This window comes from Mauremys mutica, chromosome 2 (genome assembly GCF_020497125.1).
Source record: "Mauremys mutica isolate MM-2020 ecotype Southern chromosome 2, ASM2049712v1, whole genome shotgun sequence".
NCBI classification, from domain to species: domain Eukaryota; kingdom Metazoa; phylum Chordata; order Testudines; family Geoemydidae; genus Mauremys; species Mauremys mutica.
The window spans coordinates 234,448,364-234,926,532 of NC_059073.1; the positions used below are offsets into that span (position 1 = coordinate 234,448,364).

The 478,169-nt window shown below is 43.2% G+C and overlaps 2 protein-coding genes across 4 annotated transcripts; one reads left to right on the top strand and one right to left on the bottom strand.

Moving 5' to 3' along the window:
• Nucleotides 1–32,198: 32,198 nt before the first annotated feature.
• On the bottom strand, nt 32,199–42,476 carry IL6 (interleukin 6). Its single transcript, XM_045004136.1, has 5 exons — nt 42,408–42,476; nt 36,588–36,833; nt 35,510–35,623; nt 35,190–35,336; nt 32,199–32,574 (listed from the first exon to the last, which is right to left on the bottom strand). The coding sequence occupies exons 1-5, from the start codon at nt 42,474–42,476 to the stop codon at nt 32,383–32,385; spliced, it is 768 nt and encodes a 255-aa protein (XP_044860071.1). The 3' UTR covers nt 32,199–32,382.
• Nucleotides 42,477–186,646: 144,170 nt separating this feature from the next.
• RAPGEF5 (Rap guanine nucleotide exchange factor 5) lies at nt 186,647–418,136 on the top strand. 3 transcript variants are annotated; one of them, XM_045007954.1, is made up of 26 exons: nt 186,647–187,154; nt 236,103–236,153; nt 236,491–236,597; nt 241,036–241,157; nt 242,758–242,926; nt 253,227–253,293; nt 266,567–266,615; nt 282,333–282,409; nt 288,715–288,840; nt 332,369–332,484; nt 332,852–332,940; nt 370,162–370,240; nt 374,233–374,377; nt 377,067–377,164; nt 379,144–379,174; nt 380,078–380,156; nt 382,328–382,477; nt 385,256–385,353; nt 387,252–387,374; nt 391,386–391,564; nt 396,181–396,271; nt 398,932–398,982; nt 400,092–400,179; nt 407,831–407,895; nt 415,328–415,382; nt 417,034–418,136. In XM_045007954.1, exons 1-26 carry the CDS (start codon nt 186,966–186,968, stop codon nt 417,150–417,152), a joined length of 2,613 nt encoding a protein of 870 aa, XP_044863889.1. In that variant the 5' UTR covers nt 186,647–186,965; the 3' UTR covers nt 417,153–418,136. The 3 variants fall into 3 exon arrangements, with proteins under 3 accessions (XP_044863889.1, XP_044863890.1, XP_044863888.1); XM_045007955.1 differs by having other exon boundaries at nt 282,336–282,409; nt 332,366–332,484; XM_045007953.1 differs by having other exon boundaries at nt 186,648–187,154; nt 332,366–332,484.
• Nucleotides 418,137–478,169: the final 60,033 nt, after the last annotated feature.

The following is a 478,169-nucleotide window of genomic DNA, read 5'->3' on the forward strand; positions in this document are numbered from 1 at the left end:
TAATTTCATAGTGTAGGCATACCCTTAGTCTGTCATGAAGTCTGAGACCTATGACATGGTTATTCTTCAAATTTCATTATGAGTCTTGCATTATATGGCATTTTTCTTAAAGTTTCAGCTCCTCGAGTCAAGTGACTACATGATATTCTCAGCTTTCGTTAAAAAAAATAAAAAGGTTGGATCCATAAAGGCATTGTGATGCTAGTTTCAGAATGTCTAACTTTTAGGAGCCTTAAAAATCACTGGGCTCCACAAAGCCTGAACTAGGTGCCTACTCTCCCTATACAATGGATGGGGAAAGAGATAGGCACCTGTGAATGGGATCTACAAAAGCCAGCACCTTAGGTGGGGAATTGTCTAAACTAGTTAATGGAAAATGCCAACAAGACAGGTGGGTCTTAAGCCCCATCCCTCTCATGGAGTTCAGTGCCTAAATCCAGGCTGCAGGGAGAGACATATCTCTGCTTGCAGTACACACAGCCAGGCCAGAGGCAGATTACGGTTTTGTGGGACCCTGAGCCAAAGCAAGTGGGCCCCCCTCCCCACTCCTTCTGCCTGAAGTTCCTTTCCCCAGATGCTCCTGCTTGGGAGCGGGGTCGGGGCACAGGGAGTTGCCCTGCTCTGCCTGCCCGCCCAGCAGCAGACCGGAACAAGCTCCCCAGCAGAAGAGCCAGGTGGGCAAGTGGAGCAGGGAAAGTCCACCTACCCCGCCCCCCGGCAGGAGAGCCAGGCAGATGGAGCAGGTTGGGGCATAGGGGTGCCCATTCTACCGGGGCCCCTGGGCACAGGCCCATTAGCCTAGTGGCTAATTCGCCATTGCCAGGAACCCTCTCCTGGAGTCACATAGTTTAGGTGCTTAAGCTTTTCTCAATGAGAACAGAATACGTGTCTGCCTATCTCAACACAAAATGGCCCTACAGGTCGGGGAGGCCTCCTTTAGTCCACTGGCTAGGGTACTAACCTGGGATGTAGGAGACCCTGGCTCAGTTCCTCCCCCTACTTGATGAGGCAAAGGGGTTCCCCACATCCCAAATGAGGGCCCTAACCACCAGTTTATGGGATGTTCTGATGTGGGTCTCGCTCAATCTCTCTTGTTAAGCTGTTCCACTTTGTATTAATTAATTAAATATGAATTGGGCCATACAAAGAATGACAATGACTCTATGGCCCAGTGGTTAGGGCATACATCCAGGAGGTGAGAACCCCATGTTTAAATCCCTTCTCCTCATCAGATGGGGGAGAAACTGGATGTATGATTTAGTGACACAAAACCAGTAGACAGGGATAAGTACAAAGCAAACAACAAGATTTATTTAACAAGGACCCCCACCACAAGTATAACAAGATAAACAGTTAACTACCTGGTTGTTAACACTCAGCCACAAAGGCCCAGAAATCCTTATACACAGTGGGTGGGGAAGTAATAACAAAGGATTTAACATATCACCATATCATGTAGGTCAAGGAAACGCACACTGGAGGAGACTGTGATGTTACTGACATGAACTGTGACCATATAGATCATTGTTGCAACCAAGGTCCTATAGTTGCACCACATCTTGTACAAAGGTTCAAGTATGGTGTCTATGGAAAGGTTGTTATTTGATGGTTATGATTATGCTGTCTGTATGTGTGTATTATTTTTGTATTTGAAGTTCTAAATATTGGCTATGTACTGGTATCTCAATGTGTTTGATTCTAAGTAGCATCAGTGAAGCATTTGGTCAGCTTCTTGAGAAAGGACTATTCTGAGTAAGTGCCCAATCAAGAAATACTTAACAGACAATGGATTTTGGGAGACGCCAATCCACATCTGAGCTTTCCTGGGAATGTTCAAACTAACATGTAAACAATGGTGTCGGCCTGCAAAAAGCTGAATCATTCATGAACATGTGACTTGCCCAGGTGGCTACAAACTCCATCTTGTTGCTGTGATTTTGCATGGAAGAACAAAGGGGTTTCCGTCCACAAGAGAGAGAGAATATGAAAGGCCGTGGAAGCCTCTCCATTTTGTTTTCAGCTGGTTCAAGAGATGGCCTCTCCACCCCAAAGAGATGCTGTAGCAGGATGGTCACCCTGCTCCTGCACAGAGGGGTTAAAACCAGCCCTGGGAGAGGGCTGTGAAGGGGAAAAGCTGGGCTGATTGGGGGAAGCAGCCTCAGCTGGGGGCCACGCCCCAATCAGGATCCAGCTGGCCCTATAAAGGCCAGTGCAGCCAGTAGTTGACAGTCTCCTCTAGCTGTGGAGGGAGACAGGCTTGACTGCTGGGGAGCTAGATAAGGTACCTGGAGTGGAGCAGGGCTGGGGGAAGGTCAAGGGAGCTGGGGAGCTCTGGCCAGGAAATCCCCCAGGCTGTGGCCTAGTATAAGGCCAAATAGGTACTGAGACTGTAGGGGACAGCCCAAGGCTAGGCCAAGGCAGCAGGTCCAAACCCCTCCTTACCTGTGATAAGTGACTTATCCTGCAGTCTGCACCAGGGAGTGGGGGCTAGTTGGTGACTGGCAGTAGCCTATGACTGATGTGAGGTGGGGATAGGGGGTGGGGGCTCCCTGGGAAGGGGAGACCCAATGAGGATGTAGGGTGCTGCAGGGGACAGCACCCCAGTCTGAAAGGGGCACCAGGGTGCAAGAGGGACTTGGGACCCAGTGGGAAGCAGGACACTGGTCTGCAGAGGGTGCTCCTGGGTTGAAGAGCTAATTCCCAGGATGACCGACAGGAGGCGCTTCAGGGGTGAGTCGCTGCCCCCTTACAGATGCCTAAAGGAAACTGGAACAAAAGACTGTAACTACGAGGGTGTGAATGATTGCTGGACCCAGGCCATAAACCACGTTTAGTTTGTCTGAAAAGGATTGGGCCCAGACTAAGAAGGAGTCTAGTCTGTGAAAGGTTATTGGAACATCTCTGAGGGTGAGATTTACCTGTATTCAGTTTCCTACTGTATTAGGCTTAGACTTGTGTGTTTTGTTTTATTTTGCTTGGTAACTTACTTTGTTCTGTCTGTTATTACTTGGAACCACTTAAATCCTACTTTTTATACTTAATAAAATCACTTTTGCTTATTAATTAACCCAAAGTAAGTAATTAGTACCTTGGGGAGCAAACAGCTGTGCATATCTTTCTATCAGTGTTATAGAGGGTGGACAATTTATGAGTTTACCCTGTATAAGCTTTATACAGAGTAAAATGGATTAATTTGGGGTTTAGGGTCCCATAAAGACTGAATACTGGGTGTGGGGAAAGTCCCTGTTAACTGAGAAGCCCCTGGGCTAAGTGAACCTTAGTTTCTGTGAACTGCAAGAGGGCATGGCTCAACCTCTTGGTCTGTGCTGTATCCGACAGGTGTGTCTAGCTCAGCAAGACTGGAGTGGACGGAAGCTTTGTCTGGCAGGGGGGTTTGCTCTCAGTAGTATCAAAAAGAAATCCTACAAAAAGTGGAAATATGGACAAATTGCTATGGATAAATACAAAAGAATAGCACAAGCTTGTAGGGACAAAATCAGAAAAGCTCAGGCAGAAAATGAGTTACACCTAGCAAGGGATATAAAAGACAGTAAGAAGAGGACTTGTGAATACATTAGGAGCAAGAGAAAGATGAAAGAAAGTGTAGGTCCACTACTTAGCAGGGAAGGAGACCTAATAACAGATGACAACAATAAAGCTGAGGTGTTTAATTCTTATATTGCTTCAATCTTCATTAAAAAGGTTAATTATGACAAGAAGGCATAGACTTACTCTGCAGCATGGGAGATTTAGGTTAGGCATTAAGAACATCTTTCTAACTATAAGACTAGTTAACCTATGGAATAGGCTTCCAAAGGAGATTGTTGAATCCCCATTGTTGGAAGCAAAGATGTGTACAGGCTTGACAGAGCTTGCTTTGGTCTAATAGCATAGTATAAGTAGAACTGCATATTATGTGTAAGAAAATCCAGAGTAATCATAGAATCATAGGCTGAAAGGACCTCAACAAATCCTCAGGTCCAACTCCTTGTACTATGGTAGGACCACGTAAACCTAGACCTGACAGGTTTTTGTTGACAACCTGTTTTTTAAAACTTCCAATGATGGGGATTCCATGACCTCTTGAAAGCTTATTCCAGAACTTAACTATCCTAACAGTTAAAAAGTCTTTTCTAATATCTAAACAAAATCTCCCTTGCTGCAGATTAAGACCATTACTTCTTGTCTTACCTTCGGTGGACATGGAGAACAACTGATCACAATGTTCTTTATAACAGCTCTTAACATATCTGAAGACTGTTATCAGATCTCCGCTCAGTCTTCTGTTCTGAACACTAAACATGCCCAATTTTTGTAACCTTTCCTCATAGGTCAGGTTTTCTAAACCTTTTATCATTTTTGTTGTTCTTCTCTGAAATCTCTCCAATTTGTCCAGATCTTTCCTAAAATGTGGTGTCCACAATTGGACACAGTACTCTAGCTGAGGCCTCACCAGTGCCAAATACAGCAGGACAATTACCTCTAGGGTCTAACACACAACACTCCTGTTAAAACATCCGAGCCTTTTTTGCAGTTGCATTATATTGTTGACTCATATTCAATTTGTGTTACCCTATAATCCCCAGATACTTTTTGGCAGTTCTACCACTTTGCCAGTTATTCCCCATTTTGTAGTTGTGCATTTAATTTTTCCTTAAGTACTTTGCACTTGTCTTTATTGAATTTCATCTTGTTGAATTCAGACCAAATTCTCCAATTTGTCAAGGTTGTTTTGAATTCTAATCCTGGCCTCCAAAGGGCATGGAACTATTTCAAAACTATTGCAGTAGGAGGGTGGTGAAGCACTGGAATAGGCTACCTAGGGAGGTGGTGGAATCTCCATCCTTAGAGGTTTTAAGGCCTGGCTTGACAAAGACTTGGCTGGGATGATTTAGTTGAGGTTGGTCCTGCTTTGAGCAGAGGGTTAGACTAGATGACCTCCTGAGGTCTCTTCCAACCCTAATCTTCTATGATTCTATAAACTCATTTGCCTTTATGATTCTTCCCCCATCCCCCATGCTGGTATTATTCTTTTGTACTCCTCCTTAGCAATTTGTCCATATTTTCACTTTTTGTAGGATTCCTTTTTGAATTTCAGGTCATTAATGAACTCCTGATGGAGCCATATTGGCCTTTTACTGCTCTTCCTATCTTTCATATCAGGATAGTTTGCAGTTGTCCCTTTAATACTGTCTCCTTGAGAAACTGCCAGCTCTCTTTAACTCCTTTTTCCCTTAGATTTTTCTTCCCATGGGATCTCACCTACCAGTTCTCTAAGTTTGTTAAAATCTGCTTTTTTGAAGTGTACTGTTATTATTTTGTGGTTCTTGCTCCTTTTCTTTCCTTAGAATCATGAAACCTGTCATTTCATGATCACTTTCACCCAGATTTCCTTCTGCCTTCAGATGTTACCAATTTCTCCATTAGTCAGAATCAAGTTTAAAATTGGGATCCCCTTGGTTAGTTCCTACACTTTCTGGGGTGAAAAGTTGTCCCCAATACTTTCCAAGCACTTTCTGGAAATTTTGTGTGTTGCTTATTATTTCTCCAACAGATGTCTGGCTAGGTAAAGTCCTCCATTACTACCACGTCTGCTGTTTTGGCTATTTCTTCCTAGAAATGACTCATCCACCGCCTCATGTCTGTGGGGAAAAAGAAAAGATAAAGTAACCACAAAACTAGAAGAAACTGGTTTGAGTGAGCATAAAGCCTGTACTGACAGGAGAGGAGAGTTTATAAGAACACAAGAGACTTTAGCTGGCTACACTACTGTTTATGTCAGCAGAAACTATGTTGCTCAGGGGAGTGAATACCCCTCCCCCATCCCGAGTGACAGGAGTTACTCCGACATAAGCAGCGGTGTGGACAGCGCTATATCGGCAGCTCTGCCGCTCGTTGAGGTACTTTTATTATGCCAATGGGAGAGCTCTTTCCTGTCTGCATAGAGCCTCACCAGATGCACTACATCACTGCACATGGAGACATGCCCTAATACATATGTATAAGAAAAGATATCAAAACATTATACATAATTTGTGCAACAAAGGGAAGATGAAGCTGTGAATAGTCCAGTATTGGAAGGGAGAGACTATGGTATTGGTGAGACTGTCTTGATATGCTTCCCACTTGTAAGTAACTGATACGGTGTGGTAATATTTTGCCTTAATAGAGATGTTAGACCCATCTGCTGAGTAGTGAATTTCAATCCAACACCCATCAATGGAGGTTTTAAGAACAGGTTGAACAAACATCAGCCAGGTACGGTCCAGGTGTACTTGGCCCTGCCCCAGATGAGGGAGCTGGACTAAATGACCTCTGGAGTCCCTGCAGCCCTATGTTTCTATGCTTGCAGAGGAATGCCTGACAATGCGACCCGATGTGGGTTTGGCAGGCTTGTGGCTGGTAACGTGGATGACAGGCTCCACAGCTGGGCCCAAGAAGCAGTGACAGTAACTGCTCCCAGGGCGCTGAGGCCGAGGCCCCAGGCTGCGCAGAGGCAGCCCGCGGATGTGTTTGCGGCAGCGCGTTCAAGGGTGACTGCGAGGCCGGATCATTCCGCTACAGACAGAGGCCTAAAGGCGGGAACGAGACGCGGACACTTTCTCCTCCCGCGCGCTCGTCAACAGGGGTCCCAACGCCCCGCCCCGCGCCTTCCGAGTGTGTCCGCGCGGCCCCGCCTCCCCCGCGCAGTTCGATGTGGTGGGGCCTGAGCGGGCAGCTACGTCCCGGCAGTCCCGCGGCCGCCGCGCCTGCGCAGTTACAAGGCCTGCGGCCGCGCGCACCGCTCCCTCTCTCGCGCTGCCGGGATGCCGAAGCTGAGCAAAGAGGCCAAGCAGCGGCTGCAGCAGCTCTTCAAGGGCGGCCAGTTCGCCATCCGCTGGGGCTTCATCCCCGTCGTGCTCTATCTAGGTCAGTGCCCGGGCCGGGGGGGCGGAGCCGCGCTGTCCCCGCTCGGGGGGGCTGCGGAGGGAACGCTGCGCCCCTCCCCCCCCGCTAGCTGGGGCGCGGGCTGGAGCACGCGGGGGAGCCCCTCCCCGGGAGATTCCGGGTCACGCGGGGGCCAGTCCCGCACCCGCAGCGGTTGGTGCCGGTTGGGCGGAGGGGCTGGCGCGTTCGGGCCGGGGGCCTCGCCTGACTCCGCCCTTCTGGCGGCCGTTGGACGAGGGGGCTCGTGAGCGCGCGGAGCCTTGTTCAGCCTTTAGCCCGCGGGGGCAGAGCAGCCCCCGCGCTCCAGAACCGCCCTTCCAAGGGCTGCTGTTGCCGGGGAGACCCGCCCCTTCCAGTGGCGCTGGGAGGGAGACAAGGCCCCCATGTGCCCCGGAACTGCCTCTTCCGATAGTTGCAGGCAACAGGGTGGAGTTTGGCACTTAAGTCATCTGACTTCACCTAGACCCGTGCGCTCTTCCGTGAGGCCAGTGGGTCGCAGCCTTCCCAGACCCGTGTACCCCTTCCAGGAGTCTGATTGGTCTTGTGCCCCCCCCCCCCCCGCCCTCAACTTTCACCTCACTTAAAAACGTGCTCGCTTACAAAACCAGTCATGAAAATGCAGTTCACACGATTACTGAAAATGCAGTTTCACACGATTACTGAAAAATTGCTTGTTTTCTCATTTTGTCTGTATAAAATTTTAGTTTATACTGACGTTGCAAGTGCCTTTTATGTAGCCTGTTGTAAAACTAGGCAACTATCTAGATGAGTTGATGACCCTCCGGAAGACTTCTGTGTATCCCTGGTTGAGAACCACTGCTTTAGGCCATGGCTGTGTTGGGGAGGGGAGTGTGATTTTTATATGTTATGTTTTAGTTAGTAAAGACAAGGCCTTAGGTTCTGGCTGCCAGCTACAGGCTTAGACTAGTCTAATCTTAAAAATTAGATCGACCTAGCTATGTCACTCTTGGCTTTGAAAAATATTGCGCCCTATGCAATGTAGTTAGGCTAGTGGTTCTCAAACTTTTGTACTGGTGACCCCTTTCACATAGCAAGCCTCTGAGTGTGACCCTCCCCAGTATAAATTAAAACCACTTCTTGATATGTTTAACACTGTTATAAATGCTGGAAGCAAAGCGGAGTTTGGGGTGGAGGTTGAAAGCTTGTGACCCCCTGTGGGGTCCCAACCCCCAGTTTGAGAATCCCTGAGTGAGGCCAACCTAACCTCTCACTGTAGACGTAGCTCGGTTGATTGAAGGATTATTCTGTCAACTTAGCTGCCACCTCTGGAAGCAGATGATCTACTATGGTGATGAAAAAAACCCTTCTGTGAACATATGAAGTGTCTACACTATGGTGACATGGGTGCAGTGTCATAGCTGTGTTCCTGTCATGTAGACATGGCCATAGAGAAAAGATGCCCAGCGCAAGAGCTTTATTTGCATAGCACCAAAGTATGCTGGTCAGACTTTAAAAACATATGAGGCAAAATCTCTGCCTTAAGGAGCATAGCCTTAGGAAAAAAGTGAGTTTGTGTTGTTGTGATTGAAATATAGCATGAAAGTCTGATTAAAAGGCCTTTGTTTTCCAATTAATAAATAACTGGAAAAATTAGGTCTTCTGTGTCCCCCATGTATTCTCTAACAATTGCATATGTTAAATCTATTACAATTTTGTGGATAAAACACCTTTATGATTAGTTTAAATTTAAAAACTTAATATTCAGAATTTTATATGTAAATCACCTAAATTGACATTGAAAATCCCATCCTAGGAAATTACTCAAAATCACTCCACATTGGTCTGTCTCTGCCTTACTGCTTGTCTACACAAACAAGTTGTACTGCGTTAGCTACACCAATATACCGTCTGTACAAGGAGGAGAATAAGCTATATTGATGTAGCTGCATCCACTCCATAAGTTGTATCAGACTAATTGATTTTTACAAAAGAATCACATTTCTAACAGAAATAGTTATGCCAGTGTAAAATGCACATGTAGACCGGGCTTAAGTGACATGCCTGAGACCCCATGGGAAGTTTGTGACAGGGCTGGGAAGTGAACCCAGGGCTCCCAATTCCCATGGTAGTGCCCAAATATTTGGACTGTTGTATACATTAAATATGTCAAGAAAGCAGTGAATAAATATGTTGACAAGCAACATGCCATATTTCTGTAGCAGCTTTATCTTTTATTCTTATATATACATGTCACAATTTATTTGGCAAGTAAATTATTGAAACAGATTTCTCCCAACTCATTAATCTAAAAGTTAGGAAGGGATGGAATGGGGAGGGTATGGGGGTCCCAGGCTAGGGGTGGGGTCATGTGGGGGATGGTCAGAGGGGTTACTTCCCTGACTCCCAGCTTCTCCTGCCCCTCCCTCCAAAAATTGCCTACCAGTTGCTGTCCCGGCCCGTCAGGGTAAGCTGCTAGTGTGCCGGGACACTTTGTTTACTTAGGACGCTCGAGGTAAACAAACCATCTCAGCCCACCAACGGCTTATCCTGATGGTCCAGGAGCCAAAGATTGCTGACCTCTGAATTATAAGGTCGGCTTATGAACAGGTTATAAAAAATTTCCATTTTTACTTATCCATCTTGGAGGGGGGGGTTGGCTTATAAACGAACCGGCTTATGATCGAGTATATACAGTAATAGTTATTGTGCAATTGTTTCTTAATCACCTGTAAACTTTTGCTGAAAATGTTGAGTTCCTCTGATCAATATTAGGTGAAGAGATGGAGGATTCTCTGCAGCTTGAGGTCTTCAAACCACAATTTGAGGACTTCAGTAACTCAGACATAGGTTAGGGGTCTGTTATTGAAGTGGATGGGTGAGATTCTGTGGCCTGCATTGTCCAGGAGGTCAGACTAGATGATCATAATGGTCCCTTCTGACCTTAAAGTCTGTGAACTGTTATCCTATGGTGTGCTGGAAAATAAAAAATGCACACAACTCTCCATCTTTTGGAATCTTAGCCATCAAAATAACACACTACCTTTCATCTGGTGTGATTTTTGTTATCTTTAGCTTCACAATAACTAAAACCGTAATGTGGGAAACAGCATGTATCATATCTGAAAACAGAATATCACTAAAAGCCTACCAATGACAAGTGATTTGGTTATTCAGAAACAGAAAACAATAAATATATGCTAAACCTATTTGAAAAAATTAAGATTGTGTGGCTAAGCACTCAGGAAAAGACAAATAAGGGTGCCCTGATCACATACTTAAAAGAACAAAAAAAAGTACAATTTTTTTTCATTGGGAGCTGAGGAACAAAAAGTACAAGTAAAAGGCAGAGAGTATAAAGCTAGCATAAAACTTACTTTTGCACTTCCCTGATCTTGAGGCACTCAGTGCTGGGTAAGTGAGAGCTGCTCCAGTGGTCTCTGATGACCAAAGCTATAGGTGGGAATTAGTGCAGTTTAGGAGCATCTTGGCCATGTTCCTTTCCTCTGACCATGCTGCCTATTCTGGCAGTAGTACTAGGGATGGCTGTGTTAGTTCTGTGATGTTGGAGGATCCCTCTTGCACCAGAAAATGAAGGATTTATGATTGGAATCCTTCAACAGTGCAGTGCAAAGTGTTCACACAGCACCTGAGGATCAGAGTTTAATACTGTTTGTATTCCAGACAAACAGTGTATGGCAGTTGTTTATGCAAAAAACATAGTAAACCATGCTTGCATTTCTGTAGTGTATTTTGTATACTTGGTTTTTAGCATGTTAAAATACGACTTCTTACTTTTAAAAATTATTCTTACTTGCTGTTGTCTGATGTACATAAATGCTATATATATATGTAAGTAAAGTTAGGAAAAAATAGTATAGTGTATTTTTTTTTTTTGGCGCTAGAATGTGGTTATGTGAATAAATCAGGGGTGGGAAACTACAGCCCATGGGCCGGATCTGGCTCCTCAGGGCTTTGGATCTGGCCTGTGGCGCAGCTGGGCTAAGGCAGGCTTCCTGCCTGCCCTGGCCCTGTGCCGCTCCCAGAAGCGGCTGGCACCATGTCCCTGCAGCCCCGAGTGGGGGGAGACAGAAGGCTCTGTGCACTGCTCTTGCTGGCAGGCACTGCCCCCCGCAGCTCCCATTGGCTGGGAACTGGGAACCATGGCCAGTGGGAGCTTCAGAGGAGGTACCCGCAGGCGAGGGCAGCGCACGGAGCTTCCCACCCCAGAGGTTGCAGGGACATGGTGCCGTCCACTTCTGGGAGCGGCATGGGTCAGGGCAGGCAGGGAGCTTGTCTTAGCCCCACTTCATGCAACCGCCATCCTGGAGCCGCTCAAGGTAAGCGGTGCCAGGCTGAAGCCCACACCCCGAATCCCTCCTGCACTCTGTGGTCCAGCCCCCTGCCCCGAGCCCCTAGCCCCCTGCTGCACTCTGCACTCCTCCTGCATCCCAACTCTGTGCCCTGAGCCCCTTTCTGCACACCATACATACCCCACACTCCCTCTTGCACCTTAACCCCCTCCCCAAGCCCTACATTCATGGCCCTGCTTGCAGTTTCCCCACCCAGATGTAGCCCTTGGGTCAAAAAGTTTGCCCATCCCTGGATTAAATGATAGGAATGTATTCACAAAAAAAAGAGCACAGTTAAGATTGCATGTAACTTTGGTATGTCTTTACTTGGGAGGCCTTAATTGTGTAACCTTACTCTAGTTTCTCTGACAGAACTGCTTAGACTTTTTTTTTAAAAAGTCCATAATCTGGAATTCCTTTGCTGAAACACGAGAATGCTTTGTTCCTCGTACAGTGTGCACTCCCCTGGAGTTCTGCCTTGTAAACAACATATTGAATAAGTTATGCACATAATGAAGGAAGTCTCATGCCTCACTCTTTTCACACTTAAACTGCAGCATGTTTGAGGTGGCAGCTTTCTGCCACATACTAAGTAACTAAATTAGTTCAGTACATTTGCACATAGCCTTCCTTTGCTTCGATAATTGGTGAAAAGTATTTTTTTTTAATCATTCCACAAATACTGTGTATGCATAAAATGCACTTTTCCCCTCATTCCTGTGAACCTGTTAATTAAAAAACAGTTATCACTGGAAGGCTGGCTCCCTAGACTACTTGCACAAATTGAACTTTCTAATAAGGCAAAATCAGTGTTACAACTTATATATATATATATATATATATATAATTTTTTACAGTAGTAAACAAATGTTTTGCCCTAAAGCAGCTGAATTGTTTTGTTAAAACTGCAAAGCAAATCTTTTGTCAGGTAATGAACAGGACTAGGAAACTTCAGCATGAAAAGTGAATTTTCAAAAGTTGTAAGCTACTGAAAACAGGGTTAGAAAGGAAATGCATGTGCACCTTTACTGCAATTGTCATGTTCCTGCTATAATGTGATTGTCCTTTTGTTGCTAGAGGCATATTTTTTGTTTTAAGAAATTTAATAGACTGGTGTTAAGTTTTCTGAAGGAAATATCCTTAATGCTGTTATAAAGTATAGTAGTTCAAAATGAGAAGTTGAAGTGCAGACTTCATCTTAGAATATTAAGAACATAAGAGAGGCCGTACCGGGTCAGACCAAAGGTCCATCTAGCCCAGTATCTGTCTACCGACAGTGGCCAATGCCAGGTGCCCCAGAGGGAGTGAACCTAACAGGCAATGATCAAGTGATCTCTCTCCTGCCATCCATCTCCATCCTCTGACGAACAGAGGCTAGGGACACCATTCTTACCCATTCTGGCTAATAGCCATTTATGGACTTAGCCACCATGAATTTATCCAGTCCCCTTTTAAACATTGTTATAGTCCTAGCCTTCACAACCTCCTCAGGTAAGGAGTTCCACTAGTTGACTGTGCGCTGTGTGAAGAAGAACTTCCTTTTATTTGTTTTAAACCTGCTGCCTATTAATTTCATTTGGTGACCCCTAGTTCTTGTATTATGGGAATAAGTAAATAACTTTTCCTTATCCACTTTCTCCACATCACTCATGATTTTATATACCTCTATCATGTCCCCCCTTAGTCTTCTCTTTTCCAAGCTGAAGAGTCCTAGCCTCTTTAATCTTTCCTCATATGGGACCCTCTCTAAACCCCTAATCATTTTAGTTGCCCTTTTCTGAACCTTTTCTAGTGCTAGAATATCTTTTTTGAGGTGAGGAGACCACATCTGTACACAGTATTCGAGATGTGGGCGTACCATGGATTTATATAAGGGCAATAATATATTCTCAGTCTTATTCTCTATCCCCTTTTTAATGATTCCTAACATCCTGTTTGCTTTTTTGACCGCCTCTGCACACTGCGTGGACATCTTCAGAGAACTATCCACGATGACGCTTTTTCCTGACTCGTTGTAGCTAAATTAGCCCCCATCATGTTGTATGTATAGTTGGGGTTATTTTTTCCAATGTGCATTACTTTACATTTATCCACATTAAATTTCATTTGCCATTTTGTTGCCCAACCACTTAGTTTTGTGAGATCTTTTTGAAGTTCTTCACAATCTGCTTTGGTTTTAACTATCTTGAGCAGTTTAGTATCATCTGCAAACTTGGCCACCTCACTGTTTACCCCTTTCTCCAGATCATTTATGAATAAATTGAATAGGATTGGTCCTAGGACTGACCCTTGGGGAACACCACTAGTTACCCCTCTCCATTCTGAGAATTTACCATTAATTCCTACCCTTTGTTCCCTGTCCTTTAACCAGTTCTCAATCCATGAAAGGACCTTTCCTTTTATCCCATGACAGCTTAATTTACGTAAGAGCCTTTGGTGAGGGACCTTGTCAAAGGCTTTCTGGAAATCTAAGTACACTATGTCCACCGGATCCCCCTTGTCCACATGTTTGTTGACCCCTTCAAAGAACTCTAATAGATTAGTAAGACACGATTTCCCTTTACAGAAACCATGTTGACTATTGCTCAAGAGTTTATGTTTTTCTATGTGTCTGACAATTTTATTCTTTACTATTGTTTCAACTAATTTGCCCGGTACCGACGTTAGACTTACCGGTCTGTAATTGCCGGAATCACCCCTAGAGCCCTTTTTAAATATTGGCGTTACATTAGCTAACTTCCAGTCATTGGGTACCGAAGCCGATTTAAAGGACAGGTTACAAACCTTAGTTAATAGTTCCGCAACTTCACATTTGAGTTCTTTCAGAACTCTTGGGTGAATGCCATCTGGTCCCGGTGACTTGTTAATGTTGAGTTTATCAATTAATTCCAAAACCTCCTCTAGTGACACTTCAATCTGTGACAGTTCCTCAGATTTGTCACCTACAAAAGCCAGCTCAGGTTTGGGAATCGCCCTAACATCCTCAGCTGTGAAGACTGAAGCAAAGAATCCATTTAGTTTCTCCGCAATGACTTTATCGTCTTTAAGCGCTCCTTTTGTATTTTCATCGTCAAGGGGCCCCACTGGTTGTTTAGCAGGCTTCCTGCTTCTGATGTACTTAAAAAACATTTTGTTATTACCTTTGGAGTTTTTGGCTAGCTGTTCTTCAAACTCCTCTTTGGCTTTTCTTATTACACTCTTGCACTTAAGTTGGCAGTGTTTGTGCTCCTTTCTATTTGCCTCATTAGGATTTGACTTCCACTTTTTAAAGGAAGTCTTTTTATCTCTCACTGCTTCTTTTACATGGTTGTTAAGCCACGGTGGCTCTTTTTTAGTTCTTTTACTGTTTTTCTTAATTTGGGGTATACATTGAAGTTGGGCCTCTATTATGGTGTCTTTAAAAAGGGCCCATGCAACTTGCAGGGATTTCACTTTAGTCACTGTACCTTTTAACTTTTGTCTAACTAACCCCCTCATTTTTGTATAGTTCCCCCTTTTGAAATTAAATGCCACAGTGTTGGGCAGTTGTGTTCTTCCCACCACAGGGATGTTGAATGCTATTGTATATTGTTAAAATCCCACAAGACACAAAGGAAAATAACATCTGAATTAACATTTACATGAACCTATTATTTCTGCTTCTGATAAAATCAAGTGCAAATTAAATATTATTGCCCTGAACCAAATATAGGATCACAATGGATAAAATTAAATGATATTTTTAAATTAAAAAATTAGAGTATGTCTACACAGCCGACGTTAAAGCGCTGCCGCAGAAACGCATTAATGTGGCTGTGTAGTCATGGTTCCAGAACTGGGAGAGAACTCTCCTGGCGCTGTAATAAAATGTAATAAAACCACCTACGTGAGGGGAATAATTATCTTACTGCCACTTTACAGTGCTCAAACTTGTATCACTCGGGTGTTTTTTCACACCCATGAGCGAAGAAAGTTTCAGTGCTGTAAGTGGCAGTGTAGACAAGGCCTTAGATTTTTTTATTTAAATTGGATTTGTTTTAGATATATTTTTAAAAGAATAAACCTGTTTAAAATTTGAAACTGACAACCTTCATTAAGCCCAAACTTACTATTATCTATTATTGTCATTTGAATTGAACAAAAAATAATATTCAAGCAGTACATGTTTGCCACCAAAGTTTTAAGGAAATTAAACCACTGAATTGGTGGAAGTCGCTGGCTAACAACTAGAACTAGAATTTGTTAAAGTGCTAAACTAGTTTCTGACAGCAGTAGCCTCTGGCAGGTGTGAAGAGACTATTTTCTTCATTTCAATTTATTCAGCTTGATTATTCAGAGTTGAGAAACTTATTGGAAGTTAAAGCAGGAAAGCTTGTTTTCTTCTTTCAAACAAATAAAAAAAAGGTGTGAGATGATGAGATTTTAGTTCTAAAATCTCAAAAGACATGGTGATGGAAGGAATCAGTTCAATTCACTAACTACAACTACTTGCCTTTTAAAATAAATTATTTAGTTTTAAATGCACATGTTTGATTAAGCTATTTTCCCCTTATGTATCCAATACATTTAAGATAGCTTTAGTTAGCTAATTAAAAGCAAATTTGAAAATGTTATTTTGTACCTTTTTCTAATTGAATTCCAGTTTCTATCCAAATGCAGCTTGACACACACCATGAGTAAAAAAATTAGTAACCTAGTAAATAAAAAAATGCATCATTCACCATTTTCTGACATAAGGAAAATATGAAAATTAAAGAAACTGAATAAATGTATGTTAAGCAATACATTTGCTTTAAAAAAAGATGTATAAATAATAATGTATTTTCCTGGTTAGCAAACAGTAGCATATGTAGTGTAAAGGCTATATTTAGTTGAAAATCAACATGTTCACCAACCAGTGAGAATCAATTTTTCTCTAGAGGGGAATAAAAAGGACAAATATGAAATTAAACTAAAATAATGGGTTTTGATCAAAGTTTTCTGCTTGCTGACTTAAATGTTGTTTTAAGTTGCAGCTTGTATTGGAGAATCAGTTCTACAAGTTTTCCCTTTAATAACTGTCAGCAGTCCAAAGTGGAAAATACAGCATTTGAAAGTTAATGGGTCAGATTCTTCCTTGCATTCTCAAATCATACTTTGGCTGTTTGTTCAAGGCCTGATCTAAAGCCCACTGAAATCAGTGGAAGTCTTCCCATTGTCTTCAGTGGCCTGTGAATCACACAGGCCCTTAGTAATTATATATCAGAGGGGAAAGACCTTTCTTTATAGAAATGGTACAGGGTGTTGTGTAAAATATATTTTGAACATTGCATGTGCTTCATTTTTCCAAACTTTACTATAAATTTGTAATTTGGTCAATATATTCAGTGCCTTTGAAGCAAAAATCATGCTTTTTTGTAGCATAAGGTTACTTTAATAAATTAGAATTTTTTTGAATTCTAGTTGAAAGAGTTAATCCTCAATACAAGTTGCTTTTATTTTTAAAACTGTGCATTAGCAGATTGTCAAGTATCTTATTTTCTTGACAATCACTGTTTTGTGTAACCTTTTAAATAGCACTAGTAGTAATGTAGGATTTGAAGAGTTTATTTTTAGTGCTGGCACAATCATTTTTAATTGTTATGAATGGTGCTAACAATTTTTTTAATTCATTTAAAGTAGGGCTGTCAAGTGATTAAAAAATGAATGGCGATTAATCACGCGATTAAACAATAGTAGAATACCATTTATTTAAATATTTTTGGATATATTTTAAAATATATTTCAATTACAACACACAATACAAAGTGTACGGTGCTCACTTTATATTTTTGATTAAAAGTATTTGCATTGTAAAAAAAAAAATAGTATTTTTTTAGTTCACTTAATTCAAGTATTGTAGCACAATCTCTTTATCATGGAAGTCGAACTTACAAAAGTAGAATTATGTGCAAAAAAACTGTTTTATTTCTGCAATGTAAAATTTTAGAGCCTGGAAGTCCACTCAGTCCTACTTCTTGTTCAGCCAATCACTCAGACAAAGAAGTTTGTTTACATTTGCAGGAGATAATGCTGCCTGCTTCTTGTTTACAATGTCAACTGAAAGTGAGAACAGGTGTTCTCATGGCACTGTTGTAGCCGGCATCGCAAGAGATCTATGTACCGTATGCACTAAAGATTCATATGTCCCTTCATCTTCAACCACGATTCCAGAGGACATGGGTCCATGCTGATGATGGGTTCTGCTTGGTAACAATCCAAAGCAGTGCAGAGCGACACATGTTCATTTTAATTATCTAAGTCAGATCCCACCAGCAGAAAGTTGATTTTTCTTTTTTGGTGGTTCGGGTACTGTAGTTTCCGCTTTAAGACTTCTGAAAGCATGCTGCACCCCTCGTCCCTCTCAGATTTTGGAAGGCACTTCAGCTTCTTAAACTTTGGGTTGAGTGCTGTAGCTATCTTTAGAAATCGCACATTGGTATTTTTTTTGAATTTTGTGAAATCTGCATTGAAAGTGTTTTTTAAATGAACAACATGTGCTGGATCATCATCCGAGACTGATAACATGAAATATATGGCAGAATGCAGGTAAAACAGAGCAGGGGACATACAATTCTCCCCCAAGGAGTTCAGTCACAAATTTAATTAATCCATTATTTTTTTTTTTTAACAAATGTCATCAGCAGAGAAGCATGTCCTTTGGAATGGTGGTTGAAGCATAAAGGGGCATGTGATTGTTTAGCATATCTGGCATGTAAATACCTTGCACTGCTGGCTACAAAAATACCATGCAAATGCCTGTTCTCACTTTCAGGTGACATTGTAAATAAGAAAAGGGCAGCATTATCTCCTGTAAATGTAAACAAACTTGTTTGTCTTAGCGATTGGCTGAACAAGAAGTAGGATTGAGTGGACTTGTTGGCTCTGAAGTTTTACATTGTTTTGTTGTTAAGTGCAATTATGTAACAAAAACAATCTACATTTGTAAGTTGCACTTTCACGATAAAAAAGATTGCACTACAGTACTCGTATGAGGTGAATTGAAAAATGCTATTTCTTTTGTTTATCATTTTTACAGTGCAAATATCTATAATCAAATAATATACACTTTGGTTTCAATTACAACAGAATACAATATGTATGAAAATGTAGAAAAACATCTAAAATATTTGATAAATTTTCAGTTGGTATTCTAAAACAGTGTGATTAATTGCGATTAATTTGTTTCAGTTAATCACGTGAGTTAACTGTGATCCATTGACAGCCCTAATTTATATTCAAATATACTTTAAGTGCTACATAAATCCTGCATCTGATAAACATTGCTTGTTAAAGTACAAAGGTAATGTGTTTAAAAAATATTGTGGAAAAATATATGATGTGATTGGCTATTTGGAGAGTTGCGTAACTTGCTAAAACTGAATAAACCTGTGCATACCAATTTAAATTTTTGGAAGTACGGGGGGTGGGAAAGGAGGAGGGGAGAGAGAAAATATAGGCTTGTCTTATACTTTCCTCGTCTTGACCTACAGTTTCCTGAGTGGATTTTCTGTTCCCTCCTGTTTGCTTAAAAGATAAGAAAGGAAAATCTTGTTTCATGACATATTAATGAAAGAGTTTCAGAGGGACCTTAAATGGGTTTTCCCATTTCTTTCTTGTTTCACTTAATTAACTTTACCCATTGGTTCTGTTCCCTGCACAATTCACGTTATGATTAACAGCTGGGGATGCGTATATTAGCTGGAAGTAATCTGAGTGTCTTCCTCTAAATGTTATGTTGCTTTCTGAACAAGATAACAAAATATGTAGCTTTAGAATGGGTGATAGAGTTTAGTCACTATGAAATTTTAGAGCAAGACAGTCCATTAAAATACTGCTAACAAGATGTGCTAATCTTAAAATATTGAGAAGAATGTGAGGTTTCTATACTTGTTAGGGTATGATTTGTGTATATATAATTGTTTTTTGACAGCTTTTTTAAAATTTACTTAATTTGAGAGTGGGGAAAGAACCCCAACCTTGTTTTGGTTAGCTGTTGATATAGGTATATATTTGTTATTTCAGGTTTTAAGAGAGGTGCAGATCCTGGAATGCCTGAGCCAACTATTTTGAGGTACGTATACATCTGTAAATACACATGCAAAAATAATGCAGAAAGCTAGGAAAAAAACCAAAACTTTAGACTCAGATGTCCCGTGTCATCGTCCGTCCCCCCCATCTAGGCATTAACTGCCAGGAAATGCCATCTTCATTGATCATTGTCATCATAGTTTGAGAACTTCCTTCATTATGGGCTTCTTGTCAAAATTGAATTTTTAATTAGCTTGTTAGTCATTAAGATTGACAGTGAAAGGGAGAACTAGTAAATCATGAAAGAACGTGAAAATTATTTAAGCACCACCACTGTGCTCCAACAAGTCTGAAATGAAGTTTGTACAGTGAGAAGGCAGGATGTGCTATAGGAGGGTATTTATTTCTCTTCTGATAGGAAGGAGCCCCATATCTTGTCCTCTGCAGCCACAAATGGTGGGAGAGTGCCTCTCTATGTGCATTGCAAATGGTGGGAGAGTGTCTCTCCCCACACATGCGAAGTTCTCCAACTGAATTTTTTTTTTATACAACAGTGATTTGGGACACTTCACATTTCCCCTCTTAAACCTGTGAGTTTGCTGCTCATTTAGAGTTTTCATAGCTCCTCTGTTATTCATTCTTTTTATGCGAGCTCTTCCTCCTGCACCTCTGAACAGCTCCACTGCTTTCTATTGTAAATTAAAAAACAAAAACAAAAAAACCCACACCCAGACACATTCTGGAGTGGGGATAGTGCCATGTACTGCAAACTGGCCCATGCTTCTGAATAGATAGGCCAACTACACGAGCAGCTTTCCAAGTCCTCCATTACATACCAAGACTAGAAGACTGGGTAATTGTATATTATTAAAACTCTAGGAGAGAATCATTTATGTGAAAGTATCTTATTACTAGAACTACAAATAGTGCATTGATGTGTATTATTTGCTTCTTTTTTGGAATGAGATAAATGAGAGCCACTCTAGCAATCAGCTGGCATAACACTTTCACTACCTTTTTTTTTAATCCAAGCAGCTCTAGAATTGATATGACTGGGAGATGGTTGATACTTGGCAGGCCTTACTAGGAAGTGCCTTTGAACAGTATAATGAAAACAGTTTTTGATTGATGGAGTTACGACCTTTTGACAAATAGCGTCTTATGCACATACAGTACTTTGCAAAGCTTGTAGTTATGTAGCTGAAGAAGGTTGTGCTTCACCGCTAATTTAGGAATGAAGTTTAGTAGTGACTGAGTCAGATCTCCGTGGTATACTCTTGGTGTTATGAGGTAATATTGGCTAAGCTCCTTGAGAGAGGGATCCTTTTCAGTTCTGTTCATTTGGAATGGTGTTCTAGTGTTGTCCAAGCAAATATGTTAACTTGAGAGGGGAGCGATTCTTTCTAAAAAGTAAAATGTAAAAAATTCCATTTAAAAAGCTACATAAATAGAATTAATTTGTCAAGTTAGGCATGCAAAACTCTGGAAATGGAAGTTAAGGTTAGACCCATGTGAGTATGCATTATGATGGATTAAATTACATGAGCGCTTAAAAATGTAATGGAATATGTTTATAAAGCACGCAGGGAATGAGAAAAGGTGCCTGCCTCATTTAAGGGATATCTTGTAAGTTATATGAGGCATAATATTATATTTGAGAAACAGTAGATGATGTAAAAGATTGTATCTATGTACACAATCTTAACATTCTTTCATTCCTACCTTTGATTAATCTTAATTCAACCTTAATGTTCTCTAAATACTGTCTTTTGAGGAAATATTAATGCGTCATGTAAATATTGGGTTTTATCTGAGGATCTTCACACGGTTTAAGAAGAGTAAGCCTCACAACATCCTTGAGATAGGGACATTCTATACCTGCTTTATAGATGAGGAAACGTGTAGAGCAGAGAAGTTAAGTGATTTGATGATTTTTAGACAAATGCTTCACTGTAACTCTTTTTTGTTTATTAAAAGAGACATTCATGGAAGGAGGCCAATGCTGCTTTTTTTTAAAAAAAAAATACTGAATAAAAAGAAGTGAAAAATCTTGACAAATGTCTTTGTTGCGGTGCCAGTAACTTAGTAATAATGTACTGAAACTGATTAATATAAAGGGCAGAGCCCAGACATTCGTGCATTCCCCCCCCCTTCTTCCCAGAGCCCAGCCGTGGACCCCACAGCCCAGACATGCACCCCCTCTACCCCTCAGAGCCCAGGGATTAGGAGAAACAGCCTGATGCTCCGTCCCAGACTTGTGTGGAGTTTCCTGCATTCCGCCATCTCCTTCCCTCAGGGCATGCTGGGAACTGCAGCTGCCGGGAGCTGTCTAGCTCCCTTCCCTTGCCCCCACAGTGTCTTCTGTGTGCGAGCTGGTCTCTAAAGAGTGGGGCCAACAGCACTGCAGCCCATTTCTGTGAGAGGGGTGGGGGGAGAAATTCTGCGTACACAACATGGATTTCTGCAAAATTCTTCATTGCACAGTGTTGCAGTTTTCCCCCAAGTGTAGTAATGTGTATTGAGCCAGAGTTGTACATCCTGTCTTGTGTTTAGAAAGACCCATGTTATTTCTTTTTTACTTTAAAATATATATTACAAATCTAACTTTAATTTTCTGTCTATTTTAGTCTACTTTGGGGATGAAAGATTGGCCATACTGTACAGGAACCATTTGATGGACAGAGAAAATGAAGATGTGAACCTTCACAAGGCTAAGGAAGGAGTACATTTTATCACATTACACTAGCTGGCCTGAACAGCTTCCTGATGGCATAGATGTACATACAACAAAATGGAATTTATATTGACCTAATTTATTTGGTTTACAGTGAAATTAAATAAATACAGTTTGAATCCACGTGTATAGTCTCTAATCCTTTAAGGTTAATATAAGGGGGGAAATCTTGATTTTTTTGAGTTTAAAAAGTAATTATTTTTAAATTCAATGTCTCACTTTTTAGTGCAGTGTATTGATCCTTTTAATCTATGGTGTTGTCCTTAACACCCGGGTGTGACTTGAAGTTTCAGAATACAAGTTCACTATAAAATAAACTAATTTGACTAAATTACTGTTAGTATGTCTCTAACCTGTTACTGTCTTCTAAGGCACTTCATCATTCAACCTTTCTACTTAATTCTTGCTTATTGTGATCTTCTGAGCACAGGCTACCCTACCATCCATCACTTAAGATTAGTCCTTTGAGTATTATGAAGTGTAAAGCTGTAATTATCTTACTTTTGTAATGTAAGGCTATGTCTATACTACCATGGTAAATTGACCTACGCTATGCAACTCCAGCTATCTGAATAACGTAGCTGGAGTCGATGTACCTTAGGTTGAGTTACCGCGGGGGGGTCGATGGGAGAAAATCTCCCGTTGATTTACCTTACTCTTCTTGTTGGGGGTAGAGTACAGGGGTTGACTCGAGAGCGATCTGCTGTCAATTTGGTGGGTCTTCACTAGACCTGGTGGATCGATCTCAGAGCGTCGATCCCATCTGTAGTGTAGACCTGCCCTAAGTGTCAGAATTGTCCTCAAAATCGAGGCGTCCTTGTGGCACTTTAGAGACTAATACATTCATTAGGAAAACAGTTTAGTAGAAGAACACTTCAATCTCCCTGGTCATTCAATAACAGACTAAAAAGTGGCAGTTCTTCAACAAAAAAAACTTTAAAACCAGACTCCAATGAGAAACTGCAGAACTGGAATTAATTTGCAAACGACACAATCAAATAAGGCCTGGGAGTGGATGGGTCACTACAGAAACCAAATCAATTTGTTCGTCTCTAAGGTGCCACAAGTACTCCTCATTTGTTTTTACAAAAACTAATTTCCCCTTGCTAAATACTCACACCTTCTTGTCAACTGTTTCAAATGGGCCACCTTGTTTACATTGGCCTCATTAACACTACAAAAGTGATTTCCACTCCTCCTTGTCAACTGTTGAGAATTGCCTACTTCCAACTTAAATTGAAGGGCTTGTTAGCACTAACCCCCCCCACTTGGTAGGGCAACTCCCGTCTTTTCATATGCCGTGTATTTATACCTCCCTACTGTATGTCCTCACTCCATGGATCTGATGAAGTGGGTTTTAGCCCACAAAAGCTTATGCCCAAATAAATGTTAGGGCTTGGCTACACTTGAGAGTTGTAGCGCTGGTGGAGGCTTTCTAGCGCTGCAACTTAGTAACTGTCCACACCTGCAAGGCACATCCAGCGCTGCAACTCCCTGGCTGCAGCGCTGGCTGAACACCTGGTCTGCTTGGGGTGTAGCGAGTGCAGCGCTGGTGATCCAGCGCTGCTCATCAAGCGTGGACACACACCAGCGCTGTTATTGGCCTCCAGGGTATTAGCAGATATCCCAGAATGCTTTTAACTAAATTACTCTCTTTGTTTTGTTGTGAACTCGGAGCTCCGGTGCTCCGGGAGCTGCTTATCTAAAAAACAAACACAGCTCCTGTTTGCTGTGATCAATCTGTACCTGACTGTGAACAATCAAATGAGATAACCCCTGTGAATGAGGCAGGCAGGGAGTGAGTGTTTGCTTGACAGAGAAACAGCGGGGGCAGAGGGGAGAAAGGGAGTCCGTTGGATGCAGGCTGTTTGCAGTTAAGAGTTAAGAGTAAGGGGTCGGGAACATTTTCTGATTTTGCAAGGCAAGAAGCTAACACACAGTGTTGGCTCCAAAAATCCACACACTCTCTCTCTCTCTCTCTCTCCCCCCCCCCACTCCCTGTCACACTACATCCCACCCCACCCCCGTCTTTTGAAAAGCACGTTGCTGCCACTTGCACGCTGGGATAGCTGCCCATAATGCATCACTCCCATCAGCGCTGCAAATGTGGCCACACACCAGCGCTGGTAGCTGTGAGTGTGGCCACACACCAGCGCTGTTCCTACACAGCTGGATGACCAGCGCTGTAAACTCCCAGCACTGCAACTCTCAAGTGTAGCCAAGCCCTTAGTCTCTAAAGTGCCACAAGGACTCCTTGTTGTTTTTGCTGATAGACTAACACGGCTACCACTCTGAGAATTGTGCTCAGACTTTGAGTAGGATATCAATGAGCCTTATGTTGATAGCTCTTATTTTCTTCAAAGCTGTGTTGGCTCCATGTTAAAGAGTCTGTAACTGCTGTTTTTTCTAGTATTGTCTTCTAAGAAACCTAAGTATACTGGATATGTTTGCTAGAATTATAGCAGTAAATGATGTCTGAACTTGAAGTTAGTGAATGTAATGTAGTGAAAATTAAGACTGTTTCCGCAGGTTAGCTGAACAGTATACATCTGGATTAAAGTCTGAGCTGGAACATAAAAGCACTTTTCATATCTGCTTTGCAGAAAGTAACTTTCTAAAGATTGCTTCTTGATCATACCAACCATAAGACCTTATTTAATCTACCTTACTTAGTCCATGTATGTTATTGCCATTACTGTGAATAGATATGCAGAACATTTGGCCCATGGAAGTTTAAAAATACAAAATAATTGCTCTTTGGCAAAAAATTCCTAGATTCATTTTTCTAAATCAGATATTCCTTGAATTTCTCCATTATTTGCAAACCCCACAATGAAATTAAAGATATGAAGCATATCTGTACTGTACCTTGCACTTCACTATAAAACAAAGTATTTTTTTAGTCTTTATCCACTCTTATCAGCAAAAACCTTACTAGCTTTACAGCCAATAGTGTTTAAATTTAAAATGTTGTAAACTAAAACTGTTTAAAATACATGTTTAAGTAAATGTTTGGTCACAGCAAGTACAAGCTCTTAGTATATATTAAAATAAGAAGAGTACCTTTGTGGAAATGTATAACATACAAAATTGCATGTCTTGCATGGATGTCTTCTGTAAAAACAATGGTCTGGATGAGTGCACGAAACGTATTTGTAATGCAGTATTGTAGTTAAAACACTATTACACATTCCTTGTGACTAGGGTGCCCAGATGTCTCAATTTTATAGGGACAGTCCTGATTTGTGGGTCTTTCTTATTTACCCCCTACCCCGTCCCGATTTTTTTCACACTTGCTCTCTGGTTATGTAATCAAGCTTTGAGTAGTTTTGGAAATACCCTACTGGAGAGTTGGAACTAACTCTGTTGCTATCTTAAAAAAAAAAAAAAAAAAGTTGGAAATAAGTTCTTTTTCCCCCTCTCACCACAGGATTAAGGACCACATCCTGATAAGATGCATGACTAATTTAATTTTTACAAGTGACTAGTTAATACATTTCTAAGGGCCCTTTTGTGCTGTGCAATGGCCAGCCCTTAAATTGGTAAAGTATGAACTTGCATACATTATTTCTAGGTTCTACTTACCTTATTATAGTATTTTCCATTTAGGAGATGAATATGCAGAGCAAGAGAAGGTCATTGCTTAGAAGAACAAGGACATGTACTTTCTTTTGGGCATGAAATTAACTGTTCAAAAGGGCTTTTTTGAGTTAAAAGCTGCATTCAGCTGGTGAGCAGATGTCAAAGTCCAGACTCTAGTTCAATTTAAATCCCTGTTCTGAGAGTTGGAGTATTAAAGAAGATTCCCAAACAGGATCACACTTAACCAACTGTACTTGGTTGCAGTCTTTCCAGAAAGATACAGAGAGACGTAAATGTTCTTCCTCCTATGTCGTAAGTTTCCAAGGCCAGAAGGAACAACTGTGATCATCTAGTCTGACTTCCTGTATACCATAGTCAATGGAACTTCCCTCAAATGATTCCTCATATCTAAGGCTATGTTTTAGTCAAGGGTATTTTTAATAAAAGTCATGGACAGCTCACTAGCAGAAAACAAAAATTCACGGCCCGTGACCTGTCCATGACTTGTACTATATACACCTGACTAAATCTTGGGGTGGCCTGGGGGGATGCTGGAGTGGGAGCCATGGAAACTTGGGGGGGGGGGAAGGGGTTGGGAGGGGGGACTGGGAGACTCCCTACCTGGCTCCTTGTGGCTCCCTGGAAGCGGCGACTTGTCCCTTCCTCAGCTCCACACCCTGCACCAAACACTAGCTCCGCAGCTCCTTTTGGCCGGGAACCACGGCCAGTGGGACCTGCGGGGGCAGGACCTGCGGGCAGAGGCAGCACACGGAGCTGAGGGAGGGACATGTTGCAGCTTCCAGGGAACACCCCCCCAAGCTAAGGGCTGCCCAGAGCCCTCACCCCTCCTGTGCCCCAACCCCCAGCCCTGAACCCACCCACCCACACAAAGTTTTGCTGCTGCTGGGGCGGGCGGTAAGAGGGGAGTGTGGTGGCCTGAGACTGCCCCAGCAGCGGTCAGTGGGGCTGGCCCAGAGGCTGCCCAAGCCACGCTGGCCCCTGCAGAAGTCACGGCGGTCCCAGAAAGTCATGGAATCTGTGACCTTCATAACAAACTTGCAGCCTTACTCATATCTATTAGAAAAACTCTAATCTTGAATTAAAAGTTGCCAGTGATGGAGAATCAGCCATAACTTTTGGTACATTGTTCCAGTGGTTGAATGTCCTCACTTTTAAACTATTACACTTTATTTTCAGTCTGAATTTGTCTAGCTTCAACTTCCAGTCATTGGATCATGTTATACTTTTCTCTGATAGATTGAAGAATCCATTATCAAATATTTTCCCCCCTGTAGGTACTTAACCTTCTCTTTGTTAAACCTAATAGATTGAGCTCCTTGGCTCTGTCCCTATAAGGCAGTGATTTTCAAACTGGGGTACATGTACCCGTAGGGCTACGTGAGCCCTTGTCAGGGGGTACAGGAGAAAAATCCCGCAATGGTGAACAACTCACTTTATTTAGTAAGACTTGGCAATCTAATCATAGGTATATTATGACTCTCAGATTGGAGTATGCAGTAGGACTACATTATTTGGAAAGGGGTACACAGCTGAAAAAGTTTGAAAACCTCTGCTGTAAAGCATATTTTCAAGTCCTTTAATTATTCTCATGGTTCTCTGAACCTTATTCTATTTATCAACATCCTTTTTGAATTGGAAACACCAGTACTGGACAGTGTTCAGCTACAGTTACACCAGTGCCAAATGCAGAGATTTGAGATTCCCTTTTATACATCCAAGGATTGTATTAGCCTTGGCGTACTGGGAGTTCTCCAACTGGGAGTTCATGTCCAGCTGATTATCCACTATGACGCCAAAATCTTGGTCACCGTTTATTAAAACACATATTGTTTATTTGTGCCCATCTTACCAAGAAATCAGATCCCTCTGTATCAGTGACCTGTTTTCTTCATTATTTACCAATCCGAATTTTTGTGTCATCTGCAAACTTTATAATTGATTTTTATGTTTTCTTCCAGTTCATTGATAAAAATGTTAAAATAGCATAGGGCCAAGAACTAATCCCTGAGGACCCCAAGAAAAACACCCTCTCAAAGATGATTTCCCATTTACAATGACATTTTGAGACTTAACAGTTAATTAACTTTTAATTCATTTAATGTGTGCTGTGTTAATTTTATATCATTCTAGTTTTTTAATCAAAATGTCATTCAGTACCAAGTCAAATGTCTTACAAGAAGGCTAAGTATATTATGTCAATGCTATTACCTTTATTGACCAAACTTGTAACCTCATAAAAAATCAAGTTAGTTTGAAAGGCTCTATTTTCCATAAACCCATATTGATTGGCATTCATTATATTACCCTCCTTTCATTTTTGATTAATTAAGTCCCATATCAGCCGCTCTGATATTTTGCCCAGGATTGATGTTAGACTGACAGGCCTATAATTACCGAACTCATCCCAGCTACACTTAAAATATTGGTACAACATTAGCTTTCCTCCAGTCTTCTGGAACTTCTCCACTGTTCCAACACTTATTGAAAATCAATATTAACAATGTTCTTCATTAACATTAACAATCTGTGCTTCTCAGCCAGCAGTTTTAAAACTCTTGGATACAAGTTATCTGGACCTGCTGATTTATAAATGTCTAATTTTAGTAGCTGCTCTTTAACATCCTTCTGAGATACTAGTGGAATGGAAAGAGCATTTTCATATGATACGACTACATCATATTTTCCCCCAGAATAGGGGGAATACAGAACAAATATTTATTGAACACTTCTTCCTTTTCTTCATTATTATTATTGATAATTCTACCATTTTCATCTTGTAATGGACCGGTACTATTGTTAGGATTCTTTGTTCATAATGTACATTTAAAAAATTCCTTATTGTCATTAACTCTGCTGGTGATAGATTTTTCTTTGTGTCCCTTTGCTTCTCTTACCAATTTTATAGAATTCCTAGCTTCAGTTTTATATTAATTACTATTGACTTCCCCTTTCTTCCATTTGTTATATATTACTATTTATAGCTGCCTTCACTTGTCTAAACCAGGTCAATTTTTTAACCGGCACAGCTTTCTTTCTCAATTGTAGGATAGTGGCTTTCTGGGCATCTAGTAAAGTATTCTGAAACAATTCCCAGTCATTCACATTTTTCTGATTCAATTCTTCTATCCAGCTGATTTGGCTCATAATTGTTTTCAGTTTTGTGAAATTGGTAATTTTAAAGTACCAAGTACATACATTACTGCTTTGGACTTTATTCTGTTTGCACATTGTAAATGTGATCAAGTCATGATTACTTGTACTTAATCTACCATTGATTTTTCATTCTGTGATCAGTTCCTCTTTATTTCTCAAGATGAGATCTAAATTAGAATTTCCCTATGTGGGATGCAAAGCTTTTTCAGTTAGGAAATTGTTGTCTATAGTAAGAAATTCTGAGGATGTTTTAGGAGTGGGAGTATGAGACTTCCAGCACTGTTACTCAAATCCCTTATGATCACATAGCTTGTTTTCCTAAACATTATAGATAGGGGATTAGAGCCCCTTAAGCACCTAGTGTGATTTGGTGGTCTGTAACAGACACTAACTAATACCCCATCTTGTGCTTTCTGTTAGGGCATTGATATGTAAGCATTCAAGATCATTTTCTTTTGAGCTGTCAGCAACTCAGAAAGAGGTAATGCCATTTTTGACATTTTGCCCAGTTCATCCCTCATAACTAGGTTATAACCATTGATTTTAATAGTCCAACCATATGAATCATCCCACCAGGTTTCAGTAAAACCAACTGGATCAAATATGTGCTCATAAAGCAATGCCAACTCCTCTTGATTGTTAACTAGGTTCCCTGGCATTGGTGTAGAGGCAATTAAAGAATTTCTTCTTTTCTTGTCCTTGATTAATTTTGTTCTCTTACTATCTTGGTTTTTTGCTAAATGAGTGCTCATGTTTACTCTCTTTTTACTCTTCCCTTTTATTGTTATCCCTCCTGAATATACTAGCCAGCCTTCCTCTGAGGAGGTTGGTTCTCCTTCAGTGAGATGGATGCCATCCAAACAGTACAGCTCCCTCTCCTCATAGAAGATGGACCTATGTTGTACAAAACCCAAACCTTCCACGTTTTGCCACTTACCTAGCCTGCAGTTCACTTTCAGAAACTTCTGTGTTCCTTTGCTTGTGGAACAAGAAGGATCTCCGAGATGATTGCTTGGATATTCTCCTTTAGCATGCTTCTGAGTTCCCTGAAGTTCTCTCTTATCTGTGAGATATCCCATGACACAGCATCATTATTACCACTGAACTCTCCCCATTGGATCCTTGTCCATTGACTTCAGAAGCCTATCCAGTCAAGACTGACATCTCATGTCTTGGCTCCAGGAAGACAGAATACTGTCCCGTTGTCTGCCTGTCTTTGCAGAATGTGTTTTTGATTCTTCTGAGTACTAAATGCCCACCAAGGATCACCCATCTCCTGGGGCAGTTGGAGATCTCTTTTTGTGCCTGCTTGATTTTCTTACAGTTTGGGATGAGCTGCCATCCACAGGAGTGACCCAAACATCTCTCCAGTCTCTCAGGCCCGTTGGATTTTGAGAGAGAGCTTCCACAGTTTCCATACTGAGGACCTGGCATTGATTGGAAATGTCTAGTTCTGTGGAATTCCTCCTGGCTCTCTTCTCTCTGGTGGCCACAGCCTGCCGATCCTTGTCTGTTTCCAGTCATGTAGAATGCTGCCGTTACTTCTTGCCTCTGGTGGTTATACATTGCCAAGCCTCTTCTCTGACTTACTCTCTCTCTCTCTCTCTCTCTCTCTCTGACTCTTTGGTGGCCGTCCTTGAACCTGGGGTACTGGTGTTTCTCAAACCTGGCTGTCTAGGAACTCCTCAGCTTCTCTCATTCTCCATAGCGCTTCCACTTGACCTTCCAATCCAAGAATCTTTTCTTCCAGTGCAGCCACCAAATTGCACTTCATGCACAGGAAGTCCCTTCTGGCTTCAGGCATGAAAGAAAACATGGGACATCTGTTGCAGGCTTATTGCTGGTCACCTTGAAATTGCACATAAAGCTGAACCTGGAAGGAAAGCATCTCACATTTGCTCTCCAAATTACCTACTTTACACTGGACAATACAAATGGCAAATAAAATATTTGTACATCAAACAGATCCCTTTTTTATATATGGTACAATATATAGAGCCTTTGTTAAATATTTTTTCAGCGGCATAGATCCCTCTAGCAATCAAATGTGGACTTGCTTGAAGCCAATGGGAATTTTGGCACTGACTTTAATGGGAGCAGGATTGAGCTCTCTCTATTGCATTATCTAGGAACAATCAGGTAGAATTAAGCATGATACAGTAAATCATGTTTCCTGACTTTTTTTCCCATCTACCGTCTCAAGTCAATAAAAAAAAAAGTCTATTGATCAGCTCATTACAGATGAACACTGTGCATGGAAAAAATCCAGATACTTTCTCCTGTAAAATATTTGGTCTGTTGAAAGGGGCTTTGCTGAAGTTCAAGAAACTTTTTTGAATGCTTGCTATAAATCTAATAATCAGCCTGTAGGTTTTAGATTAAGGCTGTTACTGTGGTATCTGAGCATTTTACACAGTGAAAATCTTTTATATTACTTATAAAATAAATAAAAAATAAATTTGTAAGATGCTTTGTGTTAGATACTATCAGAACATGGGAAGAGAAATTTCCATCTGTTCCTTCTCCCCCTGGCCCCCATAGGTTTTAAGTATAGGGTTGGAAGTGCTCATTAGAATGTTTTATGTAGACTCCAGAAAAGAACTTTATCCATCAGATCTGTTACCCTGGACTGTGTTTGTCCTCCATTAGGGCAAGGGTCAAGACTCCGGTTTCCTTTATATGTGCTGCTGTAGATTGTTTGCTGGCAGGGGGATATATTTTTCTAATATCTGTATGTGGATCATTTGAGGCAAGTTGCCATAGGTGTTTTTGTTAATGGTTTTCAGCTTTAGTCTAACAATGTGGGATTACAGTAGTGGTTCTCAACCTAATTACCATTGTGGGCCACATATGCAGCTCTCTGTGTGTTATGCTGGCCACATCTACAGAATATATATACTATCTGTATGGACCTGAAGATGTCACATGGGCTGCAGGTGTGTGCTGATTGGGCTGCAAGCTGCCCGTGGGTCACAGGTTGAGAACCACTGAATTAGAGTTTGCTCCTGTTAGGCTGATTTTTATCATTCTTTTTAATAATTGACTCTTTATATAGCTGGTTTTAGAAACTTTGATCTAGTTACCCAAAAATAATATTTTTCCAGAATGGCTGTTGAATGAAGGCAATATAGAATATAAATAATTCTAGGGGTGAAGATTGGGTATATCAGAATTCCATACTTTTATTTAAATACATACAAGCTAGTCTGTTTTTTAATTTGCTTTTATTTTTCTTTAAATATAAATAGATGTTAAATACTCTCTCACATTTTCAAAGCATAAATTAGTCTGTCTTTTCATTCTACATACAACATACAACCATCTCAAGTGAATTTTTTTTCCTGAATATTAAATGAAATCAGCTTGTATTGTAAATAGTGATAATAAATACTGGTAGTGGTAGTAAATAAACTAGACTCTGTTTAAATTATCTCTAAATCCTGGAAAAATAAATAGGTAATTTTTTTAAAAAAATAAATATTTTAAAAAACAATAAATACATTTGTAAAAGGAAATCTTAATAAAATATAAACTATTCTGATTACTTCTGGTTCTTAAAATAGAACAACACTGTCATCTGCCACATGACAGATTTTGTGATTAAGGAATGTGCCTGAATTAAAACATTCAAACACTGAGATTCCTGGTGTTTTTCAGATATCGAACAGCCCTCACAGTTTTCTCCATGAATGAAGTAAAGTCCCGGAGGATGAGATGGATGCTGATTTTCTCTATCCATTTTTTATTTGACTTCAGTTTTTCAAAAAGTGTGCTCTGGGTAGCTGGGTCTGGCACGATCACTGCATCAGGATTTTTCACCTATGACAAAGAAAATGAAAATACGTTGGTTACAATACTATAAAATGCTCTTGATGGAAGGGATCTGCCTTTATGCATGTGAAAAATGCAAAAGAGGCTTACAAGAAAGCATTATTTACCCCCACTGTAATCTATGGTACTTGAGTTTCATTTGTAGCTGGTACTACTTGTGCTAGGGAATCTTTTTTGGAATCTGACTATATGGCGTTATCTACACCAAAAAATAAAATGATGTTTGAACGTAATTGTAGACAGTTGAGTTAGACATGTGATGCTGAATGGTCCAGGACAATCAATATATCCACCAACTGTGTGGTTAGCTGACAAGATTTGTCCTGATCTGTACTGACCACTAAGCCTCATGTCATCTAACTTTGCTGTTCACAGTCATGTTCAAACACAGTCAAATTCTGTAGTAGAGATAGGGTAAAATTTTCAAAAGGGGCATGTCTACACTCGGGATTTTACAGTGGAGCAGCAGCAAGCTGTCTGTGTAGCTGTACTAAGCCAATGGGAGAGAGTTCTCCGTCCTGTCAGCTTAACTACTCCAGCCCCAGTGAGTGGCAGTAGCTATGTCAGCTGGAGGAGCAATCCCACTGACAAAGTGCTGTCCTCACCGGCACTTATGTCGGTGTAACTTATGTCACTCGGGGATGGTTTATTCACATGTCAGAGGGACATTAATTATGCCAGCATAAGCTGTAGTGTAGACATAGCGTGAGCCCTGTTTTCAAAAGTACTTAGACACTTAACAGCCTAAGTCCTATTGACTTTCAATGAGACTGAAGCTCTTAAGTGCCTAAGACACATGAAAATGAGACTCCCCTTTTGAAAGTTTTACCTGAGTTCTAGGTGGTTAATAAAGTACAAATCCTTGCAGCCTTCTCTCAGGATCCAGGCTACCATCTAAGAAATGCTGAAAGCAGTGTACTGTAAGCTGGAACATCTCTTTTTAAATTTTACTTGAATTATGTAAAAAATGCATGTCCTTTTCATTAAAATAACGTGAAGGGGTGGATTCTGAGCACACACCTCTGTGGGTGCATCGCTGATTCCTTGCTGCAGAGTTGTGTGTGGAGGATCTCCGCAGAACCACAAGGGAATATGGGCATGCTGGTATGGCAATGGTTCTATGGATCTACTTTACCACAAACTAACAACAGGTGAGCAATAGGTTATGTCCCAAAGTCCCCCCATACTCAGTAGCAACTAGGGCAGTTTGGCTGTATGGGTGGCCCAGGCCTCACTTCCTAACTGGGAAGGAAGACCCTATTTCTACTCCTCAGGATCTCTCATTGTTCCCACAGACACAGGTTTTACTTGTGAGCTTTTTATTAGGCATTATGTTTAGTTCCAGCCAGTTCAATCAGTTTCTCACTTTCATGAAGGCTAAAGTCTCACTGAGTTCATCCAGTTATAGAGCAACACAGACAACTGCCACAAATCAGTGTTTGCAATATATACAGGTGAAATCAATGGTCCATTATCTTTTCACAACAGGACTATTATTCTAGATTATCACTGTGTGGAAAAAGTTCAGCTCCCGTTCATCTAAAAATGATGAAAATAAATATAATACAAAATGTATTTTATATATACAAATGGCTTTTGAAGGCATTGAAAAACACCTTGTAGGAAATAATGGCCTATAGTTTCCATAATTCTTGATCCTGCAACCCTCACTCACCTAAGTAGTTCTTCTTCACACCGTAGTTCCACTGACTACAAAGAATCTATTCACATGAAGAGCTATTAGTGCAAGTAAGAATTGCAGGAATGGAGTGAATTTGAAAGAGTTCCATTTCAAAGAATTGCAAAACATACAAGCACAGCTAGTGTGTCCTTTCAAGGTATTGCAAAACATCCAGAACAGCTATTAGAGCTGAATAGCATTTAATTTTCTGAGTCCAAAAATATTCAGGCTTTTGTAAAATGTTAAGGCATTATCAAATGTGATGCAAAAAGCAAGTGTTTCTCTGTAGGTGGCACTTGTTATTCAGCCCAAGTCATTAACCTATAGGTTGTGTTTATCAGCAATTCTATAACTTAGACGTTTGATTTTAAACTGAAAATTTTTAATCATAACATACGATCCTGCATGAAAGCTTGCTTTTATGAGATTTTAAATATTTATATTGTTTATTAAAGGTATTCTCTAGTCTTTCTCTGGGTCATTTTCACAGTATTTGTTTTTTACTTCAGTGGGAGTTTTGGGTGTGAAAGACTGCATGATTGAGTCCTAATTCTACAACTACTAGGAAAAAAATACCAGAAAGCAGATTCTCTTTGTCACCAACCCAGCATCTACTTTTTTGTTTAATTTGCAAAATAATTTGGCACATTTACTTGCTAGAGCTGGTGTGCAAATTAGAGATAACAATAAGCTGTAGAAATAACAATCTAATTGTCAGAAAATATTTGTAAAATCTGTAATTTACCATTGATATCCTTTCTGATAAATATTGAGAGCATGGATTTGTGGAGCCAGTCTGCTTCCATTGTAACCAGTGGGATCACTATGTGTCTCATGTTATTTTTCAGAGCATTATATTTCTGATTCCTTTTCAAATCAAAGTCAAAACAATTATGTATGGGTAAACATAAAAATAACTCACCATCTGCTTCACAGTATTTGCCAGATGCTTTGTACCATAACATATGGATTCCACTTTTTGCTTTTCACTAATAAATGTCTCTCGTACATATTCCAGGTATGTCTGAAATGTAAAAAGTCCACTGGAGATTCCACTCAAGCATTTTTCCTAAAATGAGAGAAGGGTAAGGAAATTAATTATTGCAGAAAAAATTATTTGATGACAATATTGTTTCCATGTAGCAGTTAACTAGCTACTGTTTATACAGTGCTTCAGCGAGCTTCCGATAAGGCCCTATGTATTGGGCTATTAATGTATTATAAAAGTTATTGATTCCTTGCCTCATTGAATCCAGAGAGTAGACATCCATCTTCCTCTGTGATCTTGGGGAGGTTCAGATTGTTTTGGGCAAGCATCTCCATACTGTTGTCACACACAGTAAATTTCTCACACATCTGGGAATGGACACAAAGAGATTTTATTACACCTTTATCACATTACCATTTTCCAGGCAAAAGGCACTGTATACCTATGTCAGTAGAAAGGCCTTGTGCATTACTGAAATCTCCACACATGTTTTTTTTTATCAGCTTTTTAAAATTATTTGGCAGAATAGTCGAATATAGGGTGACCAGACAGCAAGTGTGAAAAATCGGGACGGGGGTGAGGGATAATAGGTGCCTATGTAAGAAAAAGCTCCAAAAATCGGGACTGTCCCTATAAAATCAGGACATCTGGTCACCCTAGTCAAATATGTTGTCCTAACTAATTAGAAATCACTGTTACATTTTCTCAAGTATCAGGGGGTAGCCGTGTTAGTCTGTATCCACAAAAACAACGAGGAGCCCAGTGGCACTTAAAGACTAAGATTTATCTGGGCATAATTTGGGCATTATTTGTTACATTTTCTATGCTTTTCATAATCTCCCATCAGAAACAATTTGCTCTAGTCTGTCTGATACACAGCATGAATACACTAATGCAGATTGGTATGTTTTCTAAGATGCATGTCTCAAATATTTGCTCCTTTAGAAGGTCAGGAAGCTGCATGTCCTGTAAATAAAAATGCCCTGGGAGGCTGTGGATTGTGCCTGCCTACACGCACTCCACTTTTGACAAATCTCTTCAGGGCCCCACAAGTTTTTCAGGGCTAAAAGGAATTCACTTCCATGCTATCTTAGGCCTTGCCCATAGGAAATCAGCATAAGCCACTCTGCAGCCCAATCAGACAGAGAGGTGGCCAATTCCATTGTCAAGCTCAAGACAAATGACAACATGAGCCCAGATAAACCAGCTGGAGGCAAGGGAGGCATAAAACACCAGATAGTCCCGTTTGCTGTTAAAACCTGCCAAGTGCAGCAAAGAACCGACCAACTCAAGTTGGGAACCCAGACCCAGCTGCCTCCGTGTATTACCCACCTCGTCCTTCAGCTTGGCCGCTTTGCTGTGCAGCAGCCACGCCAGGGACTCGCAATCGGGCAGCAAGGGGCTTCTGGCAAGCGAGTCCGGGGGATCAACAAGTTCCTCTTCCCCAGAGGAATCCGGGAGGGGAACAGCTCTGGTCCCGAGGAGCAATGTCAGGGCTGCCGCTGCCAAGAAAAAGCCTGAGAAGAGGAAACAGACAAGGGAGTGGAGTGAAATCCTGCCAGTTACATTGCACACACTCTGTCAAAGAGACCGCGGGAGAGACTAGCTCACCCCGCTGCTGAGCGTCTGTGTTACTTACATCCCCGAAGATAATTCATTTCCTTCTCTTTCCCCCCCTCTTTGCTCTTTCAAAATAGTTGCTGGCCAGAGGGCTGGAGAGCAGAATGAGATGCAGGAATCCCTGATTTGGGGCATATTTATATTCATTGCCACTGGTCACTGGGAAAATCCAGTATTAGAAACATTTTTTTTCTTTTGTTGTAATGAAAAGTGTTATTTGGTTTCTAATGAAAGGGAGGTATGGGGTACTATTGTGAAACACTTCAGGAAACTGAGCTCACTATAGTAGCGAATTAAGGATGGAAAAATAGTAATAGAACAGAAACCCCCCTGCAGTATGTTCTGGACTACAGTAAATGACTCAAGCAGAAGGCTTCGACCCGGATACTCCTTTCACACCATCTTGGCATTAAATCAAGGGTGCAGCTATCCCAAGAAACAAATACATTCTTGAGAGAAAACAGACATTTAATAATTATTATGTCATGTGCAGCAGAAGCAGTCATCAGGAGAGCACTTATGAGGGAGAGGAAACATAATTTAATTCCCTAAATAATTGGGAGACCATTCAGAAAAAATTACAACTCATAAAAATATACAAATCAAAAAAAGACTGTAATTCTCAAAAGGGTGAATTGGATGGTAGATGATGGATAGCAGTGAGTATCAGTTACTGTTAATTATTTTCACAAAATCCAGTAGTGTGGTAGGCACATCAAAGTACAGTTAGGCCTTGTATAAATGAAAAAATTGTGCTAGTTTAACTAAATGGCTTGATAAATTGATTTAAGTTGGTTCAGCCTAGTGTGTGGATACTCTTATTTGGGTTAAAGAGTGCCTTATAATAAACTGATTTTAGCTAAATCAGTTTCTAAATAGATTTGTTGAAATGTATACGGTTTTTTCATGTGGACAAGACCATAAAAACATGTTTCCTTCACTAAAGACTTGCAGTCTAATTCTAGTCATGATATGACAAGATAGAGAATAGGGGAGAAGAGTATGTGGTAAGGAAGGAGCAAGGTGACAGCAGTAAGATTACATGGTTAATGAGTTTGGATGTCTGCACAGCTTGTGCAGATTATCAATTTATTATTAGTAAAATATAGGGCTGTCGATTAATCACAGTTAATTCATGCGATTAACTCAAAATAATTAATTGAGATTAAAAAAATTAATCTCAGTTAATCACACTTTTAATCGCACTGTTAAACAATAGAATACCAATTTAAATTTATTAAATATCTTTGGATGTTTTTCTACATTTTTAAATATATTGATTTCGATTACAACATAGAATACAAAGTGTACAGTGCTCACTTTATATTATTTTTGATAAACAAACGAAATAATATTTTTCAATTTATCTCATACAAGTACTGTAGTGCAATCTTTTTATTATGAAAGTGTAACTTACAAATGTAGATTTTTTTTACATAACTGCTCTCAAAAACAAAACAATGTAAATCTTTAGAGCCTACAAATCCACTGAGTCCTACTTCTTGTTCAGCCAATCGCTCAGAAAAACAAGTTTGTTTACATTTACAGGAGATAATGCTGCCCGTTTATTATTTACAATATCACCTGAAAGTGAGACCAGACATTTGCATGGCACTTTTGTAGCCGGTATTGCAATGTATTTATGTGCCAGATATGCTAAACATTCGTATGCCCCTTCATGCTTTGGCCACCATTCCAGAGGACATGCTTCCATGCTGATGATGCTCGTTAAAAAAAAATGTGTTAATTAAATTTGTAACTGAACTCCTTGGGGGAGAATTGCATGTCTCCTGCTGTTTTACCTGCATTCTGCCATATATTTCATGTTATAGCAGTCTCAGATAATGACCCTGCACACAGGGCCGGCTCCAGGGGTTTTGCCGCCCCAAGCAGCCAAAACAACAACAACAACAAAAAGCTGCGATCGTGATCTGCTGCAATTCAGCAGGAGGACCTTCTCTCTGACTGGGAGTGAGGGACCCTCCGCCGAATTTCCGCCGAATAGCTGGAAGTGGCCAGCTCCGGAGTGGCCGCCCCAAGCACCTGCTTGCTAAGCTGGTGCCTGGAGCTGGTCCTGCCTGCACATGTTTTTTGTTTTAAGAACACTTTCAATGCATATTTGACAAAACACAAAGAAGGTACCACTGTGAGATTTCCAGGGGTGAAAGTAACTGAGGACACTTACCGGTGGGGGAGTGGCTCTGGCCCCTGGAAAGAGTGGGGCCTCGGGCAGATGGGGCAGGTCTGAGGGGTCAGCATCCCCCAGACAGCCCTTGGCCCATGCTGCCCAGGGCTCCCGTGTTGATTTAAAGCCCAAGGCCCTTTTAAATCGCTGGCCCCAGGGCAGCTGCTCCCTTCCCCCCTTCCCCCGCGGCAGAACTTTAATGTGGGCTGGGTATGGGCTGGTGTGGGTTCTTACCGGTCTGTACTGGCTCACTTTCACCCCTGGAGATTTCTAAAGATAGCTATAGCACTCGACCCAAGGTTTAAGAATCTGAAGTGCCTTCCAAAATCTGAGAGGGATGAGGTGTGGAGCATGCTTTCAGAAGAGTTAAAAGAGCAACACTCCAATGCGGAAACTTCAGAACCTGAACCACCAAAAAAGAAAATCAACCTTCTGCTGGTGGCATCTGACTCAGATGATGAAAGTGAACATGCGTCAGTGTGCACTGCTTTGGATCATTAATGAGCAGAACCTGTCATCAGTATGGACGCTTGTCCTCTGGAATGGTGGTTGAAGACATATGAATCTTTAGCACATCTGGCACGTAAATATCTTGTAACGTTGGCTACAACAATGCCATACAAACGTCTGTTCTCACTTCAGGTGACATTGTAAAGAAGAGGGCAGCATTATCTCCTGTAACTGTAAACAAACTTGTTTGTCTTAGCAATTTGAACAAGAAGGAGGACTGAATGGACTGAATGGATTTGTAGGTTCTAAAGTTTTACATTGTTTTATTTTTGAGTGCAGTTATTTTTTGTACATAATTCTACATTTGTAAGTTCAACTTTCATTATAAAGATATTGCACTGCAGTACTCGTATAAGGTGAATTGAAAAATACTATTTCTTTTGTTTTGTACAGTGCAAATATTTGTAATAAAAATAATATAAAGTGAGCACTGTACACTTTGTATTCTGTGTTGTAATTGAAATCAATATATTTGAAAATGTAGACAATATCTAAAAATATTTAAATGAATGGTATTCTATTATTGTTTAACAGTGCGATTCATCATGAGATTAATCATGATTGATTTTTTTAATTGCTTGACAGCCCTAATAAAATATTAATTTATTTTCTATATGTATCATGGGAGAAATAAGTGTTAAGGAGGGACAATACTTCCCTTTTCTTCCAAACACATTCAGCTGTTCCTACAAAAAGTGCTACAATATTTAACGTGTCATACTGGCAATTTATCGGAAAGTGCATTGTAGTAATTGTACGTAATTTGCTGCACTGTGGAAATGTGGTCAACAACCCCCTTGTGACAAAGTGCAGAGACCACCAAACCCATTTTTACTTGACCATAAATCTGATCGGAGCCATTTGAACGCTGTAGATGAGAAGCCAGAGCAATGACTTTTTGTAGCACAAAGCCCTCCGCTACCCCCTTTATGCATATCAGAGCATTAATTTCATATGATCAATGCATATATTTAAATGTAACACTGACATTAGATAATCTAATCTAATGTATCAAAACATTAGAACCAGATCAGACCAATGGCCATCTAGTTTGGTATTCTCCCTCTGAGACTGGCCAAGTCAGAGGAAGGCATAAAACACACACAGCCACAGGTGTGGACAGTTATGCCTAAGAGGAAAGTTTCTTACTAATCACAGACAGTAAGTGGTTGACCTGAAGCCTGGAAGTTGAGATCCCTTATATATATATTGTGTCCTACCTAGTGAAATTGCAGGTATTCTTATTATTCATATAAAAATCTTATTTTTTTTAGAATTATTTTAAGCATTTTTCTTCATTACTATCTTACAGCAAGGAGTTTCACAGATTAATTTTGTATAACATGATCATTGTTTGCAGTGTTGTTGTAACCATGTCAGTCCCAGGTTATTGAAGAGAGACAAGATGGGTGAGGTAGTATCAGTTATTGTACCAACTTCTCTTGGTGAGCGAGACAAGTTTTAGGTCTGGGAAACTTAGGGTTTGTCTTCACGTACCATGCTACAGAAGTACAGCTTGCCACTGCAGTGCTTTAGTGAAGAGGCTACTATGGTGATGGGAGAACTTCTCATGTCAGCATAGATAATACACCTCCCCAGGAGGCGGGAGAGCTTCTCCCATCAACGTAGCGCTGTTTACATGGGGGATTAAGTTGCTATAACTACGTCGCTCAGGGGTGTGGATTTTTCATTCTCCTGAGTGACATAGTTATACCGATGTAGGTCCGTAGTGTAGACATGGCCTCAGAGTGTCACGGCTAAATACAGGGTGGAAAATATTGTTTAGTGTAAATAGTTAACACATATTTCAAGGGACCAGTCCAGGTGAAATGGAGGCCATCTGTTATCTGCACAGTAGAACATAACACCTATAGCACCTACATGTTTATATGATAAAAACTCCATAAGGGTGGGATTTTCAGAAGTACTCATTGTTGGTCTTACTCAACTCTGGTGCAATCAATGGGAGTTCTACTATTAATGTAAATGCCTGCAGAGGTAGGCCAATACTAAAAGCTTTTAAAAACCATACCCTAATTTCCCCTGCCCTTTTTAATTATTGATGTTCACAAAGGTAACTCTGAATACAAATGTTTTTTTCATAAGGATGAGGGGAAGTGTGGGTTACTCCCAAGGTTGCTACCCTCAGAGAAAATGGTAATACCACTGGAAAATTCTAAAGAATGCTGAGGTGTAGGAATCAGAGCATGTCAGCTGTCAGATGCATGCGTAGAAGAAGCTCAAACAAGGGTGGGAAAGGAAAACAATGCTAATGTCAGCAAAAGAAGGGGGTCTGCTAAATGAGTAAAATAAATGGATAAATAACTGGCATTTCTGTATAGAAAAGAAATGTTCGAATAAAGATTTGAATAACTTTTGCTAGAGCTGCTATATATTCCACTCTGCTTTATTTACATTCTTGTTTTTAAAAATCTCCAGTATTCTACAGTAATGATCCAAACCACTACAGTTTGAGATGTGCTTATTGCAGTATTTGAGACTATTACTATATGATACAATAGTACTTTTAATAAAAGTAGGAATGCTACTAAGCATGTAGTTTTGTGCTTCTATAGAGAAATCTGTTCAGAGGGTGGAAGAGAACCTCCATCATTTGTAGCCCATTAAAATTGGGAATAAAGAATGAGCAAATGGCATCTACATGACTGACCGTCTCTTGAGAAGGAATTTAAGCCAATTTCATGGACATAGTTTTGGTTTATATTCTCCGATGGTTTCCCCAGCATTTATACAGGACTCCTGTGAATATTGAATTAGGGGATCCTTACACCCTCAGCAAGGTAAACTTTTTTCTATTGAAGAGCCTTTGTGCTTACAGTCCCTGAAGTTGCAGGTCCTGTTGGTGCCCAAAGCGGATTCTCTTCCTCAGTCTTCTGAGGATCCATGGAAGCTAAATATGATAACCTCAGCCAGAATCTGCCTCCATTAAAAAAAAAAACAACCAAAACCAAAAAAACCCCGAGCTTCAAGAACTGAGAGAATTTCCACTCCCACGTATTTCCAAATAAATCTCCATTGGCTCTGTTGGGTGCTGTTGAATGAGGCTGCATTAAACCAAGGTGCCTTGTGACACAGCTGAAGTAAATAGGTCCTTTACTGTCCTGTATTACCACAGTTCATAGCTAGAGGGATTTCTTCATTTGAAAATGTACACCAAAGGATTCCTTTTCATTAAGAGAAGTCATTTTGCTGCATTGCAATTTACTTGTTGGTTATTTGCCAGCTCTCAGGGGAACTGCAGAGACATTTGGGATTTTTGCATAAAAAGCGCTGGGGAGAGGACATTTTTCTGCCCTGGTGACACATTCTTATCATTTTAAAACCACAGGCCCGGTGAAAAGCAGTCAGAAATTTACTCTCTGAGCACCTCAACCAGCTCCATTTGCAAAGAGTTCAGATTCCCTTGCCTGTCTTTGTCTGGATGGTGGTGTTATGAGAGAAGGCTTTAGTTTGGGAGAGAAGTCCTTGGTCATCTTAAAGTTTGTGCGTTGGTTTTCCAGATTTGCCTGCTTATTCAAGAGGAGAATTTGTCACTCGGTCTTCTGGACAAGCTCTATGTTCCCCATGAACCAATCCTGTTTTGAAGGCTGCTGTAGATGAAAAAAGGTCATAGAGGCAACTACTCTCAAGGAATGTTGGAATACTCAGCAATTTAAACAGACGGAGCTTTGTAATGGATGTGTCTCTCAAATCAAAGTCATCACAAAATCAGAGAGTGTGTAAGGGATGACAGATACCTTTTTGTAGACTCTCAGGCTACGAAGTGCTTTCTAGTGCCAGGCTGATCAAGTGGGAATCGGTGTGTTACAGTCATTTTCACTGTTGAACCACTTGTCACGGAGGCTAGGTCCATAGTGGGAGCAAGTATTGGCAGCAGAGTTATATCTACACTAGGGCTTTGCCCAGCACAGGTCAAGGCTTACACCTCTTTGCACACCCTGTCCGATCTAGCTATGCCAGTGCCACAGGGTCGGTGCTGGCTCTGCTTCTTTTCCACCTGCACCCTGTGTTTAGGCTGGTATAATAAAGAGACTTCCACACCTTTTCCTGGATCACCCAAGGGTCTTTTACAGTGTTTGTGCAGTTCCCCGGTCTCCCAACAACTAGCGCCCCACAGACCCTCCCCAGGGTCTCCAGCCTTTGAGGCTTCCTCCTTTGGTAAGGAGACAGCGATACTACCCTCCTGTCTCCTCCTGGTCTAGCCTTCTCTCTGAGGTTTGTTCAGGGTTTTTATAGCCCTCCCATGCCTCAGCCCAGCTGTCAGCATTCAGCTCAGCATGTTCCTCTGAGCCAGCTGGGCTCCTTGCTGAATACCTGTGTCTCTACCCTGGCCTCCTGGCCAGAGAGCAGACCGCAGCCAGCATTTTGGCAGGGTTTAAAAGGGGGTTTTACCCCTGCCCTGCCACAGCCAGCAACAATTTTTAAGGTAGACTTGGCCTGATGGTTACAATTACACATCATGCATCTATGAAGAATGCTAGAGAGACCTGAGAAAACTAAGCAATCAGGCAACATGATGGCAGAAGAAATTCAATGGGCAGATCCTTAGCTGACGCAGATAGGCATAGCTCCATTCATTAGGTAACTGGTTCAAATTCAGTCCAGGTCAGTGCTGACAGAAGCTGATAACATCCGATGGCTATTAAGTGATTTACAGTATGAAAATGAGTTAATGGTTGCTGTCTAATTCTTAGTGCTAGGTATCCACATAGTCAAAGTATATAATAATTGCTGCCCTTGATAGAGGCTAACATTGGGATGGGCAATAGAGAGAATTTAATCTCCCCACCTTTGCAGGTGGTCATTCCAGGATAATATTTGTGCACATTGGCTGAGCAGCATAGCAATCTCCAGGGCTGTCAATCTTTTTCAAGATTATGAAATTCACACACTTCTTAAATGCCTGCCTCTAAGATGCAGTATTATTATAACTCTTTTATATTTGCTATCTGGGTACCTGCTTTATACCCTAGTATTCAGTATTGATATTTTTGGCTTATTCATAATGACTATAAGATCAGGCACTGAGTCATAAGGCTTGTTTGTCAAAAGGCCCCATTTTTTGAGAATTGCGTATGAATAGTGATTTGTCTAGTTTCTATAGGAAGTAAGCCCATCATTTCCAAAGAAACAACTCCGTTTAATATACTCTGACTTCAAGTTTCACTTGTCTTTGAGAAACTTTTCAGTTTCTTCTTGGGATTGCTTTGTAAACGTAAAGTGTTCTGAAAATTTGTGACAAAGAGAAGTTGGGAGGGCAAATGTTGATATGAAAGCAAAACAAGGACAATACAATCAATATAAATGTGGGCGATACAGAAGTTCTCAGAACAATAAGCATTTTTTATTGAGAAGACAATTAGTTTTTTTTATTATGTATAGTTTATATAACACTTTACATGTAAGTGGCACTTTACAAAAGGCCAAGCTCTCTTCCCCCAAAGAGCTTACTCGAATCAAAAAGAACATAAAGAGCTTAAAAATATGTGCATTCACAGACACTTCTAAGCACTGTGATTTCACTCTTGAGCATTTTCACTGGGTCTACTGCATTCAAAGTAGCAGCTTCCCTTTGCTGCCCACACACTGATTCATTTCTATATAAAATTCATTTTTCCTAAATTCCCCAGGTGTTTAGTGCTTTATAAGCTTCAGTTTGTTTGTGCCGTCTTGATTTTGAGGCAGTCATACTTCCTTTGGGGCACCCACCTCTTACAAGTGTATGTGTATCAGTCAATATTTCTTCTTAATCTCCGTTTTTTCCCCTTAAAGGAATGCTCACCTAACTTTCCTAACCCTTCTACCTGGCTATAATTCCTATATCCATTTTACATCCTAATTACACTGTTTGCAACTTTTCCACTTACAGAATATGCTTGCTGAGTTGCCATCAAATGGCACCTGTAAGGTCTGTGTCTAGTGATGTCACCAGTTTTATTCAGATAGAGCTCAATCCTCTACCTTTGAAGTCAATGGGAGTTTTGCCACTGACTTCAAAAGTAGAAGAATCAGCTCCATAGAACGTGAGCCAAAGCTCACGGAGGTTAATTGGAGTGTTCCTATTTAATGAATGTTGCATCATCCTGCAGTGCAAGACTTTATTTCACATTCCCTTCTCTTGTTGGCTTTCATAATGTCTGTCTTATTGTTATTTCAGCCCTTTCTGGGAAAGGGAATTATTGTACAAGACATCAATAAAAGCAGGAATACATATGCACATTGCAGTACAAATTCAAGCTACAACAAAGAAAAATGATTTTTTAAATTATACTTGTAATTTTAAACCTATCGCTATATGGATTATATGTATAGCTGGATTATCCCCTCTAGTTTCTTATAAGAGAAAAGCCTTCAAATAAACTTTAGCACCTTCCTATATAAAACCACAAATATAATTAACAGACAGAAAGAGGGAGGCCAATGTCCTCATGAATTACATTCTAATTGAAAGGTCAACAGAGACCAACCAGATCTGAATAAACTATTAAAAATATTATAATACTAATTATATTATGGGCATGCATTCAAGAGTTTAATTATTGTCAATTTTTCCATATTTAAAATATCTTTAATTTTATTGAACCATTTGAGTAGTAAGGAGTTGATTCACGTAGAATGTGGACACCATTTTATTCTATTCATATACCCAATAGTTATACAAGTTTTAACAAACTGACTGCATTGGAAAACTGTGGCAGGATAATGTAATCGTGTTCCGTATATGCCCCTTTTATCCCAAGGAGACATTCCTATTCATTAGAAGTGAGTGAAATTTCCACATATTAAAAAGGGAGAAAATTGAAATTTTTTTTGCTAATTTATTTTCCCATTTTGACCAAATAAAGCTGAATGGAATTATTTGCATTTTGAAATTTGAATGGCATTTTTCATTTAAAAACACTGAGGGCATAACAGGGCAAATTTTCTGAAAAAATGGAAAGAAATGTTGTCCCTAGTTTTGAACAAGCTTCAATGGCCAGAATTTGACTAAACTGGATAAAACACTTAAGATTTTTGTTCAAGTGTTGTCCAGAGTATTTGTCATTCACTAGCCGATAGTGTTCACAACATCACCCTCCTGACGAACATTATAAAAATCAAAATGGTAATATAATGTGCTTTCATCTCTAAGGCTGATCTAACCTGTTCTGGGGGCCAAATTGGCTCCAGCTTTAAACCACTTTAGCCCCACTGCCCTGAGCTAGGCATATCTCAGCTGGACTCAAGGATCTGAGCCTTCGTTTCTACCTACATTTAACAGATGAGATCCATATCCCTGCTCTGATCCCTTTATGACAGCTAAAAGGGTCAAAGTGGCACAAGAGGACGCTAAGCTCCACGTCCAGCTTGGGAAGGATTTTTCTGGTGCTGGTACTGTGGATGACAGCTATAAGGCTGCTCTGTGAGGACCCCCCCTAACAAACCCTACTGTAGGGGAGAGTGCTGGCTGAGGGGTTGGGGTGAGAAAGATGTGGCAGTGGCAGTGCCGCAGTACTCAATGATGCAGTGATCCCAGGAAGGATGCTATAACTTAGATAATCTTCAAGCCACCTTATCTCTCCTGCATCCTTATGGGCTGCATGTTCTGTGTTGTACCTCTCCCCCAGCATATCAGAGCTCATTCTTCCTTTGAACCGGTTTAGCTAAAGGTGTGATTAAAAACAAAGGCCTGTATGAGCATTAATGTTCCCTCTCGTTTTTGACATCAATGTGTGGGATAAATTTTGTTATGTGCACCAATATGGAGGTGATATGTGGCAGGGGTGTGGCAGAGGGGTTCAGAGTGTGGGAGGGGGCTCAGGGCTGGGGCAGAGGGTTGGACTGTGTGGGGGGGGTGAGAGGTCTGGCTGGGGATACGGGCTCTGGGGTGGGGCCAGGGATGATGGGTTTGGGGTATAGGAGGGGACTCAGGGTTAGGGCAGAGAGTTGGTGTGTGTGGGGGGGGGATGATGGCTCTGGCTGGGGGTGCAGGCTCTGGGTTGTGGCAGAGGATGCAAGCTGCCTCAGAGCTGTGGTGGGGAGAGAGGACTCACCCCAGCCCTCTCTCGCCACAGAAACAGCTCCGTGCCAGGGGAGAGGCGCCTCTCCCGGCAGGGCAGCTCCAGGGCCAGGGGAGAGGTGTCGATCCCCCGACGCTGCAGCTCCGGGGCCGGGAGAGGGGCGCCTCTCCCCAGCCACGAGAGCTCCGGGGCCGGAGGAGAGGTGCCTCTTCCTGCCTGTGTGGTCCTTGATAGCTTGCTGCACAACCATGCAGCTTAGAGGAAACTTACTTAGATGGGCATTCTTCCTACAGTGTAAAAGCAGGCTTACTTCACTTTGTCTGAAGGCTATGTCTGTACTGCAAAAACGGATGTGTTTTCACATTGAGACATCTATCTGAATGTAAATCCTAGCAGAGAGAAAGCACACGTAGATTTTACTTCAGTGTAAGTAGTTGAGGTCAGCCCCAGGTGGGGAGGGGATATAGGGTTGACCTCAACTAGCTATACTGAAGTAAAAAATACCTCTGTCTTGTCTCCATTAGGATTTCATATCAAGATAGCTATCTCTATATGAAAACACATCTTTTTTTCCCTTTCCTTTGATAGCCAAATCAACTAGGAATGGGTTTAAGCTAAACTGAAATAAGCCACTCTTAAGGGAAGTAAGTGTCCATTTAGGGGTTTATGCCAGTTTAATTGAATCAGTTTAAAAACTAGTTTAAATTAAACCTGTGCAACTTACAAGATCTATGGGCTCAATTAACACAGGCAATGGCTTTATTCTTAGTCCCTGATACTGTTGGTTTTATCCCTCTACTATAGTTCCATTATGTTTTTCTCAATTAAATCCTCTTGCTCGGTTTACTGTGGTTTAGTTGTACCTTTGAGAAAGTGTTACCATCCTTTAAGCTTCCCATTTTATGAATCCTGTATTCAGAATCTCACCTAGGTCCATTTTAATTACCATTTTATTGGATATGAACTACTTTATATATATAATCTTGGTGTCGCTGGTTTTTACCAAATTCCCATTAATTAAATAACTTTCATTAGGTACTATAAGCTCCTTAACAGGTTATTCAGGTCTCTTGCAATTCAGTCTCTCTCTGTCTTTACTAATGACCAGCCTTCATAATTTCATGCCACCTGTAATGCAATGTTGTTGTAGCCATGTAGGTCCCAGGATATTAGAGTGTCAAGGTGATATCTTTTATTAGATCGCTTTCTGTTGGTGAGAGAGACAAGCTTTCTGCAATGTCATATATTGGTTAGTCCTCTTCCAGGTCATTGCTGTGTCTTGTATTTGTTTATTTGGCTTAGTTCTTCTTTTTCTGAATAGTAAGGAGAATAGAAGTTAGGATATAATGAGGGCTATTTTTATCCATCATATCCAAAATGACACAGATTCCCTTTTTCTGCATAGAAAAGATTTTGTGGATATGAAAAATGCAGAGTACCACAGAAAGCTCTCTTGTGATGTCATGTCTAACAACATTGCAGCAGTGAACATTTATCAGACTTTGTTTCTTTATCCCGTGGTGGGATGTGGGAAGATGGTAAATATCAAATTATGATGATGAAATTATTATGATAACTTCATATCATATCTCGGTAACTAGGAATGTAGACTGTCAGCCAAAAGATTTATTTTTTACATATGGTATAAAATGGTCATGCTGCTTCTTTTAAGATATGGAGCCAGGGCTGGCCTTACCATGAGGCGAACTGAGGTGGCCACCTCAGGTGCCAGACTGTAGGGGGGCGCCAGTAGTACCCAGAGTGTAGAAAATTGTGTCTGCTGCTGGTGCATATATATTCTCTGTGCTCTAGATGCACAGAGATGGTGGAGTGCTGTGCTGGAGGAAGGAGGGCACAAGAGCCATAACAGGCAGGCAGGAGAAAAGGTGAGAGGGAATAACAGAAAGCTGCAGGGAGAGAGAGGAGGAGGAAGAGCCTTTTATGTACCTTTCTAGCACCCCCAGGAGCTTGGACTGATTAACACCAGCTCCTCAGGGAGCTTCTTGTTTCCTGCTGCTTCCTTGAACGCATTTGAGGAGAACAGGCAGTCAACTGAAGTAGTAGGAGCCAGTTAGGCCCTTAAGACACTGATATCTTCCCTCACTCAGGCCCTACTACCAGCCTGCTTATTTGTCCCCTTCAATTGAGTGTTGACAGCCACTATAGCTGGCACAGAACAGCTGTCATGAGTGAAAGAAGAAAACATCCCTCTGGGGCAGCATTCAGAAAAAGAAAGAAAGCAAAGGAAGCTTTTCTATCTAAGCAGGAAGGAGCTCTCCTGAGATACATAGACACAAATGTTCACAGTGAGCCTTCCGGCCCCAGTGAGGATGTGAGTGGTGAGGAGATGCCTGATATTCCATTTAGTCAGAGTGCAGGTGACCTGGCAGCTACTGCAGCATCCATATCTCCATCTCAAATGGATGTAACCATGCACATTCCTGAAGAAAAGTGTAGATCAGAGAAGAGTGTGGTGGAGGCGCAAGAAACAGCTGCTGCTGAGTTTAGTTCCTTAAGTCTAGATGATCCAGGACTGTGGACCCACTTGAGCAGTAGAGAGAGGGACTTCCTTGTACTGCATGGGCCACAGAAAGTGAAAAACTTTATGTTCCCCAAAGACAATGAAAATAGAAGTTTCCATCCAACACATTACTGGCGTGAAATCCCCAATGGCGACAAAATGGAGAGGCTATGGCTTATGTACTCAAAAACCCAGAATTCTGCATACTATTTTTGTTGCAATCTCTTCCAGTATAATGTTTCAGCCACACTGGGTTCTACAGGAACAAAGGACTGGAAAACTCTGGCAGCAAATCACCAGAGAGCATTCTATAGGTGGAAAGAGCTTGAGATGAGACTAAGATTAAAGTCCACCATAGATGATCAGCATCAAGAGAAGACTGCATCAGAGTCTCTTTACTGGCAAAATGTTCTGAAAAGGCTCATTGCCATTGTGAGAATGCTTCCTATCCAAATCCTAGCACTGCGTGGCACTTCAGATCAACTGTACGTGCCAAACAATAGAAACGTCCTTAAAATTGTGGAGCTGATGGCTGAGTTTGATGCTGTACTCCAGGAGCATCTAAGAAGATTCACCACCCAAGAAATGTACATACACTACTATCTTGGAAAAACAATTCAAAATAAGATCATACAGTTACTGGCAACAAAAGTCAAACAGAAGATTAAGTATCAGAGGGGTAGCCGTGTTAGTCTGGATCTGTAAAAGCAGCAAAGAATCCTGTGGCACCTTATAGACTAACAGACGTTTTGCGGCATGAGCTTTCGTGGGTGAATACTCACTTCGTCGGATGCATCCCACGAAAGCTCATGCTGCAAAATGTCTGTTAGTCTATAAGGTGAAATAGAAGATTGTGGCAGATCTGAAGTCAGCAAGATATTACTCTGTTATTCTGAACTTCACACCTGACATCAGCCATATGGAACAAATGACTTTAATGGTGTGTTTTGTAACAACAACAGAACCTAGTGAAAATGTCCCAGCAATGGTGACTGTCAGAGAGCATTTTCTAGAATTTATTGACATTGATGATACTACAGGAGCTGGTGTGACAAATGTGCTTCTCAAAAAGCTGGAAGATACGGGAATTGCAATAGCTGACATGAGAGGTCAGGGCTATGATAATGGTGCCAACATCAGAGGAAAGAGCAGAGGAATGCAGACATGGATCCGAGAGTTAAACCCTCAAGCTTTTTTTGTCCCATGCAGTTCTCATTCATTGAACTTGGTGGTCAGTGATGTAGCATCAGCTTCTAGTGAGGCTGCTGAATTTTTTAATGTCATTCAAAGCATCTATGTATTTTTCTCTGCATCAACTCATCGATGGCAAATTTTGAAGCAACATCTGGGAACATCCTCTCTGACACTGAAACCACTGAGTGCCACACGATGGGAAAGTTGAGTGGAGGTGATAAGGCCTATCAAACACCAAATTGGGAAGACAGATGATGCCATTGTTGCCATTATGGAGGATAATGCTAGGACAGGAACTGTTCATGGGAGAACAGTGGCAGAGGGAAATGGAATCACCAGAAACATACATAACTTCAAATTTGTGTGTGACTTAATGTTGTGGCATGACATACTGTTTGAAATAAATGTTGTAAGCTAGAGACTCCAAGGTGTTGACTTTGATATATCTGGAGCAATGGAACAACTGGACAAAGCAAAGTCATACCTACAGTCTTACCAGTCAGATGAGGGATTTCAAAATGTTCTGAAGAGTGCACAGAACTTGGCAGAGGAACTTCACACTGAAGCCATTTTCCCACCCATTCAAGAATACAAGAGTCACCGAAGAAGACGACATTTTGATTACGAGGCACGGGATAATCCCATAAGTGACACCAAACAACAATTCGAAGTTGAATTCTTGAACCAGGTGCTCGATTGTGCAATTCAGTCAGTTGAAGAACGTTTCATGCAGCTCAAGGAACGCAGCAGTATATTTGGGATGTTGTGTGATATTCCAAAACTCATCACTATACCTGAAGAAGACCTACACCAGCAATGCAGGGCACTAGAGACAGTGTTGACACATGATGACATGTGTGATATTGATGCGAGTGACTTAGGTGATTAACTGAAAGCCCTTTCAAGATACATTTCAGCAGGATCAACTCCAAAGGCTGTTCTGGAATATGTGTGCATAAATAAGATGTCCACCCTCTTTCCAAATGCTTTTGTTGCTCTGCGCATCCTTCTAACACTTCCTGTAACAGTTGCCAGTGGAGAATGCCCCTTCTCCAAGCTGAAGTTAATAAAAAAACATCTACGCTCCACAATGACACAGGAGAGGCTGGTCGACCTTGCAACCATCTCAATAGAGCATGAGCTGGCCCATATTGTGGACCTTCAGGAAGCAGTTCAAATCTTGGCAACCAAGAAGGCACGGAAAGCACCACTTTGATTATTCAAACAGATAAAAATGCCAGTGTTTGCTATGCAGACAAGAAAAGTTACATTTGCTGTTCAGGCGTTTTAAAGTTAAGTGTTACTTAAATTTTTGAACAAGGCATTTTAAGTTGTTAGTTCTCCTTTATTGGGGTAGGTAGCAGAGAGTACTATGAGAGGAGTAGAACAGGAAGAAGGCAGAATTGAGACCTTTCAAAGTTTTGGCCAAGCAAGCGGGCATCTGGGCATCATTTGAGCTCCCCGCCTCAGGTGCCAAGATGTTGTGGGCTGGCCCTGTATAGAGCAGTAATAACCAACAGCCATGGATCAGATTCAGCCCTGGTAAAATCGGGTACAACTCCATTACATCAAGAAGAGGCACTATCTGAGTGAGCTTTAGCTATTAAAAACATAATTTTGGTAGATAATATTTTGCAGGCTGTGAATATTTATTGAGGATTTATGTTATAGTATTTTGGGGGAGAAATATTGTTTAAAAAGAACTGATATACATAATTGAAATTAAAATACAGTTTATTTGCATGATGTTTTTATTGTTGATTACATAAATCCAATGCAGTCATGATGTTATGATTGCAGAGGAGTTACTGGGGCTCTTGTCATTGCCATTGTACAATTGGCCTCCGAATGTTGCTTATGAATCATGAAATTGATTATCACTTCTCTGAGGCTGTGATGTGAGACTTATCTTTTTGTCTGTCTTCTCCATGACAGTACGTGCCTGGTACAGCCTTGCTATTCCCCTTGGGAAGTGGCTTCTTGGTTGGTTATCTCTGGCTCCAGTGGAATCACTCCTGACTTTACACCTGTGTAAGTGAAAGGAGAATCAAGCCCAGAGTTTTGCAGTCACAAAATATGGTCTGTGCTGGTTTGCAACCTAAACAGTTGAGCCCATAACTGAAAATTTGAGCCTAATTTGAAAATATGACACGGCTGCAGGGTCCTCTAAAAAACCTAAAACTTTTATAATAATGAACCATAAACTCTGGAAATTAGACCTTTAAAAATGGGCTTTAGCACATAGATGGATGATATTGCAAGAACTGTCTCCATTCTCTCACTTGCTGGGATTCATTGCAGAATCCTGAGCATCTAATTGTTAAGGGAGGAAAAAAATTGCTTTTTCTGGCATCACATGTTATAGCAGCATTAATAAGAAACAGATCAGATTGTTTTGATATATGTGTGTGTGGGAGGGAATCACTCTTCAGATTCTCTAGAATTGCTACTCTCTTAACCATCCCGTAAAACTGATTTCATACTTCTTTTTCCCATTATGTGTTTATCTGGCAAATCTGTGGGCGTTTTTAAAATGTTTTGTTGGAAATATATAATGAGAATGAATATTCTATAAACACAAGAGTGAAAGACAGTGGCAGGTGTAGCGGAATTTGATATAAAACAGGGACAATGTACTGTAAAACTAATGTAATGAGTTGATTCTTCTCCAATTGTAGTCAATGGCAAACTCCTACTGACTTCAGAATGAACCTCATGTGGTATAGGGAGTAGGTACAAAGGGAAAAAGTTGGCATAACCCCACTCTCCTCCCACACTCACCACGGTTTATTAAATCTCTACTTAACTTGAACTATTTGTCATCATGCCTATACAAAAATTTCTAAACAAGCAGTAATGCAACAAATCTTAACACATGTAACTAACTATTCATAAACATAATTATTTTGGCTACTGTACAATAAAATCGGTCCAATTATGTCAGAAAAGGATAAACTACAGATCTCAAATGATATATTAAACATCCTTGAAGAGCTCTTGCTCCCCATTCCCACTGGTCAGCTGAGCTAATGCAAGAGTGACACTGCCTGATCCTTCATCCCATCTTTGAATTAGTAGAGATTCATTGACAATTTGGCCCTTAATGTTATTTCTAAACAAGCTATAGTGTTCTTGCGGATGAATATAAATGATTATGTAAAAGCAGCAAAGAGTCCTGTGGCACCTTATAGACTAACAGACCTATAGGAGCATGAGTTTTCGTGGGTGAATACCCACTTCGTCGGATGCATGTATTCACCCACGAAAGCTCATGCTCCAATACGTCTGTTAGTCTATAAGGTGCCACAGGACTCTTTGCTGCTTTTACAGATCGAGACTAACACGGCTACCCCTCTGATACTTGACATAAATGATTATGTGGAACTGAAAGATTTAAACACCATGACCACTGCCAGTTCTTATTAATATTTATCAAACAGATTCAGTTTCCTGTGAACTAAGTATTTATGCTGTATACTGCAATGCAAGTAGAAAACCAGTAAAAGCTGGCACTACATGTTTCTGTTAGTACTGGTGCTGAGAGCCTCAGATGCCATTCACTTCCCCCATCCACCCATTCCTATACATGAATCTGTATTTTGGAGACACTTTTGGTAAGCTTTGTGTCTTGCCATAAAGCTGCTGGGGTAAAATGGCTCTGATGCATGCAAGCTGGAAGTATAGACAAGTGAACTAGAAAAATAAATATGCCAAAAAGACAGGGAGAGTTTCACAACTGGAGATGGCTTGAACCAATCTGTGGAGCTAAACATCCCTGAAACTTGAAAGTTTGGATCCAGATAGGAGACAGCCCTTGCCTAGAAGAGCTCATGATTTAATTTAAGGCATAAGCTTACATAGGTGCTGGAACTAGAGGTGCTGGGGATGCTGCCACACCCCCTGGCTTGAAGTGGTTTCTGTTCTATACAGGGTTTACAGTTTGGTTCAATGGCCACTATAAAAATTGTTCTAGCACCCCTGTAAGGTTAAGCAATGGCCATGATCCAAAGCCCATTGAATTCAATAAAAAATACTCCCTTTGGCTTCAGTGGGCTCTGGGTCAGGTCCATGGGAAAGAAAGAGGGAGGGAGGACAAGGACAACACTAATAAGAACATGTGGTTACCATATAGTTATGCCCAGAGCCAATCTACGTATCAAGTCAGAGAGGGTTTTTTTAACCTATAGGAAACATCTTCAAAAGTGCCTAAGTGTCTTAGGCTCCTAAATAACTTAAAAATAGAATGTGGACTCCTAAGTCACCTAGGTGCTTTTGAAATTTTTACTAATAGGTAGATATCTATCTACCTGGCCATGATCACTTTTCACCTTGTCACTTCTCTCCTGTGGTCCTTCAAGACAACATCTCACTAGAAGGCAAACTCTGTCCCACTAGCAGACGTCATGGCCTCCTTCTGCTTACCAGAGGATTAGCCTGACTTGACATTTTTCTTTCCAAAGGAGAATGTGCGTATCCAAAGTGGGACTCCAGGAGGAGAAAGCTAGTAGTTCACCAATGATATTTACACTTTTATCAGTGCCCTGGAAAAAAAAACATAAAATCATCACTGATAAAGTTTGCAGGTGACACAAAATGTTGAGGGTCAGGGAAAAGGCAGAGGGGAAGCTGGTAAATAATGAAAGGGACCCATCACTGATTCAGAGTAATCTAAATTGCTTGGTAAACTGGGCACAAGCAAACAATATGTGTTTTAATACGGCTAGATGAAAATGTATACAGCTAAGAACAAAGAATGTAGTCCAATGGTTCTCAAGGCCGGTCTGCCACTTGTTCAGGGAAAGCCCCTGGCAGGCCGGGCCTGTTTGTTTACCTGCCGTGTCTACAGGTTCAGCCGATCGCAGCTCCCACTGGCTGCGGTTCGCCGCTCCAGGCCAATGGGGGCTGCGGGAAGCGGCGCAGGCTGAGGGATGTACTGGCCGCCCTTCCTGCAGCCCTCATTGGCCTGGAGTGGCAAACCATGGCCAGTTGGAGCCGCGATTGGCCGAACCTGCAGAAGCAGAAGGTAAACAAACCAGCCTGGCCCGCCAGGGGCTTCCCCTGAACAAGCGGGGGACCGACTTTGAGAACCACTGCTGTAGTCCATACTTACAGGATGGTGGTCTCTATCCTGGGAAGCAGTGACTCTGAAAAAGATTTGGGGATCAGGGCCGGCTCCAGGCACCAGCGTAGCAAGCAGGTGCTTGGGGTGGCCAATGGAAAGGGGTGGCATGTCTGGTTCTTTGGCAGCAATTCGGCGGTGGGTCCCTCTTGGAGGGAAGGACATGTCACCGAGTTGCTGCCGAAGAATCAAGCGGCAGTGGTAGAATTGCCGATTGTGGCTTTCCTGCCCCCACCCCCACTGCTTGGGGCGGCAAAAATGCTGGAGCTGGCCCTGTTGGGGATCATGGTGGATAATCAGCTGAACATGAGCTCTCTATGTGATGCTGTGGCCAAAAGAGCTAATGTGATCCTGGGATGTATAAAAGGGGCAATCTCAAGTAGGAGGCTATTTTACCTCGGTATCTAGCACTGTGCAACTGTTACTGGAATACTGTGTCCGGTTCTGGTGGCCACAGTGCAAGAAGGATGTTGATAAATTGGAGAGCCACCAGAATAATTAAAGGATTAGAAAACATGCCTTATAATAATAGACTCAAGGAGCTCAATCTATTTAGCTTAACTAAGAGAACGTTAAGGGGCGCTTTTTATTACAGTCTATAAACATCTACATTGGGGAGCAAATATTTAATAATGGACTTTTCAGTCTAGGAGAGTGCGATGAAGCAGAGAAACTGCCTGCCAGCATGGCAGAGATTAAAGAGAGCCATTGGGCCAGCTAGCTGCACCCTCTTACACCTGCAGGCAATGCTGGGCCTGGAGCAGGGAGAAAAGGAAAGAACCTGGCTCAGTTCAGGGCTGACTGGTGAAGAGGCAGGAGCTAGGTGCTTTTCTTCCTGAGGGGAAGGATCACTAGCTTGCCAGCCAAGGCAGCCACCAGGGAGTAAGCACTGTATCCTGGCCAAGGGACACTGCAGAGGAGACCTAGGAGTCTCTGGTAACTGGGTGACTGAAGGGCACAGGTGCTGACTTTTGTTTTTCCCGGTGGGTGTTCCACCCTTACTCGGCCTCTTCCATTGAGGCCTTGCTCTTGCTCTGCCTCTTCCTTCCCCAGCTACATCCCCTCCCTGGAGGTCCCCCCCCGCCTGACGCTCTCTCGTCTCTGCCCCCTCCCATAGGCATAGTTTGACTGCTGTATTTGGGGAAGCAAAGCAGGGGTGTGCCATGAATGCGCACACGTGCACCCTGAAGCTGGTTCCCTTGGCTCACTGCTTCTCTCCCCCTGCTGGAGTGATACCTGGGCTGCTGGGGCTGGTGTGTGTGGGGGGACAGGCCAAGTTAACAGGGGACCCCAGCTGCTGCCTGCAGCCATTCCGGCACCGGCTGTGGCAGGGATGTCGCTGCTCTGGTGCTGCTGTGGCTGCCTCCCTGCTGGGGCTGCTGCTGCTGTCGAGCAGACACCACATGCCGGGCGCCTTCTTCCCCTGGCCCATTCCTGTGTCCCCTTCTCTTCCCCATCCCCTCCCCGTTCCTCTCCCCACAGTCCCTTGCCCCATCTACTTCTCTTCCCTCTGCCCCCTCGCCCTCTCCCTGCTCACTGTCAGTGAAAAGCATCTTTATGTTATTCCACAGTAGGCCAAGGTCACTGGGCAATCTTGCAAAAGAGATTTTAGTGTTAGTTTTAGGTCATTTATCCTCTCTTCCAAATGGGTCACACTTTGCTAACTTGGTGTGTGTTTCAGTAAAACAGAGGGAGTTAATGTAAAATAGGAAGCCCTGCTGTTCGGCTGGGAAGTGATCTAATAACAATAGGGAGACTTGCCTGTGTCCTCAAAATAGCTACAGTACAGATGGCAGCTGAAATCGCTTCTAGATGTGCTCATTTTCATCAGAAAGTGAGTTAGAGAACAGAGGTGCTGTAGTGTTTTGTTTGCAACTTGGTTGTTGTTGTAACTTGGTACAGTAACTCCTCACTTAACATTGTAGTTATATTCCTGAAAAATGCGACTTTAAGCGAAGTGATATTAAGTGAATCCAATTTCCCCATAAGAATTAATGCAAGTGAGGGGGTTAGGTTCCAGGGAAATTTTTTTTCACCAGACAAAAGACTATATTATATATACACACACACACACACACACACAGTATAAGTTTTAAACAAACAATTTAATGCTGGTACACAGTGATGATGATTGTGAAGCTTGGTTGAGGTGGAGGAGTCAGAGGGTGAGATATTTCCCTTACTGCTAAATGATGAACGAGCAATTGGCTGAGGCCTCAAGGGTTAATTCTCTCACTCTACAAGGCTGCAGGAATGGAGGGATGGGAGACATTGCAGACAGAGACACACTGTATGTGTGTGAGAGAGAGATGTGCATTTACCCTTTAAGTACACTGTCTTGTTAATTAGATCAGCTTGCTGAGACAGCTGCTGCAAGCTCCCTTCGTCCTGAGCCCTGGTGTGTACCCCCTGCTCTATAGAAGATGGAGTAAGTGGGGTGCAGGAGCAGGGGGGAGAGGGACACTCTGACAGCCCCCCTCTTCCTTCCCTCCCCCCTGCACAGCAAGCAGGAGTCTCGGGGAGCAGCTCCAAGGCAGAGGGCAGGAGCAGCATATGGCAGTGGCGGGAGGGACAGCTGAACTGCAGGCAGGTGCTGCACAGGGAACTTAGGGGAGCTGGGAGCTGATAAGGGGAGCTGATAGCGGGGCTGCTGGTCCACCCTTGTTCCAAGCCCCCACCAGCTAGCTGCAACGGCCTGCTCTTCCTGCAAGAAGTAGACAAAGCAGGCGGCTGCCAAATGTCGTTAGAAGGGAGCATTGCACAACTTTAAACGAGCATGTTCCCTAATTGTTCAGCAACGTAACAATGAAACAATGTTAACCGGGACAACTTTAAGTGAGGAGTTACTGTACCTATGAGATGGTGGATATTTTGAAGCCTGCAGTTGGCTGCATATCTATGATGGCATAAGTAATCTTGGCAATGGGATAAACTGCTCTCTGTGTCTCTTGCTTTGTCCTACCGTGAGTGACTTCCTTTCTTTTATTACACTTAGACTATGAGCTCTCTGGGGCAGGAACTGTCTTTGCTATCAGTCTGTGCAGGGCTTAGTACAATAGGGCCCCAATCCTTAATTGGGGTTCCAAGGCATCACCTCAAGTCAGATAATAATAATGACAATAATCCTGAACTGCAACTCCTGTCATCTCTAATATTGCCCTCAGTGAAAATGTTGCCCTCTCCCCAACACTCAACAAAAATGGGTGCTTCCAGAAACAACAACACAGTGTCAGTGGACATTCATTGGCTGATTCTGTAACCTCTAATCCCTCTGCCCAGCAGGAGTGAAATCAATTTGACAGCTGGTTAGTTTCATCACCTTCTCCCGCTCTCAAAGTGCTCAGATGAGCCGCTCAGATTCATTGGAGCAGGATGATGGCAATGATCATTAGCACATATGTAGCATTTTACATATTCAGAGCAAACAGGAATTAACCCTCTACCTCCTCTATGAGGTGGATAATTAATAATACCAACTCATTTTATACAGAGAGAAACTGAGATGTAGTGAGGTGCCTAGTACCGTGATTTCTAATCCTGGCTCTGAGACTGACTTGCTGAGTAGCCTTGGGCAAATCACTTACTGGACATTTAAGAAAAGAATCTGGCCTAATTTCGAGTGACTCAATTTTTGGGTGCCCAACTCAAGACACTGAGGTTTCTTGCAGTATTTTCGTTTGATTTCTCCAGCTCCTATCAAAATATAGTGATAGGTTTTAGCTTATGTTAGCCCCGTAGTTCTGCAAATACTTTTGCATGGGCTTAACTTTAAGTGTGTGAGCTGAGCATTGACCTCCTGGGGACTACTCATGTGTAAAGATGAAGTACACATGAAAGTGCAGGACTGAAGCTCTGTTATAACCAGGCTTTTTCTGGGAGCTGCCTGTCTGAAACCCATGCATTTCTCCGCTGTCATTAGCAAAAAGAACCTTTCTGCCATGCAATGAGCAGACAACAAGGACTTAGCTACTAATTCCAAGAGGCAGAATTTTGCAGAATATGTCAGGAATATGTTAAATGCTTCCTGAAAGTAATTGCGACCTCCCCAAAAGCCTGAACCCAAAAGCAACTCCAAAGAGTGCAAGGCAAAGAAGTAATCTCCTTGTGCCACTTGAGACAGTAATACTGTGGCATAAGCAATAATGGTTAGCATAAGAAATCATTTGTGATGCAAAAAAAATTAGTCTGTCTGATCCTATTACATCTAACCATTACATACGTATTGCTTATGGCCTGTGTCCTTTCCTCTCAAGTAACTTCTAAACAGGGCCAGTTCACAACATTTTGGCACCTGAGGTGGGGAGCTCAAATGACGCCCCCATTCCCCCTCGCTTGGGCCAAAACTTTGAAAGGTCTCAATTCTGCCTTCTTCCTGTTCTACTCCTTCTACTTTAAAATGCCTGAACAGCAAATGTAACTTTTCTTGTCTGCATGGTAAACACTGGCATTTTTATCTGTTTGAACAATCAAAGTGGTGCTTTCCATGCCTTCTTGGTTGCAAAGATTTGAACTGCTTCCTGAAGGTCCACAATCTGGGCCAGCTCATGCTCTGTTGAGATGGTTGCAAGGTCAACCAGCCTCTCCTGTGTCATTGTGGAGCGTAGATGTGTTTTTATTAACTTCAGCTTGGAGAAGGGACATTCTCCCCTGGTAACTGTTACAGGAAGTGTTAAAAGTATGTGCAAAGCAACAAAAGCATTTGGAAAGAGGGTGGTCCTCTTATTTGTGCACATGTATTCCAGAACAGCCTTTGGAGTTGATCCTGCTGAAATGTATCTTGAAAGGGCTTTCAGTTCATCACCTAAGCACTCGCATCAATATCGCACATGTCATCATATGTCAACATTGTCTCTAGTGCCCTGCATTGTTGGTGTAGGTCTTCTTCAGGTACAGTGAGGAGTTTGGGAATATCATACAACATCTCAAATATACTGCTGCGTTCCTTGAGCTGCATGAAACGTTCTTCAACTGACTGAATTGCACAATCTAGCACCTGGTTCAAGAATTCAACTTTGAATTGTTGTTTGAGGTCTCTTATGGGATTATCCCATGCCTCGTAATCAAAATGTCGTCTTCTTCGGTGACTCTTGTATTCTTGAATTGGTGGGAAAATAGCTTCAGTGTGACGTTCCTCTGTCAACCTCTGTGCACTCTGCAGAACATTTTGAAATCCCTCATCTGACTGGTAAGACTGTAGGTATGACTTTGCTTTGTCCAGTTGTTCCATTGCTCCAGATATATCAAAGTCAACACCTTGGAGTCTCTAGCTTACAACATTTATTTCAAACAGTATGTCATGCCACAACACTAAGCCACACACAAATTTGAAGTTATGTATGTTTCTGGTGATTCCATTTCCCTCTGCCACTGTTCTCCCATGAACAGTTCCTGTCCTAGCATTATCCTCCGTAATGGCAACTATGGCATCATCTATCTTCCCAATTTGGTGTTTGATAGGCCTTATTGCCTCCATTCGACTTTTCCATCGTATGGCACTCAGTGGTTTCAGTGTCAGAGAGGATGTTCCCAGATGTTGCTTCAAAATTTGCCATCGGTGAGTAGATGCAGAGAAAAATACATAGATGCTTTGAATGACATTAAAAAATTCAGCAGCCTCACTAGAAGCTGATGCTACATCACTGACCACCAAGTTCAATGAATGAGAACTGCATGGGACAAAAAAAGCTTGAGGGTTTAACTCTCGGATCTGTGTCTCCTCTCCTCTGGTCTTTCCTCTGATGTTGGCACCATTATCATAGCCCTGACCTCTCATGTCACCTATCGCAATTCCCGTATCTTCCAGCTTTTTGAGAAGCACATTTATCATACCAGCTCCTGTAGTATCATCAATGTCAATAAATTCTAGAAAATGCTCTCTGACAGTCACCATTGCTGGGACATTTTCACTAGGTTCTGTTGTTGTTACAAAATGTACCATTAAAGTCATTTGTTCCGTATGGCTGATGTCAGGTGTGAAGTCCAGAATAACAGAGTAATATCTTGTTGACTTCAGATCTGCCACAATCTTCTGTTTGACTTTTGTTGCCAGTAACTGTATGATCTCATTTTGAATTGTTTTTCCAAGATAGTGGTGTGTGAACATTTCTTGGGTGGTGACTCTTCTTAGATGCTCCTGGAGTACAGCATCAAACTCAGCCATCAGCTCCACAATTTTAAGGACGTTTCCATTGTTTGGCACATACAGTTGATCTGAAGTGCCACGCAGTGCTAGGTTTTGGGTGGCAAGCATTCTCACAATGGCAATGAGCCCTTTCAGAACATTTTGCCAGTAAAAAGACTCTGATGCAATCTTCTCTTGATTCTGATCATCTATGGTGGCCTTTAACTTTAGTCTCATCTCAAGCTTTTTCCACCTATGGAATGGTCTCTGGTAATTTGCTCCTTTCTCATGGTATGCCAGATTTCTAGCCAGATTTTTCCAGTCCTTTGTTCCTGTAGAACCCAATGTGGCTGGAACATTAGACTGGAAGAGTTTACAAGAAAAACAGTATGCAGCATTCTGGGCTTTTGAGTATATAAGCCATGGTCTCTCAATTTTGTTGCCATTGGGGATTTCACGCCAGTAATGTGTTGGATGGAAACTTCTATTGTCATTGTCTTTGGGGAACATGAAGTTTTTCACTTTCTGTGGCCCATGCAGTACAAGGAAGTCCCTCTGTCTACTGCTCAAGTGGGTCCACAGCCCTGGATCATCTAGACTTAAGGAACTAAACTCAGCAGCAGCTGTTTCTTGCGCCTCCACCACACTCTTCTCTGATCTACACTTTTCGTCAGGTTATGTGAATGGTTACATCCATTTGAGATGGAGATATGAATACTGCAGTAGCTGCGAGATCATCTGCACTCTGACTAACTGGAAGATCAGGCATCTCCTCACCACTCACATCCTCACTGGGGCCGGAAGGCTCACCGTGAACATTTGAGTCTATTATCGGAGGGGTAGCTGTGGTAGTCTGGATCTGTAAAAAAAGCGACAAAGAGTCCTGTGACACCTTATAGACTAACAGAAGTATTGGAGCATAAGCTTTCCTGGGTGAATACCCACTTAGTCAGATGCATGTATCTCAGGAGAGCTCCTTCTTGCTTAGATAGAAAAGCTTCCTTTGCTTTCTTTCCTTTTCTGGATGCTGCCCCAGAGGTATGTTTTCTTCTTTCACTCATGACTGCTGTTCTGTGCCAGCTATAGTGGCTCTCAACACTCACTTGCAGGGAACAAATAAGCAGGCTGGTAGCAGGGCCTGAGTGAGGGAAGATATCAGTGTCTTAAGGACTTAACTGGCTCCTATTACTTCAGTTGACTGCCTGTTCTCCTCAAGTGGGTTCAGGGAAGCAGCAGGAAACAGGAAGCTCCCTGAGAAGCTGGTGTTAATCAGTCCAGGCTCCTGGGGGTGCTAGAGAGGTACATAAGAGGCTCCTCCTCCTCTCTCTCCCTGCCGCTCCTGCCTCTTTCTGTTATTCCCTCTCACCTTTTCTCCTGCCTACCTGTTATGTCTCTTGTGCCCTCCTTCCTCCAGCACAGCACTCCACCATCTCTGTTCATGTAGAGCACAGAGAATACATATGCACCAGCAGCAGACATAATTTTCTACACTCTGGGTCCTATTGGTGCCCCCCCAAGGTCTGGCACCTGAGGCGGCCACCTCAGTTTGCCTCATGGTAAGGCCAGCCCTGTTTCTAACTCTCTGTTCCCCTGCCTTTTGTTTGTTACATCTGATCTGACCAATGATGTGGCTGAATCCCTCTTAAACAATTAATGGTATGTAGGTATTCGTTTCTTTTATGGAATACCATTGACTTCACAATCCATTTTTAAGACTAGTATATTTTATTCCAGAGCTGGAGTAGAGGGTTAGACTTCTTTTAAAAGGTGGCTTCATGAGAGATTTTGTAGGTGAAAGAGATGTGTATGGATCCTTTCTGTTGTGTAGATTTTTTTTACTGAATAAATTGTGCATTACCTGGAAGTGTACAGCATGTGCTTATCTGGTTACCTGCATACAGAAGGGTTAAGAAATGGTTGTTAAGATAACTCCAGAAGGGTTAAGAAATGGTCATTAAGATAAAATCCTATCCATGTTACAGACCAATTTTGAGTCTACTCATTGCATGTCTGGTTTAACTTGCCAGGCAGAAATTTCAAATTTCCTACTAAGGTAGATAATTATGGTAATTTAGGGTATGTCTTTAACAGAAAACATGGGAATACTATTCAAAATGGTATTTGGAACTTATAAAATGGGACTTACTAAATGTTAATAGAACTAAATCCCTGTACACCAGAGTGAAAATGTATCTGTAAAACTAATATTACACAGGGACTGATTACAGAGGGACAGACTCACTGACATCAGTGAGATCTTTGCTATTGACTTCAATAGTATCAGGATTGGGATAAAACAGTTCATCATCTCTTATCCTTTTTCCATATTTTAAAACTGCTTTAGCTACTGGTTCCATAAAAGCAGTGACAATAACAATTTGCCTGGAAAACTCAGAAAATGGGCTAATGCACCTGAGATAGACAAACATCTCTCAGGAGGGCAAGAGATTTCAAGGGAAATTTAAACCTAGGGTACTGTTGGCCAATCCAGCATCTGCATTCCCACGCTAACTGATTTTTTAAGTACAAGTTCCATAGATGAAACTGCAAAGCTATTGCAACATCAAAGAGGGAGTCACTAACTCTCATTTCTCTTAAATTTTAAGCATATAGTGCTGAATGGCACATTTCTTACTGTCTCATCACATTCCCTTTACTGTTTTTCTGCCTCCAGTCCCTGATGATCAGCAGCTAGTAGATCTGTAAATCCCTAAAGAGTTCATTGCTAATATCTGCCTGACCAAGTTAGGGCTGACCAATAAGGGTCTAGGCATCCCTGAGTTTAGCTCATTTGTAAGTATTTTGATCAAATACTTATAAATGTTTTGTTACTGTTTGGATATAGCAAATTGCTTATGATTTAGGCCCCACCCTGTTCAGAGCAATTGAACAAATATTATGTGGCCACTGGATTTAATAAAGGAATTTATGGTTAAATTAGTGTCTGTGGTAATACCTTTCATAAATAATAATAATTCCAACATTCTGGTGACAGCGATAGGACAAACACTGTTGTTCTAAACTCCCAGAGTGAATGGGTAGCAATCTATCCTCTGGGGCAGAGCACCACAGAGGTCCATTGAATGCCATTGACATTTTAAAGAGTGAGGCCTGTGGGTGGCCATGGACAAAAACAGTAATTGTAGCTAAAGAAGGAGGGCGAAAAAGCACAAAGGTAAACTCAGAGCTGCCAAAATCAGCTGATAAATGCATCATGGTGGGAGATAAGTGATTTAAGGCAAGAGAGTGAGGAGTTAAGAGTTTGGAGGGAATTAAAGAGTTCAGAGTGTGGAAATGTGAAAGCGCTAAAGAAGAGATTGCTTGGTTTGATAAGAAAACCCAGTTATGGCAGTACAACTCGGTGTAGTCATGAAACCCCTAGTAGTCAAACAAATTATGCAAAGTGGAGGTTAGGTGGTGACCAGTATCACCAGGGTCGATGCATAGGCGGGGCATGCAGAGTCAAGTGTCAGCCCCCCAATTTTTGTTTGGCCTGCAAATAGGCAGGGAGACCCTGGGGAGCTGTCTTCTCCCACTGTGCCTGCCTCCTGGCACTCTCGGCCCCTGGTAGCCATTCCGGGCCGGGAGCGGAAGGGGCGGGACCAGCCACTTCTCATGCTGGGTACTTGGTCACTGCTCTGTGCCTGAGAGAAAGCCTGGCTGGGAAGGCGGCAGCAGGCCACCCCCTGCCCAGGCCCAGCTGCTGCGGAGAGCAGCCGAACGTGCCGGGAGGCAGGCCCAGTGGGAGAAGTACAGACCCCCACCCCGCGGGTAACTCTAGGGGGGTGCAGGGCAGGGGAGTCACAGGGAAGGGGAGACGCACGGGGTGGTCACGTGTCCTTCCTTTTAGATTGTGCCCCTCCAGTATGGGGAGGTACGAATAGTCTATGGGTGCCACCACCATTTGTTTGTCCCCAGAAGCTTTTACAGCCACTCTGAAGGAAAAAGGGCCCGTTTCCCAAAGGAATGGTCTGTAAACAATCAGCTGTAAATAATTGCTGCAGGTAGAAAGCCAAAGGTCCCAGTTAATGCAGTGTTTTTTGTGATGTGGACATTTTTCCACTGAACATTAGATACACAGTACAAAATTCATTTATCGGGGCTAAATTCTCTGCTGATGTAACTCCATGGAAGTAAAAGGGATTTTACCTTTAAAACAATAAATATAACTTCAGGAGGCAGATCTACATCTGATGTAAGTTGTCAGAGCTCTATCAAAGTCAATGGAGCTCTGACAATTCATACCAGCTGAAGATCTGCTCCCCGCTATGGACCCAAAATGGTCCTGTGGATGCTGCAAATTAAGGACCTGATTTTGTCACACTTGTACATGCTGGGTGTTTACTGTACTATACAAGATATATCTCAATGATTTCAGTGTGATTACTTGCACTGTAATGTATGACCTGATGGCCCAGGTCAGGAAACCACTTAACCACGTGCTTAAGTCCATTGCTGTTCTGGACAGTAGTTAAGCATGTTCTTAAGTTTAAGCATGTTGTTAAGTCCTGTTGAAATTAGGGCCATTCTTTAAATGTTGTTGTGAATAGGAATGCTTTCCTGAATTAGGGCCATAAAGCCACAGAGTATATGCTTAATTCATTCACCATCTCTTTTATTTCTCTAGTCCATACTAAACTAGAATCATGCTCTAGTAATTTAGGGCCCCAGTTTTAAACTTCGGTACCTAAAGTTATCTATCTATTTAGGTATCTAAATAACAATTTAGGTGCCTAACTTTAGGCATCCAACTTGAAATTTGGGCTATATGTTGCCTTGCATATAGTTAAAGATCAACATGAAACATTAAGATGTAGAAGATCTGTTTACCCTCCAGCTGGTCTACATTTTTGTAAAAGCAGTAATCTACGTCAAAGTGAGCTAAGCAGAGCAATCAGCGTCGTAAATGAAAATTTCCTGTTCTTTGATATAGATTGATGCTTTTTAAAAAAATGCAGAACAGCTGTAGGCTAAATAAATTATCTAACATTTCATACTTCATGTTATTCTTTACGTATATAAAATTCAATTGAAGTATTGCAATATGACCCTCGTTTGGCAATCAAGTGGTTATATACTAGCAAATTGTGTTTATTTATCTGTTTAAAGTTTATTTTAAATGATACATTGGAATAGAGACTGCGTAAACATTAACTGGTAGCTGCTTCTGGGAATGTAAGTTTGGTTTAAGTCTACAGTGAAAACAAAACTATAATTTTAGTCCTTGATCCTACAAACATTTACTTAAGTTTTTACACATGTGTAAGTGTGCAGGATTGGGGCCTTATTTTGAAACTTTATTTTTGTTTAATTTAGAAATATGTAAATTTACAATATTTTGTGAATAATAATTAAATATAATATTTTGAAGTACTAAAGGAATGGCCTCATTTTGGCTTGGCTGCTGACACAATTTAGGACAGCAAGAAGTTCTTTTCATCAAATGAAGGCATAAGAGAGGCTAGAGATTTTCACAGCTTTTCAAAAAAATAATTATAATTTTCTAATTTTAACCTTGGTTTCAAATGAATTAAATGGAGCTATTTTCTATATCTTCTTAGAGTCATTAAAGGTAAAAAAGGAAGCTAATATACAGGACTCCTCCACATACCTCATCCTACAATTGTTACCTAGGCAAAAGTTTTCATTGCCTTTGTTTGGATTCAGTAAGAAAAAATGTACAGAAACTCCTGTATCTTGACAAGGCAGGACAGTTCAAGTGGATTAGTGGAATGTTCTCCTTACTACAGCTCCAAACTGGAATGGCATGTACTCCTTACCCCTTCTCCCCAAGGTGGCAGTAAGTGTACAAAGGCCTGGGGACCTTACCGTGAAGTCAAAGCAGGCTACTACATCCTCTTGAGATTGTAGAGCACAGTTTAGAGCTCAAGAGGGAACTAAGCTATTATTCTCCACCGCTTCTGCATGGGTGCACTATCAGGAAGAAGTTCTTCACAGTCTTTCCTCCACTCACTATCGCCTCCACACTAGATCCACCAAATTTTATCTTGTGTATTTCACCATTCTTCCAGGATCTGAAATCATAATCCAATAATCCCATTGGTTTACTCATTCTAGACCGCTACTGGCTTTGTAGTATGTATCCTGTAATGAGGCTATAACAGCAGTCTTGCCAACCGCAAACATTTAAAACTGATGAGTCAGGCTCCTCAAAAACTGAGAGACTCAAAAAAATAAATGTTGTCTTCTTTTTATTTGCCATCTGTGTTTTGAGCTTCTAGGGCAGACTCAGTTCATGTTTTCAGGCTTTCCTCCATAGCCACAGAGGCTAGAAAGGTACTTTTAATTTTTAAAAGTAAAGCTGAGATTTTCACAAAAATCACTTGACTCCAGAAGCCAGGGGCTTTAAGAAACCCCTCATCTTTCTCAAGATTTGTGATTAAAATCACAATAGCTGGCAACATTGTACAAGTTGCCATAATTCTAGGAACAGTTTGTACTGAATATTTGTTAAAAACAACAAGAAGTCTGGTGGCACCTTAAAGACTAACAGATTTATTTGGGCATAAGCTTTCGTGAGTAAAAAACCTCACTTCTTCAGATGCATGGAGTGAATGCATCTGAAGAAGTGATTTAAGGTGCCACCGGACTCCTTGTTGTTTTTGTGGATACAGACTAACATGGCTACCCCCTGATACTTGAATATTTATTGACATTCTCAAAATTAATTACACGAGACAATAAATGTTACATAACAAAGTTTTCTAGATTTTTTTCAATCACAAAATGCAGGGCAATTCATCACTACAACTAAAGTAGGCACTGGGAGTAGAGAGGAGTCTGGGATAGGAGGACAGGAACCATAAGCAGGTCGGGACACAGGGCTCAGGAGTAAGATAAACAGGAGGGTCCATAGTAGCAGCCAGCCAGAGACTCCTTTATTTGCTCAGACAACTTCCTGCATTACTTCCTGGTTTAGATAGAGCTCCTCAGCCAGTTGGTGGTAGTGGATATGAAACCAGGGATTTCCCTACATCCCCCCTGAATTTCCCCAACACCCCAGTTAGGTGAAATAGTTACATGCAGTGTTGCCAATTTAGTGATTGTTTGGAAATTTGAATTGAAATTGAAACATTAATACACAATTTAAAAGCATATAAAATGCATGATAAAATACATGTATCTGAAAAAATACAATACGTTTGTAAAGTATGAACATAGACTAGCTTCCTTATACAGCTGTTGTTTTTTGTGACAATGTCAGTTCATTCATTTTGGTGACATTGGCCAACCTAATAATTTCAAATTATGATTTGTAAGCAAAGTATAAATGAGCTCTCCCTGACAGCTGGTGATGAGCTGCGGGGAAAGGCTTCAGGACCAGATTGTATTTATATTCACATCTAAGCTACCTGGGTATCCAGCAACTACAGCTGTGTTGCCCAAGTGATAGATTTTGGCTGGGATTCAGTTACAAATCACTTGAACGCGGGGGGGAGGGGGAGATTAAATTTATTATTCTTATTGTATGAGCAAAGGGCAGTAGAACGGTACTTAGCCTGTCCTGTGTTGATTGAGGGAATCAAGAGAGAGGGTGGGGACAGATGTTTAGCTTGATGGCCTGCCTGAGTCACAAGTACTATTTGACCTGCCCCTCTCCATTGTTTAAAGACAGAGCTGATTAGGCTCCATAGATAGTCTTTTGTTTTGTTAAGTGAACACTACAGCTGAAATCACTGATAATCAGGTCCAAGTGCTTAGACCTGCTGTGGGACAGTGTTTCTGTGGAAGAAACAGCCCAGCCTGCACTAGCAGCGAGGTTCCCCCACCGAGAACTCAGCTGAAATCACTGAGAGCTGGGCGGAACCTCAAGAGACCAACTCGCAGAGGTCACAGTGGCAGGTGGCAGCAGAAGGTGATGGCACAATGAACAACAGTTGCCAGAGCAAACAGTGAGCAGCTGGAGGAACGAGCAAAATGCCTTCTTGCCCCCGACCTGGGAGGTGAACTCATGCGAAAGCACCTCTGAACTCTGAGTCTCCACTGACCAAGGACAACACTGGTGAGTGTTAATGAGGCTGTTAAGAATGCTGGAGACACAACACAATTCATGCGAACAAACATGGCTGTGGCATCATACTTTCTATTTAAGCAAGAGATACCACACATTACAAAATGGAGGCCAATGTTAAGTGCATTGTCACTTGTTCATCCTGAAGTTGAACACTGGTTCCGAACAAGACCAGCAAATGCTCACTATCTTTCTGCAAGAAACTCAACTGACTGGCTAAAGCATGGGGTGAAACAGTGAAAGACTCAACAGTTGAAAAAGTGAAGAACTTTCTCACCACATTCAAAAAATGTGCATACATGGCTGATGAATGTACCGATGCAAATGGGCATCAAGTATTAAGTCATTGTGTATGTTATCTTGATGTCAGTGGTAGGCCAATAGATGCATTTCTAGATGTTCAAGTTATAAAAGACACATTGGCTGCATCTGTGACAACCCACATCTTAGAAGAGTTAAATGCTTGTCAATTGGACACCCCGCCCCCCCGGTTACTTCCTGCACATTCTGAAACAAGAAGCTGTCTCCATATTCCAAGAACTTATTGGACATTTTGCCATATTACTTTTCCAACAGATATCTGGGTAGTTAAAGTCCCCCATTACTATTAGGTCTTGTGTTTTGGATATTTTGGTTATTTGTTCTAGAAATCCCTTATTCACCTCCTCCTGCTGATTTGATGGTCTATAGTAGATGCCTATCATGATGTCATCCCTATTTTTCCCCTTATATCTTTACCCAGAGACTTTCAACTGGTCTGCCTCTCCTTATGGATGTCAGGACAAGTGTATATATTCTTGGTGTATAATGTAACACCTCCTCCCTTTATTCCCTTCCTGTCCTTCCTGAGCAAGCTATACCCCTCTATACCAATATTTCAGTCAGGATGAGCAGGGTTGGTGTCCTTAGCCTCTGTTTGCCAGAAGCTGGGAATGGGCGATTGGGGATGGATCACTTGATGATTACCTGTTCTGTTCATTCCCTTTGGGGCACCTGGCATTGGCCACTGTCAGCAGACAGGATACTGGGCTCCATGGACCTTTGGTCTGACCCAGTATGGCTGTTCTTATGTTCAGAGTTCCACATGAGCAGTGATCCAGCAGAGGGACTTTCTTGGATTCAGGCAAGAGGGGAGGAAGTGATGACCCAGGAACCCAGGGCTCTTTTCTCTTTTCTGGACATGCTTATCAGCTACTTTTGGCTGGCAACAGAGCACCTTTCATCCCCATCATGCCTAAAAGTGGAGGGGAGGATGTGACCAAAGCACCTATAAAAATAAAATACCCATTTACAATAAATTAGCATGTGCTCACATATTTCAGCAGCTCTGTTACTTTTGTATTTGGGAGATTGAAGGGGAAATTCCACTTTGCATTTTCTTTTAAACGCTACTCTCTGAATGTGCTCATTAAACTCTGGTTACAGAAGCTGGCACTGAAGCATGCCCCATGGATTTTGAAATTCAGATTGAATAGAGCTTTACACAGAGATGTTCAAGGTTTTGTTATGACTCTTGCCCATAGTTTAAATAATGTTATGTGGGACTCTGCCGGGGGAGATTTTCAGATAAGAGTGAAGTAGAGACAAAACATATGAATAGTACAGCATTTGCATGAATGAGTCAGTCTATAGTCCTGTAGCTTGGTTTTCAGTTATTCATGAGGCTGTTTGACTAAAGTGTAAGACCATTATTGCAAATGCAGCAGGAAGATGAGATAAAATGCTTTGCTCTGGTGCTTCCTCTCACCCTGTGTTTTCTGCGTCTGATTCATGCTTTGGCAGGTACCCAGAGAACCAACTGTATACTTTGGCACTTTGATGCAGCAAGCATTTGTCAGCAGAAGTCTTGAAAAAGCCAGTGTTGCTCATATTAATTGCCTTTCAAGAGATGCCATGATGCTGAGTAATGAGCAGTGGTGGTGATAGGCATAAGCAGATGAAACAATTGCTCAGGGCCCAGAGCAGATCTGTGGGCCCCCAATTTAGTATTACCCCAAAATACCATTCATCTCATTTAACATGGACTTCAACAAGTGTATCAATATGTGTCTGTGATGCTGGTAAACCAGGTGCCAGCTCTTGCCAAGTCTGTAGGCATTAGCTGAACACTGACACATTCATAGCTGGAAACAAGACCAGCTCACCTATATATTAATATTGTTCGTTGTTGAACTTGTAAGAATGTGTGTTAATGTTTAGACTCTATGAAATGCTTGTAAGTTGCTGCATGCATTCAACTTATATGTAATGTCTGTATCCCCTGCTTTAAAGTAAGTTTTGCTTTATAATTGTAAAAATGCCTGCTCTGAACTTGTGAATCCAAGAAGGAAAAGTGGTTCCCCTGCCCACCCAGAAGAATTATCAAGACTACACGGGCCATTGCGGAACATCACAACACAAAGACTGGTTTAATGGCCCTCTTACACCCATTAGTGCTATGTGAGAGAAAGCTTGTCCGATCAGTTTGAATTATGGAAAAGGGAAATAAAGATAGCTGACATGAAGATTTGTTAGCTCTTTGCTGTTTGTGCTCTCATAAGGGCTGGAGCTAAGAAACAAAAGGCAGATATTCCCACAGTCAACCTGGGTTAGCCCTAAAAAGATATTCAGTGCTGACAGATTACCACATCTCTGTCACTTTTTGGAACAATAGACTGTAACTCATTTGTGTATATATGTTGCCTGCTTTAACCTGTAAATAACTCTCTAATTTCTTTTTCCTAGTCAATGAACCCTTAATTAGTGTACTATAGGTTTGACTACAAGCATTGTCTTTGGTGTGAGATCTGAGGTACAAATCGATCTGGAGTAAGTGACTGGTCTCTTGGGACTGGAACAACCTGAATATTTTGTGATTTTTGGTGTAAGTGATCATTTATCATTAAGACCAGCATGCCTGGATGGCAAGATAGATGCAGAACTCAAGGGGACTGTCTGTGATTCTGTGGTAAGACTGTTACAGTGATCCAGGAGTTCACATTTGTTACTGGGTAGATGAAATCTAATTACAGAACGTACAACCAGTTTGGGGGTGTCCGCCCTGCTTTTTGACAGTCTTCTCTGAGGTTGGCACTCTTGGTGATGAGCCACTCCAGACTGCGTGACAGTGTCGTATTGTTTTTTGTTTTGTTTAGTTTGCAGAAATAACTAAATTAGTATTTTGAAGGGGGTATGATGGACACGCCCCCCCCCAATATTCCAGTTTAGTATCCCCAATGGACTTCTGATAATGAGACTCCAAAGCCTCAGAGTGAGGTTGTGTAATGGAAAAAATGACTGTTAATGATGTTAATTAAAATAATATTTATGAATCTAAAATAAAATTTTCACTCTTGGTTTTACACATCGCACAATATAGAAATTCACAAAGCCATCACATTATTCTCCTTTAAAACCCCCTGTGCTGTGCTGTCTTCAGATCACCACCATCCAGCAAGAACTCATGACATTGAGACTTCTGTGATTACTAACTCATGCAACCATACTGTCGCAGTGGTCTCTGCTGTTCCCTTCTCCTTCCACGCCCTCTCCCTTTGCTTGTCTGTTTAACTGCCTGTTCCATATTGTCTAAATCCTAGACTGTGAGCTCCCTGGGGCAGGGACTCCCTTCATGTTATTTGTACAGTGCCTGCTACCGTGGGGTCCTAATCCCTGATTGTGGTCCCCAGCCTGTATTGTAACAGAAAATAATAAGAAATAAAAATGGTTCCATATGGAACCATCTACAGGGGTTAGGGAAATTTGCCACTTACTCCAGTTGGGAGCAGGATGACACCCTTAGTATTCTAACAGTGCAGCGTATCGGCACAAGTATAACTGCCGAGCTAATTGTAAACCATATGTCATCATAGCTTAACAAGAGGCACAGGCATAGTGTTTAAACATTCAGTGTGAAAGGAGTCTAGCTTCTTCTTGTGCACCATGTTTTGGCTTACTCTTGTCTCGTTAAGGCCTAGATCCCCAGCCAGGGGTCCTTTACTGTAGATGCAAATCAGTAGTTAGCAATGCAATTGCTAAAAAATAGCAGATGCACTTTTGGGGAGAGCTGCCAAAAGGAAGTCAGGCCCTGGAGAATCTGAACCTAAAAACAAAACAGGGTAATTGTGTTCCCAGGTTAACAATCAGCAATTTGCATCAATATCTCTAGGTCTGTGTACAACCATAACATAAAGGAATGCAGAGGTTGTCTCCAAGGATCCTGTTTAATCTCCCTCTCTAAGGGGCTACAGTACAAAGAAAATGAGCAATAATACATTTGGAAGCCCTTTATGAGCAAAAAAACTATCTAGAAAGTAACCCTAATGAAACCTTAAATGCTGAGGGTATGTCTGCACTACAGTAGAAGACCTGCGGCGTGGCCATGGTTGGCCTGAGTCCGCTGATTTGGACTTGCAGGATGTGGGCTGTGGGGCTCTAAAATTTCAGTATAAATGTTTGGGCTGGAGCTCTGAGTCCCTTTAGGGGGAAGGGTCCCAGAGCTGGGCTCCAGCCCAAGCCTCAGTGTCTATACTGCAACTTTATAGCCCTTCAGCCTGAGTCCTGTCAGCCCCAGTCAGGTGACCCAGGTTCTCATACGTGTTTTTTTTTAAATCTCAGTGTAGACATACCCAAGAGACCAGCCCATGTTGCTTCATTGCCTTTAATGAGTCAGCAAGGAGAGATCTATTAGTTAGATCAGACTTCCTAGCTTCACATATGGAGGGATTATTTTCATATGAATCCTTTCCACCGCATGAATGGGGACTCAGCCACCTTCATGGTTATCATCCCTCTCCTCTCTGGGCCCTACAGAAACCTCTCCCTGCGATGAGGGGAGAAGTAGTTGGGCTGGTGGCATTGGGGAAACATATCAATGACCTACTAATCTTGTGGGATTCCTGGAAATGATGAAAGAACCTGGGGAAATACTATTTCTTCTCTAGAGCATCCCCCTAAAATACCATGGACCACTGTAGCCAGGGGGAATTCTGATAGCACAGAGCCAATGGAACTGTGCTGCCTAGGAGCTGGGGGGACTGAGAGGGAGCCAGAACCGAGGTGCAGGGACAGTGTCTCGGTGCAGGTGGCCCTGATTTCCCATGTTTGGGAAAGTTTCATGACCTGTGGGATCTACTATAGGAGGGGGTGAGCTGGGCCATTATGATGATTATTTATTTCTATTGCTATAGTGCCCAGAAGCCCTTGTCTGGTTCAGGATCTCTTGGCCTAGGAACTGTACAAACATACAAGAATACAAGGTCCCTGCCCTGAGGAACTTAGAATAGTTAGAAAATCTATGATTAAATGTACTTGACAAAACAGGAACAATATACCCATTGTTTCCATTTTTACTGGGGCATCTTACCCCGTACTGACTATAGAGATCAACACTATCATTGCCTTTCTGTTTATGCTTTTGAATTGTTTCCTCTTATCACTGTGTGCTCAAAAACTTACAATAAAAAACTAAAGGCCAGGAGAAAAGCAGGCATATGAGAAAGTCTATATGTTAAATTCCAGTATTCTCTGACTCTGCTCCTGCATCCCAGTCATGTTCTCCGGGTGCATTAGCTAGTCAAACAAATAATTTTTCTGCAGACTCATAGTCCTCAAAACTCAGACTTTTTCCGCTTCATCTTTGACCCAGAGTTTAATTAGGAAAAAAGTAGCAAAGCTGCCTCTAAACTCTTTTTTGAAGGAAAAGAGTGTGTCTCCTGGTCTGGGTAAAGTAGGCCATGTCTGTGAAAATATAGATTTTTCTCCCTCTATATTACATCTCTGCCTTCTTCTTGGCTGCTATCAAAATCCCATCATATTGGATCAGGCCACTTGTCCAACTACCTTGTGACAGAGGGCAGTGCCAGATGCTTTCTGTCTAGGTTTTCTCCAGCACCCTTTGCCATAATATCCTGTTGTTGCATTTGCTGTTCCTACTGTACATTACACCAGCCTATAAACAATTTCCACATAACATATTGTCACCTTTTACATTAATGACAAACAATGACAAAAAATGCTGCATGTGTTTGTGTGTGCATGCACACATGCACACCAGGTTCACACTCCTCCACAATGGGGCTAAAAGTTTTGAGAATGGAACTCTTTGTCGATCTCATTTACATTTTGTCTTTGGGACTGAGCGGTAGAGAATTTTAAGGAGTAAGGGACTTATTGCAGCAAGCCACCGACTAAAAATAAAAAAAGAAGAACCAGCAGCAAAAACTTGAAACATCATTCAAAAAAACCACGGTTAAAAAAATGGAAATCCCTGACAATTCACCCAACTGAACATGGAATCGAGTCAAGTCATGACCCTCAGTTTCCTTAATATGTAAGAAGAAATTCTGTAGCAAGATCCTGCCACTTCATAGCCGTTTTATTTGTCCGCTTTGTTTGAAACCTTCCAGTCCTGAAAGAGTGATACGAAAAACAGCTGTCGCATTTCCACAGACTGAATTTTTAACATGGGAAGCTGGAGGGGAGTATACCTAAGAGTATAAAAGCTAATGCTTGGCTGTGGGAGAAGAAGGGGGAAAAAATCATGAATGAAATTTAGCAATTGTCATTGTGAAATTATGAAATAGCCAAAATGTGGACGGCATCAGTAATGTCTTCCAAATCTTCAATGTTTCTCACATGCCACAGTCACTGGACATAAGAGGCAACAAAATCAAAGCAATGTATAATGTAAGATGTCATTGAGAACAGGGCCAGCTTTAGGCCGATTCCCCCAAATCGGGCCCCACGCCAAAGAGGGCCCCGCACTCCGGGTCTTCGGTGGCACTTCAGCGGTGGGTCCTTCATTCGCTCCAGGTCTTCGGCGGCATTTCGGCGGTGGGCCCCGTCTAAACTATTTGAATTTGGCCCTGCACTTCCTAAAGCCAGCCCTGATTGGGAATGAATGTTGGATGACCAGAAGCTCGCTGGTCAGTATAGCATTTGCAATAGGATAAATTCTACATTATTGTGATATTCCAGAATGCCAGATAAATGTCTGAAGAGAATACATTTGCTATTCTACTCCAGTAAGCCCCTATACACAATTTGCGTGCAGTATCTAACTCACATGAGGGGAAGCTTCTCTGCTTATGGCTTCATTCTTACTTCTTTGCAGATGCCTAAGTTCCCTAAAAAGCACACTGAATAGAAAAAGTGCAGTCACACAACAAGACACTGGATGTGACCTTCTCAAAAGACCCAGGTCTGCCTGAACCAACACAGACAAGCACCAAAACCCACAGTTGGTTGAAACACTATGCACTCAACTTATTTCCAGAGGGGAGGCAGTGAGGAGACAGGGAGGCTTCAGTCAACTCAGTCTCCCTCCCTCCTGTTCTGTTTTTTGAGGGTCCTACTGCTACACTGTCTGGCCTTGGGTAATTGGGCCAGCTCTTCTGTATAGTTGAGCATGCACCCTTAATTATCGAAAGGCTTCAAGAGAGCTTTGAATAACCAAGATAGCAATATACGTAAAAGGCAGATGAACCGAGCACACCATCAGGAAGTGATTGCAAAACCCTGGTTGAATAACTCCTAGGTTTTGTGGGGCCTCTTCAGTATTCTATCTGTGTGAAATTGGCTCTGCGGTTCACTATATGACTAGTGAATCTGGTGAGTGTATAGAGGGTCCCTGGATGATTCAGCAACCACTAACTGTAGTAATATTACAATGTAGATGAATTTGTGAGCTAGTTATAAGATCAGTAACAGTCATTAGACTCTGTTCTATAGCTTATTACTTTACAGTTTCAGAACTATATACAAACATAAATCCTCACAGTCCTGTCTCAGTTAGGTACTATACTATCATCACGAGGGGAACCTGAGGCACAGAGACATTAAGTGCTTGTCCAAAGCCACATATTGAGTTAGTGCCAGAGCCAGATTTAGAATTTGGATCACCTACTCAGTGCACTAAACTACACTGCCTCTCAAGGCCAATGCTAATGTCAAATGCCTGCATGCATAGCTACACACAGCTACAAAATCCTTTTACTTCTCCTTGGTATGCACACACACAGCTGCTGATTTTTCAAGCTACGTGACCATGTACACCAAGGTGTTTGACATTATAATTAATGGTGGGACAGCTCAGTGAGGCCGTGAGGTTAATGACAAAATGCAATGAATCTGAACCCAATCTTGAATGCCCACCTGTGCTCCACAGATGATGCTTCAGTGGGCAGGATCTCCTGATGTGATAGCTGCATCTTGATGCTATTTCCACTAAATGTGAATGCATACATTTGAGTTAGGTTGTATAGGCTAGAAAACAGCCCTAGCAGAAAGTCTAGAATTCCTATTTGAACCTTCCTCAGCCTTAATCAGAACAGAGACAGAGCACATTGCTGTAAAGAAATTGTAGCATCCAGCGGTGGCTCCAGGCCCCAGTGCTCCAAGTGCGTGCCTGGGGTGGCAAGCCACGCGGGGTGCCCTGCCAGTCCCTGTGAGGGTGGCAGTCAGGCAGCCTTCGGCGGCTTGCCTGCGGGAGGTCCGCCAGTCCTGCAGCTTTGGTGTACCCGCTGCCGAATTGCTGCCGAATCTGCGGGACCGGGGACCTCCCGCAGGCAAGCCGCCGAAGGCAGCCTGCCTGCCATGCTTGGGGCAGCAAAAAAGCTAGAGCCGCCCCTGGTTGCATCAGCCATAGCTGTTAATTAGACTCATTATAACAAACCTCTTCTTAATATTCACAGCATTAAATTAGAAGTTACTGATTGGCGTTTGGCCTCTTATTACATATTCATTAGAGTTGGATGAGCTTTCTGTCGTGGAACTTAAAATTACACACAACATTCTTGATTTCAGGTATTGTTACAAACCTGAAAGTCTACTCATGGCCATTAAAAGGTAAGCTGAGCTTTGTGAATCTTTTGAATGACTTTTGACCAAGTTTCAAGAACTCTTCCACCCTCTCCGTAGCTTTAAGGGAAGGATCAAACTAAACCCATATATGGTGGGAAAGACACTGTTTCCCTGCTTTTCAGATGGCCTTGCTAGTTTCTGCAGAATGAATTTAAGCTTTAATTTAAAAAAATATTAAGTTTCTAGCCCTTATGTGTTAAAAATCTGAATGAATGGGTGCTGTCTTACGGATGTCAAAAGAGATACAGCAGGGAGGAATCTGACCCATTAGTTTAAATATGAGCTGCTTCCATTCACCTCAAGGGGTGTTCACTGTGAAGACTAACATTGTAAGGTTAGATGTCGATTTGCAATGTTAGCATTCAGGTTACGAGGAGAGTTTGGGGTTATGGGAGGAGCTTGGATGAAGCCTGGGAAAAGATTTATGGGTTCTTCTTCAAGTGCTTGTTCATGTTGATTCCAATCAGGTGTGCGTATGCTGCATGCATGGTCATCAGAAAGTTTTCCCCTTAGCAGCTCCCGTCGGGTCGACTGGGGAGCCCCCTGCAGTGGCGCCTTCATGGCGCTTAATATATGATCCTGCCAACCAACCCCCCCTTCAGTTCCTTCTTACTGTCCGTGGTGGCTGTTGGAACTGCGACTCGCTTGCTTTGCAAGTGGTCCCTTAATGTAGTTACCTAAACTAGTTCTTCTTCTTGTTTTGTAGTTGTTAGTATAGTTATAGTTAGTATAAGTGTTTGTGAGTCGGATCTTCCTTATCCCCTCACTCCTTTCTGGGTTCCAGGGCATGTCGCAAGCCCAAGGCTTTAAGTCTTGCAGTGCATGCCACAAGCCCATGCCAAATCGTGACCCCCCATGACTCTTGCCTGAGGTGTCTGTGGGAGGCGCATCAGACTGAGCGCTGCAAAATCTGCAGGGCTTTTAAACCAAGGATGAAAAAGGAGCGGGATTTCCATTTGAAGCAGCTGCTCATGGAATCTGCTCTTCATCCATTGGCTTCAGACAGCCAAGGCTTGGGCCCAGGGCCGGTGCAACCATTTAGGCGACCTAGGCGGTCGCCTAGGGCACTAGGATTTGGGGGGCGGCATTTTCTTTGGCAGCGACCGCAGTGGCCGGATCTTCGGCCGCCCCGGTCGCTGCCGGCATTTAGGCGGAGGGAGCTGGGGCAGGAGAGCGCGGGGAGGACCACCTGCAGCAAGTAAGGGTGGGGGGCGGCACGCAGGGGAACTCCCCGCCCCAGCTCACTCCTGCCCCGCCTCCTCCCTGAGCACGCCATGGCTGCTTCACTTCTCCCGCCTCCCAGGCTTGCGGCACCTAAGCTGATTGGCACCGCAAGCCTGGGAGGCGGGAGAAGTGAAGCAGCGACGGTGTGCTTGGGGAGGAGGCGAGGCAGGGGTGAGCTGGGGCAGGGGAGGTGCCTCAGGGCGGAGGATGGGGGGTGGGGAGCTGCTGCGGGGGGGGGCGCCTCAGGGCGGGGGATCGGGGAAGGGGGAGGGCGCAAGGTGGAAGTTTTGCCTAGGGCATGAAACAGCCTTGCACCGGCCCTGCTCAGGCCCGAGCACTTCAGTGCAGAGTGCTCTGGCGTCGGTTCACAACTCGGGGATGAGGAAGGACTATACTGAGAGAGACCCTTGACACCGGCAATCCCCGGCACTGCAACGGGGAGCAGCGGCCTGGCACCGCTCTACTTCCCTGGTGCCCCACAAGCAGCATAAAAAGACTGAGAGAAGGTGTCCTTCTCAGAGAGCTGCAGGACTGCCAGGGGACGCTTCACTGCACCCGAGGAAGGACCTGGCTCCCAGACAGTAAGAGTCGGTGCCATCAACTCCGGCGCCCCAGAAGGCACCGTCGAGTCTGGCATATAGTGACTTTTTGGCAGGGCAGTGCCAGGTGGAGGTGTTGGAGCCACCCTACACCCTGGACACTTTTGAAGCCGCAAGCAATCTCCTAGAGATGACTGCAGCTCAGCCCCTGGTTATTAGGGACAAGCCTCCGGTACCATTGAGACAGGTACCATCCAGAGGCAAGCCCACCATGATGCGATGCTCCCAGTTGCCAGATACAGCGATCTATCTCCCCAGCACCAAGGACGAAATGGGACTGGTCCACAATGCCTTCACAGGACCGGCACCAACAAGTGGAACCGGAGCCCAGCAGGCGATCACTGGCACCAGTCCCCATCACCAGAGCTGCTAAGGAAAAAACTTTCTGACGTCCGTGCATGCAATGCGCGCATACTTGATTGGAATGGACCTGAACAACACATCTCAAGGAACAACACTTACAAGAAGGTGTGTAACCGTTTTTTTTTGGTACAGCTTGCCATCTGCAGGAACAGACTTATTTCAGCGGCATTACAGTGAGGATGGTCAGGACTTATAAAGAATAAGTAGAATAGGTCTGTAGAGCATTGTAAATATGGTCTCACATTTAATCTTTTTTGAATGAAGCAGGTTTTACATATTGCTGCCTAGTGTAAAATCAGCTCATTTTCCAACCCTCTTACAATTCCCTCATGACTGTTAACAGTTACACAGTAGTTTCATTTTCTGGGAAATGCCTACTGTAAACACTACTAGACCACAATCAATATAAAGGATGTGCCTTAACATGTGTTCCAAGTTAGCAACAGGCTAATGATATGATGACATTTACACTGGATTAATAGGCCTTTTATGAAAAAATAAATAACAAATGCATGCATTGCCTGCTACACAGATAATTTAAATGCCACTAAACAGAATGTTTGGGATCAGGACTATGTTAAATGATACTTTGCACTGTGATACAGCAGGGTCAGAGGGCAGCAGGAGAGTGATGGATGGTGGTATCAGAGTCTTATTCCCTGTGGACTAAGGAGAGGTTACTACAGGTTAATTAGAGCACCTGGAGCCAATTAAGGCCCTGCCCAAGACCTAATAAACCCCCTGCTTTACTTAGGGCATGGCTACACTTGCACATGTAGAGTGCTGTGAGTTAAACCAGCCCTTGGAGACCACAGCAGCGAAAGTGCTGCAGTGTGTTCACACTGTCAGCTGATAGCGCACTGGTGTGGCCACATTTGCAGCACTTGCAGCAGCATTGGGAGTGGTGCATTATGGGCAGCTGTCCCACAGAGCACCTCCGCCCATTCTGGCACTGTGGCTTGTGGGAAGGGGGCGAAGGGTGCAGGGCATTCTGGGTCCTGTCCCAACACTCCGTGATGCATCTCTTCACATCTCAGCAATCCCTGTGCTTCCAGCCACATTTGGTGCCTTCTTTCAACATTTTGGAGTCATCCAGTGCTCATAGCCCCAGACTTCGATAAGGAATTCACCCTACAGATGTATGCCTCGGATGTAGGACTAGGGGTTGTCCTCTCGCAAATGGTGGGGGAGGAGGAGTGCCCGATTCTGTATCTTAGCTGGAAACTCCTCCCCAGGGAGCAGCAGTATGCCGTCGTCGAAAAGGAATGTCTGGCCATGGAGACTCTCTGATACTACTTATTGGGGTGGCGGCTCACTCTTGTGACAGACCACACTCCACTTCAGTGGATGCACAGAAACAAGGAGAACGCAAGAGTGATTAGATGGTTCCTATCCCTGCAACCCTTCCAATCCCAGGTACAGCATAGGGCCGGAAGCCAACACGACAATGCTGACGGTCTGTCTTGATAGCACTGCCTCTCATCCCAAGTAGCCCAACCCCATGGGTGTTGGATGTGGGGGGGATGTGTGATACAACAGGGCCAGGGCGGAACTGGGTCCCTTCCCCACTGACCTTCTCTCCCTCCATCCCCCTCCAGGGCACTAGCGGAGCCCAAAAATAGGGGCAGGGGTGGCACCCTGATCCACCACGGCAAGGACAAGTGCAGGACCCACCACATTAGCATTGGTTACATAGCACCTTCCAACAGCTTTTTCAAACATTACTGAATTAAGCCTTTCAGCATCCCTGTCACAGAGCTATAATCATCCACATATTGCTGATGGGAAGACTAAGACAGAGCTGGGAACAGAATACATGTCTCCAAAATACCAGATATGTGCCTTAGTCACGAAGTTGTCTTTCCTTCCAAAGGCTTTGTTCCAGTCAAATGCTATGTTAGATTGTCATGTAATTTAACATTGTACAGACTCATAGAATCATAGGACTGGAAAGGACCTCAAGAGGTCATCTAGTCCAGTCCCCTGCACTCATGGCAGGACTAGGTATTATCTAGACCATCCCTGACAGGTGTTTGTCTAACCTGCTCTTAAAAATCTCCAATGAAGTTTTTCCTAATGTCCAACCTAAACCTCCCTTGCTGCAATTGAAGCCCATTGCTTCTTGTCCTATCCTCATAGGTTAAGGAGAACAATTTTTCTCTCTCCTCCTTGTAACAACCTTTTATGTACTTGAAAACTGTTATCATGTCCCCAGAGTATGTATCAATTAGTGAACATGTGTTTTTTTGAGTACTTAACAGCTTCTAGCCATTTCTTACAAAACAGATTTTTAGGTCAGTGGTTCCCAAACTTGTTTCATTGCTTGTGCAGGGAAAGCCTCTGGCAGGCCAGGCCGGTTTCTGTACCAGCTGCGTCCGCAGGTTCGGCCGATCGCGGCTCCCAGTGGCTGTGGTTCGCTGCCCCAGGCCAATGGGAGCTGCTGGAAGCGGCGGCCAGTACGTCCCTCCGCCCATGCTGCTTCCAGTAGCTCCCATTGGCCCGAAGTAGCAAACCATGGCCACTGGGAGACGCGATCGGCTGAACCTGCAGACGCGGCAGGTACACAAACCGGCCCAGCCCAGCCTGCCAGGGGCTTTCCCTGCACAAGGGGCGGAACAAGTTTGGGAACCACTGTTTTAGATGATTCCTCCCTGCCATATAATCTTCTCTGATATTGTCCTGCTAAATACTTACTAATTTTTAGCCCATTTCAGCTTTCCTTTGTACTGTATGTATACGATCACAGTTACAAGGATTGCTTTGGGTACCTCTGAATTTTTTGAACACATAGGTTTTTCCATACTTTTCATCCTGGTCACACAATCATTTTTCCTGGGTTTTCTCACTCAACCAGGAATGCCCCTGTTTGACATGATGCCATAGAAGTGATGATCTTTCCTGCAGTGATATCAACAGAGTAAATGGTGCAGTGTTATTCCTTCGGAGAGCCTTTAGAGAAGGAAAGCTATGAAAGATTATAAGACAGAGGAACACATACCATAAGCTGATTGTTATGTTAACTTTTCCATGGTGAAAGGGGGCAGTACTATATGGGTCTTCATCTGTACTGGAATTACTTCTTCTGACTTGTGTGTATAATTCGGTTCTAATTTGTAATTTCACTGTATATCACTCTTCTGTGCATGTGATGCAGTGTTGGCAAATTTTAAGCAATAGAAGTGTTTACTATCCAAAAAGCACATAGATTTTATATCAGATTCATAGTATTAAAGAAAATAACCATAACATACTCAAGTCTAGTTTTGAAAATTTCAGTGTCTTCTACACAAATTCAGCTCTCAGAAACTACTTCCTCTAATTATTGCCTGATTACCAGTGAACTTCCAGTGTGCAGGGGCGGCTCCAGGCACCAGCGCTCCAAGTGCGTGCCTGGGGCAGCAACCCTCTGTGCTTGGGGCGGCAAAATGTCTAGAGCCGCCCCTGCCAGTGTGGATTCAGCCTTTTATAGATGCTTCCCAGCATGCAGTTTTGGCAGCCAGCTAAGATCCCTGTAAACTGCGTGGCCAGGCCATCAAGGGCTGCACAGGTGGAGAAAGGAGCCCTGCCCCCAGCCCAGCCCAGACCGGCCGGAGCTGCTGTGGCTGAGGAGAGGTGCCTCTTACCTGGCCCCTAGCTGCAGTGGTGATAGATGGCTGCGGGGAGTGCTCTCTCTCCCCGCTGCAGCCCTGAGGCAGCCTGCACCCCAAATCCCTCATCCCCACCCCACCCCCAGATCCTGCACCCCCTGCACCCTAACCTTCTGCCCCAGCCCTGAGTCCCCTCCTGCACCTTGAATCCCTCTTCCCCGGCCCCACCCCAGAGCTTTCACCCCTAGCTGGAGTCCTCACCCACTGCACCCAATCCTCTGCCCCAGCCCTGAGCTCCCTCGCACACTCCGAACCCCTCAGCCCCAGACCTGAGGCCCCCCACACACTCCAAACCCCTCAGCTCCACACCCACCATACATCACCGTCATTCTGCACATGGACATAAATTAGAGGGAACACTGTCAGCCAGTCCTTTAAATCTGGGAGATGCAGTTCTTGCATCTCAGTTTTGTGGGCCCGGGGCCAAATATATTTGTGGCCCAGGGGAGGTTGGAGGGGTGAGTCCCTGGAGCGAGAGGCTGGCCAGGGGCAATTGGGTATGTTGCAGTGGGGGTGGCCTGGCTCCATCCAGTCCAGCATGGGAGCAAGAAAGCAGCAGCGGCTAGATACACACTGGCCTGTCTGGCCTTGTGCTGCCAGTCCGCCCCTTCCCCTTGGTGGGTCTGCGCTGTGAGCCACACCGCCCCCCCAGCATCCCCCTGACCTATGCCCAGCACTCCCCCAGACCTGCTATGCCCAGTACCCCCACCCACAGACCCCACCCACTGCCCAGCACCCCTCATAGCTCCACCACCACAACCCCCTCCACTGCCCAGTGCCCCAACACATACAAACCTCCCCCACCCCCCATTGTTCAGTGCCCCCCACAGACTCCCCTATGCCCAGCACCCTAAAACACAAAATCCTCCCCCATTGCTGAGTGCCCCCTGCCCCCTGACTGCCCATGCCCCACATAGGCCCCCAGACACCCACTGTCTCGCACCCTGCCTATGCTCACCTGCCCTGGTGGGAGGTGACCATGTTCGGTGGGCTGAACCAGCAGCGGGGCTGGGGCCAGTCGTAGGCCTGGTCTACACTACGCGTTTAAGCAGCGTTAAACTGATTTAACGCCACACCCGTCCACACTAAGAAGCCCTTTATATCGATATAAAGGGCTCTTTAACCCGGTTTCTGTACTCCTCCCTAACGAGAGAAGTAGCGCTAATATCGGTATTACCATATCGGATTAGGGTTAGTGTGGCCGCAAATCGATGGTATTGGCCTCCGGGCGGTATCCCACAGTGCACCACTGTGACCGCTCTGGACAGCAATCTGAACTCGGATGCAGTGGCCAGTTAGACAGGAAAAGCCCCGCGAACTTTTGAATATCATTTCCTGTTTGCCCAGCGTGGAGCGCTGATCAGCACGGGTGGCGATGCAGTCCCAAATCCAAAAAGAGCTCCAGCATGGACCATACGGGAGATACTGGATCTGATCGCTGTATGGGGAGACAAATCTGTTCTATCAGAGCTCCGTTACAGAAGACGAAATTCCAAAGCATTTTTAAAAAATCTCCAGACAGAGGCCACAGCAGGGACTCAGCGCACTGCTGCGTGACAAGCGTAACGGAAAGCCAAAGAATCAAATGGACGCTCATGGAGGGAGGGAGGGGGGACTGAGGACTGAAGCTATCCCACAGTTCCTGCAGTCTCCGAAAAACATTTGCATTCTTGGCTGAGCTCCCAATGCCTGTAGTGTCAAACACATTGTCCGCAGTGGTTCAGGGCATAGCTCACCAGTTTACCTCACCCACCCACCCCCAGAAGTAAAAGGGAAAAAAATCCTCTCTTGACTCTTTTAAATGTCACCCTATGTGTACTGAATGCTGCTGGTAGACGCGATGCTGCAGTAGTGAACTGCAGCATCCTCGCCCCCCACTCCTTGGTGGCTGATGGTACAATATGGCTGATATCCAGCATCATCATCAGCCTTGTGGCAGATGGTGCAGTGCAGTAGGACTGGTATCCGTCCTCATCATCAGCCCGTGAGTGCTCCTGGCTGGCCTCCGGTGAGGTCGGCCCGGGGCGCCTGGGTAAAAAACTCCTGATCATTCCCAGTAGATGGTTCAGAATGGCTGGTAACCATCTTCATCATAGCAACAGGGGGCTGAGCTTCATCATCCCCCGCCCTTCATGTGTAAAAAAAATATTCTGTACTGCCTGGACTATCATAGCAGCAGGATGCTGGGCTCCTCTCCCCCACACTGCTTAATGTCCTGTCTGGACTATCATAGCAGCTGGAGGCTGCCTTCCCCTCATTTTATCTCATAACAAGTCACTGTTTCTTTTTCCTGCATTCTTTATTACTTCATCACACAAATGGGGGGACACTGCAACGGTAGCCCAGGAAGGCTGGGGGAGGAGGGAATCAACAGGTGGGGTTGTTGCAGGGGCACCCCCTGTGAATGGCATGCAGCTCATCATTTCTGCAGGATCTGACACGGAGCGGCTGTGCTCTCTGGTTCTCTGATACACTGGTTCTCTAGTACACTTGCCCCATATTCTAGGCAGGACTGATTCTATTTTTAGATACCATAAAGAAGGAATTGACTTGGGGAGTCATTCCCATTTTTGTCTTTTGCGCTCCCGGCCGATCTCAGCCAGGGGCACCTATAACAGCAGCAGATGGTACAGCACAGAAGGACTGGTAACCGTCATCTCATTGCCAATTTACAATGGCATGGTAGATGGTACAGAACGGCTGATAACCATCTCTGCTATCATGCAAAAGCAAAAAAGCAAATGAATGCTGCTGAGTAGCGCTGCTGAATCGCCTCCGTCAGCGGCATTTAGTACACATACAGTGACAGTGACAAAAGGCAAAACAGGCTCCATGGTTGCCATGCTAATGGCATCTGCCAGGGCAATCCAGGGAAAAAGGGCGCGAAATGATTGTCTGCCATTGCTTTCCCAGCGGAAGGAGTGACTGACGACATTTACCCAGAACCACCCGCGACAATGATTTTTGCCCCATCAGGCACTGGGATCTCAACCCAGAATTCCAAGGGGCGGGGGAGACTGCGGGAACTATAGGATAGCTGTGGAATAGCTACCACAGTGCAACGCTCCAGAAATCGATGCTAGCCTCGGACCGTGGACGCACACCACCGAATTAATGTGCTTAGTGTGGCCGCATGCACTCGATTTTATACAATCTGTTTTACTAAACCAGTTTATGTAAAATTGGAATAATCCTGTAGTGTAGACGTACCCCCAGTCACAGTCAGGGATCACTCCAGCCCCTCGGGAGAGGCACAATCAGCCAGGTGGAGCAGGAGCAGTGCCTGCCCAGGCACAGCTCCCTCAGGACCCACTTTCCTCGGACGGGGGGCGGCTGAGCCAACTGCACTACTCACCCCCCACTGGCCAAGTCCGGCCTGGCCTCTGCACCCATCCCAGGTGGCTTGGCCCTGGGGAGGTGGGTAGGGCCCCGCAGGTGGCGGGCAGCAGAGACCTGTTGGAGCCGGAGCCACACTGAGGAGTGGGGCACACCCCTGGGATGCAACCTCTGAGAGCCTGCCCGGCTCGACTGCACCCATTGGCCCTGCAGCCAGCAGCCCTGCCCATCCCACATGGCAGAGCCTGGCTGCTGGGTGGCAAGACTCCTACAAGCGAGTGGGTCCTGCAGGCTGGGACCTACTCACATAGCAAGGTCTGGGCGCTGGACTGCCCAAGGCAAGGAGCCGGACCCGGCTGTATGGATGGGTTAGATGGGTCCATAATGGGCCCCTTCCCAGTCTGGGCCCAGTACTGCTGATTGTTAGAGCATGTTCTGCCCTCCTTTCCACCCGGTAAGTATTTTAGGCTCCTATTATGTTTTCCATTTCTCTTATTCCGTCCTCGTAATATTAAAAGTTAGAATAATAGAATCATAGAAGATTAGGGTTGGAAGAGACCTCAGGAGGTCATCTAATCCAATCCCCTGCTCAAAGCAGGACCAACCCCAACTAAATCATCCCAGCCAGGTCTTTGTCAAGCTGGGCCTCAAAAACCTCTAAGGATGGAGATTCCACCACCTCCTTAGGTAACCCATTCCAATGCTTCACTACCCTCCTAGTGAAATAGTGTTTCCTAATATCCAACCTAGACCTCCCCCACTACAACTTGAGACCATTGCTCCTTGTTCTGTCACTGCCACCACTGAGAACAGCAGAGCATCATTCTCTTTGGAACCCCCCTTCAGGTAGTTGAAGGCTGCTATCAAATCCCCCCCTCATTCTTCTCTTCTGCAGACTAAATAATCTCAGTTCCCTCAGCCTCTCTTCGTAAGTCATGTGCCCCAACCCCCTGATCATTTTCGTTGCCCTCCGCTGGACTCTCTCCAATTTATCCACATCCTTTCTGTAGTGGGGGGCCCAAAACTGGATGCAGTACTTCAGATGTGGCCTCACCAGTGCCGAATAGAGGGGAATAATCACTTCCCTCAATGTGCTGGCAATGCTCCTACTAATGCAGCCCAATATGCTGTTAGCCTTCTTGGCAACAAGGGCACACTGCTGACTCATACGCAGCTTCTCCCTGTAATCCCCAGGTCTTTTTCTGCAGAACTGCTGCTTAGCCAGTTGGTCCCCACCCTATAGTGGTGCATAGGATTCTTCCATCCTAAGTGCAGGACTCTGTAATTATCCTTGTTGAATCTCACCCGATTTCTTTTGGCCCAATCCTCCAATTTGTCTAGGTCACTCTGAACCCTATTCCTACCCTCCAGGGTATCTACCTCTCCCTCCAACTTAGAGTCATTTGCAAACTTGCTGAGGGTGCAATTCATCCCATCATCCAGATCATTAATGAAGATGTTGAACAAAACCAGCCCCAGGACCGACCCCTGGGGCGCTCCGCTTGATACCGGCTGCCAACTAGACATCAAGCCATTGATCACTACCCATTGAGCCTGACAATCTAGCCAGCTTTCTATCCACCTTATAGTCCATTCATCCAATCCATACTTTTTAAACTTGCTGGCAAGAATACGGTGGGAGACCGTATCAAAAGCTTTGCTTAAGTCAAGATATATCATGTACACTGCTTTCCCCATATCCACAGAGCCAGTTATCTCATCATAGAAGACAATCAGGTTCGTCAGGCATGACTTGCCCTTGGTGAATCCATGCTGACTGTTCCTGATCACCTTCGTCTCCTCCAAGTGCTTCCAAATGGTTTCCCTGAGGACCTGCTCCATGATTTTCCCAGCGACTGAGGTGAGGCTGACTGGCCTGTAGTTCCCTGGATCCTCCTTCTTCCCTTTTTTAAAGATGGGCACTATATTTGCCTTTTTCCAATTGTCCAGGACCCGCTCCCATCACCACACATTTTCAAAGATAATGGCCAATGGCTCTGCAATCACATTAGCAATTCCCTCAGCACCCTCAGACACATTATATCTGGACCCATGGACTTGTGCATGTCCAGCTTTTCTAAATAGTCCTTAACCTGTTCTTTCACCAGTGAGGGCTGCTCACCTTCTCCCAGTGATGAGCTGCCAAAATCTTAACAACCGGTTCCCTATAAAAAGTTCTGATTTAAGGGGGGGAGGGGCTGGGGGGGAGATCCTCGTGGGGCCGGGGGCCCCTGCAGGGCCTGGGCCAATTGCCCACTTGCCCCCTCCCCTCGCCTCCCCTCTGGCCAGCCCTGGAGCTTGCAGCAGCCCACACACACCTTGCTGGGCCATTCAAAAAGTGGCAGCAGGACGACTCCAGAGCTCAGTTGAGCTGCCCAGCTGATGCCAGCAGCTGGCCACGCTGCAGCTGGGGGGAAGCGGGGGAAGGGCCAGGGGAGCCTCAGGCTCCCCAGCTGGGAATCCTGGGAGCAACAGGATGGTCCGGCCCACGGTCCGGAGTTCTTTGCCTACTCCCTGGCCCTTTAACAACCGGTTCTCCACGGAGGTCTAATTTTAGCAACCGGTTCTTGAGAACCTGTGGGAACCTGCTCCAGCTCACCACTGCCTTCTCCCCATACTGCATTGCCCAGGACAGCAGTGTGGGATCTGATCTTGTCTGTGAAGACCAAGGCAAAAAAAGCATTGAGTACTTCAGCTTTTTCCACATCATCTGTCACTAGGTTGCCTCCTCCATTCATTAAGGGTCTCACGCTTTCCCTGACCTTTTTCTTGTTGCTAACATACCTGTAGAAACCCTTCTTGTTACCCTTCACATCCCTTGCTATCTGCAACTCCAGTTGTATTTTGGCCTTCCTGATTACACCCCTGCATGCTCAAGCAATATTTTTATACTCCTCCCTAGTCATCTGTCCAAGTTTCCACTTCTTGTAAGCTTCCTTTTTGTGTTTAAGCTCACCGAAGATTTAACTGTTAAGCCAAGCTGGTCGCCTGCCATATTTGCTATTCTTTCTGCACATCGGGAGGTTGATCAAATTATGCTATGGTATTTTGTATCAGTTTAGCAATTATTAAAACTAGTGGCTCACTTTGGAGGACAAACAGCAAGAGAATATTATGTAGTGTCTAGGAATTGGGTAGTATCCCTTTTAATAGTTTGAGCCCTCTAGTGGCCCTCACCATCTTATTTTAAAGCTACCAGCACCCTGCCAGAGAAGCAGTGTAGGTATGTAGTTAGTCCTTACATGTTGCATATAGTTAGTGACAGAATTATTGTGACACCTCTCTGCCCATGTGACTCCTTGATATTAGTTTTGTGTGAAGAGTAAAAGACACAATTACTGAGACCGTGAAGGACGAAGCAAATGTACTAACTGGTGTTCTCCTGAACTGTGATAAACTTGACCCCTTTTGACATTGACCTTGTTGTACTGTTTGTTGGGTTCCACAATGAATCTGTAGCAATCTGGGACTCTTTTTGATTATTGAGGGCTTAAATGGGTACCAGCTACTGCCACCCACCTTTCTGGTTTAATTGGGTTTCCTGGTAGTGGTGCAGAGATGATTTTGTGTACTCTTTTGGCTGTCTCATCAAGTATTTGGCTTCTAAGCTGGTTGAATAATACAACTTGTCCTACTGTGTATTTCTCACTTTTTACTACCATTGAACACTGCTGTAACAGTGACATAATTTAGAAGAATATTCAGCTACCTTTTGCTGTTTCAGGATTCATGTGCAAGTGTCTGTTCTGATCTGTACAGTTTTGGCTGTTTCAGCTCTGAAGTCAGAAGTGAGCCATTTCCCAGGAATAGCCCAATGTACACTGTAAAAGTTCTGCACGTACTCTCTGCTTGCCAGCCCGACTCATGGATCTCTCTTGAAAAGCAAAATGTTAATCATAAAGAGGCGTGGTGGACACACGTACACACAAAAACTCTCTGGTACAAATCATTATGTTGATTGCTATGTGCTATGATTGCCAGACTTGCCATAAGAGGTGAAAATGAACGAGAATTGTTCTTGGACCTGATATAGAAGAAATAATAGCAATGGAATGAAGCATTTTTACAGAAGGGAAAAGAGTATCAGTCTAAAATCAATGTAATGTAGGCTGCTGTAGGGAGGAATTTGTCCTGCTAATTTCGCTTTACAAAGTGGTAGAATGCAATGAATTCAACCCCCAACTTGCAGGTAGGCTATGAGGCTATAAGTGAACCCTCTAAACCCACTGTTCAGCCTAAAGCCTGCATTGGGAGATCCCTCTGTATCTTCTCTGCAGAGTTTTGGGGTCACTGGATTAAAGTAAATTACTTCTAATTGATGCTGAGTACATTCACCATGTCTCTGTGTATTTGAACACATTAATATTACGATTCCACTTAAAAGTCCCAGTCAGGATGAGGGCCTTATTGTGTTATACAAACACATAAAGATGTGATCCCTCCCTATTAAGAGCCAGGGGCTGATTCTCTGTTGCTCTGCGTTGTTTGTAAAAAAAAGATTGATGCCAGTGCAAAGTGAGTGAAAAGGGCATGTACAATGCTACTAAATCAGAATGGTAGCACTGCATACCCGCTTTTCACTGGTGCAAATAATCACATGCTATGCAGCACAATGGAGAATCAGTTCCATGATATTTATTGGACCTCACAGTAAATTGTGAGGACTACCAATGTTTCGTATTGCCTCTTGTACTTAGTTATGGTGTTGCAAGAAAATTAAAGGGTTGTAGAAGTCGCTGACAATGACATTTGATGTGGTAGACTGTCAGGACAGAAGGAAGAATGACAAAAACACAAGTCTAACAGACTGTTCTCTGTGCAGTGAGCAAGCAAATGTAATCAGTAAAACCAACACTATCTTATAAAAATGGCAACAGATTTCGGCTAATAAGACTATCTTAGTTAGGATGGGGGATGGCAGACAGACCAATAGCCAATGTTAACTTATAGCCATTGTGGGTTAATGAAGATACACCAGGAATGAATTTGGCCCTCTGTTACTAGAATTGTAAAAAGATCTGCATGATCATGCGAATACATCATTTCCCCAAATGAGTTTATTTGGATTTCACAAAGGTTTTTTTTTCTTTTTTTTTGGCAGAGCAGAGATGCTCTGGAGAAAATCTATTCCAAAAACATTTGCTTCTCAGACATTCAAAAGTGTTTCTGGTTCTTAGGAATGGCTTGCTTTTCAAACTGACATAGCTGACCAGGGTGTGAAAAGATAGCAACTTGGACCCAGCGGCGGTTCCAGGCACCAGTGCTCCAAGTGCGTGCCTGGGGCGGCAAGCCGCGGTGGGCGCCCTGCCAGTCCCTGCGAGGGCAGCAGTCAGGCAGCCTTCGGTGGCTTCCCTGCGGGAGGTCCACCGGTCCCGCGGATTTGGCGGCAATTCGGCGGTGGGTATGCCGAATCCGCAGGACTGGCGAACCTCCCACAGGCAAGCCGCCGAAGGCAGCCTGACTGCCATGCTTGGGGCGGCAAAAAAGCTAGAGCCGCCCCTACTTGGACCGTACTACTTTTGTAACTGTAAAGCATTGTATTCGTGCCAAGAGAAGCTTTACTTATCTAGCTGTAAGGGACCAGGGCAAAGGTGGTCTTGTCTAATGGTCACAGCTGGGCTGAGGTCTGCCCACCATGGATGGTAGTCACCATGCAGGAGATGGAAGAATCGCAAGAGCCAGGTCCTGTAAGTAAGAGATGGGGTCAAAGTCAGGTCAGGATTGGAGACCAGAGGTAGTACCAGGCTGGAATTAGAAGACAAGAAGCAGGATCAGAGTCAGGCAGTAGTCAGTACCAGGTAAGAATCAAGAGGCAGGAATCAGGGTCAGAGTCTATCTGGGGTTGGAGACTGGAGATCAGGGGATCAACCAAAGTCTGGCACTGCAGCAGGCCAAAGTCTGTGTGGTTGCCCAGACAACTTCCTGGGGCAACCCCATGGGGTTAAATAGGGCTCTTAGCCAGTCAGTGGCTGCAGGGTACTGTCACTCTGGGTCTTTTGGGTGGTATTTCCTATGGCGCCTCCTCTCGATAGAGCTCTCTAGCTGTGCCTCTCTGTATGGCCTCCTGGTGGCACTGTCCCCTGTTCCAGGCTCTGTAGCTCTGGGTTCCAAATCCCTTGGTCCTTATGATAATATATATAAGAAGCAACTGGATAATCTGTTGATTATTTCTATCAAAAGCCACAAAATAGCTGATTTTATTTTTGCTTTTTAAGTAAAATGGGTTTACTCTAAATAAAGGGCTCATGTTTAGCTAAGAATTTCAAAACATTTTAATTTACTCTTGGACATTTCTAATCTGAAATTTGTACCTTATGTAATATTTTTGTTATTCTTTTAATTGCATGAGTTGTATTTATTTAGAAAAGTCTTCCAAAAGCATAAACGTTCTTCAGAATTCCTTTGTACTCTTTTAGCTTTGGTGAATAAGATGCATACACGCCACTTATTAGTTAATCTTCTTCATCCAAATTATTACCTGTACATTCACACTCTACCAAAAAAAATACAAAAAAATAATTCAGTGTTTTGTAGAACCTTCATTTTCTCTCATATTGAAACAGCCACAAAAATCTAATAATTACACTACAATGCAATACCCATGATCACGAGGAATACAACACATTGTGAATATAGAAGAGAGGCGGGATAATTTATGTACATATTGTTTCATAAGGGCACTTTTCAACCTTTGATCTGAAAAAGGTCTGTCTGTGCTTATTACGGTTGGTTTAAAAGCCTCTTAAAAAGACATTTGGGGAATATATTCTAAATCGCTGGTCCGATTCTTTTTAGAGTAAATCATGCTTTCTGCTTAGTAACTCCAGATAATACTAAAACTCCAATATGTGTGGGTTAATGTACGTTTTTACAACCTGGTCATTTAATCAGCATGAATGCTTCTGGGAAGTGTTCTGGGTGAAACTCACATTGTCATATTCCCAGTGTTTTGGCAAAGAAAGCACAAATGTCCATTGACTAGATTAGAGAAAGGTAGCTGAGTTACAGAAATTGACACGCAGTAGGCAGTTGCTTCCTACTTTTAGCTGGTTTCCTGGGGGGAGTGAGAGGAGGGAGGGATGGGGGAGAGGAGTGACAGCACTGAAGCTTTTCAGATTGTAAATTGAGGCATTTTTGTTACCTATCCTTTCACATTAGTGTAAACTTTGTTGCACTGACTCATCAGAATATGGAACTGATACAATGCCTTTAATTTGTTCTTTTTTTAAATGTCCTCCCTTGAAGTCCTGATTAAATCCTATTCCAGTAAATCAGCAGCATAGTATCAAGCTCCAAACAATGTTGGTTTAGTCCTTGGAAACTGAAAGTACAAGTTGGAAATAACTTCTGTTGCATAGTTGGCAGCCAGTCACGTAAAATCCCACACATACACATACGTCTGCCAAATGAAAGGAAATGAAAAGTAAAATGAGTGAGGATTATCATACCATAGAATGTGTTATTAGGAGGTGAGTCAGCAGAATGACTCTCCCTTGGTATGGTCAGTACAAGACTGCAGGGAGTCATGTACCATTAACTAGTTTTATTTCTCATTAGGCCTTTGGCCATTGCTGGAAATGAATTGTGAAAGGAAGCAGAAGATTAAGAATAAGGTCTGAGAGGAATAGTGTTTGATAACCTGCCCCCAGACTTCCAGTTTATTCACCTTCACTGAAAGCCAAGTATTCTGGGTATTAAGAACATAAGAACAGCCATACTGGGTCAGACCAATTGTCTGTCTAGCTCAGGATCCTGTCTTCTGACAGTGGCCAATACCAGACTGTCGGGGGAATGCACAGAACAGGGTGATTGGAGTGATCCACCCCTGCCTTCTTCTCCTGGCATCTGGCAGTCAGAATTTAGGGTTGCCCCAATCATGGCGTTGCATTCCTGACCATCTCTACTAATAGCCATTTATGGTCCTATCCTCCATTAACTTATATACTTCTTTTTTGACCCCATTTATACTTTTGGCCATTGCAACACCCCATAGCAGTGAGTTCCACATCTTAATTTTGCGTTGTATGAAAAAGTACTTCCTCTTATTTGTATTAAACCTGCTGCCTATTAATTTCATTGGGTGACCTCTGGTTTTTGTATTGTGGGAAAGGGAAAATAAAAGTTCTCTATTCACTTTTTCCATAGAGAACAATGGAGCCCTTTAGAGGCAAAAAGACGTCCTTTTATATTTGGAAGTCAGCTCCTAGATAGAATAAGAGGATTAGTGTCCTTCTGCAGCTCAGCTTTGGTCCTTTTAAAGAAAACTGTGTAAGGATGAGATATTTTATTTTCTATGTTACTATTTAGTTTAGCCCTGGAAGTGTTTTAAAAGTGTGGCTTAATTGAAGTATTTTATAATAAAAAATGTAAAAATTGTACACCGTACGTACATTACCTCAAAGGTTGCTCTTTACCACTAAATTAAAAACAAAGGAAGGAAATGTGTATACTGAAATTACAGCTGCAGATTCATTCCTGAATCAGGGCAGCTTTGTGCTGCTCTGAGGCTAGTTTAGCTGGTCACAGGAGGATGTCTCCAGTGCAGAGGAACCCTTCTGTGGTACAGAGCCACTGTAGTGGCTCTGAGCATGTGCACTGAAAGCCTTAGGGCAGGTCTACACTAAGGGCGGGGGTCGAACTAGGGTACGCAAGTTCAGCTACGTGAATAGCGTAGCTGAACTCGAAGTACCCTAGTTCGAACTACTTACCCGTCCAGACGCCGCGGGATCGAAGTCCGCGGCTCCAAGGTCGACTCCGCCACCGCCTTTTGCAGTGGTGGAGTACCGGAGTCGACCGCGGCGCTTCCGGAGTTCGAACTATCGCGTCTAGATCAGACGCGATAGTTCGAACTCCGAGAAGTCGAACTCACCGCGTCGACCCGGACGGTAAGTGTAGACTAGCCCTCAATTGACGGGGTTGGAGTGTTGACTCCTTTAACAAAGTCCTCTTTCTAAAAAATGGTCATGGAAGTGAAATAGATGTTTAAAAACAACAACAAAAAACCTATGAAGTTTTAACCAGCCTAACTAAAATCTTCTGAGTTGCTCAACTTTCACTCTTTACTCTCATACATTATCTAACCAGTTCTCTAATCTCCAGTCATAATGGGGTTTCCTTTGGAAGACAAGACCTGAAATTCCAATGAAAAAATCCCCCAAAATCAACCCCCCAAACTTCTTTTTAAAAATAGTTATACATCATGAAGAACAGGGGCGGCTCTAGGGATTTTGCCGCCCCAAACACGGCAGCCAGGCTGCCTCTGGCGGTTTGCCTGCGGAGGGTCTGCTGGTTGCAGGCACGCCTGCGGGAGGTCCACTGAAGCCACGGGACCAGCGGACCCTCCGCAGGCAAGCTGCGGAAGGCAGCCTGCCTGCTGCCCTCGCAGCGCCGGCAGAGCGACCCCCGCGGCTTGCCGCCCCAAGCATGCACTTGGCGTGCTGGGGCCTGGAGCCGCCCCTGATGAAGAAACATAAAGAAAAAAACAGCCTCTATTTGTTTTTCCCTTGCAAGTCACTTTGAGATAAGACACAGTTCAAGTCAGATTGAGATCTTTACAACATAGCATGTGGTATTTAACAGAGGATACCCCCACATGTGCACAGCAAGTACCTTTATGGTGGCATGTATATCTGAGTGAGAGCAGAGACTTGGGAAGATCTGGCAGCCCATTAGCCAGAAACAGTATTATATCACTGATAAAAGAAATGTTAAAATACAACATCATTTGGAGCCAATTTTTTAGTTGGTTTTCTGAAACTAAAATTTAAGACATCAAAGTAATGGGAAGCAGCAAGTAATGGAACATATTGGTCAATATTGTAGATTACCATAACATCCCTCTTTCCTGTCCTGACGCCATTCCTCACAATCTGCAATAAGAAAATGAAGTTGGCAGACTAATTTCTGTTCAGAGCAAGTTATTTTACTGTACACTTGCAAGAGAACCAAAACTAAAATATGTGAATCAGGAGCATTGCAAAAGGTAGGACATAAATTCTGAAAGATTGATATCCTGTTTTGTTTGGGAAGAGGTGAGGAATTTGCTTAGTTAAAAGAAACAGAAATTCAGGTTATTCTGTGGTTAATTCTGTGACTGCAGAAAGTTGCAACAGTGAAATGAAATCTTGATGGTGGCTTGCGAGGCAATAAGGGGATTTCTGCCTGGTTCACTGAGCCAACTTTCTCTTTATTAAAGCACACTTTTGTTATTTTTACAGAATTTTTAAAATATTAACTGTACCAAATCTTATCATCTGATTATTAGATTAATAATTTTACAGCCTTCTGTAGCAATCTCCTAACCCACTCCCATTGAAAGCTGATTCCTGGATCAACCACTCCTGCCATCCTAATCTTTAACAAGTTTTTAACTTAATGCAGAATAAGTAACATTATTGTAATATTAATATAATGGTTTGGAATATTGTTTTTAAAAATAAAAACCATTTTTTCCTCAGTGTTTGAATGATTGCATAATCAGTGGCAGCAAGCTGATTGCACAGTAATACTCCTATTTTCTGACCTGGGAAAAAGAAGACCTTCAGCTGCCACCTTGAGAAATGATTGTGAAGGATCATCATAGATCAGGCCAAAATTCTCAGTCTGTGTCAGTAATGAGGTTTGTTTTCTCAGAAACTCCCTCTGTGGCTGCAGCACAAGTCCGGCTCTGCTGGTGCTGGCACACAGCACAAACACTCGTGCTGAATAGCCTGCAGCATTTTTAACATTCTGTTTCTTGGCCATGTTCTTATCAGGTGCAGGCAATATGATGGTAAAAATACCTGCATCTGGGCTACACTACCACAATCACCTGTAAAGCTGCACTTGTGTTTGACCAACAGTGGGTAGCACTAGACTAGGAAAAAAGACTGTATATGTTTTCAAACACTAATGTAGTCAGGTTTATCACCTCTAAAAAATATGTTAGCTACTTGTGACCAGGCTGAGGCTCCACATAGGGTTGACCACAACCAGCTAACACATGCTAAGAGGTGTAAAACTCTGTCTACATTAGTGTGAAAAAACTTGTTAGCCAACATGTTTTCAAATATCATCTATTTTCCTAGTCTAGACGTGAGCAGTGGGAGAGATTCTAAAGTGTCCCAGTATAAATGAGGCATCAGACATAATATCTTTAGTGCAGAGAAATGCAGAAAACACAACCGAGTATGCAACAGAAAGAATGTGTCACTAACACTTAGACATATCAGAAGTCTTCCTGTTGTCTGGCACACTGTATCCCAAATTGGTCAGTGAGTTTGTCTCCTGGCAAACATACAGCTCTGTTTTTGTATGTTTAAAATTATTTACAATTTATATTAAAAAAACCATAAAGGAGGCCATTCCAGTGTCCAGGTGCCTTTGTATAATTTTGTTTCTTATTGACACCCCAAAACAATGGATGGCTCTCCCAGTGTAAAATAATTATACAACAACTATAATAACCCCAACCAAACAATAATCCTCTCCAGCCCTCAACTCGTCCTTTCCCCCATGATCTGACCCTGTGCCCATTGAAGTCAATGGGAGCTTTGCCATTGATTTCAATGGGTGCAGGATCAATCACCAAGTTTGGGAGGAAATGTCTCCAAATGCTTGGGAGCAAAGAGGAGCCTTGCAATGACCCCTGCTGGGCATAGGCAGTGGATGACTAGGGCCAAGGCTCAGCCCCCCAAATCTATCTCTGCATTGTCATTTTCTGAGCCACCCTACTGGCCACATGTATGCCCAGCTTGGCCATATCCTGTGGTGCCATGGCCAGCAAAGGGAGAGGTCAGGGCAGAGTATCATGGCGGGAGGGCCCTCCTGCATGCTGGATTCCTGGCATGTGGAGGTAGATTCCTCACTCCCAGGGAAGATTGAATTTTGCAAAGCATAGTTTGAGCGGGGGGGTGCTCTACTAGTTGGGGAGGCTCAGGAGCCACTTGTGGAGCAGGCTATGGGGCAAGAGGAGCGATGGTGTCTGGGGAGCCCCAGTAGGTGGGCAGGAGAGACCTCGCTGAGTGGGGATCTGGGAAGTTCCTGAGAGAAGGAGATGGGGCTCATGCAGAATGGAGAGTCAAGTGCCTGTGTTGGGGATGGAGATTGGGATGCGGTTCTCTGGGGTGGGGTAGGAGTCCCTAGGGAAAGGGCAATCCTGAGAGGGTTGGGGTGTAAAAAGGGTCCCTGAGGAGGAGACAGAGCCTGAGGGGATTGGGGGGGAGGGGAGTCCTGGGGGAAGAGGGGCTCCTGAGAGGACTGGGGGAAAGGAAGTCCTGGGCAGGAGGGGATATTGAGGGGGAAGAGAAGTCCCAGGGAAAAGAGGAGATCCTGAGAAGCATGGGGGAGGGGAGTTTTGGAAGGATCCTGAGGAGATAGGGAGTAAGGGATGTGATGCCACTTGGAACCCCCCCCAGGATGCCACTTGGAACTAGGATACCACTGAGCCTACCTGTCCTACCAGCCTGGGTTCAGTAGCGTAGCTAGGTGGGGAGCGGGGCAGTGGCCGCTCCCCCACCGAGAACAAGTGGCGCCTTTTTAATTTTACTCACCCAGGAGCGAAAAATAAAGGTGCCACCCGCTGCGGCACTTTTACTGATAGGGTGGCGCTCTGGATCTTCGGCAGCGGGCCCTTCACTAGCTCCAGGTGTCTTCAGCAGCACTGAAGCTTCATCACTGAAATGCCGCCGAAGACCCACGGAGCGCGTGAAGGTCCCACCGCTGAGGTGCCGCTGAAGACCTGGAGCGCCGCCCCGTCAGTAAAAGTGCCACAGTGGGTGGCACCTTTTTTTTTCCTGCTCCTCCTGTTCCCTCCACCTGGCTACACTACTGCCAGGGTTCCCCTTACTCTGTGCTGCTGTGACAGGCTCTCAAGCCCTGTTCTAGCACACATACAGGTAGGGACACACCCAGCTGTGGCTATATTCACACAGATGCGGAGATCAGCTCTGCATGGGACAGCTCAGCTAAGGAATTGCACAGCAGGCAAATGCACACCCCCTCTGGAGTGTAAACCCAAAATTGTATTGTCTATTGTATAAGTGAGGCAAACCGAGAAAAGGCTGTTCTCTTCACACTACACACAGGTAGTTCTCTTTGCCACAGCTACTCCCTGAGCATCCAGAAGAGGGCCATTATCTAACCCCCACACCTGCATTTTGTTTGTTTGAGGCACTCTTCTATTTCTGCAGTTGCAGACTGCTCTGTCCAGAGCCAAGTGAACTTTATCTATAAGGTAACATGAAGCTTCCTCATAGTGAGGAAAAACTTGACTCTGTAACTGTGCACCTAGGATTAAGCAAGCACCCAGAACCAGAGGTGAAAGTAAGCCAGTACGTTCCGGTACGGTGTACCGGCAAGAGCCAGTACACCGTGTCGAACCACACCGGCTTCCACGGCAGGGATTTAAAGGGCTCAGGGCACCCCACTGCAGCAGGCAGCCCAGAGCCCTTTAAATCCTGCCCATGGCTCCGGCAGCTGGAGCTGCAGTGGAGATTTAAAGGGTTCAGAGCTCCATGGTGGCAGGAGCCCCGGAGCTCTTTAATTTGCCCCTGAGCCCTGGGGGCTCCCAGCCACCTCTGCAGCTAGGAGCCCCGGGTTGATTTAAAGGCCCTGGGGCTCCTAGCCACAGCTGGTGCCCTAGGGCCTTTAAATCTTGAGAGGCACCACCTCTTCTGGTTGAGGCCACGCCCCCCTCAGGACTCTGGCAGTATGGGTAAGTCCTGTAAGTTACTTTCACCCCTGCCCAGAACAATTGACCACCCAGAATAATTCTTCTACATGTGACTTTGAAGGCCTTATGGTGGAGGTAAAGAAGCCATTCTTCAGCTCCCACAGAACCACAATATATGATCTACCAAAAAAAATCTATATTACAATTGATCTGACTCAGCCTGAGCATTTCACCACTAACAGTCTAGGCACCTCCCCTCTTGCTTCATCTGTGGCAGCTTATCGCTGAACCAGCATAACCTGGGATGGTGAAGCCACTGGAGATGATGTTTAGGGGCAACTGTATCAATGGGGGAGGATAAAATCTCATTAAAGTATGCCACTTCTGCTTTTATTATTCCATTATTGCTTTTCATTTATTATTGCTTTCCCCCGTGAAAAAGGTGTTGTCAGTCCTCATTATGGTACAAGAGAATAGATAACCTGTGACATTCTTGCAGGCTCACTCTCTTTCTCAAAAAAAAAAAAAAAAAAGGTGTTGAAGATACTCCAGCAGCCAGTCTTTTATACTAACATAAGCCTTTCAAGTGGCTGTATGCGTGTGTATATGTACATTTTTTTAGTTGTCTTCTGGTTTCATTTGTTGGTATGTCCAGCTTACTACATTTCTGATGTCCCACCCAGGAGTCTAAAACCAGTTGCTCCACAGGACTGTTAAGTGGCACATTGTCTGGAGCTGGGTTTAATGTGGGTAAGCTGAGGTACAGGGAAATAAAGAGGGGCTGCAGTGCGGGTGGGATGATGAGTTTTGGTAGAATATGCTTTGTCAGTGAAAGAGATATTTCCCCCATTCTCAGTCATGTAGCTTCTATCTTTCTGCAGTGAGTATGGCTGGAGATCAGGGTGCTAACAGAATAAGCTGAATGTAGGATGGGAAAACCTTAGAAATGGAAAGAAGATGTGGGAGGACAGATGGATCATGCTAAGATGGAGTGCGCATGTTCAATTCATTGAGCTCTGAAATAATTTTGGGTGTGGTGGTTTTGAAGGAAGGGAGCTGAGTTGGAGAGGAATTTTTCCTACTTTTTTTTTTAACCAAATGAATTTGCCCATTCCTACTTGTATCAGGGTGCTGGTACAAAAGCACCTAATTAGCCTTGCCCGGTCAGCTCTAATCAAGGGAAGCAGATTGGGGCTGATGGAACAGGCCTGATGCTGGCCTGAAGACTGGCAACACCTGCTGTCCCGACAAGCCAAGGGCTATAAAGCCTGGGAGGGAGCTAACAGCTAGGGGGCTAGTAAGGGAGAAGTGAGCTAGTGGCTGCCTAGCTGAAGGCTGACCCTGCCTGGCAATGAGGTAACTAAACCGGTAAAGTTTGCATATAGATTGTTCCACTGACAGTGTCTATCTTAAGTAAACAAAGATATGGGTGTTGTACACCCCTGAAGCATTTCTGAGCCTTATTGGGGAGAGCAAGTGGGCCCTAGGAAGAGGGGCTGGTTGTGAACCCTGTTACACTACTGTAAAACAAGGTTATTGTCCTTTCAGTGCAATTATAATGATTTTGCTGAGAGGAACAAATGGAATTCCTTTGGAGAGGCCTTGAATGGGATTATGAAGTTGTATTGCAATAATTGGAGTTAAGGGACATCACCACAAACCTTGGTGTAAATCTTTGAAAATAGAACTGAAGGAAATCATTTTACACCCAAACTTGGGGGGGTGGCAACAGACACTCCTTAATGCACTGGGAGACCTTCATAACTCCAATGAAGTTCTACCATCACAACTTCCTTTTTACCCAAAACCTTTATTTTAAAAAAAAAATCCAGTTGTGTGCTCTTTAATCCCAGCATGTGTATAGCTGGTTTAGCTAGCTCCAGAGACCCCTGGTGCATAGGGTACATGTGGTTCTGCATGTAAGGGATGTGTTGGGGATAGTGAGGGGGAATGGCCAGAGCATGCTGGACTTCAGTAGTCTCTGCCTAGCGGATGACCCCTTGGGGAGCCATAGGCATCCACAGTAGATTAGAGCAGACTGAAGGCTGCTCTAATTTATGCCTGTGCTGGTACCCACATAGAAGCAGTCTGAGGATTGTAGAGAGAAATCAGTGGATCTACTCACAGTAGTTAAGTTAAACATGTGCATAATTATTTGTGGGATCAGGGCCATAGAATTTACTTGGGAGAGCACTGGTATGCTAGTGCTATATTCACAGGGATCAGGCTTGGAGGAACTTGCCTGACCAGTGTAATTCTGTTGCTACTGCTGAATGTTACTGAAGTCATGTCTTTGCACTGCAATAGACGATGTAGGATTTTTTTTTTTTTTTAGAAGTAGCTTTTTTATTTTTGGTATTCAAATGAGTAGGAAGCACTTTTTAAAAATCTGTTTTTAGTCACAAAATTCAATGTGACTTCCCCCCAAAATCATTGTAATTACCCTGTTTGCTATTCAAAGCATTTGTCATTTCAATGTATTTTCCCTTTCACATCTTTTGGACCAGAATATAAAAGACGTCACAGCTTAAAGTAACATGCAGGGAGATCTAATTGTGGTGGGTTTTTTCTTCCTCTATTTTGCTTCCTCTAAGCGGTTACATAAGATGCTGCAATTTCTAAATCTTCAAAAACATTATAGCTCGTAAAGGAAAATATTTTTCCTTTAAGAGGTGAGAGAGATTTGCATGCGTAAGTTTATGGTGTAAAAGTTGTCCAGGTTTTGTGCTGGGTTTTCCCCAGAGCAGTTATTCCATTACATGTATTTTATTTTTAAGAACATAACAATGGCCATATTTGGTCAGACCAAAGGTCCATCTATCCCAGTATCCTGTTTTCTGATAGTGGCCAATGCCAGGTGCCCCAGAAGGAATGAACAGAACAGGAACTCAAGTGATCCATCCCCTGTCGCCCATTCCCAGCTTCTGGCAAACAGAAGCTAGAGACATCATCCCTGTCCATCCTGGCTAATAGCCACTGATGGACCTGTTCTCCATGAATTTAGATAGTGTTTTTTTTTTTGGACCCTGTTATAGTCTTGGCCTTCACAACATCCTCTGGCAAAGAGTTCCACAGGTTAACTCTGTGTTGTGTGAAGAAATACTTCCTTTTGTTTGTTTTAAACCTGCTGCCTATTAATTTCATTTGGTGACCCCTAGTTCATGTGTTCTGAAATGGAGTAAATAACACTTCCTTATTTACTTTCTCCAGACCAGTCATGATTTTATAGACCTCTATCACATCCCCCCCTTCATCTCTTTTCCAAGATGAAAAGTCCCAGTCTTTGTTTTATTTAATTAATATAGCAGCTGTTACCATAGCAATAAGGCTCTATAATTACAATGACCCCTCCATATGCATTCCACAATCACACCTAAATTGCATCCTGCCTTCAACAGATAGTGGTACTAAAACTGCTGCAATTGTATCTTTCACCAGCAAAGCTTGGGTGTTGATTCAGGACTCTGGTTTGTGTCCATTGCATATGGGCCCAAGATGAGTTCAGATTTGGAAATGGAGCTGCTCTTGCCCAAAATTCAGGATGCTGGAGAGGAATTCTGACCGAAGGTTCCAGTTTGGGCCCATCTCTACAAGTGCCACCTTAACGCTCCATTTTATTCCCACTGGACTCAGAATGCTTAAAGTGAGGGAATATTACTAAATTTCTTTTACTCCAAAGATTTTCCTGCTGAGTCTTACTCAATTTTATAAATAACCTGCTGAGCCTTAGAAGGAAAAAAACTTAGAAGTGGGATTCAGAAACTTCAGAGAAAGTGGGACTGTGCATTCTTTGAATATAATTGTACTAGGTTGTGGGACCACCCTTTCCCAGTGCTACATATTGTGTTAAATCAATAACATCCTCATGAACGCTCCCTTCCATGTGTTTTTCGCCTCGGTACTGCCAGAGGCATTGTGCCTGCCAGAAGCACACTGGGGGTCATTGTCCACTACCTTGCTCCTTGTGTTGTCATTTGCATCTCTGTAAATTGCTGCCATGCTGGCTTGGTCACATTTTGCACTGACTCTGCACATGTAGGAATGAGTGCACAGGACAGTGAAGAATCAGGCCCTCAGTCTCTTTGCAAATGCTCGTGTAGATGGATCAATAAATCAGCTATTACTTTAGAGAAAAAATAGAAACCCAAGTCCCTGATTTTATTTTATATTTTACAGGCTAATTCCACAGCAGTTTTCCAGCCTGAGAAACACAAAAATAGAAACATGGACTAGATGGAGACCTGGGCATGGAGTCAGCAAAACTCATAAGAATGTGCTTAACTTCAAAAATCTGAGTAGTTCCATGGAAGCTAACCTGAACAAGGGACTGATTAAGCCTATAGGTGCCTGGATTAATGTGATGGCATGTGTGTTCCAGAATGGGAATACTGTGCTCTAGGGTGTGTGTGTGTGTATGTATGGGATCCTTTGGAGCTTAGAGCTTGAAACTGCTCTGAATGTTGCAATGCTTAGAATGAACGGAGATGGATTTCATGCTGCATCTTGCAGATCACTGCAGACTAATTTTTAAATAGCTGGCAAGCCCTACAGCTCATCGACAATGAACTCCCCATGTCTCATTCTCACCTATCCAGTAAACCCAGGATAGGGGATCAAATGTGGAGAGCAAAATCTTGTGCTAATTAGGAAGAGACTATGTGAGTTTCTTAGCAGTTTTCCTTATAAACATATCCAAGGGTGTCCTCTTCATAAATTGATAGTTAATGGCTTGTAAATAATGTCTGACCTGAAAAGAGACATTACTGTAAATGGGCATTGAGTACATCAACCCTTCCTCCTTGTAATGCAATAATCTTTAAAGCAAACCATCCACTTCAAAGCAAACCTTTTAATGCTGAAACAAACACCTTTTATTGCTTAAAGCCACAGGAATATTGATACATGCATCCATTCCCAGCAAAAAGAAATTGGACTAAAATATAGTGGTAACAAACCTGCTGTTAGGCTTATTGATATTTTTAAAATAACATTTAATATAGTACCTTTCATCCTAAAGAACCCAAGAGAGCTTTACAAACTTCCTGGGTGCAGCTCTGTTGTCTGAGTCAGACTGCACAGTGTGGTTCTGTTGCAGAGTCTGCATTTATCCTTTGTGCTGAACGCCCATTGACTATCCACCGTACAGATCAGAGAGGAGAAATTTGGCCTTTGTTGTGCATGAAGCACTTCCCCCGCAAATGAAGTGCAGCCAGCTTCTGGGATGAAACAGGGCAGCTATTTAAAAGCTGTATCCAACAGTCATGGAAGTCAATGGACTCTGTATCAGGCCCCAAGACCTCCTGCATTACCACAAAATAATTTGTCATGAAGCAAAACAAAAAAACCAACAAAACATGTTCAAAAGAAATTGGAGTGGTTGGGTGACCTCAGACACTCTGGTGCCTTTGGGAAAATAAAAACACAATCATCCAAATTCATCTATCTGTAACTGTTCAGCAACGCTCACCCTGCTCATGACCTCTCATGGGAGCCTCCACCGGTTGTCTTACCTTGGTGGTTTTGCAACAAATTTCTCCAATGCTGTGTGCCATGGGTGGCAGAGGCTAAGGCCTGGGAAGGCTAAGCCTCCCCTAACCCAGGCTGTGGCCTCTCCCATGCTCCACCTCAAGGTCTCGCCCTTGCTTCCCCTCTTCTCTGAAGCTGGTAGGGGTTCAGCTCTAGCTGGCAGACTGGAGCTTAGGGGAGGGGTGACCATGAGCAGCTCAGGCCAGTGCTCAGGCTGGCTTGGGGGTTGGGCCAGCTGGCATGACTGGGGTAGCTTGGGCCCACTGGCACAGCTGGGGTGGGCCAGCCGGGGGGCATGGGGAGGGCTAGGTGTTCCGGGGGGGGAGAGTCTTGGGTGGAAGGAGCTGGCCTGGGGGGGCTAGCCTCCTCAAAGGGGGGATTCATCTGCCACCTATGCTGTCCCTAATCCCTTTCCGAGGCAAATTTGCACTGTCCTCTGCAACTGCTATTCCTCAGATTCCAACAGCACCTCATACCACTGAGCCAACTTCCAACTCATTGCTTTGTGCTTTGGGGTAACCGGTGCAAAGGATCCTGCAGTAAATCTGAGGAGGACTGGTTATGTTGGCAAAATGGCAGGTGACAAAAGTTGAGAAGCCTGCATCCCCCCAGTTTGCTAACACCATAGTCAAGGTGATGTATAGTGTAAGTGAGACACTCTGGACCTAGCAATTAAGCTGCTTTACATTCTGAGTTCTGTTATCAACTATGGTCATGCAGTGCTCAGCTCAGGAACTGAAGGGGGGAAAGGCACCAAAGATGGTTCTTTGTGTTTCTTCCTATTCTGAGCCAGGCCCCTGGCATAAATTAGAGCAGTCTCAGGGCTGCTGTAGTTTATAGCTTACATTCAGACAGCAGCTGAGAACACAGCTCTCTGACCACACTCTTCTGCTGGCTATTCCTGAATGTGGTCTATAAGCCAAGAACTGTGAGGGGTATGATATAGGATTTCCCTAGACTAAGATTTAAAGGCATGTTAGTTAAATGTTACCTGACATTTTCTAAGACTTTAGAAGGGTCTACACAAGAGGTGTTAACCAGTGGACCAATCTTTTGGCATTGTGACACAGCGTGGCATATGGGGGCCATATCACAATGAATAATCAAGCCTTATATAGGAGGTCTATAGTGTAGCATGGAGGGATCCTCCCCACCAGGGTAGACTGACTCACACTAGGTGGCTGAAGCCTAGGAGATGAGCTTAAGTGCCTGAGCTCCAGCCAAGCTGTAAAGTCTATTCTTAGAGCACTAACTCGAGGTCTGCTAGCATGAGTCTGGCTACCCAGGTGGGACTCTTGCTCCCAGCTGCAGTATAGACATACCTGTAGAACACATACTGTATAAGGGAGCTTAAACGGGTGTCATTTACACACAAAAGAGTTGTAAGAAGGTACACCTGACATACTGATATATAATATAAATTATACTTAACTCATGACAAACTGCCTCTCACTTTACTCCTCTATTCTGATCCCTCAGCATGTGACTGACTCCAATTTAGGCCCTGTCTACATGTAGAAGTTCTATCGATTTAACTAAATGGGTTTAGTAGGTAGGGCCTTAGCCTCTCTGTCAGTCAGATTCAATGGGGCATATTCAGAGATGGTGTGTCAGAGAGCTGAGGGTGTATGTGAGTAAATTACATGTAACTGAGGTAATGTCTACACTACAGCCTATGCAGGCATAATATGTCACTCAGGGGTATGACTAACACCCCCCCACCCCAGTGACATAAATTACACCGGCATAAGCATTTGTGTGCACAGCACTATGTTGGTGGGAGCGCTTCGCCCGCCCACCCACCCACATAGCTTCTGTCACTCGCGGAAATGGGTTTTTTATGCTGATGAGAGAACTTGTCTGCAGCTGCACTGGCACAGCTGTGCTGCTGCAGTGCTGTACATATAGACTGAGCTAAGTGACTGTAAATCTCAGGTGCAGTCTAATGACAAAACTGTTTAGTCAAAGGGATGCTTTTAAATCAGTTTAGTTAACTGGGAAAAACTCTGTATGGACACTTCTCATTTGATTTCATCCTGGCTTGTATTGATTTTGGCTCAAGTCAATTCCTTAAACTAAATCAATATAAACCAGGCTTATATTGCACAAAATGTCCACATAAAATTTTGCTCCGGTTTAAATAATTTGAGATGAAACCCGTTTTACTTAAACCAGTACAACATTTGGGTGAAGCAAGCCCTCAGTAAGACTAGAAAACAAATCTAAACTCGTGTAACATGAATGTTGGAGGGGCTGCAGAAAGGTGTGAACTGCACCACCAGCATGGACTCCCTGTACACTTGCACTTCTGAATATGGCCACTGCCCCTGTATACGGGTTCTATTAATGATGCCTCTTTCTGGTAGGGATGGGGGCACAGTTACAAATGTATCTTCCAGATGCTATATAAATCAAGAGTAGTTTCCTTTCAAGGCACGCTTGATTAATGCTGTGAGGAGTCACCCTGAAAACATCCTCCATTCCTGTCTCCTTTTTTATCTCTTCCCTTCCCCCTCCCACTTTAGAGGAATAAAAAATTATTGATTTGTAAACAAAAGCTTTATTTGCTTTTCAAACAAGAGAGGAGCATCAAAGAAGGCTGGGCAACACCCAAACCTATCTCCCCTTTCCAAAGGTTACCTCCCCTCCCACATACCCACCCTTGTACCCAGGGAAGCATGAAATAGGAGATCAGGAGTGAGCATCATAAATACCAAAAGGGGCTTTGCCTGACTTGAAGCAGATTTTCCAGTATAAAATGGAATGTCAAGTGTAGGGTGACCAGATGTCCTGATTTTATAGGGACAGTCCTGATTTTTGGGTCTTTTTCTTATATAGGCTTCTATTAGCCCCCCACCCCCATCCCAATTTTTCACATTTGCTGTCTGGTCACCCTAGTCAAGTGCTGGAATCTGTGCAGGCTTCAGCTCCAAACTGGCTTCAATGGCTTAGCCCAGATACCAATTTATAAAAAAAGAACCAACCCTCTGTGCTGTAAGAAGCAGCATAAAGTGTGAATAACCCTCTTCTATTTCTGTTTAGATAGAGACATTATTTACTTAGAATTAATTCTCTTTCGTCCTCAGAAATGAGCTGTTAGAGCAACCTCCTTGCAGGCATTCACAGCAGCTTCTACTTCTAAATAGCATTGATTGTCGCTCTCTGCTGGTAGCACATTGTAAATGTGGCCAATGCCTGATGGTAAAGTGAAACTGACAGGCTAAAATGAATATATTAAAATGTACTAGCTACATTATAATCCACATTTCTTCCCTCTGACCTGCACAGTGGACAATCAGTGGGAGTTCTGTACAGAATACAAACACAGACTCTGCTATAGAGAACCACACAGTGGATGCAGTGCAAATGAGATTAGAGAATTGTAATCATGGGCAAGGTGTATAAGAGGGTTGGGGAGGCTGAGCCTTGCCAAAATAAAAAAAGCTGGCTATACAGGGGGCAAATGCCAGATGTGGCACTGGTCACCTCCCTTTGGAGTTGCTCTGGCCCTCCACCTTTGTGTTGGCCAGGAGTGCTGGAAGCTCCCTAGAAGTAGGGGAGCCACTGGTGCTTGGACTGTGGCCCTGCCCGCACTCAGCCCAAGCTCTGTGCCGAGGTCATGCCCCTGCTTGGCCTCTTCCCACCTGCCCACCCCTGGCATGGTGCTTCAGGTCTGGCTGCTTGCAGGTGAGACTCTGGACTGGCACTGCACCCAGCCAGGCGGGGAACCCCGGGCAGGACACCAACAGGAATGTGTCAGTGCAGCTGGCAGTGCAGCCTGGGGGCCAGTGCCCAGCTCCCCTCAGAGCTGACCCAGCTGTAACTGGGCACAGGGAATGGGTCTGTGTAAGATGGCCCTGTGAATGACCCAGATGTGCCCGAAGCTGTGGGAGTGGACTGGACCAAGGAGACCTGGACCCCATGTCTAGCATCCTATTTGACTGGGGAGATGCAGTTGGCCTTTATAGCGCTAATAAACAAGCAAATGAGAGACTTTGAGTTGATAAAAGCAGTCATCCTGGATTGGATAGGGCTATCTAATGAAAAATATAGAAATTTTGAACCGCAAGATGGATTGGGGGAGTCTGGTCCCATGCTTTTGCCCAGAGGCTGATGGACTGGGCCACCCATTGGCTGAGGTTGGACATCCAGAGTGTGTGTGTGGGGGGGAGGAGCATGGGAAGATTATTGATGGTCTGATCCTTGAGAAATTTCTACAGAGCCTCTGCAAGAACAACCGAGTATGGGTCAGACAACTTCGGCCTGACACACTGGACACCGCTTTTAAACTGATGGAAGAATTCATAGGTGGGGACCTTCCCAGGAAAGAGGGCCAACCATTTAGGCAATTAGACCTGGGGAGTAAGGCAGGGGAACTTGCTATTGGAAAAGGCCAGGAGAGGGGAAAAAGGAAGAGCCCAAGAGAACTCTGCAGGGACTCGGGCCATTTCCTGCTACTAGTGTGGGTCTCAGGGACATGTAAAAAGAGACTGCCCATAGAGGGAATGTGGCTGTGATGGGTTCTGTGGCTGGGAAGGGAAAGAAAAAGAATCTGTCAACCATGCCAGTAATGGCTAAGAGGCCTGGTGGATATGGCCTCTGCCTGTTCGCTAGTCTGACGGAAGCTGGTGAAACCCACAATGATTCTAGGAGGGAGGTTAGAACTGGAACGTATATATGGGGATAAGAAGTACTGTCCTATGGCTGAGGTCCAAGGGAGGTTTTGGTGAAAATGGCTTGGTATAGTAAACAGGTTGCCCCACTCTGTTGTATTGGGCACTGATTGGAGCCCATTCCTATTTGGGAAGCAGTGTGATGCCAGGGGGGCCCAAGCAGTGGAAAATGAAAACAGGCAGGAGGAGATAAAACCTGAGAGGAAGAAAATGCTGAAACTGGGAGGAGACAGGCTGGTGAACACCAAACCTAGGACAAGCCATCAGGAAGGGAAAGAAAGCGGAGTCCCCTGAGAAACAGGGGGAGAAGAGAAGAAAAATACTTATGGAAATAGAGGCAGGAGAAACAAATATCCTGAGCTTGGTGGCTGGGGTTGAGGGGTCATCAGAACCTCCATTGTGTCTCTCTCCCTCCCCTCCCCCATCACCAGAAAGCCAAGGGAAAGAGCCCAGACACCGTTCTGAAGGGTGGGAGAGCTACGGCCTCCAAGCAGCCAGACGGAGGTGGGAGGCCACATGCCCCACCACAAAGTAAAGGAGTTGAGGATAAAGAGGCTGGTCCCCTAGGTTGCCCACATGTCCTCATATCACAGGCAGAAACAGAATTGTCAGGGGGGACCCTCTGCCTACCAAATGTTATTTCTGTGGGTGGAGAATGGGTGGGCCCCACAAGGGGACCCCAGAGGACCATCTTGGGGGCAAGGAGAGACCCAGGTGCAGTAACACCTCCAGCAAGAGAACAAGAGCCTGAGGAAAGGCACTCTAGTCACTTAAACACCAATACATTCCCCACAAAGTGAACCTGAAGTGGCCTAATTAGTGGATTAAAATTGGGTGGGGGAGGACTAATGAGCAAAGTGGCCCATTGACACAGGAGATATAAAAAGGCACAGGAAGGACCCCCAGGTGAAAGAGAGCCTGACCCTTGAGTAAGTGATTGCTGCCATCTCCGCTCCACAGAGAACTGAGTAGAAACTGAATCTGTAAGTAATTATGATTAAGGCTATGTTTTAGTCATGAGTATTTTTAGTAAAAGTCATGGACAGGTCACAGGCAGTAAACAAAAATTCATGGCATGTGACCTGTCCATGACTTGTACTATACCCTGACTAAATCTTGCAAGTGCTGTGGGGTGTTCGGGGGGTGGGGGGGATGCTGTGGTTGCTGGGGGGAGGGTGGTGTGGTCACTGGGGGGGGATGGCCTGGGGGGTGCTGTGAGTGCTTTAGGGGGGTGGAGGTACTGGGGGAGGGCAGTCTGGGGTTAGGTTGCCAAGTGTCTAGTTTTTGACTGGAATGCCCAGTTGAAAAGGGACCCTGGCACTGACCGGGCCATTAAAAGCCCAGTTGGCAGTGCAGTGGGGGCCCGGGGCTAAGGCAGGCTCCCTGCCTGCCCTAGCTCTGTGCGGCTCCTGGAATCAGCCACTAGGTCCTTGTGGCTCCAAGGCGCATGGGCAACCAGAGAGGCTCCATGTGCTACCCCTGCCCCGAGGGACGGCTTCACAGCTCCCACTGGCTGGGAATCTTGACCAATGGGAGCTGTGGGGGCTGTAGGTGGGGGGGGAACAGGGCAGTATGCGAAGCCTCCTTGGCTGCCTATGCATTTAAGGGCTACAGGGACCTGAGAGCTGCTTCCTGGGAGCCACAGTAAGTGCTACCAGGACCCCAAAACCCCTCCTGCATCCAACCCCCTGCCCCAGCCCTGAGTCCCCTCCTGCACCCCAAACCCCTCATCCCTGACCACACCCCAGATCCACACCCCCAGCTGCAGCCCTCCCCCCCACACACCCCACCCCTGTGCCCCAGCCCAGAGCCCTCTCCTGCACCCTGAACCCCTCATTGCTGTCCCTGCCTGGAGCTTGCACCCCCAGCCCAGAGCCCTTATCCCCCCATCCTATGCACCCCAACCCTCTGACCCAGCATTAAGCCCTCTCCCGCACCCCAAACCCCCATCCCTGACCACACCCCAGATCCCACATCCCCAGCTGCAGCCCTCACACCCCTTCCCTGTGCCCCAGCCCAGAGCCCCCTCCTGCACCCTAAACCCCTCACTGATGTCCCTGCCTGGAGCCTGCACCCCCAGCCCGGAGCCTGCACCCCAACCCCCTTCCCCAGCCCAATGAAAGTGAGAAAAGGTTGTGTATGAGCGAGCGACGGAAGAAGTGGGGGATGAAGCGAGCGGGGCTGGGGCCTGGGGGAAGGGGTGGGGCAGAGGCACATGGGTGTTCAGTTTTGTGCCCTTAGAAAGTTGGCAGCCCTATCCAGGGAGCGCCATTAGTGCTGGGGGGGGGGGGGGAAGGGAGGTGATACGGCTGCTCGGTAGGAGCAGTCCAGGACTCCCACTGGTGCTGGGACGGGGGGTTGGCAGGGCTGGCAGGCTCCCTACCCGGCTTCTAGGAAACAGCGACATGTCCCTCCCTAAGCTCCTAGCTCTGCACGCTGCCAGCTCCGCAGCTCCCATTGGCTGGGAACCGCAGCCAGTGGGAGCTGTGGGGGCAATGCCTGTGGGTGGAGCAGCGCGTGGCGCTAGAGCTGAGGAGAGGAACTTCTGGGGAACTCCCCCCCTCCCCCCCCAGGTAAGTGCTGCCCAGAGCCCTCACCCCCTCCCGTGCCTCAACCCTCAGCCTGGGAACCCGCCCCCCCTGCAACTCCTCCTGCTGGTGGGGGGCGGGGGAAGCTGAAACTGCCCCAGCAGTGACCTGTGTAACTGGCCCAGGGGCTGCCTGAACTGCTCAGGCAGAGCCAGCCACACCGGTCGCTGCAGAAGTCATGGAAAGTCACGGAATCTGTGACCTCTATGACAAACTCTCAGCTGTAATTATGGTGTTTGGATCATTGAAGTGGGGGGAAGAGCAAATGTCAATAAACTCCCCTGAGGTGTTTAATAACTCAAGGTGCCTGGGTCTGTGGACAGAGCAGGAGACAGTAGCAGGATGTTGCCCTGTCACACAGAGGAATTGTATTAGCACTCCCCTTCTCAAGGAGTTGGATACAATTTCCCAATAATACATACACAATTGCATTTTTAATACAATGGACCCCAAAGGTATTGAACCCAATTCAATAAGGTTTAAACTTTACTGAATGACGTTATCTTTATTCCATAAGATTTGACCAGAATAGTGTCAGTCTGTCACAGTGGAAATAGGTTAAGCATGTTGGGAAGAGATTTTGCAGAAAATCTTCACTGACTTTATTTTATGGAAATTGTTAATATAATTACAGGTAACCTGTGAACCATTATATATGTCATAAAGCAGCAATACTACAAATACACATGGGGCAACAAAGATGCAGACTAAAGATTACTTGTTCTGTATTTCATTGTAGGTTGTGGGAGTTCAGTTTCTAGGCTAGCTCCCCTGCATGTTGAGTGTCCCATTAAAATAGCAAATAGGACTAAAGTGCTGAAAGATCTCAACATGATATTCTCTCCAGTTCAGTGAGCTGTCTTGGGGTGAAAACCTTATAGGATTAATCCTATTTATCTGAAAGCATAGAAACACTGGAGAGAGAATCTTTGGAAGACAAGAGGCAGGAACTATCTACGCTCACCTACAAACAATAAACAGAGAAATTTGCAAGAAAATGAAGACCAAACAAGGGGCTGAATGGAATAGAAAAATCTCTGCGTAAAATTAAATTTTAGTGTGGCTTGTCTTGTCTTGTGTAGGAGCTTTGATCGCTATAGTCAGTGGAAGCTGTGGGTGCCCCACATAACTGAAAATAAAGCTAGAACAGGATAAAAAGGGAGCCAAATACAGGTTGGAAATCTTACTTTTTTCAGATAAAAAAAACAAGCATAAGAAACCATTTTCTTTAAAAAAAAAAAAGAGGAAAATAAAGGAGAGACAGAGGAAAATTTGAGAAGGTGTTAAAAACAAAGCAGTGTGATACTGCTAGATATTACTATAGGTCACTTTTGTTAGCCTTTTACCCTTGTCTCCAGGCCAAAAGTAGGGAGGAGGGAAAGCAGATCACTTAAGGGCTTGTCTATACAGAGAGCAGGGTGTGGCAAGCTGGAGTGTGAATACCATACAAGTTCCATAGTGAGCTTTGATCTACTACTCTCAATTTTAAGTGTACAGTAGCAGTGCGCTGCAGGCTAGAGTGCCGTAGATTTACATCCCAGTTGGCTGCGTACCAATCTCTGTCTAGTCAAGCCCTGAAAAGAGCAACCCACTGCATTCCTGTCTTCAGTCCAGGGCCACCAGGCACCCAGGCTGCAAATGGACCTGAGAGAGGGGCGAAAACATGACAGGAAGGCTGGGGATTGACAAATACAGTATATGGGTCCACAAGCCTATGGATCTTAGCCAGCCACATCTAGGGCCCCTCTGCTCCTCTTCACCTTGAGCCAGCTGTGGCAGACCAGTAACTATAATGCCATTAGATGCTGCCCTATATCTCCCACATGGCCAAGCCCCAGCCCCCTCCCCAAATCATTAAATAAATAAAAAGAGAATACTAAATGCTGGGTTCTTCTTATTTGCCTTTTGGTTTTTAAGGCTACACTCAGGTCATGTTTTCTAGCTTTTCCCTGCAACCAAGAGGGCTAGAAACTTAATTTTCATTTTCAATAAAACCTGAGATTCTCACACAACTTGAGAAGGGGATTTAATGGAAGCTCCAAATATCAAGAGACTCTTCATAAAACTGTGGGAGTTGGCAACAGTGCATCTCTGTGCCCACTCTGAGGTGTGGTCATAGAGTAAGCAAGAGGGGGCAAACTTGAAACAGCATTGGTGCATGCTTTATTGTAGATATGCAGAATTCTTCGTGAGAGGTTGCACTCCGCTCTGTGTGAATGCTGCCCAACTCTCCCCAGCCCCACACTGGTCTTTCATGGCCATTTGGCTCTGTAAATTTTTGTAGAGACTGGGAAATACGGTTATAAGAAGGAAGAGCCATCCTGCATAGCCACTTCTCCCTTCTGCAGGGAACCACTATGGTACTCTCAGCAGCTGGGTTCCCCTCCACACTGCACAGCATTCAGTATTCATGAAATCCACACTAACTTGGATCCAGCACACAGGAGACTAGCTGATGAGCTGTATTCAGCAACTAGCCTGAAGAAAACTCCTAGTTTTCTCTGTGTAATCGATGTGAGCCTTGTGCATTCTGAACACCAGATGGTGCTAGCTTGCTGGCTGTTCTCTCTAGGAAGGGGTTACAAAAGCTGAATGAAAGCAATGGAAGGCAGAAGCACAGATGTTGAAAGGCTTTTTCCAATGAAAGACAAGCCTAAGGCGGTGGCGGCTGCTGCTGTTCTGATGCCTTTGTGTCCAGCAGCCATTTTCTCTATGGCAGCTCCTCACCCACTTCTTATTCTACAAACATTTACTGCAGGATTGTACAGCAATAATATTCTGATTTACTTTGTTTTTATACCTTGGACATTTCCTTCCAGATGCTGTGGACTTGTCTGATGTTCATTTTATTAGTGCTTTGTGAGTGTATGTATTTCTCTAGCAGTGGAATCAGTTCAAATTTAAAATGAATTAATAACTTTCATGCTAAAGGCTAGAATTTAGTTAACTAGAGGATAGGTTTTGAGGTTACAGGTAGGCTTGTAAGGTGTCTGGTTTTCGACTGGAACACACGGTTGAAAAGGGACTCTAGTGGCTCTAGTCAGCACCGCCGACTGGGCTATTAAAGGTCTGGTTGGTAGTGCAAAGGGGCTAAGGCAGGCTCCTTGCCTGCCATGCCTCTGCACAGCTCCCAAAGCAGCGGCATGTCCCCCCTCCAAATCCTATGCATAGGGCAGCCAGGGGGCTCCACACACTCCTCTGCCCCAAGCACCGGCCCTGCAGCTCCCATTGGCCAGAAACCGCAGACAACGGGAGCTGCGGGGGTGGCATCTGTGGATGAGGCAGTGTGCAGAGCCACCTGGTCGTGCCTCTGCGTAGGAGCAGGAGAGGGGACATGTCGCTGCTTCCGGGAGTTGCCTACACTCCTTACCCCTACCCCTGTGCCCCAACCTCCTGCCCCAGCCCTGATCCTCCTACCCTCCAAGCCCCTCAGTCCTAGCCCAGAGCACCCTTCTGCATCCCAAACTCCTCATGTCCAGCCCCACACCAGAGCCCGCACCCCCAGCCAGAGCCCTCACCCCCTCCCCTGCACCTCAACACCCTGCACCAGCCTGGAGCCCCCTCCTGCACCCTGAATCCCTCATTTCTGGACACCCTCCCAGCCCCGAGTCCTCTCCTGCACCCCAACCCCCTAATCCAGCCCGGTGAAAATGAGCAAGTGAGGGAGGGTGGGGAGAGTGAGTGACAGAGGGAGGGGGGATGGAGTGAGCAGGGGATGGGGCCTCGGATAAGGGGCGGGGCCTTGGAGGCGGGGCAGGGGGCAGGGCAAGGGTGTTTGGGTTTTGTGCAAGTAGACAGTTGGCAACCCTAGTTACAGTAAGGAGATAGAAATCCATATATTAAAAACTCAAGTAATGTCAGTGTTTAAAACGTGGGTTCACAAGTGCCAAGATGTTCATGTGACTTTTGGCTGCCCATCTTAACAAAGTATAAAGGGACCTGATTTTCAGTGGCTTGATGCTCAGTGCTTTCTGAAAATCAGCTCCTTAAGTCCAAACACTGGGCACCCAAAATCAGTAGTCTCTACTGCACATCTCGGCCAGGGTGAGTAATAAAGGGGAGAACACCTGTCCCATGAAAGAACATTTCAGGTCAAGACAAGCTAAATACAAACACTAGGCCAAAGTTTACAGGTCATTACAGTGATAGGTTAAATGAATAAGAATTAATAGGGAGGCTGGGGGCGGGGCGGGGGGGGGGGGTTTACAAGCCCCTCTGGACTAATTCAAAAGCATTTTCTATGTATCTGCTCCAAATGGGATGAAATCGGTTGGAGACACATGATCCAGAGAAAAATCACCTGAGACAAAAATGCAAAGAAAGTGCTATTAATTGAGACAAATAGGAAGACTTAAAAGGGAAATTAAAGGAAATTGAGATAATTTTGAATTCATCATCTTTTCAGCTATGCCCATCAATCAAATGTTGAGTATTTTCTGGTCAGAGGGGCACTTAATTTTGCTGGGTACTATGTGAAATAAAACGGCTTCACCTCCAACTAGGCAAGGACACTAGAGCTGGTTAGAAAATGGAGGTTTTTTTCCCTATGGAAAATTTTGATGAAAAAATTGCTTATCAAAACTTTCTACAGAAAACCAAAAGTTGAATTTGCTAACCAAATATTTTGATTCAGAAATGCTGCTGTGGTGCCTCATGGAATTGTAGTTCAGGTGACTGATGCCCCACCCCCCCCAACCTTCTCCTCTGTGTTCCACTTCCTGACCAGACTACTTCTTCCATGGTGCACCATAGTTTCCTCTCTTGCTGACCCATCCCGTACATCATGGCAGGCTCATGGCTGCATTGCTTCATGGGAGATGTAGTCTGATTAGGGATTACCATTCATAGAGAAGAATAGTGACATGAGGCACTTCAGCAGTACTTCCAAAGAAAAATTTCAGGTTTTCAGCTGAAAAGGTTTAGGTTTTTGGGGGAGGGGTTGTCAAAAAAGTTAAAATCGGAAAGTTTTAGTGAAAAAATTTTAGTGAAAAAAATTGTTATTGAAAAACAGTTTTGATGGAAAATTTTCAACCAGTCCTAATAGATACCCTCTCTCAGCTGCCTCCTGAAGGCTCACATGAGATAAGAGGAAAACAAGGATTCATCAGATTTCTCAAATTAGATATGCCTAAACTAAAACCAAAGCCCAACATCACTCTATATTGTGTTTGGGTTTAAACCTACAGACCAGAGTAATCGGTCAATTTGGCAATAGGTCTAGGTAATTTAAAACAAAAACAAGCAAAAAGTGATTCTCCCCTCCAGCGGGTTGGGTGAGGGCAAAAACAGACAGCGAGGTGAGACAAAAGGACTAGCTGTACAATGTAATCTCCTGTCAGATATGATGAGTGATCTAGGACTGGGAACCATCACTGCCACCAAATGATGTGAAGTCCACTGCAGGCTGTGGCTGACTTACACTGCTTCAGCTGACTGACCCATTGGCTTCTGATATACCGGTATATGCCAGCTTGGACATCCATATGTTTATTTGCAAGATCTTATTCAGCCAGTCAATGTTTCAATGTGCTAGACAGAGATCTGGACAGGGTGTGGTCCTCACTAAACAAAGAGAATTCAACCTCCGTGCTTTTGTAGTTATTTTCTCCTGTTTTTAAGGAAGTCTGTAATTCTACATATGGAATCCAGCAGCCCTGGAGTTTGTACAGGCACAGGCTACTGATGTGCCAATGTTGCTGGGGCATGCAAGCTAATCAGCAAGCCAGAAAACAGAGCTGAAGGATAGGGTCAAGGAAGAAGAGAAAGAAAGTCACTGAGGCAGGTAGGGAGGTCAGAATGGGTATTCCAGGGCAGTGCTCTGCTTGGCAGTTTGTAGTGTGGAGCTTTATACGAAGGCCTATTGCTGTCATCAGCAGTGGACCTGCAAAATCTGGCTTTCATTCCAGATAGACCTCTTGGAAGCTGGGTGACGGTGTCCCAGGGCTATAAGACTGTTACAAAAATGAATATATTTCACTGCAAATGATAGTTGTACAGCACACCTCTGAGCATGACTTCTATTTCATCATCTTCTGCTTAACTCTGGCAACTTTTAATCACTTGGTCCATATAAGAGAATAATAGTTTACTACAGCTCCCAGCTAAGGGAACTCAAATGATAAAGGCTCACACATTTAGTGCTGAAGGTCCAGGGTTCAGACCCTGGTGATGGTCCAAATAGGCCACTTATATAGAAGTGCTAGATAGCAGATGTTTGCTCTTCCCAAGATACTACTTCAGCACTTCTATTCCTCCTGCTGCAGCATAGCCCATGCTCTGGCCTTGTCTACACTAAAAAGTTTTTCCAGCATACAGGTGCTGATATAGCTATTTCAGCAGAACGTATTCACATTTGACTGCCTTTACCAATACAGCATGTCCTCACAGTGCCTGGTTGTATTGGCAAAAGACATGCGGCAATTTGGGTAGGCTCCTAGCATCCCCTGAATCAGGCCCACTGCCTTGTGGGAAATGGTTGCAGCGTATTATAGGTTAGCAGCAAGCTTCTCAGAATTGTGGGAGTTTGGGGTCAAGTTCCCACAATCCCCTCGGTTCCATCCCATAATCTTCTCTTTTTCGCACCCTTTTTAAAATCGCCATAGGTCTCTCTGGTCCATCCCATAAACTATTTTTTCATCAGTTTTCAATCTCTCCACCCTCTTGCGGTCAGAAACTTGCATGCAAAATTGATCAGCAGAGATCTCTTGTCCATTTTACAAATATGGAGCCTGGTTCTTTTGTACTTGTGGAACCACAACAGCTACCACAGCCACCAACCATGCAGCAGAGACCCTGAGAATATTGAGATGGAGCGAATAACATGGATGGTGAATGAAAGGCGACAGCTGTTGCAGGCATTCACTGACCAGCTGCTCTACCACATGGTGGAGCAGCAGTTCTGTGCCCATAAAACAAGCACCGAGTAGTGCGATAAGATTGTATGCAAACCTGGGATGACCTGCAGTGGCTGCAGAACTTTTGGATGTGGAAGGCCACATTCCCGGAGTTGTGTGCTGAGATTTGCCCAGCCCCACAATGTAAAGACATCAAAATGAGAGCTGCTTTGACAGTGCAGAAATGGGTGGTGATCAGGCTCAGAAAGCTTAGATTGCTGTTGGTCAGTGGTCAATGTTTGGTGTTGGAAAATCTATGGTGGGGGGCCGTTCATCCAAACGTGGAGTCTGAGGAGCTGCATAATACCTTGATGCTCCTCTTTCCTCCTGGTCCTTCTCTCTTTCCTCCAGCATGTGTTTCCTTCATTCCCTGGCCTCACAGGCTCTGGATTCAGAACTCTAGTAGTTCTGAGCACATCCTCTCTTGTCCATGTGATTTTCCTCCTTAATCAGGTCAATCTTTCAGCAGATGTGGAGGGGATTTGCTCTCAATGCTGCCACACCAGTAGTCACTTATAAACAGACACCCATTGTTGGATTTAAGGGGGTCAGCAGACATCAAAAGATAAGTGGCAAAACTCCCTAAATTTTTTCCTATATAGATGTTTGTAAAAATATGGACAAGGTCACACTCACCACTGCTTGCTTCAGGGCCATGGAACAGCACATGGCATGGTGAGTATATGGGGGCACTTTTCAGTCCCTCTGGCTGTTAGGAGCTGGTGACCTGGGTAACTTTGGGGATAGTATAGTAAACACTGCTAAACTTATTACAGGAAGTAGGGGCCTTGCAAATAATCACTCATAAGGGTTCCAAAGGCCGAGAAAAGGCAGTCACTTGAGATGGCTCATGGCTGCCTGGGCCCATATACCATCAGCCCCATGTCCTCCCAGAGCTCATTGCGGACTGTCCTACCATGGCAGAAGCAAAAAGGCTGCTCTGCCTAGAAATGTGTGAACAAAGCTCAAAGACTACTAGCTTGAAAAGGTCAGTGAAATTATGCCAGAGAACAGGAAAGATGCAAGTGGAAGAAGGTCATGACTTCTGGCTAGCTTTATGAGCCAGTCCAAGACAAGCCCCCTAAACCAGCCTGTGATGGGGTGGAGTGACCCCACACTGGTAACACACGGGTTAACCCTTCCTTCCTAGCAGAGGAAGCCATGCGCCTGAGGCTCTGTTGGGCATGCTCCAACTGGAGAACAGGTATAAAAGCCTGCAGAGCTGCTCAGTCTGGGCTGACCCCTGGAGGGGAAGGAGGCATGATGCCAGCTCCTGAAGAGGGACAGCCTGTGCTCCAAGACCCAGAAGCCAGCCAGACTGGGATGTGCCCCTACACCTAGACAGAATACATCACAGAAGGGGGAACAGACCAGAGGACCCCCAGACATGGAGGATCTGGAGGTTATGGACCCAGGGGAACTTCAGAAGAAAATGGTGTTAGAGCTGTGCTGAGGCTCAGTGTGTTTTGGGCAGATCCCTGCTGAGCCGGTGGCAAGGAGAACTTGCTAGTACCAGAGTCCTGGCTTGGGACCTGGTGGAGAGGGTGGGCCTGGGTCCCCCTACTCCCCTGCCCCCTGGAATGGGGGGTGGCCCAGCATGTGAATCATATGGACTCTAGCTGCTAGGCCTCCCCAGCCCTCCTTTTCTATGGACTCTGGCCATTGGGCTGTACTGCCCTGATGCTGGGGCAACTTCTGTGGACTTTGGCCATAGGCATAGGTGCTGACTCCAGCCCTGGAGCACCCATGGGGGAAAAATTACTGGGTGCTCTGTGCCCACTGGCAGCCAAGCTCCCCGCCCTGTTTGGTGGTGCCAGGAGGGAGGGGGAGGAGCGGAGATGTGGTGTGCTCAGGGGAGGAGATGAAGAGGCATGGCGGGGGTGGGGACTTGGGGGAAGGGGGTGGAATGGGGGCAGGAAGGGGGTGGGGCTGGGGTGAGAAAAGATGGGGTGGGGACTTTGGGGAAGAGGTGGGGCAGGGCTGGGGCCAAGGGGGTTGAGCACCCACTGGGCAGAGGGGAAGTTGGTGCCTATGGCCATTGGGCCATACTGCCCTGACACTGGGGTGAGTTGTGTGGACTCTGGCCATTAGGCTGCACTACCCTGACTAAGAGGGTGATTGCGTGGAAAGAGGCCATTAGGCTGCACCATGCTGCCCACAGAGAGGTGAGCATGCAAACTTGGGAGTGGTGAGGTTCTGACACACCACCCCCCTCTGCCCCAAAGGGACAGTAATGTGCCAGACCTGCCACAAATTGTTCTATCTTTTTCCTGAATCTGCCCATAGCAAATAATTTGTTTTGGATTCAAATATTTTTAGTGTGGTTTTTTTCTTTTCCTGCCAAATTATGTAGTCTGAATACCCAGTTACTGGCTTGCTTGCAAATATTCTTTTGAATTCTCAATGTGTTAATTTGAATGCTCAGATGTTGGTTCATGTAGCTTTCAATCACTGGAAGCATTTCTTTTTTGTTCTGAATGCATTGAATATTAGTTGCATTTTGTAATTTTATTGGAATTATTTTGCCTGCAGAGGTATGTGCTTTGAATGCACCTAAGATATTTGCAAAAGTATATATCATTTTCTTTCTGGTTTTTTTTCTTTGTACTGACAGTGCATGCTCTTAAAATAAACTGGCTACTTTAAAACAGAATTCCTTTGCTCCCTGACTATGTGCAGTCAGCTGCCATTTTGAGAAGGGGAGGGCAGGGAAGGAAATGGGGACAAAATTTCTCAGGCTATGGAGGAAAAAAGTGCATTAATCAAGGTAATAAATCTCACCATTTGGAGCCCCTGTCCCTTTCCTCAGTGTGTTCGCTCTGGGTTCAATTTGCTCTTGAAGAGCTCCTGGTTGTCTGGTTTTGAATCCTCCATGTTCCCCTCCTGAACAAGCTCTTCTTCACTGTGCAATTCTAGGGTGCCTTATTCTGGATGTTACAAAGTATCTGCTGTCACTTACAGATGGGATCCCTGTTCAGTATGGAATCTAGCTCTGCATAGCAGAGACAGACCTGGGGGACAGCAAGCATTTTTTTTTTTTTTTGCTGCCTGGGCAGAGAGTTCAAACTTCCACCAGAGCTGCCACTGTCTCCACAACAGTGACATTGTAGGCTTGTTTCTGGAGGAATGTTTGTGCTGATGCACATAATATAGCATCCACACAGGCATTGTCCCAAATGTGTACAGTGTTGTATGACATTGTTCTTCCTTTCAATAGAACATATTCTTGCTGTCACATAAACTCCTCTCTGACATCTCCCCACCCAACCACCATTGTTCCAACTATTGTCCCCACCATTCCGATTCAACTTCTTGAGTTTCTGATAGAAACTCAAGGTGCAAGGTTATAGAACTTCTCAGAAATGTATCTTGCCTTCAGGGAGTATAAAGTCCTCACTCAGATCATTCTTGGCTTGTTTACTCCTAACTTTTGCCATTCACATCTCTTGCTTCACATATGTGATTAAACTGAAATGTTGTCTAGGTCTTATACCAGGTTGTTTCAGGAATTCAACTGTTAACATTTTTGCTTATCATATCATAAATCTTGAGCTACCCCAGATATAATAAACTTCTTAAAGATTATTTCTACTGGGTATTTCTCCTTTCCCCTACTTTCTGGATGTCTTTTCTAACTTAATTCCTAAAGGTCAGTGCTAATGAAGCATGATTAGTGTTGAGAACTCAGTCTGAGGATAAGATGGTATTAACTTTAAGAGCAGGTTCAGATTTAAGTCAGTAACATTATTGGTGGCCACTATCTAGAGTATACTGCAGAGTGAAAAATGCTTAGTGTTTCCTTTCTTAAAACTGCAGTCATGTATGACCAATATCAAGCAGTAATCAAAACCTGTTATGTAAGAAATAACTTGATAGCAGATGGAGATGCTTGTAAAGCAACCGACTACTTATGCTTACCTCTACAAATAGTTCTCTGGTGTTTGATCCTCATTTTATTCCCATTGATACAGATGAAGAAAGGAAGAACTGAAATCTCTGGTTTCCGTGGTGGGAAGGCAGTAGAGCAGTGGTTCTCAAACTGTGGGTTGGGACTGCAAAATGGGTTGCAACCACATTTGAGTGAGGTTGCCAGGGCTGGCTTAGACTTGCTGGGGCCTGAGGCTGAAGCCAAAGCCGGAGAGCTTCAGCCCTAGGTGGTGGGGTGCAGGTTACAGGCCCCCTGCTTGGGGCTGAAGCCCTTGGGCTTTGGCTTTGTCCCCCTCCTCTCCCCCCTGGTGTCAGCGGGGCTCAGGCTTTAGTCCCCCATCCTGGGGTTGTGCAGTAATTTTTGTTCTCAGAAAGGGGTTGCGGAGCAATGAAGTTCAAGAAACCCTGCAGTAGAGGATTGACATTAATCACTGGTTTTAGTCATCTTTGGTTGTCTTTTCCTCTTTCTCTTTTTGACTTTCCATGATCTCTGTGGTCACAGCATACACCTATGCAAAAAAGTTACGGGTGTGTGTGGAGTGAGGCCAGCCCTGGTCTATGGATTGCCCTAATGGGGATCTGAGTTCAGGTCCCAAACTTCATGAACGGTCAGAGGTTGGGAGGGCTGTCCAGATAGCTCATACGCTACCTAGTAGCATCATGTTGGGTTGTCCCTCTGGCTAATGGCTTGCTTGATTTCTTCTGACTTAAGTGTGAGGAATTTTGACAAGCTCTAAGAAGAATTATGTCCAGCCCCTGTTGGGTCAGCAGAGGGTGCTGTAATGCCAGTGACTTTGAGCTGTATGCTTTGAGGCAAACAAAAGGGAGGAAATTGAATGGTCCTAGTAGACACAACCCCCACAAAGAAAGTATATGGAACAAAATAAAATATTGTATATAAAAGCATGGAAAGACTACATGAACTGGAAATAGGAACCCATTAGATTATGTATCACTGGGCGATTGCTTTATTTCTTTAAATTTTTGCCTGCAGTTTCAGTTAGTATGCTATTCTCCAGTTCCTGTCCTAAACTGTTGTGTAATGCTGCTATGGGCTGCTAAGCAATTGCCACATTTCTTCCAAGCCAGAGGTGGCTGTATTTCAGTGTCCAGCAAAGGAATTGCTGCACAGTCTGCAATGCGATTCCTGCAGAAATTTCTTTATAGATCCCAACCCTGCAATGAGTTCTGTATGACCAGACCCTGAATCTGCACAGAGCCCCACTGAAATTTGTAAAATGCCCTGGAATCCTTTGGGATAGAAAGGTCAATATAAAAATATTAGAATTTTTTTCTATGTAGTTTTTCATCTTCCAACGAGCAAGCATGTGGCATCTTAAATTTCTCCTTTCAGGTTCTGCTAACACATGTAGCTATTATATTCATGTATGAACTGACAGGAATAAAAATATACAGAGCTGGCACATATGTGGTTTATAATACAGGATTCCCCTGATTTCTGGCAGAATTTTAAATCAACACTTTTCTGCCAGGGTGAACCGTTTGAGAACAAATTCTCCAGCGTGTCTTACTTTTTAGCTTTCTTTCCCTCAAACACTTTACTGCATCAAAGAGTTTTGGCTAAGTTTTTAACAAGTGACTAGTAATTTGTGGGTATATCAATTTGTGGGAAGTTCAACTTGAGACAGTTTATAAGGGCCTAATTATAATAAAGTGCTGAGCACCTGCAATCTGAAAATCTCAGTGGTCTCAACTTGAGCACCCCCCATCAGTAGGGACTTAAAAAAATCTTAACCTTCAGTGCTTGGATAGTTCTCCGTCTGACATATTGGATAATACAAACTTGTTCAGCTTTTTGAAGCGTAATAGAGCTGGGAGAGTCGAGGATTGAGAGTAACACAACTCTTGTCAGTTTGTGGAGCAACAAGTTCACGTATTAGTAGCATGGTAGCCCTACTAAGCTAGTTACTTCCTCGCCCTGTGTAGTAAAATCATAAAAAGTTGTCTGTAAAAATTAGGGTTACCAGATAGCTGTGGGGAAAAATGAGATGGGAGGGGGGTAATAGGTGCCTCTATAAAAAAAAGTCTCAAAATGGGACTGTCCCTTTAAAAATGGGACATCTGGTCATCCCAGTAAAAATAACTAGGAAATTAGCCCAAAAGCATGAAGAACAGAGGGAAGAGTGTTGGCCATACAGGAGTGATGTCTGGTCAAGTCTGACCTGCAGAGTGGAGTGACTGCTAGACATGCAGCAGCAGGGTGATCATTAGCGCTAGGGGATTAGTCTTTCTTTGATGTGGGTGTGTAATTCTTTTTCACCCTGATGGGCAAGCACTGAATGGAGAACACACCCCATCAGTGTCATGAGAAAACAAACCTTTAATGAGACATTTTAAAATCCTTTAAAATATTATGACTTTGCAACAAAGTTTATAAAACAAATCTCAGAATGATCCCTGGAAACCAAGGTGTGACTTTGATAATTAGAGTGAGATTTACTATTTCACTTTGTGTGGGGAGTATTAATTATTCATTTGAGTAATATCTTGGGCAAGCATCAAAACACCCTTCAATATAACTGCAACACTAAGGGGTTGATTCAGGCCTCAGCATAGATATGCACTCCTGTATAGTGTGAAACCCTTGACTGCATTGCATGCTGATTTCACAAGCTGTGCAGCCTATCAACTTGCATACAGTAAAAGAGGGCTGGATTGAAACCCTTGTCTTTTTATTGTTCATCTTCTCTATTTGGAATTGTGGTTTCTGGGTTAAGTTGTGGCTGGATAATTATTTATTGTAAGGTAACTCTACTTTAAAATGTGACTCATAAAGACTCAGGCATTGCTGTACTGAAACAGAGCAGTCTTCCATAAGATGCAGCAGCAGTCGTCCTGCAGTCTAGCAATTCCCAGGGTGAGATCCAAAACATGCAGTTTGCTAAATGTAACTGCCATTGACTTCAATAGCTGGAAATCATCCATTTCCACCACCACTATCATGAAGGCTCATTCTTGAATTAAATGATTCATGTGAGTCCAGAACACTAAAGTTTTCTCACATTTCATCACTGACACTTATGTGCTGATGCAAACAGGCTTGTATAAAAAGTTTCTACAAACCTATGCCATTACCATACATAGAGGCAGCAAGTTCACAATGAGAACTTTTTAGACCATAAACCTGGACTGTCTCCACTTAACCACAGAAACCAACTCTCTTGCTGCAAGGAATTATTTTACTTCACAGAGAAGATCACTTGCATCTGGGTGATCCCACAGGATATCACTACCAGCAATCTGACTAGGGCTGCTAACTTTTGAATCGCACAAAACCAAACACCCCTGCCCCACCCCCACTCACTCCATTTCTCCCCCCCCCATGACTCGCTCTCCCCCACCCTCACTCACTTTCACTGGGTGGGGGTTGGGGTGTGGGATGGGGGTGAGGGCCCTGGCTGAGGGGTGTGGGCTCTGAGGTGGGGCCAGGAATGAGGGGTTTGTGGTGTGGGAGCAGGCTCCAGGCTGGGGCTGAGGGGTTTGGAGTGCAGGAGGGGGTGATGGCTCTAGCTGAGGGTGTAGGCTCTAGGGTGGGGCCGCGGATGAGGGGTTTGGGGTGAAGGAGGGGGCTCATGGCAGGGAGTTGGCATGCGGGGGTGGGTGGGCTCTGCTTACAAACTATTGAGTGTTCTTCATGGGGTAAATCCTAGTTTCATGTTACCACCTCTTCCACCCTGACCTCCCACCACAACTACATTCCACTGAAACAATGAAACCTATTGACAAATAGGGGCAGACTGAATGCAGGTGACACAAATTCCAGTCTAGATGTGGCTCCTGTGAAACTCACTACCCAAAGAGATAAGAATACCCACAGACCTGCAATGTTCAGAACTTAATGTAAAATTCACCTTTTCCACTTAGCTTTCCCTCAATAGCTCTTCTCACTTGCAAATACTATATCCTTCCTCCTCCTGATGCCTCCCCCACATGCCCTTAAATAAATAAATTCTTACTATGCATATCTGCTGGGAAAGTGAGAGAGATGGTTGTTCATTTAACTCTTGAAGTGTTCACCTAGTTTGTCTATAGGTGCCAAAAGAGGACCTAGGTGATGTAAAAATCTGAGCCATTATTAAAGATTACTGAGATTTTTTTTCATTTTATTTTTTTAATAAAGGTGACCCCAAAAGACTGTAAATGGGAGAACTCAATAGGGCTAGAAGGTACACAAGAGAAAAACAAAAGAGCTGCTCTATGAGCTGAAATGGCCTCTTACGGACCATGGAACCCATTCAAGCAAATTTTGACTCCATCTGTTTTTTATAGGTTTGAAATTTCCTTAGACTTGGGCTTTTTTGAAAGGTTGCTCATACCCTGAAGGTAGGTCCTGTAAGCATTCATGTGTAACTTATTCCTGCACAGATGCCATTCACTGAAAGGGCAGGTGGGGCTATACATCTGAAGATGTTCAGCAACAATGGCATGACTTCATTGAGCTACATGGGAGTCCTTTTGAATGTTGTAATTATGTATAATGAGCTAAATTCTGCTCTGAGATCCACATGCATTAATTCCACTGACTAGTCACAAAAAATATTTCCTTTATGTGAACAATGTCAGAAGAAAGAAAAGCATTCTTTCAAAAGGAAGCAGAGCTCATAGCAGCACTGGGAAAGAGAAGTAAAGATCAGATTAGAGTCTGGAACAGAAATAGACTCGATACTCTGTAGGGAGAGAAGGGAGAAAGTGGCCTGAAAGTAGAAACTGAGAACTGAACATTAGAGAAAGCCAGTACTAAAGAGCTTTGCTAAGGGTTAGAACCAACTCTGGAAGCTCCATACAGCTAAGCGAGCTGTGAGTAAGATTGCATTAAATTGTAATTACATTCAGGGGCGGTGAGTTGTATGGGCCCATGGTGCCCAGGCTTCAGCAAATTCAGGGCCCAGGGAGCCTGGCTCCACCAATGCTTGGAGCTGGGTCTCTCCCCAGCCCCGTCTGCCGTCCCTGAGCGCCCCCTCCTCCGAGCATCCCTGCCCGCCCTGGGCAGCGGGCGGCTTCCCCCTGCAGCTCCGCACTGTGCTCCCTCGCCAGCCACTGCTGGCTGCAAGGGAGTGGCGCCAGGGGCAGGCTGAGCCAGCTGCTGTGCCTGCAGAGGGAGGAGGCGCATGGGAGCCCCCCCTCCGGCAGGTGACTCTGAGTGGACTTGGGAGGAGCTTATCCTGGTTGGACCTCCTGAGCAGCAGCCTGGGGGGGCTTGGGTGAGTGTCATGCTGGGGGGCCAGGGAGGGGCCCCCTCTCCCTCAGAGCTCACTGCTACTGGCAGAGAGAGGGCTGGGGGGAATTGTCCTCTCTGGCCCCTTACACCAGCCCTAGGGCAGCTTTCCTACTGCACCCCAAACTCCTCAGGCCTAGCCCAGCCCCACACCCCTTCCTGCACCCCAACCCTCTGTCCCAGCCCAGAGCCCTCACCCAGCACCCAAACCCCCCTCCCATACCCAGCACCCCAAACCCTGCCCTGCACCCCAACCCCCATCCCAGCCCAGAGCCCGCACCCCCCCGCACACCAACTCCCTCCCAGAGCCCGCATCCCTTCCTGCACCCTACCCCAGCCCAGAGCCTGCACCCCAAACCCCCTCCCAGAGCCTTAGGCAGGTGTGTGAGGGGGCAGGGCTTGGACCCGTTCTGGGCACCACCAAAAATTATACAAACCAGCTGCCCCAATTACATTTTGTGGCATAAAAGTTAAAGCTAGTTAATTGTTGAAATATATTTTCATTGCATCAATGACACATCCAGTTGTGTCCAGCTACTGTTTTTACACTATAGCATTTCTAAGAGCCAACCTTCTCTTTCTGTCCACATTACAAATGGTTTAACTATTGGCACTTGACCAGGAAGAACTAGCACTTGGTTTAAATGAGGGGGCCATCTCTCCACTGTCTTGCACCTCATGTAGTCAGTTTACAGATGTACAATGTGAATTTTAAAATGCTATCAAATCAGGAATCTCCATGCCCTGAAAACAGGGGTAGCTAGATGCATACACTGGTATAAATGAGTAAACAAGGTGCAAGGCAAAGGAGAATCAGGCCTACATTGGTTAGAAGAATGTTGAGCCTTTATTAACTGTGTTAAAGTATACTTTACAGAGTGCTTTTTGTAGTCAACAGTATTCTACAGCACAACACAGTTGTAACCAGTGGTATCTAGGGCAATTACTCAAATACGTTATGAGGGTTGTTTTTAGATTGTGTAATGTCACAACATTGTGCTTTCCACTAAGGAGAAATTGCTTCCATCTGATGTTGGTCTTTTCTGCACAGCTTGCAGTTCCCACCAGCAGAAGGAAAAGTAGTTTGACAGCTTCTCTGCTCTGACAGCAGAGCCAGAGGAGAGCAAACCAGTCGCTCATAATGGACTCAGGGCCAAGGAATCTTGCCAATTCCTCCCTTTTTTTAAACTGCTGAGGAGAGGGAGGACAGAGGAATGGGGGATGTGCTGGCCACATGTGCAGGCCAATGGGGGTGGTGGGAAGCAGCGCAGGCTGAGGGATGTGCTGGCCACCGCTTTCCGCCACCCCCATTAGCCTGGAGCGGCGAACCATGGCCAGTGGGAGCCGTGATCGCCCGAACCTGCAGACGCAGCAAGTAAACAAACCGGCCCGGCAGGGTGCTTACCCTGGCAGGCCACGTGCCAAAGGTTGCCAATCCCTGCCTTATAGCATGGGATACAGCTATTATAAGTAGGGTTAATACAGGCAGCATCCTACGAGTGTTCTATATAGTCTAAACACATTCTTATAATACTAATATCTAATTTAACTATACTACCCACAGGTAAATGCCAGGCTGGTTTCAGCTATGCATGTATCAATGATTAGTGAGGCCTGGGGCCTTAGCATGAGCTGGCACCTGATCTGCCAGCATGAAAAACCCCTAGAAGGTAAATTGGACTTGAAGATATTTTGTAAAGTTCCCTTTGTATTATCTCTTTCTTGGAATAACTAGGACAGGCTGATCCATATGTGTGTGAGGTTGGGGTTTTTTTAAAAACCACACTCAGCTATCATTCATTATTCACTTGAGACTGTATTAGAATACATTAATATTAAAATATTGAAATGTAGAACAAAGAGTTTGAAATGTTACAAAGACTGATCACCTGAGATGAGAAGTCAGAGCTCTGTTAGTTACAGAACTGCTTGCTGCTGAGTTTAGGAGCCTCTGTTTAATCCTATTAGCAACTATTTTTACCTTGAATGCTGACTGGACCATATTTCTGTTTCATTGAATGCCATTTGTTGAATGGGTGTTCATAGCTACAGCCATATCTGAATATGCGTGTTTAAATGCTGTTCATCTGCACACTGTAACATGCTAGAGTTCAGCAAAAATAACATTCAAATCGCCACTGTACTGCTTTATAGTCCTGTCTACAACCCTGTGTGTCAGTCCATGATAGTCATTTATGAGAAATATACAGTAAGGAATAATTATACTGCATAGTGAACATTAAGGGCCTTATTTGCCATTGCTTTGCACCATGTATCATAACATGTGTGTAAAGTAGGTGAAATACATTACTGTAAACTAATGTGAGTGACAGATTTGTCTATGGTTTACATCTTCTCTGTATTCACTTTGCACAGGTATAAATGACTCCTTGAAGTACATGGAAGAGTTGAGTCTGGTGCTAACTATATAAGCTAGAGATTATATTGTAGCATATTTAGGCCACCTACATTCACAGCTATATAACTGCGTTATATGGGAAAACCCCTACCCAACAGGAGTGCTCTGCTCCCACAGTTCCTCTTAGCCACCAGGAGTGTCTCACAATGGTTATGGAAAATATCCCAGAATGCATTACTTCTGGCAGCTGTACTGGGAACTAATATCCCAGAGAGTTGTATTGGTTTAGTAGGATGCTAGTGTAGATGCAGGCAGAAGTGTGAGTGATTCTTATTATGATTCAGCATAGCTACTGTAGATGCACTGAACCATTTGTCCTTCAATAGAGACCAACCAATCATATCAATTACAGCTCATTGAGCTCTCTGGTGTAGACAAAGCTTATGGTTCATCCACACTAGGAAAATTTTCATCTTGTTGAGAACAGTTGTGGATAACAGGTCTCCTTTTCTCCAGATAATAGAGGATGTTTAGCTGCTAAATAGGACAAAATCCTGATAGATCATAGAATATCAGGGTTGGTCATCTAGTCCAACCACCTGCTCAAAGTAGGACAAATCCCCTAACAGTGTTATATGGGTGGTTTTTTTTTTAACCCCAGTTCCCTAAATAAGAACATAAGAGAGGCCGTACCAGGTCAGACCAAAGGTCCATCTAGCCCAGTATCTGTCTACCGACAGTGGCCAATGCCACGTGCCCCAGAGGGAGTGAACCTAACAGGCAATGATCAAGTGATCTCTCTCCTGCCATCCATCTCCATCCTCTGACGAACAGAGGCTAGGGACACCATTCTTACCCATCCTAGCTAATAGCCATTTAATGGCCCTCTCAAGGATTGAGCTCACAATCCTGGGTTTAGTAGGCTAATGCTCAAACCACTGAGCTATCCCTCCCCCCACAGGCTTTCAGGAACTGTATTAAAAATAGATTGTGTCTCATCTAAACCATTTTCAAATATCAGTAAAAGGGAGAGCCTGTTAACAACCATAGTTGATGTGCCATTTGCCTGGGGTAGACCAACATAACAAAGTTGGCTACATCTAAGCATGGTGTAGGCAACTGATTGAAGGCCAGAAGGGGACATTGTGATCATCTGGATTGACATCCTGCATAACAAGGCTATAAAACCTTACTCAGTAATTCCTGCATCACCCATAACTTCATTATATGCTTTAGAAGTAGATTATGTCCTTAACAGAGAGATCCAATCTTGATTTAGAGACTTCATTAGACAGAGAATTCACCACTTCCCTAGGTAAATTATTCTAATAGTTAATTACCCCCACTGTTGAAAATTTGTACTTTATTACTATATACTCATGCAACCTTCCCTACCCAGCTAATGACATTCTTTTTCTTAACCCATGCTAGCTACAGCCCTTGACATTTGCCTCTTGGATACTGGAAAAAGTCCTAAACTATGGGCAGTTTTATGATGTGGACAAACAGGAACATGAAGCTGGGCTGAGACCTCAAATATTCAATTTCATGTGTGTCCTGTCTAAGTGGTGTATATGTGCAGGGCTCTAGGGGTAAAAGGTTAATACATAAATCCTTTGTCTATTCATCTACTGTCACTGGGTAAGGTTTTTATAAAATTGTCTGTGTCAGTTTGGCACCATGGGCTGCATTGCTGGGTGGTAGTGCTGTGAGTGTATATGAGCTAAGTCCTTACTCTATTCTCAAAACAGCACACACAGGTCTCCCTTCACTAGTAGTGATTTTCCTTTATTCTTAACATGAGACCCACAAATATAAATCTTAGCCTGGGCTTCTCCCGGAGTAGGCTGTTTTTAGGGGCTTTTCTCCGGAAGACTACCTGTCTCACACATGTACAAACCCTCTAGTGCTCAGGAATTGGAGCTAATGAGAGCCACCTTATCTGACTGCCAGCATGAATCAGCAGAGTAACCCTGTGTGTCAGGCAGAGGCCTAGAACCTGATAGCTTGACACAGTGGGCTCAAAACCTTGTGGAGGGTACCAAATATTGTGTGCTAGATTCAGTTTGGGTTTACATCAGCTGCTGTCAGTGTAAGCCAAAGCTCAGGACTCCAGAAATGGAAAGTCACTGGAAAATGGAGATTGAGGGAGATGTATGTAGTCACAAGTTCTCCTTCTCCTCCACCAATGGGCCCATTGGGCCACTGGCAGAATGTCCACATTGCAGTTAGGGTCAAGCCTCCCAGCCTGGGTAGACAGACTCATGCTAACAGCACTTTAGCTAAAAATAGCAGTGTGGATGTCGTAGCTCAGGCTCTCAAGTCCACCCTGCACTCCTAGACTTGAGAGCCTGAGCTGCAGCCCCACCTATAATGTCCACACTGCTATTTTTAGCATGCTAGCTCAAGCGCTGTTAGCACAAGTCTGTCTGCCCCAGACTGGGAGGTTCACTCCCAGCTGCAGAGTAAACTTATGCCAGCAGGGCTCTATACCTGACTATATAAATATAACACAAAGCTGCTCTCCCAACCACCTCCCCCAGATGAAAAACCCCAGGAGACAGAATTTAAAGCTCCCTGCCTCAGCTTCTGTGAATCTGGTCCAGTGAAAACTCTAATTCTTAATTGTATATGGCACTAAATAAATTCATATTCCTGGAGTCATTTTTAAAAAATGCAAAAATATTCTACTGACTGTTAAAGTCCATTTTGTGAGAGATTGTCTTTTTACTTACATTCTTGTTGGATCTCTCTCCTTTAAGTCCGAGAAGCTTAAGGTTTCATATTTGCAACTTTGTGTCATATTAGTGGGAAGATAACTATAAAATTAAACCAGTGGATTCAATGTGCTGGAAACTTGAATCACTGTCTTCTTGATACCTAAGCAAAATAAATATTTAAAGGGACATGGTCAGGTTTTTAACAAATGGCCCAGACGCTTCTCTTGCTTGCCTGCCCCCTCATTGGTGCCTCCTGGAATGGTTGTCATCCAAATGTTTAATATAGTTTAAAACTATATAGGTCCTTCCTTTGTTACTAAATCACTTGTGGTTGTGCAACCCTGGGCCACTGGGAATCATCTAATAGAAAAGCTCGTGACCATATTCCTTTTTGTGACAGAACTGACATAAGAGTTAATGCTTGGCATGATTAAGGTCTATATAGATCAGGGGTCGGCAACCTCTGGCACGCGGCTCGCCAGGGTAAGCACCCTGGCGGCCCAGGCAAGTTTGTTTACCTGCTGCGTCAGCAGGTTCAGCCAATTGTGGCTCTCATTGGCCACGGTTCACCGTCCCAGGCCAATGGGGGACGGCAGGAAGTGCCATGGGCCGAGGGATGTGCTGGCCGCGGCTTCCCGCCACCCCCATTGGCCTGGGACAACGAACTGCGGCCAGTGGGAGCCACGGTCTGCCGAACCTGCCGACGAGGCAGATAAACAAACTGGCCCAGCCTGCCAGGGTGCTTACCCTGGCGAGCCACGTACCACAGGTTGGCAACCCCTGATATAGATCTTATAACTGATTTGGTATTCATGGGGCATCTGGCGCACACCTATAAATATGACCCTATAGTCATGTATCACATGCTCACATGGTTCCCTGAATGTTCACATGACCCCTATGTGGTCCCTGAGGGTGCATGCAGTGTGACACTCAAGGAGTTAAAACAGTGCCCTCTCTTTATAGATAGTTTTGTTGCATTTATTTGCTTTAAATGCTCATGATGACTAACTTAATATAGTGTATGTTGCTGAGGCTTAAGAAGTAGGAAGATGCCCTTGGAAGTATCCATGTATCTGTTCTAGATGATAGTTTGATTTTTAGGAAAGCTTTTTCTAAGCTATCTTTCAGAAGGAAGTTCTCCTAGCATACAAAGCTCCTGGTTTGAAATGGAATATAGCTAGAGGTTCAGTGTTAGTTGCTAGGAAAAATACACCACTTTGATGCTGCTTCATTAGACTCTGGCTCCCAAAGTATTGAAATGCACATATTTTAAAACCAGAGCTCTAAAATATTCTGTTTTTTTTCAGGCCTTCCCCAGCCAGAGCATCTCACTCCAATCTCTGATTAAATCAATGCAGAATGATCTGTGGGATTAATGAATGAAATATGGCGGCAGAGGAAATAACATGATTTAAGAAGATACTCAGTAGCCCTTTCTCCCTGTGGATAAGTGCCCAGAGGAGACAGATTGTGTAAAATGTTTTCTCTGTTTGTTTAAAATTGAAATCTTGTACTAATAGCTCAGATATGTTGGAGTGGGCAATGGGGGCTCTGCTCCTGGTTAAAATTCTGCTGTCAAACTGAAGGGAAGGTTGTGCTGATTTCCCAGATCTACCCCCTGTCCCCAGTGTCTTCACACACATTTCCGTTCCCCTATGTGAATGATGTGCTATACTAACAATATACTCTATGCTTTGTTCCTGAAAAATAGTAGGTTTGCCCAGCTTGTTTGCACAGTATTGTTCCCTCCCTCCTTGGTTATGGATGAGGAGTTTGTTTAAATGTGAAAACAAGTGACTAGATTCCACTGTCCCTCACCCCCTCTTCTGTACAGCACATGCATCTTTGTGACATGGGATTTATCGCAGGCTAAGGGGCCACATTTTTCTGGAAGCCACATGTTAAAACTGGCAGCATGTTACTGACTAATAATCTAATTTAAAGCACAGAAACAAAGAAGTTCAAACTCGAAGCTGAGGGCCCCTGAAGGGACTGCAGGTGCTTCCCACTGGCTAACTGCTTCTCTGTTGTTTTGTTAAAGTTCAGGATAGCTGACAAGACTATGATCTATAGCAGTGGCTCTCAACAAGAGGTCCGGGGCCCCCTGGGGGGGCCGCAAGCAGGTTTCAGGGGTCTGCCAAGCATGGCTGACATTCAACTCACTAGGGCCCAGGGCAAAAAGCTGAAGCTGCAGCCTGGGGCTAAAGCCAAAGTCTGAGCAACTTAGCTTTGTGGTGTCCCCTATGGTGTAGAGTCCTGGAAATTGCCCTCCTTGCTTCCCCCTAACACCAGCCCTGGCTTTTATATGCAGTAAAATAGTTGTTGTGGCACAGCTGGGCCATGGAGTTTTTATAGTATGTTGTAGGGGTGGGGAAGGGCTTCTAAAGAAAAAGGTTGAGAACCCTTGATCTGTAGAATAAAAAATCCTGTTGGTCTGACTTCGGTTGACTGCTTCCTTTTGTATCTGCTGCTGCTTCTCATTGATTTTGTGTACTGAACTAATAGGTTCCCAGCAGGGCACTCAAGCCAAAGGAAAGAACTGCAAGGCAGGCACATGTTTGAAGAGCAAAGAGCATTCTGGGAAAGATGCACCCCAGAATTCTCTCTACCTTGCTCCAATGCAACAGCATCTCCAAGGAGCAGAACAGACATGCATGAAAGCACTTGAAAAGTTTTCTTTTAGCTTTTTAATGGTAGGGCAGATATTGCTAGTTTGAACAGATATACCACTTTTTGAGTATAGAGGATATCTGCTCAAACTAATAGTATCTTATCTTATTTAACATATTAAAAATGTACATAATATAAGGTTGGGAGGCTGAGAATTGACTTTTCCCTGTTTAAAAAAAAACAAAACTTTGTTCCAATTTAAAAAACAAACAAAAACGAAACAATCTGAATCAACAAGAAAATCTAGAAATGATTCAGGTGACTTTTTGCTGACACTGTAAGTTTGAAATCCTCCTAACTGGAATGGGTCCAGTCTCAGGCTAGCTCTATGCTACAAACATTTGCTGGTATAGCAATGTCAGTGAGGGGTGTGACTTTTTGGGTGTGTAATATTTATGAGGAAAAAACCCTAGTGTAGACTTAAGCTATATTGGCAAATGCACTTATAGGTCAATATAACTAATTCAGTTGGTGAACTGGTGTAAGCTATACCAGGAAAGCACTTTTTCTGCATTTGCACTAAGAGGGTTTTTCTGGTGTAGTTGTGCTGCTATTGCTATATTGACAATGACAACAGTTTTAAGTGTAGACTGGGACTCAGAAATCTCACCTAGTGACACAGATTGTAACTCTGTGAGACACTATCTAATATGCTGCTATTCTGACAGATCCCACTATTATTTTAGGTGCCTCGTATCCAATGGGGGATACTAAGAAGAGTATTATCTGCTCTCCATCTCAGCTTTACACTAAAGAATCTGTTTTATAGGAAGCATTTCTAAAAGAAATGTCATGTAATCTTCAGCTGAAGGAGGACAGATTTTTTTTTTCTCTAAGACTTTTCTATTGAAACGTGACTGCTTCCATTTTCCAGCAAAAAACAGAATTTTCTACCTTTCACTTCTGCTCTATTTTCTGCAAAAAGTAAATCAAGGCGGGCATGGCCATGGCCAGTTGACCACCACTAGTTTCCAGGCAGGAGAAGGGTTACTGTAGCCATGAAGGTAACACAAAATTGTAGAAAATCGCTGGAAGTCATCCTGCTCAGGAATGTCGTGTAATCCTGCAGTCACATGGAAGAATCCAGAAAATTTCAAATGGACACTTATGCTCTGATGGGGACAGCCATGTAAAATATGGTGATGGGGAGAATCTCAAAAGGTTTGGGGTTTGGTTCAGATAAGCATCCAAACTTTTTTGCTTATTTAAAGCTTATCTGACCTGTTTGGTTCTGCAAAATTTGGGCTGGAAATCTCCCTAAAACAGGTTTCCTTGTACAAATTTCAGTATTTCCTGCTGCCAGCCAGTGTGGCACCAGTGTGGCAATGGAGCTCATCAAAGAAAAATAATAGTGGAAAAAGTTAACCAGCCTTTTTTCAAAACTCCAAGAAGGTTGAAATTAGGTTTGAGTTTTGTGCAAAGACTCATATGGTTTGGGGGCTCTTATTTTAGCTGAGTCATTTTGAATATGTGGCAACACTGATTGTATTTAAAGGCTATCTAAATATCTAAAAAACATGAGTTTTTAGTATTTTTAATTAGTTTATTTATATTGCTTGTTTCATTATGGGTTGAAATTGGTGTTCCATACTCAAGAAAAACATTTGCTGACATCACTGAGGCAAAAGCCCCATTGAAGGCAATGGAGTACTCTCCACTGAATAAGGACTGAAGGATTTGGGCATACTGATATGGTATAAGGTGGGCTTTGTGATAAAGCTAAGGATATCTAAAATACAGGTGGCTTTCAGTGTAAGAGAAACATGTTTGATACTTTTAGAGATGGGTCTGAACTGGAACTGGACCCCAACACCTTTAGCCTTTGCGTAAATTCCTACCTAATCTGAATTTCTCATCTGAGGGCATCTCTGGATTCAATTTTGTCTCCATAATTACTGGTTTACCAAATTGGACAGTGATCAGCATTTGAGTCTCAGACCTATAAGAACTGATTCTGATCACACTTATGCTAATTCCATTTCATTGACATCCATGACTTGGGTGGAAGTTACTCCTGATTCTCACTGGTGAAAGTGAGATCAGAATCAGACTGTGTAGGAGAGCACTGTATCTCTGGATTCCATGTAAATTTAACAGACTGTTTTTAAGAAATGAATTACAGCTTCAATATTGTTAGTTTTTTTTAATTCCTTGAATTACTTTTCATTAAACCTCCATTGTAACTGAGAATGTCTGTGCCTCGTGCTAAACTCCAGTCAGACATAATCCAAATGAGGCTGGTCAGCTTCATTGTGCATGCTTTTTAATTAAATTAAATGTTTTAATTAAAGTTTAACTAAAACCTTTGGTAGAGCAAATAGCTCTGACATATTCAAAGATGGAAATGTGTTCTGTGACACTTTCTGTTCCAATGACACTATCTCTTTAATACCAAATAACTAGGGACATGGATGCTGTTATTTTATGGCTTGAAGGAGGATGTACTACAGAATTTCTCACTGTATCATTATTGAAATGTTGCATTTTCCTTGACTTAAAAAACAGCTTGTCAAAAGAGACCATATTAGTGACATTTTTGTCATATATAAAGAGAGTGGATTCTTATAATTTGTACCAAAAAAACTTCTTGCTAACCCACAGCCTAATCTTTATGAGAAGAGAAACTCTTATAGACAATAGCATGAGATGGTTAGATCCAAGTTAAAGGTTTCATGGAATTGGTTAGCCCTATTTGAATTTAGTACTGTAATAATTATAGGGCCAAATCCTGTAATCCTTATTTAAGGAAAACTGTAACTCTAGCTGAAGCAAATGACGATTTCTTCTGACTTTTGGATTCTATAAGGAATGCAGGATTTGATTCATGAATAATAAAACTGGGGAAATATAAAACATTTTTCCTCTTCTTGTTTTGAAGTCTGCAGTGGGCACTGGGCTTGTCTCATTTAACAATGTTTAAAAACATCTTCTTTCAAGATGTATTCCAAATATTTGAATGCCTTGTCAGTCAGAAATAGAACAGCTGCTCACAAAGTAACCTGGTGTGCTGTATGGCTACAACAGGGGACTAGAAGTTAGAGTGAAGTCCTGGCCCTATTGAAATCAGTGGGATTTTGCCATTGGCTTCAGTGGGGCCAGGATTTCACCCTGGGTTCTATTCTTGACTCTGCCAGTGACTTGCTGTTTGGCTTTTAGCAAGTCATTTAACCCTTCTGTATCTCTGCTTCTCCAGCAGTAAAATGGAGATAATATATCACTACGTGGTAGTATATTGTGAATGCATTTTATATATATATATATATATATATATGTATATATATATATATATATATATAAAAAGAAAAAAGACCTTAAGGTGAGCTACTAACAATCCACAGTGCTTTATTTTTCACTCCCCAAACATACACAGCCAATATCCTCTTAAGGATTCTGGGTAATGTAGGCCAACAGGCATTCCCTATACTAAGAATTATTATAATTAAAACCTCCACTGGAGGACATTCTAAATACTAGAGACTATATCCTAAAGTCTTCTTTGAATCCTGATTCTGGACAAAACTCCCACTGAAGCAATGGCAGTTTTGCCTGAGTGAGGACTACCTAAAGTCTGGGGGGTTGTCTACACTTGAAATGCTACAGCGGCAGAGCTGCAGCACTGTAGCGCTCCAGTGTAGACACTACCTATGCTGATGGGAGGGATTCTCCTATCAGCATAGGTAATCCGCTTCCCCAAGAGGTGATAGGTAAACGAAAGAATTCTGTCTGCACTAAGGGTTAGGTTGGTTTAACTATGCCACTCCGGAGTGTGGATATTTCACACCTCTGACTAATGTAGTTAGATGACATAATTTTCTAGTGTAGACCAGTCCTGGTTAGGGTCAAATCCTGAAATCCTTTTGTGCACATGCTACTGTGTTACTTACCTCTCAGCCCTGTTGTAGAGCTTAGCTACTGCTTGCAAAGACCTTTGAGATCCTTGGATGAGAAGTGCTACATAAGTGCAAAGTATTTACTTAAACTAAAACAAATACTTGAAGGAGGAGGCAGAATGCAGCTCCATGGTGCATCATTATAAGGTCACAAGGTTGCCCATGCTCTTCTGTTCCTACATATGACCTATTTGGCTCTCTTTGTTTAAATGTACTAAGAACACCCATAAAGGCCTCACGCCGTGTCTGGTTATTGCAGGTGTTCTGAAGCATAAACCGGAGAAAGAAGTACACACTTACGGAAAGTCCCTTCCCTCCCTCCCTTTCCTTTCCCTATTGAGGCTCTCTGCCAAAGCTGTCTGATCCTTATCTGGCCTCTGCAGAGCCCTTTGAATGAGGTCATCCAGGAAGTTTAATCAATCCTGTACAACTGTCACTGCATCCTTGGCCATTCATTGTAGCAGAGCCCAACCCACTGGCATGATGTGTCTTACGACAGCAGAACATCTGTTTAAAAACTGATTGTGAAACACAAGCACCTGAATATGACTGGTTCCCCCCCCCCCCACTCCCCATTTGATATATCCTTAATGCTCCTCAGCTAAGAACTGCAGAGCAGAGTTCGAAGAAGAAAATAGAACTTAGCTCTGTTTTTGGAACTAAACAGTGAACCAGACTGGAATTAGCTGAAAAACTCATTACTTTTCATGTCTGAATTTCAAAGCCAGAAACAGTCTCTGTGAATGCTAGCCAGAAGCTCCTTTGGTTCAGTATCTTCTAGAGCCAATTAGACTGTCCAAGATTGCAGGGCCTTACACTCAACTTAGTGGCATTTCTCTGGTTGGATTTTGGCACAAGACAACTTTTAAATGCCACATCCAATTAATTAAGGGGAAAAAATTCAGAGAATATGTGACACCGCCTCCGCTGGATGTGTTTGGAATGCATATCTAGTGCTTCCATGAGCCCTGAGGCAGCTGGCTTGAGGAATCCTTTCCTAATTTTTAATGCAGTAGAATGCCTCAGTTTTCAATACTGAAGCTGTAATTCAGTATGTTCTGGGTGAATGTTTATCTTGAGACCTTTGATGCACACTTAATAGGGAGATTTCTACAAAATGGTGTTAGGGATTTACTATAACAAATAAAAGCCTAGTTGCTGTTGCCTCTGAATCCCCAGCAGTAGTAAACCATACTCTATATTTCCTGGATGCTGCAGCCTCTTGGCTGAGTGAAGAAATCTATTTTTCAGAGAAAGCAAAACATTTGGTCTTCTCAGCAATCTGGCTGAACAGTCTTAGATACAAAACTCTTTTAAAAAGTCTTGATTTTATTTTCTCTGAGATTTTGCATAGAAATTCCACAGGTGGATACACATAGGGGTGTATCTAAGTAGCAAATAGTACTAGCTCAATGTATTAATGTATTGGCTAATACCACACCATTTATTTTACATCTTCTCCAAGGGATTGAGAGCTGCACAGACTTCTTCAGATGCAGATATAGTCATCTGTCATCTATATGGACACTCCTAGGGGTTTGGCTTTATGAATTATGTCCGTACACATTAACAGGGCCACCTACATGTATATTTTGCATGAAAGGATAATGGTAAATGATTGTCAGATTCAGGAAGTGTCTCTCTAGGTGGAGTTCATATAGTCTAAGAAGTGGTCCTACATTTTGCTGATTATTTTTTTCTCGTTTGTCTTGTGGATGAATTCTTCCAAGGATGACACGTGCATGATTGATTTTTAGCCATTTGGTATATAAAGGTATTGGCTATGATCCTAGCTAACATCAGCCATTTGCCTAAGAAATGTGGAGGAGGCCAGAATCTCAGTATAATTATTAAGGAGCCATAGGCTGGGGCTAATATTACTTGTCCAGGATGATTTACATTGGTTGATAGCTTTCTAGCCAGTATTTCACTATGTCAAGACAATCCCATATTAATGTTTACTTTTAAGCATTTAATCTATTTAAATTTTCAAAATTACAGGAAATTAGGGGGGTCAGACAAATGGGGGAGTCAGACAATAATTTAATGACAGCAGATGTTGAGATTCAAAAAGTTAAAAGATTTATCACTATTAAAACACAAATTGTCAACATTGCATGTCAAAATATACAAAGTAAATGGCTTTAAATCAAACTCTTAAGTTCTCAAGCAATATTTTTCTCATTTAGTTTATCTGTAAATTTTGAATGTTATGAACGGAAATGTTTCTGTTCGTTTGCATGTGTATGGTGAAATCAATCTTTTCCAATATTTACTGATAAAAAAATCTAATCCCTTCAAACCTACGTACAGTGAATGTGTACGTCCCTCTCTTTCTTTTTGACATCACCATAGTAATTGGTGACTCTAAATCATTTTTGTGAAGAGCCAGCAAGGAACTATGTACTTGGTTCATGAGTTGGTAGGGCAATAATTTTAATAGTATTTCTGGTTGGCCAAACCCTTATTCTGTATTAAGTTTTGCTTCACATTTCTTGTTGATGTATAAGCTCCGTTGCCTTTTGAAGAGTATTGTCTTTTATAACTTATGAGGAAATTGTAGGTAAGGGAAGTCAGCTGTTTGCAGAATATAATAACTTTAATTTGTGTATATAAAGTGGATAGATTCCTTAGTTTAGGTAACGGCTTCTCAAACGGGGGTCACTGCTTGTGCAGGGAAAGCCCCTGGCGGGCCGGGCCGGTGTGTTTACCTGCCCCGTCCGCAGGTCTGGCCGATCGCGGCTCCCACTGGCTGCGGATCGCTGCTCCGGGCCAATGGGAGCTGCTGGGAGTGGGGGCCAGTAAGTCCCTCAGCCCGCGCTGCTTCCAGCAGCTCCCATTGGCCCGGGGTAGCGATCCACAGCCAGTGGGAGCCGCGATCGGCCAGACCTGCAGACGGGGCAGGTCAGGGGCGGCTCTAGGATTTCCGCCGCCCCAAGCACGGCCGCACGCCACGGAGGGTGCTCTAGCGGTCGCCGGTCCCGCGGCTCCGGTGGACCTCCCGCAGACGTGCCTGAGGAGGGTCCGCTGGCCCCGCAGTTCCGGTGGACCTCCCGCAGGCATGCCTGCGGATGCTCCACCGGAGCCGCGGGACCAGTGGGTCTGGAGCTGGCCCTGGGGCAGGTAAACACACCGGCCCGGCCTGGCCCGGCCCGCCAGGGGCTTTCCCTGCACAAGCGGTGACCCCTGTTTGAGAAACCCTGTTTTAGGTGCTTTAGGGTAGAATTTAAAGGCAGAAAAGTGATTTAATAAGGAAGGTTAAAGGTTCAAAAAGGTTAAAGGCCAAATTCTGCCCTGACCTTTCACACACTGCAACTCCATTTAAGTACATGTTGAAGTCCATGAAGGCTGCTTGGGTCCAAAATGAATATTTATATAGCTCTATATAGATCTTTAAAATAAATAATACTCAGCACTGAAATATACAGTACTACCTTTTATTTTCAAAAATTTTAACAGACATCAAATAATTAATCCAATGCTACTTTTATTTAATGAACTCCGAGTACCAGCACACACTCAGAGGATGTCAACTGTCAGAACGGTACCTTCCAAAGAATACTGCCTTTGTTTTCAGAACTACATTCAATAGAATTTTATTGATTACTATTGATTTACATAGAAGTGTTTGCATGACATGTCAGAGAGCCAGGTTGGTACTATATGAGGCAGGATAAAGTGGTTTGTTTGTATTTGAAATTTACATTTAAATGGTATTTAAAACCTAATGAATCTCCACAGGAGTGGAAAGGAAAATAACTAAGAAAAATCATTAATCCAATGAAAAGTATCAATTTATCTTCGATTTAAATTTTTCTAGCAATGACAAACTGTATGTTGAATACAATATATCTATTGGGTGTTTACACTAGTTGCTTAGCAGTACTAAATATGTCTGGATTCAGCAGCCTGGAACAAAAGCTAGGCTGCCTCTTTTGTCCTTTCTAGGTATCATATAGGCCTGAAAGGTTTATTCTTCCATGAATTTCAGCTCTGGCTTTACACTGAAAATAATCAGCCAGCAGTGCCTGAAGCTCTTTTAGGCTTTTGTACACCACTCACTGTCCGCCTACAGTGGAAACATGAACACTTTGCTGATTACTGATATTTTAACAATTGTTGGCTCTGGTGAGAATGATACAGCTGTCTGACGGAAATGGTCTGAAGCCTATAGCGGATTGCCTGCCAGTGTGTGCCTGACCTTCAGGGCTGGTTCTCATCCTGTTCTACAGGACAGTTTTAGCTGGGTTGTAATCAAACACGCCATATACAACAGGAAAGGCAACTTGATGGCCACCCTTTTGTGGATTGTTTGTTTGCAATAAAGTCTTTATCAGCACACAGTGACAGGCCATGCAGTTGTCACCGCTATCCCCTACCTTGTTCAAATAGCTTGTGAATAAGACAGATTGTTGGACAAGTTAAATTGTGCCTCAGATTGGTTGAGATATTGCTACTTTAACAATGGATTTTTGGTTTATGAGGTTGCAGTGATATTAACACTCCTGGCTCATTGTATATTTTGCTATAGATATGTAGATTTTTAATAACATACATAACTTGAGAAAATAAAGGCAATGTGGTATTTTCTAATAAGATGCAAATCTCATCACAGTCTCTTAATTGTATACATTATTATTAGCTCTATTTCCCCTCAATCCCACTGTCATTAAATCTCTGGCAGTCACCTTCATGATGCACTATTATGTTAACTTGCCAATTGTTGTGTTTTGGCTTGAGAGAGACAAAGGGAATAGGTGAGGGAATATCTTTTACTGGACCAACTTCTGTTGGTGGAAGGTACAAAGTTTGAGCTACACAGAGCTGCTCTTTAGGTCAGTGTTCAAAGTAGAGTTTCTGAGCTAAATACAAGTTGGGACAGATTGTTAAGCAGAAGGCGTAACACATGTTGGAGGCTGTCATTTGAAATGAAGTGGGGATTAGGTTGTTATACATAAAGGTTTATGAATTTAAGTTCACCTTTTGAAGGTGTTTTGCAGGTTTCCCTGGAGGACAAATACTGAAAGATCGGATATGGAGTGATTGCTTTGTGAAAAGTGTTCACTCACAGGTGATATGATGTCTTTGTCTTTTATCATTTTTCTGTGTGAATTCACTCAGGAGCATAGTGATTGTCTGGTTTCACCCACATAGCTGTTATGGGGGCATTTGATGCACTGGATGAGGGACACCACATATTGTGATAGGCATGTGCAGGACCCATGAATCTTGAAAGGTGTGTAGTGGGGGATGTTGACCAGTGGGGAGATGTCTGCAGGTTTTGCGTCTATTGTTGTAGCAGGGTCTGGTGCCCTTTGAATTGGTGAGTCCTGCTTGGAAGGGAGCTTGTTCTTGGTGATGAGCTTGGCAAGTTTTGGCGGGAGGTTGTTTAAAGGCAGAGAGGCCATTCATCTGGTTTAAAAGCCAGACAGTCCTAGTTTTATTAATTCTGTCCCTGTCTGGCAAGGACGTAGCACCTGACACTGTTTTGCCTGGTAACTGAGAAGACAGAGGAGACTGTGGGCATGGGGATTCTAGGGGGATATGGTGGGGATGGCACCTCCATGTGGCGTGATGCAGATGGGGGCAGGCTGACTCAGGTGGGGCGGGTCCAGGCAGGCAGACTGACTCAGGCAGGGGCAGGCCTACGCAGGTGGGGATGGGGCCACACATGTGGGCCGATGCAGGTGGGGGCAGGCCAACACAGTCAGGCGAATGTGGGTGGGGGCGGTCTGATGCTGGCAGGGGTGAGATCCTGGTCACGCCACTGGGGACAGGGATGTCCTGTATTCTGGGGATGCCCTGTTTGAAAGCTAGAAGAGGGGATTCAGAAAAAATTTCTTTCAGGATATGGTCTCCCTCAAATATGGATTGTAATTGTTTGTTGATATGCCATATGGGTTCCAGGGTGGCGTGGTAGGTGACACCTAGGGGTGTGCGGTCAGTGGGTTTCTTTTTGCTGTATTGAAGGAGTTTCTCCCACGGTATGTGGGTGGCCCATTTTGGCTTGGGCATTCTTTATTTTTTTGGTGGTACACCTCTACCCTGATATAATGTGACCCGATATAACATGAAGTCGGATATAAAGCTCCGGCGAGGCTGTGCACTCCGGCGGATCAAAGCAAATTCAATATAACACAGTTTCACCTATAATGCAGTAAGATTTTTTGGCTCCCGAGGACAGCGTTATATTGGGGTAGAGGTGTAGTTGCAAGTCTCTCAGTACCTGTTTGCAGAGTGTCTCTCTTTCTCTCCCAAATCTCCATTTTTTTTTCAAATTGAATTTTGTGCTAGTGAAAGGTGGCAAATTGACAGTCCTGGTTACTATAATAATACCTGTCTCTTATACAGAGCTTTTCCTCAATAGATCTCAAAGCACTTCAATATATTCATTCTCACACCATCCCAGTGAGGTAGGGAAGTGGTGTTATCCTCCTTTGACAGATGAGGAACTGAGGCACAGAGAATCTAAGTGACTTGCCCAGTCACACAAAGGGAGGTTGTGATGGAGCAGGGAATTGAATCCCCATCTCCCAAGTCCCAGACTAGTGCCCTAACCCTGGGCTCTTCTTCCTCTGTTTATCCATCTGTTTATACACTGGCAAGGTGAGTGTAAGCTTCCCCAAACTGTCCCATTAAAGTTCAACTCCAACCAGCAGACAGCATTGTTTGAGGTAAGAGGGTATTTCAGTCTCTGTGCTCATTCAGTCCTGGGCTTCTCTTCTGAGGCTGCCCAAATGATACCAATTAGTGCTAAATGTAATGGTGGATTTTGTAATAGAAACTTCTGAATTGGCCAGAAGCCACCAACCCATTTCCCATGAATCATCAGATCAGATGGCAATGAGTGGCTTTTTCAGTACCAACCCGCACCACATTTCAGCTGGTTATCTAATCCCCTCCACCCCGGCCCCACAGCCATCCAGGCTGCCATCTATTTGGTTTTTTTTTAATATGAAATTTCTGGAGGTTTTTTGTTAAATTTGCATGTGTTAGAAATGTCCTTTCTGAAGAAATGATTAAGGAAACACCTGTGTAACTGGGGACAACACTGAGCCATTTCCTAGTGTGCCCTTGACACTGGTGATGCCCCCCCACCTTCTCAACTACATAGGGGTGTCAGTAACTGTACGCTGATGCTTCCCAGTCAAAGGGCCTGCTCTACCCTTGTCCTCCCTAGGGCCAAAGATGTCACTTTGTCACAAATGCTCAAAGTGGGAAGAAAAGGTGAGGAATCTCACACGGGTGTAGTGCAGAGCACAAGGCGGGTGATAACTATTATGGGCAACCTTAAAAGCTGTGGAGCTTCACTTTGCATAAGCCTCTGAAAGCTTTATCAGAATGTATCCAAACCAGTCAGTCTTCTCCTTTCCTCCCTCTTCTTACATCCCATTCTCCCCTCTCTCTGTCTCCTTTTATCCATTCAAATACTCTCTTCCCACAGTCCCATTCTTCTTTTAACTCCCCAATCTGATCCCCAGCCCTATGTCCAAGTACAGTCATCTCTCTAGCTGATAACCCTGATATCCATATAACAACTCCTATGCCCCTCCCCCTCAATGCTGTGTTTTCATTTCCTGACATTTACACCCCACCCTTCCTTTCTCCGGTACAAACCAATTCACCTACGTTGCCTGGTATCTTGCCTAAGTCCATCTCAGGGTCTTGACGTGTGCCAATCTTGGCTGTGACTAAGTCTGTCTGCTACTGAATTAGCTATGGTTAACTGTATCTATTTGCTGTGGGGATGAGGGATTTATCTCAATTAGAGAAATCACAGCAGGGAAAGAAGGAGCTTATGCAATATACATATACTCAGCCATAGATACATTGCTGACAGTACTCACTCTGATTTTGTCTCTTTCACTGACTGCCCAGAACTCAATGAACACCTGGATCAGAATTTCCAGTTCTTAAAACCTTCAAACCTGCTTTGACACAGGCATAGAAATGTAAGGTCTTGGTTGTACTGGATATAATCTCAGAATGGCTTTTCTCACAATGTGTTGGACATCAACTCTGAACTGAGAATGAGGAAGTTGACCTAGGTGCAAAAATGGGGAAACTAGGTGTGGGGAAATTAAATGAGGTGTGTGGTTTTTTTTGTTTTGTTTTTAAATCATGAAGAAACGTTTTTATTTGACTAATTTTCTTGTTTGTAATTGAGAGCCAATTTCAGCTTGTCCTGATTGTGTGTGAATGCTGCTAACTGGAATAAGGGCAGAGTAGTCAGAGGAGTGTACAGAGCTGGACATGGGCTGCACTGGAAACATTCATGATGCCAAGGAGCCAGCCTGAGCCTTTCTGCTTGACTCTCTCCAAGCCTTTCCTCTTGCCATAAGTCCCTCTGTCTTTACTACTGGACCTGCTTGTTGGCTCTGTCCAGAACTTCAAGAGTAAGCTCATCATGGAAATGCTTCCTCTTGCAACTGTCCATGAAGGTATGTTGGCCAAGCTTCAGCACCTTATGGGTAATCTGTGGAGGTATTGCAGCCTGTAGAGGTTGAGGGGCCTGCAACAGGACAAGACACAGAGGGTTATTGTCTCAAATAGCTCAGTGCAGGGGCATAGGAAAAAAGTGTGGAATTTCAAGGACATAAAATGTTACTTTCCCAAACTGAACTTCAGTGTATTGTGAGAGGGATGCTTCAGAGCATAGAAATTTCCTGGGCAGAGCCAGGTTAACCACAGTGAAAGAAGTGCAGAAACAATGGTAAATTTAAAAATCACAGCTGATTCCCCCCCGCCCACTCAAAAATTGCAGAATAACTTGGGGTGGGGGGAATTGGTGGTTATGTTACAGAAGATTTCTCCATAATTTCAGGCATTCCACATATAACAGTTCTTGTGGTGCCCGGCTGGCGAAGAGAGGTATTATCCCAAGCTGCTGGTGGGAAAGCAGCAGTGTATGCCACTGAAGTATTCAAACATATAGAGACTGAACAGCATACATGTGGCCCTGGAAAATACACCCTTCCCCAAAATGTCACTACCTATCTGGAGTTCCTGCTGAAGAAACAATTTGCAGGTACCCGCACCTGCAGAATTCATGAGGGAATCAACAGCATGCTGGTTAGCTTCCACATACATTAGCCTGTTATGACTATATGAAAACATACAAAACTCCACTGCCATTCCCCTTACCACACCTCCATCCACCAGCACATTTCTGGTGAACAAAATATCAAGCCCCAGTCGAATTTGGGACAAATTATTTTGTCACCTATGGACTCCATTTAACTGAAATTGACTAGATTTGTAAATGGAACACATTTCCACCATCCCCCTGCCAGTTCACTGTTTTCAGGTGGCTTGTTACACCATTGAGGGGTTAGAGCAGTGTACTTACAGGCATGTCAACGTAAGGTTATGATGTTTAACAAACAGGAATGCCCTAGCAAAAATCTGTGCCTTTCCAGTAAAAATTCACTTTTCAAGGCATTTTTTAAAGTTTGCATTTCCTGGTCGCCATTTTGAATTCCACATGGGGGAGGAGGGGGAAGGGCAGGGGGATGCCAAGGTGCTGGCATACAAGCTGCCATTAGTTGATACAAGGCCCGGCTAGCAGCATGTAATAACTTTTTTGCATTGGTTCATAGAACAGAAATCTCTCCCATTCTTACATTCATAAACATTAAAATGGAGTCAAAATTTTACCAGGCTCTGGGGTGGCTTCTGTTTCTTCCATTTCTGCTGGTGGTTCCATGGTAGGCTTTTCCTCGGGAGGAGGGGGTGGCATTAAAAATTTCCTCTGAGTATGGCCCCAGGGTATGTAATGCTGCTCCTATGGCAAAGCCTCCTGTGGGACCAGTATCAGCAGCAGAGTCACGTCGCTGGCTTCATTCAGCATCTGCTGCTAGCTCCAATCAATTCCCATGCTCGATTCTGGGGTCAGCAGGTCACCATCCCAGCTGAGATAGGTCATTGCGCACCGCCATTGGTTCCAAGCAGTACCAACCCCCCTTTTCAAACTCATCATAAAACAGGCATGATGTCAGCGAGTGTGAGTCTAGTCCCTGGTTTTCTGGTATTTGGTCTTGAGCCACTTAATCCACTCCCTACACTTGTCTCCGGTCTGGTAAATTTCCAACGCTTCCAGCTTCTTCTCTCTCTGCTGCTATGTGTGGTCATTCTTGGTACTCTTACTAAAATCCACTGTTTTGCCTGCCTTTTACCAGTGCTTAACCAAAATCTGGCTGTGCTCGTATGACCATGAAGCAGCATGCTTTGCAAAGGACTTCTTCTGGCCAGTGTCCATTGCAAACTCAGAAGGTTCTCTGAAGGTGTGTTTTGAAGCGTCGTGGTCAGAATATAATGGAAGGGTTAAACGCCAACTCGCTGAGCTGCTATGCTACAGTAAGAAGGGGTGTTGCTTCTGTTTCCCTAGAGTTGATTGGAGATTCTTGGGATAGAGAGGATGAAGGAAGTTGGCCCATGGGATTGTGATACTTTTGGTGGACTCCCAGGACCTGAGTCCAGAGTGGGGCTACATCTACACTGCAAAATGATAGGTCTTGAACCCTGCATCCTGGCTTGACTTGGGCTTGGACCCAGGGTCCTAGCACCCCATGAAGTTGGAAGGTTCAAGCCCACGTTCAAGAGATTTGTGTGTAGACAAAAGGGGGAGGGGTTGGGCTCAGGCTCAATCCTGAGTCTGAGTCAGGGCTTACATTGCAGTGTAGACATACCCAGTGTGCTTTTTTTAGACACTGAGTGCCAGATACCATAACTTACAATATGACAGCTTTCCCCCCACCCCTTACAGAGGAAAATTCCATTTGAAGTTTTAGAACATGGGCCTTCAAAGTGATATTATAACCTTCTAAATAAGGTTCCTGCAACCTATATAGCTCTGTTTCTTAAAGTGATGAATCCTCATATCAGTCCCAGGAATAAGACAAGAACAACAATAATGAAGTGTTATGCATAGTCAGTCCCAGCAGCTTTTTAGAGTACTAATGACATAAATTACAGAGAGGAGCAGTTAAAAGTTGGAAGAATATTATAACATTACTTACATTTTAAAATGAGTTCATGAATTCAAAAACTTGCAGAAATAAGCACTTAGCTTTTGATAAAGTTGTCTGCTGAAAGGCTTTTAAATCCAATGTGTCTGAATTGGCATTTAATTAGGCAGATATATGCGCCAGGGTTCTAATGTTAAACAAGGAAATGTTAACATTCGAGCTTCACAAAATACTCATGCAAATGTTCATAAATACTTATCAAGATTAGCCTCTCTGGTTGCTGGGCCAACATCCAAAGAGGCTACTCTTTGTGCTAAAGGGTAAATATTAGAGCTGTGTGAAACACTGGATCTCAAATGCACTGAAAATAAGCCCTGAATCAAGTACCATTTGCATTCACTAACAACAAGTGGCCTACAAATATTTGGAGCTGAGGAATTTTTTGTTAAAGCAGATAGGATTATTTTGATCTGTATCAATGCTGACAAACAATTTGAGCTGCTTTTTTTTGTTAATTCATTTCTAGTTTAATCCTCTCCATCTGGGCTATGTCAAATGGTGAAAGTCATGTGGTATTTCTCCTGTGTCATGTCTCTCTCCACAATTATTCTTCACTTGATTTCACCCCAAAACACACCATATTTTCCATGAAGGCTCTTATCTTGTGTCCAATTTTGTTTGAACCTGAACAACGTTGTGAATGCCTAGAACCTCAAGGAATCTATCAAGTTCAAACTCCCTAGGTAAAATTACACATGAAATGTAGCCAACAGATGATGTTGCTGATCCAATATCTATTGGGAATCTGAAGTGTTTTCACAGCTCTGATAAGTACCCTTCTAGGATAGCTGTAGAATACTGGATTAAGCATCCATAGCTGCTCCCCTTCCTAGGGGTAGTGTCTTTGACCACATGGAGCATATGGGCTCTGGGAATGGTTATACCCTGAGCAAGTCCCCAGTGTCCTAATGCGATTTCTTTCCTACTGTCTGACTGTCAGGCAAGGAGGGATTTTAGGGAGGCTGTGATTACCAGACTCCCTCTGACTGCTCTATAATGGAAATTTAAGACAGCTAAGAGGAAGAATGAGTCCATGTTGCCTGATAATTGACCTCTCTCCCATACCCCCATCCATTCTAAAATAAATAAATAAAGAGAAGAGGGACTCCCTTGCAGCTAGGGTGACCATACATCCTGTTTTGGCCGGGATGGTCCCATTTTTAAGTCCTGTCCCAGCCATCCTGACTTTTTTGTCCCACTTGCTCTTGCTGACTTGATCAGTTGGCAAGAGCAAACAGGAGAAATCCCCACTTTTGTCAAAGTGGAGTGCAGAGGAATGTGTGGGAACAGGGCTCAGTCAGGGGGTGGCAGGGCTTGAGTGAGCAGCAACCCCAGCCTTGGGGGGTGGGGCAGGCTTGAGTCAGCCCTGCAGGGGATCAGGTGGGGAGGGTGCTTGGGCCAGCCCTGTGGGGTGGGGATGGGGGCTTGGGCCAGCCTCACACAGTTTCTTGTTTTCCCTTTGGGAAATATGGTGACCCTACTTGCAGCATAACAGCGATTTGGGCCATTTCCCCAGTAACAAGTGTGTGTGGGGTGGGGAAGGGCAGAAAGCGTTTCCCACTCAGCAGCCAAAAGAAACATTTTTGAGCCTCTCTGATGGAATTCTGGGCCTGTAGCTACCTGTCTCCTCCCTCGGCAATAATTACAGGCTACATTGACCATGAGACTCCACAGTCATGGTGTGCTGGAGGCAGGGATCTTATTTATGGGTTCTGCTCCCTGTGAGCAGCTTGGGAGGAGACTAGTGTTTTTGCTGAAGAGGTAACTTTTCAGAACCAACATGAAACTGCAACCTAGGTGGTCATGCTATTTTGTGTGTGATTGACCCCTACTCAGGGGCAGCTCCAGGCTCCAACACACCAAGCACGTGCTTGGGGTGGCATGCCGTGGGGGGCGCTCTGCCGGTCGCCGGGAGGGCAGCAGGCAGCTCCGGTGGACCTCCCGCAGGCGTGCCTGTGGAGGGTCCACTGGTCCCGCAGCTTCGGTGGAGCATCCGCAGGCACGTCTGCGGGAGGTCCACCGGAGCCGCGGGACCGGCGACCGGCAGAGTGCCCCCCGCGGCATGCCGCCATGCTTGGGGCAGCGAAATAGCTAGAGCCACCCCTGCCTCTACTGTATTTTACTGAGGGGCTATACAGACACCATTGGGCGTTCTGCCGCTGCAGGAAGTCCCGAGGTGATGGAGACTCTCCCACCCTAGGAACTGGCTGACATACTTGTGTGACAAATACTACTCAGGCTCCAATACTGCCAGGGCTGGCTTTATGACCCGCGGAGCCCGACTGGAATACTCGGCGATGGTCTGGGGCTTCGGCAGCACTTCGGCGGCGGGGGGTCTGCTCCAGGTTTTCTATGGCACTGAAGGACCCCCCACTGCCAAAATGCCGCCGAAGACCCCCGGTGCGGGGCCCCCTTAGGCACGGGTGTGGGGCCTTCTTTGGTGTAGGGCCCAATTCCGGGGAATCGGGTGAATCAGCTTAAAGCCAACCTTGAATACTGCTTTGTGCTGACTGGGATCTGGGCCATGATAACTTGAGTCCACTAGAGGATTAGGATGTCTCCCTTTTTATCATGGCCCTGACTGGGCACATAGGCAGTCCCCCCTCCACCTGCTTAACATGATACCTCTGTTACACTAACTCCCTCCATGCACATACATTCCTGATGCAAGTCCTGTTCCCCACAATGGGACTGGCATGTCTACATGGGGACACTCAGGAACATTAGGGACAATGCACATAAAGTTCATTAAACCGCCATGGGGATGCTTTTCTTCAGAGAGAAGTGGTCTTAGTTTGCTGTAATTTAACAGTTGACTTTATGTGCTTTTTATTTCTGTGCATCAACTTCACACCTTTAGTTCAGTTGCCTTAACTTTCCTGGATGTCCCCATGTTGACAAGCCCGGAATGTCTCCCAGTTTGTATGGTGTATGAGAACTGAAAGGGTCAGACCCTGACTCTTGGGCCTTGCTGCTAGGCAAATGTATTAAATGATTTTCAGGGGGCTCGTGGTAAGCTTGAGCTAGACATTGTTTTACCTTATGTGACAAGAATTCTTTTGCCCATTATAAAACCATTAGCGGTTCAAGGTGTCTTGGGACAATCTGTTGAACTGTGGTGACCAAAATGAATGAATCGATTAAAGTGGTGAATGCGGTAATTATTTTGTGCACAACGAGTTTTCTCGCCCCTCCCATGTGAAGTAGTTAAACATTATTTTTGTGAAGTATTGCAAGTAATTGCCAGTTTCTACAAAGCAATGTTCTGTACCAAAGTGTGAACAGAACATAATGTAACATCAAACAATGTGTCAAGTCTGCAAAATCGAGTGTAAAAGTCCATCAGCAGTGACAGCTGTTAGTGATACTGGATTGGCTGTTAATGATACTGGGTTATTGCATAACAAACTGGCAAAAAGATCATTTTACTTCTTGATTACACTTTGCTTTTTATTTGTATTATGCTGGAAGAGAAACAACTGTGTCTTTATGGAAAATAATGAATACATCATAAGGTAAATATGTTTAATGTCGTCTTGAAGATACTTTTGGGACACTGAAGATATGTAGCATGCAGTTCTATACATCACATCAATCCAAGATTAAACTAGAATTGCAAAAATGTGGGTTACTAATATGTGCTGTATATTTTATTATAGCAACACCTGCAGTAACACCGCTATGGTTAACAGACTGCCCATATTTCTTCTCTAAGCATACCTAGTTCAGGAATTTATGTAACTACTATTGGAATTTGCTCCAGGCTGGTTGACACCTGTCAGGTCTAGAGAAATCATTCCAATCAACTTGCTTGTTTACATGTTTAGAATGTGAAAAATTAGTTTGGAGCTTTTGGGTGGGGGACAGTCATTTTACTAAAAAACATTGACAGTGAATGGTGAAATTTGGCAGCGGATTAGCCTATAATCTGAGCTGAATGCTTTTGGAAATTTGTTTTTAAAAAAATCATCCCTTGGAAAATGCCAATGTTCTAGACTTGCAGTATGTCAAATGCTTAAGGGGTGGGGTGGGGAGGAAGACGGACATACTTGTTTGCAACCTCTAAATCATGAATTGAAATATATAGTTTTAGAGGTGAATCCTGCATATTATTAAAATAGACTTTCAAAAAAAATCTTACAAATATTTTTACTATTCCTGTGTAGTGCATGTGTGGGCTATGGTACACATGTAAAATACATATTTACACAGCATAAAGTCCATAGAGTAATGTGCCTTTTTAATATTGTCTGAATTCATACTGAAGCCAGTGATGAACAAAATCTGCTCTGTGAAGCTGCCTGTGGCTGTACCTCCAGTAAAGCCCGAAGCTTATTGCAGAGAGTGCCAGGAAATAGTCACAAAGGACCAAATTCAGGTCGAGCATAAGCTGACATCAATGGTGTTTGTGTTTGCCAAGCCTGAACTTGGTTCAGCGAGCTCTAGTAAACAAAAAACCCAGTGGGGCTTATTCAATATGTAAAATAATGAGGGTAGATAGCACACGTGTTTGTATAATCTGCCAACTAATAGGCAATTATTCAAATCCATAGAAGGCATCGGTTAACAACACTAAAGGCCAAATGCTAAAGTTGAATTACAGTACCTCAGCCTTATTGAAACAGCCTTGGATCAGTAGACTTGTTCTCCAAAACTTAACCATCTCTTTTCTTTCCAAAATTAACCCAGCCTCCTCAGGAATGAGAAACAGTTGATGTTTCTCCCTATCTGAGCTCCTCTCAGAGGTGGAAGGCAGCTTGACTGACTTCCTGATTACAGAATGCCTTGAAATGGCAAGATCTGTCTCTTGTTCACAGGTGAATATGGAGAACAGCTATTCCCCAAACATTCATGCAGAAAATACCCCATTTGTGCAAATGTTCATGAATAGTGAATAAAAAGGAGCACAATCCTGGTCAAATCTGAACAGTCAGACAGAATGTCAGCTAATGTTTGTGACCCCTGGCTTTGCAATAATCAACCTGCTCTATAAGATAAACAATTGGCAGCTTTAAATACATGCATCTTTACTAGTGGTTGGAACACAGCCTGGAACAGTGACTGACACATTGGGGTCCTGATCCTTGACGGGGGCCCTTAGTGACAGAATCTCCATGTTCTGTTCCATTATACATTACTTTGTCCTGTTCTAGCATGATCTTGCTCCATGTAAAATTGATTCTTCAGAGGGCTGTCTCAACATTGATAAGTGCTTGTCCAAAACTAAATGTAAATATGCCTGTCTTCGACTTAGCTTTCCCACAATAAGTTCTTGTTCTTCACAGCCACACAAAGACACACAGCTCACCTATTCTATTCTATATTATTTTATTCTACTCTATTATTCAAGTTCTGATACCACCCTCATCACAGTACTATCTGTGCACCACTGCTCTTACACACAGATTTTAGGAAAAATAAAAATTCCACTAAGCAAGTTCCCCCTACCTATGGGAAGGGAGAGAAATATTGTTTTGCTACTATTTATTTTTTGAGATGTGCTAACTGCTTAGTTATTGGGGGCCTTGTAAATACTTTGCTTAGTGTAGATATAAATTATGTACAAATGAGAATGGAAATTGATTACTGGAGATATGGAATGTGGGTTTTTTGTTTGTTTTTTTTTGGGAAGGAACTGATAGATTTGATAAACTAGAGATTGGGAGAATAAACAACTAAATAGTAGTAGGATGCTTGCAAGTCACTGTAGATTACAAAGGTACCTTTTTTTTATTCTTGTTAATTATGACAGAAGGAAATGATCTTTCAATGATTGGTAGAAACTGACTGTACAACACTAAAATAGATTAGGGTTCTGTGTACTAGACACTAGGTCTAGTGGGGGGAATGAAAAGCAAAATATAATTCTGTATTTAACTAGGACGTGTGATTAGTGGCAACTGTTTTTGGCAAATCTACATGTGGCTGAAAATGCCATTTCTAAAGGCCTTTCCTGTCTTATCCTTTGCAGTTGCCCATAGAAAGGCAGTGCAGGTGAAAAAACAAAGGGGAGAGGCGGGGGAAATCACCATTTTCACAAACTACAAGTGAAGTCCCTGGTGAAGTTACTGAGTCCAAAACAAGTATTTCAGATTCAGCATCAGCTAGAATGCAGGAATGGAATTGGATCTTAGCTGTATACATCAGTATATCCGGTACACATCTTTACAAGAACATCAAATGCTGATGCACTGTCCCAATTGCTTCTGATAGCAGATACACAACCAGAAGGAAAATCATTGTGTAGACACTTAAAAGTACAATAGGGAAAAAGGTAGAATTCTGCAACATTATGTTGCAATAATTCTGTGCTCACATAGATTTACATCTATTTTACAGGAAACTACTGAAGAGTTATTCCTTAAACTTTATTTAAGAAATAGATTTGGCTGACCAAGACCACTTCAGTAAAAGACTTGAATGAAAAACAATACAGACTAAAGAATCTGGAACCTAGCTGTGTAACTGTCAAGATTTTGTTTTCCATATACTGTACCTTTATTTTCTAAGGAATCTGCTTGCCTGCATCAACCCTGCTTCACAAAATGGTAGCTGCTCCTCCACACAAACCTTTAGAAATGTAAAGGTACAGGAAAAAAGAAAAGTCATGTTATGCAGCACTGTACACTATAGTTGTATCCTCTCCATTTAAATTAAGCTATCGAAATATTTTTAAAGAGAACTAGAACAGTTAAAATTGATACAAATATTGACAAGCATCTTATCCTTGATATCAAGCAAGAACAAGGTACAGTCAAGAGTAAGACACTACAATATACAAAACTATTGGGGGTGAAAGATTTTAAAAGAATACCAGCTAAAGCTGGAAGTGACATGATTAAATTATGATGCCTAAAGGATATGATGATTAGAGATAGGAAAAATAAATTATAAGGAAAGGATTCCAAGCTGAAGACAGACAGTAAAGCAGGATTAGTTTGTAGAACAGTGCCAGACTAAGCTACAAGGAGATAAAACAAATATTTGGATGAAGCCTCTACAGCTTTTGCATTATTAAACGTGTATACCATGCAGAAAGGTTTCTCTCATATTCACTGGAGTATTTTATGCTTCCCAGGGAATCCAGATGAGTCTACTTCAATGCCTTTCTTGAATCTAGTTAGGGCAGATTTTCTATTGCTATCTTTCTGATAGAGCATGGGATGCTACACTGTAGCTGGGGGAAGCGTACCTTTTGCAGACTCTGTTTTTGGCTTGAGGGGGCTGCTTTGAAGGCTGGTGCTAGATATGTTTGTGAGCGGGCTCCCTTGTGAGCTGCATTGATCAGATCCCTTTCCAAGGCAGTCTTGCCTGTGTTATATGAATGTCAACAATTCATATATAAATGAAGGAATTCTTTCAACCCTCAAAAGTCCGCACAGGTGTATTCTGTAAAGGGCTCCAGAGGTACCTATGGCAGCAGAACTGGCACAGTTGCACTGAGCAAGGGGCCAGGATTTGAAGGAGCAATGCAGCGCGTGTGCACCCTCTGCATGGTACCCACTGGGATTTTCTAGTGCAGCAGAGCAACAGAGGCAGGTAGGGGTAGTGTGAGGATAGACTGGGGAAAGAGAAGGAGCAAAGTCAGAGCATCCACTGCTGCATGGATCCTCTGCTCCATGACGGAGGTGCATATGGGCATGGAAGGCTACTCTTCCCACACGTGGTGTATCTGCCCATTGTCCAGTCCAAGTACTCAGGCTGGGTGCTGCAATGAACATTTGGCCCTAATTGCAGAGTTATTCTTATCTGTCACTAAAAGGAATCTTTACTATGCACAGCAAGATCCACTGAAATGAAGTGAAGGGCCCATTCAATAAAAGATTTAGTATCTTTGCCCACTCTTTTGATTTGTACAGCAAGGAGCTAGCACTTTGGAAAATAATTTGTTTCAGATGACATGTTTTTCTATTTATTTTGTACTCAGAAGGGCAAATTTTGTTCTCTCTCTTTAGCCTTGATTTATGACCTTGTTTAAAAAGAGAGAGAGAGAATCAGCCCAGAAAGAAACACTGCTTAGGACTTCTCACAGACTAAAGTCTTCGTATCAGTCCCTAAACAACAGTTGTGTAAACTACATTTGCTGATACCAGATAAAATTAAAACCAAATAGGAGTTTCTTCCAACAGGCTCTAGACAAAATTGTTTCTTAGTCATTTAGAATAAGGGTTTGATTTTGTTTGCTGGAAAACCTAGTAATTAACAATAGCAATCTGCCATCTATTAATAAAAAGTAATCCCCTATTACAGGAGAATTCACATCAATGTGACTGTCATCACTGGAGGAAAGAGAAACATCCTGTTTGTTTGAATGTCTCTAACAAAAGAAGTTAGGCTTTTTATATTTCAAAGTCTAAACAGACAAAAGAAATCACTGATAATCATGAAAGAGAAGGAACAAACTGCATGTGACAAATGTTAGTCACGTCGCTGACTACAGTACAGGAAGGTGCTCTGATATTGTGATACTAGTAGTATAAAAACCTATATAGAATAGAATGAAATAGTTAATAATGCAAATTATAAACTAAGCATTATAAGGCACTTTTCACATTACATTGTAACTGCATTGTAAGTGATAGTATACATTTAAAAAATTGCACTTTAAGGATTGTGCTTTCATGACTTTACAAATACATGCTAAACTTTTTAAAAAATAGAAAATTTAATTTAGAATGATTCATCCTGTAACAAAGATGTAGGTTTTCTCACTCTGATTAGTCTAAGAAAATATCACAAGCTATGGAATACTTTCCACTGCAACTAATTTTTCCCATTTAACCACAAATCCACTTAATTTGCATCATTTTATAAGTGAGGAGATGCATCATTTGTAAATAGCTCTTTTGTCAGTGAGGAGTTGACATCTGCATCAACATCACTCTCACTTGTGTCATTTTAGAAAGGTTTATCAGTTCTTCCACTGCTGCTTCTGACCCATCAGGAGAGCCTTGATGCCGCAAATTCAGGACTTGCAGCGGAAAAGGAGCTCACTGAGAAGAGCAAGCTCTGATCATTCCACCTGACCTCCATATTAGGACTATGATGAGGATGGCTTTGCTTGTCAAGGAGTAATGGGAGTTTAACCTCTTCTTAACACCTTCTCAAGGCTACTACAAATCCCTTTCCCACAAGCCACTGCTTCAAGAAGCTGTGTGTAGGGCCCCAACGATGGGTCTAGAATCCAGGCGTGTAGTCTATCTGGCAGCTGTTGGCTACCCCAGTAGCTTTCTGTGTATACAGCCCATGGGAAGTTCCACCTCAATAGGGTGACCAGACAGCAAGTGAGGAAAAATCAGGATGGGGGGTAATAGGAGCCTATATAAGAAAAAGACCCAAAATCAGGACTGTCCCTATAAAATCGGGACATCTGGTCACCCTACACCTCCAAGGGTTTGACAGACAGCAGCCCCATGGCTCCGATTGGCTCCCTGCTCTATATAAACCCAAGGGGCATTACGGGAAGTATCCAGGCCACAGCATGGGTCTTCTGTAGCTGCCACAACAGTTTCGGCTCCTTGTTTTTGAATTCCTAGTTTGACCTCGGCTTGATTTGGCTTTGCCACCTGACTCGGACTCTGACCCTTGGTATCAGCCCTGGCCTGGAACCTGACTATGAACTCCTCTGCTGCTCCCAGCCTCAGGTTTGCTCCCGCTCTGATTGTTGGCCCTGACTGCCCCTTTTGGAATCCTGACACTGTCCTTGACATGAAGAGAAGATTGCCAGAGAGCAGCACCAGAGCAACACTTGATAGGTGGGTATGAGAGAGAACACGATCCCACATCTGGCACACTGTACCCAGTGCACAGTTTCTACTAGGGACTCCCCACAGCTATAGCTTTACCATCATCTATAGTAGAGCTGGTCAAAAACTTTTTTGACAAAACAGTTTTCTTTTTTTTTTTAAATAAAAAAAGCACAATTAAGACTAAATCAAAATATTGTCATTTCAATGAGGTAAAATGTTTTGATAAAGTTAAAACATTTTATTTTGATGTGATTCATTTTGTTTTGGACTTTAATATATTAAATATTTTAATGTTGCTATATATTTAATATCTGAATATAAAATAAGTCTAAATGAAATGAGTCAAAATGATAGTCAAAATGAAGTGTTTTTGCCTTATCCATATTAAACAATTCAACATTATTAAAACAAACATTTTTGATGGTCTCAAATCTACATTTTTCAGATTTCTAATGTAATTTTGGCTTTTCTTTACAATTCAGAATGAGGAAAAAATTCAAAATGTTGGAATTTCCCACAAAATGGATATTTAGGTTTCTGACTAACTCTAATCTGTAGTAACAATCATATTTTTATTTTTTTTAAATTCCTCATTCCCACAAGGGGACTCCCCACAAGAGAACTAACGTTTCAGTAACAGTGCTGCAGCACTACAAACTTCACAGTACTGTAAGGTCCATGTAGCAGCAAGTATATGGCATCTGCAGGAGGGAGTTTTCTGTACAACTCTGCTGCATGTACAAATGATCTCTTGCTTTTTGTTTGTATGATTTGGCCCACAACCTGAGGCCTAGTGTGGACTTTTAAACTATGAATACCCCCACTTCCATAGACTACCTTGTCTCGCAGTCAAGATGACTTTTTTCATACCATGTCCAAACTTCTTGTCTCAAATCTCCATCCATTGCTGAACAGTCGGCTTTGTCATTCATGCATCCTCTGAACTAGTGTATGTGTCAGGCAGCAGCGTCCTGAGAACTTCTGACATGTAACAAGGCCACAATATTGTTTATCTTTGCAAATGGAAAGTTTGTTTCATCTGCTAGTCTGCAACTGAAAAGTACCCAAATGTTTTGCCTTTTTTATTTTAAACCAGGAGATTCCATGGATAAAATAGGAAAGTTTAATTGGCATTAAAAAAACATTAGAGGGGGAAGACTGGCAGGCAACACAAATACCACATCAGACAACTAAGCACAGTGATAAAACACTTTTATGATTGCCTGAGAGTGAAATTCTGGATGGACCAAATGCCTGACTCATATTTCATTGTCTGGTGGAATCTTATTGTTCCCTCCAGTAGGAGATAGTGGAGACAGATTGTGCACCATTGCCTGAAGCAACAGTGAATAGCAGCACTTGAGCTGTGCTCCTATCTCCAGCCTTAATTTGGGGATAATGAACTTCTATTCAGCCTCCATTCACCCTTATTACCTGGCACACTATATTTGAAGTATCCCAGTTAAGCAAATATCAGTATTCAGTGTATCCCTAACAAATAGTATAGATTGTACGTTGTATAAAAATGCATTGTATCCTACTGACTAATAAGGCTTTGGCTACACTTAGCACTTCAAAGTGCTGCCGCGGTAGCGCTTTGAAGCGCTAAGTGTAGTCAAAGCGCCAGCGCTGGGAGAGAGCTCTCCCAGCGCTGTCCGTACTCCACCTCCCTGTGGGGAATAACGTACAGCGCTGGGAGCCGCGCTCCCAGTGCTGGGGCTTTGACCACACTGGCGCTTTGCAGCGCTGGAGAGGGTGTGTTTTCACACCCTGCTGCAGCGCTGCAAATTTGCAAGTGTAGCCAAGGCCTAAAGCGCTGATCACAGGGGAGAGTCTGGCTGAGGAGCAACCAGCCTGCCTGTGGTGAGAAGCATCTAAATTTGTAAGGGTATTGAAAGTGTTAAGATCAGCTCAGAATGCGTTTTGCTTTTGTTTCATTTGACCAAATCTGACTTAAATTTTAAGTGATAAGTCAAAACATATCTTTTGTAGTTAATAAAATGTTTGTTTGTTCTACCTGAAGCAGTGCATTTCGTTTGAAGTGTGTCAGAGACTCCCCTTGGGATAACAAGCCTGGTGCATGTCAATTTCTTTGTTAAATTGACAAACTTAAATAAGCTTGCAGAGTTCAGCGGGCATAACTGGACACTGCAACACGGAGGTTCCTAGGGTTGTGTCTGGGACTGGAGATATTGGCTAGTGTCATTCGGTTGCACAATCCAAGGAGCAGCTTACATGGCAGAGGCTGTGTGTGAACAGCCCAGGAGTTGGGTTCTCACAGCAGAGCAGGGTAAGGCTGGCTCGCAGAGTCAAGGATTGGAGTGACTTAGCAGATCACCAGGCAGTCCGGATAACAGCAGAGGGGAACATCACACCCATTTGCTCGTTTCTCTCCCCCCCGCTCTGTGGCCCCAAGACTGGAGAAGCTCTTTCCCTGCACCATAGCCCCAGGGCCGCAGCGCGGAGCGAGAGCTCCTCCAGTCCCAGGCCCTCAGTGGGGGTCTGGGTGCTGGGGCTTTCCCTGCCACCCCTCCCCCATGCTTCTGCAGGGGGAGCAGGATTGGGGTGCTGGGGCTTCTCTTGCCTGGCACTTCTGCTAGAGGGCCAGGCCAGGCATGGGGGCTTCCCCTGCCACCCCACAGCTTCTGCTGGGGGTGGGGGGGTGCTGGGTCTTCCCCCATCCCAGGGCTTCTGCTGAGGACAGGATGGGGGCGCTGGGGGATACCCCACCTGCCAGGAACTTCTGGGGGTGGGGGGGGGCTTCCCCTGCCACTAGGGCTTCCCCTACTGTTCAGGCTTCCCCTGCTGCCCTGCGTCGGGGTCAGGGGAGTGCTGGGGGCTGCTCCACCTCCCCAGCACTTCTGGAGACCAGAGGCGGGTGCTGCCCCTGGGGCTTCCCCTGCCACTCTGCAGTGGATTTCCACTGGAGTGCCTGTTTTTCAGGTGGCTCCCAATTGGCTGTGGCCCTGGGCATGGGCCCCATTAATAATCTGCCACTAGGTATGACACATTCTATATTTTTTTCTTCTCCTATTGAGACTCCTCTGAATGCACAATTATCGTAGAAGACCTTTCTTTCTGGCTTTTTTTATTTAAAAGCTGGATACAGTTTGACTCCTTCAAAGAAAGGAAAGTTCCCTTTTTGTTTTTTTCATTAGTGAAAGGTTGAGATGAGATGAGGGAAGTGAGAACCTGTAAAGAATTTCTAGCAGGAAAGTGCATGCAAAGGGTTTAGAAAACTCTATATCCCAAAAATTGACCACATCCTTCTGCTTGGACCAGAATAAAAATGGCAGCAGTATTCTCGCATTCCACTACTTCCCCCTTATTCACAGAAGCAAGAGAGATTCCAGGAAACTGTAGAACACTATGGACACACTCTTAAAAACCTGATGCAGAGATGTCTTATAAAGATAGACCTAGTTCCTAAAATCAACACAAGCATGGTGTGTTTTACCACACCTTCCATTCTGGAACAAATAGAAGTGCAGTCATTCAGAAAACAAAGCAGCATTGCTTTGTCAGTGAGACATAAAATTGTAACTGTTACATTGTCTTATACAGTATAAGTGAAAAACACATACAAAATATGATTGTAACTGCCAATGAAATCAATGGATAGGGGACATGTAATAGTCCTTTTTGTAATGTTGACTCATCATGTGACAGTTACCAGGAAATAAGGGATTATTATTTATTTGTGTTACTGTAGCTCCTACGATCTGTAGTCATGGACCAGAACCCCATTGTGCTAGGGGCTGTACAAACACAGAACAAGACGAATGTCCCTGCTTCAAAGAATCTTAGTTTTACTAGCATGTTTGTTTGTGCTTTCTTTATTACATGGTGTCCGACAGAAACAAATTTTGGCAAAGGTGGAGCAAATGAAGCCACTCAAATCCTTCAGGCTGGATGGTATTCTGCTAAAGAAGTGGAAAAGATGGTGGCAGAATTTCCAAATATTCCGGGAGGCAACAGATATTGTGAAGGATTCTGACACAGGCCTGGTCCACACTAGGACTTTAATTCGAATTTAGCAGCGTTAATTCGAATTAACCGTGCACCCGTCCACACCAGGAAGCCATTTAATTCGACCTAGAGGGCTCTTTAGTTCGAATTTGGTACTCCACCCCGACGAGGGGAGTAGCGCTAAATTCGACATGGCTATGTCGAATTAGGCTAGGTGTGGATGCAAATCGAACTTACTAGCTCCGGGAGCTATCCCACACTGCACCACTCTGTTGACGCTCTGGACAGCAGTCCGAGCTTGGATGCTCTGACCAGCCACACAGGAAAAGTCCTGGGAAAATTTGAATTCCTTTTCCTGTCTGGACAGTTAGAATCTCATTTCATGGTTGGACATCGGGGCGAGCTCAGCAGCACCGGCAGCGATGCAGAGCTCTCCAGCAGAGGAGTTCATGTTATCTGTGAATAGAAAGAGGGACCCAGCATAGACTGACCGGGAACTCTTGGATCTGATCGGTGTGTGGGGCGAGGAGTCTGTGCTTTCGGAGCTGCGCTCCAAAAAACGGAATGCAAAGACCTACGAGAAGGTCTCCAAAGCCATGAGAGACAGAGGATACAGCCGGGATGCAACGCAGCACCACGTGAAAATCAAGGACCCCAGACAAGGCCACCAAAAAATCAAAGCGGCAAACGGACGCTACAGAGACTGCCACCACTGCCCCACCAGTGACCATGGACTCTGACGATGGGACAGTGTCGACGGCAAGTTCCTCGGCGATGTTCGCGGACGGGGAAGATGAGGAAGGGTTTGTGGATGACGAGGCAGGCAACAGCGCTTACAACGCTGGTTTCCCCGACAGCCAGGATCTCTTCATCACCGTCACGGAGATCCCCTACCAACCGTCCCCGGCCATTAACCTGGATCCTGAATCAGGGGAAGGAGCAGTCGGTAAGTGCTTTAACCATGTAAACTTTTATTCTTAATATAACAGGAATCTGAAGTATGTGAAAAGGAGGTCTCTCTATATATGGGGATAGAACAGAAATCCTCCTGGGAGATCTCCACGAAGCTCTCCTGGAGGTAATCGAAAAGCCTCCGCAGGAGGTTCCTGGGGAGAGCTGCCTTATTGGGTGCTCCGTGGTAGCACAGTTTTCTGCGCGAGGCTTTCATGAGCTACTCAGGGAGCATTGCCTCCCCGAGCACGGCTGCATAGGGCCCTGGTTTGTGCTGGCTTTCACGCAGCATGCGCTCTCTATCTCCTTCAGTGACCGTCCTCAGGGTGATCTCGCTCGGAGACTCCTGCATCTAATTAGGGGAATTACTGTAATGTTACGCCTGGTCCAAAGTATTTGTAAAAAATCTCCGGACAGACGGCATAGCAGAGACTCAGCACGCTGCTGCGTGACGAGCGTAACGGAAAGCCAAAGATTCAAATGGACGCTCATGGAGGGAGGGGGGACTGAGGATGCAAGGTATCCCACAGTTCCTGCTGTCTCCGAAAAGCATTTGCATTCTTGGCTGAGCTCCAAATGCTTCTAGGGTCAAAAACAGTGTCCGCGGTGGGTCAGGGCATAGCTAGGCAATTTACGCAGCCCCCCACCCACCCCCAGAAGTGAAAGGGAAAACAATCCTCTCTTGACTCTTTTACATGTCACCCTATCTTTACTGAATGCTGCAGATAGACGCGATGGTGCAGCACTCAACACCAACATCCTTGCTCCCCCCACGCTATGGATGGCTGATGGTGCAATATGGCTGGTATCCGTCCTCATCATCAGCCTATTGGCACATGGGGCAGTGCAAAAGGGCTGGTAACCATGCAGACTAGCATCCGTTAGGTCGATCAAGGGTGCCTGGCCCTAATTTTTCCTGGTAGATGGTACAGTATGGCTGATAACCATCGTCATCATAGCAACAGGGGGCTGAGCTTCATCAGCCCCCACCCTTCATGTGTAAAGAAAAGATTCAATTGCCCCTGGACTAGCAGCACGATGCTGGGCTCCTCTCCTCCACACTCCTTAATGTCCTATCTGGACTATCATAGCAACTGGAGGCTGCCTTCCACTCATTTCTCACTAACAAGTCACTGTGTCTTATTCCTGCATTCTTTATTACTTCATCACACAAGCGGGGGGACAATGCTATGGTAGCCCAGGAAGGCTGGGGAAGAATGGAATGAACAGGTGGGGTTGTTGCAGGAGCACCCCCTGTGAATAGCATACAGCTCATAATCTATGCAGGATCTGACACAGAGCGGCTGTGCTCTCTGGTTCTCTGATACAGTGGTTCTCTAGTACACTTGCCCATATTCTAGGCAGGACTGATTCTATTTTTAGATACCAAAAAGGAGGGATTGACTCAGGGAGTCATTCCCAATTTTGGCTTTTGCGCCCCTGGCTAAGAGCAGCCAGGGGCACTTATGACAGCAGCAAATGGTGCAGTGCAAAAGGACTGGTAACCATGCCCATCTTATTACCAATTTATGGTATGGTAGATGGTACAATATGGCTGGTAACCATCTCTGCTATCATGCAAAAGCAAAAGCATGCTGCTGTGTAGCGCTGCTGGACCGCCTCTGTCAGCGGCATCTAGTACACATACGGTGACAGGCACAAAAGGCAAAACAGGCTCCATGGTTTCCACGCTGTGGCGTCTGCCAGGGCAATCCAGGGAAAACGGGCTTGAAATGATTGTCTGCTGTAGCTTTCCCGGAGGAAGGGATGACTGATGACATTTACCCAGAACCACCCACGAAAATGGTTTTTGCCCCATCAGGCACTGGGATCTCAACCCAGAATTCACAGAGACGAACTAGACTGTGTTCATTGTTCGCAAAAATGTATCTTTGCAAGGAATTCACTCCCTTTTTCCCATCACACAGCTTCGACTGTCTCCAGACCCGCCACAGCATCCCCCTCACAGAGGCTGGCAAAGATTAGGCGGCGAAAGAAAAAGGCAGGGGACGAGATGTTTGCTGAACTTATGGGGTGCTCCCGAGACGAGGCGGACCAGCAGAGCCAGTGGAGGGAGACCCTCTCTCTGTACCAGCGCTCACACAGCGAACGGGAGGAGAGGTGGCATGAGGAAGACAAGCAGGCGACTCAAACGCTGCTTGGACTAATGAGGGAGCAAACAGACATGCTCCTGCGCCTTGTGCATGTTATGCAGGACATCAGGCAGGAGGACAGAGCCCCCCTGCAGTGTATCTGCAACCGCCCTCCCCCGCCACAAAGTCCCATACCCCCCTCACCAAAAATAACCAGAAGGAGGGGCGCCAGAGCCCGTGTAAACTGTCACTGCACCCCAGCAGAGTGCTCAAGTACCCAAAAGCTCTCATACCCTAAATTTTGAGAAGTCCTTTCCTTCCCGTCTCACCCAAGGCCCCATCCCAGTTTCATCCCCTAACTGTCTAGTTGATAATAAAAAATACTTTTCTGTTAATTACTGTTTCCGTCATGTTCTTTTAGAGGAGACTGTGTTTGAAGGGGGGGAAGGGGGTTGGTAATTTGACAGGACAATCACCTTTACCAGGGTACAGACATGGGGGCAGGATCAGCAGCAGGTCACACACACACTGCTGTCAGTACGCACCCTGGTCGGTATGGGAGGTGGTTTGCAGGTTCTGTGTGGGTGGGGGGGTACGTGACTTTGTAGCGGGGGAGGGGGGTTACAGATCTCATGCAACGGTCCCTGTCCTGGACCACAGAGCCACGCAGCAGAGGAATCTGTATCCGTCCTCCCCCGCCAAAAGGCCACATAGCCCCCGCACACAGAGTCCCAAAAAGGAGGGATGGCAGGCTCCGTTGAAACATCCAGTCCGGCACTGCAGACCGCTCTGAGAGCAGGAGCCTGTCATTCCTCGAGTTTACAGGCGGTCTTTACATCACTGCACACCCTACCCAGCACAGTCCGTGTCCCGGTTTCAACCCTGTAACGCAAAGTCATCAATAAAGAAACCTTTGTAAAGTTACAGTGGAACATGTATTTTATTTTTAAACGTGTGTTGGAAGTTGGGGAAGCGGGGTGGGCGGGGTATGTAACTGCAGATGCTAGTCAACAGTCACTTGGTAAAGAAACAGGGGCAGGTTCAGCTTCTCTGTAAAGAAACTGAACAGTCACAGGTCACGCTGCTCGCTGCTCGCTGGTACTTGAAGAGTTCCTTGTCGCTGTGCAAGGCGCCTGCACAGAGCTTCACGAGCCAGGGCATTAGCGGGTAGGCTGGGTCCCCGACGATCACTATAGGCATCTGCACATCCCCAAGACTTATTTTGTGATCCGGGAAGAAACTACCTTCCTGCAGGCGTCTAAACAGACCACAGTTCCTGAAAACACGCACGTCATGAACTTTGCCTGGCCACTCGACGTTGATGTTGGTAAAACGTCCCCCATGGTCCACCAGTGCTCGCAGCACCATTGAAATGTACCCTATTTCTCAGCAGCTGACTGTGGAAGAGGTGGACGATAAGGTGCGAGGAGTTGAGAACGGCCATAACTGCAGCGTGATCCGTGCTCAAAGTGCTGTGGCGCCCGCGCTGTCACTGAGCAGAAAAGTGCACTAACAGATTGCCCGCAGGCGCTTTCAGGGAGGGAGGGAGGGAGGGAGGGCGTGATTGACGGTTCAATGATGACAGTTACCCAAAACCACCCTCGACACATTTTTCCCCCCAGCATGCATTGGGGGGAAATCCCAGAATTCCAATGGGCAGCGGGGAGTGCGGGAACTGTGGGATAGCTTCCCACAGTGCACCGCTTCCAAAGTCGACGCTGGCCCCGTTACTGTGGACTCGCACAGTCGAACTAGTGTATTTAGTGTGGATACACAACTTTGACTTCATAAGGTCGATTCCACAAATTCGAATTAAGTTGATTCGAAATAGTCTTGTAGTGTAGACATAACCACAGTGAGGTTCTCCACACTGTTACCTGTTGCAGGCCCAAAGCCATTACTATAATGATAGAAATTTGCTACTAGAGGCTCCACTTTAGCAAAGCATGTAAGCACATAATTTGGTCCATCCTCATTCAGCAAAACACAAGCATGTGCTGAAGTCCAAGTCTGTGACTTGGTAATAGACCCCCATCCTTTTCACTCTCACAGTGTTGGCAGGAAGCAGTGGCTTGGCCCTGGTGTTTTCATCCCCTGCTGCCAGTGCACCCTGCAACTGCACTAGGGATGCAGAAGTTGCTGTATAAAGCCTTAGCCTCACTCACTGCCCAATGGAAGCAGCTGTAATAAGAACGGAAGACAGCGATTCCTCTTTACCCTGTTCTCACGACAAGTGGCAACATCCAGAAAAGTGGGGGAGGGGAATGTGGTGATAACTCCATTGGAATACTTTCCTGATTTCTGGTGCTTGCTCAACTGCAAGGGGATTAACACAGTGGTGCGCAATTATAATTAAGGGTATGATTTAGTCACAGATTCCGTGACTTTACCAGACCTCCGTCACTTCTTCGACTTCAGCTGTCAGCGGCTGTGACCAGGGCTGGGGTTATGTGCCTCTGCATGGTTACTGCAGCCAGGGGCTGTGCCCCCACCCAACATGGGGCTTGGCCTGTCATTTCTCCCCCCATAGAGCTCCAGCTGTTATCCCCCCCACACTCTTCCCCTGTTTTTTTAGTAAAAGTAACACAGGCCATATTTCCATGAAGTTTTGTTTATTGCCTGTGACCTGTCCATGACTTTTACTAAAAATAACTGTGACAAAATCTTAACCTTAATTATAATGGAGTGAAACTTCACTATCAGCCATTTGAAGTTTCACTATAAGAGGAGTAAAAAAATCCATTGAAATGTATTGCAGCAACTTGGGACTTAAGCTTCACTAAAATCAATATAACCTCCTGAGGGTTTGCCATTTGCTTGTGAGCCCATCAAACTTTCCTTACAGATCCAAGGGGGCTCATCTAACTACAATCCCAGTTGCAGCAAGAACTCTAGGACAAAAACTGCCCTGCACCCTTCTGATTGGAGCACGGGTTTTGGCTTTAATTACCTTTTGAACAGCTGGGTTCTGGTAGATATAGTAATCAACAGAAAGCTGGGTAAGGTCTCTAGAGACATCTTGAACTAATCAAAAGCCAAGGACTTTTCTCTAAGGGAACAGGGAATAACCGGTTTAGAAGCAGCACTTAAGTTTGTCAGAGTTGAATGGAGTGTTCCAAGGGAAATGAGAATCTGATCAGGGCTCTAAGATTATATTCCATCATCTCAAGAGTCCCTCTTTACTGTCTTTGTGGACTATGGAGAAAACATCAGGCCAGAGATTAAGAGCGGAGAGACCCTTATCAGGACAGATTAAGTGCCTGGTCCTGTCTTCCTCGGAAGTATCTGCTCCCGTCAAGAGGATGGAAATGATGAATAGATCTGCATAACCTGCTGCTACAGTTTGGAGTAGGTGCCACAGCCTCACCCTTAGCGCTTCCTACGTTTACCATGTCACTGCCCTATGCGTGCTCTCTCCTAACCCACTGCTGGATTCCTTTGTCTGTGACCATGAGCTCATCATGTACCAGACAGCCAACATTTATGCTTCCCTTCCCTTGACAAAGTTTTTGAAAATACCGATCATTTGATGCAACCCCAGGGATACACGTTCCCTGTCAGGTGCAAATAACAGTGTCCATAAAGGAGTGTCTCCATCAGAATAAGGGAAATTGCCCTACTTCATCCTTCAGTTTAGTGGCAGAACTTTTAACAAGGGCTCCCAGAAGCCTTCTGTGCCACATTATTGTGTTAACGTTCAAGACATGTCCAGGAACAGAATTTGAATGCTGAAACTGAAACAAACTTTAGGGGTAGCTCAGGAATTGTTAACTGTTAAAGCTAGGATTATCAATTTCTCCACACAGACCCGTAAAGTTCCCTGTATTAAGCCCTCTGGATCAGTTAAAGTGCAGAACTATATATAAACTGGTACCTTTTAAAGAACTTTAATTTCTAAATGTTGCCTTTTGCTTAGATTTTGGTCAGAAGTCATTAGTATGCTAAACCATATGCTAAAGGAGTGATTTATTCTTTCCCTTCTATTTTGCTTACTGGCAAGGGCCATGAACTGTGATCCTGAATGTTCTTGCTTTGCCCAGCTAGTGTGACTGATGGCTAGATGGGGAATTTTAATAGTTTGGTTGCATAAACAGATCACCTTCTCCTTGCTTCCAGACTAAAGATATGATTTATGGCATCACAATAGAGAAAAAGGACAAATAGGGGTGGGGGAAAAAGGTTTGGTTCTGGCCAAACCTTCTGAACTTTGAGTTAACTGCTATTGCTCCTCTCTACTGGATATTATTTTTCTGTGAAGGAGCTAAAAGAATGCACTGCTTGTACGATTTATTAATGTGCATTATTGATATCTGGGACAAGGAATGTGAAACTCATGTATCATACAAATGTAGCTGAGAGATTTGTTAACTTTGGCTGAAGTTATTGAAACACTTCTTTTGTAACAGAGCCAACAGTGATTGTAAACGATACACTATCAATTACAACTTTATACAGTGCTTGTGAAATCAATGCAACTTTTATTAAAAATAATAAACATCTTAGTTTGTGGATTTGTATTATGGCACATTCTCTGAGAGGGGATTCAATACAGTGTATAGAACAAGAAAAGCAAATAAAACATCTGCATGGATGGCTCCTGCCTCTGGTCTATCCATCAGAGCTGTACTGCTGTTGGTTTGGGTTTCCTGTAGTGGCTGACTAGCAGCTGTGGAGCAGACTGTCACAGCCAGGGGGACTGGTGCCTTGAAAGGAAGATGGGGATAGCCCCACCTGTGCCATAATTGACTAGCTGCTCTCCAGTCTAAGGCGGTGGGCCTAAGGTGGCTGGGGGATCACTTAATAGACATCCAGGCCACATCAAAGGGCTGATAGAGCAATCTGGGTGGTGTGGACAGATTCTCACAGAAGCATTGAGCCACGATCAGCAGGAGGCTGGGTACTGCAGGGGAACCAAGCTGGGGGTCCAATGCTCTATACTGGAGATGGGGAAGGATGCAAGGAATCGACCCTGGCAGGAGCTGAGAATGGTACTCCAGAGGAACCAGCCTGGGTCTGAGTGCTTCTATCTCAGAGCCAGAATGACGCTTAAAACTGTCTGAACCTTGACTATTTCTGGAGACCACTGGATAAACCATCTGGGTGCCTTGTGAAACATTTAATATTTTTAGAGTGCTAACTTGAAGGAAAGCTATCTTGCCAAAATCCTAATGTTCATAATCAAATTTGATAGGATGAAGGGTTTAGTAACTCCAGGAGGTGTGCCCTGCTCTGACTTGTCAGGGCATTCCAGGGAGGTGAGAGAGTGAGTCCATAATCCTGTTTAGGCCAGCCATTGACAAGGTGGAAGAAACTAACAACACCAGCAACATCAAGACTCATTGCATGCAGGCCAGATTAGCCTATCGATCTTCAACCAGAAGATCAGGTAGCTAGTGAATGACAAGCAAATACCTCTCTAGAAAAACTGAGAATCAGATCTGAGACATTCAAATGGCGATTTATGTTTTTTTCTCTCATTTTTAAGTCTTTGTTTTTGTTCTCTGTTTTGACCACCAAGCGTGGTGGAGTGAATGTGTGACTGAGCAGCAGACCCATATGAGGATGGTGTGTAAGAAAATATAGAGCTTTGTTAAACCTCTTGCTGCCTTGAAGAGGTCACATATTTATGAATCAAAGAAAAAAATGTATATTTAACCACATACTGTATTATCTTCTACCTGAAAATCTTTGTTAAAAGTAGCAAGGTGGATTTATTAAGAAGTTTTCACAAACTGTATTGCAACATCTTGTGTGACTCAAGATACTAGCAATCTTTCTCCATTTTCTTTCATCTAACCACTAAAATCTAGGCAGGCAGCCACAACTAATATTAGCGCTGTAATTCAAAAATTAGCTTTAGCTTGGGATTTATGAGTTTAGTCCAAGCCTTTTGGCTGGAATATACATATAGATTAAATTGGCATTGATAGTACCCTGTTTAAGCTGTTTTCAAAACAGACTGCTACCTCTACAAATTGTTAGATCAAGTTTATATAGGAATAATCCATTTGATTTTAACGTGATTTGATATTACCCTATTTTAATTTGATCTGTTATGTTACATTAGAAATGATTTAATGATATCTGTATAATTTTTAATTACAATCGTTAAGAGTTAATAATTGGTTGAAATGTCTCTATTGTGCTCACACTTCTGTGGAAGCTCTTGCATGAAAAGTCCCAGCAAATGGGCATTTCTTGGGGATCCAATGGGGGGATGATGGTGCTGTGGTGACAGCACTCCCTCTTTTCACATGGGCAAGGGGAGATCCACCACATGTCCCTTTTATAGTGAGATCTAGGGAAGTGAACTGAGCCCATAGTGAATTAAGTCTGATTCCATTAACTGATTTTGCATGCATGTTGATGTGGTATATGACTGGGTTCTTGTACTTAGGTGCAGGTGCATTTCCCATTGCCCCATTTCAAGGCTTTGGCTGCTGTCATGTGACCTTGAGTCCCCTCACTCCGCTGAAATGTGCATGCACCCAACCAACCAACCCTCTGTTGCATGTGGCCATGACTAAAAGAACAAACATAGTTAGCTTGAATTCTGTAGCTTTTGTAATCAAAGTTTCTATTGAATGACAAGGGAGCCCTCTCTATACAACCTAATACCTCTAACTTTGCATGGATGGTCTATCACTTTACTGTTTTCTGTAATTATGTTTTAAATAAAGGCCCAGATCCACAAAGGGATTTGATGTTATGATCTCAGTGTCACAAAACCTAGAAAAACACAGAACAACAATGCACTGAACAAATTCTGAGTGAAGAGCCTAGGCTCCTATACAATGAATAGGGAGAAATAGGTGCCTCCGCATGTGATCCACAAAAGACAGGGTGTGTGCTAGGCCCCTCCCTTCTCACAGAGAAAGGCACCTAAGTCTGGGCTGCAGGGAGGTGCCTATCTCTGCTTTGTGATCCATGAACTCACTGCAGAGCTCCATCTGGTAGGTGAGGCCGCCTAACTCCACACAAACCACTTCAGATGGTGGAGGGGAGAGTAGCTGCAGGGGAATGACCTCCCTTGTAACTAGGGTTGGATGGATTAGATTTTTAACAGTAAATGTTGGTGAACATCAGTTTCACCATACACATACACAGTGATTAAAAAAAATTTCCATTGATGATCAAAATTCACAGATAAGCAGCATTACCTTGCCTGAGAACTTATTAGAATTCAATGTAAGGATGTTTACTTTGTATTAGGCCTGTCAATTAATTGCAGTTAACTCACGCGATTAACTCAAAAAATTAATCACGATTAATTGCAGTTTTTAATCGCACTTTTAAACAATAGAATACCAATTGAAATTTATTAGCTATTTTTGGATGTTTTTCTTCCTCATTTTGAAATATATTGAGTTAAATTAAAACACAGAATACAAAGTGTACAGTGCTAACTTTGTTATTTTTATTATAAATATTTTCACTGTAAAAATGATGAGAGAATTTTTCAATTCACCTCATACGTGTCATAGTGCAATCTCTTTATCATGAAAGTATCTACCGATGTAGATTTTTTTGTTACATAACTGCACTAAAAAACAAAACAATGTAAAACTTTAGAGCCTACAAGTCCACTCAGTCCTCCTCCTTGTTCAAATCACTAAGAAAAACAAGTTTGTTTATATTTACAGGAGATAATGCTGCCCACTTCCTATTTACAATGTCATCTGAAAGTGAGAACAGGTGTTCACATGGCACTTTTGTAGCCGGCATTGCAAGGTATTTACATGCCAGATATGCTAAACATTCATATGCCCCCTCATGCTTTGGCTACCATTCCAGAGGACATGCTTCCATGCTGATGATGCTCATTAAAAAAATGTGTTAATTAAATTTTGACTGAACTCCTTGGGGAAGAACAGTATGTCTCCTGCTCTTTTACCTGCATTCTGCCATGTAATTCATATTATAGCAGTCTTGCATGATGACCCAGCACATGTTGTTCATTTTAAGAACACTTTCACAGCAGATTTGACAACATGCAAAGAAGGTACCGATGTGAGATTTCTAAAGATAGCTACAGCACTTGACTCAAGATTTAAGAATCTGAAGTGCCGTCCAAAATCTGAGAGGGATGGGGTGTGGAGCATGCTTTCAGAAGTCTTAAAAGAGCAACACTGCAATGCAGAAACTACAGAACCCAAACCATCAACAAAAGAAAATCAACCTTCTGCTGGTGGCATCTGACTCAGATGATGAAAGTGAACATACATTAGTCTGCACTGCTCTGGATCGTTATCAAGCAGAACCCATCATCAGTATGGACGCATGTCCTCTGGAATGGTGGTTGAAGCATGAAGGGACATGAATCTTTAGCATATCTGGAACATAAATATCTTGCAACGCCAGCTACAACACTGCCATACAAACGTCAGTTGTCACTTTCAGGTGACATTGTAAACAAGAAAAGGGCAGCATTATCCCCTGCAAATGTAAACAAAGTTGTTCATCTGAGTGACTGGCTGAACAAGAAGTAGTACTGAGTGGACTTGTAGGCTCTAAAGTTTTACATTGTTTTATTTTTGAATGCAGGTTTTTTGTACATAATTCTATATGTGTAAGTTCTACTTTCATGATAAAGAGATTGCACTGCAGTACTTGTATGAGCTGAATTGAAAAATATTATTTTTTTACAGCACTGATATTTGTAATAAAAATAAAGTGAGCACTGCACACTTTGTATTGTGTTGTAATTGAAATCAATATATTTGAAAATGTAGAAAACATCCAAAATATTTAAATAAATAGTATTCTATTAACAGTGCGATTAATTGCATGATTAATTTTTTTAATTGCTTGACAGCCCTACTTTGTATATTTTGATGTTTACAATTTGTGTTTTAACTGTTTTCAAGATTTAACTTTTTGAATATCAGTGTCTACTCTCATTAAATCATTGTCTGATGCCCCATAGCTTCCCAAAATGGAAAATGTAAATCAATAAACATTCAAAAATAATTTGCAGAGTTGTGCAAAATTGTGGAATTTAAACTGATAGAAATTAAAAAATGCTAAAAATAAACACAAATATTATCTGAAGTTGTAAAAAAATAAAAATGGAATTGTGCCAGTCCTACTCTAACCTTTAGCCTAGTGGTTAGAGTACTTACCCAGGGTGTGGGACACTGCTGATTCATAGAATATCAGGGTTGGAAGGGACATCAGGAGGTCAGCTAGTCCAACCCCCTGCTCAAAGCAGGACCAATCCCCAGACAGATTTTTTGCCCCAAATTGTCCCCTCAAGGATTGAGCTCACAATACTGGGTTTAGTAGGCCAATACTCAAACCAGTGAGCTATCCCACTCCAAGAATCCCCCAACCCTGCTTGCTGAGGAGAGGATTTAAATAAGTATCTACCATCCTTCAGGTGAGTGCCCTAATTACTGGGCTATGAAGTGATTCTCATGCTTTGTCCTAATGAATATTTAATTAAAGTGGAACAACATCAGTAGGAGAGGTTGAGGGAGACCCACATCAGAACTCATAGTTGAGTGGTTAGAGTACTCAATTTATAGGTGGCTGATCACTACTCAAATCCCATTTCCTCATCAGGCAGAGGAGGGATTTGGACCAGTGCTTTCTTATATCCTGGGTAAGTACCCTAACCAAAGGGCTCAAGGAGTGCCTCTCCTCTAGGGCTGTTTTTGTGTCGAGTTGGGTGGCCTCTGAGTACACCTACTGTGCTGGACCCCACAGAGAAGATGGCGTTCGCCTTGCTCTCCTTCCCTGACTTGTGGATCACACGAGGGATTATGCAAGAGATAGGAGGCCGGACGCTTAGAGTGAGGTAGAAGTGTGCATGCCCACCAAGCATACATGCCTAGGGAAATTTTACAGTGGAAATTAGGTGCCAAGTGAGTTTAGACACCTACAGAGTAAGGCGGCAACTGAGCAGGAGTTTTGTGGATCACATTAGCATCTAAAAATGGGACTTAGGTGCCTAAATCTAGGGGTTAGGCAACAAAGTACCTCTGGATGTGGGCCACAGTAACTTCTTTTAAAACTCTCTTCCACTCTCTCTTAAAGACTAGTCCTGCAGTCCTTACACAGGCAAAATGTACAGTGAAATCCTGGAAGGACTGCTGGATTGGGACCTTAGGACTTGTCTACACACAGTTTTTGTATTGCTAAATTAGGTTGGCTTATGAATTGATACAGTTAAAGCAGAACAAACCCCTGAGTATGGACACAATTGTACCAGTATAAAGGTGCTTATCAGTAGCCATACTGCAGTTACATTGATATAAAGGTGCTTATAGCAGTAGCTATACTGGCATAAGCACTTTTATACCGGTATAACTGTGTCTACACAAGAGGTTGTACTGATTTATCTATATTGGTAGAAAATCATGTCCCTGGCTGAAATAGTTAAATTGATACAGCTACTGTGTACACCAGTCCTTAGTCTCTTTTAAATTTCCGATTAGATTTTAGTTTCCTTTCTAGTATGAGCCTCAGGTTTGCCACTGAATAGCTGCAGTAGTAAGTCATAGGAAGTAACCAAGCATAATTGTATGAAGAAAAACTTGTTTAAAAACATTTTATTAGAAACAAGATTTTGTGAGATGGATTAATATTAAAAACCCTAGTATTTCTGGCAATAAATTCACATTTATTTGATTCCCTCCCCCCTCCAGTTTCTCTCATAATTAGAATGAAAATATTTAACTGATACTAATATACCTGGAAATGGTTTGTCAGTGTAGATTGTTAATACTGACAACAGAAAATATTCAGCAGGTGGTATCATGTAATATCCTGCATATAAGAGATGATATGAGGCCCGGTTCTGCTTCCATTAGGGTGACCAGATGTCCCAATTTTATAGGGACCGTCCTGATATTTGGGCCTTTTTCTTATAAAGGTGCCTATTTACACCCCCCTCCCTCCATCTTGATTTTTCACACTTGCTATCTGGTTACCCTAGCTCCCATATAGATAAGGAGGACTTTAAAAGGAGCAGGAGCAGACCTGTATGCAAATTTTACTAATAAAAAACATTAACAGAAGAAATGTTCAGTGAAAGTTGAATGTGTATGTATATCACAGTTCTAAGAATCCTAACTTCCATATCTGTAAATGCTTCACTGTTATGGAGAGAAAGGTAAGTATACTCACAGGTCATGTAGGGGAAATTTATTTTAAAGGCACAAATGGCCTAATTCACATTCTCTTTCAATGAGAACTGGGCACCTGAGATTTTCAAAGGCACAAGTGGCCCTTGCAATCTCTTAAATAAATGTACATATGAAATGACTCTGGATTTTTTATTACAGCTATCATGACAGTTACTGATTCCAGGATTTTTTTAAAAAATGTAAGGCTATTAATGACTTGTCATTCTGAAATTTGTGTGTAGTTAAAAATACACAATGAACAAATGTTACTGAGGATCATAACCGCTTCAGAGTGTAATCCTGGAGCGTAAGGGAAAGAACAATAGCTCAATGACAAAATTGTTTGGACAAGAGAGGGTCAGACAGGCAGTGAGACCTATAAGAGTTTTAATTTCCCAGAGGAGTCATAAGGATCCACTCTTCCCAATATGTGAAAAAGACAGATATAATTAAAGAGTTGCCAGGTTCATTAGCTTTGGCAATTCATGGTTACCACAGCATGTGCAGTGTTCCTGTTATTTGGTTATGTTGTGTCCAAAACAATGCATGTGACTTTTAACTGTCTTTACATTAGTTTTGCCCCTTTCATCATGACTGATACAGTGACTCTTAAAAATGACTAAATGACAGTATGAGCTGCATTAAGATTTAAGATTCCAAACTCTTCTCTGGAAGAGCAATAATTCAGACTCCAATAATAACACTAACAGAAACTTACTAGCCCACTAGTGCACTTTGGGGTGTCTTAGTCTGAAGTGTTAAAGAACCAATAGCAGAGAGTGTTTCCTGGTCCCACTCATGAGGGGGTGGGAGGCAATCTGACCATCTATTTGAAGATATCTTGGTCTTTGGAAAGAAGGTCTCCCAAAGATCTGAGAGGGTGAAGCAGGGCAGCTCTAAGTGCACTGTAGAACTAAAAGGGGCAAGTTTGCTGCCTTGTTCAGATGGTAAGGTGAGGAGGTTTGAAGGTCATGAAAAGAGAAAATTAATAGAGGCAGCTTCAGTATTTGCAATTATTTCAAAGGCAATAACATACTAAACTTGAAACAGTGAAGCTGAAATAAAATGTGTGAATAACCCCAACTCAATTAGGAAGAATGACATCTTATGAGCTCATTTTCAGCCGAGTCCCTAAAGGATATTTTTTGTGTATTACAAATCCACAACTATGGTCAATGCTGTAAATAGACAATTTTCTAAAGCACAACAAATAAAGTAAAAATAAAAATCTAAAATTTTAAAAAAGTGAAATCCCCTCAATGATCAGATGAGAAAAAGCTGCCACCTTAAAAGACTTATCCAAGTTGAACCACTGACAGCAGAATAGAGCATCGACAGCGATTAAAGTGAGTATTATGGTTTTGTTTCAGAGTTAGACATATACATTGAGATTTTCAAAGCAGACCATTGACTTTCATGGAAGATGTATTGCTAAATCCCCTGGACTCCTTTTTAAAATATCAATAAGAATGGATACAAAAAAGGCATTGTTGTGGTGTACACTGGCCTTTTGAGGCTAGAGGGTGAAGTCTCAGGGGCCAGACTACCCTATTCCAGGCGTTCTGGGGATGACAGAAGACCCAAGGAAAGATAGAGGCAGATGCTGAGAGAGATGAAACGGGAGTAACAGTTAGCATCTGAAAAATCCCCAGGCTACTATTATCTTTAGGGCCCAGGACCAGGAATCTTGTAGTGTAGAACAGGGCACACCTCTTCCTCAGCCAACCAAAATGAGTTCTGGGAAGGAGGCCAGCATATGACCTGCTGGTTCCCGCATAAGAGAGACTACACTACACTACCAGACCCCTAAGTGTTGTCGTTATACCAACCTAACTGGCAATATAGACAGCACTATGTTGATGGGAAAGGTTTCTTCCATTGGCATAGCTATTGCATCCCATGGAGGTGGAATACCTAGGCCCATGGAAGAAGTTCTACTGTCAGCATGGGTATTGTCTTCACTAAGTGCTACAGACAAGCTCGAGACAATAGCAGGAAGAGAACTACTTGCTTGCCTGACTCCTCTAGGTCAGGGAGAATGAGATTGGCCTCTGCTCCATTAGGAATGCCTGGGAGAATGAAAGGAACATGGTTGTGCAGATTTATTGCTGTTGCAAGTTTTCCTTTATTTGAGAGAATTTGCTGCCAGTCTGGGCAGAGCTGAGTGCAAGCAGTTTAAATGGCAGCTAGGAGAAGCTGGCTCAGGGACACTGCCTATTACAGGCATGTTCAGTGGCTCTCCATATCTGGCTCTCGATCCCCAATGCCTATTTCTGTTACTGAAACCTCTGTACAATAATTCTTCGTTTTTATAGAGGTGAATACCAAAGAGGTATAAGTTAATTATAGTATTTATTGATTATCCTAACAGCATCAGAAAGCCAGAACATTTTAAGTCTCAAATGAATGTTTATTATGCTTTGTCAGGAAGAGTCTAATTCAAGATAATTGTGTTTTGCAATTTTTCTATCTATTTACATAACTAATGAAATGCACTCAGGCATGAAGCACCTTTGATTATTTTATGGCATTTCTTTTGATTATGAGTTAAAGAAAACAAACACATTCAAAATAGCCAAATACTCCAAGCGCCTGGTCCTACATATGCAAAAGTCTAGTTAACTTAAATGGGCTCAAAACTTCATTTTGTGCAGTCTTCAAGAATACGGGAGCTGACATGCAGGTGACAGGACAATGCCTGTACTGACCCTATACAGGGATGGGAGTTCAGGTTCCATATTCCTTGGCTAGGGTGCTGGAAAGGCAATGGAATCATCAAAGTTAGAGATGGAGAAGACCTATTTGGTCATCCAGTCCATCTCCAAGCCAGTGCAGTATTGTTTCCCAAAGTATATTTTTTGTGAGTTGTCTGTCTAGTTTTAAGTGTTCCAAGCCATGCTTTACTTAGGAGACTCTTCACAGGTTTATATGTCCCTGTTGACATTTTTTCCCGGTGCTTTGACATAAATTTACCTTTTCTTAATTTAATCCCATTGCTTCTAGTTATTGCTCCTATTGTATTACTCAAATGACAGTTATGCACTTTGATAAAGTGTTGATGAATTATTTAATGTGATACACAGGAGTATAACTAGAAGTAATAGTAATTACAGTAGTTGTAATTATAGTAGTGCCTAGAGACTTGGACAGAGATCAGAGCCCTATTGTGCAGAACTGAAACAAGGGATCCATGATCCCTTTGGGTGCAGATCCACCTGTCCTCATATCACAGTGTGAGCTGTGACAACCTACAGTGAGTAATCCCAGCACCAGTCAATACAGCTGTCCCTAACACAGTGAAGGGCAGTTGGACTGCATGCAGATGAGGGAGAGAGAGTACAGTTCTGAAGAACACAATACAACACATAAAATGGCACACTTAGTCATTCCTCATGTCTGCTGATTGTAGGGCAGCATTGCCTGAAATAAATGGGAGACTTGTCTACACTACAGGTTATGTCTGCATAATTTACGTCGCTCAAGGGTGTGAATAAGCCACCCCTGAGTGATGTAAGTTACACCAACATAAGTGCCAGCATGGACAGTGCTATGTTGGCTACTGTCTCTCAGGGAGGTGTTTTTATGATGGCAACAGGAGATCCCTCTCCTGTCGGCAGAGTCTTCACCAGACGTGCTACAGTGGTGCAGCTGCAGTGCTTCTAGTGTAGCCTAGCCTTAGTGCACATCCCCAGTGGCTCTTGCCAGCTCCAGGGGCAGAGTTAATGTTGCAAGATAGGGGTGGTGTGTGCCTTATCTCTATATTTCCTGGTTTTCAGAGGTTTAACTATAGGCACATTCATTGTTCTGGCAGGGCACAAGGCACTGATGGTCAGCCATAACTCTGAGCTTTGGGTGGCAAACAAGAAGAGTCACCCTTTATCTCAAGCAATTTGCACTCTAACTAGACAAGATGGATAAGGGGTATGAGAAAGCAATTGAGATCGACAGATTAACATGACCAAGCTCATGTGAGAAGTCTGGAATTGAAACAAAATTTCCTGAGTTCCAGCCTTAATCACAAGACTATCTTGCCTGTCTGTAGTTAGAGCAAGTAAATTGTCATATATCATGGGTTCTTTTCCCATTTCTACCAGTAACTAGTGCCTCCGTTTCCCTGGTCCTAATTCCTTTTTACAGGATATAAATCCAATTGAAGCCAATCATTTACTTATATAGGGGAAGTTTTACTCGTATTTGTAAAACATGGATAATACCTCCCTCCCTAGAGTTCTGTGAGGCTTAATTCATTAATGTTTGTAAAGTGTTTTGAGATTTGGGGATTGAAAATCATCATAGCAGAGCAAAATACTCAGACCTCATTTAATCGGGACTCCTTACTTCCTAAAGCCCCGTCTATGCTAGGATTATGTTGCTAATCTTTCCCACCATTGTCACCAGTTTCAACTCCACCAGTAGGTGTAATGGGGGTGTGTGAGCACAGACAAAGACTCCAGGCTGCTGCTGCTCCTAGAGTTTTAAGCACTATGTCATCCAAGCCTGCTCAGAGCAGGTGAAGATGACATGACCAGAGCTGTGTGAATAACTGATTAAACAAAACAAAACAAAAAGTTTTAGGCTGACCCAAAATGAAAATTTGTAGGCAAAACAAAAAAGTCTAAAAAAATCCCATTTGGGGTCAACCAAAATGGTTTGATAGACCTGAAACAATATATGTGTGTTTAGTTTTCAAAGGGTGGGGGGGTTAGGTTGTTTTTTTGTTTGGTCTGTTTTAATAAAATGGAAGTCATATTCAACACCAAAAGTCATTTTGAAGGGAAACATCACAAGGTTTGATTTTGAAAATGTCACAACAGAACATTGAGAGATTTTTTTTTCATTAAAACAATGGTTTGGTCAACACACATCTGCATTTTTCAGCTGGGAAACTTTTGCCCAGCACTCTCTAGCCATGGTCCTCCTGGCACTGCTGCTGTCTTCACTACCATTCCCCCGTTGGAATTGCAGCCGTGCTGGTTAATCGGGAAACCGACTGCGTAGGACGGAGGTGGGTGGACGCTGACAGCCAAGGAGTTAACAGGACTTTATTCTGATTGCTCCCCGCACCTCCTCCACCCTACCGCTCACCTGCGCTTTATCACTGCCAGAGCCACTGAGCGGGCAGGGAGCCGCGTCCCCAGGGCGAGAAGGAAAAGGTGGAGAGAGCCTAGCGCGGGAGCATTTCCTGCACCTGTGGGATGACTCAGCGGGCCCCTCGGCCCCCCAGCCCCGTGCGCAGCGCAGAGGGGCGCGCCGCCGGCGGGCAGAGGGGCGCCCGGGGGCGTGAGTGACAGCGGGGAGCCAGCCCTGGCCGGAGGGCTGCGGGATGGCCGTGGGCTCCGGCAAGATGCAGCCCCCGTGCGACAGCGCGGAGCCCGCCCTGAGCCGCAGGCCGAGCGCCCGGCACCACGAGCCGCAGCAGCAAGTGCAGCTGCGGCAGAAGCTGAGGGAGCTGCCGGCGCGGCTGCGGAGCGGGCTCACGCTGCGGAGGAAGAACCCCGCCGCCGGGGGCCGGGTGAGTGAGCGAGTGACCCACCCGCTGGCCCTGCTAGCAGCCCAGGGAGACCATTGGCCTCAGTCCCACTTCCTGCGGGGGGGGGGTCCCAGTAACTCCCCTTTCCTCCCCCGTGCACAAGGGGGTCGGCTCGGCTCGGCTGCCTGGCTTGTGCCCGCCCGGGCAGGAGGGTGGTGGGGCTCTCCCGTGAGTCACCAGTGCAGGTGTCCTGCTCCTACCTAGAGAGCTCGGTGCCGGCTCCGGCTCTGAAGCGTTTCCCCGCCTGCCTCTGTGATCTGCAGGGAAGTGGGGTTTGCTGCATGCCACGCCAGGGGCTGTGTCCAAATGCTGGCCCGGGTCTGGGTGTCGTGGTTTGTTCTGCCCCAGTGTGGTGTAAGCCCCGCCGACAGTGCGGGTTTGCTGCATGCCTCCGGCAGGGGGGCTTTTTGGCTAGCACGTTAGTCAGCGAGCCCCCTCTGACTCGGCTGGAGTAGCGCTTCATGGATGCACAACAAGCAGGAATTACTCTGGAAGTCAGAAGTAGGGCTGGCTGGGAAATGGCTTTTCAACCCTGCAGCAAAATGTTTCCTGTTGGGACCAACCAGGCCTTTTGAAATTTCTTGCAAAAAAACCAACTGGGGTCGGGGGAGAGACACCTACTCCAGAATAGCTAATAGTCTACCGATTAGAGCACTTATTGGAGACTCAGGTTCAAACCCCTGGTCTGAATCAGTGCTTTACTCACTAGCTTATTGACTACTGTTGGCCTGGATCTCTCTCCTGGAGCAGAAATTCCACCCTGGACTTGAGAAACCCTTCCTGATAAAAGTTTTGTTGAAATGGGTACATTCCTGTGAAAAATTTTGGCTTCAACCAATCATGTTCTGACAACAAAGTGTTTTGCTGAAAAATTTCTGGCCAGTTCTAGATATAAGGGACTTCTGTGGCACTGTGAAAAAAATCTTAAAGCACAATAATGAATGTTCACATTCCCACTTTAGTCTTTATTAATCTGTGAGATAAGAATGTATTCCCATTTTGCAGATTGGGCCATCAAAGTATAGAAAAAGCTAAAATTATTTTCTGAGGTTAGTGAGTAAGTGACAGAGCCGAAAATGTAACCAAAAATTCATAGTCATGTTCTGCCAACTAGACCATACTCTTCTTGGTGCCAGTGGCACAACAGGTGCTAAAAGGTAATGACTGGAGATATACCAATCTCCTAGAACTGGAAGGGACCTCAAAAGGTCATCGAGTCCAGCCCCCTGCCTTCACTAGCAGAACCAATTTTTGCCCCAGATCCCTAAGTGGCCTCCTCAAGGATTGAATTCACAACCCTGGGTTTAGTGGGCCAATGCTCAAACCACTGAGCTATCCCTCTCCTCAATTGCTAATTCAAGTCCCTTTATAAGGCCCTAATGATACAAGCTAATAAAGATGGGTGGGGAGCTCCACACATGTGCAGAGGTTTACCTGCATGGATCAGTGTGGAGAAGTGGGCTTAAATCAGTATACTTTATTGCTGGGTTTGTTTACTCATTATCTGGTATGTATTTTAAAACAAACAATATAGCTGAAGAAATGGATAAATAGGACTAGTTAGACATACAGCTATTCATGCAAATCTTCATATTTTTATCTTGTTTTCCTCTAATATGGAAACCTTGCAAAAAAACAATGTATCAAAAGGACACTGCTAAGGTGTTCCAAACAGTTTTTAGAAAGTAATTTCTAATAATTTCTTGGAAGATTTGAAGCTCAAGTCTTTTACATTTCCAGCTGTCCTTGTTGTCTTTCACATAAACTCAAGGGCAAATAAGGGGTGGGAGCGGGGCATAATGGCATTCTCTAAAGGTATGTCTGCACTGTTCTTAACTCAGGTTAGCGAACTTAGGTTAAAATAGTAGTGTGGACATGGTGGCAGTTTGGGTTTGCAGCTGGAGTTCAACCCCAGCATCCCCTACAGGTTGCTGATGAAGATCTGTTAACATGATTTCCCTTTTTAAAATCTTGCATGCTTTAATCAAACTTTAAATAGTTAACAATACGAACACTTGCACTGTAAATATTTGGGCATCTGAGTTCCCCACGTGTTTTTTCCTTAGGGTTTTATTTCATGTGTCTCAGCTACTGTTTCATGCTGTCTATAGACTCTGTACCATCTAGCCCCAAAGTGCTGTTTTGACTCTTGCACATACTCATGAACAGCAGAAATATACCACCAAAGAGTTGTCATGTCATCAATACCTTTGCATAACAATCCAAATGCTGCTGTCAATCGGCCAGATTGCTATTTCCTTTGATTCACGTTGCAGTTTTTCTTGAGCTATCTATCTTGGTAGAAGAGAGTGGGAGCTGTGGCTTTTGGGAGTCCAGGACCTTAAATAATCCCATAGTTCTCTGGGATCTGCACAGAATGGGTTCATGCTGCAAGAAGAGTTTCCACTGTACTGTATGCAGGATGGCTCCAGCGCAGGATCCATGTGGCCAGTGCCTGGGTTCTCCTGATCCCATGCAGTAGTAGTGCTCGCTGTTGTATTATCTGTCTGGAAATTTCTGGGCTTGGGGGGACAGTGTTGTTGTGGAGCAAGATAGTGCCATTCTTCCATTCCCCCAGGACTCTATGGGTGTGTCTACACTGCAGCTAGGAGTGAGCCTCCCAGCTCACATACACAGACTTGCGCTAGTGTTTCTTGAGCTAGTGTGCTAAAAATAGCAGTGTGGATGTTGCTGCTGGGGCGGCAGCTCAGGGTCTTAAGCAGGGGTTCTCAAACGGGGGGTCAGGACCCCTCAGGGGGTTGTGAGGTTATTACATGGGGGGTTGTGAGCTGTCAGCCTCCACTCCAAACCCTGCTTTGTTTCCAGCATTTATAATGGTGTTAAATAGATAAAAAAGTGTTTATCGTTTATAAGGGGGGGTCTTACTCAGAGGATTGATATGTGAAAGGGGTCACCAGTACAAAAATTTGAGAACCACTGCTCTTAAGCATACCTGACCCCAAGTCTGAGCTTGAATGGCTACCCTGAGTCTCTGCTGGAGCTGTAGTATCCACAATGCTAGCCTGAACCTGCTAGCATGAGTCTGTCTACCCTGGTTTGGATGTTTGTAGTGTAGACATAGTCTATGAAGCTATGTCACCAGGCATGCCCATACTGCAGTTTTTAGTATGCTTTCTTGAGCAAGGCTGTCATGTGTCTCTGTCTGCACAGGGAAGCACACTTCCAGCTGCTGTGTAGGCGTACCCTTAGCATTAGGTGGAACTGTTCTCAAGTAAACTCTGACTCACTGAAATCCCTTTCTGTTTGTTGCTTACTTTTCTAGGAAGTCATCCTGTCCCACTGAATAGGGCATAGGACTGGAAGTCATGAGTCTGTTTCTGGCTCTGACTCGCTATGTGACCTAAGGCAAATCACTTAATTTCTCTGGGAGTTTCCCTGTATATAAAATGGGGATAATGGTACATAACCATGCTTTGCGATCTATCAATGATAAAGCACAATGTAAGTGCTAAGGCTTTTGCAGGTTTTTGTAAGGTTGCACATCAGTAAGTGCTGCTGGAGTTTTCTTTAATTAGAAAAAAAGAAGCATTTGGGGTAGAGAGAAACATATAAAGACTGGCATAAACTCTGCAAACAGATATAATAAAAAAAGTCAATATTTTTATCTCTTTGATCTGCCAGTCTTGTCAGTGTCCCATTTAGGCAACAGAATATTCAAGGATTAATTCCAAACTTCCAGTCTGTGACAGGAATGACTAAGAACTGCTTTAGAATTACTTTGCATATGGTGATATAAAATATGCATGTTCCCCTCAGTGCAGTGGAGCAAAAAACTGGACTATATATTTCTGACCTGCATTGATTCTCTATAACCAGGATTTCCCTAATTTCAGAGACTGATAGAATTTAGAGCTGAAAGAAAAGACCTGTTAGAACAAGGCTTGGAAAGGCTCGATAACCATTTCTGGGCTGCAGATGTTAGTGTTTCATTGGCCCAGGGGTGAAAGTGAGCCGGTACAGGCCGGTACTCTGTACCAGTAAGAACCTGCACCAGCCCATACCCAGCCCACATTAAAGTACTGCTGTGGCAGCGCTTTAATGTCACTGCCCCTTTTGCCTCCCTTGTCAGCAGCCCCTTCCCCCTGTCAGTGGCCCTGCTGGTAGGGTCCGTACGGGCAGGGCCGCCGACAGGGAAGGCAAAAGGGGCAGGGACATTAAAGCACGGCTGCGGCAGCACTTTAAGGATGATCCTTTGCCGTGGCAGCTCTTTAACGTTCCTGTGGCACCTCCCCCCCCGCCCCCCGGGTCAGTGGGGGGCGCTTTAATGTCCCTGCCCCATTCTCCCCCCCCCCGCCTCTGATGGGCGGGGAGGTGGGGGGGAAAGGGAGCAGTTGCCCTGGGGCCGGCAATTTAAAAGAACCAGTTGTGAGGTCCCAGAGCTCAGGCTCCAGCCTGAACCCGAATATCTACACCACAATTAGGCAGTCCTTTATCCCAAGCCCTGTGACCTGAGTCAGCTGACATGGGCCTGCTGCAGATGTTAAAATGCAGTGTACACATACCCTCTGAGTGGGGTGAACAGACAGCAAGTGTGAAAAATCAGGATAGTGGGTGGGGGGTAATAGGAGCCTATATAAGAAAAAGACCCAAAAATGGGGACTGTCCCTATAAAATCAGGACATCTGGTCACCCTACCTCTGAGGCCAGTAATGTTCCTTTAGACCCAGGGCCTCTGAGAATGTTTTATCCATCCGAAGATCTCTGAGGACTGTGAAGTCCCCTAAAGGACTAGAGGAAACAAAAAAACCCCAAGTAATCTCTTCTTTGACATGGCTATATCTGTTTGCAAGATCTGGCTCTGGAGGATTTCTGTTAGTTTTGGGGGCAGAGACTATACTTATTTGTACCTTGTAAAACACAGTCACATTGTTGGTACTTTTTTAAAGATAAAAATGTTAAAATTGTTTTTCTCTCATTGGAAAAGGAAAGAAAATTTAATTTTTTTGTGCATGGGTGCTGCCATAGCCCCTGGCTTGAAGTGGTTTCCATCATATACAGGGATTACAGTTTGGCTCAATGCCTGTCAGCACCCCCGTTGTACGAATTGTTACAGCACCTCTGGCTTTGTGTTCTTCATGTTAGTTAAATGAGGCACCAAAGAAAGAACATGGTGTGTGTTCTGCACCATACAGTTTAAGGGCAAGAGCAAGAGTCTTCCATTCAGGAGGCAGATCTCTATTGCATGGTTTGTATTTGTTAATGTGTAGAGCTTCCATTGCATTCAGGTTGTGTTATGTTCCTGGAACAAGTGCAGAACATACAGTACAGATTGTGAATCAGAGAGGAGGGGAGAGCTTTGACCTAAATATCTTGGTTATAAACACCATTGGCTGTGTTTAGATAATGGACTTTATTGTTTTTCTGTATGTGGGCATTAATGAAGGGTGTAAGGTACAGTATTCTGTTCCCTGGAAAAACACCGAAATCAATGTGTAAAATAAAATACTGAACTATCATTGTGGGTGATGTAAATGTCAGCATTAAAGAGGTGGAATGACTAATACTGGTGGCACTTGCTTTAAAGCCTGAATTTTACTGACTTTGAAGTTCCACTTAGTAACTTCAAGCAGCATTCATCTTAGCAGGTATTATTATGTGACTAAAAGTAAACTATATATATACTGCTGAATTTTTCTTATAGTAATCGGCTTATTATATACTCCTACTAAATGTTTAATCGTATCTTTTAATTTAGCAGTGCTGTAACTGGTGACACATGAGATGTTGAGTAATGATTAAAATATTGGTGAGCTGGTGACCACAATAGCTCCTGGGAAACTAAATCTCCAACTGCTAGAAGCTGGGACTGGATGACAGGGGATTGATCATTGGAATATTGCCCTGTTCTGTTCATTCCCTCTGAAGCATCCAGCACTGACCTATGTCAGAGGCAGGACCCTGGGCTATATGGAGCACTGGTCTGAACCAGTATGGCCATTCTTATGTAAGGGTATGTCTACACTACCAGATTAGTTCGATTTAACTTAATTCGAATTTGTGGAATCAACCTTACAAAGTCGAATTTGTGTGTCCACACTAAGGACACTAATTCGACGTTGTGAGTCCACGTTAACGGGGCAAGCGTCGACATTGGAAGCGGTGCACTGTGGGAAGCTATCCCACAGTTCCCGCAGTCCCCGCTGCCCATTTGAATTCTGGGATTTCCCCACAATGCATGCTGGGGGGAAAAATGTGTCGAGGGTGGTCTTGGGTAACTGTCATCATTCAATGTGCTTTCGGATGTCTCAAGGGGAGATGGAGGAGCTTACTGACTCGCTCGGATCTCAGCGAAACCAATATCCCCATTGTTATTGCAGCTTGCTGTGTGCTCCACAATCTCTGTGAGAGCAAGGGGGAGACCTTTATGGCGGGATGGGAGGTTGAGGCAAATTGCCTGGCTGCTGATTATGCTCAGCCAGACACCCGTGCAATTAGAAGAGCCCAGCGGGAAGCGCTGTGCATCCGGGAGGCTTTGAAAGCTAGGTTCCTTAGGGAGCAGGGTAACCTGTGACTGTTCAGTTTCTTTACAGAGAAGCTGAACCTGCCCCTGCTTCAGTTACTGTTGACTTTCTTCTGCGGTTACATACCCCGTTCACCACGTTTCCCCCCTTCCAACACACGTTTAAAAATAAAGTTAATGGAACATTGTTAATTAACAACGTTTTCTTTATTAATGAATTTGCGTTAAAGGGTTGAAACAGGGACGCAGACTGTGGTGGGTAGGGTGTGCAGTGATGTTAACACCGCTTCTACACTCGAGGAATGATAGGCTCCTGCTCCTAGAGCGGTCTGCAGTGCCGGACTGGTTGTTTCAACGGAGCCTGCCATCCCTCCTTTTCGGGACTCTGTGTGCGGGGGCTACGTGACCTTGTGGTGGGGGAGGACGGTTACAGATTCCCCTGCTGCATGGCTCTGTGGTCCGGGACAAGGATGGCTGCATAAGTTCTGTAACCGCCCTCCCATGCCACAAAGTCACGTACCCCCCACCCTCACAGAACATGGAAAACACCTCCCAGACCGACCAGGGTGCCTACTGACTGCACTGTGTGTGTGACCTGCTGTTGATCCTGCTCCCGTGTCTGTACCCTGGTAAAGGTGACTGTCCTATGCAATTACCAACCCCCTTCCCCACACCCCCCTTCAAACACAGTCTTCTGTAGGAAAAACTTGACGGAAATAGTAATTAACAGCAAACTACTTTTAATAATCAACTACACAGTTAGGGGATGAAACTGGGATTGGGGCTTCGGTGAGCCAGGAAGAGGAGGAGTTCTCAACATTTAGGGAATGAGAGCCTTCTTCTATTTGTGCACTCTGCAGGGGTGCAGTGACAGTTTTCACGGCCCCTGTCGCCCCTCCTTCTTGTTACTTTGGGTGAGGGGGGGGGGTTGGGACTTTGTGGTGGGGGAGGGCGGTTGCAGATACAGTGCAGGGGGGCTCTGTCCTCCTGCCTGCGGTCCTGCAGAACATCCACAAGGCGCCGGAGTGTGTCAAATTTTCCCTGGGCATTTCCTGTGTGGCTGGTCAGAACATCCAAGCTCGGACTGCTGTCCAGAGCGTCAACAGAGTGGTGCACTGTGGGATAGCTCCCGGAGCTACTAAGGTCGATTTCCGTCCACACATAGCCTAATTCGACATAGCCATGTCGAATTTAGCGCTACTCCCCTCATCGGGGAGGAGTACAGAATTCGAACTAAAGAGCCCTCTAGGTCGAACTAATTAGCTTCCTGGTGTGGACGGGTGCATGGTTAAGTCGAATTAACGCTGCTAAATTCGACAAACTCCTAGTGTAGACCAGGCCTAACTTCCGTGTCTATATTTTTGAAGATTTTTTTTTAAATACAAACTGTTTCAAAGTGAGTGACAAAACCGAGAATATTTTTAATAATTATGAGTCATATTGTCATGTGGGAAACATTGACTGGCTGTGATACATAAATACAGTAGAACCTTGCTAAATAACCAGTCTGGATGCTGGGGTGATTGGTAGGGTTCCTTCCCTTAGTGATAGAGTGGTTCCATAGCTACCTTTTACAGTCGCTATTTTAATCCTGAGACTGCCATAGGTTCCATAGCCATAACATGCCCTCTCCAGTTAGCAATAGAATCTTCAGCATCACCTCTGCCTTGTCCATCCATACCATACTCCCACCAGAACTGGCGCTGAGCAGACCAAAATACGGGGGAGCACAAAGGCGACCAAACCCACTTTTGTTCTCCCCACCCTGAGAGTCTGACTCCCGCTGCACATGGCCTCCAGTGAACTTGGCCTCTTCATTTTTTTTTTAAAGCAGATTTTTTACCTTGCATTTTTAATAACACCTTCACTAAGTTTAACTGAAAGAATGCTACAAATGTATTTACTTTTTGCATTTGTCTCTGATTGGTTGATAAAATGAAAGTGACTATTATTTTTCTTTTAGCATATGTTTCTAATTGACATCACCTACAGGTTCTCATGCAGTGCTGCAGTGTTTGGTTTGGAAACCCATTAGGGGCATGTTTGTATATGAACAAAAGATCTTTCCATTGAAATTAAAAATAAAGTAAAGAGAATTTCCATTGGCCTTAACTTTTGTAGGATCTTGTTGAGTATTTTTGTTCAAATCTGAGCTGACAGTGTCACTTGTTAATTCATGGTAAATTTCTCAGATGCTGGTGTGAATGAGCAAGATTCTATGGGTTTTTTTTGCAACAAATAGTGCTGAGATTAGTGTTAACTCATCAAGTATTGGTGCGAATGTTTTCAGCTGGAAGTGCCATAGTAATTCTGTATCTTGAGGAAATTACACATCAAGATGTACATTTTTGTGCTAACAATAATGTTGAAAATAGGCAGTAACTTTTTGAAAAAGTGAAGCAGAATATGCCACCTTTCTTTACTGAACAGATGGAAACTACTGTAATGAAACAAATGTTTTTTCCGCACAATAGTTCTAGCCTATCATAATTAAAATGATATTCACATACAAGGAACCAGTTTGTTTATGAAAAAATAGTTTCCATATCTTTAAATGCCTTATATTTTCCTTGGCTGGATTGTTCATTGCAAGTTTAGTTTGAATGAGTTTGAATTAAAGATAAGGATGTAGATCAGTAAATCTGTAATGATAACTACACCAATCAGCGTGAGTTGGCTAAAACAACATATGAAGTTAAATTTGCACCCTTCCTGTGAAAACCTAAATAGGTATGTTGCAAGAAAATAAGCGGGATTGTGCTCTGTGGAATCTATGCCAGCCCCCAACATACCTATGTTCATGGGGTGGACCAGCTCTGCATTCCCTCCATGGTTTCTATGCTAGTTCCTGGGTTGGAATAGGGGCCATAAGCACTGTGAGAGATGTGGCCCAATGTATAGGGCACTGCCTGGCTCTGTCATTGATCTACTATTTGACCTTGGACAAATCACTTCAACTCACTGGGCTTGTTTCCCCTTCTACCCTTTGTTTGTCTTGTCAGTCTAGACTGTAACCTCTTTAGGGTAAAGGCTGTCTCTTACTATATGTTTGTACAGTGCCTAGCACACTAGGGCCTTGATGTTGATTGGGTCCTGTAAGTGTTACTGTAATAAGAGGTTCAGATTTTTATTATTTTTTATGTGGGGAGCCATATAATCACGGACCCAGTGACAATTCTCCTGCCTTGGTGCACACGCCTCTGCATGCTGGACTATGCAGGGATATTCATAGCACAACTCTGCTGCATGGAAGTGGTTGAGTTTCTATGCAATTAAACTCTGAAGCCAAATTATCCAAAGTTCTGCTGCGTTATGGGCATCTCAGATTCTCATAGCTCCTGGCCCATTTTCACTCTGGGTATTTTGTACTGTTTTTAGTCTGTTATATTTTTTATCTACATGACACTAGTTGTCTGTGAAAACATCTTTTCCAATAACTGCTGTCAGTGAAAGTTCCAGCATCAAAATAAAGGCAATGGTGGGTGGTGAACACAAGGCTGGAGCACAAGGTCAGACTGTTCTCTCTTTTACTCACTAGCATAAGAGGTTCTGTCTGTTAGTAACTGGTATAATACTGTTTCTCTCAACCTAGCTTATTGTCTGTCTGTTCAGAAGAGTTTGACTTTGTCAAATGATCTACCTGCAGCCATTGACATAAAAGTGTGTGTATGTAAGTAAATGAGCCTGGCTCAACTCCTACAGTACACCTTTTATTCTGATTACTTTTTCACTAGTTATTGCTTGGAGAGCACTTCTAATTGGTTAAAAGTTAGTATTTTTGTGTTACTGTAGAGAGAACATTTTGCTGATTAAGAGGATTTTTTATGTTTTGCCAATCCATATAAATTGGTAGAAAGTTGTTTATCCTACCAATAACAGAGCCAGATTTTTGTCTCTCACTGGTTTAAAACCTATGTAATCTCATTGACTTCAAAAAGTACTTCGCCTTCTAATTTCTTTTCTTTTTTCCCCCCAAATATAAATGCAATTTCCCCTCCCTTTTTTTTGTCTATTTAAAAAACAAACAAGCCGTGTCCATCTTTGTTTTGGTCTTTGACTCGGACATTTAAGATATCTGATACTTGGTGCATATGTGGTATTTTTTTATGTGGTATTTTCATAGTGTTAAATTTGGATTAAAACTTTAAAATAACTTCACAAATACTTTGTGAAAATAAGTTCACAGGCTAACATCACAGCCCAAACAATCACTTACTACCCTGTCCATAGATCTTGAAGTTTAGCTGTTATGAAAGTTCAATAGAACCAGTCATGAAGAAATATTGATAAAAGATGAAACAGTATTTTGTATATATCTTAGGACATCTTAAATCAACAGCAAGATATTGAGTGTAAACACCACACCTTTTGTTTTTATACTCCTCCTCCTCCTCGTACAGTAATACAAACTGTATCTCTGAGTGCTATAAAACTTGAATATCTAACTATATCTCAGAAATACAGGTCAAATTCCGGTCCTTGCCCTGGCTGATTTGGTCTGCTTCAGGTGCACAGTGCTGCCAGAAAACTGGCTTAACCAGCTACCTGGTGTAAAGGAAATCCACAGACTCAACATAGTGGCTCTGTGCCAACCTATCCTGTCCGTAATATGGGGGGTATTCCTGGGAGAAGAGTGCTTCTGCACTCTGGCCATTTTACAATAGGGACTGGACTATTCCAGACCAGCTCTAGGATTTGGGGGCAAAGGTAGACCATGGACTTTGGCACAGATTCAGTGACCTAGGTGCCTTGGAGGTATAGCTTTTATCTCTCTCTGCCCACTGTCTCCTTTCACTGGAAGGGGGCTCCATCCCAAGGGAAGGCAGATAGTGCCAAAGCAGTCACAATATAATCAGGGCAAAGTATTCAGGAAATTAGGCATGCAACTCCTGTGCTACTCTGAGCCATAGTGTATCAGAACTCAAACTACAGTAGGTAGGGTCGGATGAATATATACTTCACTTTATTTCTTTAGACTTGTATCTGCATGCATTAAAAAGGAGTGCCTATCACTTGCTGTAGGTCCTCCTCAATAACTCTTAGCAGAAAGTAGTGGTGCTGATTAGTAGATGACTAAAGTCAGTACTAGGGGCACCATGCTTCAGGAGGGGCACTATTTTGGAAGAGACTTAAAATTGAGGTCCTGACTATTTGCGATTGCTAAAGATTTCATGGAAATTTTCTCAAGAATATGGGTGTTTAACCTGGCATCCTGGCCAAATTCTGACTTGAGTAATTGCATTCTACCTGCCTAAAATTCCCCATGTAATTTCAGATAGTAAATGGCTATCATATATCCATGATATATTGCTGCTGTGCGCTGTTAAACAGCTGCCACATTTCCACCATAGGTGGGTGCAATTCAATAGCGTGTGAAGTGATTTTTAAATATGAAGAGGTAGGGAAAAAGATGAGTGTGCACAATCAGAAAACTGTCAGGGGTGTGTGTAAGTGTAAACAACACACACACACACACACACACACACACACACACACACACACACAGAGCTACATATAACTCTGTGCATGCATGCCCATGCATGCACATATATAAAATGAATTTGCTATTGGCAAAGGCATAGATGAGGAGAATCCATTAAAACAACCACTCTGGATCCCTCTTCGTGTATGCTCTTGCTCTCCTTTGTGATGAGGTTTAATTTTTTGCATTTGCCTGTCATCCTGATGTGCGCTGGGCAACTAGAGTAGATTTTGCGATACATGTGGCCTGCAAGTCCATTACTGAATTGAGGACATGAGCTTTGTTAGCATGAGTTTGACCCTGCTTTAAACCACGATAAGTGTAAGCTTTAAACAAACAAACAAAGGAATCTCTAGCGGTTATTTGCCAAAGAAGAATATTAAGAATGCAGTGTGTTTTACCTAGGTGAGGGATGTCTTGGGTTAGGAAAGATAAACTATGAAATGCTTGGCTATCAAAGCCCTGTCCATACTAGTTCTGAACTATTAGCTCTAATCCTGTTGGGTAAATGGTTGTGAAGCAGTGCTTGACTAGGATCTTCCAACAGTACTTGCTGACCTGGCTTGCTTGTGAAATGTGGGCAAATACATTTAAAAAAAAAATCTTAGTAGCCAAAATTGCCATAAATGCTTTTGAAAACATTACCCATAGCCTAAGTCTCAGTTTCAAAAGTGGTGTAGGCGTTTAGGCTCCTAAATTCTTGTCTACATGGCTCCACAGTGCGGATTACAGGGGTGTGAGTTGCAGCACGTACTAACATGTTGTGGTGTAACTACCCTGTGTGGACCTTGCTAGTGTGAACTAAAAGGTACCCAGTTCGTGTTAATGAAGTCCTATTTGAAACACTAGCTGGATCTACACAGGGCACTTACAGCAGAATGCTTTAGTGTGCTCTGCAATTCTTGCCCCTGTAGTCAACACTGCAGGGCTATGCAGACAAGCCCCAAGTCGCTTCTGAAAATAGGACTTAAGCGCTTTTAAAATTTTTACTCTACATCTGTAGATAGTGGGATGCAACTGTGTTAGATGTGAACACAAACTATATTATAATTGCAGCTGTGATTGCAAACTGTTTTAATCGATTTATAAGTCTCTAACTTAGGAAGTGTCAAAGAGAACACACACATACAAAGATTCTCTTACCCTGGACTTCAGAAAAGCAGACTTTGACTCCCTCAGGGAACTGATGGGCAGGATCCCCTGGGAGAATAACATGAGGGGGAAAGGAGTCCAGGAGAACTGGCTGTATTTTAAAGAATCCTTATTGAGGTTGCAGGAACAAACCATCCCGATGTGTAGGAAGAATAGTAAATATGGCAGGCGACCAGCGTGGCTTAACAGTGAAATCCTTGCTGATCTTAAACACAAAAAAGAATGGACAAATGACCAGGGAGGAGTATAAAAATATTGCTCAGGCATGCAGGAGTGAAATCAGGAAGGCCAAATAACATCTTTTGCTAGCTGGAACTCCAAGTGTTAAGAGTAACAAGAAGGGTTTCTTCAGGTATGTTAGCAACAAGAAGAAAGTCAAGGAAAGTGTGGGCCCCTTACTGAATGAAGGAGGCAACCTAGTGACAGAGGATGTGGAAAAAGCTAATGTACTCAATGCTTTTTTTGCCTCTGTCTTCACAAACAAGGTCAGCTCCCAGACTGCTGCACTGGGCAGCAAAGCATGGGGAGGAGGTGACCAGTCCTCTGTGGAGAAAGAAGTGGTTCGTGACTATTTAGAAAAGCTGGATGAGCACAGATCCATGGGGCCGGATTGCTGCATCCAAGGGTGCTAAAGGAGTTGGAGGATGTGATTGAAGAGCAATTGGCCATTATCTTTGAAAACTCATAGTGATCGGGGGAGGTCCAGGATGACTAGAAAAAGGCTAATGTAGTGCCCATCTTTAAAAAAGGGAAGGAGGAGGATCCAGGGAACTACAGGCCAGTCAGCCTCACCTCAGTCGCTGGAAAAATCATGGAACAGGTCCTCAAGGAATCAATTCTGAAGCACTTAGAGGAGAGGAAAGTGATCAGGAACAGTCACCATGGATTCACCAAGGGCAAGTCATGCCTGACTAACCTAATTGCCTTCTATGAGGAGATAACTGGGTCTGTGGATGAGGGGAAAGCAGTGGATGTGTTATTCCTTGACTTTAGCAAAGCTTTTGATACTGTCTCCCACAGTACTCTTGCTGGCAAGTTAAAGAAGTATGGGCTGGATGAATGGACTATAAGGTGGATGGAAAGCTGGCTAGATCATCAGGCTCAACGGGTAGTGATCAGTGGCTTCATGTCTAGTGGGCGGCCGGTATCAAGCGGAGTGCCCCAAGGGTCGGCCCCGGGGCCGGTTTTGTTCAATATCTTCATTAATGATCTGGAGGATGGCGTGGACTGTACCCTCAGCAAGTTAGCAGATGACACTAAATTGGGAGGAGTGGTAGATACGCTGGAGGGTAGGGATAGGATACAGAGGGACCTAGACAAATTAGAGGATTGGGCCAAAAGAAACCTGATGAGGTTCAACAAGGACATGTGCAGAGTCCCTGCACTTAGAGTCCCATTCACTGTTACAGTCTAGGGACCAAATGACTAGGCAGCAGTTCTGCAGAAAAGGACCTAGGGGTTACAGTGGACAAGAAGCTGGATGAGAGTCAACAGTGTGCTCTTGTTGCCAAGAAGGCTAATGGCATTTTGGGCTGTATAAGTAGGGGCATTGCCAGCAGATCGAGGGATGTGATCATTCCCCTCTATTTGACATTGGTGAGGCCTCATCTGGAGTACCGTGTCCTGTTTTGGGCCCCACACTAGAAGAAGGATGTGGAAAAATAGGGAAGAGTTCAGTGAAGGGCAACAAAAATGATTAGGGGGCTGGAGACTTATGAGGAGAGGCTGAGGGAACTGGGATTGTTTAGTCTGCAGGAGAGGAGAATGAGGGGGGATTTGATAGCTGCTTTCAACTACCTGAAAAGGGATTCCAAAGAGGATGGATCTAGATTGTTCTCAGTGGTGCCAGCTGACAGAACAAGGAGTAATGGTCTCAAGTTGCAGTGGAGGAGGTTTAGGTTGGATATTGGGGGGAAAAACTTTTTCACTAGGAGGGTGGTGAAGCACTGGAATGGGGTAACCTAGGGAGGTGGTGGAATATCCTTCCTTAGAGGTTTTTAAGGCCCGGCTTGACAAAGTCCTGGCTGGGATGATTTAGCTGGGAATTGATCCTGCTTTGAGCTGGGGGTTGGAGTAGATGACCCCTTGAGGTCCCTTCCAACCCTGATATTCTGTGATTCTGTGAAAAGAGGAATGATAGATGATCCGACAGGTAAAGAAAAGGTTTCCGGAGATTTGGTCTGCATTTGAGTTCTCCCACAAACTTGAGTGACTTTGGACAAGTCATCTAATCTCCGTGTACCTTCATTTCCTTGTATATGAAACGAGGTTGAGAATACCTCCATAACTGGAGTGTTCAGAGGCTTAATTCATAAATACTGATCTTTGAAATAAGTTGATTGAACAAACTATATAAAATGCAAACTTAATATCTTGGTAAATGTTTTTATTGTGGAGTTGAAGAGTAGAGGAGAGAGATTTAGCAGGTATTTATTTGTATTATCTCATTAAACAGACAATACTAAAACATAAATGAGTTGCAAATTGATTTTACTGATGCTGTTTATCTAATTTGTTTTTCTTTGCACTTGAATGAATCAAGGCAGATCAATAGTGATCCTTTCAATTAGCAGGACAGAAATCAGAGCTGTTGGCACTCTAAGGTGAATTTCAGGAACTCTACCTGTTTTCTATTGCAATGTCTTCTCTATCCTTACTAGTGTATATGTAATGCCGACAGATCCTGGTTGTTTTTGTGCAGGATCAAACCGGGGACCTCTGGAGCCTCTACCAAATGAGCTAAAAGCCAACTGGCTGTTAAGCAGATTCATTTAACTCTCTCTGTCTCAGTGCCACTAGATGGGACAGAACACCACACCCAGAAGGTGTGTAGGTTACATAAATACTGAGAAATTATCAGAATTTCTATTTTTAAAAGGACGTATTTTCTTCAAATCTATTATGCTCTAATTTAATGTAGCAATACATGTATGCATAAGATTAGGAAATTTGCTATTCTTTGAAACACCAATAAATAACTATTAAAAAGAGGTAGAGACACAAGTACTGCACACACACCTGTAATTATGCTAGTAGATAGACAGGTAACATAGGAATTACCATACTAGATTAGACTGATTGTCCATCTTGTCAGTATCCGGTCTTTGACAGTAGCCAGCAGCAGTAAGGTTTTTTTTATACCTTCCTTTGAAGCATTAGGCAAATGTTGGGTAACCTGTCTTCCACACTGTTTCCTTCTAGTCTTCTATAATTAGAGACTTTCTTTAACTCTGAAGCATGAGGTTAAATGCCTATTACAAAATCTGTTGGCATTAGTCACTATAAATCTGGATATTCCTGTTACTCTCATAAATGTCCAATCCATTTCTGAATCTTGCTGTGTTTATGGCTTTGACCATATCTTGTGACAATGAGTTGCATGGCTTAATTATGTGTTGTCTTTTATCAAGGTTGAATTTCCCACCTTTTAATTCCACTAAATGTCCCCTTGTTCTTGTGTTCATTCGCTAGATCATTCATTATTTTTATATAGTTTTTTCATGTTCTCTTATTCATCTCCTTTCTAAAGGAATCAATCTCAATCTTTTGAGTTTTCCCATCCCCTAATAATTTTGATTGCCCTATTCTGAACCAACTCTAGTTCTACAGTATCCTTTTTGAGACGAGGTGACCAGTACTGCACACGGTATTGAAAATGAGGCTGCACCATTGATTTATATAATGATATGATATTTTCTGTATTATTCTCAATCCTGTTATTTTAGTATCCTAACATTTTGTTAGCTCTCTTTGACAACAGCTGCACGATGAGCCAAGATCTTCAATGAGTTAGCTACAGTGACATCCAGGTCCCTTTCCTGAGTTGATACAATTACCTTAAAACTCTCAAATATGTGAGTAGTTTTTCCCTCCAGTTAGTATTACTTTGCATTTATCAGCATTGGACTTCATTTGGCATCATGTTACCCATTTACCTGCCTTGGTTAGGTCCCTTTTGAAGTTGCTCACAGATCACTTGCTCTCTGGTCCTGACTAATCCAAGTAATTTTCTTATCTAAATTTTGCTACCTTACTAGTCACCTCCCCACCCCCTTTCCAGGTCATTAATAAATTTATTAAATACACTAGACCAACCATGGAATTTTGAGGTACCTTGCGGCGAACTTTTTGCCATGAACTGTTTAATCCTGCTCAATCTCCAGTCTCTTAGCCAGTGTTTGAGGTATTATGATACTTTGCCTCCTGTCCCCATGATTACTTTAGGTCCCTGTCCAGAGGCCACTAAAGACATTGTCTAAGGAAATCATGTTAACTGGTTCTCTTTTATCCACTACTTTATTAATTATATTCAAAGAATTCCAATAGATTAGTGCGATGTGAGTTTTCCTTTGCAGACACCATGATGGTAGAGTCTATCACATCATTGTCTTCTGAATTTTTATCCTTCTATTTTTAATTCACATTTCAACCAGTTTAGCAGGTACAGCTATGAAATGTACAGGGCTATAATTTTCGAGATCAACCCTTTTAAAAATATAGGTACAATGTTGGAGAATAACAGCTGTCTAGTACAGTAACTAATTTTAGTGAGAGCCCATATTTTTGCTAGCATTTCAGTTCATGTCTGAGCTCCTTCAGAGCTCTTCTGGGCCTGGTGACTTATTGCTATTTAAAATAATCAATGGTATAGTAAATACTATATACAGATAAATACTCAAAATCCAATCTCCGTACATTGAAATCAGTGGGGTTTATTCCAATGTAACTGAGGCCTGGTCTACACTAGGACTTTAATTCGAATTTAGCAGCGTTAATTCGAACTAACCGCTCAACCGTCCACACCAGGAAGCCATTTAATTCGAACTAGAGGGCTCTTTAGTTCGAATTTGGTACTCCACCCCACAGGTGGAGTAACGCTAAATTCGACATGGCTAGCTCGAATTAGGCTAGGTGTGGATGCAAATCGAACTTAGTAGCTCCGGGAGCTATCCCACAGTGCACCACTCTGTTGACGCTCTGGACAGCAGTCCGAGCTTGGATTCTCTGACCAGCCACACAGGAAATGACCCGGGAAAATTTGAGTTCATTTTCCTGTCTGGGCACTTTGAATCTGACGTCCTGGCTGGACATCGGGGTGAGCTCCGCAGCACCTGCAACGATGCAGAGCTCTCCAGCAGAGGAGTTCATGTTATCTGTGAATAGAAAGAGGGACCCAGCATAGACTGACTGGGAACTCTTCGATCTGATCGGTGTGTGGGGCGAGGAGTCTGTTCTTTCGGAGCTGCGCTCCAAAACAGGGAATGCGAAGACCTACGAGAAGGTCTCCAAAGCCATGAGAGACAGAGGATACAGGCGGGATGCAACGCAGCGCCACGTGAAAATCAAGGACCCCAGACAAGGCTACCAAAAAATCAAAGCGGCAAACGGACGCTACGGCGCCTGCCAGCACTGCCCCACCAGTGACCGTGGACTCTGACGATGGGACAGTGTCGACGGCCAGTTCCTCGGTGATGTTCGCGGACGGGGAAGATGAGGAAGGGTTTGTGGAGGACGAGGCAGGCAACAGCGCTTACAACGCTGGTTTCCCCGACAGCCAGGATCTATTCATCACTGTCACGGAGATCCCCCAACAACCCTCCCCGGCCATTAACCCGGACCCTGAATCAGGGGAAGGAGCAGTCGGTAAGTGCTTTAACCATGTTAACTTTTATTCTTAATATAACAGGAATCTTAACTGTGTGAAAAGGAGGTCTGTCTAGATATGGGGATAGAACAGAAATCATCCTTGGAGATCTCCACGAAGCTCTCCTTGCGTTAATCGAAAAGCATCAGCAGGAGGTTCCTGGGGAGAGCTGCCTTATTGGGTGCTCCGTGGTAGCACAGTTTTCTGCGCAAGGCTTTCATGAGGTACTCAGGGAGCACTGCCTCCCCGAGCACGGCTGCATCGGGCCCTGGTTCGTGCTAGCTTTCACGCAGCATGCGCTCTCTATCTCCTTCAGTGACCGTCCTCAGGGTGATCTCGCTCGGAGACTCCTGCATCTAATTAGGGTAATTACTGTAATTTTACGCCTGGTCCAAAGTATTTTTAAAAAATCTACGGACAGACGGTATAGCACAGACTCAGCACGCAGCTGCGTGACGAGCGTAACGGAAAGCCAAAGAATATAATGGACGCTCATGGAGGGAGGGGGGAATGAGGACGCAAGGTATCCCACAGTTCCTGCTGTCTCCGAAAAGTATTTGCATTCTTGGATGAGCTCCAAATGCTTCTAGGGTCAAACACAGTGTCTGCGGTGGGTCAGGGCATAGTTCGGCAATTTGCGCACATACCCCACCCACCACCAGAAGTGAAAACAATCCTCTGTTGACTCTTTTACATGTCACCCTATCTTTACTGAATGCTGCAGATAGACGCGATGGTGCAGCACTCAACACCAACATCCTTGCTCCCCCCACGCTATGGATGGCTGATGGTACAAAAAGATGGAAATCCGTCCTCATCATCAGCCTATTGGCACATGGGGCAGTGCAAAAGGGCTGGTAACCATGCCGACTAGCATCAGTAAGGTCGATCAAGGGCGCCTATCCCTAATTTTTGATGGCAGATGGTGCAATATGGCTGGTAACCGTCCTCATCATTGCAACAGGGGGCTGAGCTCCATCAGCCCCCACCCTTCATTGTAAATAAAAGATTCAATTGCCCCTGGAGTAGCAGAGGGATGATGGGCTCCTTCATCCACACTCCTTAATGTCCTGCCTGGACTATCATTGCAGCTGGAGGCTTCCTTCCACTTATTTCTCACAAACAAGTCACTGTGTCTTATTCCTGCATTCTTTATTACTTCATCACACAAGTGGGGGGACAATGTTATGGTAGCCCAGGAAGGCTGGGGTAAGAACGGAATGAACAGGTGGTGTTGTTGCAGGAGCACCCCCTGTGAATAGCATACAGCTCATAATTTATGCAGGATCGGACACAGAGCAGCTGTGCTCTTTGGTTCTATGATACAGTGGTTCTCTAGTACACTTGCCCATAATCTAGGCAGGACTGATTCTATTTTTAGATACCAAAAAGGAGGGATTGACTCAGGGAGTCATTCCCAATTTTTGCTTTTGCGCCCCTGGCTGCTCAGCCAGGGGCACTTATGACAGCAGCAAATGGTGCAGTGCAAAAGGACAGGTAACCATGCCCATCTTATTACCATCTTATTACCAATTTATGGTATGGTAGATGGTACAATATGGCTGGTAACCATCTCTGCTGTCATGCAAAAGCAAAAGCATGCTGCTGTGTAGCGCTGCTGGCCCGCCTCTGTCAGCGGCATCTAGTACACATACGGTGACGTACACAAAAGGCAAAACAGTGTCCATGGTTGCCACGCTATGGTGTATGCCAGGGCAATTCTGGGAAAACGGGCTTGAAATGATTGTCTGCCGTTGCTTTCCCGGAGGAAGGAATGACTGGCGACATTTACCCAGAATCCACCGCGAAAATGATTTCTGCCCCAGCAGGCACAGGGGTCTCAACCCAGAATTCACAGAGACAGCCTACACTCAGTTAATTGTTCGCAAAAATGTATCTTTGCAAGGAATTCACTCCCTGTTTCCCATCTCACAGCTTCCACTGTCTCCAGACCTGCCACAGCATCCCCCTCGCAGAGGCTGGCAAAGATTAGGCGGCGAAAGAAAAAGACAAGGGACAAGATGTTCGAGGAACGTATGGGCTGCTACCTAGCAGAGGCGGACCAGCAGAGCCAGTGGAGGGAGACCGTCTCTCTGTGCCAGCGCTCACACAGCGAACGGGAGGAGAGGTGGCGTGAGGAAGACAAGCAGGCGACTGAAACAATGCTTGGACTAGTGAGGGAGCAAACGGACACGCTCAGGCGCCTTGTGGATGTTCTGCAGGACCGCAGGAGGACAGAGACAGCCTGCAGTGTATCTGCAACCGCACTCCCCCGCCACAAAGTCCCATACCCCCCTCACCGAAAATAATCAGGAGGAGGGGCGGCCGGGGACGTGAATACTGTCACTGCACCACAGCACAGTGCTCAAGTACCCAAAAGCTCTCATACCCTACATTTGCCGAAGTCCTTCACTTCCAGACTCACAGTAGTCCCAATCCCAGTCCCATCCCCTAACTGTCTACTTAATTAATAAAAATGCTTTGCTGTTAATTACTGTTTCCGTTATGTTTTTTCAAAGAAGACTGTGTTTGAATGGGGGGCGTGGGGAAGGGGGTGGTTAATTGCATAGGACAGTCACCTTTCCCAGGGTACAGACACGGGGGCAGGATCAGCAGCGGGTCACACACACGGTGCAGTCAGTAGGCACCCTGGTCGGTTTTTGGAGGTGGTTTCCAGGATCTGTGTGGGCGGGGGAGATGTGACTTTGCAGCGGGGGAGGGCGGTTACAGATCTTATACAGCGGTCCTTGTCCTGGACCGCTGAGTCACGCAGCTGAGGAATCTGTATCCGTCCTCCTCCACCACAAGGTCACATATCCGCCCGCACACAGAATTCCATAAAGAGGGATGGCAGGCTCCGTTGAAAGAAGCATTCCGGCACTGCGGACCGCTCTAGGAGCAGGAGCCTGTCATTCCTTGAGTTTAGAGGCGGTCTTTACATCACCGCACACCCTACCCAGCACAGCCTGCGTCCCAGTTTCAACCCTTTCACGAAAAGTCATGAATAAAGAAACCTTTGTTAAGTAATAATGGGACATGTATTTTATTTTTACACGTGTGCTGGAAGTGGGGGTAACGGGGTGAATGGGGTATGTAACCGAAGAGGAGAGTCAACAGTAACTGGGTAAAGAAACAGGGGCAGGTTCAGCTTCTCTGTAAAGAAACTGAACAGTCACAGGTCACGCTGCTCGCTGGTATTTGAAGAGTTCCTTGTCGCTGTCCCAGGCGCCTGTATAGGGCTTCATGAGCAAGTGCATTAGCGGGCAGGCTGGGTCCCCGAGGATGACTATAGGCATCTGCACATCCACAACAGTTATTTCATGGTCCGGGAAGAAACTACCTTCCTGCAGGCGTCTGAGCAGCCCACAGTTCCTGAAAACACACGCATCATGAACCTTGCCCGGCCACCCGACGTTGATGTTTGTAAAACATCCTCTATGGTCCCCCAGTGCTTGCAGCACCATTGAAAAGTAGCCCAATTTCTCATCAGCTGACTGTGGAAGAGGTGGACGATAAAGTGCGAGGAGGAGAAAACAGCGATGATCGCAGCGGGCTCCGTGCTTGCAGTGCTGTGGCGTCCGCGCTGTCACTGACCAGAAAAGTGCACGAACAGATTGCCCGCAGGCGCTTTCAAGGAGGGAGGGAGGGAGGTTGTGATTGACGGTTCAATGACGACACTTACCCAAAACCACCCTCGACACATTTCTCCCCCCAGCAGGCATTGGGGGCTCTACCCAGCATTCCAATGGGCAGCGGGGACTGCGGGAACTGTGGGATAGCTTCCCACAGTGCACCGCTTCCAAAGTCGACGCTGGCCCCGTGAATGTGGACTCAGAAATTCGAATTAGTGTATTTAGTATGGATACACAAATTCGACTTCATAAGGTCGAATCCACAAATTCGAACTAAGTTGATTCGAAATAGTCTTGTAGTGTAGACAAGGCCTGAGACTGGATTTTTGACCTTATCTGTGGTGTTCTTTCATATTAACTTTTAAAAAAGTGAGAGGTAGAAAAGCATGTGTCTAGTTCAGCATTGTTATAAGTGTATTGTACACATACTCGGTGTAGCAGTATTATATATTGGTAGGTGCAGAAGCAAATGGCTTCATATTTTTAGAAATTAGATACTTCCATGTTATACAAGAGTATAAAATTGTTTAGGCTGTGCTGTCCTGTAACAGTACAAATGCACATAGCCATGGGACTTCTTGTTTGAGTATGGAACAAATCTTACTGCCCTTACAGAAGAATCTGTAATATTGTTCGACCCACGTAAATCTACAAATTATGTGAAATTTGTATACACAAGTAAATAAGTGGAGTAGAATCTCTTTGGGTATAAAAAAGGCTGTTTAAAACAGTAACTTATTTTGAGGACCTGGGCCATTGCTGCATATTAAAATGGATTTAGGTATTTGAAATCAATGGGAGTTAGGCATCTAAATACTTTTGAGGAGTTTGGCCAATGTAACCTGAGTTCAGGACTGCAATCATTTGCCTATATTTTTCAAACATTGTGAATAGTTAGCCTATGAAAGCCCAGTTTTACTCCAATTGGCCCTGTGACCATCTGATTCAAGCTATGGTTTCGTCTGAATCTTGTACATTGTTTAGCCATATGTATAGGTAAATATAGGGATCAATCTCGTTAGTCATGTTATGATGATCAATTTCCTGGCAGATAGTGTTAATTTTTTGTATTGTCATTTTTTGTTGGATTGGCGGTTTGAAACTAAAACTGACTAAATTGAGGTTTTATTTGTGAATAGAAATTGATTTGGATCTGAGGGCAGGGGGTGTGTATGGTGAGATTCATTTGCCCACATATCCAACTCTTGAAATTCATTTTGTTAATGATTGCTGGCATCAGAAAGAAAGCATTACTTTCCATTGGAATTCTCTCTGTAGTGGTTAGGAGAAAGTGGTATGAGCCTGTCTGGGTGTCTTCCTTTAGGATACCTTAGAAGTTCTGCTTGCAGTTTGCCTCTTATATAGATGTATATTTCAGGGATGCCTATGGTTTAGTGATTGCTACTTTGTAGTTCTATCTATTGAAGTTCCTCTTCCAATCTGGATGGGAGTTGCAATGAGGTACTGTCATAGTTGAAGGTATAGTTATTGAAAACTGACCTTTTCTGGTTTGTATTATTGGGTCAGTTATTCAAATTCTTTCATGTCTGATGTCTAAACAGCTGATCTAGCTGAGTCAGTTTATTCTGCTGTTGTCCATTTGTGGTATTGTGAGAGAGGCCTGATTTAAAGATATGCATCCTGGGGAGCTCTACTAGTCAGGATAAGGAAGTGTGAAACTTAAAAGTATTTCCAGATACACATTTCCAATTTTCTCCTTTCACTATGTATAAGAGAAACCTATGTCACTGTTTATTATTTGCATCCATAGTCTATTAGACATTGTATCTTCATAGCTTGTGAGCACTGTCCACGCGTAAGAGAAAAGCATAAATTCTTACTGCTTGGACTAAACCGTGGCCTTGAGTAGAAGAGTGGGGAGGCCTGACTTCTCCATTCGTTATTGTGATGTGTATCCATGTATCTGAAATTCAATCTGTTCAATATATTAGGTAAGCTGTCTGCGCTAGTATTTGAAGTTTGTGGTGAAAAAATTTGAAGCTCAGTTTAGGCGATATTATTCTTGTTTTCCCTGTCTGGGGGATGCTCCATGTAGAGAAAGCTCATTACTGAGTTTAGGTAGTTGGGCATTGCTCCTATTTAGATTATTTTAGTGAGATTTAGGGCTGGTCTACACTTAAAAGTTACATTGGTATAGCTCTGTGTCTCAGGGGTTTGAAAAATCCGCACCGCTGAGAGATGTTGTTAAGCCAACTTAACCCCTGGTGTAAATGAGACTAGGTTGATGGAAGAATTCTTCCCTTGACCTAGTTGCCACCTCCTGGGGAGGTGGATATATTACAGTGATGGGAGAATCCCTCCTGTCCCTGTAGTAAATGTCAGAGCGGTGCTGCAGCTCTGCCGTTGTAGTGGTTCAAGTGTGGACACAGTCTTACTACTAATCTTCCATAATAACCATTCAAAAACTAAACTTGATCTTTTGGAAGAGCCCCACGTTTTTCACAAATATAAAATAACATGAAATAAAATGAAAAACTCACTCTGCAGAGGTGGCTCCTGTTCCTCATTCTGAGAGCTGTGACCTGGTGCATGAGGTCTTAGCACCACTCAGGTTTGGCCCTGCTGCCGTTCTGTCATCATCACTGGGATAAAGGGGAGGGGAAGGGAACATTTGAGAGAGTGGCATTGTTACCTGGTACATAGGAGTCAGTGTCACTCACTCAAATTTGGCCTGGCTGTTTCTCTGTCGTAATGAGGGAAGGGGTGGCCAGGCCAAACCTGAGCAGCGCTATGACCCCATGTGCCAGGTTGCAATGCCTAGAGTATGAAGCCAGCTCCAGCCCCACAGGACAGGATCTGCTACTGTGGGGTAAGCACGGGGCAGACTCTCTCTGCAACTAACCACCTCTTCCCCGCAGGGCCCCAACAATTGGGGCATGAACCCCCTCCCCCCAAGTGGGTAAAATGGGTAAAACAAAATAACACTACATTCCTGAAAAATGAAATATATATGAATAAAAATAACTTTGAGATTCTAGCTATTGGAACCTAACTCTCTAAGAACTAGCTACCTTCCAAATGTAACCAAAAGTGAGTGGGGGGAATGTATCTTTCAATCTGTCGTATGTAAGGCAGAGCTGCTACGTGAAACAAATCCCACTGACACAATATAAAGATTCTTTTACCAGAGACATTCTAAAAATATATTTCCAGACGCTTTTGTGTTGCACCGCTGACAACTATTCTTTGATCTCTGTTAAACTCACTATTAAAGTGAGTGAGACGACATGGCATATTGAAGCATAATCAAGGTGTAGCTAACATGAGGCAAAGCTAACAATTAAATACCAATTGTTTTCAAACTAGAAATGAATAATAACTATGAAAATGATTTGTGTCTGTTCCTGAACAAAACAGCCCTTTCAGAATCCATTTACTGTAGTTGTAGAATAGACCTAATTCTGCTGCTCACTAATTTCAAAGCATATTATGAGAGAGTTTATGGCAGGAAAGTAGTGATGGAGGAAGAATCCACAGTAGTAGTAGCAGTATCAAATATTCTCCCATGCTGTAAATAAAGATAATTGTGGTAATGTTACTGAGTCATAAAGTGCATATAAATTTACTGAAGACGTGGTAAATTATGAGATTATCAAAATTGAATTATTTTCTTTTCTATGGTTGTTTAAGGGAAACAACACTTTTAAATTGAGAAAGAGAAGAGGTACAAGAGGATGCTACAAATATTGGAGTATTAGTCCTGGTTTTGATGCTCTTGATGCGGATAAGAAATTAATTTCTTTGGGCCCAGTCTTTTGCAGTGTTAATAGTTTGGTGATGAGCCCAATATAAAAACCTAGATAGAGATGCTTAGCACATTCAACTTCCACTGAAGTTGCCACATAGGAAGTACTTGCCACAAGAGGTAGTTGGAGAGATTTTGATGGAATCATATTCTGTCAGAATATGCAGTTGCATCAAAATAAAAACCTTGTGTGAAATCAGGTCAATTTCACTGGAACTTTGTTTTGGAAGGTAGGGAGGGAATAGGAAAAAAATGTCCCAACAGCCTATATTTTCATTTTTGGAATGAAATGTTATTTTGAAATGACTTTCATTTAATTTTTTTTGTATTATGCAAAATTCAAATCAAAATGAAACATTTCAGCATTGTCAAATTGGAACAGTCTGCTCCACCTGAAATTATTTTTCCCTCTGAATTTTCCTTTGCAGAGAATTTAGAAATTTTAGTTTTGTTCCAGTTTGGAATTAAGGCAAATTTTGAAATCTTAAATTCTTCATGAAATGGAGTTTCCATTCACCACACAGCTCTGTGCAGGATTGAGATTCTATGCTCCTCTATAAAATAGGGAAAGTGCCTGCCTATCTACCAGTAAAGCTTAACATTAATAAAGTGCTTTAAGGGTTAAAAGTGTCATCAGTGGCAAATACTTCATTTTTGCTATAACTTATTCTTAATAGATATGAGAATTGACACTGGATACATTTTCTGAGAACAATAATAATTTGAAAGTGGTAATTTCTACTGATTTCTGAATAACCACCATTTAACTCTGACCGCTAATAAATAGTAAAATTACCTGTGGGAATAAGATATGGCGCAAAATGACCTGAAGTCCCCAGTACTCTGGGTTTTTTTAAGTTTATTTGCAAAGGGTGTATCTTCATTTTAGGCTCTTAGGGAAGACTTTTTTTATTTATTTATTGTACTAATGGGTGGATTTCAAAACGTTGGAGCTGAATTTCTTTCAGACGGAAATCAGTGGAGTTGCTGCCACTCACACCAGATCTGAATCCATCTCTTAGGGTTGGCTATCCATATAGGCCCAATACTTAAGAAAGGTATCTAAATATCTTTTGAGGATCTGGGTCATAAAACCATAAACCGCTCAGTGGCAGTAATAGTTTAAAAAACATCTTATGAAAAGGAATATACTGTGTGCTGCCATGGAAGCTTGGAATTTTACACTATATTTTATAAATATCTTTAAAGTTGAAATGTGAATTATATTGACAATCCCTTTAAAGATGACTTTAATTTGATTCATATCATACATCGAATTACTAAACACAAAAAGATTCTTGAATGTAATGTTACTTAACCATTACCATAATATCCTAGTTTATACAATGGTTCCGGAGGTCTGTTTTACTTCTCACTATAACATGCTTTGATATTTTTGAAGGGTGCTACAAAATAAATGGTATTTGTGTGAGTACGTGTATGTATAGAGGTAGTCTTATCTTGATTCACATGGATTTATGCACCTTGCATGTTCTGTGTTGTATGTGATAGCTCTTAATGTCAGAGGGATGTGGTGAATTGGGGCACTACAAGATACAAAGTATGTGATAGTAAAAAATAATTAATAGTTTTGACATTTTAAATCAGTTACTTCACTGTCTGGCTTTCTTCCTTCCAGATTAAAATGATTAACAGTCTGGATATGTAACTCTACTGTTAGGGTTCCTGCTGTGCCTGAAATGAGTGGGGACTCTCCTGCTGGTTTGTTACACTACAATATCAAGTCTTCCTTGTTTTAGCTGGAAGAGTCATTTTGAGGGCTTGGAAACCAGCACGATTATGACATCATATGAAACGAGACTGAAATGTGACCAGTTGAAAGACTATGTGTGGATTTTTTTTAAATAACTAGAAACCCTAAAAGCTTTCTCCATGAAAGATTCAGCACAGTACAGCTGATTCCTATACTTTTTCTTTACAAATTTAATATTTAACCTTTCCTTCAGTACTGCTGTTCGAGTTTAACTGGTAATTGTACTCGGGTGTCCCAAATGATGCAGTTTGCCTTTGGAACAAAGTGCCTGCTGCTCAGATTCCTCTGCCTACATGAGTCTACCTCATTCCCTTTGTGACTGCCTCAAATTACCTGTGATGAGTTAACATACTTGAGCTGGAGTCCTGTGCTTTAGAAATGTGGGGGACTATTGGCAAATGGTTCTTCATGAAATGCTTTTAATGCAGGCATTTTGGATAGGAGGAAGGAAGTGTGGGTGGATACTTGTGGGGAAGGTTGGCATTATTTAATTTTCATTTTTGGTTGGATAATTCTGGTTTTATGGGTGGGCAATAGCTGGTTGGTGGTATGGTGTTCTTAAGACCTGTATTGCATTTTAAGTATTTGTGAGAGGCACTTAAAGATCTGGATAGATGCTTTTTATATTGTGTATAAAATGGAAAACAAAAATACATTAGGGCTGTTCCTGTAGAATGGATGTAATTTGATTACTAGATACTAGAGCAATGTATAAAACATTCAGTTGGTGACTACTTGGAGGATGAAGGGGTAATCGCTTGCAGTCAGTGTGGATTTACCATGAACAAATACCAAACAAGCTTGATTTCCTTCTTTGATAAGGTAGCTAGTGTGGTGGATAAGGGGAATGCGGTGGATGTAATATATCTGGACTTCAGCAAGGCTTTTGACACAGTCCCACATGACAGCCTCCTGGAGGGGCATGGACTGATCACATTACGGGTAAGCGGGGGCCATGACAAAGTTTGGGGACCACTGATGTAGGGCTTGAGCATCTACACTCATTTGTAACCCCGGGTTAGGAACTGTTGAACCCCAGGTCCCAACCTGGGGCTACATCATCTACACTGCTGCGCAGGCCCAAGTCTAACCACCCATACCCCAGCTTCCTAGCATCCTCCAGAAGTGTGGCTGCTCTAGCCCTTTGTTTGTGGTGCAAAGTGGGAAAACTTGACTTACCACCAGCTTGGCTGCCCAGAGGACAAAGAAAGTTGGCCCGTGAGATATGTTTGGCAAACTCCCAGATCACACGTCCAGTGGGGGGAGGGGAGCTGCGTCTATGGTGCAAAGCAATAGGGCTTCACCCCTGGGTCCTAGACTGACTCAGGCTCGAACCCTCCACCCCCATGTGGTCCAAGGACCCTGGGTCCAAACCCTGTGTTAGAACAGCTTGTGTGCAGACAGAAGGGGGATTAGGTTTGAGCCTGAGTTTGAACCTTAGGCTTACATTGCAGTGTAGACATACCCTGGGAGTGCAGGGGCAAAACATGGGGGTCATGCAAGGGAACTCTATATAGAGGTACTTGCCTTGCCCCCGTTATCCAGCACTATGCCCACTGTGCTTTGTTCCAATTCCATTTGGAGTCTTGAAATTGGAACCTGTTCCTTTGATTGATTTTATTTTAAGTTTAGGTTTGGGTCCAAAGCTGAAAGGCTCCTATTTTCTTGATCCATATAGTCTCAATCTGGTACAATTTGGTAACAAGTTCAGACTGACTTGTGCTGACAATGTCTGGCAGTATTATATCATTGTTCCCGACAGGATGAAATACACTGTTGGTGTTACTTGAAGAGAACTGCTAATACAAACTACAAAACACCATCTCTTCAAATTGTAATGCTTATAAAAACTGATTTCAAATTCTTCAACTTACAGCTTGTACCCCCAGCGTGCAGGTTTTTCCCATTCTTTGAAATTCAGGAAACAAGGTATGCAGAGGTGATGGATTCGTTCTGTGTGTGTGTGTGTGTGTGTGTGTATATGTGTTTAAAATGAAGTTACATGGTTTAGGCACCTGAATCTAGTAATATAGTAATTCTCTTAATACAAATGTGTGTGTGAGAAATTTGTTTTTCTACATCTTGTTCAAACATCTCTATAAATGACTACACAACATGTTTAAATGTGAAAGGAATAGATGCACTGTATTCCCTAAATTAGCTTTATAAATTAATCTTATGAGCTACATTTTGTACGTTCAGTAGTAAACTTAGAAATTAGTGCATTAGAAATTAAAATAATTTTCAGGGGGCACTTATACGAATAAATGTGTCAAAAATATACTTTCTGCACAATCCCCAGAGAATTAAAGTACAGCCTGTATTTTTAAAAAAAACCAAATACCACCGCCCAACCACAAAACAATAAAACAACAAAACTCTCTTCAAATAATAAACTTAGTTCATGCAATTTACTTGTATACAGGTTTTCACATGAAGCATGACAAAAGCATAGCATCTTAGTTCTAACACAGTCTTTTTTTGTAATTGAAGGATTGATAAATAATACTGAGCTCTCAAAGTTTACCAAAATTGGGTTCCCTCTTATTGTGAATTTTCTGTTAACAGAATGCAATTTTTATGCTTTTGTTCATTACTCAACAAACACATTTTAGATTTTAATATTTGAGCTGTTTATCATGTGTGGTTTCTCCGAAGCAACTATCTAGTTGAGAAATCAATATTGGAAATTTTGGTATTCTAACATTGTGACTGTTCAACTAGGTCACATGATCCATTGTTTAACTGGTCACCAATTTTGTATACTCTGCCTAGATGATCTCTTGTAACTTTTTATAAACTACTTAGTCCACAACAAACTTTGTTTAGTCACTGAAAGCACAATTCTGCTTTAATGTGTCTTGTGTGGTCGCGGCACAGTGCTGGGAGGGAGCTCTCCGAGCGCTGTAAAAAAACCTCACCTCCACAAGGGGCATGGCTCCCAGTGCTGGTGCACTGTCTACACTAGTGCTTTACAGTGCTGAAACTTCACGCCCCTGAGCAAGAAAGTTGCAGTGCTGTAAATTGCCAGTGTAGACAAGCCCTTAGCTTAGTGCTTGGCTGCTTTGTATCTTTTTTTAAATACACTGTTGTCTCAGGTGTGGCAGTGCTTTGAAAACTGACTGGGATGTGCAGGAGCAAAGCTCCATGATTAAACACATGGGATGGTAATCGCATTAAAGTGAGAGGCTTGGGTGGGACTGCAGTTAACTTGGTTCTCAAAGCCCGATGCGTCTTTTGTAAATGGGATAGTTGAAAGGTATGCCCCTGCTTTGGCCTGTTGAGATTTGGGTATGGATTTTTTTTTTTTTTTGCTGTCATTTTGCATTTCAACTGAACCAAAGTCTGAAGATACTGCTGGTGCAGGAAGAATGTAAATGGTGACATGTGATTGCTGCGACGGTAAATCAAAGTGTAAGAGCTTGTTTATTGGGTTTTTATGAAGCTGATATCCTGTGCAAGTATTTTCATTAATGAAAATGTCAGGTTCAATTTGCACAACTCATGTGTGAGCCAGTGGTACAGATATTGTACAGATATTGCTTTGTACAGATATTGCTGAGGAGACAAAAGGGATGGATGTTACATCTGTATACAATAGGTGGGGGTACACATTTGCCCGGCATCCTTATAAATGCACCCATTGAACTTGGTAACCTCCCTTCCCCCCCACCCCACAATGTGCAAGATACATCAATGCAAATCCTGCTGTTTACTGGAGAGCAAGATTAAATGTAACATCCTTAGCACTTGATTGCAGTTTAGATAGTATGGGATTTGAGAAACTCCACTGCAAACTACTCATAAATAAGGCTTCCTGGAGCAGGACTGCAGCAGCTGTCAGCCCCGTGGCTGCTGGACCAATGGCTGTTGGAACAGCTGACCGACCGGCAGCCAGCCCAGCCCCGATGCCTCTGGGGCTGGAGCAGCTGCAAGGCCCAATAGTGCTTTCTTTGTCCCCCCACCCCACCCAGGGTATTTTTAGTAAAAGTAAAGGACAGATCCTGGGCTTCCATGAATTTGTTTCCCACTACTTGTCTCTGACTTTTACTAAAAATGCCTGTGACAGAATTGTAGCCTTACTCACCTCACTACACCACATGAAATCATTGGACTGAAAATACAAATTCTGCAGTGATAAATTTTTTGTTTCTTATTTTAAAGGACATCCTTTGTGAAAAGGGGTGTGTGTGTGTGTGTGTGTGTGTGTGTGTGAAAAGGGTCATTTTTATAATGTTACATATTATGCTAATTTATGCCAACAGTGCCAGCCTCTGCCTTGTTTGTTCATTTCTCCTCCAATCCTCGGTGGGTGGGTGGTGCTCCATGCTGCCCTTACTCCTGGAACGCCTTGGTGGAGTTGGCGTGCTGGGCTTACTAACCTCTCCTCAAGATGCACTAGTATTGTGAGCCATACAAGAAACTGGCCAACAAAAGACCCATTAAAATTTTAATTTATACTTATGTACTCACATAATTCTAGTTTTTTCTCCACAGGCATTCATTATTCTGGTAATCTTTTCATGGAGTTATGTCTGAAATTAGATTGTTTACAATCTTTGGCCATGTCTTCTCCTGTACCTCTTTTTTTTTTAACGCAGTGTAATTATTAATGATCACTTAGTGATTCTGCATAATATAGTGTAGCACCTTCCAGATAAAAATATTTATTTTATTGTATTTATTTATGTATTGCAATTCAGGTGTGGGTTGCCAACCCTCCAGGATTGCCAGATTAATCTTTTTAATTAAAGATTGTCATGTGATGAAACCTCCAGGAATACATCCAACGAAAATTGGCAACTCTAGTTCAGATTAATGATGTGAGTCACTGTGTCATGACTCAGGAGACTTGGGTTCCAGTTGGAAGAGAGTCTATTGTCTCTTAGGTAACAAATTTAAAAGAGAAACAAACATGGTATGCAGCAATTTTCCGAATGACTAGTGCACTATTAGCTGTTGTGGAGAAACAAGAGGCTGCTGTGTACTTGAGGAACACTGCTGCTGTCAGTAAGGGAAGGGTGAGACTGACATTGAGCTCCTTATGCAAAATCGCAAAAGATGCAACTGTAAGCACAATCCAGGCACAATCCACTCACCTTTCATAGGGCTAGCCAAACAGGGAAATAGAAATAGTGGATTAAATTTGCCTGGACAATTTAAAATATGAAAGAAGCATGGAAATTCTTTGGGTTTTTTTGTTTCATATTTAAAGAATTCTTATTGCAAAAATTATGTTGGACTATGAATTTTAAAAGGTCCAGCTATATTTTTAGGAATCATAACAGGAAGAGGCAAGAGGAGAAAACCCATATTTTGTATTCTTTGTTTCCAAATTGTAAGGTAACTGCCTTTTTCCAGAGCCTATTTGGTTTGTGGTTACTCAAGATTCAAACTAGGTGAGATTGACTTGTTTTGTTTTTTAAAGCCTAAAGTGGTTTTTGGTAACTTTTGAAGGTATAGGGTTAAATTTTCCACCTTGTCTTAACTGGTTCTCCAGTTTTATACTGTCACTTTTGGCTGAAGTTATTTCACTTATGTCTAAGTATGATTATTGATAGTCCATAGTAATGCCCAAGCTGTGCTGAGCACTTTCCAAATACTGAGGAAGACACATTCCCTGCCCCAAAGAGTGTTCAATCCTAAAAACACAGACAGATGAAGGCTGGGGAAAGAGATGTAGCACACAAGCCAAGAAGGCAGGTGATTATAGTCACATGCCTATTAGTTACAAGTTTGGAAGCTCTTTTTTAAAATTTAAAACACATTTCCTTACCCATAAATCTCTTTAATCAATTCAGCCTTCTCTTTCTGCCATGCCAATTCTCAGTTTCAAAGTATTTAACCTCTTGACTCAAAGGGAAACAGGCACAGAGCAAGTTCTGGTGAGGGCTGGGGCTCTGCCTGTGGGGTGCTTTTGCTGGCTGGAGCCACATTAGTCCAGGGCTCCCTCACCCCTGCCTCTCAGTAGATGGACATGGAGTCTAATCCTGAAGTATTTACTCAGGTAGAAACTCTCTCATTGTTAACTCCTATGGCAGTTTTGCTGGCAAGATCAGACCTAATATATATGCTAAGTATTACTTGGTTATTGTGGGTATTTAGCACACGTTTCTAAGTTGATGGAATATTGTTTAAAGATAACCTGCAAAGAAATAGAACAATTTTGTGAACTGACAAATGTATAAAGCCATTTTCAGGCTTTGGATAGGTGTCGGAAAAGCCTAATGCAGCAGTTCTCAAACTTCATTGCACCGTGACCCTCTTCTGACAACAAAAATTGCTACTTCCCCAGAAGGGGGTACTGAGTCTGAGTCCACCCACTCAGTGGGCTGTAGCCCGAGCCTCCTTGCCCCGGGTGGGCGATCTGGCCAAAGCTGAAACCCAAGGGCTTTAGCCCTGGGCAGGGGGCTTGTAACCTGATTCCAGCTGCACAGGACAGAAGATCTTGGGCTTCAGCTTCAGCCCGAGGTGGGGGAGCCTGGGCTTTGTCCCTGGGCCCCAGCAAGTCTAATGCCAGCCTTGGCGACCCCATTAAAACGAGATTGTGACCCACTTTGGGGTCCCGATCCACAGTTTGAGAATCGTTGGCCTGGAGGGTCTCTGTTGTATGGTATAAAGCTCTAATGCCTTTTTGTTTTTTGTATATCAGACTTCTTACATTTATATGAACCCTCTCTACAGCAAGAACAGCTACTTTTAACAGCTGGTGACTAACTATTGAGGCCAAGAAAAGTTATTTCAGTGATAAATATTGGCTTTCCTGCATGTGTAGAAGGCAGAAGAAGTCTCTTCCTCTCAGAGTACAGGAGGAAGCTAGAATACAGCCCCAGCCCCCTGGTGAGCTAAGGTGTGTGGCTGATCAACACAACCGTGTTCTTCGGCCCCAGAAGGGGATAAAGCAGCGTATTGCTGCAGCCTGTTTCAGAGGAATGTGCTGTTCTTTCTCATGGAGACTTAACTTCATTTTACATTAAGGAAGAACAAAAGTAATATTAGACTCAGGGTCCATGCTTTGTGCTAATGAGCCACTTGATTATCTTCAGAAAACTTAAAATCTCACCTGGAAACCCTGAGGGTAAAAAACTCAGCAGATTATGAATTTTTCATTTTATAGCTTTTTGGCTGCTCATGTAACACCTCAATGTGTGACATTTTGAAAAGTTCAAAATAATTTTAGAAGTAAATATTTTTTATATTTGATTTTAAATAAATATTCATGTGGAGAACTGTTCCATTGATACTTCCTTATTATGCATTGATTTTGGATGTGGTGTATGTCCCTCCCCCTCCACCCCCACACTTTGTTTATTATGAATATCTTTTGGCAAAAGGACAAAGCATACTCTACAATATTGCATAAATTATATCTTCTGAAAGTCAAATAGCTTCTGCACCAACTGTACTTGCTGTACCTTAGCAACGAAGAGCGAAATCTGTTGCCCCATGAAGACAGATTGGATTTCAGGAATGCTCTTTGTATCCTAGGTACAATTATGCAACAGTAACATTTCATTTGTTACAAACTGCACACATCTATATATAAGCTTCTTGTTTTGACAGATACAGTAGCAAATATTCAGGTTTGAACATGGGTATAGTGATATCTAATAAAGTATAGCAATTATTTCCTCTCCCCTCCCCCTGCCCTGGTCCGCTTGGCATTTGGAATAAATAAACATTTTATCATATAGAAACTACCACCTTTTAATGTTCCCTGTTAAAGAGAGTGTGTCATGAAGATACAAAACTTCATTTCAAAATTCCACCTACAGCCCTGCGGTGAAATGGAAAGTGTCTAATTATTTTGACTACTTGCTATGGATTTTTTTTTGGCTAATTGTTTACAACTCCAGCAAACTATATTAATTAAAACCACAACTGGCTGATGATTTTATTAGGTTTTTAGCATTATAATGGCATTAACCGTTTCATGATTTGCTATGAGAGAGGCAAATCTGACTGGAATATAAAAAATCAAAGTAATTATTCTTCACAGGAGAATAGCTTTTCTTGTTTTAATTTGATTTTTGTGTGTGGGAAGGGAGGACAGAGGGAATACCTATTTTCTAAAGGGACTGAAGGAAAGTAAGTAAATAATCCTCCTGGATATATATATTTTTTTAAAGTTGACAATACTATGGTTGAATGTGACTAGTAGAGGGGGGAAAATAGGTCTAATATTTATTTGAATTTGGAAGTGAATTTTGGTTCAGCCATATTTGTGACTCTCTTGTCTGTTATCCATGAATATCTGAACACTAGAGCATGAATATCTGTGAAAGTGAATTTTTAAGATTGAATGCTCAAATGTTTGCTGAAAGTGAATCTTGAATTTATTCCCTTGCAATAACACTAGCAATTTCTGTTGTTTGGATAGTTGCAGAAGTCATCCATTCAGAGAGCAGAAACAATATTGCTGTCAACTAGACTAGGTTTTGAAGTTTAAATACTCAAAATTAACCATTTTCAAACTATTTCTATCTGGGGGAAAATGGGTTCTGATCCAGCACAGCATTTAAGCACACACTGAATTTTAAACATTGGGACTACTCAAGTGCTGTGCCGGATCAGGGCAATAAAGCCGTGAACCCACAAACACTTATGCACATGCTTAACTTTACACGTGTGAATAGTCCTGGGACTGTTTGTGTGTAAAATTAAGTATAAGCATGTTTGTAGGATCAGGGCATTATTTTCAAATAATGAATAAATTTGAGTATTTGGCAAATTATTTGTGAACAAAAGTGATCATAATTTTCAGTTAATAATTAAATTATCAGCTCTCTGTAATTTCTATTTTTACTCTTTTAATTTTATAGCCAGTTAACCTCTCCTCTCCAACACTGTTTGTAACCTTCTCATTGTATTCCTTTTTTTATATGTCAAACAAATAAGAAAAGGCTTTGATTTAAAAAGAAATTCCTCCCCACTTGTGCATTTACCTCTTAAAAAATATTAGGAATATAAAGTTTTTTCTTCCTTATATTTGCTAGAGGACATAATGGAGGACTTGAACGTGTGAGTGAGAGCCTTATGAACTTGGGTTGTGTGTGCACCAGGGAAATGTTTGAAAAATTCTCTGCTGTTGCTAATGCTAGTTCAGGTATTCTGGTGTTAGCTACGTTAGGGGCGCTAGTGTAGACAGGTTGCTGGCTACTACCACTGGATTAAGCCTTGATTTTAACAATGCACTTAGTAAATTGGGGCATTAAGAACCATGATGCTTGGGTTTGTTCTGAGCAGTACTAGAATATATGGTAGTTAAATTGTCACTGGGAAGTCCTGCCATTATTACTAGAGCAGGGCAAACATTTTTGCATGAATAATGTAAACACTGAACAATGCAGTTTTGGTTGTTCCAAAACTGTTTGGGAATTTAACATGAATTTGCAGAATAGTTTTAGTCAATTCTTTTTTTCAGAACTTATACCATTCACAAAAGGGTGGTAGTGCCAGTGCTGCTTTAGCCTAGTGGCTGGGGCACTTGCCTGTGATGTGGGAGAGCTAGGTATGATTTCCTCTTCTGCCCAATGTGGAGACGGGCTCTGAAGTTGGGTCTCCCAGATTTCAGGAGTTGTCCTAGCTAGCCATTGGAATATGGGGGGATATGCCTATATTGCACAAGTCTTACAGCTGCATGTGGAGTACATAAACTGCATGCCCACTAGCATGGGTATAATTAGCAGTGTGGACTATGAAGCTCTGCTTAGGCAAGTAAAGCTATGCCAGAACCTTTGGGTATATATCCTACCTGGCTCTCTACACATCCAAGCAGTGCCTCTGTGACCAGGTGCCTGGATAGGCCACACTGAAAATGCTTAATCAGGGCAAACTGCAAGGAGTAGGGCAGACAATCTCTGAAACTGGTGGTTTAATCTAGAATTAGATTCACCAAGCCAGTAGCAAACAGCTTCTGTAATACCACTCTGGTTACCAAGAAGCCAAATATAGTCCCCTTCAAGTATTCCAGCTCTTGACCCTCATCTAGACAGCGAAGTCTAATATAGTGAGTGGTTACTGAAAACCAAATTCACCATATGTTATGTCCACCAGTCCCAAAGGACCAGACACTGATCCCCAGGTCAATATGAGTTGCACATCTTATGCAATAGTCATGCAGATGCCAGTCCTTTTAATACCTAAAACCATAGGTTTTAATAATAAAAGGAAGAGAGTTGCAGTGATTAAAACATCAATATACGTACAGATATATGAAAAGTCCCTAGGGTCAGTTTCATAGCAAAGATGGTGAGGCTGCTCACTACTAAAAGTCTTTCTGGAATCAATGTAAAAGGTTACAGTTCAATAGACAGTCTAGGTGTAGAATTTATTCCAATTCTCCAATGAGAATTCCAGGTTATTCCAAATAATTATTTGGAAGATCTCAGTCTGATTTATACTTTTCCCTTTTCAAAATTTAAGCAGACTAGAGATGATAGGATCAGGCTGGGGTCTTTTTCTTTATAGTCCTTTAGCAAGCTGATGAGGCTCTTGACAGCAGTTGTCACAGCAGGACCTTTCGCTGAGGAGGAATAGGCAGTGCAGAGTGTTTGCTTTGAAGCTAATCTTCTATTCCTATGCATACACAGGTAAGCTAGTTGTATTCATTAACATAAGGCAATTAGCCATTCAGACTGTCAAAACAGTTCACAGGTAGTTTACTAGGTGGAATTACAAATTTTGAGGAGAGATGAGGACAATAATATTACTACAGGACAAGTCCCATCTAAATGATGATATCCCCTTTTGATCTCTGAGTCAATAGAATACAGTAATGAAGCATTATGAGACAGGAACAGGATTAGCATCTACAAGCTAATTAGATCACATTGTTAAACTTCTAGCAAGATACAGGTAAACACAGACAAATATACTTAGCATCTACCCTTGATTTCTGTTACTACAAATAATTGGGTTAATGATTGCTGGTCTATAACAGCTCTTTGAAATTCACATACAAGTAGATTGTCTTGATTACACTTCAATGCCTCTTGTAAGTTATGGGTCATACCCAAGTTGTCCAGTGTTTCAGTGTCACAGCCACCCTCCTCAATACTACTATTTTAGCAGGGTAGTGCCGTGATGTCTCCCCACTGCCAATGTGAGAACCTGCAGGGCTAGAAGCTGGGACCATGAGGGTTCTGGGTTACTGACATCTCCACATCACCACAGGAGGATTAGACTGGGCTCCACAGAAAGACCCTGTGAGGCTGGGCCCAGCAGGAAGTACTGCCTAGCAGGGCCTTGCGTGGCTACTCCTCTAAGCCCACTGATAGGCTGGCACGACAAGGAGTTGTCTGAGCAACAACATAGTCTGCCCTCCTGTCTTGCTTCAGACCTTGTGTGCGATCGATCCCAGACTCTGGCTTCTGACCCTGCCTGTCTCCCAGCTTATGCAGGACTCTGACCTCCCAGTAACTGGACCATGCTTGCCTGACTCCTGGTTTGCCCTCTGGCCTGTCATGGACTCAGACTCTGTTACTAGTTTTGCCTGATTCCCAACTCCCACTCTGACCACTAGGTTTGACTGCTCGCAAGCTGGTCAAGACAGCCAGAGTCTGCCAGAGAACTGCTAGAGCTTCCCTGTTACTGGGAAAGGCTCCAGCATCTCCTTGTGATGGGGGAAGCTGCCAGAGCCTTTCCCCTGCCAGAGACTTTCACTCTTGCATGTAGCTACACACCACAGTGTGGACACAGCATGCTGTTCACTGTGGCATTTAATTGCACGTGTAGTTCCTCTGTCCTATATGCTGCTGCCAGTGTAAACAAGGCTTCAGTGTCTCCTGCTGAAGCTGTTCCGCTTTTCATAAATAAATTGTCATTGGAGCAGGGACTGACCTTGGATCTCCCACATACCAGATGAGTGCCCTAACAACCAGGTTATGGAGTCATTCTCATTCTCTCTGGCCCAAAGACAGTAGATAGTCACTTTGACTCTAGCCCTCTAGAAATGCTTGAAAAAAAAAAGTCCATTTGGGGGTCAAGCGAAACCTGTTTTATTTGACTTGAAACAGGTGGCTTGATTTGTTGAAATTTTTCAGAGTTTTCTGACATGGTTTGACCTGAACTGATTTTTTTTTTCCTTCCAAATCTGAAGAGCTCTGTGTGGCTCAAAAGCTTGTGTCTCTCACAAAGAGAAGTTGGTCCAATAAAAGATATTACCTCACCCACCTTGTCTTGCTAACAAATCAAGAGTTATTTTCCGAACTCGGATTACCACCAGTGGAGCTGCACTGGTGTTAGCCATAGTGGAATAGCTTTCAGTGGGGAAAAAAAGAGCTAGAGTAGACATAGCTAATGTGAAAAGACAAATGGCTCCTGCCTAGAGATGAGGCCAAACCAAAACCCCATGTCTAAATACATACACATTTTGGTTCAGCTCTACACTGTGCAGCTCAGTTGCATCAAAATATGGAGCAGGATCCATTAATATATCTCTGCAACTTTTCCAGCAGATACATGAGAATTACCATAATGGATCAAACCATCACTCTTATTAAGTCTGGTACCCTGCCACCTATGATGGTATACAGGTGAGTCACATCATATTCACGTTTAACTTATGTGAATTCAACCATACGCGCTCGGCAAAAAAGAAAAACAAGATACTTAATAGTGCGGGCGATTCCACCCACCATTCTATTCAATGAGCATATGTCCCGGAGTGAGCGTGAGATGGGAGACATGAATCTGCTGTTCCCTCAGTCAGTCTCAGTTCCCGTGTGCCTCTCACAGCGTGAGCAGCTTGCCATGCTGAGTGTGATTCTAGTGTTTAAAGATGCATATTTTTCGTACAACATGGCCCCTAAATGCAAGCCAACTACTTCATCTGGTGCTCAGCCGAAAAAACAGCGATCTGTTCCAGCACTGGAGGAAAAACTGGCTGTGTTGGACTTACTGAGAGGGTATGTTGGTCTCCAGCGTGGTACGTAAATATGGCTGCAACGAATCTAGCATCCGTGCCATCAAGATTTGAGAGAGAAATTCGTCAAGCCATGGCATCAAGTGCTCCAATAACTGCTAAAGTGATGGGCCAGGTGCGTGATAAGACTTTAGTGAAGACTGAAAAGGCATTAAACTTATGGCTGGAAGACATGAACCGTAAATCTGTGCCTATCGATGGCGACACATTATGAGAAAAGGCTCTTAGCCTCTACGTGCTGTTCAAACCTCCTGGCGAAGAGGGACAGCCTTCTTATCAGAAGGAATTCAAAACCAGCCAAGGTTGGCTTAACAGTTTTAGGAACCGCTTCAACCTCAAAAATGTGCAGACCACTGGTGAAGCTGCATCTGCCAATGAAGAGGCAGCAAAAGCCTACCCCAAACAATTAAAGAAAATCATAGAAGAAAAGGGCTGTCTTCCGGAACAAGTTTTTAATGCTGACAAGACTGGGCTCTTCTGGAAAAAAATGCCCAACTGCACTTACATTTTGAAATCAGAAAGACAAGCCCCTGGCTTCAAAGCAGCTAAAGACTGTGTGACTGTTGTTTTGTGGCAATGTGGCTGGGCATTTAATAAATCTGGGCTTGCTCTACAGGGCTGCAAATCCCCATGCCCTAAAAGGCAAGCAAGAACAAAAAATATCCTGCCTGTGTTCTGGCAATCAAATAAAAAGGCTTGGGTGACAGCAGCATTATTTCTGGATTGGTTCCACAAATGTTTCATTCCGGAGGTCAAGTGGTACCTCGAAGAGAAAGGAATTGACTTTAAAGTGTTGCTGATCGTAGACAATGCTCCTGGTCACCCTGCGGCACTCTGGTTTGCACATAATGACATTGAAGTCGTCTTTCTCCCCCCACAGTACCACCTCCAACCTCTCGACCAAGGCGTGATTCGCTGTTTCAAGGCCACGTACATGAGGCTTACATTCTCACAGATACGTAGCACTATGGCTGCTGATCCCAATCTTAATGTGATGGAGCGTTGGAAGTCCTTCAACATTGCCAATTGCATCACTTATATTAAACAGGCAATGGATGCAATCAAGCCTGAAACAGTCAATGCATGTTGGCGAAACGTATAGAAAGAATGTGTGAATGATTTTGAGGGTTTCCTGACCATTGACAAAAGTGAAATGCATTGTTCAGGTGGCCAGGCAAGTGGGTGGTGATGGCTTTGTCGACATCCTTGAGGAAGAAATTGAAGAATTAATTGAGAGCCACAGAGAAACATTGACTAACGAAGAGTTAGAGGAACTGATAAAATCATCTAAAGAAGACAGAGATGATGATGACGATGACCAGGAAGAGCCAGCAAGTTGGAATCTTCATAAATTTGCTGAAGTGTTCCAAGCAGTGAAACACTTGAATGATTTAATTTCTGAATACAATCCCTCAATGGAACAAAGCCTCAAAATCACTCATCATATTACGGATGATTTGAGACCATGTCAAGAAATGTTTGAGCCCGCGCTCAAGAGACAACAGCGACAGCTGCCGATCACCATGTTTTTCAAGGAAAAAACCACCACCAGCAGATGAGCCTACGCAATCAACTTCTTGAGTTGAACCAGAGCCAACCACTTTATTTACAACTCACAATCAAATTGAGCTCTGAAATAAAATATTCTTACCTTTTATCTGTAGCTATACATGTAAAAATAATGGCCCAGACCCTCAGTTGGTGTAAGCTGGCATTGCTCCACTGTCTTCAGTGGAGTGATGGTGATTTATACTAGTTGAGAATCAGGCTCATTTTTATTAGTCATCAGTCATCAAGCTAGCCAACCCTCTTAAAAATCCAGCTTCAGTAAGACTCTCTGATCTCCTCTGGCAGCAAATTCCAGAAGCTGACTACATGCTGCATAAAGAAGTATTTCCTTCTGTTTGTTTAAAATTACTGTCAGGTAATTTAATCATGTTTTTCCTGTGCTTGTAACACCAGCATGAAAACAAGGGACTTTCCATGTTTTCTATACCCTTTGTAATCTTAAAATACCTCCCTGAAATCCCCTCTAATTAGTCTCCCTTTTGGGCTAAACCTTGACAGAATATAACCATATCATGGGAGTATACAGTATTTCTCAAAAGCTTGCGGAAGGAGGGGTGGTTTGGGGCTTTAAAAGGGATTTGTTTTCTTTTTGGCAAAAGGTATGGGACATGTCTGGGTTGACCCTCTTTTTCTTTACTGGATCCAGTACTGACAACCATACTACTTGTATTTAACTATTGCATACATTAAAAAACAAGCAACTTTCTCAAAGTAGACTTGCAAAAATGAAACTTATGCTGATATATATAATAAATAAAATTAGGAAACACCAGAATTAGGTCTGTAATTGCACAATCTTATACTGTTTTTTCCACAGGACCCCCAACCTAACAGGACAGTCAGCACTCAGAGAACAAGACAGCTTTTAAATAATTTTTATTCTTGTGATTCAATGTGTGGCCCAACAACCAACACGCTTATGGCATATCATCTAAACTTAGCTTTGAATACAGAATTATGCATTTCCTCTGATGTTTGCTGTGGTGGTCATCACCAGAGTCTGAGTGATCTTTATAAGCTTTATACAGGGTAAAACATTTATTTGGGGTTTGGACCCCATTGGGAGTTGGGCATCTGAGTGTTAAAGACAGGAATACTTCTTAAGCAGCTTTCAATTAAGCCTACAGCTATTAGGGGACATGGTTCAGACTCTGGGCCTGTGTTGCAGCAGACTGGCATGTGTGGCTCAACAAGACAGCGCAATGGAGTCCCAAGCTGGCAGGGACAGAAGTAGTTTTGGCACATCAGTTGGCAGACCCAAGGGGGTTTCTGTGATCCAACCCATCACAGGAGTTACCTTACAAGTGGAGAACCAGTGTTGACAAGGCCAATTCAGTCAGGGTGGATGTGGTCCACTCCCAATAGTCGAGGAGGAGGTGTCAATACCAAGAGAGGGAAAATTGCTTTTGTAGTGAGCCAGCCACTCCCAGTTCCTATTCAAACCATGATGTCAACTTGTTCACTTTACAACAGTCTTGTTTCCAAACAAGGACACAAGTTGTAACTTTGTCACAATCTCTTTAAAGCACATATGTAAGCATGTATATTCCCTTCTAATTGGGTATCAGTTTCAGGAAGTAGTTAATTGACTGATTTGGGTCATCACCCAAGAGACAGTTTGCATGTTACTTATCACCAGACCTTTGTTCAGCTGCCAGATTTCAGCTCAGTTATTGTTCACACTAGGAGCTGACACTGCAAACATAGGTGGACTGAAAGATGGGCAGGGCAGAGCAACAAGCAATCTTTAGCCTGAGCCTTCTGGCTCAGGCAGACAGCAGCAGTCTGAGCTCTAAGCTGGGCACAGCAGTAAGTAATTGGCTTTAGCTTATTCTCCTGGTTAAGGCAGACAACAAACAGTTTAGGGGCTTGCAGCCTTCTGGCTGGGGCAAGCCACAAACTAGGCGCAGGCCATTTGGCCTAGGGTAAGTAGGCCGCCACCCCAGGGTTGGGGTTGGCAGCAGGGGGACCCAGTCCCACCCTACTCCACCAGGCTGCAGGGCCAGGGCCCTAACAGTGGCAGGGGTCAGCGGGGATCCTTCTGAAATATGCTGACTTGTATTGCGACAGCACAACCTGACTAATGTCTGGTTTCCCTGGGCTACCTCCTCCCACAGTCCATGGTTGTAGCTCCATAGTCTGCAGGTCCTCAGTCTCTTCGGGGGTAAGTGGCAGACAGCAGTCCCAGCAACTCTTCCCACTCTCTTTCTCCTCCAAGGGCAGCGTGCTGCATGGCGAGGGGGTCTTGTCCAGAGTCCTGCAGTGGGCTAGAGACATTTGCCTCCTTTGCTGGCTCTGGACCAACTGACCTGAAGGGCCCACCTCTTACACTTCCTGTCTCTCCCCTCTGCTTCCAGCGCAGGGGGCAGGGCTGGCTTGGCTCCACCCACCAGGGAGAGTGCAGGCTCAGAGGGAGGCCATTCTGCCTCACTAGAGTTACATTTCTGATTATTCCTTGTGTTCTTAGAAATGCACTATTTTGTTTCAGTCCCTTTCTTTTACTGCCGCTTTCAGCACAAGTGTATTACACTACCTTGGTAGCATAAACATGCTTGACTGTAAATATTTGCCTTCTTCATTTTGTCACTAAACTAAAAGAAATCAATATGAACACTTCTTTCCTTAGCAGGATTGTCCATGAGGTAAATCCTGTCATTAAAGTTTACAATATTCCTCCCTTTTATACATCATTGATTCACTTGGGTTCCCTGTTTTCCCACAACTGTATTTGGCAACATAATATCCCAGTATTTGATATCTGTTTTTAAAATTAATTCACAAACAGTGAGAAAAGGGAAGTATCTTTGGTTTCACCAACAGTACACTCTTGTGAAATGCTGCAGAAATTGAGTTTCCTCAGACTCTTTGGAAAGTCTGAAGAAATCTTGCTGTTAGATTTTGTTTTTTATTCTCACACCTTTTAAAAGCCTTGATGTCTGGGCAGTTCTTAAATAGCATCAGAGGGGTAGCCGTGTTAGTCTGGATCTGTAAAAGCAGCAAAGAATCCTGTGGCACCTTATAGACTAACAGACATTTTGGAGCATGAGCTTTCGTGGGTGAATACCCATTTCACCCACGAAAAATCATGCTCCAAAACGTCTGTTAGTCTATAAGGTGCCACAGGATTCTTTTCTTAAATAGCAATATCTCATAATTTTGAGGCCCTGTTCATTACACAACACTGTCTGGCATTTCCTAACTTTCAGGGGTTTGACTTTTGCAACCTACATAATTTTGTCTTTGCAGTGTTTTTTTTTCTTTCTTAGTTTTTGTTTTTAGGAAAAAGGTGGATGGGAGAGATGCACTGTTGGGGCTGCGTGCTGGTTTGAGAGGTAGGGGTATAGCCTGGTCTGGCCCTGCCTTCTCTACTACAGCTGCTTCAAGATCAGCTGGGCTGAGTCTCTGCTCCACCTGCTTCCCAGTGTTGTGTGCTGAATTGAGGCACCAAGGCAGGTGTGAGCACAAGGCTTTAGAGTGTTCAGTTTTTTGTTGTTTTTATGTTTGACTTGTTGACAGAATTAATATGTGCAGGACAGGCTGTACATGGGAAATGACAATTTTACCTGCATAAAACTCAGCAGTATCTGCACAACATTTAATGGGACCAGCAAAATGCATCTCCATCACCCCAAGGGTACCCCCTTGCCTGTTTACAATGGCCCCCTGCAAGCATTGGAGGGTGAGAAGTTCTTTTTAAAAAAATCCTTTTTTTTGTTTTTTTGTTTTTGTTTTGTTTTAACATGGAAATTGTTACATGAGTTAATCATAGGGGATGCCAACTCTACTTATAATTGTTTTGATAATGCAGAGCTAATTTAAACCAATCAAGTGGGCAAAGGCAGATTAGGGGTGGATTCCAGCCCTGAAAGAGGGTGGTACTGACTGGGAAGGGGTTGTGTCCAAGGCATCTGAAGGGTGTATTGATCTTGTTTATCTCTTTGGGGGCTTCCATTGTTGGAATTTCTTTTTCAGTCAGAAACTGAAAAGACTTTCCTCCCCATCTCACCCCACAATCTCAGGCCTGGTCTACACTACAGAGTTACATTGACCTAACTCTGTAAGCGTCCACACTAAAATGTTGCTCCCACCGACGTAACTCGCCCACTACACCAACTTAATCACTCCACCTCCACGAGAGTCGATGTAGTTAGGTCAACTTAGTGTCAGTGTAGACACTGTGTTGCTTACACCAACAGTTGCTGCCTTTCAGAAACTGTCCTAAAAGGCCCCATATTGACAGTTAAATTGGTGCAAGCGCTCCTGGTGAGAACACACGCTGCTGACACCAGGAGTGTAGCGTGGACATGTAAAACTGGGTCAAGTACCGTGGTGGCTGTATGTTGATGTAACTTAAGTCGACTTAATTTTGTAGTGTAGACTTGCCTCAGTGGAACATTATTGTTCTTGTCTTGGGTTGAATTTTCCTTGGAATGAAAGGAATTAGCCATCTTATGTATTCTAATTTACTAGCTAACTGACCAATAATATTATCGTCACTGTTAACTTTGGAACATGGGGGAAATATCAATTTATAACCTGGAATATGCAGCTATAATAAATGAGGTTTGTAGCTACTGAATTGATAAATACACAATGAAGGATTTGAGAACAAATCAAGTGAAGCATTACCACGTGCTAATAACATGCATATTAGAAAGAGTAAGTGGTGGTGTTGCAATCTATTTTTGGATATGGGGGAAAGGAAAATAGATTTAGCCTCGTTTTGTTTGTTTCCATACTGAGCTTCCTTCTGTCACATAAGGAGCATAGAACCACAGTAACATTTGTAATGAACTTTGAAAATGTAAGAAGTGTTATTTAGTTGTTGTTGTTGTATGTTGAGTTCTATTAAATAGATAAAAAGTTAGGTGTTTCTGAAATGAGTTCAATAATTATTCCACTGTTTTCATGAGACTTTTTTTTATTAAAATATCTTGTGTGCAAATTGGGCCATTCTTAAAGTAAGGAATTAATAATGTTGCCTAGAACTTGGACTAACATGAGCAATGCAATACTTATACTGTTCTACCAGCGCACCTTGATCCTGACCTGCAAAGCTGCTATTATTCTAGTTCTGGGATTTTTAGGCAGTATTTGTATTCTGAGCAGAATTGTGTGGTGTTCCACTTATAGAAACACAGAAATTGCCATGATGGATAAGACCAATAGACCTCTAGTCTAGTATCTTGTCTGGCAGTGTCCATAGCTAGATTCTCCAGAGTCAGAGGTAAGAATCTCACAGCAGGCAGATTTGGAATAATCTTCCCCCTCACATCTGGTCTCCTGATCGCTATTAGTTAGAGTGGGTTAAGGCCTGAAGCATTAAGTTAAATATTCCTTCCAAAATTATAATTATTGTTAACTCTAGATATATTTTATTTCCTATAAACATCCAATCACTTTTGAATCTTGCTAATTTCTTGGTCTACACGTCTTCTTGTGGCAATGAGTTCCACAGTTTAATCATGCATTTAGTGAAAAATATTTCCTTTTACCCATTTTGAATTTTCCATCTTTTCAGGCCACTGAATGTCATCTTGGTGTGTATGTGTGTGGTGGTTGTTTGGTTTGGTTGTTTGTTTCCTGGGATAGAGTGGGAACATCTGTTCTCTATACCATCCATTTGTTTTATACGCTTTCATCATATCACTCTTAATCATCTCCTTTCTAAGGTAAGTAATCTCAGTGTTTTCAATCTCTCCTCATGTATGAGTTTCTTGTTGCCCTTCTCTAAACTCTGCAATATCCTCTTTGAGATGGGGTGACCAGAACTGCACACAGTGCTCTAGATGAGGGGACACTATTGATTTACATAAAGCATTATCTCACTATTCACCATTTCATTCCTCATGCCTCCTGATATCTTGTTGCTTCTCTGACCACAGCTGCACATTGAAGAGGAGGTCTTCATTGAGTTGTCTACAGTGACACCCAGGTTCCTTTACTAGGTGGATAGTCAATTTAGCAATATGAGGAGTTTAAAATTTTCCCACCAATGCATCCGAAGAAGTGGGCTGTAGCACACGAAAGCTTATGCTCAAATACATTTGTTAGTCTCTAAGGTGCCACAAGTACTCCTGTTCTTTTTGTGGATACAGACTAACACGGCTGCTACTGTGAAACCTCCAATGTTCATTACTTTGCATAGATCAACAGTGAACTTCATTTGCGTTCATGTTTTCCATTCACCTACTTAGTTTAGGTCTCTTTTGAAGTTAATCACAATCTGCTCTGGTCCTGAATAACCTAAATAATTTTGTATCCTCTGCATTGTGCTACCTCATTGCTCACCTCCCTTTTCAGATCATTTAAAATATACTGGACCTATTACAGTCTTTGTGGTGTGAACAAATGTGCACAAAGGACTAGAATGAGGCCACACAGGATACCTCTGGTGACTTTTATAAATGATTTTAACTTATGTTTCAATAAATAAATGACCTACCTTTCTCTTACTCTTATTTTTGGTTACAGATAATGACTTATCCATCTATCTTTTTTACAGAATTTGTCCAGACGAATTTCAAATCCGTATCTGGAAAACCCTTCAAGCAAGGTATTTTTAAAACTTCATTTTAATTCCACATTCTGAAAGACTTAGAAGGAAGAATATTTGTTTTGTTTCATTTGCTTAATCCTGGCTTTTGAGTGATTTATGAATATAGCCTGCAGTTAGAGCCACTTGTACAATTTTTGGCTTGTCTACATTAGAAAACTTTTATCAATATAGATAAATCTATTTAACTACTGTGTGTAAACCCAGATGTAGACTTACATCACACCAATTTTAATCACATTTATACCAGTTTAACTTAATTCAGTAGCTTTTTGTGTATTTAAGTGTTCTAACTTTCTGTATCTAGATAAACAAGCAAATTCTCTTTTCATTTTAGATTTATGGAGAGAGTTCTTCATGTGCTGGGAGAGCTCTCAGGAATATTTTTACAGTTCAGGCTTCTGACCTGATTAAAGACAGAGTGTACCTTACAGGAATTTGCAGGTAACAAAGTTAATTTGCTCTAATGAACCCACATTGATTTTTATCCACCCCGCATAAAAATAATGATGTAAAGAAAAAATTGGATTTTTTTGATAAAAATGCTTTTTGAGGAAAAAGGTAGATACATTATAGCTCAAAGATATCTCATCATGGAATAGGGATTATAAATTCAAATTCTGTAGTATGAGACAATATATTCATGTAATGTTTAAGAAAAGTTTTATAAATGAGTTCCAATAGTTCATGGATTAGGGACCCAATTTTATGGAGTTCCAGGAGCTTCTGTATAGATTATTTAGATTAATCTTTCTATCTACCCAGTGGGGCTCAGTCTAGAACAGATGTAGGCAAACTGTGGTCTGCGGGCCACATCCAGCCTGCAGGAGCATCTGGCCTGGGGAGCCTCGTCCCCGGCCCCTCCCCCGCTGTCCCCCTTCCTGGCAGCCACATGGCTGCGCTCTGGCTCACCGCTGCCACTGGGTAGCCTGGGGAGCGCAGCTGTCTCTGGCCGGGTGTCATGGCTGCGACCTCCTGCTCCTGGTAAGGGAGCGGGCGGGGGGGGGCAGTCAGGGAGGAGGGGGTGGTTGGATGGGGTGGAGGTTCTGGGGGCATGGTCAGGGGATGGGGAATAGGGAGGGTTGGGAGTGGGATTCCCGGGAGCCCTGTCAGGGGGTGGGGATATGTATAGGGGTCGGGAGGGCAGTCAGGGCACAGGGAGTGGGGGGGATTAGATAAGGGGGTGGGATCCTGGGGGCCAGTTAGGGGTGGGGGGGTCTTGGGAGGGGGTGGTCAGGGGACGAGGAGCAGAGGGTGGTTGGGTGGGGGTCCTGAGAGGGGGTGGTCAGGGGGCAAGGAACAGGGGGGTTGGATGGGTTGGGAGTTTTGAGGGGGGCAGTCAGGGGGCAAATAGGGGGCAGGGGGCCAGGCTGTTCAGGGAGGCGCAGCCTTCTGTATCTGGCCCTCCGTACAGTTGCGCAACCCCGATGTGGCCAAAAAGTTTGCCCACCTGTGGTCTAGAAGATACCATCAGAGATGCCTAGTTTTGCAGTTCTCAAACTGTGGATATGTGTCTCCAGAGATAACATGCTTGTTAACAGCAAAAATGTTTTAACTAAATAATACATAGAGGTGAGAAATAACGGACCTCAACCCTATTGTCCCTCTGCAAATTTGTGTACACAGAGTTAATCCCTTACCTCTCTCTAAAAGTGTAAAGTGGAGAATCCGAGTGCTTAAGTGACTTCCACCAGTTCACTGGTGTGACTTTCGGGTACTCGGCGTATGTTTAACATTTCTTTTAAGCCCAATGTTGAGAACTTTGGCTGTGATAGTGCCATCTATTTTTTCATGATTTTGTTCACAAACTGTCGTCATATTAGGCCAGTTCTTGATATAGTGTTCAAAACAGTCCCACTACTGAGTTCCATTGCTCGTCTTGTGGGAGAGTTAGCTTGGTTCCTCCCACTTTTTTCAGAGCATCTGCTGCAAAGTGGCTGTTATGGAAGTATTTTGCAATTTCAACCACATTAGCCTTTATTTCTGGAACACTGAAGTCTTTGGCTAGTAGGTGCATCAAATGAGCACTGCAACCGTATGTTATTAGCTTGGTACTCTCTCTCTTCTAAATAATTTCTTCTCATCTTGGATACATTTGCAGCTTTGTCTACGACCAAGCTGCGTACTAGACATTTGATTTTTTTTCCCCACAGTTTGTTATAGCTTTTACTGCTGCTTTTTGTAAGTATTCTGCTGTGTGCATTTCCTGATGTATCAATTGTTTCTGTAGGGAAGACATTCATTTCTTCTGTTGTCACACAAGCACATACAACAGGATCATTGTGGACGTTGTTAACCTGAGTCTTGATGGATGGAGCAATTTCACCCTCTAGACCTTTTGCATACTGCTCAATTTCTCTTTCATACACTTTATCCAGCAGTCTGCCTGTGACATCTTGGGTGGACTGTATCCTGGTCTTAATGACTGAACCATGTTAATGAAGTGTGGGTTCTCAATCATACGGAAAGGAGACTTTGTTGCATAAACAAACCAGGCAATTTTTTTCATCAATTACCTCTTTCTGTAATCTGCTGGTTCTTATCACAAACTGATCTATGGTTGTTTCTGGATGATGGAGATTTTTTTTTCCTTTTTGCTAAAGGTGATCTACTGTGACTATGTGACATACATTGTGTGACTGAAACACCTATAGAAAATGATGATGATCTTGAAGGTGGATAGTCTTCAGAATCCTGTATGTTGAGGATGGATTCTCCTAAACAAAATAAATCGATGCAGTTATTTAATTATTACCATACTGCTCATTTAGTATTACTCATTGCATTCACTGACCCTTAGTACAACTTTAAAGGTGAAATTGTAAAAGGAAGTTCTGCCTCTTTCAGCTATTTATTTTTTATCACAACTGCATCTAAAATAATAGTACAATAGAGTAACAACTATATTTTTTGCTCAAACATGAGAATTCAAGAATAGTCCACAAGGAAGAAGTCCTTAAGAAAGTGGTATAAAATAAAAAAGTTTACCAACCTGAAGATCCTGTATGTTCAGACATGTTCCTTTCATTATCTTCAACACAGCTTCCTCCTGAGAAGAAACACTTCTCGTGATGCTGTTTCATTTGGGCAACCAGGCCTTGCATTTTTGTTGCACTGTTTGCATTTTGCATGCATGCTTATCTTACTCACAGGTATGCCCAAACTGGGTCTCTTTTACAGCCTGCTGTCATTATAGGTTTTCCCTTCTAGTGAGAGAATGGTATGGCAGATCTCAGGTTCGGGTTCTGTAGTTTCCTCATCAAAATGTTGCTCTTTTAAGACTTCAGAAAGCAAACTCCACACCTTGTTTCTCCCAGATTTTGGAATGCACTTCAGATTCTTAAACCTTGGGTCCAGTGCTGTAGCTATTTTTAGAAATCTTACATTGGTACCTTCTTTGCATTTTGTCAAATATGCAGTGCCAGTGTTTTTAAATCAAACAACATGTGCTGGGTCATCATCTGAGACTGCTATAACATGAAATATATGGCAGAATGCAGGTAAAACCGAACAGTAGACATACAATTCTCCCCCAAGGAGTTCAGTCACAAATTTGATAATAATAAAAAAAAATTGCTTTAAACGAACCTCATCAGCATGGAAGTGTGTCCTTTGGAATGGTGGCTGATGCATAAAGGGACATACAGATGTTTAGTATATCTGGCACTTAAATACCTTGCAATGCCAGCTACAAAAGTGGCATATGAATGCCTCTTCTCACTTTCAGGTGACATTGTAAATAAGAAGCAGGCAGCAGTATCTCCCGTAAAGGTAAACAAACTTGTTTGTCTTAGCAATTGGCTGAACAAGAAGTAGGACTGAGTGAACTTGTAGGCTCTAAAGTTTTACATTGTTTTGTTTTTGAGTGCAGTTATGTAACAAAAAACAAATCAACATATCTAAGTTACACTTCCACAATAGAGATTTCACTACAGTACTTGTATGAGGTGAATTGAAAAATACTTTATCATTTTTACAGTGCAAATATTTGTAATAAAAATGAATAAAGTGAGTATTGTACACTTTGTATTCTGTGTTGTAATAGAAATCAATATATTTGAAAATGTAGAAAAACATCCAAAATATTTAATAAATTTCAATTGGTATTGTATTGTTTAACAGTGCGATTAATCACGATCAATTTTTTTAGTTAATTGCGAGAGTTAATTGCAATTAATTGACAGCCCTAGTTTGTTTACATAGTGGTTCTGAGTGTAATTTACAGAATATCTTGACAGTGAAATGAAGGCTCTCCAACCACATCATGCTCCAGTGCAAGTGTTCTTCATATTTTTGGTTATGCAAAAATCACAGGTTTCTATTTTAATACCATTAATTCATGTGTTTAAAAATGAAATGCAGATTGTTTGTTTATTTTTGCTGAATTTAAAAGTGAGGTTATTGCTTGCTAGTAATGCAGTGACACAAAGTAAATCCTAGTAAAAAGGCTGACCCCCAGTCCCAAGTCAGGACCATTTATATAATGCTTAGCTCTACTGCTTACATCTATATTTGAAGAATTTTAAGCATGAGGCTGAAGGTTCAAATGACTTCAACTGTTAAAATGGTTTGAGCTGGCTATTCCTACTTTAACATTCATTTATAAAAAATATTATATATACATACACAATATAATCTACATAGCTATATCTCACATAGCCACTGATGAGGTGAAATATAATTTTTAATCGTCATGTGACAATTGGGAAGTCTCTGAGTTACAGGCAGGTATCTATGGACATCAGATGTTCATCATCCCATGAGATAAATAGATACATGCTGCACAATATTATGCAGTACACCTTTTGACTGATTTTATATATAGTCAAACACTCATGTTGTGGAATATAATATGAATTTTAAATGTCCTACCTTTTTTTAGGAGAAGCTGTGTTGGATCAGAACTGGTAGACTGGCTGTTGAAGCACTGTCCTTTTGTTAAGTGCAGATCTACAGCAGTTGGTGTATGGCAGCTCCTACTGGATATGGGAATTGTGTTATCAGGTCAGTGTTATGGAAACAAGTCCTACCATGGTCATTAAGCCATTTGTACATAGAATGAGATGTATGTTTGCTGGGACAGAGGAGGAAAAAGAAAAATGTAGATTGATTGATTTTGTTTTTAATTAGGAGGTCATGTCCTTTAATATTAATATGGTATAGACTTATCCATGTGATGTTTCACTTAATAAATACAAGATATGAACTCGTTCAGATGCAGTTTTCTGTCTTCTGCTTTTGGAAATGCAATTGCCTGTTTGCAGATCATGTGCATGTCTATGTCAACCTATTTTTTTCTTCAGGTGCTTTGCATTGTTTTCAAAAAGTCAGCAGTTGCTTTGTCACTATAAATCACTGGTTCATCAGGTGTCTTCTTTAGTAACTAGTGTTTTTTTTTCTTTTTTCTTTTCCATACCTAGAGAATACAGCACAGTAGATGAAGAGAGATTTTCTACTCATTGATAACTATGTTGGGCCAAATTCACCCTTCCTCTCGCTGTGTTGCCCCATTGACTGCAGATTAAGATAGGGCAGAGTTTGGCCTAGAAATCTGGGACACAGGTGTTGATGTTGATATCAGTAGCCACCCTCAGGGGTTTTTCCATGGGAAGACAGCTTCACATTGCATCCAGAATCACATAGCCACTGAATCAGTGCACCACCAGCCCATCCTGTCCATGCGTGCCCCTTTCCTATCCATGGCTATTTGGGTCTGTGCTAGTGAATTGACCCCGCTCCTTTCAAAGTACAGAAGAATTTAGAAACCTTGTGCTTTTGTAACCTACTGGGGAATGTATATGTTAAAGGTTCCCTTCGGTGCCAGATGTGCTGAGGATAGGAGTCTATTACAGTACAAGCTAGGAAGCCTTGACTCATTAGCTGTAGCAGCTCATTCTTTCAGCTATGGAGGTCTTGGTTCATTTCCCTCCTGTGTCAGTTAAGAATCATCATGCTATCACATTCTCCTGCAGGATGGGCATTATGGTGCTGAGGGCCCTGTGTCCTGGCTCTTGCTGGCAGAAGTGGCATAATGCGGGACAGAATCTAGCCTGGCATCTTTTTAAAAGGGATGAATTTACAATATGTGCATTGTGAAAGGAGAATGAATATTTAAAGTATTTGATCCCTTTAAGATTTTTCTTTTGTTCCTAAAGCTTTCCCTCCTCCTCTTTTCATGTATCCTTTTCTTCCTCTTGATCTTGCTATACTGCAGAAAGGCATTCACCAGAAGAAATGAGCTAGAGGCTAATGGAAAAACAATGCTCATAAATATGCTGGGTGAAAGACCTCTCTCTGACAGCTATGTCCCTTAAAGACAGAGCTCTCTCTGTTCCTGAAGTATCCAGACTCCATTGCCTTCAACTCCAGGAACCTGGATGTTCTGTTACTCTGAGATTTTTTTTTTCCTTTTGGCTGCATCACTTGGATGAAATTAATTAAAGCCAGACCGTATCTGATTGCTTCAAAGTTCAGTTTTAAGCATTTTGTCCTTGATGGTTGTCAAACTAAGCATGAAGTTAGTACTGAATATGTATATATATGGTATTGAGTAAAGTTGGTAGAAGAAACTTTAAAAGGTGTTTCATTTTATTTTTTCTAACAGTGGACAGACAACTCTATTTTCAAGACACTCATGTTTTCTACCAGTTCTCAGCTGATGAATGTACTTGTCTTTTCTGTGAATTCGAAAGAGATGAAGGATGGCAAAATGGTGTAAAATTCTTACTGCAGCTAGTGCCTCTTACTTCTCCCAGGGCTGCTATATGCAATCTGTAAGTACCTCCTCTTTGTAACTTTTTTTGCTGAATGTAAATGCCTGGATTATGATGACAGACTATATACAAAATTATATATGTGTGCAACAGCTTCCATCTGAGTGTTGTTTCTTGTATCAATAGGTTTGCTGAACTCAGCATCTAGAAAGTCACTGTGGTCAAATGTGTAGGACGGAGTGGGAGGTAGGAGACCTGGGTTCTAGTCCCAGCTCTGGCACTAGCTTGTTCAGAGGCCTTGGGCAAGTCACTTCACTTTTTCTGTGCTTCTGTTTTCATCCTCACCAGGGCCGGCTCTGGCATTTTTGTCACCCCAGGCAAAAAACAAACAAAAAAAACCCCTGCGGCATGGCTGGAGTAGCAAAGCAGGGGGAAAAAAAACAAAAACCCTCAGCGCGGCCAGAGCGGCAAAGCAGAGGGGGAAAAAAACCCAAACAAACCAACCTGCGGCACGGCTGGAGCTAGGGTGCAGGGGGACTCCCTGCGCTGCAGACGTGCCCCAGCTAGCGGAGGGGAGGGCGAGGGAGTGGGGGGGGGAGAGAAAGAAGGGGGGCGGCCAGGGCTTCAGCAGGGCACTCGCGCCGTCCGCTGTGTGGGCTCCGCACCGTTCTGGTTGGCGGGGAGAGAAGGACGCAGGCTGCCGGGCTTGCTGCAGACCTGGCACCGGCTGGGGCAGGCGGAGCGCGCAGCCCGCTTCCAGCAGGGCGCTCCCCTTGTCTGCGCCGCCGCCCCCTACAGGATTCCGTGACTTCCATGAGAAAAGCCTTAGCCTTAGAGTTATAACTATCCTCTTTGCTGTTAAAGAGAAACTCTTTTCTGTAACTTTCCTTCCTTCCTTCTTAGATTTTAAGAGGATCTTCAGTAAAGTAAATTTCTAATAGAAAATACTAGAAATGAGCGTAAAGGGCCCATATGAAAGGACAAAACTTTTAAACTTATGTCGCTACATTTGAGCGTATACGTTTACTGTATATTTAGGCATTAAAATAAATGACCTGACTTTTAGAGGCACTGAGCGCCTCTACTTTTCATTAACCTTAGTGGGACTTCATCTTGATTACAATGGGAGCTGTGGTCCTAAGTACTTCTGAAAATCAGGCCATTTATTCATGGCTGTTCACCTGAAGGTTCTCAGTCAAAAGGACACACCAGAAAGTTCTGATTCATAGGCTGTGTGAAGGATGATGGGAAGGGATATGATTGGATAACAGGTAGGATCTAGCTAAGGAGGCATTCCATTCGCGTGAACGTTGCTAGTGTCAAAGTCAGATTCAGGACTCACAATTTGTCAGACCACTCCGTTTTATTAGCAAAGCGCTCTGCTAATACACCCAGATAATGTGTGAGTGCCATGCCAGGCTTAAACTACTTTATTTATACAGATAAAAAGGGCGTGAACTTAACAAGATAACAAAGGGAACAGAACAGAACTGGGGCTAGACACACACACATCTTATTTCCTTATTAACTCTTACCGATCTCCTGCTAATGTCCCACCATTAGCTTAAGTGGACCCATTGTTCCAGACCTTAATGTTTCTCTTTCTGACAACTTTATTTCAACATTCCTCATTCCTGCTTAAAGGAACATACAGCATTTCTTTAATCCATTCTACTTTTACAATCTAATTCATTCTACTTTCACACTAGAAAAGGCCAGTATTTTATAGTCTGCAGTTCTAGTATTAACTGTCATTTCTAGTGCAGTTACCCATCTTGTGTTGTACAATTATTTCTTAATGTACATCTCCAGCTTTTTCCTGCTCACATTCTTAGACTGTGGTTTTCTTTTGGGAACATTGTCACTGAAGACTTTTACTCGTATGGCTTTGCTTGTCATACTGAGTTTTTTCTGAAGGAAGAGAGTTTTGAACCATGGTGGTGGTCTCCAGAGTATGATATTAAATACAAAGTAGGTTTCTCCAATTTCAAAATTCTCAGTGCTTGGTGTGAGTAATAGACTTTTTTGCTAAAATATAATTGTAAAAGGAATAACATGCCATGCAGGATGACGGCCAAAATCACTGATTATCCTAGATAATCCCCAAAGTCATGTCTTGACTTGATGAAAATAATTCTAAAAACAATAACGTAGACTGAGATCTTTGAGAAAGGCAAAGAGCCGGGTGGAGATGGACCTAGCGAAGGGGATTAAAACCAATAGCAAAAGGTTTTTAGCCATATAAATAGGAGGAAAACCAAGAAGGAAGAAGTGGGACCGCTTAAAACTTTAAACGGAGTGGAAATTAGGGATAATCTTGAAATGGCACAATATCTGAACGAATATTTTGCCTCGGTCTTTAATGAGGCTAATGAAGGGCTAAGGAATAGTGACAGAGGGACTGATGGGAATGAAGATATGGGGGTAGACATTACGGTATCTGAGGTAGAAGCCAAACTTGAACAGCTAAACGGAAGTAAATCGGGGGGCCCGGATAATCTTCATCCTAGAATATTAAGGGAATTGGCGAGTGAAATTGCAAGCCCGTTAGCGATGATTTTTAATAAATCTCTAAACTCGGGGGTTGTACCGTTTGACTGGAGATTAGCTAATATAGTTCCTATATTCAAGAAGGGGAAAAAAAGTGACCCGGGTAACTACGGGCCTGTTAGTTTAACATCTGTAGTATGCAAAATCATGGAAAAAATTTTAAAGGAGAGAGTGGTTAGTGAGCATGAGGCCGATGGCAACTGGGACAAATTACAGCATGGATTTACAAAAGGTAGATCATGCCAAACCAACCTGATCTCCTTCTTTGAGAAAGTAACAGATTTTTTAGACAAGGGAAATGCGGTGGATCTAATATATCTTGATTTCAGTAAGGCGTTTGATACGGTACCGCATGAGGAATTACTGGTTAAATTGGAAAAGATGGGGATCGAAATGAAAATCCAGAGGTGGATAAGGAGCTGGTTAAAGGGGAGACTGCAGAGGGTCGTATTGAAGGGGGAAATGTCGGGTTGGAGGGGGGTTACCAGTGGAGTTCCTCAAGGTTCGGTTTTGGGTCCAATTTTATTCAATCTATTTATCACTGACCTGGGAACCAAGAGTAGGAGTGGGCTGATAAAGTTTGCGGATGACACCAAGTTGGGAGGTATTGCAAACTCGGAAAAGGATCGGGATAGCCTCCAGGGAGATTTGGATGACCTTGTAAACTGGAGTATTAGTAACAGGATGAAATTCAATAGTGAGAAGTGTAAGGTTATGCATTTAGGGATGACTAACAAGAATTTTAGTTATAAGCTAGGGATGCACCAGTTGGAAGTAACGGAGGAGGAGAAGGACCTAGGAGTCCTGGTTGATCGTAGGATGACTATGAGCAGGCAATGTGATGTGGCCGTTAAAAAAGCTAATGCGGTCTTGGGATGCATTAGGCGAGGTATTTCTAGTAGGGATAAGGAGGTGCTAGTCCCGTTATATAAGGCGTTGGTAAGACCTCATTTGGAGTATTGTGTGCAGTTTTGGCCTCCCATGTTTAAGAAGGATGAATTCAAACTGGAACGGGTACAGAGAAGGGCCACTAGAATGATCCGAGGAATGGAAAGCCTGTCATATGAAAGGAGACTTGAGGAGCTCGGTTTGTTTTCCTTAACCAAAAGAAGGATAAGAGGAGATATATTTGCACTCTTTAAATATATCAGAGGGATAAATACCAGGGAAGGAGAGGAATTATTTCAGCTCAGTGCTAATGTGGACACGAGGACAAACGGATATAAATTGTCAGTCAGGAAATTTAGGCTTGAAATTAGACGAAGGTTTCTAACCATCAGAGGAGTGCAATTCTGGAACAGCCTACCGAAGGAAACAGTGGGGGCGAAGGACCTCCATGACTTTAAGATTAAGCTAGATAAGTTTATGGAGGAGATGGTATGATAGGATAACGGGCTTAGTCAATAGGTCAATTAAGTGCCACACTGGTAATTAGTACGATGGGTCAATGATAGGATATTGTTAGCCTTTTTCCAGAGGGTATGGCTGGAGAGTCTTGCCTGCATGCTCGGGGTTCAGCTGACTGCCATATTTGGGGTCGGGAAGGAATTTTCCTCCAGGGTAGATTGGCAGTGGCCCTGGAGGTTTTTCGCCTTCCTCCGAAGCATGGGGCAGAGGTCGCCTGCTTAAGGAGTGGGTGGATCGGCTTATGTGGCCTGCATCTTGCAGGAGGTCAGACTAGATGATCATAATGGTCCCTTCTGATCTTTAATTCTATGATTCTATGAAAGCCTTTATCTATATATGTGCTATATCCTTTTAAAATAAATGCTTCCACCTTGCTCAAGTTGACTGACTAAACCAGCGTTTCTCAAAGGCTGCCACCAGGGACATTTCTTGCGGGCACAGCCTCCTGGGTGGTGGTTGGGGGCAGGGGGTGGCAAAGGAGAGACCCCCTCCCCTGGGGCCGCCAGCAGGGATTGGGCCCTGCCCACTCTAGAGTCACAAACGCTAGAGGAACAAGCAGTTGGTGTGAATTCTCCACCTTCCCGAGGGTGGTGAGGCTTGGGCTTCCAGCTTGAGCCCTCGGTGGCAGCTGGAGGGCTCTAGCCCTCCTCTCCCGCCATGTTGTCCCTGGTCCTCACTACCTCTTCTGACCCTGGGCTTCAGCCATGCAGCAGTGGGCTGTGTCCACTGGCCGGAGGCCTTTGGGCTCTGGCCATGAAGCCACAGAATCCGGCTGCTTGGCTTTGGCCACATGATCCATCTCCCTACTGCGTGGTGATGAGTACTGGACTCCGGCCACTGGGCTTTGGGCTTCAGCCCTTACCCCTAGTCGTGTGGTGGTGGGTGCTGGCCTGAAGCTCAGCCCCCCTCCATCACCCCAGCCCCTGATGCCTCCTCCGGCCCTCATCCATCACTCCTGGGTTCCGCTGCCTCCCCCGACATCCTCCAGCTGCATGGCCCCAGGCTTGCCCCTGCTGCATCCTCCAGACCCAGGTTTTGGCCATGGTTGCAGGGCTCTGGCCCTGGGATCACCCCCCCCCCCCGCATCACCCCTGGTCCCCACTGCCTCCTCTGGCCCCGCATCCCCCCATCCATCCCCCACCCCATGTCCCCGTTGCCTCTCCCAGTCCCCCATCCAGGGCTTAATTTGTCAGCTGGCTTGCCAGGACTGAGTAAATCTGCGGTGAAAAGTGATATTTGTATGTTTTTTAATATCACTTTTCACTACTTTCCAGATAGCTAGCTAGTCTGCTGCTGTGAAAAGTGATAATAACAAACATAGAAATATCACTTTTCACAGAAGCAGACTTGCTAGTAGTAAGTCTAAAAAAAACCAACCCTCCCAAAACCAGGCAACTGAAAAAGCAAAAGAAACAACAACAGAAAGGACAAGAACATGCAAAGCACCTTATTTGTTTGTATTTTAAGTCCTGTAAAAATAGAGATAACTGTACATTATTTTTATTATTGAGACTGCAAAAATAAAACCCCACATAAATAAAGTACAATGATTTGGATATGTATAGGCCCTACCAAATTTACAGTCCATTTTGGTGAATTTCACGGTCATAGGATTTTAAAAATTGTAGATTTTATCTATTTAAATCTGAAATTTCACAATGTTGTAATTGTAGGGGACATTGGTTGACAAGGTGTTCCATAGTTTGAAGTCCATTTCCACAAACAGGTGTGTCAGTTTTCATTTATGGAGCAAGTAGGCACATCTGTCATATGTTGTATCGATGTTATTCATAATGGACCATATTTTCTGTGGGAGTGAAGAACCACTGGGTTCTTCATTTGGATCCTTGATGAGGTCTTCATTCAGGACATTGCTTCCACCTTGCTTGCCATTAATCTTCAGGGGAACACCCAAGTCTTCAAACCTTTAAACTGAAATCCAAAATGGTTTTCTGGATTTAAATTAGTCTTTTGTATTATTTAGGTCTTCATGTATTGGGAGATCCTTGTATTCTCAAATATGATGGGACTCCCAAAGGATTCTCATGTCATGATGAATTTGGGGTGGGAGGATGTGCACCAATACGGGAAGCCATAGTTGTAACACTGATTTTTACTATGCCTGTAATGATACACATAATGGTGTTGAGAGTTGCCAAGTGATGTGTGGAAACTGTGTGTTCAGATGGGTGAACAGCATTCTGTGGCAGAGTAATGAAGAGGTCTCTAAAGTTTGTGGCCAATGAAGAGGTCCATGAAGTCTTTGCATCAGCTCCCACAGGTTGTTCCTGCCAGTTTCTGCATGTATTTTTATTTTGTCGTGGATATTTTTCAGGGCCCAGTGATATGTGAGGGTTTGATCTAATGTCACACAAAGATATTTCGCGGTGGGATCATTTCTTATCTGCTAGACACAGAAGTCCACATGCAGTTCTGCTGTAGACTTTCAGTTGTTTAGATGAAATGCTAATGCAGTCTGAATGGGGTTTGGTTTTGTAGCCAATATAAGGAATATTCTTCTTTAGTTTTAAGGTCAAGGGTTAGAATTTGTTCTGTGGTAGGTAAATCCCGTGCCTGTGTAGTCTGAGCAATGTCATCAGGATAGACAAGTCTTTGGTGGTGTATGATGAAGATTGCTGGTATATATATTAAACAGGATTAGTGTTAGGGCTGATCTCTTTGGCAGGCCATCATTGAGCCTGCTGACCTGGTCACCAGGGAATCTACGACAGGTCAGAACTTCTCAGAAGAGTTTTATCATTGCATCGCATGGGATAATTTTGCTGGCTTTCAGGAGGCCATCCTTCCATATGGTGCTGTAGGCGGCAGATAAGTCTAAGAGTTTTCATTGGACTCCCACTTGAGTGTGTAGTGTTAAGGCTAATACTTGGTTGGTGCAGCTGCACCTGGTCGGAAACCTGCTTGTTCATTTGGTAACATTGTTTCTACAAGCAGCAGGATACTGGCTAATAATATTCTCTCTGTAAGCTTGTACAGCATGTGAAGGAGTGATCTGAGCCAGTATGAGCTTTCTGGGTTTGGGGATGAGAGTTACCATAGCTTGATGCCATAATCTCGTGGTTTATCCTGAGGATCATGTATTTTATTAATGTTGTCACCATTCATGTACTGTAAACAGCAGCACACCCTTCCAAAGGTGCGGTGCAGTGGATGAAGTAGTTAAGTTCGCAGCTAAATTATTTTAGTAGTTAAGTGTTCAACCCATGCCTGCAAATGTCACTGTTATCTTATCCTGTAATTGCATCAGTGGAAATTATTATCGACATAAATTGGTGTAAGTCAGAATAGAATTTGGCCCTTAATCTGTAGTACTGTGTATCATAAGTCTACTTTAGGTGAACTTATCATATAAATGATGGTGCATGGTTTGTTTACCATACAGAGTACACAGTACTATGAGATGCTATATACCTACAGGTGTAGGAAAAAACCCTGTATTGTCTGAAAAAAGTGATCATGTGATAAAGGACTGTATTGTAATACAAATGCACATGGGGCAAACTCACTTCAAATTTAATTCATTTTAATTCATTTTATTCATTCATTTAATTCACACAGCTTCTAAGGTGTATCGAAGTAGAGCTCCCTTGTGTGCATCAGGAAGCCCTTTCTCAGTCCTCTCTCACCTTGCTAGATACTGAGGTGATAGTTTAACTTTATTTTTTTTACCATATTCATTTTTAAGGAGTTTTATGGCTCCTCTGCACTCTTAACTTATATGTGTAGATGTCCTCGGATGGCTTTCCCCACCGAAACACCTATGGCACTCCAGAAATATGCAGGAGGGAGAGACCCTTTCCTACACCCCTGAGCAGCTCTGCACCAGAGGCCTTGCCATAGCTTCTGGGCACATTACAAACATGCACAGGAGTCTTCTCTCAACTCTAACAACTCTCAGGGTCCATGCTGGCAGAGCCCTGGCTTTAACCCCTTCTTACAAGGTCAGCAATAGTTGAACTGTTCAGACACTTTTTAAAAGAATAACATTTTTCCTTCCTCTCTCATGGAACTTAAAAATGTCTCAACCATTTTTACACATTTTCATAAACAAAGAAAATGACATCAGATTTGCCTTGGGAGTAGAGGTAGAGAGGGTCTTATCTTTTTTTCTCCTCCCCCTTACCCCTCATTAGCATCCCTCCTCCCTAGCCGCTTTCCGATAAGTCAGAAAGAACCATATTTCTGATTTCATACTATTCTGTATTTGGAAAGCAATCATTTTAAGCTTAGAAAGCTGGGAAAATCTTTTATTTCATTTATCCATTAGTTACTAATGATTCACAAGTGTGAGGAATGATTCACAGGTATACCGCTGGGGTATTGTTTTAAAGAGGAGATGGAATAAAATGAAAATAGCTGGTACTCCTTGATACTCTTGGTTTGTAAATTATATCTACAGCCATATCTACTGGTTGAGGCTGCCATGTTTTGCCATCACTTCTAGAAAAAATCCTCCTCTTGGAGTCATACTTCAGGTAGGTCAAGTATTTAGGGGAACACTGTCTCTCAGAAGTGCCAGAAGTGTTCTGTATTTTAAAAACATCACATTTTGACTCCATTTCAAATTTGTTCTTCCACTCTGGCTGTAAAGCTGGTAGAAAATTAAGTAATGTTTTTGTTGGACTTGGAATGGCAGCTTTTGGGGCCATTTTAAAAATTGTGATTTCAAGTGCAGATTACCATTTTAGTTTGCACATGCTTGCCTCAAAATAAATTCATTTGTAAGAAAACATAAAATGTTTTAATTACAGAAAAATATTCTGACATTAGATGCATCAACTACAATGTGCCATTTGCACATACTAGACACGTTGCTTCCTTAAACACATCAAAGCATAAGAGCAATTAAATTATTTACCCTAAGACAGAATATTTCATTAATACCTGGGATTGGTGTTTATTACACCAGCTGCAGTTTAGGATAACTGTGTAGTTTACAGGCACACTATGCTTCTGTTAAAGAGAATGGAAAATAAATATATTAAGGGTTTTTTATTCCTGTGTGAATAATCCTACCAGACTGATTTCTATCTTTTTCAATTTCCAGTAAGGCTTCTATGAGGTTCAATAAATGTTTCAGTGAGAGACCTTACATAGTATAAAAGAAAAGTACAATTATTTGGACCTTCAGCTGGCACACAGTAACCCTTTTGCTTAAAGGAAATGCAATTAAATGCGTGGGCAGAGTAAATACTTTTCTGTGTTTACCAAACAAATCTGTGTTTGTGTTTTGGTTTAGCAGTTATTTTTGGAAATAGAAGAACACAAACATTCCTGCAAATGAATAATATAACTACACATATGCTATTGTACAATAGAATCTAATGCAGTGTACAATGACACAAACCTGGCACTCATTAAAAATGTATAAATGAACTAAGAACAAGCCAGCTTTTGGGGGTGGCGGGGCTAATTTTAACCAGTTAGAACATTGTGTATTTGAAAGTTTTTAACTTAACTTTATTGGACTTGGGTAGGAAAAAGAGGAGAAAAAAATTCTAGTTAAAAGAGTGAAAATGGAGTTAAGGGCACTAGGGTGAGTGCTTTAGAGAACTGATAGACCAGGCAAAATGAAAAACAACTCTGGAGAGATTGAAAAAGGGGTGTAGAGAGGAGTAAAATACTAATGGAAAAATCAAGGGTATAGCCCTGCCCTTCACTCTTCACTGCCCGCTTTGGGAAGTGTGGAAGTTTTGCCTAATACTGGACCTTTGGATTATGACTGGCCTTTGCATAGGGCCCTATGGACTGGGGAAAGAAGCTGTACACTCTCTTCTCTTTTCCACTGCCCACTATCTAGCCCCTGTTCATCATCTGAGTTACTGTAACGTAACCTCTTTCATACTTGTTAAATCACTGCAATCTGAATGCCATTCCCATTCACTGCTGACTTGGAGTGTCTAACAATTATTCTTTTAGCTTTCATGCTTGCATTAACTATCAGTGCTTCATGTGTCAATGATTTCTGGAATCCTCTGTCTTTATATCTGTGAACCCACAGCTCTATAAAAGACAGAGCTTCGCATTTTTAACAAAGCATATTGTGTGACAGCTGGACTACTCCAACGGTCCTTCCTATGTAGAAAATGATCATAATCAAAATACACATTTGAATGTGCAACTGAGACAAGGAAGTCCTCCTTTTCCACTTGGCTAGAATAACTCTTCTCATTTTTTGATCTGAAGAGCAGTCTTTCAACATTTTTACATGATTTTACATTTTTACATGACTTCTGCTCTTCATTTTGATGCAAAAATTCAAAAAAGCCCTTTTTATTTCAGTGACGTGTTGTGTTGCTTTACCACCTTGCTTTCCAGAAATGAAGAGATCTCCAAAGAAAATCACAAAATAAGGATAACTTTATTTATTTTTATTTTTAAGGCCTGGTCAAAAAATAGAAGACACAGCAGAGACCAATGCTGAAATTCTTGCTCGCCTCACATCTGCGGTAAGATTATCACATCAAAGTTTGTACTGATCCCATTTGAAATATTGTCAAGTTGTGGATCCTTTCAAATGAAAACAGTGTCCGAGTGAGACAAGTGGCCATAATGGAAATTACAAATTTGTATCTGGAAGGAAGTCATGGGCAGGAGGAGGTGGTATTGGTGTGTTAGCTTCACTGTTCAGAGCAATTGTTTTCTCACTTACACTAAGGGCATATGTTCACTATGGAGCCAAATCGGCTCTACTCCAATCAATGCAGCGGCATCGATTTTGCGGGTCTGGTGAAGGTGGGCTAAATCAATGGGAGAGCACTCTCCTGTCAATTTCTGGACTCCACCTCCTTGCAATGAGTAAGGTAAGTTGGCGGGAAAGTCTCTGTTGACACAGTGTGTTGTAGAGACCATGGTAAGTGGATCTAGCTACGTCGACTTCAATTACGTTATTCATGTAACTGAAGTAGCGTAACTTAAGCCTTGTCTACATTGCTGTGGTAAATTGATCTAAGTGTAAAAGAAAAGGATTTGGCCAGATCATAGAATATCAGGGTTGGAAGGGACCTCAAGAGGTCATCTAGTCCAACCCCCTGCTCAGAGCAGGACCAATCCCCAGACAGATTTTTGCCCCAGATCCCTAAATGGCCCCCTCAAGGATTGAACTCACAGCCCTGGGTTTAGCAGGCTAATTCTCAAACCACTGAGCTATCCCACCCCCCTATGTTTCCCTTATTGTGAGACTGGATGAACCCCAGGGTTGACCTCAGAAAGTTTCATCAGAGTAAGATTACAGCTTGCCCTGTCTATTCTAGTATTTTGTGTCATAGCTGTCTTGTAAAACACATTATTTTTTTTCCTGGTGCAGCCAGGAACTTGGAAGGTTAGATTGAACTAAATACCTCAAATTAACATCACACCTTTAAATCATAATGTTAGAAAGCTTGGGGCATGGACTCAGTGCCATGTATAGCCGGCAGCATATGAGAGAAAGCGCATTAATCCACATTCCCCTGCCTGCATCTTAGTTTCTCCATCCACCTGCTACAACCCCTGCTCCTCGTTCAGTCTCTTCATGCACGACCCCAGACTCCCTGGCACAACTCCTCAGTGTTCCTCTGCTCCTCTTCAAGCTGTCTCCTGCTTCTTATGTTCCCTGGTCTCCTCATAGTTTCTTGTCCAGCCCACTAGCCACAGAGTCCAAGACATGACCACTTCCCTGAGGCAACATGACTCGAGTATTACTGAAAACAGTGGAAGGTAGCAGTCTTCCACATGCAGAGTCTGCATATATAGTGACCATCTTGGCTGAGGGAATATTGGCTTCAGCCATGCTGAAAGAAATGGAAGATGGAGGCCATTTTGAAAAAGGAAAATTTCATGATTTTTGACGTCCGGATTCTGAGGTGGTGTGAGACTTTTAAAAAAGCAACAACAAAAAACTCCCATAACTCTCTCAAGGTTCACGATTAGAGCCAGAATACGGCACCCTAGGCTCATGCCCAGGCTCCTAGGTGCTGAAGCCATGTAATTACAGCAGACTCTCAGTCTTCACTGAAAAGAGAGAGAGGTTTCTAGCCCTCATGGCTGTGAAGAAAAACTTGAAAAAGTGAACCAAATATAGGCCATTCAGCGATGTGAGTCTCAGTATGTGGAGAGCTGGAAATGACAGCTAGGAAAGAACTGCCTCACACATTTCAATAGGGTGTTAACTCCAAGACCCGCTGGTGGGGTCCCACCAACACCACCCCAGCAGAAGACTGTATATATGGCAGGAGGAGAAAATGCAACAGGACTGGTCCAGCCAGGCAGGTACCTTCCAACAGCTTAGACAAGGATTGAGGTCCTCCCCCACTAGCACCCCTGCACTCTAGGGAGGGGATAGCTGATCCCTTTTACTGACCCTGCTGCTTCCAAGGGTATGGACCTCTACTGACACTCCTGGATGTTGCCACTCTGGGAAGTGGGAAGTTCGATGGCTATGCTACACCAAGTGGGGAAGTTCAGGGGTGGAGCTATAGGAGGCACACTATGACATGGGGCCCACGGCCTCAGATTGCCTGAATCCAGCCCTACTTTGCAATACAATTGCACAAGTTGGTAACATCACATTCACATCCTTCCTTCCCCTTATCGCCTAGTGTTTGCTAGTATAATTCATTATGTTTTACTTAAACAGACTGCAAATACTACAGGGCAAGAACAGCAGTCTATTTGTCCATTTAGCACCTTTACCCTTATGGGGATGAATACACCAGTGATAATAATCTATATGTGCTATAGAGATGAAATTTTCAAAAGTATCTATGTGATTTTGGAATAAAGGTAGCACTGATTTTCATTTGGACTTGTGATCTTAAACAATTTCAGAAGCTTTTGAAAATCCTACCCTTAAAGTCAGCAGGAAGCTCAAGTTGCCACAAAACTGTGGGACATTGCAATACTACCATTCTTGCTGACTCTCATGAGCTCTTTATTTTAATTTTTAGTTAAGCAAAATCAATTTTTAGTTACCCAAAATCAGCCTCGGCCCTCACAGTACATTTAAAAACAAAAAACAAACAAACAAAAAACCACAAGCACACACAAACTGATCCAATACAGACAGAGGAAAGGCAAACACCCCCAACAGGTTTGTTACTGAGCAGATCAAACTGGGGATAAGGATTTGTCTTGGTTCACATTTCTATTAGGAATGAGCGACAGATCATTATTTCATGTCATGCTGAGATTACATACAAAATTGCTTCTTTGGTGGTATCTTACAGGTTGTTTTGAGCCTGGATGGCTGTTAATGTCACTGACAGTAATGAAGTGTCTGTCCTGGAGGTTTACTAGGTCTAAGAGAAGTTTTGTTTCTGCTACTGCTGTAATTGGCGGCTTTTATTTCTTGTTTCTTGCCTAGAACATGGTGGTTTGTGTGCTGTTTTCATTTTGGGTTCCTGGTCTGTTTTATTAGTGTTGTTGTCTCTTCCCCTCCCTGGCCTAACACCCAAATTCCTTGCCTGCTAGTGCACCTGGTTGGTTTGAACCTGCTATGGAACTTTTCCGTATGTTTGGGTTGCACTGCTGAACGCACTCTTCTGTGATTTTTCCCCCTGTCTGTGATATTCGGTATTTCTTTCATGTAGAAAGAGTATGTACTGTGACAGACCCAGACCAGTGGGGTACAGGAGTCTGGTAGAGGGCAAATATACTGGTCACTGGATGAGTAGTTTTCTGTTCCTTGAGTGACCAGAGCAGGGGCTGCACTAGAGTAATCAGGAATCTGCTAGAACCAATTAAGACAGGCAGGATAATTAAGACACCTGGAGCCAATTAAGAAACTGCTAGAATCAATTAGGACAGGCTAGCTAATCAGGGCACCTGAGTTTAAAAAGGACCTCACTTCAGTTTGTGGCGTGCATGTGAGGAGCTGGGAGCAAGAGGAGCTGAGAGTGAGAAGACACATTGCTGGAAGACTGAGGAGTGCAAGCATTATCAGGCACCAGGAGAAAGGTCCTGTGTCGAGGATAAAGAAGGTGTTGGGAGGGGAAGTAGCCCAGGGAGTTGTAGCTGTCGTGCAGCTGTACCAGGAGGCACTCTAGACAGCTGTAGTCCACAGGGCCCTGGGCTGGAACCCGGAGTAGAGGGCGGGCCCGAGTTTCCCCCCCAAACCTCCCAACTCCTGATCAGACACTGGAGAAATTGACCTGGACTGTGATTTCTACCAGAGGGGAAGGTCTCTGGGCTGTTTCCCGACCCACATGGTGAATCTGTGAGGCGAGAAAATCTGCCAATAAGTGCAGGACCCACCAAGTAGAGGAGGAACTTTGTCACAACTGGTGTCAGTTGTGGGATTGGTGTGCACAGCGGGCGGAAGGAGGGCGATTTATTTATTTATTTAAAAGAGGGTTTGTTTGTTTTTTACACCACAATGAATGACATAGTGCGGGCACTGATACAAGCCACGGCGGCCCAGCAGGAGGCTACCCGTGTCCAGGCAGCCGCCCAACAAGAGGCAGTGCAGCTGCAGTAAGAGACTAATTGCCTGCTGATGGACCAGAAGTTTAATTTGTACTTTAAAAATCCAAAGTAAATCCAATTTGTGCTCTCTAAGAACATAAGAACGGCCGTACTGGGTCAGACCAAAGTCCATCTAGCCCAGTATCCTGTCTACCTACAGTGGCCGATGCCAGGTGCCCCAGAGAGAGTGAACCTAACAGGCAATAATCAAGTGATCTCTCTCCTGCCATCTATCTCCATCCTCTGACAAACAGAGGCTAGGGACACCATTCCTTACCTTATCTCTGATTGTGCTGTTTGGTGACTTCTCAAGGGATGAGGAAACTATGCTTCACAGATACACTGTATAAACATCCTAATGCTCTGCTCCATCACAAAACCTCTAAGAGCAGGTGGTGTAAGATCTTTGCAATGTAAACACACATCAAGCATCCCACAGTACTCTGGTTTGAACAGTCAATGAAAGGACACAGTAGAGAACGCCTCTTTTTGGGAACGGCATGGGACATGTAGGCAGTGTTAGATGCCTTGGAATGTTTCTCAAAACTCAAAGATAATTAGCATATTATGCTTAAATTCATGACTAAATCGGTTACACAATGTAAATGTATCCATTCAGGCCCTTTAACTGCCTGCATGTCAGTAGCTTTATATAGACTTTGGCTTGGCCACATTGGCGTAGCTCATTTTAACTGATAATATGAGCAAATGATTTGATAGGCTAGGTTCAATTGTTTTGACAGAGTCTGCTTCATCCATCATGGAACAGAGCAATACCATGTTGGGGGGTGGGGTGGCTGGGAGGAGAGAAGAGTGAGACTAGCTCTCTGAGGCCTGGTCTACATGAGAAAATGAGGTCAGTTTAACCACATCAGTCAGGGGTGTGAAAAAGCCACACCATTAAGTGGTGTAGTTAAACCGACTTATGTCCCTGTGTAGGCAGCACTAGCTCAACAGACACATTCTTCTGGTGGCCTAGCTACCACTTTTCTGGGGAGTGGATTTACCTACCGAGCCGTAGACAATTAAATGTCTACACTGAAGCACAGATGTGCTGCTTTAGCGTTTTAAGTGTAGACAAGCCTTGTTAGTTTCATGCCTTTTACAAAGGTCTCTGCTCTGAGATTTGTTTTTTTTTGGGTTTTTTTTAAGTAACAATTCTGCTGGAAACAATCATTTGCAGTTGTTTCCTGCAGTCCCACCAAACTTGGCATTCTTAATCATAGCTATCTCTATTATCTCCTACAGTCCCCTTAGCCATTGTTTAAAACAAATGTGCATTTCCCTGACTAATCAGTTCCAGACTGTCTGAGTCATCAAGAGAAGGCAAACTGTACTGTAAGTCTGAGAAAGCAAAAACTTCCAAAAGAAACAATACCTGGTAATGAAAATCAATAGGGAGCAAGGAGGGAACAAGCCAAGAAAGGAAGCTAAACTGCAGTTAAGAAAAACATTCTATGATAGCAAAGATTTTATAAAAATTTTGCCATTAGTGAGCTTTAGTTTATAGGCCCATGATGTGTCTGAACTATTTACCTGCTGGTAACTATTGGGTTTTATTCGGTCTGTGGCATAGCTGAGAGTCTTTATTTGCATTTCCAATAGCGCTAGAGAATTAAAGATGCAAGAAATATCCTTAAGATATGAGACATCAGGTGGGTGCTAGATAGATGAAGAAATTGTATCTTTCAATGGCCACCAACGCTATAATTTTTGCCCTGTAAATGATAGACACTGCAACACCATTTTCTGTCTTTTGAGTGTACAGATTCTGCCAGTCACTAATAATTCAGTTCCATTTTTTATTAGAAACAGGTGCTATTCTATGCATGGCAAGGCAGCTTGTACCCTATTAACCTCTGACTAACAAAATTACCTCTCTGCCCAGAAGCATTTACTGGCTTAGAAACAGTTTTAGTGACTCTTAGACCCAGCTACAAGTATTAACTCATACAAAATATTTTTCTTCTGTCCTGTTGCTGCTCAAGAGGATTGTATATTCACAGTTTTGTTCCCAGGGTTGTGCTCTGTACATTACAGAGAATATTCATGTGTTTCTTGTTTTGCTTGACTCCTTTGTGGCCCTTTGGTTAGAAGAAGGCCAGTGAGATGTGTTCAGTTGTAAAAGTGCTGCCCAAGCCACGACATCCATGCTGCTATTTTTAGTGCACTAGCTCAAGCCCCACTAGCATGAGTCTGTCTACCTGGACTGGGAAGCTCACTCCTAGTTGCAGCATAGACACAGCCGAAGTGTATAAGATCTTCCTGTACCTATAAGCTGACTAATGTCACAGAAACCATTGGACATACTGATCAAGACAGGACCATTAAAAGAGATTAATGAGCTGCATGTAAAGTTCTCCATAGGTGGAGGCAGAGGCTGCTAGAGAAGTAACTGAAACCGTGTGTGCTGGAGCACAGGCCAGAGTGTTTCCTGATTCTGTTCCAGCTCTTCTTTGAGTAGAGGAATTCATTTGTAGACATTAACCTAACGCGTGAAGGATTCTGGTCGGAATTTGGCTTGGCTTTGCCCTATTAGGCCAAGAGTATCTTATGCAAGACGTATGTATTTTTCTGTGGCAGTAAGGGCAGGTTATTATTTTGTGTAGCGCCCCCCTTTGCCCGGTTACCTTCTTTAATGCCAGTCTGCTTACAGGTTTTGATGGACAGGTCTGGGTTCTTCTGGATCCCGCCACCCATTCAGCAGGGTGTATCTTCTTTATTTTTTCCTATGAATTTATTTGGCGGTGCGTCCACTCCCTTCGCTCCTTCCTGGCAGGGTCACCAGGGCAGCTTGGATAACCCAGCGTAATCCCCACTTGCATGCCAGATAGTTGGAGACTTCCAAGAAATAACACAAACACATACAATATATTCAACGCAATAATTATATTGAACAGGAAACAAATATACATAACAGGATAAAACACTATTTTTAGGGTCACTGGTGCCCGCACTGCTAATACCTGTGACTTGAGGTAGCAAATGTAAGATTAGTGTCCCGTTGGTACGTGTATTTTGTTGGGGCCTTTGATGACCTATGACCACAAAATTCTTCTCTGTGTTGGTTTAGCCGTGTGGCTGACTGGGTTCACTATAGCCCAAAGGACTCACAGTGGGAGATAAATCCCTCCACTGGTTTAATATGCAGCAGGTTATAAAATCTCCAAACCCTTACTCCCTGGCTTGAGGACACAGTTCAGGGAGTAGGGGGGTCCCCAAAACAAATTCCCTGACCTAACTAAAAGATGGTGCAGTCACAAACTCCATGAATGATCCTCAGGTTCTGAGATGACTCTGGACTCCTCAGTTACTGCAGAGGGGCTGGCAGGGATCCTCTTCAAGCATGAATCAGGCTGCTTCGTTCCCAAGATTTCCCCTCTCCACAAAGGGGTGCAGGGCTCAAGGTGCAGGTTACACAGCTGTACAAAAATCCAAACTGCAGTCTCCTAGCCCAGCATATTTTCTCTCTCTCTCACAGACACAGACGGCAGCAGCCCTGGACTATCGGGCAGAGCAGAGCTGACCATGTGGTGACTGGTCTCACCTAGGGAGCAGGAAGGCTAACTCAGCCTGGCTGGGGAAATTTCCCAGCAAAACTCTACAAACTGGGAATCATCAGTGGAGAAGGAAAAGCTCAGCTGAGGGATCTTGCTTTCAGATCCCTAGAGGCCAGTTTTCAGGGGGAATCCTGCATGCAGGCCTGGGACTCACCAGCTACCCATACAGGGCCGGCTCTAGGATTTTTGCCGCCCCAAGCAAAAAAATTTTTTGGCTACGCCCCCCCCCTTTTTTCATACCTCCGGCCCCTCCCCAACTCCACCCCTTCTGAACCGCTTCCCCAAATCCCCAGCCCCGCCTCCTCCCCCGGGCATGCAGCATTTCCCTCCCCACTGCTTCCTGGGGGCCCCCACGACCTCCCACCCTAGCTCACCTCCGCTCCACCTGCTCCCCCCAGTGTGCCGCCGCTCCGCTTCTCCCCACTCCCTCTCAGGCAAGGGAGCAGCGGTGCATTCAGGGGAGCAGGCGAAGCAGAGGTGTGAGCTAGGGTGGTGGGGCACAGGAAGTAAGGAGGGGTAGAGGAACAGTTCCCCACTCCAGTTCACCTCCACGCCGCCGCCTCCCAGAGCGTCCGCCGCTCGGTTTCTCCTCCCTCCCAGACTTGCTGCGCAAAACAGCTGTTTTGTGCACAGCAAGCCTGGGAGGGAGGGGGAGAAGAGAAGTGGCGGGGTGGTGCTCAGGGGAGCCGGTGGAGGCGAGTTGGGGCGGTGGGGGCACTTTTTCTCCATGCCCCTGAGTCAGCACTTATGATGGGCGGTGCCAGAATGCTGCCCCTAGAAATGTGCCGCCCCAAGCACCTGCTTGTTTTGCTGGTGCCTGGAGCCGGTCCTGTCCCCATACAGCCAGTCCTGGCCTTCTCCTGGCTAGCTCCAGACTGACTCAAAAAATGGCTTCTCCCCTTTCCTGAACTCCCTGGGAAGGGCCATCTCACTCCCTAGTGGTTGCTGGGCAGACTCTGAGTTTCCCTTGGCTCCCACTGAGTTGCCAGCAGATAGAGCTCCAGGAATCTAGGTAATCTCCTTGCGGGTTACATGTTGATGAGCAGGATGAGAAGAAGGGATCGTTTTCAGAACCTCTGGAGGTGCAATTGAGTAGTCTTCATTTGTCTACAGTTATAAAAGGTCTTTTTTTATTCTTGTTTTATTCTTTCCCCTTACTGTGACCATCACTGCTCGAAGCTGTGGAGCACTCTAAAGCGTCAATGGGACTACTCATGTACTTATAGTTACACACATGGTTTAAATCAGGGGTAGGCAACCTATGGCATGCATGCCGAAGGCGGCACGCAAGCTGATTTTCAGTGACACTCACACTGCCCGGGTCCTGACCAGCGGTCTGGGGGGCTCTGCATTTTAATTTAATTTTAAATGAAGTTTATTAAACATTTTAAAAACCTTATTTACTTTACATACAAGAATAGTTTAGTTATATATTATAGACTTATAGAAAGAGATCTTCTAAAAACGTTAACATGTATTACCGGCACGCGAAATCTTAAATTAGAGTGAATAAATGAAGACTCAGCACCCCACTTCTGAAAGGTTGCTGACCCCTGGTTTAAATATTTTGACAGAGCATGAGTCAGATTGCTCAGGACCATTAGTTCTTAAACTCAATATTAATTTCTGTTTCACTAAGTGGGCATGCTCAAACTTGTGCTTTTTATTACTCATGAAATAACAATTCATTGTTTATCTTCTGGTCTGAGGGAGGGCAAAAGGAACCTTACTGAGAATAGAGGTAATAGAGTTGGTTGAACATTTTCAAACTTTTTTTCAGATTGGAAACTTTTTTGCAAATGTTTTTCTAAAGTTTTTTTCCCAACAAAACTGGACAACAGAAAATTTAGTTGGTGTTTAGCTTTTTGGCTTTCCTTCCCCCCTTCTCTGTAGGGAAGAGTTTAAAAAAGGAGGGAGGTGTAGAATGTTCAGAGTGGACAAAACTGTGCAGGTTACAAGAACATTATTATGTTTATGTTGGATTGTTATATATGCTTTTGAATTAACCTTTTATCTTCAATGCTTTCTAAAAAAAGTCATCTTAGAAGTAATAAATCTGCCTTTTGGGATCAATAAAAAGGATATAGGTAGATTTTCCTCTGTTTAATTTGGGAGGATGAGGAGAAACTGGTGGGTTTGTAGATGGAGTGGGAAATATTGCAGATTTTTTTTCCTCCAGAAGTAGTAGTTTCCTGCAGGAAGCTGTAAAATAATTAACTCAATAACAAATTAAACTTCACTAGTGCCTTCCATCAGTGGATTTCAAAGCATGTTTGCTTTACAAACATTGCCAATGAATTAATTTAAGCCTCACAATATCCTGTGAAGTAGATCAATATTTCTGGCCTCATTTTATAGATGGGGAAACTGAGGCAAAGATAAATTAGGATTTGCCCTGGGTTATCCAGGAAGGGTGTAATGGAGTCAGGAATGAAGCTCTTCACTGCAAGACCATCCCTTTTCTCCTGCAATAAATCCCTGTTCTCCAGTAAGAAATAACAGCTGACAGACTGAATGGAATGAGGTAAAAATGTGTAAATACTGGAGATGATCATGATTTAGATGGTGTGGTGTGCCTTGCATTGGTGTATTTCACCTGTATGAGGGCAGAAAGAAAGAAAACACCTCCCTATAATATTAATTACCATTAGAGCTTTTGTCTTAAAACAATCTTTTTGAGGTGAAGAGCTGATTGTGTTGGTGATATGAAGAGATGTTACTGAGGAAATAAATACATAGCACATGCTTGCAAAACCCCAGCCCAACTCCATCACAGAGAACTCACCTTAGCCCCTGGAGTCACAAAGCAAACACACAAAAAAAACAAAACAGGAGTACTTGTGGCACCTTAAAGACTAACAAATTTATTTTAGCATGAGCTTTCGTGAGCTAAAGCTCACTTCTTCGGATGCATAGAATGGAACACACAGACAGGAGATATTTATACATACAGAGAACATGAAAAGGTGGAAGTATGCATACCAACAGGCAGAGTCTAATCAATTGAGATGAGCTATCGTTAGCAGGAGGAAAAAAAACTTTTTGAAGTGATAATTAAGATGGCCCATAGAAGGTGTGAGGAGAACTTAACATAGGGAAATAGATTCAATTGGTGTAATGACCCAACCATTCCCAGTCTTTGTTTAAACCACAGTTAATTGTATCTAGTTTGCATATTAATTCAAGTTCAGCAGTCTCTCTTTGGAGTCTGTTTTTGAAGTTTTTTTGTTGCAAAATTGCCACCTTCAAGTCTGTCACTGAGTGGTTAGAAAAGTTGAAGTGTTCTCCCACTGGTTTTTGAATGTTATGATTCCTGATGTCAGATTTGTGTCCATTTATTCTTTTGCGTAGAGACTGTCCGGTTTGGCCAATGTACATGGCAGAGGGGCATTGCTGGCACATGATGGCATATATCACGTTGGTAGATGTGCAGGTGTACGAGCCCCTGATGGTGTGTCTGATGTGATTAGGTCCTGTGATGGTGTCACTTGAATGGATATGTGGACAGAGCTGGCATCGGGCTTTATTGCAAGGATAGGTTCCTGGGTTAGTGTTTATGTTTATGTTGTATGGTGTTGTATGGTGTGCGGTTGCTGGTGAGTATTTCTTCCAGAAAACACCATTCTGGCCACTATGGATGTGGAAGCCCTCTACACTAACATTCCACACGAAGATGGACTACAAGCCATCAGGAACAGTATCCCCGATAATATCACGGCTAACCTGGTGGCTGAACTTTGTGACTTTGTCCTCACCCACAACTATTTCACATTTGGGGACAATATATATCTTCAAGTCAGTGGCACTGCTATGGGTACCCGCATGGCCCCTCAGTATGCCAACATCTTTATGGCTGACTTAGAACAACGTTTCCTTAACTCTCGTTCCCTAACACCCCTACTCTACTTGCGCTACATTGATGACATCTTCATCATCTGGACTCATGGAAAAGAAGCCCTCGAGGAATTCCACCGAGATTTTAACAATTTCCATCCCACCATCAACCTCAGCCTAGACCAATCCACACAAGCGGTCCATTTCCTAGACACTACTGTGCTAATAAACGATGGTCACATAAATACCACCCTATACCGGAAACCCACTGACCGCTATACTTACTTACATGCCTCCAGCTTCCATCCCGGACACACCACACGATCCATTGTCTACAGCCAAGCTCTAAGATACAACCGTATTTGCTCCAATCCCTCGGACAGAGATAAACACCTACAAGATCTCTATCAAGCATTCTTAAACCTACAATACCCACCTGCTGAAGTGAAAAAACAGATTGACAGAGCCAGAAGAGTACCCAGAAGCCACCTACTACAGGACAGGCCTAAAAAAGAAAATAACAGAACACCACTAGCCATCACCTACAGCCCCCAACTAAAACCTCTCCAGCGCATCATCAAAGATTTACAACCTATCCTTAAAGATGATCCCTCACTCTCACAGATCTTGGGAGACAGGCCAGTCCTCGCTTATAGACAGCCTCCCAACCTGAAGCAAATACTCACCAGCAACCGCACACCATACAACATAAACACTAACCCAGGAACCTATCCTTGCAATAAAGCCCGATGCCAGCTCTGTCCACATATCCATTCAAGTGACACCATCACAGGACCTAATCACATCAGACACACCATCAGGGGCTCGTACACCTGCACATCTACCAACGTGATATATGCCATCATGTGCCAGCAATGCCCCTCTGCCATGTACATTGGCCAAACCGGACAGTCTCTACGCAAAAGAATAAATGGACACAAATCTGACATCAGGAATCATAACATTCAAAAACCAGTGGGAGAACACTTCAACCTTTCTAACCACTCAGTGACAGACTTGAAGGTGGCAATTTTGCAACAAAAAAACTTCAAAAACAGACTCCAAAGAGAGACTGCTGAACTTGAATTAATATGCAAACTAGATACAATTAACTGTGGTTTAAACAAAGACTGGGAATGGTTGGGTCATTACACCAATTGAATCTATTTCCCTATGTTAAGTTCTCCTCACTCCTTCTATGGGCCATCTTAATTATCACTTCAAAAAGTTTTTTTTCCTCCTGCTAACGATAGCTCATCTCAATTGATTAGACTCTGCCTGTTGGTATGCATACTTCCACCTTTTCATGTTCTCTGTATGTATAAATATCTCCTGTCTGTGTGTTCCATTCTATGCATCCGAAGAAGTGAGCTTTAGCTCACGAAAGCTCATGCTAAAATAAATTTGTTAGTCTTTAAGGTGCCACAAGTACTCCTGGTTTTTTTTTTTTTTTTTTTTTTTTTGCGGATACAGACTAACACGGCTGCTACTCTGAAAGCAAACACAGAGTTGCAATGCAATCACAGAGGGAAAACAAACATTTGACTGAGAGGTGAGGAAGCTTTAGGTACATGCATGAGAAGAAGTTTGCAGAGAAAATAACTCATATGCCACAGTCAATATATCCCCTAGAGATTAAGCCAAAGTTTACATGAAACTAAAATGACAAAAAGTCACAGCATTCCCAGTTGACAGAAAAATAGGTTTGCTGGAAAACATGGGTCAGGTTTTAAAACCAAGAGAAGAAACAAACTAGTGAAACATCTGTATTATTCTATATGCAATGAATATCTGAAGATTAATGATGCGCTGTATCTTGCCAATACCACATTTTTTTTCTGTTTAACTATATATTTATAACCATAATCTTTTTCTCATGTGTTAGGTACAGAAAGAACTGGCTGCTGTCATTGCTTTGAAAGCAAGAAAGTCAGGTAAGTACAGACAGTTGGTCCTTAATGGGGCTTTTTAACATGGTTCTCCTCTGTCATTTATTGAAGTATTTGATTCTTCATTGTTGACTTATTAAAATGTAGGTTGTATTAGAAAGCAAGAAATACAAAATCTCATTCCACAGTAAAGGACTGTGTGGTGGAAGAGTCTCTTGTATCAACACAATATAATTACTGTGGTGTTCCCTCCATCTAGTATCCCACCTGATAAAGTGTAAAGGCAGAATAGTTGCTGAGAATGTGAACTGTTTGGGGCTGCTTTAGTTAAGTAAGTTTTCTGTTTGCTTATATTTATATGTAATAATGTACGTTTGTACTAAACAAATAAACAGTTCTTGATTTTGAATTTTGTGATAGTTCTGTTAACAAGATTGTGGATTACAAATTTTTGTGTATTTTCCCATTAATGCCAACTTCGTTTTGGCCCTTTTTAATTTTTTTTTTTTTAATGCTTTGCTATGTCCTTGTTTGCTGGGGTATATTTTGCTGCTTTCTATTCATTTCCTTTTACGTGATTTAAAGTGACAGCAAAAGTGCCATCAAGAGCATGTTGCCTTAGGACTTGTCTACACTACACTGGTGTAGTACAACCCTCCCAGTGTAGAGGCAGTTATATCTGTATAAAGGTACTTTATACTGCCATAGCTATTTGCATAGAGGAGCGGGATACCTATACCAGTATCAGTCACCTTTATATTGAAATAGCAGCACCCACACCACACACTAAGGATTTTACCATTTAAAAAAATTCGTACCCCTAAATATGGTTGCCAGCTTTCTAATGGCACAAAACCGAATTCCCATTCCCCGAGGCTCTGCCCCTTTCCCCCTGCTTCTGAGGCCCCATCCTCACCAGCCTGGGACAGGGGCTTGGGGTGCGGGAGAGGGCTCCAGGCTGGGGCAGAGGATTGTGGTGCGGAGGGAGGTGGGGAAGGGCTCTGGGCTGGGGGTGAGGGCTCTGGGTGGAGCCAGAAATGAGGGGTTCAGGAGAGGGTACCCACCTGGAGCAGGGGGTCTGGGATGCTGGGGGCGGGGTGAGGACTCTGGCTGGTGGTGTGGGCTCTGGGGTGGGGGCAGGGATGAGGGCTTGGGGGGTTAAGGAGGAGGCTCCGGGCTGGGGCAGGGGGTTCCGGGTGTGAGGTCCTGACGGCGCTTATTGCCACTCCCAGAAAGCGGCCCCCAGATCTCTGCAGCCCCATGGCACATGGGTGGCCAGGCAGGCTCTGTGAGCTGCCCTCGCACCCGCAGGCACTGCCCCCGCAGCTCCCATTGATCGCGGTTCCTGGCCAGTGGGAGCTGTGGAGCTGGCATACGGGGCGACGGCAGCGTACGGAGCCTCCCTGACTGCCCATGTGCCTAGGGCTGCAAGGACCTGGAGGCTGCTTCTGGGAGCTGCGTGGAGCTAGGGCAGGCCGAGAGCCTACCTTAGCCCCAGGCCCCTGCTGTACTGCTGACCAGACTTTTAACAGCCTGGCGGCAGTGCCTTTTCGACCTGGCATTCCAGTTGAAAACCAGATGTCGGGCAACCCTACCCCTAAATTAAATAGTAATACTAGTAGAACTTTCAAGGGTAGGCCAGGCCTTTCTAATGCATTATTTTAAGCATTTGGTATGGCAGCTCAAATTTGCAAAAAGCTACTCCTTTGGTCCGTTTAACTAGTGCATGCTTGTTTTTGTTTTTAAAGAGTAACATTGCAATTTGCATTTCTTAATGCCCCTATGTTGGAGTATTGCATGGGTTGGGTGTTCTGGGGGCCCTGTCGGGGTGGGGAGTGGTTGGATGGGGCGTGGGAGTCTCAGGGGTCTGTCTTAGGGGTGGGCGTGTGGATAAGGGTTGGGACAGTCAGGAGACAGGTAGGGGGTAGGATCCTAGGGGGGCAGTTAGGGTGGGGGAGTCCCAGGATGGGGCAGTCAGGGACAAGGAGCAGGGGGGGTTGGGAGTTCTGAGGGGGGCAGTGATGGGGTGGAAAGTGGGGAGGGAGTGGATGGGGGTGTGGCGGTGGCAGGACTAGGGTGGGGCTCTCCTCCCCCGTCCTCTTTTTTTTGATTGTTGAAATATGGTAACCCTACTGGCATGTTGATGTGAGATCCATGGCGGGGGCATGTGCCACTAGTGTAAGGGAGAGGAGCCCCATGGCTTCTCTACTGCACATCAGAGCTGGTGTAGTGTGGCTTCCTTATGTACTGACTAGAACTTGAACGTATGAAAGAATGTGCTTCCCTTTGTAGAGATCTCTTTAAAAGGTTTTTACGGATTTGAACTCCTCAAGACAGGAATGTTTTGCAGAAGCCCATGTGTTGGTTGTATTTTTTTATTACATTATCCCTAAACATTTCCTATTGAGCTTTGGTTAGCACTTCTGTTCAGGGCAAAAATGGGTATTTTGCTTGATTAAAGGACTGTGGAATTTGGGCCTGAGTGATTTTAATTTCTGGAAGTGCCCCTGCAGTGGTTTAATTATTCTGACAAAACTGGCTGATTTGTGCTCTGATGTTATTTTTCTATGATACTGATAGTAGTAATCACTTGGTCACATTGTCTGTCTGCCTTTATACAGCACTCTTCATGCAAACATTGTAGTCTGCTTTACAAAAAGGTGAATAATATTTGCTGTGCTTGGGCAGGGTAAATATTGCCTCTGGGTACCTAGGGGAAATGTGTGTTTTTTCTCAGAACTCCACTCTTTTTCCTGTTTTTTTTTGTTTTTGTTTTAAAAATTAAATAAGAATTGGCTGTGGTACATGCTCAATGGTAGTAGAGGTTTCATCAACATATGAAAAGAAGCAATTATGACTGTTTCGTATCTTGTACCCAGAATGCTTCTAGCAGATTAGAGATTTTTGGTTAGGCTGTTTCTAATAAGAAAGTGCTTTGAAAGTTAAGAGAGAGACTTGAACCTAGTTTTAGTGGAAAGAGGCACCATGTTCTTGTCAATACAGGACCATACTTGATGGGGAATCTCAGTTACCAGTAAATAAATAATTCTATTGGGGAGTTGAGAAGAGGATTATGGTCTTCCAAGAAATTACTGGGGGAAAGGGACAAAACTAGGGGGCAATTCACAAATGGCAGAAGCAGAAATGGAAAACTCAAACAGAAAACCCCACTCCTTTCAAAGCAGTGGAAAGAAAATGAGAGAGAAAGTTATTGTGACATTCATTTCAATATACGTATGTTGCTCAGATATCCTTGTGACTGACATGGTACAAGTAGATAGATATTTTGGAATTCTGCACACACAGTATTTTAAGCCAGTATCTTTGAAATAAAAAAAGGAAGAATAAGTTTCACCACTCCTGAAGCAGCTGAATATCTCAGCAACATTGCAGTGCCCAGACACCATTGTTACAGTTTTATTTGATTAGAATAAAACTCATTTTAAAGATGCCTTGCAAGAGAAAAAATGGGTTTGTGCTCTTCTTTGTGGTATATAAAGCATGCATGACAATTGCTGTTGTTCCTATTAACCTTAGAAGTTGTTAGATGAATTAAGTCTTGTTTTCCTTGGAGAGACTGGAGTCGTCTTAGGGAATCCAGTAACTAGAGCAGGACCTTTCTCAGCCTTAAATTACAGGAATGTTGGTGTTTTGAATTATTAATTTATTTAGATTATTTTTGTTGCTGGTAGCTCCCATAATGTTCCGTTTTTCAAAAATTGAAGGAGACAGTCTCTTTCCTCAAGAGTTTTTATAAGAGAATTTTCATTTGTCATAAGAACATAATGGTGTAAATAATCTGTCATGTGTAATTTTTGTATTTACTTGTTAAACACAGACTGTGAGGTCAGCATTGTATAGGACACACAAATCATCAACTTCAAGCAGATTTTCACCTATCTATTTTCAAAATGAGGTAAAGGATAGATGACCAAAGATCAATGCACAGAATATGGAAAACTTCAGTGTATGTGCTTAGCTCTGAAACACTTTAAATTCCTTTTGAATTTATACTCTTGCAAGCCACGGTACCTTGAAAGCTGAAGACAGATGCAAAACCTGCAGTGTGAAATTAACCTGGTTCATTTTGGCTTTTTTATGTAGCTGAAAGTCTGTGAGGATTGAAAAAATGTATTCCACTTTATGGAACAAAATAGCAGTGACATTTGGTGACTATGGTGTACATATTGCCCTGTGGAGAAAACTGGAAAGGTTTAAACAGATGAGAAAAGATTTAACTTGTGACCTTGGTATCTCTAAAACCGTACTGCCTTTTGTGGTTTTTTTTTTTTAAAGGAGTCTTTTCAGTGGGCTGACTTTATATCTCTCTCTCTCTCTGTAGATAGATAGATAGATAGATAGTGTAGCCAGGACCTTATTTCACTCTACCTTTCAATTCCTTCAAATGTTCAGTTCTTAAATACAAGGGTTAAATTTAGAAGTGTGTGTGGGATAAGATAGAATTCTCATAAAAATGTTCACTTCAGAGTAACATTCAGCACCATTTCAAAACAATGACATAGGAGCGCCCCACCTTAGGTAGGTACTGGTAGTGTTATCTTAAGCTCCCCTTCACCGTCTGGTGTTCCACTCTGATGGTTCTTACTGAATCATAACTGGAAAAAATAGCAAAATCTGCAGGTCTTTCTCAAAAGCTTTGCTGCCTTGTAGCTATAAGTAAAAGATGCAGCTAAAAATGCAATCAGCAATATTGTACTTGAAACGATTGCATGTCCTGAAGTAAAGGGCAGCCACACTATCTTGTCTGAAATGGCCTTTTCAAACCACCAAAGTTGTTTGTATAGTTGAGGGAACATGCACTAGATTGACCCAAGCTCCTGTATGATTCTGGAAGGGTCATGCACTGCAGTAGACCTGCCTCTGGTTCACAAAGTTTGGACATGGCTCCCTTTAGTACCAAAGAATTCAGCTCTTTACATCATCCAATTAAGCTTACATGAAGTGTTCCTTCCTATCAGCATCTTAATATCCTTAATGCGCTGCGTCTGCATTACTCCAACCCTTAGCTGTGCTGTGAGCTCAAAGATCCACTGGGTACCATGTGATAGATTTATCATACACTGAAACAACAAAGCTGCACCCTTTTTTCCCCATGTATATTTAACAGCATGTAAAACACACACCATTTCAGGGTATTAAAAAAGTCATAGGAGAGCTCTAGTGAGTTCAGTGAAATCTGCGGAGTTACACCAAGGAAGAATTTGGTCCTGTTTTATTTGATTTTGCAATTAATTTGAAATTCCTGGGATAATTATTTTAGCACATTTTATAAGGAATTTGTGCATAAGAAATTAATAATGCACAAAATTATGTGTATGACGCATATTGCCTACATAGCATCACAGAGTAGGCAAAAGTGAACTGCATCTCATGTTTCAAGGTTTCAGACAGTCATTTGCAGAGGTAGACATTTTTTTTCCCCTGAAGTATTTTGTGTTAGGGGTGTGTGTGTGTGTTTTATGTTTTTTGTCTCCTTCCTCTGAAGCATCAGAGATGGCCACGGCTGGAGATGAGGCATTGGACCTGGGTTGGCTAATGCTCTGAGGTGGAACTGAGCGTTCTTTCTCTCAGGTGCTTAACTGGCTGTTCTTGATCACATGCTCAGAGTCTAACTGATTTGCCATATGTGGGGCTGAGATGGAATTTCCCCCCCAGGTCAGATTGGCTGTGACCTTGGGGAGTTTTTATCTTCCTCCGCAGTGCGAGGCATAGCTCGCTTGCCAGGTTCATTTTGATCAATTTCCTGCCATTGCAGGGTCTTTGGGCACTGGTGCACCTCAGTTCCTCCTGTTCTTTTCCTATGGCACATAATAGTTTAGTCTCTTGAGGGTTGTAATACTTTGGTCTAGTTTCAGTTATTTGGTTTAGTATGTGGGTTCTGGCTGCCCTTGGTGGTCTGTGATATTCAGGAGGTCAGACGGTATGATTTGGGTGGTTCCTTCTGGCCTTAACTTCTTTGACTATGAACTAAAGTATAGTCAATGTTGGTCCAAAAAGAGGTTCTTGGGTGTATGTTTTGATTGCATTCGCTCAAATGAACATATGAGACTTCTCCAAACACTCAGAATCCTCTTTGTTTCGTTTTCAGACTGAGCATGCAGAACACTTTATGTGAAATAGAAAGCAGTCTTTCACCTCACACCAGTTGTTAGTCTGCTCAATCTCTTGTTCTAACATTTCCGTCTCTCTCTCTCTCTCTCGTTCTCTCTCTGCTTGCTGGCAGATGTCAATGTCCATCCACAATTGCCAACTTTCATGTGGTAAATAAGCACACCGACTTTCACAATAAACCAAAAATCAACTAATCCCATTTCAAACAAGGCCAAAACAAGCCAATCCCTAAGAACCTCAACACTCTGTGACTAGATTTTCTCCCCCCCCCCCCCATGTAGTCCGGGACTGTGGTGGGCCCACTGTGCACCCCTGACTCTCTTCCTCCCCTTGCCCCTGCTTGCCAGGAGGTGATTTAGGAAAAAAAAAAGCAACAAGTCAAACAAGCTGCAAGCCAAAAACTAACCAACAAGCCAAGTAAGCCAAAAACAAGCCCAATTTCTGCATTTTTGTGTGTGGGTTTGTCATGTCTGTGTCCAGCAGTTAATGATCTGTCCCCCACCTTTCCACAGTTTTGCTAAAATGCATTCTGCTCCAGTAGTTGTCAGGTGACACTATTTTTTAAGATACAGTAGCATTCAGTGCAGTTCAGAGTTCTCTGGGTTTAAATTTAATGCTCAGGTGAATGAGAAGCTAATAGTACTGGTTAGACAGGTATGTTTAGAGTATATGGACACACAAGAATTTTCCCTGACTCTCCCATTGCTGTAAAAATTATTTAGTTATAACAGTGTGGGATTATTTAAAGTTATTGCACCTGATTCTTCACTGCTTTGCTTCTTGAGTGAAATAGGTAGAATCTTTTATTTGTGCAAATCTTACACTTGTGCACAGGAAGCAATTTACACTCACTTTGCAGTGCAGTAAACTACACAAGGTGCAAGGCAATGAAGAATCAGACTTACACATTCCAAATGGATCAATAAGCTGAGTCTGTATTCAGGGCCGGCTCCAGACCCCAGCGCGCCAAGCGCGCGCTTGGGGTGGCATTTTGCCGGCAGGGCGGCAGGCGGCTCCGGCGGACCTTCCGCAATCATGCCTGCGGGAGGTCCACCGGAGCCGCAGGACCAGTGAACCTCCCGCAGGCATGACTGCAGATGCTCCACCGGAGCCGTGGGACCAGCGGAACCTCCGCAGGCACGTCTGCAAGAGGTCCCCCGGAGCCGCGGGACCGGCGACCGCCAGAGCGCGCCCCGCGGCACGCCGCCCTGCTTGGGGCGGCGGGATTCCTAGAGCCGCCCCTGTCTGTATTACAAAATAAGCATTAACTGCTTGTTTAGCCAGAGGTATGTTTCTCAAATGAAGTCCTTGTAGAGCACAAACATATTATGTGGAATTTGGGCAGTCAAATGTGGAGCAAATGGTAAGTAATTCATCACAGAATTCAGCTGAGACGGGACAGTCAGAAAGTATTGGTAAACAAAACTTAGATATACAATACATGTAAAAATCATAATGAAGCCATTTCTCTAATATAGGTGAATTCCAGAACATCCTTTACTATACTGGATATTATTATACTGTTGCAATAACAATGGTCCTATGATGCCAGCGTTCCTGTGTTTGACAATTATTTAAACTGAGATATTGTCCCTGTTGAGGTCATTCAGTTACAGTGGAGAGGAACTGAACACTAATAAACCATTCTGTCTGTAATGTGGTGTCAGACAGACCAAGTCTACATTTTTAAATTGTCATTCTGCTCTTTTACTGACACTGGTTTTGCTCTGTTTAGATTTCAGAGTCCTACTATAGCTATTATCTGCTGCTCCTTGATAAAACTGCAGAATAAGAGAAAATATTATTGCGTTTTGGGAGGAGAGAGAGATCCTGTTTACTATTTGAGATCTGAGAAATGGTTTCCAGCATTAAGACCCTTGGGAACTATTTTCTTTGTGGAAACTAGACCACCATAATGAGTACCTTCTGTGCAAATTTTAATATTAGTTCTACACCTAAGGTCAAACAAAAGTTAATGACCATTTGCACACCAGAGATGTGAAATCAACCTTACATTTCATGGCCTTGTCATTTTAAAACAAACAAAAGGCTGGAGTAATTTATATTTAAATTGATTTAAATTACAAACCATAAATATTAAGAGCACCTTAGAACACTGTTTGGGAGGAACTAACATCATTATCAGTGCAGGAATTCAATCCACAATTTACAAACACATCTATCCTGTTCAGTGCCTGCTGAGCATTCCTAGATACAAAGTTATCAAATGATGCTCTAAGCAGGATTCTTTCTTTCTTTAATAATTTTTATGTATCTCTTTATTTTTTTAATTAGCTGATTTACTCAGCTGATTGCACAGCTGTCTGGGCAGCACTTTCCCAAGGGCCTGCCAACTGTTTCAGAGATATGTCTGGTACTTGGTGGAAGGAAATTGACTACAGTAATTTGCATATGTACATGCATAAATAGCAGGGAAGAGTGAAGAGGCTTAAAGACAATTTCAGTATTTGTTTCTGAAAAGAACCATGTTAACCCTGAGTTTTCTAAGCTACATATTTACAATAACTCCTGGGAATAGATCACAGATTTATACTTTGAATGAAGAAGTGGGCAAATTATTTTCAAGAGTTTTTTTCCTTTTTTTCCCCTCTGGGATTATGACAGTATCTTGTATTACAGCTTCTTGGGTTTTCATGGTGTTCAGCCATTTATTTATTTATTTATTTATTTTATTTTCTTCATATCTATATGCACGACTGGGAAGATAGATGCAGGAGGGTGCTTGGACTGGCTGAGATCAGTCCCAAGAGCTGAGTGCTGCAAAAGGTTAAATCCACCTTTGCTCCTCCTTTTCCCCCCATTTTCTCTCCCTCTGCCCTAGTCTGGCACTAAGCATGGCTCACCTAGACTGGAAGATCTGGCCTTTAGTTCCCACAATAATGTCAATATGGGCTGCTCATTATCCCCGTCTGGAATATTAATATTCATCAACAGCCATTATAATATAGTCAGATCATTCACAGTTGCCAGAGCAACCAAGCCACTCTTGAGCTCAGTTGTCCCCTCCACCAATGCCTGGGGTAAATAGATAGGCCTTGCAGCATATACCCAAAGATTAACAAGCAATATTGCCATCATGAGTCAGGCCTCAAAAAATCATGAAATTGTCTTAGAAATCATGAGATTTCTAAAAATAAATGTGGGTTCTGATTTTTGAGCCTCTAGAGTGCACTTATGTTACATTTTCAAGCTTTTCTCCGCAAACATGAGGGCTAGAATTTTTTTTTAAAATGAAAGATGAGATCCCCATTATTGCTTGTCTCCAGGAGCTGAGGATTTAAGAAAAATGCCAAATATTCTGAGATGCATAGTAATAGTAATGGCAGTTACATGTAAACATTTAAATAATTAGCCATCAAAGTTAATACCCTACTAAGCCAAATGGAGGAAATTCACACCTCTCCTGGTGTTATTGTTCCAGGCTGGCTGGCTGCTGAATCAGAATGACGATATTGCATTGGTTTGTATTGTGAAGGTTATCTTTGCAACCCAGAAGGGAACTGGTTGCATTTAGAAACTTCTTTTTTAAAAAAGCAAGCAAGCTGGGTTGCTGCACAATACAGCCACACCTCTGGGAAGAGCTGAATGCCATAGGTTCCATGGATTGCTCCACACGTGCAGATTTCCATGGTTCTTTCCACTCTGGACATGGAAAGATGGTTATGCCCACTAAAGAGTTGCCACTGTTTTTAAATAAAACTGATTATTAAAAATGAAAGTGTATATATTTTTATTCTGTGCTTGTCTATCCATCCTTCCATCCTTTTATATTGTCTCTGTGTTTTAAAATTAAATACCCCTAACTCTACTTGATATCTGGAATTGTGCATAACATCCACCCCTTTCCCAGTTGCTTAAATCTTCCAATGTGTTCTGTCTACTTTTGCACTGCTTTGATAATACAAGCAACCCTACTTCCAGTTCATCCTACCATTAGAGGATTCCCCTGCCATTGGAGGTTTCCTCAAGTGGTGTATCGGCTGCTGGACTGTGACCCTTCCTGGCTGCTGGTGCAGACTGTGTCTTGGGCCAAGGTATGTCTATGCCCCAGTAATCTCTAGCTGTGTATGGCTAGTTTAATTAGAGCAATCTCAAGGCTGTTCCAGGTCATGCTATGGGTCTAGCCTTGTGTGAATTGGCTCCAGGATCAAGGGAAAGGACAGGTGACTTAAAGCCATTTTTCTCCCAACAACGAAATAAGTCTGGAAACCAGATAGTCTGGAGTGCTGAGAAGCTGTGGTAATATATACTAATTAATGACCAAATGGGAACTCGGAGTTGCCACATCATATGCACAAATGTTTGATATTAAAAATTCACATGCATGTTATGACTCATGCAGAATAGTGTTTTTTATGAATATCTACTTTTTAAGAGGGGCAGCTTTGACATTTTAAAATTTTGTTTTTTTCCAAAGCTGTAGTCCATATTAATTTCAGTTTTAAAAGCAGTAAAACACCTAACTTATATTTTTACGCCTTTACAGTGAGGGCAGCCATCTATGTGAACCCTATCCATTAAGATGTTAGCGTGACCCATGAAACCCTCAGTGCCAGGTGGCAAGGGGTTTACAAGAATATCCTGATTCTAGTATGTACACTCTGATTCATCTAAGAATGTCATGTCTGGTCTTAAATGAAAGCCAGGATCACACTGGTCATTAACATGATTGTGAAATGTATGTACAGATACTATGCAAGGAATTATGTTTATGTAGGCGTACTGAAAATATGCACTAAAGTCTGTATCAAGAAAGAGATGACAAATAAGTTTTCTGTCATATAAAATAATTTTTTTCGCCCGTCTCTGTTGGCATGTAAATTAAGAATTTTAAGCCAAAATAATGGAGAGTCATTTACATATGAAGTTAACATTGGGATGTGAAATCAACAGGGAGGCAGCATACCAGAGAATAAACCACAGGGGATTATCTTGACTTCAGGTATGGACAATGAACTTTGGGGGATGTAAGAAAGAGGCAAGGAAGACACCCCTTTATCTTGAGCCTGTGAAATAAATGAGTAGTGCATTTACTTTCATGAAAGTGGGATCACAACCAGCCTTAGTTGAAAATGCTGCAAAAGGCTTTGGGTGAGATAAACTTCATTACAAAGGAGGCTAGCATAATAGTTTAATCCCCCTAGAAAGCATGTTATGGTTTTGTTTTGTATGTAATCCTTTGTTTCCATTACGCTTACTCACTATTTCTTGAATCTTTGATGATAAACTTATTGTTGTAAATATATCTCAGTGCTGTGGTGTTAAGCCAGAGTTGAATCATACAAGGTGGTTTGTACACTGATCCCTTGGGCCAGTAGACCTCGTATTTCTGAGAGTCTTCAGTAGATAAGGGGCTAGATACTACAGGGGAATACGTCAAAGGGACTCGAAGACTGGAGTGCTCCTATTGTTAATCTGCATGGCAAGGGTAAGGCCTGGCGTAGCTTAGGGGAAAATGCTTGGGTGGCTCACAGGCTGATGGTGTCAGGGAGCTGACACCTAGTTAAGCACAAGCAAATCTCTCTCAAGCTGGAAGTTGTGGTGGGAGGTAACAAGGTGACTCACTGTCCTGGGTAGCATCACAGTTGGTACCCAGCAGCTCTTGCTGACAATTTTGGAAGGACAGAAGATACGAAGTCATGCTCCTTATGGTGTAACCCATCTGCTTTCAGGTCCAAATTTTTAAAATTGTCCTCTGAAATTGTGGCTGCAAGTTTTTGTGCTCAGCCATCAATGTGTAAGGAACCCACAATCATTAGAATGCACAGATCAGGTAATTAGATATCTAACAGTTTGCACTTGCAAAAATCTGCTTTTTGCATGCACAGAACTTGGAAGCCTGGAAGCATCTGGTCTGATGTCAGCTGAAAATTTGATCCTCAGCTTCCAGCCATTCAAAACTAAGATTCTTGTAATGGTCCAATGTATCAAACTTTTAACCAAAGTGAAACAGGAGGAACAACAGAAATTAGGGAGCATTAGTGGTGGTGTTGGCACACAGAATGCCTTATCCTTTCTTAGGGAATATCTTTGTTGGAATATAGGACAGACATGGTTGAAAAAAAATTTGGGATAGTCTTAGGTTTGCAAACCTTACTGGCCAGAGTTTTTTGCTTTTGAAAAATTAAGGAGACCAGATGGCTTATATAATATCTTTTATTGGAACAAATTCCATTGTGAGAGGGGCAACAGAATTTGGTCCAATAAGATATTATTTCGCCCATCTTGTCTCTCTCCAATATCCTGGGTCAGACACATCTACAACAACACTGCATACATTTTGAAAAATTAAGGGCAGTTTAAATGCCGCTTCAAGTAGCTCTAAACTGCCAATGTTTGTATGTCTGGGGGAAGAAAACGGAGTGTGGGGACAGATGGGACAGGTTGACTGACATCAGGACCGGCAGAAGCTTCCTAAAAAGTGGGAGGGGGGGGGCACTGGTGTGAGAACTAGGGCCTTGCCCTCATGCCACCCCTTCTCCCTGAGTCCCTGCCCTTGCACTGCCCCTTCTCCCCATCCTCGTGCTGCCCCACCTCTTCCCAAGACCCTGCCCGCTCCCTCTCACCTCCTCCCCATCACTTGCTGTTACAGCCCATAAAAAGTGGGAGGGCATAGCCCTCCCATTTTTAAAAGTGATGTAGTCATGGCCTCCTGCCCCCACCCCCGTTCTGGAGCCCTTGACTAAGATAAATGATTCTTGCTTTGGCTCATCTCTAACCTACAATACATGTTACAACAAGTGTGTTTTGAAGTCTGTAGAAAAAGTAATAGCTTGCTATTTTTTTCTTGCTAATGCCTCTGGCCAAAAATCGAACAGTTAATTGAAAAAAAAATAAACAAAAAACAAACCAGAAAATCCTTTGAGTTGATATTTTACATGCCAAGTTTCAGCCCAGAACTGATTTCTCTGGATGATTGGTAGACCCTTGGAAGACAGGGATTTAAAATGGAAGTGCTGACCCAACTTTAATTTCAGCCATATGAATGATGCATGATTATTGTGCATCTAAGTGAATATTCCATTAAGGTTAAAGTAAGTTATTTCTCTCTAAAACAGCCAAAAGAAATTAAGTAAACCTTGCTTAGCAAGAATGATAATCCCCTTGCATGTAAATACCCACTGTCTCTCCTAGAAGAGTTATCTACTCCCACTATTGGAAAGATCCCTGCTGTAGTCCACAGGGGAGCAAGGAAATTAAATCAAGCCATGGCCTGGTGACCATTAAAGTCAACTTTCTGAACTCCTTAAACTAATTTGCAAATAGCCACTTTTGAACTGCATTTTAGCAAGCTAATGCTCATTTAACATCTTCACTTTTTCATTCACAGTGACCTTTCCTGTAGGTTAAAAGAAAGGAAAAGCTGTAGGTAGAAAGGGATTGGTTACTGTACATTCGTTAGCGGGGTTTGCTGCCTCTAGTTGCAAACCTTTGATATTGTTTGTGGAGCAATCCATAATGTATGGATTTAATAAACTGTGTTGTCCTTCATTCTTACTACTATTTTATAAGAGAACTTTTCCTCTGGTCTGGACTACGTGTATTGTGAAGAGAGAAGCAGAGTTTATACTGGCATAGAAGGAAGTGTGGCCTGGTTCCAGAATTTGCAGATTTTTACATGCATGTCACACTTCAGGAACTGTCCCAGAATCAACATTTGCGTAGGAAGCATTTTCCCATCCCACCCTTACTCTGGTCACTTTTGCTGTAGCTGAATTTTCAATGTCAAAGCTTTTTTTTTTTATGTAAAGTTAATGAAAGGGGGAAATTATTGCCTATTTTTTTTCATGTTATGACTGAAATTCAGCTACATACACAAGCCCATTAGGGCACCAGCCTATACCATTATACAGCCATATATTTGTTTTATGTGTTTGAGTTCAAGGGGATGTTCATGGGTTCTTATATCAGCACAGAAGCACTGTGTGGTTGTGTGCCCTTCTTTCCTGTGTGTGAGAACTAATTTATACACATAGAATTTTCTGAGTTATACAGTGATATTTCTAAGAGACTGATCTTGCTTTTTTAAATGTTTATAGCTGGAATATGCAGTAACTTTTCCATGCACAAATCATGATGAAGCTGTAGTTAAGGGTTGATAAACCCTCCAATTATACACTTTGATGTTGAGGTGTTTGTAAGAGTGATTGATTGGAAAAAAATATGTTCACCTGTGGCTCAGAGGTGTGATTTGTGACTGATGTAGCTATGGCTGGCAGAAGTCCCTAGTTTAGATGCAGTTATACCAACAAAACTGTGCTTTTACCAGTATAGTTTGGTTTGCTCGTGGAGTGGGGGGTAGTTTCTGGTACAAAGTGCAGTTTTGTCCATATAAGCTGCATGCACACTAGGTGTGCTTTGCAAGTATGGTTAATACCAGATGTAGACCTTTACTAGTAATGGAGTACGTTAGGTGCAAAGGTCTGAATAACTCTGTGTAAAGACAGGCCCAAAGGCCAAGTCTACACTAAAAAGTTAGGTCGGCCCAGCTACGTCACCCATGGATATGAAAAATCCACATCCGTGAGTGATGTAGCTAAGCAGACCTAACCCCCAGTGTAGACAGTGGTAGGTCAATGGTAAAATTCTTCCATCGATTTAGCTACTGCCTCTTGGGAAGGTGGATTCTGACACTCTACAGTGGCAAAGCTGCAGCTGTGCTGTGGTAGCAGTTTAAGTATAGGCATATCCTTGAGTTAAATACAGTAAAAGCTGTTTCATCCAGCATGTTGAAGGACTGGGTGGGGGTTGCGGGTAAGTGAAAAATGCTGGTTAAGGGTGGGGGTTTGGGTGTGGGAGGGAACTCGGGGTGCCAAATCGGGGCGGGGGGAGGGGCACTCACCTCAGACAGATCCCCACAAGCGGTGATTTGTCATGGCTGCTCCTAGGTGGAGGCATGGCAAGCAGTTCTGCATGCTGCTCCCGCCCCGGCCTGAGCACTGACTCCACAGCTCCTATTGGCCAGAAACTGCATTCAACCTAGTAAATTTGGTTTTGCTTAAATCAGAAATATTGGCGTGCAGCTTTGTTCTGGCACAATTTACTGGTGTTTAACAGTGTTAATTGAGCTTAAAACTAGTGGAAAATAACCTTCAAAATGCTCATCTCTGCAACCATTATTTCTGTGATTATTTTGATGAAAAGCCGTGGTCTTTGGTATTAAAAGATTGAGATTATTTTGTTTACATAGAACTTTCCAAAAGGTGAGGTGAGGGATATGTCTGCTTACTTCATTCTGTCAAAATTATCATCAATCTAATGAAAGCAAAGACATGAACTTTTTAATGTTGTTCTTTATGAATCACCAAGCCTTACATTTTATTTCTTAGAAAAGATTCGTATTTCCTTAAAACCCACCAGTTTGTCCAAAACAACTTATTAATATTATTTATTAGTATGAATAATTTTTACTTTTCATATAAATTTTACAGACTAGAAAAAGTAAGACACCGAGTGATTTGTCCAAGATCTCTCTGAGTTAATGAGAAAGCTAGGATTACAACCCTGCTCTCCTGACTTTTCCTGTTCCTTCTAACCTGGATCATGATACTGTGTATATCATTGTGATTTAAACCTGCCTGATTTCAGTACTCTCTGTTTTTGTTTTAGCAGTTCATCAAAATGAAGAAAACAGCAACCAGGAACCAAAAAGGCCAGAAGACTTCAAATATGCTTCTGATGCACAGGTAAATATATAAAAATAATATATTTGAGGGTTTTTTTCAGACCAATAAGTTGAAGATTCCCCTTTTTTGGGTCTTTAGCACGGGAACATGGACCTCTACCTATGTTCTAAGTAGGCAACCTGTATGAGACCGAAACTGTGCTAGATTTTTGCCTCCCGTAGTTATTTACACTAGACTGATCACATTGGGAATGAAACTTGTGATCTTGAAGTTGGAAAGGTGTTCTTAGATCGCATCTCAATTCTGACTTTCTACATAAAAAATACCCTGTATCCCTCATTTTATTTTCAAATTGTATTTGTTTTTAAGTGGTATGTGCATGTGACATGCTGATGGAATTTTAATAACTAAGTTGATGTGGATTCTGAAGACCTTTTTACTGACCTATCTTTGAGGTTTTAAACCCTTGAACACTCAAAATACTATATGTAAACATAGCTAAGTTATTAAGATCTACATTGACTTATTTCTCCCAGCCTTGTCTTTGTCTCTTTTTTTTTTCCTCCACTTCTAGCCCTAAGCTTAAGGGGTGTTAGGGATCATAGAGATCTGCTAATATACCCAGATAATCTTCTTTTTAATATTATCCAATTTCCCCAAATTACCATCCTTTCTCCTCCTCTCCACCCATATCTTGCTGTTTTGTTAGATATCCTCTCTTACCCTGACTGCCAAACTCCTACTAAAGTGCCAAAAAGCTCAGACTCAGGGGGTACGTCTACACAGCAAAGACAAACCTGCAGCACCAAGTTTCAGAGCCTGGATCAATTGACTTGGCCTTGTTGGGCTGCAGGGCTAAAAATAGCAATGTAGACATTCTCATTAGGTCTGGAGTTCAGGCTCTTGAAACCATTCCAGGAGGGAGGGTCTCGGTGCCTAGGCACAGCCCAAGTAAGGTAATTTACACTGCAATTTTTAGATGAGCAGCTGGAGCCCCGGGAGCCCAAGTCAACTGGATATGCGCTCTGAGACTTGGTGCCAGGGGTTTTTCATTGCAGTGTAGACATATCCCAGAAGACTTTTCTGCACTAGTGCAGAATCTGAAATCATGTGTCTGTCTAAATGATGGCATTTCTAGAGTTCCCATCACAATAGCATATGAGCTCCAAATACTAAAAGTAGACGGGCTAAGCATTATTTTTTTAAAGGAAATTTTAAATTCTTCAAAAATGTTCAGTGTTCCAGTATGTCCACTATAGCATGGAATTCCGTAGCATGCATGTCTGTTACCTTGTTCTTTTATTCTTAATTCAAATCTGTGAGAGGAAGAGGCTGGGCATCTTAAAGCTAAAGAGTATATTAGAGATTAAGGGAAAAGACCCAGGGTGAAATTCTGGCACCAAAACTTCAGCGTCAGTGTGCATCTCTGTGTAGTATGTCTGATTCTGCTTTGTTATCAGAATTAATTTATATGAATGTTCACTCAAGTTTTTAACAAAGATTTCTAAAATGAGTCGTCATGCATGCTAAGAGCTAATAAACAGCAAGATAATAAGATTACACGAAGAGATTATAAAAAAACAATAACAATTTAATGGCACTATATACAATTATTCAATTCACCCAGTTTATGCTTGAGTGCAAACCTACTTCCAAGTTTGACAAACATTGTAAAGCATGTTTACAATTAAACAAATAAATGATTGATGTACAATAAGTGTGGAAATAACAGAGCTTGTGGATAGTCTTTGAAGAGCAGACATTGCTATTATTTACGCACTTATGCACTTATTTAAGCTTTAAGCACTTGTAGTCACTTTTAGTTCAGTGGGACTACACATTTTGCATATTACTCACATAAGCAGAAATGTTTGCTGGAGTTGGGCATAGGCTTCTTAGTCTGCAGGTTGACAACATTGAAAACTGTAGTAACGGCATTGTTTGTAGGAGAGATGTAAAGAGTCAGTGATTGTAATGCAAAATTCAGAAGTACGGTAGTGTGTGTGTGTGTGTGTGTGGGGGGGGGGGTTGATTCTGCTCCTGTGGTGGTGTACATCAGGAGTAACTCCAGTGAAGTCTATGAAGTTACACCGCACTGATGTCAGAGTGAGGAGGATCATGCCCTGTGACTTTTAAAATTGAGTGTGATGAAAATGATGTGTCTTCCTATCTACCTAGAAATCTCCTATTTCACCTTCATCTCATTTCTATCTTATTAATTTCAGTGTTGTTGCTTTTCACTAGGGAATATTTTCCAGGGTACATTTTGAAACAAATATTGTAGAGTCAACATCTTTGCTTTTCAGACCACAGTAGTGACTAATTGATTTCCTTTTGTATAAGGAGGGACAGTGAAATCTCTTGTGCTATTTTGAAAATTAAATACACACCTTTAATTATAATAATTTTGTGCCATGAACAGCATTGAGCTTAATATAAAGCTTACATTCTTTTGATATTAATTAAACTAAAATCAGGTATAACTCACACCTATGCAATTTGCACGCAAGTAAATTGTGGGTGCAAATCTCAGTACTTGCATCTCTATCTACCTGTTAGTTAGAGGAGAAAGTATCAAGATTTACACCCAGGGGCTGTTTGTTTATTTTTATTTATTTATTTATTTATTTTTGTAGGTACAAAATGCAGGTGCAAATTTCACTTGAAGATAGGAAGGCTGGCCTTTACTCCTTTTGCTTAGCAGCATTAAACATATTGTGTGAAAATTAAATTTATAGTGACAAGTGAAAATGACCAGGAATATTAAAATCTTATTCTGTCCTCATAACCGGCTTTCAGAAGCTATCAGAATAATTTAATTAGTTGACCTAGATGGATTCTTACATTAGTTAGCAGAAAAATTATTCCATGTACTATAGAGAGTCAGAATAATTGGAGAAATCACAATGACAAATGGAGGTTTTGTACCTTCTGTTTTAATTATGAAAAAAATATTTAGCCCTTTATATTATAGCTGGCATTAATTACACCAGTGAAATTAAGGCTAAATTTTAAAATATTGTCTACTTCCAACATGGATTATGCCTCAGCTTCTCTGGGAGATTTTAAATGTCTTTCTTTTTTGCTGAAACCACAGTAAAATATATTTTATTGTGTTTGCCTTGCTACTTTAAATAAAAGAACAATAATTCATAAGCTATCTATTTCCTTTTGGCCATTATTTGGAACTGGACCATGTAATCCTATGAAATTGCTTATGTGAACAAAGACTGCTTCTGTGGCAAATGTAACGAGATCAGGTAACAAGATCAGGTTCTAATCTCACTATGCTCAAACATGTAGGAAGGAGGTAATTATTCTATTTTATTCTATTGAGAAAAGGTGGGAAGTTTGGCAAGTTTTTTCTTCTTCCAAGATGCTCTTTCCACTTGAACATCGTGGGACTAATTGTCACTTCAGACAGCAATTTTGACTTCAGTGGGAATTACATAGATATATCAGAGGGCAAAATTGGACACACTGATTGTGAATTAAACTCTTTTCTCTTTATTTGGATAATTTAAAGTCTTAGTTTATCTTTAACGTTGAAGTGTTCATACTGTGTACGTGTGTGAGTGTTAATGTCTGTTTTATTTATGAGATGTGTTTTCATACGGTCTAAACATGTTTATGGAGCAGAAACCATGCTAGCAATTAACAAATTGTGTGAATGTCACTTAAAGGATCAGTGCCAGCACTAGCCATAAGGAGACCAAACAATTGCTTAGGGCCCTGAGCAGCTCAAGGGGGCCCACTATTCGCTTTTTTTAATATGTGTTAGTTCCTGCTTAAGGCCCCTAGTGGGCTAGGCACTGTCTTTGTAAGGGATTAAAGAAAAAAGGAGTAATCCTCCCTGCCTCCTAATTACTCAATTTTTTATTTTATTTTTTTTAACAAATCCCGAAGGCTTGCATCATGTGCTGAAGGTCAAAAAACATTGCATTTATATTGTGTCCTTCACTAAAAATGTCCTGTCTCAATCCACAGACATTTTAAATATCGGGACTTTTATCTTGGGCCCCTCCGGTGATCTCAGTTGTTGGAATGGAACATAAAAAGCATGAGGAGACTGCCTTTAAGGTAGTCTGGTTCGAACCTTACATGGCTTTATAGGTCATTTTTTAATTGTACCTAGGTTGAAAGGCAATGTGGACTATGGAGCATAGATGTCATGCACTCTGCTAGACTCACTACTAAGTAAGGGGTCAGAAATGCATTGCATTAGCTGTAATCTCCAAGTGGTCCAGCCATAATGTACTACAGGCATCTAAACTGCAGATGGGAAAGGCATGAAGATGCTGGTGAGAGCACTTCCAAGATGAAGGGTCAAAGTTGTATTGACAAAAGTAGATGAAAAAAGCACTCTTGTCTACTGCTTCTACTTTATCAAAAAGACAGCCATGAAATCAGTAGGAAGCCTAGACTGTGCACCTTGTTATCAAAAGTAAGGGTGGATTAAAGGGGTAGAGATGTTACCTCCACTGCTTCCTTCTGATGTTTCCCCCAGCTGAACAATGTAACTTCCATCTTGTCTGGACTGAGCTTCAGACAGCTGTCATCAAGGCCCTAATCTCGGCTATCACCTGAAGCTGTGAGACTGCATCATTGATCTCAGATGATAAGAGACATGTAGCTCTGAGTCATAAGCATGTTGATAACACTACAAGCCTAGCTGCCTCACTAACTTCTTTCAGAGGCCCCGCAGATATACTGCATAAAAGATGTTCTGTTCTTCTGAATCCATTTTTAGAGTGGGGCATGTCCTGTATTTGAAAGTGACCTCCAAGGATATTTAAAATCTTTTGCTGCTTTATGCCATATAAAAAGGCCTGAAGAGTGTTGGGGGGGGGCGTTAAAGAGGTGGAGGGAGGGAGAGCCCTTTGGGCTGTCACATCTTAAATGATGAATCTTTAACAAAGACATCATTTTGTCCTAAATGTTCGTTAGGCATTGGAGTCAAATAGGTGTTAACAAAACCACAACAAAAATCAGATTTTTTTAAATATTCTGAATATAAAGCTCTCCCTCTGTTCATCAGCTTTCAGTCTCTCTCTTGTTTCTTGTGATATTATAATCTTCCTAGTTCTCCAATTGCCATAGAGATTAAGATATATTCAGTTTACACACATGAGAAAGGACGGGGTTGTGGATTTTCTGTGTTTAAACCTGTCCTTTCCCACTGCACATCCCTTTCAGGCTGCCTTTATACAATGTAAAAAGGGCACTAGCTCATTTTCCTTCCCTCCCTGCAACCTCCCATCTTTGCACATCCCCTCCCTGAACTTCCCAAGGTTCATGCTGATATCCATCAGGAAACATCTGGGCTAATAATGGTCCTCCAGTGTCATCCAGCCACGTCTGAATTACGCAAGTAAAGTCAGAGGCCCTGTGTGTGATTAAGTCATGGATGGTGATAGAATGTGATTGGCCACTGATTTTGCAGTAAGCAACATGTACCATAGAGGTAGATGATAATAGATAATATTTTACAGTGAGGGCTCATGTGAGGTCTCAGGGTAGCCATGTGTTTGAAATATCAGTGTGCAGAGTGTGTCTATGCCTTCATTATTATTATCATTTATTATTTGTATTATCATAGTGTCTAGGAGCCTCATTCAAGGACCAGGACCCATTGTGCTATATGCTGTACAACCTAAGTATATATGTGTCATTTTTACAAACACATGCCAATGCAGTAGGCCAAAACAAAATACCATCAAAATAAGTACCACCATGGTTCTCAGCTAGAGTAACTGGTAGTATTTTATGTTTAAAATAATTGAAATCTAGTGTTAGTTGTAACATATGCACATTGTCCTTAACAGAATTGAATGAATAATTAATACACTATATTTACCTCCTTTATAACAGAGGAATTAATTTTGTGTAACTTATTTTAAATGCTATAGTTTACATACATGAAGTGGCAGCATTTGAGAAATAGGAGGTTCTGCTATGTTATTTTTAGGAATGACTCTATTGCACTCCATCCTTTTTTTCCAGGGCTGTTCCTGGCTAAGTTTCCCATGAGTTTTTAACCTCTTGCTATGGTTCTCTTATGTAACAGGAAATAGGTTGACAGGAACAAACAAAATACAAGTATATCAGTCACACACAATAGCAGTTGATTTAGCTAGCCCTGCCTTCAATTGCTTAACGTAGATACAGTACATAGGCACATCTGATTTACCCTGAGAACTTCTTGTGCTGTTTCCCAAGAAGCAACTATTTTATTCCAGTTCAGCAAAAGACTCAGAATTTAGCGATAGAAAAGATGTGTTTATTGTAAAGTTAAAACTTGTGGCACTGTCATGTCCTGGGATTGTGGATTTAAATATTTATTTGCTCTTTCTCCAACCCTCAAGGCAGGGGTTTTGTGCAAGCTTCAAGAAAGAGATGACATTGGACGGATTGAACTAGTCCAGAAGCTGGCAAGGGAAAACTGTCAGTTTTTGCAGGTGGATAGAAAAGAACCAGAGAAGACAGAACAAGTAAGACATTTCTCATTTGTTTGTTTAGAAGGGAAAGGAAATATGTTTTCTACTTTGTTGTAAACTTAAAATACAAAAAATTGATTTAGGTCCCACTGCACATTGAGCTACATCTGTTCTGTCATGTGAAATGGGCCTCCTTCAAATTCACAAAACCAAAATGGAATAAAATTTGCATATTATTTTAGTAACATTAACGATAACTGATAAACCTTGCTAGCTTATAATAGGTATGAAACAATTTTCCCTCAAGTAAGGGGAGTGACTTCAGAGTGTTTTCTGACAAAATGTTAGTCATTTTTGTGAAATGCTTTTCTTTTAAAGATATATTTCTCAGATTTTTTTAAGGGGTATATGCTTAAAGTACATTACTTTTTTTAAAAGAACCTGAATGAAAATTATTCTGCTTCTATAATATTTTGACAGAAAATATTAATGGGAACTTTCCAACATGAATTATAATTGCATTTAAATAGTGAGTTTTTATGGTTTCTTTTTGTATTATTATTGTGTATTCAACCAAAACTTCCTTTGACTCAGCTGAAGAAAATAGCAATCTGCTCACTGCTTCTAAAATCATTTATTCAAATAATAATTATAGACTGAAAATGCATCAAAATACTAGCTGTTTTGCTGATAGTACAATGTACTCCAGCTGCAGATTGTTTGTTTAGTTTTCATTTAATGGGAGATACTGGTTTTGGTCACATACTAATTTAAAACTTCTAAAGAAGGAGGAAAAAAAATAATGCAACCCTCTTGAGTCCTGAAATGCAATGTGCATGTCTTCCCCATTTTTATTTATTCTGCAGTACAAAGAGACTTCTGCTTAAGCAAAGAATGATTTTTTCAGCTGACCCACAAGAAGTCAATCAACTCTAATGTAAGGGTTCCACAAAGCAAAAGGGAGAGATGAAATCTTACCTGAGAATGTGATTATGTTCTCTTCAATAGGCTATACGCTCCTGTCTCTTGCAGTTAAATATGTAATTATACCAATGGGCATACCCGAGGGAGGACAGCAATTAGCCAGGCTCAAATGGAACTGATCCTTGGTGGATCCACTAACTGTGGGCATCTGCAGAAATTTCCACATATCTTTTAAACTGCATTAGCAAAACACAATTGAACATTTAGAAGCTTATGAAAGTCCAGTTTTATACTAGTAAAGGTTTATAATTGTGTTTTTAGGATTATGCAGCAAGAGTACAGGTTTTAGGACCAGATACTTTTTGGTAATGATATTTCAGAAGTTCAGTGGTATCTTGGCTGCTGATTTTGGCCATTCTACTGGCATATGCTCAGTTCTGTGTCTACTGTCGTACTGGAGTCTGTGATTTCAGTGCACAGCAGAATATAATACAGTTCTAAAAGTGGAAAGGGGTGTAAGTGCTCACTTTTTCTTAAGACTTTATTCTTTGAAAGGTTTTTTTTGCATATTTTGCAGATGCTGCCATACTTTATCAGAGTGGCTGCTTCATCTTATTGAGAGACAGCTGCCCTTATTCATGTTGAGTAGTACCACTCTCTGCAATTAGTTTTATTGGACTAGATGTGCCTTTAGAGCCCAGAGCAAGGGATGGGGTGTGTAAACTGTATAATGGGAAGAATTGTGCCTTAGGGTATGTCTACACTGCAATAAAATAGCCACATCTGGCCTTTGCCAGCTGACTTGGTGTCGTGGCCCCAGGGCTAAGAGACTGTTTAATTGTGGTATAGACATTCAGGCTCAGGCTGCAGCCTGACCTCTGGGACCCTCCCACATTGCAGGATCCTAGAGCCCAGTCTGAGCCCGAGTGTCTACACCTCAATTAAACAGTCCCTTAACCTGAGCCCCACAAGCCCATCATAGTATTTAATTGCAGTGTAGACATACCCTCAGAGACTTCCCTCCTGAAGCACAGTTCACCCCTTGCTCCAGGGATGTGAATTTGGTATTTTACTGCTGGCCTGTATGAGCAGCTACTTATGACAACTGTGCTGCTTTGCTTGCTGGCATGTTAAGGGATGAAGTCAAGTCTGTGCCCATTCCCTGTCTAGGCACTCTGGCATGGGGAGGAAGTGGGTGGACAGTGTCCACTTGCTCCTTTGTGCCTAGACCTAAGGTCTAGGTAGCCCATGCAGAGGTGTAAGGGGCTTTCTCACTTCCCTTTGTAGGTATATAATCTAAGAAATCATCTAGCCAATTGGCTTTAGTGGGACTACTCACCAAGTAAGGGATTACTTAATGTGAGTAAGGATGATTAGAATCTAGCCCTAAGTAAGACTACATTATAGAAACTTACAGCAAATGAACTGCCCAGCCTCTGTTTTCATTTGAAATATTAAAGAAACATACATCAGGAAACATACAATATTAAACATACACCAGGATCTGTTGTTCTTACAAAGCAATGTGTATTAAATATACATCCAGGTGCATGTCATGTTTAAAAACATAGATTTACTCTAAGCAACTACTTAGAAATACACCCTAATGGGTAACCTATATAGACAGTAAAGTTGAGGGATTTCAGTTTTCCCTTTAGCATTGTTCTGTGTTCTCAACAAGACACCAGTAAGTATCACTGCACTGAATCTTCCATTAGCCTTCTCTCCTGCTGTGCTCAACTCTATCTTCATGGATGACCTACCCTTCTGAAATGAAAAGTGTTCTGTCTATACCTGAAATGTACATACAGTCTTCCATGTGCCTCTTCCAGCACTTTTTATTTCATTTCTTCAGCAGACAGTTAACTGTGATAGCCTGGCTGTAAATGTATCTTTAAGCAGAAATTGCACTGTTAGCAGAACTGTATGTTTTGATGGGGCTCTGACAGTGTAACTTTTTGAGCTTGTTACTAAAGATTGTTTGTTGTGTTGCTGGAAGAAAAGATACTGTTTCTAACAAGTTCTAACATCAAGGATTTTTCTCCTTGTGTGGAATGTTTAATCTGAATGGAATCCTCATTCATTATCCTATAGGAAGATATACAGACAAGAAAACTTTAATATAGTAAAGATTTTAAATATAGACACCTTGAGTAAAAGGAACCTAACTCAAACAGTAGTATTTTATATTTCACATAGAATAAATATTTTAAAGTCAGGAAATCTGGAGTGAAACTTTTATAGGCAACCTTAATTGTGACTCCATATTGCCAGCAATGATACATCTAATGGAGTTATCATAAGATTAAAACAGCCCTGGATTTTTTATGATTCACATTTAAAAGGTGGATGATATGGTAGATATGGAGTTTTTGGTCTGTCTACAAATAGTTGAACATGGGGTAGATTGGGCTCTCTGGCAAATAAGAGACTGTTGTGCCTGCTAATGTTATGGCAGGTAAGATGTTAGAGACACTGATCTGTGGCCCTCAATGAGAAGGTGAAGTGTGGAAGGCTTGGGGCTCTGACCTGAACTAGTAAATATGAGATTGATATTTCTGGCCCATGTCAAACAGGTGGCCAGGAGGATGGGTACTGTGTGGTCACTATGTGACAGCTGGGTATTTAGTCACTGGAAGGGACAGTGGAAGTCTGGAGCTCATATTGGAAACATGGGAACATAGTAAGGGGATTTTCACAGGGTGTGTGAAGCTAGGGGTGGGGTGTGTGTGTGTGTGTGTGTGTGGAACCTAAAGTCTAAATTTCCACACTTGCATATGTTTAGTTATTTTAAACCAGTCTTAACTTTCTTAATGAAACTTTCTGGTTGTGAATTTCCTTAGTTTGGGGTTTTTCACTGATGAATCACCATGATGACTTTATATTTTAAACATATTTTATGAAACATTGTTTATAAAATAGACTTAATGTAACAATATTTTTATAGACCTATAAATTCCTGCTCATTAATGTGTTAGAATAAAAGATTTTATTAGTGAACTCCATGCAGCATGTGCTTTAGATTGCTTCAAAACTGTGTTTTTTCTAACTAGGATAGAGTGAATTGTACTGAATAAATGTATGAAACAGTAGGAGTAACTTCCTCCATGTCCTACCCCATGACCTCCAATGAAAAAGGTGTTTTGGAAAGTAAATAAAATGAATTACTAAGAAATTCCACAAAATCCAGAAAAATAGTTTTTTTTTTGTTCATTTCAAATGTAAGTAGTAACCATCATTGTTGGTCTAAGAGGTATATGTGTACATCAATTAATGTAGTTCAATAAGACTATTAAAATGCTTTCACATATGAATGAAACTTGGCCAGTCTGTTAAGTATTAATATTATAAAACAAACATTTATCAATTGGTATATGTTTCTTTGAAGAAAACGCTTATACTACATGGAAATCTTGCTTTTCTATGCATCTTTACTATTATCAGTTGCTTTGACAGAGAATAAATATGGAAATCTTTATTGAACAGTTCAGCCATAAAAATGACACTGCTTTTTCAAATAATAGTTTACTTACTGTTGGCATCAATTATAGAATAGAATATAGATTCTTATACATAAAGCTACCATCTACAGCTTTTATGGTCTAGTGTGATTAGGCACATTTGGAAGAAATGTTTTTCACTAAAACATTATTTATTATGTGTCTTAGAATTTTTTTAAATAATTACATCATCTGAACAATGACACTACTAAGGAAAGGTTTTTTTTGGTCAGCTTTAATCTGCTCAAATCTCTTTATAAAACATATTTCCAATATTTATTTTAAGCAAAATACTGAATTAATTAGCTGACATTTTTACATGTAGTCATCTTTAAGAGCGAACACAAGTTAATTGTATCATGTTATAAAGGCTGTGTATTATTTTAATGAAACAGAAAAAGTACTCAAGGTAATTGAAATGTTTTTATGGAAAAAACTACTCATGTCATGTTAATAATTTAATGGAGTCTGGTCAATTGCATGTATGTTAATGCAACTTAATGTTAATGTTCACAGATAATACAGACAAAGTTCTTCAGTGTAAAAACAACAAGGAGTCCTTGTGGCACCTTAGAGACTAACAAATGTATTTGGACATAAGCTTTTGTGGGCTAAAACCCACTTCCATCAGATGTATGGAGTGAAAAGTACAGTAAGCAGTATATCTATTATAGCACATGAAAAGATGGAAGTGTTCATACTAAATAAGACATTTTACTTTCTATCAATACTAAATATTTCCCCAAACTGCACAATCTGTCTTCTCAGGATGAGACTATTTTAATATTGTATTTTAATGCAGAACCTAAAAAAAGTATGAAAATGTTCTATAAATCCTCCTTCTATTCCCTTTATAAAATAAATATATTGACCTTGGAGACAGATATTTGTTTTACTGTGTTAATCCCTGGGTATTGGCCAATTTAAGGAGGAAAAGTGTTTTTGAAAACATAGCTCCACAACAAATATTTACAGCTATTTTGTTAATTTACATGGAATTATCCTTAAAACTTTTTAATCAGCATTCTCATTAATAAGACAGATAATTTGCTCACTGAAATTGGTTAGTGTTTGGGTTGAAGCCATGAAAGGATTGACAAAAGAAGATTAACAATGTAGGGTCCCAGGTACTATAGATCACTTAATATTGGGGGATTTTTAAAAGGAAATTCCAGACATGATATAATGGGATTGGTTCAGAATGCTCCCATCAGTCCAGCTGTCCACCTGCAAATGAACAAAAATGAAGTCAATACATGTCCAGAGGTGCAGTATCTGTTAGTGTAATGAAGCAGTGGCCTTGCATTGATGTAATATTGAATTGCCCTTCAGTAGACTGTTGGAAATTCAAATATCAGAATAATGGCTTAGAATGACATCCAAATACAATCAGTGAACTTGATGTGTGCTTCAGTTTCAAAAAGTCACTTTGCAAAATAGAGAGAGTGTTACTGTGTCCACCCTGCTTGCAATGGATACATTAGGTGAATCAGGTGCAGATTAACTCATCACTGGGGCCTAGACAAAACCTTTTGTCTGCTGCTCCCCGTCCCCTATCCCCGGCTTCCTCCCCATCCCCTTTTTCAGCCAACTTCCTGTGTGGGCCCTCGATGCGCTTCCCTGTACTTCTAGCAGGTCTTGAGGCTGTCACAGAGCAAGTCCTGTGGGCAGAGCAGAAGGAACACAGGCTGCTGGAAGCGGGGCAAGGCCAGGAAGGCCCTTGGGGGTGAGTTCTGCTGCAGGAACTAATCCCATAGTAGTGGCAAGGAGCAGCAATACTGGCTGACCCATTGCCCACTTAGATTTGACCCTGATGCCTCTCCATCATGATGGGGGGGGGGGGTAGGAGGAGGCCAAATTTGAGTGAGTGATATTGTGACCTCTTGCACGGGTTTGCAGCACCACTCAATTTGGGTTCCCCCATGAATTGGGCCCTGGGCTTATACCTGGGTTACCTATGCCTTAATCCAGACCTGACGTGAGTTTAATTGTGGATTTATGACTTATGAGGCCCATAATTAGTTCTGCCTTGTCCTCAGCTAATGCAGAGACCCCTTGGCTCGAATGGCACTAATTTATATATTTCAATTAAATCTTATTTGTGCCACCAAAGTTTTGGAGAAGAATATTACAAGCTCTGCAAAATCCAGTCAAAGGCTTGAAAGGTCCTAGTTTTTGTAAAAGTAAAACAGGGTTAAAGGGGAAGTAAGAGTCAAGAGGAGTAAAATTTGTGCTCACATGCTGGGCAATATGCATAATGTAGGAACATGTGGAATTACAGGATACCAGGCTGTAGAACGCCTTCTTTTGAGTTATGTTGTATTCCCATAGTAGTTTCTTTCCTCCACATGTGTGATCTAATCTTAAAAATCTTTTACTAATTGCTGCTATTAGTAATTTATTCCATAATGTTTAACTACTTTGTATAGAAGGAAATTCCAAATAAATACTACTTGTGCTAGTCCTTCTTTTTAGTTAGTTTAGGTTGATGACTCATTGTTCTTGGATTTGACAATAGCTCAAATAGCCTTGGGAGGACGGGGTGTTGTTTAGGGGTTAAAATATTAAACTGGGAGTCAGAACTGTCTAAGAGGTACAGTGAATCTTACTGCAGTTGATGAATGTTTGCGAAGTGCTTTGAGATGCTTGGTTGGGAAAGGCACAGTAGACGTTTGCACCCTGAATGGAAGAGTGTTGGGAGGAATATACAGAAGAGAACCACTCACTTGAAAAGCTGAGTTGATACTGAACAAGGACATCAGAGTTGGCTCTTACCAAGGACTAGATCAGGCTTCTCCTGAGCTAAAAGCTTTAAAAGAGCCAAAGTTCATTGGAGAAAACTGTGGCCTTGGGACTCATGGCTTTCTGTCACATCATCCCTTCTGGCATATGAGGTTTGATAAATCGCTCGGATGCCTGGGGCATTCATTTGGAGACTGGACCCTGCGTGCTACTTTCTTGACCTTTCTGTCCACCATGGCAGTATGGCTTCAGCAGGGCCGGCTCTACAGTTTTCGCCGCCCCAAGCAGCGCACCGAATTGCCACCGCCGGTGGCGGAGGCAGTCCGTCTGCCCTTAGGGCGGCAGGTGCGTTTCCGCGGCGGAAGCCGCCCTGGACAGCTAAACATAGAAGCTGCCGCCGAATTGCCGCCATCGCGGAAACGCGCCTGCCGCCCTAACGGCGCACGGACTGCCCCCGCTGTCTGCAGCGGCAATTCGGTGCGCTGCTTGGGGGCAAAACAACAGGGACTGCCGCCCCTTGCAGAATGCCACCCCAAGCACCAGCTTGGAATGCTGGTGCCTGGAGCCGGCCCTGGGCTTCAGTCTGAACTTTAGACCTTGTTTACTTTGGGGATTTGACATGTTTACAGCAATCAGTGGCCAGTCACCAGTGTAGCTCACCCAGTGCACGTTCCTAGTACAGACAGGCAATGCTGCTATAAATCAGAATTTACTCCTGTTTGCAGCAGGGGTAAGCTGCAATTTGCAGAATTTCAGTTTACCCTATCTGTAGTATATGGAATACGCTAATTTGTGAGAATAATAGAGATCCCTAGATGCAAGGAAGATACTATGGCTTCATTTGGTGACTTAGAAAAGCGTTGAATGACTTAAATCAGGAAGATCATGAATAGCAATGTTAAAGGCATTTGTTACTTCTTTCAGCAGACTGCTGAACATCAAACCTTAAAAGTTAAAAGTGGATTGTACCATTTAGTTTCAGCCATCAGCTGGGGACAGTGCAGAGCTGCACTGCCCCCAGGTGAGCACTAGGCTGTCTGCAAGAAGCAGAATGCCTCCTAGCGCTCCGAGGAGGATGCAAACTGCTACACCCCTTTTAATGGGTGCAGCACACTTTACCTTCTGTATGTCTGCTGGCTGGCCTGGAATCAGGGAACTGATAGCTCCACCTACTCATCCTTCTGTATCCCCTTTGGGCTATGGTAGGAGTAATCCTGTGCTCCCTGAATTCAGGGACAGCAATTTTGCCTGACCCTTAGGCATGATGCACAGGGGATTCGGTGCAGATCTTTCCTTCCCTTGCTGTGCACCTGTGTCCAGGCTAGAATAACATACAGAGAATTAAGAAGGTTTATAATATTTTGGGAAATCAGTAGCACTAGCGCTGCATTTCTTCCTTTGTAGGGAAGCTAATATCTTTTTATAGGCTCTTTTTAAATAGGTAAGCTAGCTTTTTCACCAAATAATGTTACAAAGTGGTCAGGTATCAAAAACACACAACCCACTATCACAGCAGAAACCAGTGAAATAAACTCTCTCTCTCTCAATGTTTTAGTTTTTGCAATATCGAATCCTATGATGTTTACCTACAGTAAGTAGATAATTATACAGAGCTAGTTAGAGTAGTCTAGATCGGGGGAAAGGAAATAATCAGAGCTGGGATGAAGGAGACCACAGTGTGATTCTACAAGTGCAAGTTCTTGTTGGTTGGTTTTTGATTTTGCAAAATCAGAAATGGGTGATTCAAATCTAGGTTTTTCTTTTATCTGAAACATCAGTGTTCATGGATGGAAATTGGCTGGAGGTTCTGGTTTTATCTTATCTCAAGTCAGGAAGCTTTGAATCTTCATAGAGCAATCGATTGATTCAGCCTGTCTAAACAATCTGTCAGTGTCTATATGGGATTTATAGGGCACTAGTCACCATGCTATGTATATATCTACATACATTTCTCTTGATTTCCTAGACTTGATGGATTCCTTTTGGGGGGAAAAAATCACCCTAACTGTAAATCCATCTTCCTTCACAAGGTAGAGTCTACTCTATTCTGTGTCCAAGCTTCTCATTGACAGAGACAGTGGAGGCCTGCAGTGTTGTGAATGCAGCACACTCAGCTCTGGGGAGAGGTGGGAGGAGTGCCTCAAGTTGCTTAACAGCAATTCAACTCACCATTTGAATAGTGACATTAAGATACTCCATAGGGAGGGAGACTGGCTAATCCTACTAATTCAAGATAACGGTGTCCTTGATCTGAAGCTTCATGGGAGCAGTGGGAGGGATATGGGGGCATTCTCAAGATTTCATTAAGGATATGGCAGACACTTCCCCCACTCAGGAGCTTGGGGCTTGCTCACACACTGCACTAAATACCAGAGACGGCAACATTTAAGAAAAACCAATCCCAAATTTTGTTTGTACAAATTAATGTACATATTAATTTACTGTACATACTGATTTATCAGGTAACTGTAAGCTTGGGAAAACACTTCTATGTTGTCCAAAGCAAGACTGATCACAGTCAAGGAATATTTATGGGCTCTTATTTCATAGTGTAGAAATAGCCAGTAATCTGCATGTAGCCTCAGGACTGTAGTAAAAGGATAATACTTTATAAAAAAAAAAAATTACAGCTCCTACTTGACAACAGCACCCATCGGCTCCTTCTTGCCAGAAAATGCATAAGCTTTTTGTTCAGGAGCTTTTGAATAATTTCACTTTTCAGTCTTTCAGAGCAAAAACCTGATTCTCAGACTTCATATTTGATTTCTATATAAATTTCTGTGCATAATTATCCCCTTACTGAAATGTCACAAATCTAACATTTCTGCTAACTCATTGTCCAAGGGTATGTCTACACTACCAGATTAGTTCGATTTAAGTTAAATCGAATTTTTGAAATCGACCTTACACACTAAGGACACTAATTCGACGTTGTGAGCCCACACTAACGGGGCCAGCGTCGACTTTGGAAGCGGTGCACTGTGGGAAGCTATCCCACAGTTCCCGCACTCCCCGCTGCCCATTTGAATTCTAGGATTTCCCCCCAGTGCATGCTGGGGGGAAAACTGTGTCGAGGGTGGTCTTGGATAACTGTCAGAATTCAACAGTCCCTCCCGCCGGCGGGAAATCAGTTCGCGCACTTTTTCTGGTCAGTGACAGCGCGGACGCCACAGCACTGCAGTGCGACCATGGAGCCCGCTGCGATCATCGCTGCACTTATGGCAGTTGTCAACTCCTCGCACCTTATCGTCCACCTCTTCCACAGTCAGATGCTGAGAAATCGGGCGAGGAGGCTCCGGCAGCGCGGTGAGGACATGAAGTCAGAGAGTGGCTCAGACCTCTCACAAAGCACGGTACGCCGCGCCGTGGAGATCATGATGGCAATGGGTCATGTTCATGCTATGGGACGGCGATTCTGGGCCTGGGAAACAAGCATGGACTGGTGGGACCGCATAGTGCTGCAGGTCTGGGATGAATCACAGTAGCTGCGAAACTTCAGGATGCATAAGGGCACTTTCCTTGAACTGTGTGACTTGCTGTCCCCTGCCCTGAAGCGCAAGGACACCCGCATGCGAGCAGCCCTGACTGCAGAAGTGAGTGGCCATAGCCCTGTGGAAACTTGCAACGCCAGACAGCTACCGGTCAGTAGGGAACCACTTTGGCGTGGGCAAATCTACCATGGGGGTAGCTGTGATGCAAGTTGCCAACGCAATCGTGGAGCTCCTGCTCTCAAAGGTAGTGACCCTGGGAAACGTCCAGGTCGTCATAGATGGCTTCGCCACGATGGGATTCCCAAACTGCGGTGGGGCTATAGATGGGACTCACATCCCTATCCTGGGACCGGCCCACCAGGCCAGCCAGTATATTAACCGAAAGGGCTACTTTTCAATGGTGCTGCAAGCACTGGTGGACCACAGGGGACGCTTTACCAACATCAACGTCGGGTGGCCGGGCAAGGTTCATGACGCGCGTGTGTTCAGGAACTCTGGTCTGTTTAAACGCCTGCAGGAAGGTAGTTTCTTCCCGGACTACAAAATAAATGTTGGGGATGTGCAGATGCCTACAGTGATCCTCGGGGACCCAGCCTACCCGCTAATGCCCTGGCTCATGAAGCCCTATACTGGCGCCTTGGACAGTGACAAGGAGCTCTTCAACTACCGGCTGAGCAAGTGCAGAATGGTGGTGGACTGTGCTTTCGGATGTCTGAAGGGGAGATGGAGGAGCTTACTGACTCGCTCGGATCTCAGCGAAACCAATATCCCCATTGCTATTGCAGCTTGCTGTGTGCTCCACAATCTCTGTGAGAGCAAGGGGGAGACCTTTATGGCGGGATGGGAGGTTGAGGCAAATTGCCTGGCTGCTGATTATGCTCAGCCAGACACCCGTGCAATCAGAAGAGCCCAGCGGGAAGCGCTGTGCATCCGGGAGGCTTTGAAAGCTAGGTTCCTCAGCGAGCAGGGTAACCTGTGACAGTTCTGTTTCTTTACAGAGAAGCTGAACCTGCCCCTGTTTCACTTACTGTTGACTTTTTTCTATGCTTACATACCCCGTTCACCACGTTTCCCCCCCTTCCAACACCCGTGTAAAAATAAAGGTATTGGAGCATTTTTAATTAACAACCTTGTCTTTACTAATGACTTCGTGTTAAAGGGTTGAAACAGGGACGCAGACTGTGGTGGGTAGGGTGTGCAGTGATGTAGAGACAGCTTCTAGACTCCAGGAATGATAGGCTACTGCTCCTACAGCGATCTCTGGGGGGAGGACGGTTACAGGTGGGTGTGCAGGGAGGGGTGCAGGGTTTGGGACGGAGTTTGGGTGCAGGCTCTGGACTGGGGGTGGGGGCGTAGTAAGGGGTGAGGGGTGTGTGGCAAGGGGGAGGAGGTGTAGGGGGATGAGGGCTCTGGCTGGGGCTGAGGGTTTGGGGCATTGTAGAGGCTCAGGGCTGTGGTGGAAGGGCAGGGTAAGGGCAGCCTGCCTTGCCATTTGTGGATGGCAGGCGCTAGGACCCTGGGGCAGCAGACAGAGACCCACCTCCAAATGTACCTTGAGCAGGGCACCTGCCGCCTATGAACAGAACATTAAAAACATCTCACAGACTGACCAGGGAGCCTAGTGACTGCACTCTGTGTGTGACCTGCTGTTGATCCTGCCCCCATGTCTGTACCCTGGTAATGGTGAATGTCCTACACAATTACAAACCACCCCCCCCCCTTCACACACAGTCTTCTGCAAAGAAACATGGCGGAAACAGTAATTAACAGCAAACTACTTTTAATACTCAACAACATAATTGGGGGATGAAACTGGGATTTGGGCTTGGGTGAGCCAGAAAGGTAGGGACTTTTCAAAATTTATGGACTGAGAGCTTTTGGGTAATTGAGCTCTCTGCTGGGGTGCAGTGACAGTTTTCACGGCCCCTCGTGCCCCTCCTTCTGGTTATTTTGGGTGAGGGGGGTATTGGACTTTGTGGCGGGGGAGGGCGGTTGCAGATACAGTGCAGGGGGGCTCTGTCCTCCTGCCTGCGGTCCTGCAGAACATCGACAAGGCGCCTGAGCGTGTCCGTTTGCTCCCTCATTAGTCCAAGCAGCGTTTGAGTTGCCTGCTGGTCCTCCTGACGCCATCTGTCCTCCCGTTCGCTGTGTGAGCGCTGCTGCTGAGTGAGGTTCTCCCTCCACTGGCTCTGCTGGTCCGCCTCGGCTCGGGAGCAGCCCATAAGTTCAGCAAACATCTCGTCCCGTGTCCTTTTCTTGCGCCGCCTAATCTGCGCCAGCCTCTGTGAGGGGCATGCTGGAGCAGGTCGGGATACAGTTGCAGCTGTGCGATGGGGAAAAAGGAAGTGAATTCCTTACAAAGATACATGTTTGTGAACAAGGAACATAGTCTAATCAGTGTCTGTTAACAAGACCATGCACAGCACCTATCTCATGCGAACTCACTCAGGGAAAGTTTGATTTTTATGAATTCGCTTTCATTGCCTGGGGTATCGCACTGCAGATCAGAGAAGCGGGGCAGGACAGCAGAATCCTTGGAGCAGCCAGGCATGGTAAGCCAAAGACTTTTGGCTGCTTAAAAGTAAATGTATAGCTCTGTCCTCTTGCTGCAGGCAATCCTGAAAGCCTAAACTCTGCCCCTATTCCACCCCCTCGCGGCTCTTCCCTGGGAAAGATCCCTGTATGCTGCCACTCTGCAGCCTCCACCACGTGGCTGTAAAGTGACTCTTCTTGTTGTGCAAAGGAACAGTGAAGCACTACCAATACTAATAGTACACAAATCACTCTACTTAAATGCAGGAGTCTGCGCGCGAGATCACCCTGAGGAGGGTCAGTGAGGCAGACAGAGAGCGCATGCTGCATGAAAGCCAGCACAAACCAGGGGCCTTTGCTGCCATGCTCATGAAGGCAATGGTCCCGGAGTACCAGATGAGAGCCTGGCGCGGAAAAGTGTGCTACCACGGAGCACCCAATAAGCCAGCTCTCCCCAGGAACCTCCTGCGGAGGCTTTTCAATTACCTCCAGGACAGCTTCCTGGAGATCTCTGAAGAAGATGCCTGTTCCGTCCCCCTATATATAGACCTTCTTCTCGCCTAGCTTATATTCCTGTTTTGTTAAAAAAAAAAAAAAGTTAACATGTTTAAATCACTTACTGACTGATCCTTCTCCTGATTCAGGGTCCGTGGTAACGGCTGGGGAGGGTTGGTAGGGGATCTCAGTGAGGGTGATGAAGAGATCCTGGCTGTCGGGGAAATCAGTGTTGTAAGCACTGTCGCCTGCCTCGTCCTCCTCAAACCCTTCCTCATCTTCCCCGTCCGTGAACATCGCCGAGGAACTGGCCGTTGACACTATCCCATCGTCAGAGTCCACGGACACTGGTGGTGCGGTTGTGGCAGACCCATCGAGAATGGCATGCAGTGCCTTGTAAAAGCGGCATGTCTGGGGCTGGGCTCCGGAGCGTCCGTTTGCCGCTTTGATTTTTTGGTAGCCTTGTCTCAGGTCCTTGACTTTCACGCGGCACTGCATTGCATCCCGGCTGTATCCTCTGAGTGCCATGGCTTTGGAGACCTTCTCGTAGGTCTTTGCATTCCGTTTGTTGGAGCGCAGCTCCAAAAGCACAGACTCATCGCCCCACACAGCAATCAGATCCAAGACTTCCCGGTCAGTCCATGCTGGGGCCCTCTTTCTATTCTGAGATTGCCTGGACTCCTCTGCTGGAGAGCTCTGCATCGTTGCCAGTGCTGCTGAGCTCACCCCGATGTCCAACCAGGAAATGAGATTCAAACTGGCCAGACAGGAAAAGGAATTCAAATTTTCCCGGGGCATTTCCTGTGTGGCTGGTCAGAGCATCCGAGCTCGGACTGCTGTCCAGAGCGTCAACAGAGTGGTGCAGTGTGGGATAGCTCCCGGAGCTACTAAGGTCGATTTCCATCCACACCTAGCCTAATTCGACATAGCCATGTCAAATTTAGCGCTACTCCCCTCGTCGGGGAGGAGTACAGAATTCGAACTAAAGAGCCCTCTATGTCGAATTAAATGGCTTCCAGGTGTGGACGGGTGCACGGTTATTTTGAATTAACGCTGCTAAATTCGAATTAAAGTCCTAGTGTAGACTAGGCCCAACACGCACAGAGGCATTCACAGAAATAGCAAGAGTTGCATACTTTATATTCACTCAAATGAGCTCGTTAGCTTTTGTAACCCTTTGAGGCTGGATGCCTCTATAGCCCTCACAAGAGGAAGGGATGATCTTGTGGCTAAGGCACTGGACTAGAATTCAGGAGCTCTGTTCCTCCTTTTTTGACAGACTTCTGGTGTGACCTTGGGCAAGTCATTTAGATCTCACTAATGCTTGCGGGGGCGTGTATGGTCGTGTAGCTACATGCCATAGTGAAAAGCAGGCTGTGTCCACACTTACTGAAGTTTGAAAGGCTCTGGAAGTGGGGAGGCAGAGGGTTAAGGCTCATGCAGTGGAATATGACACTGCTAAAAATAGCAGTGTACAGATGGTCAGCACAGCTTGGGAGTGTAGAACCATGTAGAGTATATACCCTAAGGTTTAGGTGTGTAGGGCACTCTACTCGCCTAAGGCATGACTCACTGTCTACACTGCTATTTATACTTGCGTTACCTAGGTCTGCAGTGTCTGTACTCAACATGCTGCCATAAATCTCTGTCTCAATTCCCATCTGTAAATCGGAGTAGTAACATGTCCCTACCTCACAGGAGTGTTGTGAGCCTAAATCCTAAAATTCTTGAGAAGGATTCAGATAATGAGGTGATGGGGGCAATGTAAGTACCTAAATAGAACATGAGGAATGGTTAAAGAGGATTTTAATGAATTAGAGTGAAAATCATGTCCTCTTCCACTGCATTCCAACTGAATTATGAACATACTGTTAAGGGCACTTTGCCACTGTAATGTGCAAATTGACTATAACCTTTACTTTTATATAAATCAGATTTCTTTCTTACTCATTAAAGCGGAGAGTTCCTAGATTCCAGTATTATTCAGTGTTTTCTGGCGGATGGATCAGTACAGACTGGTGGAGGATTCACCACACCTATGAATAAACCTTAATTAAAATCTAATAATACTGTCTATAATGGGGATTTGTCATTTTGGCAATTTTTCCCTTGCAGTATAAAAGATAATACAGAAGTGCATACGTTATCTTTGCTTTTATAACAAGTAATTTGTTCCCTTTTTTAACTGTACTTTCCCCTGATTTTTCCATGTACATGTTAAGTGCTTGCCACAGCATAACTCCTTCTCCTTTCCATAGACAATATATCTAATGTAAAGGGAACGGGAAAATTGCTAAATGGGCAAGGGCTTTTATAAAAATTGAAAGCTGCCAAAAATTACATCATGGAAAATAGTTGCCAAATGTCATGTGAGCTCCTAATTCCCTGCCATACATTATCTATTTAAAAAAAAATCTTTGTGATCCAGTTTACAGTTAGTATCCTGACTTTTATTTGTTCACCTCTTTTTAGTGCATAAACCTTTTCCATCAAATGGGTTTAATTGCATTTGAATAATAACGCGGGGTTAGAGAATTAGTTGGCAAGAGAATTAGATCAAAGTATACAGAATTGTCCTGATCTTATCAGGGCAACAAACTGTAATTAATTTTGAAGTTTTAAAAAAAATAAATCTGTTTCATCTGTGGTTACTCTGAGTATTTGGAATTCACTGAAGCTACTTCCAGCTCTCACACGCAAAAAAAATATTACTTTTCTGTTGACTGTCATTGTTCTTTTTAATCTCTTGACCTTCAAAATGGGGTCAGTTTACTTCTCTTCACATTATCAGCTCTGGAACACAGTATCATCAGAGGGTTAATTTTTTTTTGAAAATCTTGTTTTCCTTGGAGGGAGAGTTTAAGCCATTTCTTTTTGGGGGATGGGGGGAGAAATGTCTTTAAATATCCTGAAAGCTGTGGTGGTGGTGGCAGCATTTAGATAACTGTCCTAAAGAATCATTTTGTGTCAGTTAAGATTTGGGTAAGAAAAGGGAGAGATTACTGAAAAGATAGGTCTAAAGAATTTTGTGGGTATGGCGATTCCTTAAAAGCCAACAATTAAAACATTGTTTTGCTATGCAGATGTATGCATACTGCCAAAATCTTCTCTTACCTGCATAGTTTCAGTTGGTCAAACTGAGAGGTGATGTGTAAGGAGTGCAAGTTACAGGTCAGTACTTGAATATTGAGTCTAAGGCCTTACCTACATTAAGAATATGCCTATTTCCAGCAATTGATGGGCAGATTCTGAAGTAACTGCACCTGTATAAGCCCCAAGTATAGACAAGGAAAGACACAATTTTCACCAGTGGAGCTTGACCCAGTTCCAAACCGAGGTAACTGGTGCAAGTCCCAGCTTTTTTTGTCTATATTAGGAGCGTGCACTGGGGCAGCGGTACCGGTCACTGCCCATCAGATGCTGGAATTGGGGTAAATATCCGGGGTATGTCTCTAGGGACTTGAAGTTGGTATAATTTACTGTGACGGGCGTTGGGCTTAATTGTGGTTCTGCGTATAGGTAAGGGCACTGGGTCCCAGTTCTCCCCCATCTCTGACATCTGTCGCCAGCAATCACCCCAGTGCTGTGGCAGTTCACCTTTAGGTAGGTAGCGACTTGGGCCTCCCTTCTGGGGTAACGGAGTCCGACAAAATATATACAGTCCAACATCCCCACAAAAGAAGGGTTTTCAGTCGACCTCCAGGCCCCTATTGTGGTACGCCTGTAACTCAGGACTTAGTGTTTCTATCCTCTCCTCTTCTTCAATGGGTGGGAAGGGGGTTTATGTCCCATCCACAAAAAGCATGGTTGGTAAGGGAGCCCAGGCCCTCCATCTCCACTGGGCTATGACCCAGGGCCTTATGAGAGGCAATGACAGCATATACCCGGCAGTGCTTTGGAGCTGCCTTCCAGGGCCACTTCCTATCAGTGCTACTCACTTTCCCACAAGGCATCAAAGTCCACCAGAAAATAGTAAAAACAACTGAATCTACAGCCCAGCTGGGCTCAGCTGGTAACCTCCTTCCTTGTGGGTTAGCCCCAGTTTCAAACTGGTCCAAGTTCTTGGGTTTTACTCTCACTTCCTGGAGGAGGTCACACTCTCCCTGTACCCAGGGTTTCCATCAGGTTCCAGTCCCTGATCAGCCCCTGCCTCCGGTGCAGCTCCCAGTTGAGGACTCTGCATCCCATGCTTCTCTTAGCCCTCACCCCTACAGAGAAAGCTCCCAGCTACCTCTCACTTGCGTCTCCTCCCTGGACCCACCTTTAGGGCCTGCAATAATTGCTGCCTGCAGGCCCCTCTCTTAGACTAAGGGCTTCTGCTGTGCCCTTGCTCATGAGCTTTCAAGTCTGGTCTATCCTCCCGCCTCCTGAGCTGTCTGGCTCCCTTTTAAACCATTCCTCCAGCTGGAGCAGGCTCTGCAGCTGTGGGGAGGAGTAACCTGGGCCCAGAACTGCTCCATAACTCTTTTTGTCCCAATGTGGGGTTTATACACCCCATAATGCTTACATTTTGAAGGGCCAGAAGAAGGTGTAAGTGATACCAGCCTAGACTCACTTTGGCTCTGAATCACCTACCAATCTGTCAAAACCTGATGTGTTAAAACCATTTTTCAAAACTAATCTTCAGATATCAGCTATCTCCTGTTTTTTCTCAGTTTGGGGTATCGGGCATTGTAAACGTCTGACTGCACTTCCCCTGATCCCCCATATAGCTTTGTAGAACATCCCCGTCATCCATAAATAGGGCTGCCAGGATTAGACTTAAATCAATAGATGTTGGTAAATGTAAGTTTTAGCTGACACACTGAAATTAATGGAAAAAAATTATCGAGCGGGGATGGTTGGAATGAGTGCAGCCACACCCCCACCTTGTGCTTGCAGGGATCAGGTGTCACTATCTCTGTGGCAGCACAGGGAGCCTTCTGCAGCCCAGCTGTCATGGACCCGCTCCCTCTCTCCTCTCCTGTGACGCAGCATAGCTGTGGAGCAGGGCTCCCTGTGCTGCCTCACTACTGGTGGCACCCGATCCCTGCTGGGAAGGCTGCAGTCCTGGCAGGGCAGGGCAGGGCAGAGATTCCTGGCTGTGGTCATGGTCCTCAGGAGGAGAAGTCCCCTGCCATGCAGGAACCAGTCTGCTGCTAAATGGTTCGTGCCCAGAGCTGGAGCCTTTCAGCAGCAGGGTGGCCTCCCCCACAGCAGGGAGCTCCTCCTTCTCCTCATCTCAGCAGGGGTGGGTGTGTGTCTGCCCTGCCCTGCCAGGACTGCAGCCTTCCCTGCATCTTGTGCCTGCAGGGATTGGGTTCCACCGTCCCTGCAGCAGCACAGGGAGGCCTCTGCAGCTCTGCCCCACTCATTCGCCAGCTAGCAGTGTGGGAGCCATCCCTGGGCAGGAGCTGTTCAGCAGCACCCCACGGCTAGTGGCTCATCCTGCCCCTCGCAGCCCTGGCCAGAGGTCGGTGCTCTGCTGGGCCAGGACTGCAGCCTCCCTTGCACACGACCCTTGGCTATGCAGGGAGCCCCCTGCGATCAGCACTGCTCCAAACCTAGCCCTATCCCCCACACAGTAATTTCCAGCAACTGTAAAAAATAAACGTTGATAAATCTAAACACATTATTAAAAATAAAAAATAGATATTAATAGATGAAATTAGAAAAAAATAAAAACTGAATTCTTCCAAGCCTACCCATAAAGCCACACAATTCTTTTTTTCTTACCCAATGTTATATCCCAGACAGGGTATGTAATAACTCATTGTAATTACTACAGTAGAACCTCAGAGTTATGTACACCTTGGGAATAGAGATTGTTCATAACTGAAATGTTCCTAACTCTGAACAAAACATTGATCTTTCAAAAGTTTACAACTGAACATTGACTTAATACAGCTTTGAAACTTTAATATGTAGAATAAAAATGTGTTGCTTTCCTTTTTTTTTTTTAGTAGTTTACATTTAACAAAGTAGTGTACTGCATTTGTGGGGTTTATTTTTTTGGGGGGAGGAAAGGAGGGGTCTCTGCTGCTGCCTGATTGTGTACTTCCAGTTCCAAATGAGGAGTGTGGCTGACTGGTCAGTTCGTACCTCTGGTGTTCATAACTCTGAGGTTCTACTGTATTTCTTAGGCTGTTTCAAGCACTGTGATGTGTGTACTCTTTGCCATATGTTTAACTCTGGCACTCGCTTCTTGAAGCATGAACAAACTGAAGAAGGGGTCTTCCTTGAGCAATTGGGTACTGTGTGACCCTTTTAATAGAATTAAGACATGGCCATTTGGTCACACATCTCTTTTTATCATTCCTTTATTCAGCCGTTCTCTGATAGACTGAAGCATTCTGGAGCTTGTCTCTTCTTGACGCAAAGTATCTCTCCTTGTCAAAATACAGATCAAGTACCCAATGACCAGTGGGATGGGAAAGAAGAGTCAGCAAAGGATAGAGCAAACTAGTCTGGAAAGTCACTGAGCTCAAGATGCCTAAGAGAGTGACCGAGACAAGGTGACTTTCCGAGGCATAAGACTGTAGAGATATTTAAAGGTAACTAGGAAGAAGCGTGTAGCCAGGGAGACACGTGTGGATGAGATCACAAATAGAGCTGGGTGAATTTTTTCAGACAATTAGTTTATTTGCCCAAAAATGCAGTTCTGAGTTGACCAAAACTATTTGCTAATTTGGATTGAATAATTGGGTTGAATGTTAATGGCAAATAGTTTTGGCTGATATTTTTTTTTAAGTCAAAACATTTTGTTTCTGAAGAAAGTGTTTTGACATTTCATTTTGGAAAGATAGCCAGATTTAATTTTTGAAACAGTAAAACACCCAAAACTGAAATGACCCAAAACAAAAAGAAAATTTGTATTGGTGGGGGGAAAAATGAAAAAGTTCTGCTTTGGGCCAACCCCAGATTCATTTTTTCTTCACGTTTTTGGTTTGGCCACTGAACTGAAAAAATATTGATGATCCTTTCTGCTTTAATTACAAATATAATGGGGCGAAAATGGGCTGTTGATGATGATGAGATCAAGGCTATGGTTGTGTGTATGGATGGGAGAGATGACAGACCTTCGTAAGGTTGTGGGAGGATAGAGTAAAAGTTAGAAGAAGAATGGTTAAGAGCAGTGGTTGATGTCAATCAAAATAAAAGGCATTCAGTTCAGGAGTTCATCACAGATCTAAACAGTGTCATTTTGTGGTGATTGGATGCAGTAAGAGGAAGACAACGGGAAAAGGAGATGATACATGTCTGAAGGAAGTTCACTTCCTGAAGCAGCCCCTTAGGCAGCCAAGCAGCAGTGTGCATGCGGTTTGTGAAGCTGGGCAGGGGCACAGCCCTATTCCTGTGAATGCCCAAGAAGCCAAAGGGAAGTTGATATTCTGGGGGAGAAGCTTCCTCGACTAAGAAAAGATCCAGTGTGGAGGGGTCAGTAATCAGATGTCAGTGGCATATCTATGGTGAAGGCTTGTTGTTTATATTACCGTAGCACCTAGGAGCACTAGTCATGAAACAGGACCCCGCTGTGCTAGGCACTGTACAAACACAGAACAAAAAGACCGTCCCTGCCCCACAGAGTAATGGATAGGGATTGATGTACTATTGACAGAGTGGTGACTGAAGATAGAGAATTAGATAAGAGGTGAGTGTGGTGATGTGGTACAGGAGATGATTGATTGAAAATTAAAATATTTGTGGGTGTGAATGACAGATGTGGAGATATGCTTTGAGGGGATCGTCTGCTGAGGGTTGGGATACACAAGAAACAGGGCAGGAAATTAGAGGCTCTCAAGGGGCGGGGGGAGGAAGGAGCTAACTACGTGTGTGCTAACTACGAATAATAACAGACTATCTTTAAGCGCTTTTTCCAGTGCCACCTTGCATTATTTTCTGTTGGCAAAGGTACAATGTGATTTTGAGTGGTACACAAAATATCCTAATGCTTCATCAATTAAGTAGTCCTAGCACACATGAATCCTAATAAAATATTAGTGAATGATCTTTTGCATTCTCCTTACTCTAATGATAAACTATCCAAAACAATAAGTAACACTTTGGATTATTTTTACCAGCTTGTTGAAGACTAAGCAAAATCTGAAAAATGTCAGATTGTTACTATGCATTCCTCAACAAAAGAATATTCTACACAAACACGCACGAGTGTTTACTTAAGATGGCTTGCATCTCATTGCAGATGCCATGTGATTTAGCAGTTGCCATGGTAACTGTGCATTTTTTATTTCATATCTTGAATAAATGCTCAGATTGCCTTTGTTAAATCTAACTTACCCCTTCCTGAAGTTTCACACAACTGTGCTATATAATGAAAGTAATGCCAGAAGAAGAGAAGACCCTATCATTTATACTGATAAAAACTTTGTACAGTGCATAGTTAATTTAGAAATAAATACTGCTGGATGGATGGAACAAAAGAGAAGTCCTTAAATAAGTTAATTCTTCATTATTTTATAACATAAAGCAGGGGGAAAATGTAAACTATCATTGTATAATAGTATACTGTATGTTTTTAATTTTCTTGTAATTGTCAGTTATCTGTGTATTCCTTCATATAAAACGTTTAATTAAAAAGAGGAAATATACATATAGGCATACAAGAACAATTCTGAACTCACATTTTTTAGTTGGTTTAATTTTTCAATATTGTTTCTCTTTCCTATATAGCTTTAACCTCTTTAAAGGAATTTCAGTTCCTGGCAACAGATGATTAACTCTTAAAACCTTTATTATTTCTTTTGTGCTACATATGACTGGCTTAGTACTCATTCACAAAAAATAGTACCTCTGAATCAAGTATGTGTCTGTGTTGTGGTGGAGGTTTGATTTAAATCATTTCAGTATTCAGATAAAATATTCTGTAATAGATTCAGGTGGTTGGGGGAGAGGAGAGAGACCCTGCATGCAGCCTGATCTTGCTCTCATTATTGTGAGAAATCACTCATTGAAGTCAATCAGCATTTAAGTAAGAAATGTAGAATTAGGTCCCCATATATTGAATAAAGGGAATAATTTTTTATTTTTTCTTCAAGCCCTTTCTTCTATATTTTTTTTAGCATACTTATTGCATCTTCTGCTCTGCTGTCTGCTCAGGATGCATTACCAAGCCTGAGGATGACTAGTGGTTCATCTATTTTTGAGTGATTTAAATTCAAGAATTAGTAAATAAGAAAACAGCCATTAGAAAATATCAGTAAAAGGATAGTCATTTCAGGCTACATAGGAGGGAATATAAAGTAGCCAGCATAACCAAGGAAATTACATTGAGTTACTTAATGCTGTTCTTAAAAGAAATTTGAAAATATTATCTTGCTGCTTAGGGTTCAAAACATACAGTAAAGCTACCACAATAAATTATTTAAACCCCAGGTGATGACTGCTACTGTTTTCACTGCAGCATAACTACAAGTTGAATGAAGTGATTTTATTTCAAACATTAAATTAGCGTCACTTTTCACTACCATACACAATGTTGTCATACTTTCGGGTAGAAGTTTCTATTGCATGTTTTTCCATTAAGTGTCAATACGTTAGAAATTATTTGATATTGGTGTTGAGAGATTTATACAGTATTTTCATTTTTAGAATTTATCTTAAGCCTTTCATGGCTTTCAAGTCTGATTCTGGTATAGGTGTTTGCTATATCTTGAAACATCAGCTGCTGGTCCTCTTGAGAACAGACAGTTTTTAAAAAAAACAAAAAAAAAAACCACACCGGGTAGTGATAAGTGTCAGGAACAGCACATAAGACTAATGGACAAATTCTGATCTTATAAGTTTGGAAACCCGTGTTAAAATACAAATTGTGTATTGTATGCATATATTTAATTATTTTTCTACTGTAACAATGGAATTGTCAACCCTGAGAATGAAACATAAGTGTTAGGGACCAGGACATGGGCAGTCAGGCCTAGTGGTTGGAGCAGGAGTCAGTAGCCATGAAGAGGAGCCCAGGATCAGAGCTGGAGTCAGAGGATAGATGTCCGAGTCAAAGTTAGGAATCTGAGCTGAGCTACCTGGAGTGAGGTGAGGCATGAGCAGGGCTGGGAACAAGCAGGAGCAATCACAGCCATGGGCAAATGTCCCGAGTAGACAGCACCCTGCTGCTGGTCTTAAGAGCAGGTCTAATGATCCCCCTTAGCCAGTCAGGTGGCTTGGCCAATCAGGTGGCTCAGTTGGGGCCCAGCTGTGCTCATTTGGCCATCCGGGGGCTAAACTAGTATGTAAGCAGACTAGCTGCGGACCCTTACTCCTGACATTAGGAGAGAAACTTTCTCTGCAGTTGGACCACAGTTGTGGAAGTCAGTGCTAAAACTCTCCAGCATCATAACCTAAACCTTCCTTTTGAGGGGAGGATGGGGAGAGAGAAACAGAATCTTTTGTGTTTGTTTTAGAAGTTGCAAGGTGCCCAGTACTATGAAAATGGGCACAGTGGAAGCATATAGGTAAATAGATTCATATATTTATGATGACATTCACCTGTACGCAGATGTTGCCGGAGACCTTAGCAATCACTTGAGTCCTTAATGTGCAGTTTAAATGGTGGTGTTATGAAACTGTAGCGCATCTGGCCAAACTCATCTTTGACGTCAATTGAAACCAAACTGTGAAGTGATGTGTAAGGGGTGTCAGTATATGTGTTGCGTTTCAGAGTTCATCTGCATTGGAAATTTGCTCCAATTCTATGGATAGCATCTGCTCACTAAGATGAATTTCATCTTACATTGAAAAATTAGACAACCTAAATATGAATGTTCTCTTCTAGAGTGGTTTCCATTCATGTGTGAAAGCTAATGATGGGCTGCAGTAGAAGCCAGTCTACTTCCATTTTGTAATGTTAAGTAGCTGTTTTTCTAGTTCCCCCTGATACCTGAATAATTTCACTGTTCTATCTGCTGTTTTGAGGTTACTCCTGAAGTAAATTTATTTTATATCCAATGAATCATCTTCTGATGATTTTTTTTCCCCGAAAGAGACTATCTAATAGTATAAAGTTTCTCTGAGACTGGGGCTATCGGGGATAAAGGAGTATCTTCAAATCCCTGGTTTTACTGTGGAGAATTTTCCTTTCCTCTTCTTATATTTGGAGTTATGGATCCAGATTAGAATATATTGTATTTCCCTTACTCTCTTCACCACAACTAAAGTCTGATCCATTGCTCATTGAAATCAATGGGAGTCTTTCCAGTCAATGGGTATTGGACTGGATTGCTGAGGTATATGTATTGGGGAGGGGGGGGGCAATACTCACTACTAGAGCAGGGTGAGTGGAAACTGGAATTTTTGTTCCATTGGAAATTTTGAATTTCCAAAATTTGTTTTCATTCTGATTTGGAACTGAAAGTCAGAAAAGTGAAATTGCCTATGGAATAGAAATCTTTAAAAAAAGGGGGGAAAATGCAGTCTTTGGACAAACTGAAATAGAATCTTAAAAAAAAATTTTTTTTTGATTCCACCTTTGCAATTCCATGCAAGTTGCCAGGAGAACATGGTTTCCATCAAAATGTTGGCAAAATCAAAATGATCCTGCAATGTTTTTTGTTTAGACCAATTGGCATTTTCAGACAGAAAATCTATTATATTAGATAATTTCTAATGACCACAATGGTAATTTTGAGAGGGAGCCAGTGTAGGAGGAAGTGATTGGAACCCACCCCTTTATTTTGCAACACAAATTTATCCTTCGCATCTCAAACATGTAAAAATTGCACATGCTCAAGGTCTTCAAGCACCTTCTTACTTCAGAAGCTTTGTGATAACAGTGGCACACAGGCAGCCACTAGGGGCTGATGGAGAACTGCATGAATTCTGCCCTTGCATCTGTTCTCCCCCTAAATGTCAAAATCAGCTCTTTCACCTTTAGTCGGGTTAAGAAGTGAGAGTCCCCTAGGTTGACCTTGCCGAGTTGGTAGCGCAGTGTCAGGCTATCAGGCTGCATCTACTAATAACAATTAAATGTATGCGTTTGAGAAGGGGAGAGAGAAGAAAATGCCCCTTCTTCTGTTTTCATAAATAGCTATTAATCACCCAACAAAGAGTTGTGTGGTGTTAGGGTTGTCATACACTACTCCTATGTTCCCTCTCATTTAGACCCCAGTCCAGTAAAGTGCTTAAGATTTGAGAGGTAGCATTGCCTAGGAGATGGGGCAAGACCAAGCCTGGGACTCAGGAGATCTGGTTGTATTCACAATATTGCCTGCCACTGATCTCCTGTGTGATGTTGAGGAAGTTTAGTGCCCAGCACAATGGAGCCCCAATCTTCCTTAGGACCTTTTGGCACTAGTGTAGTACACTTACAAATAACAATAAGCATAAGTTTATACAGTGGTCTCTTTGAAAGCAGTCAGGCTAGTTGTGCTTAAAGTTATATGCACAAGCATTTACTGGACTGTGGTCTAATGGCATCGTTCTTAGCATGAGTAAGGATGGCAGTAGTACTTATTCCCATGAGTAGTTCCAACAAGATATCAATAGGATAGTTAAGTAAGTAAGATACTACTCAACATGAGTGTAAGGATAGCAGAGCTGGTCCCATGATTTGCATGTAAGATAGTAGTATGCCTTGATGGGTGTCTGTCGAGGGGCGTTTCCCTAATACACATTGTGTCTCAGCTCTGTTTTGCCAGCATTATTCTTTTGACTCTTCTTCAATGGCAGCCTTGTTGTGAATGTGCTCTTGATGACAAGGTAACTAAGGGGATAATAGCATCAGCAATTTTTATAAAAAGTGCATTGTGTACATTATTTTATTTAACTTACAAAATCCTTCTTGGCGGTAGAATATTTTGATAATAATTTAAATAAGAATTTTGTTTTTGTTTTACCACCATTTGATGAATGCTGATATTCACAGTAGTCAAGTTTTGCTCTGCAGAATGTGGGCTTCCCGCTGTAGATCTTCCAGTTATGTGTCTGAGCACTAAACTGCAGTGAAGCTGTTAGTATTGTCTTGGAGTTCATTTTGATGGGAGCACTTGTAGTTGCACAATTTCATCGTTCTATGGTATGTTCAGTAGTCTTTAAGAATGGTCAGATATCAAAACTAATTCACTTTATAAGCCAGCCACATTTCCATTTTTCTTTGTTTTTGGGGGGTTAAGGTGAGTTCTAAGGTAGATTTACCAATTGGTTATGATTGGAAACAAGCTATTACTGTATAATCCAAAAGAAGGGTATAGTGTTAATTAAATGTTAGTATATAGTAGGTAACAACATAAGGAATGAAAAGATGCAGATTTTTTTTCTCCTTTGGCCATCCCCTTGCATTTAGTGTGTGTGTTGTTAAATATTGTGTGAACAGTGTTTTGGGTGATTCTGCATCTACAGATATGTTTTTCTTTGAAATTTGGGACAGTTGATATTTGTCTAATTGACTCATGCAAATGCGAGAGTCCCATTCAAATCAAAATTTCATGCTTATTATATTTTGAGAAGAAGTGGAATAGTGGCCATCTCTGACATTTATCTTTATGAAAGTGGAAGATGGAAAATGTGCTCCATGACTGTTGGTAACCCATAGGCCAGAGTATTTAGCAATTTCATAGATTATAAAACCAGAAGGGACATCTGTGATCATCTAATCTGATCTCTTGCAGAATGCGGGCCATAGAACTTCTGTGAATTAATTCCTATTTGAACTAGAATATATCTTTTAGAACAACATCCAATCTTGATTTAAAAATTGCTAGTGATCGAGAATCCTCCTAACCTTCGGTAAACTGTTCTAATGGTTAGTTACCCTCCCTGTTAAAAATGTGTGCCTTATTTCCAGTCTGAATTCATCTATAGAGCCCTGTAAATCTGCAGCTAGCTGCTTCATGTCTACTGGCCATTTTTGCAGATAGTGGATCGGATGCAGATACAACCGTGCAGGGCTCTACTCACCGGCGGTGCCTGGGCTGTGGCATCTGACTTGGGTAGCCCGGGGGGGCGCACCGCACTCAGGGCTGGCAGCCAGCAACCAGGGGCTGGGGTTAGGTGGCAGGACAGAGTCGGGACTATCCAGCCCCAGCTCACCATGCTGCTTCCTGTACAGCAGCTCAGGCCCCTTGGGCGGTGCCAGCGTCCCCACCACCTGGCAGCACTGGCTGCACTCCCAGCCAGCTGGCTCCTGGACACAGAGATTGGACCGGGTGGGGCCCCGGCGCCCCACCCCTCTGCCCTACTGTAGAGCAACATGCACTGCTGCTGCCATTGCTCGCGAGCCCCCAGGAGCAGCATGCAATGCCTCTTAACCCCCACCCCCGCATTGCCCCTTCTCCAGGGCCGGCTTTAGGCCAATTCAACCAATTCCCCTGAATCGGGCCCCGCCCCTAAGAGGGCCCCACACCCAAGCCCCAGTACGGCGTATGGACAAGAGCCAGTGCGCTGTAACGGGCTGGCCCGGCTTCCCCAGGCCCTTTAAATTGCCACCGGAGCCCCACTGCTGGGGCTCTGGGGGCTATTTAAAAAGTCCAGGGCTCCTGTTGCTTCTACTGCCCCAGCCCTTTAAATAGCTGCAGGAGCCCTGCCGCTTCCCCAGGGCTCCAGCGGCTATTTACAGGGCTGGGGTGGTGGAAGCAGGGGAGCCCTGGGCCCTTTAAATAGCCTCTGAGCCCCAGGCTGCTGCTGCTACCCCGGTGGGGGAGGGAGGAGGAGGGGGCACTTCCCATACAGGGTGGGCTGTACCCGCATCCCCTGCCCGTGGCCAGCCCCTGCTGTACCCCCTACCTGCACTAGACCCTCACCCCCTTCCCTGCTCGCACCAGCCTCTGCCTGCAGCCAGGGCCAGCTCCAGGGGTTTTGCCGCCCCAAGCAGCCAAAAAAAAAAAAAGCTGCGATTGCGATCTGCGGCAATTCAGCGGGAGGTCCTTCGCTCTGAGCGGGAGTGAGGGACTCTCCACCAAATTGCCGCTGAATACCTGAAAGTGCCGCCCCGCCACCCCAAGCACCTGCTTGATAAGCTGGTGCCTGGAGCCGGCCCTGCCTGCAGCCAGCCCCACACCCCCTGCCCTGCCCGCTGCCAGCCCGTCTGCAGCCAGCCCTGCAACCCCTGCCTTTCCCGCAACAGGCCCTGTCTGCAGCCAGCCCTGCACCCCCTGCCCGCAGCCAGCCCGTCTGCAGCCAGCCCTGTACCCCCTGCCTGCAGCCAGCCCCTGTCTGCAGCCAGCCCTGCAACCCCTGCCTTTCCCGCAACAGGCCCTGTCTGCAGCCAGCCCTGTACCCCCTGCCTGCAGCCAGCCCCTGTCTGCAGCCAGCACTGCACCCCCTGCCCTGCCCGCACCAGCCCCTGCCCGCAGCCAGCCCTGCCGCAACCCCTGCCCTGTCTCCAGCCTACCCCTGCCACACATCCCTGCAGCCCTGCCCGAAGCCACCCAGCACCACACACACCCCTGCTCGCATCAGCCCTACACACCCTGCCCTGCACCCCCTGCCCTGCCTGCAGCCAACCCCTGCCATACCCCCCTGCCTGAAGCCAGCCAGTCCGGCACTCCTCTGTCTCCAGCTCTTCCAATCCATGCCGCACCCCCCTGTAGCCCTGCCTGAAGCCAACCAGCCCACCCCACACACCCCTGGCTCTAGCCAGCCCTGCACCCCTTGCCCTGCCTGCAGCCAGACTCTACCTCCAGTCAGCCCCTGCCCTGCCTCCAGTCAGCCCATGTCCACTGGTGCCCTGCAGTTCCCAGGGCAGTAACCCTGCACACCTGCTTCAATGAGGGGGGCAGGGAGCAGCTGGGACCCCCACATGTGCACACCCGAGGGTGACCAGACAGCAAGTGTGAAAAATCGGGACAGGGGTGAGGGGTAATAGGATCTTATATAAGAAAAAGACACCAAAATTGGGACTGTCCCTATAAAATCAGGACATCTGGTCACCCCAGGGAGTGGCGGGGACCCACACATGTGAAACGGAGCTCATTTCTAGTTCAGGCCCGTCTTTTTAAAAAAGAACTTTAGGTAGGGTTAACACGTCCGTATTTACCCAGAGATGTCAGGCTTTTTGGTTCTTAAATCGCCGTCCGGGAGGAATTTTTAAAATTTAAAAATTCCTCCCAGGAAAATACGGACGTATGGTAACCCTATTGGTACAAAAAAGCCATACTGTGGCACATCCCTTAAATCAGAACTTTTTACAGGGAACCGGTTGCTAAGAAATGAGAGGCTTTTTTTTTTTTTTAGTCATCCCTGCTGGGGCCCCACCAAAAATGTTTGAATTGGGCCCCGCACTTCCTAAAGCCGGCCCTGCCCTTCTCCATGAGACCCCTTCCCCGCATGTCCCCTGACCCTGAGTCCCCACCCTCAGGCTGCCTCTTCCTTGCAAGACCCCGCCCCCCCTCGCTCATCTCCATTCCCTCTCTCCCCCCATTACCCATCGCTAGCCTTTCTGACACAGCTTGCTGCTGCGGCTGCCGATGCAGATACACACCATAGGAACCCTAACCCTATCTCCAAGTGCCCTACCCTGAGGAAGCCTAACCCTAGGGTGGGTTGCCCTACCCATAGGAAGCCTAACCCTAGGGCAGGAAGCCCTACCCATAGGAACCCTAACCCTAGTTCCAAGTGCGCTATCTATAGGAACCCTAACCCTTGCTCCACGTGCCCTACCCTTAGGAACCCTAACCCTAGGGCAGTGCGCCCTACCCATAGGTACCATAATCCTAGCTCCAAGTACCGTACCCTTAGGAATTCTACCTCTAGGGCGGGAAGCCCTACCCATAGCCACCCTTACCCTAGGGCGTGGCACACTCACCATAGGAACCCTAACCCCAGATCCAAGTGCCCTACCCTTAGGAACCCTAACCCTAGGGTGGGTAGCCCTACCCTTAGGAATCCTAACCCTAGTTCCAAGTGAGCTACCTATAGGAACTCTAACCCTAGCTACAAGTGTCCTACCATTAGGAACCCTAACCGTAAAGTGGGAAGCCCTACCGCTAGGAACTCTAACCCTAGCTCCAAATGCCCTCCCCTTGGAGCAGCAGAACCCTAGGGCCGGATGCCCTACCCATAGGATCCCTAACTCTAGCTCCATGTGCCCTACAATTAGGAACCCTAACTCTAGGGCGGGAAGCCCTACCCATAGGAACCCTAACCCTAGGGCGGGAAGTCCTACCCATAGGAACCCTAACCCTAGGGCAGGGCTTCCTTCCCATAGGAACTCTAATTCTAGCTCCAAGTACCCTACCCATAGGAACCTTAAATCTAGGGAGGTAAGCCCTCCCCATAGAAACCCTAACCCTAGTTCCAAGTGCCCTACCCTTTGGAACCCTAACATTAGGGCAGAAAGCCCTACTCTTAGGAGCCCTAACCCTAGCTCCATTTCCCCTAACCTTAGGAACCCTAACCCTAGGGCGGGAAGCCCTACCCACAGGAACCCTAACCCTACTTCCAAGTGCGCTACCTATAGGAACCCTAACCCTAGCTCCAAGTGTCCTACCCTTAGGAACACTAACCGTAGGGAGGGAAGCCCTATCCATAGGAACCCTAACCCAAGCTCCAAGATCCCTACCCTTAGGAGCCCTAACCCTAGTGAGGGGCGCCCTACCCTTAGATACCCTAACCCTAGGATGGGAAGCCCTACCCGTAGGAACCCTAACCCTAGGGCAGGGCGCACTCCCCATAGGAACCCTAACCCTAGCTGCAAGTGCCCTACCCTTTGGAACCCTAACCCTAGGGCGGTATGCCCTACCCATAGGAACCTTAACTCTTGCTCCAAGTGCCCTACCCTTAGGAACCCTTACCTGAGTTCGGGAAGTCCTACTCATAGGAACCCTAACCCTAAGGTATTGTTTCCTACCCATAGGAACCCTAACCTTAGCTCCAAGTGCCCTACCCATAGAAACCCTAATCCAAGGGCATTACACCCTACCCATAGGAACCCTAACCCTAGCTGCAAGTGCCCTAATCTTTGGAACCGTAACCCTAGGGCAGGAAGCCCTACCCATAGGAACCCTAACCGTAAGGCCGGAAACCCTACCCATACGAAACCTAACCCTAGGACGGTGTGCCCTTCCCATAGAAACCCTAACTCCAAGTGCCCTACCCATAGGAACCGAAACCCTAGGGCGTGGCGCCATACCCCTATGAACCCTAAGCCTAGTGCGGGAAGCCTTACCTATAGGAACCCTAACTCCAAATGCCCTACTCATAGGAGCCCTAACCCTAGCTCCATTTCCTCTTACCTTAGGAACCCTAACCCAAGGCGGGAAGCCCTAACCATAGGAACCCTAACCCTGGCTCCAAGTGCCCTACCCATACGAACCCTAACCCTAGCTCCAGGTTCCCTTCCCATAGAAACCCTAACCCTAGCTCCAAGTGCCCTAACCTTAGGAACCCTAACCATAGGGTGGCGTGCCCTACTCATAGGAACGCTAACCCTAGCTCCAAGTGCCCTACCCTTAGGAACCCTAACACTAGGGTCGGAAGACCAACCCATAGGAACCATAACCCTAGGGCGGGGCGCCCTTCCCATACGAACCCTAACCCTAGCTCCAAGTGCCCTACCCTTAGGAAACCTAACCCTAGGGCGGAAAGCCGTACCCATTGGAACCCAAAACCTAGCTCCAAGTGCCCTACCCTTAAGAACCCTAACCCTAGGGGTGAAGCACTCCCCTTAGGAACCCTAACCCTAGGGCGGGAAGCCGTACCCTTAGGAACCCTAACCCTAGGGCGGGATGCCCTACTGATAGGAACCCTAACCCTACCTCCAAGTGCCCTACCCATAGGAAGCCTAACCCTAGGGCGGGAAGCCCTACCCATAGGAAGCCTAACCCTAGGGCGGGAAGCCCTACCCATAGGAAGCCTAACCCTAGCTCCAAGTGCCCTACCCATAGGAACCCTAACCCTAGTTCCAAGTGCGCTACCCATAGGAAGCCTAACCCTAGCTCCAAATGCCCTACCCATAGGACTCCTAACCCTAGGGTGGGAAGCCCTTCCCTTAGGAACTGTAACCCTAGGACGGGAAGCCCTACCCGCAGGAACCCTAACCCTAGCTCCAAGTGCCCTACCCATAGGAACCCTAACCCGAGGGCAGGGTGCCCTACCCATAGGAACCCTAACCCTAGGGTGGGTAGCCCTACCCTTAGGAATCCTAACCCTAGTTCCAAGTGCGCTACCTATAGGAACTCTAACCCTAGCTACAAGTGTCCTACTCTTAGGAACCCTAACCGTAAAGCGGGAAGCCCTACCGCTAGGAACTCTAACCCTAGCTCCAAATGCCCTAAACATAGGAACTCTAACCTAAGCTCCAAGAGCCCTACCCTTAGGAGCCCTAAACCTAGTGTGGGGTGCCCTACCCTTAGGAAACCTAACCCTAGGGCGGGGCGCCCTACCCTTAGGAACCTTAACCCTAGCTCCAAGTGCCCGACCCTTAGGAATTATAATCATAGGGCGGGAAGCCCTACCCATAGGAATCCTAACCCTAGGGTGGGAAACCTTAACCATACAAACCCTAACACAACCTCCACGTGCCCTAGCCATAGGAACCATAACCCTAGTTCCAAGTGCGCTACCTATAGGAACCCTAACCCTAGCTCCAAGTGCCCTACCATAGGAACCCTAACCCTAGCTCCAGTGCCCTACTCCTAGGAACCCTAAACCCAGAGTGGGGCACCCTACCCTTAGGAACCCTAACCCTAGGGCAGAGCGCCGTACCCTTAGGAACCCTAACCTTAGCTCCAAGTGCTCTACCCTTAGCAACCCTAACCCTAGGGCGGGAAGCCCTACCCATTGGAACCCTAACCCTGGCCCCAAGTGCCCTACCCTTAGGAATCGTAATCCTAGGGTAGGAAGCCCTACCCATAGGAACCCGAACCCTAGATCCAAGTGCTCTACCCTTAGGAACCCTAACCCTAGGGGGGAAGCCCTACCCATAGGAATTCTAGCCCTAGCTCCAAGTGCCCTACCCTTAGGAACCTTAACCCTAGGGCGGTGTGCCCTACACATAGGTATCATAACCCTCGCTCCAAGTACCCTACCCTGAGGAATTATACCCCTAGGGCGGGAAGCCCTACCCATAGGAACCCTAATCCTAGCTCCTAGTGTCCTACTCATAGGACCCCTAACCCTATGGTGGGAAGCCCTACCCATAAGAACCCTAACTGTATCTCCAAGAGCCCTAACTTTAGGAACCCTAAGCCTAGGGACAAGTACCCTCCCCTTGGAGCAGCAGAACCCTAGGGCCGGATGCCCTACCCATAGGATCCCTAACTCTAGCTCCATGTGCCCTACAATTAGGAACCCTAACTCTAGGGCGGGAAGCCCTACCCATAGGAACCCTAACCCTAGGGCAGGGTGCCCTACCCCTAGGAACCCTAAGCCGAGCTCCAAGTGCCCTACCCTTAGGAACCCTATCATTAGGGTGGGGCGCCCTACCCTTAGAAACCCTAACCCTAGCTCCAAATGCCCTCCCCATAGGAAACATAACTCTAGTTCCAAGAGCCGTACCCTTAGGAACCCTAACCCTTGGGCGGGAAGCTCCAAGTGCTCTACCCATAGGAACCCTAAGCCTAGTTCCAAGTAACCCTAACCCTAGTTTCAAGTGCCCTACCCGTAGGAACCCTAACCCTAGCTCCAAGTGCCTTAACCATAGGAACCCTAAGCCTAGTGCGGGAAGCCTTACCTATAAGAATCCTAACCCTAACTCCAAATGCCCTACTCATAGGAACCCTAACCCTAGCTCCATTTCCCCTAACCTTAGAAACCCTAACCCTAGGCGGGAAGCCCTAACCATAGGAACCCTAACCCTGGCTCCAAGTGCCCTACCCATAGGAACCCTAACCGTAGGGCGGGGCACCCTACCTATAGGAGCCGTATCCCTAGCTCCAAATGCCCTACCTTTAGGAAGTTTAGCCCGATGGCTGGAAGCCCTACCCATAGGAACCCTAACCCTAGATCCAAGTGCCTTACACATAGGAACCCTAACCCTTGGGTGGTACGTCCTACCCATAGGAACCCTAACTCTTGGTCCAAGTGCCCTACCCTTAGGAACCCTTACCCGAGTTCGGGAAGTCCTACCCATAGGAACCCTAATCCTAGGGTATTGTTTCCTACCCATAGGAACCATAACCCTAGCTCCAAGTGCCCTACCCATAGGAACCCTAACCGTAAGGCCGGAAACCCTACCCATACGAAACCTAACCCTAGGGCGGGGTGCCATTCCCATAGGAACCCTAACCCTAACTCCAAGTGCCCTAACCTTAGGAAACCTAACATTAGTGCGGAAAGCCCTACCCATAGGAACCCAAACCCTAGGGCGTGGTGCCATACCCCTAGGAACTCTAAGCCTAGTGCGGGAAGCCTTACCTATAGGAGCCCTAACTCCAAATGCCCTACTCATAGGAACCCTAACCCTAGCTCCAAGAGCCCTACCCCTAGGAACCCTAACCATAGGGTGGGAAGCCCTACCTATAGGAGCCCTAACTCCAAATGCCCTACCCAAAGGAACCTTAACCCTAGCTCCCAGTCCCCTACCCTTAGGAACCCTCACCCTAGCCCCAAGTGCACTACCCTTAGGAACCCTAACCCTAGGGTTGGAAGTCCTACGATAGGAACCCTAACCCTAGCCCCAAGTGCCCTAAGCATCGGAACCCTAACCCCAGGGCCGGGCGCCCTACCCATAGGAACCCTAACCCTAGCTCCAAGTGCCCTACCTTTAGGAACCCTAACTCTAGGGCAGAAGCCCTACCCATAGTAACCCTAACCCTAGTTCCAAGTGCCCTACACATAAGGCGGCTAGCGGGTCGGATCATGGGTTGATTTTGATGGATGTTGATCCATGTTTTTTATCCGTACAGGGCTGTATTCATCCACTTCTTCTTTGAGCCATTGGGTTTTGTTGCACCTTTCTCTTCTAGATTCAAGAGATGATTTACCAAATTTTTGTTCTCCATGTAGGTACTGATAAACTGTGATCAAGTCACTCATTAATCTTCTCTTTGTTAATCTAAATACATTGAGCTCCTTGAGTTTATCTCTAAAGGCATGTTTTCTAATCCTTTAATTTTTTTCATGGCTCTTCTCTGATCCCTCTAACAATTTATCAATATCCTTCTTGAATTGTGAATGCCGGAGCTGTCCAAGTGCTTTCTAGCCGCAGTCACTCCCATGCCAAATACAGAGGTAGTATAACAGCCCTACTACTATATTTTATACATTCAAGGATTGTATTAACCCTTTTAGCCACAGCTTTACACTGGGATCTCATGTTCAGGTGATTATCTACCCTGACCCCCAAGTCTGTTTGAGTCATTAGTTCCCAGGATAAAGTCCATCATCCAGTAAGTATGACCTTCATTTTTTGTTCCTAGATGTATTAAAATACAAGTTAGCTTGCACTCAGTTTACCAAGTGATCCAGATCGCTCTGTATCAGTGACCTGTCCTTCATGCATTGGGTTGGTTAAGCTATGCCAATGATTCTTGAATGTTATTCTCAATGTGCTGCAAGTAAATCAAGTCTGTCTATTGTGACTTTGATATGCTTTGAAACTCCATGAAACAACATACCTGAGATGGATTTTCCAAGATTTTCTATCCCTGTTCCCATTGCAACCTCTCATCTACCTGAATATATTCTATACTGTATATTGAATATTTAGTTTTTCATACAAAGGCTTGTCCATCCTCCACTGCCATATTCCACAACAACAGTTTCAACTCTTAGGCCTAAATATTTAGTTCAGAACAAAGCTTAAGTAAATGAGGTATGTGCAGTGGTACTCCATAGGACCTTGGGGGACAGAATCCTCTTCAAAACACAGAGCAGAAACAGTGCTATCACTGTAGGTAGCCTCTGCAACTACTGCACACCACTCCCAATGGATCCAGATCATCATAGGCCCACCAGCCATGCTTGTTCCCCTTTTCCACCTCCTCATATCTCCCCTTCTTGTGCTGCCGTAGAAGCTCTGTTGGAGCTTAGCTCTATGGTGTGGAATGAGTACTGATACCTGCATATGCTCGCATCGTTCCCAGCATGTACCTGTTCCCTTGTCACTCAAGGATGTATACTGGCACCAGCATCAAAAGATGTGAAGACAGAAGTGATCAGCATTATCTGATTGTGCTGAGTCAGTTTTACCAAATTAAGATGTAAAAACAAAATATTCTTGCCCTTTGTTAATGTATGTGATTTAGAAGGAGATAGTCTGTGTGAAGTTTTGCTTCATTACACGTTGACCAAACAGGGAATTTTTTGCCTGTATTCAGAATCTCTGCTCAGGGTGAGGAAGTCTGAATGCAGACTTGCATTTTGAATGCTCCATTTAATAGGATCCTGTTATTCATGCCGTTTCCTAACATTAAAATCAGTGGTGTGGGATTCCCCCTGAAACTGGTCTCTTGGCTGGCTATCGAGAGGATCTGGTCTCCTTGGAGAACACAGTTTGAGGAGATGATGGGGAAGGAGTGTTCTTTAATTGGAAAGTATATATTATTAAATTATGATGTGACTAGCACTTAGATACTACAGTGTTGGTGCTTTAGAAAAGAGAGTGAAATAAATACATCCTTTGAAACCAATGGCGGCATCCTGTCTCATAGAGGAATGACGGTACATCTCTGCAAATCACACATTAATTTCTATTCAGCTGTTCAAATAGAGCAGTATTCTGATTACATTCTTCATAACGGAACAAATGTACTGTTTTTCCTTTCGTGCTAGACTAGGACTGCCTAGAGTTTTGGGGATGAAGGGACTTCAGAAAGTTCCAGGCTCTCTGAGTGCCCGCCACAATATGTTGTCCTTATTCTCCCAAGCCAAGGTGCTTCCTCCCCAAAATTTGTTCCCTAATCATTCTTCTCTTCCCTGTCATTTTTCTCTTTTCTTATTTCCCCCTTCATTTCTTCTTCCCCATCGACCCTCCCTTTCGTGAAACTATGTAGATTCATTTACAGCTGCTTAAGGTGCATGCACCTTCTGCCAGTCAGTGAAGCTGTCTTCTAAAACTGACTGCTTTGATGGAGCATTGTTTATGCCTCTGATGCCATTTGGTCCTGTCCTTCAGCACTGTTTGTGAATGCCTGTCATTAGTGTTCCTGTCTTCACATTCTGCAAGCCAAGGAAGATGGTGGCTTTGTGTCACAGACTCTATTGCTGGACTCGATTTGGTGGTTGCAGTGGCTCTGGAAGAGAGTGAACAGCACTTGTAACCCCTGCAGATAGGAGCAGGAATGAGCCCAAACTGGATCCATGCCTCACACCAAACCCACTTGATCTTTGGGGGGTTTAGATTTACTGGTACCTGGATCCAAACCACTCTTAGTTTGGGAAAACCAAAACCCTACAGATGAGTCTTTGTAAGACCAAACCTGCTTCTGCCTTTTGAAATGGAGCTGATTCAAAGCTGGAACCATCGATCCAAAAATCCTCTCCCCTCCGATCCCTCCTACCCCTCCCCCCCAAAAAACTTTGGGGAGTTGGGTTAAAATGAAATTCAAAACATTCCTTTGCAAAAATAATAACCACACCAAACTTTTGATGCTTTGCAAAACCAAAGCCTCCCTAATTTGGATTTTTCTAATAGGGAGGAGGTGAGTAGTTCTCTCTCTACATTGGTTTCTTACAAAAATTTTAATGAAAAGCCAAAATTGTCCTAGGAGAACAGTGACTGGGTTTCTCTAAGGCACATGGCCTTGGGAAATAATCTTGTTTGTTTCCATTCTCTTTGAATTTGACTGGAGGTTGGATTGTGCCAGTGCCATGTCAATTGATGGTAATACAGAGAAATCAATGTGGAAATGTCTGCAACACTGAAACCTGCACCCCTTCTGTTCTTGTTTTCATCACTGTCATTTGTGCTTGAATATCGTTAGGAATTCACATAGCTAACAGGGTCATATCCCCAGTTATGTGAAGAGACCTACAAAACTTAAGACCAGCTAAGTAGGGAGTTCCATTTGTTTAGTTACTTTACATACATAAATATTTATAGCACTCCAGAGTTACTGACAGGCTGAAAATAAATGGTAGTATTTTTCTATTGTTTTAATTAGGGCTGTCAAGCAATTAAAAAATTAATCGTGCAATTAAACAATAATAGAATACCATTATTTAAATATTTTTGGATGTTTTCTACATTTTCAAATATATTTCAGTTACAACACAGAATACAAAATGTACAGTGCTTACTTTATATTTATTTTTATTACAAATATTTGCACTATAAAAATACTTTTTTAATTCATCTCATACAAGTACTGTAGTGCAATAGCTTTATCATGAAAGTTGAACTTACAAATGTAGAATGATGTACAAAAAACCCCTGCATTCAAAAAAAAAAAAAAAAAAAAAAAAAGTAAAACTTTAGAGTTTACAAGTCCACTCAGTCCTACTTCTTGTTCAGCCAATCGCTCAGACAAACAAGCTTGTTTACATTTGCAGAAGATAATACTGCCTGCTTCTTGTTTGCAACGTCACCTGAAAGTGAGAACAGGCATTTGCTTGGCACTGTTGTAGCCAGCATCACAAGATATTTACATGCCAGATGTGATAAAGATTCATATGTCCCTTGATGCTTCAGCCACCATTCCAGAGGACATGCGTCCATGCTGATGACGGGTTCTGCTCAATAATGATCCAAAGCAGTGCAGACCGGCGTGTGTTCATTTTCATCATCTGAGTCAGATGCCACCAGCAGAAGTCTGATTTTCTTTTTTGGTGGTTTGGGTTCTGTAGTTTCTTCATCAGTGTGTTGCTCTTTTAAGACATCTGAAAGCATGCTCCACACCTCATCCCTCTCAGATTTTGGAAGGCACTTCAGATTCTTAAACCTTGAGTTGAGTGCTGTAGCTATCTTTAGAAATTTCACATTGGTATCTTCTTTACATTTCGTCATATTTGCAGCATGTGCTGGCTCATTATGCAAGACAGCTATAACATGAAACATATGGCAGAATGCGAGTAAAACAGAGCAGGTAGTGTAGACGTACCCCAAGCAAACCCTGAAACCAGCTATTACTCAGTTATTTTCCCCCTTTCTCCTGGGTGAAGTGAATGTCAAATAAGCAAAACACAAAGTAGTAGCTGTGATCCTGTGAACGGAGCTTGAAGCTGGGATGTTAGGAACACCTAAGTTTTAGGGCTTGTCTACACTTAGTGCTGTGGCTGTGCCACTCTAACGCTTAGTGAAGATGCTACCTATGCCAATGGGAGAGCTTCTCTCATTGGCATAGGTACTCCATCTCCCCAAGAGGTGGTAGCTATGTCGAGGAGAGAAGCCCTCCTGTTGACACAGCACTGTCTACAGCAAGGGTTAGGTCCGTATAACTGATGCTCAGGGGTGTGGATTTTCCACATCCCTGAGCGACGTAGTTCTACCGATTATAAGTTTGTAGTGTAGACTAGGGCTTAGTTGTGACTCTGCTGCTGACTTGCAGTGTAACTCTGGGCAGCCTCTTTACCTCAGTTTCATTATTGATAAAATGGGGATAATAATACAGACCTGCCTAGCTCACAAAGGTATAGTACAGATTAGTTAGACAATGCCTGTTCATTGTTTTGAAAAAGTGCTAAGTGTTTCTGTTTTGTTCAATATTTTGAATATGAAAACTTAAAATGACTATTGACAGAAACATATCTTGACTCACTGTTAAATTCTACAGGGCATAATCTTGCTCATGGCTCTGTCCTCCCTTTCGAATACTTTACATTCTCTATCCTCCTTGTTCTCTTCTCCCCATGGATGTAGGAAGGGCAGCCTGATGGTGGCCCTGGTTTAGTTTTCTTCCAACATGCATTAATTATCTCCTGGACCATACAAGATTCTAATAAGAGAAACATTCTTTCATCTTTACATAATTTCAAATGAATATCTTTTAGTCTTGAAAACACAAACACTTTAAACCCTGGGATATGTATAGGTCCTTTCTTCATGTGATTTTATTTATTTTATATATAAACTGAGTCCTGAGTGAATACATTTTGCGAACCCAAAACCTGGCCCCATGGTCACTCTATAATTTGAAATAAATATGCAAAGAAGACAGAAAGGAAGAACCTTGTTAAAACTTTACTATCTGGGCACTATGCAGTTAATTTGCATACTCTTATCCAAGTGGTTAATGGAGATTTTAAACATTAGTTTATTTTGATATTGGAAATGCTTTGTGTTTAGCAGGACTTCAATTCGGAAACTATATCTTCCCAGGATAAGATATTGTTAGTGCCCTATCAGTATGATATAGCTTCTGCCTCCTCCATTGCCCACTAGTGTTCTGCACAAAACGTACATGTATTTAATACACACTTACACACACTAGAAACCCATTTCCATATATGTGTATGTAGATGGTCCACTGATGTTGTTAAAACCATACATTATATAAATGCCCAATATGTATTTCACCTCAAAATATCTATGGATTATGGGGAAATGAGTATCAGGATTAGAGGATGTCTGAGAGAGAGTTTTGTGTATATAAACCTGTCTTTTGATGAATTGTTTGTGTTATTTTTCTCTCTTTATTCTTCTTTCATTGCAGCTCTGTAAATGTGTAGGCAACAAAAAACACATCTGGTGAAATAGAAGATTACAGTTATGCATCAGTATTCCTGTAATGTGGCTCCTCACTAATGCCCCCCGGGAGGGTTGCAATGAATATCTGACATTAATTGGTTCAGTAACAGTATGTCTGACCTTGAAGAAATTTAATAGGTCAATTCTTCATGGTGTTTTCTAATAAAGAAATCTTCTTAGACAGGAAGCTCTTCGGGGCAGGGATTGTGTCTTCATATGTGCAGGATCAGAGCCTCTGAGTGCTATCACAAAATAAATATTAAATAATAAGGAAATACAAGGCTAATCATAAAGCTGCACCACTGTATGTCATCATGAACATTGTTGCTTTCAGTAAATCTTTCATATTTTGGGATTCTCTATCAGCTGATAGATGTGGTGGGGGGAGCGGTGGGGGGAGGGACAGAAGGAGAAGTGAGGAGAGGTACTGAGGTGGGGGAGGAGTGGGCAGCTGGCTCCAGGCTGGGAAGGAGGGTCCCAACTGCTCCCAGGCAGGCCCATTTCAGCCCTTCCAGGTCCTGCTCCCCATCCTGTTCCTGAGCCCTGCATTGGCCACTCCAGTTCCTCTGAATCCCATTCTTGTCTCGGCACCACCCTCCTTATCGTGCAGGAGTTTATTTGGGGATAGAGCCCCCAAAATATTTCCATTGCAGGGGCACTAGCAGCCCCTGCTCCCTCAGCCTCCCAGTTCCACTTCTCCTGTGATGCATTATGGATACTGTACAGTGATACATAAGTGCTAGTTTTATTGCTTCAAAAATAGGCTAAAACCTGTGTCTGATTCAGGGGCGGATCCAGGCACCAGCACAGCAAGCGCGTGCCTGGGGTGGCAAGCCGTGGGGGGCGGCGTGCCGGTCGCTGTGAGGGCGGCAGTCAGGCAGGCTTTGGCGGCATGCCTGCGGGAGGTCCGCCGGTTCAGCGGCAATTTGGTGGTGGGTACCGAAGGCGCGGGACCGGCAGATCACCCGCAGAAACGCCGCCGAATCTGCGTGACCAGCGCACTGTCCACAGGCGTGCTGCCGAAAGCCGCCTGACTGCCGTGGTTGGGGTGGCAAAAAACAGAGCTGCCCCTGGTCTGATTTACTGAACAGTGAGACAAGGTGGGTGAAGTAATATATTTTATTGGACTAATTTCTGTTGGTCAGAGAGAGAAACTTTCAAGCTACACAGAGCTCTTTTTGAGGTCTGGGAAAGTTATTCCCAGCATCACAGCAAAATGCAAGAAAAGATATTTGCCCACTTTGTCTCTCTAATATCCTGGGACCGACACGGCTACAACTACACTGCATACAACAATTACCGAACAGTGTAATGCCAAACCAAATTACCATGAAGCATTGTTGATATTTTTAATAAGTTCTCAGAGCTGCAGTAGTTGAAATATCTGTTTGCATTTATGTTTCCTGCCTCTCTTTGTGCGGCTTCATGCACTTGTGGCAGGGTCTGCCAGGAGAATCTCACTGTGGTCAGAAGCTCTTCATCAGTCACTATGTTTCAATGCATGCTGCTCAGTCAGCAGCAAACCCTCATCTCGTACACTGCACAGTCAGCTTGCTTTAGTTGCTCTGTGCTCATGGATATAGGCTGCATGAGCAGAAACGGATGATTTGTTCAGCTCCCTCCTGTTTAAGGGAACCTAGATGAAGAAAATCAGTGCACTGACCCATAATGTCCAAATCTCAATTTAGCTCCGATTCAAACTATGGATGCTCATGGGGCTTAACTTCCTGTGTTGTCTTTTTTTATAATTAAAAGGTTGTTGAGAAGGAGGGAGATTTGAATGCAAAATACAAATAGAGGCTTAGAAACATATATGTGATCTTTGATCTTACTAGTTTTATTGCCTCTATTTAAACACACAAGAATAGTTTTACAGCATGTACATTTCTTTGAGTAGTAAGTTACCTATTGTTAGTGCTGTGAAAGTGTTTTTGCAGTTCTGTGACTATTGTAAGCAGTCTTCCAGTTTATTAATTAAAAAAATAGTGAAACATGCATTCTTCAAATGGAAGATGACTACATCACTGGTACTGTGAATAACCCTCTAATACACTGTGCTAAAAACTGGTAACAAAAGTCACAAAGGGGAACCTTTCTTCATTTCAGCTCTCCAACCAGATGTATTAACCCTGTTTCTTAATTTAAATATTTCAGCAAAGGGAACTGCTTTCTCCCTCGTTTCCAGCTCCGCTACTGTATATAAAAGGCAAGCAAGAGATCTGCCCAGATGCCTGATGCATTGTGAAGCTTTGGAGTATAAATTATGGGCAGAAATTGCAGTGTGTAGCAGCTTCCATAGGGAGAAAATGTACCTCTAATCAGCTCTCTCAATTTTTTCCAAATCCCATGAGAATTTACCACTTTCTTTCTCTGTTATTCCCTCCTCCCCCTCCAAATTAAAGCAGAATGATGAAGTATCTACTATTCAAGTGAAGGAACAAGACCAAGATGTTCTGGTGCTTAGGAAAGTGTCGTCACATAGCCCAGCCCCCACATCAGGGAGTGCCGAGAATGATTGGAGGTAAGAGTTTTTTCCTTGGGCACTCAGAGAGAGAGAGAGAGACACGCACACACAAGCTGACTGCAGAGCTTTCAGCAGCCAGATGGACTCAGTTACCAGCAAGAGAAATAAGATGGCAAGATATTGTAGCATTTAGGGAATGTCTTTGTTATTAACTCTACACTATGGGAAGTTCCAGGCTGAGGATCTTTGACCCTCATTTAGACAGGAAGGATTCTGCTGCCTTTCTAGGCAGGGAGCTTCCCTTGCCTACCTTTGATGTGCCTTATTTTAAATATATTGATGAAGAGGATGAGGAGGATGAATGGAGTAGCCGCTCACAGTCTTCAATTGAGGATGACTCTGTGGACTCTCTGCTTTCTGATAGATATGTGGTGGTATCTGGGACTCCAGAGAAGATTTTGGAGCACCTTCTGAATGACTTGCACCTAGAAGCAGTCCAAGACAAAGAGACAGGTAAGGTACAAATTGGATTCTGTTCCTAAAACACAGCTTTCTGTGTCCTGTGTTACTGTTCATAATATTGTCTGCACATTTGGCTGACAAGCTGACATGTAATAGTGCATATAATGACCTCTGCTATTAAGGGGTTCTAAGTGCTGTATTTAAACTCACATGCTGGATCTGTCAGGTGATATCTTAGCTATGTTTATCAACAGGAAATCAAATCTAGGCCAGTGGGGTTTTGTTTTGGTTTTGTTCCCTCTGAAATTCTCACTAGTCCTTGTTGAAAGCCAGTTGACTAATGTCATTGCCTTGGTACCTGATGTCAAATATAGGGAGGAAATGTGAGAACCCAACAATAAGAATGTGTTGAACTGGGGCACATAGCCTCTGGGCAGAAGTGTCAACAATTAATGAAACTATTCAGCAGCTACATGCTTTGCAGCAACTTCTGCTTTTTTCATAAATGGCTTTACATTGTTGCCTATATTGCACAAGCTGCAGTGTCTATTATACAGTACTTGTCTCTTCAACCAGAGACTGTAATTCTTTGTAGCCTGCAGCTATTATTATATCGATCAGACAACTTGATTCACAGTTTATGTAGCAGTTCAATCTTCTAACTAAATACAAATTTTGCCACCATCAAAGCACATTTGGCATATCTATTGCTTGATAAAAAGTCTCATAAACTTCCTGCAAAGCACAAGATATAGTATATAAGCGAATGTAGTACTTGTGAGTCTTCAACTAGAGACTGTGATTTGTTCCAGCCTGGAGCAAATTATTATATTGATCAGGCTACTTGACCTGTAGTGTATTTTTCAGCTTGGGCTCCTGGCTAAACGCAGTTTTCTGTCACCAGAGCTCCTTTGGTAGTTTATCAGGAGTTCCTGCAACCTGAAATCTATTTACAGTTTTAGTGAATGTAGTTATACTGGTGAAGTGTCAGCACAAGATCAACCCTTCAGAGTTTCAAAATGCTGCTGAAGGGCTCTGAAATGTAGCTGGCTGGAAATGGAGTTGATATTTTTTATTGTTCCCAATGGGGTTAAACTGCACATTCTTGATGCTTGTGTATATGCCCCACTACAAATGAGATTACTAAGAATAAACACGTTTAAAAGGATTAAAGTGACTAAAAGTATAAATAACATCTGTGACTCGCATAGGAATCTTAGTGTCCGTTCTCAAAACAAGTCAGTAGTTTATTGTTGGACAGAATTTATTTTCTTACCAATGATGCATAATTTACACAGAGAATAATCCAAAAGAAATGCAAACTGTCTGATTATTATGATTTCCCAATGCTGCTTCTGTCTGCCTAGAGATTAATATTTTGTGCGGTGAAAGCACCACTGTCTGATTGTTCTGCTTCCTCAGGTATAATCAAATAGTGCTGTGTGTAAATTTACTTGTACCAATTCCCAGGCTGAATTACAGAAGTGGTTCATGAAAGGATATTGCTGGCAGAGTAATTCAGATTAGGGAATAGTTCACTTATACATATTAGCATATGTAGATTTGGGGAGATTAGCTGGCCACTCCTATAAATTGTTGTTAGTTTTGTTCATAACCCCATAATCCTACTGGAGAATGTTGAGTTCTGCATTATTTTTTAAGTACAAAGAATTGCTGGCTTGGCTAAATCAGGTATCTAGTATATCCTGACTTTTTATTAGGTCTGTTTTACCTCCCTGCTTATTTTTTCCCATGAGGGTCCCAGCTCAGCTGCTCATTAGCATCTTTTTATTGTTCCAGAGTGTGGATGAAAAATTGCTTTTAAAACTGGTGCTAATGCCACTGCTTGACTGGCTGTAAGGAGATGATATATCCTTTTAGGTTGAATGTCTCAGCTCTGCAGTGTGGTCAGTAGAAGCTGGGTACTGTTCAGAAAACAAGAATTTAGAGCCTGACAATGGATTCAGATTTCCATTAAAAACAATGAAATGGCTGGCCCTAAACCATGACCAGTTGACCTGCAGTTACATGACAACACATGTGCTGTTGTTGTTTTCCTTTTAATTGTACAGTAATATGGGGCTTATCTTTAAAAAATTGACTTTAGGTGCTACATTTTCAAATGAAGGCACAATGGAGTCACCTGTCAAAATTTATGGAGGTCCATTGTAGAACCACTTATTTCCTAACCACAAACATTTGGTGTGAAAATGTGGAGTGCTGGTTGCACAGCAGGTACATGCACATCTTTGTGGTAGCACCTACAGGACCTATGTGAATGCCTACACAGCAAAGCCTCGGGCTGTGGGGGCTGTTTCAATGCAGTGTAGACTTCTGGGTTCAGGCTGGAGCCTGAGCTCCGCGACCCTCCCAGCTTGCAGGGTCCTAGAGTCTGGGATGCAGCCCGAGCCTGGAAGTTTACACTGCAATGAAATTGCCCTACAAGCCCAAGTTAGCTGTCACGGGCCAGCTATGGGTTTCTCATTGCAGTGTAGACACATCCTCAGTGGACAACAGAGCTAGTGGCGCCTCTGTTTGCCATGAAGCTACTTCTACCAGTTATTAGGGACCAGGGGCGGCTCTAGTAATTTCGCCGCCCCAAGCATGGCGGCACGCCGCGGGGGGCACGCTGGCAGTCGCTGGTCCCGCGGCTCCAGTGGACCTCCTGCAGACGTGCCTGCGGAGAGTCCGCCCCAAGCACGGCTGCGGGAGGTCCACTGGAGCCGCCTGCCGCCCTCCCGGCGACAGGCAGAGCGCCCCCCGTGGCATGCCGCCCCAAGCACGCGCTTGGCGCGCTGGGGTCTGGAGCCGGCCCTGTTAGGGACACTCTTTTAACCCATTCCACCAACATACATTCAGCAATGACACTGTTATGTTGCAGAGTAATGACGTCCTGAGTCATTTGAACCATTACCTTTGTAAGATGGTACAGTCATGCTTTAACTGACAGCAATTGGGTGTATACAATCCACCTTCCCAGAGAGCTGAAGGCATAGCGATGTGCCCTCTACTTAATACTCCAAGATGGCTGGCACGTCCCCATTTGTTTTTTGAAACCACAAAGAATATTGTTAGGGTTGATTGTTCAGTATGACTGGCTCTTTGGCACTGATCTGTAACTGATGTGAGAGAATTTGCACTCCAGTGGACGTCACAAAATCAGGAGAGAGAGAGAAAGTAATACACTGCCCTAACATATGTGATCATTTCCTTCTCTAGCACTTGGTCCACAGAGAGGATAAGAGCCTACTATTGCTATCAGCTAACAGTCCTTTAGATAGAAATACTTTCAGTTGATATTTTGAGAAACTTTGGAAACTTTCCCCAAAACTCTGTGGGGAAACTTGGTAAAGTAAAAGAGCAAAATAAATGACAATTTAGTTTTTATTTTCATGTTCATAGGGAGGAATAAGACTTTAGCAGAGTTAACATGCGGTAGAGCATGTAATATAATGTTTTCAGTTGTTGAGAAAGATAAGCTCCAGTATTAATGCTCTCTAACCCTAAAACTCCACTAATTTCCTTCACTTATATAGATTGTGAATGTATGTTTTCTGATCTCTAAAAGCTGGAGAGAAGAAAATGAAATATTACAACAGAATTAAAAAAATAGACTGTAATAGAATATGTTACAATAGCCAAGATGAGTTGTTTGCAAATAAATTTAAATGCTAGGCTCAAGGTTAAAATTTTACAGGACCTTTAGCCAGTAAAGTACTGGTGGTTTTTAAGTTATTGGGTCAGCCAAAGCTACAGAATTAATACAATAATCTACTTGAAGGGATTTAAACTGAATAAAGCTAGCTAGTTTCACAGGCAAGACAATTGCAGGGAGAGTATTCCCCCACCCCAGTCACAGAAGTCTGCTTGGTACTGCTAGACAAAAGGAAGAAATATAGGAAGCCAAATAAATTTATTTTTTTTCTTTAAAATGTTTAATTTTTCTATCTGAAGCTCTTATACCACCGGTGATCTATTACAGAAGGGGCTCAGTCCTGTATCCCTTGAGTTTCCATAACTCCCACTGATGTCTGTGGGAGTTTGGGGTGGGCAAGGAAAGCATGATTGGGGACCATAATGACTAAACACAAGTTATCGTAGTTTGTATAACTAAATGGTAACCCTGCATTAAATGTGCATTACTGCTACCATGTTACATTCATATATACCTTAGTAGTGCAGCTCACCTGTTAATATCCTGATGTTATAAATTTGATGGTATAGCATAATTACTGCACCTGATGAAGTTTGAGTGACGGGGTGGTGCAAAACTGGCACACTTTTTATAATAGTGCTAAGTACAATGTTAGTACATTCATAAAGGAACTGCACTGGTTCCAGAGTCTAGAACAGGGGTGGGCAAACTATGGCCTGGGGGTCGCATCTGGCCCTTCAGAGTTTTAACCTGGCCCTCGAGGTCCCACCGGGGAGCGGAGTCGGGGGCTTGCCCCGCTCTGCGCGTGCTGTGGCTCCTGGAAACAGTGGCACGTTTCCTCTCCAGCTCCTACACGTAGGGGTAGCCGGGGGCTCCACACACTGTCTCTGCCCCAAGTGCCGCCCCTGCAGCTCCCATTGGCTGGGAACCAAGGCCAATGGGAGCTGCAGAGACGGTGCCTGGGGATGGGTCAGCGCGCAGAGCTGCCTGGCTCCGCCTCTGTGTAGGAGCCAGAGTGGGGACATGCTGCTTCTAGGAGCTGCTTGAGGTAAGCCCTGCCTGGAGTCTGCACCCCTGACCCCGTCCCGTGCCCCAACCCCCTGCCACAGCCCTGATAGCCTTTCTGCCCTCAGAACCCCTCAGTTCCAGCCTAGAGCACCCTCCTGCACCCCCAACCCCTCATACCCAGACCCACTCTAGAGCCTGCACCCCTGGCCGGAGCCCGCACCCCCTCTCGCACTCCAACCCCCAATTTTGTGAGTATTCATGGCCCGCCATACAATTTCCATACCCAGATGTGGCCCTCGAGCCAAAAAGTTTGCCCACCCCTGGTCTAGAAGTAAAACCCATCGTGAAAACTAAATTTCCATAGTATGGACCCAATTGTCCTATCTGCTTGTGTGCCCAGAAAGGATAAAATCCTTATGGACTTGGGCAGGTGGTAGGGAGGGAAAGGCTCAGAAGAGGGCAGTGCCATCTCCACAGCATCATTTACTTGTTTTCCCTGGGCCTGCTGAAGCCTCTCCAACAGGATCCCTGCAAGGGCTGGGATATAGGCCCAAGATCAGAGGGCAAGTGTTAGGAGAAGAGCTGCTGTTCCACCCTACCTTGTCTCCACTGTACCTCACCCCCAGGGCTGGCTCCAGGGTTTTTGCCTCCCCAGGCGGCAGGGAGGGGGAAAAAAAAGCCATGATCGCGAACTTCGGCGGCAGCTCCACCGCACCGCTTTCTTCTTCGGCAGCATGTCCTTCCCTCCGGGATGGACCGAGGGACCCGCCGCCAAAGAGCCCAACATGCCACCCCTTCCCCTTGGCCGCCCCAAGTACCTGCTTGCTGAGCTGGTGCCTGGAGCCGGCCTTGCTCACCCCAAATCCATGGATCTTACTTGCTGTTTTACTCCATAGTATGGCTCCCTGTGGGGAGTTCTGGGGCAGTGGCTGATGATGGAAAAAGCCATGCTGCCAAGGAGTTGGAGGGAACTGAGAGTGATTGTAGGGGTTCAAACCCCCTTCTGCTTTCCTTGGAGTAGAAGACAAACCCAACCCCTTTGATAGAAAAGTGGAGAGGAAACTTTGTTTCCTGCCAACTGTGCCAGAGTTGCTTAGTTGGGAGATGATAGGCCCCCTGTACTTGGGACTTCTGAGAGTCAGATTTGCCAAAGAAGAAAAGCAACCTACAATATGTCATTAGGCAATAATAGTACATCATTCCCACCTCACCCCCTCAATTTTCCCCCATTGTAATGAATTCCTTTACCCATACTAATTGCCACCTCTTGCCATGTTAAGTGGGCAATTGGCAGCCTTCAGAAGGGCCAGCTCTATAGTTGTGTGTTTTTGTTTATGCCTAGCTGCAGTAGTATTGTAAATGGCTCACAAAAACACTGTATAGACTATTTATAATGTTAGACCTTAGTCCATCCCGTGCTTTGCTGTACATTGGGCTACCCACATTTGCCATCCTTGCCTATCAACTGCCCTTCTTGCTAAATCTTCCCATTTTATGTTGAGGTGCTTGATGTTGTTCAGAACTGTTCGTGTCCATGTTATTCCTCTCTTTCTTCTTGCATTTTCTGGTTTCCATTCCAGGGCGGTATTTGGTAAGCATTCTTTTTCCATTCTCCGCACGTGTCCCAGCCACTGATGTCTTCTTTTGTAAATTATTTGTGAGAGGTGCCTTGTCCAGTAATTTTTTTGACTTCTTCATTTATCTTCCTATCTCTCTGTTATTCCCAATATTCTTCTCAGACATTTGTGATGGAATGCATCCAGCTTTTGCGATTCTTTCTTGGTCAGTTGCCATGTCTCACTGCTATATGTTGTGATGGTGATAACAATTGCTTTGTACACATTCAGTTTTGTCTTGAGGGAGGTGTTTTTGAGTTGCCAGATGTTTTTGCCTTCCCGATTCTTCTTCTTTCCTCAGAACTGGTAAGATCAAATAGATACAATGATTACAATCTAATCAATATGCCATGCCACTTACCTTTCCAAAAAGTAAACTCAGATAGTTTTAAATAGGCCCATGGCACTCCTTAGTTTAAGGGTTTAGGACCTTTCCTAGACACAAGACTGTGAAGCAAAGATACAAGTTGCACTTTTGCACAATCTTTGGACCTCAGGTATTCTTCCTGAAATGGAATATGGAGTTAAAAGCTCAAATATATCAGTAGGATAAAGTCCATTTATGGCTTTGAAAAATTACAATAAAGAATTTGGATTTAGTTCATACACCAGCTTCTGGTTCAGAGGGGCAAAGTCGTGGATACGCAGACTCTCTTCTGCTACCCCCAGCTTAATTCTCATGGCCACCTCCTATACTAGCTGCAGGCCACAGATCAGCTCCTTATGTAGCCCTATATGCAGCGCATTGCAGTAATCCAGCCTCTCTGACACACAGACATGCATTATGTTTCCTGTTCAGTAGAGCTGGTTTGAACATTTTTGGCTAAATGAAATTTCAGCTAAATATGCTCTTTCAATAATATATTCCAATATGGAATGAAAACAAATGTCAAAACCTCAGAAGTGGCCACAAAATGGAATTGTCGTCCTCTGGGGGGGCTCTACTGATGAATACAAGGAAGAACCACCAAATACACCTCTACCCCGATATAACGTGACCTGATATAACACAAATTTGGCTATAACGCGGTAAAGCAGTGCTCGAGTGGATCAAAGCAAGTTTGATATAACGTGGTTTCACCTATAATGCGGTAAGATTTTTTGGCTCCTGAGGACAGTGTTATATTGGGGTAGAGGTATATTGGGCCTTAAGAAAGTAAAACAAAAATATATGGCCAAACTCTGAGGTAAATCAGAAGTGTACATTTTACCTTCTATGTGCCCCTCGAGGCCTGGTTCTCCTCTCAGTGGGTCAGTATAAAACCTGTGTGAGAGGGGCTTGAGGCTCTCTGTACTTTCTTATATTCCCTTAATCCCTTTCCTCCCATTTACTGATACGTAATTTACAAGTCCTTATACTTTAGCTCTGGATTTGGCTGGTAAACCAATAATGATGCATTACACATCACATTACACATCCACAATACATACAGTGGATTCAATGCTATCAATCCTACTTTGGAAAACATATAGTTGCCCCTTTCTTGACTAACAGCAGATTTTGTGGCCTTGTAACTCAGTTTGCTGTTAGAGCAGAAATTGTGAGACACAGTAGAGCAGGGGTCCCCAACCCCCGGTCCGCGGCCTCTTAGAAACCGGGCCGCGAACCGACCCAGTGCAGCTTCCGCAGGCATGCCTGCGGGAGGTCCAGCTGAGCCGTGGGACGAGCTCTCCCTCCGCAGTCGTGCCTGCGGGAGGTCCGCTGCTCCCGGGGCTCAGCTGGAGCTTCCGCCGGCACGCCTGCGGAAGCTCCACTGGAGCCGGTGGACCTCCCGCAGGCGTGCCTGCGGAAGCTCCAGCTGAGCCCCGGGAGCAGCGGACCTCCCGCAGGCACGACTGCGGAGGGAGCGCTCGTCCCGCGGCTCAGCTGGACCTCCCGCAGGCACGCCTGCGGAGGGTCCGGCAAACGAAACCGGTCCCTGGACCTAAAAAGGTTGGGGACCCCTGCAGTACAGTAATTATTGGTGCAATTCTTTTATGTGCAGATTATACACAAGTCTTGTTGGTTGAATGGAACAGGTCACAAACCGCACACTGACAATTCCCTCTTTTAGTGTCCTCAGCCAATCTTTGCACCACTGCACTTTACCAAGAGGCAGCTCTCTTGGGCCTCTGTTGTCTTTGAGACTCACTCCAATCTAACTGCTAAAACAGTGTTGTTTCCCTTTCCTGCCTTATCCTCTGGGCTTTTTACCTGAGAATCACCTGTCTGAAGCTATTCACCCAGAAGTGCATGGTCTTGAAAAGCAAAGCCTGCTCATCACTTCTCCCTTTGTGTGGCTCCTGCACATTGAGACAAAAGAGGGTGCATGTACATTAATGATTCGTATAACATGCATGACTTTAGCGCCTTTTGCTATTTTGTAGGAAGTAATTTCATATAAAAGAACATAGAGCTTCTTCCTAAGGCCTCCCTATAATGTTATATAACATGAGAATTGTGCCGCCTTAGAGGTTAATTAGAAAATAAGTTTGTGATTGTGGGGGAGTGGGGAGTTGGAATTACATAAGTATGCTGAAAACACACAAAACTATATCATGAAATACTGAATGTTTCTTTCAGAGAATACAGCCCATGCACTGTACTCAGGGAATTCCAATGTTTCCAGTGTAGTCTGGGTTCAAAGTTGCTATAGTACAATGATTTTCTTGTGAGATTAGCGTTTTCTGAGAAATGAAAAAGAGCACATTCATTACCACCCACAGCATGTGAAGGAAGGACTCACTCACAGAATAAGGATCTGCACTAAGTTATATGTTCATTACAGACCTGAAACAAGTCTGTTCTACTAAGATTTTCTATAAACTAAATTTACTCTCCTGTTAAATTTACTCCACCCTTTCCTCAGCAATTCCTCATAACGAGGCCACAGTTCAAACAGTTTTGCACTATATAGAAGCCAAAATCCTGGCCTTTTGTGATTAGGAGCAGCACTGTTTTTGATTACAGCCAAACTATAATTCACAGTTACGTTAACAGATCTGCATCTTGCAATCTATTATTACTGAACTTTGTGAGATCTTTGTGGATACTGTACTGGTGCAATTGCTTTCTTTTCCAGCCCTCACTTTAGCCTTTCTACAGTAAGAGCTTATGCTGAAACTAACATAAAAAGAAGTAAAAAAACAAAAACAAACCAATAATTTCCCCTCTCTCCTCACAAAAACCCACACTGCTCACAAATAGTTTTTATGATTATTGATTCAAATGGAGTTTTAGGTTAATTCTGTATATGTAATTTGCAAATGAGTAGTTAGACCTTTTATAGCTTCTATGGGATCCCCCAAAAGTAACTGCAAAATTTTGAATTGTTCTTCAACACTAAACACCTCTGCTGCAGCACACTCTGGAACAAGTGTACAAATACAGCATAGCCTACGAAAGCCCGACTATGGCTTATGTAAACGGATGCAAGAGAAACAGACTTTCATTTAAAACATCCAACTTGGACGCTGTAGAGTGGTGGCCATAGGGAACCGGGCCTGATCCTCCTCCACCTGGCCCCAGTGGAAGCTAGCAGGGCCAATTGCTACTTTCTAACTTCCACCGCTAGCATGCACTTCAGAGCTTATAGTAGCTGAGCATCAGCTGTAATAGAGCTCAGCTCCATTATGCACTGTCCCCTGACATGCCACTTCCCCTTTCTAATTGAGGGGGCAGCTGACGTAGGAAGCAGCAACACAAGCAGATAATCCTCCTGTGAAGGGGATAATTCTCCTGTGGAATCTCTAGCCAGTTTAAATTGAAATTAGGCAGATGGTGCAGACCAGAGAATTCAGACACTGTGTTTAATTTTGGATGGATCTAAGGAGAACACTTTTATGAAACTTCAGATGTTTCTGAAAAAAAGGAAATATTTGAGCAAGATGCTCTTGGCCCAGTGCAAAAGCTTTGTGAATTAGAGGGCTGTTGAAAACCTACGTGTTTTCATAATGCATGGTCTTCTAGGAGCAGAGACTTGATCCTCAAGGGGACTAAGCACTACTTTGGGGTGCTCAGCATCTCTCAGGAGATGCTATAAGTTGTGCATTTAGGGCCCAGACCTGTACCACTGAAATCAGTACGAGTTTTGCCACTGACTTAAATGAGAGCAGAGTTGAGCTACTTTGACAGCCAGAAATAGTGTCTTTTGAAATCAGGGAGTTCAAAGCATCGCATGCTCAGTGTCACCAACCTTTTTGAGTGTTACTAGTTCTAGCAAAAGGAAAGATTTGAAATAACATCAGCTACTGAAACAAAATAAATTGCATGTCTCGTTTTTAATTTTTTTAAATTTTTTAAATAAGGTGGAAAAATAGCTGCTCGACTTGTGATTGTGACAGAAGCTCCAATAGCAGACAGTAGAGTCACACTGAAATCATAAGATGACCTTCTCTCAGTTCAGAAATATTTGTCACATCTTTCCAAAGTAAACCCCATATCCTGTCTCTGCAGTTAAAAAGTCATGTTAAGGGGGATGCAGCCAGAGAAATTTTGGGGCAAAGTAAATGGTGCAAAAATCAATGTAGACAAAAGAGGGGTCATTGATCGCATTTTGTTGACTATTAATTACAATCATTTGCTGATGTTTTGCTGTGACAGTATTTTGAACCAAATTGTGATTTTATTCTTTCGTTTGACCTTGAACCTTGATAGAGCTACAAATTGCTAAAATTAGAGATGTAAACACCAAGAGGTCATACTGCTCACATAGAGTATGATATGTGCCTTTTAAATGAAGCCACTGTGGCTTTTTACTGACCTTCTTAATTCTATTTCTTTATGCCCCACCTCCTCCAAATTCCATTATCCCTCCTTTTCCTGCCCTTAGAGCTTTTTCTGAATTCAACAATCAAAGCTGTTCTTTCAGTTCCCCCCACCCTCTTTATTACCTAGCATTTGTGGGTGTTTGTTGATCTACTCGTAGAGCTCTCTGAAATGGACAGAATAGATAAACAGAAAAATTAAGTAGATAGAAAGACAAATCCTGATGTCTTTTTTGCCCTTTCCTAAATGTGATTTTAGAGCTCCATTGTCAACACAATAATGAAACGCTTGTGCGTGGAAACTGGCGCTCCCTCCCACTGATAAATGTAAAGCCTTGTCTGTGTGATTTTGTTTGTTGTTGTGGATGTCGGTACATCATACTGATTACACAGCCATAAATTGGATGCAAAAAACTATTCTAAGTAGCATTAGTCAAATCTCTGGTGTGCTCTTCATTAACATTCTCCAAGCAACAGTAAGCTTACAACATTTAAAAAAAAATATCCTGGAATAGAATGGAAATCTCTAGCTATGGGCAAATGATAACATTTAGAATATTAAAGTGACCACTGCTTTACTTCATCTCCGCACCTAAACCTTGCTGTCTCTGAAGATAACTACATAATAGGCAGTTAAAATTTCTCTAACGTCCTATTTGAGTATATACCAGCAAGAGATCTGCAGTTTTGGTAGTTTGCAGTTTGAGTACCTCAAAACTCCCCAGAACCCACCTGTTTTCTAATAAGTTAAAATACCTCCATTGTCATGCCTCTTTCTGCTTCAGTTATTAACAAAGAACTCTTTCTGAAGGGGGACTGGGTGATTCCTGGAACTGGTAACTAGATACGTAGCCTTTTTCTTATAGGTCATTGGTTCAATTTGTGGTTGTTAGTGTTAGTTCATGACCATTTGATGGCCAGTGTGAAATGAGTTCATGGAGGCAGGTGTCCATGTCAAACTGTTATCTCACTGGGCAGTAAATAGCACCCATCTTGTAATTCTCTGTACAAAAGGACTGACTGACAATGGAGACTGCCCCCTAACCACTAGAGCTGGTCCTCCAGGACAGGGCAGAAACACATTGCTGGAGGCAGAGTCATATGGCTGCTACCCATGCTGTCCTTAAGATTTCTTGGATTCCAGTCTCTACACCTGGACATAAGACTCTTTTCACAAAGTGGCACTTTCTACATTGCTGTTGTATTGAATTTTGGGGACATTGGCTCTAGGATGGAGTGAGGCTATAACTACTTATCTTCCAAAACCACTTGTAGAGCATATGTAAATAACTTTTTAGGGAATGGGGATGGGAGGTTCACTTTGTGAGGATATAGCTCTTTAGCATCAGTGAGTGTTACATATGCATATCAAGCTAAGATTAGTGTCCCGTAATTAATCTGCACTTACATAGCAATTTGTCATATATTTAAGGAGTTCTGTTGAAAGCCAGTTATTTAAAAAGAGTCTTAGGTCTTGTCTCCCCAAACTTAGTTTGTGGCAAGCTGGGGCGTGAATTTACTCTGCAATAGCCAATTGTCAGTGTGGACCCTGCTGACATGCATTAACAGTCCCTTTGTGCACTTTGATCTGCCTCTCTTTGAAATGGGAGTAGATCAAAGAACAGTAAGGAATTATTAGTGTGCATCAGTAGGGTCCACATGGACAGTTGGTCCGCAGCAGGCTAGTGCACGGTAAATTCGCACCCTCGCTTGCCGTGAACTAAATGTTTGTGTAGACAAGCCCTGAAAGTGCACAAGTCTAATGCTTCCTTCTGTGAGAGAGAAGCAACTGCAAATTTCAAGTCAGGGAATTTCCTATAAAGTCTCGGCAGGGAAATGCAGTTTTTCCTCGCTGCTGTTGTTGTTAACCATCCTCCTAACCACTAGATACCCCAAGATAAGCAGGAGACGAGGTTTCTTTGTGGACATCCCATATCTCTGCCCCTCTTGCTGACTTGTGTTGACTCCTAGGAAACATGGCTACAGTACAAGGCATGCTTTCAGGGGCTCCCTCTGCCATGGCTTCTCCCAGAATCCTGGTGGTGGGAAGAGGGGCAGGCTACATCACCAAGAGAAAAAGCATTACAATTTAATAGTCTCAGGCTGTAATGACTCTGTTTTCCACTGTGGGAATATGGAGAAACCCAGCCAGTTTCCCTATCACATGCCTTCTCCAGCTCTATGGTGCTGGAATCCTTTGGAGTCCTGTAGAGAGGTTTCCACAGGTTTGGGGGAAGTATGTACAGAGATGGAGGGAGGTCCTGGGCCCTTTATTTAAAAATCTCTTGCTGAGAGGATTGGAGATATGTGCAGAGAAGTAATTATATCTTTACCCTCTATTTTTCCTCCTTGCTGACAAGATGTTTAGAAAGATTCAATGTGGTATCTTCTAAGCACTGAATCTAATTACAAAGAGTAATAAATCACTAATGTCATTGTTTTCTTTAACACTTTAAAAATGTTATGTTAACAGTTATGCAGGAAGCTGTCACCTTGGATCTCATGATCCAGAGAAAGATGGAGAGAATTGAGTTCCCACTAGAAGGGACTGACTGTCTTCTCTGATATGGATCAGTGTAAAGGGCCTTAAAGCAATTGGTGGAACAAATCCCCACAAAGTACCCCACTTCGTTTTTGAACCCCTCTACCTTAAGGAGTGTCAGGGTGGGCAGGGGAGGGAGAGGGGGTCCAGCTGTTCTTTGCCAGCATAATGGCCCACAGAGAGCCATTGCAAACCAGCACAATTTAGAGCAGTCCTGGGGCAGAATTTAGAAAGTTGAGATGCATTTTAAAGACATTGTCTGTTGTGTATTTGGTTGTCATGGTTTTTGTTGCTATGGCAACTGAGTTAGATTATTATGGGTTAGCTCAGCCAGCTTCAGCCGGCTGAGTGAGCTCTCTGTCTCTGTAAACAAAATGGTGGTTTTGTTAGCTGTCTGCTCTCTGGCCTCAAGTGATTTCTTCCTAAACCGGCTCCCCCCAAGGATATAACAAGTGGCGACGAGGGTGAGATTCCGGTGCTGCTCCAGTAACAGAAGGAAGTAGAAGTCAAGGTAAAGAACAAACAAACAAAAAAGCTGCTTGTTTGCACTGACTGTGAAAGTGAAACTAAAATCATGGCTACTCTGACCAGGCCACTGGAACCTTTTGATGAGAATATAGAGCAGTGGCATGTGTATACTGAGCGTTTTGAGCTTTTTTTTATTGCAAATGACATTACAGAAGCGAAGAAGGTGCCAATATTCTTACGTGTTGTAGGGGCTAAAACCTACTCCCTGCTACGCAGCTTACTACACCCTGTTAAGCCAGCAACTAAATCTTACAGTGACATTGTGGAAATCCTGGGGTCCCATTTTTCCCCAAAACCACTGGTAATTGCTGAAAGATATAGGTTCCACAAAAGAGACCAAAAGGAAGATGAAACAGTTGTACAATTTGTAGCCATTTTAAAAAAGCTAGCAGAACACTGTGAATTTAAAGAAATGTTAAATGATGCCCTGCGTGACAGGTTAGTGTGTGGCCTCTACAGTGAAGCTATATGGAAGCGCCTACTGATAGAGGCTCAGCTTACCTTACAGAAGGCTGTTGATATTGCTGTCTCCATGGAACTGGCTACAAGGGAGGCGCAATACATCGGTGCATCCCCTAGGGTGCAAAAAGTGTCACAAGAACCGACCCACAAAACTGTGCAGAGTCAAGAATGTTACCGCTGTGGTAAGCCGGGTCACCAGGCATCAGAATGCTGGTGTAAGGACCTGGTGTGTCGACACTGTGGCAAAAAGGGACACATTGAGTGTGCCTGCCTGTGGTCTGGCCGACAAAAAGAGGAACCCTGCATACCCTAGAGCAGACCCAGGATGATCAAGGTGACACCTCATCGCAAGAGGAAGTGCCACTGCATGTTTTGTCTTTGGCAATGGGCTCACATGAATACTGGGTAACCCCGTTATTGGATGGCAAACCTATACGCATAGAACTGGACACCGGTGCAGCCGTCTCGCTGGTCTCAGAGACTGTGTATAAAGAAAAGCTACAGCATCTTCCGCTTAAGGCAACAAAAACTGTTCTGAAGACGTATACGGGAGAAGCTGTGCCCGTGTTGGGCACTATTGATGTTAAGGTGGAGCTCAATGGACAGGCTGCTAAATTGCCACTGTTTGTGGTGAGAGGTAACTACCCAGCCCTAATGGGTAGGTCTTGGCTTGAGAAGATTCAACTGAACTTGGCAGAAGTGCACCGGATGACTAAAGAAGAAACAAGTCTAACCCCTATACTAAGGAAACATGCTGCTGTTTTTGGAGATGATTTGGGAAGTATGACGGGAATCACTGTGACATTGAACATTAAACCTGACAGTCCACCAAAATATCTGAAAGCCCGAACTGTGCCATATGCCATCAGGCCAAAAGTTGAAGCAGACCTGGAGCGCCTGGTCACCAATGGAGTCCTAATACCAGTTACCCATAGCTCATGGGCCACTCCTATTGTTCCAATCGTGTAGAAAGATGGCTCTCTCCGGATTTGCGGTGATTTTAAAGTCACTGTCAACCCAGTGTTGTGTGCAGAGCAATACCCGCTTCCCCGCATCGATGACCTCTTCGCAGGCCTGGCTGGGGGACAAAAGTTCAGTAAGATTGATCTGAGTCAAGCATATTTACAGATGCACGGCGATGAAAAGTCCCAAGAGCTGTTGACTATTGTGATTCATAAGGGGCTTTATCGATACTGTCGCCTACCCTTCGGAGTAACATCTGCTCCCGCCCTGTTCCAGAGGGCTATGGACCAGATCTTGTGTGGCTTGTCAGGAGTTCAGTGCTATCTGGATGATATCCTGGTCACTGGAAGAAATGAAGAGGATCACTTAAAGAATTTAGAGGCTACCCTACAAAGACTGGAAGAGTATGGCCTACGAGTTCGCAAAGACAAGTGTGAATTCTTCAAGCCCTCTGTTGAATATTTGGGACACATCATTGATTCTGCAGGTCTTCATAAGGCCCCTGCAAAAGTTAAGGCTATTGTGGAGGCTCCCCCACCTCGAAATGTAAGCCAGCTGCGCTCGTTTCTAGGACTCCTGAACTATTATGGAAAGTTCATCTCACAGTTAGCCACACTGCTAAAACCACTTCATGAGCTCCTTGGGCAGAAAAAGGCCTGGAAGTGGACTGAAGCCTGTGATGTTGCATTTAACAAAGCTAAGGATGCATTGCTAAATTCTGAAGTTCTAACGCACTTTGATCCATCCTTACCACTGCAATTGGCCTGCGACGCCTCCCCTTATGGAGTGGGAGCAGTCGTGTCACATATTATGCCTTCAGGAGAAGAGAGACCTATTGCTTTTGCTTCACGCACTCTAAGCAAAGCAGAAACTAACTACGCCCAAATCGAACGTGAGGCATTAGGAATTGTTTTTGGAATTCGGAAGTTTCATCAGTACCTGTTTGGGCGAAAGTTTACTCTTCTCACAGACCATCGACCTCTGACATCAATTTTTGGACCCTACACAGGCATTCCCCCATTAGCTGCTAGTCGTATGCAACATTGGGCATTGTTACTTTCAGCACACACATATGAAATCAAATATCGGAAATCCACTCTGCACGGCAGTGCAGATGGCCTCTCAAGGTTGCCTTTGCCGGTCAAACACCAAGATAGTGCCCAAAAGGAAATCATCTACTTTGAACAGGTAGAGAATACACCCATCACTGCTACTCAGATAAAGAAGGGCAACTCGCGTTGACCCAGTATTGTCCCAAGTTATGGACCTGGTGATGCATGGAAAATCTCGACAAACCTCTCCGGTCTCATCCGACCTTGTTCCCTACATGTCCAAGCGGATGGAGTTATCGGTTCAATCTGGTTGTTTGTTGTGGGGGAGACGTGTCATTATTCCACCACCACTGAGATCACAGATGTCAGAACAGCTTCATTCCGGTCACTGTGGAATAGTGCGCATGAAGGAAATTGCACGAAGCTATTTTTGGTGGCCTGGATTGGACAGCGCTATTGAAGAGAAGGCAAAAGCTTGTATGTCATGTCAGGGTGTGAGGAATGCACCCCAGTGGGCACCCCTACATCCATGGGACTGGCCTGAAAACCCGTGGCAACGTATTCACGTTGACTTTGCTGGCCCCCTTGAAGGAAGCATGTTCTTGGTGGCAATAGATGCCCATTCTAAATGGCCAGAAGTCTCTATAATGCAGTCCACTTCTGCAGAGAGTACTATCCAAAAACTACGAGGACTCTTTAGTCATTTTGGTCTGCCAGAACAACTTGTGAGCGACAACGGACCGCAGTTCGTTTCTCAGGAGTTTCAAAATTTTATGAAGGCAAATGGGATACACCACATCACGTCAGCACTATATCATCCGTCCACCAATGGATTAGCTGAAAGATTTGTGCAGACAATGAAAAACGCTTTGAAATCAGCAAGGGGACAACACTCCATTCAAAAGCGTCTGGATACCTTTTTACTTTCCTACAGAAACACACCTCATGCTACGACCCACGCATCTCCGGCCTTTCTAATGATGGGACGACAGCTGCGCACTTGCTTTGATCTGCTGAAACCTTCTGAACCCCGACAAATTGTGCAACATCAGCAGCAATATCAAGTCATCAGACGGGCACCCAGAGCAAAAGACCGAACCTTTAGCCCGGGACAGCCAGTTTTGGCTCGGAATTATACTTCCAGAGCTAAATGGGTCCCGGCCACAGTCATCACTCAAACAGGACCTGTTTCCTACACAGCCCGGACTGCAGAGAATCTTACCTGGCGGCGACATGTAGATCAGCTGTTGCCAGGTCATGCCAGTCCTCAGGACCCATCTGCAGTTGAGGGGTCTGACTTCACCTCTTCTGGTGAGGCACCGAATCACAAGTCACCTGTTCCTGACTGTTCTCCTCCATTACAGCCGGCGGCTGAGATACCCCTTTGCCCAGCACGAGCTGATACCACCTCCTCAACCATTCGTGCTGCGGACCCTGAGCCCCTAGTGCTTTCGGGTGCAATAACACCAGAAGTTCGCCGTAATCCACCTAGAGACAGAAGGCCTCCTCATCGGCTGGATCTTTAGCTAGGGCGAACCCATGGTTATGGGGCAAAATAATCCCCAGGGTTTAGCCGGGAATGGAGGCAGTCTACCCTCCTTCTCTAGTCTAGTGTGTGTTTTATTTAGGGGATGTTCTTATTAGGGAGGGAGGAATATGTTGTGTATTTGGTTGTCATGGTTTTTGTTGCTATGGCAACTGAGTTAGATTATTATGGGTTAGCTCAGCCAGCTTCAGCCGGCTGAGTGAGCTCTCTGTCTCTGTAAATAAAATGGTGGTTTTGTTAGCTGTCAGCTCTCTGACCTCAAGTGATTTCTTCCTAAACCGGCTCCCCCCAAGGATATAACATTTTCCCTCCCTACTTGCTCCATTTCCTGTGTCTAGCACTGGTAAAGACTAAGAAACAGGGGCACTGCAATGGGGGGGGGGAGGACAGGGTGCCATGGCCTCCCACTTTTTGAAAATGGATGGGCCTAGGCTGTCCACTTTTTGGCAGAGGACCCACCCCCCCATCCCGGCCAGCTGGACTGTGGCTGGGGAGCCTGGGCAGCTATGGGGTGCCATGTTGTGAATCTGCCACCTGCCTGGGATGTGAGGGTCGAGAGTGGTCCCGGCCCATGTCCCTTCCTTGCATGACCGCCCCACTCTCCAGAGTAGGAGGGTCCGTGTTTCAGCACAGCTGCCTGCAGCTCTTATTTAGACCGTCTCCGGCTGGGGCGGGGTGGGTCACGGCCCAGCCATAATAAGAGCCGCATGGACCTTAGGAATTATACCATCTTGCACTGCTCAAGAAGTGCAAGTTTATTAATTGGTTCACCACTTCATCAATGGAAAGTTTGATTTACCAAACACTGAGCAGATTTACCAAATACTTTAGGCAAACTCACTGGTAAATATAAACAGTAGAACAAGTTTATTGATTACAAAAGATAGATTTTAAGTAATTATAGATGATAGGCAAAAAGTCAGAGTGGTTACCAAAATAAAATAAAATATAAGCACGCAGTCTAAACTCTCAACCCTACTAGACTGGGCAACATCTAGATGAGCAATTTTTCTCATCCCTCTGGATATTGCAGTTCATAATACATGTTTCCCCAGGGCCAGCCCTAGACATTGTGGTGCCTTATGCAGCTCCCCCACGGGGGGTGGGACAGGCTGGCCCCAGACCTCTGCAAGGTGAGGGGGGGGGCTGTGCCCAAGATCTGTGGGGGGCAGGAGCAGGCTTTGGGGGTAGGGGGGAAACTGCTCCCCAGCACAAGCCGGTGGAGCAGAGTGGGCTGGGGCCAGGTCACTCCACTTTCTGTCACCCGGTGAGTGCAGGGCGCGCCGGACCCCTGCTGCAGTCCCCCGGGATGTAGTTCAGGGGAAGGGGTGGAGTGGGGGCCGGGTGGAAAGAGGCAGGGCAGGGGTGAAGCAGGGGCAGGGGCTTTGGGGAAGAGGTGTGATGGGGGCAGAGCAGGGGCGGGCACTGTGACAAAGGGGTGGAGTGGGTGCAGGGGGGAGCAGGGGAGCTTTCCTGGCTGGCTCAGCTGGCTGGGGGATCAGGCTGGCTGCTGGAGCAGCACACAGCTGCGTAGGGCACCAGGAAATTTGGGGCAATTCAGTGCCCCAAATTTCCTGGTGTCCTACGCAGCTGTGTAGTTTCCATATGGGTAAGGACGGCCTTGGGTTTCCACCTTGAAACCTGGGCCAGTCTCCTCTGTTGGAGTCTTAAGTCTTCTGAGCATCCTTGTTGCTTGCAGAATTGGCGGGGGGAGGAGCAAAGGCCAAGCATGGGGCCCCTGTGTTCTGTTTTATACCCTTAGTCCATGTGTTTGGAGAACATAAGTTCAGGCAGATCTGGTGGGCGTTGCTGAGTCACAAGGAGAAGCAATATCCCGGTTTGTCTCCTGTGAGTGAGTCATTGAATTGTAACTCCTCTGCTGGACAATGGCTGGTGATGTCTGTTCGGCACCCACCCGGGCACTGGTTATCTCTTCCCTTGTTATCTCTGGAGAGCTAGTATCTGGGTGCTTCCCAAACCCACAGCCTAGTTTAGTGAAAACCATACAACACAATTCTTATAATTTAATATGTATTAATTATATACCTATTTAGATGGAACAATGGCTTTCAGCAGATCATAACTTTTCCCATGATACCTCACATGGCATGCTTTATATGTAATATCACAGTTATATGTAAATGAGGAATATGGGGATTATAGGGTGCTCCCCCAAGTTATAGAATGTCATAGGGTATTCTTATGAAAACTTTATAGTTATTTAAATAATAGCTGAGTATTTTGATGCCAGCTTTCCAAACTACACTATAGCAGGTTTTTCCTGGGAACGTAGGCCCCCAATCCAACAAAGATTTACATAGATGCTTAACTTTACACACTGTGACAGTGCATAAAGTTAAGCATGTGCATAATTCTTTGTAGGACTGAGGTCCTAGTAGCACATGGGTCATATTAGAGAGGCTACTTCAAAGAAAACTTTTAATAAATTAAAGTGCTCAGGGTGAAATGGCAGAAGCAACAAAGCAAATTTAATGTTGTATTTGGTGAGGAGGGTCCTACCCTCACAAACCTTTACCCGTTCAAATGACTAATAATGGATTCTTGCAGTCATTGGATGACAACAGAGTCATTGACAAAGCTTCTTTAGCATAAGAGAATGGATAAATCAGCCTAAACTAACCCAAGATTTATTAAGGACTGCATCCAAAAGGGAAATCCTGATTCAACATTGGTAAACTATGGAAGGGGCCAGTCACCAGATGGCCTGCACTTACTGCAGTGTTTTGTTTTTTGTATTACTTGGGTGTGCTTCCTGTTGGAAACAAGTAACCCAGTATAGTCAGAACAGCCAAGTCCCATTCAGCCTCAGAGTGTATTGGCAGTGTATTGGAAAAGGAAATGGCACAATGATTGCTGCACTGAACTATCAGCCTGTCCGACCGGTCCTGAACCCCTGCTTGTTAGCTTGCCTAACTTTCTCAGAGTGTTGCTCAAGGAGTCACCAGGTTGGGAATGTGGAGGAGAGCTTGGAAGAAAGACTGGAGCAGACATGGTAAATCTTGTGGCATGGCAGCCTCATCCTCTACTACCACGTGTGAATGGAGCTGTAATGCCAGAAGAGGCAGATTATGCAACCCTTTTGTATGGGTTGCTGTCAGTCAAGGGAGTAAGTGTGTGTGAGAGCTATGCTTACTAGGCAACAAAGGCTGCTGTGGCCAAGCATCTCAGAAGCCATGTGAGGAGGAGACCATGACAATCAAGAGGTGGAATGGTATTCAGGCATTGGCTGTGGCACCTGGAATGCTGACATTGATGAGGGCCAGACAGTCCATGCAGCTGATGGCTGCTTTTCTTCGAATGATTTGAGACAGAGTGGTGGCAAGGATCTAGTGAAGTCCAGGTGCAAGGCAAGAGTGAGAAACTGGAACCCTGCCCTACACTCACTTTTATGACTTTCCTCACCAGCCTGTCTCTGTGAAAGAGGCTGGTTTACCCCCTCTACATGGTGCTCAACAAGTGGGCACAAGCCATCCATCCATGCTATTGCCATTTCCTTATCTCTTCTGCTCCACAAGACAGATGGACTGCAGTGGGAAGATAAGAGGGAGCCATATCATTCTTTCATCTTCTTTCCTCTTGCCCCAGGCCTGGGTGTAATTTTGGGGGGAGGGGGAAAAGGGGGAAGGAAGCAGGGGAGGCGTTGCTCTCCCAAACTGCAAGCCTTGGGCAGGCACTGAATTCCCCCCACACACATGCACAGTCCCGTTGGCCTGACTGGAACTGCCTGCCCCAAATATAGAAGTCAAATTACACCTTTGGCCCCAGGCAAACCTGGCTTGGTAGGCTTATTATAACCAGTCAGTGAAAGGTGGAGATACACATTGTTTTCTTGCAGTCTTTTGGCAATCTTCTCTTCTGATTAAGTACCCTCTGTGTTTTGTAACTATGGTAGTATATTTACTTAGTGCATGCTTTTAAAATATCTCAGTTTCATGGCAATTAAAGTTTGTAAATAAATTGAGAACTTCAGTGTTAAAGTTGCTATAGTCAACATTAATTATTAGAAAGTGGTACTGGCAGTATCTCTGCATGAATACTATAGACTTTTTTCCCATTAATACTTCAAAACCTATATGAAGTAGTAGATTTGTCCAATAACTTCAAAAAGCACCATTGTGTTTGCATATTAATCACTAGGGTCACATCCTACTTGCAGAAAAGAAGTCTAGCTGGAAAAATTAGTGCTTCATTAAAGTCAGACAAATTTGACATTTTTGCCATCTGCCTGTGGTTTCAGTGCTTCTCTTTCTATAACAAAATAAGAAACTGCTCCAACAGATGTGATAGATGCAACTGGAATGCAACTTTAAAATATTTGACTTTACCAGACAAAATAAGTTTGATTAATTCTTTATACTTTAAAGTAATGCCAGAAATAATTTGAAGATGACCTTATGAATTATTTCCTGTTCTGATTTTTGTATCATTAAAACATATACCACCAGAATTTTTTAACATCATGCCCTGATATTTTTTCTTCTCACTAATGTCAGAAATAAATGACTTGCTCATTATTTTTTTTATGCATTGAATTCTCAATGATTCAGTGGTTAGATGACATAATTACTGTAATTAATGTAATCCATTTTCAGTAGATTATGCATTGATGTTCTTTTTCCACTGACCTTTCTTTCTCAAGATAATTTTCATTTTTGCTTCATACTGTGTCTATACTGGCATAGCATTTTTAGGCTGTTTGATTTTAGATTAGGTCATAATCCTGCAAGGTGTACTGAATGCCTTCAACACTTGCTGAACTCAATGGAAGTTTAGAATACTCAGCACCTTGTAGGATATGCTCAGTATCCCACTATATCAAACCCTAACAACAGCATTCTGCATTCATCACTAACATTAAGACACATGTAGATATATAGTAAATTACTGTGGAATTACAAATTATTCAGAAGCTTCTACTGTGCAAAAGAATTGCTCTCAAATTGTTTTTCCATTTCTGTAGATCAGTCAGTTTACTGACTTCTAGCTCCAACTTGCTGGACATGCATTTGCACTGCTGAAAGGTTTCAGAGCATTGCATGATATTTTCCAAACCAAAATTCTGTTTGACAGATTCTGCCTTGAGACACGATGATGATTTTTTTTCATTTTCTGGAAGAGAGTTAGAGAGGTGACAAAAATCTATCAAGCTTGAAAGTGCTGCAAGTCTAAAAAGCTTTGCTGCAGCCCTCATCTAATTTACTTTCAACCCAATAAGTGAATATTTAAAATAGCAAAAAGGATTATTCCCTATAGAACAGTAAGTAATCAGCATCCTTTCTACTAAAACACAAAGATCTGTTTGCCCAGCTGTAAATATACCACATGTAGCTGCAAAAGACCAGCAAGCTTAAAAAGTTCCTGAACAGTAATAATATTTTTAACCTTTCCTCTGAGAATTCTTTCCTAATCCAAACCTGAATTCCTGCACAGGAAGAACTCCCGTTCACTTCAGTAGAATTTTTGTCTGTGTAGGGCTGCAGACTCAGTCACTAAATGTGATATAAAAATTGCTAATTCTGCAAGATAAGGGTGATATACATTCTTACTCAACCCTTTTTCATTCAGAACTCTAACCAGTGCTGATTGGAATAGCAAGTGCATGAAGACATCAGGATTTGACAAATACTCATCACTTTTAAGTATCTTCGTCATGAAAAATAAATGCCATGTTAAGTTCCATAAGGATCTACAAGTGAATGACACTTTTCCTGTGGAATTTTACAATTTTCATAATTCAATAAACTAAGTTTCCCTAAAGATTTTACTCATCATGAAATTTATGAGTGGAATGGCATAACTCCAAATAGTTTTTTAATATTTGCACATTTTATATAATGTGTTTATGAAAACACTAATTAGAAAAAAAAAAGTGAAAGCACAGGTATGAGTTATTGCAGCACAATGACATTATGTGGAGTTGCTCTGAATTTGCACTGGAGTAAACAAGAAGAGAATTTGGCCCTTGGGATTAACAATTTCCAAAATGAGTATTATCATAGAATATCAGGGTTGGAAGGGACCTCAGAAGGTCATCTAGTCCAACCCCCTGCTCAAAGCAGGAACAATCCCCAACTAAATCATCCCATCCAGGGCTTTGTCAAGCCTGACCTTAAAAACATCTAACAAAGGAGATCCCACTACCTCCCTAGGTAACCCATTCCAGTGCTTCACCACCCTCCTAGTGAAAAAGTTTTTCCTAATGTCCAACCTAAACCTCCCCCACTGCAACTTGAGACCACTCCTCCCCGTTCTGTCATCTGCCACCACTGAGAACAGTCCAGATCCATCCTCCTTGGACCACCCCCACTCCCCCACAGGCAGCTGAAAGCAGCCACCAAATCCAGCAGCTAGTATTTTTCTCCTGTCCAAAAAAAGAAGAAAAGAAAAGAGAAAGTGTTATTCCAGATTAAAATTGCATGTGCAAGAACAGAATTTGGCCACATATGTTAAAAATGTGACTAGTGCATATACAAGCAAGCAGCTTGTGCCATGTAATTCCGGAACAACTAAAAGTGTTTACTTATAATGCCATTATATAAAATCAATGCTATGCTCTCACCTAGAATTCTGTGTGCAGTACTGGTCACCCCATCTCCAAAAGGATTTTACAGAACCCAAAGAGATTTAAAGAAGGGCAGTGAGAATGATCAAGGGCCTGGAAAAACACTTACATGAAAAGAGATTTAAAAGGTTGAAATTCCTTACCTTGGAAAGCAGACAAATAAGGGGGGACATGATAAAAGTATTTACAGTAATGAATGGCCTAGAGAAGGGAGATTGGGAGCTGATTCTCTCCCTGTCTCATAACACAAGAACAAAGGGTCATTTAATAAATAGAAAGGTAGCAAATACAAAACTAATAAAAGGAAATAGTTTTCCACTCAAAATGTAATGGAGACTGTGGAACTCATTGCCGCATGTTGTCATGGAGGTCAAGAATTTAAGATTCAAAAAGGGACTGGAGGTTTATGTGGATAACAAGAATATCCAGATTTGTCATAGGTAATGCAAAAAAGTTTTACAAGGGGTGGGAACCTCATGCATCAAGGTTTAAACCAATCTCTAACTATTAGGGGTTAGGAAAAGACCCATAATTATACTAATCAGTCCACTGCCAAGTTTCTTGTACTTTTTTTTCACTGAAGCATCTGGGGCTGGCTGCTGTCAGACAGGATACTGGACTAGATGGACCATGGATCTGATCCAGTATCTAGAATCTTTGAGCAATATTCTTCCATCACCACTCCAGCAGCAGCACATATTTTTCTTCATCAGGGACAAGGCAAGGAGGTAGAATGATGAGTTGTTATTGGCTGCCTGTTACTCAGCAGTGAAAAAGAACCAAGATGTTTATAAGAGTCTAGGCAACATTGGTCTTATTTACATAGTTGAATGGGGGTTTGGCAAACCTATACATTTTTTTTTAAACATGTAAGGGGAAAAATACAAGTCTTGACAGAGATTGAACATTTTATATGGTATTTAAAAATAAAAAAAAAGAGCCTTCACCACTGCATAGGGCTCAGGGACTGTTTGGCTTCTTATTACAAGTTGGGAGAACTGATGCAGTTTATCATGTTGATGCTTTTGATACTGCTGCTTTTAGGAAGCTGCCTTCATACTTTCTGCTGCTAGAGTCACAGCGCTGTAGTACAAGAGTCATGCTCTGGAACTGCAAGTGTGAAGATTAGGAATATATAGATCTGGATCTAAATTTTGGATCAGTTTTCAGGTGGAGGGAGAAACTGATGAATTAGTAACATTTAGTAATTACCTAGGCTTGGGAAAATAAGATTTTTATCTCCTCTCTCTCTCTCGAGCCAGTTCTGCAACTAAAGGGGCTGAATCTGCATAGTTTATTCAGTATAATTAGCATTTACTCACAAATGAGTACCACTACTCATGTGAGGAAGTCCTACTCAGTGTGAGTAAGAGTTGCAGAATTGGGACCATGATGTTGTCTAAGGACATTTTTAACCTATGAAGGAGAAAAGTTTTAATTTAATGAATTCATGCAGCTTGCTCATTTGGGCAATCTCTTCTCTTTTTTGCATTCTCTGTGCAGTTTTGGATTCTTGCACTTTTCCTAAGACCCCAGTCAGAGGAAGCTGAATATCTATTTTGAACAAATTAGAAAAGTCTCAAATGCCAATACTTTATCTAAATTTTCTGATAATCCGTCTTAGTGTGGAGTACAAGTCTAAATAAAGCCCTAAATCTTTTGTAATTCTTGCATAACTATTCACAATGGAATTCTACAGTGTATAAAGGAATTGACTTGAAAACTCAGCACTATTCTGAATTCAAAGAAAACTGATAAGATGAGCAGCTATTCTTCACAGTAACACACTATAATGTAGGTAATCTTCAGAAAAAGGTGTACAGAATTTTTTTATGTATTGGTGGAAATTATATTTTAGCATTCAAACTATTTTACTACAATAAAAATAAAGAGATGCATAACAATGAAAAGATAACCAAGATTTTAAAAATTGTGTATGAATAGAAAGACAAATAGGGAAGCTAAGAAAAGGAAAATAAGAGTGCTATAGAGTAAGCTGTGAAAAGTTGCTGTGTCAAGTCAGATACTGTTATGAAAAAGCAAATGGCCCTCATGCTCACTCTTATAGAGTAAGAGAGGATGAGCCATTTATCATATCCTTGATACCGTCTTCTTCGCAGCCACTTTCTCCAGTTTATAATTGTAATTTAAAATGTTGATTTAAAAATATTGACAGTCCTTCCAACAACCCATTATGGATATGATAGTTAATTCATATCCCTAGCCACAATCACTAGGAGGCATCACTAACCACCATACTTTGGCAGGTTTGGATTGATTTAGGGAAGAGATTGTCTTAAGCTGAATAATTATCGAGTGAAATCCATAACATTTCCTGCTATAAATTTACTAACTTCACTATCATGTTGTCAGTTATATGAGTACTTTGAGCCAAATTGTCGCCTCGTTCCTCTCTGCAGAACTAGTGGAAGCTGTAGAAGCCAAAGGGAGGTGCCCTTAGGCATTCTGATTGTACAGAACAAACATAGGCAGAATGTCTCTGTGACGGGTTGCTCCCTTAAAGATGCCATTTGATGTGTTGAGATATCACTGAGCCTGCCTGGTTCTGCCAACCTGGGCCCCCTTTAACCTGTTTTGCTGAGCCAGGCTCTTAAGCCTCCTCTAGCACACACACAGGCAGGGCCACACCCCACTGCAGAAAAAGACAGACACTAAGATCAGCTCTGGAAAGACTCAGCTTAAGGGACTTGCCCCAGCACTCAGGTGTCCACCTCCCTTGGAGTGCAGTCCCAAAGGTATATTGTCTTGCGCTGTAGAGAAATCTGTACAACATAAGCTCATAAATTCGCCCCTTCCCTCAATGTGGAGGAAGATATGTACAACTTCTCCTCCCGCCACCACTTTAGAAATTACAGAAATTGGGTTTAATAATAAACAAAACAAATTTTATTAACTATAAAAGGCAGATTTTAAGTGGTTAAGCGGGTAGCAAACAGAACAAAGCAGATTATTGAGCAAATAAAACAAAACAAACTAAGCTTGATTCACTAAAGAAACAGGTTACAATATGTAATTTATCACACTAAACGTTGAATTAGGCAGGATACAGAGTTTCTGTAGCTCAGAGTTCTAGTTATTTCTTCTGACAGTGTGGACTCACCCCTGCCTTTCCCTTCAGTTAGTCTCTTTTGTCCCTTCAGGTTCTTTCAGCAGTCCTTCTTGGGTAGGCCATCAAGAAGAGTCTGGAATGCCTTCTTTCCCAGCCTTAAATAGACTTTACATAAGGTGGGAAGCCTTTTGTTTCTCAAACTTGACTTCCCCCTCCTGTGAGTGGAAAATTACTTGAAGTCCAAGATAGTGTTTAGTTCCAGGTGGCAGGACCACCTGACCCTAGGTAGTGTCACAGCTAGTCTCAGGATGACTCTCAGGAAGGAGAGAGATTAGTATCTTCACAGTCTTGTAGTTTCTTCCTAATGGGCCATCAGCCCTGTTTGGATTTTCCATTGTTGTATCTGAAGGACTAGTTGTGGGCAACACCCAAAGTAGCACACTTGAAATACAGATACATGGTCAATATTCCTAACTTCAGATACAGAAATGATACAGGCATACCAATTGGATAATCACATTCAGTAAATCATAACCTTTTCAATGATATCTTACATGAGCCACCTTGCATATCGTAAATCTCAGTTATGTCATATCCATATCATAAACATATTTTCATAAAGAATATGGAGTGTAACGTCAGAGTCTCAAAGTACTGTTTGTAGCTGATGTTGGCTCAGTGTTAGAAGCTGCTGCTTTTAGAAGAAACATTCCTAAAAGCTGAATTAATTAAACACAAATCTGACCTGACCACAATAATTAAAACTTCCTTTTGTTTATTCCTGTGTGGCACTGACATTATTCTCAACTATCCAATTTAATGCCATTGTGAAGAGCAGAAGCAGAGCAGGGGAGAAGCAGAGCAAGGCAAAAAGTGATTATCAGAATACAAGGGCAAAATGTAATGGATTTTCAAGTTATCTCTTGTTGCATTTAAGACCATCATATTTGGTTAGAAAGGGGACCTTTTGAATAATGTTATCAGTAACAATGAAGTTTTGCTTAACTTGATAAAGTTGTAGCCTTTCTTAATTCTAGTGTGCTGCCTTCTTTACATATTTATAGCTATATTTTATTTCAGCTACTTAAGAGTGCTTTGGGTTTGGTCTATAAAAGTTACACTCTAACATAAACCTTTGGGGGATATTTCCCTGCATATTTTCCTCACTTTCTCCTCCTGTATAGCTGTAACTGTATTGTGGGTTATTTTTCACTCAGCATCTTCAAATCAGTTCAGATTAGTAAATAGAAACTCGTAATCATTTAACAGGGGCATCTTTGCTCTGGTTTAAGTCTTTTCTCATATTTATTAAACCAGTACCTGTGCTCCATTGGTGGTTTGGGCTGCTTCAGTAGTGTGGGGAGACATCCGAGTTCAAGAACAGCAATGCGTATCAAGCTGTGGAGACAATAATAAGTATAATCTCTGTCTTAAGTAACTAATTGTGTGATCTGGAAGTTTTCAGGCTACAATATTATTCATTCATTTATGTTTAATGCCTTAGTAATTAAACCACATCGATTAAAGGGATTGGGGAAGAGATAAAAAATGAGTTGTTGAAAAATGAACTGCAGTATACAAACCCCATGTATGGGTCATATCCTACCCTCTTATCCTTCAAACTTGTGGGAGTGAAGAACATGTGTCCCCTATTCCTTGAGTTAAAACTTGGGGAGTTGTCTCCTCAAGTGGGAAGAGTGTGGGCCAGCCAAAGGGGGAAGAGGACACAACTGGTGACTCCAGGGGATTCTGTGGATTCTCTAAGAAGTCTATGGGGGATGATCTGCAGCCTATACTTGTGTAGGATCATCCTCTCCATGTATGACTCTGGGCTCCTCTTCTCCACTAAGGGGGCCATGTTTCCATTGGCTCTAACCGTATGCCTACAAACTACAAGCTTGCAACTCCTCTAGTAGAGGAGTTATTGCTAGTTCCACTGACAGTAACCTGGCAAAAATTTCTACTGGAAATTCCTGTTCCACAAAGAGAAGCATCCCACATCCATCTGCTGCTTCTTGGCTCTCCTCAGTTCCTGTGGAGTTCCAATCCTGTGTCTCTTATGTGGAGAGACTTTGGTGGTGCAAGGAGCCAAGGGAAGCATACCAGAGAGGGATGGCTTCCCCTCTTGCACAGAGTTGGTGTCTATTCTGCCCCATTTTGCTCCTCTCTGAATCATGTAACCAAGGCATCTTATGGGACTTTGCCTCAAACAGAAGTTGGTTTAAACAGATTGATTAGTACCAAAACACACAGTGCTTGGTTTTATATTTTTCTTATGCCTCAAACACCATATTGAGAGCTTTAGTTATCATGCACATTTACTGTGGTGTGCTTATTGCTTATGGCAGCTCCCAAGGAGCAGCAAGAGCAGTAACCCATTGAACTTAGGCCAAGTCTATACTAAAAACTTGGGTCAATCCTGCTATGTTGCTCAGGGGTGTGAAATATCCATAACTCTGAGTGATGTAGGTAAGCTGACCTAACCCTCAGTGTAGACAGTGCTAGGTCCATTCACCCAGCTACATATCTCACGGAGGTGGATTCACTACAGCAACAGGAGAGATTCGCGCCTCACTATAGTTAGTGTCTACACTGCTGCAGCGGAACTGCTGCAGCATGTCTAGTGAAGATGTAGCCTTGTGCTTTCTCTGTTGTGCATCTTAATGGAGCTTTAAAAAGCCTGAAATTGTCTTCAGAATTAAATATTTCAGTAGCTGCAAGCTAGTCACATACTTCATAATAATTGCCTAAGCAAATAAAGGAAAACCGGGAGGAACAAAGAAAAATTAGATTGATGGCTAAAAGGAAATGTTTAAATAAAAAATTCACGAAGAGAATTCACGAAGAGAATTCAAAAGAAATGGCATCACAGACTTCTGTACAAAGAGAGACTACTTTCAATGCTCCCTATTTGTCCATAAGTTTGTCATGCCATTTCAGATATATAGCATGTATTTTATTTTCACTGTTTGCTGCAAATCTTAAACATTTTTTGTGAGAACCAGGGGAAGGTAGCAGCTCCTATATGATCAGGATACAAAATGTTGGAAGTATTACAAATGTATGCAGAAACTGGTACGTAGAAGAGTGAAAGTTAAAAGCAGTAGTGTGTATTTCAAAGCCAAGTATCACTGTCTTTTAGAGGCATATGGAATATAGTGTAAAGGAAACAGTGCTTTGATTGGCACTGCCTTTTTTATAATCAACTGTGATTCAACTAGAAAACTCTGAAAAGATTTCTGTTCGTATTTGATCAAACTGAATTGCGCACTTAGAACCCTTACTCCTTCAAAACTGTACTCATGTAAATTGTCCTTAGTAGAGCTGAACAAATACTTTGCAATAAATAATTTATGTGACAGACTTAGCCTCTTTTTCTGCTTGCAGGTAATCTGCCAGCAGATCATTGTTTGCTCGAATGTACTTCTTGTTTAAAAGTATTCAGAGAGGTATTTTACAAATACAATTTTCTCTATGGACTGATTGTGAACAGATCACTGTGAATATTTTATATTTGTTATCTGAGCTGTCTTGGGCCTTGTCTAGACTAAGCCCAGGTCTACACTAGTGGGGGGGGGGGGTCGATCTAAGATGCAGAACTTCAGCTATGCGAATAGTGTAGCTGAAGTAGGCGTAGCTTAGGTCAACTTACCTGGCCGTGAGGATGGCGGCGAGTCGACCGCTGCCGCTCCCCCGTCGACTCCGCTTCCGCCTCTCGTGAGCTGGAGTTCCGGAGTCAATGGGGAGCGTGATCAGGGATCGATTTTTATCATGTCTACGCTAGACACGATAAATTGACCCCCGATAGATCGATCACTACCCATTGATCTGGCAGGTAGTGAAGACCTGCCCTGAGAAAATGCATCATGTTAGAAACTATGTTAACTAACATGATTTTAAATATTAATTTGTCATTAGTGTGGACAAGGGCAGTCAAGTTTTAAAAAAATTTAGCTGGTTGCGATTAACCCTAGATGGGACTCTAGGACTAACCCTGACCAACTACCATGTTTTTATACATTACTTGCTGTTTACATAGGATGCTCATATTTTCCTAGTGTAGTCGTGGCTTTGTCTAGTTTTGATTGGTCAGGTAAGGCATATGACATAGCTCAGATTTCTGTTTCCATGAATACTCATGCATGCAGTAACATTTGCTTTTCTCCACCATTCATGCCAATAAACTCAATCAAACAAATATTCACAGAAAGTGAACCACAAGGGATGTGAGCCTCGTCAAAGCAAATTATTTCAAAATCCAAAAGGTTATTTGAAAACATTTTTTGCAGAGTTCACCCAGATGTTGTTCTTACTCAAATGTTAGAGTTCCAAAGGTAAAAGTAATTTAACTTCAAGTTCCGCTAAAGCCTGTTGTTATACATATTACACTGCTGTGCATTTATTTCTTGGGTCCCTGGGTATAGTGTTTGAGTACTGTGTAAAACCCTTGTAAAACTATTTAAATTACAGCACATCTGAAGAGAAAATATATAGTTATAGTTAATGATGATATATTGGGGAATTTAAGTGATGCAAAGAGTTTTAAATATTATCATTACTGTTCAGTACTTAGACAACATCCTATAACAGTAATTTAATCTATCAAAAGCACTTTTCCTTTGCTTACTTGTTTTAAAATAATTTAACAGATGAATGAATCTGTTACTGGACCACATGTAGCATATAGACTTTTTGTTAGAAATATTCCTTTAGGGGGTTCAATTTCTAAACAAGTTGAGACACAATTTAGAGAGGCTTATCCTATAGATGCATTACAATAATCATATTTTATGAACTTTTCTTGTTGTCAGTGCTTGCGGATTGCTTTTACTTACACACACACACACACACACACACGATAGACATAGATAGATATGTCTAATTTGTTTTGCTTAGTGGTATATCATCTTTTGGGGGAGGAATTAAAGGATAGGAACTACCCACAAAAATCTTTTCTGCACATGGAGAGAAAAGTGGATGCTGTATACTAGGGGCAGACCCTTAACTGGTATGAATTGCCCTGGTTCTGTTGAGGTCAATGGAAATGGGACAGTTTACACCAGCTGAGGATCTTGCGTATCATAATATTGTATTGGATCTTCAAGCAGACATTCAAGGATGTTATGGAATTGAGGTGGCAAGCATGTCTGTCTCATGTATGTTTATTTTCTTGTGTGTAGATTAGATGTGAATCATAAGCTTTAAAATGTATGGAGAGATTATAAATAGTTTTAAGCTATTCTAGGAAGGGTGAAGGCTAGCAAACTCAAATCTTCCCCGCAATAACTCTTCAGTTTAAAAAATATTTCTACCCAAAAATATATAATTTATTTCTTGCATAAAGTTAAAATACAGAGTTGATTATCCTGGAGAACCTAACAGACAATGAAATGTCCAGAACAATATCTCAAATCAATGGTTTTAGTGCTAATTAGTACAATAGAGTTTACAGCATTTTCTTACAATTACATTAGCCCAGTAAAAGCTTATAGATACAAAGTTCATTTCTTTAAAATTTCAGTTAGGTACTACTTAATTCTATTTTGCCTCAAAGCTTCATGGTTGTCGACATGTTGTTTACATATTGTAGGAATTGATATGTTGCCTGTAGGTATAACTGTTCATAAAGTCATTTTGGAAATAACCTGTTGCAAATGCACTTTTTTTTTTTCCATGAAGCTCATTGCACAATTGTACCATTTAGTAAAGGACTAGGATATGGGATTAGATGTTGTTCTTGACACCACAAACACCAGTTTCCAAAGAACTGTTTTTGAAAACCACCTTTCAGTTTAATAGTTGCATTATATCTTCCAAAAGAGATGGATCAGAGTGAATGATGTCCTTTTTATCTAGAGTACAAGATCTGTACAATGCCTTTTTGTTTTCCTACACAAAAATATTTTCTACAAAGTTTAACAAATGATAGAAATAAATATTCTAAAGAATTGCATCGTTTTAATATGCATGCAAGTGGTTTTAAATGTGTATCTTTTTATCAGGAGTCTTTCTAGACCAGCTTCTGAATTGAATGGTAAATGCATTGATCCAGTTAGACTTTTTGAAGAAAACAGGAATATTTTGTACACCACGAGTACAGGATTGGTAGTCATTATCTATCGATTGATCTATCTATCTGAGATTTTTAAGTAGCATCTGTTGCCATTGATGTCCCTGTCAGGAGTCTTTTTCAAATTCATTTCTTCATTCAATAAAGAAGTAAATACAAATGATACATTAAGAAAGTAAAACTGGGTATCTATATTAAAAATGTCTTCCATTTAAAGAATGCTATAATAGATTTCATGTCAGAGGACGTATTCCCAGGACAGCACTGGGAACTTCTTGAATTTGATCTTAATTTAGTGTTTGATTATGAAAGAAGGGATAATTCTATGTTAAATATTGTGCTCTGTTACATCATACTAATAATATACTTAGACAGGTGCTGCTACTTACTGTGAAATATGATGATCAATACAGAGGTGTACTACAGCACTGTTAGAGAGGATTTAATATATTGGCCATATCTGTCTGTCTGTGTTCTGAGCCATGTCATGTAAAATGATCTGGATAAACTGGAGAAATGGTCTGAAGCAAATAGGATGAAATTCTATAAGGACAAATGCAAAGTACTCCACTTAGGAAGGAACAATCAGTTGCACACATGCAAACTGGGAAATGACTGCCTAGAAAGGAATATTGCAGAAAGGGATCTGAGCGGGGGGGTCATAGTGGATCACAAGCTAAATATGAGTCAACCGTGTAACACTTGCAAAAAAAAAAAAAAAGGAAACCTAATTCTGGGATGTATTAGCTGGTGTGTTGTAAGTAAGATGCAAGATACAAGAAGTAATTCTTCTGATTTCCTCCGTATTGATTAGGCCTCAACTGGAGTATCTGGGTGCCACATTTCAGGAAATATGTGGACAAATTGGACAAAGTCCAGAGAAGAGAAACAAAAGTGATTAAAGGTCTAGAAAACATGACCTATGAGGGAAGATTGAAAAAAATGGGTTTGGTTAGTGTGGAGAGAGAAGACTGAGAGGAGACGTGATAACAGTTTTCAAATACATAAAAGATTGTTACAAGGAGGAGGGAGAAAAATTGTCCTTTTTAACCTCTTAGGATAGGATAAGAAACAATTGGCTTAAATTGCACCAAGGGAGATTTAGGTTGGACATTAGGAAAAACTTCCTGTCAGGAGCGACAGAGTCCTGTGGCACCTTATAGACTAACAGATGTATTGGAGCATAAGCTTTCGTGGGTGAATACCCACTTCGTCAGACGCACGTACAGGGTGTAACTGTCCGGGTGATTAAACACTGGAATAAATTGGCTAGGGAGGTTGTGGAATCTCCATCATTGGAGATTTTTAAGAGCAGATTAAACAAACACCTGTCAAGGATGGTCTAGGCAGGATTAAGAATTATCATGAGTGCAGGGGACTGGACTAGAGGCACCTTCCAGTCCTACGATTCTGATTCTATGTACTCAAAGAAAAAAATCACGAAGGACTTGGAAATAGTGGAATTACTGATACATTAAGCATAAGTGGGCGTCATTTCCACTGCACCCCAGCCACTCAAAAGCTTACGTTTGGTGTATCGCCCTCAGGCTTAGGAGTTTTCCTAAGGCATGACTGGAGAATAGCCATTCTGCTTGGTCTAATCCCACCTTGAAAGAACAGGGAAATAGCTGTATAAGATAATGTTGATTCTCTCATCATTATCTTACATGGAAATCCTCTTCATGATGTTTGGTTTTGAATGTGGTGTAAGTGAATAGACATACTTGATTCCCTATGACAGCATGTCTCAGGAGGGTAGTCCTTCTTATTTACTCTCCTCCACCTTATATCCTGGCAGCTGTGGGGACATGCCTCAGAACGCTTAGGAGTATTCTGCCCTCCTTCTGAGGGCACATCACTCCAAGAAGGTATCCTACTAGTTGGGATAATGATTCAGAAACTGAGTTTAAAAACCCTTAAGACCCAAATATCCTGTCAGTTGCACGCATGCACATTGATTTCTGTGGGAACTGGCTATGCACAAGTGATGGGAGAATCAGGCCCAGGGAGTTTCTTGGCTCTGCCTTGTCTTTTTTTCTGTGTAGAGATGATTTGGCCTTCAGTCCTGGTATCAGGAAATCTCCCATTTAAGTCAAGATTCATGAAGGAGTTGCCAAAATACTGCATGCTGTACATATGATCTATTCAGCTTGTATCCACTTTCATATCCTCATGTGGTAAAATAATTGATGCTCGACTGATTTATTTTTAGAAGTGATGCATTACATTTGCTAAAACTTTGGAAATTCTTAATATCTAAAATCTTATAAAAGACATTCATTTTCACATTAAGCTGTGAAGGGCAATAGGCCCTCTTGTCCATTTTTAGACAAGTAACCATTGCTTTATTAGTTTGTACAGCAAATATGTTCCTATAGGGTGTATTACATTTTTGAATAACTTGCGGGAAGAGGAGATGAACTAGTTTTAGAAAAGTCCTGAGGCTCATATGATAAGTGAGGGGAAGGGAGGAGAAACAGAATTTCATGTTGTTGTACTGAGTTGTGAAATAGTACAGTTTACTACCCAAAGACTTGATGCAAAACAATGACTTAGCTTCCTTTGTTAAAATGCCACCAAAGCCAAAAGGAGGAATATAAGAGACAGAGAAAGCTTTGGTTACATTGTTTTTAAAAAAAATTCCAAAAGGTTAAGACTGCGAACAGAAGCTTAAAATGGCACTCGGAACTGATGTGCTACCAGTTGCTTTTCGGATCCCAGTCAATGTATATACAAATTCACCTCTTCTACTCTTTTTTTCAAATTCCTGAAAACGTTTAGTCAAGCCTGTGGTAAGGTTGCTTTGCTGAGACTACCTACAAGGGTGCCAATTGGGATGGTTACTTTTTTGTGTGACTTAAACACCTGTTTACTAACTACGGGATAGAGGCTAGCTAGTTATTTCACATATGCTCCTGCTTTAGAAGGATGAGTCATTCACTATATTCCTACAGTACCAGCCGTCTAGAAAAGGAAATATTTTTAATGGGCTTTTGTAGCCTCTGTCTGTCCATCTTCTTGCCATAAACTTTAGTAAAGTCTTTTGGAAATGACCTGACTTACTAAATTGATGAAATGCCATTTTAAAGCTCACAATGTGAGAAAAGATGCATAAAGGAAGCGTTGTAGGTTTTTAAATAAAAATCATAATGTATAGCATTATTCAAAGGGCCTGATTAAGTCTTTTCTGATTTGCAAGTAATGTAAACATTTAGGGTGCCACTGTGACAAAAAGATCTCATGTTCTCAGAGACAGCATATTGTGAACTGTTTCAAATTTACAATAAATAAATAATAAATTTATTGGACTTGAATCCTCAGAATATTTTAACAAGCCATATTCCTGACATGCAGACTGGCAGCACTAGTTGGCTCTCTCCTCACCTCTGTAACTTACTGTACTTTGGGATTCTTTTGTTTTTTCTCTGCAGAGACCCTCCTTGATGACTTCCTTCTCACGTACACGGTCTTCATGACAACCGATGACTTATGCCAGGCATTGCTGAGGCAATATCCTTCATTAACTGAAAGAGTTATGTATTTGTAGTCCTCCTCATCTTTCCTACAGGAGTCACAACCCCTCCCAGGGCTCCAGAGAGTGCAATGTGGGTATATTTGTATACCATGCCAAGGGAACATGGCATCCTGCTCCCCTTCATGCACCGAAACAGCTCCACTGATTGATTTGCCAGGAGAGAGCTCTGAGCCTCGTCTCCTACCTATCTTCATCTGGAAGATTTATACACCCGTTGGTATGACTATATAAAAGAAACCTAGCCCGTGTGGAGGAAGCTCCTTTTACCCACCACTATGCCCTCACTCCTGATGTGTATTTGCTCAAGGGCAAGTGTCAATCTGGTCCTAATTTGCTATACAATATTGTGTTAAGTAGCTTTGACTCGATATTAATCCATATACAAGAGGTTAAAAATGAAACTGGGATAGGGACTTTTTAAGTTGTGGTTGTGGAATATGCTATAAATTTAAAGAGTTGCTTAGTAGATAATATATCTAGTTTTTATTGATCCACAAGTAGTGACCACATTTCATTTTCTTCCCTAAAAATGAGTAGCAAGCCACCACTAAGAACAGAAGGAAGGAAACCCCACCTTAAAAAAATGTATGTCTCAGCCAGTTAGATGGGATGAAAAATTAAATACTGTAACTAAGCCATATAATCAAACACACAGAAAGCTTAGACAAAGTTCTAAAACACAGTGTTATCTCCAGAACTCCTTGGGAATATCTGCATGTGATGGATCTTAATAGTTCATTGACTATCATTTTCTTGGAACTGAGGAAATGATGCAATAAATGACATTTCATATTTCCCATTATATCTCATAATGAAATGTGCCACAAGAGGATACCATTTTTTAAAGTTTTATCTTATTAAGAATAGCCATCTGGATGTTTGGGAGGATAAATTATGCTTTTTACACACACACGTTAAATTATAAACTATACAGAATGTATGCATGTATAGGGGTTGCACATAAGAATGCTGGAAAAAGTGGACTACTGCCTAATATATAATACTGAGACACACAAAGAGAGGCCTGAGCTGTGGAGTTTATATTGGGATTTGGATACAAAACTGAAATCTCCCAAAGTTCAGGTATGTTTAGATTGGCATTCTGTTCATTATCCAGAAAGAGAAACTTAAACTAGAAATTTCAAATCCAGATTTGGATCTGAACTTCCCCAAAATTCAAGACGTTTCAGACCAGGTGCTTTGTTTCATAATCACACACACACACCCCATTATAGTTGCATGGCTAAGCACCCAAAAATCAGAAATTCCAGTACTACGGTTGAATGTGCAATATTATTTCTATCCCATGTACCATGATACAGTCTTTAATTATGTGATCACATACACACACTTGTTACTTCTGGGGGAATTTTGCGCCACTGCGTGTGCACAGAATTCATGTCCCCCACGGATTTCTTTGATTTTCCACAAAAATATGACTTGCTGACAGGGAAGCAAAGGAAAGCTGCAAGAGCAGTTGTGCACCACTCCCTAGCAGAGCAGGTACATCGTTTCAGGCACCTGGAGCAGCCAGCGGAGAGGTAAATCACTGCAGGACTGGGGACACCCCAGCCAGTGGCTCCTACCCTGAGCCAGGATCAGCTGTTAGTCACGGCTGGGCTAGAGGCAGGAGAGGACAGGACTTCCTCTTCCCCTGCAAGGAGTGTCTGGGGCTGTGTCAGACCCACCCCCAGAAGCTTCCCCCAGCTGCAGGAAGCTTAGCATCCTCTCCTGCTTCCTGCCCCCATCACTCCTCAGCTGTGGGGGGGGGAGGGGGAGGGATAGCTGCTCCCCCATCCACCCAACCTCCATGCATCCGGACCTCCCATATCCAGACACCCCTGCCAAGCCTCACCGGATACATCCAGAACACCCCTAGTCCTCCATACCCGAACCCCACCCCACTGAACCTCTACCCCTATATCTGGAGCCCCCCTGCACCCAGACCTCTGCCTTCAGACCCCCACCCCTGTGCCCAGACCATAGTACTGCCCCCCGACTAGCTTCTCCCAGACCCTCACATCACCAAGCCCCACTCACCCACCCTGAGCCCCTCCACACTTGGATCCTGCCTGATTGAGCCTGCCCCACACCTGGTGCGCCTGGTGCAGAGGGGCAGGGCCCCACGGTGTTTCTGGGGCAGGCCCAGGCTTTGTGCTGTGTCAGGGTCGTGTGCAGCCTCACCGCTGAGTCAGTGTCCTGGGAGTCGGGGGTGGAGAGGCTGCAGGGTGATCTGCCACCTTTGTGCAGCCAGTGGCCTGTGCTTCCCACTGCCATGCTGGAGCCTCTGCATTTATTTATTTACAAATAAAACTTGCAGAATTTTAAAATATTGTGTGCAGAATTTTTAACTTTTGGTGCAGAATGCCCTCAGAAGTAACTTGTATTCAGAACTGCAAAACATAACATATTCCATTGTAGTATGTGACTACATAACCGAAGATTGTATTGTAATGCAAAAGTTTATTAAGAAAGAGGTAAGATTGAGTTCAACCTCAGCATGTTCATTTCCTTATTCTTTTTATTGCTTATCTGTGTACAATCATCAAATTAATATAGTTTTTCTTGTCTCATGTAAACACACACATGCATGTATATAATGTACCTGTGTATATTTATACAGGCACATTAGTTTAGCTTCCTCATCTTCTCATGTTCCTGATTTGAATTAAACAATACAATTAATAGTTTTTATAGAGAGTATACTTAATTATTAATTCATTAAATCCTACTTTCTTCCATCCGCAAATAGCTTTACATCGTGTATACATGACAACAATAGTGAACATCCAGAGGAGTTAAATTAAAAGGGTCGTTAATGTTCCTATATCTACAAAAAATCACTTATTAATTTAAAATATAATGTTTGAAATAGGAATGAAACCAAAGTTACCTACCCCTTCTCCCCCCCCTCCCCTACCCTCCCCAGCAGCCATGGGACAGTTCAACCCAGTCCTTTTTTTTTTTTTTTTTTTTTTTTGAAAAAAAGTTTTATATGTTGGTTTATACTGACATTTACAAAATACCATTACAAAATTAGATTTAAACTTACCCTGACTGTGCTTCCTCTGATATAGACAGTTCCCAAAAATACTCATATCTATATAATTTACTAATTTTAATGTGTGGTAAGGGGAAAATAAGTGGTGTATATTCTACAATGACCAACCTTTTAGTGATATGGTACAGTATATTCTGTATCCCACTTTAAAGATGGAAAACATGTTTTTCAGGAAAATGTTCCACTTACCTCCATATGATGTGGACTGTTTGTTTTAATTAGCTTGTTGCTGTAAAATGAACTGATTTGTCAAGTTTCAGTTTTTATAACATGATGCGCAAAAGTGTGCAAACAAATCATTCTCTATACTTGAAGAAAGAGAGAATTTATAAGAAGCAGAAATAAGTAGATTGTGTGATGTGGCAGTTTTCTCCTGTTGCTTTTACTTTCATTGTGACTGGGGAAAAATGGTCAAAATTGATCTTTTACTTTTTAAAAAATAATGTGTTATTTCCGCTGATGCATAATTACATATTGGTGAACAAAAATAATTCCTATGCTCCAAAATGTAATGTTTGTATTTAATGATTCATTGTCCTGCTTCCGACAGTAAATCATGTTCGAATCTATATCAGCTGCACAGAAAAAATATGACTCACATTGTGCAATTCCTTTTAAATTGCTTTTCCTTTTATAAAATTGTGTCCCCAGTTTATAAAGGAGAAATATAATCAGGTAGCAATGAGGTTCAGCTGACATTTCTGTAACTGTGTATTTCATTCCTAAAAGTTGATAACCCTTCTCAATTTCGTAAACTGCACAGGATAAAGTACTTAAGACCATATAGTATAGTGAGAAATTCAGCACTGCTGGGGGGATGGGTTACGTGACCTAACCATTCTTTTTCCCCCTTTAATTTCTCAATTTTAATGATACCCTAGGCTTTTGTTCCTTAACCTATTGTACCTATTGTGCTAAGAATGATCAAGGCAAGGAAGAAAATGCAGATGTTCCCTATAGAAAACGAAAAGTCTTGCATTTGGTGTCTCAGTGGACTTCTCTCTACAAAGACTGGTTACATGAAGATGAGCATTTAAAGCAATTTTTAAAGGTACTGTAATACTCACTAATGCACTTTAATACTCTATAAATAATAGATTATCAGGAATATGTGTTGAAAATCCCAAATGAGAAAAATATTGGGCATAATTTTTCTTACCTTTGAGCTCTTTTATACTAGGTCAGTGATTAGGACATAAGTCCTCTCTGCCAATAGATGGAAACAGTATGACTAAGCAACCTTCTACATGTAAGAGGCTTAATGCCTCATTGATTTTTAAGTTTCAGCTGAATATCTGTTATGTGAGACACTGGAAATAAACACTGAGTTCTGATATGATATGAAACTTTGTACAAAGAGTGGGTAATCTTTAAAGGGAGGAGCTCTAGACTAATAGTTTGAAGGAAAAAAATTAACAGGTAAAGGAAATATCCACAGATGTACTTGTGTTCTTTACCAGTCTAGAACTTCCCAAATCAGTGTTCCAAATAACATAGACTGGAACAGAATGTTATGCCCCTTTCAGCAAACACTGAACATCTATTCTGTACTGTTTGACAGGTGCTAGTAGATACCCTGGTAGTTCCTTTATGCACAAGCACTTACTGTCAGCGTACACTAGGAACTTTTAGTGCAGATCAGCACGGCCCACATGGATAGTTAGTGGGCAGCATGCTGGAGTAGTGTAGATTTACATTCCAGCTTGGTGTGCAGTAAGTGCTTGTGTAGACATGCCCTATTTGTTGCCTTACTTATGAGCAAGGAGTGTTTGGTTTGCCTGTGTGATGCATTCATCTGCACCAGCAGGGTGTAACTTCTAGTGCATACTAGTGTGTCACACATTAAGTAGCCTATGTAGACCCTCCTGGTGTGCACTAAAAATTCACTAGCATGCTAATGTAATTGCTGTTTGGAATGGAGCTATATTAACATATACCAGGGACCAGCAGAGTACACATGGGCTAGCTAGTGCATGATACAGTTTTGCACACTAGAATTTACGCCCCTCTGATGTGGGCTTAACTCACTGTGTAGACAAGCCCTTACTATCCTGTTTCAGTGATTTCTAAATGCAACTGTAACTTGATTGTCATTAAAACAGTAATGCTATGTTGGGCCTAGATCTGTTTATTTCAGGGATGGGCAAACTTTTTGGCCTGAGGGCTACATCTGGGTATGGAAACTGTATGGCAGGGCCATGAATGCTCACGGTTCCCAGCCAATGGGAGGTTGGGGCAGGAGCAGCATTCAGAGCCCTCTGGCTGCCACATGCATAGGAGCTGGAGCAGGGACATGCTGCTGCTTTCAGGAGCCGGGCAAGCCCTGGATCCTGCTCCCCGTTGGGAGCTTGAGGGCCAGATTAAAACAGCTGAAGGGGCAGATGCGACCCCCGGGCCGTCGTTTGCCATCCTTGATCTATTTCCTACTTCTGATGGAAGGAAGGAGTTCTCTTGGGAGACTGCCTGAGCTCCTTCTCCTTTCCTGAAGTAAAACTCTTTACCTTCATTTAGGGACCTGGTTGGGGGCACTGTCTGTTATGGATTCAGTCATGGTAAACTTAAGAACCCTGCAGTGCTAAACTAATCTTGGAGAAAGTTTTGGGCTTCTTTGATATTTGAGTTCCTTGTGACTGATGCAGAGCACATAGATGTGTGGGCCCCAGGGCTTCTGCTCTAGGGGCATTCCATGTGTAAAACAGTGCTAGGAGTTGGGCACCAACTGTGTCAACAATGGGGGGTTTACATTTTATTAAATGTTGGTTTATATTGTAAGCCTGTGGGGGCAGAGGCTGTCTCTTTGTTCTGCGTTTATGTACAGAGCCAAGCACTTTGGGCCCCCATCCCTGACTGTGGCTTGAGGCACCACCACAGTACCTGTACTACTGCTACTAATGTTCAGTTGGTCTAAATTGCACCTGAAAAAATTGCATATGAAATTGCAGTCTACAATTATTTATGCCCACAGTTTATAAAGTTGGGCTCATAATTTGGCCTTCAGTATATGATCCTCATTGGTTAGCCAGGAAAAACTCTGTCTAAACCTCTGGATGGGTATAGAAGATCAAAGAGAAAATGTTCACCTCCATAATGACTTCAAGCATCAAAGTCAGTATAATTTGTTTACCTTTATATCTAAGGTCAATTGTCTTCCATAATTAGTTGAGGCTCTCAGAAGGGTTTGAATAATGACATTCAGGAAATGCAAAAAATCAAGAACATAAGATTTATTTATTCATTAATTTGAATCTAGGAGAATCTTGTCATTTCCATGTGAGAGATTCTGGGATAGAACATTTTTGGATGTAAATGCAAAAAATAAATGAAAATACTCCTAACTTTAGTAGTCAGATCAATTGATTAATTATTATTACTGTCAATGTTTTGATTGAGTGATAATGGTGTGATCTGCTTTCATGCTTAACAGTAGATTGTTCTGAGCTAAACCAGGTTTGAAGTAACAAACACAAGTGCCATTTTAAATCTTTCCACAGACTGATGAGTGCTGACACCTTAGTGCTATTCTTTTGTGATGGTACAAAGAACACTTCTCTGTACAGCAGCCAGACACTGACTGGTTTAGTTATTTAAAGATGAACTGTCTAGATTACAGGACTTATTTTAAAACATTCCTGGAATTTATTTTAGTATGATAATGCTTCATTTGAGGGAAGCTGCTGATATGATGTATAATATTTCTTCCAGTCATCAGATATGTGCAGATACCCTTTTTTATTTTTCAGACAATATACAGAAATGTATTAGATGATGTATATGAATATCCCATACTCGAGAAGGAATTGAAAGAATTTCAAAAGATACTTGGAATGCATCGTCGTCAGTAAGTATTGATTATTTTCGTCAACTCTCATTTTTTGGGGTATAATTTACTTTTTTTTTTAAACATTTTTCTTTAGCACAGAGAAAGACAAAAGGATAAGTAATATAACTACAATACAAGGGAAACAACCTTTCTTTTTACACATAACCTTACAAATAACCTTTCTTTTTACCTAAAGCCAGATTATTCCAATTTTTCTCATGTTGTAGAGTAAGGTACTATGCAATTGCTCCCATTAATTTTGGTGAGACTACTTGTGAAGTAGAGTACTACTCAGTGTGAGTAAGTGTGGCAAAATATGACTCATTTGTCATGGTTATTTTTAGTAAAAGTCACGGACAGGTCACGCGCAATAAACAGAAATTCATGGAAGCCTGTGAGCTGTCCCTGACTTTTACTAAAAATAACTGACAAAATGGGGAGGCAGGAGGGTTCAACACCCACTGCTGCTGGAGCTCCGGGATCCCCCCACTGCCCACAGTGGTGGAGAGCACTGGGGTGCCCCTGCCACCCACAGCAGCTCGGAGCTCCTGGGTGCCCTCTCCCACCCTCCTCCACCCTGCAGTGACTTGGAGCTCTGGGGCCCCTGCCAGCTGACCACTCCAGCCTGGCTGCCCTGGGGCTGAAGTGGAAAATGTCGCTGAGGTCTCTGGAAGTCACGGATTCTGTGATCTCCGTGACAAAATCTTAGCTTTACCAGTAATTAGCAATGAATTATTTAAAATAACTGATACAATATACTGTATTGTTTGTGAGTGGGCAGGACTTCTTTTTCCATGAAACATTTACTCAACCCTCTTTTGCAACTAATATAGCAAGTTTGTTCTTTAATACTAATTATGTTTTTTAAAGACATTTTAATGCATATGTTTCAAGTAAGTAGAATTTTTTTTGTTGTTGTTTGATCATCTTGAGATCAAAGAGCGCTTTGACATTGACTGTGACCAGTTCTTATCCCTAGGGATGAATCTCTTATTTGTTTTCTGTAGTATCAAACAAGTTTGAAGCACTTATGTTATCATCCCAGATTATATAATTAAACTAATGGTTTCAATCTATTAAAAGCAAGTAGTTATCCAGCAATTGTTACTCTGATAGCCTCAAAAGTATGTTTTGCAATTGCTCATACCATGCAACTTTCACAGTTTGGTGTAATTAGATATTTAGAGATTTTACATTCAAATCTGTGAAATCAGTGTTTATGTGGACTATTTCATTCTTCCCAGGGTTTGCTATTTTTCTGTGAATGGGTAAGCTTGCTAAGGGGGTCACTAGGTCAGAGGTAGCCTGAGCACTTGTCTACATGTGGAATTAGTTGGGAACAGCTATTACTGAATAACTGCATGTTGTGGACTCTCATATTCTAAAACAAGAATGCTTTGCTCTTATTTAGCTTAACTGTTCTAGAATAAGTGTGTCTACACATGGAGTTATTCAGGCATAGTTGTTACGGAATAGCTGCATATGTAGACAAGCCCTGAGTTTAAAGGAATTTTAATTTTACATATAATCTTTGAATTTGGCCCTCAGTGTCAGAAACAGAAATGGTCCCAGAATTCCTGACTCAAGTCCGTGATCTGACCACTAGTCCATGCTCTATCTTGTACTGGCATATAAAAATGTGAATGTTCATGGTGAACCAATTTGCCAAGTATACTGTGCGCACTGAAATATGTTAAAGGATGTTGACAGGATACACCTTTTGTAAATGTACACCTCAGCTGATGTAAATCAGCATAGTTTCGCTTTACATAAGCTAAGGAATTGACCCTAAGGTTTTTAGTGTAGTGTGCTACGGCTTGATCCTATGACCATCTAACTTCTTCCTGGGTGCAGCTGGGTGCCCTCAGCTTGCACTGGAGGAACTCTGCACTTACTTTATAGTGACTATATTATGTTATAAACTTTTTGGCTGGCTGCAAATTCCTTTTCTAATCTTTGGATAGAATGAATAACTCAAATTATCCCTTTTGTTTCAGCACTGTAGATGAATATTCACCTCACAGAAAGGTAACAGAGTACATATATTTGACTTTTACATTGATTGCTTGCTCATAGCTTCCCCTCCCCTCTCTTGGCTTCTCCTCTTAATTAAAAATGACTACTGGCCAAAAACATGACAAGACACATCGGAGAGTCTAGGCCTGCAATGTTGCTAAAAGCTTTTTTTCTCCTGCCAGCGCAGCTTTGGTTTCAGCTGTGTGTGCTGACCTAAAGTGGCTGTGACATTATTAGCATTTTAACAACATGTTTTGAGATGTCAGAATTCAATAGGAGCCTAACAGCATACTGCTTCCTGGCTGGATAGATACAGGTTTGAATTCAGGAAGACAGACACAAACAAATCTAGCAAAGACAATGACTACAAATGTCAGATAGTCAGTCAGAGTAAAGGGAGTTGTGCTGTGACAGGGACACATACATACACAGAGAGAGAAACATGAATTTGTGCCTATTTAACTAGAAGGAAAGGATGCAAAAGGAGGATGTCAACATAAGAGCTACATGGCAGTGAATTGCTGTGCTCATGAAATTCACTGGACTGAAGTTGAAGTGTGTAATAAGCTTTAAAATGTTATTCTGGAAATGTGGAAAGCAGAAAATGAGATTGTAGAGAAATTGCTGACCAGGCCAACTGACAGTTGCTATTTAGGACAGTGTGTAAGAAATGAACTGTGAATGTGATTAGAGTCCCTTGCAATGTTTGCACTGCTTAGCCTAGACATGTCTAATTTCCTCAGAATTCCCCACCTCTACTGTTGTTAAATAAGGCAACTCCCACTTTATTTGTCCAAGAATGGATGGGTGGATTTCCTAGACTTCTCTAGAGCATTCTACATGCAGTTATTGCTTTGTAAAGGGCAGGAACACATACATTCATTGTTCTTTTTTTATTTATTTATCCCGTCTTAGAATAAAGCCTTTTTCCACCAATTCAGTCTGAAAGAGAACTGGCTCCAGCACAAAGGAACCATGAATGAAACAGAGGAAAGTAAGTATGATTTAGAAGCAGTAGAGGAAAAGCTCAGTGCAACACCTCTAAATATTGGTACAAGAATATTTCTACATAAAGGCTTCCCTTAAGGAACACTTTCAATTACAAACTTACAACTTCTGAATAAGAACCTGGAGCTATAAAAGAAGAAAGATCTAATGCAGTGAGAATACAGTTCTGTCTGATGCCTTATGCAGGGCTTCAACTGTAAAATGATGTCTCAGGGGCCCCTTTTTTCCTCTCTTCCCTCCCCCACCCCAACATCTTAGTAATAAAGCAACAAAGAGTCCTGTGGCACCTTACAGACTAACAGACGTATTGGAGCATAAGCTTTCGTGGGTGAATACCCACTTCGAAGCTTTTTACAGATCCAGACTAACACAGCTACAGATACTTAGTAATAAAGGTATGTGACTCACAGGAGTGCTGGCAAGAGATTGGACTTTATTTCTAGGCTTTTGATATGGCTCCAGATTGCAAAAGGTTAACATTCCTGTCACCTGAGGGCTCCTGGCTCCAGTATCCATTGTTATAATCTTCTCCCTCCAAACTCGTTGGAGGTGGAATGCAACACGCCCCTTCACGTTAATATCATCCGTTACAAAATGCACTTTGCCTTCATTGTTGGTAATGCAATAATAAAGTGAAGCATTACACATTGACAGCTTTTTGGGAGTGAGGGAGAGAGGACAATTATATCATGGCTCCTGATTGTTGTGTGAGCTGAAACTAGTGTGTATAGAGACACTAGACCCGTGCTTAAGCAGAGAACACCAGAGTGAAGTCCCTCACTTTATGAAGTCAGTTCCTGCAACATTTTCTAGTCCACAATGATAACTGAAGGCCCAACAACTCTACAAGTTCAACTCAGATCAGAGTATAATTAATGCCCATTTATGGTTATCATAACTGTGCTCTTTAAATATTCAGAGAAGTATTTCCCTGTGGTGCTCTCTAGGGTTGCTTTATAGCTCTCTAGGGTTACCTTATACTACCTAACTTTTGGCTTGACGTTCAGATTTGTTGGGATTTCAGGCCCACAAGACAGCCTCTAAAAATTTCACGGTGAGATCCTCACCCCTGCTCTGGTTCCTTTATGACATATAAAAGGGCCAGAGTGGTATAAAGGGGCCCTCAAAGCCCCATATGCAGATGGAGGAAGATTCCCTTGAAGTAGGAACTGAAGCAGACAGTCATAAGACTTCCACCCTTGGCGTGCCAGAATGTGGCGCTGTGGGCTGGAGAGACATGTCAGGGCTGTGGATGCTGCAGGTAGTGCTGCAGTCCATAGGGCATCCTGGGGAGGCTGCTGTAACTTACACAGACCTCCAGCTCAGTCTAAATTATGCTGGAGGCATCTTCGGCCTGGGGACCAGCCCAGGATCAGAAGAGTATAAAGATGATTTAAAGCTAACTTAGTCCACACCTTACTTCCCTTAGACTATGAGTTCGATTCTGCGCTTCTTAGAGGAAGTGCAGCATGGCATCTCTAGACTTTCAGTGGTTCCATAGCAATAGCAACCACAGATCTGACATACGAGTGGGGAATAGAGTTTGGGCAGGCCATAAAGATGACAGTTCGTGAGTACCTCACATCTAGTGTGGTGCAGATCCATTTATGTATGTTGGTGGAGCACTATACTGTTCTTTATTATGTCCTTGTGATTTTCCAGGGGGAGGAGGAAGGGAAAAATGATGATGTTTGTCTTAAGAGGTTATTGTGCCTGTAGGTCAGGGGTCAGCAACCTTTCAGAAGTGGTGCGCCAAGACTTCATTTATTCACTCTAATTTAAGGTTTTGCGTGCCAATAATACATTTGAACATTTTTAGAAGGTCTCTTTCTATAAGTCTATAATATATAACTAAAACATTTAAAAAACCTTCCATACAACAATAGTTAAGACGCTTAAAATACAGAGCCCCCCGGACCGGTGGCCAGGACCCAGGCAGTGTGAGTGCCACTGAAAATCAGCTCGCGTGCCGCCTTCGGCACATGTGCCATAGGTTGCCTACCCCTGCTGTAGGTCAATGTACAGCAACTGTCAAAGATTACTGTCAAACAGAATAACAGCCAAGGCATTGCCACAGTTTGGTTTCTTAAATTCTTCCACCTCCTAGTAGTATGTGTTCTCATCTATTTATGGACATTTCTTTCTTCCTTTGTGCAGTTTTCTGCCGTGTGTATATAACAGAACATTCCTATGTCAGCATAAAAACTAAAGTATCCACTTCAGCTCAGGAGATACTGAAAATTGTAGCAGAAAAAATCCAGCATGCAGACGAGGACCTGACTCTGGTTACCGTCACATTCTCTGGGGGTAAATAATTTTCACTCATCCTACCTTTTACTGTATCTCATCTATAAAAAGATAGCTGACATTTTAAAGTGCAAGGATGTAACTGTTCCAGTATGGGTCCACAGCTGGATGACCATAGTAACAATAAGGAGCTGCCTACCAGAGAGTTGTTTCCATGACAACAGCTAATTCTTGGGTACAGTAGGTTATTGCATTTCCTCACCAGGATTGGACTGCAAAGGACTTTCAAGTGATTAGAAATATGTTATAAGGTTTTTCCACAGATAAGTCTCCTAGTTTCATATTTAAATGAACTTGGGAAGGTGCTAAGGTCTGATTTGCCTTAAAATGAGGATGAGTAGCATTGTGTGCTAGTGGGATAAGTTATGAATTTTCTGTAATGGGAGGATGAGGGAGGAGTAGAAAATGTGTAAAATGTAGCTATTCGAAGCAACCCAAGTAATATTTTCTCTGATTAAAGGCTGTTGGGATTATCCTAGTTTGTAGCTTCCCCCCCCCTTATTATTTTAGTCTTTCTTGCTTACAAAGAAAGGTTTATTGTCTCTTTCAAGGGAGATCACACAAATTACAGGCTGACACTATTGATCTATTTGACCTGCCTGGCCCTATCATTTCCTTTGGTGTCTGTCAAATCTTAAGATCTTTGGGAAGCTATTTTGCTTTTAGTTATGGCCCTACCAAAATCACGGCCATGAAAAATACGTCATGGACCATGAAATCTGGTCTCCCCCCATGAAATCTATTTTTGTGTGTGTGCACTTTTACCCTATACTATATAGATTTCATGGGGGAGACCAGTGGTTCTCAAATTGGGGGTCCTGACCCAGAAGGGAGGTGCAGGGGGTCACAAGGTTATTTTAGGGGTGTTGCAGTATTGCCACCTTTACTTCTGCACTGCCTTCAGATCTGGGTGTTTGGAGAGCAGTGGCTGTTAGCCGGGCACCCAACTCTGAAGGCAGTGCCCCGCCAGCAGCTGCACAGAAGTAAGGGTGGCAATACCATACCACCCTTATTTCCGTGCTGCTGCCTTCAGAACTGGGTGGCTAGAGAGTGGCAGCTGCTGACTAGAGCCCAGCTCTGCAGGCAGCAGCGCAGAAGTAAGGGTGGCAATACCATACCAGGCCATCCTTCCTCCTGCACTGCTGCTGACGGTGGCTCTGCCTTCAGAACTGGGCTCCCGGCCATCAGCCGCTGCTCTCCAGCTGCCCAGCTCTGAAGGCAGCGCCGCTGCCATCAGCAGCGCAGAAGTAAGGGTAGAAGTACCGCAGCCCCTCACCTACAATAACCTTACAACACCTCCCCCCCAACTCCTTTATGGGTCAAGACCCCTACAATTACAATTACAACATTTTGATTTTTAAAATCCTATGACCGTGAAATTGACCAAAATGCACCGTGAATTTGATAGGGACCTACTTATAGTATCCCTTTGTTACTCTTAGTGAATACAAAGATGGTGATTTAATTAGTTGCATAAAAATAAGAAGCTGGATCTACAAAAGAGGCTAATGAATAGATTTTAAATATATGGGCCAGGTCCTCAGCTGGCATAAATTTGTGTAGCTCCATTGAAGTTGAGGATCTAGTCCTATAATGTACACACCTATATTTACTTTTGAATAAATCTAAAATGGATAAATACAATAAATTATACATTTATCTGATTCAAAACATAAGGTCAAATTCTCTTACCCCCGTGCAGATCCCAAACAAACAAACTTTGTGCAGGGTACCCATGTGGGTGATGAGGGGCATCCTGCCCCAGCAACCCAGAGCCTACGTGAGGAGCAGCCATGCTACCACATTTAAGTGGGAGTTTTGGCCAGCAGATCCATGTAATTTCCAGACATACTTGTCATGCCCCTGCCTGTGCCCTAATGTGCCTGCAGTGCCTTCTTAGAACTGCCAAACAATGGTTCTGCTGCTTTTCAGGTCTTGTGCATCTGTGTAACTAGGAGGCAGGATTCACTGCTAAATAGTAATGGTGATAACTTCATTGCTAGCTTTGATAGCTAAAGAAAACCAGCAATTCATAAATACTGAAACATGGTATTATCTAATGGCCTATATATGCTGGTTTCTAGAGAAAGCACTAAAATAATAATCACTACTACTTGTCTGTTAAATTTCAAAACTAATTAAAAACCAACAACAATAGGAATGTCACTTGTTCATTAACATTTGTAAGCCACAAATTGTTACCTCTTCTCCTTGATTAATTCATTCAGTGCTATCAAAACTAAGGTGTCCTGATTGTGTTATACTATCAGTAGCATAACTCCCACGTATTTCCCTTTTCTGGTTGTAATAACATTTGCATGAGTTAGAGATCTGCTGCATCTTTTGTTTGTGTTAGCAATGTAAACATTAAAGATGTAATTTTTATTAAACCAGTTGATTGAATAAACTAGGATGTTTTCATTCAAAAGAATTTCAAAATTTTTTTACTCCTTGTAAACAGTGGTTCAAATGTAAATGTATCATTTACTACTAAGGAGCTGAAAGCACTTGTGCAGATGGCATAGACCTGAATAATTCAGCTTCATGGACATCTTGTTTTGATTGTATTTACTGTACGCCACATAGACAGTGGTATCTCAAGCCTGATGGATAAAGGGGAACAGGTTGAGTAAATCATTAAATACTATATACAATACTTGGTTACAATTGCTAACGCAAACTTTCCTTTAGGCATTTGTTTGCATGTGGAACTTGTTGTTTATGTATCATGTAATCTTCTGAAGCTTCTGACTTTTTTTTAATATATCTATTTTAAAGAAAAACATGAACTACAACCAAATGACCTGGCTATCTCAAAATCTCTCGAAGCAACCAGTCGTATGTTTGTCTACAGAAAAGATCTGACTGATACTTTGGTAAGACTGTATGATCTAAAGCTGTATAATGGTTGATTTGTCTGATTCCAAGTCTAAACTTAGTGGTTTTTCAATGATGATGATACTTTTCAATGTACAATTTATTTTTCCAATTTCCTTAATAAAACTTGTCTGGACTAATTTGCAGAAAGGCAGCTGTAGCATAAATAACCGCCAAAGGCTCTTTCTGTAATTTATTGTGCTAATTTTGCCTTTTAAAATAAATGTTCCTGAATTTGAGGGTCTTTACTAAACAGCAGTGGAATTAATGTGTCAAATAGGCTAAAGCTTTTATACCCATTTATAGGGTTTGGTCAACTCATTGACATTTGTTAAAAGAGAAAAATTAAAAGTCAAATAGTGCTTGGTCCCTGTGCAGAGATGGAAATGGGATGAGGATGGAGAGAGCCAATGTAAGGAGCCTTATTTCCTTGTGCCTCTCAGCCACTTTGTAGGGCCAATGCATAATAGCATTTTTCATGCTCTGCTGAGTTCAGCATCTGTTCCTCCCTAGGATGGCTACTGCACAAAAAGGCTCATGTCAGACAGGGGAACTAGGGAGACCCGCAGAGTGAACTATGCTCCAAGGTGCAGTCCCTCTCAAAGTATCTCTTGGGGTGGTGCTACTATACACCACCTGCAATGTAGACCAGCACCTGTCAGGCGCAGTTAGATCCTCAATAAATGAACTTTTCAACAATCTTCTGCCAACATTACAGCTGTGTAGAAACAAGTATATGAGTATTCCAACTGCTATGGTACATTATCAGTATAATTAGACTTCATAAATTTGCCTTATGCAAGAGAAATGTCTAGTTGCATTTTATTGGATGAGTGTGTCCTAAGAGCTGACATGCTGTTATAATGTATCATCCACATTGTTTGCAGACTAGTATCCACCTTTAAAAAAATGTTGTTAATAGCAAAACATTCCCAGCAAGCGATAAGCAATCTAGTTTCATTAGCTACAGAGAGTTTTGTGGAAGGTTTTAAATTTTATTTTGTATCTGTCAAAAAAAGCACTAAAATGGTGGCTCAACTGATCAAAATCAGCTTTCATCTGGGCAGATGACACGTGCCAAATTTCAGACTGATGACATAAAAAACTAGAGAAACCTTTTTGAAAATCAAATTTACAATAGAAATGGCAAATGATCCTTAACTCCAGTGGTATTAATGAGTTCCACAGTAATATGCTATGTAATTTTTGTGAATTAGGCCTCACATTTTTTTTATTGCTGCCTGACAATTGCATTCAAAGTAAGCCATTTTTCATCACAAAATTGATGGTTTTATGTAACTTGTAAATGTGCATTCTGGGCTGCAGGTACATTATATGTATAGTCTGTACTATAAATCTGGTCTGTTTCCCTACTGGAACTCACCATAACATTGTCTTTATTTTGAATACAAAACTTGTTGGAGCATTATTTCTGATAACAGGCCATAGTGATTTCAAGGATTTCACTTTCATTATGCTGTCTGCCTGGTCAGTGTTTTACAATCAGGTTTTAGAGATGGGGGGCCTAATCATAGATCGATTATTAGGGTTGGAAGGGACCTCAAGAGATCATCTAGTACAACCCCCCTGCTCAAAGCAGAACCAATCCCCAAATGGCCCCCTGAAGGATTGAACTCACAACCCTGGGTTTAGCAGGCCAATGCTCAAACCACTGAGCTATCCCTTCTCCTAATGCAATAAGAATACATTGATCACATTCTCCTGTTTGTTAAAAAGGCTGTAACTCATTGAAGGTGAACAGTGTGATGAAAAACTTAAGTGCACTCAGGGAAGATTACTTTTTCAATGTTGGGTTTTTACTTCAGTGCAGTAGCTAATTCAGGGCGGAATATCTGGGAATTGCTCAGGATGCTTTTGTTTCTGTCCATTGACTTAGAATCCATATGCTGAAAATGAGGAATCACTGCAAAGGTCTGTGAGAATTTCGGGAATTAACACCTGGGATCTTGCCTTAGAATTAACGTACTTTGATTGGAGTCTCTTCAATTCAATTCACGAGGTAAGAAGCAATAGCTTTAGTGTTACTGTATCACTAATTGTCCAATTTGTTGTGGGTTTTTTTAATCAAAGGTACAAATATGGGTAAAATAAGTCATTAAAAGTTAGAATATAGGCTACAAATGGGAAAAAGAATGTATCATTTAAAATTCATGCTGAAAGGTCTACTCTGTTGTTCATGCAGAGGAAACTGATGCAACATCATATCATTGTCATGATTTTGCAATGTCCTGATGTTGCATCATCATGTTTACGTTGGAACATAAGTATCACAACATTACAGTGCATCAGTATCATATTTAATGCAACAACACTGGGTGGTGAGAATATCGCATACCGTATTTTTCCGTGTATAAGACTATACTTTTTCCTAAAATCCTTAGACTAAAAATTGAGGGTAGTCTTATACACGGAAGTAAGCCCCCTGTTCCCTGCCTTCTGACCCCCCCAACCCCTATCCACCCCCCCACCCCTGAACTCCCCTGCCCTCTCTCCAACACCCCCTCCCTGCCCCCTTACCGCGCTGCCTGCACGTGGCTGGATCTGGCGAAGCGGGACCGGGGAAGCGGGGCCGGGCGGCCGTGGACGGGGACCCGGAGCCGGGCAGCCAAAGAAGCGGGGACGGGGAAGCGGGGACGGGCGGGCGGCCGGCCGGCCGGCGAAGCGGGGACGGGGAAGCGGGGACGGGCGGGCGGCCGGCTGGCCGGCGAAGCGGGGACGGGGAAGCGGGGACGGGCGGGTGGGCGGCCGGCGAAGCGGGGACGGGGAAGCGGGGACGGGCGGGTGGGCGGCCGGCCGGCCGGCGAAGCGGGGACGGCCGGCCGGGGACGCGGGGGGGCGGGCGGCTGGGGAGCGGGCGGCTGGGGACACGGTGGGTCGGGGACGCGGGGGCCGGGGGGCGGGCGGCTGGGGACGCAGGGCTGGGCGGCCGGTGCGCGGGCGGCTGGGGACGCGGGGAGCTGGGCGGCTGGGGCCGGGGGGCTGGGGAGCCGGGCGGCCGGGACGCGGGGAGCCGGGCGGCCGGGGACGCGGGGAGCTGGGGGGCCGGGGGGCTGGGGAGCCGGGCGGCCGGGGACGCGGGGCTGGGGAGCCGGGCGGCCAGGGACGCGGGGCCAGGGCAGGAGTCGCGCAGCCGGGGAGGGATGCGGCAGGAGCCGGGCAGGGCCGCCGCCGGAGACCAGCCGGGGCGCATGGCCCTCCTCGGCCCCTCTACCCCTACCTCGGCGTTCTCTTCCTGTGCCTGAGCGGCAAAGTCGGGGGGGGGGGCAGCTGAAGCGCGGCTGGAGCGGCAAAGAAAACAAAACACCTGAATTTGGAGTTAGAAAAGTTGGGGGCGTCTTATACATGGGGGCGTCTTATACACGGAAAAATACGGTAAGCCCCAGAAGATGTTTTGGCAACCTTTGATAGCCTGTAAATCTGTTCAGGTAAAGTTGATGCCCCAACATAGGGAAGTTGTACGCATCTTGTTTTTTCTTTGATCATATGTGAAATTTTAAATTTGTATTGTTTTATATCTGAAAATAGAAAAGTAAGAAGAGTCTGTCTTTTGCACGTAGTAATATTTCAGTAAACTTAAGACTTTTTGATTGAGATCATAAAAGCCATACAATATGGGGGGGGTGTGTATACACACCCACATCTCCTGTGGAAGGGACTCCATTAATTTGTATCAAGTTATCACTTTAAGCACAATGTAACCTGTGATTTTAGCAAAGCCACTAGATGCCAACCTAGTGTGGAGGACTTTAAACTAGGTTCAGAGGGGGCAAGTGCCAAAAGTCCACAAGTAAGCATAAAAAAGGGCTAGATGGCTGGGGTGGTAGTGGAGGAACATGGAAAATTACTATAGAGTCATAGGTCTTATTATCTATCCCTTTCCTAATGATTCCTAACATTCTGTTCGCTTTTTTGACTGCCACTGCACATTGAGCAGATGTGGATAGTTCTCTGAAAACAATGACTCCGAGATCTCTTTCTTAAGTGGTAACAGCTAAGTTAGACCCCATCATTTTATATGTATAGTTGGGGTTATGTTTTCCAATGTGCATTACTTTGCATTTATCAACATTGAATTTCATCTGCCATTTTGTTGCCTAGTCACCCAGTTTTGTGAGATCCCTTTGTAACTCTTTGCAGTTTGCGTTGGGCTTAACTATCTTGAGTAGTTTTGTATCATATGCAAATTTTACCATCTCATCTCCTTCCTCACCTCAAACCTTTTTGATGGTATAGTGAAACACTTCCTCCCTTTCCCCCCCCCCCGCCTGTTCTTTCTGAACAAGCTATATCCCTCTATACCAATATCCCAGGCATGAGACTTATCCCACCAAGTCTCTGTAATGTCAATTAAGTCATAATTTAGGTCATGGACTAATAAAGAGGAAGAACTGGAAGTATTTCCCATACTCCTTGTATTTGTATATATACATTAAGATGATGGGCAGATTCCCCTACTGAACATAAGAACGGCCATACTGGGTCAGACCAAAGGTCCATCCAGCCCAGTATCCTGTCTACCGACAGTGGCCAATGGCAGGTGCTTCAGAGTGAATTAACAGAACAGGTAATCATCAAGTGTTCCATCCCCTATTGCCCATTACCAGCTTCTAGCAAACAGAGGCGAGGGACACCATCCCTGCCTATCTTGGCTAATAGCCATTGATGGACTATTCATGAATTTATCTAGTTCTTTTTTGAACCCTGTTATAGTCTTGGCCTCCACAACATCCTCTGGCAAGGAGTTCCACAGGTTGACAGTGCATTGCGTAAAGAAATACTTCCTTTTGTTGTTTTAAACCTGCCGCCTATTAATTTAATTTGGTGACCCCTAGTTCTTATGCTATGAGGAGTACATAACAATTCCTTATTTACTTTCTTGACACCAGTCATGATTTTATAGACCTCTGTCATATCCCCCCTTAGTCATCTCATTTTCAAGCTGAAAAGTCCCAATCTTATTAATCTCTCCTCATATGGAAGCTGTTCCATGCCCCTAATCATTTTTGTTGCCCTTTTCTGTACCTTTTCCAATTCCAATATATCTTTTTTGAAATGGAGTGACCATATCTGCACACAGTGTTCAAGATGCCATGGATTTGTATAAAGGCAATATGATATTTTTCTGTCTTATGGTCTGTGTTTAATTGGTCCTGCTCAGTACAGGGGGCTGGACTTGATGACTTCTTGGGGTCCCTTCCAGCCCAACATTTATGAAATTCTAAAATGGCACAACCATTTAAGGCCCACTCTAGTGCCCCATGTGCCTTTCCACTGACTTTAATGGGCATTGCAATGGGCCTTCTAAAGCATAGTCCTGAGAAACCTAGAAATCTCATGGGAATAAGGTGGATGGAGGGAATAGGGCCAGTGCAACAGAAATGTCAAAATCAAAATAGTAGTGAATCATCAACTGAAAAAAATGTGATGCCCCATTGAGAATAAGGGGAAGAATGTGACCTCTTCCATGCCTTTCATCTTAGATCTGTTCTCTGAGCTTTTCTATAAGTTCCATTTAGAAACTTAGAAGTTCTATTTAGAAACTTTAAAACTACAGATGGGTGAACTTGTTCAGAAAAAAAAAGCCTTCCCCTTGCTCCCTGAAGCATTAGCTATTTTCAGAACCAAATCTGAAATGAACTTCTTTTAAGGCTCTGGGATGTTCAGATATGGGTTGTTTTTTAGACTGGAGCTAGTAATGATGAAATGTGTAGAGAGAGAGACTATTCTTGTCCTATTTCCAGACCAGAAGTAGAGCTGCAGAAAATCTCATAAAAACACTTATTGCAAGATTTCCAACCCACATGCAAACTCAAGGGGTTCCAATAAGCCTCTAAACTCCAAATCAGAACTTTGAACCATTTGAGATTAACTCATCACTGATTCAGACACCCCTTATAAATAGCAATGATTTCTTACCTAATCTAATTTTTAAAAATATATTAAATTTTAGATCATTTTAACTTTATTTACAGTTTTTAAAAGCCCTACTAATACAATAATTGTGTTCCAGCAAGAGCTGATATACTTCACCTTCAGCAGACAGGGCAGTGGTGAAAACACTGTGAATCTTAGTCTTCTGCTTCAAAGATGCAACGAAGTACAACTCTGGGTGGCCACAGAGATACTCCTCTGCAGTCAGCTCTGTAAACGTGTACAGCTAGTGAAAAAATTCATCAAGATTGCTGCCCAGTAAGTAACTAAAGTTGAAACTGGAATCCTTCAGTGAACATCTTTTATCTTTTCATTTGTGGGGGAGAGAGACAAAGTGATGAAAGGGAATTTGTTGTTATCCCTTGTCTTTAAATGTTTAGTAAGTGTGATGTACACATAAAATGGTCTATAAATAACAATATTAACAAACCCTGGCAAAACCCAGGCATAATGCAGCTGTATGGCTGTCCTTTGTATCAAACAATGATGTCATGGCCTCTTGTGTGTTCTCTTGTGGCTGTGTAGTTTGATCCATGAAGATCAAAGTCACAAGCAAATTTCACATAGGAATGCACAAGCTCCCACTAAAGACTTGGCATGAGATTTGGCCACTTTTTCAGTCAGTTTTCCATCTCTGTCTTTCTCAAAGTGTTTACAACCTTCCTTGATAGTTGCTCTCCATTCAAGTCTTCCTCTTCAGCTCAGCCAATGCACTTACAACGTAACCTGCAAAATTCAAGCTATTTCATTAATGTCTTTTGATGAGACCACCAAACTCATTTGCAACGTTAACCTTAAGCCCATACCTCCAGAGATGAGACTACTCCAGACTGAGCTATTGCACAGTCTGCTCCTCTTGAGTGCGCTTAATTTAACTAAATTGTTACATCATTTAGTTACATTTGCCAAATTTTAACTGAGAATACTGGATGGGCAATTCCTGCTCCATTACTAACATTATTCGCCTTTGCTGTATGCTTGTGGAACATAATACAAGTAAATACTGTACACGGAGAGTTCATTTCTCTTTAATCATGACTGTTTTAGCAACCAAGGGAATGAAGCTATAGAAACAAATGCAGCCATTCTCCTCACCTCTATCATACATTTGTTGGTCTGCTGCAGTATGTGAATATTCATGTTCATAGAAAATGTATAATTTGTTCCCACATCTATCCCTTTGCCGATTGACTTGATTTAATTTGTTCCAAGAGAGGCAATTATATACAGAAGGCCATTGTCTGCTGAACCAGTGTCTTTGGTGAAGTGCATTCCGTTAATCTAATACAATGTACTTACAAATGCAATTTGTTTTGGTTTGCAAGTTTTGTGCTATCCAGCAATGCATTCATTTCCAGGCTTATCAATTCCTAACTTTGTTCTTATTCTGTCTGAAAGGATTGATTTCATGTGACTCACTGGCTTCCCTGGTAACACTAATTTGTATTTCTAGAAGAGTTTCATTGCTGTTTCCCATGATAGGGATATATATGCCCCTAGAGTCAGAGGTTGCTATGTCTGAGTTAATTCCATCTCTTTTAGTGGAATGTGAAATTAAAGTTGCAGAAACCAAATTTGGTAACTGGAAAATAGAAGAGGGCATTTTATATTTGCATTATTGATGTGCTCATCATTGTAGTATCGAGGAACCAAAATATAGATGCAGATTTAGATGAGCTTGTAGTTCATTCAAATGCTGCTCTACTCAGAAAAGTGACTCTCAAAAAGCAGCATTGTAGGGTTCCATTTTTATTGTATCTAACTGACTCTCAGAACAAATTGGTGCATGGGGAATGTTTGGGGTATGGTAGGGAGGGGAGTGGCTTGAGCTCAATATGTTCAGGCTGCTCTAACTCTTACCAGGGCAGAGAGTTAGAGAGCCATAACCAGCTCTCTGATTGCCCTCTGTTCTGCTGCTCCCAGATGCTGGATGTAGCAGAAAATCTGACCTAACATCTCCCTGAGATCCAGCTGAGTCAATGTAGGGCCATAACTTAAATCCCTGTGTTTGGCGCTCTTACACTGCATTGATGAGTTCCCTAGAAATACCCAAAATAGATGAACAGGAGAATTTTATTTTAATGTAGAAAAATGCAAAAAGCAGAGAGAATGTTGTAAGAACATTGATACCTACACTTTTACAAATTAGAAATTCTACCCAAAAAATTAATGTTAACAAAGAAAGAAGGAACCACTACTCTGGTTATACCGGAGAATTGTAGAAGCAATATTTAAGGAGAGTAGGTGAAGTAAAGGGAATTATTGGTCAATTAGTCTAATATAGATGCCAGGTTATTTCCTTGAGGAAATAAATCTGTATGCTCTTGATATGAGAGAGCTAGACAGGTAAGCATGCATTTGGAAAAAACAGATGATGACAATTGGATATAATTACAAGTTTGGTAAGCAAAATAGTTCAGTGGACATAAACTCTTATCCAAAATTCATTAAAGTCAATGGAAGATTTGTAAAAACCAATAGCATGAGATATTTCATGCCATGAAGAGTTTAAGGCCAATCTAAGGCTTGGATCATGCAAACACATAGGGTACGTCTACACAGCTGTAACAGATCTGTTGGCCCAGGTTAGCTGACTCAGGCTCACAGGGTTCAGGTTGTGGGGGCTATAAAATTGCAGCGTATACATTCAGGTTCAGGCTGCAGCCTGAGCTCTGAGACCCCTAAGGGTATGGCTACACTGCAATGTAAGACCAGGGCTAGTAGACTTGAGTTAGCAGGCTCTGGGTTTGTTAATCTAGGGCTTGAATGTCTAACTCCAGGTTAGGAATTGTTGAACCCTGGGTTCCAACCTTGGGCTCCAGTGTCTATTCTGCTAAGTAGGCCCAACTCCAACCACCCATATCCCAGACTTCCTAGTTCCCTCTCAAAATGTGGTCACTCTAGCCCTTTGTGGTACAGTGTGCGAAATTCTCCACCAAACTTGACTGTCCACAGGACAAAAAAAAGTCTGCTTGTGCAATTGTGGAATACACTTGGCAGACTCCCAGAGCACTAGTCCTGTGGGGTGGCCTTTACACTGCAAAGCAGTAGGACTTGAACCATGGGTCCTGGCTTGACTCAGGCTCAGAACCTCCACCCTGTGTGGTCCTATTACCCTGGGTCTGATCTCTGGGTTAGCATGACTTGTGTGTGCAAGAAACGGGGATTAATCTTGAGCCTGAATTCAAACCCTGACCTTACATTGCAATGTAGACATACCTTTAGGCACGTACTTAACGTTACTTAAATGAGTAATCCCACTGAGGACAGTGGGACTGCTCATATGCTTAATGTTAATTTTAAGACACAATCCCAGCATATCTAAATTTTTATAGTTGAACTTCAGATACAGTCTTGCTTGAGAATCTGCTTGAGAAAGTGGAATGATACTGTTTGGATAGCATGCTATAGTTTGTGATTACATATTTGCCAATGGGATAAAAGTAAATAGGGAATAATCATATATAAGAACATAAGAACAGCCATACTGGGTCAGACCAAAGGTCCATCAAGCCCAGTATCCTGTCCTTTGACAGTGGCCAATAGCAGATGCTTCAAGGGGAATGAACTGACAGGTTATCATCAAGTGATCCATGCCCTGTCACCCAAGCCCAGCTTCTGGCAAACAGAGGCTAGGGACACCATTCCTGCCCATCCTGGCTAATAACCATTGATGGACCTATCTTCCATGAATCTATCTAGCTCCCTTTTGAACCCCGTTTTAGTATTGCCTTCACAACACCCTCTAGCAAGGAGTTCCAGAGGTCTACAGTGCGTTGTGTGAAACAATACTTTCTTGTGTTTGTTTTAACCTGCTACCTATTAATTTCATTTGGTGGCCCCTTGTTCTTGTATTATGAGAAGGAGTAAATAACACTTCCTTATTTACTTTCTCTACACCAGTCATGATTTTATAGATCTGTCATATCCCCCTTTAGTCGCCTCTTTTCCAAGCTGAAAAGTCCCAGTCTTATTAATCTCTCCTTCAATAGTAAAACATGAAATTAGAGAAGTATCCAGCAGAATTTCACAGTTATCAGTAATAGGGACCAGTATTAACTAATAATTAATCCAGAGAGATATGTAAATTGAACATTAGCAGACCATAACAAATTATGAGGGACTGCAAATACGTTGGAGGGTAGAGAGAAAATACAGAATGACCTAAAGAGTTTAGTGTTATGTGCAAACAACAATAAGGAGAGATTTAATTTAGATAAATGCAGAGTAATACAACTAGGGAATACTAATACAAACCCAAAGAAATATACAAGAGATTGTTTAAGAGCAGCATTGTGGAGGAGGTCCTTGCGTGATAATAGATGACAATTTAAAGGCAAGGTCAAGGTGTGATGTTGCAAAGAATACATCTGATGCAGGATTTACGTTTATAGAGGAGTAGCAAATGAGAGAATAGAAAAGTAAACGTAGAAACTGCCCCCCCCCCCCGAGGCATTTCATTGGCCAGGCTAGAATTCAAGTACTGTGTACAGTTTTCTATTTTTTTCAGTGTGGGGGTGGAGTGTGGAGTGGGGAGTTGATAAATTATGACAAAGAAGAACAACAAATCTGAAAAAAGGATTGCAGGCCTTAACTGTGAAGAGAAATGTAGGGAAATGAATATGTATAACTTATAGAAAAGATGATAAAGGAGGGTGAAAATATTTATATAACAACACAATAGAGGGCAAGGAATCATTCTGAGAGGTAAAGAACAGGTAATCATTTTAGTGTAGAGGACAATCTTGTATTAGTGCAGGAAAGTTGGACTTGATAACCTGGGATATCTTTCTATCCCAGGTTATCTATTATTCTCTGAGAACAGGAAATTAGAGTGTAATGTCCATTTTCTAAAAAATATTATTGTTCTACAGCTGCAAAGCCCAAAGAAACCTGAACTCATTCTTTGCCATTGTTATGGGTCTCAACACTGCATCTGTCAGCCGGCTGTCTCAAACCTGGGAGGTAAGCCATGTCTCTGTATCTTTTCAATCTTGTCAAAACTATATTTTGTACAAGGTTTTGATGGTGTTTTTTTTTAAAAAAAATACTAGCTCTACATGCTGAAATCAAGTGTGAGGAAAATGGTGGTAGTGGCGGGGGGTGTCAGTATATAGATGTCTACATTACCTGTAAATGCAGACCATCTGAGAATACAAAATTTATTCTTGCAAAAGTTTTAAATAAGGATAAAGCAAAGAAAGGTCTCCAAGATCAGATGAGTTATCCATAAAGGTCCAGAAATTATTAGTAGTACAGTTTTGAACTATAGTGGAGAACACTAGTTAAATTTAAGTAAGGAATGGATTCCAAAGAAACAGAATCATTACATATGGAAGAGGTTTCATTTAAAATTTTACATAATAAGAAGAGACCCTCATAAGGGTAACTCTTGATTAAACTCTTGCCCAGCTGTTTATTTTGAGCAACAAGTTTAGGAAACAGGAAATGAATAAGTAACATATTTAAAAACCTAGATTAATGGTTAAAGAAGCTACAAGTTGCCAAACAGAGGAGGGGATATTAAGAGGGGGATTCCACTAGGATCTGTGTTTATACTGCTACTGTTTCCATCAAAATAAATTGCTGAGTGGTAATACCAGCAAACTAATTATATTTGCTGATGACCCAAAATCAGGGAAGTATTGACTGGTATTACAGAATAAACCACAAGCAGGCGATAATCCAAAGGATTTGAATCTGTAATGCAAACAAGAATAAAGTGCCTCCAATGGATGCTATCAAAAATACCCTCAAGCACAACAAGCAGAATTCAAACAGCAGAAAGGGGCTTATACTCCGCCATATTAAGACGGAAGTCATCCCCTCCCATACAAAATAACATGGAAAGAAAAATGAACTGCATATGTCAATGACTAATGCTGTGGTGAAACGAGCCAACAATTCCCAATATGGGGAGGAGCTTGTGGGAGCCCAGAAAGGGTAGGAACCAGTAAATGATTGGTTGGCTCAAAATCTTCAGAGAAATCTGCAAATCTTGGGGCATCTGTCTGCACAGAAAGCGAGCCCCTCTGCATTACTTCCTAAACCACCCTCCATAGCAGCAGTGCTGCTCACTCGGGAGCTAAGCTACCATTGCCTACCTGTTGGGGCCTGCCTCCATCCCACTCTTTGAGGGAGTAGGGTAAAAAGGTGTGGACTGGGAGTAAATACTGTAGAAAAGGTACCTGCATGTCTACTCTGGAGCAGCAGAACTGCAGCAGTTTGGCTGCTTTTGGAATGTGTTCTGTGCCGCTGATGTATTTCAGCCTCTAAGAATAAAATGTGGTGTTTATCTGAACAATTACAGTACTTATCAGTGGATCAACAATGGATAAAGTGTCTTTCTTATACACTGTGTGTGTGCATGTGAATAAATATAATAAAATACACACACGCAGTTTTTTCTTTTTGAAATGGCTGTAGCCACAGTTGTTTGCTTGGCATTCTTTAAATTTGCAAAAATGTACTACAGAAAAATTTCAAAATCCAAAAGCTTGTATGCATCAGTAATTTGAATTCTAGGAAATAGAGAGCAATGCTTATAAATTAATCATTATTACTTATATATGCAAATTAAGTCACCTAAATTCAAGCAACCAGTTGTACACCAACCTATGCTGAATATGCACTTGCATTCTTAAATAGATGGCTGCATTCCCAGGCATGCCCTACTATTTTTGTGCTCAATATACAGTGTTTTAAGGCATCTAACTTCCTCTGGTTGAAGATGTTAAAATCTGTGCAAGTACAATTCCACATGCAGCTCTTTAGGTGTGCAGTTGCTAGTGTTTTAATTATACAGCACAGGTAAATCTTTTAAAAATTGAGGGTATAATCCTGCAAAAATGTACTTGTATGAGTAGTCTCAGTGGGCCTGATTCTCCTCCCAGTTACATTAATGTATATCAGGAGTAACTGAGGTTAGTGTGAGACATGAATCTGGCCCATTGACTTGTAGGATTGAACCCTGAGCCCATAATTTAGGAAAAGAGTTAGTCGATTATTGAAATTGCATCTGAATTACTGAATATCTAAATTTTCAGCCTGTGGTGTTGTTTCCATCTTCACAAATGTATTAAGACAAATGGGGCAGACATGGAAGTTAGTGAGGAAGATGAAAACAGATGTTCAGAAGCAATTTTCATAAAAGAATCATGAATGTGTGGAATCTCAAAAGGCAAGGCTGCTAAATCTAATAGACTGGTATTGCTCTAAACATTATTCATAACTGGGGATTTTAGTACTGGGAAAAGAATGATAATTGACTGGGGAAGTGGCTTGGTGCTATTTGTCAGAGGGGTAGCCGTGTTAGTCTGGTTCTGTAAAAGCAGCAAAGAATCCTGTGGCACCTTATAGACTAACAGACATTTTGCAGCATGAGCTTTCGTGGGTGAATACCCACTTCTTCGGATGCATCCGAAGAATGCATTCTTGCATCCGAAGAAGTGGGTATTCACCCACGAAAGCTCATGCTGCAAAACGTCTGTTAGTCTATAAGGTGCCACAGGATTCCTTGGTGCTATTTGACACTTTAAACATGACAGACAATCTCAGAAAGAAAACTGTATTTTTCTGCATATTTGATTTCTTTAATCCCATTTCCTTTTTTTCCTCCACGTCAGAAAATCCCTGGGAAGTTTAAGAAACTGTTCACCGAACTTGAAAGTTTGACAGTAAGTACAGAGCTAGTGCCAGAAAAAATTAGCTCCCCAGTTGTGCCCCCTCTAACTTATTTCCGGTGGAACTGACTGCCATTGTCTAAAGTTGAGATTGCCTTTCTCTGATCATGGTTTGCCACAGACCGTACACATCTCAGTAGTGCTGCAGTGGTCTCAAAAAAGAGTAAACACACTCATTCTCATGGACTTTGCACAGGGGGAAAATAAAGACCCAAAGTCTGTGCTTGGGTTTCCTGGTATAAATCTGGAAGTAATTCCATTGCCATGGTAGCTAATCACCAGTTTCTTGCTACCCAACAAAAGATGCTCAGAATCTATCTTTTATAAAAACAAAACAAAAAAGTCTGTAGAAAGAGAGAATAGGCATGAAAAAGGGGGGGCAAATCAAAAATTTAGAGCCAGACTTTGCCTCCCTTACTTGTGTTGTGAGATACTACTCAGCATGAGTATTTCCTTTGCCTCCCTGAGGCTAGCAAGGTTACCACTGAATTGAGTAAAGATGGCAAAATCTGCCCCTTAATGATTGATTGTTTCATTTTTACATAATTATCACAATTGGAATTCTTATACAATAATTACATGGCCTCAAGTTAGAAATGTTTACAAAAAACATTTAATAGTATGTACCAATTTAGAGTTTTAGAATTACAGTACTTACATTGCATAGAACTGCTCAGCTGCCTTCTATTATTTTTTTCTTTAAGATGTCTGATATGTGTTGTATTGTTTAATGAGTTAATTTTTCACTGGAAAAATGGCACTTTTTAGGACAGATTCTGTTAGATATTAAGATGACGGGATAGTGCTAATAGAGATTATGTGGGGAAATTACAGAAAAGTCAAATGGTGAATTTCTCATATAGCTATCTTCTATTCTGGAACCATTTCATGTATAGGAATATAATCATTTCTATTTCCTTCATTGTTTACATTTCCTATTCAGTTTAGTTTTTCACCTCTCCTAGGAAACCTTTATCTACCTCATTTCCCAAAGAACCTTTTAAATCTAAATCACGTTCAGTTCAGAAGCCTATAATGGATTTAGAATTGCTCTTTTTATAGCCTATTGATTTTTCTCTTTTATTACTAAAATGATTTTGCAGGATCCTTCTCTGAATCATAAAGCCTACAGAGATGCATTCAAGAAAATGAAGTCTCCGAAAATTCCTTTCATGCCCTTACTTCTGAAAGGTAATGTTAAATGTTGTCTGCCCTTTTTTGCCATGTAATTCAATCTACAGAAATGTGTAATGGTTAGTTACAGTAAGTTTAAGGTGATTTTTCCCACATGTTGTTTCATAAGTACAGTATAGATATAATGTGTATGAGACTTCAATAGCACTTGCTTTGGATAACAAAGAGTAGCCTTTTAAAAAAAATAGGTAAGAATCACATTTTTTTTCAAATGCTTTGAAACTTTAGAGCCTTTCCAGTCACCTACTGATAATACAGTCCCTCTGAGCTGTGAGTGTGAAACCTTGGGACTGGGGAAGATAACTTGCATGTCTCTTGAGTAGCACCACCTGGCTGTGGATGATGCATGAGAACAACATTGATGGGTACCAAAGGGAGAAAAGTCAAACCTTACTCAGCCACAGGAGAGGTTATGATTGATTTAATGGATATTGAACTGGATTTAATTGAGATCAGAATCTCTCCCATTTATCTATCAAACATACATGGTGCTTATGAATGGGGAGGATTTTGGAGTCAACCCCTTCCACCCTGTGAATTCTGAGAAAGACAATGAACAACTATTCAACATAGTGAGTTAAGTAGCCAATTAAGTGGCAGGTATTTCAAGTATCCTATCATCTTGGATTCATTTATTATTATTCATCTTGTCTTTGATCATGACAAATTCATTTGATGTCCCGGTATTCCAGAAGTGTTCTCTTTAGTACATTCATTAAAACCTGGTTACAGCTGCAAACATGTAAAATGCTTTCAAGGGAAAATTCTCCAAACAGGCTGAAAATGTCTGGGAGTTGCCAGATCCCTAGTCATCTGAGGGGTTTGTATATATAAAGGAGAATTTTAGTTTTGTTGTCATATTTTAGTGGATGACAAGATGGGAGTTCTGAAACAGAGAGGGCAAAAACAAACAATCAAACAAATCCACCAAACTCTGTGGTCCATTCTCTGCCTACTCTTTGCACTCTGTTGCCTTGGTACATTATGATGTTTGCACAACAATACAAAATTGTATAGAAGTCCATGTACATAAAACCATGTACACGAGAATTGCCATTAAATATTCTCACATATCTAAGATGCATGGGGATATCAGGAATACCTTACAAAATGTTACCAAAATCCCCATAAATAGTGTGTGCTATTTTAAAGGACGCTGTCATGATTGATATCCAAATGAGCTCTACAATACCTTTTTTATTTCTTTCCCTCTTTCAAACCATGTAATTATTTGTATGCAAACCTAGATGCTTAAAGTATCAGAGGGGTAGCCGTGTTAGTCTGGATCTGTAAAAGCAGCAAAGAGCCCTGTGGCACCTTATAGACTAACAGACGTATTGGAGCATGAGCTTTCATGGATGCATCCGACAAAGTGGGTATTCACCCACGAAAGCTCATGCTCCAATACGTCTGTTAGTCTATAAGGTGCCACAGGACTCTTTGCTAGATGCTTCAGTGCTGTTTGTTATAGCGCAAGTTAAAATAAAGTTGCTAGCCTAGAAATAATGAGCAAACCCACCAAAATATCCAAAGCACAAGACGTGGCAGTAATAGAGGACTTGAAGTACCCAGACATCTGTTGGAAGAGTAATATGGCAAAACACAAAATGTCCAATAAGTTCTTTGAATGTATTAGGGACATCTTTTCATTTCAGAAGGTAGAGGAAGTAACTAGGGGGAGAGCCATTTTAGACTTTACTCTGTCTACCTGGGCTGAATTGGTTGTGAATCTGAAGGTTGAAGGGAATTTGGGTGAAAATGATCATGAAATGATAGATTTAATTATTCTAAGGGAAGGAAGAAGTGAAAGCAGGGGAATAAGGACATTAGACTTAGTCTGCTTTTTGTTTTAACAAACTCAGAGAACAGGAAGTTTATGTCCCACAAGAAGATAATCTAAGGGGAAAAGGAGTTCAGTAGAGCTGATAGTTTAATGAATTAAAATTGCAATAAAAACTGTCCCAAGGCAGAGAAAAGATAGGAAGAATAGTAAGAGGCCAATATGGCTCCACCAGGTGCTCATTAATGAGCTGAAATCAAAAAAGGAATCCTACAATAAGTGGAAATATGGACAAATTGCTAAGGAGGAGTACAAAAGAAAGCACAAGTACGGTATGTAGGGACAAAATCAGAAACAGTAAGGCACAAACCGAGTTACACGTAGCAGGGGACATACAAGGCAATAAGAACAGGTTCTGTAGGTACATTATAGGAGTAAGAGAAAAGACAAAAGAAGGCTTAAATTCTCTATTTAGTGGAGAAGGAGAGCTAATAACGGATGAACTCAAGAAGACTGAGGTGTTTAGTGCCTATTTTGCTTCAGTGTTCACTAAAAAGGTTAATTGTGACCCATTTCTTACCACAGTTGTTATTAAGGATAGATTATGTCACAGAAGTCATGGATGCTGTGACTTCCGGAGACCTCTGTGACATTTTCTGCTTCAGCCCCGGGGTGGTGGGGCCACAGCTGGTGGGGGGCCTCCGCAGCTGTCAGCCACTGTGGGCGGCAAATGCTGAAAACCCCTCTCCCTCTCCCCCCTCGCAGTGGGGCTCAGGGTCACATTCCCCCTCTCCCCCCCCCCCCACCAGTCAGCCCCAGTTTGTCTCAGTTATTTTTAGCCAGGGTACTTTGGGAACTAGCGAAGCAATCTCAGAACCATTAATGATTATCTCCAGGAACTCATGGAGGATGGGTAAGGTCCCAGTGGACTAGGAAAGAGCAAACATAACACCTATTGTTAAAAAGGGGAACAAAAAGGATGTGAAGAATTATAGTCAGCAAATCTTTGATAACTGGAAAGACACTGGAACAAATTTTTAAACAATCAATTTGTAAGCACCTAGAGGAGAATAGGATGATAAGTAATAGCCAACATAGATTTGTCAAGAACAAATTATGCCGCCTTTGACCAGGTTACTGGCTTAATGGAGGGAGGAAAGCTGTACATGTGAAATACCTTGATTTTAGTAAGGCTTTTGACACAGTCCCAAATGATAGTCTCTTGAGCAAACTAGGGAAATGTGGTCTAAATGAAATTACTATAAGGTGAGTGCACAATTGTTGGAAAGACTGTACTCAAAGAGTAGATATCCTTGGTTTGCTGTCAAACTGGGAGCGCGTAACCAGTGGGGTCCCTCAAGGGTTTGTCCTCAAATTATACTATTCAATATTTTCATTAAAGACTTGGATAATGGAGTGGAGAGTAGGCTTCTAAAATCTACAGATGACACCAAGGCAGGAGGAGTTGCTAGCACTTTGGAGAACAGGATTAGAATTCAAAACAATCTTTATAATTTGGAGAATTCAACTGAAATCAACAAAATGAAATTCAGTAAAGATGAGTAAAAAGTACTTCACTTCAGAAGAAAAAATCAGATGCAGAACTGCAAAATGGGGAATAACCGTCTAAGCAGTAATACTGCTGAAAAGGATCTAGGTGTTCTAGTGCAGTGGTCTCCAAAGTGGGGTGCTCACAAGAGGATCCTTCGGGGTGTGTGGCGGGAGAAGCATTGCTGGAGCAGCACCACTCTCCCCCCCACACCCTCCGCCTCGGCAGTTCAGCCAGGAGTCCCAGCAGCTTTTTTTTTTGCTTCGACGGTTCGGCCGGGAGAAGGGGGTGTGTGCTCAAAAATTTTTTACTGATGGGGTGAGCGATCAAAAAAGTTTGGAGACCACTGCTCTAGTGGATCACAAATTGCATATGAGTCAATAATGTGAGGCAGTTTTTTAAAAAAAAGCTAATATAATAATGGATGTATTAATAGTAGTGTCATATGTAAGACATGGAAGATAATTGTCCCACTCTGTTCAGCACTAGTGGGGCCTCAGATGGAGTACAGTGTACAGTTCTGGGCACCACACTTAAGGCTTAACAGACCTGACCTATGAGGAAATATTAAATAAAACTGGGCATGTTTAGCGTTGAGAAAAGAAGTCTGAGGGGGAGGACCTGATAAGTCTTCAAATATGTTAAGGGCAGTTTTAAAGAGGACTTTGATCAATTGTTTTCCATGTCCACTGAAGGTAGGACAAGAATTAATGGGCTTAATCTGCAGCGAGGAAGGCTTTAGGTCAGATATTAGGAAAAACTTTCTAACTATACAGATAGTTAAGCACTGGAATAGGCATCCCAGGGAGGTTGTGGAATCCCCGTCAATGGAGGTTTTTAAGAACAGGTTAGACAAGCATCTGTCAGGGATGGGCTAGGTCAAGGTATATTTGTTCCTGCCTCAGTACAGGGAGGCTGGCACAGATGGCCTCTCAAGGTCCCTTCCAGCCCTCCATTTCTGTCACTCTATGAATAGCAAAGTAATGTACTCAGATAAAGAGGAACAAAAACAATATGGGGAGGAAGCAGATTTAAGTCTGAATACGTAAGAAAAGCAATAAGAATGTTTGTTTTCTCATTCTAATTATGAAAAATACCTTGACAGAGTCCCTTTTAGGTTAATTGAAATTAAACACCGGGCCTTGTTACTGCACAGACACAGCTTTTGAAAATCAGGCTGATTTTTCAAATATTTAATAAAATCCAGTGTTTCATCCTTACAACGTGGCTCAGATGCAATTTTCTGCTCCACTGAATTTATCTAGGCTCTTAGCTATTGGCAGCAAAGCTGTGCAGTCTTCACAGAACAAGTACAAAATTGAACTCTCCTGGCTTTTCTGTTTTCAGTACAAAAGCCTTTCTTCGTTAGCACTGACAGAAACATAATCTAACTGGTTTTTTTCTTTTTCCTGTGTTCATAAATATATGTAGCCATTTAGGGACAGATCATGCTTGGTCCTCATGCAGGTGTGCAGTAAGTGGAAGTATGAGGGGAGAGGAAAAGGTGTTTCTTTAGATCTTTCTTTCCCCTGCATGTGAGAAGTAGTCAGAAGTGCAGTCAGTGCATACAGGAACTGCTCCCTCTTTACTCCTTTGGGAGTGCAGGGTAACCCAGAGCAGAAAGGGAGTTGACAAGGGCCATGTCCCACTCACCACCTCCTCACTGGCCCACTGAGTAGGAGCAGCATGCATAAGGGAGCAGCCTGCACACCATGAATGAGTTCAGTAGTAGGTGGGCTCAGGGCCGTCCTTACCCATACGCAAAGCACGCAGCTGCGTAGGACACCAGGAAATTTGGGGATTACCAAATTTCCTGGTGCCCTGCGTAGCTGCATGCTGCTCCAGCCCTTACTCTGGCTCTTCCCCAGGCCCCCACCCCCACCCCTGCTCCACCCCAGCCCTGCCCCCACTCCCCTGAAGATTGTAGCCAGGCCGGACCCTGCACTCACTGCATGGTAAGTAGAGCAACCCGGCCCTAGCCTACTCCGCTCCCCTGCCACCCAGCCGTGCTGCCAGAGAGTGCTGGCGGGCAGTTCCCCCCTTCCCCCAAGCCTGGGAGCCAGGGGAGCAGAGCAGCCTTGGGCCCCAGGCCTCTGTGGGCAGGAGCTGGCCCCAGACATCTGTGGGGGACGGGGGGGCCTGGCCACTTCCTGCGGGAAGTGGAGTGACCTGGCCCCAGCCTGCTCTGCTCCCCTGGCTCTCAGGCTTGGGGGGAGGGGTAAACCGCCTCCCAGCTCTTGCCAGCAACGCAGCTGGGAGCCAGGGGAGCAGAGCAGGCTCGGGCCGGGTCACTCCACTTCCCGGAGGAAGTGGCCAGGCCCCCCTGTCCCCCACGGAGGTCTGGGGCCAGCTCCTGCCCGCGGAGGCATGGGGCCCCACATAGCCCCCCCACAGGGGGAGGGGGGGCTGCGTCAGGCACTGAAATAGCTAGGGACTGCCCTGGGTGTGCTTGTCCTACTCACTAAGAAATTCAGGCAGGCATCCTGCTTCCCTGAGGCAGAAATCATCCTAGTGCTCCCCTTGGCACGGGCATCTTTACATCTCTCCTAACACAGGGTGTTCTGCCTGATAAATTGAAGCTCAGAGTTTTTGCCAGCATATAAAGCAGCTAGAATTTCCATTATAAGTAATTACAAAATCCCCTTCAGGCTGATACCTGAGAGTGAGTTTTTGAAACAAAAGGAAGTAAATCAGTTTGACTGTTTTTATGTTCTGGGATTGTCAAAAAGAAAGATGTTCATTGTTTCATCTGCAGATTTTCAGTCCTATAATCTAATTGTATTGGGACTGAGGTTCTCTTCCACCTACAGTGGCAGAGGGGACCGAATGGGGCAGAACGGGGATGGGTTGTTCAGATACCACAATAGTGAGCACAGTATAAATGCCATGATACATAATGGCAGGCAAATTGCTTTGTTGTCCTTTTGCATGGGATCTCACTGCATTCCATGGAAAGATACATACAACCCAATTACCAAGGGCCATTTGTCAATTGGAAAACATGGCTATTACCTTCGGAATGTATTTGTGACATCCTATCATCTTGCTAAAATGGTGCTGCAAAAGCATCTTATCACTGCAGGCACCAATATGTATGTTTCTTAACGTAGATACTCTTCTTCTTCAGGATCAAACCAGCAGTTCTACCATATGGTCTTGCAACTGCTATTGTCTCCCCTTTTTGTCTGAAGTTAAGGTTTCAATGTGAATTTAACTTAGCAACAGTTGTGTTGCCTCTTCCCTTCCTTTTATATACTGCATGCAGTTTGCATACTGGTGCCAAGTATAGTCAGGGCCGGATTTACACCTTATGCGCCCCTGAGCCCAGCGCCTTCAGCATCCCCCCTGCCTACAGCTGACCTTCGTGTTTTCCATAAAAAATGAAATGAAAAGAAATATAAATGGTAATTTAAATATTTATTCAATACAGTACCAAAAAATAGTATAATTAAAACATAACCCACTTTTAACTTTTAGGCACCCCCCTGCAATGCTGGTGCCCCTAGTCATGTGCCTACTGTGCCTAATTGGAAATCCAGCCCTGAGTGTAGCCCTGTGCCTCCCACTGACTTCTTTTTTTTCCATTAAAAACTCTCCCTAGTACTGCTTTGTGGAACCAGAAATAACTGTTTTACTTCCAAAGAGCTAAATCTTGGTATTTGCTGCTAGGTGATTTTTGGCTTAATGGATTGTATTTAATGTTTGTCTATTTGTGTGCCCATCACTGTAGTAGACTTTCATAGTAATCAGGTGTGTGGGGATGGAGGGTGTTTCAGAACTACCTAAGGAAAACAGTAGTGCCTGGAACTTTTTTGTCCCCTCCTCCAGGAGAGAATTTATTCAGCAGAATTCTGTGTTCATCGATTTACCACAGCCCTGCCTCAACCACTCTAAAATCTCTAGCAGCACAGATAGATTCACAGTGTGCAGGGAAGGAGGGTGGAACCCATGCACGGACAATTACTGTGCTCCCCTTCCCACCATCAACTTTTGATTTGGGCCCTGGATAGCACAGTGTATCATCTGTCTTGTTTGATGGAAAGAGTGTTATTTGTGAGTCCCTAGATCATGTTTAGTGAGTAACAAATTCTCATTCTGTATTTTAAATTTCTCCCGATTAATGTTCCCATAGAGGTGTAAATTTTTTGTTTTTTAATGAAAGAACTAGTGATAGTTGTTTGTGGCCTATAAAGAACACAAACATGTGGCAGTGTAGCAATACTTATGAGACTGTTCTGTTCCTTATTTTGTTATTCCTTTGTATCTAAAACAAATGCCGTGGCATTTAATAATGTTGTATCTCTTTTTTAACCTTGTAGATGTAACGTTCATCCACGAAGGAAATAAAACTTTTCTGGATAACCTTGTTAATTTTGAAAAGCTGGTATGTACATTTTGTCTTTTATAACTTCCTCTTTTTTGTGGGAAAATCCATCTCTCTCTCTCTCTTCTCCCCACATCTTGTGTTAAATGTATCATGCTTTGATAACCAAGCACAATATCTCTTAGCCTTTTCAGTTCTCTCCATGAGCTCCACCAGCTCCCTCACAGCATCATATTTATCCTTGACTAAGGGTTTGTCTAAATGGTGGGATAAAGTGTACTAGGGAACCTTTATGCGCACCAGCAGGATCTAAATGGACCAATTAATGCACAACATATTAGTGTGCTTTACAAATTACACACAATCTAAACAAGCATAAGTTCTCAAACTGTTGTTGCCTCTTCTCAGAGTTTAGTCCCATTTCCCCTGCCCCCCGGTACACAGCAGCAGGTCACCCCAATTTAAGTGATCACTAATTCCAGGTATTTTAAATGAAAGTAAGTTCATGATTTGGGTAGGAGATAAACAGGAAGAATAGACACAATAAAAGCTAAATATTAATACAGCTAAACTAATCTTTATGTAGAGGGTAGTGCATTAGCCTTTTAGCTTAGGCCAGATCTACAGTAGAAAGTTTTGCTGGTATAGTAATGTCAGTTAGGAGTGTGATTCTTTACAACATCTCTATACCAGCAAAAACCTTAGTGTCAGGGGTGGCTCTAGGCATTTTGCCACCCCAAGCAGGGCAGGCAGGCTGCCTTTGGCGGCTTGTCTGCGGAGGGTCCGCTGGTCCCGCGGCTTCGGCGGACCTCCGAAGCCACAGGACCAGCGGACCCTCCGCAGGCAAGCCGCCGAAGGCAGCCTGCCTGCCGCCCTCGCAGCGCCGGCAGAGCGCCCCCTGCGGCTTGCCGCCCCAAGCACGCGCTTGGCATGCTGGGGCCTGGAGCCGCCCCTGCTTAGTGTAGACACAGTTACATTGGCGGGGAAAGTGCTTTTGCTAGTATAGCTTATTTTATTTGAGGGACTGGTATAAGTTATACCAGAAAAAGCACTCTCTTGCCTGTATAAGCTGTGTATGCTCTAGGAGGGTTTGCTGGACTAGCTATACTGGCAAACCTTTTCTAGAGTAGATTAGGCCTTAGTTACTTTAGTATGGATAAGCATGATACAAAGTCTACATATTGGAGTGTCATGTTTCAGCAAAATATTATCAGGCTTGTCCACCCTTTTTAGGTATGTGATGTGTGTCAAAAGGTGATGAGGCATATCTCTCCTCCTGATCTTAATCTTTTTCTCTCTTTGTTGTGGAAATGACTAATTTACTGTATTCAGTACCTATTGGTTGAGTAAACAGAGAAAACAATTCATTTCTCCCTGTTTCATCCCAAGGTAACTTTATAACCTAGGTGGTCCGTTCTTTGTATGTTCAATTCGATTCTTGTACCTTTTCTTGTTGCAGTGCTTAGAAGAACACTGATTTGCATTTAATAAAAGGTTTTCTTGTGCCTAGTCCATTAACTGTTTGACCTTTGTGTTTGCACATAAACTTATTAGCAAGTTCTTCCTCAAGCGCTCTCACAAGTTTGTCTCATTAACATGTAAATTGAAATAGTCCTTGATGCACACTGATTGCTAGTAAACATCCCTTACAGGCCTATATATTAATTTATTGGAGACGAAGTGTATGATTCTCAACTCAGTCTTAATCAGGCCTTTGTTTTTTGTAATCACATGGCCTTGGCTACAGTAGACTAGTTTTGTAAAAAGAACGAGGAGTACTGTTGGCACCTTAGAGACTAACAAATTTATTTGGTCATAAGCTTTCGTGGGCTAAAATCCACTTCGTCGGATACATACAGTGGAAAATACAGTAGGAAGATGTATATACTTAGAGAACATGAAAAAATGGGTGTTGCCTTACCAACTGTAACGAGACTAATCAATTAAGGTGGGCTATTATCAGCAGGAGGAAAAAAAACTTTTGAAGTGATAATCAGGATGGCCCATTTCACAGTTGACAAGAAGGTGTGAGTTAAAGGTAGGGGAAAAATTAGCATGGGGAAATAGTTTTTACTTTGTGTAATGACCCATCCACTCCCAGTCTTTATTTAAGTCTAATTTAATGGTGTCCAATTTGCAAATTAATTCCAGTTCTGCAGTTTCTCGTTGGAGTCTGTTTTTGAAGGTTTTTTTGTTGGAGAATTGCCACTTTTAGGTCTGTAATTGAGTGACCAGGGAGATTGAAGTGTTCTCCAACTGGCTTTTGAATGTTATGATTCTTGACATCTGATTTGTATCCATTTATTCTTTTGTGTAGAGACTGTCCAGTTTGGCCAATGTACATGGCAGAGGGGCATTGCTGGTACATGATAGCCTATATCACATTGGTAGATGTGCAGGTGAACTAGCCTCTGATGGTGTGGCTGATGTGATTAGGTCCTATGATGGTGTCCCTTGAATAGATATGTGGACAGAGATGGCAATGGGCTTTGTTGCAAGGGTAGGCTCCTGGATTAGTGTTTTTGTTGTGTGGTTGCTGGTGAGTATTTGCTTCAGGTTGGGGAGCTGTGTGTAAGCAAGGACTGGCCTGTCTCCCAAGATCTGTGAGAGTAAGGGATCGTCTTTCAGAATAGGTTGTAGATCTTTGATGATGCGCTGGAGAGGTTTTAGTTGGGGGCTGAAGGTGATGGCTAGTGGCGTTCTGTTACTTTCTTTGTTGGGCCTGTCCTGGAGTAGGTCACTTCTGGTTATTCTTCTGGCTCTGTCAATCTGTTTCTTCACTTCAGCAACTGGGTATTGTAGTTTTAAGAATGCTTGATAGAGATCTTGTAGGTGTTTGTCTCTGTCTGAGGGATTGGAGCAAATGCGATTGTATCTTAGAGCTTGGCTGTAGACAGTGGATCGTGTGATGTGGTCTGGATGAAAGCTGGAGGCATGTAGGTAAGTATAGTGGTCAGTAAGTTTCCGGTATAGGGTGGTGTTTATGTGACCATCGCTTATTAGCACTGTAGTGTCTAGGAAGTGGATCTCTTGTGTGGACTGGTCCAGGCTGAGGTTGATGGTGGGATGGAAATTGTTGAAATCATGGTGGAATTCCTCAAGGACTTCTTTTCCATGGGTCCAGATGATGAAGATATCATCAATCTAGCGCAAGTAGAGTAGGGGCATTAGGGGACAAGAGCTGAGGAATCGTTGTTCTGAGTCAGCCCTAAAAATGTTGACATACTGTGGGGCCACATGGGTACCCATAGCAGTGCCGCTGACTTGAAGGTATACATTGTCCCCAAATGTGAAATAGTTTTGAGTGAGGACAAAGTTCAGCCACCAGGTTTGCCATGACGTTATAAGGGATACTGTTCCTGATGGCTTGTAGTCCATCTTTGTGTGGAATGTTGGTGTAGAGGGCTTTTACATCCATAGTGGCCAGGATGGTGTTTTTTGGAAGATCACCAATGGATTGTAGTTTCCTCAGCAAGTCAGTGGTGTCTCGAAGATAGCTAGGAGTGCTGGTAGCATAGGGCCTGAGGAGAGAGTCTACATAGCCAGACAATCCTGCTGTCAGGGTACCAGTGCCTGAGATGATGGGGTGTCCAGGATTTCCAGGTTTATGGATCTTGGGTAGCAGATAGAATACCCCTGGTCAGGGTTCTAGGGGTGTGTCTGTGCACCAGGGCAGCTCTACCAGTAGAAGCTCCAAAGTGATAGCCTGGTTCCAATGAAGTCAGCGGGGCCAGGATTTTGCCCCTAGTGAAGGCGGTCATCAACAGCCAGCAGCATTTCAACCACCATGTCATCTAGACTTGCTGTGAGAAGGGTCAAACAACATGGTTGTTAATTCTCCTGCCAGCAGTCCTGTGTGCATGAGTGCTCCCACCAATGGTAGCAAGGGTGAGAACTCTTAAGATAAAGAAGCAATGTAGACCCAGCCCATATAAGTATTATTCTAGTTCATTTTGATGTTTACGTATTTGATTTGTTGGTATGGAATTAGCAAGAAATGTGTCAATCATCTCACCCTAATCACTTTGTGTTGTATTCCTTTCCCATCTTTCCTTGCCCAATGCCCTTGTAGATTGTAAACTCATCAGCACAGGGAAGGTATTTTCCTCTGTTTGTATTATGCCTAGCATATTCTGGGCACTCTGGCAATAATAATAATAAATAAATAAATAATTATTCTCATTGACTTCAGTTGATTCAAGATCAAGCCACTAAACTGCACCTGCAAATAACTAAGTTCAAAATTGTGCTAATGGGCATTAGCACTTGAAATTGATCTTGAAGAGGGGGGAAAAAAAAGAGAGAGAGAAGAGGAGGAGAAAAGAAAGAGGCCTGAATACTGAACTTGCTGTTGCAGATAAAATCTTCTGTACGGAAGCAATACACCTACCATCACAGCTGTACTGGAATTTTCCTTATGTGACAGCATCTTTGCTTTGAAATTCATATCCCCATTAGATTCAGGATTTTCATATGTTTATTTCCTGCATTCAATGTGATATGAATACAATGAATCAGAAGCTTGTTCAAAATGCAAAGAAATAAATTCACTAAGGGAAGAAAAGCTGCAAGCTGTTGAGTCAATTAGGAAAGTATATCATAATAGACCAGACTTAGCAAAAGCTAGGGGGATTTCACTTTTTAACTTTCTATTTTGTAAGATCTAGACTACAGTTTTTTAGACCAATATTTATTGCGTCCTTTACCTTAACATGAGAATTGCAAATGCAAAGTAATAAATGGGTGGAATGAGGTCTAAATTAGGGTTACAGTATTTCATTTTCTGGAAAAAGAGGATACTACTAGAGAGGAGGGGAAGTATGGGGTGGGTGGGATTTGAAGGGGAGCTGGAGGGGGCACCTGTGACAGGCATATTCAGTGGAGGTGGAGGACAGTGTCACTCCTTGTCACAGTCGCAGGGCAGCTGGCGCAAGTCCAGGACGCAGCAACAGCCGTCAGTCATTGCCTCCCTGCAGGTCCCCTTCCCCAGAGCAGAGAGCCAGGTCCTGAGTGAGCGGAATCCAGCAGCTGTGGCTTGCAGAGGAATGGACCAATCAGTTGCAGATGCAGAGAGGGACCAATCTGGAAGCAGACCAATTAGGGCTCTTTCTGAGCTGCAGCTTGTCTGCTCTGCAAAAACCCTGGACGTTTCCTGAAATTTGAAAACTTTGCCTGGACAGAGAAAAGAGGTTCAAAAAAGGAGATTATATCGATATGGTAACCCTAGTCTAAATGTTACCATTGTATTATAAATATCTTCATATTCTTTGCTGACATCTTTTGCTGAAATATAGTTTCTTTCATTATTCCTCTGTCAATCACAACCACTATCTATATATCTCTTATAGTAATAACATGTCTTGGCCACCACTGCTACTTTAATGCACAATCCTGTAAACTTCAGCACATTGGTATTTATCATCTTACAGGCAGTCCCTTTGTGGACTAGTAGTAAGAACTGTACATGTAATATAAATAAAGGTTTTCAGGATCATACCCAAAAATATCTGTGGGACTTCTGAGCATACTGATGAGCTGGATTGCCATAAACAGTGGAATTATTGCTAATGATCATGTGCTAAGAGTGGTTACCAGCCAAGTCTCAGGTCTGGTCTATATTACAGAGTTAGGTTTATGCAAGGCAGCTTACATTGACCTAACTATGGAAGCATCTACAGTTAAATTTTGATCCCACTATGCTTAATAACTCCGCTTCCATGAGCAGTGTAGAGTCAGTCAATGTAGTTAGGTCAATGCAGTGTCAGAGTAGACACTGTGTTGCTTACGTTGACTGTTACTGGCTTTCAAGAGCTGTCCCACACTGGGAATACACAAGGAGTAAAGCATAGACACGCACAAGCAATGTAATTACTACGGCAGCTGTATGCTGACATAAGTTAGGCCAACTTAATTTTATAGTGTAGACATGGTCTCAGTCACTGTATGCATTCCTACATATTTATCACACTCTGGTATACAGCCATCTATTAAAACAATCAGAAAATAGCAGTCCCTTTTCAGATGAATTAACAGGTTTTCTGTATTGTAACTGGGTCAGGCAAGTCAGAGGGACAGTGTGAAATGCCTAAATGTCAAAATATGGGATATAAACTGGAAGATGCAACAACAGCAGAAGAACACAGGAATGTCATAGCTCTAGTGGGATTTAAGAAATTGGTCATGCAAACCTAGGACCTCTCATTAGAACTTTGTTTTAATCAGTGCAAGGAAATGATGTTAGCATAAGAGACTGAGAGATTTCATGGTAAATGGAACACAGATGAAAAAAATGATTTTGCTTCACTGATTTATTAAAGAACATCAAGTCTTCATTAAGCATATACTCAGTTGTTCTCATGATAAGCTATTCTGTGAAGGAACATTGTAAACAATTCATATTGTGGTTGTGGAGAGATGAATTATGCTACATCGTTCCAAGCTATACTTTGCTCTGGACAGCTAATCCTTTCCACTTCTGGCTGGATTTTGAAGGAGGTGTGAGAACAGCCTGTACTGTTTCCATAAAATGCCATATTGCTATTGTTAATTGCAGGCAGGTTGTTTAAATTTGTCACCATATTCCGTCAAGGGCTTCTGGCCCAATTCAATAGGCTCTTTCCTTTGGATTGTAAGTGCAATCAAAAGAAAACATGCATAAACGGCATTATGGACCAGATCCTTCACTCGTGAAAACCAATGTAGCTCTGTTAACTTAGACATAGCTATTCCAATTAATATCCAAATAAGGATCTGATGCTAAAGGTGGAACAAAATTTTAAAGGTTTTTCTCTGTTGAATATGAGCAACCATCTGCAGCCTATTTTGCCTAAGGAAAAACAGTACAGTAAAAATCTTTTAAAATCAACAACTAATCAAATCGTTACCATGCCATAGACTTGTAAAAACTGAATGAAGGGGTAAAGGCTTGCTGAAAACTTAGCCCATAATGTAGTTTTAGCCTTTTACTCCCCCATGCACTGAAAAGGAAGCATGCAATTAAGTACATCTTCCTCCTTTGGAGTTTTTTACTTTAACAGAAGTCACTTAATTTTTCACATACATGAACACAAATCTGCTCTCCCTGCAACCGTTTAAAACTTGACACACACTACTCCACTAAGCATGAGGGGGAAAGGGAGGGGGGATTTCAAGCATCTCCTTTGAAAGAAGAAAACATAGAGAAATTATCCTTTTTCATTGTCCATTTCCATGGGTTCCTAGGAAGACCCCCTCTATCTGTGTAGTGTCAACAAAATCCTTCTGTGAAAGGAGTCAGAAAGAACTAACCTTGTTTCAGGATATGTTGACACCGAGCCACAAACAAATGAACAACCTTCTCCCCATCTAATCTAAATGTCTCCAAATCCTGCCTCCTTCCTTTCTCACCATTGCTGCAATTGTTGTTGCAAAGTGTGGGGCTAGGGAAGGATTTTCTAGCAACAGCCCCCCTGTCAGATTTCTGCACTGATATATTGTACTTTTTATTTCACAGCACATGATTGCTGATACTGTCCGATCACTGAGACATTGCAGGAATAACCAATGTGGTAAGTAGTAGTAAGTTTAATTACAAAATTACATTTCCCTTGTTACTTGTCTCTCATTAGTTACATATATCAAAAGAACTATTTCCCGGTCTCTCTGCTTACTCTCCCATGGCCTAGGTTTACTTTTACAGTAAAACATACTTGCTGTTTGTTTTAACCTAGAAGAGGGGAGAGTGTGTTGTGAAAGTCACCTCAGCAAACAGAATGTAATTACAGCTACTTTCCAAAGATTTTCACAAAATGCTGTGTTCTCCCCAATCCCCAATATGCACAGTCAACTACCTGTAATGTTACACAAGATCTGAGTTTTATAGACCTGCATCAGAAGGAAAAAAAAGTAAAGGCCTCTAATTACCTGGTGAGCTTGTGAGGTATCCTACAGCTTCCAATAACTAGTGGTGTGTTTAGGATGGAGATTTAGTGCAGTCTCACCAGTCTCCTACATGAACTCTCTTTAAGCAACTGATTGAAACTTGTATTGGCATCTCACTAGATGAAAAGTGATATATCACTGTGGATTTTCATAGTGTTCCACTGAGACCAATTGGGTATCTGTAAACTTTTTTTCTTATTCTCTGTATGACTTACACTACAATTATACAAGGGAGGGGAAATACAGCACAATATTTTTATAGTGGTAGGGTCCTAATTTAAACACACTAAAATAAATGCCACATTAAGGCCAAAAACACTCTACCTGGAGGGACTTCAGACATGTGTTAATATTGCTTTGAGGACATCGACTAGAGTTTGTGGCAGATAATGTCTCAGTTTTCTCTTCAGACTGTTCAGTTTTCATCTGACGCATGGTTAAAGCCATTCTGCTGTGGGAACACCTGTGAAATAACAGCATTTCTCTTGTTTCTACCATCTTAGCCGAAATCAAAAGCATAACTGATCAAAACAGAAGGCTTGACCCTCCCCCCCAAAAAAATCTTTGAAGAGTTGTCCTGCATTGTCACATTTCACCTGATCTAAAGGAAATGGTTCAGGGGCCCACTTGCTGACGTACGTTTGTGCTACAGCTATTTAAACACTCAAAGCTAGATCCTCAGACCCTGCTCAAAGTTTGTTCCTGCCGACAGACAAAAAAGTAGCACTTAAATCAGCCTCAGAGGGACTGCTGAGCATATTCCAAACATGAGGAAATCCAGCTTTATGCCTCCCGCTTCCCATCCCTCTGGTGTCAGAAGCATATCAAGAAAGCAGGCAGATGAGGGGGCAAAGCTGCAGTTTCAGAGCATGGTGTTTCCATGGCTTAGAACTTTCTTCCCCTCCATTCCCCTTTAAGAACATAAGAAAGGCCGTACCGGGTCAGACCAAAGGTCCATCTAGCCCAGTATCTGTCTACCGACAGTGGCCAATGCCAGGTGCCCCAGAGGGAGTGAACCTAACAGGCAATGATCAAGTGATCTCTCTCCTGCCATCCATCTCCATCCTCTGATGAACAGAGGCTAGGGACACCATTCTTACCCATTCTTACTTTGAGGATAAGGATCTTCCCACCAGAGCATCTGGTCCTCTGCAGATGCTTTGGACCATCACACTTCACCTGCCATTTTTAATGGCATGTTTGGCTCATATTTGGAAAGTATGGATTGGTTCGAAAACTGATCTCAGATTCATTTCCTTTTCTCCCTATAAACTTTAGGCAATGAAGTTCCTCCAAAGGAGAATCAAGAGCTGAAGCCACATGTCTATCACCTGCACGTCATTGACGACCAGCAAACGCTGTTTGAGCTTTCTCACCGGATAGAGCCTCGAGCATGAGCGCCCACAGCTTCATGTAACCTTGTAACTGCAGCACTTTTAATTCAGTGAATGTTTATGCCAAGCATGTTGCTTCCCTATATGAGAACAGTTTACTGAGTTTTATCAGTAGTCACATGATACACACAGGAAAATCAAGCAAAGCAAGAAAAAGAGCTGTTCACAGCATTCCAGGGCAAGGATAGTGCCATTTCCACTTACCAGAAAAGGAAGGAGAAGAGCAGCATTGTTTAAGCTAAGAAGCTTGGTTTATGTGACCATATTGGTGGTCCAGTGTATCTTTCAATTGAGACTCCGCCAGTATTAGAGGGAAAGGAAGCATCATGTCACCATAACAAAACATTCCAGCAAGCAACACTGTGTGACATGGGGGTTCACAATTCACCATACAGTATGTACCTCACTAATCTGAGGCTGCCAAAGTATTTATTGTTGCAAAAAAAAAAAAAAAGTGCAATCCATGTTGCCGCTCTGGCTCCAGGGGAATGTCTTATTTGAGAGAACAGCAAATGCCTCAGAATGGGAATATAAAAAATAACTTGTATAAAACAGTGTTGCATGTTAATGCAATTGTGTGTCCTGATTGGAGGTCATAAGTCAACAGAAGCTGATATCTGAAACTCTCCTAATTTCACTTTCTCTTAAGAATTTGCTTTATAGCAGACAGTAAAAAGATAAATCTAATCTTGACACGGTTTATGGAAACAAACAAGGCATTTCCCCTTTTGAGAGACCAAGGGGGCTATCCTGCAACTCAATTAGAGCAGTTCTCCATATGTATGAAACCTGAATAGGCTTTCAACGTTATTTCCTTCTAACACTTCTCTTCCTCCACCCCTGCCCCAATTTTCATTTAGACAAATCAAGGTAGTATTCATTGGCATTACTGAGTATGTTTTAAGTCACGTTCACAATGTATTCATGTCTCCAGGACCCTCTCATCATCATAATGTTTTTCAGGGCTAAGGAATGGTCCTGAAATAATCTAGTATACACTCAAGTATCAGAGGGGTAGCCGTGTTAGTCTGGTTCTGTAGAAGCAGCAAAGAATCCTGTGGCACTCATGCTGCAAAACGTCTGTTAGTCTATAGTATACACTGTGGATGATGTAATGTGCTTCACAGTAAACACAATTTATTGTAGAGGGCCTTATAGCAAAATCCTCTTTGCAGTGGCAGTGAAGGTGTACTGTCTGCCTGCCTGTCTGTATTGTGTCTTTATCACACGAGAGAGACTCCCAAGAAAATGCTCCTTTGTTGACATTTGGGTCCACCAGAGTGTCTGAAGTAGCATGCTCTTCATCATATTGTGATCTGTGGTTTAAAGGGACAGAAAAGCAGCTTTAACAAGTAGTTTCGGGGACATTCTGTCAGATGCATTCAGGTTTCCCCATCTGTGAAATATTGTACAGTTATAATGTAAAGGAAACAGATGTTTCAGAAATGTATTTGCTTGTACTTTGGTATTATCAAATACGATATGATTTTTCTTTTTTTGAAAGAAATCTTTTTACCCAGTAAAAAGAAGAAAAATAAACTCTTGCTGGCCATGGAGTAAAAATTTCCAAGTTTTTCTGTAGATGTGCTTGCACATATTGTAAATAACTCTTCTGTGCAAACAGACCAAAACTGTTCAAGTCAGGACACTAGCTTTAGTGGACTCACGTTTGCAGTATAAAAACATAAATCACAAATAATGCTTGTTTTTTGTTTTGTTGCAGTTCATAAATTTTCACTGAGTCCCCTCCTTGGGTTCATTAACTAAAACATTCACTGATTCTTAAGCTCTCCCTTGTTGAGATCTTTTCCTTGTGGCACAACTGTAATAAACCTCACTGTAGACCTGATCCAGTACCCTAGTTCATAATTAGTTGTTCTTTTGAAATCAGCAGGACAGGTGCATAGTACAGTACTACTCAATATGAGTAAGGGTTTTAGAAATGCACCTCTCGCTCAATTCTCTGCAACTTTCACCCTACAATAGCTGTCCTAGTAGTAGTTTACACCTCTCTGCAGGTGAAGCAACAGTGGGGGGGTAGGGGAGAGGACGAGTGGGGGAAGGGGAGGGAATGATCCTGCTCTCCACACTCAGGTTTGCAGTCAGACTAAAAATTCTGTCATCTAAATACCAAATTTCAAATATTGTCATGCTATGTAATTTTGTATGAAGTGCTACAAACTGCAGCAGTTTACACAGAGGTCTTTATTATCTGAATACATCTTCAGCTGGGAAAGGCAAAGTATGTTTAGTGTATCCACTCCATGCAGAGAATATTCACCTTGTATCCACAGTATTAATAGGAAGGCAACTGCCCTGACCATGCAGCAAAAGTTTTCAGCAGATAAAGACCGTCAGGGTCCTCATTTTGAAGTGGAGCCTGCCTTTAGACTGGCAAACATCTGAGGGAAAGATGGTTGGGAGGACAACTAAAAAGGAACACTCTGAAATGGAGGGGATTGGGTGTAGCATCCATCCCCCAGTTTCTAGATCTGGCAATACTGTGGTCTTTAATCACAGTCCCTCAAAATAGTAGCACTGTTAATGCCATTTTAGAATAGCTACCGAAAATCTTAAATCTCAGCCTATCCCAGCCACATGCCAGATTAAACTGTGTGTGTGTGTGTGTGTGTGTTAGTAGCTCAGAGCAGTTTTTAGACAAAAAAAAAGGGAAGAGCGGGGTCACTCTACAGATCATTGATTTGGAATTTTGACATGTCACATCTAGATATTTCTGTGATGTGTGCTTCAGATTTCAGCCCAATTCTAGATAGTTAACAAGCTGTGCTTTGATGCCATGGCCAAAAAAGGATTCCATGTTGCTAAAACCAGATCAAAACAGTTCTGCTGGGGGAAAAATACAAAGAAAGCTGTAAATACTAAACTTTTTAGCAGATTAATAATATTTATTTGCATAGTCTATTTATTGTATTCTTTTTACCCTATTAAGAAATACTGGGATGAAGTCAGTGAACTGAGGTAAGAACACTTGCCTGTTATATTCTCTTTAACTGGAGTGCCATAATACTGTCAGCCTGCATTAACTATAAAATGGTAGAAAACCCCAAATCAAGGTATTTACCTAACTTCTCAGGGACTACAGCTAGTAGTTATCCACCATTATGAGAACTGGTATGTATGAAATAGTCTGATTTACCAAAAAATTCACTGTTGCCAATGTTTTCTTTTTCATATTTCATGCTTGTACATATTATTGTGTTGTGTATTTATGAGAGCTAGTAAGCAATAATTTATATGTCAAAATGGCCAAGGAATACAAGGTTAAAACTTGTAGAAGCAACTGTTGCATTTATCTTGCATTTTCAAGTGTTTTTTAATATTCCTTTTCAAAATATAAAACTACATTAATGAAATCTGGGCTCTGTGCCTTCATGCCTACCACATGCAGCTATTATTCCCAAATGGAATATGTTATGCTCATACTTCTGGTCATTAAATTGCACTGAACACATACTGCATTTATGAGATTAACTGCACTCTAGTGGGAGTCTGATTTGAGCCTCAGAAATCTATTTTCATTCAAATCCATTCACTCTTATCTGATTAGCAGGACTTGCTAGTTTACAAGGTACCAAGATGTATTCCAAGCAGCCTCAGAAGCAGAAATAATGTTAACATAGGCCTCAGTCGTGCCTTGTCATCACAGCCCAGCTACAGGAGTGGCCTGGATTCACAATGCAAGCTCTTTGAGAAATTCTGCCTCAGATGCGTGGGGAGAGCTTGCCTGCTGATGCCCTGCTTCATGGGGTGTAATAAACTGACAGGGTGTATTAGGCCTGAAGGCCCCCTGCTGGAGGTCTCACAGTCCTACCACACCCTGCCCTAGGAAAAAAGCAGAAAAGATAAGTCCTCCAAGCTTCCTTGAGAGGCTGCATGGGAAGCAGCCAACTAGAGAGGGGTTGCAGGGAGAAGCCTAGCGGAGCTCAGCAGGCTCCTATATAAAAGTTGCTGCTAGACAGAGTAGATTCGGTTGCTTGCCGACTGGAGCCAGAGGAGTTTGGAAGGTGCTCCTGGCTGGCTGCAGAACTAGACAGAGCAGTTGCCAGCAGGGTCCAGGTGAGCAAGAAAGGTGCTGCTGGGACTCAAGCAAGACTTAGCCAAAGGTAAGGGTGAAGCTGAATGTGCTGGGGCTGCAGGGAAGTGGCCTAGGGAACAGCAGCAGGAAGAAGTTTGTTAAGGGAAGCAGCAGGGCCCCTGTGTTGGGACCTGGTGTAGAGATCAGGCCTGCGTCCCCCAACCAGCCACAGGCAAAGGGGCTGAGAGCCCTAATAAAGGACTGAGCTCAGGGAGGGCTGCAGAGAAACACACCCAAAAAGGGTACTGGGATAGGTCCTGTTGGACTGATTAGTCTCCGGGGCAGAAGTCCTGGGGGCACTGCTCCATTCCAGAGTAGGGACTATTTGAGAACTAGTCCAGGGAGGGCTGCCAAAGACCAGCCAGGATTTTGGGATAGGCCCTGTTTGCCGTGGCACCCTGGAAGGGGTCTATTTGTGTTTCACACAAGGACTGTGTGAGACTCGGCCACCTGAGAAAGAGAGACTTCCGGTAGGAAGCATCGCAAAAGCTGGGAGCAGGCACTGCTGTGAGACGCTTGCCTGAGGCGAGTGGCCCCATCACACAAACTCTCCCAGGCCCTGCTCACCATTACTAGCTCTTTGGTGAGTGTTGTACTTCACCTAGCACATAAAAGGAGCAGTCCCTGCAGCGATCTGGGTAATGTAATAGTACACAGTTACTGTACTAGGTGTTAGGGTGACCAGACAGCAAGTGTGAAAAATTGGGACAGGGTGGAGGGTAATAGAAGCCTATATAAGAAAAGGACCCACTGATCATGATTCAAGCACTAGTATAGATCCACTTATACTAGCAAAGAAGTGCTTTTTGCTGGCATAGTTTGTCTTTTAGGACAGTGGCTCTCAACTGTTCCTACTGGACCCCTTTCATGAGTCTGATTTGTCTTGTGTACCCCCAAGTTTCACCTCACTTAAAAATGACTTTCTTACAAAATCAGACATAAAAATACAGAAGTTAATCACAGCACACCTTTACTGAAAAATTGCTGACTTTCTCATTTTTACAATATAATTATAAAATAAATTGAAATATAAATATTGTACTTACTTTTCAGTGTGTAGTATATAGAGCAGTGTAAACAAACCATTGTATGAAATTTTAGTTTGCACAGAGTTCGCTAGTGCTTTTTATGTAGCCTGTTGTAAAATTAAGCAAAGAGCTGGATGAGTTGATGTGCTCCTGGAAGATCTCTGTGTATGTCAGGGGTACGCATATGCATGGTTGAGAACCACTGTTTTAGGGAAATTGTATGAGATATGCTGGCAGACACACTTTTTTGCCAGAATAACTGCATCTACCCTAGGAGGGCTTAACAGGATAACTATGACAGCAGAACGTTTTTAGTGTAGACAAGGCCTGAGCTAGTTAAGGCCTTGTCTATGCACAGACTTGTGTTGGTTTTAGGCCTGGTCTAAACAGTTTTTGTACTGATTTTACTATTTCAGTACAGCTCCTACTGTGGACACAATTATACTGGTATAAAGCTGTCTTAGACCAATATAGTTTATTCTCTTAAATTTACAGGAATAAACTATAACTGTAAAAGCACCTTTATACTGGTATAACTGCCCCACACTAGAGGCTATACCGCTTACTTATATCCGTTACAAACCAACATACTTAAAGCACTACAAAAACGGTATGTAAACAAGACCTTACTTCAGTGATACTCAAACTTTTGTACTGGTGACCCCTTTCACACAGCAAGTCTCTGAGTGCAACCCCCCTATAAATTAAAAACACTTTTTTTATATATTTAACACCATTATTAATGCTGGAGGCAAAGCAGAGTTTGGGGTGGAGGTTGACAGCTTGCAACTCCCCACATCATAACCTCACAACCCCCTGAGGGGTCCTGACCCCCAGTTGAGAACCCCTGCCTTAGTTAAACCAGGGCAGCAACCCATTGTGTGGACACTCCTATTTCTGTTTGAGTGGATTATTCTGGTTGAGGTTTAAACTAAATTTTAATAGATTTAAGATAAACCCAGATAAGACTGGTTTAAACTAAGAATGTCCACACAACCACTTGTACCAGTTTAAAATCAAACCTCAGATTAATCTAGTATAATTCTGTGTGTAGGGACGTTATTAGTTCAAATATTCTCCCCAATTTACAATAAGGAAAAACAAGACAAATATGGAAGTGTTTTATCCAAAGTTAATCCTGGGCAGGGACTAGATTCCCACCTTGTTACTCTGATCAAGTCCTATTCAGTCACATGTTCCATTAGAGGTAGCCCTGGATTTATGCACTATTTCCAGAACCAGTTACAATGCTGAGATTAGGGGCTTGCAATCACTTAATGGAAGAAAATAACAGGAAGGAAATGAATTAAAAGGAAGCTGGAAACAGTTGGTATTTCTGAACAGCTTTTGATAGATATCTTGCTATTAAGAGGCATCATTTGCTATACCAGCTGCTGGGATTCCCAGTATCAGAGATCATAAAAAACTTCTCAGCTCAGTATACAGTAGCGTAATGAGAAAACTGTGGATGAGGGGAAAGCAGTGGATGTGCTATTTCTGGACTTTAGCAAAGCTTTTGATACAGTCTCCCACAGTATTCTTGCCAGCAAGTTAAAGAAGTATGGGCTGGATGAATGGACGGTAAGGTGGATAGAAAACTGGCTAGATGGTCGGGCTCAACGGGTAGTGATCAATGGTTCCATGTCTAGTTGGCAGCCGGTATCAAGTGGGGTGCCCTAAGGGTCGGTGCTGGGGCCGGTTTTATTCAATATCTTCATTAACGATCTGAAGGATGGTCTAGACTGCACCCTTAGCAAGTTTGCAGATGACACTAAACTGGGAGGAGTGGTTGATACGCCGGAGGGTAGGAATAGGATACAGAGGGACCTAGACAAATTAGAGGATTGGGCCAAAAGAAATATGATGAGGTTCAACAAGGACAAGTGCAGAGTCCTGCACTTAGGACGGAAGAATCCCATGCACTGCTACAGACTAGGGACCGAATGGCTGGGCAGCAGTTCTGCAGAAAAGGACCTAGGGGTTACGGTGGACGAAAAGCTGAATATGAGTCAACAGTGTGCCCTTGTTGCCAAGAAGGCTAATGGCATTTTGGGTTGTATAAGTAGGGGCATTTCCAGCAGATCAAGGGATGTGATCATTCCCCTCTACTCAGCACTGGTGAGGCCTCATTTGGAGTACTGTGTCCAGTTTTGGGCCCCACACTACAAGAAGGATGTGGATAAATTGGAGAGAGTCCAGCGGAGGGCAACAAAAATGATTAGGGGGCTGGAGCACATGACTTCTGAGGAAAGGCTGAGGGAACTGGGATTGTTTAGTCTGCAGAAGAGAAGAGGGGGGATTTGATAGCTGCTTTCAACTACCTGAAAGGGGATTCCAAAGAAGATGGATCTAGACTGTTCTCAGTGGTAGAAGATGACAGAACAAGGAGTAAGTCTCAAGTTGCAGAGGGGGAGGTTTAGGTTGGATATTAGGAAAAACTTTTTCACTAGTAGGGTGGTGAAGAACTGGAATGGGTTACCTAGGGAGGTAGTGGAATCTCCTTCCTTAGAGGTTTTTAAGGTCAGGCTTGACAAAGCCCTGGCTGGGATGATTTAGTTGGGTTTGGTCCTGCTTTGAGCAGGGGGTTGGACTAGATGACCTCCTGAGGTCCCTTCCAACCCTGAGATTCTATGATTCTATGAAAACCAGTGTTTGAGCATTAGTTTTTATTCTCTCTTGCAGAGCCACTAGCTCCAGATTTGACATACTTCCCCCGCAATGATCCTGACTCTCAGCCACACCTCACCATGACACCCTGTCTTTCCTTACTGTTTTTTGGCCTGAAGGAGTGTTTGAAAAACAGCTGCCAGGGCAGCAGAATCATCTAAACTGTACAGGCTAGAGGAGGAGGGAGATTCTCAGGGAGCAGTTCCCGAACCACTCCTCCGCTGAAGAATTCAGACTTGGCTGTGCTTCCCACCAGCTACAGACCCTCTTGCCTCCCCAGGACAGCATACTTCTTCCAGCGATCGCTCCTTGGGACTGGAAATTAACCAGTTCCCACATGATATCCACCTTACAGTACAGTATTCAGAGTAGCAGCCGTGTTAGTCTGTATCCGCAAAAAGAACAGGAATACTTGTGGCACCTTAAAGACTAACAAATTTATTTTAGCATGAGCTTTCGTGAGCTACAGCTCACTTCTTCAGATGCATAGAATGGAACACACAGACAGGAGATATTTATACATACAGAGAACATGAAAAGGTGGAAGTATGCATAACAACAGGAAAAGTCTAATCAATTGAGATGAGCTATCATAAGCAGGAGGAAAAAAAGCTTTTTGAAGTGATAATTAAGATGGCCCATAGACGGTGTGAGGAGAACTTAACATAGGGAAATAGATTCAATTAGTGTAATGACCCAACCATTCCCAGTCTCTGTTTAGGCCAGTGTTAATTGTATCTAATTTGCATATTAATTGAGTTCAGCAGTTTCTCTTTGGAGTCTGTTTTTGAAGTTTTTTTGTTTCAAAATTGCCACCTTCAGGTCTGTCACTGAGTGGTTAGAGAGGTTGAAGTGTTCTCCCACTGGTTTTTGAATGTTATGATTCCTGATGTCAGATTTGTGTCCATTTATTCTTTTGCGTAGAGACTGTCCGGTTTGGCCAATAACTACAATACCCACCTGCTGAAGTGAAAAAACAGATTGACAGAGCCAGAAGCGTACCCAGAAGCCACCTACTACAGGACAGGCCTAAAAAAGAAAATAACAGAACACCACTAGCCATCACCTACAGCCCCCAACTAAAACCTCTCCAGCGCATCATCAAAGATTTACAACCTATCCTTAAAGATGATCCCTCACTCTCACAGAACTTGGGAGACAGGCCAGTCCTTGCTTATAGACAGCCTCCCAACCTGAAGCAAATACTCACCAGCAACCGCACACCATACAACATAAACACTAACCCAGGAACCTATCCTTGCAACAAAGCCCGATGCCAGCTCTGTCCACATATCCATTCAAGTGACACCATCATAGGACCTAATCACATCAGCCCCGCCATCAGGGGCTCATACACCTGCACATCTACCAATGTGATATATGCCATCATGTGCCAGCAATGCCCCTCTGCCATGTACATTGGCCAAACCGGACAGTCTCTACGCAAAAGAATAAATGGACACAAATCTGACATCAGGAATCATAACATTCAAAAACCAGTGGGAGAACACTTCAACCTCTCTAACCACTCAGTGACAGACTTGAAGGTGGCAATTTTGCAACAAAAAAAACTTCAAAAACAGACTCCAAAGAGAAACTGCTGAACTCAAATTATTATGCAAATTAGATACAATTAACACCGGACTAAACAGAGACTGGGAATGGTTGGGTCATTACATAATTGAATCTATTTCCCTATGTTAAGTTCTCCTAACACCTTCTATGGGCCATCTTAATTATCACTTCAAAAAGTTTTTTTTCCTCCTGCTGATGATAGCTCATCTCAATTGATTAGACTCTTCCTGTTGTTATGCATACTTCCACCTTTTCATGTTCTCTGTATGTATAAATATCTCCTGTCTGTGTGTTCCATTCTATGCATCCGAAGAAGTGAGCTGTAGCTCACGAAAGCTCATGCTAAAATAAATTTGTTAGTCTTTAAGGTGCCACAAGTATTCCTGTTCTTTTTACAGTACAGTAGGAGCCCAGAGACTGTGAGGAGCACTGTAGAAATGAATGCAATAATAGTAGATTCCAAAGGATTAAGGGAACATGCCAGAAATCCTGGGGAATTGAGAAGGTACTTGGAGACTGGTACCATATTTGCATTTGTCCAATCTTCAAGGAAGGAAAGAAGTGTTTTCCTCCATAAACAGATCATGTCCTCCTGTGCAGAAGGGAGCTCACTGGATTACCCAGCAGTGTCCCCCTCCTCCATTTCCACTCGTCCCCACAGAGAAGGTGCTTCCTGGATCCAGGAGTCCATGCAAAAGAAGTACAAAACCAGATGCTTTGGACCTTCACATTTCACCTGCATTGTTGTTTCTACAGCCTTGCAGAGATCAGGGTGTAAAGGTAATACAGCCTAGGCTGGTGTTACTTTGCACAGCTCCATTCCACAGAGTTACTCCCCCTTTAAGTTCATTCTGCAAGCAGCTGCAGCTGGGAGTCTCTGGCATCAGAACCACTCTGCCGAGGAGAAGGATCATAAGCTGCTGCAGAGGCACTGAGTCTGCACAGAGAATTGCTTAGGCTCAATGCAGATCTTGGGTGATCTCTGGAGTTTAGCCTCAGGGCCAGAGGAGGACAGAAACCCCCATTCCTGACGGTGATAGGGGACGAATCTTCATGATAAGCTTGCCAAGATGTCTTCATTTTGATGCATGTTTCTGACCCCTTCAGAACCCAAGAGGGAGCCCTGTGGTCATGAAGCCCCATGTCCCAGCTTCTCTAATGAGAAGAGGTAACCTCTGCATACAGTGTGGGAAATTAGGACCCAGAGGAGTTTCCTTAGGAGTTCAAGGGCAGGAGGCAGGACAGCTGCATCTAATTTTCAGAAGCTCACATAAAGAGATCAAGCTCTTAGGAAAGGTACTGCTAGGTGAAAATTCCTGTGCATTCCCTATAGGACTGTGGCAAATGTATGTATCTTTGTTAATTTGTTTTGTCTGTAAGCCTTGTCTGAATAAGCAGCCTGTGAAATAGCCTTTCTGAAGGAACTTAATTATGCTGGCTTGAAAATAACCAACTAAGCGTCTTTCTCAAAAAGGGGCTCCATTTTGTGGGATGGACTTTATAGCTGGACCTGCTCACAATCCCCCTAGCTCTTCAGTGTCCTACAATGGGCTTTCCTGTAAAAAGGATGATAGAGCCCATTGGTATCTAGTCTGCAATAGTTTCTGGATGCAGGAAAGAAAAGAGGTTTTAGGATGATAACAGATGGTAAATCCAATTCAAGCTTACAATGTGACGGTACCAGAAAAAAATCCCAATGCACAGTTATAGTCCTACATGGCTTTAAGGGTCCACTCAAAATCTTGAACTCCTTCTGTATCTCTTTACTAGAAAGGTGAAGAGTAACTGGTGGAATAAGAGAGAAATACACCCCCCTCCCCCCAAAATGAGAGGAACTGCAGAGACTTATTTATGAGGCAAGATTAGCAGAGCTCACTATTGCTAAATTATAACAAAGAGGATTGTAGTAACTGATAGTTGTTACAACCTATATATTTGTGGACAAAGGAGGGGGAGGGAACACTTAACATGGGGTAAGTTATGTCTAAAACTATATCGGCTTTGACTACACTCTGCTTTCTCTTAAAATTCCCCCACCATTGCATTACTACCATTACAGATCTATTGTGTTACTCATGGTGAGAGAGCTAGTGTAGAGTAGCTGATGGTGTTTTGTTAAGATTTTGGAAAAAAGCATAGTGTAGACACAACCTCTCTGTAAACAGTAATTAGCCATAATGAGATGAAACTAAGAGCAGGGCCGGCTCTAGGTTTTTTGCCACCCCAAGCAAAAACAATTTTGGCGCCCCCCCTCCCCCTTTTTGGCTTTTACACGTTTGCACTTTGCAATTTGTTTTTGTTTTGGGTTTTTTTTGACTGTTTACCATTTAAAAAAATGAAAACAGAGAATTTGTAGTTAGTGAAATAAAACAATTTTCTACTAGTGTACTCATTTAATTAATTTTAACAAAATCACAGCTACAAACGTTTTTGTCTCGGCATTTTAGCCCTATAACCACTGGCACTGATGCGACATGGAAATTGGTGTGAATGGCGCCTATAGGGCGGCACAGTACACACAAGTAATCGTGATTCCTGATTTAATTAATCAATAATCGTTAACGTTTACACATTTACGCACGTTCACATTATGAGTAACTGTGTCACGACGTGACACGATATTTTTCACGTCACACTCCTATTGCACTACTGGAGATTTTTTTGATCTTCATGTATTTTTTTTTTCATACATGGGTGGATTTTTCTGAAAAAAAAGGATGGCCGGAATGCTGCCCTGGAAATGTGCCACCCCAACCACATGCTTGTTTTGCTGGTGTCTAGAGCTGGTCCTGACTAAGAGCATGCAAATGTAGACTAAGGAAAACTTCCTGACAGTGAACTCTATTGGAGTGTGGAATTGCCTCCCACGGGAAATGGGATAGGGAAGAATATTAGTTACGATAAAAAACTGATGTGAAGGAATTCACCCATTTAAAGTGAGTGGTGAAATGTCCCTTGAGACAGTTATCATGAGCTGGGACAAATTATTAGAAAATGAACTGTATGGAAACATGCTGCACTGGAGGGGAACTTACTGGGGAAAGTATTAGGTTTTTATCTTTGTTTTTTTTATTCAGAAATGGATGCAGGAGCTCAAACCCCAAACATACTCTGAAGCCCAGCTGTGGGCAAATTATACTTTGATTCCTCATGCATCTGCCAGAGGAATCAATCTCCCTTTTTTTACACTTTGACACCACTTGTGTTCGCTTGGTATGGCAGTAAAGTGTTATCGAATTGAAAATGATTCTAATACTGGCTTGTCTCCAACAAAGAGTCTCAATTGGTTAGGGATTAAACTGTGTTATGGGCAAACTTTCACTGGGGATTGCAATAAACTTGAATCCCCAGATACTTTCACTTGTAGTTTAAGGATTGGAACAGAGGTGGAACATCTCCTTAACAACAATAGCAGTGAAACTACAGTGCAATTCTTTCAAATATACCATTTGACATTTCAGTTGATTTTCAGCATTCCCGAGAATTCTTGCTAGTAGTTATCTCCTTTAGTTGGAAAACTTTGATCAAAGACCTGCCCTCCCTACCATGTAAGGAGACTTGTGCTGGAAGGTGTAATGGGCATCTCCGTGCCAGCCGCAATGAATCTGGCTCTTCAAGAGAAAGTCAGTGACCATTTGCATGCACAAATCAGGAAGGTGAATGTAGGTAGGGTACGGAGGCAAAAACTCTATATGTGCAAATGATTTCATTCAAAAGTAGGCCCTGTCTACAATACAAAACTGAACGTGATTTCTGAACACAGCTTGTGTATGTCAACATTTGCAGCTGAATTGTGTTCAGCACTACCAGCTTTACCTGTTACTGGCACCAATTGTCAGCAATGGTGAAGTTCTATCATGCAGACAAGGCTTGTAGGCCAGACTGTGGCTACTTTCAGAATGTGTTCCTTCTTGTTGTCTGTCAGGGCAGTGGATATTTGTGCCTTCAACTCGCTGCGTTCTGTCTATAGGTCTTATCTGTAATCCCAAAGATAATAGAATGTGCTGTCTCTTTGTACGACAGTCTACCTGCACGCTTGACTCCATACAAAAAGCCAACAGAGAAATGAGAGGAAGATCTGGCAAAAGTGCTGCCAGGTGGTGGTCAGAATTCATATAGCAGGGGCTTGCGAATAGTCTGTGTGCTCAATTCCTTAAGTAGAGGAAAGTGTCTGTACACGATGGGGCTCAAGAACGAGAGCAGGTAGGACTGCCATTTGTTATACAAATCATGACGTGTACATATGGCAGCCCTTTCAAGACTGCCACCAGCCTAGCTGGGTTCTTGAGCATCCACCTAGGCTGTAGGCAATGATTGCAGTTATTCCCCTGGCTACTGTGGTACTTAGCCTTTATGCAGCCTGTTTCTTTCCCTCTCTTTCTGCCTCCCCTGCTTGTAGGAGGTCAGCATGGAACCCCAAGTGGGAAGAGAACAGGTGGCAGCAGCAGCAGCTGGTAGGGCGTGGGGACTGGAAATAGGGGGACATTTGGAAGAGGCAGAATGGGGCAGGGAAATAATATATAAATCTTATTAAAATCTCCATAAGTCACATGGAGCAACACAAGACTTTATAGGTATGAGATAGGGCAGAGTAAGGGGAAGAAATGACCAGTCCTGAATGAAACAGTGTGTGTGGGGGGGAAGCCTGCTCTCACTGACATGGTGTAAATCCTGAACAACTCCATTGACTTCACTGCATTATTCCAGATGCATACACGTGTGAAAGGAAGCAGAAGTTGGCTTAACAGTGGCAGCATATAGGTACAGGAATGTCTACCTGGCTTGACATTTTAAAGAGAGGGCTGGATTCTGCTCTAACTTAAATCAGTGTAATTTGAGTGACTTCAGTGGAGCAACTTCTGATTTGCAAAACTGAATAAGCAGAATCAAGCTCCAGTTTTCTAGATGTTAAGACTTCAAAGGAAACTGAGCTAAACTAATATGGCAAAACCAGGTATTGGCTACTTCTTCCCAGCAAAACTAGAGAGACTGGGCTGTATGTTGCATTTTATTAAGAATAAATTGTTCCCAGTGCTTTTATCAGCTGATCTCAAAGAGTTTAGGGCAGGACTCTCACAGGGACCTCCATGGTGAGCCCCTCTGAGGACCAGATGCATCAGTTGAGCTAAAGAAAGCTTTCTGTTGATTGAGCCACTGGAGATTGTACTAAAGTTCTTTCAGAACTAAAAGCTCCTCTTAGTTACATCAAAGTGGGAGCTTCTGGCTAGAACAACTCTTCCAATAATCAACGTGTTTGCAGTGTTGTAGCTATCTTTGTCCCAGGATTTGAGAGACGCAAGGTGGGTGACGTATCTTTTATTGGAGCAACTTCTGTTAGTTGGTGGAGGGGACAGCTCCTCCTCTCTGTGACACTTAAACTTCTCCTCTCCATCAACTAATGCAAGAGTGCTCTAATAAAAGAGATTACCTCACCCACTTCGTCTCTAATTCTCTTTCCTACTCTTATGCCTTTTCTTGTGGCTGTTAAAACTTCAGACATCAGTGACATCTAGTGGTTGAACCACATACCTTGTGTAGTAAGAGGAGGCCCTGAGATATAAACCTTGGTATCAGAGGCCCGGTCTGAGGCCTGAACTAAAGTAATGGTCAAGACTTTGCTAACATAAAGCAAAGTTAAGCTGTGAGCCAGAGGCAGGCCCTGCTCACAGAAGCTGGCAAGGAAAGGGCTGATGCTGCAAGAAGATACATACCTAAAAGGTACTGAACACTAGATATCAGAACATTCACATATTTGCACATTCCACACAGATAACAAGGAATAGGCTGACCCATCCCAATGACAGGGCCAAAAGGGTAATATGATGGATAGAGTTGTTTTGTTCGAACCAACATGTACAAGGTGAGAGGCAGCACCTTACTACGTACAGGGGTTGTACCTTGCTACGTAGAAGGGTTGCACCTCAATACGTCAGGAGTGATGTGTAACTTGTTTGTACCTGTGTATAAGAATGCATCCCTGAGGCAGTGTCTTTGTCCAGCCAAGGGGGCAGTGGAAAATCCCGCCACTGACTGAGCTGAGTCCATTGCCAGGGGGCACATACTCGTAGTATGTCCTGTAGAGTAAAAATCTAGAGGGAACTATCATTGTGCTTCGTTTGACAATAAACCTGGCCGAAGTGCCTTCGTACCTTACTAGACTCTGTAGTCATTGGGGGTTCTCTCGGGATCTGCTGTGTCAGCTATCTTCAAAGAGCTGGGGCAGCACACAGAGGGAACACACGCACGCAGCTGAGTGATATCAACACTGAACAGAGCAGAGCACCACACCGGTTTTATTTCATTAAACCTAAAACTGTACCTGTGTGATGTTAAGGGATTGAAGGGGGGGGGGAAATGCCACAGTAAGAGGCTATTCTATGATCCATTGATCTCAGTTTATTAGATTTGTCTTGGATTCTCATGTAAATAGACTGATGGAAATATCTGTTCAGGTTTTTTTGTACACGTTTCCCTGTGGATTTAGTTTTCTGTTTTTATGATGGAAAGTGCATATTCACTTATGATAGAAATGGTCTGTACCCATTAGCTTCTTTCTGCTATGTTACTCTCTATATGGAGTCAGCATCTCAGCAGAGTTTTGCTAGGGTATGCTCATTTGTTCTAGGACAGCTCCTTCAATCGTATGCAGAGTTGTCTGGATGAGTTGGACCAAAGTAACCAAATCCCTTGCCTGCTGCGTTAGTGACATGATGCTGAACTGACACTGTTTAGTCAAAGTTACAATCTTGTGTAAATGGGAATGGACTTTCTCAGAAGAGCATTGCAGTACGTGTGTTCCTTGTTATCATTTGGATGTCTCTGAGCTGATCACCTACACTCATTTGACCTTTGGAAGTAAAATTGTTGTGTGACAAACTGTTCTGTATCAATAGTGAACAATAATTGCAAAGGACTTATCTATATATCATTAAGGGAGTTTAAATGAGCTGCATCAAAAATGATCACTTCTGTTTTTACAGTCCTAAATCAATAGGTACCAGTGAAGAGTTGAGAATCCAAAATATTTGAAGTCAATAGGAACTTGCAGGTGCTCAGTAATGGGGGATATCCACTGTATTGATGGAGTACATGTCACCTCAGAATGACATACAGAGAGAATGTCTACACACCATTAATGACTGCTTCTTGGAACAGCTAGTCCTGGAACCAACAGCAGAGACAGTACTTGATTTAGTCCTAAGTGGAACAAAGGATCTGGTGCAAGAGATGAATAATGCTGAATAGCTTGGTAATAGTAAGCAAAATTAAATTTAAACTTCCGTATAGGGATGAAAATACCAAAGATACCTACCACAGTAGCATTGAACTTCAAAAAGGGGAACTACAGAAAAATGAGGTGGTTAGTTAAACAGAAGTTAAAAGGAATAGTCACAAGAGTGAAATGCCTGAAGCTGCATGGAAACTGTTTAAAAATGCCATAATAGAGGCTCAAATTAAATGCATGACCCAAATCAAAACAAGATGATCAAAAAATTGCCACCATGGCTAAACTGCAGCATCAAAGAGGTGATTAGAGGTGAAAAGGCATCCTTTCAGAAGCCAAATTCTACTAAGGAAAATAGAGCATAAACTCTGGCAAGTCAAGTGTAAAAGTATAATTAAGCAGACCAAAAAAGAACTTGAAGAGCAACTAGCAAAAGACACAAAAACTAACTGCAACATTTTTAAATACATCAAAAGCAGGAAGCCTGCTAACCAATCAGCGGAGCTATTGGATGACCAAGGTATTAAAGGAGCAATCAAGGAAGATAAACCTGTTGCAGAGAAGATAAATGAAGTCTTTGCACTGGTCTACGCAGCAGAGGATGTGAGAGAGATTCCTCACTCCTGAGCCATTCTTTTTAGGTGACAGATTTGAGGAACTATCCCAGACTGAGGTGTCAAGAGGAGGCTTTGGAATAAATTGTTAAATTAAACAATAAGTCACCAGGACAGGATGGTATTCACCAAGCATTCTGAAGGAATCCAAATTTGAAATTGCAGAACTACTAACTGTGGCATGTAACCTGTTGCTTAAATCAGTCAATGTAACTCTGATATTTTTTTTAAAAGGCTCTAGAGGCAATCCTGGCAATTATGGGCAAGTAAACCTAACCTCAATGCCAGGCAAATTGGTTGAAACTATAGCAAAGAACAGAATGATCAGACACCTAGATGAACACAATATATTGGAAGTGTCAACATGGCTTTTGTAAAGGGAAATCATGCCTCACCAATCTATTAGAATTCTCTGAGGGTGTCAACAAGCATATGGGTAAGAGTGATCCATTGGATATAGTGTACTTGGACTTTCAGAAAGTCTTTGACAGGATCCCACACCAAAGGCTCTTAAAGTAAGCAATCATGGGATAAGAGGGATCCTTTCATGGATCAGTAACTGGTTAAAAGATAGGAAACAAAGGATAGGAATAAATGGTCAGTTTTCACAATGGAAAGAGGTGAATAGGAGGATAACCTAAGGATTTGTACTGGGAGTTGTCCTGTTCAGCATAGTCATAAATGATCTGGAAAAGGCGGTAAACAGTGAGGTGGCAAAGTTTGCAAATAATACTAAATTACTCACGATAGTGAAGTCCAAAGCTAAGTGTGAAGAGTTACAAAAGGATCCCACAAAACTGGGTGACAGGCAACAAAATGGTAGATGAAATTCAGTGCTGATAAGTGCAAAGTAATGCATGTTGGAAAACATAGACCCCTTCATTTTGTATGTAGTTAGGATTAACTTAGGTGTTACCCAGAGCTGACCCTAGTATGGCAAATCGGGGTGACTGCTCCAGGCCCCATGCTTTGGGGGACCCCATGGGCCAACATGATTGGCTGGCATGTGAACCACTGGCTGGGGGAGGCTAGCCCCCAGCCCTGCCCCTTCCACCGAAGGGAGAGCGCATTGGGAAGGAGAGCGCACAGCGGCGCTGCTGCAGCCTCTTCAGTCCCAGAGTGCTGGGAAGGAGAGCACGCGTCATCGTCATCCCTGGAGCCGCCCCAGAGCGCCGTGAGGGAGAGCATGCGTCATCATCCCTGGAGCCTCCCCAGCCCCGTAGCACAGGGAGGGAGAGCGTGCGTCGTCGTCATCCCTGGAGCCTCCCAGCCTCCTTCTGCCCTGGGCCCCGCACCCCTCTAGGGACAGCCTGGTTTTACCACTCGAGAAAGATCTTGGCATCATTGTGGATAGTTTTCTGAAAACATCTGTTCACTGTACAGCAGCAGGCAAAAAAGCTAACAATGTTAGGAACCAGTAGGAAAGGGGTAGATAATAAACCAGAAATGATCATAATGCCACTATATAAATCTCTGGGATGCTTGCACCTTAAATACTGCATGGAGTTCTGCTTGCCCAGTCTCTAAAAAGATATATTAGAATTGGAAAAGGTATAGATCAGAGCAACAAAATGATTAGAGTGTGGAACAGCTTCCATATGAGGTGAGATTAAAAAGGCTGGGCTGTTCATCTTAGAAAAGAGACAACTAAGGGGTGGGGAGGAGGATATGATAGAAGTCTATAAAATCATAAATAGTATGGAGAAGGTGAACAGGGAAGTGTTGTTTACCTTTTCACATAACTAGGGTTGCCAGGTGTCTGGTTTTCAACTGAAATGCATAGTTGAAAAGGGATCCTGGCAGCTCCAGTCAGCACCGCTGACAGGGCCATTAAAAGGCCGGTCGGTGGTGCAGTGAGGCTAAGGTAGGCTCCCTCCCTGCCCAGGCTCTGCACAGCTCCCCGGAAGCAGCTGGCATATCCGGCCCATAGGTGCAATCAGGGAAGCTCAGTGTGCTGCTTATGCCCCCAGCACCAGCTCCGCAGCTCCCATTGGCTAGGAACTGCGGCCAGTGGAAGCTGCGGGGGCGGCGCCTGTGGGTGTAGGAAGTGCGCATGGTGCAGAGCTGCCTGGCCGCACCTCTGCCTAGGGGCCGCACTCATCTCAGCAGGCAGTCTGTAAATCAGGTAACAGGAAGTGCTGGGACTCCAGCAGCATGGAAGGAGAAGCAGCCCTATGTGGCAGAGCAGGGGTTGGGGGGGGAGAAAAGAGTTCAGCCAGCCGCCCTGATGCTTCCTCCCTCCCCTCGCTGCATGGACACACGGTAAGTGCTGCCACCAGGGGGAGCTGCTGCTGTCTCGCTGCTGGGCATCCCAGCGAGAGGCACCCAGATAAATATGACCCTGTGTGTCCCCCACATATCACCTCTGTGGGTGTCCCTAAACCTGTGACTGCCAGAAGCTGGGGACTGGATCACCAGATGGATCACTCAATAATTGTCCTGTTCGGTTCATTCCCTCCGAAGCAGTAGCCCCTGTTGGAAGACAGGATACTGGGCTAGATGGACCATTGCTCCGACCCAGCAAAGCGATTCTTATGACCATAAAGTTGGGTGAGATTTATAGAAATGCTCAGTGTTTGCTCCTGTTGAAATCAGAATTAAGCCAAATTGAGCCAACACTAAGCACTTCTGAACACATCCACTGAAACCAAAGGGGTTGCACAGGGTTCAAGTCATGGCAGAATTTGGCCCATAGCACATTTGGATTCCTGTACAAACAGATCAGCCTTATAAATGTCTACATGATAGTTAATTTCTATTAATTAGTAAACATAGGGAAAATGCACCTTCCACCGTATGGCAATTTTAAAAGAATCTCAACAGAAAGTAACAACTAATACGCCCCTACCTCAATATAACACTGTCCTCGGGAGCCAAAAAATCTTACCACGTTATAGGTGAAACCGTGTTATATTGAATTTGCTTTGATCCACCGGAGTTCACAGTCCCCCCACACTCCCCACCCCGGAGTGCTGCTTTACCAAGTTATATCTGAATTTGTGTTATATTGGGTCGCGTTATATCAAGGTAGAGGTGTATTTTTCATTGCAGTTGCACCTCCCTTCCAAGATCTCAAAACACTTTGCAGACATTAACTGGCTAAGGGCAGGTCTATGTTACCACTTAAGTTGATCTAACTTGCATCACCCAGGCATGTGAAAAAAAACACATGCACCCCGAGTGACACAAGTTACAGCAACCTAAGAGCTGTCCACACCAGTGCTATGTCAGCGGGAGATGCTCTTCCACTGACATAGCTTCTGCCTCTGATGGAGGTGGAGTAATTATGCTGATGGGAGAGTGCTCTCCTGTCAGCATAGAGCGTCTTTACCAGATGTGCTACAGTGGCACAGCTGCATTGGTGAAGCTGTGCTGATGTAGCATTTTTAGTGTAGAGCGGCCCTAACTCTGTCAGCCACCCAGGGAGAGAGGTGGTTATCGCTATTTCACAGATGAGGAAACAAAGGCCTTGTCTATGCTTGTGGCAGAGTATAGCATGCATATAGCTACGCGCAGCAGTGAAAAGCAGGCTGAGTCCACACTGCAATGTGTAGCTGCACACAGCAGTGAAAGACTCTGGTGGGAGAAGGTGATGAGGAGCAACTAGAGCAGCGGTGGGCAACCTGCAGCCCATCAGGGTAATCTGATTGTTGGCTGAGAGACATTTTACTGACGTTGGCTGTCCGCAGGCTCAGGCCCCCAGAGCTCCCAGTGGCTGTGGTTTGCCGTTCCCGGCCAATGGGAGCTGTGGGAAGCGGTGGGCCTCAGGGATGTGCTGGCCGCTACTTCCCACAGCTCCCATTGGCTGGGAATGGTGAACCGCGGCCACTGGGAGCTGCGGGGGCCCATGCCTGCAGATGGCCAACATCAGCAAAATGTCTTGTGGCCCACAGTCAGATTAGTCTAATGGGCCTCAGGTTGCCCACCACTGAACTAGAGCCTTTCCCTGCTGTTGGAGTCTTTCACTGCAGTGAGGAAAGGCTCTGGCATGGGGGGAGGCAGTGGGATATTTTTAGCAGTGTAAACATGGAAGGTACTGCTTGGGTTTGTAGAGAACCATGTGCAGTACATTCCCTAATGTTCCAGTATGTCTGTCTACTCTACTCATCTAAGCAGTGCCTCATAGTCTGTACTGCTATTTATACCTATGAGTCTGTGTCCACATACTGCCACAAGTGTAGACCTTCCCTATGAGGCAGAGAGTAAGTGACTTGGCCAAGCTCATGCAAAGCTAGGAATAGAATCCACATTGCGTTTCTCCTAGACTTGACGGATATTAGACCACTGGTGGTTCTCTCATGCCTGCTCAGTAAACCAATTATAAAGTGGACAAAAGTAAATGAAAGCAAAAGAGGCTAGAACAAAACAAAGACAAATGCTGATCTGAGATACACAGAGCACCAGGCATTAGTCATTGTTCCTCTCTGACTGGCAGTGCATGGCCTCTGTGTCTCCAAACAACTGTTCAGTTTTCTCTTTGATACCGCAGCTTGGTCCCCTAGCATTACTTGACTCTGTTTATTCACAAGGTTTAAATTCCTTCCTATAGCAAAAAACTGGCATCATTTGAAAAATCTTCTCTCAGGATTACAAATTCCATTGTCAACCACAGTAGCTCTTCCAGTCATTGAACTTTCAGTAACTGCCCTTTCTGCTAAACCACCTTTCATTTCTTTTCTTCTGGTTTATATTTTTTAACTGAATCTGGTGCTCGTGAAATGTACCAGATTAAGTCCCCTGGAAACCTAAATTCTCATACCCTTTGGAACAGTGATACTCCGACAGGCTCGCAAACTGCAAGTGTCACTTTAATGTGTCTCCTGTGGCTCTCTGCAGCCCAGGATATTAAAACACTGATCTAAGTTATTAATCAGGAGACTTTTACTATGTTAATCAACTGTAGCTGATGATATAATATTTGGTCAGTCATCTTGTTGTGATAATTTTATATAGTTTAAATATTTCCCATCATACAATTTAAATATGCATATATATATTACTATAGTAAATGAAACTATGAATTCACACTACTACTGTGGCTCTTTTAGGTAATGTTGATCGCTAATTTGGCTCCTGAACCACTGAGGTCTGAGTATCACTGCATTAGAATAACATAGTAGGCACCACCTGGCCTAGAGAGACCATCTTCATGAGTGAAAGAGTAGTTCAGCATCTATTCCCTTCCTTCCTTCCAAAGCCTACCAATAAGGATAACTTCTGTTTACATGGATTCAGCTCATTCTATATCATTCAGATAGCTGTTCGATAATAGCTTCAGTCCTATTGCCACCACCCTGTGTTCGATCTGACTGTTACCTGGAGACAGAAGGATCTGTTTTCCATCATGACTGTCCTGAGCCATTCAATACCCAACTTTCCATCTGTACTTTTGGTACAGCATTAAAAGGTGGCGCTCAAACTATTGTTAATATGGGCAGTGCTCTGGCTATCTAATGAAATGGAAACCATTGGTATAGTACAAAGCAAAGAAACCCTTATATGTTAGAGTGTAACTAACATAGTGATGTTTCTAGGCAGGCTGAGGCCTGGTCTACACTTTAAAGTTTTACCCTTATAACAATGTATGTTAGTGGTGTGAGGATTAACCGAAATGGTTATATTAGTACAATCACTAATGTGGATGCGGTTATACTGTTAGTGTCTTATACTGGAATAATTAGCCCCTTTCTTGGTTGAGGTCTGTAGGTGCTTCTATAAGCCTACTCCAAGCAAAGTAGCAGCTGAAGGCTGGAGACCTGGGGTCTCCAATCAGTTCTTCCACAGACTTCCTATGTAATTTTAGGCATGTCACTCAATACCTCTGTTTTCTCATTGGGAAAATGGAGATTGTCACCACTTAATGTACTCAATCCAGTCCATGTTAAACTAGACCCTTTCCTGGAGATTTTGCATTCTAAAAGATAATACCTTACAGGGTTTTTCTGTTTTGTTTGTTTGTTTTTGAGACTCATTTAATGAATTTGCATAGAGTGCTTTAAGATTCTAATTTGTAAGGAGCTACAGAAATACCTCATATTACATTGCCAAGCAAATGTTCCTTGAGTATAACAGTGACCGGCTTCTTGCCTATAACACAAACTACAATCACATGGAAAGGCAATAATACAAATGCATTTGTAATACAAATGTGCTTTATATACTAAAACATTGGTTTAAAAAATAACTTCACAAAAGGTGCTCCTAAATGTAGCGGGTCTGAAAGGGACAAGATGGAGCATCCTATCTTGATTTGAAGAGTTTTGCATGGAGAAGGGAGACCTACACTATGTACCAAAATTGGAGTGATATATTTTCTGTCCTCCCTACTTTGCAAAAAGAAAACAGAGGAAAATCTCCGAGCTATAATGTACAACTTTCCCCTGTGCAATAGGAGTCTTATAGTACCATCTAGTGGCTACTGTGCTTATTACTAGAGCAGTTCTACCAGCTAGTAGTTGGGGAATGCATTCTAAACACACTCCTCCCTGGCCAACAGCCAAAGACCCCCTGTTATCACTTGACCAGATCTCCTATGAACAGCTGTAATGCTGGACAGTAGGTTATATTACAGAATTTTTAGCTCTTGGGAAGTATATTCAACACTCTAAGACAGTGGTCCCCAAAGTTTTTCTGTTGAACCCTTCTTACCCATAACAGAACCTGTCCTCGCTACCCCAGGAGCTGCGGTTGGGAGTCAGGAGCTGTGGCCAGGAGCAGAGTTTCAGCTGGGAACTGGGGGCCGAGGCCAGTGCCAGAGCTGCAACTGAGGGCAGAGCTGGAGTGGAGATGGATGGCGCTCCCTCCCTGCCCCTTATGGGGGCTGGCCGAGTCTCACTGTGCCCTCTGAATATTCCTCTGTCCTCTCCTAGGAGGTGTGCCCCACAATTTGGGGACCACTGCTCTAAGAAGATCAGTAGCATGTTCCATGTATTAAAACTACTTGTATCAATGTCATTTTTTCAGGAAACCCTCTGAGTTAGTCCCATAATCTGCATGGGAAGCCAAGAGCAATCATTTAATCTTTGTTCTAGAAGGCAGCATTACCAATCATTTCTCCTTCCTGATATAGAGGCAAGACCTTGTTGGTTGTGTGGGGTTTTTTTGGTTTTGTTTTGTTTTTCTTTTTTAATTTACCTATTTCTCTCCATTGAGTTGAGTATACCCTGAGCCTGATTCTAATCCAATTTACATTAAGGAAAATCTTTTCAACCAGATGGTTGGTTAGTAAAGCACTAAAACAGGTTACCTAGGGAGGTTGTGGAATCCCTATTACAGTGTATGACATTATAGTAAAATCATTATCTGTCATTATAGAAAAAAAAACAAAACAGGAGTACTTGTGGCACCTTAAAGACTAACAAATTTATTTTAGCATGAGCTTTCGTGAGCTAAAGCTCACTTCTTCGGCTTTAGCTCACGAAAGCTCATGCTAAAATAAATTTGTTAGTCTTTAAGGTGCCACAAGTACTCCTGGTTTTTTTGCGGATACAGACTAACACGGCTGCTACTCTGAAACCTGTCATTATAGACTCATTCAAACAGTCCTTAACACTACAGAAGCAGGTTCAGCTCTCTCGTTTTATAAATTAGGGACTTCCCTTTTGTGACTGGGTGCGCATACCCCTGCATTGGACAAGATAGGGTTAACCCCACAATATGTGGGTAGCGGAAGTCCCACCCCTCAGACTATGCTGAGCACACTCCAACTGCTGCCTCAGTATAAAAGGGAACAGCCCAGCTCATTCTGGGCAGATCGCTGAGGAGGAAGGATGCTCGATGGAGGCTCCAGCCCAGGAGCTGCTTCAGCCGCTGACTGCAGGAACCAGAGAGCCCAAGGCCCAAACCGGAGACCTGTTGCCTATGTCCGGCCGACTGGAGTTGGAGTCCCAACAAGCTACCTGTGCCGAGGCGCTCGGAGACCCCGACAACCAACAGCCCTCCACTTCAGGACTCACAGTAGGAAGTGGCCCAGGGAGGCAGGGTGAGTGGTATCCCCACCTGAAGAATGTCAGCGTGTTGCAGTAGGATCCCTGCTTACTGGGTGGTGACCACACTCACTGCTGACAGGACCCAGTGGAGAGGGAGGGCCTGAGTCCCCTTACCCCAGCCACCACCCACCCCTAGGTGGTGGCCCAGTTCCCTGATTCTGGCCACTAGGCTGCGCAGACCTGGCCTCAAGGGCAGTGGTATTGACTCGGGCCACGGCCCTTCCCCCGAGGCAGCCATCTTAACCCTGACCACTGAGTCATGCTGCCTTCAGTCTAGGGATGGTCTGATAGACCCCAACCAGCCCTAAAATAAGATGGGGTGTGCATACCCTGTGACATCTTTCTGTGTACGTGTTCTAAACATGAGATCCTGGACTGTGGTTTGGTTTACTACACTTTAGTACTTATGGTACTTCCAGTGCAATGCAGCAGTGTCTACATGGGATGTTACTGTGTGGCGAGCTGGTGCACTGTAGATTCACACCCTGGCTTGACACATGACAACTTGCCCTGGAGACAAGCCCCTAGTGAGAAAATATTTAATACTGGTCTTAGTATGAGAGAGGCTGCAATCTAATGTGATACAGCATGGCCAGAGGGCAGCAGGAGAGGTTTAGAAGGGAGCCTTATTCCCTGTAAGGGGAAGAAAGTTTACTATAGATTAATTAGAGCACCTGAAGCCAATTAGAGCACCTGAAGCCAGTCACATGATGATAAACCCCTGCTTCAATCAGACAGTGTGGGAGTAGGAGCAGAAAGGATTGATATTGGAGCAGAGAACAGTTTGGAGAAGTGCTGCGGTGGGCTAAAAAGTCCTAGACCCTAGGTAAGGGCACCTGGCTTGTGCAGAGGGAGGGCAGGAAGCCCCCCACAAGCTGAAGGGCAGGAGAGGGAAGTAGCCCAGGGGAAGGAACCGTCAGTTCAAGTGGTTCACCACTATCCTCAGGGCCCCTGGGCTGGGACCTGGAGTAGAAGGCGGGCCCAGGTCCCTCCCTCTCCACTCCCCTCCTCTAGGACACTAGTGGGGCAATTAATATTCCAATTTAGGGGCAAGAAATGGTGCCCTGAACCCCCCCCCCAAGAAGAGAGAGCGTGAGACCCATCATAATAGTGCCGGCAATTTGCCACACTAAGGAAGAAGAATTAGCTTTCATATTTAACAGGCTGCATTTAATAGATAAAACAATAGAACAATGACAAATAGAACAATAGAATGCATTTAATAGATAAAACAATAGAACATTCAGGTTCTTGTCTTGATATATTTCCGTCCACAAGCTGGGGTGAATGTACTTCATGTTTCAGAGATGATAAAGCTCAGTCCTATTCCGTCTCTTTTTTCTATATAAAGACAAAGATAGTCATATGATGACTGGATGTCTGAGAGGGAGATGCAACATACTCTAGGGGCTGGAACACAGATCTAGCCGTCAGAAGCTTCTGAGTTCTAATCTTGGCTATGCTGCTGATTACTCAGGGCCTGGGACAAGTCCTTTTAGAATAGGTCAACAATTCAAATCAGATCTTGTTCAAAAATTACCAGCTGGTGATTGTCCAGTGGCTTATGCAAAGTGAATTAGTCTCTTTCTCAATTCCTAGTGGACAAGCGTCCATATTCTAGCAACCATCACAATTGGTACCCTTACTAGCAGTCTAAAGAGAGAGGCCAAGGACTGTGTAGACATAGCAATTACCGCTAATAATCAGAACTGATCCTCTAAAAATACCTAACTTTGTGAGCTCCATAAGTCAGGATTGAAACTAGTAATGAAATGGCTAGTCCAATGCACTAGAGATGGCATTTCCCTCTTGCCAGCTTGTGGAGAAGGTGAAGACTCTTCCTTTTCATTGAGCAGGAGAAATTATAGTTACTATGCAACTTAAAAGATGGGAACTGATGAAGCTAGCTACTGAATGGTTATATGTCTGTTTAGCACATACAAAGATCGATCCCAGTCTTTCAGAAGACTTATATACTGCATATTGAGACTGCCATAGACACGAGTGGTATTTCAGTTCTTTGTGGACAATGGTCTTTATTAGCGAAGGCTTGGCAATGATTTGAGTCCTTTACACCTGGGTAGGGCTAAAATTATAGGGGGTGATGGTAGTGGCTAGAATCACATACAGTAGCAGGGTCTCAATCCTACATCCACTGAAGTCAATAGGAGTTTTGACATTGACTTGAACAAGATCAGGTCCTATAGCACTCAGTAGGAAATGCTTTTCATAAGGTACAGCTTTGTACAGGCTGAGGACACAAAGGGCTAGATTTGCAAAGAAACTTTGGTGTGGTGATGTTTACCTTTAGGCATCTAGAAAAATCACTAGGATTCACAAAGCCTGGTTTGGTGGCTAGGCTCCCTATATGGTGATGGAGAGGCAGAGGGTCTAAAAATGGCATTCCCAAAAGACAGGGAGCCACCTAAGCTAGCCAATGTGAGATGCTATGGAGAGGGGGATATGCTGAGCCCTATGCTCCTCTGAAGAATTAGGCATCTATCTCTGCTTGGCATTCATAGCTGGTTAGCCTCTCCTGGAGCCAGGTGGCTAGGGTGGAGAGGAGAATGATGATGACAATGACCTCCCTCATAACTTTTAGCCCAATAATTACGGTGCTCACAGGGGAAGTGGAAGACTACCAATTCAAGTGCCCTCCCCACCCGAGAGGGAGAAGGGATTGGAACATGTATCTGCCCCCTCCGGGGAGTGCCCTAGCCGCTGAGCTGTGGAATGTTCTGATGTGGGGCTCCCTCAGTCTCTCCACTTGAAGTTGTTCCTCTTCAATTAAATAACTGAAAAGTTAAATATTAACTGGGCCAGAGCAAATGCACCATAGCCATGGGGTGAGGCACTCACTCAAGAGGTGGCTGAGCCCTATTCAAGTCCTTACCCATCAGGCAGAGTACCCTACATCTCGGGTGAGTACCCTAATCATTGGGCTAAAAGTTTTGAGGGAGAGCCTCCTTTTCTTCCTCCTCCCCTTTCTGTAGAGCTAGATGGCTTCTGAGCACACCTACCAGGCGAGTTAGGCTCCCCTTTGCTTATCTTCCCCTGCTCTTGGATGGTAATGGGGCTTAGGCACCCAGGCGTACAGCATGAGGTAGCAGTGCACAAGTCCAGAGGCAGCAACATAGGCACCTAGAGAACTTTTTTGGTTAAAAACCTAGACACTGGGTGAGTTTGGGCCCTTACAGGTGGCAGCTGAGCAGGGGTTTTGTGAATATCAATGATGCCTAAATCTGGGACTCAGGTGCCTGAAGTGGCAGTTAGGCACCTAAGGCCCTTTGTGAATCTAGTCCAAAGATGCCCACATGGCCAGTGTCTTGGAAGCTTTGCTTAGGGTGAGACGCTTTGCCACCTACTTTAGAAGTTAGTCTCCCTCTGGTTTCTAATCCCATAAAAGGATTCATAAGGACAATTTAGGACTTCCCATTCTGAATGAAATCACTGGGGCAGTAGGTTAAGAGCACCACTGGACAACATTGACCCAAAGATTACTGCTCTACTAATGTGGTGTGTGCGTGTGGTGGTGGAGGGGGTCTTGGGCACCTGAAAGGGGCAGGAGAACAGCACCTTTATTAACGGGACCTTTATTAATTTGGGCAGTGAGGCACCAAAAGAGATTTTGGCTGGTGGCACCACAAACATCAGGATCCCTTGGCACTTACTGTGACTGACTTCCTTAAGCACACCTTTCCTTTCTCACCACTAAAGTTTTGAAAATACCTTTTCCCCCTTTCTTTTCTCTTTCTCCACTGACTGATTGGATTAAAATATCTAGTCCCTAGGGTCCCAATTTATGTCAGAGTCCCATTATGCTCAGTGCTGTTCATACATATAAGGAGAGAGTTACTGCCTAGCAACCCTCCTTGTATAAATAAAGACCAAAAGGGTGGAAGAAAGGAAGGAAGTATTATCCTTATTTTATCTTCTGGGTCACACACAGATTAAAGGACTTGCACAAAGTCACCCCTGAAGTGTGCAGCAGAGCTGGGAGCTGAACCTAACTCTCCTGATTTCTAGTCTGGCTGGTGGCTTAAACACTGGATTATGCGTCCTCTCCAAGAATATCACAGGAGCCATTTTTTAGGACCTATATACCTTCTGTAAAGGTAGCGCCTAGCTCTAGGCATTATCTGCTACTTAGCAACTGTTATGCTTCCCCTCTATATCAAATTTCTTTATATTTTGTTCAGTAATTCTGTTCTTATCCGTTACCGTGATATGGTAATAGAGGATAAAGTACTCACAACAATGTACAGGATGTTGCTGGGTGAACACAACAGCTGTGGTTCTGTAATGTACTTTACAACCTATTGTTCTGTGGAGAAAACCGTTATAGTGCAACTCTGGTACCATACAGTTTCAGCCGGTGTCACTGTGGTAGGGGAAGTGCCAATCAGTTAAACTATGGTCACTAACTGCAGCTGTGAGAGAATGGGGGAGCAGAGCTAAAATGAACCGCAGTAATGCAGCATAACTGAAATTCTAAGTGTTCCAAAAGATAATTCTTCACATCTCATACCAAGTTATGGTCATGATGTTCATAGCAGTGTATGTAGCTACTGCAGTTAACTATCTTAAAAATAAGAAAGAATAATGATCACTTTAACTGACTGATGAAAACTTGGGTGGTTTATCTGAACAATCAAAAAGCTCTGACAACCTTCAGAAATATGGGGTGAAATCCTGGCTCCATTGAATTCAACCATAGAATTCCCACCTCTGCTGCTCTCAGCCTTCATCCTTTTCTGGCCATGTCTCTCTGGCTCAGGAAGGACAGCTGGCTAGCCCCTCTGCTGTCTTGCTAACCCCCCCTTTTCAGCCTCCTTGCACTGGTTTTGATTCAGGAAGGGCAGCAAGTTAGCCCTCTACTAGCTCCCTGATAATTCCTCCCTGGAATCTGCTTTGCTACACCCCTCTTGCCAGGGGCTGGTTTGAGATGCCCACATTCTCCACCACAATGTCGCAGGTGGCCCTGCCTGGTGCACCCTCCTGCAGCAGGCCACAGCACAACAAGCGTTCCTGCCTCAGGTTCCCTCTTTGGGAGACCCATAAATAGCCCAAATAGTCTTTAAGAACAAATATAATCCTTGTGGGATTCATTTATTATAAAAGCCCATGCACATAAACTGTAAGAAAACAAGTCCCAACACCAAGTCCCACAGCCATAGTCCAGAGAGTGCATCGAGTAAAGCCACAGCATCTCTCCAGCACAGCCCAGGTGTCCCTTCAGCCCTCTCTGACTCTCTGGCTTCAACTCTTGGCCTGCCAGAGCCAGCAGGTATCTCCCTCTGCCTTCAGACCTCTCCAGCCTTGGCTCTCTGGCTCAGACAGGCCAGCCAAATAGCTCCTCTCCTGGCTGGCTTTCTTATCCCCAGCCTTTTTCCAGACAGTTCCTGGCAGTGGTTGTGATTGAGGAAGACCATCTGGCTAGTCCATCCCCTGGCTTCCTGAGAATTCCTCCCTCTTTCCAGGCAGGACCTATAGAGAGCTCTCTGCAGCTTTCACCAGAGATGACCTCCTCCAGGCTCCCAGGTCTGGTCTTCTATAACCCTTAGGTCTGCCTCATCCTCTTAATTAGCCAATCTGGGAGTGCTTATTCTGGTACATGGGAGCTGGACCTGCCTCATTTACAGAGGCCCATCACCCAGTGACAGAATTTATATGGGAATAAAATGGAAACCTATGTAATCCTAAGAAACAAAACTTATCTTGCAAAATGAGCCACTTCTCCCTCCCTGCCTATGGTAGGGCACATCTGTCAGTGAACACACTGCAACAGTGATTTGGGGATCTGCCCTGCTGATTAAATACTAAGTAGAAATTAAGATGTTGATTTTGATGTATCAAACATAGGCAGGTTCCAGTCCACCTGTTTAAAAGATGTCCTTTCTCCCTACACCATCCTGGCACAGCACAGGTGCCTGAGCAGCAGCCTCACTGCTATAAAAGAGAAGGAGCTGCTAGCAGGACATTACACAGTGACTGAAGAATGGAGCGGCTTTGCTGCTTCCCCCCTCTCGAATCATTAGCTGCCTTGCTTCTTCCAGCATCTCTTGCTTTTGTGTCCCCACGCCCAGCATCTCTTGTTAATGGGCTTTCTTGCCCAGATGCTCTTCCCAACACCCACCTGGCCCAGCTGTGTCTTTCAAAAGCATTTTCACATTGCCAAGCCAGCGTTTTAATCTTTCACTTTTCCTTGAGAGCTAAATTAGGAGTTTATAATGAACCTCACTTATCTTGATTTCTTAGCTATAGTATTAGAAGAGTTAAGTGCTTTGAAAGGCCCAGCCGCCAGCAGAGAGTGGGTCTGATTCTCCCAGTGCAGTTGATGGCACAATCCTTCCATGGTCTTCACTGGGGCTGGGTAGCTCTGCACGGCCCTTAATGCTGGTCAGTGCTGTACTGGTGCTATCTGGCCCTATATAGTCCCTTGATGTCAAATAGGCAGGTACTGGAGTATCTTTGACTGTGTCTACTCTACAGAGCCTATGCCAGCATAGCCCCCAAATTTTCCTGTCGGCTCAGTGATATCACCTCCCTGAACGATGTTTGCTGTGCTGCCAGACGCGCTCTTCTGTCCGCATAGCTGTGTCTTTGTTGAGGGTTGGCATAGCTATGTCAATAGGGAGTGTGGTTTTTTTTTCCACCCCCTGACATTAGCTATGCCATTGTATGTTGTAAGGGTAGACCAAGCCTTTATCTCAAGTATTTTTAATTCATCAGTCACCTGAATATCTAGGTGACCACTAAGCACCTTTGCAGATCCATTATCCTGGTTTTGAGGGTCATTTAGGAGGTAAATCTAGGGGGAAGTTTACTCTCTTCCTTGCATCTCTCATCTGTAATGTAGTGCTTGATATTTTGGGATCGGGGCAGCTCCAGGCCCCAGCACGTCAAGCGCGTGCTTGGGGTGGCAAGCCGCGGGGGGCACTCTGCCGGCACCGCGAGTGCGGCAGGCAGGCTGCCCTCAATGGCTTGCCTGCGCAGGGTCTGCTGGTCCTGCGGACCGCCCGCAGGCAAGCTGCGGAAGGCAGCCTGCCTGCCGTGCTTGGGACGGCAAAATTCCTAGAGCCGCCCCTGGTTGGGATACTGACCTTTCTGTCCTCACTGAAGGACAGACCCCCCTGCCCTCCTGGGGAGTTGTAATCAGCACAAGAGCAGAGCATACCCACCGGGAGGAGAAGCTGCTGCACCCCTTGGTTCATGCCAGCAGGAAGCCAGTGCCAGGCTAGTTGAAGATCCTGAGCTGGGAACTGTGTATCCTATACTATGAGTAGCAGGTCAGAGGAAGCCTGGCAGGCTATTCACAGTGCTGTGTTGGTGAGACCATTGCCCCAAAGCAATCTGGAGCTCAAAAGCTTTCCTAAGACTCTTTCTGCCCCAGTTTGAGAACTATCTTGCAAATATTCCAGACAGTCTTGAAGACGAGAATGAAATCTTTCTAAAGCTGAACAATCTGCAGCATATTCAGAAATTTGCCTTATACACACACACACTATATTTATGCCTAGATGTATATCTCCTCCCTATTCAAACACAACACACAGGCGCACTCACACCGCTTTTATCTTAAAGAAAGGGTGTTCTATTCATAGGAAAATAGTTGGGTCAGGCTCTCTGGGGCTTTTTGTTTGTGCTCCACAGGGTGCCTAATAGCACTGCAGGAGTAGGAATCCAGTCATGCAAGCAACTTACAATACATAGTGCCAACCAAAAAAAGAGTGTTAATTAAAGGGTATCAGGACAGGATTCAGGGAGAGAAAGAAGAGAGGTTTTTTTGGGGGGGGTGGGGAGGCACAAATTTTGGAAAGAGAAGGAAATAGAGAGATGGCTTGATCCAATCTTTATTTTTTGGAGGGAATTCTCTGTTTAGAATTGTATCTCAACCCTTCTGCCCATTGCTCTATAATAACTATGAAGCAGTGTTTTAGTCATGACAAATATAAATCTGTCTGATTTATTTTCTTTAATATAGCAAAAATAATGTTAGACACCCCACTGCTCTCTGTAAAAGTCACACACAGCTGCATGTAGGTTTTGCAGTATTTCATGTAAAATCATGGTTCAGTTATTATTTAAAATTTGGAGATCTCATTTTTTTTTTGCTTAGGTGATTTGATACAAAAGCTATAGCTTTCATTTTGAATTTCATGCCACTATGCAATATTTTAAAAAGAACTAAATCAAACAAGTGTTTTTGAGTCTCTCGTAATGTGGCTGTAGACGGGTCAGACTCGCCCCCACAGCGCCTCCTGCTGGTGACTCCGGGAATTAGCTCTGTTCCAGCACTGGAGCGCCCTCTGCAGGCCGGTGATCCGCCTGTCTTCAGGCCCCCGTGTCCCTCCCTGGACCCGGTGCCCTTTCACATGGGGTGCTGCCCCTGGCAGTAACCCCTTTCTCTCTGGGTCTCCCCTCCTTGGGGGACCCCCACCCTCTATCCCCACCTTGCCTCAGTATTGGCTACTGCCAGTCATTGTCTAGCCCCACACTCTGGGGCAGACTGCAGTATCAGCCTACTCATCACAGGCAAAGGGGTTTGGACCTGCTGCCTTGGCCTACCCCTGGGCTGCCCTCTGCAACCCCCAGTACCTGTTGGCCCTTTGCTAGGCCACAGCCTGGGGCTTTCCAGGCTGGAGCTCCCCAGCTCCTCAGCCTTTCCCCAGCCCTGCTTCACCCTAGGTACCTTGCCTATAGCCTCTTCAGGCAGAGGAAGACTGTCTTGGCTTCTGGCCTCCAGCCTTTTACAGGGGCCAGCTGTGGCCTGATTGGGGTGTGGCCTAGCTGCAGCCACTTCCCCAATCAGCCCAGCTTTTAGAGCCGCCGCTCTCAAGCCCTGCCAGGCCACTTTTAAACCCCTCAGGGCAGGAGCAGAGGTTCACCCTACTACAGTGGCATAAATCAATATTGTACAGAGCAGTAGCAAGTTCCTGTAGAAGAATATTAATTCTACAGATTGATTATTTTCTCTTTAAACCAGTGAGCTGAAATTACTAGGATTAACTTTCTTTTTGAATAAAGACAGAGAAAGTGGGACACACACACAGGGAGAAAAGGCAATTCCACTTTGTGAGAGATTCATAATATTATATCACATATATTATAGTAGATAGTCCTGGGGTTGTGTTTACCCTAGAGAACTGAACTGTAAATTGAACTGATAGGATAGCATCAGTGTAAGGACCAGTGGTGCAGTGTGTTCATGCTTCCCATGGTTTTCAATCTGTTTTGCCCCATAGCCACACTTGTGTTGTGCTGTACCATTGCAGTTGCATTGTACTCTGGGTACCTATCCCACAGTTCCTGGCACTTATCCCTGGCAGGCCATGTGGGAGCCTGTGGGGAGGATAAACAATGTCTTACGATATCTGGAGTTTCACATTATTTCCTTATTCCTGCCTCCCTTCTTGCAAATTTTCTTTTTTTCAATATGTCCGTCATCATCCAGTAGTCTTAATGGGCTAACGCGAGGCAATATGGCCACCACTTCCTGCAGTCTCTGCATGTGGAAATTAAGCTGCCCTGGTAAAGTTGGTCACCAATTTCCATTTTTGACAATAAGACTGAAGCCAGGGTTTCATCAGGGAAAAGTGGCTGTGACTCTATAGTTAAGGGGCCTGCTAGGACACTGAGGAGACAGGGTAATGTGAGGAGCTGAAGAGAGGCTGAAGAGCTGCAGAGGGAAATGGGGGAGGCAGGGGGAGGTGTCAGGGCAAGAACAGACAGGTGGGGCTAAGGGAGCATTAGAGTGGAGACTGGGGAATGTGAGTATGGGAGGGAGACTGAGGGGAGTGCAGGAAAGGGTAGTGATAAAGGAGGGGGATAGAGAAGGTAAATGGAGTTTCCCTTTGAGGAGCTAGAAGGGAGACTTCCATTTTTTGTACAAGCACTGAAGATTGAATAATGAAGCTGAAATGTTCATAGCACTTTGGAGGCCTGTGGTATCTCAATAAAAGCTCAGACCACCAGGCAAACTTTAAAGAAAACAAATACGAATTTAGTATTTTTTTTGGTCATGATTTTTAAGATAACCTTGTGTTTTTTGTAGACCCGACTCGTGATTTTTGCATGCGTGGCATTGGCAGTACTGCACAGGGGAATTATGGAAGGAGAGCTGAAGCTCCAAAAAATGCCCAGATACTGGCACCATTTCCTAGCTCTCTTAAAATGGAGCCAGACAAGATGAATGCTCACTTCTTACTCCTTGCTCAGCAGAAGCCCTTTTTGCTGGAGCTATTGAATAGCAGCCAGGACTCATCTGAGATGGTGAGGGTGTGGAGGAAGATTTGGCACTGCAGTACCTGTGAAGAGATTAATCAGCTCAGGGGGTTGAGTTTTTGCTGCAGCAGTCATGCTCCCTTTCCCCTTGGAGTTGCTGGCTCCAGGGAGTGCCTGAGTATAATGACCAATCTAGTGTCTCGACCACAACCATAGATTGAGTTGTACTCAAGACCGGAAAGGAGTAGCTGCAATTTGAACACTGCAGAATGAGAAGGAGGTTTCCCTATACCTCCTTGATGAAGTAGCCCCAACACTGTAGTGCTAGCACTCCAGGATGAGCGCTATCGTGGGTGGGCAGTGTGGGAGGAGAAGAGTGTAGCAGTTACCTTGTGGAAGCTAACTGTGCTGGGTAGTTAGTAGTTTGTGTACTGGACCATTTTGGGGTCAGAAAATCCATGGTGGGGATGCTATTATCCTAGATTTTTGTATGTTGCTTTGCCTTTAGTTTTGGTGAATCTTTGACATATAAAGCAGGCCTGAAAAATTTATAACATCTCTTTACATTTCTAATGTTGAAAAAAACCTGTTCTCTTGTCTTCCTTGGAGGACTTCATACAGATCTCAGAGGTATAATGTGAGTTTTCTCTCTCTCTAAGTGAAGAGGCAGGATGTCAATTTTTTAGCAAAGATATACTTTCTCCCAAGTGACATTTGTAGTAAGTATGTGTTAACAAAAACAAACCAATGAAAGCATTAATCAGGCTTACTTTCTTCTCATGGTTCAGTTGCTGAGTTTTCCATTTCTTGTCTTTTATCTCACTTGTGATATCAGTCCCACATGATAAATTTATGAACCAGATTATACCAGGGGACTGGACTCGATGACTCATAAGGTCCCTTCCAGTCTTGTATGCTACAGTAGCAAAAAACTATCTTCATACTTTCCTTATACATTAGAAAGGAGGAGAGGTCACAAGCCCATTTACCTTCCTCCCCACTTCACAGGTCACATTTAATATGGCCCACCTAGCCCCACCGTGATCCATGAAGAGTGAATAGATAATGATAGTAGGTGTTCTCCGTTATTTCTTTTTCAAAAAAGCTCATGTTTAGGGCCTGAACCTGCAGTCCTTATTCAGGGGAAAGCTCTCACTGACGTACATGGGCTTAGTCACAGTCACATAGGGTTTGCAGGATTGGGCCCTTAGTAATTCTACTAAAAACTGTAATATAAATGCACCACATTCAAATCTCTCCTAAAAATGCACTTATTAGATAATGCCCACAAACTGCAAGTTCATAATCGCAAGAAAATAGCTTGGTGTTCCCTGCTCCTGATTTCCCAATGTGTCCTATTTTCTCTTTCAATCTTCTAGTTTATAAACTCTGCAGGGCAGAGACTGTCTTTGAGTCTTATACAACACCTGCTGAGGACATTGTTGGTGTTAAATAATAAGCAATAATATAATTATATTTTAACCCAAAAGCAATTGGAAGAGCTGCAGGGATAATGCTAAATGACCAGTAAGAGTGGCATAGAAAAGGTTGGAGATTTTTCAACTTGAAACTGTATTTATTTTAACTGCTTGATTTCAGCAGGTCTTTTCTAGAAAATATTGGTCTAAATTGAAAACCCAGAAGCCTAAAATATGTTATGTTGTAGTTAGGGTGACCAGATGTTAAGGGGAAAATATCGGGACCGCTGCAGGGGTTGGTTTTTTTTTTTTTTTTTACACTCAGTTGTCCAGGAGTTCAGCAATTTGGCACAGAGCCGTTCAGTAGCGGACAGTCTTCGGCGGTATTTTGGCAGCGGGTAATAAACCTTGCTGCCAAAGACAGAAGCACATACCGCCGAAATACCACCGAAGACCGTCCACAACTGAAGGACTCTCCGCCGAATTGCCGCCGAAGACCAGGAAACAAAATATCAGGACAAATGGCACCCTGACGGTACTCTGGTCAGGAGGTGGGACAAACTCCTCAAAATCGGGACAGTCCCGTTTTTATCAGGACATCTGGTCACCCTAGTTGTAGTAGCTTGCTAACTGGAAAAAGAGTGTGACTGATTTCTTAATGCCCTGATTTATGAAGCTGTTGCAAGTTTCTTCACTCTCCACACCTAATCTGCATAGATACAAAGATCACACAGGAATGTGGAAACTTCTTGTTTAACCAAAGGGGAAAAAACAACAAAAAGATGGTAGTAATTAAACCACAGAAAGTCTATACAAATATGTTACTGTCTGAGTGAAAGCCATGGGGACGTCTTCCTTTGAATTTCTTAGAATCATAGAATATCAGGGTTGGAAGGGACCTCAGGAGGTCATCTAGTCCAACCCCCTGGTCAAAGCAGGACCAATTCCCAACTAAATCATCCCAGCCAGGGCTTTGTCAAGCCTGACCTTAAAAACCTCTAAGGAAGGAGATTCCACCACCTCCCTAGGTAACCCATTCCAGTGCTTCACCACTCTGAGTGAAAAAGTTTTTCCTAATATCCAACCTATTCTTGTTTTAAATTGCAGTAGTTTTAAAAGGAAAGAGAATGAAACAGAAGACTTCTGGAAATGTCTGAACATTGATCTGAAGTTTGCAGTCTTTTTATTTAAATCAAACAAAAAGCTCCAACAGACCCTTCATTGTCTTAGTCTACTATCGCTCCATTACCATTCTCCATATAAATGTACCAATGAGTTCTTGGTACAAAGCTGTGGAACAGATAGAAAGTCACAGGAAGCATTACTTTCTATCATGCTCATTAACTATAGATTAAATATTAATAAGTGCCCAAATGGAAAAGTGTGTTAAGATCAGCAGTAATATACATTAGAGGGCATGCAAAATATTCCCATATAAAATCAGAATATTTTGGTCATTGCAATGCCTTTTTTCTTTGGAGAAGGAAACAAATTGTATAAATATTAAGTCCCATGTTACAGTATGTTAAGGAAACAAAACCTTCAATAGAAATAGGCAAAATCTCTCTCATTTTTACCCCCAACTACTTACAACTATTAACAGCAAAAACATATTTTGTAGCATCACTATTTGCTCCATAGAGAGCGTCTTTGCCCAGCTTTAGCTCAGAGATCACTCATAAGCCATAGAGTCAAAACAAGACAACAATGTCAACACTTTCAGACCTGGCTGACAGGCTCTTAAATCAATATTTATTTAGGCACTTAAGCAAGTTACCTGATTTTCAAAGGGGCTGAATAACTGCAGCGCCTCTAATTTCCATGGAACTAGACATATACTTAAATTTTAGCATGTGCTAAATGTTTTGCTGGAGTGAGGCCAGAGTGCTTAGCACCTTGCAGGATCGAGCCTTCAGCTTCTCCTTCTCTCCACCTCATCTGCCCTCTCCTCAGCTCCCATCCCCACAAAGTGCCCTCTGCATCATCTCCCCAGTCAGTAACCTAATGTGTGCAGAAATTTATTTTCTGTTTCAGTGATGAGGGTCTACCTGTGCATTATGTAGAAATGGATGTACTGACGTTACTTGTAAAAAGGATCAAATCAGCAAGGCTTTAGACTATCTGTGTTAACAGCCAGCTTCTAATATTGAGGCTGAAGGCAGTGCCTTCAGTTTCCTGAGAAAAGCACTAGTAGTTTATTAATGCACAGCCTGAAGGGGTTTAAATAATCTATTAATTTAATAGCAGAAGTCAGATGGGACTATTGTGATCATCTAGTCTGACTTCCCATATAACACAGGCCATAGGACTTCCCTGAATTAATTAATGTTTGAACTAGAGCATCTCTTTCAAGAAAAATGTCCAATCTTGATTTAAACATTTCCAGAGATGAAGAATCCACCACAACCCTTGGTAAATTGTTCCAATGCTTAATTACCCTCACTGTTTAAAAATCTGCATCATATTTCTAGTATAAATATACCTGGCTTTAACTTCCATCCATTTGATCTTGTGATATGTTTGATTGCTGTATTGAAGAGCCCATAATCAAATATTTGTTCCCCATGTAGGTACTAATAAACTTTGATCAAGTCACCCCCTTCACCTTCTCTTTGATAAACTAAATAGATTGACCTCCTGGAGTCTATCACTATAAGGCATGTTTTCCAGTCCTCTCATCATTCTCATGGCTCTTCCCTGAATCTTCTCCAGTTTATCAACATCCTTCTTGAATTGTGTCCTTATTTACCACTTCTCCAGACTTTGTGACATCTGCAAACTTTATCAGTGATGATCTTATCATTTCTTCCAGGTCACTGATAAAAATATTAAATAGGCTAGGGCTCTCCCTACTCGTTTGCTTCAAAAATATCTGTTAGAACTCTTTTTAACATAATGAACTAAAAGATTTTCCTGATCTCCTGGGCCATGCGTTCCCAATTGGGCATAGTTATGACATCACCAAAGCAGTCCAGGTGGCCAGTCAGAACATAGTTTTGGATAACCACTGCCTCTATTAATATTAGCAATATTCTAATAATGATGGAATTATTCCATGAAATTCTAACTTCAAAGGATGTAAACTATTGATGTTATTATTTTTAATACTATTATTTGGCTTTATTTGCCAGGGGAAAAACACTTCATTAAAATCAGTGGATGAGGGTTTTGGGTGTACAAGTAAGGCAGGACTCAACCATTACATTTTTATATGTTTAGATCTATGCCAACACCCAGTAAATGTTTGCAATAATTTGACTTACCAAATCTGTCTTTATACTTCTATATTAAATATGCATATTCAGAGACCTTGGTTTAAAGTGTTTCTCCTTCTATACTGATGAGCTCTGTGTATGTTCTGTATGTTTTGGGCTTGCTAATCCAATAGTCATTTCTGAGATCCATACAAATGAAAATCTTACCAATAAGATACCAAACCTTCAATTACTGTAATGTATGTACTGAGGATTTCTTCTCCTCCCCGTTTCCCTCTACCCAAATCTTCCTTAATTCCCTTGGGCACAGCCTACTAACTGAAGCATCAGACCATCACAATGCACTTAAACGGCTGCACAAAATTTGTTTTACAAGGCTGGTTTTAACTGAACTACCTGCTGTGCACCACATTGCTACTGTTTGTGAAATGAATGATGGGAAAAGCAAGTCTGTGATTTCATTTGTTCAGACCGATTAGTCACACGTTGCATACGGTATCATTTGCTTGTCACTTAATGACTGACCAGCCTGCCTGAATCATTAGTGCTGCAGCGCAATGAAAGGAAGACATCAGCATAATGATGAGCTGAAGGAAGCGGAGTGCTGTTTTACCTAAAAGAAATGGTGCGCAGAAATCCAGCACAGCTGCAGGTGTTCCGATGACAATGTGGGAAGCAGTTAGCTTCCAATTTAGCAGAAAATTAAGAGCGAAAAAACTGTTATTTGTGAGAGAAGATACTCATGGCAAGCAATCATCCATGCTCTATATCCACAAGATGAGCATTCAGCTGTCTTTGTCGTGACTTAAAACAATTGGTATCTTGGGCTGCATTCAACACCAGATTGGTACTTATTATCTGCAGTTTATTCTTTCTTCGACTATTCCCCCCCACCCTTTATTTTATGGTTAATTTGCTTGTTTGAATGTAAAGCCATTTAAGCTGAAAAATCTGGATTGTGGTTTATCATTGTGCCAGTGCTCTGAGCTGTGTGATGCAACATAATTGGCAATTTTCAAATTCAGAATCCATTTTGTTTCATGCATCCATACACACCCCACCACATCCCCTCAAATTGGTAACAGGCAAGACTGGAGCATGCAGATTCCTTTAGTCAAATAACATGAATAACTGAGAGCCATGCTTTTTATGAAGTTTAAATTATGAATCCCACAAGCCAAGCGTGCACTGCTCCCAAAGCAAACCAGCCCTGTGTTCCAAGAACTAGGAAGAGAGAATCTGGGCACTGTCCCATAGTCCTTCTGCTGGTAAGACTTCCATTAACTTCAACAGGACCTTTCTCTGAGTAGAGACTGATGAAATCTGGCCCAAAGGCTGGAAATTAACAATCACAGAATATTAGGGTTGGAAGAGACCTCAGGAGGTCATCTAGTCCAATCCGCTGCTCAAAGCAGGACCAACACCAACTAAATCATCCCAGCCAAGGCTTTGTCAAACCAGGCCTTAAAAACCTTTAAGGATGGAGATTCCACCACCTCCCTCGGTAACCCATTCCAGTGCTTCACCACCCTCCTAGTGAAATAGTGTTTCCTAATATCCAACCTAGACCTCCCCCACTGCAACTTGAGACCATTGCTCATTGTTCTGTCATCTGCCACCACTGAGAACAACCTAGCTCCATCCTCTTTGGAACCCCACTTCAGGTAGTTGAAGGCTGCTATCAAATCCCCCCCTTACTCTTCTCTTCTGCAGACTAAATAACCCCAGTTTCCTCAGCCTCTCCTCGTAAGCCATGTGCCCCAGCCCCCTAGTCATTTTCATTACCCTACGCTGGACTCTCTCCAATTTGTCCACATCCCTTCTGTAGTGGGGGAACCAAAACTGGACGCAATACTCCAGGTGTGGCCTCACCAGTGCCGAATTGAGGGGAATAATCACTTCCCTCGATCTTCTGACAATACTCCTACTAATACAGCCCAATATGCCGTTAGCCTTCTTGGCAACAAGGGCACACTGCTAACTCATATCCAGCTTCTCATTCATTATAATCCCCAGGTCCTTTTCTGCAGAACTGCTGCTTAGCCAATCCATCCCCAGCCTGTAGTGGTGCATGGGATTCTTCCGTCCTAAGTGCAGAACTCTGCACTTGTCCTTGTTGAACCTCATCTGATTTCTTTTGGCCCAGTCCTCCAATTTGTCTAGGTCACTCTGGACTCTATCCCTACCCACCAACGTATCTACCTCCCCACCAGCTTAGTGTCATCTGCAAACTTGTAGAGGGTGCAATTCATCCCATCATCCAGATCATTAATAAAGATGTTGAACAAAACTGGCCCCAGGACTGACCCTGGGGGCGCTCCGCTTGATACTGGCTGCCAACTAGACATCGAGCCGTTGATCACTACCCGTTGAGCCCGACAATCTAGCCAGCTTTCTACCCACCTTGTAGTCCATTCATGTAGCCCATACTTCTTTAACTTGCTGGCAAGAATACTGTGGGAGACTGTATCAAAAGCTGTTATTGTTATTTTACAAAAGCACCATAGAGGGCTTCTTGGGGAGAGGAAAATTGTTGGAGGGAGGGATTTGAACTATATAGAAGAATTTTAAATCTCTTACAAGTAAGTGTTTAGGATTAAAACACGATCCTTTTAAATATGTATAGCTATTTACACCTGTGCAAAGTGGGTGTAAAGTGCTGTCATCCTGGTCCGGCAGCGCTTTACATTTAGTTCGTATCTTGGGCTGCATTCAACACCAGATTGGTACTTATTATCTGCAGTTTATTCTTTCTTTGAATATTTCCCCCCCCCACACACACACACCCTTTATTTTATGGTTAATTTGCTTGTTTGAATGTAAAGCCATTTAAGCTGAAAAATCTGGATTGTGGTTTATTGTGCCAGTGCTCTGAGCTGTGTGATGCAACATAAGGCTCAGGCCATGGGTTAGCCTGGAAATATCCACCTTTTAAAAATCCACCACTGTGTTCTAGCCAGGCCTGATCAGTTTGATTCTAGAGAATTTCTCTGTCATGGATACAGTGTTCTTGTCTCAGCTAGTCCAACCGATCTTACTCCCAAGGCCCTTTAAGCATCTTATCCTGACAATGCATCCTCAACGTGTCCTTTCTTTGTCTACTGCTATAGGACAAGGCACTGTCTCAGCACAGGACACCTGGGGTGAAATGTGAAAGGTTTCCTTCTTGTTTACATTGTCTACAGTAGAAGAAAACATGGTCTACGCCTTCCACAAAAAAACATTTAATTGCTTCAAAGCTCAAGGAAATGCCACATCTGGTCAAGCGCCTTTTATCTTGCAAATATTACAATAATAACTTCCTTGTTCTCTTACTTTGATGAAAATATGTTGATCTAACACCTGTTGGATCCTTCTCTTCTGATCTTGATGACTGTCTTAGTACTGGTTACTGTCATCTCTCGGCCTATCCCTCTTACTTCTCTGGGCTCCTTCCCAAATTTCTATTTCCATACCTGCCACGTGTACTGGTACGGTATGGCATTTTCTCATTTTGGTACCACTTACCATTGGGAGTTCAGTGCCATGCTACTTATTTCTATAACAACTTGTGTTCTCTAGATATGACCATCCCACAACACTGAGACTACCTGAATTATGTCAGCTACATAACAGCGTGGCAATGAGGGTGCAGGAATAGCAGACCAGGGACAGGATAGTATTAGCAACTCTCAACAAAAGATACTGTGTTTTGTTGTTTTTTCAAGTAGTGAAATTTGGGAAGGGAAAACTGAGGAAGAGAGGAGGAAGGTATAATGGAAGGGGAATAGGGAAACAATAAAGGAGAGGACAGAGGAACAGAAAGTGAGAGCAGGGAAATGACAGAAAAGAGAGGAAGGGGAGATAGATGGATAAACCTTAGGGAGGAGAGGGGAAAAATGTAAAGGAGAGAGAGAGAAACAGAAGGAAGAAGGGATAATTGGCTCATTCTCTTCTCCCTTGCTTGCCATCCTTTTTTCTTTCCTTCTTCGTCTTTTATCCCTCTTTTGGTTCCAAGAGATGCTTTCACTTCTTTGTGCTGCTTTGCAGAATTTGTAGGTTAAGGGAATTTGTCTCCCTTCACCTTCCAACCGATTACTATTTTGGCAGGGTGGGTTCAATACACGTTACTTTTTTGAGTTAGGCTTCCCCACAACCTCCATCCTGCCTGTGCTTTTCATTTCACGACTTCCTTGTGCTCCCTCTTTGCTTTCACCAGCTGGCCAGAGAATACACTCGGCTACACTCGTTACCCCTGCCTAATCACTCAGTCCTCTGTGCTGCCAATTTTGTGTTATGATGATTCCATTTTTCTACATTCATTTCCAATACTCTTGTCACCTTACAGTCTCTCCTTCATTAAGCATATTCTCTAATTTATCAGCAAGGAAGGATCTTCCTTTATAATGCTGGGGTAGAGTTGATCCTGCTCCAATGATCTATTTACCTACAGTACCATACCTGCCAGTTCTCCAGGATTTACCACAGGGCACATGGTTGTATGGAGGTTGCACTCGACTGTTCCCCTATCTGTCTGTTGCTCACCAAGCACGCACTCTTTTATATTTATGAGGACACTAGCTTCACCAATAATTGTAAAACAAAAATGCTAATGGTGTTAAGAAGATTTAAAGCCAATATTTAATTTTTGGAATACCAGAAGGTTGGTTGACAGATGAGGACAGCTGTGCCAAGTGCTGATCTGTTCTCTGCTAGGGACAACCAGTAGCCTTCAAATGATAGTACGTTTTGAAAGAAAATTGCAGCGACTAGTTCAAATACCATTGAGAGCTGAGTATTCCTTTATCACTGTAGAATCCAAGGACCTCACAACATTAATTAAACTTTTCAAACAACTCTGAGGTAGGGAAGTATCTTTATCCTCATTTTTATAGTGGGGTGGAGGAGAACTGTCACAGAGAGACTGATGCACAGGTCCACAAAGGGACTTTGGCACCTAAACCCCTGATTTAGATGCCTAGTCCCAGTTTTAGGCACAACTAAGATCTGCCAAGCCCCCATTCAGCTGCTGCCTAAGCCTTTAGGCACTTAAACTCACTCAGCATCTAAATATTTGCGGCAAAAATTCTTGAGGTGCCTAAGTTTTTGAACTGGGCATGAACACTGTTGCCTCACACTAGGCATCTGGATGCCTGTCTCAGACATGAGCCCCAGCAAGATCCTCACATGAGGAAAGATAGCCAAGGGAATGCCTGTCTTGCATGCAAGGCCCAGTACAGTAGGTGTGTTCTGAACACACCTACCAGAGAGGGGCCCATTCAAAATCTGGAGGAGAAGGGGATTGTGCTACCCTTATAGCTTTTTAACTCAGTGATTAGAGCACTCCCCCAGGCTGTGGGAGACACAGTTTCAGTTCCCCCCTCTGTCTGAGGGGAAGAAAGGATTCGAACAGGGGTCTCTTACCTCTCAGGAGAGTGCACTAGCAACTGGGCTGTGGAATATTCTGATGTGGGACTCCCTCAGTTTCTCCCGTTGAAGTTGTTGCCCTTTGGATAAAGAGTCATTGGCACAAGGGCCAGAACCCTAGGTCTCCCACCTCCTAATGAGTGCTCTAACTACTAGGCTATAGAGTCATTCTCACCATATGTGCTGAGTTTCTAAAATGCTGGGGGGGTGGGTGTGCTCCCTCTCCCAGCTGTGCGGCAGGCCCCATCTGTGCTCCACCTCTTCCCTCTCCTGAGCACACCTGACTCCTGCTGCTCGCCTCTTCCCTCCAGCGCCTCCTGCATGCTGTGGAACAGTTGATCATGGTGGGCAGGAAGTGCAGGAGGAGAGGAGGAGGCGCTGATCAACGGGGTGGGAGGCGCTGGGGGCGGAGGTGCTGATTAGCAGGGCCGCTGGCAGGCAGGAGGCTCTGGGGGGAAGGGGAAGCATTGATAGGGGGGCTGATGGTTGGTGCTAAGCACCCACCATTTTTTTCCATGGGTGCTACAGCCCCGGAGCACCCACAGAGTTGGCACCTATGATTCTCATGCTCTCTCTGGCCCAATGACCATTTAAGTATTTATCCAAAGTGGAATAGCTTCAACGGGAGAGATTGTTAGAACATGACTTTGAAGAGTCAAGTTACTTAGCACAAGGCTGACCATGACTTTTCAGTCAGTGTCGACAAGGGCAAATCCTGTTAAGCCTGGTGTCAATCGGTCATAAACCTTCACTGCAGTAGGCTTTCACCAGAAGTAGCTAAAGTGATACTGAACTCAATTTGCCCTTGTCTACACTGGCTGAAGTCATGATCAGTATTGTGCTAGATAACTCTTCCAAGCTGCACTGTAATACAACAACAAAAGTTTTCTCTTCACTGCAGAAAGGGAGTGGGTGGAGGGGGTTACATCAACCATATGCTACCCACCTGGGTTTGACCTCAGTTAGCTACTTGGAGGTAAAAACTACTTGTGTCTTTTCTCCACCTGGATATTGCATTGAGATGACTGTCTCAAGTTAAAAAATGGACTTTTTTTCCTGTGAATACAAAGCCATTTTAGTGAAGTCAAGCCCTTAACTGCACAATCTGCCCCTTAAATAGATATTGCACTGACTTTAGCTAAGAAATGTAGAGGCACTGATTTTATTTCTTTATATTCAAGAATTTCTGGCCATCCTGGCCTTAAAATAATAATGTCAATGTGTGTTCCCTCTATGTTCAAAACAGTGTGCACTTAAACAACTAGTTATGTAATATGCATTAGGGGTGTTTCTTTTTATTATGATAGACATTCAAAGGAATCATAAATTCCTCTGAGAGGTGGAAAAGGGATGGACAGACAGACAGGCTGTGGTTGTCCAACCAGCCAAGAATATTGAAACTAGATAAAAATAAACCTCAGTATTGTCTGGGATACTCGAATATCCCTCAAAATGGGTCTTTCTTGGTAAAAAGACATTTGGCACTCTATATTCCATACAGGGGTTTACTCTGCCTAGGAAATAGCCACTTCCTTGGCACAGAGAGAGGCAGTTTCAATGGAAGAGATGGACTATGTGAAACCACAGTCTCGTCCTCCCTGCCTTCTCTCACTAGAAATTCTAGGATTGACATTAATGCCCCTGCAGACGTGGCTTTAAGTTTTGGCTGTATGCTGCTGAATGGATGTTCCTGAATCATCCCTCTTTTGTCCCTAACAGGGGTGCCGGAACAGGGGGCCAGGGCACCATAGTCCCATCACTTTTTACCTACCTTAAGGCTGAGTGGTGGGGGGGGGGAGAGAAATGAGTTGGAGGTAGCGGCCTTGGGGAAGGGGCAGAGTGGGCTCAGGAGGGAAGGGGCAGAGCAGGGATGGGGCCATGGTTCAGGCACCAATAGCCCCCACACTTCCAGGGAGCTTCTGTTGCTCCTGGTCCCCAAACCCACTTTCTGTATGAGACTGACACCAACAGTTACAGACTGCTTTATTAGAGTTGCAAATATTAGAATGTATGGTCCCTTTTTATTCAGCCTTCCCCTCAAGTTTAGGGAAAAATGTTGAATAAATGGCTCCTATTTGTCCCATTACCCATAAATGTTTCTGCGTCTCGCCTACATCACTTTGAAGTGGTATATCTATAGAAGTTCTTTGTATTGTGTGCTCATCCCCAAAGTATCTGGTCCTCACTCATACTATTAATAGTCAGATGTTAGTTCTGGTGCCCATATGTTAACTCTTATTCTTGTGTTTTAACAACAGCTGGCCTATTTTCTTTTATTTCGCTGAAAAGTAAGAGTAACCAATAATTCTTTTGACATGTTAATGGTCTTCCTTTCATACTCCTATTCCTGGCGATATGGAATCTTAATCTGAGAAACTGACAATCACTCACATTTTTGTTGCCAAAACTTTTGCTGCTATTTGTTAGGTGCTTCTCCCTTCCATTCTGATAATGACATTAACTGATCCAGCAGTTCCAGACTGCTGAATCGGAGAAACAGTGGCATCATTCATAGGTTAAAATTCCAATTTTCCTTTTACTTTCCAGCGGCTACTCTGTGTAATGAATCAAAAGGGAGCCCCCCTTGTTTCACTTGCTGCTAGAGTGGTAAGAGCTGTGGTACAGAACTGTGCAAACAATAGATTTTTCAGTTCTGAGAAATAGAAAAAAAACTAGTTGTGGGTCAAAAAAATTTTTAGTTCAACCCAAAACAAGTCTCATTTTGATTTTGAGCATTTAACATTTTTAAAAAATAATTTTAAATAAAATTAAAGGAAATTGTTTAAAAATTTTGAATACAAAAATTGAAACATTTTCTTTTGAAAATGCTGAAACAAAAAATTTCATTTCCTCCCACCCAGAATGTTAGGTTTGATTGCCCCTCTGCCCCTAGATGAAACAATTCAGCAAAATTGACATGCATAATTCACTGTGTGTTTCAATGTCACCAAATCTTCCTTTTTCACCAAATAAGTTTTGGTCAAAATCCTTGCACATAGCTCTGTTGATACTTTGGTGATTACACCTACTTCTGTAAAGTGCACAGAACACCAGCCGCACATTTACTGTAGTATTTTGTAAAGCTGGCATGTTAGCTCTAAAAGCCAGCTAGTTAATGGGCTAGGGGCTGTAATTAACATTTGTAGATCACCACATTCCTGTGTCAATAATAATTAAAATAGATCCAGTGTAACTGTACCCAGTTAATTTTGGTGGAGAAAATTTTGTACGCTAATTTCTGCCACGACTGTAGCATACTGAAATCTCTGCCATGTATCTACTGGACCAAACAAGTGACTAATTTGTAACAAAGCCCTGTTGTGCAGGTGTGACGCAGTTGTAGTCAGGCAAACTGAATGAGTGTTACATATACATCAAATTAATTTCTGGTCATGTGATACACCTGGAAATGTATTGACTTGTAAATCTCACTTTGACAGAGAAGCAAACTGCCCCATCCTGTGGCAGGCACTAACTCACTGCGATCAGTGAATAAATGCCATCTGTTCACTCACAGCCTTTTCATTCCATCTTGGGTTAATCCAGCTGAATGCATTTACTTTTTCTCTTTCTACTCAGTCTCCAGACAGCTTTCTACTCACACATGGGTGTTTCATAGCATTTAGAAACTAACTGGTGTAAACTCCCCTATTCCTCCCTCCTGCATCTCTCTCCCCTCCCAACCCCCTCACATATCAATGCAGAAACCCTTTTCTGGCCTCCGGAGCAATAACATCTGTTTCCTTTCCTGGGGCCAAATTCTCCTCATTTACACAGGCAGGGTTGCATCAGTGTAATTTGAAAGGAAATTTTTACCCCTACTGTGGCAAAGAAAAATAAAACAAGGGTCGATGAAAGACTAGTAGTTGCAAGATAGGGACTTTCCCACAGAGCAGACTGTTTGTAGAAATCACATGATTCATTGTAATTGTCCTCAAGTTAGGTCCTCCCCACTGAGGATTTATGTTGTAGCCAGTCATCTTAGTAAGAGAGTGAGCTTCACAGGAAATGGTTAGCTTAAGTAATCATTATACTTCTGAACTGTTGTTCATTAGCCAGAACTATATTGATTTAAACTTCTTATCAAAGATTTTATTGTACAGCTGTTTAAATTCTCACCTGTAAGAATATGTTGAGGGAAAAATCCTTCACCCCTGTTACTTTAAGGTCTGTTTTAAAGCCACAAGAACAAAAAAATTCAGCACAAAGGCCTTCATAGTATCCTTAATTCTGCTCTATGGTGGCTATGTTATTCATCATCATTATTGATTCTACCTGGTGCTGAGTGCCCCAACTCCCATTAACAGGGCTGGGCTCTGTGATCGGAAACGTAAGACGACAAATTCTGTTCCCAGTTATACTAGCATAAATCCAAACTAACTTTCACTTCTGTGGAGTTACTCCAAATTTACATTGCTGTGATTGAAAGTAGAATATAGCTCACCATCTTTCAGTGTCCCATGTCTTACATATGACGCTCCTGTTAATACACCCCAGAATGATATTGCACTTTTTAACAACTTCATCATATTTGTTAACTCATATTCAATTTGGGATCACTACTCCTTAGCCAGGTATTTTCCATTTTGTATTTGAGGAAAAATCCAATGGTCAACTACAAAATGGGAAATAAGTGGCTAGGTGGTAGGATCTGAGGTTTATAGTGGATCAGTCAACAAATGTGATGCAGTTGCATAAAAGGCTGATCTCATTCTGGGGGGGTGTATTAACAAGAGTGTCATATGTAAGACAATTGTCCCACTCAACTCAGCATGGTGAGGCCTCAGCTGGAGTACTGTGTTCAATTCTGGGTTCCACACTTCAGGAAAGATGTGAATAAATTGCAGAGTCCAGAGGAGAGCAGCAAAAATGACAAAAGGTTCAGAAAACCTGACCAATGAGGAAAGGTTAAAAAAACTGATCATGTTTAGTCTTGAGAAAAGGCTGAGCAGGCACCTGATAAGTCTTCAAATATGTTAATGGCTGTTATAAAGAGGACAGTGATCAATTGTTCTAATGTCCACTGAAGGTAGGAGAAGTAATGGGCTTAATCTGACTCAAAGGAGATTTAGATTAAATATTAGGAAAAACTTTCTAACTATAGGGGTAGTTAAACTCTGGACTAAGCTTCTAAGAGAGGTTGTGGAATCCCCATCACTGGAGGTTTTTAAGAACAGGTTGGACAAACAGCTGTTGGGATGGTTTAAGTTTACCTGGTCCTGCCTCAGCACAGGGGGCTGGACTTGATGACTTCTTGAGGTCCCTTCCAGGCCTATATTTCTATGATTATGTATAACATATTGTGCTATTAGGCACATATTGACCAACCATATGGTGATATAGGAATATTTCAGAGGTCATTTTCAGAGGTAAATTGTATTACTTTGTCTTATAACAATTTCATAACTATAGTTGTGTCCCTGTGGTGAGAGTGGAAAGGAGTATTGCTTATTATGAAGTGCAGTTTACATAATAGTTGGGGAGGGGCGGAAGGAGGGCTGAGAAGGGGACACCATGGGTCTCATGCGTTGAAGGAAGTTAACTTCCCCCCTCACCTTCCTCCCATCCCTAGCAGAAAATTCAAAGGGGTCTGCAGTCAAACTACTCCCCCTAAGCTGTCAGTTTGACAAACTGGGGAAATTACTTCCCAGGAATGCTGTTGGCTGCAATGGGCTCTTTTCCTACTGTATCCTTCTAACACAGTAATTTGCAACATGTTTACGATTTGCTGCCATGAAGTGATTTAATGTTCATGCTGCCTGTTCAGTGACTGCCCAATGTAACTACACTATTCTGCGTGTAATTTTCTTATAACTAGCACTTACAAAATTAGTTGTTCAAAGGCTCCAAACACAGCAGCAGTGTGGATGACTGTCTGTCTTCAATCATCTACATTATTTTACCAAATGTTCAGTGAGTTTCATCCTAAGGATGAAATTTCTTACTGATAGTTTTAACACTGAATTCAGTGGAATTGCCCTTGGGTCAAATGTATCCCTAGTGTAACTGACTCTTGCCTTCTTGGTAATTGACTAGGCTCTTGACCATCTGTGGCCTATTCCAGTGGTTCTCCAGCTGGGGTCCGCAGGCCCCTGGGGGTCCATGAGAGTATTCCAGGGGGTCCGCGAGTCACGTCCGGGGCAACCGGCCCCAGGGGCGGCTCTAGGCACCAGCTAAACAAGCTGGTGCCTAGGGCGGCAAAATGTAGGGGGCGGCATAAGGCCGGGGTCCCAGCTCATCCCGCCGCTGCCAGCTGAGGAGCGGCCCGTCCCCTGCAGCCGGGGCAGGGCCGCGCTACCGGCTCCGCTTGGGGGAGAGGGATGGCCCTTACCGGTAGCGCAGCCCCGCCTGGCTGCAGAAGACGGGCCGCTCCTCCTCCGCTTGTTTGCGCCACAGCCACCCCCCCCCGTGGCGGGGGGGGCTGAGCTCCGCCCCGCTCAGAGCCGCGGGGTCAGGGGGCGGGGCTGCGAGCTCCGGGCTGAGCGGCTCCTCCCCTTACCACGCGGCTCTGAGCGGGGAAGAGCTCAGCCCCCTCCGGAACCACGCGGCTGCAGCGCTGGGCAGGGCCGCTTCTCGAGGCGCGCGGTGAGCCGGGGGTAAGCAGCCGGGGCGGGGGGTTGGCTAAGGGGCAGGGAGTCCCGGGGACACTCAGGGGGCAGGGAGGGGGCACAGGTTCTGTGGGGGGGCGGTCAGGGGCCAGGGAAGGGGGGGGTTGGATTGCGGGGGCCTCAGGGGGGGTTGTCAGGCACCCCCTGACCCCATTACCCCCCAGGCCCAGCCCTGACCCCCAGCTCCAAGCCCAGCCCCTCTGAGGTGGGCACCCCCCCAAACCCATCCTCCCCACCAGCCCTGACCCCCAGCTCCAAGCCCAGCCCCTCGGACCTGGGCACCCCCCTGGCCCCATCCCCCCCCCACAGCTCTGATCCCCAGCTCCGAGCCCAGCCCCTCTGATCCGGACACCCCCCTCACCCCATTCCCCCCACAGCCCTGACCCCCAGCTCCGAGCCCAGCCCCTCTGATCCGGACACCCCCCTCACCCCATTCCCCCCACAGCCCTGACCCCCAGCTCCGAGCCCAGCCCCTCTGAGCTGGGCACCCCCCAACCCCATCTCCCTCACTCCAGACCCCCAGCTCCGAGCCCAGCCCCCGTTGAGCCGGGCACCCTCTGACCCCATCCCCCCCACCCCAGACCCCCAGCTCTGAGGCGAGCCCCTCTGAGCCAGACAACCTCCGACCCCATCTCCCCACAGTCCTGAGCCCAGCCCCTGTGAGCCGAGCACCCCCCAGAGCCCAGCTCCCCACCCAGCCCTGGGCAACAGCAGCACCACCCCCAGGCGACAGCCCATTGGCACCAACCATCACCATCACCCAGCAACAGCCCATTATGTAATTGCAAATGTATACAGACCAGTAAAGCATTTAATGTTTTTAAATAATGTATTTGGTGTATTTTCAAATTATTACAAATTAATTTTCACTAGTTATTTTTTACATTTCCAAATACATATTACTATAGTATTGCAACTTTTTTTTATGGAAGGGGCCCCCGAAATTGCTTTGCCCCAGGCCCCCTGAATCTTCTGGGCGGCCCTACCCAGTGTGTGTGAGGAGCCGGGGAGGGAGGGAAACGGGGTCTCCTGGAGCCGAGCCCGGGCTGCGATGGCGGCGAGGGGCTCTTGGAGTGTATGAGGAGGTGAGCGGCCGGCTGGGTTCGTCGGTGCTGAGCAGGTAGCCCCGCAGCCGGAGATCCTTGCCTTCCCTCCTGCCGGGGCTGGGCCAGGGCACCGTGAGGTTGAAGAGCAGCTGGTCCGGGGGGCTCTCCAGGTCCTCGGCCGCCAGCATGTCGGGGGTGAGGGCAGTGAGCGCGAACTGATCCACCTTGGCCACCAGCAGTGCTGCAAAGCCCAGGGAGGGGGCCGTGTTCTTTGCGCCACCTCGTAGCCGCGCCACCACCTGGAAGTACTCCCGCTCCGTGCTGCCCAGCAGCTCCACCCGCATGGGGACAGAGTCGCAGCTGGGCCAGGGCTCGGCTGCAGTGTGCTGGTAGCGGATCCCACATTTGGGGGGGAGCCCAGTGCTGGGGCAACAGGGGGTGTGAGTGGGAGGCACTGGTGGGCGGGGGGGGCAGGCTCATGTCTGGGGGCGGGGGGGCAGCCAAAATTTTTTTTGCTTGGGGCGGCAAAAAACCTAGAGCCGGCCCTGACCGGCCCCATTAATCAACTCCTCCCAGTGCCTCCTGCATGCTGCGGAACAGCTGTGTAATCAATGTAGTCAGACCTACGCTGCTCCCCACACAAGCCCTGGTGAAGAGGGTGTGCTGGGTCAGGAGGGGAAATTTCTACAGCACCATGACACAACACTTCAGAAAGCTGCCAGAAATCTGAGAGAGCCTTGGGGCTGCTCTAATTTACATGAACAGCTACACCAGGCAGCCCAGAATCTGGGCAGCACAGTGGTGGTTTGAAGGTGATCTAAAGCTTCACTTTCTGTGCCGTACCTCCAAGAGCTGCAATACTGAATGAGGCTCCAAATTTTTCCTCTAATGTTAACTGAGAATCTTAAGAGGAGAAATAGAATCATGAAGTTCATCTCTAAACTGGTTTTTGTTCAATCCTTGCTATTAAAGTACTGTATTTCAAAAACGGACCTCTTTTTAACAATGCCTTCAATCGTTATTTTTAGGACATGTGAAAAATGTCTCTGCAGCAAAAACTGGCTAGCAAAGAGATCCCCAAATTGTGTGCACTGTTGCTGCCATCCTCTAGGATACTGGTTCACAAACAAGGAAGTAATCAAAACAGGTATGTCAGCCCAGCTTCAGACTCAGTTGGACAAATCTCAAAGAGCATATCCTGTCGGGTGCCAGTTATGGCCCTGAAATAATTCAGGGTCTGATCTTTTATGGTATTTCTGTTCCCGGATGATAAAAATATATCAAAAGCATGATATAATTGCTTTAGGATAAATTAAATAGCTGGGTCAATTTTAGCCCCAGAAATAGCTCCCCTAATTATTTTAAAAGGCCACAATAAATACAAATATACTTGGATTTATATAGTTCCCTATGGAATCCAAAGTGCTCACTCACTCCTCATATCTTAGGGCCTGAGTTTGCTCCCACTGAAGCAGTGGCAAAACTCCTATTGACTTTAGTGGGAGTAGGATCAGGCACTGAGGAGAGAAATATTCCAAATTGGACATCTGTGTGGTTTTTTCTTTTCACAGCCAGAAGTAAATGACTACAAAAGCCTTTTTTTTTTATCAGCAAGCCCCTATTTTAGTAGTTATGATACAGAATTAAAAATGGCAGTCATAACTTCACTATTATGCCTGGCAGAACCTACTGTCTCCTGGAAAGGAAGAACTCCACATACAATCTATTGCTCTGCTATCCTCCTACAATGAGGGGAAGAAGGAAAGTGAACCTTGGCCATTGTAGTGTAATGCAAGTGACAGAGGCAGTGCCTTCTCGTGGGGTATTTCTTAAAATGTATGCTATGTAAGATAGCACAAAGCAAGACATCTTGGAGAAATGTTCCTCTTTTGGTGGGTTTTTTCTGTTGGTATTTGTCATGTTTCCTTTTTTTTTTTTTTTTATAAATGTTTCCTTTCCATAGCTACAGTCAGAGGCACATAGCCTATCATTATGTTTTGATGCCTATTAAAGCATTTTCAGCAGTATTAGGCAAATCCAACTAAGAACAGTGACTTTTTATTTACCAGAAAAATGGTTTCTAGGGAAACCATTTCCTTTTTTGAAGAAGTAAAAAGAAAAACATGCTGTTTATTAGAATGGCTCATGCTGTTTATTAAGTGGCTCACAGCAGATCTACTGCAGGTAAGGGTCTGCGACCATTTCCATTATACACATTCTCTAGGGCTTTGAGGCTCAGACCTGCCAAATAATATGATGCTGGAGCTTGGTGTGTCCAATCCTAGAAATTCTGACCTTCAGATAAAACATGAAGGTCCCTTCTGCCTGGTGCTGGTGGATATTTAAAGAGACTATGTTAAAAAACACGCATTTGTCAGAAACTTTTTCTACATGTTGTTAGAAGTTATTAAGAAGTGTTGGTCCTTCTCACAGGAAATAGAAAACATTTTAAATATAAATGGTTGCAAAACCACAACCATTCACAAAGGATTTAGCAGCAGGTTCAGTAACTGAAACTACTTTAACCTCTTCTTTTTTTTTTGTAAGTGACTATTGTGACAGTGCCCCATTTAAAAATCTCATGGCATCTTTCAAAACCAGTAAGATAACAATTTTCTGGCTATTGATCCATTATCCCAGTCAAATAGCTTTTAAGATCCAATGCTGCATACATCAGGCCAGAGATTAGGTAAGGGAACTCTTTGTGCACAGATCTCCCCAAGATGTGGTTAGGCATCTCGTGACTGCTGCTTATCATTCTGTGCACCTGCATCTGTTGTCTCTTGACTTATACTTCAGGTATGTCTACACCACATATTAAGGTGTAGTTGCAGTGCACGTAACTATGGAAAGATGTGGTGGCCTGGACCTTGGCATGGGTCAGCAACCCAAGTATGTCCCCCATGACTTCACTACTATTGTACCTTCACTAGCTAGATGAAAGCGAGTGCGGATATACCTACCCATGCTACAATTACACCTTAATTATAGGCTATCTAGGACAGATCATTTTATTCTGTGTTTGTACAACGCCTAGAACAATGAACTCTGATCCTTGATGGGGACCCTATGCACTATCATAATACAAATAATCATTAATAATCCCCACATGAGAGGGAGGTCAGTCACCTCCATCATGCTTCTTAATCTCTTCACTGGTCTGGGATCCATGCTGTGGGGAGGTGGGGCAGGTTGTGACGTGGACACACATTCCTTGCACCCCATGGAGCTTATTAACAAAAACACACTCCAAAGCTGTACTATTTTCACCCCCCTGTGCAGCCCACTCGCCTGGGCTGAGAGTGCCAGTCAATGCAGGGAGGGGCTATGGGTGGTTGAGAATAGTCAGAGCTTTACCTGCCCACCCCAGCACAGTCCCTACACTGGGGAGAAGGGGTGTGTGTTGTACAGTCTTTGCAGCACTTCAGTACTAGCTGTGTACCTCCTTGCACTAGCAGTATCTCCCAGAAGCTGTTTACACTAAGTTTCAGGTTCTTTTCTGCCACCGGTAAGGAAGGATGATCTTGTGGTTAAAGTGCTAGACCAGGACTTGAGATGGTTTCAGTACCTGACTTTCTGGGTAACCTTTCACAAATCATTTACTCTCTGCCTCAGTTCCCCATCTGTACAATGCCACTAATAGTCCCCTAATCTGTTTAGATCACAAGCTCTTGGGGACTGGGACTGTTTCATGGGACCTGAATCTCAACTGAGGTCTCTGGGCAATTCCATAATAGTAAGAATAGTGAAGGGGCCTTTGTATGAGAGATTTGGGCCCCCAAACTCCCAGAGGTCAGTCTCTCAAGAAACAACACTATGTATGCCTTGGTGACCACCTTTCCTTTGATTGTCTCCTCTTATGGCCTAGTGCAGGGGTGGGCAAACTTTTTGGGGCGAGGGCCACATCTGGGTGAGGAAATTGTATGCAGGGCCGGGGCAGGGCGGGTGGAGTGCGGGATGTGGAGGAAGGGGCTCAGGACAAGGGATTGGGGCAGAGAAGGGGTGCAGAGTGTAAGAGGGGGCTCAGGGAAGGGGGTTGGGGTACAGGAGGGGTACGGAGTGCAGGATGGGGCTCAGGGCAGGGAGTTGGGGTGCAGGGTGCAGCAGGCAGGGAGTTGGGGTGCACGGGGTGCAGGGTGCAGCAGGGAGCTCAGGGCAGGTGGTTGGAATGCACAGGAGTGCAGAAAGGGGCTCAGGGCAGGGAGTTGGGTGCAGGAGGGGTGCGAGGTACAGGCAGAGAGCTTAGGGCAGGAAGTTGGGGGGCGGGGGGCAGGAGGGGTTTGAGCTCCAGCCCGGTGCCGCTTACCTAAAGTGGCTCTGGGGTGGCAGTGGCGCACACCAGGGCCAGGGCAGGCTCCCTCATGCCTGTCCTGTCCCCACGCCACTCCAGGAAGTGCTGCGGCCCCTGGGTGGGGGGGGGCAGAGGGCTCTGCGTGCGCACATGGAGCTCTTTGCCTCCCAGCCCGGGGGCTGCTTCTGAGAGGAGCGCCGGGCCCGCAGCACCACCAGGGGTAATCCCGCGGGCCGGATCCAAAGCCCTGAAGGGCCGGTTCCGGCCCGCGGGCCATAGTTTGCCCATCCCTGGCCTAGTGGATCTCTGGCCTCTCTATTGGGTCAAGGAACAAGAGACTGAACACTGAGTGATTTGCGGGGGTTGGGGGAGATTTAATCAGATTTTTCTAAATGTTTTGAGTAAAATTTTTAAATTTGGTGGTTCAGCACCTTTAAACACCAAGCAAACTTAATTCCCTTAATATGCGTCAAGCATTGGCATTTTACTGGCAAGGAATAAAAATGATCAGAAAGTCACCTAGACTGTTTGTTGCCATAGCAGAATGAGTCTGGGGTCATCTCAGAGGACCTCTACATGGATCTCTGGCTGTATCCTACTCAGTTGTTGTTTGACACAGCTTCTTCCCCCTCTTGGGGTAAGGGCTCACTCTACCAAGACACAAGCAGCCTCCATGGTATCACGTCATGAGGAATCCCTGGTTGATATTTGCAGGGCAGCCACTTGGCATTCCAGCCACACATTCTCAAGACACTATGCCTTGATCAGGGGCGGGTCTAGGGATTTTGCCGCCCCAAGCACGGCAGGCAGGTTGCATCTGGAGGTTTGCCTGCGCAGGGTCCTCTGGTCCCGCGGCTTCGGACCAGTGGACCTTCTGCAGGCACGCCTGCGGGAGGTCCACCGAAGCCGCGGGACCAGCGGACCCTCCGCGGTGCCGGCAGAGCGCCCCCTGCGGCTTGCCGCCCCAAGCATGCGCTTGGCGTGCTGGTGCCTGGAGCCACCCCTGGCCTTGATCCAAGACTCCTCTGTTAATGCCTCCTTTGGGACAGTAGTTTTACAAGTACTACCCGGATCTTTGCACCCTCCTCCTTTCTGAGTACAGCTTCTTGTTCACACACAGTGGAAGTCACATAAGGACGAGCACTCAAAGAAGAAAGGGAAGTTACTTACCTTTGTAACTGGTGTTCAGCTAGGGACCATTGGAGGTGTGTGGTCCCTATCTGTACTCCATTACCTGTCCTCCTTTCCCAAGATCTTTGGATCTTGGCAAGAGTCACAATAGAGAAGGAACAGAAGAGATGGTCGGTCCACCCTATCTGTTATACCCTTGCTGCAGAGCACTGGGAGAGCCGGTACAAGGACTAGCAGATACTTCTTACAAGAATTTTCCAGTCTCAGGCACGTGGAGCACCTGCATACCCACAGTGGAATACACATAAGGCCCACATGTCTCAAAGAGCTCGTTACAAATGTAAATAACTTCCCTTTTCAGCCTCTCTGCAGCATCAGATAGGCAACACTGCATTAGTTGGCTGACGCTCAGTTCCCGTTCACAAAGTTCTCTTTATAACCATGCAAGGGAGAAACATTTTTTTCTTTTTTACATAAAAGCTGAGATTCTGAAGTGGGACAAATTCTGTGGCAAAATATGTGGCTATTAATTACAAGGGCTCAGATCACAGAGGACCAGTTGAAGGACATAAAAGAAAATTAGTTTCAACTTGCATATATAGCTTTGGTAGCCATAGCACCTCATAACTGCTTTACAATGCAGCTTATATGGGACTCTGAAAGGGACTTGAAGTCAGTGGAACCTGCTTAGCACCTCTGAAAATTAGGCCATTATTTAGGTATTTCAATATGGATGTAGCTGTCTAACTTGGTCTAAAGTTTGTGAACTTTGACCTTTGCTTTCTGCATGTTTTTGTTAACATTAGCATAATTGGACCTGATAAATATTTGTGAAAAGCTTTTCTTGTATGAAATTTGATGCCCCTTTCCCTTCAAATGAGGGGTGAGAAACCTCCTACTTCAGCTTCCACCCAGAAATGCCAAAGACTTCGCAGTGCTGCCACTTTTGTGATATTTCATGCTTTTCTTAAAGCCCCGGGTCCCAGAGTTGTAAGAATCTCAGCTTTCGTTTCAGAAAAAGGGGGGGGGGGTAAAGTAAGTTTCTAACTAGCATGCTTAAGAAGAAGCTGGAAAATGTGACCAATCTGTAACCTAAAGTTTACAAAACCAGAAGGCAAAGGAAAAGAACCCCAAATCTATTTATTTTTCAAACAATCTCAAGATTTTGGGAGGCCTGACTTATGACTTTTGAATGTTTAGAGTTGGCAATATTGGACTTAATAAAAATTGTTTCCCTTTACAGTTCACCTTAATGTTACCCTATGGTCTGTCTATGGACTGCTGAGATATTATACCTCATCCCACATGATATTGAGCATCTCCTGTGAGATGCTGAGTGGCTTTAGTTCCCAGTCACTAGCAGTTAAAGTTGCTCAGCACCTTTTAAGATCTGCCCCAGGGTTCAAAATCCAGGGGCCTGGAGAAAGTGGGGATTCTATATGTAAGCCTAATGGAGTGAGTTAAGGACTGAGCAGCAGTCTCAGTTCTCATTTTGTTTGGCTTTAGAGAGATTAAATTACATTCTTAGCTTTATTTTAATGCATTTTTAAAATGTTTATTCCTATATTTGCATGACTACTTAATTTAGCATAATTATTGAGATGAACTGCAACTTAGCATTACAAGAAAATTGTAACTTGTCATAAAACAAGAGGGCCATATTTTAGCAGAGCTGTTACCACACAATACACTGTTAGAATATCTTAATAATGCAAATAAATCCTCATTCCCCATATGATACTGCTTTGGGGATTTGATTAATTATTATGAAGCAAAATGGCTTACAAAATAGTCTATATAAAAATATCTGCTCACATCAATAGGAGTGTAAATTTTAACTCCAATGCATGACAGCAAGTGTAAGCAAGAATTATACACAATACAACTAGCTGAATGAATTAATATGCTCAGGGCCTTTGTTGCTAGAAATAGTTTGCTCTGTATTGTAATCATCCCATTGTAGCTCCACTCAACTGCAATTTTGGTTTCTCCTTTCAGTGCACTGAGTGACGTTCTAGTGTTTATTGAAGTGAGAGCTTCCAGCACTGGCTATGCCTGGCATAGTGCAACATGCCTCTGCATAACTTTGCCAATCCATTTCAGTCCTGACCTTCAACACCTAATACCTTTGCTTTCAAGTTCTAGGCAGTTCCAGAGGAAACTGCTGCATTAGCCAAACTATGTGATTTGACCTTTTTTTAAATTTGTTTTTTAGTTCTAAATTCTGCCAACTATAATTCACCACTGTCTAGCACTGAGTCTTGTGGTATTTCCAAGAGCAATCTATCTTTCTAGATATTTATGTGGTCCGTAAGACCATAGAATGTGACTACTCACAAACAATCCCAGCACCCTACTGTGGTAGGGAAATATTAGTGAGAGACTGAATGATTTGGCCACACAGGAAGTCTATGGCAGAACCCAGATCTCCTAAGTCCCAGTCCAGTGCTTGAATCACAAAGACCATTCTATCTCACTCATCACTAAA

What these genes read in the sequence shown, in the direction of transcription:
- RAPGEF5 (XM_045007953.1), top strand. Translation starts at nt 186,966, where the DNA reads ATGGCCGTGGGCTCCGGCAAGATGCAGCCCCCGTGCGACAGCGCGGAG. An exon ending in AGTCCAAGACAAAGAGACAG is followed by an intron (nt 332,941 to 370,161) that starts GTAAGGTACAAA and finishes TTTTCTCTGCAG; the next exon opens with AGACCCTCCTTGATGACTTC. An exon ending in CCGAACTTGAAAGTTTGACA is followed by an intron (nt 398,983 to 400,091) that starts GTAAGTACAGAG and finishes ATGATTTTGCAG; the next exon opens with GATCCTTCTCTGAATCATAA.
- IL6 (XM_045004136.1), bottom strand. Translation starts at nt 42,476, where the DNA reads ATGGATCCTCAGAAGACTGAGGAAGAGAATCCGCTTTGGGCACCAACA. An exon ending in TACTCTCTGGATTCAATGAG is followed by an intron (nt 35,337 to 35,509) that starts GCAAGGAATCAA and finishes CTCTCATTTTAG; the next exon opens with GAAAAATGCTTGAGTGGAAT. An exon ending in CAAATACTGTGAAGCAGATG is followed by an intron (nt 32,575 to 35,189) that starts GTGAGTTATTTT and finishes TCTTTGTCATAG; the next exon opens with GTGAAAAATCCTGATGCAGT.